General features: G+C 47.9%; 10 protein-coding genes across 17 annotated transcripts in view; 3 read left to right on the forward strand and 7 right to left on the reverse strand.

Moving 5' to 3' along the window:
* Window positions 1-49,421, reverse strand: part of LOC149341457 (uncharacterized) — a 106,219-nt gene extending 56,798 nt beyond the window's left edge. The window contains exons 1-10 of the mRNA XM_089542862.1: window positions 49,353-49,421; window positions 47,618-48,001; window positions 34,664-35,336; window positions 24,231-24,543; window positions 22,810-22,962; window positions 21,446-21,557; window positions 19,274-19,391; window positions 18,321-18,415; window positions 16,299-16,400; window positions 766-844 (exon numbers count right to left, since the gene is read on the reverse strand). Coding sequence (XP_089398988.1) covers window positions 766-844; window positions 16,299-16,400; window positions 18,321-18,415; window positions 19,274-19,391; window positions 21,446-21,557; window positions 22,810-22,962; window positions 24,231-24,543; window positions 34,664-35,336; window positions 47,618-48,001; window positions 49,353-49,421 — 2,098 coding nt within the window. The remainder of the gene's footprint in view (window positions 1-765; window positions 845-16,298; window positions 16,401-18,320; window positions 18,416-19,273; window positions 19,392-21,445; window positions 21,558-22,809; window positions 22,963-24,230; window positions 24,544-34,663; window positions 35,337-47,617; window positions 48,002-49,352) is intronic.
* Window positions 49,422-61,003: 11,582 nt separating this feature from the next.
* LOC149341458 (uncharacterized) lies at window positions 61,004-123,270 on the reverse strand. The gene is made up of 23 exons (XM_089542863.1): window positions 120,987-123,270; window positions 106,806-107,352; window positions 105,993-106,322; window positions 98,284-98,596; window positions 96,296-96,448; window positions 90,351-90,462; window positions 86,543-86,660; window positions 85,042-85,136; window positions 83,754-83,855; window positions 82,517-82,579; window positions 77,028-77,093; window positions 76,305-76,370; window positions 75,556-75,662; window positions 73,996-74,105; window positions 72,969-73,090; window positions 71,640-71,704; window positions 71,090-71,246; window positions 69,835-69,911; window positions 67,642-67,752; window positions 64,574-64,750; window positions 63,896-63,997; window positions 62,846-62,921; window positions 61,004-61,265 (listed from the first exon to the last, which is right to left on the reverse strand). Exons 1-23 carry the CDS (start codon window positions 120,999-121,001, stop codon window positions 61,146-61,148), a joined length of 3,204 nt encoding a protein of 1,067 aa, XP_089398989.1. The 5' UTR covers window positions 121,002-123,270; the 3' UTR covers window positions 61,004-61,145.
* Window positions 123,271-138,927: 15,657 nt separating this feature from the next.
* On the reverse strand, window positions 138,928-144,508 carry LOC149341459 ((3R)-3-hydroxyacyl-CoA dehydrogenase-like). Its single transcript, XM_089541978.1, has 3 exons — window positions 144,309-144,508; window positions 142,414-142,613; window positions 138,928-139,391 (listed from the first exon to the last, which is right to left on the reverse strand). Exons 1-3 carry the CDS (start codon window positions 144,475-144,477, stop codon window positions 138,990-138,992), a joined length of 771 nt encoding a protein of 256 aa, XP_089398104.1. The 5' UTR covers window positions 144,478-144,508; the 3' UTR covers window positions 138,928-138,989.
* A 2,934-nt stretch (window positions 144,509-147,442) lies between these two features.
* LOC149341460 ((3R)-3-hydroxyacyl-CoA dehydrogenase-like) lies at window positions 147,443-152,920 on the reverse strand. Its single transcript, XM_089541979.1, has 3 exons — window positions 152,060-152,920; window positions 149,720-149,919; window positions 147,443-148,017 (listed from the first exon to the last, which is right to left on the reverse strand). Exons 1-3 carry the CDS (start codon window positions 152,283-152,285, stop codon window positions 147,616-147,618), a joined length of 828 nt encoding a protein of 275 aa, XP_089398105.1. The 5' UTR covers window positions 152,286-152,920; the 3' UTR covers window positions 147,443-147,615.
* A 6,939-nt stretch (window positions 152,921-159,859) lies between these two features.
* Window positions 159,860-302,038, reverse strand: LOC149341461 (uncharacterized). 4 transcript variants are annotated; one of them, XM_089543564.1, is made up of 8 exons: window positions 301,943-302,038; window positions 175,453-175,657; window positions 174,025-174,206; window positions 170,767-170,922; window positions 170,120-170,214; window positions 168,479-168,680; window positions 166,977-167,228; window positions 159,860-165,533 (listed from the first exon to the last, which is right to left on the reverse strand). In XM_089543564.1, exons 1-8 carry the CDS (start codon window positions 301,965-301,967, stop codon window positions 165,259-165,261), a joined length of 1,392 nt encoding a protein of 463 aa, XP_089399690.1. In that variant the 5' UTR covers window positions 301,968-302,038; the 3' UTR covers window positions 159,860-165,258. The 4 variants fall into 4 exon arrangements, with proteins under 4 accessions (XP_089399690.1, XP_089399692.1, XP_089399689.1 ...); XM_089543566.1 differs by lacking the exon at window positions 301,943-302,038 and adding an exon at window positions 259,776-259,797; XM_089543563.1 differs by lacking the exon at window positions 301,943-302,038 and adding an exon at window positions 238,629-238,839.
* Window positions 302,039-302,252: 214 nt separating this feature from the next.
* On the forward strand, window positions 302,253-313,263 carry RagA-B (Ras-related GTP binding A/B). Its single transcript, XM_089543569.1, has 8 exons — window positions 302,253-302,408; window positions 304,546-304,645; window positions 307,105-307,235; window positions 308,754-308,912; window positions 310,520-310,615; window positions 311,167-311,289; window positions 311,483-311,690; window positions 312,729-313,263. Exons 1-8 carry the CDS (start codon window positions 302,376-302,378, stop codon window positions 312,827-312,829), a joined length of 951 nt encoding a protein of 316 aa, XP_089399695.1. The 5' UTR covers window positions 302,253-302,375; the 3' UTR covers window positions 312,830-313,263.
* Window positions 313,264-316,966: 3,703 nt separating this feature from the next.
* LOC149341463 (ADP-ribose pyrophosphatase) lies at window positions 316,967-324,698 on the reverse strand. 4 transcript variants are annotated; one of them, XM_089543571.1, is made up of 6 exons: window positions 324,471-324,698; window positions 323,886-324,073; window positions 321,910-322,089; window positions 320,136-320,247; window positions 319,542-319,685; window positions 316,967-317,446 (listed from the first exon to the last, which is right to left on the reverse strand). In XM_089543571.1, the coding sequence occupies exons 1-6, from the start codon at window positions 324,510-324,512 to the stop codon at window positions 317,216-317,218; spliced, it is 897 nt and encodes a 298-aa protein (XP_089399697.1). In that variant the 5' UTR covers window positions 324,513-324,698; the 3' UTR covers window positions 316,967-317,215. The 4 variants fall into 4 exon arrangements, with proteins under 4 accessions (XP_089399697.1, XP_089399698.1, XP_089399700.1 ...); XM_089543572.1 differs by having other exon boundaries at window positions 324,592-324,682; XM_089543574.1 differs by having other exon boundaries at window positions 324,573-324,679.
* On the forward strand, window positions 324,575-373,310 carry Fancd2 (Fanconi anemia complementation group D2). 2 transcript variants are annotated; one of them, XM_089543567.1, is made up of 42 exons: window positions 324,577-324,880; window positions 324,960-325,040; window positions 327,362-327,487; window positions 328,158-328,225; window positions 328,341-328,393; window positions 328,862-328,909; window positions 330,646-330,706; window positions 332,227-332,282; window positions 333,061-333,133; window positions 334,181-334,308; window positions 335,066-335,153; window positions 337,100-337,204; window positions 337,677-337,750; window positions 338,826-338,913; window positions 343,180-343,215; window positions 343,344-343,490; window positions 344,785-344,919; window positions 345,188-345,319; window positions 346,296-346,403; window positions 346,817-346,866; window positions 347,201-347,260; window positions 349,731-349,932; window positions 351,399-351,478; window positions 354,701-354,826; window positions 356,614-356,830; window positions 358,322-358,430; window positions 359,476-359,593; window positions 359,848-359,944; window positions 361,042-361,200; window positions 362,287-362,400; window positions 363,848-363,976; window positions 364,447-364,565; window positions 365,188-365,301; window positions 365,391-365,636; window positions 366,808-366,945; window positions 368,525-368,615; window positions 368,704-368,775; window positions 369,209-369,247; window positions 369,913-370,062; window positions 372,030-372,176; window positions 372,585-372,671; window positions 372,756-373,310. In XM_089543567.1, exons 1-42 carry the CDS (start codon window positions 324,841-324,843, stop codon window positions 372,825-372,827), a joined length of 4,383 nt encoding a protein of 1,460 aa, XP_089399693.1. In that variant the 5' UTR covers window positions 324,577-324,840; the 3' UTR covers window positions 372,828-373,310. The 2 variants fall into 2 exon arrangements, with proteins under 2 accessions (XP_089399694.1, XP_089399693.1); XM_089543568.1 differs by lacking the exon at window positions 347,201-347,260 and having other exon boundaries at window positions 324,575-324,880.
* A 62,096-nt stretch (window positions 373,311-435,406) lies between these two features.
* Window positions 435,407-489,771, forward strand: LOC149341465 (photoreceptor-specific nuclear receptor-like). Its single transcript, XM_089543575.1, has 10 exons — window positions 435,407-435,576; window positions 467,525-467,676; window positions 469,430-469,644; window positions 471,898-472,001; window positions 474,860-475,123; window positions 478,271-478,569; window positions 480,569-480,872; window positions 482,306-482,411; window positions 485,713-485,907; window positions 487,755-489,771. Exons 1-9 carry the CDS (start codon window positions 435,507-435,509, stop codon window positions 485,843-485,845), a joined length of 1,647 nt encoding a protein of 548 aa, XP_089399701.1. The 5' UTR covers window positions 435,407-435,506; the 3' UTR covers window positions 485,846-485,907; window positions 487,755-489,771.
* Window positions 489,772-506,698: 16,927 nt separating this feature from the next.
* On the reverse strand, window positions 506,699-536,974 carry LOC149341466 (oxytocin receptor-like). The gene is made up of 3 exons (XM_089541980.1): window positions 536,728-536,974; window positions 510,729-511,607; window positions 506,699-507,860 (listed from the first exon to the last, which is right to left on the reverse strand). The coding sequence occupies exons 2-3, from the start codon at window positions 511,509-511,511 to the stop codon at window positions 507,468-507,470; spliced, it is 1,176 nt and encodes a 391-aa protein (XP_089398106.1). The 5' UTR covers window positions 511,512-511,607; window positions 536,728-536,974; the 3' UTR covers window positions 506,699-507,467.
* Between the last annotated feature and the right edge of the window lie 39,742 nt (window positions 536,975-576,716).

Below are 576,716 nucleotides of genomic sequence, written 5' to 3' on the forward strand. Positions count from 1 at the left end.
GGCCTCCGCTTCCTCCTCCACCAGGGCCTCCACTTCCACCTCCGCCAGTGCCTCCGCTTCCTCCTCCGCCAGGGCCTCCACTTCCTCCTCCACCAGGGCCTCCACTTCCTCCTCCGCCAGGGCCTCCACTTCCTCCTCCGCCAGTGCCTCCGCTTCCTCCTCCGCCAGGGCCTCCGCTTCCACCTCCGCCAGGGCCTCCACTTCCACCTCCGCTGCCACCTCCGCTTCCTCCTCCGCCAGGGCCTCCGCTTCCACCTCCGCCAGTGCCTCCACTTCCTCCTCCGCCAGGGCCTCCACTTCCTCCTCCGCCAGGGCCTCCACTTCCTCCTCCGCCAGGGCCTCCACTTCCTCCTCCGCCAGTGCCGCCGCTTCCTCCTCCGCCAGAGCCTCCGCTTCCTCCTCCGCCAGGGCCTCCACTTCCTCCTCCGCCAGGGCCTCCACTTCCACCTCCGCCAGTGCCTCCGCTGCCGCCTCCGCTTCCTCCTCCGCCAGGGCCTCCACTTCCACCTCCGCTGCCACCTCCGCTTCCTCCTCCGCCAGGGCCTCCACTTCCACCTCCGCCAGTGCCTCCACTTCCTCCTCCGCCAGGACCTCCACTTCCACCTCCGCTGCCGCCTCCGCTTCCTCCTCCGCCAGGGCCTCCGCTTCCACCTCCACTGCCGCCTCCACCTCCGCCAGTGCCTCCACTTCCTCCTCCGCCAGGGCCTCCACTTCCACCTCCGCTGCCGCCTCCGCTTCCTCCTCCGCCAGGGCCTCCGCTTCCACCTCCGCCAGTGCCTCCACTTCCTCCTCCGCCAGGGCCTCCACTTACGCATTTCTCGAGGTGTTTCTTGAAGGCTCTAAGCTGAAAAAGCCAAAAGTGGTAGGGTTTTAACGTAGGTAAACCGAGTAGACGTTCGAAAGCATAAGTTCAGCCTGGTTGGCTCATGATTTTGCTTTGCCGGGTGGTCGGCACGGCTGGCAACGATATTGTCACGTAGCAGTTGGTACAGGTAGCGCCGCGTCCAGACGGCAGAGGAACGCCAACACCGAGATGATGCCAGCGCACACCGAGACGGCCAGGATGGAACGTCGAGCTTCGTCTTCTTCAGCAGCGAACCGCGTGGCGCACGAGCTGCGTGCCGAACAGCCGCCGAGCGGCTATTGTTGTAGACGCGGCATTACCCTCCCTCTCGGAAAGAGCATCGGCCCGATGCTTTAACAAGAAAATAGGGAGAAAGAAACAAAAAAAAACAGAGTAACGCACAGCACGTAGTCACTGAATGTCTCGCGAAAAATAGGGCTTCATCCGCACTACATGAACAATCTCTGGTCTCTGCTGACGACGAGTAGTCCGGGAAGCCCCGTCAGGGAGGACTTCATAGGTTACGTCGCTTAGCTGACGGAGAACTCGGTAGGGGCCGAAATACTGCTTGAGCAGTTTTTCTGAAAGGCCACGGCGTCGAATGGGGGTCCATACCCACACTTTGTCGTCCGGGGCGAACGTCATCAGTCTGTGGCGGCGGTTGTAACGTCGGGCGTCACGGTCTTGTTGGTTCTGGATGCGCACTCTTGCAAGTTGTCGAGCTTCTTCTGCGCGAAGCGTGAAGTCCTCGGCGCCAACGTCGGGGTCGCGGCCATCATGGGGCAGCATTGCTTCCAACATTGTCGACACTTCGCGGCCGTACAACAGACAGAAGGGCGTCCTCCGCGTGGTTTCCTGTTGAGCCGTGTTATACGCGAAAGTAATATATGGCAGGATATTGTCCCAAGATCGATGCTCAACGTCAACATACATGGACAGCATGTCGACGAGAGTTTTGTTGAGGCGCTCGGTCAGGCCATTCGTCTGGGGATGGTAGGCGGTTGTCTTCCTGTGAGTAGTGCCACTCAGCCGCATGAGGGATTCCAAGAGTTTGGCAGTGAAAGCGGTGCCTCTATCCGTGATAATTAGTGCTGGAGCGCCATGCCGGAGGACGATGCGTTCCACGAAAAATTTCGCAGCCTCGGCTGCTGTGCCGCGCTGGAGGGCCTTGGTTTCAGCGTAGCGCGTAAGGTAATCAGTAGCGACGATAATCCACCGGTTTCCCGAAGATGAAGTTGGAAAAGGGCCGAGAAGGTCCATGCCAACTTGCTCAAACGGGAGTCTGGGCACTTGAACGGGATGTAAAAGTCCAGCTGGCTTGACAGGGGGTGTTGTGAAGGTAAAGGATGCGCAATCAAAGGACGAACCACGAAGAAAGACACAGGGACACACACAAGCGCACTAACAACTGTTTATTTCTTCCTTGAAACGCTTACTTATACACCTGACCACGCATTTTAAGCAACACGGACAAGGTCTTGGTTTTACACATGAGTTACCCCACAGGAGTGTTCTGCAGTTCCTGGACCTAAAACTAGAGTTCTGCGTGCGGCATGTATGTTGGTCTTACCAACCTCGTGCAAAAAAGGAACTTTTGCCGTACAAATCAGAGCATTCCAAGATTGTGAAAAGAGGCATTGCTACCCATTGCATGGATTCGGCTCTCAAAAAGTCGTGTGAGCATCAATTGCAGGCAAGTTTTGACAATCAGGTCCGCCGGCTTTCGGCAGCAGGTTTCCCTATGTCGCTCTTGACGGCGGTTGCCGAGGCCCTGATACGAAAGATGAAGACCGGTACGCCAAGTATGAGAGGGACGAGTGAACGCGAAGCGTTCAGGCCTGTGGTGGTGCCATATCTGCATAAGGTGTCTCATCACCTCAAGAGAGTTGCAGGCAGGCATGGTGTCCCTCTGGCGTTTTCTGCGCCGAATAAACTGGCGAAGCTGTGCGCCCGCACGTGCGGTGATAGAAGGAGTGGATGCCTAATCAGGCACGGGTCTACCTACATCCCTTGCGCCACAGGGGTGGTATACTCCTTCCCTCTTTCATGTGGTAAGACCTACATCGGGCAGACAGGGCGGTGCATAAACGAGCGACTCAGGGAACATGCGAATAAAGTCAGGAACAACACAGACAAAGGGGCACACCTTGTGTCCCATCTTAGTTCTTGCCGCAATTGCGCACCGCGACTTGACGAGACCGTGATACTGGGAAAAAGTAAAAATGAACAAGCGCGGCTGGCTTTGGAAGCTTTCCACATAAAGGAAAACGCGGTAGATTGTATCAGTGACACGTCCGTGGCTCTGTACGTTGCCGAAATCAACTTTTTGCGTTCGCGTCTGCGTTAACAGCCGTTGGCATGACTATTGTGGTTAGAGATTGCTTTTGAGCATGCGTGGCCAGGTGTATAAGTAAGCGTTTCAAGGAAGAAATAAACAGTTGTTAGTGCGCTTGTGTGTGTCCCTGTGTCTTTCTTCGTGGTTCGTCCTTTGATTGCGCATCCTTTACCTTCACAACATCATGCACCAACTAGGCCCTACCCAAGTTTTGTTGACAGGGGGTGTTTTTCGTCGTTGACAATTACGGCACGTGCGCACATAGTGTCGTACAGTCGCCGCAAGCTTAGGCCAGTAATAGCTCTTTTTGATCCGAGCCAGAGTGCGGGCGTAGCCGAGGTGACCTGCGGTGGGCTCGTCGTGACACGCCTGCAAGATTTCTTCACGGAGATTCGCTGGAACGACGAGGAGGTAGTCGCTTCCGGTTGGAGAAAAGTTGGCTTTGTACAGCACGTTGTTGCGCAGACAAAAGGAGGACTGGGTTCTTGCGAAGGGCTGGGGAACCTCCTCGGTACGTGCTTCCAGGAAGTCGATGAGAGGTTTCAGCGCCGGGTCCTCACGTTGCTGACTGGAAATAGTCGCTGCGTCTACGGCTGCGATGAGAGGAAAGTCCGGTTCGTCGTCGTCGCGCGCCGCCTCGACTGGATATCTGGACAAGCAGTCGGCATCGTTGTGCTGGCGCCCTGATTTATAGACGATGGACATGTCAAACTCCTGAAGGCGTAAGCTCCAACGCGCAAGGCGGCCAGAGGGATCCCGTAAGTTCGTCAACCAGCAGAGAGAGTGGTGGTCGGTTACAACTTGAAAATGTCGGCCGTACAGGTAAGGTCGAAATTTTGTCACAGCCCATACCACGGCAAGGCATTCTTTTTCGGTCGTGGAATAATTAGATTCGGCACGAGAAAGAGTGCGGCTGGCGTATGCTATTACGCGCTCAGCGCCGTCCTGCCACTGGACGAGTACAGCACCGAGACCCACGTTGCTGGCATCTGTGTGGACGAGAGTCTCCGCACGAGAATCGAAATGACCAAGGACAGGCGTGGTTTGCAAGCGTCGCCGTAATTCATCAAATGCCTGCTGCTGCTGTTCTGTCCACGTGAATGGGACGTCCTCTCTTGTAAGATGCGTCAACGGTGCAGCAAGTCGGGAAAAGTTGGCAATGAACCGCCGGTAATACGCGCAAAGGCCCAAAAAACGCCGGACCGTTTTCTTGTCCGAAGGAGTGGGAAAGTTGGCGACGGCAGCTGTTTTAGCAGGATCCGGCCGGACTCCACGATGGCTGACGACATGGCCCAGAAAAAGGAGCTCCTCATAACCAAAGTGGCATTTCTCGGGCTTCAACGTCAGGCCGGCAGATCGTATAGCCTGTAGCACGGTCAAGAGGCGCTGGAGGTGTTCTTCGAACGTTGGCGAAAATACAACAACGTCGTCCAGGTATGCCAAGCACGTCTGCCATTTCAGGCCCGACAAAACAGCGTCCATCATTCTCTGAAATGTTGCTGGAGCTGAACACAAACCGAAAGGAAGGACCTTGAACTCATAAAGGCCATCCGGCGTCACGAACGCTGTCTTCTCGCGATCCCGCTCGTCAACTTCGATCTGCCAGTAACCACTTTTTAAGTCCAGCGAAGAAAAGTAGCGCGCGTGCCGCAACCGGTCAAGAGAGTCGTCAATGCGTGGTAACGGGTAGACGTCTTTCTTGGTAACCTGGTTAAGCTTCCGGTAGTCAACGCAAAATCGCAGACTACCATCCTTCTTCTTAACCAAAACCACAGGCGAAGCCCACGGGCTCCTCGACGGCTGAATAACACCATCCTGCAGCATCTCGTTGACTTGTTCAGCTATGGCTTCACGCTCCCGCAGTGAGACACGGTATGGGTTTTGCCGAATTGGTCGGGTACTGCAGTCCGTAATGATGCGGTGCTTAGCGAGAGGCGTCTGTTTGACTGCCGACGTAGACGAGAAACAGTCTTGGAACTGATGCAGTAGGCCGACTAGGCTCTCCCTATCGGCTGGGGGTAAGCCTGGGTTCACGTCGAGGATCAGCTGAGGTGTGCAAGAATTGGACGTTTCGCTCTGGAGGGCAAGGCAGTCGTTAATTTCGGCGATGCCCTCGAAGTATGCGACCGCAGTGCCCTTGGCGATGCGTTGCCGTTCGGTCCCGAAATTCGTTAGAAGGACATCTGCCAGGCCGTTCCGTAGCGTGACGATACCTCTGGTGACGCAGACCCCATGAGAGAGTACAAGCGCAGTGTTCTGTTCTGCTACGCCGTCAGCACTGCACAGGTCGTCACAAATGACGGTAACGAGGGCACAGGATCGCGGAGGGACGGTCACATCGGCGTCGATCATGCGCAGGGCCGCTCTGCGTGGTTCGGTGTCGGCGGGAATCGTTCCAGGGGTCGAAAATGTTACCAGACGATCAGGAAGGTTTATGATGGCACCATGCTCACGCAAGAAGTCCATTCCGAGGATCAGGTCTTTGCAGCAGTGCGGCAGAACAACAAAAGTGCCAACAAAAGCAGAATTGGCAATGGTGACTCGAGCAGTGCATCTTCCGACAGGCGTCATGAGGTGACCCCCAGCAGTACGAATTTGAGGTCCATCCCAGGCTGTCTTTACCTTGCTGAGGCGATCCGCGAGGTGCTTGCTTATGATCGAAAAGTCCGCGCCTGTATCGACTAAAGCAGTCACTGGGTGCCCGTCAACGTGAATGCGGAGGTCGGCGCTAACTGCATCGGTGTCAGGGAAACTCGGGTTCACAGAATCGTGCTGCGGCGGCATCGGGATCTCGGCATCGCGCTCCGGCGGCGTTCGGGGGTCTTCGTTATATCCGCTGTCAGCAACCTTCCCCCCTGAGGTCGCCGCTTTCAGTTTCCCCGGCGCGGGCTTGGAGACCGGCCCCGCAGTCCATCTGGAAAGCCTGGCGGCTGGGCGATGTGACGCGTGCGGGAGACGGAGATCGGGGTCGGCGGTTAGATGTGGTGTCATGGGCAGCAAGGTACTCCTCTATTTCGTGGGGTCGCTCACCGAAACGGGGACAAGGAGCGTCACGTGGGAAACCCCGGAGGCCGATTTCACGGTATGGGCAACGGCGATACAGGTGGCCGGCTTCCCCGCAATGGTAACAGAGCGGCTGCTGATCAGAAGTGCGCCAAACAGCCGCCTTCCGGGCCGGTGGACGCATGGCAGGTCCTCGCTGAGGCCGCTGGTAGAATGACGGTGGCGGAGCGGTTGGCGGCGGCGGGTGGTACGGCAAGCGTTGCACAGGTGGCAACTCGGAACGGAGAGCCGCGGCGTAGCTCATGGGGCGTGGCTCCGGCATGACTGGAGGAGGCGGTGAAAATGCTTGACGAATCTCGTCGCGCACAACCTCGGTAAGAGCCGCAGCCGTCGGGTCAGACGAGGCAAGGGTCAGTTTCTGCAGCTCTTCACGGACCACAGCGCGTATGAGCTCGCGCAGCGACGCATTGTCGCTGGACACGCTCAAAGAAGCCGCACTGGCGCTTGGCTCACCGCACAAGGAGTCATTTCGGCGGCAGCGTTGATGCAAGGCCCGCTCAATGGCGGTCGCCTCTTTGATGAAGTCGGCTACCGTCTGCGGGGGATTCCGGACCAAACCAGCGAAGAGTTGGTCCTTCACACCTTGCATCAGGTGGCGGAGCTTCGCGGATTCCGCCATATCTGGGTCAGCGCGCCGACAAAGACGGGTCACGTCCTCGGCGAACATGGCAACGGTCTCATTAGGCTTTTGGACCCGAGCGTCCAGGAGGCGCCGCGCACGATCCCGGCGGTCCGTGCTAGCAAAGGTGTCCCGGACCTGCTGGCAGAAGGTATCCCAGCTTTGGAGATCGGCCTCCCTGTTCTCGAACCAAATCTTGGCTCCGTCGTCGAGGGCGAAATACACGTTCCGCAGCTTCTGCGCAGGGCTCCATTGGTTGAAATCGGCAACCCGCTCAAACTGGTCAAGCCAGTCTTCAACGTCTTCGAAAGTGACGCCATGGAAGCTGGCTGGCACGCGGGGTTGCTGGAGCGTCAAGTGTGAAGCGCTAGCCTGAGCCATGGTGGTATGCTCACCAGGTCGATGAGTGCGTGCCTCTTTTGGGAGGAGACCAAACTCTGGGACCAGTCCCAGGAGGCGGCGGCTGCTGCGGTGAACGGGCGTGCAGACAAGGGGTAGCTGGTCGGGACTCGATGAGCGGCTGTCTGAAGAGGTGTTGGACATGGGACGTCGAGCCCGCACCTCCACCAGTGTCACGTAGCAGTTGGTACAGGTAGCGCCGCGTCCAGACGGCAGAGGAACGCCAACACCGAGATGATGCCAGCGCACACCGAGACGGCCAGGATGGAACGTCGAGCTTCGTCTTCTTCAGCAGCGAACCGCGTGGCGCACGAGCTGCGTGCCGAACAGCCGCCGAGCGGCTATTGTTGTAGACGCGGCAATATTAAGGTGAAAGCCTTTAATGCCTCATACTGTCGTAGCAGACGCGTCGGCAGGAATGTCGACAGACGCGTCGGCAGGAGTGTCGACAGACGCGTCGGCAGGAATGTCGACAGACGCGCCGGCAGCCGTGTCGACAGACGCGTCGGCAGGAGTGTCGACTGACGCGTCGGCAGTAATGTCGACCGACGCGTCGGCAGCCGTGTCGACAGACGCGTCGGCAGATTTGTCTGCCTTTCGTCCTCACTGCTTAAAAAGAAACTGCGTCCAGGGTGGGAATCAAACCAGGGCCTTTGGCATTTGAAGAGGAGACGCTACCACTCCGCCACGAAGGCTCAAGGTTCCAGCATGAATAAAGGCGCATCTAGTGAATGCATAGGTATCATAAAGAAAATAAAAGGAATAAAGCCAAGAAAAGGAAAATAAAAATAAGAAACTAAGCAAAAAATAAAACAAAATAAAATAAGATGTGAAAATAAAAAGAATTAAACAATAAAAACAAGAAAAGGACGAAAAATAAAAAAGTATGAAAAATAAAAAGTAAATAACAACAAACAGAGCGCCAGGAAACGCTTTCGCCTTGCAGCACTTTAGAGAGCCCAAGTGCCCCCTGAATTTTTTAGACTCCTGGTAAAGCTATTATCGAGGTTAAGGTGATCTGAACTGTTCGCGCCGCTCATGGAAGTTGATGAAGACGACGATGTCCATTGAATAGTGCGAGATAGTGTTGCACTTTAGCACGTGCTGTGATCGGCTGCGATGATAGCACAGTGCTCTTGTGTAGCGGCCTGGTTCGAAACCCAGCCGCGGCAATATTTATTTCTGCACCCTCAAGGTCAGTGACGCCACAAGATTCATGGCTGGGTTTTACCATGCCAAGTAGTGCTTGCGCACTAAAAACATACGCGCAGGAAACAAGCTGAAAAAGCGTTCAACAATGCTGTAAAAGTATCTCACCTCGCTCACTGCGTGAGCCCAATATTTCTGCGAACGCCATTCAGCCGGTCGTGTTCATCGCCATCTTATATCAAGATGTGAAAATGGCTTAGGGGATAGAATGTGTGGTAAGTGCTTTGCTTCAAATCAACTGTGCCGCAAGGGGGGGGGGGGGGGGGGCGAGTGAAAGGACACAGGAAAATCCTCAGGTCCTTCGCTGTGCGCAGCGTAGACGACGGCAGTAATTGCATGGCGCGCAGCAGCCGCGTGTGGGATCGTATTTGAGAGCTTTTCTGGATCATAGTCGCGAAAGCACCTACTGATATTGGCCAGCAGAAAAACTAGGAGTTTTCGGTTCATACATGGTGCCCTCAATCAGCTATTCTTGCAAAAGAAACGGCAATGTAGGCCCAGAAGGAGGGCATAGCCTAATGTTTGAGTTGGTGTTCCAACCAACGGGTGCTCGGAGCGTGGTGCTCCTATGTATCAAACGTATACGGATTGCAGACGTATGGTATGTCGCTAAGCGCCAGTTTTGAGGTAAGTGTTACATCTAGCTTTCCTACGGTTCCCAGCGTCATGATTCCTTGAACAGTAGCTGATGCGCAGACTGCAGCATGTTTATGCAGCTTGCACTAGAAAAAATGAACGCCATACAAACTGTACCTGTTTGCTTTCAGCGCAATGAATTATGCAAACGGATCTTTCAAACACATTTCTTTTTCTCCAGTTTTGGCGGTTCTATCGTTAATTTTAACACGTAGAGTAAGGGGCCGCAGTGCTAAAGTTTAATCACCTCTTAGATATATCTGCGCTCCTGACCATTAACGTTTCGGATCCGCAGCGGTGGCTCAGTGGTTATGGCAATCGGCTGCTGACCCGAAATACGCGGGTTCGATTCCAGCCGCGACGGCCGAATTTCGATGCAGGCGAAATTCTAGGGGCCCGTGTGCTGTGCGGTGTCAACGCACGTTAAAGAACCCCAGGAAGTCGAACTTTACGGAGCCTTTCACTACGGCGTCCCTCATAGCCTGAACCGCGCTGGGTCATTAAACCTCTATAAACCATAGACCACAACGTTTCAATATTTATTTTGTGAATGTTACGAATAAAATTACTTCACTACAACATTATAGACAGCACATGTGGTACGCGAAGTGCGGAAAAAATAAAGGTGGAGGGGGAGTTCAGGTGTTTAAACACAACGCGTGCTTGCTTTCTCCTGCACCCGAATGGCTGAAAAAAAAAAGATCGCAGTCCCTTGATCGCAAGCTAAGGTCACACAAATGTATCTTAGTGGGGATCCGCTAGGTGGCGCCGCCCTGGTTAGCTGGCTGACTATCGTGCTCCGTTTTTCTCCTGCCCCTGGCCTGGTCCAGGGCCTTGCCCGCCCCTGGATTTACACTCCATCGCGTCAGGAAAACATCCGCACCACGAGGACACCATTCGCATCACGGCCCGCTGTCGAGCTGGCGCTCCAAGCGCCTCCAAAAATCTGCTGCGGCGCGGCGCCTCACTAACCCTAACGCGCCGCGCCTGCACCTCTGGCATGCAGCGTCTCAGCAAGCCCCTGAAGCCGAGACCCACCCATACCTCGCCGGTGTCAACTTCTTCCGACGCGGCCGCCGCGGGGCCTACTCCAACCACGCTTACAGCCATGTCTCAACCGGCTGCGTTCAACACCGGCCACACCACCGCGCCCATTCCCGTCGCGTTCACCGACGCTGGCAGCTCCGAATCAACAGCCGCAACGCAGCCGGCAGCGTTCGTCACCGCCGCGGCGTCCACTGCTGGCCAACTCCCCGCATTAAGGGAAGCCAAGAGCTTCGGGCCCACAGACGCATCGCAGTCGACTGCGTTCGTCGCCGCCGCCAGTGCCGCCGCACCTACTCGGACCACACTTCCCGCTGACAGCAAGTCCAGCACCTTGGTACCTGCGTCGCAGATTGCGGCTCAGGCTGACGACACAGCAGACATGGACCTTACGGCGTCCCCGGTCGACGGCCATCTCATTCCGTCCCCTGAGGTCGGCTGGACCACCATCGGTGCCTGCCGTAAGCCTGCCTCCGCCACCCGGCCCCGCACCGAGCTCATCACAGTTGGCATCCAGCTTCCCCCTGGCACCCTCAACCCCAAGATACCGCTCTACGACGTCCTCGCCGCAATCGTCTCCGCTGCACAACTGTCCTCCGAGAGCAGTGCGGAGATTACCCTTCAGGCCAAGCCAGCCCAAAGCCTCGTCTTTTTAAAAACTCATTCCCCTCTCACCGCCCACCTCCTGCTTTCTATCACGCATCTTCAGCTTCACGGTAAGCCTATCACCATTAAGACATATGCCCCTAATCCTCCCATCTCATGCCTCGGCGTCATCCATAACGTCGGTGGCCACTTCACCCCTGATGACCTCATGCATGATATCGAATCATTCAAAACCGATATTCTTGCTGCTCGTATGATGGGCACCACTCAGTCGGTGCTCATAACTTTCGCTGGAACCGTAATCCCCCACTTTGTGTATTTCAAACGCGTTGCCTTCCGGTGCCGTCCCCATAAGCCTAAGCCTCCCACCTGCACCCGTTGTCTCGCTCTTGGACACCGCGCCCACCAGTGTCCACAGCACAGCGTTCCGGCAAAGTGCCGTCGCTGTGCTGCTCCTCTACCCGCCGACCCTTCCGCTCATGTATGTGCCCAGCCCTGGTGCGTTCATTGCCAGGTAAACACCCACCCCTCCCTCGACCCCACTTGCCCCTTTCTCCTCGATAAACAACGCGAGTGTGCCAAAGCTGCGTACTTACGACGCCTAGCTTTGCGCCGGGCCACGCAACCCACCCCCTCCTCCTCCTCTAATCATGAACCTCCGTCAGCTCCGGTCACGTCACCACCAGGCTCCTACGCCGCCAAAGTTAAAGGCTCCTCGGTTCCAGCGTCCCTTTCCAGCGTCTCTTCCTCTGCACCACCCTCTGCATCCCTGACTGACGAGAGCCGCTCCTTTGACCTCCGGCTCGCTATGCTGGAACGCCAGCAGCGAGAGCAACAGCGCATTTCCCACGACCTACAACAACAGATACACGCCTTGACCCAAACCCTCCAGACAACCACCTCCTCTCTTACCTCCCAGCTTACCAAGCTAAATGAGCACCTTGCCACACTCACCACTCCCTCCTCCACCGCCCAGGTCGCCCCTTTGGCTGATCTTCTCGAAACCACCACACAGGCACACCACACTCGCTTGGTTCAGCTAGAGACATCGGTTCTGCAGATTCTTACCACCCTCCAAGCACAATCCAAACAATTAGAATCCTTCACTTCTACGCTCCAATCCCTGCATGAGTCACTGCCCCCGGCCAAAAAGAAGGAACGCGTACCCTCACGAAGTTCTACCTCTACACTATCATAATGGCTTTTGGCGAGGACCTCGAGATTGTGCAGTGGAACTGCCGAAATCTGTGCCATAATAAGACCCCCCTCCACCAGTATCTACTCGCCCGCCCCTCCCTGCCCCATTTTCTCCTTCTCCAGGAGACGCGGACGGCCCGCACTGTCCCAGGCTACCGCGCCTACCATGCCGCTACGGCCACACCACTTGCGTCTATTTATGTACGTAGCGACGTGCTCGTGGAGCCACTTGATATCCCCTCCGTCCTTCTTAAATATTTAGTTGGTGTGGTCTATTACCACCCTTCTTCCCGGGTCTCACTCGCCCTTTTGTCTTTCTACAACCCCCCTGTTACCTCCTCTTTATTTTCCGCCCTGGGCAAGTTCCTTCACTCTCTTCCTTCTAACTCCCATCTCCTCTTTGGTGGCGACTTTAATGCCCCTCACACACTCTGGGGCTACCCTCAAACCCTCAAACCCGGCCGCCTCCTCCACTGTCTGGCCCAGGAACGCCACCTCACCCTTCTCAATACTCCTGGCTCCCCTACTCGAGCGGGCACTGCCTCACAGCGCCCCACGACACCCGATCTCACTTTCTCTCGGGGTTCACTTTCATTTCACTGGCAAGTGACAGCCGAAACTCTTCTCAGTGACCACTATCTTGTCCACATTTCCACCTCTCTTTCCCACATCCCTCGATGTCATCCGGTCACTCATACTGACTGGAATGCCTTCCGCGCTAATCTCGCCTCTGACTCCTTTCAATCCTACGACGACTGGACGTCGCGCATCACTGCAGCGCTCACGTCCAGTAGCCGTCGTGTTCGCTCTTGTCACCCAGTCCCAGACCCAGATCCTCACCTACTCCGTTTATGGCGTCGCCGTAAACGTCTTCAACGCTCCTTCCGCTGCCAACCCCACAATGCCCAACTTTCTTCCCGGATCACTGCTCTGCGGGCCGAGATCGTCGCCCACTGCGCCTCACTCGAGCACTCTCGTTGGAGTGCTCTTTGTGACCGTCTTGACTCTGCATTGCACTCGCGATCCACATGGTCTCTCTTCAAATCCCTCCTTGGCACTAAACCTGCCCTTGCTCCCACTCTAGCTAAAGCCCTCACTCAAGGAACTCCCTCCGATGTTTTCGATCAGCTCGCCTCTCTCTATCTCCCGCCCCCTCTGGCACCCTCCTACCCGGTGTACTGCGGTGGACCTAACCCCGATCTGGACCAATCCTTCACTCTCCGGGAGCTCGAATCGGCTCTGGCTGCTAATGCTACACGCTCGGCTCCCGGTGAGGATGCCATTACATACACCACACTTCGCAACCTTCCTGACTGCGCCAAAGAATTCCTCCTTAAAACCTACAATGATGCATGGGACAGCGGCTGCCTGCCCAGCTCCTGGACCTCCTCCCTCATTTCTATGATTCCAAAGCCGGGCAAGCCTCCCTCTCTCTCTAACCTCCGCCCAATCTCCCTGACATCATGTGTTGGTAAGACCCTTGAGCGAATGGCCCTGACTCGCCTCTCTAATTTTCTCGAGACGAGGGAGTTCTTTCCTCATTCTCTCATCGGCTTCCGACGCCACGTCTGTGCACAGGACATGTTTCTGGTTCTCCAGCACACGTTTCTGTCACCTACCCCCACTCAAATTCACGCACTTGTGACCGTCGATGTTCGCAAGGCCTTCGACGGTGTTTGCCATGACCACATCCTTTCCCAACTCGCCTCCCTAGACTGTGGCTCCCGCATGTACTGTTATATCCGCTCATTCCTCTCTAAACGTGTCGCTCGCTTTCGAGTCGACACCTATCTGTCCGACCCCCATAACCTCACCCGAGGCACTCCTCAAGGTGCTGTTCTCTCTCCTACCCTTTTCAATCTTGCTATGGCCCCTCTCGCCTCCCAGCTAGCTGAAATTCCCGACCTGCATCATATATTTTACGCCGATGACATCACTCTCTGGTGTTCGTCTGGCTCTCCCGGTCACGTACAGGACACCCTGCAACGTGGCCTAGATCTCATCGACTCCTTTCTCACCACTGCTGGCCTCTCTCCTGCTCCTGAAAAATCCGAGCTCCTTCTCCTCAACCATTCCTCATACCAGCGCTCACACAACCAATTCGTCTCTCTCTACCTTTCTGGCTCTCCCATTCCTGTCGTCAAGCAGTGCAAAGTTCTTGGCTTTCCTTTGCATGCAGCCAAGAACGTGCAAGCCCTCCACCGTGCTGTCACCACCTGCCACTCCGTAACTCACCTCCTGCGGCGCGTGGTCACTCGGCGCTCAGGTCTCCACGAGGCTCATGCGTGCCGAGTTGCCCACGCGCTGGCCCTCAACAAGGTCTTATACTTTGCACCCTACGTTTCCTTCAATCAGACTCAACTTAACGCTCTTGAGACTGCCCTTGTGGGCCTCTACAAGGCAGCTCTCAACCTCCCTATCACTACCTCTACTGCAAAGATCTTTGCAACAGGCCTCTTTCATCCTCTCCGTTCTCTGCTCTCTCTCCATCATGACTCGCAGATTGCCCGGCTTTCCCTTACCCGTCAGGGTCAGTGGTTACTGACTCAAGCGGGTATCTCGCCCCTTCCCTGCGCCCCGATTACCTCTCCTATTCCCACCCCGGCTCCCAATCTTCGCATCCTCCCCCTTCCGTCCAACATGTCCCCCGTTCTCCACGCCGGCCGTCGTCATGCGGCCGCACAGCACCATTCCCCTCTCTTTGATACCCAGGGTGTAGCTTACACGGATGCCTCCTTCGTGGCTCCTCGAGGTTCCTGCGGCTACGCCCTGTACCACCCCCACCTCCCCGCTCCTGAAACTCACACCAGCGGGCCGTTTCTACGCCCTCCAGATGCATTGTCCCTCGAGGTCCTCGCCATTGCGCATGCACTCCAGTCATTTGCCCTCCTTCCCTCTCTTCAAGAGTACACAGTCTATTCAGACTCACAAGCCGCTATACACCACATACAGAAACGCACCCTAACCCCTTCTCTTCAACAGGAGGTCGAACGAGCGGTCTCCGCATTGCAGCCTTCCATCGTTTTCCTCCGCTGGGTCCCTGGGCATTCAGGGATTGACGGCAATGAGCTGGCTCATCAGCTCGCCCGTGACACACTTTTCCGGGCACCGTTGATCCCCTGGCCCAAGCCCTCGGAGGACGGTGGGAGACTCACCCTTCGCCGCACCATAAAAGAGGTCTACCTCGAGCTCCGCCTCGACAAACGCCTTTACCCTCCCCCTCATCCATCACTCACAGTGCCGGAGGCTCGCCTTCTTCGGCACGTTCAAATGAATGCAATCATCACCCCGTCTCGCCTCTTTCTCTATCGCTATCGATCGGACCCTTCCTGTCCCAACTGCCCCTGTATCTATGCGGACCTTGCCCATTGCCTCTTCTATTGCCCGGCTGCTCAGCAGTCGGGTTCCTACCCCCCACCTTCTTTATCCATCACCACCTGGCTCGACTGGCTTGGCGCTGAAGGGGAGAAAGAACAGCGACTTCTGGTCGCCCAGGCGGTCGACATGCTCGGCCTGTAAATTTTGGCCGAATAAACGTCTTCTACTACTACTACTACTATCTTAGTATCTTACATTTGGCGCATATCTGATCACTTCAGCGCAAGATAATTATACGTCGGTGGTTGTGCTCATGAATGAAGCAAAATTGTCACGGCCCCGATTACCACGCTTTTTGGCGGCGCGTGAGTGCAGTAACTAAAGCCTATCCAGCATGGGTCATTTTTGGTGCACGAGAACGTGCCGTGTGTGTAGCGCACGCGGCCGTACCACTGAACTTGCACAATCATGGGGGCTTCTCACACCTCCTTTTGCGCCCGGGGGACGGGGGGGGGGGGGGGGGGTGCAAGTTCGTGCGTGGCCCACGCGGCACGTTTTCGCGGGCGAAAAACGCTTCATACAGACCAGGCTTAAGAGAATAAAATCATGCTGCGTGCGACGACATTACGCGGAAGCATGCTCAAAGTACAGGCATTTTCATCCAAAGAACAAGAATTGCGTGCGCTGGTACCGAGGGGATTTCACGGATAAGGAAGTTGCCACTCGACAGCGGTATTCTCTTTCTCTGCTGTGATGACTCTAACCAGGAAGCACGCAGGCGCACGCTGCTAGAACTACCGTGCGCAGGTATGCGAAATCAATAAACGCGATTCGTTTTAGACATAAAGGCGCTTTCAGACGAGCGAACCGGATCGCAGACGAACCGCGCCGACCGCCTACCACGTGACGCAAGCGTCACTGCTCTGAGAGACTGCGAGCATCCTGCGCTGAGTACCGTTGGGCTTAATGCTCCGTGCATAACACACTGCCTCCGTCCATGCTTCCAGCCCGGCTACTTTTCAACTCACCATTCCGGCCTCCTCGGTCCTCGCCAGGAGGCAGAGATACTCGGCACCCGCATTGGCAAACCACGTGGGAGTCGCCGGCTGTGGCACCAGATGGCGCAACCACTGCGGCGACGAAGAGAAAACAAAGCAGACCACTTGGAGCCAACGCAGGAGCGCACAGTAGGTGTTCGATCAAAGCCTAAGTGAAATTTGTGTGGCAAGCATGTTATTGAGTGTGGAATAACCTGAACACAGAAAGCGATGTAAATACGAGCACAGTGACAATAAACAAAGAAAACAAAACTGTGGAGTAAACTCCGCTACACATCCCGGCCTGCAGTTCACGAAAGATTTGCTTGAAAGCTGCCAACATTCATCGTACGCGAAAAAAAAAAAAATTTCACGGTTTTTTTAGGTTTGCGTAGAATACAAGATGCAAAAATAGGGTAACAATGAAAATTATTCAAAAGGCAAAAAAATGGTTCCGAGTTTGAAGTCTAGCGCAATAAATATGAGGGCTGGAATGCTAGATGAAAACAAGTCTCTGTATCGGAATCAGTAGGAGCCAGCCTATCTGTCTTCGTGCAAGCATGTCTCCGTGATATTATAATCACAAATACAAGAACATATTTCATGGTGTAGAACATGATTAATATTCTGCATTGTTTTGGGAAAGCACGATCCAAGCACCTCTATTGTCAGATACCAAAGGTAGAAAGATGAAAATCGCAGATATCAAGAAACGCGAAATTGGCGCGCCCCACTGCTAGCGATGGTACGCGCGTTGATTAATGGGCACTAAGCTGAAAAAAAAATATCATGTGGCCCAAAGCTGCCAACCAAAGCATGAGGGATTGTAATGCAAAATTACATTGAGTCCGATAAGCCCGCGGCTCAAAACGCACATTTATCTGAGCCCAGGAAATTTGGTGCAAAGATAGTATGGCTACCGTGGAGGAAGTCGCTCTAAATTCACCATTCAGACATGCAGGATCTTAAACAGGATCGACCAATTAAAGCGAATTTTTAACGGAAGCGCTACGAAAACGAATAATTTGCTAGGAAATAGAGCGTGTGATTCCGAATCGAACGCAGCCACGTAACGCGGTTTCCGAAGAGTAAGGGCTCCACCTGTTTCCTCGTGACATCTTTAACTCAACTCACTTTTAACCATCTCTGAAAACTCAGTAGTGCGAAACATGAAAATCACGGTGAAACTGAACTCAACGCAAAAAAAAAGGAAGTTGAAACAGAAGTGAATTTCGTTTCCAATGGTAGTTATATACAGAAAAAATCCCTATATTCGACCTTATGCCGGCGCGAACCTGGTAGCTGATGACGCCTCAAACGTCGGCCATTGTCATCTTTCTTTTTTTGTCTCCGCCATTGCCGCAAAGATGAAATGAATGCTTCTAATAGGCCTTCCCATGCAACCACCACCCTTGCAGGAGACTTCAGATGGCCACATACAACTGGGAGGGGTGTAGGCCGTGATATCGTTAACAAGAACAGGTCCTTTAATTAAAGGCGCTGGTAGTTACTGCGTACAAGCTCAGGTGGCGACTCGTACACTACACTAATAGAAAGGAGAACGGATAGACTCGTCATCATCCTCACCGCGGTCAATTTGTATGACTGGGCACTTTTGTTTTTCTTTCTTTTTCTTGCTGATTCTAACATATCTAAATATGTGGTTAATTGGAAAGCCAGCAAATGTCTCCACAATAAAGACCGCAGCGAAAGTATGACGCCAGAGCACAGAAGGGCTCTACTGATCGGAAAGAGTTAAAGACAAGGAAGGAATGCAAATAGACGCTGAGTTCAATTCGCATACAACCTCGCCGAGATCGATTGAATGGTTACTGCTAACAGCAGCTACGCAGCTGCTGCAGTGTATTTCATGCTGTAACCTACTTTCGGCGACGATGTAGGGTGCAAAGTTTTTATCAAATTTTGTACTCGTTGTGACTGTCTCCAAACATCTGAACTGTCACACATGAACGAAATCATACGGAAATAGTACTCAGGAGACGGAATACTCACTTGTCCTGCGACAGTCTTGCAGATGTTTTCCTTCTGGACACTCTTGAGAACTACGAGCCCGAGGCTGTCCTGGTCGATATTATGGATCACGAAATCTGCGAAGGTTGTGCAAAACACATTATATCTTGTATATCTTGTTGAAAAGCCGCCTAACGCTTTACGCGTTCTTTTTGCGCTGGGCAAACGCCCCACTTTCACGCGTAGCTCTCAGCTAGTCCTCGTCTAGCGATGTCACCCATGCTTAACATAACACTCTGCAGCTGTTTTTCCTGTTGCTTGACAAATAGTAGCCCTGTCTTTTGCGACGGGAAATTTGCGGCCCATCGTCCCTTGTCGGCTTAGACACTCCTGTTGAAAACCAAAACCGGACATTTTTTTATTCGAATTTTTGTAGCCCAACAGATCTTTTGTAATGCTTTTTTTGGAGAACTTGTAGTGACAACATAAATTTTTTAGAATTGTTTTTTAAGTATTGTGCTGTCCCTTGTGGTAGCGGCAGTGCTACCCAAAATAGTATAACAAAAAAAATCTCTCTTAATTCACGACTAGACGACTAAACATTTTCTCGTATTTCGGTCAAGAGTCTGCCCTTTTCTTCGACTGGGAGAGGCCTCAATCTTGGGGCGCATTAAGCAAACTCACGACGGCCGCGGTTGCCAATGATCACATTGTTCCAGCAATCTCCAGCAACCAACGATTTCCCGCCTCTGAGGCGGGTGCCCAAACCACTATGACACGGCTGCACTGAGAACATTCAATATGTGGCATTCCATGAGCACCACCGAACCTCCCCTACGCTACGGACCTTGAGCAATCGCGAGCTCCAGTTCCAAGATCGCATTGAACGCTAAGAGTCTTGCTCAGTTTATCTCTCAAGAGTATCTGCATTTCCCTTATAGGCTAATAAAGCACCACAGAGAGGTCCAGTTTTAAATAATGTGCCCAATTCGTACCCAACTTCTGGACGAAATTGTCCTGTGCAGTCTCCAGGAATGAGTGCAAAAATTCGAAGCTCTTCTGGGCCTCCGTTTTCAAATCCTGGTCTTCCGCGGTACCGTACTGGACCATGACCTGCACGAAAGGAAACCGCTAGCATTATGGCATATCACTCCGCTATTATTGGGCTAGCGAATCAACAGCTTACAAAGCATTAAGGTTTCAGGCAGTCAGCAACTGACCTGTTTCAAGCCATCCACGGCTTGCGTCTGTTAAACTCACGAATTAATGAGGAATCAAACGCAAAGCTCGAAAACAGAAACAAACAGAAAGCTCGCACACGGGCACAGGCTTGCATTCCAAGAAATGTCTGAGGTTTCCCGAGTCCACTCTTAGTGCGTGCGTTGAGATCGGACTCTCAACTGAGACACCGAACGAGCACGCCACCCTAAACTCGCCTCAGACTTTCCAATAAATGGGGTATCCCCACTCCGGCCGTAAGAAGGAGGGGTGACCCTCATGAAAATGGACAAATATAAACGGGAAGTGCGCTCGCTAACACGTGTTCTATGAAATTACGGAGACAGATGTATTAGAGCCTTTCCTCACTAGAAGTCGGTGCCGCGGACAGTGTAGTATGTCTCTTGCGTTCGAAAACTCTCGTGTCGAAAACTCTCGCGTTCACGTGCTTGCGACGGATGATATGATCTGGAAGGCCCGCGAAGAGGGAAGTTTCTTTTGCGCACTTTGCGCTCCGTCACTCTTGAGCCCATTTGTTGGGTTTTCTCGGCTTTTCACGATCGAATCAAGTACTCCATCTCCTCCTGCCTATCCTCAAATCGCCTTTGCCTTTATTATCAGATTGCCGCTGCTCGTTTTCTTTGTCTTAATCTGGCACATATTCTTAAGCTTTAAATGCTTTTAGGACCCCTTCTCGTGCAATTTATCGGACATCATCCCGAAACTGCAGTGAACCTAAGGCCGAACCTATAGAGCCGAGCTTTGACGGAGGCTTCCAATCTCTATAGCTGGAAACAAGCGTTTAGGCGCCATTATTTTTCTCCTCTCACGGTGCAGCTGAGCTCTGCCCAAGGAAAGTCAGCCAGTTATGCGTTATTACCACGTGTGACATGAGCGGACTACGCTGGCAGTCCACTTTGCAAGCGCAACGCACGCTCAGCAAAATCGCGCATGCGCGCACACTTGCATAGCTTATAGCAGCTGGTAACCAAGCGTAAACTTTGTTCGTAAAAATGGGGCAAGGTCTTCTGCACTTTGGCTGTCGAGTCATGAGGCGTTTGACAAAAGTGAGGAGTCATCTTTCTTTTAAGCTGCGTAATGGGGCTCTTGTGGCATCCGTGGGAGGACTACATGTCAAAAGAAGGCGATAGAGAGTTCATCTCACCTTCAAGAGATTTGCAAAGGTGGCAATTAATCACAACACAGAAGTAAACCCTTTGGGCTCTAACATTTCAGAAAGGTACATGGCGAATGAAGTCGACTTAGTTTTAAGGGGAGGGGGGACTAGAACAGCAGTAATTAAAATCACATTGCTTACCACCACCGGGCCTAGGTCACTTGTTCTACACTCGCTGTCAAAAGTAAATGGAAGGCGACATTGCCGAAAAAATTTAATTTCTTTAAATCTAAAGCATAACGGTCCGTGTTTGTTTTTGCACAGTGTAATTCACGCAATCACAATTAGGGTTACACATCTGTATTAAAGGATGCATGAACTGAGGGGGCAATGGAGAAATTTTTTCGTTAATATTGCCTTACGTTTACTTTTGACGGCACCTGTACATACGCATAGTCGCGCAGCCGCCTCCCCCCCCGTCGGCCTCTTTTCAGCGCTTTCATTTTTCATGGCTCGGCTTAGAGGAGATGCCAGAGTGGGACAGTTCTGTCACCTCTCCTCTACTGATAAGCTCTTGCCCCCCCCCTCCCCCATCTACTTGCCAAATCGCGCCGCCACAGTAAACCACAACGCTTAGGCCCAACGAAGGAGAGGCTAATCACATGTCTCGCTCGTATTGATGGCTGCGGGATACTACCCGACTCGATGGCTACTTGTTTTTACTGAGTATCTCGATTATGATACTGAATGGGGGAAATATTTCTGGAAGTTGATATTCGGTGACAGCGCTGCTTGATGAAGAGACGTGTACGAAGGTGTTGTATGTACTCACATTGGGGATGATAGGGTACGCCTTCAAGGTACCAGGTAACAGGACCCACGTCAGCTGGTGGAGGAACATCTTCAAGGTGTCTTTAAACTTGTGCACCTCAGTGTCCTTTTCACTGCACACACAAAGAAGCACTTTTTAGTGCATATGATTTAAAAATGCAGAGCAGATTCGATCATTTAGAAAAATAGATTATGAAACATGTGTTAGCCCGAGGTGCTTGAATATAGGCATAAGAAAAGCGTTACGCCATAAATACTACGACTTCAGTGCTGAAAGAAATTATGGTCTTGTGTCGTGACGGAAGGAGTTCTGTCGAAGTTCATGGCTGCAACGAACTCGCTCTTATCGGGACGAGCTATAAGGAATACGGCTGGCTGTTGCAGAGTATGGCAATGCAGAGATGTCGTAAACAGCGCGAAAGCTGAGATCCGTTCCGAACAGCGCAGAAACACGTGGATGCCACAAGGGACAACACAAGCACTGTTTTGAACATCCAGGGGACAGAGACAGCTTTTGAATTGGCAGGAAGCAGTTCTAGCTCTACAAATAGAAACTCCGATGAAGGTCGCTAACTCCATAGAGTTACTTGATTAAGAGTCAAGCATGAAAAAGAACCCAGCGAGCTAGAAGTGAAGGACGAGAACTAGGTGTCTTTCCTCGTCTTTTCTCGCTGTTCAGAATGCATATAATTGTCAAGCTTACCCACATTTCCGTTCTGCCAAATTTGGACTTCTCGTGTTTCAATCATCGACGTAACTAAGCGCTTTATACATTATTACGCATTGACGTCTACGTGCGCCATTCGCGTCAGATAACGTGTCAGCCTTCGTCTTGCGGCTGAGGAGTTTTGGGTTGCATCTTTTATGTTTGACATGGATAGTGCGTCTGACAAAACGTAGATTCGGTTATGCTTTATGCTATCATATATGCCAAACAGTGAAAATATGACTGAAGAAACGTTTTCTAAAGTTTCAAGTCCTCAACTACTATAGCAGATTTCTGAATGTACACAAAAAAGAGACAGAGCTGTGTCGCTGTATGCGCAGATTAAATTCTTTTAAGCGGTACGTTTTCCACTGCAGGAAAAAATAAGCGAACATATTCCTTCAGAAAAATGTTACACTGCGGCGGACGTGGCGAACAATTTCCAGCAAGAGTACCTGTTGAGCACCTGTGCTAAGAGCTCTGAACTGTACTGCGGCACACCAAAGCCTGTCGAGACCGCACTGGCGCCATCGTAAGAGGATTCGATCTGAGCAATCAAAGCCCCTCGATGAGCTAAGAAGTGCTGTCACAGGTGAACGGCAATTAGAGCACAGACTGACGGCAACTCCCTTGGTTCGGTTTCACACAGGAGCGCTCACGGGGCAGGTTTTCCGTCGAGAGCCGCGTTGGAGAGTGCGGTGAGGCTTTTGGGCACACGCAGCGTGAGCTGCACCGGTGCGGTCCAGCCATCCTCTTCGAAACAGGGGAAGACCGCGTGGGCTTCTCCAGCCATGAGGTCCATGCGGCTCAGACTGCACGTGGTTCGAGGCATAGTTATGAACAGTGCATGGTCTCCTGGCATTGTTATGAACAGTGCATGGTCTCATGGCATTGTTATGAACAGTGCATGGTCTTGTTCATGTGGAAAATTTTAGTTTGGATCTATCGGCACATCCCCTTTTGGAACTTTCCAACTTCTAATCGAGTAAGCCCCGCCGCGGTAGCTCAGTGGTTACGGTGCTCGGCTGCTGACCCGAAAGACGCGGGTTGGACCCCGGCCGCGGCGGCGAATTTCGATGAAGGCGAGGATCTAGAGGCGTGTGTACTGTGCGATGTCAGTGCACGTTAAAGAACCCCAGGTGGTCAAAATTTCCGGAGCCCTTCACTACGGCATCCCTCAATGCCTGAGTTGCTTTAGAACGTTAAACCCCAAAAAACCAAAAACCAAACTAATCGAGTAAGACGGCGAGGAACGGGTGATCTACGCAGACTTACACAGCGTGCAGTGATAAATACGATAAAAACATGAACGTCCAGTCTTGTCTTTCTTTATTTCGTCCTTGGTATGTCTCAGCTCAGCGCATCCATGTAACGAAATGTGGTACCAGTTAGCCCCTGTCCTACCACTGCTGACATTAATAATACTTCCATCATAACGAGGCGGAGATGGCTGCACGCTCGAGCGAAACCTGGAAAACAGATACTGGTAAACACGCGATATTTCTAAAGAAGAGAAGTGTTCAGGTATAGCGTTTGTGAAATTTCACAGCGCCATTCTGATTAAGCTTTTTCGGCAATAAAAACGAGGTTCCGAAGTCTAACTGGTCTATAGCGTTCCTAAGTTTAGGACCCACTGCACCTAATATGCCTATGCGAGCATCGCGTCCTTACTGCTTTATATCACAGACCCTCTACCATTTCCCATGTCCCCTCTGCCCAGGTCCCACCACGTAGACAATGCTAGATCACTTTCTGCGGACATGTCCATGGCTTCTGTCAGAACGCATTCGTCACCTGTGCAACTAGGGCTACCACCCAAGCCGCTGTGCCGACTTAAGCATCTGGACTCAAAAGCCTCAATAATAAGCCCCGCTAGAGTTCATTATATTTAGTTTCTACCGGAATGCAAATATGCGCAATAAAAAAAATCGATTATCGGAGGCCTCCATAACGTCAGCAACCGACCACGTAATATCTCTTGGTCAAGGGCAACGCCAGCCCTTACTACATTGACTTTCTACTTGGAGGAAATGCGGATTCACAGGGCTCTATAAAGGAAGCCAACAGCGGCTGCACTCACGCGGCGTCGAGCATGATGGGTCCGCCTTGACCCGGGGGCTCGTAGTCGTGTTCCGTTACCAAGGTGTACTGCTTGCCAGCAACTAGCGCTTCCTCGAGCAGGACGATGAGAAACTCTGCGCTGCTGCTGACGCTGGTTATTTTAAAGCCCTGTGGAGCCTGGCCGGGTGGCACTGTTGCGTCCAGGAGAGCCATGGTGATATCCTTGACGGTGCCCGGCTTGGCCTTTAGCACGAGCTTCTTTGATTCTTGCTTCGGCGTGAGCGATGTCTCCACTCTTCCCCTCACCTTGAGTGCTGGGCCGAGGCTAGGTCCTGGGGCGTAGGAAAAATAGCGTCGATCCGATAACAAGCTTGCAAGCTTCTAATTAGTAACCAAAAAGCTAGCGGAAGTGCTACTTATGTTAGAACTACCTAGAGTTGCGTTCCAATTTCGGAGTTCTGTAAACTATCAGCCTGACTACGTCCACTGCAGGGCAAAGGCCTCTCCCATACATCTCCAGTTTACCCTGTCCTGCGCCAGCGGCGGCCACCTTAACCCCGCAAAAGTACTAACAGCGCTGTGCAACAGTCAGGAGGAATTGCGGTGTACGCTGTCTTTCACATGGCAATGCTTCAATCTTTTCAGATTTTTGAGAGGATCTTCTTTTTCGATTAAAACTGACATATTTTCCTGGCAACGACTTGACTATAAATCTTTTAGTAAGTACAAGTACAAAGACAGTGCAGTCGTGAACAAAAGTTTGCGGGATGCGGATTCCCGGAAAAAAAAATATTTCTACTTTGCCCGCTAGCTAAAGGCCTTGTATTTGCTTCAATGCATGGAACACGCTTGTCTTCTCATGCATATCTACTTTTAATTGACTTGCTTTGTCTGAGAAAGAAAAAATAGTTTCCAAACTGTTTACCGCGAATTTTCATCCCGCAAACTTTTGTCTACCATTAAAAACACGCAGTGTAACCATGCTGTTTCAACGGACGCATTCTCGGTAAGGAACCAAAAGATAAGCAGCTTCAACGAAACTTGTTTCCTTGCAGCCGGAGGAAAACAATTTCTTTGTGCGAGCTTTGTCATGTCGATTGCGGCTTTGACTGTTTTTTTTTGGTGCTGACTTATTCTGAAATGTCCAATTTCATGTATCTTTTTAAGAAACTGCGATTTGATACTGTTTTACTCAATACCAGGAGTTTAGTTCTTTTTGTGGTAAAAAAAAAGTATATTCACGCCCCGCCTTGCAGTTGCATAATGAATAAACAGCGCTAATGACGAGGACGAAGAGAAAACAGGACGAGCGGTGTTTAATCATTATGTCACCGTACCAACTAGCGCACATGTCTCTTGATTTGATTACTGCGCGACCCACTGGCAAAAGGGCATTGACAGACTATTTTTACACAACATCAACGAGTGTAGCACATACTAGCCAGTTTTAAAATGGCGAAAGTATGTTTCAGGACTTGGGGTTCCCGCCGTTTGATACATTCCACATAACTGCAGCGTAAAAAATGACGAGCACAAAGGAAGAAACACCTGAGGGAGTATGAAAGAAATTTAGAGATTGATGAAGATGTTAACTTGGTAAAACATTGCAGGTCTTGCCAAGATTGTTTGCCGCATTTTGAAGGTGCAAGGATTCTAGGCAAAAGCAAAAATCAAACTGCACGTGAACTACTGGAAGCTTACCATACAAAGAAAAAGGACGATTTTTTCGTAAGCGATACTTCTATTCATTTGTATAAAGCAGAATGTGACCTTTTCTCTGCCACACGATAATATCTGTCTCATGATGTGATAATGTTTGTTTGTTGATGGTGCCACGTGTACTTTCCTGCTCGCGCATTCGCGGCAGAACCTTTATATTTCCCATTGCTGGCGAAATAAAATCAGTTGTGAGTGCAGCGTTTGTCCGTGTCGTAGGTGTTTCTCCCTTTTGTGCTTGTCATTTTTTACGCTGCAGTTATGTGGAAGCAAAGTAACCAACTTGCCCAAAAGCTCTTTTTACTAAGATTTGATACATTCTTTTGACAAACTGCAGTCCTGCGTAATTTTTAAGAGGGAAGTTCACTACAAAAGGTACTCCTCCTAAGACTGTGCTATAAAAAATCAAAGCTTAAAAATTGCGCCTCTCCCGTAACCGAAAGTAGAGTAAGCATGAAATGTTTACGGGCCTAACACAGGCTCCATTGCTCGGCTTAAGCAGCTGTGACGGTGGCGGCATTGAAATCCAGGACGATGCAGAAGCGTACGCGGACACGACGAGACGCAGAACCTTACAAGAATGTATATGCAGCGCGTTCGAATACTCCGCGAGCGTGTGTACATCTGCCTGCCAGAGGGGGAAAGGGTATGAAGGCCCTGCGGCCGGTCTTTTACATGCGTGAGTGTAGGACCGCAGCGCCATCCTTGGGGAGCGCGCGAAAGCAGTTTTTCAGCCGAAAGCCCTTCTCGCCCTGGAGCTCCCCTCTTTCTCTAAGCGGCCTTGTCTCAAAGCCCCTAACAGATCACGTATGGCAACGAAGTGTATTGTGGCATGTATGTGCTTTTTGCACGCGTTATTAGAAATCGGAAATTATAATTCCTTGCATTATCAAATCCACAGCTCGACTGATATCTTGATAAACATTGAGAAGACACTGGCAGCAGTTAATTTTTGTGACTCGTTTGGAGAGCAACCGGCGCTTGTATGCCGGTCCCGTAGGAGGGCTTAGAGAGTCTCGTCGAATCTCGCTAAGTCTCGTATGGTGCCCGGATGTTCTCGTTTCAGAGCCCGGATGAGTGGAAATCAGTGCCCGGATGAGTGGATTTCAGTGCCCGGATGATGGCTCTCGGTCTCGGCGTGACGTCACCACACTGCCGACAACGGGAGCTAAAAGGTTGGTTTGGTTTATGGGGTTGAACGTCCCAAAGCGACTAAGGCTATGAGAGACGCCGTAGTGGAGGGCTCCGGAAATTTCGACCACCTGGAGTTCTTTAACGTGCACTGACATCGCACAGTACACGGGCCTCTAGAATTTCTCCTCCAAAGAAATTCTAGCCGCCGCGGCCGGGATCGAACCCGCGTCTTTTGGGTCAGCAGCCGAGCACCATAACCGCTGAGCCACCGCGGCGGCTCGGGAGAGCTAAAAGCATTTCATGCTTAAAAACGCTTCGATGTTCTCGGATATCGAAAAGGTATCTTTGTAAATGCCAAAAACTTTCCATTTCATAGCTGGAGGATATATTTACGATAATCTGAAAACAAACTCACTCTTTTACCTTTCTGCTTTCATGCACATAAGAATATTTTATTTCTTCCGGCCTACCTTATTGAACCTGTGCCCTTACAGGGTGGATCTGGGCACGCTAATTTTAAGGATATGTAGCATGACGCGCATGTAAACTTGGAAATGTTATCTGGTCACTTGTTTTTGTGAATTTCGCTGTGGTTGCTTTTTCTTTTAAATGATGACTATATTTTTTCAGATCATGGCTTTCCTGACTTTCTGTTTGGGTTAAGCTTTAGCATAGCTGTATAGATTTGCCGTTTATTTCCGCGCTTGGTCAAACACATCGCTGCACACTTTAACAGGCCTGTAAAAATTTCTGCGCGTTTTGTGAAGGCCGCCACAAAATATTCTTAATATTACAAGTCATGAACAAGATTCGAATAGAAACTTTGATTCAAGCTTTGCAATCTATTGTTCGTTCGTGCTAATGTTAGGGCTCAGCCACTTATTTCTGCAATGGAATTTGTCGCCGAGGGTTTTGATAAACGAAACGAAGTAAATCACAATAAGTTGAAAAAAGCTTCGATTTTTCATAATATACGCCTGGCAGAAAACAAGCACTATACTAAACAAAGATAACGACAGTGGCATTTTCCTCTGAGGGAAAAATCAATTACTCCTCAATGATGAATTTTTGCACAAATTATAATAGGGTACCGTTTGTCTTTCGCCAAATGAAATCCACGAAAACTGCTCCTACATCGGTAGCAACGTTCATGCAATATTCAGGCTTACTGGAAGCATTCGAGCCAGTTCTTGTCCTGAACTTTTAAGCTGGAACCGCATGGCGCGATTTCGGGCGCGATTGCCGCGCGGATGGTGGGATGCGCGCGTCATTCTGACGCGTGCCCAGCATAATTCATCACGAAATCGCGCCGCCGCGTGGTTCTAGGCAAGTAGAAAAAATGCCTCGCGCGGCGCGTCCACTGACGTCACGACCAGCGTCCACCAATCAGCGTGCAGTCATGTGTCATTTTGATTTTTTGGATTGCCAACAGATGTCTGCTTTCCGCGCATCTCGGCGAAACCTTTTTGGCGCTGGTGCGCGCGTCTAAGGAGCCACGTGAATTCACGCATCGTGTTCGTTCGCGCGTAGCGTTCGGCCACAATGTACTTACAAGACAACCTTTAACGAGGTATAATTACATGAAGATTGTTTTTATTATAGTATCCTCTAATTTAAAGGACATATTATATATGCGGTAACAGAGAATTCATCTCGTTGGCAGTTCTGTGGTCTGGCAACCCGGAAAATTATTGTTGGCGATTTCAACATAGATACAAGTACTGAATGCCACAAAGACTACGTGAACCTGTTAACGTCGTACAATTTCAGAAACATGATTAATACACCCACGCGTGTAACTACCTCCTCTTCATCTATTATTGATCACGCATTAACAAATATACCGACTGGGATACGCGCTGGGGTTTACAGCGAACCCATTTCCGATCACCTTCCACTTTTTGTTACTGTCGACACTGATATAAAACCAGAGCGTGAGAGCAAGAAGTATGTATCTAAAATAGATTATGCACTACTGCATGAAAATCTATTGGCCGTCGACCCTAGTCTAATATACCATGATGATGTTGATACAGAATTTAGTAACCTAATAGACATGCTCTCTCAAATGGTTACTAAGTGCAGCAGAAATATTAGTGTTCGCTCTTACGAAGTGCCACTATGCCCTTGGATGACTGAGCCAATCCTGGCCGTTCTAAAAGAAAAGGATACATGGTACCGCAAGTGGAGGCAACACAAAGATAATGCTTACTATCTAAATCAATTTAAGAGCCTGCGCAATAGATCCGTGTCGATGATGAGGGCACGTAAAAAAGCATATTACACGCGTCTCGTTGAACAGGCTTCCGGCAATACACATCAGGTCTGGAAAATAATAAATGAAGTCGCTGGCAAACCCAGTTTGCGCCGGGTTCTTCCGGAGAGTATAGATCGCAATACTACAGAAATATTCAATTCCTTTTTCACCAATATCGGCCCGTCATTAGCTGCTCAACTTCCTGAATCGCAACAACAATATATTGCATCCAGTCCAGTTCTCAATACTTTTGGAATGTTTGAGATCGAACCTGATGAAATTACATCCATTATTCTCAACTTACCAGGTAATAAATCTGCCGGACTGGATGGAATTTACCCACGCTTGCTTAAGGACAACACTGATATCTTGGTACCCATATTATGCAAACTTTTTAATCATTCATTAAAATGTGCAAAATACCCCTCCGTACTAAAGATTGCCAGAGTTGTCCCGGTATACAAGGATGGAGACCGATCCAACCCGTCAAGCTACAGACCCATTTCTGTTCTAAGTGTTATTAATAATATTTACGAAAAGATTCTATCTAACAATATTTGCAAATTTTTAGAAAAGTATAACTTACTCTGTCAACAGCAACATGGATTTCGAAAACACTATTCAACGGCATCTGCAGTCCTAAGTTTGACTCAGTTAATTAATACAGCATTACATGAAAACAAACTGGCCGCCGTTGTATTTGTTGATTTAAAGAAAGCGTTTGATACCGTGGATCACGCTATTATGCTCAACAAGTTAAACCATTATGGATTCCGTGGTGAAGTCTACCGCTTACTTTCCAGTTACATTGAAAACCGTCAACAAGCTGTAATTATGAATAACATTATATCATGCCTTCAATATTTAAAGACAGGGGTTCCTCAAGGATCTGTTTTAGGGCCCATGTTATTTTCGTTATATTTGAATGACTTGCCGAAGGTCCTAAGTTGCTCGGATATTTTAATGTATGCAGATGACACTGCGATCATAGTTACAGCTGACAACCATGAGGATCTAGAAGCAAAAACAAACACTGAATTGGAAAAAATTTCAAGCTGGTTTTTTACCAGCAAGCTAACAATTAATTCAAGCAAAACCAAATATATAGTATTTAGCTCAAGGGGAAAAGTCATCCCTAGCAACCAAATTAACATTTTTATTAATGGCCACCCACTTGAACGAACACACTCATTTAAGTATCTTGGAGTCGTTCTAGATGAACATCTTCACTGGAAAAATCAGATTAACGCCGTCTGTTCGAAGTTGGCCTCAGGCTGTTACGCCTTACTACAGGCCCGTGATTGTTTTAACACACAAACTCTGCGTACCCTTTATTTTGCACTTATTAATAGTCATTTAACATACTGTTTAGAATCATGGGGTTTGACATACAATACTTACCTTGATCCGATCCGGCGATTACAAAAACGGGCTATCCGAATTGTAACACAAAGCAAGTATACCGAGCCAAGTAAACCACTTTTCCAGCTATTAAATATCCTTCCTTTTGACCTTTTGCGCTCTTTAAAGATAGCGGTGTGTGTAAACAACATAGTCAAATATAATCAACCTTTCAATGCCTCCCTGTTTCGCTCATCTTCTCGACTCACAGGAAACCTTACACATAGTAACTTTAATCTACCACCGAATTATAACGTTTACAGCGAAAGATTGGTGCAGTTTTCAGGAGCCAAGGTTTGGAATGCTTTACCCCCAGAAATAAAGCAGTCTCATGAAACAAATAGAGAATTGCGAACATACTTTATGAGCCTTATTTGACATATGTGACAGTTGTCTTCGGTTTGTGTCTGTTGTACCATGTTGTTCATGAAAGATTTTTTTTTTCTGCTGTAAATGCACATTATTTTAGTCTTTCCTTGTTGTATGATGTATTTGGGTCTTTCGCCGTGATTTTGTGCTTTTCATTTTTCACAAGCGCTGTGTCATTGCCTTCATATATTTTCTTTCTGAACCCCACACTAGCCTCTGGCTATGGGTTCAGTCAGTGTTTTGGTATTTTGTATGGCAAATATAGAAATAAAATGAATGAAAAAAAAAATGAAAACGCGGCGCGACAGCGCCGCTCCATTTTTCTCGTGCGGGTGCTCGCGCGTCGGCACCAACGCGGCCGTTTGCCGCTCGTCGCGTTTTTCGCTAGCGAAAAACGCGCCATGCGGTTTCAGCTTTACAAACGGTCATTGCTGCGAAAAAAAAAACGCCTTTGTGCTATGGGATCGATGTCAGGGCGCGTTAAAGAACCCCAGGTGGTCGGAATTAATCTGAAGCCCTCCACTACGGCATCCCTGATAGCCTTTGCCACCTTTCCTTAGTTAGGTGGATTTCTAGCTTTCTTTGCCTTCAATTCAGCACGTGTCCTTTAACTCTGTAAGTCATCTAGAGTGTGTGGGTCATCAGTGGGCACCTTAGACCGTTTTTCGAACGCTTTTCTCACGTTTTACATAGATAATTTTTCTCTACATATTGACATTCCAGCCAAATCTGAATTTCTCATATTCCGCAAAATCAGATCCCCTGCGCAACCCCCACCGGCCATTGAACTCAGTATTCGTGGAGTCCCCATTCCTCGAGTACCCAAAATTAAAATCTTGGGCCTAATTCTACAAGAACACGGCTTCAATGGTGACGTAATTCAGAAGCAGCTTCAGGGAACCTCGCAGCAAATTATGCGACTCATTCGCCGAATTAGTAACCGCCACTCGGGCTTGAGGGAAAGCAATACTCTCCGTTTAGTAGAAGCCTTTGTGATCAGCCGCGTAGCTTACATATGCCCTTACCTACATCTCAAGTCAGCTGAAAAAGAGAAAGTGGAGGCTATAATCAGAAAATGCGTATAACAGGCAGTTGGGCTACCCATACACACAGCGACTGAGAAAGTGTTAGGTCTCGGCCTTCATAACACCCTAAGTGAGATTATTGAAGCGGTAACCGTCTCGCGGTACGAACGACTATCGGCCACACCAACTGGCAGACACATTCTGTCCACACTAGGCGTAACATACGGACGACAAGGCGGACCAACAACTGACCTTCCCAAACATATACGCCAGCTTCTGGTCATTCCTCTACTACCTCGTAACATGCACCCAGATTTCCACGCTGAACGGCGTGCAGAGAGAGCCAAATCATTAGGCAAACGCTTTCTTAATGATACCTCTGTGGTATATGTAGATGCAGCAGATTCTTCAGCTGACAAGATGGTAGCTGTGATCACCACAGAAAGTGGTACACTCATAAGTGGGGGCGCTAAACGAACTAAGCACAGACACGTTAGAGAAGAAACAGCCATTGCTCTAGCCATTGCGGGATCCTCGGCAGAAACCATTATCAGCGACTCAAAATTGGCGATACGTAACTACACGTTTGCAAGAATCTCCCCACACGCAGCAGAGGTTCTGCTAAATTATCAGCCCACGCGGCGCATTCGCCTAATCTGGACGCCTGCTCATGCCTCCCTTGCTGGTAATGAGGCGGCTCATAACCTGGCTCGAGAACTGTCCCGTCGAGCTGGGTCGTGCAGCCCATCCGCCCTATACTCCGGCAAGGACAGGTTGTTTTCTTACAGAGAAATCCTGCAGCACTACAGGCTTGCAAGACTCAGATTCCCCCCAGCAGATAACACGCCCTCCAAGCAACAGGCCAAAGCCTGGCGTAAACTTCAAACTAACACCTATCCAAATCCCCAATTTTATAGCTTCTATTCGGAAGGACTCTACTCAGACAAATGCGAAAATTGTGATAGCAAAGCCGATCTAAATCATATGATCTGGAACTGCTCTCAGTCCCTACCCGCGAGTCAGTTCATTACCGACTCTGCTCATTGGGAGGCTCTATTGCTCAGCCCCGACCCGGGGACACAGATCGAGCTCCTCCAGCAGGCTGAAGACGCCGCCGCTGCCCAAGGGATAGCGGCCGCCGTTTAAGCGGGGGGCGACTTCGTGTCGCTCCCCTACATCCGCTGGAAATAAAGTTTCACCACCACCACCATCTACATTATGACAAAAAAGTCTAATATGTTGATGACCACGAGCTACATCATACGTTGAACTCGACGCAGGATTGCAATCTTAAAGAGAAAATCTGGCGATTTTTCGATATTCCCAGACGTCAATTAAGTTTGCACTGAAATTCTCCTCAAAGTCTGAATTGTGTGTGCCAAGCGACATGGCTGAAAACTGTTTAGTTTTTTTTTTCTCGGAAAAGAATTCTTACGCCCACCTCAGTGCACGATAACGTCAAATTTGGCCGTGGCTGGCAAGGAACAGACTGATAGACAGACGGTGGCCCGGCTCCGGATAGCGAACAGGTCTTGGGGGTTCGGCTGCAGTCTTTGGCTCGCTGTTTGTGCGCAGTTCGTGAAGGCGATGTTATGACTGGAGTTGCTTTGCAAGGTAGTGGAATGCATGCGAATAACTAGGGAAAGACGACGGGGGCGCCTTGGCGAAACGACTAAGTTGATTATACTTTCCTGCGCCTCGTCTGGTTCCTGACCTCAAGGGAATGCACTATTTTCTCGGAACATTTCACAAGGGAGTTCTACGAATACAACGTATATTTAAAGAAAATGCTCAGCCTCGAGGCTCTGTACTGCACGAGGTCATTGAGGTTCGCTCACTACATTACCGTAGTAATCTTACTGAAACGGCAGCACCAGGCGTTTACCTTTTTCGAACCGTTTCGTGTGTGCATCACTGACATATCTGGGGCAGTTTTCTGTCTAGGCTATGGGTATGCATTTTGCGTTTTCCTCTTCATGCTTCTCTCCTGCTTAAAATACTTCTAACCATTCCAGACAACCTTCATGGCTTAGAGAGGAAAAAGAGAAACGGCGCATTTGCCCAGCATCACCCTAGTGAGGCCTCCTTCCTCTTGGTTATAGGTCATTGGTAAACATAAATTTATTCATACTAAAGTTGTCTATGCAGTCATCATTTGAACTCTCATAGTACATGGAGAAATGACGGTGGTTTAGAGGTCAGCCTTCTTATACGCGCTGTTCTGCCACCGATCCGCTTTTGGAGCAGCGCGGCGACGCACAAATGTGACTCCTTTACAAAGACCGGCGTCATTACTGACGTCACACAAAGCAGTCTTCTGACCCGCGCGTGGGAGTTTCAGTTTTGGCTGAAAGCTTTTGATTGTGAAGTCGAAAAATCACCGCAGTTTTCCTTAGACAAGCCTCCACTGGGTTTCTACGAGTGCTGCAACACTTGTAAAACGAAAATTAACTACGCGAAAAGCGTTTATGCGTGTTTTTCCCTCTCTGCTAAGTCTGAAGACAACAGCTTGTTGGATGTCCGAACCTTTAATGTCGGGGACGGGCTCACCTGTGATGTTCAGTGTGACTGCGTAGCGCGTAGGCTGAACCTCAGGTGGCAGGGGTCCAGTGTGTGTCTCCGAGCCGACTGCCTGCTTGATAGGCGTGACAAAGGTGCTTGGCGCAAGCGTCTCCGCGTCGGTAGCAGCGTCGGGCGCCGCCGTAGCAGCGTCGGGTGCCGCCGTAGCAGCGTCGGGCGCCGCCGTAGCAGCGTCGGGTGCCGCCGTAGCAGCGTCGGGTGCCGCCGTAGCAGCGTCGGGCGCCGCCGTAGCAGCGTCGGGCGCCGCCGTAGCAGCGTCGGGCGCCGCCGTAGCAGCGTCGGGCGCCGCCGTAGCAGCGTCGGGTGCCGCCGTAGCAGCGTCGGGCGCCGCCGTAGCAGCGTCGGGCGCCGCCGTAGCAGCGTCGGGCGCCGCCGTAGCAGCGTCGGGCGCCGCCGTAGCAGCGTCGGGCGCCGCCGTAGCAGCGTCGGGCGTCGCCGCAGCAGCGTCGGGCGTCGCCGTATCTGCCGCAGCTGTCGACGTGGAATCGGTGTCTGTGGCATGCACTACACGCGGCCCTCGCGTGACGTATCGGATGCCCAGAGCGGCAGCGATCAAGACCGGAATGAGCAGCGGCAGAAGGCAGAGTGTTACGGGGCTGACGCCTCCCCTGTGCCTGGACTCCCTTCGCTCAGGGATGTGAACCTGCAAGGCATGTCCGAATAAACACGCGCAATGCAAAGTTCAATGTGTCATTGAGCGGCGACGTGAACCAGTTGGTATAATATTTAATAACTGTAGTTACAGTGCGACAAGCTTCAAACGTTGAAATAGATACACACAAACCAGTCAAACAGCAATGTTTGTTTCTGGTCCAGTCGATTTACGTTTCTTAAAACAAGCGATTCAGCGTTTCTCAAGAGCGCAAGCTTGAGTTAGTGTGGCGTTCAAAAACTTCATTCGGAATGACCGCCCCTGTTTAATATAAAGCCTTTGCGCTTATGACACGTAAACAAGAACGAAAGCAAAATATTTAAGCATATGTTGTTCAGCAAAGCTCCCCGTGCAAGCAAGCAAAAAAAAGTAACACCGAAAGGCATTGGCCTCCCGTATTCAGATCTGCTTTCTTACGGATAACTAATGGCGCTAGTCTGTCGACTGTACTTCGTTCCCGCAGGCTTTCGTCCTCCTTAGCATCTTTATATGACATCGGTCATGTGATTAACTGTTTTGATTTCAATAACCTTGAGTCAAGAAGCGCGCTATGTCGGCAGTTACTTGGCGGCCTTTAAAGGGCGACGAACACTGACAGACCTAAAGATGGTAGAGACAACTTTCTGCATTTCCCGACAGCCCGGCGAAACTTCACTTTCATCCGCGATTTGTCCAAACATTATGCATTCCAAGACTCCGCAAATGCTATTTGAAACGACATGGCAATGGCCGGAACAGCTGTCTTTCAACAAGATAATTTCGATAAGAAGTTCATTCCGACAGCCCGGGGGCGTGTTTATTTTTCAGCGCAAGCCCAGCCAGGCCACTGCTCATTGGCTCGCTGTACTGTTCACGTCACTTCCGCTCCAATTAGTACTCAAGCATTAAAAGTAAATGGCTGTTCTAAAGAACTATCTACACAAACGTTTCATATGCATACAAAATATAATGAATCTTTGAGAAACTAGATTTGAACGTTTAGTTTGGTCACGTGACTAGATTGCAATCACGTGACATGACGTGACTTTTGTCAACAGTCAAAATGGCCGCTTTAAAGGTCGTCGCGGCAAGTCACGGTAGAGTGCCATGGTTACAGGTTCTAGAGCACTGTATCACGGTGTTTTCGGGCAGTTGTACGCAAGTGGTTCCAAGACCAGTGCAAGCCGCCTAGCTGGATCCAGGATACTTGCCTCTGAATGGTTAAAGTGCGCCGATTCCAAGGTGCTTTGCAAGCCGCGCGGTTAGATGCTAGATATGCGTATCTTCAAACCGACGTAGGACCTACGCGGTGGCGATGTAACGAAGCGTTTATAATTCCTGTGAGGATCACCACGGACAGCGCCGAGTAACAGCTGCTCACCTTGGAGAAAGGAGGCTGCTCATGGTGAATTTCCTGTGCGTGCATAAGCTACACAGCACAGTGACAGTGTCCGAGAAGTGAAAGTGGTTGCGGTCGGAGCAAGTGCTTCTCCGCCGAGGCAGAGAAGTGCGCACGTGCGAAGGCTCACTACGCACGCAGTGTGTTCCGAATGCTGAAATGAATTTGGCGTTGTGCAGCTAGTCGTACTGGTTGCAGTGATCGCGACCGAAGCGACCGTTGTTATACGCATATCTCTTTTGCAATAACTGTCTGCAGGGAGGAAGCCTGTTTACATATTACAGTGACAACTACTGTGCACTGCTAGGGAAACGCTCGTCCCATCCTGTCTCTTCTCTCGTGATCGTCCTTTTTTGCGCCTTCCCCTGGCCAATTTTTTTTCTATCACAAATGTAAAACCACTGCTGTGTGCTATTTTGAATAACTCACTAATTTAAAATATATGACCTTAGCTATTTGAAAAATGTGATTTAGTAATTATGACGGTTGTTAGCAGCTTGTACTGCAGCCTGGCTTGTTCCACTCAGTGTGTTCGACTCGATAGAGGATTCGTGTGCAGTGTGCAAGTTAGCCTGAATGCAACTACTGTGCGCATATATTTATTTATTTGGAACACTGCCAGCCTCTGGTTAAAACTTTAGCAGAGGGGCATTACATGTATCATAGTAAAGGATAACATTTCTAAAAGCAGCTGTGCAAAGGACATATTTATATGCCGTGATATTACCTGAAATAGAGGAAAGTTCTCGATGACTACATTATGCATAATAGAGCATTTTATTCGTTTGCCCGAGTGAACGAGTCAGTAGGCACTTTATTAGATCAATTTATTTTAATATTTATTATACCTCAACGGTCCTAAGTGGCAATACCTGAATGGTGAACTTTGACATGGTGAGGCAAGTAGGAGCTTGATGAGTTTGCAATGTACTAATAAGGGAATAATTACTCATTAGCATCCAAGCGCAGCCATACAGCTGCAAAGAAAAGCTTTGTAGCTCTTTTTGTAGCCATATGGCCGTGCTTGGGTGGATGCCAAGAGTAATGACTGCCTTATTAGAAATCATTTCAACCTTGAGGAATTCGTCTAAAATATTGGACCAACACCGCTCCCATTTCGAGCTCGCCCCATCATATGCTAGCCATCCCGGTTCGCGCACTTGGTAGGGCAACTGCCCCGGTGAGGCAGTAGTCCCGGGTTCGAACCCCAGACTAGGGTAACTTTTCCTCTAACTACAAAGTTTCTGTGGAACCTGAGTAGCTTTCTTTTGTAGCCGTATGGCTACGCTTGGGTGGGTGATAATGAATTACTCCCTTATTACAAACGTTCTCCACACTGGGGGATTCCTCAAAAATATTGGACTTGCATTGTCATTAACTGCATGGATTTCTGCAGTGACCAGTTCGAAGGACAAGAGGTTAGCAAGCATAGCCTTGCGAGATGGAAGACCATTCTAGCCTTTCGTGGCAAAAACAAAATTGAATCTTGAAATGCAATGGCATAAGCTAAGGAAGGGACAGTGCTTGTGCAGCTAGTGCAGAAGGAACCATGAGCAGGAAAAGATTAGTTGGTTATGTGACAGTAAAGAGCAAAAAAAACCTGCAGTTTCTACATGAGATGAAGAAATTAGAAGATTCATCTTTAGAGCTGTGACGCTGGAGCTTCTACAATAGTCTGAGAGAATAAAACAAGCAGCTCAGTTCTGAATTCATCCCAGGATCTGAGAAGAATTAGATTTATGCCATGTGGCATAACAATATTCTGCTGATGCCGCACAGGAGTATTGAATGCAAGCAACATGGAAGACGGTGACAAGGACATGCTATGGTGTAAATATCCTGGGCTGTGGGTAGTTGTATAAGTTGTATAAGGTAGTTGTATCAGGAATTGCTCCAAAGCGACCTAAACAGGATTGAAAGCCGGTGTTCCACATGGCTAATGACGCTCAATGTAACAAAATGCAAATACATGCAGGTATCACGCAAGTGCACTAATATCGACTACACGTATTCACTCAGTTCAACCATCCTCACTAAAGCCGAATCATACTGGTATCTTGGAATCCATATCACGAGCAACCTCACTTGGTCCGAGCACATCACGAAGATTGCTGCTGATGCATCGAAAACACTCGGCTTTATCAGACGTCACCTCAGTTTCTCCCCTTCTTCCATTCGCAGCCAAGCCTACAAAACTTTCATCCGTAGCAAACTTGAATTTGCATCCCCAATATGGAACCTACATCAAGCCTACTTAATAGCCAGCCTAGAAGCCGTCCAAAACCGTGCAGCCCGCTTTATTTCCTCCAACTATGACACCCGCTCTAGCATTACCAAAATAAAATTATCTGCCAACATCGAGCCTCTCGCGCATAGGCGTAAAATTGCCCGTTTATCATTATTGCATAAATTGTACTATTGTTTTCCCTCACTTCGAGACTCCCTTCTGCTCCCTCCCCTCCGAACATCACGCCGTCTTTTCAACTCCATGAGCATCCTAAGACTCCATGGCTCCTCAAACGCATTTAACAAGTCATTTCTGCCTCTTGCCATTGAAGAATGGAATTCACTACTCGAATGTATTGTCACTGAACGCGATGCTCTTAAATTCCACCAATTGCTGTCATTTCACTTGAAATCCCAATGTGGGTAACTGTTGCCTTTGCGTTTTATTTTGATGTTATGATTGTTTGATCTACTACTGCACCTGTCTGCCTGATTTATAAACGTGTATTTCTTTTTTTCTCTTCCCCAAGCAACGAATGTTTCACTGTATTCTTTTTTATCACTGTTTTTTTTACTGTTTCACTGTATATTTTTTTTGACCTAATAATGTCATTACTTGTTTCGATGTTGCCCCCCCCCCCTATGTTATACCCCTCCAGGGGTCTTTAAGGGTCAATAAATGATGATGATGATGATGAAGGATTGTTAGGTGAGACCATGTTACATTGTCAGCCAGTTCGGGTATCCACCGAGATATGTGAGTTACTACGTCATTTCCTTTCCTCAAAAACCAATTTTTTTTCAGTATGCAGTGAATATGCCTTTCTCAGTAAGGCCTTAAGTAGGCAAGATGTAGTTATCCTGAAAGTAAAAAAACGTTCGTGCATTCTTAATAACATTAGCAAACAGGCTAGTCGAGAGCATCCGAAATATTGTTCTGAGAACTGAAATACTGTTATTGATTGCAGAGGGCAGACTCCATAGTCGTCAATGAAGGCACGTTAGGAAACACTGAAAGGAAGCTCATATTGTATTTAATAAAACCTCGGGCCCAAGGGCAATGCCTTGGGAACACCCGAGATTACAGGAAAAAAGCAGGACGCGTAAGAATTCGTATGGGAATTCTGTTGACGGCTGGCTGTTAAAGCTTGGAATCAGTTTATAGCAACTGGATTCAAGTTATAGCATGAGAAATTACGCCTAATTTATATAAATGAGGGATTTTATCACACGCTCTTTCAAAGCCCAGAAAAAAAAGCATTAAGGGGGATGTTGCCGTTGAGGGAGAATGACAGCAAGTTGGCTATCGCAGGAATGCTTTCTAAAGCCTTGCCAATTTGGATGAAACAACTTAATTGGCCATAACATTATAGCACCACAAGAGTATAAATTATGTTTACAATTGGGCGCACATGCCAACGGCACAAATTGGGTCATAGGTGCTGGGTGATGATTGGCAAGACACATACAGGGGCTAAGCTATGATGAGACAGGAGGCTATCTTCATGGCATGCACAAGATATATGTGCACACTGTGTCCTGTCCAGCTGTTGCATTCTCCAAGATTCACAGGGCTTAAGTGTGCTGTCGGGTAAACTGCTGGAAAGACGGCATGTCGACGATGTACTAAGGATGAGAATGACAGAACAAGAATGGCTACTGGGTGCGGTGGTGGTGATGTTCTTTCCTGTCGTCTTTGTTCTTTGTAGTTTCACTAGCTCCACAGGCCTTGTTTTCCTATCCGCTGTTTCAAAGTGGTGTCAGGTAAAGCCAATTGTTACTCTACAACCACCAAACTGCTGTGCCATACTTTAATCAGCTTTCATAATTTGCAATGGCAAATTTACTTCATAAGTCGTCTAGGCAAATAACACAGCTGAATAACTTGTGTCATCATCAGGACTAAAAATAACTAATTTCATTTATACAGTCATGCCTCGTTAATACAGACCCCATTATGGATTCAAATTATGGACAGTATTTCTGGGGGCAAAACTTTTTCAATGCACTCACACCTCAATAACATGAAAACTCGCTCATAACACAGTGGACAGAGTGAAAATAAATACAGCTCTTTGTCGCATAATTGTGCAGAGTGCAAAGACTGTTAAGACTTCTTGAATTTGAGTAGATAAGTCAAGCACAGCCTGAATCATATGCTTTTTTTACACACCGTAATTGCCATCATACTGCTTGTCGCACTGTGTGCAGAGAGTTTTGTGTTAACCCATGAACTGCCAGGCCCAGCGACTCCTCCTGCTCAAACACTTTCTGGATGCCAAAGCACTTCTTTTTCTGGTGTCAAAAGCATTGTCAGTGCTCGGCGACTCACATCCTGGCTCAGATTACTCATTGCACAAAATAAATTAAGCTGCTTAACAATAGAGAACAGAGTCGCAAGCTTACATTATAGGCTCACAGATGCCTCTCCGCAGCCCACAATGCTATAGCACTTTTTAAACGGAGTGCACCATGTCACAACCTAAACCGAGAACTACTCCTCTGGCTCAGCCCACCATCATGCAGAGAAGTTTGTGTTGTCACCAATTCTTCATGCAAATATTTTTGCAGACATAGGTCCACACAGCAGGCAGGAAATAAAAAAAAACGACGCTCCACAAGAGACCACTGCACTACACACCGATGTTTTCGCACGTCGTAACCCGAGCATCCATAATCACAAAATGTACTGCATGAAGCAGCAACACGCCGAAGAATGGCGACGCTGTTGTTGTCGCGGAAGAAAACAGTTCGACGGCCGCGCAGCCAGGATCGCGTCACGTCGCACACACAGCAGTTTCGAAGCACAGTACCTACACGAAGCGCGATCAAAATCGGTGATGGATACGTAACAGAAACAACGTCGTATAACAACGCTCGCTTCGGTTGCAATCACTGCAACCAGTACGACTAGCTGCAGAACGCCAAGTTCATTTCAGCATTCGGAAAACACTGCGTGCGTAGTGAGCCTTCGCACGTGCGCACTTCTCTGCCTCGGCGGAGAAGCACTAGCTCCGACCGCAATCACTTTCACTTCTCGGACACTGTCACTGTGCTGTGTAGCTTATGCACGCACAGGAAATTCACTATGAGCAGCCTCCTTTCTCCAAGGTGAGCAGCTGTTACTCGTCGCTGTCCGTGGTGATACTCACAGGAATTAGAAACGCTTGCAACACGGCCACAAACGCTTCGTGACATCGCCACTGCGTAGGTCCTACGTCGGTTTGAAGATACGCATATCTAGCATCTAACCGCGCGGCGTACATAGCACTTTGGAATCGACGCACTTTAACCATTCAGAGGCAAGTTTTCTGGATTCAACTAGGCGGCTTGCACTAGCCTTGGAACTACTTGCTTACAACTGCCCGAAAACCACGCCGAAAACACCGAGGCACCGAGTGGCCATTTTGACTGTTGACAAAAAGTGACGTCATATCACGTGATCGCACTCTTGGGCGTCGTCTGCTCGTGTGCGCCTAGTCACGTGACCAAACTAAACGTTGAAATCTAGTTTCTCAAAGATTTATTATATTTTGTATGCATACGAAACGTTTGTGTAGATAGTTTTGTAGAACAGCCATTTACTTTTAATGCTTGCGTACTGATCGGAGCGGAAGTGACGTGCACAGTACAGCGAGCCAATGAGCAGTGGCCTGGCTGGGCTTGCGCTGAAAAATAAACACGCAGCCCGGGGGGGGGGGGGGGGGATCGCCGCCCACCGAAGGCAGTAGCACATTAATCAAGCCATCGACGCGGGAGTACGATCCCTATGACGCTGTAAAGAAAGCAAGCCCGAAATTTCTGGAAGCCGCAGCCTGTGTCAAGCTACGTCTCCCACCTAGCGACTTCTTGAGAGGCTCGAAACATGTCGAAGCGATTGTTCGCGTGCGATACTTTGCGAAGGTCGCGGGGAGGGGAGGGCCAGACCAGTGAATTGAGTAGCGCTAACTAGAGCTTTAGCCTTCGAGCTTGCTCCAGAACAATCTTTTCCTACATCTTTTTTTTTTGCCCCGGCTCGCCGCGGCGCGAACTGTCTTCATGCTACCGCTTTCCTCCTCGCGCTCCCTTCACTGTCGTTCTCTTTTATTGCGAAAGCAATACTATGCTCATGAGCGGCCTTTCGCGTAGCGGCGGCCGGTAGCCACGTTTGACCTTTAGAATGACCTCTGACGTCATACCAGGGTGAGAGATGGGCTACCAAGTCGAGTCGCCGCGCAGCGGCGGCCGGCAGCCACGCGTGACCTGTAGACGCGGCGCACTGCGTTCCTTCTTTAGACGCGGCGCGGCGCGTTCCTTCCGTTAGAGGCGCTGCGCTCGCTTTCGCAACCTACCAGGCTTAAAGCAACGCTAAGCCCCCGCCAATTTTTTTCCACCGCTGCTCTCTGCGTTCGATCTCTTTTATCCTCCGATGCGCTCGTTCGGTTACGCCGAGGATCACCTCTCAATGCAAACATGGGCGCCTAAGAGCTGCGCTCTAAAACTCGATTTCAAGGCCCAAGCAGCGCACAGAAGACCCAGCTCCTCTATCAGCTCAGGTCACAAAACCACCGCACGAGCACCCGAGTCTCGAGTCAGCAGCGCGAAAGTAGTGCCTCCACATGGCTGACAGCTTGGCGCGCCAGCTTGCGAAACTGAAATAAGCTGGCTGCTTTCCGTTCGTTCTGGCGCCAATCGTCGAAAGTTTGCCGGAAAGGGAGGGAGGCCAGAGAAACTCCGGTTAAAGTGAGTAACACAGTGTTACCGGCGGCTGTACAGGTATGAAAAATATGAGTGGGGAACACAGTTGGAGCATTCATTTATTGATTACTCCGTTATTATTTGTGACAAGCGCAGTTTTTCTCTCTCTTTAACTAGTTTTCGTCTGCGCCTACAATATCCCAATGTCGTTGTGCAATTTAGTAGAGAAATAACCAAGAAATTTACAATTTTCTCCGTGAAGTTTGTTCCCTCTCATATTTTTCATACCTGTACATAATGCGCAACGAATACCACACAATCGGATAGTATCACGAAGAGATAATCAGGCGAATGCGCCTCCGGTTCCTGCGAAACGTGGCAAAGCTACACCAAAAATTTTGAGAATATGTGGTCGGGCCCGTGGTAACGTCGCGTCAAAGCCAGAGGAGGCGTTACTCATTCATGCGCACTCATGCTCTAGCACACGAAATAAATTGATGTATCAACGTCACGATGGTGCGTTTGCAGCAAAGAAACTTTTCCCAACAGGAGAAGCGTAGATATCTCCAGTTCGATTTTTTTGAGCGAATAAGATTATGAAAAAATTCAGTAACCACGCGCGTTCTCCGCGAATAAAATGAGTTCCTATAGCGTATGCCAGTTTAAATTACCTGTCCGTGTTCTCGTAAGCAGCGGCCTCTCTCTTCCAAAATTAGTTGTCGACAACTTGTGACAGCTGCAGACCGCAAAATTAGCCATTGCGGCGACGCGAAATTCAATCACTTTATCGTGTACCACCACTAGAGCGCCTTCGTAGGGTGCACAGGCCGGCAAATGGGCTTCGATACTTGAAGTTGGCTTTAAAAAGCGACATGCTTGTTGCGCCATCATTTAATTGCGACATAAAAGGCTCCTTCACTAGGGGCGTCGATTAAAACATGCGATAAAGCTTGACTGACAACAGAGACAATGGCGGTCGCCGTTGGACGCCTGCAATTGCAGCCGAGTAGAACTGAGACAGTGGTTCAGCTCACGTAAGTCGCCTGCTGACGAGGCTGCTGAATAGGCTGGTCAAAAGGCCGCTGCTGCTGCTTTTGCTGAAACTGCATCTTCCTTGTACCTTGCTTGCCGGGAGCAAAGAACGCCCACTTCACCGGAAGGGCCGCTCGTGCCTGCTGCTGGCTGGCGCACAAAGCGTGCTTCTTCTTCTTCTTCCTCCTCTTTGTAATGGCACATAACCACGTGAGGGGATTGGCCAAGGTATAGTGGTATAAATAAGGAAATTTCCATAGGATTACGACCAAATATCGGAGCCAAACGTGAATTTTGAAAAATGTATTCATGAAAAACGACAGGAGAATATTTGAAGTGAAATAACAAAGAACATTTTGGCGAGAATAATAATAAACAAAAACTCCGAGACTTTTAAAGGAGTTAGCAAATCAACCTTCCAGTTGCAATTATGTAATCATGGAGATTCCCACAAACTGAACTCAATGCAAATCCTTTGGCGCTCGCTCCGAACGATAACAACACGGGCAGAGATAACGGGAGCCCTAACCTGGAGAGAGGAACCTGCAGGTAAATCTTTCTTTGAAGTGCGAACTTTGGACAGTAGAGAAGGAAATGGTCCACAGATTCAACGTCCCCGCATTAGTCACATAGGTTTGTCGGTGACCACCCACATCTGCATAGGTATAAATTTAAACTGGGAATCTTGCACCGCAGTCGCGTCATTGATACCCCACACTGCCTGGTTTTACACGAACGGGCGTTCCATTTATACGCGAAGTGCTGATAATCAGTAGTATTTAGTAAGGGATCGCGTAACCTGGCTGATGTGTTGGAACCGCTGAGACCTGGAGATCGCCAGCAGACTGAAACTCGGGACGGGATGCGTTACTGGCACATACCCACGTGGGGGGATTGGCCAAGGTACTGTCCGCAACAACTTCCTCTTCAGCGCATGCTTTCCTCTCGGCTTAGCGCACGTGAATGCGCTACAGCATCTTTTTCAGTGCAGAATCGTGTGAAGTGGCCATATATGAAATGAAAAGGAACAACAGGCAATTAAAATGCATGCAAGAAAATAACAACCGCGCATATATACAAGCACAATGCATATACGTACAAAGGTTGCGAAAAGCCACATGCGTTGAAAAGGCTGCACCGCGAAGGCATGTGCGACCCTCATACGCGTATATGACCGTCTTATGAAGTCAGCATAAAACAAAGCAGTGAAGTTACATAATTGTGTTCTGGTACAACATCGCCGCGTTTCCTTGCGCATTAATTGCACATTAATTCTGCCGAGAAGCGTGGAATGGGCACTGTGTGCATTTGACTGTATTGTAAAAAATTCGAGACGGCGTTTTGCCGACTCCTGCCGTCAGGGCGTCCTGGGCATCCAGGTCGTGCACACTTCAACTGACCTGTCGCTTTTGCCGCGCTCACGCCGCGGACGCCAATCTGGCCAATCGTCTTGAAGGCAGCTCGCCAACCTAACTCATACCTCTCATGACAACGACGGTAAAAAACGAATGATAATGAAAATACGTGCGAAAATAAGGAACTAAAACACAACTGGCCAGATGCAGGCACCATCAAGAGTCAGTTACCGTGATGCAGACAGTCTTTTAAGAAGACTAGTGAGCAGCGTCCTACATGGACATGGCGCTCGGTCTGCTCGTCCAGCTCAGTCTCCACAGCGATTACGGTGGTACCGCTGAAACCTAGCAGCGGGCCGCGGCAAACAGTACTCTGAAGCTAGGTACTGCACATGAAACGTTATTTCTCACCGCGAAGGGACGCTTGAATTGAGGTTAGGAACGGGCGCCCGTCTGAATAACATACTGCAACTGCGAAAAAGCTGGACCACGCTAGGTAACCTCATCGAATGATAACTTCAATGAGGTTGAGGCCCGATTTGGTGACCTCCTTCAAATAATTCCGTGGTGGCTAAGCCTTGATGTCTGAACCTCATCAGGTTGACCCTTCTGTTACACGTCAGGCCACATTCGTTGAGTAGTTTTTCATGTGCTATTTGTATATTTTTTTCTAATCAGATACTTAGAAGTCGTTCGTTAACATAGGTGTAAGCCGTTCCGACTGTATTCTGTTCCGAAGTTTTTTTTTTGCTTTTACTGTGTTGTATTAAGCATGAAATGCTTTTAGCTCCCGTTGTCGGCATTGCGGTGACGTCACGCCCAGACCGAGAGCTAACATCCGGGCACTGAATTCCACTCATACGGGCACTGAAACGAGAGCATCCGGGCACCGTACGAGATTTAACGAGACTCTCTAAGAGGGCCGCTTAGAGCAAGAGGGGAGCTCCACGGCGAGAAGGGCTTTGGGCGGAAAAACTGCTTCCGCGCCGTCCACAAGGATGGCGCTGCGGTCCCACACTTACGCATGTAAAAGACCGGCCGCGCTCATGTCGTTTCCCCCTTTGGCAGGCAGATGTATACACGCTCGCGGAGTATTCGAACGCGCTGCATATACATTCTTCCCAGGCCCGCGTCTCGTGTCCGTGTACGCTTCTGCATCGTCCTGCATTTCAATACCGCCCCCGACACAGCTGCCTAAGCCGAGCAATGGAGCCTGACAGAAACCGGATACAGATGACGAGGCAGGGCGGAAGAGATTCCCCAGACACTCACAGGAAACGATTCCGTCCACATGGACCAGTGCACAGTATGTGTGGTGTGGTGTGTTGAATACTAGACCCATTTCAAGATTTTGACTAGTACCATCTACAACCAATGTTATGCCCGTAAACATTTCATGCTTGCTATACTCTCAGTTACGGGAGAGGCAGAGATTTTTTTTTTTTGTCATTGTTTCATTGTTTTTTATGGCATCGAATCGGTAGTCGAATTAGCCATCACATTAGTCGCGCCGAATCGTTCATCGCATCAGTCGTGAAATGGTCATTGAATAGGTTGTCGAATCAATAGCCGAATCACTCGTCGAAGACTGTCGACGAATCTACCACAAAATCGGTCATCGAATCGGATTTCAACGCCGCCTTCGGTCCTGCCGTCGATTCAGCTGTCGATTCAGCTGCCGATTCAGCTGTCGGTTCAGCCGTCGATTCAGCCGCCGATTCAGCCGTCGGTTCAGCAGTTGGTTCAGCCATGGATTCACCCGTGGATTCAGCCGTCGATTCAACTATCCAAGCCGCTCTCGGGTCGTTCCCGTCTTCGGCAGTAGAAGTGGTGTCGGAGTCATTGAGGTTCACGACACGTGGTCCTCGCGTGACGTATCGGATGCCAAGTGCGGCAGCAAACAAGACCGGGATGAGCAACGGCAGAAGAAAGATGGCGCTGACGCCACCACCCGAGGTCCTGGGCTCCCTTCTCTCACGGACGGGAACCTGCAAGGCGTGTTCGAACAAACTCGTACAGTGCGATGTATTGCGGAGAGATTAATCAGTAGGCATGACATTAAATATATACCTGGAGTTACACAGCAGCTCACTGCCAGCAGATAAAGAAGGAACAGAGAAAAAAGCTTCAAAGCTTCAGGGCTACTCGATGCCTATAGCTCTCAAAAGAATTGATGAAGTACATCCGATGAGCAACCGCTCACTCAAAGAGGCAAATACAGATGGTACTTGCAATACATTAATTCAGAATGACCTCGCGTGTTTAGTGTATGCGTTTCCGCAAGATATTCATGTATGCGTTATTTAAAAAAAGCTATCTGCAAAAAAAAAAAAGAAAGCGATGTGATGCATAAGTCTTCTCAACACGGGTATGCGATAGCAGTAGATTTCATATTTGTTGCAGACTCTCTGGCAACTTCTGTGTGAGTTTGTGCCACTTTCTTTGTAATGGTTGGTCCATCAACTACCATATTCGAATTCCCAGCTTAGTAGCCGTTATCAGCTATAAAGTGACGGTGCCAAAATTTTCACATAAAAATTTTTTATGATTTTTAAAATTTTGAGTCTATATCTAGTAGCTCAAGCTCAGTCGGCACGACGTCAAGAGGTCACATGGTCGCGCGACTTCTCTGGACCAATCAGCAAAGTTTGCCTCGAACATCAGCGGGGTTTTAGTGTGGTGACCATTCTAAAGGTATCGAGTTTTAAGAAAAGAAACAGGCCTGTAGATATTAGTTCGGTCTTTGTTTGTAGTAAGGAATGCCTAAGTAAATCAAGTGTGTGTAGTTACAATGTGCCTCAGGTAATCAGCAACATCTATGTCTCCAACATCGATGATTAGATTAACAGCACCAAGCGCAATAAGAAGCTCGAAATGCTGAGGTATATTGTGAGCAAAAACTGACGCTGTTTTACTTGAACGCGCTTGAAGCCGTCTTTGGCATTTCTGGACAGCAGAAGAAAAAGATGACTTTCAAAAACCCACGGGTTGTCCAAAGACTGAAATATGCAGTTTTGTAGCAGCAAAGTAAACATTTAGAGAAATCATAACATGTATTTCCTGGACATCACCATCGCCCCCCACCTCCACTACCTTAAATCCACCATGCCTTGAAAGAAGCACACGGGAAAGCACTGATCGTTGAGGTCCGAAGTGGACTTGAAAGAATCGACTCTACGAAAACTGACGTTTTCGACAACGTGTAATAGCGACATAAAAAGCCTCTGCTCGAGGGCCGCCGGCAGGGCGCCTGATAAAGCTATGGTGATAATAGAAAAAGTCTCCCGTCGGACGCCAGCAACCCTACTCAGGGAGGACTGAAAGGCATTCTCAACTCACACAAGACGGCTGCTGGTGTGGCTCCATAACAGGCTGGTCAAGAGGCCTCTGCTGCTGCTGAAGCTGCATCTTGCTTGCATCTCAACTGGAGGGACTTTACGGAAAATGAGCGTTCTTGTCAGCTGTTGACTAGAACACGAATTGCGGCCCCCGCTACAACTTCCTCTTCTACCAACGTGCAGTTCTTGAAGCGCGCTCATGGGCTTAGAACTGACTGAAGCACGTAAACAAAAAGTGAACTATACATAACCAAAATGTGCATTTTAAAAGTAACAATGCATGCAGGCATACAGTCGAATGGCGTACGTGCGTATATAGGCCGCAACTAAGCGCATGCGTTGAAAAGGCTGCTGCGTAAGGTTTCGGATTCGACTGACCAAACGTATTGAAGCGTTAAAAGTATTTAACAGCATTTTTCTAAGCAACACGAATGCTTGTAAAGAAAAAGATATTGATCGAGTACAGTTAGTTCGAATAGAAAACGTTCAATGGACACATTATCTTCACTATCATTGTCAGGAGCAGGAGCGCCCGATTACGTATACAGCAGGACAAATACCTCACTCCATGATTTTCACATCGCTCTGTCCTGTATTATAGTCCCCAAGGCCCCATATAAGCAAAATTTCGTGTCGCATTTCGCAAGCCTACTGCCGGCTCCCACCAGCTGCTTTTTAGGAATCATATCTGTTACGCTGACATAGCATCGATTATCCCTTCTCCGCGTTACATGTTACGCTTAAAGCCATTTTACTATTGATATGCGTACTGAGATCTGCGAGGAAGAATTTCACTCATCTTTGATTCCGCACTGCAGATGGATGATGCTCCAACCCAAGCGTGCTTGGGTGACTATAGGGGCCACCAACTTCTTCCCAAATGACGATGTACAGTCAGGCCGGAATGAAACGCGAACAGAGCATGTCAAGAAAACAAAATATTTTACCTGCCTACTTTCAGCTGAAGTGTACAACCAGCCTGATTCATGTGTCTGGGTAAAGGGCCTACTGAAAGGCTTAATCGAAAATAGGTTGTAAAGGAATATCTCGCTGCAAAGCAGAAATGTATGACATATGCGTGTTCGCGTTTCATTGCGGCCTGACTGTACGCATGGCGTATACTGTATAAATGGTCACGTAGGGAGGAGCACATGTAGTCTACGTTAATCAGGTGGACTTGGAGTAATATAGGAAGATGAAGAACAGGAAGAAGTGGTAGCCGAAGAGAAATCCAATACAAGGGCTTCTCTCTCCAGAGGCACAAGTGCTTTTTCTGCGCGCAGTCGGCGGGAATGTCTCTGCAGAAGTTGCAGCCAGTGTCAACGCGATAGCTTTAAGGTGCCTGTTGTGTGCGTGTGTGCGTGCGCGCGCGTGTGTGTGTGTGCGTGCGTGCGCGTGTGTGTGCGTGTGCGTGCGCGCGCGCGCGTGTGTGTGTGTGTGTGTGTGTGTGTGTGTGTGTGTGTGTGTGTGCGTGTGTGTGTGCGTGCGCGCGTGTGTGTGTGCGTGCGCGCGTGTGTGTGTGTGTGTGTGTGTGTGTGTGTGTGTGTGTGTGTGTGTGTGTGTGTGTGTGTGTGTGTGTGTGTGTGTGTGTGAAAATTTATTGAACAAAATAGTCCAGGTTATACGGGTAAGCCCTATTTCCAGAAGCCCATTGGCTTTTGCCGCCACTAGTACTCCTCGCCGCCGCTGTGAGCGGAAAAAATTAGCTGTGGTTCAACCCGGCTATAACTACAGGTTTTCTTACTGAATTTGATCCTAGTGCCAGTGGAAATAATCTACACGCTGACTGATATAATCTGCGTGCCATGAATTTAATCTGAGTGCAAAACATTTAATCCACGCGCCAGCGTATTTAATCCAAGCGCCAACTCAAACAATGCGAGCGCCAACCAATTTAATCCCAGTGCCAACGCAAATAATACGTGCGCCAGCTGTTTTAATCCAGGTGCCAACCAATTTAATCCACACTCGAAAAACGAATGCTGTAGAAGACTCCAAAGCATAGAACACGAATACCAGGAATAATTATTAGATAATTTTTCAAACCATGCGATGCCTAAGCGAAGTGTCCACATATTGCATAGCTTTCATCAATATTATAACCAACACTACTTTGATACAAGTGTTTTAAAGCGCCGTTTAAAGCGCACAATATCAGCATTAAAAAGCTGCACAGCGGCTCAGTGCTATGGCTTACTGGCTCTTTATTACGACCATAGAACGGAGGAGGGCACAAATGCACACACTGTTTATAATGTAACATTGAATCCACTGTCTTCAATAAAAGATGCGATTATTTTGTCAGATAGTCAAAGAAAGTGTTAATAAACCGTACTTTAGATTAGCCCTACGTAGTTTCGTGTGAAAAAAAGGTACACAGCCAATGATGGAAAGTTCCAAAGCAGAAGGCAAGTTTTGCGCCTCCATTTCCTGTGGATTGTCGTCTGCTTTTGCAAATATGCTAGGACAACAGAAAAAGACATAGATACGTGCAGACGTTACTAGAAATCTGTGAACTTTCTTTTTCATGAAATAAGATTTATTTCTCAGGCACGTAAAAAAAGCATTGTTAAAAACACAGAAGACAAGAAAGTTTCAAAGCAGACGGCTCTGTGTGTGCCGCATTGTGGCTGCATTTGCACAATGGTGTATAGCCGGACAGTGGTGGTACGCACACGTATACTATAAGCAGGGGATAGTGTACGACTTTTCCTTCATTTCGCATGGACATTAACGCGCAGTATTTTCTTCCATGGAAGCCGATGAGCCGTGCTCTTACGTCCTAATTGGACACCGAAAACGAGGACCGCCATTCAAGCCCCCAGACGCACCAAGAAGAAAGAACAGCAAAGTCTCTGAACATGGCAGGGCCAGAATTCTCGATGTGTCAAGGCGTGGAGGAGATGTGAAAAAAAAATGGCAGACACGCTGGGCATCAATTTAAAGACAGCAAGGCCCATTGCAGCTACCGATAGAGAGGTGCTGAAGAAAGGCGGAACGTCGAAGAAATTCGGAAATGAGGTTGTAGCGGCGCTCAAAAATATTGTGGACAACAACCCTGCTTTCACGCTAAAGCAAATAAAGCAGGCGGTGGAAGAAGAATTGCCCGGAATTGCCATCAGCACAAGTAGCATTGATCGCCTACTGGATGCGCATGGCTACTCTATGAAGTTGGTGACTCAGAGGCCGATTGACCGCAATAGAGATGACGTACGAAACGCACCCGCAAAGCATACGCGCAGTGGCTGCAGTGTGATGGACCCCGCTTGTGCAGGTTTTACATTGATGAGACCAACTATAACATATGGTGTTCAAGGAGCTTCGGCCGTGCGGTTAAGCGGCAACCTGCAGTGCAAACGACGACTGGCACCAGAGGCGCAAACCTTAACATTATCGCCTGTATGTCAGCAAATGGTGTCATACACTGGACGGCTGTCGACAAAGTTCACTGGGTCGTGTTTAACGAATTTTTTAGTGATATATCAGCCCGTGTCGAAAGTGAAGAGCCTGGTTCAGAAGCCGTTTTTATTTTTGATAATGCCCCCGCTCACAGCCATGCGGAACAGGCAATCCTGGCCAGTCAGCTGCACTCAATCAAGAGACTGCCTCCTTACAGCCCATTTTTTAACCCTATAGAGGAAGTGTTTTCGAAGTTCAAGTCTGAAGTCAAAGCTTTCCTCAGCGAGCGGAGAGACTTGGCGCTCACCACTCCGCCCGGACTGACTAAAAGGGAGCATCGGCGCAGTTTATTGCTCGACGCTGCTCCACACTGTATGCAGCAAGTACAGCGAGTAGAATGCGCTGCTTTCGACCGCCATAACTTTTCTTTTATACCAGCAGCTTTGCGTGAAGATGACATGTAAAATGTGAGATCACACTTTGCGCCACCTAATGTCCTACAGAAAATAAAACTGCATTTCAAAGACGGCCCCTTCTGTGCTTGTATAAACCTAGATTGTTAACACCGCTGTAAGGCAGCCGCCAGTAGCTATTCTTGACCTAGGCTGTAAGCTCCGGTGTAGCTTCGCTCACTTTCCCTTTTAAAACTAAATAAACCGTAAAGTGAAGAACCGTTACTCCGGTTCTATGACTCGTCCCACCTGGAAGAACTCTGTATTACACTACTCCCTTTTTGTTTCTGCTAGTGGTGTTGAATCTTTATCAGAGCCTCCCGAAAACATTTCGCACCGGTTGCATGATAAGGGCCGGCAATATGAAAACAGTATGAAGGCCGTAATTGTAACTAGCATGCAGATTCAGCGCATAAGACAACCCATAATCAGCAGTGCTTGCATCAAATACTGAGGTTTAACAGCTGCTAGTGGCTCTTTGATGTTGCAAGGTATGCGAAGAAACCGAAATAGTTCATGAGAATGGGACTCACAGGCTTGCATGGCCTCAGAAATTGTCTTAACTTCGCTTTATTTCTGGCATTCGTGCTCTGCGCTCTGGAATATTCTACCGCATTCGTTTACCGCATTCGTTTTCCGCATGCGGATTAAATTGGTTGGCACCTGGATTAAAACAGCTGGCGCTTGTATTATTTGCGTTGGCACTTAATTGGTTGGCGCTGAATTTGTTCGAGTTGGCGCTTGGATTAAATACGCTGGCGCTTAGATTAAGTGCATGACACTGAGATTAAATTACATAGCAGGCAGATTATATCTGTCGGCGCTCAGATTATTTCTGCTGGCACTAGGATTAAATTCAGTGGGAAAACCTGTAGTAAAACGAGTGAAAGCTCTGTTATGGGTGGTTATCCAATCTGACGCCTTTCAATACTGCCGCGAATCTTTGTGTTTATTTTTCATTCTTCAAAGCTGCTGACACGCCGCTTTATCGCTTTGTTTGTGATGCAAGACGCGACCAGATTTATCTCGATTGACCGTATCCACGAGGAGCCGATTCTACGTTGTTCCAGAATGTTCTAGTAACTTTGCGCGCTTTATCTGGGAAGTTCGCTATCAGCTTTGAATTGGTCACGGCCGAGAGCGGCGGGCATTCTGTTCGACGACCGCCGAGCACGCATGTTATTTCGCCGCCGCCGAGACATTCAGTTCTTTGTGGGCGTAAATCAGCCCAAATAAAGTTTTGCTTAGACGCTATTTTCACTGTTTTCCTGCTCTCCGGACTGCAGTCACCGCTTGACGGCGGCGCTACATCGTCGAAGCATTAGTTCAGACACGTTGCTCATCCATGGCTTTGTGTTAAGGTAAGCACTCGCCACACGCTTTTATATAGCGAACGGCGTGTCATGCGATGTAGCTGCGAGAGTGCCGTTAGCCCCGCATACGCAGCTGTGACGAGGCGCAAGGGGTCATGTGATTGGATAGTTTCGAGGTGAGCGAGCACCGTCGGCTCAACACGTGCAGCTATGGCGAGGCGTGGCGAGTTAAGTGGCATGACGTCAAAGACAAACCTCCACTCCTCTTGGTTTGAAGGTCAAATTTCATAGCCACATGACCTTCAGCTTCGTACGGGAGGAGTAAAAGTTTCGCTCTAAAAATCCCGCAGAAACATCCTAGGTGGGCGGATTGGAGTGCAGAAATTTTTTATGCGAAGCATACTACTTTAGCTACCACTTCAGCCCTTCACCGTGGTTATGCGCCTCCAAATCACGTGATACATGACGTCACGACAGTAGAGAAACGGGGGCCCACCTCGCGCCGTCGCTGTGGTTGTGCGCCTCCAAATCACGTGATACATGACGTCACACCACGTGACACGATGACGTCACGACAGTGGAGAACCGGGGGCCCACCTCGCGCCGTCGCTGTGGTTGTGCGCCTCCAAATCACGTGATACATGACGTCACACCACGTGACACGATGACGTCACGACAGTGGAGAAACGGGGGCCCACCTCGCGCCGTCGCTGTGGTTGTGCGCCTCCAAATTACGCGACACGATGATGCTTCGCATTCTCCAGGCTTAACCAAGTTAAGCCTCAGCCATTTTTTCATCTAAATGATCAATGGGGTGGGATGAATGGCCCCCTAACGGAGGGCGACCTTTCGCACCCGCTCTACATTGGCTGGAATGTACCCAGTCTACAGAGCAGGAAATTGGCTGCGCCACCTAGCGGAATGTATATAGGATATATCCAATAAAGGGCCACGTGGCCCTTTACTGGAAGTATCCTATATTAAGGCGAAAGCCTTTAATGCCTCCTACTGTCGTGACCAAGTTGTGTCAGCTAGTGTATCCGCGTTTCGGCCTCACTACTTAAGAAACAAAACCTGTGTCGAGACTGGGAATCGAACCAGGGCCTTTGGCATTTGAAGTGGAGACGCTACCACTCTGCCACGAAGGCTCAGGGTGTCAGCATGAATAAAGGCGCATCTAGTGAATGCATGGGTTTGATAAATAAAATAAAAGAAATAAAGAATAAAAATTAGAAAAGAAACAAATATAAAAATAAAATATAGAAAATAAAATATGAAAAATAAAAATAAAAAAATAAAAACAAACACTGCTCCAGAAAAGGCCTTGAAGCACTTTAGAGAGCCAAAGTGCCCTTTGATTTTTTTTCCCGCTAGGTGGCGCAGCCGATTTCCTGCTCTGTACCGTTCACGGGGGGTAGAAATTATTCCCGACCCCTGCGCTAAGGCACCCCTTTCTCTCGCTCCTCTTTCACTCCCGCCTTCCTCACCTCATTCAGGGGACAGTTGAAGTCTGCCCTGATAAGTGAGGCGGTTACTGCTCTTCTCCTTTCCTCAAATCCAATTTCCATTTTCATAAGCCTTTACTCGGCAACAAAACAACGAGTTGCAGGACTGCAGATTAGCTTTAACCAGAGCTAAACCACAGCCAACTTTGCGGGAAAAAAAATGGCGCAGTATCTGTCTCCCATATCTCTGTGGACACCTGCACCGCGCCATAAGGGAAGAGAGGAAGGTGGGAGTGGAAGAAGAAAGAGAGATAAAGAGGTGCAGTAGTGGAGGCCTCCCGAATAATTTCGGCCACCTGGGGATCTTTCTTTAACGTGCACTGACATCGCACAGCACACGGGCGCCTCTTGCGTTTCGCCTCCATCGAAACGCGGCCGCCGCGGTCGGGTTCGAACCCGGGTACTCCGGCTCAGAAGCCGAGCGCCCTGACCACTGGGCCACTGCGGGGTGTGGTTGGAAATAAGCGGAGCAAGTGCCGCCCTGACAGCATGTATCACATCGCAAGCGCGGCCACAGGCGGAGAACGCACACCTGTTCGGGGTACACGACGTCAGTGCTGCTCTGAACTACTTTCTCTAAGCAGTACAAAAATATACTTCACCGCACAGGGTAGCTTTCTGTGCACGCGGACAGCGCTGAGCGTTTAAGCCTAGTGTATTGAGTACGCCGAACTCACTTCGTGCTGAGAGCGTTCTGCTACGAATTTAACTGAAGTTAAACGTAAAACTGTGCGCAGGACCCTGCAGTCAAGTGCCTTCAGGCTTACAGTACCATCAGGCGTCGCTCAAAAGGCGACCTGTAACCACCTCAGCTAGGCGCTTTCGCGAAGTACGCGGAAAATATATGAGAACACGAAGTCACAAGTGAAGAACGGTACACATTACGCGTCTATTAAGATGTAATCACCGCGGCCAGCATCATGCCCAAAACTTATGCTGAGCAGCACAACGTTGTAGACATGTTTCACGGCGCCGGTTCATCTATACTGGGTAAGGTGGGCTTAAACATTAATGTCCTATAACATAGGGCCCGAAAGAAGAAAAAGAAATGAAGTATATGAAATGCCTATGAAGTAGTGAAGCGCGTTCAGGCCTGATAAAATGCTCTGCCCATTTTTGGGACGCCATGTGACTACTTTCTCATGTAGGCCATTCTTATTTCTTATCTTGCACAAAAGCTCTCGAGAGCAAGCACACATGCTAATTTCTGACCGACGCGAAGCAGTATTTAACATCCTTTTCGCCGTGCTTTCTCCTACTCTAACTGCCCTCGTTTATCGCGGGACCTTGAAATGCTAAGGGATCAGGAGGATGCGGGAAAATATCAAGCAGCTCGGGGCATCAGAAGCGTTCGTAACCACCGAGTTTATTGCCATTATGGCCACGACTGCAAAGCCCCAAAGCGCACGCCGTATGTTAGTCGCGCAAGCGCTGAAGCAGACCCCAGTTCTGACGTCACCCCTGCCGAGTCGAATCGAGTGCGGTGTCCAGAGCTGCGCTGTGCGTAGCGCTGTGGTCAGACATTTTTCGAGAATTAAAGGTGCTTGCGTTTATTTTTGACCTGCTTGTGAATCGTGTTCGTGTTCTAGGGCAAAAAAAGAAAACGTCGAATGACAGTTCTAAATCATTTTTTTTTAAAGCTTCCTCCTTCTGAAAGTTTCCACACGACGAGAACTGTAACTCCATACGTTTCCGTAGATGAAGTCAGTATTTAGCTTACGGAGTCGATATGGACTATACAGAAAGCACATATGGAAGCTCATGGACTCCATGTGACGTCGAACACACCACATGAAAATTGTATAGAAATTATCTAGAAAACTTATGGACTCCAAAGAGGAAACATGAATTTTCATATATTTTTCCATATCTTATGGACTCCATATTCCCATAATTGCATACGAGCGGCTCATATCGAAAGTTTCAATAGGTCAGTACCTCTCAAAATGCGGGTATGTTTCCACAGGATTCGGAAGACGGTTTCTGCAGTCAATTTTGAATGACGCGCTTAGAAACAATGAGTTAAGTTGTTTTCCTTCAAAACTGAGGTAGCCAACGGTACGGCGTCACCAGGGACGTCAGACACGAGACACCTTTAGCATGCCGTGTACCGTGTTACCGTTACTGGAGTACGGGAGCCCGCCCACCATCGGTGAGCACACGCTGATTGGTCCCGATGCTGAAGGCGCGCGCGCAGCTGCCGGCTGCCTGGAACCACCTACCCTGCCGGGTACCTGGTTTCATCATGCTCCGCGTAAAGCCATCTTTATACACATATGCTCTGAGAGGATTGCAACGAAGAACTGCGCCCACCATTGCTGCTGCACTGGTGGTGGTGGTGGTGGTGGTGAAAACATTTATTACGATTGAACAGGAGGTATGTTTGGATCAGCCCGTAAGGGACCGATCCTTACAAACACTACGTGGAGGTCCCTAGTATGGGACCCCAGTGGCGGTTGCCGCCGCCCGGGCGCGCCCGACTAAGGCTTGTTGGGCCTGTAAGTCGTGGCAGCCGAGCAGGGTCGCCTCCCAGTCCTCCCGGGTTGGGTTGGGGATGGGGGGAATAGCGGGGTTGGAGGGGCAGGCCCACACCATGTGATAGGTGTCAGAAGACACTGCACTACAGTGTGGGCAGCTGCCGCTAAAGGAGGGGTCAAAATGTTTTAGCGCTGCCGGGCACAGCAATGTATTGGTGAGAAGGCGGAGAAGGAGCCGCTCATCCGCCTTCTTCAGGCCTTTACATGGGCTAAGGTAAAGGCGATGACAATTTTGATAATATGTTGTAATATCTTTGAATGTATAGACCGGATTAAAATCGGGTTCCTGATCGGATGGGGAGGAGAAAACAGCCCGGTGAGAGAGCGCGCGAGCGACTGCGTCTGCTGCCTCGTTTCCTGCCAATCCCTGATGAGCAGGGGCCCATATGAGGTAACGGTGTGCGGGGTCCGTATCCCGTATGCAATTTTGGTATATTCGATAGGCTAGGAAGGGAGTGCAGCCTTGTTCGACGTTCCGACAGGCCCCTCGCGAGTCGGTGATTATGTATTTTGAGTTGGAATGTGAGGCCGCGAGAGCAATCGCGACCTCTTCTGCTTGTGTTGCACTGCGGGCTCTGAAAGTTAGGCCGTTAACTGCGTTGCTGTTGTGAACTACCGCGGCCGTGTACCATCCCCCGTGGTGAGGGCCGGAGGCTCAGCTGGCCTTGACAACCATGCAAGCCCAAGCGCCACAAGCGGACTGTGCGGCCTACGCACTTCTTCACAAGCATACAGTATACAATACAGCAAAGAAGTGCGTGCGGTGTGTAACTGGTCGCGTAGAGAGAGAAAGAGAATTTTACAGAAGTGAGCTTGGAAGAAGAAAACAACGATAGAATACAAGAGTTTTTTCCAAGGTTACAGCAAGGGCTCCTGTGGCCAGTCAGTGGAAGTGCATTTCTGTAGCAGTTGCAGGCAGTGTTTAGCGTTTCCAGCTGCAATTTTGTAGCAAGAGCTACGCTACGCCAGCTCTTCGAGACTTCGGCTAGAGTGTACTAGAATTCTAGTACACAGTTGAAGTCAGCCCTGATAAGTGAGGCGGTTACTGCTCTTCTCCTTTCCGCGCAGCTGCCTTTTCTCCTTTCCGTGCAGCTGAGTGTACTAGAATTCTAGTACACTCTACTTCGGCGTAGCACTCCTTGAGCTCCGTGGCGGCGCCGTTGGTCACGTGATTGGTCACGTGGGTTGCTCACATGGTGCGGAGCAGCTGCTGCTACCGACGGCGCGCCGCGCCGGCGAAACCGCGCTGCAACAGCTGTGCGCATGCACCGTGTCGAGTAGGGGGGGGGGGGGGGGGGGGGGGGGGGGGGGGGGGGGGGGGGGTGAGTAGTGGAGAGTGGGAGAGAGATCCATTCCAGCTCTCGCGTCACTCCAGGTTTAACCATAGCTAAGCCACAGCCAATTTTTTTCTTTTAAGGTCAGAACCATTGCAAAGAGCCCACTCGGAGTAGTCCTGTAACTGAAGCCCGTTGTCGTATTGGATCTTGTTTTGGAGCCGGTACCCTTACAGCACCATGGCAAGAAACCTGGGCAACTATTCCCAAAAACCACCCACAATCCACCCCCCCCCCCCCCCCACCAAAAGAAAAACAAATGGTTTTGCAGAGACCACCGTAAACGTCAGATACTCGCCACAGGACCAACCCACCGGTCTACACATTTACACCGGCGCCGCTTCATACCAGGAAGATGGCACTGCCGGCCTGCTGCAGCACTATAATGAAACTTTGGGCTGGGCAAGTTGTAATTGAGCTGCTTTTTCTCATTTCCCTCCCACATAACCTTCTGTAGCCTTGTTTCTGGAATTCAAATAAACTAATCAAGTTAGCAATCCTCCGCATTGTGATCCGCATCGGCACATTGGCTCAGTGGTTACGGCGCTCAGCTGCTGTCCCGAAAAACGCGGGTTTGATCCCGACCGTGGCGGCTGAATTTCGATGGTGAAATTCTAGAAGCCCGTGTACTATGCGACGTCAGCGCACGTTAAAGAACCCCCAAGGGGTCGAAATTTCTTGAGCCCTTCACTACGGCGTCCATCACAGCCTGAGTCGCTTTGAGACGTTAAACCCTAATAAACCAACCAACCAACTTATTTAGCGCCAAAATGGGACATCGCGAGAGTAAGAGAGAAATTTAATGAAAAAAAAAGTCAGAGGTCGGCTCGAGGTAAAATGAAATGACCCTGGCCTGCTACTCCACACTGGGGAACGGGGAAAGGGAAAGTAAAAGGAGTGATATTGCGAATTCACTCTCACTGAAGCGAATGTTCGGACTGTGATTCCGAGGCGATTCATGCCCAAGGACCAGAAAAGGGGAGGGCTGGAATTTATTCAGTTCAGCCAGTTTACGGGGGCCAGGCGTCGAGGGAAGGCCGCCAGGTCAACCTCAAAATTGTTTATAACTTTTTACTTGGCATGCGACTGTCTTGCAAGTCATGATACCGCGGTGAGCTGAGCTACAACTTTATTAAATGATGGCAGACTGGTCAGCTGCCATGTTTTATTTTTTCGCTATGCTACTGCATGGCTAGCATCCAGACGCTTTCCTCAACTGTGCCAGTCTTGGTGCCTTTGCTCTCGGGGTCGCGGTCAGAGTGTCTTCGCGATCCAGGATTTCAGGGGAGCAAAGTCTGCGGCGACTGTCTTTTTTAGGCCTGTGATTAGTTGGTCCGTTTCTTGAACGTTGTGTGTCTTTGCCTTCGTCTTCACCTGCAAAATGCAACGCCGACATTGCGTTAGTTTTAATGACCTGCACTGGCTCTCTTCAATATCCAGCACACTTGCAGCAATTGACAAAAGTACCGACACAGAACGTGGGAAATTTAACCGTTGAGTGTATTGCTAGTCAGTATACGCAGCCTGCATAACTATTTAGCCGTTCTTATTGAAAACAGCAGGCGGAACGAGGGAGCGTTTATATTCGGGTACAGAGCCGGCGCCGGTGAAATGAGTCAATTTCCGGCCGACTGGCCAGTCTGAGCAAAGCAACCCTGGGGCCGTATTTTTTGAGTCATCTACATCATTGTGTCAGAAATCGTTTTAACGGTTTGCCATTAGTCAACATCGCCTTGCTTGCCATATTCTTCCGCTGCCAAGATTATGACCAGTTTTTAGCTGCTAATGGCCAACTTTAAAAATGTCCTTGCAGCCGATGAACCATTTGGCGATAACGACTTGGGGTCGGTTCTTTAGAAAACAATCCAAAGCGCAAAAAGCCCAAAAAAGACAAAAGGCAATGAGGGCTGCAATGGCGACGGCGCACGCTGATGGTGCAGTCATTCCGCCCGGTTTTGTGACGTCACACTTCACGTCCTAGTTCGGCTGCTGTGGTTTGAAATATGAACTTTTTTTTATTCAATCGTAAATTTCTGAAGCTTTTTTAGCGAACAACAAAGATCAATTATTAGCGAGTGACCCGGGCATCCAGATGCACTTACGATGTGAAATGCTCCGGCACTGACGAGTTGGTAGTTTTCATTCTTAAAACAGCGCAGAAAAGACAAGGACGTTGGAAGAGACCTGTATACTTGTATACGTTTTTGCGTTGCTATGTTATTGAGAAAAGTGACCACACCCCTGTTGGACTGAGTAGGGGGAAGGTGGTGAATACGTATTCCCTACGCTGGGCCTTGCTTTGAGAGAACAAACCGACGACATTGGCTGATAATAAAAGGCATTTAATACTGCTGCAGCAGTAACGTCGGCTAGCAAACAAAATATGCTAAGGAATCGAGGTCGTCCGACCCAGCAGCAAGGTTGCGAGCGAATGTTCGCCCATTTACGGCAGGGGAGAAACTCCGAGGTAGGACGGTACAAGCACGCTGGAAGAAATCCCGCGAGACCTCGTCCCGCTAACGGAGAGCGGAGTGCCACGCCGAAACATCCGCAAGCGAAGAGTTCCCGAGGCCGACAAGAAAGCTGTCTCCCCCGCGCACGTAACAATCACGCAGACAGTTGGAGCTAGTGTTGCTGCGATGCAGGCGCCCTCCATTGCTAATTAGAGTAACTGGGGAGGACGCATCACGGAGGAACACCCCAAGGGGACAGAGCAGGGCGAGTCCTCAAAGCGCCTAATCTTTCGGTTCGCCGACCGCACCTCCAAATCTTCCCATATGGCTTATCGCTAACCTATCCGGCACACTGCCTTGTAAGCCCTAGTTTAGCCCTGGCTCATGCGCGTTAATAACAAAAAAATTATGAGAACGAAGTATTTTTCCTTTCTATTATATTCTTTATAGCGAGGTCTGCATTATGTGAGAGGAACGAGCTGTGAGGGAACGGCTACTTACTTCAGTCAGCTCCTGTTCCGTCCTAACAGCGCGTAGGGTGGCTATGTTCTTGAGCGCCGTCTTGTATGCGGCCGGGCTGCAAGAAGGCACGCAAGGATTGTGAAATTAAGGGAAGTCTGCGGCGTTGCTGCAACATTTGTTCAGTACGCAACTACACTGGAAAGTGTCCGTTTTATGAGTTATGACAGTGAGTAACTAGGGCATTGGGACATTGTTTATTACGTTATTATCCGATGACAGCGCTAATGCGAAGTATACTCGGGAGCTATTGGAGCAGTTGTACTCCTTCACGTTTGCGTCCGCCATTCTTCCGCTTTCACCCACCGTGGCGGCCTTGGTGATCGACTGCTGATCCCATGGTCGCGGGATCGAGCCCCGTCGAAACACAAAGGCCCCCTGTACTCTGAGATTTCAGTGCTTGGTAAAAAACACCAGATAGATGAACTCTATCCCGAGCCCTCCACTACGGCGTCCGTGATCGGCCATGCGTCGCTTTGGGACGTTAAACCCCACGTATACGACTTACGTGACGTCATTACTAAGTAAGAAATGTGCATCGAACTGTTTTTCACCCTTCGACGAGCGTTGCTGTTTGATTGGCTTATAGCTTATGGCTTATAGGGCTTTAACGTAACAAAGTGACTCAGGTTATGAGAGACGACGCAGCGAAAGGCTCCAGAAATTTCGACTGCCTGTGGTTCTTTAACGTGCGCTGACACCACACAGTACACGAGGCTCTAGAATTTCGTCTCCATCGAAATTATGCCGCCACGACCGGGATCGAACCCACGTCTTTCGGGTCAGCAGCCGAACGCGATAACCACTGAGCCACCACGCCCAACTTAGTCCTTGCGAGCAGGCATTCACCGCTTATTCCCGCTTAGTCCTTGGGTCAGGCATTCACCGCTTAGTCCCGCTTAGTCCTTGCGGTGAATGCCTGCTTTTCAGGGACTAAGTGACTGAAAACCAACCCAATTAACAATTTTGTTTTTGTTTAAATAGCTCACGCGTGCCCCAGCGTTCCGTGTTTCCGACTAAAAGGCAACTTACTCCGTGATCTTGTCGAGAGCGTTCAGCAACGCCTGGCGGAGCACATTCGACAATCGGACTTCAATGTCGCCTAGGTCTGCCTTCAGTGCCCTCTCAGCAACACTGCATGAAACAAAGTGCGCCGAAATGTACACGCGTGAGAAACAGGCTTATTTATTTAAGTGACTTTTAGTTTACCAAGCCTTTATTTTTATTTATTTGTTTACTTGTTGGCTTGACCGCTTATTTAGTGTATTTGTGCACGATAGGCTCTGAAGGCCCTCATTGCGAGGGTATTATATGAAAGCATAATCCATGTAATACCCTCGCAAAATAAGGGCGAAAAAGGAGCAAAGCGAAAATTTACTGAAGCTAGACGACGACTGGTGCAGTAGACCGTGCACCCATCATTTTGACAAAGGCTGTGCAAATCAAAACAAAAACTGGAAGGGAAACTTAAGCTCCGCCTTAAGGGTATGACGCGATAGCGTTCTTTAATTCTTTCACCAACACATAATTCTTAACCAACCCGCAAAGCGATAACCGCATAAAACGGTGTTGCGGAGCTCGAAAATCAGAGTGCCTCTAAGCTGGAAGATCAGCGTACTGCTAGCGGCCTCTTTGGCCATAACGTCTAAAAGCGCTAAAAACTATGTGATATAGCACTGGACAATTCCTGCTGCACGTCTTCATCCTTACTTTCCAATATTAGCTTCTGGCACAGTCTTGGGCGCGCATGATGCGAAAGCCAAGACCATCTTTATCGGGGCGGTGTGACTCTTTGTCTTGGCGTCGAAAGCCGCGGCATCAGTGGCTTGAGAGCCCAGATGGCATGCCACAGCGTCCGGAGGAACACTGGTAGCAGCTTCTACAGACCTGCGAACACAATCAGAATAACGGTGGATGTGCAAGTTCGTCGTGCTTTCTCTCAAGCAGGGCGCCGTAGCAAACATTCAGTGGTGAAGGAAGGCATTATTTTTCGCTAACAAAAAGCGGAATTTTACTGTTTCGGTTGGAATGAATCAAGTATGCGATACGAAGTTACGTTTTTTTTTTTTTTTTGACGGCGAAGACTTATCTCCTTTCACGTCATGCATGACACCTGCTGATAAAAGTGAGCTGAGCATTCCTTCTTTTTGTCCGATAACGACTTAGCTATAAGAACCCTGCCCCAAATAGTCCATGGTAAAGGGAGGGCAGGTAGATGGGGTTTTTTACAACACAAGGTGAACAAGGGAGGGAAAGCCACAGGGAGCTTGCCAATTTTTCGACAAGAGAATTTGTGTTCGTCTGGGCAAGGCGTTTATCATTGTCGGTGTTCAAAATATGGTGTTCACTCCGATGAGGAGCCCGGAGTGTGTATGTGGGGGGGTGAAGCGGGAAGAGTGTTAGGATGGGGAGCGTGAACTTGATGATGATGATGATGAGCACGTTTATTTAAAGCCGCAATGCCTTAGTTGAAGGGAAGGCTGATCGGGTCCCTAGTCCGGGACGCCGTTGGTAAAAGCCGCTGCCCGTGCTCTGGCGACGAGGGCTCGTTGTTCCTCGAGGTCCGAGCTGGACAGGGCCGCCTCCCAGCCCTCCCGCGTTGGCTGATTTATGATGTCAATGCTGTCATTTTTCTGACAAGCCCATACCATATGGTATAAGTTTGCCTTCTGGTCACAAAATTTGCACTGTGCCGAAAAAGACTCGGGCTCAATGGCGTGAAGCGTAGCTGGATTATTGAAAGACATAGTTTGTAGCCTGCGAAGGTGACATTCTTCTGATTTACTAAGACCCTTAGCGGGCCTCGGGAGTGTCTTGAAAAATCTATCTTGGCCAGGCAGGATGGCAGCTGGGCAGGATTTATTGGTCGACCCCTGCAAACCTGTGATAACTGCGAGCTGGCGTATTTAAATATCACAGTTTGTCAGGTCAACCAGTTAATCCTTTTTAACAGACATCCTGCGTGGGCAGCATTTTCAGTCACGCTCCTCATCCTAACACCCTTCTCACTCCACCACCACCCTTCACCAGGGCTTCCTCCTCGGAGTGAAGGCGTTATTTGACGCCAAAAAAGATTAAACGGTTTGCCCACATGAAAACAGGTCCTATTGTCGAAACGTTGGCAAGCACCCCAAGGCTACCCCCTCCTTTGTTCACTTCGTGTTGTCTGCCCCAAAGATAGAGTATAGGGGGGGGGGGGGGGGGGGGGGGTAAAAAAGGGACTATTACAGAGAGTGTTGCAGACCCTCTAACACAATATTACGTCCCCACCAGTCTTTGCCCGCTCTCTCCAGACTCAATAGGCTAAAAGAGTCTGCCCACCCACGCAAAAACAAATCTCAATAACTTTTGGAGCAGGAGACACAGAACGTTGCCTAACCTTACCATTATAGCAAGGAATGCAGAAGATTTGTACGTACCGTGGCCTCCTAATGCGCAGATTTTAAGGACAGCAATTCCACGATATTCAAGGATTCGGATACATGAAGACTGTCAGTAAAGCATAGCAGTTTTTTTTTTTTTTGCGTTACCAGTTAAAGCACCTTCTATCACAGCTAGTAGGAATGCGGAGAAGCTCAGAAATAGCATGATGAACGGTGAGATTTTGAAAATTTCCGCTGCGGAGAAGCCTGAAAGGCACCGAGGTTCTAATCCGCAAGTATGTCAGAATTTCTAATGACAGCCCAAAAATACTGCGCAAGCTTTACTTATAAGATTCGCATATTCAATCTTGTTAAGGTCATCAAATTGTAAGAACTCTTTAGTTGCTCTTGAAAGAGAAAAGGGATCAACTGTGTGAAAACCGCGCGGAAAGCATGCCAAGGTTATTATTCTAAAAATAATGATGTAATCACCGATTAAAACCGTGGTGGTATTCAGACCTCTCCGGAGAGCATGGCGTCGGGTAAGGACTGCACGATAACTTAATTAGCCTCGTGATGCATTTTCAACGAATGCTTGCGCGAAAAAATAAAATCACAATCACCGGGCTAAGGTAAAGCCGACTCCAAACTGCTTGGTGACATTCTACTAGCCACATCAGGTTGCGGGCGGAAGCAGAGGAAATATGAAATACGACTGAACTTGACGTCATTATCAGACTTCGCAGAGCATGACGCTGGGAGGGGAAGAGCATCGAATTTTAAAACCTGTTCAGCTGCCCTTTAAGTCTTGAAATTCAAAAAAAGAGAAGCAGCCGTAGAAACGCATGCAGAAAATAAAGCAATACGGTACGGTCAAATCTATTTACCGAATTTTTCTACTTTTTTTACCGTTAAATAACATGCTAAAAAAATGAAGACGAAACCAGAAGGTCCCAAGAGACCGGATTTGAGCGCTTGTGACAGTAACGTGATATTTGATTTGTATATTATCGAGCACCGTTTACAGATTACTAAGGAGTGCGAACTTCAGACGTTTCAATGCCGCTACTCTCAAAAGAGCCGCCTCTGCAGAGTTGGAGGCTTAGCTGGGCAACAAATTGCTCACGGTAACTTTTCATCCAGTCCATGTATGCGCACATGAGGCACGGGTACTTGGCGGGCTACAGGGACGGAGGACTGGGAGTGCCTCACTTTCGACGCCGCGGTGACGCTCACTATATGAGGCAAAATCTCCGTTTAACCCGGTATTCAAACTTATAGTACCGGCAATCACCAAAGACGATTGCTGAGTTTCATTCACGCCACCGACGCACAAATTTTACAAGCCATGGAAATGCACTACCAGGCACACCATGCACAAGCAGCTACTCAGAGTGTCACTAATTATTCGCTTACTTTTCGAATTTATCGTCGATATTCAAGGCGATAATGGTAGCGTCCAGGAGGGTAGCGCACTCTTGCTTCCCCACCAGACAGGCTAGGTGGGCCACCACAGCCGCAGTCTTACTGCGCAGGTGATTAGTAACGGAAAATAAGTAAATGAGCACAGGTCGACATAAAAAGGTGATGGGCCACCATGGCTCTAATAACGCGTTGTGGAATATTGCAGTAACGAGATATCTGATGAGGGTGGTCAGTTCTGTGCCTCAGAACAGTTGGTGCCGAGGCGTTCTCCACTACGAGTAACTGAGGTGCATTTATAGCGACTCATACACGATCGTGCACAGCTCTGTCAGCTCCCGGCCATTCCAGCAGGCATCTGCAGTGTCGGTAAGTAAATGACATGACGCGAAGCTAAATTGCAACTATCTTTATGAACAGGCAACGAACTAGCAGCAACTGAATCTTTTCGCATCGTCTCTCATACCTCCTCCGCTAAAGCGCCATATCCGCTCAGGAGTGCCACCCGCGACAGAGGGAACATTGAAGTTGTTCGTTGCTTAGTGCTGCTGCAAATTAAGAAGACGGGCTGTGATTGGGTATCAGTGCAGGGGTAAATTCAACTCGCTCCCCTTTCTTTTCTGTCCGGAGCGAGTGACAACGAAAAATGTAGACGTGACGCGTGATGCCGAGTTTAAGATACCAGTATACCAGTGTCGTAAAATACTAACTACAGCGCAAGTAAAATATTTTAGCAGGGAAAAAAAAAGAAACGTGATATCTGAAGAAGAACGCTTACCGTAAGCTCTTTGGGTAAAAGCGCGAGGTGAATATTTCGGAGTTTCCACGCCTAAGACCAATCTTCAAGAAGGCCACATATATAATAAAATTTTGCAAATTAGCAAAGTAGCGCAAAATTACTAATTTCGGCCAACTATATACATTAAAGGGCGTGGAGTGATAGTAATAAGCTATAAGATACTGGTTATTGAAGCATTATGAGGCATGTGCAACTCCTTTTTAGGTAAGTGAAAAATTACGAAGAAATATTTAGTATCGGTTGTCTGCAATAAGTTTGAGACGCAAAATCACTGAACACTTTCAGGTCAGGATGTAAATTGGAGCTAGGTATTTCGTCATAGCAATTATGAGACAGTTCTATTGTCAATGCGCATGCAGCATTTGCAGCAACTAAATCATTCAAGGAAATCAGTGCGATACGTCGAGAAAAAAAAGACGGCCTTTATAATCAATAGAAAAAACACTTATTAGTATAACAGAATGAGATGAGCGTTCGTTAGCGAAAACAACTTCACGCTTCTTGCAGTAAAGCTGCTTTAATTATGTCATACTTTTCCAGTTTAGTCAGGGTGTGAAATAATTCACAAACGTCGATTAACACGTAGTCCCATATCAAGAATTTAATTCAGTAAAACCCGCAAAAGATACACTATATTAATAATCCCGAAAATAAACCTCACTGACAAGGGGTCAAAATTTTCGATTTGTTAAAACGCAGGTTTGGAACTTTCTTCATTAACTGAACTGTTTTACGACCCGCGAATGAAACGAGGAAGCTCACGCGACACACAAAGAAGCTTTCGCCAACTGTCAGAACAAGGTACGCATGTTACACTCGGGAAAGGATCCTGATTCTCGATAACTCCTGTGTAATTTTTAATACAACGCCGTTGGAGCGTTTCATGGAAGGGGGTACTGTTGGGTACTGTTCTCAAGCGGGGGCTGTTCAGTAAGCTACACGCATCTTCTAAATAGCGTATCTTTTTCGTGTTTAACTGTATTAAATTAAATTCTCATTGCCAACGGTTATACTCGTTGCTGCTGTGACTAGTCAAACTGATGATATTTCTGCTAGTGCCTCTTGTAATGCATTATACGTGTATGCGAATTGAATCAATGAACAGGGCGCCTGAGTTGTGGTTTAAGCTAACTGATCATAAACTCGGGATGTCAAAGCGGGCACAAATGGCAGTTCACAATTCCAGAAGAATAAATAACAGCAAGAGCAAAATGGGCACTACGTCCGGAAATGTCTGCATCGAAAGGTTAGGTACAGAGATGTTTCAGAATCACGCCACAATTCCTATCCCCGCGCCTTGTCTCCACGTTGAAATTTTTGTGGAACTCCTCATCATCAGCCTAACATGTAGCGCCAAAGTGTCCGCACCGGCCTCATCAGGTACTCACGCCTGTGACTTTGGCTTCAGGTCCTTGTCCTTATCTATCTTCTTGAGCCGCTCGCCGATTATTTCGCCGACGCGCGTCTGCATGCAAGGAAAAGGTGCTTTCACATCCAGTGCAGGCGCGACGCCTTTTTATAGTTTTGTCAAGAGAGCATATTTATCGCATTTCAAAAACATTTGGCAAACATTCTTGCCTCCCGTTCGTACCGCGCTTCCAAAATTGGAGCTGGCACTGATCCCTGATTAGAGGAACTGCAAACTTCAGAGCGCTTGTGACATCTGAGATGACCTACAGCGGCCATTGATAGTACTCGCATCAAATGCTAGGAGCGAAAACTGATGCAATGTAACTATTCTCATAGCTAATATGGCAACGGCACATAGCCTAATGGCGCCATATAACACGGCCACCCCGCCAAGTAATGCTCCCAGCGGGTTTTGATGATCGTATCTGCCGTGCCTTCTCACTCAAGCCCTTTTTTGGCTTTAGCAGGCCCATAAAGTGTACGCTTGCGTATTTAACAAAGATATGACGCTACATTCCGTCAGCTCTCTGTTTCGCTGCGTGACATCGTTGAAAGTTACGAAAGAAGCACGAATTTTTCAAGTCGTCGAGTTATACCATGTGTTTCAGAGCAGGCGCCACTCGAAGAAAAAAAAAATCTTTTGAGGTAAAAATATAGCTTTTGCAGCATAGTACTGGCAGTGTTGGCGGGCATTTAAAAAAAAAGTGAGTCATGTTAATTACCAACGAAGCTAACTAATTCATAATAGTTAATTTTTAAAAGCATTGCAGGTCGGCACTCTGGAGAAGCGGAGTTTGGCCTCTGAAGGCACCCTGAAGTAGCAAAGCTGTAGCATGGTAGGTTTTGTGTTTTGCGGCCTTTCTTTTAAGGCCGCTAAAAAAAGCTACGCAAAAGGGTACCTTGGTGCCAACATTTCATCCGGCTGGTTTGCAAGGCGACTGATCTGCAACTTTCGCGTTTACACTATACTATTCCCGAGACAATATTCACTAATTTCGCTCATTTCTAAGTTTTCATTATGACAATTGCTGCTGACTATATAGCCATGCGACTATCAACAGAACTCTATTGGATCACTCACCTTTTTTTAAGATATTACTTTTTTAAGATATAAGATATATAAAGTAATAAGATATTACTTTTTTAAGGAATTACTTTTTTTAAGATATTGTTTACTTTTAGCTGAGCGTGAATTCTGGCTACATGTCGAGGGTGGGCATAACCTCAGTGTACCTTGTACGTCTTCTCATCATCGTCGGTCGTCAGCAGAGAGAACGCCTCGAGCTCCGTGGCGAGCAGCTTTTCGGCAACGGCATCCCACAGGTCAGGGTTGCCAGACTTGAGGGTCTCCCACATCCACATTGCGCCGGCGATGTCAGCGGAACCCTTCCTGCGGCACGCAACCCGGCACATTATCAAAAAATCCCGAAACAAAGTGTCCGCCAGACTCGAAGACGTAGCGAGAGGTGGGAAGCGTGCTACAACCCGACACCTGCCCCCATCCCGCCTACATTACAAATGACACAGCTTAATCTTCTCCCCACTACATCATGAAAGGTCTGGATGCAATTCAGACAGACTCTCCACACAGCTCTCAGCCGAATTTCCCGATTTCCTTTTGCCATGGGCAATTTCATGAAATGAGAGATCAGCCGGATGTCGATTTGCCCTAAAAGCACGAGGACAATTTTCGGGATCGTTCCGTGTCTCTTACTATCTCAATTCGCATAAGAGCGCAAAAGTTTGTTGACAACTTAACTGAACATATATGAGACGAACTTACACCTCGCCGTACTGCTTCTGAGACTGGTGCAGGAGGTACCAGGCCGTGATGTCGTCGAGAGGAGTCTGGAAATGTAAGAAAAAGAGAAAATGCATGGTGTTCAGAATGAGGCTCGAATTACTTTTCACAGAGAAAACTGTTTTACAGAGAATTTCCTGTCTGGGCGTAGCCAGTGACGATCCGGAGCACATTTAGTATGACGTCATCGCCAAGCACCGAGCAGCAGCAGGCGGTGAAACCAACGTCGGCCGCACTTGGCGCTGTGCACAGCATGACGTCACAGCGAGCAGCCGGCGCGAAGTACGCACTGCATTTCTGCTGTTAGTACTATGACCGATTTGCAGCAAAGGGAAGAGGCCACCGCTGCCACCGTTCTTGATCCCATTCTTAAGCGCATTGGACAAATCTAGCTGATTAATGCACTGAGCCGTTAAGCTGAGCTCTACAAGCTTTTTACCAAAGATGAGCGTTACAGATGTATCGAAGAATAACTCAGAACAACGTGGAAGTCTAACCAAAAAGCTAATCTCCATAAAGTTGGTACCACTGCGTTGTGCCACACAGCTGCGCAACGAGGTTGCTCACAATGAGCTTAATATGCATGGTCGAGTGTTGGAAGCACCGCATGGTACCGCTGGTGGCGCATCAGTCACTGCATGTGCTTGAGATGGCTGGCCTTTCACGCCTCTCGGTGTGTCTCACCTGTTTCGTGTGATTTTTCGTATGGCGATGGCGTAGAGCCATGTGTAAAGCTGGTAACCGTACGCCTTTCACTTTCATCTAGCGAAATCCAAGAAGCGCCTTGTCCAAAAGCTAAGACACACCAGGGTGGAGATACGCACCTATCCTGACTGTATCGCATGCGTTATTGCACTCGTAGAGTTGTAAACTCGCAGCCGAATAGAATATGGGTGGCGTTGGGATACGTATGCCCCCCTATGTGAGGTAGCCTTGGACGACCAAAATTTTCAACACAAACGCGCGCTAACTGCAGCGTCGTCTCAAAGTATTTCGATTCACTTATTTGTGAGAGTGGCAACGACAGTTATCCTTTAACTTTGCGTCCATCTGGTCGCATAGCCGACGTAAAGAAACTGCCTTTCGTGTACTGTTCGTTTGCTTATTTACAAAATAACCTGAAAACGTTTAGAACGTCCTGAAAGCTCAGCGAACAAGCTGCTTTTACGAGCATACTAAGTTTTCGTAGCGTCAACTTTCCTGAACAGTGCTCGTGCAGGAACCGTCATGGCGAAGCATGTCAATGCGCATGCTATGCTAGCAGCATGCTCAACGCATAGACCCTACTCCTTCGAGGCCGGTGTCGCTCACCGTGGCCGCGCTGTGACCAATGAGTGCCCACGCCTTGACGTTCTGCTTGATGCCGTAGCAGGCCATCACAGCAGGGTTCACCAGCAGCGGGTCCTTGTCGGTGACGGTCAGCGGCGCTTCGGCTGTATCACCATGGGGGACGCGCAATAACAAAAGAAACATCACACTGGCGTGAGGCTGTTGTTAGCAAATTACTTTATCAAACATCAACTATCTGTAGATAATTGTTCATTCCGTGCGAGACGTTTCCTGGGCAGCTTCTTTGCCGTACATGTATTGGATGATGGCCAGTGACTCATTGTAAACCAGTTATTTCACTTGTACGGCACTCTTCCTTATACGTTTTCTTTATACAGGTTTCTCTCTTCTTGCCTACCTCACAATGTCAGAAGCCTACACATTCTACCTCAGGCATTTGTTCGCTGCGACCTCGCTGTGCGGAAATGCCAATGAACCTAGAGCGAGCATCGACAGGAACTGCACCTATACTGCAATAACTTCGCATCCCTAGGGGCCGCTATAGGATTGCTCGCCATTGAGCTGCATACACGAAGAGATGCTCTCATCCGTTGTTTTCGCACGTCGTGAGTTTATGTAGTGTAGGCATCTACACACGCAGCTGGCGCAAAGAGCAGTGGAAAGGAAAATACTGAGACGAAAGACCTTAAACGCGCACTGACATCGGCAGAACAGGTTACTTGGTTCTGAAAGCGATTATGTTATTGGCATGTGATGGTTCGACCCACTGCCAGAAAAGCAACGTGAACAAGCTCTTGGCTGCACTTTCCATCGTAATATGAGCTTGGTAACGCTGGCATGAAAACAGCGCTGCTGAGAGGTCACGGCATCGGTCATGGCAGGCAGGGGCGGTGGTTAAACAAGTTAGTTTAGCGCTGTTTAAGTGACGACCTGCCACTTTGCAAGACGCATCCCAAGCCGGTCTTTTTGACTGCCGAAACCTCTCTTGATGTCTTCCTAGTTTCCAACTTCTAATAAACGACAGAGCGAAGGTGATTCACAGACTCACGGTTTTTGGCGCCCAGCCATTGGACAGCCACGGCGGCAGGTGATTTGAGTTTATCGACCCCGCCCTTGGCGCCAGTAGCAAACGGGGTCGCCTTGGCACCGGCCTTGTCCCTGCAGAAGCCGTAACAGCGTCTTACCGAGCAGATTTATTCAGACAAGCGAGAGAAATACAAGCACACCCAGCTGCCTGAGGCCACCAGCTGTGGTGTTAAAGGGTGGCAATATGATGGCCTGATTGCATTTACAGTAGCTCACTTAGTAGAGCCGATGGTCACCTAATGCACTGTATTAATGGACCTTTCTTTTCGTGTGCGTCGAAGCTGATGAAAGACTGAGGGCCAAACCGTTCAATTATTGTTCTGAGTAAAAACTGATTCGCTGGCTCTATCCTGGCATATAAACCTGTGTCCGGCAGCAAAAAAGGAAACATTTACTTGATTTAAAGAATTGAATTAAAAATTTAGTTTATTCAAACTCAAGAGGTCCCCACCGAGAAGGACAGATTGCGGCCGTTTTGAAGTGAATGGTAGCGTACCTTTGCCCTTGTATCCACGCAGAAAATTCGGTATCGACGTAGGGTCCGTTAGTTGAGAAATATTTCGGTGATGGCAGCACATGTATTTCGTTTCTCGGTCTTTCCTAGCTAGTAAAAGCTCCGTTCTCGGCGAGAGTGGTCAACTTTGTCGTCAGAATGTGGTATCCTATCGTTACAGGCCAACTTAAATTCGTCCTCGGGGTCCCTTTAAGATTAGAGATGCATGCGCACCTGAAATGCGCATGCAGCTAAGGGTTGTAAATGCGCATGACACCAGCAATCTTGACAGCTCACGATCTCAGCATGCACCTCACATGCGAAGCTGAGTGCGTGAGCCGTAGATTGCAAAGGTTTTTATTCGCAGCTCATTCTAGAAGAAGTAACTACCCTAAATAAGACGAACTAATCTCCCTGTATGTGACGCGTGAGCACGTTGCGACCCTCCTTTAGAGCGAAAAGATGAGCAGTGTACATGAGTGATCCAAGTTATGGTATTCTTCCTTGTGAGTGCCTGACAGGTTAACTAAAGCAGATCCACTTTCGTCGTCCTCTCATTCACATGACACCTTTGTTTTGTTTGACTGCATTTGAAATATCAGCCTACCGTTTTTCTTTTATTCTTGTTTTCGCATATAAACTTATAGCTACCTCATCAGCATGGTCGCATCTACAGAAGAATTCATTCATTTCGCAGATTCCTGTACACTCAATTCATCCTTCCTTCCACAACGAAAAGCATATCCACACCGTCAGAACGTAGTCACGGAAATCACCAGCACAGGAATTCTAGGAAATGTGCTCAGCTTACAGGAAAAGCATGCGCTAAATGCACGCGACTTGCCATAATACCACGAAGGTGAAATAAAATGGGCGCAGTCATACTTTAAGATATGTTGTCGTGAACTTGGCAGACGAAAAACAGAGGCTTATCTGATACCGAAATAAAAAAAAAACTCATTTCTTTCTCGGACCTGTACGAGCGGCCAAACAGACATAGAGCGCCGCTGGGCGTAGCGTGTAGCTTACGCTTTTTCCCAGGTGACTTTGAGCTTTGCAGGCGTGGCCGTCCTCTCCACAGTCACCGTCTTGCAGCAGTACGTGAGCCACGGCTCCAGGTTGGCCTTCGGTAGCGTCTGTGAAGACATGGCCACCACTAGAGCAGCAGCAGCAGCAGTACTAGTACTAATAGGTACTTAGACGAGCAGCGCCAGTTCAGGCTATAATGCTCCAATTGCATGGGGCAAATACTGTGCTTTGGATAGCTGGTGGTAGTGTTCGATAGGTTCCTGGTCGTCGACTATAAGAGCAGTGGAGGGCTTCCTATTTATTTTGACCACCGGCTTGTGTACTCCCTCACAAAAATTTCTTTGGACACTCTATAGACTGTTCATAGACTTTTCTCTATAAAGTCTACAGACGTATCTATAGAAAATCTTAGAGAATAGTCTATAGGCAATACAAAACTAGTAGACAGCCTCTAGACAATCTATAGAATTATGGCCACACACTTTAGTAGACTTTTATATAGAGAGAGTCTATAGACTATGAATAGACAAAAGGAAATATCTATGGGAAGGCAATAGAATCTATAAGAAATCTTTAGACAGTCTGTAGACCAGTTTTATAAGAGCTGTGCAATGTCAGTGAGTGTTAAAGAACCCAAGATGGTAGAAATTCTCGGAGCCCTCCACTACGGCGCCCCTTATAGCCTGAGTCGCAACGTACAAAACGTCACAAAATACAAAATTTGAGCTCTCCATGAGTTGTTTTCCTACCGGGTCAAAAGCCGCCAACTGCTGTTCAATGGTCGCAGGCTGGAACAGATGGTCTTTGAAAAATTTCTGCAAGAAGAGCATTGGTCGGCACGTAAGTAAACAAAGTAAACTGGGCTCACCGGTCACAGTTGTTTTGTTGGAAAATCAATCACTTGTCGCGGTCTCTGCCATTTTTGCAATACCCAGGCAGTGTCGTGTTGGCGAAAGGCACAGGTGTCTTTTTTTTTTTTTAAGCTTAGTGCTACAGCAGATATATTATAAGGCACCTCAAACAGCACGCAGCGCAGCTGCCTGTTGCTTAAAGCTATGCGCGAAAATTTAGAGATGAAATGAGAAATAAAAATTCGCTATAACATGAAACTAATGCAAACAATACCACAAAAACATCGTCGAGTGTTTGTCATTTTAAACACACACTGAAGAGAACTGTATGCAGGTTGTGTGTTAAATATTCAACCTTTTGGCATTTTATGACTTTGTTGATGTTCCTTCGACTGCAAGAGACGCCTATTGTTAGAAAGTTTGGAAACGAAAATTTTCTTTTTGCGAGAATAATTTTAGGGCATCCTGCCGTCATTTATCAAGTGAAATAACACTAAAACAACTGCAAACAACTGCAAGAAGTGTAAAATCAATATGAAGGTTCTAAGAGGGAGAGATTTGCGCGTAAAAATTTGTCTTACCACCGAGCCTTGTTTGATGGCACAATAAATTACGGCTTACCTGAATGGCTTCCTTCATCTTTGCATCGCCCATGATAAAGTGTGCCATCCTGAATGCGAGCAGCTCCTGCACAGTAAAAATTTATGCGTTACACACTTGCCCAGTACGGCATTCAATATCGGTACAAAGGCTCGTTCGAGCTTGTAATTCTGTAATAGCGAGCTGGTCTAGTTGATGACGTATTCCATGGTGACAACAAAGCTAGACCAAATACCTAGCCAGCTTGCCGGTGGTGTCCTAGCTATTTTGTCACTGTCTTCTAGCGCTTCAGTCACCATGAACTGTTACTGTGATCCATCCTGTTGTTTTTATTTGTACATTCTGCTACTCGCATCTCAGACAAAGGGCTGAACGTGTTCTAGCACCCAAAGTTGTCCTTGTCCTCTCCTCTAGCTCTCTTGCGCTTCCGTCAGCATATAGCTTTTCAGCGCATGGTAAGGCAGGTATGCCGAGTTTAACGTCCGCAAGCCGCATGGAGACTATGAAATATAACATAGTGGGGTGTCTTAATTGCACTTACCTTGAACTTCGCAACGGGCCGGTGCACATAAAGGAAATTCCAGACGGTCTAAATTACCTCAAGGCTCCGGAAGAGTAGCACTAAATTCCTAAGCTTACTAATTACGAGACGCGTAAGCATGAACTCATTAGTGCCTCAGATGACTTTGGTGATTATGATGATAGCAGTATTGAAGGGAAACTGAAATGGTTTTCTGAGAATTCTAGGTTATTAAAGAATTCGAATCTACGGAGCTCCTAGGTAAAGCATACAGAGTGTTTTTGCACTAGCATTTTAAATTGTGACGTAATCGTCGATTAAACCCGCTAAGTTGTTCAGGCTTCTCCTCACAGCGTTGAGGAGTGCAAGGAAGCACGTTGTGACATAATTATCGCCGAAACTTCAGATGTCCGCTGCCTTCCCCTGCATGCTGCTGTGCGTCGTCCGACGCCGCGAAACAATGCTTTGTGAGATTCACCTTCAACGACATTGGTTTTCTTCCATAAAATAACTGTTTCTTCGCTGGAAACATAGCGCTGTCTTATGTGACGTCATTATCGAGGCCTCTGCCCGTCTCTGTGCACTGCAGAGAAGCCTCAACGCCGACTCCGCTTTATTCGGCGATTACGTCGCCTTTTAAAAAGCTAGGGCAAAACAATTTCGCAGCCTTTACCTGCGTGTTTCACACATTCGGTCCTTTTAAACTCATTGAATTCTTTAAACCTCTTCAGTTGCCCTTTAATAGTCTGAATAATCTTATGTGAGCCGCAAGCGAAACGTCAGCAACACTAAGCAAGAACTGTAATCAAGGGCTAGCTGGACGCTTAAAAATCCCTTGCGTTTCGTTAATATCTTCGCATGGGTAAGGCGAATGAGCCTGCAAAGATATTGGCTATGACAAAGAACAAATTTTGCACCTCTGTAGTAAACGCAGGGAAGCTGTCTTATCAGTAGCCTATACAGTCTACCTCATCATGACCCTCAGCCAGGCTTTGCAGCACTTCGCAGCTCCGTTCTGCGCCAGTCGCATCCACACTTTCCTAGTAGATTTCTAGAAGCCATCTCCCGCCTCCTAATCATTTTCCTTTCCCATGGAATACACTTTATTACATACCATCAGCTACCTGGTCTCCGAATTTTATGTCTTGTCCAAGTTGCGGTGTTATTGCATTACCTCTCTCTCCACTGTACGCTATTCTCTAATCGCTATTCTTTATCTTCTGCTCTACGCTGCCCTCTTTTTGCCTTTTACTCCAGGCAGTGTCCCTAAATATTACACTATCCATTTTTCCCCATAGATCTTTAGCATAGCTTACCATGCCTTTTATTATCGCTTCGATTGCACGGCGCGAAGTCAATGTCAACAAAACACTAAATGTCCCAGTCTACTATTTTTGACCTCAAAATCTTCGTGGCGTTCGAGGTCTAAACCAATGAGACCATGTGGCTGTAATACACAGTTCGCCTCCCACCGACTGCCTAACAATATTATCCTAGCAACTGACCCTCGAGACAGCACACTGAATATAAGAGCGATTGAACTATTTGAGACTTTTGCAAAATGCGGGCGTCAGAGTTGAAACCACCACGGGCCTTGAAAAAAGAACGGAAGGCTTCCACGTTCAGGGCATCCCATATGCTGTAAGCAAGCCCGCAGGATAGTCTAAGAGTGCGGTTTCTAGCGGTAGATCTGTTCAGGGGAACAAGTTCACAGTTAATCCAACTCGAATTTCCATAGAGTCTACAAGCCACCTAAAAATCTAATAATATCCCATAGATACTCCATCGATGATGTGACGGGAGATCTACGCTGCAGCGGGTTTTTTTTTTTTTTTTTTTCATTCATTCATTCATTTATTGGTCTTTGTTGCAAAAAATGTACGCAAACACTGCCCGGACCCATAGCCAACGGCTAGTAACGGGTCCAATGGAAAAAAAGGTATACAAACATGCAGGCAACAATGTACCAAAATAAAGACAGTAAGTTAGTATAAAGAATGCTATACATCACTCTCAACACTTGTAAGAGCATCAACAAAAGAAATACATATATTACAGATTATATAAACTAAGAAACTTAGATCAAACAAAACGCGTAGAACTTATACAAAAATTAAGGCATCACAAAAAGCGAAGGGAAAATAGCTGTTAAGTATTTACAAAGCATCACAAGGGTACAACACACAAGAACAGGATAAAATGATTTCAGTGCACACTTTTTAATCACAAACATCCTTAGAATAGACGCAAATGTACAAATCTGTAAATAAATCAAGGTATCAGGATTCGGCTACATGCAAATAATATCTGGCAAATATCTAAGACGACTATTAAAAGATGAAAGTATGAACTCAAAGTGTGTCATTCTTTTTAAGGTAATAATTTTTTATTCTAATGGAGAAGTTGTAGGCAGTCTTTAGGTCATGTGGTAGATTATTCCAAACTTTTACGCCCGTAAACTCTAGGAGACGCTCTCCATATACATTTCTTTTCACTGGCAAGTTAAAATTGCCGTACGTGCGGCTCCGTGTTGGAAGTGGCGGGATGTTAAATATTGATATGTCAAACGGGAGGTTGTTTGTTATTATTTTATGGACACATTCAGCAGTTCTTTTCTCACGAAGTAAATTGAGGGGTAATACGCGTAGTTTAGTAAATAGTGCCTTACTGCGTACAGTGTAACTAGAAAATGAAATTATTCTAAGTGCTCGCTTCTGTAACTTTTTAATAGGCTCTAGGTATGTGCTATACGTCCAGCCCCACGACTCGATGCAATATGAAAGGTGAGTATGTATTAATGTGAAGTATAGGACACGGAGGATATTGATGTCAAAGTATTCGCGCGTCTGGAGAAGAGCATAACAACCGGAAGCCATCTTAGTGCAAGTCGCCTCAATATGATGTTGCCAGTGTAAATGTTTATCCAGTGTGACTCCAAGATATGTAAAATTATTTGTTGACTCAAGCTGGGACTGGTTAATAGTTAATGTAATATCAGTTGAAAGAATTGATTTTTTCTTTGAGTGGAACAGTATGTATTTAGTTTTCTTAGCATTGATTGTTAATTTGTTTGTGAGAAACCAGTCAGAGATTTTTTCCAGTTCTATATTTGCTATGCTTTCAAGTTCGACCGTATGATGAGCAGTAACTACAATGGCAGTGTCATCAGCATACATGATGGCTTTGGATGAAGCTAATACCTTGGACAGATCATTTACGTACAGTAAAAAGAGCAGCGGACCAAGAGTAGACCCCTGGGGAACCCCTGTGTGTAGGCGCTGAAGGGATGACGAGAAAGATTTCATTGAAACAATTTGTTGGCGGTTTGTGAGGTAGCTAGAGAAAAAGTCAAGCACCTTATCGCGAAATCCATATGTTTTTAGTTTATTTAGCATAATGTCATGGTTAACTGTGTCGAAGGCTTTCTTAATGTCCAGAAAGATAATTGCTGCGAGTCTGTTATTGTGTAAAGCATCATTAATTGCCTGGGTAAGAGTGATGACTGCTGAGCTGGTGGAGTACTGTGGGCGAAATCCGTGCTGCTCTGGGCATATAATGTTATATTTCTCAAGAAACTGATGAATACGTTTGTAAAGAATTTTTTCGAATATGGTATTAATAACACTAAGTACAGAGATAGGTCTGTAACTAGAAGGGTCAGAGGAGTCGCCGTCCTTGAATACAGGAGTAACACGTGCTATCTTTAGGGATGATGGGTATGTGCTGTTGAGTATTGAATGGTTGAATAAATGGCATAATATGGGTCCTAGAACATCAATATTTTCTTTAATTAGCTTCACAGGAATGCCATCGTAGCCTGCCGCCTTGTTTGTTGCTAAATCCATAACGACACACATCACTTCATTTAATTCAACTTCGTGCAGAACGAAAGAATTTAAAACTGGCCGCGGAAGATCACTGCTAGTACTTATATCAGGAAGTTTCGATGCTAGATCAGGGCCAACCTTGGTGAAAAATGTATTAAATTCTTCAACTGTCTGCTCAGTCACATTGGAGGGAAGTATGGAACGTTTTTTAAAGTTATGTGTCACCTCATTTACAATTTGCCACATTTCCTTTGAATTGCCAGTGGCGGCTTTAATTCGGCGTGCAAAATATTCCTTTTTGCGGGCTCTCATTAACGACACTGATTTATTACGTTCGCATTTGAACTGGTACAAGTAATACTGGTTAGTTCTATGATGTAGCCATTTGTGATACCAATAGTCCTTCTTCTTTAACACGTTCAAAATTTCTTCTGTCATCCACGGACAAATTGGCTTGTAACGCCTCGTGGCTGTTGTACATCGGCTACTGTTTTTTATTAGATCCACAAGGGTGGTAATCAGGTTAGAGAACTCTATATTAACATCTTCATGATAGATTAGGTCAGTATTGAGGAATAACAACTTTTTGCGGAATGATTCATAATCTAGCTTTGCGTCAGTTCGCGATTTATTCTCTTTTATTGCAGGACGTGTGTCTACGTTAACGAAAATCGGCAAGTGATCCGAAATTGGGGTTTGATATACGCCTGCTTGTGCGCCTGTGTCAATATTTGTCAGTGCATGATCGATAGATGTTGCCGAAAAAGTGGTTATGCGCGTCGGAGAATTAATCAAATTGCGAAAGTTGTATGACTGAAGTAGATATGTATAATCCATGGTGTTCGTAGAAAGTGTGTCAATATTAACATCTCCAACGATTATAACTTCATTTTTGTAGTTCTTGGCTAAAGATGACAAGATAATTTCCAATTTGTCAAAAAACATGGAAAGACTTGAGCTCGGGGGTCGGTAAACTACGCCCACTACTAGTCCCCATTCAAGTTTCAGAAATAGTGCTTCAAGTTCAGGCGAACAAGATGAAAGTGATGATAAGATAGTGTAATGCAGGCTATCAGCAACAAACATCGCAAACATTAGTTCATGAAAACATCTTTTTTGCATTCGGTCTCTCGTGCGCTGCGTGCTACGTACTGATATCGTACCATTGTGGCGGGATCCCCTTTGCCGGCCACGCATTTCTCTAGGTGCGTCTTGAAGGCTTTCAACTGCAACAAAGAACAAAACAAATAAATAAAGCCGTGAAAATGTCAATTTATTTTCATAAAAAAATCATGCAAAGAAACACTCAGGTATGGGAGGAATGTTTGCAAAACAAATACAACTGTAGCCTAGGTCTCTTCTAAAGTTACCCAAGATTACAAAAGCCAAGCGCTAACGGTCTTAAGGCCACAATTCTTCCGAATTCTCTAAGCATATTACAAAGTACTCTCAAAGTTCAGCTGACAGTCCTGAACTCCAGCCACGACACGCATCTTGAAGTTGCCCACCACCTCCTGAATTGTGCGTGCTTTTATCTCTTTCAGTGGGCGGATACCCCGTGCCCTTTAAACAGAAGGAGTGTTTGGAGCAGATAGAATTCGCGCGGAGACATATTTGGGCTGTAGAAGTGGTAGGAAGCCTTGCTGCAATGCTTCATCAAAAGGCGCCTGCACAAGACGTGGTCAGTATAGAGGAACGGTGCCGTCGTGAAGATATTAGTCGCCAGGTCTACACAACGACCAACATGGTAAAAAAAAAAAGACGATTTAGCATGATTAGGTCAAATACGTCATAAGTTGCGCTAACATTTCGGTTATTTCTTCGGTTTCGGGTCGAAGCTCGGTTTTCCACGTCAAGCAGGCGTCAGACAAAATTATGCGAAATCGGTAGGGGGGGGGGGGGGGGGGGGTTGTCCTTCGTGCCATCTTTTCGGGAGTTCGGGAATAACCGCGTTCCTTAACTGACCCCGTCGTTACCTCCAGTCTCCAATCCCGGCTGCTTTAGCCAGCATGCCATATCTTTCCTACGAAGCTTGGTCATCACACATTGATGATATGAGGGCAGCCCCAGTCATGCAGAAAGAGCCCATTCGTGGCATCAGCAGTGCGCGTCCGTCCCGACACATACATCGCCAGCCGACATCGCATAACCGCTGTGTGTTCAAGCGATTTCCTTGCTCCATAGGCTGACTGTTACGCCGCTGTTGCTGTCATTGCGCGCGTAGTGTACGTTTTCAGCTAGGCTGCCTAACTGCTACGTTGCTTGTGTTCTCCTCTAGGTTTGTATTGTGTTAGGCTGTCTGCACTTGGTTGACTGCATGTTGTTCTAGGTTGCCTGCGTTTTGTGATAGTCGCCTGGCAATAAGTGGCCCATCCCCGATCCAACATGATGGCCGCTTACCATGCCGGTGTCCTCGGTCGTGGCCAGTAGACACAGGTACTCGGCGCCCGCCTTGGCAAACCACGTGGGAGGCTTCGTCTCGGGGAGCAGGTGGCGGAACCACTGGGGCGGTGCAGAGAAAAAGTCTCTCGAGTGCAAGCACGGCTATAGATCACGCTTAGTGTTCGGTCAAAACATAGAATTCGTCGCAAGAATGCATTACAACGGCAGCAGTCTAACGCGATTTGAAGGTTACAGCCAATGCTTTGGTCAAACGAAGTTTGGATCGAATGTCATTCGAGTCAAATGAGTGATTGACCCAGCATTACTGGAACACGCAAGTTGTCCCTTTCCGTGTTATGTGCATGCAGGTGTAGTCACACCCAACAATTACAAAATCGTTTTTGAACGGGAAAAAGATTATGAGCGCAATTTTTTCACATATTGTAAGATTTTACTATAACAATCAATATACCCATAGACCTCTGGTCGAAAGGCTTGCATTTTTTTGCTATTAACATTTTTGATACGTTTTTTAACGTTTTTGGGTTTCTGTGGAAGTCCTAACTGCTCAAAGCGAGCCCTGGAAACAATATAAAAGAAAGGTTATGCTACATATCGGAAGGATGGACCATTACTTTTAATAATTGTATACCAGTAATTTACAGTCTTCCAACATTCAATAATTTTCTCCAAGAATGTTGAACATGGCAGTAACAGGGATCCGAGGTCAAAGCTTCAGCCAGCAAAGTTTGGACCCGCAAAGCAAGAAAGGCAGGAAACTTGCCGGCCATATACCTGAAAGTCAAGCCCAGCTCTCATCGAATGAATGCGGAAGAACAACGAGAAGAACGACTGCGGAAGCGACGAAAAGCCGAAGCAGCTAAACGAGCTGTATCGGGTTCAGAAGCTGGGATTAGGCAAGTTAAACGGAATGAAGCCAAGCGGTTGTGACCAAGCCTAACATTGTATTGCTTTCGCAACCAACCAGGTTTAACCGCAGCTAAACCACACCATTTTTTTGTTTTCTTAAAGAAAGCCCGCGCCGTTGCATCAACACTATCGTCAAGGGCAGCGACTCATGCAGCAATTATCTTGGTACAATAGTGAATTCATAACTGAAGGAAGAGCTTTAGGAGCCCGACCATGTAGTGATCACTGTAGTGATCACTGAAGACAACAAATCGGTTTCTGCTGAGTTGCGGGCTCGCCACAGTATCATCCGAAGGAAGAACCTTACGGCACATCGGTCATGCTACATGCAAGAGAAGGCATATCGAGTTTGCCCTCAATGTGACAAAATACTCACCTGCCCCGCAATGATCGTACATATGGTTTCTTTCTTGACTTCCTTGACAATCAAGAGCCCAAGGCTGTCCTGGTTGACTGCGCCGACCACTATGTCTGCGAAGACGATTCAGAAGACAACCGCATGCCATTGTAAATCTGTCTCAAAATAATTTTGACCGGTTTCTAATAACCCCATGTGGTCGAAACTTCCGGAGCCCTTCACTACGGCGTCTCTCATAGCTTGAGTCGCGTTCGGAAGTTAAACCCCATAAGTTAAACTACACTAACCTATGAAACAATCCTCAATCGAACGTTTGGGGAAAGGGTATGTAGCGATGCAGTATTTATGTCACGTCGTCGCCGTTGTCTCTGGGCTGCATCTGTGACACGTTTCAGGAGTCGCACAAAATCGACAGTGAGAAACGTTACCTACCGGCTTAAGACAACTCGCACGCCGCACAGGTGGTCGCGAACACCCAGAGTGGAATAGAGACGCCATTAGTGGCGTCTTGGACGTCGCTATACTCACACAGGCGGCAGACATACACAGGTACAGTCGCGAGCAAAAAATATTAGCACAGATCACTGGCGACCAGATTTGGCATATCTCACCACGCGGCGCTGCGGTTCGCAGACCTGCCTATCGGGCCGTTTCCATGTTTGCAGGCTAGGGATGGGGGGGGGGGGGGGGCGGCAGGAAGTAAGCTTTATCAAGCGTGCACCGCCCGAGCGACGAAGTGTCGACCCTACGTGACTGCGCATGCGGCATTTATTTTGGCTCGGTTATCATGTTCACAGATGTCTTCTTTTTATTACTGCTTTTTTTATGTCCGCGATGGCTTGTCAAAAGGAACTCGCGGGAACAATAGATGATAGCGCTGCTTTTAGCCAGCAATTTTGCTGGTCCGTGACAATTCGCTGAACCTCCCTAATACCGTAGAATGGGAATGGCCCGGCACTCTCGTTATCAGCCTCTTCGCCACCCGCAGCGCCACGCGTTGCCATTCCGACGCTCCGGTGTTCCGTCACGTGTGCTAATCTTTTTTACTCGCGACTGTACCGCTTCAAGAGGAGACGGCATCTAATTGTAATATAAATTCAGATAGGCTTGATTTGTAGACAGAGTTTAAAAACCACGAAAAAAACACAAAGAGAGCCTCACAGTATACTTGAAACTAATTTTAAAGAATAAACGAACCGAACTACATAGCAAATTTCAAAAGCTGCGCATTTCCGAGCCTGCCAAGGTGATAATATTACAAAGATGATGTAAAATCTTCATAATCACATTCTAAGAACAGAAGGATAGCCACAGCTTCGCGCTGACCCACGAGAAAACGCGAGATCACGCTCTGATGGCGAGAACAATCGGAGCAGCTAAGTTAACTGAGCAGAGGTTCGACCATGCCGTCACCTACCAAGGTTTTCGACCGGTTTTTCCTCCTGCCACAGGTTTGTCAATTTCACTCGCGTGCCTTGATCCGCGCCTGTTGCGTGAGCAACGTGTCTTTACTTCGTACCCAATTTCTGGACGAGTTTGTCCTGCGCTGGCTCCAAGAATGAAGTCAGGAACTCGAAGCTCTTCTTTCCTTCAGCTTTTAACTCCTTGTTTTCGTCGGCGCCGTATTGATCCATCACCTGGACGAGAGTGGACACTTGCATATTGTTCAGTGCACGCAGACAACCCACATCATCATCGTCGTCGTCGCTATAATCATCATCATCATCATCATCAGCCTGACTACACCTACTGCAGGGCAAAGGCTTCTCCCAAGTCTCTCCAATTAACCCTGTCCTTTGCCACTTCCGGCCACCGTATCCCCGCAAACTTCTTAATCTCATCCGCACACCTAACTTTCTGCCGTCCCCTGCTACGCTTGCCCTCTCTTGAAATCTACCGTTACCCTTAAGGACCAACGGTTATCTTGCCTTCGCATTACATGCCCTTCCCAAGCCCACTTCTTCCTCTTGATTTCGACAAGGATGTCATTAACCCGCGTTTGTTCCCTCACATACTCCGCCCGCTTCCGATCTCTTAACGTTACACCTATCATTTTTCTTTTTATAGCTCGCTGCGTTGTCCTTAACTTAAGCTGAACCCTCTTTGCTAGTCTCCACGTTTCTGCCCCATAGGTGAGTACCGGTAAGATACATCTGTTGTATACTTCTCTCTTGATGGATATTGGTAAACTGCCATTCAAGATCTGAGAGAACCTGCCATATGCGCTCCACCTCATTCTTATTTTTCTAGTTATTTACCCCTCATGATCCAGGTCAGCTGTCACTACCTGCCCTAAATAGACCTATTCTCTTTCTACTTCCAGCACCTCGCCACCAATTGCGAACTGCTGTTCTCTTGCTAGACCGCTGAACTTTGGTTTTTTGCATGTTAATTTTTAGCCCCACCGTTCTGCTCTGCCTGTCTAATTCATTGATCACGTTTTGCAGTTCATGTCCTGAGTGACTTAGCAAGGCAATGTCATCAGCGAATCGCAGATTACTTAGGTATTCTCCATTAACTCTTAACCCCCGACTGTCCCCATTTCCGGTCAAGGAATACCTCCTGTAAACAGGCGGTGAATAGCATAGGCGAGATCGTGTCTCCTCGCCTGACACCTTTCCTTATTAGAATTTTATTGCTTACTTTATGGAGGACTATGGTAGCTGTGAAATCGTTGTAAATATCTTCCAATATTTTCACATAACACTTCTACAGCCTGATTCCACAATGCCTGCATGACTGCTGAGGTTTCTACTGAGTCGAATGCTTTCTCGCAATCAATGAACGCTATATACAGAGGCTAGTTATATTCTGCGCATCACCTGACTGATAGCGTGAATATGATCTATTGTCGAGTATCCTTTACGAAAGCCTGCCTGATCATTTGGTTGATTGAAGTCTAAGGTTGTCCTGACCCTATTAGCGATTATCTTATTAAATACCTTGTACGCAACAGACAATAAGCTGATCGGTCTGTAATTCTTCAGGTCCTTGACGTCTCCTTTCTTATGAATTAAGGTAATGTTAGCGTTTTCCCAAGCTCTAGGTACGCTCGACGTCACAAGGCATTGTGTGTACAGGGTGGCTAGTTTTTCGAGCACAATCTCTTCTCTATCCTTCAATAAATCTGCGTTATCTGATCCTCACCAGCTGCTTTCCCCCTTTGCATTGTTCCTAAGGCTTTCTTTACTTCCTCCTTCGTTACTGGCGGGATGTCCCACTGCTGTGCTCTACTGCCTCTCGCAGTAACATTCTGATTACAATCGCTACTGTATAGATTTGTGTAAAACTCTTCGGCTACTTAAACTATCTTATCCATATTGCTAATGACATTGCTTTCTCTGTCTCTTAGCGCATATATCTGGTTTTTACCTATGCTTAGTTTCTTCACAGTTTTTAGGCTACCTCCACTCTTTAGAGCATGCTCGATTTTCTCCTTGTTAAACTTCCTTATGTCGGCTGCCTTGCGCTTATTTATTAACTTTGACAGCTCTAATAGCTCTATTCTGTCTATGGAGGTAGACGTCCTCGTGCTTTGGCGTTTCTTAATCAGACCTTTAAGACCGACCCACATGGAGCGAACAGACACTGCGAATTTCATGCGGCGCATCGGAACGTCGACGCGCTGTCGCCGTGCTGCACCACATACGGCGAACAACAGGCGACCGCCGCCAGACCGCAGCCGTCTTGATTTCAGTGTTGCTAACAATGGCATGGCCTTAATCTTAGTAAAGTGCAACAAAAAGATTTTAAAACTTACTCTAAAGCCATTGTTTATTAGAGAGTGGCAAATGGAACAAATTATTTAGATTTGCTTCAGTTTAACAATTTTGTCTTTATTTATCAGACCGTAGGGTAGAGTTGGCAGAGTAATACTCGGTGCGCGCTAATTTGGACGCCATGTTGACTGTGGTTGGTTCGTAGAATCAAAAGCGGCGGGCGGAAGCTAGATGCGGGAGCAGAGCGCCCACATTGGTCCGCGCTGACACCGGAAGCGGCGAATTGGAGCTGTACAGCTCGCATTCGCCGCTTCCGGTGAGCAGCCGACCGGCAGGCGAACGTATCAAGCACGGCTTAGTCGGCAGCGAACGGCCGCCCGGCGGCGGCCGTTAGCAGGTTTTTCGCGAGAAAATCGCTCCATGTGGGTCGGCTGTAGTCTCCTGAGATAGCTTCCCGGTATCCTGTCGAACCATCCTACCGCCTACCTCTACAGCGCACTCCGTGGTGATATCTGAGACGATCGTTCATTGTTTCAACATTACGTTCGTCTTCTTCAGATCAGCGGAAAATCTGATCTGCAACAAAATCCTGAATTCATTTACTTTCCCTTTTAATGCTAACTCATTAATAGACTTCCGCTTCATAAATTTCCTGCGTTCCCTTTTCTAATCTAAGCTAATGCGAGGCCATTGGGGCTCTTCCACGTCCACTTCCTGTTGGCTCGTTTTAGAAAGAAGTCATTCATGATCTGCAAATTATTTCTATCTGCGAACTGCACTAATAACTCTCCCCTGCTGTTCCTAGAACCTAAGCAATAGTCACCTACCGCCTGGTCTTCAGCTTGCTTCTTGCCTACCTTCACATTGAAGTCGCCCATCAGTACAGTGTACTGCGATTTTACTTTGGTCATTGCCGATTCCTGGCCACCATGGCATGATGTAGGCGCGTAGGCCTGCACCACCTTCAGCTTTTACGATAGAGTAGCTTTGCTATATGGAATCGAATACCTAATAAGTTATCAGGACAAACTAATATGAATAAAATATTTCGAAAGTGATGCCATAACTGTCTACTGCGGTGAGAAAGGATGGCCAATTACATGAAAGCGCCAGATGCAGTAAAAGTGCCGCTTTAGGTATAGCTTCATGAAACGGTGAACTCAGCTAAAGTGAGATTGATCAATAGAAACCAAGGGCAAATTACATCGGCCCGCCGCAAATAATTGTTATGCGAAAACATTTCTTTAATATGCAAAATGCGCTCCAAGAACCCTGAAAATATTTTTAACTATATTTTTAATGTGTCGCGGTGAAATGCTGAATAGGAATTAAGAACGAGAAGACGTTCAGTTTTCGACCAAAGCGCCTTGTGTCAAGGAACACGCAGTTCGAAGTTTTACACTTCAAAATAGGCGAGCACAGTTTCATGCACTGGTGCCTTATGACTTGCCTCGGGCGCACTGACGCCCGCCGAATTCAGCGGACGCAATGGCTGGCCCGACCCGCCCACACCGGTTTCACGTGAACGTATTTGTATTGGGCATTCCTTTAAGAAAGTGCTTGGTTTTACGAAAAGAGGTGCGTAAGAAAGGGATACTGAGCGCTTACGTTCGGAATAATGGGGGACTTCTTGACGGTGCTAGGGAGCAGGACCCAAGCCAACTTGTCCAAGGTCATGCTCAAGGTCTCCTTAAACTTGTACACGGTACCTTCCGCTTCACTGCGTTCAAGAAAGAGCTTCTTTTAGTTGAGATGCATCGAACAGACAGACTGAATTAGTTTGGAGAAAAAATTTGAAGGACGATTAAGCTTAGTCTTTAAGAGTGGGACGCGACAGCGTGTTGCAGCGTTGCCAAGGGGTCCACAAAATGCCATCGCCAGTTCGGCGCGACGCCTTGCCCGAAGGAAAGGAAACAACGCCTGCCTCTCATATCTCGGTGAACACCCGAACCGCGCCGTAAGGGAAGGAAAATGAAATGACAATTGGTTTTAAAGAATGAAAATGACGCCTTTCTCTCTTATATCCCGGTGGACACCCGAACCGCGCCGTAAGGGCCTTAAGGATAATGAAATGAAAATTGGTTTTAAGGGAAGGAAATACGCCTGTCCCTCGTCTCTCGGTGTACACCCGAGAGGAATGGACACCACAGTACATGTCTCTAAAGCACCCTTCTAAGACAACACCTGTATTCACTAGACGCGCCTTTGTTCGTTCCAAATTATCGAGCTGGCGTGGCGTAGCGGTTACCGTGCTCGCCTCGCACTCCGGAGGCCCCGGTTCGATTCCCCAACTCGACCAGTTTCCTGCTCGGTTTTATTTATTTATTAATGCATCTGGGATTTTACGCTCACGGCCAACGCCGTCGACACCGGCTCTTCTGCGACACGGGGCCCTTAACGCTGTCGCGTTAAAATAACGTGGGTGACAAAACGGGATGCTTGCAGCCACAGAAAAAAAAGATACGTCACAACCACAAAATTTTAGTTCCCTCAGAAGTGGCACATGCTGCAGACCTCTTTCTCCCGTTCTTTCACTCCCACCTTCCTCTCTTCCCTTACGGCGCGGTTCAGGTGTCCAACGAGATATGTTAAATAGATACTGCGCCATTTTCTTTCCTCAAAAAACATAAAAACCAAAAACCTGGAGGCTGAATTAGTTTGGAGAAAAATAATGTGGGTGGCAACACGGGGAGGTTGCAGCTACAGAAAAAAATATTTCGTTTGGTTTGGTTATTTGGGCTTAACGTCCTAAATCGACTCAGGCTATGAGAGACGCCGTAGTGAAGGGCTCCGGAAATTTCGTCCAACTGGGGTTCTTTCGCGCACTGACATCTCACAGTACACGGGCCTCTGGAATTTCGCCTTCATCGAAATTCAGCCGCCACGGCCAGGATCGAACCCGCGTCTTTCGGGTCAGCAGCCGAGCACCATAACCGCTGAGCCACCGCGGCGGCCAAGCGGTTCCGGGAAGCGGCAGTGGGTTGACCACAAGGCTTTCGCCAAGCACACTTTAGAATTTCCGAAATGTCTTCGGTATCTTTTTTTTTTTTTGAGGACAGGAAATGCGCAATATCTGTCTCCCACAGCTGCGAAGCAAATAGAGCGGGGGCTTGGGAAGCAGAGGGTAAAATTTTTAAATTGGAGTTTGAGGAAAATAAATGCGCAGTATCTGTCTCGCACATCTCGGCGGACACATGAACCAGAGGCAAGGCGCATAACTGCCCTCATGGAACAGTAGACACCTCAATCGTGCTTTAAGCTACGTGGCGGTAGTGACAGATGTGCGCTGCATGCTTTGGCATTGACGACGTTGTGCCACAAACGATGCCACCTGCCAGGGTGGCAGGGTGGGTGGGGACTTTAATGTAGATATAAAGACAAGCGGGAATCTCTTATCACTTATGCGGGAGAACATCCCGTTCCTCTCGCTTGTAACGGCTCCCACAGCTGTGACAACCTCGCGAAATACTTGCGCAGACCTCGTCTTTGAGAAACAGGCATTGGTGCAGCAAGTCGAGCATATATCCATCTATTTCTCCGACCACAAAGCTTCCTTCATGATAATCAAGATCTGTTAGTGGAGTGTCTTGAAGAAGGAATATGTGTGAAAAATAACGTTGTCTGTAATTGTACATACATGTCTTGCTCGAATTCTTTGCCTCAATCTATCGAAAAGCTGTAACAACTGATGAGCTGCGCTCAAATTTCGCATTAGGAAGTAACGTAATGGTCAGCAATTTTTTTTTTGTTAACAATAACATGTATTATTCTGTATTAAAATGGGGTACCACGACACGTACAAATCTTGAAAGAATACATATACTGCAAAAAAATGTTCGAGCACTTTTTAATGTAGGTACCGTATAATTCCCATACTTCAGAGCTATTCTTGAAAGCAAACATAATACGCGCGTTTAATCTTTATACCTATAAGTTAAGTCCGGCGTTCAAACGGGACGTGAAAGAAAATCTCAAGTTTTTACATGAATTATCAGATCTCGATAAAAACACACATTCCTACACCACCCGTTACACAGAACCGTGGAAGGTGGTCACTGCGCGGGCAAATTATTCTAGGCAAAAAGTGTTGTACACACTGCCAACCCTTTTAAATTCATTCCACAAACCAGGTATAGATTTACATACAATTTCTGTACGAACCCTATGCAAACGTTTCATTAACAATCCTTGCTTACAATAACAATTAAAAGTGTTACCTTGCCTTTTGTTATGTTTACCTTTTGTGGCTATCAAGTGTGCGTGCTTTAATTTTGAATATTATGCTTCCTGCGAGTTTTTTGTTTTTGTTGTGTTTGTTGTTCTATCGTTGCCTGCTTTTTAGGGAGGCTGCGGGCTTATAGTGCCTAGAATATAGTGGGTAGTGTGTCGACCGCGGCCTCCAGGGTGGCACCGGGAGCAATGAATGCCGGCGGCCGCCGCGAGGAGCGCTGTAGAGCGGGTGGGTGCGGGCCGCGCTCCTACCGCGCTCTGCAACTGCTGCAAGGGGACTGCTCAATTTTTGCTTTCATTAAGCTGTAACAGACCACAGCTTTCAGCTGTTCATCTGACTACAAGTTTCAGGGTTTGTTTTGAGTTTTTGACAAGAGTCGGCGTACTTAACGGTTGTATCTTGAGAAAGCTTGTACGAAGTTCGGCGCGCAACCGAGTTTCAAACATCCGTGCTCACAAAGGAAACACGGGATTTCTATTGTAGCGACGATTGCATGATGGTCTCTGTTTTGATACAAAAACAACTTGAAATACTGCAGTTATATTACCTTGCATTTATGCGTTCTCTCTGTGTACTCTACATTTGCTGACAAGTACACACATTAAGTTTTATTCATACCTTGTGTATGTGAACAACGCAGGCAACAAAGTATCGCAACACTCGTTTTTATTTACAATGAACAACAAACGCGGGGAAATGGCAGAATTGCACGGAGACTAGGAGCATTCACTGGCGGCGGCGCAGTTTAAGCAACTTTTGCCGTAGCCTTTGCGCTTCCCTGTCTCTGTTGAGCCCTTTAACAAAAAACCGAAACCTCAGAAGAGCATAAAACTTTACAGCATCTGTTAGAACTTCCTTTTCATGCTCTGGGCAGCCAAGTTCTGGAAAAGACACTGCCTGTAGTTGACTCAAAAATTCAACTATATTCGCTTCATGGAGTTTGTTCTTACTAAAAAACACAGTAAAGGCATCTTCCATAGCCTTTACGGTAGTTGACAAGTTCTGGCTAGGGTACACGAGGCCCCCATTGTCAAAATGGCTAGTAAAGTACGAAGCAACATCGGCACTAGCTTCAGATTTGCTTACACAAAGGCAGCCTGCACACTGTGGACAACCATTATTGGTAATAATCTTTCTTCCTACATAGCCTGTAGTATAATAGATTAAAGCACTATTGCTCTTTTTTTCTGTGTATGATGCATGGCCAACACTAGACGCGACAGCTTGAACTGTATCATGAGCTTCATTGACATTTCCGCGGTCAAGGAGGTGATCTATTTTCTCTGAAAGGAGCCTACTCGTTTCATCACATAGCTCATCTTGACTTAAAAGTTCTCTCATTCTGCAAGCCGTATAGCATCAGATGGTGCAGTAAACATAGAAACGCGTTCTTTGTTCGAGCGGTAACCGCTTTTGCACAGCGGCACAAAGCAAGTCTTTTCTTTGCCCTGCCGCTTTGGCTTCGACATCTTTCTGTGCCGTTTATAGACAGGCAAAAGAAAACAACAATCCTGGACTCACTCCATGAATTGACAACACTGTAAACGACACGGTGAACACACACGCACGGATACACGATCTCACACAACGCTCGCACAGAACCCCGATGCAATCCGAACGAAACTGCTAGGAGTACGGAACGGCTCGCATGTGCGAAGACCTACGCAGAACAACAAACGCTGTACCTCGCTGAACAGAAAAGACGTGCACAAGCGGGTTAAATCACGCACGTGTAGACCAACCGCTTGCTGCCTTCCGAAGCAAGAAAGGCGTGCTGGCCGCGTCGTCTGCTGCGGCAGCACCCTCCTAAAGTCAGAGTTCCAGTGACTTTACACGGATGGATGGATGGATGGATGGATGGATGGATGGATGGATGGATAGGAGCGCCCCCTTTGAAACGGGGTGGTGGCAATTGCCACCATGCTCAGCTTTTCTTTATTTATTATTTTTTTTGTTTACTGTGTTGGCAATTCTCATTAAGATTCTCCATCAACTTTGCCTACGGTTTCCTACTATTCTAACCTTATGCCACATCTCTGCTTTTCAGCCACCAATCCTCCAATCGCTTTTTGCTGACTTCCACTGCAGATTTATTTACATGACCATTGTTATCTTTAAACCCTAGGGCCTCAGAAAGAGTGACTGTGCCCGCATCGACATCCGGATGGATACCATCACATTTGATTATGAGGTGTTCAATTGTTTCCACAGATCTACCACACACTGCACATGTGTCATCTTCTTCGTTAAATTTCTTTTTGTAGCTGCGCGTTCTAAGACACCCTGATCTAGCTTGAAAAAGTAGGGCACTGCCTCTTGAGTTATCATAGAAAAATTCTTTCCTGATCTGCCTTTTCCAGAATCGATATAGTTCTACACTATGTTTCTTTTCCATTGAATTCATCCAATTTTTAACTTCCGCGTTTTTAACCTGTCGTTTAATGCTCTTTCTTTCTTTCTCCGTCCTCATGACCGGCATACTTACTGGTTAGTTTTCTAGTTCTTTTCCGCCACTGTGAGTCAACGTTCTTTCTGTATAAATATTTAAATACCTTAGCTGCCCATCTGTTATCGTCCAATTTCCTCAGGCGTTCTTCATATAGTATTTTACTCTTAGCTTCCCGTGCCTCGAACGATGCCCAGCCCATATCCCCTTGTACTGCCTCGTTTGTGGTTTTGCCGTGGGCACCTAGTGCTAATCTTCCAACAGCTCTCTGATTTACGTCTAATCTCGACTGAACTTCTGCCCTTAAGCACAGAACCGCATTGCCGAAAGTAAGTCCCGGCACCATTATTCCTTTCCAAATACCTCTTAGTACTTCATATTTGTTGTACCCCCATAATGCCCTATGTTTCATTATCCCGGCGTCTCTTCGTCCTTTTGCCCTAAGAGCCTGTTCATGCTTTTCCGTGTATATCTGCCCTTCGTTTAGCCATATCCCGAGGTATTTGTATTCGGCCACTTTGGGTATTTCGTGGCCTTGTATTGTAAGCACCTGATCAGTTGTATCGTTAAAAATCATCACACCTGATTTAGTTGCGCTAAAACTGAATCCTAGAGCGTCTCCCGACAAGCAGCGCCCTCTGTCGCCATCGGTGGGCATTCATTCCAAACGGCGCCACCCCCTCCCATAGCGCAGCGCGGGCGGTCGCGGGCTTCAGTCAAGTCGCTTGTCAAGCGGCTCTTATCCGCAGTCTCCCCCATCATTCATGGAAATAAAGTTATTAATTAGTTATTAATTAATTGTACTGAGTGGTTATTATCATCATCATAGCCTTACAACGCCCGCTGTAGGACAAATAACGCCCCCATTTCTCTCACCTGACGGGCTGGCCATCGAGAGCGGCGTTGGACAGTGCGATGACGCCTTTAGGCACGCGCAATGTGAGCTGAACCGCTGCCGTCCAGCCGCTCTCTTCGAAGCAGGGAAAGACCGCATGGGCTTCGCTAGCCTTCAGTTCCATGCGGCTCAGCCTGCGTATTTCAGATGCATGAAATCATTGATTTAAACAATAGGCCACACTTGCAGGTATGCAGTGCATCATGGCTCACCATACAATAGCTGAATGGCTTGCACCGATAGTGACAGTCATTGTAAAAACGCTGACCGATCGAATCAGCAGGAAACGTTTCCTGGGTGCAAACGGTTACACATCAGGAACCCAGGACGGGCCACGTCAATCGGTGCGACACAGCTGTTGGCATCACTTCTTTCCAGAGGGAAGGAAGAAGTCAGGAATTAATTTTTAACAGCGATGCTGTTTAAGCAAGAGGTTGTTCCGTTTAGTCGTGCGCAGCGGTGGCTGTGTTCGCGGTAATGAGATCACCCATGAACGCCTGACGCCACCTGTCGGAGCGGACGACAACTATGGTATTAGTTGCCCGCTCCGACAGGGGGCGTCAGGCGTCCGTGGGTGGTACTGAAATAACCACTTGTAGATATTGATGACTGAGTGTTCGTTGATCTTGGGGGTGAGGGGGGGGAGAAGGGGAAGGGCGGGGACGACAACAGATAGAAATGACGAGTATAATCACGGACAACTTCGTCGAACCAAACTCAAACAGCATCGTATCATCAGTCTTACACGAGAGTGTAATCTGCCCTACAATTTTTTTAGCACGATATCCGTTGACAATGTAGGGGCTTTTAACGTCGCTAGGGCTACTTTAAGGCTTAGTGGCGCTTGCTATAGAACAAAAATTAAGGACGTGCAGCCAATATATTAAGGTGCTAGTAGCAGCGTGCGTGTAAACGCAGTTTGTCAACAAGAAATTGGTGTTATGAAAATTTACCGACCCTTGTAAATAAAAATATGTGACCACTGTCTGCACGCGCGAAGACATCAAGTATATGCCACTAAAATCTGGTAGCGTTCGTTGTTGCGCATAAGCTTCCATTTTATTCCGAATAAACAGACCCCAGATTTGCGAACGTCAGCCTGTGTCGATGCTCATGCCGTTTTCATTAGGCTTAGCACCATATCATGCACACAAAATCTATCACGCGCTCACAGCGAGCTACCCCGAGGCCAGCAGAGGCTATTCTTCGTTTCTGCAAGCATGGTATTAGTTGGGCGACAGTTCGCCAGTAGAAGCAAAGAGCGCTGAAAGGCACCGAGCCATTCACAGTCGCTTTCTAATGGCAAGGTACTATTTGGTCATTCGAAAGCGACTTTAAGTGGCACGAATCTGTGACTCATTGCCCTCAGTACCGGGCCTTGTTGGCATGTTCACAGGACTCTCTTATGACAAAGGCCACATCTTCGCAATTTAAAAAAAAAAGATACTATTTCTGAGTTGGGGCGGTTTTTCTTGAATGGTACAGCAACTGGGCTCCAGAAAACACGCCAGAAATGAAAATTTTGTTACTTTGTTCAATATGTCTGACTACCATAAAATTTCGTGAGCAAAAACAAGGTAGTCATTTTTTTGTATCCGAATTTATCGCAGAAGTGTACACGCACTGCAGAACGCGGGTAACTAGCAGCAAGCCACAATTTCAATGAGTCTCTAAGCGCCGTCTTGCAAAATGCTTCTACAAGGTCAGGGAGGGGAACGCGGGGGGGGGGGGGGGGGGGGGGGGAGGAGAGGCTTCTATAAAAAACAGCACTGGCTACCATGTATTCGACGAAAAAAATGTCAAAGTATTACACTGTGCCTGCGGGACCGCTGCCCCAACCAATGCCCCCTCCGAAAGTAGCCCATAAATTCTCTCCTGTGGAGAAAATCCCACCTCTAAAGCTGGTGGATCTGCGCAAGCGCGCACTGCGTTTAACCTACAGCCGCAACCAGCAGAGCGCGCCACTCACGCTGCGTCAAATGTGATGGGTCCGTCCTTGCCGGAGCTCTTGTACTTGTGCTCTGTGATCAGGGTGTACGTTTTGTCTTTCTTGAGCGGCTCCTTGACGAGCACGACCAGGAAGTCTTTGCTGTGGCTCACGCTAGTTATAGCCACGGCCACCGGAGGCTTGCCGGCACCGCCCGATACGTCCACGAGTGCCATCAGGAGATTCTCAGAGGCGCTTGACTTGGCTTTGAGCACCAGCTTGCTGGTATCCTTCGTGGGCTTCAGCGCGACCTCCACTCTTCCCTTCAGCTTGAGCGTGGGGCCGAGGCTAAGTCCTGTTGAACGAGAGGGAGAGATTAAAGTTCAGGGTTTGAGCAAAGAAGGCGGGGAAGCTAGTAATGTCCGTGTTTCTAAGGCAACGCTTTTGAGACGGACTGCATATGAAGAAGGCATGATCTTGAGGGAGGTAGTTAGATGGGAAAACTGGTATTGATTCATGTTACAAAGGCAGTGTCTGCTGGTGTCGTTTGTGTATTTAGGTTCGTTCGTTTCGCTAAAATACGGCTGACTGGCTATGCTAAACTATGGCATTTGACAAATTTCTTCAGACAAATTTCTTCATATGATCAAAACATACCAGTATCATTGGGCCTGTGCGCCTTTTTTCTTGTCCTAAATGATATACCCTCAGTGTTGTAAGTTAGCAACGGAGAGGGCTAAAATAAGGACAGCGAAAACAGCAAAACAGAGACCCAAAGCTCGTACAGATGAGTGGTTTGGTTGGTTTATTGGGGTTTAACGTCCCAAAGCAACTCAGGCTATGAGAGACGCCGCAGTGAAGGGCTTTGGAAATTTGGGCCACCTGGGGTTCTTTACCGTGCGCTGACATCGCACAGTATACACGGGCCTCTAGAATTCAGCCTCCATTGAAATTCGGCCTCCACGGCCGTGATCGAACCCGCATCTTTTGTGGTCAGCAGCCGAGCGCCATAACTGCTGAGCCACCTCTTCAGCCGCGGAGGGTTTGTGTTGGACGCGTGGTGGCATGTAACGACACATTGACAGCCGAGATTGTCGAGCGGTTCCGTAAGTGTAAAACCCAGACGATAAAGAGGTGTTTTTTTCCCTGTCTCCAAATAATACTGCGTACGATATTATCCGTTGGAGCACCTAAGAGAGCACTACGCCACTTCACGCGATGCGTGCAATCTAGTGACCTCTACTTCGTCTCTGACGTCTATTTGCTCCTTCTACGAAGCTGAATCTAAGACTGGCGCTCATCCAACACGGGCCCGCAGTCATTGTCACATAGGGTTTTAGAAAGCTATCACTCTTATAATCCTAGAGTACACAACTTTTTCTTATGCGCGGGTTGCTGCGTTTGCGACTTTTTTGTGTACCGGTCGATTGCATCTCTGCTCGTCGTCCAGTGGGCAGGCGGATATGACGACACGTCTATTAGTTAATTCCGCTGGAGGCCAGCGGAGAGCCTTCTGTTAGCTGACATTCGCGCGCGTCACGTTTAAATTTCTTTTTTACAGTTTCGAGCACGCAGTGTACGAATCGAAGCTTGCGTACGAGCGGGGATCATGGCTGAGATGTATATAAATTTACAAAACCTAGGTTAAAGTTGCAGAATGTTGAGCCACAACATCTCGGGTGAAGATCAGAGTTATATCGCCTCTCATGGTGTACTCATACTTAATAGGTTTTTTTTTTTTTTTCCTGTAACGACTTCAGGTTTCATGCACGCGTTACTATCACGACCCCAGCTACGGTGTCACTTTACCGCGGCCCCAGCTACCCAGAATCCGCAGAAGAGTGGAATCGGTTGTCACATTTCTGTGGTATTTACTACCTACTTACATGCCAATATCCCTGGCCTGTACCCCTAAATGGATGTTCGTAGTGACTCGTGTTTCTTTGTGTACTTATACATGCAGGCTATGCACGCATGTCTGAGGGGGGTCTTAAATTATGCAATCTTCTTTCATTTTTTTTTTTTGACGGAACTATATGTCGTCTCTTTGTGCAGAGTCGACGGGCGCCGTATAAATGCAATACATAAGTTGCCCGGGTCTCCACTTTGCCCACAGGGTGGTAGTAGACCTGCCCAACGTGAGCTACTGATCGTAGAGAAGGTTTCAGAGTATAGGGCGCGCATGTTAAGGCTGTGCTTCAAGGTGGTATATCGAGGCCTCTCTAGAAGCATCGACATTTCTATCGCATACATAGAATGAAAGCAAGTGGTGTTCCGGATCAGATCAAAGCGCCACATATAGGCCGTACACCTTACATCGCTCAGACACTCTGCACTACAACAGATGCATATGTGTGTCACATGAACAATCGCTTCTTGAGAGCAGTTTCGAAGGTATCCTTTTGTTTCGCATAGCTTGTAGCCAACCGGTCAGGCAGAATTCAAAAACGGAATTGAACCGACGCAGGGTGGTAGCGAAGCACAGTGCCCCGCGAAATGGTGACTGCAGCTCTTTGAGATAGGGAAAGATGGCGGGTGCATACTCCAAGCGCGAATGTTCCACGTGCAGCCTTTTGTGTCATGTGGTGCGGCTTCTCTGCCCGTACCGTCCTACGCTCCTGAAACCGAACTCGACCACCAGCAGAGTTGGTTCAACGTGCCCTATGCTTAGGGGACTCTGGAGAAATTGAAGCTTCAATGACCACCGCGTTTTAATTACTGTAAGGTATCAATGATGCTGTGCGGCATTGCACTGTGTGGTTAACCCCGTGAGCTAGAAACCCTCCCGTGTTTTCTCAGTAAGACGAAGACCGAAGCGGGAGGCGCGAATGACGCCAGCTTTCACTAGCGGCAAGGAGTAAGAGGCTGCTTGCCTGGACCGGACATGCATACTGTTGTGCTTTTGCCCACATTCCGCTGGCCTCTCTGGAAACCAGCGCCCCGCGCCCGCCGTCGCGCAGAGCAAGCCCAGGCTCTCATCGGACATGTCGCGGCTTGCAGCGTGAATCATCCCGCCTGGACGGCGCGGACCCTTCCTTCTTCCCCTCCTCACCGTCGGTTCGAATTCCTACGGCGCTTCGCCGGCCGCCCGTTCCAGTCTGCAAGCCTTCAACGGCCGGGCGCCTCTCGACCATTCGTCTAATTTGAACGGTGGCCAGTGCCATGACCTGATTGGAGGATTTGAACTGCTGGCTGCCGCAACGGACACCGGCGGCTATAAAAACGGAGCCGCGCTGAGCCCACGCAGCAGACGGGCAGCAGAAGAGCCATCACGCCGGAGCTACGCTCGCCGCCGGGCGCCGCCCTTCTTTGTGCTAGCCCGTGGGGCTCTTGGCCTTTGTATCTATCTTGTAAAAGCTCTTGTACATATTGTACATAAACGACCTTTGACTCACCGTCGCCTCGACCGTTCCTTGGCTCGGAGGCTCAGTCCCAACAATACCAAAAGCACGCGCTGATGACGTGCGTGTGCAGGACGACGCAACGAATAGGGAGAACGACGCAACGCATCGCGTAGGAGGGGTGACGCAACGCGCAGGAAGGATGACGAAATCGGTGCCGACTGCGGCTTCCTACGCCATTCGCGAACAAGGCGACGGGAAAAGGGAAGGTCGGTATCCGTGACCAGACTTAGCAACTCCGATGTCAGCGCTTGGACAAGAACAAAACGCGCGCAAGCGATTACCTCGCCGGGTCAGCGCTTTCGCGTCATAGGGACAGCGAGTGGCATGCATACCTCAAGAAGCTCAAGGAAGGACGTACAGTGCAGGCGGAGATGATTCAGGTGCTTTGTTCGGTCGGGCATTAAGTTTCACGAGCTCTTGACAGCAGTTCGGCAGGTTCCGATCCTTATATGTGACGCTAGCATGGGAAATTAGGAATGTTCCGATAGCGTGCGCGTCACGTGCAGAGAAGGAATTTAAAGTTTTTGCAGGTTTTTTTTTTTTTAATTTAGAAAAGTTTCATAAGCGCGTCAAGTATGAGGGGCCTGACACGCCGTCACCGACTAACCATTCTGGTCGTTTGTCGTGATTGGGTCCACGCTGAACGCTGGTTGACTCCTAGGGCTTAACACTGAGCCTGGGGGCCTGGTTTGAAGTTGTGCTGCAAGGTTCGGTGCTCTGCACCATCAGCCCGGTCGAGAGGGGAGTCTCCCTCTGTTATACAGTTCCAAAACTTTGCCTGTTTTGGAGTTCATGTATCATTCCTTGTAATTAAGTTGTGCATAAACTTCTTGTTAACCACGTAACCTCCACTCAGTCTAAGTCTACCCAGAGACACGCCCTCACCAAACTCATACATACTTCCGATATACCTCCGCCAGACGTCCTCCAAGAACTTCTAAATCAATACTTCCCCACATACCCTCCTGCAAACCACCCTGATTATGCAGGCCCCCCTAACGACCAGCTTGGCCAGCCCTTTAAAGAAGCAGAGGTCCAGGCTGAACTCCAGGCACTTAGCACGTTCTCAGCCCCCGGCCCAGACGGGGTACATAACAAAGCTCTCAGGAAGCTCGACGCAAATCCATTGCTGCACTTACAGAATACTGTAGTGAGTGCTGACAAGTGGGCACCCTCCCACCACAATGGAAACAGGCGAGAGTCATCTTCATACCCAAACCTGGCAAAACTCTGCTCACTTCTAACGTCAGACCCATCTCCCTCACATCTTCTGTTGGCAAACTCATGGAGCATGCACTCCAGAGCACGCTTTGCCAATACCTAGAAAGCAACAATCTCATGCCAACTAGCATGTTTGGATTTCGACCAGGGCTTTCCACACAGGACCTTTTCTTGCAGCTAAAATATCACATTCTCGACTCACAGACCTCCGACACTAAAGCTATCTTAGGGGTGGATCTCACTACGGCATTTGATAACGTTACAAACTCAGCAATCCTAGAAAACCTTACGACCCTGGGAGTCGGCGCCAGGATGTACAGCTACATCCGAGACTTCCTCAGCCACCGCACAGCCACGTTTACTTTCGGCGACCACAGCCTACCAGGGATCACGCTGGGAGCACGAGGTACGCCCCAGGGAGCCGTCCTCTTCCCTATTTTATTCAACATAGCACTTCTTCAACAACCTCGACAGCTAGCTCAAATTCCCGACATCCATTTAAACCTCTACGCCGACGGCATCACTGTCTGGGCAAACCATGGCAGTGATGCCGAAATAGAAGAACACCTACAATTGGCACTAATCACCATCGACGCATATGTACGGGAGCGTGGCCTGACCTGCTCCCCTTCAGAATCGGAGCTCTTTCTCTACCTGCCCAAGCAACACGATTAAGTCAATGCACCCATCTCCCTCACCCTAGGCACCCATCCCATCTCAATAGTACGCAAAATCCGCGTGCTAGGTCTAGTTCTCCACTCCCACGATGCGCACGGAGAAGTCATAAAGACACTTCAAACACACGCTCAACACACCAATCGACTGATTCGCCGCATAGCTAACCGCAGGGCTGGCCTACGCGAGCGAAACACGACTTGCCTCACCCAGGCTTACGTCATAAGCCGCACCACATATGCCCTTCCATACCTGCCCCTCAAACAGAAGGGGAGAGACCGGGTAAATGCGCTCCTACGTAGTTGCACGAGAACGGCTCTACGTCTTCCCCTCAGCACATCCAACGACCGACTCCTCAAACTCGGTGTACACAACACCTTTGAGGAGCTCAAAGAAGCTACCTTTACGACACAAATATACCGTCTATCCAACTCAGAGGCTGGTCGTACTTTATTGTCCCAGTTGAGCCCGACCCCAATTGCAGAGCCTACCGAGGGGGTCCCCCTTTCTGCTACCCTCCGCTCTAACCTCAACGTAACCCCCATCCCCAAGAACATGCACCCTGAGCGAGACAGGGAACGCAGAGTAGCAAGGGCTCGGGCCCTCCACAAACAGTATAGCGAGGACCATGAAGTGGTCTTTGTGGACGCAGCGGAATATACTGCAGGCTCCCGTATGGCCCTGGCGGTAGCCGACAATAATGCAAGGCTTATAACCTCCAGCTCAATCCTTATCAATTCGACCACAGAAGCAGAAGAGGCAGCCATCGCGCTTGCTCTGATTTCGACATTTGCCACAAAAATTATCTCCGATTGCAAATCTGCCATTTTAAGTTATGCCAAGGGCTACATATCCAGCACCGCTGCTCGTTTACTACGTTCCTGGCAGCCCCGGCGTCTCATAACCCTCATCTGGACGCCAGCACATGCTGGCCTCCCTGGCAATGAGGAGGCTCATTCCCAAGCCCGAGGTCTCACAATCCGGGCATGAGTCGAGCCCTTCTACGAGCCTCGGAGCGCCTGCTCTCCTTCCGTGATATTCTCTCGTACTACCGAGACAAACGAAGGAAATACGCACCCCCGGCTCCATCCCTCACCATAGCGCAGGCTGCACATTGGCGACAACTACAAACCCGGACTCCTTCATACCCAATACAGCTGCGTGCCTGATACCCAGACCAATTCCCGTCATTATGCAAACTTTGCGGCAAATCAGGAGATTTCTTACACACCCTCCTCACATGCCCCACCTTCCCTCATTCTCTATCATCAACCGCGGCTTAGTCTTACTGGCAGTCTCTTCTGACCAGCTCGTCCGCTCAAGACCAGCGCCGGACAATCTCCAGCGCTCACAGAAGGATTGCGCTCCAGGGGCTATCCTTCGCGTTGTAAGGGTGCCTCGTCCTCACATTGAGGAGGCATCCAAGTGCCATGTAGGGGGCTTCGCCCCCATGATTTACATCATTGGCAATAAATGTTTCCACCACCACCACCTTCGTCCCCAAGACGTTGTCCTTGCCTCTGCAAAGTTCCGTCTCCGACGGGTGTACCTTTCCTGCAAAAGCTCCACTACCCGCGACATTACATGTCACTTCAGCCTCCGGCTGGCGTCGACGGAAAAGGATCAATGCAGCATTACTGGCAGAGGCTATTTTCTGTAAAAAAGATTTCATCAGATGATAAATGAGCTGTCACCGACCCGCACTATTGTCACGAACTGCAATTACGCCAACATTCCGTATCTCTCAGCTGGATCACACTCACGATTCACTTGGCGCCATCATGAACATTACGAACTTGAACTGGCGGGAAAAATTATTGCTACACTGCAGTGATCCGTCTTTGCCACTGATTAGATGGCAACAGAGGCACCAGAAGCCAAATTGCACGGAAGAAAAATTCGAGAGTTGTCTTCGATATCCTTTTGAGAAATGCTTAGGCCATGTCCTGGCTCAGAACTCTTAGATCCCATCAGTTGGGTAACTCCACTTCAAAAAGTGGCTAGCTGCCGTAGCTGCTTTCTGATGGCTTACAGATGGTAGCGCCGTCTGGAAGTGGTAAATAAAAGCAATTGCCATGTGTCTTCATTGGCTTCTGAAAAGCTTTTTCTTTCTTGTTTCTTTTACCTCTAAACTTCCTACTACGGGGCCACTAAGAAAACTAAAAGAACAGTGCCGAGGCTCATTCCACTAAGACTAACGGGCTGTTGGGCTGTTATATTAATAGATTTTTGTAATGCATTTGGTTCATTGATTTTCTTGGCAGGCGGCTGTGCGGTTATCAACTATCACGAAGATTGCAACTTGAACACAGCATGCATTATTCCCCGCGAGTAAGGCGGCAACCCGTAAACAGCCGAATTTTGGCCACCTCAACCCACCGTTTTTTGATACACGGGCCCTGCGGGGTGTTTCGCAAGAAGTAATATCTAAGAGCTCTGGTATTGGCTTACCTGTAATGCTTAGGGTGACAGCATAATGTGCAGGCTTCACATCTGCAAGCAGGGGCCCATCGTGGGTCTCTTTGCCACTAGCCTGCTTTGTGGGCGCGGTATCGGTCACCGGCTTGTCTCCTCCCGCTCTCAAGACTCCTCTCGACTCTCTTCCTCCGCCACCGCCCGGATTCCCTCCTCCTCCTCCGCCACCGCCTGGATTCCCTCCTCCTCCTCCGCCACCGCCCGGATTCCCTCCTCCTCCACCGCCACCGCCCGGATTCCCTCCTCCTCCTCCGCCACCGCCCGGATTCCCTCCTCCCCCTCCGCCACCGCCCGGATTCCCTCCTCCTCCTCCGCCACCGCCCGGATTTCCTCCTCCTCCTCCGCCACCGCCCGGATTCCCTCCTCCTCCTCCGCCACCGCCCGGATTCCCTCCTCCTCCTCCACCACCACCCGGATTCCCTCCTCCTCCTCCGCCACCACCCGGATTCCCTCCTCCTCCTCCGCCACCGCCTGGATTCCCTCCTCCTCCTCCGCCACCACCCGGATTCCCTCCTCCTCCTCCGCCACCACCCGGATTCCCTCCTCCTCCTCCGCCACCACCCGGAATCCCTCCTCCTCCTCCGCCACCACCCGGATTCCCTCCTCCTCCTCCGCCACCGCCTGGATTCCCTCCTCCTCCTCCGCCACCGCCCGGATTCCCTCCTCCTCCTCCGCCACCGCCCGGATTCCCTCCTCCTCCTCCGCCACCGCCCGGATTCCCTCCTCCTCCTCCGCCCGGATTCCCTCCTCCTCCTCCGTCCGGATTCCCTCCTCCTCCTCCGCCACCACCCGGATTCCCTCCTCCTCCTCCGCCACCACCCGGATTCCCTCCTCCTCCTCCGCCACCACCCGGATTCCCTCCTCCTCCGCCACCACCCGGATTCCCTCCTCCTCCTCCGCCACCACCCGGATTCCCTCCTCCTCCTCCGCCACCACCCGGATTCCCTCCTCCCTCCGTCTCGTTTCCTCCACCCGGATTCCCTCCTCCCTCCGTCTCGTTTCCTCCACCCGGATTCCCTCCTCCCTCCGTCTCGTTTCCTCCACCCGGATTCCCTCCTCCCTCCGTCTCGTTTCCTCCCCCCGGCAAGTCTCCTCCCGCCGTCTCGGGGGGCGTTGTCTCGTTTCCTCCCCTCGTCACGTCCGCCGGCTTGTCTCCTCCCGCCGTCTCGGTGGACGTTGTCTCGATGCCGGCGACGGTGACAACACGCGGTCCGCGCGTGGTGTACCGGATGCCGAGCGCCACGCCGATCAGCACTGGTATCAGGAGTGCCAGTAGGCCCACTGTCACGGGGCTGACGCCACCCTTGCGCTTCTCATCTTTATTAGCTGCAGTAGCCTGCGAGGCGCGTTTGGGTAAAATAAGTTTAGGACAACGCAACTAACTGAGAAGCTTCTGCAACGGGGCTGCAAGTTTGAGCCAGTAGCTATGCAGCAGTCTGAGGCTGCCATATGCGACGCAGCAACAATGAAGAGGAGAAAAAGGAACAGGAAGGATCGACTTGAAAGTGAAACAATTATTAAACGTTACCACACGTCTAAGCGGGCATCCGAAAACCTGCGAACAATTGTCCTTCCCTGATTCGATTAACAACGCAATACATGGTCTGTTCTGAAAGTAGTAGGACTCATTTTTTAGACAAAATTTATTCAAGAGAATAGTACAAACGATTACAATTTTTCAAGGTAGCACCCTTCCGCACCTACTCACTGCTGCTAATGAGTTTTACAATTTTCGTACGCCTCCAGGAACGCCTGGACCGGAATGCTGTTTAGCTCCCTCGTCACGGCCTGTTGAACCACCTCTACCGATCCGTGATGTTTCCCCTCGAGCGTCGATTTTATTCTCGGGAATAGAAAAAAGTCTGGCAGGGCCAAGTCGAGGCTGTAGGGGGGCTGAGACAGCGTTGCCGCCTTGTGCGGGACAAAAAATCGGGGTCCTCATTCAGATGACGAAGAAGATCCTACCGGTTGGCCTTTTCCTCCTCTGACAACACTCCCGGCACCAACTTCGCGCACGCTTTCCTCATGGGTAAGTTTTCTGTCACGATCCCAAAAACTTGGGTTTGAGGAATGCTCAAGTCATCAGCAATCATTCTAATAGATCACTGTTAAGTAAATGTTTCCCTCGCTACACATTTTCGTTGGTCTTGCTGGTCGAAGGGCGTCTGAAGCGGTCGTCTTCCTCCACTCTTCCCTTACCTTCTCGGAAAAGCTTGTGCCTATCAAAAACACCTGATCTACCCATGGAAGCGTCACCGTAGGCCTCCTTAATCATGCTGTGAGTCTCTTTGCCCGTTTTACCAAGATTTACTCAAAATTTGATCGCGTATCGCTGATGCAGTAAACGCTCGACGATTCTGCGTGACGAGACGTTTCGACAGGGGTTCGCAGTACAAGCGACCTCCTCTCTTCAACGGCCGAGAGCCGACTGCCGATTTTCCACAGCATTCCCAATATCCCCCTTCAACGATCCTGCACGCGCAGACCACCTCTCGTCCGCCCGTTCGCCCAGGAAAAAACCAGTCCTACGACTTTCAGAACAGACCATGCAAGAAGGCGCACAGCACGTCATGCCAGATTGGAGTGCATCAAAGTGTGTGTTCATCAACGAAATGAGCGACATTCATCATTTTCACGATCATCATCATAAGCCCGACTACGTCCACTGCAGGACAATGGCCTTTCCGTACCTCTCCGATTATCCTTGTCCTGTGCCAGCTGCGGCCACCTTATTCCAGCAAGCTTCCTAACTCCCCCCCCCACCTAAGTTTATGTCGCTCACAGCCGCCGCGGTGACTCAGTGGTTATGGTGCTCGGCTGCTGACCCAAAAGACTCGGGTTCGAACCCGCGGCGGTTGAATTTCTTTGGAGGAGAAATTCTAGAGGCCCGTGTACTGTGCGATGTCAGTGCACGTTAAAGAACCCCACGTGGTCGAAATTTCCGGAGCCCTTCACTAATGCGTCTCTCATAGCCTGAGTCGCTTTGAGACGTTAAACCCCATAAACCAACCAAACCAACTGCTACGCTTCGCCTACTCTTGGAATCCATTCCGTTACCCCTTAAATGGCTACTTACCCCGTTACCCCTTAAGGGCATACGATTGGCATTGTGACAGTACCCGTGTCTTTGTAGGACGGCCTGTCGTGACGTCATCTTTTGGTCGAAACTGGTTTTTGCTTTCTTAAATATTTCTTGATCCTTTAGAAAACTTTTTTTTTAGCGGATCGAGGGGACTGAGGAATGTGGTGTGATTATAAACTCAAAAACCTGCCGCCGCCGCCCGCCTTCTCTAGGATGTCAACAGCTGCAGTTTGTTCCCTCATCCACTACGCTCTCTTCCTGTCGCTTAACGTTACACCTACCATTTTAATGCAAAAGCATTACTAGTCCCATTGCGAGAAAAGCCGACAGCGTGTATGTACTCGCAGATGGCACACAACATCCTAGCGAGAGCAAGAAACTAAGAGGGTGGCGTCATCCAGCACCATTACGACCCTCTCTTCAAGCCGAGCACTGCCACTGCCCCATACTCGCCACAGGCCGACCTCCATGTGGCGCCAGTTTTCCCGACATCCGTATAAAAATTGTGACGCCACAATTTGTCGTATACAGCGTTCCTGGTGATGTCCTAACATATCTCGTTGCATAAGCTAACATGTGCTAATCAAGTTGGAGGCTAGCTTACGACAGCGATTCAAACCCACGACAGATGCACCTTCCATTGTATGCCATTCTGAAAAACCTGACACTTGCCAAGAAATTGGAGAACAATAGGGTAAAAACAAATGACGTTTCTGGACCCCTACGGATCTTTTGTTCACATACGAAAACGAAAAACGGATCGGCCGTGTTTATACGAGTGAAGGTCGTTGTAATGAGTGCGCGTATGCTGCTGGCATGGACCCACGTGTCCGATTAAGTGTGTGCGGAGTTGATTGGATATGGGATGACTCTAGGAATAGGCGGGATGATAATGATTTCTCGGTGGATATTATACTGGCTGCGTCCCAGGCGATAATGTGATCGGTGTATTTATGGTGATCTGCCAAGGTGTTTTCCTCGGTGCGCCCCTTGGCAACGTCATTTTTATGCTCCCTGAGCCGTCTCCTGTGATAGCGACAAGTGATAGCGACAAACGGATTCTGAAGCATGGCCTTACATTTTGTCCAACTAACAATAATTTTAGCGAGTATGAACTTCACAGAGATCTCACAGAATTTGCGCGAAGATTGCGAATTAAGGAATTCTTTGCCGAAAAAACGAACACCCCGATTACTAACCTAGCTCTTTCCTGTAACACGTGGTCAACACGTGCTCACCCTACTGAAGTAACCAGTCTTAATCCCATCCCTCTCAAAGCCGAAAGCACGTGGACGCCGGAAGCGCAGCAGAGTCCCGAATTAGACTTGTACATTAAATCTGTCTCGAAAAAAAATTATAGACCAAACAAAGCAAGCTCGAAAACGCAAAAACGTTACCTCAACGGAACAGGCTACTCGGAACCACTTAGCTTCTAGAACCGATATAGTCATTAAGCCTGCAGACAAAGGAGGTAGCATAGTTATCCTGCCGGCCGAAAAATACAAAAAAGAAGCTTTTAGGCAACTCAACATCCCTTGTCATTATAGGAAATTAGATTCAGATCCCACTTCAGAGTTCTGCAAATTGATTCTGAACAAACTGGCAAACTTACTATCAAGAGAACTAATCACGCAGTCCGATTACCACTTCTTAAATCCGCTAAACAAACAGGCAGGACGCTTTTACCTACTTCCCAAAATCCATAAGGTTTCCGCAGAAGACTTGTTTACCGCAGATATCCCCGGCAGACCTATCGTTTCAAACAATAACACGCCCACAGACAACTTATCAATTTTCCTGAACAACTATCTTGCAGATATTCCCACCCACCTCCCTTCCGTTGTCGAGGATACACCGCACTTTCTCCGCATAATAGAGTCTCTGAATGACGCTTCCATTATCCCAGCAGATAGCATACTTGTCACCCTTGACGTCGCCGCTTTGTACACAAATATTCCCATAAATGAAGGTATCGACGCACTCTCCAAAACTTTAACTCAGTCCTCACCCGCACGAAACTGAAGTGTACCTCACGCTACTTGAATTGGTGCTAACACTCAACTACTTTGAATTCGATTCTTCTTACTACCTTCAAGTATTTGGAACAAGCATGGGCACTCCCTTCGCACCCACCTACGCGAACATTTTTATGGGGCTACTAGAATCTAAACTTCTAAATTCATTTCTAAAAAAACTACTTATATACCTGCGTTACATAGACGACATTTTCATGATATGGGAGCATGGGGCTGAGACCCTGAAGGAATTCGTCACACATTTCAATTCATGCCACTCCAGCGTTAAATTCACCTTCAACTCCTCGAAAACGCAAGTCAATTTCCTTCACACCACTGTCAATTTAGAAAATAGCAAGCTCAAAACCACACTTTACAGGAAGCTATGACCGACAACAATACTTAGATTTCACTAGCCATCATCCAAGACACTGCAAACAAGGTATATTCGTAGGACAGGCAACGAGACTAAGAAGAATATGTAGCGACGACGACGACTGCCTGAAACACCTCCACTCAGTAAAAAATACACTAATCACCAGAAACTATCCACAGACAACCCTTAATAATGCGTTCCAACGAGCAACCACTTTGAAACGAGATGTAGTTCTTAAAAAATGAACACAAGCTAACAGTCAACGACCTCCTGCACTTATAACGAAATACTCAAACGCGCTTCCAAACAAACAATATCCTGCGGAAATACCACCACATTTTAACTGGTATCGACCGTCTCAGGAAAATATTTCCCGACGCACCAAGGGTAACATACAGACGCAACACAAACCTGAGGGACATCCTGGTGCATGCTAGGCTCGGTAAGAAACCACCACCGACAGTAACTTCATGCTCTCGACCTAGATGCAAGACATGGAAACATTTACAAAGGGACACTACGGTTAAAAGTACGGCAAGCGATTTCAGTTTCGATATAAAGACCAGTTTTGACTGCACATCGTCCAATATTATCTACATGCTCCAGTGCTCCTTCTGCCAGAAACAATATATCGGAGAAACCGGGCAAACAATGAGTGCCGGATTAAACGGGCACCGGGCTGACACAACACGGAATGAACAGAAGGCAGTGTCGACCCATTTTAATCAACGCCATCACAAATTCGACGAACTCAAATTGTTCATTCTTCAGTCAGGCTTCAAATCGACTAGGGACCGAAAATACAGAGAAGCATTCCTAATCCACAAATTTAAAACACTGCAACCAACAGGGATTAACATGTCCAGAGGAAACCTGGAATCTCTCAGGTACATTCCAGGGTTAGCATAATTTTAAATTAACAAATGTCTTGCACGTGGTCAGACCATTTCCTAGAACCTCGCATAGGTATATTATCGCTCTTTGCACCCTTTCCACGTCATATCTCCCACCACATTTCCGGCCTTATCACCCTCTCCCTTTGTTCACCTTTTTTTTTCTTTTCTCCTAATCCCCTACTATCAGTTCTCGGAAACCATGACATTCCTGTTACCCCCTCCGCCCCCACCTTTTGGCTTTCTCTGAACTCGAGCCCTCCCCCCCCCCCCCCCCCCTGCCTTGTCCTTCCTTGGAAATGCCCCCCCTTTTCTTTCTCCTCCCAGTGCCAGCCTATTTCGTTTGCCTTGTTCTCATTTCCCTGTACCACTCTGACTAATCCTCTTATCTGAGTTTTGCAGGTCCACCCAGCGCCTCCCACCCGTCGCAGCCCCTTCAAAGCCTTTGTTCATTACACACCCCCCCCCGGATATAAGTTTTTCCACTATTGCAGCTTAACGAATCAAGATTCACCTCCCTCCCCTTCCTGACACGCATCCCCTCTCACACCACTTTCCTTCCCCACCCCCGGACCTTCCTCTTCTGAGCGAAGGCCCTATTTAATCCCTGCCAATGATGAACGCTTTGCCCAGACGAAGACAAGTCCCCTTGTCGAAACGTTGGCTCAAGCAACCTGAGGTTTTCCCCTCCCTTGTTCATTTTGTGATCCCCCGGGGTATCTAGTGTTTTATAACTTGACTTTCACTCGCACAAGTTGCTGTCTGAGATTGTTTGTAGGCACGTGGCAGATTTGAACATCGTAATCACTGAAGATTCTTGCCAGTGTTTCGCTCTCACCAACCGCGTAGGGAATGGCGGCTCGCTTCCGCTCTTCGGTGCCGTGAGTGGATTTGAACCTCGGCGTTGCTGCGAGTTTACAATTTGCCTTGGGTAGCCATTTCTAGAGAGTTCTTCTTTTATCCTTTTTTCTTCTTTCCTTCGCCCTTGTGGAGATGAGCATAGGCGTTGCGCGCATGTGAAGAGCGTTCATGCCACGGAGCGCTTGTATCCAACCGGATGCGCAGAGACAAAGTTCAGGTATTGGCCTGTATGTGTGGCTTTCCGGTAGACCGACGTCACGAGGCCGTTCGTTGTGCGCTGTACTAGAACGTCGAGAAAGACAATGCGACCGGAACGCTCCTCTTCCATAGTAAACTGGATGGTTGGCTGGATGGAGTTCAGATGATGTAGTAGTGCAGGCGCGTCTTCCCAGTTCAACACGCAAAAACAGTCTACATAGCGCAAAAATATTTTTGGGCGACGAGGGAAAGAAGAAAGGGCGAGTGTCTCGATGTTTTCCAAGGCAAGGTTGGCGCAAGGAACCGAAATTGAAACGCCCATGGCGGTTCAAAGCACCTGCCTGTCGCCTCCCAGCGTCGCCTCCCAGAACTCCCGGGTTGGGTTGGGGATGGGGGGAATAGCCGGGTTGAAGGGGCAGGCCCACAGCATGTGACAGGTGTCAGAAGACACGGCACTACAGTGAGGGCAGCTGCTATTAAAGGAGGGGTCAAAACGTTTTAGTGCTGCCGGGCATAGAAATGTATTGGTGAGAAGGCGGAGAAGGAGCCGCTCATCCGTCTTCTTCAGGCCTTTACATGGGCGAGGGTAAAGGCGATGACTGTCTTGATAGTAGGTTGTAACATCCTTGAAGGTATAGATCGGATTAGGATCGGGTTCTTGATCGGGTGGGGAGGAGAAAACAGCCCGATGAGAGAGCGCGCGGGCGGCTGCGTCTGCTGCCTCGTTTCCTGCCAAGCCCTGATGAGCAGGGACCCATATAAGGTAACGGTGTGCGGGGTCCGTATCCCGTATGCAATTTTGGTAGATTCGAAAGGCTAGGAAGGGAGTGCAGCCTTTTTCGACGTTCCGACAGGTCCCTCGCGAGTCGGTGATTATGTATTTTGAATCGGAATGTGAACCCGCGAGAGCAATCGCGACCTCTGCTGCTTGTGTTGCACTGCGGGCTCTAAAGTTGAGGCCGTTAACTGTGTTGCTGTTGTGAACTACCACGACCGTGTACCATCCCGCGTGGTGAGGACCGGAGGCGTCTACGTAGTATACACCCGTTTTGTTGCCATAATGTCGGTCTGCCAGGCGCCGACCATTATGGTCTTCGTGTGACATGTTGGCTTAAAGAGGCCGCACGTGGAGGGCATGTCTCCACAGCTCTTGGATGTGGAACCTGTCTTCCATGGGAGTGGAGTGCTGGATATGGAGTCGAGCAAGAAGGCGGCGACCCGACTCGTTAGCGAAAAGAGCGTGTACTGGTTTGTAAGGTGCGCCTCCCGGAGCGTTGAGGCCACAGTCGCTCTGGCTTAGGTTAGTGAGTATGATCTTGCGTGTTAAATTGTCAAGTGCCCCTTTAAGAGCCAAGGCGAGTACTACCCGATGGGGCATTCGAGGGGGTCAAGGACTTCCCGATTGAGTTGCAGGAGGACATCCTGTGCGGATCTGCGTGGGCGGAATCCGAACATGGTGCTCGCAAAGACATGTTTGTGTTCAAGATATGCAGATAACCGATCCCGCACCATCCTCTCCATTAGTTTGCCCACATAGGAGGTAAGAGAGATGGGGCGAAAGTTATCTGTGTCAATTGGTTTGCCTGCTTTAGGAATAGAAGTGACCAGAGCCGTTTTCCAGTCGATTGGCAGGGGAGTGTCCTCGCTCCAAATTGCATTGATGTAATCGAGGAGGGACTGGTATGCTATAAGTCGGGCAAGTTCGTCAAAAGCTTGACGTTGACCTTATCCCTTCCTGGCGCAGTGCCCCGTTTCATTTTGGCGTGAGCCGCCCGTAGATCATGGAGCTGGAAAGGTGATCCAACTACGTGTTCTCTTTCCCTGCATAAGAGTACTCAGATCCACGGGGATCTTGGGCTGTACACATATACTGGTCCCGAAGTTTCTGTACCAGTTGAGTTGTGTTACCAGGGAAAGCGTGCGTGGCTCTCTGCAAATGTTTGTGTTTCGGTTCGTGTTTGGGTTGGGTCGATTAAGGCTCGAAAGAGACGCAGCGTGTTGCAGCTGGACATTTGTCGAGCGGCCGTGTTGCATCTATCCACCCAGTTGGAGTCGGCGAGTTGGGCCGCGTACTTTGCCGCTTTCTGGGTAAGCTCGGAAATTCGAGTTTTAAGCTTTCTATTCTGTTTTTGGCGTCGCCAATAGCTGAGAGGTGTAGAAGGTGGTTATCCACGTCAGTGACCGCCTCTGAGAGCTGGATCTGAGTTTCATGCGAGCAAAGGTATGTTAGCAGCTGTTGGGACCATGCTGGGTATCCTTGCTCAGAAATGGGTGTATTATCAAGTGACTGGAAATTTTGCCTGAATTTCGTCTAATCTGGGATACGGGCTTGTGTTCTGGTACGCTTGAGGGGGCGTGTGCGTAGTGTAGTGTTAAGGATGCAGTGGTCGCTACCGAGGGTCTCCTCGGTGTTGATCCAGTCTGCGTGTCGTATGTTGCGAGTGAAAGTCCGGACACGTATCCCATGTCACGGAATTCCCTAGCCGTCTTGGGTGGAGGGGGTCCGTGTGGAGGGTGAGGCCCAACGTGGACGCAAGTTACGCCAGCTTACGTCCGAGCGACTCCTCCTTGCGATACCCCCACAACTGATTGGGAGAGTTAAGGTCGCCCACAATCAGCAGGGGATCGCGACCCGCTACTCTTAGTGCGCGGCTAAAGAGGTCCGCAAAAGTCACTCGCTTGAGTTTGGGAGAGCAGTACACCCTGAGTATATGCAACGGCGGGTCCCTGCGGCGGAGTGGTAGGATAGTCACCATTACATAGGAATACTCGAGCTGGAGGTCGGGATCCACTAAGTTGGCTGTGTAGGCTTTGTGAACGAGAAGACAAGACGCGGGATCCTGTTGGAACGTCGCGTAATTTGAAAGTGTGGCGCCCAGACCTGGCTCCTGGAGGGCAACCACGGCTGGTAGGGACTCGAAGGTTTCAAGGTAGAGGTTGGAAATTAGCCCGCTTAGTCCGGGCTTTAAAGCCTCTACAGTTAAATTGTGTTATTGAAATTGATATGGCGGAGTTGGAGATGATAAAACTCGTTTGATTAAGGTGTCTTGCCATGATTTAAAATTTTTAGAGGGGAAGAGGAGGGATTGGCTGCCCCAAAGCCAGCTACTTGTGCCATCAAGGTGGTGATGACGGAAGGATCGGGGCAACTGTCCTCATTGTCCGAATCAATAATGAGATGGTTGAATTTTGAAGGACGGGATGCGTCCGTAATGGGCCCCGTCCGACGGAAGAGGCGGGGGTTGTCCAAGATGTGTTTCGAGACCACTGAGGGGATGGCAGATTTGACCTTGGTCAAGATCTGGTCCATGGCGGTCTCGATTATAGATCGCAATTTAGAGGTTAAGCCCTCCTCCATAGCGGAGATGGCTGTCACGAGGGCAGGCGAGATCTTCACGTCGCTCTCCATTGCGTCTGAGTTCTGCGGGCGCAGAACGGCGGACGCCAATGTTCACTCTAAATTTTGAAGTTTGTTGAGCAAAAGCTCATTTTGTGCCCGGGGCACGTCGATCTGTTTTTTGTATTCCGCGTCGAGTGCGGAGACGGTAACTGGGGGGGGGGGGGGGGGGGGGATGGGAGGAGGAGGAGGCGATCTCATCCCAGCTGCTCACCTGTTTGCCGTGTTGAGGCGCTGATGACCGGGCGCCGGCAGCGCCATTTGTCTTGAGGGCCGGGAAGTGGCAAGTGTCCCTGTCGCTGGGTGATGGAAGCGCCGTCTTTTTCCCGGGCGCTGACTTCACCGACGATAAAAAAGCCGACGACGTTCTGTGGTCGGTGCCGTGAGAACCACGCGGAGTTCCGCCACTGACACCTGAATATGGGCGACTTGGCGGCTTGCCAGGTCGCTGGTTTCCTTGGAGCTCTGGGCGTTTAGCCTTGGGGCCGGGCACCTTGAGCTGCCGGAATTTTCCCGTGCAGTAGCGGGAGCTGGTAGCGTGGGCTTGCCCACAGACTGCACAAGACGGAGTGCATTGATGAGGTGTCTTGACACCGTCGACGGTTGGCACCGTTTTGGCAACAGAGGCCGCACTTTTCGTCCGGGCAGGGGCATGTGTCCGCCCGGTGACCCACTGTGCCGCACTGCACGCAGGCTGGGATGTTTTTTTTTTTTTTTGTATGGCCGCACAAGGGTGAACTCTGAATTGTAGTGAACATATCGCGGCACCACTTTGCCCGCGAAGGTGAGCGCCGCGACGTCTGATTTTCCAAGCTTGCGGATATCGTCAAGCTCTCCAGCACGCCACTGGATCTTGTTTTGGAGCGACTCACTGGTCTCGTGCTTGGCCACGGTGATGACGCCGCGGCACACGTCGGCAGCGAATTTCAGCTACCCGTACATGGAGAGCCGGCCCTTCGATGTTGTGAGTTCAAATTCCCGCAGAAGCTTGTCCGCGACGTGCGGCTCTCGGATACCTGCAACGATCAGTTTTTGCTCCCATGAGGGGAGCAGGCTGATGGATGCTGCGGCATTGGCGCCCAGTTTGACCGCGAACGCTGCTCCCTGCTCGCCATGTTGGTACACATCCTTCAGGGCGACGGTCACCCGGGGCTTCAGGATGATAACGATGTCTTCGGGATGAAGCCGCGGAAGCGGCTTTGGTTTCCTGGAAGGTCTGGTCTTAGATTGGGGCCGGTCATGAAGCGCTGCAGCGCGCGCAGCAGCGTTTTGCCATGTTGAGCGTCCTGCCGATGTGGCGTCCGTTTTCTTGTCATTAGCGTTCCGCTTGCGGGTGCGGCGTTCGACGAGCTTGAAAAGCTTCGTTTTGAATGTGCGCAGATACCATCAGGCGTTGGAGTTGCAGGAATCTCGGACCAGGCCATGATCTCCGGCTCGTAGCCACGTTGTACTGCATTTTCAGAAGCCATCTTGCCGCTGGTGGGCGACTCACTCACGGCCTGGCGCCGGCGTAGGCGTCAGGCCTAGCACTGTTGGCACGATACGCAAGTGAGGATCGGCCCTAAAAGGTCTAAATGTAGGCCCGCCTGGGTACGAGTGGTATCTTCAGGTAGCTGTCAGGTTCACAAAGACAGACGCAGCTGTGTTATGGGGTTCCGGTCGGAATTCCGTGGCTCCAGCCAAAAATTCAGGGGGGCACTTTGTTGACCTAAAGTGCGGTGAGGCGAAAGCCTCAAGCGCAGTGTTGCTGCTGGTGTCACTGATGCGTTGTTAAGTTGTTAGGCTTCGCCTCTAAGAGTGAAACGCGACAGCGTCTTGCAACGCTGCCAGGGAGTCCATAGAACGCCATCGCCCGTTCGGCCCTACGCCTTGTTCGTCGGTAAATTGGTTTTTGAGGAAAGGAAATGTATCTGTCTCGTATATCTCGGTGGACACCTGAACCTCGCCGTAAGGGGAGGGAGGGAGATGGGAGTGAACTTTGTTCGCTCCAAACCATCGAGCTGGCATGGCGTAGTGGTTAGCATGCTCGTCTCACACTCCGTAGACCGGGTTTCGATTCCCGAACTCGACGAATTTCTTATTCGGTTTTATTTATTTATCTGTCCCGACTAGAAAGGTTAATTAGGCTAATTGGGTAAGTAAGCAATTAACTAAACTCATTTACGCTTACTTGGAGCATCACTATACGATCCCTTTAATTGGTTGCACTGTTACTAGCCAAAGTCCAATTGGCCCCGTTTGAAATTCGCGCACTGTGACGTCATGACCGTTCCGACCAATTGAAAAGCGTGGCATTTCTGTCGACAACCTGCTTACAACGAAAGGCTTCCGCCTTAAAAGTTGGCAGAGCCGATGGGCTGCACGTCCTCTCGCTCCGCGCGCTCACAGCCCCCCCCCCCCCCCCCCCCAATCCGGGGCAGCGCGCTGCTCTAGCTGCTCGCGTTCCTGGCGCCATTTCTCCCGCATGCCCAAGCCGAAACTCATAGCCGCCGCCGTTCGCCACAGCGTGTACCACCCCAGCCGCCCTCTTCCTCCGTGCCGGCAGCCGCCCTCTGTGTTCTCCTGCTGCCGAAGCGCCGGCTCGGCATCAGCAGATCACGGTGCTTGCATCCCAGGCCGAAACGCAGAGCCACGTTCACTTGACTCGATAGCAGCGTCAGCGGCATCAGTCAGTTACTTGCCGGACAACGTTCCTGTGCGCCCACGCGCTGCCTCCAGCGACCTCCCGATAACTTAATTGCTCTCTTCGCTCCTCCTCCACTGCCACCCCTGTGCGGCGGCAATCAGAGCGCCGGATCGGTGGCGGCGAATCTCGCACCGCCCGAGCCGAAACACGTAGCCACCGCCACTGCGAACCACCTGCCTCTATAGATAGTTTATTCTCTGCCAGTTGTTTCTGAGCCGTGACCGAGTCAACCGGTGGAAGCCCTTCGTGACAACCTCGCGAAATACTTGCGTAGACCTCGTCTTTGAGAACCAGGCATTGGTGCAGCAAGTCGAGCATACATCCATCTATTTCTCCGACCACAAATCTTCTTCCTTCATGACAGTCAAAAACTGTTAGTGGAGTATTTCTTGAAGAAGGAATAAATGTGAAAAACAAGTTTAGGAATAAATGTGAAAAACAAGTTTTCTGTAATTGTACATACATGTATTGCTCGAATTCTTTGCCTCAATCTATCAAAAAGCTGAAACAGCCGATGAACTGAGCTCAAATTTCGCATTAGGAAGTAACGTAATCGTGGGCAGTTTTTTTGTTCTGGTTCATCAGATAATGCTTAGCCGCGCACATGAATGCGCCGAACGGCTTCGGCAGAGCGTGGATGCTCGCGACGAGAGATAAGCTATGGCAGGTGGCCTCGTAGCAAATACTGGGGCCGTCTTGTATAAAGATCCGTTATCGATTTTCTATTTCTAATCCATTTGGCATTCTGGCATTGGTCATTGTAGATAGGTGACGTCACTGCAACTTTTAAACACCCGCGGGAAGTGACCATACCGTTGGCTCATTGGCGACCATACCGCGCCATTGGCTACGCATCGCAGCCAGTTATACGCAGCCAACTATTAACTGATGCGTGCGGCGTGTGGCTATCGTTTACGCGGGGTCCCGCTGTATTGCGATTTGTGGGATTTGCCGCTTGCTGCTGCCGTCACGCTGACAGCAGTCTAAATGAAATGTAAAATGAGTATCTCAAATGGTCCGGTTTAGTTTAAGGGGCTGACCGTCCCAAAGCGACTCAAGCTATGAGGGACGCCGTTGTGAAGGTCCCCGGAAAATTTCGACCGCCTCAGGTTATTTACCTTCCACTGACCCCGCACTGTACACGGGCCTCTAGAATTTCACCTCCATCGATATCCGACCGCCGCGGCCGCGATCGAACCCGCGTCCTTCGCGCCAGCAGCTGAGTGCCATAACTACTGTGCCTTCGCGGCGGCGTCCGTGTCGGATCATTATAGAATACGAACGCTGCTATATTTTATTTCTACGCTCAGAAGGCTGTGTGTTACGGTAGGCATTGAAGCCTCTAGCGCAGGGTGCTCACAGGGTGTCGGGTAACGCAGTGCTGGTAATAAAAGTTAGAGCGACCCGCCGTCCCCAGGAGGCGCAGAAGGGTAAGGCGAACAAGAAATGGCGCCGAACTCACGTTCTGCGTCTGCATCTTGTTTTTCCGTCAGTTAGCAGGGGCAGAGGAAGCCGAGGTCGCCGAGAAAGGCCGTTCGCAGTTGTTGGCTGGAGCACGAGATGCGTGTGGCGCGTGATCGTCCTCTTCTAAGCATGCCATTCTGGCCGGACACGCGGTGCGCGTGAATGCGCTGCAACGCCTTCCTCGTCTTAGGAATTATGGCTGAACTGAAGGAAAATTAAATGAAAAGTGAGCTACGGAAAGAAGCTTTTGAGTGTGTACAATGTGAATAATTAGGTGGAGTATACGCAATGTAACAAAATCCGGGTCGAGTGAAGTGGAACGTGAACAGAAAGAAAAGTTTATTGATTGAAAGAGGACAGAGGTCGGCAGGAAAGATGAATATCTGGCCCGCTAGTGTGCGCTAGGGAAGGGGAAGAAGAGAAGGAGTAGGGTTCTGGTGTGGACGGTTTGGGGAGAAGAGAGACGAAAGAAAAATTGGCTGTGGCTTAGCTAATGTTAAGCCTGGATATCTCGAAGCGAGAAGCTGCGGCAAGGCGGAGGAGGAGCCGCGCGTGTAGTGAATACGGTGCTGTCTTAGAAGGTTGCTTTAGATTTTGGTTGGTAAACATTTATTAAAACAGTCAAGGGGTCGAAGGCCCATATCTAGGGGTCGGCCAAAACTTCTTGGAATCTGGCAGCCTCTAGAGCGAGACCGATGAGCTTTCGTTGGTCGTCTAGGGTACAGCCGCGTAGACGAGCCTCCCAGGTATGTTGTGTGGCTGTTGGCATGTGTTGTCGTGGACAAGTCCAGACCATATGAAGGAGGTCTGCTGGGATATTGCAGTGTTTACACATCGGCATATACCGTTCAGGAAATATATTATGGAATCTTTTGGGATTGGGGAAAGTGTCCGTCTGGAGTTGGCGCCGTATGACGGCCTCTGTCTTTGTAAGTTCTTGGTGCGGACATGGATAGAGTTGCCGATGGTGGTGGTGAAAACATTTATTTCGAATGAACTGGAGGTATGTTTGGATCAGCCCGTAAGGGACCGATCCTTACAAACACTAGGTGGAGGTCCCTAGTATGGGACCCCAGTGGCGGTTGCCGCCGCCCGGGCGCGCCCGACTAAGGCTTGTTGGGCCTGTAAGTCGTGGCAGCCGAGCAGGGTCGCCTCCCAGTCCTCCCGGGTTGGGTTGGGGATGGGGGGAATAGCGGGGTTGGAGGGGCAGGCCCACACCATGTGATAGGTGTCAGAAGACACTGCACTACAGTGTGGGCAGCTGCCGCTAAAGGAGGGGTCAAAATGTTTTAGCGCTGCCGGGCACAGCAAAGTATTGGTGAGAAGACGGAGAAGGAGCCGCTCATCCGCCTTCTTCAGGCCTTTACATGGGCTAGGGTAAAGGCGATGACAATTTTGATAATATGTTGTAATATCTTTGAATGTATAGACCGGATTAAAATCGGGTTCCTGATCGGATGGGGAGGAGAAAACAGCCCGGTGAGAGAGCGCGCGGGCGGCTGCGTCTGCTGCCTCGTTTCATGCCAACCCCTGATGAGCAGGGGCCCATATGAGGTAACGGTGTGCGGGGTCCGTATCCCGTATGCAATTTTGATATATTCGATAGGCTAGGAAGGGAGTGCAGCCTTGTTCGACGTTCCGACAGGCCCCTCGCGAGTCGGTGATTATGTATTTTGAATTGGAATGTGAGGCCGCGAGAGCAATCGCGACCTCTTCTGCTTGTGTTGCACTAGAGTTGCCGAGAAAGACGATAGTGCTGGAGCAGATCGCGTGAAGTGATTATGGTGTCCTTCCTGACCAAGGCGGGCATGTTGGGGGCGGGGTGATAAGCTGCTCGGAAAGTGAGCCCTCGAGCTAGCTCATGTGCTCCCTCATTACCCTTCAGACCCATGTGGGCTGGAGCCCATATCAGTAGGGTCAGGTGTTTAGGAGGATTTGATATGAGTACGCGAAACGCTTCGACTGAAATACGGCCATGAGTAAAATTAAGAATGGTGCGCTGTGAGTCACTTATGACTACTTTAGCTTTAGAAGTGGAGAGCGCGAGAGCAATAGCTACTTCCTCCGCTGTAGTGATATGTGAAGTGCGTTCGGAGCAGGAGGCATGAAGAGTCATGTTCTCATCTGTGGCAACCGCTGTTGCAGCAGTCCGAGTAGGATGGTCTGCTGCGTCTGTGTAAAGCACGTCAAGTCGGCCAGCATATCGCTGCTGGAGTGACGCGGCCCGAGCTTCTCTGCGATCTTGATGATGAGTTGGATGCATGTTGCGGGGGAAAGGGAGAGTCTTGATGTTGGCCCTGATGGCAGGTGGGAGGTTGACCACCGAGGATGGCGGACGGGAGGGAGCGATGCGAAGTCGTTCGAGGATAGAGCGGCCTGCGGAAGTTAGGGAGAGGCGTTGGCGCTGGGCCAGGAGGGCCGCCTCAATGAGCTCGTCAACCGTGTTGGAGACACCAAGGGCGAGGAGCTTGTCGTTGGGAGTAGAGAGAGGAAGACCAAGGGCTGTTTTGACGCCGCTGCGGATAAGGCAATCCAGGCGGTGCTTCTCCGTGAGCGTGAGACGTAAATATGGAGCAGTGTAAGCAATACGACTTACTACAAATGCTAACAATAAACAGTATTAAAGACAGAAACATGACAACAAGGGCGTCCGCAGAATTTTTTGCAGAGGGGGGGGGGGGGGGGGGGGGCATTGGTTGTTGGCGCCGGAGGGGGGGGGGGGTATGTTCGTAGCAAAAAGGCACTATTTGTGGAGTAAATTTATTTATTTATATATAAATAAAAAATAAGTGAAATACACACATGAAATAAAAATTACAAAACAGCAAATTAAAGCGTGGCTAGGAGAGATACATTGGAGTTTATCAACGAAGAAACAATTAAAATTAATAAAAATGCAAAAAGATACTGCCACTTCGTGGAGAAAAGTGCTCAGTCTTGCTGCATACGGGTTCTCGACTCACCCGGATTGATGACCAGCACACAGCACAATATCGTCACAAACACGCAACTACAGTCACTCAGTCAGTCTTCCTTGAACAGCAACTGTAGACGCCTCGGATTTTTCTGGGCGAATTGCTTGACTACACGGGTGATAAATTCATTTCTGTACTTCATTACACGCTCTCGGTGCACACTCATCACACGCATTGATTGGAAAAACGGTTGAACGGGTACGTTGAAAACAAAAGATGACTATATATACAACGAAAACTTATTTACAAGATAAATGCACGCTCGCAGCTTCATACACCTCGCTCCATCTTGCTCGCGCATCCGCACAGTCGAGCAACCGCACACACACTGCTCGCCGCTCGTCGTTTTCTCGTCCGCTGTCTTGGTTGTTCTCAGCTTCGTTGACAACCGGCCACTAAAAACACCAAAGCACAAACACAGAGGCGCGCACACGTGCAAGGGCTTACTTCCGCGCGACTTCCAAGGGGAAGGGAGACTCGCCACTCCAGTCGGAAAATTTGTTTTGTGTGTTTTTATGGGGTTCAGTGCCCCAAAACGACTCAGGCTATGAGGCACAAAGTAGTACAGAGTTCCGGATAATGTCGACCACCTGGGTCTCTTTACCGTGCACTGACATCGCACAGTACACGGGCGCTGTTGTGATTTGAGGCCCAGCCAGAGGTGACAGGCGAGCCAGGCAGGCGCCAACGGGCTGCGTTGACCAAAGGCGCTGGTTTTGGGAGAAGGCGCAAGGAACGCTGGTGCAAGGAACGCGCAAGGAACGCCGTGAACAAAAGCAGCTAATCCCCTTTGCTGAAGATTCTGAATGCGGCGCTTCTATCGAACTGCGCTCTCCCGCGGATCGGAAGAGACAGCCCGCTTGCCCCTGAGCAGCCCGACAAAGCGGGGGTGGACACGGCTGATTTGTCCTTCCCTCCTGAAAAATTCATCGGTGGCCGGTTTAACGAAGGCGAAGGCGAAGGCGAAAACAAGATGCCCTGTGCACTGTCTGCCTCCGTATCGCTATCTCTCTAGAAATCAAAGATGAGAGAAGCCAACAGCGACAGAAACCAAGGGGCACAGGGGATTTTTTAATTAATTTATTTTGTGGTGTTGATCAATTTACAATATTAATGAATATGTTATCGCTTAAAGGTATTTGATTAGAAAAGCAGAAGAAAAAATGCCTGAGGCTTACTAAGGTTAAGCCTAGTCAGATGCGAAGCATATTGATGGCTAGGCTTGGTCGTCGCTCAAATCAGCCCTGCTTCTAGGCGGCATCCCAACACCTGGCCGCCTCGTAAGTGCCCGGAGAGTTGTTGTTGTTGTTGTGACTGAGAGAAGGATGAAGAGGAAATTGCACGGGCCTGCTACTGGCTCGAGCCAAGCCACCACCGCTGCCACGTGCAGATAGAGGAGAGTTAAAAGATCAGAGGAAAGAGAAAAAAGGAAAGAAAAGACGCGCGTCGCAGCAACAACTGCGTCCGCCGGAGCGGACGCTGCTCATAAAAAAAAAGCGGCCGAAGCCGCGCTCGCCGAAGCGAGAACAGATACTCCTTCCCCTTTTGCCCGGAGAGCGAGGCAAGCTCGAGGCAAGCTCAGCTTTATACCGCTGCTGTAGCATCACGTGGTCAGCTGCAGCGCCTCTGATGTGGAGCCTCCACCGCCGCGGCCGACCGCGCGAGCCGGCAGCCCATCTCTCCTCTGCTGTGACGTCATGTTGTCACGTGGTCAGCCGCCGCGCCTCTGATGTGGAGCCTCCACCGCCGCCCGCGCGAGCCGGCAGCCCATCTCTCCTCTGCTGTGACGTCATGTTGTCACGTGGTGTCACGTGGTCATGGTAGCTCCACCGCCGCGCTCGACGGGCTGTAGTGTAGCTCTAGTAATATGCTTCGCATAAAAACAACCACATGCCGCCGGTGGGATCCGAACCCACGACCTCCGAATTACGCGTCCGGTGCTCTACCTCTGAGCTACGGCGACGGCTGTCAAATCTTCTGCTTTCGGGGGTATTATGTTTACAAATAACCTAACCTTGAGAGTGTTCATCAGCGCCACCCAAAGAAACAGACACCCATCTCAAGACGGCTCGAAACACATGCTCGCCGGTGCCGCTGTGTGTCTGCAACAGGTCGCCCTTCAACAGAGCTAACGATGGCGTGGTTTGAAAACGGCGTAAAGACGCCCGCCCGGACGCGGCATTTCGCAGATGTGACCCAAAGCGTGGAAGCGGGGCTGCTTTTACCCTTTTGGCTGAGCGCACCACCGCCCCTGGCGTGCGGCCATCACTCACGCTTCGAGTGAGTGATTTTCCAGGGGGGTGCAGCCGCCCCCCCTTCCCCCCCCCCCCCCCCCTCCGGACGCCCATGCATGACAATAAACCGAACAGATTAGAACAGTGGTAATTCCAAATCATGTAACAGCAGTCAACTAAAAGAAACTCTGTAGAACAATGAAAGTCGTATCCGATGCAAGAAGAAGCAAAATCCATAGTACACAAAATGAGAATAAATTGGTTTTTGAGGAAAGGAAATGGCGCAGTAACTGTCTCACATATCTCGGCGGACACCTGAGCCGCGCCGTAAGGGAAGGGAGGAAGGTGGAACTGAAAGAAGAAAGAGAGAAAGAGGTGCCGTAGTGGAGGTCTCCGGAATAATTTCGACCACCTGGGGATCTTTAACGTGCACTGACATCGCACAGCACACGGGCGCCTCTTGCGTTTCGCCTCCATCGAAACGCGGCCGCCGCGGTCGGGTTCGAACCCGGGTACTCCGGCTCGGTAGACGAGCGCCTTACCACTGAGCCACCGCGGCGGGTAATTTCTTTTTGGCCACGCCCTCTGTATGTCCGTATTTGTTAAGTGTTGCTGGTAGGTTATGGGTTAGTGACTGGTACTTACAAAACGTACGAAAGCGAGGAAGAGCCCAAGCATCAGTATTTCTTGTTAACACGTTAATTTTCCTCGCTCTGAAGATGCCAAAGATGTTAAGAGATTTATAACTTCATTGGACGAAAAATAGACTAATTGTAATCAACGAAATTCATATAGCTTGTCTACAGTTATTTATTAAATGATTCAACTGCATCTTTTGTATTTTTAGAGCGCAGCTCTTTGGCGCCCGTTTCTGCGTTTCGCGGCGTCGCCGTCGCCGTTGTTCATTGTGGTGGTGGTGGTGAAAACATTTATTTCGAATGAACTGGAGGTATGTTTGGATCAGCCCGTAAGGGACCGATCCTTACAAACACTAGGTGGAGGTCCCTAGTATGGGACCCCAGTGGCGGTTGCCGCCGCCCGGGCGCGCCCGACTAAGGCTTGTTGGGCCTGTAAGTCGTGGCAGCCGAGCAGGGTCACCTCCCAGTCCTCCCGGGTTGGGTTGGGGATGGGGGGAATAGCGGGGTTGGAGGGGCAGGCCCACACCATGTGATAGGTGTCAGAAGACACTGCACTACAGTGTGGGCAGCTGCCGCTAAAGGAGGGGTCAAAATGTTTTAGCGCTGCCGGGCACATCAAAGTATTGGTGAGAAGGCGGAGAAGGAGCCGCTCATCCGCCTTCTTCAGGCCTTTACATGGGCTAGGGTAAAGGCGATGACAATTTTGATAATATGTTGTAATATCTTTGAATGTATAGACCGGATTAAAATCGGGTTCCTGATCGGACGGGGAGGAGAAAACAGCCCGGTGAGAGAGCGCGCGGGCGGCTGCGTCTGCTGCCTCGTTTCCTGCCAACCCCTGATGAGCAGGGGCCCATATGAGGTAACGGTGTGCGGGGTCCGTATCCCGTATGCAATTTTGGTATATTCGATAGGCTAGGAAGGGAGTGCAGCCTTTTTCGACGTTCCGACAGGCCCCTCGCGAGTCGGTGATTATGTATTTTGAATTGGAATGTGAGGCCGCGAGTGTAACCAGCAGTTTACACTTAGTCGCGCTTTAAGCTGCGAAACCAATGGAGCGGGAGCTTGGAAAGCAGAGGGCAAAATGGGTAAATTGGTTTTTGAGGACAGGAAATGGCGCACTCTCGGTTGACACCTGAACCAGAGGGAAGGCGCATAACTGCCCTCTTGGAACAGTGGACACCTCAATCATGTTTTAGGCTACGTGGCGGTAATGACAGATGTGCGCTGCATGCGTTGGCATTGACAACGTTGTGCCAGAAACGCGGTGCTGAAGCCATGCATATCCCTTCGGCGTTCGTTGTGTTCATTGGCGTTGGCGTTGACAACGTTCACACTCCGATCATTTTAAGGAAAGAAATGCGCATAACTGGCTCCCTGGGTCAGTGGACGCCTGAATCGCGCTTATAGGTACGCGGGGTGATGAGAGAGAAATGTGGGCTAGCCGTATTGGCCGTATGCGTTAGCGCTGACAACGGTGAGAGAACTCTCGTGATCAACCATTAACTGCCACCTGCCAGGGTGGGTGGGCGTTAATGTAGCTATAAAACTAAACAAACAGGAATTCCTTACCACTCAGGTGGGATAACAACCCGTTCCTCTCGCTCGTAACGCCTCCCACGGCTTTGACAACCTCGCGAAATAGTTGCATAGACCTCTTCTTTGAGAACCAGGCATTGGTGCAGCAAGTCAAGCATATGTTTGGTTGGTTTGGTTTAATGGGTTTAACATCCAAAAGCGACCCAGGCTATGAGAGACGCCGTAGTGAAGAGCTCCGGAAATTTCGACAACCTGGGGTTCCTTAACGTGCACTGACATCGCACGATACACGGGCCTCTAGAATTTCGCCTCCATAGCAATTCATCTATTTCTCCGACCACAAACATTCCTTCATGACAGTCAAGAACTGTTAGCGGAGTGTTTCTTGAGGAAGGAATATGTGTGAAAAATAACAAGTTGTCTGTAATTGTACGCACGTCTTGCTCGAATTTTTTGCCTCAATCTGTCGAAAAGCTGGAACAGCTGATGTGCTGCGCTAAAATTTCGCATTAGGAAGTAAAGTAATCGTCGGCAATTTTTTGGGTTGAATCTCTGCAATGTAGCGGGTATGTTTTTTTCTGCATGACACAGAGTTTATTTAAATTCGTTTGGTAGTTGTGCGCCAAACTAGACTGCAACACCTGAGATGCGGGTTAAATAGAGCATGATAATGTTAAGTTTTATCAATGGTGGAAGTATTCTACGAAAGCTGGATATAACTCCTGTAGTAGAACAAAGAGTTTCTGAAGGTAATCAACATGAGTTTCCCAGGTGACATGTGAGGAAAAGTGTACGCCTAGGTTTTATAGTGATCAACAATCTCCATTTCTTGGCGCTCAAATCTTATAGTGTGACTTAGTTCAAACAATTTGTTTTTATCACGAGATGTAATTGCTTTTGTTTAACTGGAATTAACTTAAAGGCAATTTAACTTGGACCAGTTCGATAGCTGGGAGAGAACATCATCACATTTTAGTAGTAAGTTATCGACATTAGGGCCAGAAATAACAAGAGTGCTAGCATCAGCGTACAAAACAAATTTTACTGTAGTATTTATATCTGCGAGGTCATTAACATATGTAATAAATAATAAGAGACCTAAAACGCTGCCCTGTAGTTCGCCATGTTTTACTTGTAAAATGAATGAGCTGTCTTTTTTTTTTTTAACGAAAACTCTCTGAAACCTGTTGCTGAGCTAGAGGACCTCAGCAAGGCTAGACAAGTGCCGCGGATTCCATAACCTTGGATTTTGGCAAGAAGAATATTATGATCAAGCCTTGCTGAAATCTATAAAAACAGCAGGCGAGAACAAATTACTTTCAATGCTGCGTAAGATATCTTCTTTTACCTTCTTCTGGTCCGGAACAAAAACACGAGATTTTCTAGTACAGCAGTGCTTTAAAAATGATTTTTTTTTCTTTGCTTTAAGAACTGATACGGCATAGTCTTCTCCATGGCTACCATGGCTACAAGCTCGTCACTGGCAATAACCGCCAAACTTCGTTAAAATTACAGTTCAATTATTAACTTTTAGTTGATTAGCTGGCTAATTACGGCAGTACGCTGTTCTTTAGTTACTGACGTCCACGCCCCTGAGGGTTTCCTGCTGTAGATGTTTTCTTTTTTTCTCTCTCTCTAAAAGACCATTGTTAAGAATTTTTCAAAATGTTCGCTGAGTTGTGTGTTGTGTTGTGTTGGGTTTTATGGCACATAGGCAACTGAGGCCATCATGCGCCAAACACAAGGTATTGTAAAAGTTTATTTTTGAATATTAGAGACATGTAAAAAGTCATCCTTGGTGTAAAGGCCTTCAGACATTAATATTACCTTTTGAACATGTACACAAATTTTAAAAATGGCTACTAGTAAAAGCTTTAAACGGGGCTGGGAAACCTCAGTAGCTATCCTTGGCTGGACAAGGACACTGAGACTCCCAACCAAACAAAATTAAAAACCTCAGCCTTCTTCTCAGGCGTGAGAAAGTGGCTGAGGTGTATTAGAATTAAAACAGACCTGTGGGTAAAAATTTAGAGGCACTTAAAAAATCCAGTTTCTTTAAGAAAGCTGAAAACACATGATATATCAACAACTGCATCATCTCCTAAAAGCAGTGCGGGATGAAAAGGGATGTATTCGTTATAAAATTGAGCAAAGTACTTTTTCCTTAGTTTTTCCAATTTCATACAAGTGAATAAAATATGGTTAATTGTAACTTCAACTCCGCATTCATCGCAAAAAGGTTGCTCTTTTTTTTGACAGTAGGAAATTGTGTGTCAGATGCGTGTGTCCTATACGAAGACGACAAATAATGACTTCTTTGAAGCGTTCTTGGTGGGTGCAAGATTTCCATTCGCCTAAAACTGGTTTTACAAAGTGTAGTTTGTTGTTTGATTCATTGTCCCAAGCGGACTGCCATTTTTTCCTTATTTCACAATGTACCGAGTTCATGCAATCTTTAAAGGGAATGTCTACTTTCTTTATTTGTTTGCTACGAGCCAGCGCAGCGCAGAGGTCTGCTCTCTCGTTGCCTTTAATTCCGACGTGACTCGGCACCCAGCAAAGTTTTATGTTTTTTCCTTGAGCTATGGCTTTTGTTATGTTGTGTATTATGTCACCGAGCATCGGAGTAATTGCATTTCTAGAGTGGAGAGCTGTAAGTAAACTAAGGGAGTCCGTGTAAATAATACCGTTTCTGAGGTTTTCATTTACTATTTTTTTTAAGGCCAAGCATACAGCGTAACATTCGGCTATGAAAATTGATGCACACTGTGGAAGTCTGATTATTTCATTCTCATGCCCTCGTACTACCGCACTTCATACGTAGGTGGCTGTTTTTGAACCGTCCGTATAAAAATCCGCAAAACCATTGTATTTTTCCTCCAGTGCAAGAAATTCTTGTACTATATGTTGTTGCGGGGTTTGCTTCTTCTATCTGTAAGAGATGGTTCATTTGTTTCAACGTAGAGGCTATTAATGGGTGACGTCCCGTAAGCGCCAGTTGCAAGACGTAAACCTAAATTGTGCACTGGGTCCAGTCGTTTCAAGTACGATGGCCTTGCTGAACCATATACTATACTACCATAGTCTAATGAGGATCGTACCACAGAGCGATAAATTTTTAGAAGCCCTGCCCTGTCAGAACCCCAGTGTTTATGTGAAAGGACTTTGAGTATGTTCAGTGATCGGGAAGTTTTCTTTTTTAATGTGTTAATATGAGGCAGGAAAGTGAGTTTTTTGTCAAATGTTATGCCTAGAAATTTATGTTTATTTTCTACTGGTAAATCTATTTCGTTAAAGTGTAGGGTGGGGTCTGCCTGTAAGCCTCGTTTGAGTGAAAACAGAATGGCCACTGTTTTCTGTGGAGAAAATCTGAAACCATTTCTGTCTGCCCATGTTGTCAGTTTATTTATTGTTAGCTGTATTTGTCTTTCACATGTTGATATGTTGGAGGATGTGTAAGCTATCTGGAGGTCGTCTACATAAAGTGAATGCATAACAGACCTTGGTATTATTTTGTTAAGAGAATTCATTTTTACAATAAAAAGAGTTGTGCTTAAAATACACCCTTGAGGCACTCCATTTTCCTGAATAAAATCCCTCGAAAGGGTCGAGCCTAGACGGACATTAAATGAGCGGTTAGATAAAAAGTCTTTAATGGAGTTCAGCATTCTGCCATGGATGCCAAGTTCAGCTAAGTCCTGAAGAATTCCGAACCTCCAGGTAGTATCATATGCTTTTTCTAAATCAAAAAAGACTGCAAGACAGTGTTGTTTGTGTATAAAAGCTTGTCTGACTGTATTTTCGAGACGGACTAGGTGATCTGTAGTGGAGCATCCCTTTTTAAAACCACACTGGTGGATATCAAGAAGTTCACAGGATTGAAGAACAAAGCTTAGTCTTATATTTAGGACACTTTCGAAGGTTTTGGCGAGGCAACTGGTCAGGGCTATGGGTCTATAACTGCTCGGAGAGGTTGGGGGTTTACTAGGTTTAAGAAACGGTACAATAATAGCTTTTTTCCAGGCCTCAGATATTTTGCCTGATATCCAAACTATGTTGAAGAACCTTAAAAGTGCCTCTACGGCAGGTTGAGATAGATGTGCCAGCATTTCGTAGTGGATTTGGTCGGGTCCTGGAGCAGTTTTTTTTACCAGCAGACAGTACTGTATTTATTTCTTGGAGGGTAATCACACTGTTATATTTTTGGTTTGCACCTCCACTAGTTGGAAGTCTTTGTCTTTCGGCTGTGTTTTGGTGTTTTAAAAAAGACTGTGTACAGTGTGATGAACTTGAAACTGCAGCGAAATGTTCTCCCAGTATGTCTGCCTGTTCCCCTTTGCTTGTTTGTGTGCCACGTGTTGTTAAAAAAGGAATTGTGAAGGGTGAAAAGTTTCCATTTAATTTGCGAACCTGCTTCCACATTTTTTTAGATGTCATCTGACTGTTAATGGATGAAACATAACTCTGCCATGATGCTTTCTCGGCACACCGACGGACGTACCGAGCTTTGGCTCTTGCCTTCTTAAAATTAACGAGATTTTCATGTGTCGGATACCTGCGGAATTTGCCCCAAGCTCTGTTTTGTTGTTTTTTGGCTTCCTTACAGTCCTTTGTCCACCATACTTTATGGTTTTGTCGCGCCACTCCTGACGACTGAGGAATAGCTGTGAGTGCGGCAGTTATGATACAATTAGTGAACTTTTCGTTTATCTGGTCAACGGTAAGATTTCCTAAAACTATATCTTCTAAAGTTGCCTTTGCTCTAAAAAGTGACCAGTCAGCGAGGTGAAGTTTCCAGCACCGCGGTTTTGTTGGGATTATTTCTGGTGAGGAAGTTAAAGTGATTAGTATAGGGAGGTGGTCACTGCCATATGGGTTGTCAATGACACCCCATTTAAAATCATTAAAAACAGAAGGTGAGCTAAAAGACAAATCTAAAAAGGTCATTTTCCCCGAGGCAGGGGAGCAGTAGGTGGCTTTTCCTGTATTTAAAAGACATACATTGTTTGTGAGGATAAAATCTTCGATTATTTGACCCCTAGAGTCACAGTGCTCGCTTCCCCAAAAAGGGGAGTGAGCGTTAAAGTCCCCAACTACTAGATACGGTTCTGGAAGTTCATCAATGAGGCTTTGTAGATCGTGGACTGTTAGTGTGAGATGTGGAGGAATATATACAGAGCAGATTGTAATTGTTTTGTAGCTGACGACACTGACCGCAACGGCTTCAAGTTTTGTTTTGAGTTTTATTTCTCGAGCAGGAACGCCGCTTTGTACGATAATCGCGACGCCTCCAGAGAGTCTATTTGCCTGCTCACGATCGCGTCTAAAAGTTTTATAATGCTTCAGGATGTTCATATGTTGTGGACCTAGATTGGTTTCCTGGAGACATAAGGCTACGGGTGACATTGACCCTAAAATGTTTTTTATGTCGTCGTAATTTCTCAATATTCCTCTACAATTCCACTGAACTAGAAAAGCCATGTTTATGTTTTGTGGTAGGAGCAACGAGAGGTTTACTTATGTTCTGGGGCCGTTATGGTAGCCCTGCCTTTTTTTCGCTCAAGAGAGCTGTTCCGCCGCTGTAAAGCAGGCGGGCTGGGAATTTGGTCCATCACCTCGGAAGAGGTGCTGGACGACCGCGAAGAAGCCGCGGGTGTGTGGGTGTCAGGCCTGCCCCGACGGGGGGAAGTCCTGCGGGATGCTGACCTGTGGGCCGGCACTCCCTGGCTTGTAGTTGGCAGAGCAGCCTTCGCTGTCTCGGCCTGGGGCGTGGATGGCACTGCCACAGGCGCGGTGGAAGTGGCCGCGGCAGGTGCCGGAGCGCTGTGTGGTGCTACGCCCCCGCGCACCACATCAGCGAAGTTTGGTTTTGCTGTGAAGGAGACTGAATTGGTAAGCGCAAAACGCCTCCTCGCTTCTTTGAATGAAATGTTTTCTTTAGTCTTAATGGTGATGATTTCTTTCTCCTTTTTCCAAGACGGACACGCCCTGGAGTATGCAGCGTGATCTCCCTCACAATTCGCGCAGCGTAGGGCTGCGTCGCATTCCTCAGAAGGGTGGTCCTTCGAAGCGCACTTCGCGCAGGTTTTGCGGCCGCGGCAACTCTGTGAGCCGTGGCCAAACTTCTGACAGTTGAAACAGCGGCGGGGATTCGGTATGTAGTGTCTGACGGTGATTTTCAGGTATCCAACATCGATCGTTTCAGGCAAACTGCTGGTGTTAAACGTGAGGACCATGTGTTTTGTGTCTATCTCTTTGTTGTCCTTGCGGATTTTGATCCTGTGCACATCAATTACATTTTGATCAGAGAGTCCTTGAAGCATTTCGGTTTCTGTTAGATGGATGAAGTCAGCCTCTGAGATAACGCCTTTAACTGTGTTAAGAGATCGGTGGGGAGTCACGGAGACAGAGATGTCCCCTAGGGAAGCAATGTTTGAGAGTTTCGAGCATTGGATGCTCTCACGGAGTTCGAGGAGTAGGTCGCCGCTGGACATTTTGGATACCTTGTAGCCAGGCCCTAGGGTATCTGTTAAGCATTTGGTGACAAGAAATGGGGATATGATTCGTGCTTGTTTTTCTTCACAGTTGCTGTGTATTACGTGAAACTTTGTGAAAGTTGGCTTCTTTTTCGCAAAAAAGTCTGCTGCCTCGTTCCGCCCTCTTTTCAGAGAGCGATCTAGTTTTGAAAGGGGGGGAGCCATAAAAAAATTTGGTTTTTCGGTCATGGTGGCAGCCACCCACCATGGAGTCCAACAAGGGGACGCGACAGGAACTTGAAGGCAAGTCCTGCCCACGCCAGCTGTACACCTTAACTATAACCTAATATGACTCAACTCAGGGTAGTTGGTCACACACGGTTAACCCTCGCCGCCAGGAAAAAGAAAAAACGAAGAAGAGAGGAGGATACAGGAGAGTTGTAAGAAAGGAAATAGGAAAGTGAAAGATAGAGGGGAGGATAGGAAAAGGCGACTGCCGCTTTCCCCCGGTCGGGTCAGGCCGGAGGTGCCGTCTACAGGAAGCTGGGGCCAAAGTGGTGTGTTGCCTCCGCCGAGGGGCCTTAAAGGGGCTGCGAAACACTGCCTGGGGGAATACCGGCTATACTTCAGGTGGGTTCTTTATGTCACACAGATGCTGACTTAAAAATAATTACAGGAATCGATGCACAGGAACGGGAGTTATTCAATGAAGAAATTTCAAAATACAAGCAAACAAAACGCTGCCCTCAACTCGATTTTGGCGGGGCTTCCCACTCCTATTTCGCTCTCCCAATGACGGCACCTGGCGCAACCAATCAAAACAGCCAGCCAGAGCACGTCGCGGAAGTTTGTACTCCATGGTTGCCTGCTCTCTGTGAGACTGGCAGCGTTGTTTCCATGTCAGAGCGCCCCTGGTGGTGTATTTTTATTTTACTTGCTTTGCAGGGCTTTTATCTAAGACAAACAAATTGTTTTTGTTGATCTAATATAAAACGCAGACAGGTAACAAAATGTGTCTCTATTTATTCACACAATTTGCAGTATATTTACTGTTTGTCCGGTCATCAAGCTCGCGCCAGGTGATGTCATATCCGCTGCTAGAAACCCGCCACTGTGTGGCGACACCATCAGAGCCATGAAGTTGTTTTTGGGAGGACATTAAAATATTAAAAAACGGAATGTACGCGGTATTACCGATGCTAATAGCACCATTATAACTCACTGTATGCAATCAACAGGCAAAACAATTAACTAAGATTGTGTTTCTGGGCCCCTTTAAGGGTCCAAACGCTCGGCATCGGCTCAACCACCAGGATCCCCTTTTCCCCGGACACGGCGATGCCACGCACGGCTAAGCGCGGATGCTCGGGTCCGTGGTGACGCATTGTTCACCATCATCCCCCTGCGGGGATGTCCCTGCGGATGCTCGGGTTAACCCCGTGGTGTCGCCACTCACCAACGTCTGCATGCTGCAGACGCCTCCCTGCGGGGAAAAATGTTCGCTGAAACACCCGGTATATTCAACATGGGTTCTGCACGTAAAGTCCTCTCTAAAATACACACCGACGTAGTTAAATACGAAAACTTTTTGCGAAGGAGTAGAATTTAAACAGTACGCCGAGTTTATTAGGTTACGTTTGGACGTAAATGAAAATATTAGCATAAATTTGAATTCAACGTCATTTTCCACGTGATGCACCATTGGTAGTTGCTGTCTAGATTGTTTTGTAGAGAGCGAATATTTCATTCGCTGACTGTCGAGCTGTACACGACGCAGTCGCCTCGGTACAAGCGGATTTTGCGTGAAAATTCCTGAAGGGTATCAATAAAATGCATTTAAAATAATGAAGTTCCAAAAACAGACGCTTGAGGTACACCGGACGTTACATCTGCAGAGTGAGATGTAACACCGTTAATAAGTACGTATTGAGATCTACACGAAAGGTAGTCATATGTGTACTCGCTTCACTAACCTCCGAACGGATACCATGAAGTCAAGCTTATAAAGCCATTGCCGAAGGTTTTCTCGCGAGCGCTACTAGCGAATGGGTAATAAGCAAAGCTTTCTAACAAAAAATGGGGCTAAGCATGAGCTCTATAACAGGCACAATCTAGGAGATTTAGTTGCAAAGTGCTGCTAGTTGAAAACTATCTTTACTGTAAGAGCGCGGCTTCCCACTGCGATTGGGTAGAGAGCTGCAGACTCTGCGATAGCTTGTCTTGATTACATGAGTATGGGATGTGTGGTGTCTGCCTTTTGGTGCTGTAGTGCTGGCGCCCACATTTCGCTGGCTGGCCTCTCTGGAAACCAGCGCCGCGCGCTCGCCGTCGCGCAAAGCAGGCCTAGACTCTCTCGGACATGTCACGGCTTGCAGCGTGAATCATCCCGTCTCACCGGCGCCTGGCGCGGACCTTCCTCCTCCCCTTCCTCTCCGTCGGCTCGAACACCTGCGACGCTTCGCCGGCCGCCCGTTCCTGACTGCAAGCCTTCAACGGCCGGCCGCCACTCGGCCATTCGTCTAATTTAAACGGTGGCCAGTGCCGTGACCTGATTGGAGGATTTGAACGGCTGGCTGCCGCAACGGACACCGGCGGCTATAAAAACGGAGCCGCGCTGAGCCCGAGCAGCAGACGGGCAGCAGAAGAGCCATCACGCCGGAACTACGCTCGCCGCCGGGGCCGCCCTCCTTCTTTGTGCTGGCCCGTGGTGCTCTTGGCCCTTGTATCACGTAAAAGCCCTTGTACATACTGTACATAAAAGTGCTTTGACTCACCGTCGCCTAGACCGTTTCTTGGCTTGGAGGCCCAGTCCCGACAGTGGTGGCAGTGGTGGGATGCCAAAGTCCCAACAGCGGTGGGATGCCAAATCCCAACAGTGCCCACAGAGAAAACAGACGGAGCTGCACTGCTCTGGGAACCATATGGAGTACATCTACGGATTAAAGAAAGTGTCGGTCTGGAGCTGCCGCCAGCTGACTTGTTGTGTTTTACTTAGAGATCTATGTGGTTTTGGGAAGATTTGTCTTTCTTTATTGAAGTGGGCAGTAATTTCTATGTAGGCCGTCATTCGCTCCTTGCCCGACCTGAGCTCGGAGTAGCGCACCTCCCGGTTAACTACGAATCCTCGGGCAAAAACAGTGGGAAAAGTCCTGGGACCCATTGCTTGAAATATAGCTCCAATTATCCGATACAGTGTTGTTTCAAGCGTTAAAATTGCTTTTAGAAGACTATAATCAAATGTTTATTTGGAATGTTTTATGATGCAGCATATTATTTGTTCATCTTTAAGGTTATATAATATTTAATAGCGTTAGATTAATGTTTACATTTAATAGTAAATTATATATCCGATGTAACACATAACGTTATTTTTTTTTAATTTTTAAGACTAATATAATGTTCCAGCGCAACATGGAACGTTGCTGCAACTTACATAAGATTTTTAAAACATTATTCTAATGTTCGGTGTTACCTGGGCCTCATTCCCTATGGGGATACTACCACGTCCAAAGATCCCTCAAACCTAGCTACGTATCAGCTGTTCACCCACTCATGGACGGTATGGCTCGCTTCGGCGTATACTTTGACCGCAACTCGTCCGAGGCTTGACCAGCACTCGAGCGAATAACTGGTAAAAGATCGCCCGTGCCTACTGTTCAGGTGCTGGCAAATGAATAAAGAATTGTTTCTCTCTCTCCCTCTCTCTTTGTCTCTCACTAGTAGCGTCTATTACGTTACAACATCGAGTAAGCACTTCTCGCTAATCCGGTAAATGCTGCATGCAAAAGGCTAAGAAAGTGGTCTCGAGTACAAGGTATATCCCACTTAGAGGGAACACGGCTCCGCATGGCCATGTACATGCGGAGTGACATTGCTTTTAACCCGTTCATCAATCAATGCAGAGTAGCGCACGAGAAGAGGGACCTCGACGTGATGCTTCGGGTCATCTGCTCCTTTGCACGGGTTTGCCACCGGCTTGGTGGAAATAGTGCTCCGCAGGTACGTGGCCACGCGGAGCCGTGTTTCCTCTAAGTATGATTGACCCTGTACATCAACGAACATGATGTCATTGCCTCGTCGGTTTTAGATAGTTTTTCATTGTACCCAAAGAGGTTAGTTATGATGTCCGCGGGGCTGAGTTACAGCACAGCGCCTCCCGACACGTCGACACACGCGCCGACCATGTACGAGCTGTCAGGCCCGCACAGGAAGGCCACCACGTTGGCCACCTCCCGGGGCTGAGCTGGCCGACCGAGCGGGATGGCCGCCGTCACTTGCCGCTTCTCTTCATCGCTGAGGTGATCAGACAGGGGCGTCTCCGTGTAGCCCGGAAGCACGGCGTTGCAGCGGATTCCCGTTCCCACCACGTCCAGCGCCATACTCTTGGTGAGGCCCAGGATCCCGGACTTGGACGCCGCATAGCTGGCGAGACCTCTCATGCCGCACTTGGCTGTGAGGCTGGACACGTTGACCACAGCACCGTCCTTGACCCCTGATTCTAGCATCAATCGTATGCCGGCACGACTCATGAGGAATGTGCCCTACGGGGGAAAAAAAAAACGTGTTTACTGCTGGAGTTGCCCTTACGGCATCTTGGGCTTAGTTTGAGCAGCCCACTCTTGCTATCATTTGGCGCCACCACGCTTGGGTTAACCACAGGTCTGTTTGTGACGCTGTTCAATATTTCTTGCTGGAATCTCATCGACTGTCTGGCTAAAGCTTACAGTATTTTCTTTTCTAAGCTTTATTACATTTTGAATTAATCATTTCTTCATTCTTTTTTATTTTTTTCTCTTTCTCTTCAATCCAAACTCTTACCTTTTTTCACTCCCTCCCCTCCTTGTGGTAGACTCCCCCGGTGTTGCTCTCCCGTGTGCTTTTCTTTTGCCTTTAGTATGTACAGGTTAGTAGCAACCTTTGCCTCCAGATTCTTGGCCGATCCCCCAGTGTGGGTATGTGCCATCTTTTCAAAGGCTAACAACAATAACGTTGTACACTTTCCATGTGTTGCACGTTTTCCCTACGCAGCCTCTTGTAGGATAAAATCATGGAGCTGTCATCATCTGTTTCGCAATTGTTTTGGGGTGGCCTTTGCGACAGCAGGCGGTAACGTGCGCCGCATACAAATGAATTAGAGTGTAACCACACATGTTTTTATGCGCAGGCTGCTTTCCGGTCGGTAGTGGTTTAGTATGCGTGCCGCTGCTGTTCGGGCAAACAGATCTCTTCTGCCAACAGTGTTTCAGATCGTAAAGACTCCAGTGCAAATAAGGTAAGACTTAGTTGATCATATTAAACAGCTCAAGAAAAAAAACGCGTTTGGAATCCGTGCGCTAATAAAAGCTCTTGGTTTTTTTTTATTCATGCTTTATCGCTTTACTCTGTATTTATTCATGCGCACATTATCAATGGCATCGTGGCATGGGAGAAAACAACCATCTTTTGCACTCGACCCAACACATTTAAATTAAGGCTGTGCTCATCATTATCAGCTGTTCATGTATTTCTAAAGTTAGGTCTTTGCTACGTGAGTATAATAACTTATCCATCATTAATTTGTTTCAGTAAAATCTAGGGATCCTGTATTTTTTTAGGTTAGTCTACAGTAAACTTATTGACAATTGTAAACTAAATTGACAATAACTTTTTTGAAGAATAATAAACCCGCTAGGTTTTCATCTCACAAGAATATTTTGCGAGTTTTTAGTATTTATAAAAACGGAGTTCTCACTTGGCTTGTATTTCTGTATGGAATAATCTACCTTTGAGTTTAAAGTCACTCATGTCCTTGTCTACGTTTAAATTAACTTCGAAATTTTTTCTTTTCCAACAATGGATGACTTAACAGGTTTTTTCGATAATTTCCACGGGAGGAGGACGAGGAGCAGGAAAAATTTATTAGAAAGGACGGGAGTTGTGCGAGCTTATGCGTGGAGTCCTCATGAAATTCCTATTCTTTAATATTTCCTGGAAACTTTCTCATATTTAATACATGCTTTGGCAACCCTACTCTTAAATTCTTGCTTCAGTTTTGCTTTTATGGACATGAATTTTATTAATAAATATTTAAATTGTTTCCACTGAGCTGTATCTTCCTTGTTTTGTATTTCGTTCAATATCAGTGCAACGAAGGTTTATTTTTGTTCTGCATTTTTGTTTTTCGCCCCGATAATTTGTTAAGTTGTTTTGTTATAACCGCATGCAACTTTTCTCTATTTGTATAAACTGTGTTACTATTTATGTTGCCGCTCTGCGTTGCAGCTTGTGTGTTTGTAATTTAATTTAGTATTACCTTATATTAATTTATCGAGGGTACCGTTATATTCTCCTGACTATGGGCCCTTCGTCTGTGTACTGATGTTTATGTACTCATTCCTCATGTAATGAATTAATTCTTATTTGATTTGATTTGTGTCAAATTTTAGCGCAGCTTCATTCATGCACGTTGTCGGAAATCTATATGCACTACGTGCCACGACATACTGGCTGTTTTATTGCGTTCCTGTCTACTGATAGTATGTCGTGAGTTATAGTTTTGCACGCCAGAGGTTTCAAAGTTTAAGCATGAACTAATGCAACATTCGTTCATCCTCGTTCATTCGTTCATTTCAGGCTACGTATTTCTTAACACGTAAGACCAAAGCGATATGCAGGAAATTTGTGAAGTATACTCGTCAGACTCAACAAAAAGTTAAGGGGGCTCTTTGGCTCTCTAAAGGGCTGCAAGGCGAAAGCCTTTCCTGGCGCACTGTTGGCATTGACTGTGAGACTGTTTGTGCTGTACTAGTGCTTTATTTGACTACACACTTTGAATACACATTACAACTACTCACTTTGACTGCTTCTTTAGCACGACTACAGTGCCCAATATTCTAGAGCACTGTAGCACGACTCTCTCTCTCTGCTTCGATGAGTTCGATTGTATCCATGGCTCTGTTCGCAGTAATGAGGTATGTAGTGTGGTCCCCCACTGACGCCTTACGCCCCCTGTCGGAGCGGACAATTTTATTAGTTGTCATGTGCTCCAAAAGGGGTCGTTAGGCATCCGTGGGTGACCTCATTACTTCGAATCCGCGAACTCTGACGTCATAACCATTTCGACCAACCGAAAATCGTGACACCTCTGCTGACAACCTTCTGTCGACAACGATGAGGCGTTTTTTTAATATGCTGTTGTGCACTTGTTGCACGAGACGGTTTACGGAAAAGAGGAAAAACCATTTTTGAGCTCTGTGATCTCACCTGACCAGCTCTGTGTGATCGAGGGCGATATACAGCAGATGTAATATTACTATACCGCATCCGCACTCTCTCGTTCTTACTCCGTTCCATCGCTTGTGCACAAGACCAGGACGACATGGACATCCCTACCACATTTCCAGAATTATCTGGCCGCGCTCTCACCATGCAGCATGTCGCTCCATCAGCTGTGTTGTCTTTCTAGAGCGCTGGTTTGCTCAGCTCGCCATAAAATGCCACGGGATGAAACACGCGTGACTGAAAAAATTCACATAACCCTCTGTGCACTGGCAGCCGGCACTGTCCAGGATTCGCCTGTCTCACCTTAAGATTCACTTTGATTATGCGATCAAAATCCTCCTCGCTTGCATGGGCGATCGAAGTGAAGTGGGAGCCTGTGCCAGCGTTGTTGACGATTATGCTGACCGGTGTGTCGCCGCTGAACCCCTGTATGGCCGCGAACAGCTGCTCGACGGACACCGACTCACCCACGTCCACATGTACGGCACGGTGGTCCACATCACCTGCGATGGAGTGCACATACATTTCTCGTTTAAATAGTGCACGTGCACTCTAAGCAGAAAGGTGTAAAAAGCGAGTAAGCTGTCCTCTATTGCACTCCTTTTTATAAAAGAGTGTGTAGGACAGTTTACTCTCATTTTACTCCCATATAAGCGTATTCGTGTTTGGAGCGCAGCAACTCCTTCCACTACTCGCCAGGACTAGCGGCGTTTTTGTTTTTTCCGGACGACCAGCGGTCGGACAGAGGAGGGGACGGGGGGGGGGGGGGGGTTGCTTGTGCTCGGAGTTGAAGATCGTGCCGTACGTACATAGCTATTTCTTCACCGTGAATACCAATGGCACTGTCTTCACCCAAACACACTTAGATCACATGACCATCCGGAGCCTGTTTTATATGAGCACCTGCCCTATACCCACCTGAGTACCTAATATGTTCTGTATGTTCCTTGCAAGTGCACAATCGCGGAAGTTCTCTTCACGTCATACTTTGACGCTGATACCAAAACCGCTCTCTCCACACCCAAGAGAATCTCCGGCATGAACTGTTTCTCTCAAACTCAACATTTCCCACCTCCATTCAGGCGAAGAAATGAACTGAACTCCCAAGAAGTACTAGAGAAAATCGGCTTATTAAAAGTAGATAGGAGCGCATGTTCAGGCACGTCTACTCTTCGCTTGATCGCTCGTCTTTCTGAAATTAAACACAGCGTTCTATATCGCTGCTGCCCTCGCAGTGCTGCAAGTGTTACACCACGGGTGTGAACGCCACAGAGGCGCCGTGCCAAGACGTTCGCCCATAAGCGACTGAGATAAAACGAATTATACCCTATGTCAACCACCTGCAATTGCACATAAGTTGTTAATATCCCATTCAATGCTTACACCGCACTATTCGGCGGATATATATACCACAGGTATCATCGTGCTCATGGCATGAAACATATGGAACTATTTAAAAAACTCGTCTCTCTCTCTCCACTAATACTGCGGTATGACTAGTACGAAATTATAATGCGTGCATTATACAGTACAAAGTAGTCCGTGTTGCGCATTAACTTTATACCAAGGATGTGCTGAGGCAGACCGAACATTTTTGCGCAATAGTAACATGAGCGTATGAACTACAGCGTAAATTACAATGAAGCAGCAGTCTGATTCGGCATACCGTATTTGTTTTCACCCTGGTAACGACAGTTGCACTGCGCAAGCAGCAAGTACAAGTGCAGAATGATCTATTCTATTCCAAGTTGCTTACTTAGGCTGTTCTATCGAGTTTTTTATCTGAATCCGACATGCCGGTCACTTTTGGCGCCGACGATAAGCGCCATAATCCATACTGATCAAATAGTATAACGAAGTTGGTACTCTAATCTAACCAGTGGTAATCTAACGAAGTTGGTACTCTAATCTAACCAGTGGTTAGATTAGAGTACCAACTTCGTTATACTATTTGATCAGTATAGATTATGGCGCTTATCGCCGGCGCCAAAAGTGACCGGCATGTCGGATTCACATAAAAAACTCAATAGAACAGCCTAAGTAAGCAACTTGGAATAGAATAGATCATTCTGCACTTGTACTTGCTGCTTGCGCAAGTACACTTTAAAACTTTAAAACTGCCACTGCATGGAACCGAAATATTGAGGAGAGTAAAGAAACTATTTTGAGAACATAAGCAAACAACTGCTTATACAGACCCGGCAATGACTTAGCCACTTTTTGCGCCGCATCCAGATTGATGTCGGCGACGACGACTCGGGCTCCCCGCTCGGCCAGCACCTGGCAGATGGCCTCGCCGATTCCGCTCCCGCCACCGGTCACCACGGCCAGACGCCCCGCCAGCGACCGCTCCACACCGCTGGACATCTTCGCACGTCGGAGCGATCGATGTTCTTTCGTGCAGGACTTCTCGCCGACTGCCTTAACGAGATGGTCTCCGCAGCGCTATACCGCGTATCTCTACGCGATAAGATTTGACCTTCGTTTTTCTCTAGAGGTTCCCCAGTTGGCGTCTGTGAAAATATGCTCGTCTCTCTTTTTTTTTTCTTTTTTTCCTGTCGCTACGCTGCGGGAAGCCCCTCTCGCCTCTTCATCCGGCCTCCTCCGCTGTCGCCGAGCGCTTCTAACGCTCGAAGCTGGATCGTTTGACCTCCGGGGAAGGGAAGACCTCCAGTACTTCAACTAAACAACTCGAGAAACTTGAAATCACGCACTTAAAACGGAAACGAAGTGCAACGCCGATGACGAGCGCTCCGCAAGACCTCGCCCCCACCGCATTCTCCTTTGCAAGTCTACAAGCATGCATCCGCGAACCGTACCGGGAAGCACGTCTGGACCTAAATGCTAATTGGCGACAGGTAACTAAGCGGCCTCGCTAAAAAGGCAGCTCACGATGAGCCATCGTTCTTTTCCCGGCACTTCTATGGCGCGGATTCTTTGAGCTGCATGAGCGAAGCTCGAAAGCGACGCAGAACAAAACGAGAAAATGGTGTGCGCTCGTGAAAAGAATGAAACCCCGGAGGCTTTGTTCATAAGCACGCGTCGCGAATGCTCCAAAAGGTGGCTCTTGGAGCGAGCCCCTGAGGGGACCAGCATCGCACTTAACCTCCATGGGAGCCAGTTAAGATCAGGCCGGCTGTTTCCTGAACGGAAGAGGGGAAGGAATTGAGCCAGAGCGCGAAGGACCATTCCTCCGGCTTAATTAAGTTGTTTCCATCCATCCATCCTCCGGCTTTTTGAGCCTCGAATGCCGCTGTCAAACGAGAGCGTGGTACTGACCCGGAATGGAGTTGTTCTCCTCTTTCTTCGTTGGCAATGAAATAACTCAACGAACAGCTGTCGTATGGTTCGGCCTTGTCACTCACACCGGTATTCTTGGCCTCACCTTCATTGGATAGCCCAGGAGTGGCACCTATGGTTTGGGGCGAACGTTGGCGGCGCCGCGTCACTGACTACTGTATTGGAGCTGCATGCAAAACGGCTTCGCTCGACGTGCACACGATGGACGTGCTGGTTGAGTTCAATGCATGATACTCACCCTCATACGTCACCAAAGTAACACCAGGGAAAATCGCACAATTTTACCCCAGCCTAAAGCGTGACTCCATACGGCAAAAGCACACGTCCCTCACAAAGCTCAAATATTGTCCTCACACCACTAATTCTCTGCAATTTCGGATGGCATGATACAGCTAATTGCTCCAACTGTTCAGAGGTCAGGGCAGACACAAAAGACGTTCTGTATTCATGTAACACTGCCGTTATCTCCCTTATTTTTCTTACCGCCCCCTTCCTTCCTGGAGTGCTTGGCTTCACTCGGGTTCGGCAGATGATCAGCGGGCCTTAGGGAGCAAGCGCTCTTCTTCACTGGGCCTTAGTGCTGGTCTCAAATAATGTTTTTCCTCCTCCTCCACCTCCTCCTCGTGGTTTTCTTTGCACTGACTGATAACAAATTGGCTCCTTCTGTGCTTCATCGATGGCGTGACAAACGTTACGAAGTGACTGACAAGTGTCCTCATTGTGGTGCTGCGCCCGATCAGTGTGACGAAAAACACTTGCTGTGGACTTGCCCGGCTACAGCTTCCGTGAGACGACCCTTCCTAAGAAAGGTTGGCCTGCGATGGGACGTTGCAGACGACTATCGCAAGTGGACTCAAGATAATCGCTTTATCGCGAACTTTTGCCGCTTTTTAAGCGAGGCTTGTTTGCACTCCTTTTTATAACTTCATTTCCCTTTTTCATTATGCCTAATGGCAAACAGCTCGAATAAAAAAAAAATGGCTTGTAAGAAACGTATTTTAAGCGGTCACGCCCGAGTGGGATGCTGCCAGACCATTACACAGTGCACGCTCTTCTGTTATACAAAATTTTTGCTCATGATTATCCCCTGCTGCAACACAAAACAGTGAGAAGAATCCTTACCGGGACGGCGTAAACAAGGTCAGGTTTTAATTCGGTCGTTAGAGGGTGTCGCTGTGAACATGTCAACCACGTGTCGCTCTCCTACACGGCGCGTAGTACTCGCGAACGAAGCGCTGAAGACTTCTTTTCTTTAGAAGTTTTTCTATTACCTCTTACGCACTCTCACATACCATGCCACAGTGTGACGTCAGTGCCCGCGCTCCTTAGCGCAGTTTCCGGCGTCAGCCCTCAAGACAACGTCGAGAGCAAGGTTACCGTGGGCAGCGGTGACTTGGAGTGAACTAAGAAGCGTGGCATCGCTTCCGGGGCTTTTATAGGTGAGCGAGTACTGGGGAGTAAATTCAGGCTGAGAAAACTTGCAAACGAGCAAAAGTATCTTGTCCGTTTTACTACTGTGTGTTTATTCTTTGTTAAAAAGTTATTTCAGGGCGACACCATTCTTAGGGCGCCCGGCAATCTCCAAGGCGTTTGTAGTGATTGGCAAAGGAAAGAAACTGGGAGAGGGGCTTGTTGTCACACTCGCAGGCGTGACATCGCGCGCAAGGGGGGCATGCCTTTCATGGAGGGGCATGTGGAGGCTTGCGCCGGCTGGATGTTCCCCACTGGACATCACAGTACCGACGAAGGCACCTGTCTTGCGGGAGCCTTCTCCGCTTCCTAGGTCGAGTTGGTACGAGGTTGCAGTTGATAACGAACTTGCAGTTCCGGATTTGAGTGCATTTGGAGTGGCATTATGGCTAGGGACGACAGAGAAGGAAAAGAGAGGCGGATAAACAAAAAGAACTCCCGAGGGCGTTTTGCATCGGCATGCACGCGGACGCAGATGTGAGATAACTACCCGTGGCGCGTGCACTTGACGCGAGCAACTGTGATGTACAGCATCACTTCTTTTTACTCTCTATTCTTACAGGTCCCCTAAGCGCTAAATTCGCAATTAAATTACCGTATATTTTTGTGTACGACCGTACACTTTGTGCGACCGCGATAAGGTACACGCCTGTACCGTGTTTTTCAGTTGGTTCCTATAACATTATTTCCGGCCTACAAATTATTGTCTAGCGTTACGCGGACTGGGGGTCGCCTTTATAGAGCAGTGCCTCCCGTGACGTCGACCATGGCGCCGACCATGTAGGAGCTCTCTGCTCCACAGAGAAAAGCCACCACTTGTGCCATCTCTCGGGGCTGCGCTGCTCGACCCAGCGGGATGCTGGCCAAGTAAGCCCTGCTGAGCTCCTCGCTGATGCGGGCCGACATGGGCGTGAGCGTGTAGCCCGGAAGCACGGTGTTGCAGCGGATGCCCATTGGTGCGGCTTCCTGCGCCAGAGTCTTGGTGAGACCCAAGACGCCGCACTTGGAGGCCGTGTAGCCGCAGAGACCACTCAAACCGGTCTTCGCCGTGACGCTGGACACGTTGACCACTGCTCCGTCTTTGACGCCAGCAGCCAGCATCTCGCGGATACCAGCACGACACATCAAGAACGTGCCCTGGAAGGCAAGCGAATGAGCATGAATTCCATCTGAGCTGTATACGAGACGAATACACTGTTGTGAAGCGGACGCCCCTTATATGCCTTCACTGCTTGCTTGCTTTTGCTTAGATTGCAAAAATGACAACTTCAGCAGTTTGTCCTACCTTGTTTATCGCACACATTTATTTATTTATTTTTTATTTGTTTATTTATCCACCGCGTCAAATGGCATTAGAGTTGGGGAGAAGTAGTGTCAGCCACAGAACAAATCAACATCGTATAAAGAGGCAATGACAAGACAGAAAGACAAAAATGCTAACCCGCCGCGGTGGCTCAGTGGTTAGGACACTCGGCTAGTACGCGGAAGTTACCAGGTTCGATCCCGGCCGCGGCGGCCGTGTTTCGATGGAGCCTATGGCATTTCTCTCTCTTCCTTCCTTCTTTCACTCCCACCTTCCTCCCTTTCCTTCCGGCGCGGTTCAGGTATCCGCCGAGATATGTGAGACAGGTACTGTGCCGTTTCCTTTCCTCAAAAACCAGTTATTATCACTGCACCACAAAATCGAAATTTTCCTTATAACATAGAAAATAAAACATCATTAGACGCTATATAAGCAGTGTTTAAAAGCAATTATAGTAGGGTACAACTTAAAAAAAAAACAGCAGTTGCTAACACTGGGCCGCGGTCCACGGCGTCGTGTATTACTCCGCTGCTCACTTGCAACAGCAAACGAAATCAGCTTTTTAATGTTTGACTACATCAAGCAATCCACGTATCAAAATTCTAGAGCTCATAATTTTTCTCTTGTGATAAGCTTCTTGTTTAGGTAACAAGAAACGTTTAAGCAACGGACTACTTCTGTGTCGTGGAGGAATTCTGTGCGCGGAGGCTGAATGTGGGCGGAGCTTCACTGCAGACTTAAGCTGTATCCGACTGTAGTTCCAATCGCGTATTATTTTGAAAAAAAAAAAAAGACAATCGAAGTACATCAGCCTTGGAGGCAATCTACCGTACTTTGAAGCTGTTGTCTACGCGGTCAGAAAAATAGTAAAGTGCTAGTTTTCAATACCGACAGAGCAATAAACCGCGTGAAAAAACTCCAGTCACAACTTTCGTCGACTGATTAAAGGGAAGGATCTGGCATTTCGACGCAAAAAGCCCAAAGCCAAAAGACGCTGATAAGCTCCCTACTAAAAGCCTCGCGAATAGGTTGACATAACGGTTTCATTACCATACGAGATTTGTATTCACCTGCGCAGTGTGCCGTGTCAGTTTCGATGCAGCTGACGTAGTATGCGATCTAAGAGATTATGCTCAAAAAGCGCGTTAATTTTCTTTATTTTTCTCCTCTCCCTTTCTACGGCATCTGTTAACCTGCTCATTTCTGTCTGATTTATTGTGCTTGAATTTTTCTTTTGTTATTTCTTATTATTAACAGGCAGCCCGCGTGTCCCTTACATTAGCGGTTTCCCGCGTAATTTTAGCCATCCGGCGTCGCATAACCGTGGTGACGAGCGATAGGTCGGTCCCTAAGCACACACCGACCGACGCGAGGAACACAAAACCGCTACTGAAAAACAAGCCCGGATAAAGATAATTCCTAATTTCGAGAAATACTGTACTGCGTCTGCAGTGAGCAATTGTACGTGCGGCATTCATGCAGGGCGCGGTTCGATGTGCCTGTTTGATACCTAACGGTATCAACTGCGTATCTCACCTTCAAGTTCACTTTGATCACACGATCAAAGTCTTCTTCACTCGTTTCATTGATGGGTATGAAAGGAGTATCGATCCCAGCGCAGTTGACGATTATGCTGGCTGCAATACCACCGCCGAATCCTCGGATGGCATCGAAGAGGCGAGCGACGGACGACGATTCACCCACGTCCACATGCACGGCCCGGTGGTCCGCCTCACCTGCGTCGGCATTCGTCTGGTTTGTGCCGGTAGTGAACTGCGTCCGACCCATGCACAGCGAGTAACCTCAACAATTAAAGATGTCAAGTACAGTACTAGTAGTAAAGTTGTCTTTCATGGAGACCCAAATAACGTTCTTTTGCTAACACAGGTGCATTTCTACTTTGCTTACAGTATAGTCCGGTTAACACTGGTATCGCATATAATACTGGCTAAACTACCAAGTATTGCTGGGTACCATTTAACATAAAGGGTGATTTTGTTGATCACCTCCTCTCATTTTTTTTTTTTAGTGTATACTCGATCGCCACGCTCTGAGTTCCGAAGCAAGGAGGCGAGCCAATCGCTTGGACCACCACGTAGTAGAGAAGAGAATACTGCGTCAACCTTTACTAATAGCAGCCATTCTTTTTAACACGGCACGGTAAAAAATCAAGTTATGCATCTGCGGGACAGTGCGTCAGGAACTTCTGCAGCCATTATAGTACCACTCGCTTTTTTTTTACGCATAAAGCGCTTCCACTTCTCACTGTCAGGGTTTCTGTCCTAAAGGCGTCCAACCTGCCGGATGCATATGAGTGCACTCCCAGAGCCCCGCACTTCCATGCCAGCTGCCAAAATTAAAAAGTAGCGAAAGTTTCGTGAAATAAATCGTGAAATCGTGGAATTTTCTCATCGTCAGGCTCAAATCCGGGCGGCGCGAAAAGGGCCCCACAGTTAGTTGCATTGGGTGTTATAGGACATCACAATGACCCCTTCGTACTCAGCTGAGGAAGAGGAGCTAAAATACGGCTGACATGGCTATGCTAACCTATGGCATATGACAAATTTCTTCATATGATCAAAACATACCAATATCATTGTGCCTGTGCGCCTTTTTTCTTGTCCTAAATGATATACCCTCAGTGTTTTAAGTTAGCAAGGGAGAGAGCTAAAATAAGGACAGCGAAAACAACAAAACAGAGACCCAAAGCTCATACAAATGACGCAAATAAGGGGATTTAAGGTGTTCTTCGGGAGAGTTAGAACAAGACAGCGATTGTGTCAATCTAAGTAACCCCAAGCTGACTTCTCCACCAACAAATGTCAACATCACCACGGAAGTCGTCAGGACAAAACAGCATGAAACATCGGGAGAAACATCGTGTAACAAAAGCGCCAACAGGGCGCTCTGGCCGACTCAAACTACGGAAGGCAGGGGCGGCAGCACGTAATCGAACCCTGATGTATTTTCGGCTGGATCTCTCTCCAAAGCATTCCAGCAGCGGATAAGCACTGCAGAAAATGGTCAAAGCCAGAAGGGTACTGTGAGAACCCTTGTGAAATGTTATCATTACAAGGACCTTGGTGTCACACTTCATGCCTTTCTTCGGAATCTCATAGCCTCACTTCCTCGCGACCTTGAGGACGGCTGCCAAGAAGGTCAATCATGACCACATCCAACGCTCGTACAGGTAAAAGCGGTTTCCACAACCGCATGCACCCACACATATTTTAGCAGAAAAGGCCAGCGATGCGACACGAACCAACACACTGATAGTTGCCTTGGACTTATTGCCTTCTACGGCCATCTGGTGTTTTTTTGTGACGGCCTCAGCCTAACTCAGAACGCAAGCTTTGATGATGCTTTACGCCAGAACTCATGGATGTAGAAAGACTCAGAAATTCTTGGTTCGTCTAAGCGGTTGCATGTTGCTTTGTACGACATACAGAAGACATTCATAAGTTCGAATATAGGTTTTAAGGTTGTTTCCACAGTCACTTTGTAGTGAAGCCCACTCATTGGTCCTCCAAATTCAGTGTCAGTTTGTTTTTCAATCATATGGTCCAACTGGCTTCATATCAATGAACACACTGGTAGGTACAGGTGATGTTTTGCGATAAACTGCGGCTTTCGTATCCTCCAAATCCACGAGGAAAAGGAACTAACCACTGGCTTGCCCACAATTGCTGCACGTGATATTGAAAGCGGTTCCGCAGATGACTGCTGCCTCATTCGTTCGCGGTTCTTCACTGGCTTTTAAACATTTATTTCTGACGAAAAGGCACGGATGGTGCAATTGCCGACATGATTGAAGTAAGGCTAATCTCGCCTACACCATAACACCACCACCGACCCTGCACTCAGCCGCATACATACCTGGTAGCGACCTGGCCACAGCCTGCGCCGTATCCATCCTAATATCAGCGACGACGACGCGAGCTCCTTTCTCGGCAAAAACTTGACAGACGGCGCCTCCGATACCGCCCCCTCCGCCGGTCACAACGGCCAGCCGACCCGACAGTGAGCGCCCTTCCTCGGTCGACATCGACTCACGTGTCTCAATGCACACCAGTGGCCTGCGCACCAGCACGACAACGAACATCCGATGTTCCTCTCTACGCGGCCCCCGCTTGTTTATACCTGCCCACCTTCGCTACGCTGCGCGATATCGTTGGTTAACGCTTCCAACGCTCTTTTAATTGTTTTTGTCTCTTTGTAGTTTGTAAGCTCACTTCGGATTTTTTTCGTTTACTGCGCATACGTAGAATATCTTTGCCATTGCTTATATGTTCTCCGTGCAAACGTGGAACGGCCCCTCTCCTAAGAAGTTACATTTGAAGAAGTTACGGCGGTGTCCGTGCCCTCAAGCGTTAAGGACGAAAACCTACAACAAAATTAAGCAGGGACCGCTCGCTTAATGTCGTCCCACCAAGGCACATGGCTGCTATTCCGCGTGGTGAGCAGAAGATAAACATACCTTTCTTCCTTTTCGTCGACGCTGTTCAGACGCCTGTTTGTGAGAGACAGAAAAGAGAGAGAGAGTGTGTGTGTGTGTGTGTGTGTGTGTGTGTGTGTGTGTGTGTGTGTGTGTGTGTGTGTGTGTGTGTGTGTGTGTGTGTGTGTGTGTGTGTGTGTGTGTGTGAGAGAGAGAGAGAGAGAGAGAGAGAGAGAGAGAGGGAGAGGGAAGAAAGGCACTACCGGGTGGGTCCTTGAGGCTATGTGGTGGAGGTCGTCGATAGAGCACAATAGCGGCTGCAGACAGGGACGCCTGCCAACAGGGTTGCCAGATGGCTCCGACCTCAGGTAGCCAAATTGGCCTCCGTAGTAGCCCAAACGTAGCCAAAAGAGAAATTTTTGCGTAGCCCAAAAGTAGCCAAAAATATTTGTTTTTGTGACGACATTTCTTAAGCATATTGAATTAATTTTCGGCAGGAATATATTTACATATTAGATTTCTTTCCCGCACATGATGTCTGAAGGGGTGCGCACGGCGTGTTCTTTCCGTTGTTATGTTTCGCATCCATCATGTGCGCTAACCAGTGCGGCTAACCAGGGGCGCTAATCAGGTCCTAAAGATGGGGCCGCAGTTCCACTTTGCAGGCGCGGCAGTAGGCCATATCACCTGAGGCAGGCGACGACAGCCAATCTGCACGCGGAAAAGAACGGCGGCGCTATATAACGCAATCGCAGCTCTAGTTTAGGAATATTTCAGCTTTTAAATGTTCGCGCGCAGATTAGTCACATCGACAGTGAAAATACCTTACTGTATACTTACGCAGCCTCACATTTCAATTTTATATGCTTTAAGAGAAAGGTTCTCACTGAGAGCGTCACCTCAATTAAAGCATCTAGCATGCGCCTTCTTGAAGCTACATTCCGCCTTCGTTAGTTACAGTGGGTTCCTTGCCGCGCCGAAGGATGGCTCCATGGCTCCGCATGAGTGCACGCAGATTACGCAACGGACACGGCGCTCTCGCGTCGCTCGCAATGAATCTCGAGGGCTGCACGTGTGCCGCTTGAGGCTGCAGAAAAAGCGTAGGCTCTTGCGAGTGACGCGCTTGCTGTGTCCACTACGAGAATAGGAAGAAACAGAAAAAGAATTTATTAATGTGTAAGCATTACTTGCCTCATGCGTATCTTGAGCAGAATGTGTCCGCAGAGCCAGGATAACAAATGCAAGAAAAGGACATGTCTGACGGTGGGTTTCCAACCAGCCACCTACTGCAGCCGACGCGGGCGCCCAAACCACTAGGCCACGTCTATGGTTAACGGTTAACATGTGAGGATCACGAAACCGGGCAACAGAAGCGAAACAGTAGCATTTAATGCTTACGAATTCGCACCACGTAGGGAGACTTAAGTTCTCTTAATGTTTTCCCTCTGTTCTGGTACCATGGTTACTCGTGGTGCACCGTCAATGGGAGAACGGTTACATGTGCAGATGGCAACAGTCTATGTTCGGTGGCACGCGCGCGCGGGTGGCGTTAGTTCGCGGATTAAGTGGAATCTATACGCCGTGAAGTGTTTCCGGGGGGCAACTTTCACGTAGTGTCCACTCTTTATAAAATAAATCGAAAGGCCATGACCCTTGACCACATGAAACACATAAGCTTTCTCGAACACAGCGTTTACATATTGTCATTTTGTAGCAGACGCGCTCAATTCCTTTAACCTGCTATAGCCTGCATTTTGATTCCAGCATGCCTTTTATTTCTGTCACTGTATAATTATAATAGAGCACATTATAACTACTTTAACTTTTTTTTCACGCATGAAAAAGATGTAGCCCAAAAGTAGCCACATAGCCAAAACGAAATTTCTGACGCCAACTCGGACAAAAAGCAGCCCAATTTGGCTATTAATAGCCCAATCTGGCAACCCTGCCTGCCAAGAGAAAGGATTCACGCTGGCTTCGCCGCAGCAGTTCTATACCAGAAACGCACCAGTGCGCCGCAAATGAGCGCCGGCGGCAGTGGGCTGTCTGGCCTCAGCGCCAATTAAGAAGCGCCGCCAGCCGTCCTTTCTGATTATCGCGTGCCTCCTTCTCCAGTGTCCCTTTTTTCTTGCCCAAAGCAGAGGCAAGTCCTGCTGTGACCACACTTTATATGCGCCGCACCCTCTACAATAAAGCGGGGAAAGCGCAGCGCAGACAACCCTAATGGAACTACGCAGGTGAATTCGGATGCAGCTTCAAGCTTATGCCAGCTGTTTACTAAACAAAACTTGCCGCTACTATTGTGTGCCTATAAGAGCGGCGTAGTTCATGCATTCCTTCCGATGAGCGAGCGTCTTTTAGTGAGGAGCTGTACACTTCCAGTCATGACAATAAACTCAACCTTCTCGTTCCTGCTGCGCCCTCTTTGGTGACCGTAATATTTGTACAGCTAAAGGGTGGAACCCCAAATAAAAACTAGTAGATAATATGTCTAGAGCTGTCTGCGCGTGCTATGAAGTAGATGAAAAACCAGAAAGCCCTCGTCCTCCGGCGACACATCCCGGTGGAGGCATGGAAAATTCCTGGATAGCAGGCTATCGACCATCTGTGGCACCTGTTTCAGAGCACCTCCCAGTCCCAGCAAGAAGAAATTCCGGTTAAGGGGCTACAAACTGGTGTCACGGCGCGGAGTCAGCGGCGCGCAGAGTTGGCCTAGTGCGCCACACCTCTTCATGCGCCACCTCCTCTGTCCTCATGCTTCGGTCCTGCCCTCATGGCAAACCGGGGCGTCCGTCATGGCGTTCGTTGTTCCACTCGCTTTACCAATGCCCTTTCCCTTTCCGCACACCTTGCACGGCGGGGGCCAGAGAATTTTGCTGCCCGAGTGACTTCGACGTGGTAATGGCGCGAGTCGGATTGCCGCGAGGGATTCATCACTTCTCCGACCCACCGAGCAGCCGCAGCGTGCGTAAAGTCCTAGTTCCAGTTGACGCATCTCCAGTCAGTGATGTTTTAGGCAAGAAAATTTTTTTTCCTTTCTCAAAAACTTTACCATGGACATAAAATAAAAGGGGAATCTGCAGAGTTTGCAGGGAGCTTTAATCATTAGCGGGAAAATTTTCGCTGCCAAAGTTAAGGTATACCGGCACGTCGATCTGCATCGTTGTTTCGTTTTTCGGACGTTTAGAGGTTAATTGTCTGCCGAAGCCAAACATCGGACTCGGATATATCGAACTTGATGGGGATTGCGAAATAGTTCAATTCATAAAATGTGAAAATAATTAGCTTGTATACAACCTAAACGCGAGAATATATCGCACTCATGTTAGTGAAGCACTCCTTGCAGCGATCTGCCGCCTGCCGGCTTGCTGGCAGAGCACCACCATGCACTAGCTAACATTGTAGCAGGAAACGATATCAACATTTTGTTTCACGTTATTAAGCAAATCAGTGGAATAAACATTCTACTCATTTTAATTTCGCCTTGGTTGGTTTTTAATTCACGTAACAGGGAACACTTGAGCAACAGACTACTATTTCCTTGTCGCAGAAAGCAAGTGTGTGGTGGTAGATCAAGTACTAATATTGTCTTCCAATTGGTCAGGCGCTATGGAGTTTTAAAAAACTGGGAGACAGCGTCACGCGATATTTTTGGAGCCTAGTCATAAACAATTCGGCAAATGCACTTAATACTGCTTATGTGTGGGAATACGAAAGCATTACTGCGCTCCACTGTTTGCGCCGTCGCCTAGCTGCTGCGGTTGCTAGGCAACGGCTCAAGGTCATTCGTGCAGTCGCCGCCACGGCGCAAGTGCAATGTGGTTCGTTCACTGCCACTGCGCCTGCCGCGGTGGCTCAGTGGTTAGCCGGAGCTAGTACCCGGGTTCGAACCCGACCGCGGCGGCCGCGTTTCGATGGAGGCGATGCGCAAAAGGTTCCCGTGTGCGATGTGTGCTCTGCGATGTCGATGCTCACTAAAGATCCCTAAGTTATCAAAATTATGCCGGAGACCTCTACTACACACCTCTTTCTTCATTAACTCCCTTCTTTATCCCTTCCCTTAGGTGCGGATGTCCAGCGAGATATGTGAGGCAGTTACAGTGTCATATGCTTTCCTCAAAAACCAATTTTCATTTTTCATGTCACTTCCGCTGCACAGTGAATTTTTGTGTGCTGGCATGTGGGTTTGCAAAGTCCGCATTACTGACAAATTCGTTGCTGAAAGACTACTTCATTTACTCTAGTGCACCTAACAGCACGGAATGATGCAGTATTTGTAAACTAAGCAACAGAGATGTCACGAAAAGACGCAGAACTCCGAGAACTTCGGTACGCATTCCACCAAGTGCCAGAGCAGGCACGTACACTAAAAAGTTATGGGGGCACCTGATCAATTTGATGCGTAAATGCGAGAGACCCTGACTCACTTCTCAGTGAACCCCTAAACCGCACCGTTTGCTCCCGTGCCTCGTTTCTGCCACGACGTCCGTCAACGCCAATGCCAGTGAACCCAATGAACGCTGGCGATCTAATACTCCAGGAGGTACGACGTGATTCACGTGCTGCGTTTCTCCCACAACATTGTCAACGGCAACGTCAATGAACCCAACGAACGCCAGCAACCTAAACTAGTGGTTTTTTGAGAAAACGAAATGGCGCAGTGTCACAAAATTCGGCGTATTTTAAAAACAAACAAAGAAAAACCGCCGCGCGCACGGCGTCTCGCCGGCGCGAGCCCAACGGGAGAGAGGGAAAGCCCCCGCCGAGCGCGTGCCTCTCTCTCCACCGCCACGGCGTGCGCCGAAGGAATGAGTCATCCACGCCGAAGATTCTCGAACATGCGAGTCGGTTCTTCTGCTGACCGGAGGAAAAGGGCGTAGCCTTGCGTGCACTAAGTCACGTCCCCCTCCTCTGCACTCGGACGTCGGCGACGCCGCCACGACGGCGCCACGCTAGAACACGCTGGAACCTTCGCGAAACGACTCCCGACTCGGACCAATGGGGACGCGCGGCCAGTGAGAAGAGAGAAGGGAGACAGCACTGCAAATGTTGCGTGTATGTGCGCGCCTACTCTGGCGCGTTGAACAAACAGACGTGAAAGCGAGCCTATAAAAGAGGACGTTGACCGCTATCAGTCAGTCCGGACCGCCGTTTAAGCTTCATCGAAGCGCGCCCGTTCGACTCCCGGGAAAACACCACTCGGCCAGCATCGGACCAACGAGGCAACGGTCGCCAGTCTGCGGGACGGCATCGTCGTGGAACTCTGGTCGTCGGACTGCCGCAGTGCCCGGTGAACAAATTGTGTTTTGTTTGTTTACCTCTCTCTCTTGTGTTAGTGCACTTTAGGTGCAATATTGCCTCTGTATTGTATTCTCTCTCGAGTTTGACATTGCACGAGTTGCATTGTTTCGTTAACCACTTTGTATGTGTCTGTACTAATGACTGTGAAATCCTCTGTATCGTCTCTTTGCTGTATAAACTTTGTTTTGTTTTGTAAACCTCTGGCTCCGACCCATTCTCTGGCTTGCGACCAGCGAAAGCTGGGCACCGAACGCCCAAAAACCTCTTGTCACTTGGTAGCTGGTCTCCGCTGAATTTGCCACGCTGAGTCGAGGGCATCTCCTTTGAGTCCGAGACTGCTACCCCCACACGCTCTAAGGGTGTCTGGGAGCTTCCCACTAAAAGTGCGCGAAGTCTGGGTGACACGCAGTAACTGTCTCACTTTTCGGCGGGCACCTCAACCATGCCATGAGGGGAGGAAGGTGGGGAATGAAAGAAGACAAAGAGGTGCCATGGTGGAGAGCTCCGCTGGAGTAATATACGAGGGGGTACCCAAAAGAAACCGGACTAAATTTTTTGCTCGGCAAAACTTCTGTGGTACCGCGTTTTGCCACTAGGAGCGCATAGAACGAACATTCCAGAGTCAGTAAGCCGAGTGCCGTCTTTGAAGGAGGTCAGACTAGTTTAGGCAGAGTTTTAGAGTGACGACTGTTTTGTGTGAACGTCGTTTTTGCAATGGCTGATTTTCGTGAACAGTGTGCGCCGGTGAAATTCTGATTTTTGCTCGGAAAAAAGTTGAATGGAAACTCTTGAAATGTTAAGAAAGACGTACAAGGACGATGCTATGGGGACAAGTCAAGTGTTCCTGAACCGAATCCTGAATCAAAGCAACAATCTTCCCAATGGAAAACTTCAAATTCACCTCGCCTCAAGAAAGCTCGCCAGGTGAAACCAAACCTCAAACCAATGCTGATTTGTTTTTTCGACGTGAGAGGAGTCGTCCATTGAGAATTTGTTCCGCAGGGTCAGACAGTTAACCAGGCTTTCTACTTGGATGTTTTGAAAAGATTGGGCAACAGTGTGCGGTGGAAGCGGCCAGATTTGTGGCAGTCGGGTGGCTGGTTGTTCCATCATGGCAATGCCCCTGCTCACACAGCCCTGCCTCTACGACAATTTTGGACCAAAAATGGCATGACTCCTATTCCTCAACCCTCATACTCTCCCGACCTTGCCCCGTGCTACTTTCTTTGTTTCCTAGAATGAAAAAATAGGTGAATGGAAAGCGTTTCGCTTATGTTGCTGAGGTGAAGAAAAAAACGACGGAGGCACTGTCAAGCATCACAAAAAATGAATTTAAACAATGTTTTGAAAAATGGAATGAAAGATTCGACAAGCGTATCATTGCAAGTGGGGAATACTTTGAAGGAGATTGAAGGTCTGTGCTTAAAATGTGAACAAATAAGTTCAAACAAAAATAAGTCCGGTTTCTTTTGGGTACCCCCTCGTATATTTCAGCCGCCCAGTGATCATTAACGTGCATAGTACTGCATACGGCGCGTTTTGCCTCATCGAGAAGCGGCCGGGTTCGAACCCAGGTACTCCAGCTCAGTAGCCAGGCACCCTAACCGCGGAGACACCCCGGCGGCTAAGGAGCAAAAAGCCTCTCGGAGATAGAACGTAGTGGCGTCACAGGAGGACAGCCTGCCTACAGTGCTACAGTTTCTAGAATGTACTGGCAAGTGTGCCGAGCACTGGCAGCCCGCCGCAGGAGGGGCTTCCAATGACTTGTTTCCAATGGCTGCCAGCAGTCGCCGACATGAAGGACTGTGGGACAATAATCAGGTGATCTGCTAACACCTCCTAATAAACCTCTTGGGCAGATCAAAGACCACCTACAGTTTCCTTTATAGCTGCAGCTGGGCTAGGCTTTAGAACGACTTTGCAGATACCAAAGAGGCAGCTTGTTTGTTTGTTTCCTCGTTTATTAACAAGCATACAAATACACGGGAGGAGACTGTGTATACATCTACTGGTAGAAGTAGTGTGTGTTTTCTTCTATGGTGTTTACAAAGCTGAGCACACAGATCGCAGTGCAAAGGAAGCAATGAAAGAAATAAAAACGGAGATCGGAAAGGCAGGGAAACCTTGCAAGAGTGTACGTCAAAAAAGCCAAATGTAAAGGATGGCAAGAATGGATCAGTTTTTTTCAGTATGGCAGCACCGTGCCCTGTTTTTAGCATTACAGGCTTCCTGTTTGTGCTTAGGGTGGAGAAAGAGATAAGGGCTGTGGTGGCAAAGGAACGTGGAAGAATTCTACAGTGGTAACAAAAAGCATGTCACACAGCAAACGATAACCTCCACTCTCTGTACACATAGTAGTATAAAGTTGCTGAGTGAGAGCAGCTTATGTCTACATCTTTATCCCTAGCTGAAAGTGTAGTTGTGTTGCTCTGTTCCTTTCGGCATATCAACACAGTGGGAGACAGAGAGGCAGACTTAGAATTTAGAAGGAGAGAGGGAGAGGTGAGTTCAACATGACATATGCAGCAGTGTAATAGAAAAGTGCACGTAAAAGATTAGGGCTTCATACATAAATATAAACATGAAAAGAGTCCTTGCCGCTTGCTTACTTCTGCCATAAACTTTTTCATCTACTGACTAGGGCTTGGTAATCAAGGAAATCTAAAAAAAGGAGGCAATTGCCCCTTCTAAAAGAGCTTCATTCGAAAAAATGGCTTCGGGTGTTGTTGGTCAGCACGCTGTTATGAAGTGTAGAAAGCTAAGGACTAATGAGTGGAGGCGACCGGCGAGTCACCAGTATGTGGGGGCAGTCAGACGGTCAATGAGAGACTTCTGTTCACTCTCCCACAGCATGAACCGCAAATGCAAGGTCCTCAGTGCGTCCAAGTGTAGCACCAATAGTGGCGTATATGACACGGCAGTTATTTCTTGGTAGTGATTTTTTACTTTAGTTCTCACATTGAATGAAAAGATTGAGCCAGAAAAGTGCCGGCACTTTGCATGGCTGAAGATACTTTTTCTTTCCGGCTTTGCGTAACAAAGATAGACTTTGATGAATGATAAGTTGAATGCGATGGGGAGTCTCATGCCATAGTGCGGGCAGATACCAGAGTGGGTTTGGGCATTGGGCAAGCAGCACGTTTCAACTTAAAGCACATGTCATGCAGTATATTGCATGACATGTGCTTTAACATGCAAGTTCACTTGCATATGAATGCTTTCTCTTTTCTCGCATTTGGGATCGTATGTGACTTTTTGCAACACTAGAGGGCACGAGCAAAGAAAACAGCATGTTTGAAGAAAAACCCGAACCAGACAACCAGGGCTAGGTTGCTTGCCCTTGAGTAACCAACCGCATTTAGATGAAAGCTTCATTATAATGCTCAGCCTTTCATTCCCACAGTTTCTGCCTGTGGGTCACAGCGTTGACACAGCGTTTTATGATGCCCCACTCCTGTCCAACCTGTTGTTGCAGTGATTCTCCCTATGCACCCCAATCAATGACACTGTGGCATTCTTGGGGAGCCATCCCATATCCAGCTGAAGCAAGCAGCACTAAGTGGTACGCATTTTTCTTGTTTTCTATGAACCTTGTCACCTCCCATGTGCGAGCACTGAAAGGTTGATGCTTCAATGAAGGATATGTCAAGTATCCACGACATGTCTATGTTTCAAGGCTTAATTTTAGTGAATGACAAACACCAAACAGAAACCATTTCTCATTTTGGCCCCTTTTTGCATGAATGTACTAATTATGAAGTGTAGCAATATCACAACACAGTTACCTTCTCTTCGTCCTTCCATTCACTATTACACTCTTAATTGTGTAAAAACTGCGTGCTGTTAAACACTAAGCATGTATCAAAAGGAAGCTAGTAAAGAAAGAAAAGAAGCCCAGTATCAAAAGCTGACCATCAAGCTCCTAACTGGTATAGAATTTAGCAGACGCTTGGGTGGCTTGTCATTGCTCTGCGTTTATATGCATAGCATGTTTTTAGTAAACACTGCATGTAAACAATCTGCTGTCGATGCAGCTGTTCACTTTAAACAGACGCTAATGGGCACATCTATAAAATTGAGCACAATTTGAAATATCCACACTCCTCAAATTGTACGCACACAAAGAAGAACCATTTGTGCCACCTAATTGGAATGGCTGTAAGGGCATGACTTGTTATCAAATGCCTGTGTAAAGTTTTAACAGAAAACTGCTCCATGGCAGTGTCATGAAACCCCATTCTTTGGAACACATGGACAAGAGTCCTTGTAATACTGGCGAATCTGGATGATAAGGGTTCATGCGTGTGTAAATAGTAAAAGACGCTTCAAAAATCTCCCCCTTACAGCACCGCTTCTTACACTAACTATATGCCTATCTCTATAATAATTACACAGTAACTGCCATCTCCGCATATTCTTTGGTTCGTAGAGAAGGAAGAAAAAAGGGGGGAGGGGCACCAAGCATGCATCGCATTAGCCTCCAGCTTGCCTAGGCTTGAGGCCTCTGCATCACCTTCTGCACCATGTTGTTTATTTCTGACCTTTACAAGACCTATTCTCGCTAACCAACAAACAGCTCAAGGAATAAGGGTAAGAGGGGGCTCATGTACAAAATAAAATAATGCTTTAAAGGGCGCAACGGGGAATGAGAAGGGTTGCTTTGCAATGCTTCTGTACTTTTTAAATGACAGCCTGACACCAAAAGGTTTCTGTGTACTGTGTTGGCTGTTGACACCTATGCATTGAGAGCTGCTTTTGTGTGTGTGTGTGTGTAAGTGGGTGGGTGGGTGTCTCGTTATGTGTGCATGCCAGTGTGTTTACACATCATCATATGTTACTCGTCACAGTGACAGGAGCATGTTTACAGAGGGTTGCAGAAAGATCTCAAAGTGGGGAGACAAATCGGCCACAAGATGCAATGGAGCACCATACCATCTTTTCAAAGGTTCTCGTGAGACTTTTTTTTTTGCTCATCAAGAAGGAGGAGTTGCAGAGTAGAGTTTGAAACTGGACACCCTGACAGCGACAAAGCTAAAACTAAAACTTATTTACACAGCTGCAGACATGGAATAAAAGAAACAAATGTATGCTGAACAAGCATGCTGCACCATGAAAGAGAGCATTTCACATGCAAAAGGAGCTGTCGCCGCTCACTGTTCAGCAACAACAAACTTGAACTTTGTCACTGAAGTCACAACAGCTGTTAATCCACTTCTCAAAAAGGCCATGGTACACAGCTGAGGAAAACGACATAGCATGGTATATATAGGCATAGAACCTCCAAACGTGGAAAGAAACTGAGTACACCAAACAGTCTTATGCAATTTCTCTCTTCACTGTTTTTCAACACATGCCCTAAGGAAGCATGTCCAGAACTTTATGAGCTAAGGCATAAGTCATAAAAGAAGGCAGGAGTTACCACAAAGAAAAAGAGATTATAATGGACAACTCAGAGTATGCAGTTGGAACAGACATTGCCGTCAGAAATGCTGCGCAGAATTCAATATAGCAAAATAGTGAGTCCGACACACCACTCCCAAGGGACATGTTCATAGACAACACTTTTCCGCCAGCAGAGCGATGAGCATCAGGCAAATATACTTCACAAATTCGATGGCTTGAGAAAAATGTTTCCCTAGCGCATGATTACACAGCCCAACTGTTTGTTGCCATTTGCTGTGTGTTGCAAGCATGCCACACCTCTACAGGTTCCTTATGCAACTCTTTTGAAAAAAAATCATGGCAACATAAAGAAAACTATTCTTTTTTTTTTTTTGAAGCAGCTGTTACATACTTCCCTAGGCCTGCCAAGGCTGCTGAATGTAGCCTCAAGACCAAAGTGAGAGCTTTCAGCACAGCTGTGAAAAAGCTCGTAAAGAAACAAAATAAAAAAATCGACTCAATAACTATGGCTGACAAGACTTGTGTCATATATGCTGCATGTGCAGGCCACTATGCAGTATGTGAACATAAAATGCAAAAATACAGGCAATGGTGACAAACAATGCAGCAGCGTCATCAACACATTGCGATAACACTGGATCAATAATGCAAAAACGGTTTAAAAAAAAAGGTCACTCTCATATGTGTACCAAAGACAGATGTAACAAGCCCTCAAAAAAAAATCTAAGAAAGAAAAGTAAGATCGGGCACAATGGCTCATAGCATCCATGTCCCCCATCTCAGAGTGCCTTTGATTCTCATGGATGTCACAAGTGTTGAGGAAGACACAAAATGCCTTCGTGTTGTTCACATTGGAAGTAGCATTTTCATGAAGTCTGTACTTGGCGAATCTGCTTTTGAGGTTCTTGATGGCTACATGCAATCGGCGCACCTTCTCAGGGCGTGGCGCATGATGAACAAAAATACAAGCCTTGAAAGCCTGAAGTCCTCTCACTAAACAAATATTCACTGCTCCACAGCTTAGAAGGTTGCTTAGAAAGAATTTCGCCTGCTCATACCACCTTTAAATAATTTGTGCTCAAAAATAGTTCCTTGCATTACGTTTAACTCAGCCTCTCTTGCGCCTGATTTTTTTTTTTTGCGCACAAATACCTTCTACAGATGATCAGCATAACCAAAGCACAGCTTCGTTCCATCACCACATTATGGAAGCATTAAAGCCATGACCAAACTGGCCGAAAAAAAAAGCCACGGCAGGCTTCTACAGCATTGCTGGTGTCTGCTTAAGCAGTGCTGGAGACTTTATCTCGCATGAGAGCATCGAGTGTCTTCAAACACTGCACTGTCCAGGTCTCTTGGATGGATCCACTGCGCAACATGTGCTGTCAAGACTGCATGAAAATGTCATCCGCAGACAACAATACAAGAGCACTCTCAGCCCCCCTTTCTTCGCAAGGGGCACCGAAACAAACACTTCACAGGAGAGGGCGCTTCAGATAGGAGGTTAGGTCCACTTGAGCCTCTTAACTGCAGCCAGCTGTGCTAAAGATGACACCACTGAGACATTCGAATTCTATCACATCCTTATGCGCATTTTAACAGTAAGGGCTTTTTATTCTCACGCACTGCATAGTTTGCCCTAGTTATTATTTTTTTTTTTCACATAATCAGCAGTCCTGGTTGTTTGCACAACCTTTATGCCATGCAGCATTTTTTGTTTAGCCAACTTCAGATGCCCCTTTATGGTGGTGGCTGCAATTATGACACTACCTTAGCAAACCTCAACAGCGCTCCCCCACAGTGCGTTCATTTCAGCGCCCTCCTAGGATCCCCCCCCCTGATGTAGAATAAAACAACTGCCTCATCTACCCATCTGAAGGGCAGGGGCGACAAAGAAAAAGTGTATGTGTTGTGTGTGTGGGCATGTCTCCGAGACTCAGTTGGCAGCCACCTCAACAGGCTGCGGAGGCGGTTCTGCGACATCCCCATTTGCCTTCTCAACTTTGTCTTCAGGCTCGAGTTCCTTGTTCTGTGGCAGTTCAGCGATGACCTCATCAGCCTTCTTGGTGACCTCTTCCACCTTCTTCGTGTCTTCAGGGGCCGATTCCTTCTTGTCATCAGCCGCCTTCTCCTCATCGTCACCCTCCTTTTTCTCGTCCTTCTCATCATCTGCCTTCTCACCATTCACATCTCCATTCACATGGCCCTCGCCTGTGTGAACAAAGAGAGAATGAGAAAACGTCAGTAAATGCCACCACTACTGCGGTTGTAAAAAGCTACATGCATGCATAAAGCAGCGGTATCATATTCGGAGAAAGAGGCACTTGACTGCGTAAAATGAGTATGTGTTTCAGCTGACCACCTATGGTCAGCTCTAAATCATTCAAACAGAAAATCGAACCCAAAGGACACTAAACATTTGCTAGCATTATGCAGAGTTTAAATTAGGGGAAGCCTTTTCAAGTACACTTCCTATTGATGAGTTTTCAGTGTGAGTTCTAATAAATTGAAGTTCGAATTAAACGAGTCTGAATTGAAGTGCTTGTACAGTACATTACCTTGAGGCACCAAAAATATCTTGGAAGAGAAAAAAAATATTTAATTCCCAAAACTTGATCAAAGAGGACATCTCAAAAGTAAATTTTTATTGTAAAGATCACGTAAGAGTTTACAATTTCAGTACAATTCTACTGCATTTCCATTTATTCATTTCTTTATTTACCCACAGTGCCAAGTGGCATTACAGTGGGGGAGGGTATACATAAAAAACGAACATAACATAAGCAGTGTCAGCCACGGAAACAAGTCCAAATTGCATCAAAACAAAAAAAAACAAAAACATGAAAAACACTACTAAAAACGCTGAACACTGTTCCTAATATGCAACAAATGTACATATATATACAAGATTTTTTTAGGTTGCATCAGATAGATGCAGCACCTGATCAGAGTTTAGAAAAGAAGTCAAATGTTTGAAGCCAAGTGTTTGAAGCCAAAGGAAGCACAGGGAAATACTATTGCTGTTACTCCCTCTTCAGTTTAGAGAAAAAAAATGCCAATTTGACAATACTTGGCAGGATAATCTGACAACTGACAAGATAATCTGACAAAGTACATGAGAAAACAGCATGCCATAGATGGGAGTCGAACCCGCGACTTCCGCATGTTGTGTGCAGTGCCCTACCAAATGAGCTACAATTGTGGTTGGCTCCCCCTCCATTACCCCATTTTTATGCACTCATACCAGAAGAGCAGTATCTCAATGAATGTTTTGAATGCTTGATGCAGTTATAAAGATATTGATATTCACACCTCTACATTCACTTAATTCTGGTATTTTCTTCAGTCCTGTGAAATCTGAATGAACTGAGTTTTCTTGAACAACATGGCTCAGCCCATTAATGGCACATAAAGGGAGCACACCATTAGTATTAAACTACTACTGTCCATTCTAAGGAGTTGGCACTCTTACATGCATCTCTGAGTGCTCTTATGCAATATACGTGTGTGCAGCTCACAGATTTAAATGAACATAATTACCATTTGTCAAGTTGGTTGATTTCTGAGGCAGCAGATAATATATTTGATTGAATCTTTCATTAGCTATGAATTATTCCTAGGACATTCTAGTACAGGCAGACAAAATGCGCTTACCCTCAGTGGAAAGCTCCTGCTTCTTCATTTTCTTGGACTTCTTGACAACGCCCAACTGGATCATGCTGTAGGCGGTGTCCAGGATCGACTGCTGCACGTCACGTGGCTCAATCTCAAGTACCTCACGCATGCGAGCGTTGTCATATGTGCTCGGCTTGTTCAGCTTGGACATGAGCAGCTTGGAGTTCTTGTCCACCAGGCTGTTCAGCCACATCAGGAAATATGGCGCTCCAGCAGTGGAGATGCTGTAGCCTGCAAGGTGCAATATTGCCAGCAAACTCTTCTTAGTGTGTGCATACATAAGCAAGCTATTTTATAATAATAAGCTTCTTGGATTGAGCCCTGTGAATTGCTTGTCCGGTAGACACACAATATGCATTCAGCACCTCTCGTACCACACACTGCAAACAAGCTAGCACTTCAAGTGGAGTTATCATCGCTACAGAAGTATATATAGTCAAACCTCGTTACAACAAACACGAATATTACAAATTATTGACTATATCGAACTGTTCCTATATATTTTCAACAAACACATGCAATTCTTACTTCATATATCGAATGCGGTTTTGTATAAAACGGATATATCGAACTGTCGAGGCTCAACCAGTGCCTGACGGCAGGCTTTGCCTACCTACACAAGTGAGAGGTGATGGAGCGGCAAGCGTTCGCGCCACACTTCACACTTTAACTCGCTTTGCCAACAGCGCCACAGAAGACAGAGCGGCGAGAAAAGCTGGTAGCCAAGAAGTCAGCACCCGTCTGCGCCTCTCGCACCACATAGCAGTGCCCCGGAACCAGCGATATGGTCAGTGAAAACGGCGATAGCTTTCGTCCTGGCGTCCGACTTTTTACGAGACACCGCTGCAATGTGAGGAAGCCATCCTAGCTGGCATTTGATCTGCCGCCGCCACCACGTGCAGCAGTGATATGCGGTGAAGCCAGCTTAACTAGCGTTTGTCACTCGGTTTTTTTGGACCTCCGCAATCGCCGCGAGCGGCTTCGAAACAGTGCTAAAACTACAGAAAAAGTCTCTATAAGTTGCCGCTCTTTCGCTCACTAGATTTAGTTTATACACCGCAAGTTTTTTGGAGAGGTTTTATGTTAAGAATTTCGGCTATGTCCAACTATTTTACGATTTTTTACCAGTTCGTTATAACGAGGTTTCACTGCTGACTTTAAACTCTTGTTCACTTAAACTTTAAAGTTTTAAGACTTTAATCTTTATTAAAATAGGATTGCTTTTGATAAAGATCTGCTAATGCTATGCCCTGCCAATTAATATTTTCGGCACATCCCAGTAAAAATAAGCTGGACCAGTCACCGTATGTTTACAACTTAACTGTACATGACACAAAAGCTATGAAAGCAGTTGTAACGCGTTGGCAACTTATTGCACTTGTGCAGCCCTTTACAAAAAAAAAAACAGCCAGCCTACGAGCCAGCCTTGAGGAAACAAGGCACTGGCAGCCATGTGCCAGTACGCCGTGCGTCTGTCTCACCATGTGGCTTGAATTCCTTTGCGAGAGCTGTGGCCATGTCCTTGACAGAGATGCACTGGTTGGTGACAATATGGCGGCTGTGTGCAGCACCTGGCACAGTCAGGGCACGCACGTGCGCCCGTGCCACGTCACGGACGTCCACCACACTCAGCGACGCCGGGGGCACCAGAGGTATGGACCGGTCCATGAAGCGCTTGATCAGCTGCACACATGTGCAGAATCTGGTAAGCAACAGTTACTGGCCCCATGCACATTCAGTGATGCAGTTAAGCCACCACAGTGTGTGGTAACAGCAACAAAACTGAAGAAACCTCCTTAGAGATTGTCCACTCCCAGGCCCGCCTGAAACACAACGCCATTAACTTTACAGCCTTAGTTGAATATTTTCAGTTGTGGACTCGGTCACTTAGGCACCCCCAAAGTCCTAAATCTCTGTTGGGTTAAGAGGTTAGGAGAATCTTCATCCTGAGCTTCTATGACCTTTTGGTCTTTATGAGTGCTGTACGTGGAAGCTGCACTATATGGCTAGAAAGCTAACCATGTGGCCTGAAGGCTTTTGGCCAAAGCTGGCTGTACATTTCTGTACACACCCACTCATATAACATTCCCAGTGGCCAGAATTTTGTTTGGTTTATTGGTTTATGGGGTTTAATGTCCCAAAGCGACTCAGGCTAGTGAAGGGCTCCGGAAATTTCGACCATCTGGGGTTCTTTAACGTGCACTGACATCGCACAGTAGACGAGCCTCTGAAATTTCGCCTCCATCGAAATTCAACTGCCGCAGCTGGAATTGAACCACATCTTTCAGGTCAGCAGCCGAGCACCATAACCACTGCAGTGGTCACAATTTAAATGTTTGTGATTTTGGTTGGTGACACGATACCATGCAGGGAACATACAACCATGCCATAAACACTAGAAAAAATTCATCTTATAAGTGCAGAATAAAGTAATCGTGACCATCGGCTCGGCTTCAAAAAAAAAGGAATGACAAATTTACAGACCTTCCTTCACGACTCAAATAAGAAAGAAAAATTGTGTCTTCCATGCTGCTAGATCACACCCAGAAACCTTCATCTGGTCGCATTTCATAGTTCATGAGTGCATGCGTTAACAAGGAGTTACCTAGCAAGGTGATGCAAACAGGAACCATGGGGATGTTGTGTTGTATAGAAAGGCTGTACTACTGTACTGTACTGTGCTTGGCATACTGCAAGTTGCAAATCTCAGCCAAGCACAGTAAATGCCTACAGTGCTGATGTTTTGTCTTCGCTTTTCTCTCCGCAGCTTCTGTCACTATAGTTACTATCAGGAACAAAAGGAGCAACTGACTGTTCTCCGCTGCACTCTATAAAAGGCATGATAAAATGAAAAATATATGTTCTTAATATTAGTTAAAGACCTGCAGTTACGCACTTTTAACAAAAAATGGGGAAATAAAAAATAATGTGGACAGATAAGGATGAACAAGACAAAGAGGTACACTTGCGCTCAGAGAAGAAACATGAGACATCCACGCATATACTTTCAACTATGCAACTTTGGCAGAGATTAACGGTGCTCTCCTTATCCCTTAAAACTACATTAAGAAGAGCCGAAGAGCCAAGTAAGCCGATCCTTTTATGCAATCTACGCTTCTTACCAGCACACTGGTGGGCACACCATGGGTTGTCTTCTGCAGCAGAGGTCCAATGCAAAGTCCAGGGTTGATGACCACCAGTTCAAACTTCTTCTCTTCTGCAATGTAAATGGTGTGAAAAGAAGCGGAGCTTAAACACTAGTACATATTCTAACAGAAGATAGGGCTGCTGAATCCATGCATGAGCTAAGAGCCATAACAATGGTCTTTCTACACAAACTTAAGCTGGTATTTTCAAAGCAGCCATGAAGTACACTCATAAAGTATGCTCCTTCACAGACTACAGTCTTAACATGTGTGCTGCAGTACAAAAAAAAGCAATGTTTTTTTCTGCTCTTCCCTAGTTGCAGCAGCTCCTGGTGCTGCTGCATGATAGGACTCTGAAAATCATTTAAGCACTGAATAGAAAAATGTTGCTAAGCTTGCAAAGAAATAAAACCTTTTCCATGCTAACTGCAACGCACATAAATTCTTGATCCACCACCATTAAATCACCGTCGACACATGAAAGAACATCTGTTTCTTTCTTGCAATGCCCTGGTTATGTGTAGAGCACAGCTTGCAGCTATAGGCAAGCAAGTAAGCACACAATCCACTCCTGAATTTGAAAAAAATTAAAGCGTGTGCAGAGACACCAGTGAAATGCATACCAGGCAGCTCCTTGACAAAGTCCCATGCGGCCTTCTCCTGGAGGGTCTTGGCCTTGCCATATGCATCCAGGGTGGCAGACTCTGCATTGCTCCAGTCCTCTTCTGTGAATGGCTTGCCTTCACGCTCGCTGAGTGCACTTGCTGGCTGGGATTGGTCTGCACAGTCAAACCATAGACTTGTTACCAACGAATGAAGTGAAGATATTTTTTTTTTTTTCATCAAAATGCAGGATGCAGGGTGAGCACACTGTGAAATCTAGTGGAAAAATATTGAAAGGGCCAGAATGCATGGAATGTATAACTACAAGGCTTTCTATTCTATGCAAAAACTATGGACTGACAGGTTAATTAACAATCCTTGGCTTGTCTGCACAGAATTTAGCAACCCCTGATAGCCAATTGTTTACGCCTTCCAGTGAGCTGCTACTGAAAAACTGAATTGACGAGAATGGCCAGGAACCCAGTGACAGCACTGACATCCAGGGGATGTCCCTGCAAAATCTTGAAAGGACATGCGGATATCCCCAGGAAGTGCGGAGAAACTCCCGCGGACATCCCTCACATATCTTTTTGTCCACATTTTCTGTATCCAAGGGAGGCCCGTAGGAAGTGCCGGAGGATTTTTATAGGCCTTAATGAGGACATGTTGAGTATTGGTCAATTAGCGGTATATTTCTCTGGGGATTTTTATATGCGCAAGAGAAAAGCTTGCTTGGCCAACGTGAAAAACATTCGCAAGCCTAATTTACATTTTCTGCAATTTAGGCATGAAGAAAGAAATTACTAAAGCCGACAAGAGTGGTGTAGTTGCTTGGCCCAATGCTGATTACTTTAACGGGTAACATCTGCACAGCTCACATACCATCACTGCAAACATGTCTAACACCAAGCATATGCGAAACACAGATCAGGCTGCAGAAACGCTACAAATCAGAAGTCATGCAGCCCCAACATATTGAGCATATATATCCACTGATCGAAGAATTTCCATGAGCATATCTACTCCAAACCTACCATCCTTTTGGAGCCAGTGGTTCTTTCATGTTAAGCAACATTAGGTCTGTTCGATTCAGGACTGGTTCTCTGCACTAATTCTGAAAAAGTTCCGTTGGTGCCGGCGCGGTGCAATTCCAGTTTCTTGGTGCAGGTGCAGCGCGTCAGCAGCGTCACAAATCACTGGTGCGGAGATTTTCAATCGAGCACGTGCACGCACAGGCCTTGTCATCTGCTATCCGGTTCTCGTCCGTCGTGGTGTGTTGTGTTGCGGTGCGTCGCGTCTGTTTTTCGTGCCTCGTGGAGTCATGGACTACGACATCGCCGAATCCACTTTTATGGGATTTTCTTAGTCGTCAGACAGCGAAGATGAGGAAGCCGACGTGGTGCTTTCTTTTGCAGCAACACAGTTCGGACAGACCGCAACAGAATCCCCAACTACTACGAAAGCGTAGTAGCTAGGTATTTCGGCTTCGAATTCAAGAGGCTGTTCAGGCTGTCGCGAGAAATGGGAAAACTTCCTTCAGTTGGCCATTGATGTTAACAAACAAAACGTCGGCTGAGCGCGTCGTCTGCTTACGCTGTCAAACACGTGCACCACTATCCTGCACCTCCGTCTCTGACGGTGCCGCGATTCTTTGCACCGAAGCGGCACCACGACTGCACCAAAATCAATCGCGGACGGTGGTGCAGGGGGCGCTGTGAATCGAGTGCTTTGGTGCAGCGCACCGTGAACCGGTTCCGGCGGTGCAGAGAACCACGGCTGAATCGAATGCAGCTATTATTTCATTCAGTTATGAATCTGTGATAACACAAACAAGAAATGAAAATGAGTGGACCATGTTGCAGGTATCTTCTATTAGAAAAAACATAAGCGTCCACTTTGCCATCTTCGTCACGAACATTATGCAAACGTAATGAGACATGATTCAGCAAATTTCCTTAATATCACCCAAATCGTATATCCAAGGGACAACGTGTCAGGACATCTCTACAGAAAGAATCAATATTAAATCAGTGTCTGTAATATCACCCAAACGGGACATCCACCGGATAGCGTATTAGGATATTATAGGATATTAGGATATTATAGGATATTATAGGATATTATAGGATATTATAGGATATTATAAAAAAAAGGACTTGCCATGGACATCCCTCGCAAATACTCAAAGGTATTGGGATGTTTGGCTATGATTTGGATATCCCTGGGATTTGGAGTTGTCACTGAGAATCTACAGAGAACGTTTTGTAGTCTGAAGGTAGCATGGCTGAAAGTTCTTCACAGACACTGACCCGCACCAAACAAAGGAAACATCACATATAGAATCGAGAAGTGCACTGTTTGCTTTCCTAATTAAAGGTTGCCCACCTGCTTCACCATCCCTATCTCTGTAGGCGAAACATGTTCTCAAGTTTGTTGTAAACAAATCAGCACAGTTCACAAGTTGCAGTTTACCTCTTAAGCAGTACAAGTCAAAATACAGATATAAGTGAAAAGGACACTGGTGAAAACAGTAGAGCTCTACATGAGCATGGTGAAAACAGTCAAGATGACACAAGGATGGAAAGAAACTTTTCTCGATGGATAGAAAGAATAATTCCTGACTATGTCTGAGAGTTTTCTGGCTTAGTGAGCCCACTGCAATCACATTAAAAGCCCTGCCGCAGTGGCACAGTGGTTAGGGCACTCGACTACTGAGCCAGGGGACCTAGTTTCAATCCCAGCCACGGCAGTCGTGTTCTGATGGAGGAGAAATGCAAGGCACCTGTGTACTGTGCAATGTCATTGAGAATTAAATAACCCCAGGAGGTTAAAATTACCCGGAGCCCTCCATTACAGCATCCCTCATTACCACAGTCGCTTTGAGATATGCTATACCCAATAAACCAAACCAAACCACAATCTCATTAACAAGACTGACGACATCATCAATATTGTGCCCGTCACCTATCCTTTTAATGTCTGTGCAAACACTTGTCTGTGGATGGTGCCCTCTTAAGAGAAGAATCAAGAGCACACCAATTGGCTATAGCCTCCATGTGCAAATGGTAGGTTCAGTGAGGCAGTGATTTAGCCCTGTCAGTACTAAACCATTCAGCAATGCCAGTCTACTTGTAACCGAAGGCACGAAGACCGTAGCATGACTCATGGAGTACAAAGCAAATCTATCAACTGCAAATCCTAAAACACAGAGTTGCTGGCATTTTTGTGTGGGCTCTACAAGATATCATTTAATGTATGCAGTCAGTGCTCAAGCATACCAAAGACGGCACTGATGGAGCTGGTGAGAACGACCCTCTTGACGGTTCCAGAATCAGCGCAAGCCTGCAGCACTGCCTTGGTGCCGTCCACAGCCAGCTTGAGCAGGTCATTGTCCTTGGAGAGCGATGAGTGTGGTGTGGGTGCAGCCACGTGCACTACGTATGTGCAGTCCTTCACAGCACTGCAACCAGAAGCAAGTTAGAGCATGAGTAATGTGTATCAAATGTAATCATAGGGGCATGCATGGAAGGCAGATATGCCTATCAGTTAAACAGGCATAATCAGATACCCTCCACAAGGAAGGAAAAAGGGAGTGCAGTAAAAGCTTGTTAATTTATACTTTAAGGGGCCGGAAACAATGTTTGAATTACCTAAAGATTCGAACTCTAGAATGGCCTCCAAGAAACTGCCAAAAACCGCTCACATCCCTTTAAATTTATCTGGTTTGGTCGACGATTGTCTGCTTTCGAAATGTGCACTGCGCGGGAACAACAATCTTTCACACTTCCGTCAAATTATTTACTCTGCGCACACCATGGGGAATGTGTAAGTAGAGCTGCTCCAAAACGGTAAAGGCCCCCGCGGTGTGTTTCGTGGTGCAATGCGGTAGCAGTACAGCCTCCGTGCAAGCAGCATCATCACATGTGAGGGGGCTCCATCGCACAAATTCTGAACAGACATGACGGGGGCGCAGTTTTGAAGCGCTGAAAAATAGAAGAACCACGCGGACTGACTCTAAGTAGAGGAATGCAAAACCGAAACTATACGGCCGGAGTATTTTCCGCCAACGGAGGCCTGCGATTGTCGTTAAGCCGACTGTTGCGCACGTGGCAGAGGGAGGCAATCAGGACTGCATCATGCCATTAAGGCTTGAGGAGCTAGGCTATATGCCCAACCGCTTCCAGTGCCAGTCATATCTCGCATGGCCCCCATCAGGTGCGAGCCCAGCTGCGTCCGAATTAACGAGTGTCTGACGTTGACTTACATGGGAGTGTACTATACGTACATCGCAGAATAAACGCCTCTCTCCCAGTTATCTCCAATCAGCCCAGTCGTGCGCTAGCTGCAGCCATCTTTTCCCTCAAATATCCTAATCTCATCGACCTACCTGACCTTCTGACGTCACCCTCTGCTACGTTTGCTTTCCCCTCGAATCCGCTCCGTTACATCAAGCGACCGTATCAGTAGTCTGCTCTTCACATTACAAGCCCTGTCCATGCCAATTCCTTGTTCTTGATTTCAACTAGGATATCATTAACCTGCGCTTGTTCCGTATCCCGCTCTTCTCTCTTCTTGTTTCTTAACGTTGCACCTATTACTTTCCCAGTACATATATAAAGCCTTATAGCACTGCATATTTTATGCAAGCGCACAGCTGTCCACCACTTCTTCCGCGCGGTGCGTGAAAGAGGGGTGCACGACTCAACTCTTTCCAGGTGTCCTCCTTGAGCAGGTCAGCCTGCACCAGCTCAATGGGGTACTTGGCATCGGGCACCAGCTCGCGCAGGAACTTGGTCTTGTCCTCCTGCTCGAGGTTGCGCACCGTGGCCCGAACACGCAGCTCGCCTTCTTCCAGCAGCACCTTCACCACGTGCGAGCCAACGTAGCCCGTGGCTCCTGTCACCAGCACGACTGTAACGAAATAAGGGTGGAAGCGAGACGTATAAGTTATCCTGTACACCTGTCACAGCTACTGTAGCAAGCATTATTGGGACCAGTATAGAACCACGGATGACGCTGCTCTAATCAATGTGAACAGTAAGACATGCACCCACACACACGTCGTGCTTCATTTTTCAACCTTGTGCGGCTACGCTTTTAAACAGCGCGCTAAATCGTTGCTCCTGCTGTGTAAGCATGAATTTCGAGGACCACCTTCTGATAGCTTGGTATAAGCTGAATATAAAGGACCAGACTATGTGCTAAAGATGGAGCAATTAAACAACGCCATTTTCACTATGCGTTAACAGTAATTGCTTCTCATCTGACAGTCATTACCAATGCTGTTGCACTACACAGTCTGCCCTCTGTTCATTCAAGGTGGACAGCCATTTGAGGAACACGTCTCGACCATATTCGGCAGAGTGTCTTTTATGAAGACAGCAAGCCACACGAAGACATAAGTGTGTTAGATGGAATAAAAGGGCTTTTTTGAAAACTATGAGATTGGCTACGGCTGCTAGATCTCTCATTTCGTCTGGCAAATGCGAAATTTGTTTAATATGGGCTTATACATGCACAGCGCAAGCCAAGTACACTGCAGCCACCATTATGTTCTTCTAGCAGTTTGCAACAAATTAAACATATTCTTTCTCATTGCTCCATTTTGTTCCTACACTTGGGAAGTGGTTTCATTTGCCACAGACTACGATGACAGGCCAAAGAGCAAGTACAAGCCTATGCTTGCCAACTACATTGCAATGAGGGCATCAGAATTGATATTACCTGCAACATACACGTTATTCAGTTGCCGGTATGTTTTAGACAAAACAAAATTGTAACATGCCTTGCCTAGAGCAGGTAAAGCCACGGGTAAAAAAATTGCAGGAGATAAAGAAGTTCGCCACCCACACGTAAAAAAAACAAAAAAAAAACAATAGCTGTGCTTTGAAAGCACTTCTTTCTGGCTCCTTGCGCACATGATGCAGAGCTATTATTTCCGCGCGCTCAGAGCGCGCTGTTAACTTGTACTAAAAGAAGCGTCATGAATTACATCAGAATCTTCAAAATGCGCCCGCACGACCACGCCGGCTGGCGGCGACCAGCATGGCACGGGCTTAGGAACGAAAAACGCCGAACGGAAAGTAGCGACTACCACGTGACCATGACCACCAAGCTGTTGCTATGGCGACAAGAGGAGCAGCGGGAGGAGGCAGAAGGAAGGGCGGGCTCCTACTAGCCGTGACCTTTGGGCGAGTTCACTGATCGCCGGGAAAGCGTCGCCGTGGCAACCGCAAGCGAGACGTCACGTGGCTACTCTCCTCCTTTCTCAATCCTTTTTTTTCTCCCTCTCTCCATTTATACCGCGCCCGCTGCCTCCGTGCGCCTCGTTTTTCACCATTTACTGCTTGCTTGCTCTTCATCCTTCCCGCTCGGCCTACGGCACAGCCCGATCTGTCCCAGCTGCAAGCTCATATATCGCGACACCACGCCTCGCTTGTGGCCACTTTCCCGCCGGCTTCCGTTACGCGCCGCGATATGCGCTGCGCTCCCTTTCATTTCTCGCGCTTAATGCCCACTGCTGCGGGGCATATTTTCGGTGCCTGCAGTGCACACCAAAAGTTCTGCTCGTGTATGTACAGAGTACCTGACATACGCCAGATGCAAATATTCTTACGTAGAGCAAGGGCTTCCACCAACCAGCTGATCACGTGCTCTGAAATCTCACTGACCCTTTTAACCTCCGATGTTTTTTTCCTCGGGTTCCTGAGCGAGTGGAAGCAATTCGGATTGTCATTTCTGGCAGCCTGAAACTATTACTATTTGGCATCTCGAGAGCAACATACAATGAGAACAGGGAAGCAAAATTAGCCGAGCTATTCATCCCACACGACCAGTGACTGTGTCCCAGTGTGCCTGCCACGCTATGCCTACCGTAGCGCATTCTTCTGACGAGGCATTCGACCAACCTCCCCTTTCTCCTGCACTTCAACAAATCACGCGTAACTCGTGCAGTTAACCCTTCCCGTCTTCTTACACACTCCCCTGCGCCCTTTCTCCCAGCCCGGGGCTCCAGGAGCGTTTCCGTGGCCCCAGTGAAGCCAGCGTCAGCGAGAAGCAGCTAACGCAAGCACAGCGGGAGCTGCGCCGCTAGCAAACGCACGCAGCGCCCCGACGGCGCGTTTATCACAACACGGGGGATGAGCGGCCGACGAAGGAGGAGAGGGGAGGAGGAACGCACAGCAGCCCGTTGGTTCCTTTTTACGAGCCGCCGGAATAGTCGGCTTAAGCTCCGATTTCGGGACGGGCGCTGCCGCCGTTTGCGCCCCGATCGGTTTAAGGGCTTGTTTACCGCCGCTCCGTCTTCTTGCCTGCACCGACTTTGCTGCTGCTGCTGCGGGCACTGCCAGTGCGGCGCATTCGCGCTTGGGGGGTCCCTGTTTATACACCCAAGCGTGCCTGCTGCCTTCGGCATCGCTTCTCCTGCCTACGCGTTCCCTGGCATCTGAAAGTTGTGTTTTTTTTTTCTTTAATCACTATCGAGCGCTTAGTCTCTCTGCAGCCCCCAACTCAGCAGTGCCGCCTGGGAGTAGAGCTGACGATAAAGCTGTTAGCTGATGTCCTCCAGAGCGAAGTCGTTCGATAAAGTTAAACGAGGGGCAATTTGGAAGAATGCTTGCAGAATGAATAAAGGAAAACAGCGCTGGCTGGTGACAAACGGAAGACAGCAAGCAGAAGACGAAGGTGGATAAATAACTACGTTAGAGGATGCACGATTTTTTTTTTCTCTAGCGGAAGCGAAACGCTTTGAATACCTTCCGTTCGGCACAGGCTTTCGTTTTGTATTTTTTTTTGCTTCTATAATATACCACGTTGCATTGTTCCAATGAATTTTTAAGCGCGAAGGTTTTTGCTCAAGAAGACGAAGCAAAACGTCAATAAGGACTGCAATAACCGAACTTAGTCACGCAAATGGCATCCTTGGCATAATTTCTACCGAGAAGGATAGAAAACCCGTCTCGAGAACAAGCCTCTGCAGCTTGCCAAAGACGTTTTAAAATTCTAATACAAACGCCGAGAGTCACGAAGTGCGCTTCACAGCATAAGAGTGTGCTACGTGGGCAAGAAGCAATCATGTAGTAAAAAACATAAGAAATTCAGTTGACGTTGCGGCAACTTTCTCCGGCGCTGAAGCATCACAAATGGCGCAAGGAAGAAAACAAGGCAGGAATCAAGTAACAAAAAATTTCAAACGTCCAAAGCAAACATCACAGTGAAGCACGCTTCACGGCACATCACGGGCGTCGCGGGACAAAGCCTCCTTTTCGCCTACTTCTACTACAATCGCCCCCTCCTGAAACTTGAGCCCGGTCGAAAAAAAAAAAAAATCAACGGTTAGAACGATCCCACACATGCAATAACTTTTCTCGTCCCCACTTTCCCGCCACTTCGCAATCATAACTGCGCCACAAAAGAAGGGATGAGCTCCGCGACAGCAATGATTAGCGAGGAGAGGGCAAAAAGAAAGAGAGAGAGAACGAAGCGCGCAAAAGAAAAACAAGGAATCGCGTAGCCAGCAGCAGAACATTCAAGCGCGGAGCGACTGAGCCGGAAAAGGATGAGCAGCCGGTGAAAGTTTAAAGCGCCCCTTGAAAGATCGTAGAGAAAAGGAGAGAGAGATAAAAAAAGAAAGGGCTACAGCGATAGAGCCCGGTTCTGAAAGAAGAGGTCGCAGAGATGAGCCGCGGGTCCCCTCAACAGACAAGCGATCCATCTCAGTTTCCCTCTATCCCTTTCCACCGCGGGATTGAAGGATGCGCTCCCGCTGTTCCTCTACGCAGAGGGGGAGGGGCGGAGGGGCGACGCCCAGACAACGAGCTCCCGCCGCGAGAGTAGACGCGTCACTAAGGCAGAGGATGCGGAGGGAAAGGAAGAGGAGGAGGCGGAAGGGCGCACGAGGCGCGAATACCGTAACCAGACCCGCTATAGCCGCGATAGATGGATGGGCAGAGGAAGGAGAATAGGAAGTCATTGGCATGAAAGCGAGATACTAATGGCTCGCGACCGGCAGGCCTCTTCATTGATCTCCCGTGCCTGCCCGCTTTCCCTCTCAGCCGCTGCCAGAGAAGGCGCGCACACAGTTGGCTGCTCTACATTAGTAATGCCAGAGGGACAATGAAGGCGGCCTTGTGCAGTCACTTGAGAGAGGCACACGTTGCGCGATTGCTCTGTACTGGAGCTTCGCGCCTTGTATATCCCGTGTTGGTATATACGTTATAGTACTACACCAATATATGTGTACATGTATCCGCCACAGCGGGCGTTGCTCCCTCACTACAAAGCCGAAGAATCGTATTTCGCTTTTCTTCACTTTTATTTCGTGACGGACATATTTCAATTTGCACTCGGCTATTGTGTACAGCCAACAAGTGGGAACGACAATGGGGAGGGTGCAGCGAGCAGTGGATTAACGGATCGGCAAATAAAGTTTAATTCCAAAAAAAGGAAGAAAAATGCGTTTTCAATGACGAACCAAGCATTGCGACACTTTTCGGGAAATCTACTCGCTGTCATAAAGCGCCTTTAATAAGCGCACGCACCGTAAGCAAAGCTCTTGAGTAACGTTTGGCCATTTGCTAGTGAATCACAAATGAGCGAAGGCGTTTTGCTGCTCGAGCTGAATCAATGCCCATTGTTCGAAAGGATGAGAGGTATGTTCTGAAACCCCGCTGAGTATGCTTCGGACTAAATTTTACGGCTATTGTGCTTTCATTCGCGCGCACACGACCATTAAACGGGACGCCATGTTAGTGGTGCGATGATTTTACAGTTCACAACAAAAAAATGAAAAATACTCATCTAAAGGGAGCGTTCTTCACACACCTAAAAATGTGTTTAAATTATATTTGTGTGTTCATGCATTGTGTTTACATTCATGTGGTTCTCTTTCGTCAACGAATTTCAGCTGCCGGAGGGGTGGCCCGACGACTAGTAAGCCTGTGTAGCCGAGAAATGCGGGTTTGTTGGTGGTTCGAACTAGAATGCATAATGGAACCGGTTCCATTATGCATTCTAGTTCTGGCTAATAAGCGGCTTTGAGTTTTGTGGCCTTCACTAAAACTTTGATGGCTCAACTAGAGTGTGCTCGAGCCCAGAAAAGTAATAAGTGCGGGAAATGCAAATACATCTTGCCTGCGTTAGACGATTCTCTGCCGAGTGCGTAGATTTCGGCCCTCATGGCGCTGCTAGAGATATCAGCTTACTCGATTTTTAACGGTACCTTGTCTTCTCGAAGATGGAGAGAGAGAGAGAAAAAAACTTTAACAAGGCGTTCCAGGTTCAGGTCACTGGCTGAAGTTGACTGGATGAGGTTGGAGAGACGGTGGAGAGCAGTGATGCAGAGACAGTGTCTTGGCTGTCTGTCAGCTGTGCCACTTTTTTGTTTTTTTTTTTTTTTGGCGCTGTTCTAAACTGACCATATAACTCTGCACGATACATTGTCGGTGATATAACAGCTTCTAAAACTGAGTTCCAAGTGTTACGCCGTTCGCTCGCGGTACATAAGCAAACAGAAAGACTCTTCACATGACGTCGTCCGCAAAAACTGCTCAGCGCCGCAATTTTCGGTATACTCGCAAGAATAAGCAGGTATTCTGTTTATCCTTTCCACTCCTCGGAAGGCGTTGCGCAAGTGCACCTTCAGCGGCGAGAACGTGCTGGTACGATTGGGCGCAATTTCCTCCGCAACAAGTGCGACACCCGCAACAGCAGCGCCACACGCGGGCTGCTTTCATCACCTTCCCGGGAACGGTGCAAACGGAGGCGGCCCCGTTCCCCTCGGTTCGGTGTCCCCAAGGCCCCGCGTTAGTGCCTTTCGCGCATACAGAGCGAAAAAAGAAACGGGTAACAATCTACACCAACCGTTACGAGGCAGCAAAGGCAAACAAAAATAATAATAAAAAATCAGATGGGGGGTAGGGGGCAAAAGCGAGGGCGAGCAGAACGTGTCAACACATTCCTCTGTTCTCCTCGAGGCCAACAACGACACGGCGGAGCCCGGACGACGCTGACACGCGGATGCAATGCGGGCGAAGAAAGCGACCCTCCCTCCCCTCTCGGGTCGAGGGAATTACAAAACAGGCGTGAATATGCAAAGACGGAGCGCGTTCTCGCGTGTGCTGCGGCTGCTACGGTGAAAGCACTTTTCGCGCGCGTTCAGGCGTGGTAAAGAACGAAGCCAGGAGAAGGAGTTCGGTGGAGGAACTCCAGACAATAATAATAACGGCGCGCCGCTGTACTCGGAGCCTGGCTGGAAGGCGTCGCTGCTCGGCTGCCGATGTAACGCCAAGTAGGCTTCTTCGAGGCGAAGGAAGGAGGCGGCGCTCGGGGCTTCGATCTCGGGGCTGACCGAGCGGGGGCAAGGTCGCCGGCGTGACTCACGGGAGAGCGCGCGCTCCCTGACTTACGCACAGGTGGTGACTCACGCGCGGCGCGCACCACAGACGGGAAGGAATGGCGGGGCGCGAACCTACCCCGCGGTCGCTGTACCCCTCCCCGAGGCAACACGTGGTCGTTGGAGGGGAAAGGAGGAAGCGGTACCGTTGTTCGCGCACAATGGAGAGCAAATACGAACCGCAGAGCCAAACGAAGCGTTCTTAACAAGCGGATGCCGAGACTGGCTGATCAAGGCCACCACGACGCCCGCGCGTGTGATTGTACGAAGTTTTCCTTTGTCTTTTTTTTTTTCGGTTGCGAAGTAACAGTCTACAGTGATGCGCACCGACGACACGAGCATTAGAGATTAGTAGTACTTTATTCAAACCAGACCACTGATTCCGAGAAACTGATTGCCAGGGATGAGATCAATCGCTGCACGCCAATCCTGGCAAGCAATCTTCTAGAGCAATCAAGAATCAGTTGGTACACCCTATCTAGGCGCGTCAGTAAAATAAATTCGCAGAATTTGGTAGTTTACGGTGAGCGTAGCGTTAAATGATCAATTTTTAAGGTAATGGCTGTCGGAGACTTCCTCCTCAGAAAATAGCAACACCGTCGGATTAATAAAAAGGAAGGCGGAAAGATTTTCTTTTGTAAGAGAAGAGCCAGATACGGACGGAGCGACAGTATTTCGCGAACAAAGTTTAGATCGTTCTTTACTTCACTATGCGCTCCACTCAAGCAACTCGCATGAAAAAATGAGTTTTCAAGAGACCTATCCAGAGGAAAACTAAACAATAAAGCGTCTCTTGCAAAAGGGTGGGTTCTTGCACCTTAGAAGTGAGTAGTCCTTCCTGTGGAACCTTGTCTTCGATATGCCGTCTTCTGGATAGCAGATATCCACCAGTGCTAAGGCACAATGCACGCAGGGTACATTCGTTTCACATTAAAGGTCGCTGCAATGACGGAGAAAAGATAACGTAAAAAGTCGAGCCCTGTTTCCAGCAGAAACAAAAATGAGTACGATTGTGGAGCCTAGAGAATGCATGAACTGCACAAGAAGAAACAATCGAGCAAGCGACCCTTTCTCATTTGTCTCTATATACGGAGTGTTCGCTGTACAAGGTAGCAGCTGCTGTTTCCTGGGCCACCCTCTTTAACTCGAGGCCGTCAACAACGGTCGCTTTAGATCCCCCTTCGAGGGAAAAGTAAATAAATAAAACGGCGGGAAATGAGACGAACAGAGATAGGCCCAGCCGGCGGCGGAGACTTCCACACCTCGCCTCGTAGGCCGCTCTGCAGTCGGGAAAACGAGGCTTCTTTCGCCGAGCCAATGAGACGCCGTTCACGGCTGTGCCGATTGAAACGCTCGCACACAAGGCTCCCTCCCTGGTCGAAGCGGCGTCGACACGGGAAGACCAGCCGTGGACCGAGCCGGGCGACAGGCACCGGCTGTCGCGCTGACAACCGGCGAACCGACACAACTTCCGCGATTTTGCAGCGCCGTTTTTCTCTCCACTCGAGCGCCGAGTACGTGTTCCTCCGGGGAGGGCCAAGAAAGGAAGGCGACTTGAAAGATCGACAGCGTTCCATGTACCGCAAGCAACGGTGGCGCCAAGAGACAGATTACACGGCTCTGCTGTTTTCGAAGTGTACGTCTGTGTTGGCCGTGGGTGCGGTGTGCGCTCCTTCGAGTGAGTACGGTCTGGTATGTGGACTTTAAGCGACGCCTTAGTGGAAGGCTAGGGATGGATTTTAACCAAATGGAGCTCCTGCCAACTGCATCCGGGCGTCTTTTGCATTTGGCCTCCATCGAAATGCGACCACTCACTCACTCCCTCACTCACGGGCCTTCGAGTGAGTGATTGAGTTAGTGAGTGGTCGAGTGAGTGCGTGAGTGAGTGAGTGAGTGAGTGAGTGAGAGATTGAGTGAGTGAGTGAGTGAGTGAGTGAGTGAGTGAGTGAGTGAGAGATTGAGTGAGAGATTGAGTGAGAGATTGAGTGAGTGAGTGAGTGAGTGAGAGATTGAGTGAGAGATTGAGTGAGAGATTGAGTGAGTGAGTGAGTGAGTGAGTGAGTGCGTGAGTGAGTGAGTGAGAGATTGAGTGAGAGATTGAGTGAGAGATTGAGTGAGTGAGTGAGTGAGTGAGTGAGTGAGTGAGTGAGTGAGTGAGTGAGTGAGAGATTGAGTGAGAGATTGAGTGAGTGAGTGAGTGAGTGAGTGAGTGAGAGAGTGAGTGAGAGATTGAGTGAGAGATTGAGTGAGTGAGTGAGTGAGTGAGTGAGTGAGTGAGTGAGTGGTCGAGTGAGTGAGTGAGAGATTGAGTGAGTGAGTGGTCGAGTGAGTGAGTGAGTGGTCGAGTGAGTGAGTGAGCGAGTGAGTGAGTGATTGAGTGAGTGGTCGAGTGAGTGAGTGTCGCGCGAGCTCTATCAATGGCACACGTTGTAAAGTCACTTCCACCTCTCCAGTGCTTGGCATGTGGATTTAAAGAACAGAATGCGAACAAAAAACAATGCAGTACGGACGAACACAAGAAACGAAATGATGGGCGCGGGAAACCAATCTAAAGTCGCACTCTACGAGAATGCGGCGTGCACTGCCATTGCTACCCTTGGTGCGCAGTACAGCCCGGGGGTCCATCGGAAGCCGCTCTGGCTGCCGTCCTGCACGTCTGAACGATCGCTCTCCATCATCCACCTGTGCGTGTTCCCCCGCTCGATCGCTCTATATCATCTTCAAGAACAAAAGGGAGGCGGTCGGGCAACGCGCGGCGATACCAGCAGAGCCTAACCTAGCCTATACCCCCCCCCCCCCCCCCCCTTCCATCCCTTTCGGAACCTCATCTGCCCGTCTGGCGGCCTTTCGGCCCCTATGTCGGCGGCAGCCAGCAGCGGCAGCGATCAAGTTCCACCTCTGCCCTGACTGCAGCCACCGGCGTGCAAGCCTTTCACTCGCTAGTTACGCGCAGCAGGTCCCAAACCGCAGCTGAGCAAGGAACGAGCGCCCAAGCCTCTGTTGTTAAGGCCGGCTTCGTCTCGCGTTACAGGGCCAGCTAATAAGGAGCGTCGACGCTCAAAGTCCACACAGGCCATCGCCCTCGAAGACCTAAGGAGGCAGGAACACAGATGCAGCTCGTGTTCTTGGGAATGTTTTTGTCGGAAGGCTGCAGTCTCCACTGCACTGCGCGCATCTATTCACGCGCGGCCTGCGCGGATGGCTTCGAACCATCATTGCTGCGGCGGACGAGCTTTATACGCGACGGCTTCGGCGGCGGCATGGGCCACAGAAGGAATGAAGCTATTTCGCCTCTCCGCGGCCGTGCAGATCGAACGGGCGGCGCACACCGCAGCGCGCACTGCATAGCGCAGCCGTGCCGGGACTTTGAGAGAGAGAGACGACCGGCCAAGAGAACGGCTCGGACGAAGGACCTCTGAGGAACTGCGCCGAAACAGCTCTCCGCGACTGCCAGCTCGCCGGTTCAAAAACAGCGATCTAACTTTCTCGAGGCGTGCCTGCGAAGACTGACCAAAGATGATGCGGCGATCGAAGCGCCTGAAAGAAATGCCTCTGAAAAAGAAAAAAAAAATAGAAGTCCAAGCGCGCCGACTATACGTTCGCTCCCCTTCGTGGATATCGCGCGCGCTCGAATCGGCAGCTGCCTGTTCACTGAGAAAACGCAATCCAAACAAGTTTCTAAACATTTCCAGCTCCTCCGGAGGGAGATGCTATAGTGATGTTTGTACTTCCCTCTCCTTCCACCAACAAGACAGACCAACCAACATCACAGCGCTGTACTTGTCCACGAAGTGATGAGAAACGAACGAAATTCCAGTACCGAAAGATGGAGGCGAACCGCGACAACTCGGCTGACTCGCGAAATTATCGTTACGTCGAGCCTAACGCAAATAATGCCCCGACGTCTCTTTCCCAGTTAATCAGGACTGCGCAACGATTGTGCCTAGTATAACCAACAATCCTAGGGTACACATATGTTCAGCTCGGGCTTATTACCCACTGCTTTTCTCTGAGCTTTTATCGACCGCCAACATGTCATGTCCGGTTACCGGGGCAGCAAGGGTTTCCCTTTTCGTAGCTTCCCTTGCCTGCCATGCCTGCTCATTTTATCCCGACAGCTTCCCTAGCGGACACTGAGCACAGTGCTCACTACTGTAGCCGCGACGATTTCTCTTCTTCGCATTATTTTTTTCTTTTTACGCCGAAGGAATAGGCGAGGTAAGTTGTGTTGCTCCCATAACGAAATTGCGTTTCACTGGAAGGAACTCTTCTCAGCTCACGTATGTGCTTTTTTTCTTCACTTTCCTCTCTTGTTTGCCTCACAAACCAATAACGTTCTGCCGGTTGGTATAGTCGGCGAAAACGAAAAGAAACGTAAAACTTCCGGCGAGCAATCACAAACAAATCCGAATCGGCTCACAACTGCGCGAACTGCAGTGCAGTTTAACCGCACCATGTTCGATTCGGGTTCTGGTTACCATGAGTTGCGGAGACCGCCACTTTAATTTTCTTTTTTTTAAGGAGCACAGCTACTAAAAAAAAAAGGCACTGCAGGAACTGAACAGCAACTTATGCTATAAATGCGCTAACATATATAAAAAAGGCCGTAGGAACGTGAGATGTAAATCACGCTGATGATAACTGGCCGAATAAAAAATTATGATGCGTTATAATAGGCGGTATACATGACAAATATATATGCCCTTCCAAACTGTTACCTGCGTTCCCGATGGCTGCGTTTTTTTGTCGCAATATGAAGTGCTACAATATTTTTGTCTGCTCACCGCTCCACGATATACTAAGAGCCGGACTCGATAAAAGTTTAACGCAATGCGTGTTAGATAATTGAAGAATACTGATGGTTGTTGGGCCAACATGCAGGAAACAGTGAGCTATGGCATTAGCTGACTAAGCGTGGCGGTGGTTTCCCTTCTTGTGACGATCATATGGAAGCAAACGATCGAACACCAAGACGATATACAAAAGCTGTGTTCTCATTATATCAACCTTCTCATTTGTACCAAGAGAAAATATGTAAAACACGCACAAAAACTGACAATACCTGGCTTTGCATGACCGACTGCGGAGGAGCCTGTGCGCATTATCTCTAACCAACTGCGCTTTTGTTAGACCTAGCTGTATGCGACTGCGTGCGAGTGACGTAAATGAGTGGAATAAGGAACTGTACAAACGGTAATGCAGCGTGTTGTTATTAATTACATTTCCTGAAGTTGCTGAATGTTTCTGCGAGACATGCGAACTAGGGCACAGGGTTGCACAGCACCTTTTAGTTTGTTTTATAGCAACTACTCGCGGCCGCATTAAGGGGGCTGCTAATTATTATCTCGTTAAAGGGAGCTGGCATGTGGAATAGGCCGCAATGTACGGTGCGACGTGTTGATTCACCAGGGCTTGAGGAGAGTCAAGGACGAATAGACAAGAGGAACGCAACTAGTCGCGCACACAAAGTTCCGCTTCGTTACGTTGGCCTTGTCTTCCTTCGTCCTCGTGTCTTGGCACGAAGGAGGCGAGACGTGTGGACAAAAATAAACACAGAAGGGAACAACACCACATTCTGCTGCGCAGATTTTTAGTCGTGTTCGTACGGGGTTTCTAACCCCCACACTGATGCGATTAGACCCACATATACAACAGTTTAGAGCACCAGGGCCATTTTGCAGCCGAAAAGCCAACTTCGCTACCTCTTCGTCCACTTTGCGAAAGGCAGAATCGCCACGAATATGGTCGCGACGCGGTCGCACCAATGCCGAAACGCGCCATTGAGTACTGGTGCATGTCGAGACGTACAGCCCCCGTAAAAAGTATACAGTCCAAGGGGTTTGCTTCTAAGCTGTTTAGCGCGGCTCCCTAGCATATCTATCAGTCCAAAGCTTGGGAAGCTTGAGGACGCGAAGCCATTCCTCTTTCGAGAGCTTAGGGTCGCTGAATATGTATAAGGAGGCATTCTGCCGGTTTCGCAAGCAGACCCCTTGGGCTGTATACTTTTGAGGGGGGCTGTACGTAAGCACCTTTTGCACACTGGTATCGCTACAGTATACGCAGATGTTTCTTGGTGTCCCGATACTGCCCTTTCCCGACAAGTCTCCCGTGTCAGTAGAGCGATCGCAAGGAAAACCCGCATACGCCCGTGCCATCCGTGTCCTCGAAATCTTACTGCACACGCGCAAGAATAGCAACCCCGTGCACATGCGTATCGCGAGCACGCAAGGCGGCGAGGACAGCGGAGGCACACGACAGGGGCGCCAACCAGGAGCACAGTGTATATCTGGCGATAACCCGGCGCGTTTCTTTGTATACCCCAGCGCAGACACTATTCGTGCACGCCTAAGCTGACTATACGTGCACGCCAGCGTCTGGTGTGCGCGGTTATCGAGCGAGGCGAAGGGCGGCACCGGGGACCCGAACAGGTCTGACCAGTGCCCCTGGAAGGGACCAGTGTAAGAGGAGCGGGGGGTTTGCGGGGGCCACAGCAGAACCAAGTCCCCCCCTCGCATCCATGCCTGCTAACGTAGAGACACACACGCGGAGCCCGGGCGGAGGACGATGATCTTCTATGCGCAGTTGGTTGCGTCTCGCAGCAAGCGGTACGTAAATGGCGGAGGCGTGAGCGGAGACGGTGCGTGAGTCATCGCTTCCGTTCCGTTTGGCCCGCTCGTTGCATCCTCCCCTCCCCCTCTCCCTTATTTTATTCCTTTCTTGCGACAGGGTGCCCCCACGGAGCTGATTCTCTCCTTTTTCGGTCGCGTGCGCTTTATACAGCGTCTCACTGTATGCGCATATCCAACACACGCACACCTCGGCACGGCGGCCGTTCGTTCGTCCGTCGTTGGTCCGCCCATGCAGTGTACATAACTCGACGGCTGGGGAGACCGGTTGCATCCATGCTTAAACCGAACAGGAGGGGAAAGAAGGAGGAGAGTCGGCAGCAACGGCAGCTTCAGGGGCGTCGCGCAATATCCCCCCCCCCCCCCCCCCCCCCCGGCGCGCTCTGCCCCCCTTTTCCTTCTGAGGTCAAGAAGTCTCTCGCGCGTCTGTGTGATAGCCGGCCAGGAGAGGACCCCGCGCCGCCGGCACGTCACAGACGGGGGAGACGCCACGCACAAGCTGCGAGGTGCCTTGCTCTTCGAGGGGGCTTTATTCGGGTCACCCAGTTTTCAGGGTAATGGAAGAATCGCCGAACAAGAAGAATAATCGCAATTGAACGAAGCGACACCTCACCCGCTGCCTCCGCTGACGGCTGACGCGCGAGACGAAACGAGATGAACAGGAAAGATGGAAGGGAGAGAGGGGAGAGGATCAAAAGCAAATACAGGACGAAAAGAGCGAGGCAGAGACGAAAGGTGTAAGAGGCGACACAGTGCGCCCCCCCTCCCTCCCCCCAGCACCTGCAACCAACCAGAGCTCCTGCCTTTAAAGACATGATGTGCCACAGCGGACAGACGGTTCATGTGCGAGCACAGGTCACATATTCGTGAGCGGCGACGATTCGTAGTGAGTGGGTTCGCTTGAACAGGGGATTTAAATGCCCGTAAGACGCCCGCACGCCGCGCAAAGAAGGATATGGCGATGTAGATTGTACACGTACGAGGAAAACAGGGTCTAGAGAATAACTGTCTGGATAGGGGGATCACTGCCTCCCCCCTCCCCCTTTTTTTTTCTTTAGAAAGCAGAGGAGATGACCCAGACACGGAGCGATCAAGGAGTTGGTCGGGAACGCTGATGGGATGCAGATAAAGGTCATATTCTTCCAAAAAGGAAGAAACTAAACGCGCGCTCTATGGAACAGGCCGAGTATTCTGCCGAAAACGCCCGCCGAGTGCTTGCAGCTGTCAGTGAAGTACGCACTGCGCGTACAAGAAAAGGAACCCAGCAATGCATTTCCTCGACTGCCTCGACACATATGGCGGCTGTGTGGCGAACTGACAAGGCGAGTTTTGAGAAATGCATACTTAATTATGAAACGGGTGCACGTGCTCTACGCAGCTTAACACAGCAGCAACCCCTCGGCCGGAAAACTAATTCAGCTCAGGTTGCACCATCCTTTCCAACACTTACTCGCAAGACAGTTCCTGACGACGGAGTCGGTTGAATTAAAGACGTTAGTGACCCTTCGTTACCGTCAATTGTTCACGTTTCACCACCACCGCTCTGACCATTTAAAATCGCTTGTCTACCTTCTACACAACGGAACAGAGAAAGCGCGAGTCTTGTGTGCGCAAGATGCCTGTAAGGGATCGGTAATGTACGCGGGGTCATCGGAACGCGGCTGGGGGCGCTCAAAGCGAAGCGTCTCCTATTTGGAACGCGGCCGCTCGCGAACGCGCCAAGAAGTACGGGTGTCCACCCCGCCCCGCGGTACCGATTCGCGCACGTGCTGGCACGAATGTCTATTTGTGTTTGTTTTTATTTTGTGGTGGAGAGAGTGCTCTACCTTACGGAAGCTGGAGGGCTGGCCATGCCCTGGATGAACCAATGATGTTAAGGCCGCAACATGATTGGAAGCTACGGAATGTGGGCTAGGCCTTTAGGGCTTTAAAACTGGGCCCCGGAGCTGGAAGCGGGGTTCTGCGCTAAGGTGAGATGCTACGCATCTTCGGCTACGCCGAGTAGGGGCCTCCCCTAGTATTAGCCAGTTCCGCCTTTTGGTTGTTTGTCTTTTTGCCGTTGTATCTAACTTGTATGTTCTGTAAATATTTGTATATAAATATTCAGTTATTCCCTTTTTCATCCCTGCGTGTCAACACATCTTGAGACCGTCTCTGACGGGGCACCCCTGGTGCGAAGAAAGAAGCTTCAGTCTTCCAGTTGGAACAAACCGTCTCTGACGGGGCACCTCTGGTGCGAGGAAGACAGGGAACCTGTGAAACTTTACTATGCCCCTGTCCTGTCGTCGCTTTGCATAACGCGGCTTCGATACGGCTCCCCTTCGCCGGCTGCGCACGTACGAGATATATTCGCTTTCAAGAAGCCTATTTCTTCTATCAGATTTATCTTTTCTTTACGCGAAAAGGTCACTGTGTTCGGATAGGCCGTCAATGAAACGTACGAAGCACCCTCTAGGAGAAATAAAAAAAAAATGAATAAAAGCCAAACTCGGGAGCAGCAAGTGATGTGAGCGCTTCTGGATGAGGCTCTTCACGGTTATATACACAAGGGCGACGCCACAGGTTGGTGCAGCTATCAATTCAGAACACCGGTGCGGAGGTTTCTTTTTGAGCTCTTCTTGATGCAAGCAAATGGAGGGAAAAAACCTAAGACAGTAAGACGTATAGCAGGCTCTTACAGGCTGCGACCCCGAACAGCCGCGTGGATGGAAGGCTACACTGGCGCGGAGACTAAGTGCACGAGGGTCCAAGGAGAAGAGTGGTGCAGACTTCGGCATGTACAGAGCGTATAAACATGCTTCCGTCGCCCCTTCGTTCATCATCCAGTGATGTGATTGGCTGAAGCCATTTTGGAGCAGCTTTTTGGAGCAGCCAAAAGGGAATTTTGGAGCAGGGAAACAAGCTTTTGGAGCAGCTCAAAGCTCATTGCCAAGTGAAAAAATTGACTTTGCGAGAAGTAAAATAGTAAAATAAGGAGTAAACCTTTTGGAACAAGAAGGTGCTGTTCAATAGGATGTTAGGGGCATTTCAATGCGAGCAAAATGCAAAAACACCCGTGTACTCAGATTTAGGTGCATATTAAAGAACCCCAGGTGGTCAAATTCTGGAGTCCCAAACTACGGCGTGCCTCATAATCAGATCGTGGTTTTGGCAATAATTTAATTAAATTAGAGGCAATAGTGAAACATCATATGTTGGCCCAAATAACTAATTTTAAAACTTCAGTGTCATGTAATCTTTTATGCGACCAAGTATAGATCATCCCTGTGTTATAGCCGCCAAGCCCCTATAGGACAGCAGTTATAAATGGACAACAAGGAATTCACTGGAACTTTTATTTAAAAATGACTAGAATGCAGATCACAAGCTTACAGAAAAACAATGAAAAAAACACTATCAATGTTTCGAACTGAATAATAATTATGTACACGACAGCACAACTTTTCGGCTTCTTGGCCTATCAAAAAGAAGTGCACCTATTCTGTGCCTTTTTTCTGTGAGCAACATCATTCAGTCTTTAACTGCAAAATACTGCCTAGTTGGCTGTCTTAGGCGACATTTTGTCAACAGCAGCTGAAAGCCTTGTTTTCCCTTCAGCAACCAAGGCCTGCCCACTTTCAGTATCACCAAAATTCTTCGTCTTTATGCCATTGTTGATGAGCAGCTCTGCATTCACCAGCGTTTTCTTTGCTGTTTCTACTTCCAGCTTGAGGGTTTTGTCAGCATCACTTGGTGTCATCTTGGGCACATTGGCACGCTGCCGTTTGGCAGCCTGCTCTTCTTCAGCTGCCAAACGTTCTCTGTACCTTTTGCTTGCCCCTCGCACTGCTTTCGGAATGTGAAAATACGCGTTTGGAGCAGCTTTGGCGCAGAATAACAAAAATGTAGCAGGATGTAGCAGGTTTTGCCTTTTGGCGCACATCGGCGCAATTGGCGCAGCTATCACATCACTGATCATCGGACCAAGCTCGGGGCTTCTCTGTGAAGGAGCGATGCGGCCCCTGGTCAGCCAAGGTCGTCTACATGCCCACGGTGCCAGTTTTCGGTATTTATGGTTTTTCATAGCTGCTAAGCAGGCTTCACACACATATAAAATGTCCGACTTATGGCGGGACAGCAAACTGTTTAAAACAAAATATACAAGCGTAGCTCGCGCGCTTTGCGAAGCGGAATATGTAAACGTGGTTTTCGTGACAACACCGTGTGCTTCTGTTAAGCCCTTTCTCGTCTTTTCACCGGTGGCCAGTCACGTCAATAACAGGGCAAAATGCATTGAGGGGAAGTCAACTCAGCCAATTATGAAACGGCTTCATACTCGCATGGAGACACTATAGATGTCAATTTTGTGCTGTAATGCTTAACCACGTGCGGCTGCACAGCTGCCAATCATACTAAACTACATACAGAGAGATGTTAGGAAACACAAAGGTCCGGAAAGCAAATTCCACACGCAAACCGAACAAGAAATATATACCGCGGCCTTTTGTATCCAGAACAAAACATTCCCGCGGGACGGCAAATGCACGCATGGTGAATGCAAGAGCGGAGCGGCCCGCTCCATGCGAACGAACGAAGGCGAGCGCCAGCGAGTGCTGCTCATTTGACGCGGAATCAAGGCGCCGCAGGGGGTTCTCTCCTCCCCACATCTCCCTCTCGGCCGCGACCCGACGCTACGTTCTGTCTGCGTCCGTCGCTTCAACGCCACTGTATATAGCCCGCCCCTCGCCCTCCGTTCGGCCTCCCTATCAAGACACGCTAAGAGTTTCCTCAACCTGCGCCGCACGTACTCGCTCAGCTGCGAAGAGGGAACACGCGTGAAAAGGGGAGCGCGCGCCCCGTATTCCCGCGTCAGCGGGTGGTCGCGAGGCGAAAGAACATGCCGCCGGCGTCCCTCGCTTATAACGGCGAGGAATTGGAAATGACACGGCGCGCGGTCGGCGGTGGCAGGCCGCCGTAATTGCTCGCCCACCGGGACGGGGGAGAAGGGGGACAGGCCTGGAAGAAATGGGAGCGCGACTGCGGGGGGCCCGACGGGGAGGCAGAGGAGGGAGGAAGCACGCGGGAGGGCGATGCGGGCGCGTGCGACCGGAGCAATAATGTCCCGGCGCCGTGGGGAAGACATACGGGATGAGGGGAAGGAGAGAACAGCGCCAAAAGAAGTGTAGTAGACAGGAAAGCAGGTTTCGCAGAAAGAGGATAAACAAAGAAAGGAGCAAAAAGCAAAATATAAACAGCAAAAGAACTGTAACACTCGCAAACTGGAGTGAACATGCCGGCCGGTGAGGAGCGTGCGGTAAAATAGGAGAGGCAGCGAGCACATGATGACAAGGCTAGAAGGACTCGTCCTTCTCTGCAAAGGACAATGAATGACAAATAGTCCAAGACGCAGTAAAGTTTGAAACAGACGCGCAGTTACAGGTGCCTGTACTTCTGGCTAAGTGTTTCGAGTCACCTCTCGACCACGCCCCGGGTGCGATAGCAAACGAAAGAAAGAAAGCAATGAGCAACCTAGTTAGAACGAGAGCAAGCAGACAGACCGGGGGATGGAACAATGAGTATCGACCAAACAGGAAGGAGCAGGGAGTATCCGAGACGCGAGGGCGTACTCGGCACAGACGTCCGGCCAAGGAGAAGACGCACGTACTGACAGGCATACGCGCCGACGTGCACGCCTCCCATGCAAATACGCGCGTGCCCGAGCGCACACGCCCAGCACTTTGCGCCCGTGCGCGCGCATCCGCCGCAGCCGCAAAGACGCGGCGCGTGCCTGCCATCTTCCATCACCCGACAGCCTCGGCGCTCTCCGGAGGACGCTCCTGGGTGGGCGCGCTGTTTGTTCTGTGCGGCCGTCCTTCCTTGCGTTCCCGCATTCGACGCGGACAAAACGCACCGGAGAATGGCCTCCCCCGAGGGAAAAGAATGGAAGAAATGAAGGAGGAGCGCGTGCCTCATCCGGCCCGCTTCTCATCCCTGCGATTGTTGCACGCTGGAACGGCAGGTTTTCGCACTTGCTTTTTGTCCGCGCCTGCCTGCTGGCCTCACCGCGCATCCTGTTCGGCCCTCTTTAACCTTTCGCTCTGCTCGCTAATCCACGCAACCCTCCACTGAGCGTAACCGATTGCGGCTGGCAGTTGGACCAGTTTGGGGATAACGTGAAATATGCAGGGGCGCGTTCGTCGTAAGCGAAGTGGGGCTCTAAATGTGTGGGTTGTTAAGTATGGTGACGCATCCTGCCCTTGGGACATACGCAGGCGTCACAGGGCAACCACGGGGCTGCGTTTCTCTGTAAGTCACCTGGTATGCGTTCTGTCAGGGGTGTGCCGCGCTTATTGGAAGGTTAGAGACGCGCGGTGCTATATACTAGAGTTAAATTTGCGCACCCTGTTCGCGGAAAACTTGCCCTAGCCGGCGCACTGACTGCATTAACACTGTCTGACAAAGCAATAAATAATAATAAATCCACTGCAAGTACAACTCATTACAGCTGGTTCCAGGTAGTTATAGAGAGTTGGTCAGGGAACTCAACGGCACCTTCGCGAAGACGAAGTGACAGTGCTCAGACGGCCGCACGAGTGATACAGCTGTTGTGCGGGACATCCCTTTTAGGAATAAGTTAATAAAAAAAGTTCTACCGCGATCCGGTCGGTTGAACGCGTTAGCAGCCAAAAGTTCGTTATATCCGAGGTTGCCGCACCAACGTTGGTTTGGTTTGGTTTATTGGGGTTTAACGTCCCAAAGCAACTGAGGCTATGAGAGACGCCGTAGTGAAGGGCTCCGGAAATTTCGACCACCTGGGGTTCTTTAACGTGCACTGACATCGCACAGTACACGGGCCTCTAGAATTTCGCCTTCATCGAAATTCAGCCGCCGCGGCCGGGATCGAACCCGCGTCTTTCGGGACAGCAGCCGAGCGCCGTAACCGCTAAGCCACCGCGGCGGGACGCACCAACGTTGGTTATAGCCAAATCTTCCTTATATCCGAGGTCAACGCACGAAGTCTGTTATATCCTAGGTGGCATACTTAAGTTCGTTATATCCGAGGTAAACACCCGAAAGTTCGATATACACTAAGGTTCGTTATATCCGATGCTAACACAGCACCGTGGCAGGGCGGTCGCTATTTCCGCAAGCACAGAGCCTTCTAATGCTAACGCATAAATAAGAAACCTACTCTGAGACCTCACGCCCCCTCATTTCTTTAAAGTCAGTGTTCTCGTCGTGTCACAAATGTGCACATTATTCTCAGGAGAAAAACTAAGCAGGATTCATAGAAAGAGCAGACTTCATCATAGTGCTAAGTTAGCAAATTCGTATGCATCCGCGGTACGTGCAACCAGAAGTCACGGCAAAGACAAGGACTGTCATCACTGGCTTCTCAGGCAAAAGTTGCGGAGATATACGACATCACCAGATCAATCTGCAATGCTGTCACCCTTCGAGAAACCTACGAGTGCGCATCATTGACACGGCGTTACTTGCGGCTATGTAAAAGGGTGCACAGGAATCCATGTACGCGATTGTGCGTTTGATCCCCAAGAATTCCAGAGCGGGTCTCAAAAGGCCGGCTCAGATGCATCCTGCGGAACGTCATATCGTCGTCGAAGCGCCGAGGGGAACGGAAGACATTCGCCGGATGGTACTGCGACCCAGCAACAAGAAAAAAAAAAACAAGACAAAAAAACTCACGGCAGGAAATCCAACGCTACCACATATTCGGAACGGCTTCGACGGAGAGCATCCAGACGCCCGTCAACGTATCGTCAACACAGAACGAGCGACGCGAATATCTTCGCGGCGGAACGACAAGGTCCAATTCGGCGGCGCGGAGTCTCTCAGTGAGCCCCAGGGATTCCGAAGTGGGCCTCCGCCAGATCCACATTCATTCTCGGCGCACGACGTACACACGCGAGACCGCTCGTATATAAACACGTCTCCCTCTCGGACGATTCATGCCCACGGACATAATATACACGTACTGTACACACGCGTGCGACAGTGTAGTATATGGCCTACGTACCCGCGTCGCCCGGACGGGATAGCATGTTGGGCGCCGATTCCGCTGCTGTTGGCCGCGACAACGCCGCTCCTCTTTCCTCCAGCGCCGCGGGTCAGAAGTAGTCACGAGCGCTCACGCACACACGCGCGCACACACTGGGAGCCGATGCAGAAGCAGCGAGGCGCCACAAGTCTCCGTCAGCGCCGAATATCGCGCGTGCACTGACGCTGAAGCGGACGGCCGGGGAGCAGCGCTGGATGAGAGAGGGGGAGGAGGAGGAAGTAGCAGGGGAAGGAGTGGGATCGTCGCCGAGCCCCCGGGTAGCAAGAGCCGCGGCGGCAGTCAATGACCGCACAGCAGGCGACGGCGCTTGTTTCCGCCGCGGGTCCCAGAAAGAAACCCGGCACCGAACGCGGCTCTGACGAAAGCCACACCACCGCACCCGCCGCTGCGAAGCCGAGTCAGTCAGTCAAAGGGGGGATGCCCCGGGCGGCGCGATCTGGGGACGACCGGGATGGGTATGGTGGTAGAGCAGCAGCAGCCCGACCGAACGCCCACCGTCACCCCTTCTTCGTGCGCGCGCTCGTCTCCGGGCCTCCTCCCTCTCTCCGAGGGTCCGCGTCTCCTTTTGGAACCCGTTACGCCGGGTCCGCGCTGGTTTATTTATCGGAGACCTCGCGATGACGACGGAGCAGGAGCCGAAGAGCGATTTCCAGCGGACCTAGCCCCGGTCTGTTGCTCTCTCTCTCTCTCTCTCTCCGCCCTTTTTCGGCGAGGATGAGGCAGCAGCGGGCATCTCGGCGGCGACGCGTAGACGACGAGCAGGAACCGGCGGCCGGTGGCGTAGACAGAGGAGGGGGCGACCGCGATGTTATACTCCGTCGGTCCCGGGGAAGGGCAGGGTGGCGGCAGCTCCCCCACTCCCTCCATCTTTCCTTACTGAGCCGCCGCCGAAGACGGTGCCCTTGAACTCGGCAGCGGCATGCACCGCTCCGAGTGATGCTGCTGCTGCTACTGCTCCTGCCTTTCTGCCCCTGTCCTGTTCGTCTTCTCGCGGGGAGCGCAGAAGAGAAGCACCTTCATAGCACACGGGGTCAGTGTGTGTGCGTGCGTGTGATCTCTGTGATTCGGAAGACGACGACACGGAGGAGAACAGCGGGGAGGGGAGGAGGATGCGCGGAGAGATTACGGTCGGGAGCGGTTTGGCAGCCTCTTCTTGGCAGTCTGCGCGCGCATTATTATTCGGGTCAGTGGCGATGGTGCGAAGAGCCCGACAGATCGCAAAAAATATACATATATATATATAACAGCGGAGTGCGAACGAGGAAGACTGGGGAGTAAACTATATATAAACGAAAAGAAGACATCGCAATCACCACACGCCACGGCACGCGCGTGCGCCAACATTATAGCGCGCGTGCCTTACTTCTTTGTGTCTTTGTTTGGTTCTCTACACGCAGACCGACCATCCTTCCTCTCCGAGACGGCAGCTTGTGGAGTGCTGAGCCACGTACTCCTCAGCAGGAGAGAGAGCCCGATACCGATCTCCGATATCGGGATTGACGGATGCGAGAAGAACGTGCCAGCGTCCCAGTGCGTGCCCGATAAATGAGAGGAAGAGCAGGGGGAGAGGGAAGTGTGCTACGATGTGATTAACAGATTGGCGGCCTGCAGCCCGCGCTGGACGATACACAAGAGTGCGTGCGAGCTCACGCGTGCGATTTCGATTTGGAACCCCGCGCGAGCTCCACCGGTTTTGCAGCGAGGCCCTAAATCTAGGGAAGAAAAAAACAACATTGCAACAGTATAACAATGCAGGTCGAGTGAAAAGGGGGCCAGCCCCAACTCGTTCGTGACTGCGACCGCGAAGAAGGGACCGACTGCACGCAGTGAGGGATGCTGATGCAGCCAGCCGAAGGGGCGGCAACAATCGATGGGACGGAAAAGCGCGCGTGGCGAAGCTTGCGTTCGGTGGGAAGGCCAGCGCCGTTAGACTTGCACGACTCATTGCACAGAAGTTTGGTTGTGGTGGAGCCTTGGAATATTCATACCGTCTATGCATCGCGGATGAGAAGCCGGAATAGGTGGATGCGGGCTTAGCAGCGGCTTCTATCTCCAGACAGCACGAAGAATACGTGCTCAAACGCGACTATATTTCGCGAGGCAAAACGTGCCTCCTCTCCCTGTCGCTGCCTGCGCAGCTGACGTGTGACCGCACACCACACTTTGTCGGAACACATCAGCTCGGATTATAGTATATTACAAATTAAAAAAAAAAAGGTAGTTGGCAACACTGAGCCAAGGTACACGGCGTCCTGTACTATTCCGCTGGCCAATCACAAGAGTGAACGATAACAGCTTTTTAATGTTTGTTTATAAAAATTAAGCCAGGTACCAAAGCTTAACAGCTTATAATTTTTCTCGTGATTAGCTTCTTGTTTAGTTTATTTAGTTTATGTGGCTTACTGTCCCAAAGCTATTCAAGCTACGGGGGACGCCGTAGTGGAGGGCTATGAATAATTTCGACCACCTTGGGATCTTAACGTGCACTGACATGGCACAGCACACGGGCCTCTAGCGTTTCGCTTGCATCGAACTGCGACCTCCGCAGCCGGGATCGAAGCCGCGTCTTTCGGGTCAGCAGCTGAGCACCATACCGACTGAACGGCTACTTCTTGTTTAGGTAACAAGAAACGTTTTAACAACGGACAAATTTTTTGTCGTGGAGGAATTCTGTGCAGCGGTTGTGAATGTGGGCGGAGCTTCACTGCAGACTTCAGTTGTATCCGACTATAACTCAGTGAGCATATAAAATTTTAACTTTTCTTGGTTAGGATTAACTTGTCGAAAAAGATACCCTGACACCAACAGGAGGACGCCGTAGCCAAGCACAACGAGAGAGAACTCCTCGTCCTCTTGCTCGTGGAAAAGCGCAGCTATTACCTTCTATTTACATTTTTATATTTTTTACCCAAGATGCCACATACAGATTCCAGCTATTTGCACTGTATTTCTGTTCTCCTTTTTTTATATACACAGCGTATCCTGATTCCATTTCATTCACCTTGTATCACACATAGTTAAGTAAACATTGTACTGGCGCTTTTTGGCCTTAGTCGCCCTTGCGCCCCTAAACCCGCAACTAGTAATAATACTAATACTAACAATAATAATAATAAATATCCGACTAAAGTGGTTTACACATGGCTCAATTATTGAAATTATCGAATTGTGGCAAAACTTTGTCATTCCTGCTTTAATAAACGATTAGAGCAGCCAAGCAAAACACCTCTCCGCGGCCTCAAGGCGCTCGTGGTCAACATTTTGCGGGCGCGCGCAGTGTGCTTGCCCCCAACGCGCGAGAGAACTGGAAGCCTTCTTGGCACGCCTCCACGGCCGGCCAGCCATTGTCCGACAGCGGCGTTATTTCGGGCCCCGCGATACACTAGCCACGCTCGGAATAGCTGACCGCTGCGGGGGTTTTCGGCAAACGAGCGCTCTGGACTGAGCCCCTTGGCAAAAGTCATCGACCAACAATGTGTGCTGGCACCGCTACACATAGCCACCACTCTCTACACGCTGTTAACCATCCGTTGTCGTTCGCTTTCTGTGAGCGCAGAGTTGAAGTTTGAGATGTCGACATTCACGACAACATTTATTCGTGAAATAGAGCTTTTTTAACACGAAACTCTTATTTTCCCTCTCTCTCTCTCCTCTTCACAGCTCTGCAAGGTAATTCAATACATGGTTAGGTGGATTACATTACTTTGGGCTCTGGATTTGCTTTGCTAATCGCTTTAGCTTCGCAAGCGGCACGACCAGAACCAACTCTTGCCAACCGGAGAGGATCACGGAACATACAAAGGGAACCGCTACGCTGGTATAGAGCCCTGCAGCCCACGCTCGCCACCCCGTGGCAACGACAATAGAAATGCCAGCGTGTGCTCGCTGCGCACACACGGAGGAAGTGTAACCGGGCGCCATACGAAGCACTCGCCGAATTGCCAACGCTTGCGTCACTCCGCGTTGCGCCCAAGAGGGCCAGAGGTTTCCAAGTGCCCGGTGCACCGACGACACAAAGGCAGCCAAACCGCGCGAGCGCGCATGCAGCGGCTTTTTTTCTTCTTTCACGCCGCAAAAGAGAACGAAAGTAAACAGGCACGTGCGGCGAGCCTCACAGGCGCGGACCCGCGACCGAAGCACGCGCAGGCGAGAGTGTGGGCGAGAGGACTATCAAATTCGACGCTGAGCCACCGGCCAGCAAGAGGCGCTCAAACAAAGCTTCATCATCAAAAAGAGTCTCGCATGGAGTCGCTCGCCGCAGCCTTCGCCAAAGGGAGAGCGCGTCCTTCGTTAGATTATTGCGCCCGGGGCAGAGCGGCCGGCGCGGCGTTTCAAAAGCGGCGAGAGCCCTGCGCCATCCTCGCGCCGGCGAGCTGGCGTTATGGCGACAGACAATTACCATAAAAGCCGTCGCCGTCGGTGGCGCGCCGTATATATCTGCTCTAACTGCCCGTTACGATAACAGCGCCGTATAAGTTCGGAGTCGCTCGTGCGCCCATCATTGGGCTAACGGTCGATCGAACGGCCTGCGAGGGATAAGCGGAGGGAGGTTCACTGAAGGGCAGAAAGGGCCGCTCGAAGCCCGTTATCAGCGCAGCCGAGGCCGCAGAAGCGCTGCGCAACAACGACGCTAGGCGGAGCCCTTTAATTTCCGGGCGGGCTGTTGTCCAGCGGCGGCGACAGCGGCGCCAGCCTGTGGACACCGCCTTGGACCTGGACCCCGGCTTGAACCCCTCAGAAAGAGGCATCGGAGAGGGATGTGCGAGAGGCAACGCACACGAAAAGACGCAACAGTACACGGAAGACAATGGCTCAACCCCTTTATCTTGGTCACCCCCCGCGGTGAGCGTTTTTTTTTTTTGCGGACGCTTATCATCAGGGTTTAAACTACCAGTGAGCCGTCGTTTATAGTGTCCTCTTAACGACGCGCTTAAAGCTTACAGCGATGTTGGAACATCGCGGTAAGCTTTAAGCTATTCCTCCCTGAACTAAAAAAATTACTGCTCCTCATAGGTTAGGTAACTGGAGAAAAAAGGGTGAACCCGCAAGGGATGCCCGTGATGTTTCTCCGATGTCCATTGTGTACGTTACCGTCGTTTATAAGACATTCTAGCATCACATACCACGTGCACTTCAGTTACTACGCGTCCTATGCACTGCTCAGCATCCGATGTACCCGGAGTCAGTTCTAAGTGCAGCATGTACATAGTTTTTCTGCATCCCTCCACAACGAAGCAATCAAGTTCCAGTGGTCCCCATCCGGTAGTGGGCCGACAGGACACAGTTCACACTTCCTTGGGCACCACGCTCACGGCCGCACCGCGTACAGTTCGGGAGCCCTCGGCTCAACCTTGCCTCTGTTTGCGCGTTTTCCGGTCCCCGAAGCCCATCGACCTCCTCTCAGCTGGCGACCCGAAGCCGACGCTGCCAAGAGCGACCGTCAACGACGAAATAAGTGGAAAGTAACGGCGCTTTCAAGGCCTGCCGATGAAACGAAGCCTGAACGGAAGGGCGCCTGAGCGGGCGGCTGATGGAGCCTTTTTTCGGCCCAGCATGCCATTGACACTGGCGCAGGCGCGCAGCCTCCGACAGAGAACGGCGCGTTCGCAATGAACTCTTTTCAGCGTTCATGACAACGAGACGGCCCTGACTCCGCCGCAGTACCCGCTCAAGCAAACGGCCGCCGTACCAGAACGGCGCCGCAACCGCGAAGTTTGTTGGGGAACAGGATTGTACGCCGAAGGAGCGGCGGTCATGACCGGTGCAAGGGAATAAGATCGGGCAACTAAAGTTCTCATAAAAAGAGGTAGGTTTTTAACGTAGCTAAACCGAGTAGACGTGCGAAAGCACCCCTTTCTTGAAAGGTGCGAAAGCGAGAAACGCACACTCTCTCCCATTGGCTACAGCTTGCCCGACGCTCCTCCGAACTAAGCCTAGCTTACCCGAGTTACTCCGAGGCTTCACAGAAGATCTTTAGTTGGAACCATGTTAAGTAGCGCCTTCGCACTAAAAGAACGCATTGATAAATTATGCTTCCCTCCACCACGCGAAGCACGTAATGATCGCTTCATTTAGAAAATTATCACTGTTTTGCCCCTCCATTGGTCCAGCGCTCAACTACATTGCGGCAGCGTAGTACAGACTACGTCATCAGCCTAGATTTTAACTTAAGCGACACACTTCTCAAAGCGACCTATCCTAATGACGTACCCCCTACATTCGCAACGTGCTCCTTGCAGTTTGTAGCCTCTGGAAAGGCAACGATGTACAGACAACCGGAGCAAAGAGATTAGACACCAGCGGAATACGTTCGCGTGGAGGCGAGTGCTCAGGATGTAGCAGAACACCAATGCAGAGAAACGACAGCCGTCCACAACTGAAAGATGAAGACAGACATGTTTCATAGCCAACGGTTTTCGAGCCTTCATTGGAGGTAGACAGGTGTCTAAATAACGCTACAGCTGCAGCGTCGCTCTATTTGAAGATGAAATACACGCGCACACAAAGTGAACAAAACCACTGCAGGTATGGTAAAGGTCGATATCTTCACTGCGGGGGCATTTATTTCATTAAATATATAGGTGTTCTCTCTTTCAACGAGCGGACGATGGCTTCTCGGTGCCTCTGTCTCAACAACGTCCGATGGCAGGTCGGATTCCGCGAGAACAGCATTTGCAGTAAACCAACCTGGTGCTCGTTTAAACTCCGCGGTTCCAGGCATGTTTGCGTAGCACTTCACCCTTTGGGAGCACAGTGCTTCCAGCCTTTATTTCAGGTCTTTGTGCGTGCTGTTTAACCGGACAAGCTCAGAACATGCGTTTGCTTCAGAACATCCAAGCAAACCAACAAAACAAAGAAAGCTGAACCAGTAGACATTCCAACGAGAAGCTTAGCAAAATGACGACTTTTTGTTCCTTTTCAAAAAATCAAGCTCTTTCCTGAACAAAGGTAACAAAGGCCCGAAGCGCGCGCCACGGGCCATCGAGGGCGAGTCGGAGAACGGTCACCTGCGGCTCAGTCGAACGGCGCACGACGGGCTACAAAAGTTGACCTCGCGAACTGCGCCACCGTCGTGACGGCGGCGACCCCTGTGAGCGGACGCGAGCTCGTGTCTTTTCAGCGGCGGTTCTTCGTCAAGCGACGTCTCACGAAATTTGGGTGGCCGATAGCCATGGGCGACGATGGATGGAGGGGGCGTCGTACAAGAACAAAAAGGGGTCGGACATATCTTGCGAATGGAGAGAACGGCGACGCGGTACAAAAGAAAGAGACGAGGACATAACAGAGAGGGGGGTTGTTCTTGCGAACCCCAAAAACCGACTTTTCGCGGAAATAAGTACATCTGCAAAGAAACTAAGGAACGTTGTTCGAGCCGGTGTCAAAGGGGAAAGCCTAGGCAAAAGTCGAACTCACCGCTTAAGGCGTTCGCTTTGGGCCGCTGTGCTAGAATTTCCAGTTGGGGAAGGTTGTGTGTGTGTGTGTCTGGTGTGGGGGGCATGACCTTCCTTGAAAAGGAGACTGTCTATGGCGTTCCCCGCAAACAAAGCAAAAGACTCGCCTCTGCCCCCCTTCTTTTTACATTCAAGCGCCCCCAAAGAAATGTCTATTGGTCGGGACGTCACGAGGGGTACGCAGTCTTACATTACCTGAGCATTACAAAGTCGTTCTCATTTCGCAATAAGTGAGCGTAATGCCCAGTCATACGCCCAAGGAAAGGCTGCCTTTTTTGCTCATACTGGCGCTTCGAATGTATCGCAGTACACCTGCTCGGGCCAAGGGGATCATATCACTCAGCATAAGGATAGAATTTATCATATAAGGCCAGGGACGTCTCTTTAGTGGAATACAGGTACGCCTCTTTTGGAACTTCAAGCATTCGGCATTCGAGAAAGGCTTCTTAAGAAGCCGCACGAATCACTCCCAAATATCAGCTATTTTGCGCAAACCTTCGAATATTTGAAGTGTATGAATCGCTAAATGCGTAAAAACTGAATATCTTCGAATATAGAACTAAATATTTCGCAACAACACCTTAGTTTTGCCGACAGACTGCGTAACTGACGCGTTACGCAATGATCGCAAGGTTACGCAATGATCATTAAAAGTGCTGGGCCGCCTCCCAACGTTCCTTTTAACGCGGGATTGCGTATTCGCTGCTAACGAGACGTAAGAGCACTGTTTCATGCTCCTGTTCTATCTTCAATATATGAGCACTGGCTAGTCTTTACGCCGGCACGAATGACAGGACATATATAGACGGCATGTTCAAGATCAGCAGAAGCCACACGGAACTAATAAGCGCGGCTTGCCGCTGAGCTGAATTTCGTACGTTGGTTAATTATGACCTATTGGTAATGGCAAGCTATGATGCGAGAAAGACCGGCCGCGATACTTAAAAACTCGCAGCAAGACCGGAATATGCGCAGTGTAGTATGTATATCAAGTTACGTACGAACCATAAAGCGACCTATAAGAGCCTTCCAGCCCTCAAATGCACACTGAAATGTGGATGGGATTTCTGGCGCGGGATCGTCTCCGAACGTGGCGATTTTTTTTTTTTTACGTGCGCTGACACTCCGTGTCCATATGCGCGCGAGTGATGAGAGGAGGTGGGTTCGCGCGTCCTCCTCCCAAGAAGGGGGCCACTGGCGTTTCCGGGCCAAGGGCCGTGACTCCCCGCAGCGCGAGACAGGAGCGGGTCGCGGCTCGTTTGGGCCCAGACAGACGGAGTGACAGGCAGCCGTTCCACCGCCCAAGCGAGACGCCAGCGACGGCAACAGCAGCAGCAAGCGCCACGCAACGCGCGGACCCCCTGCTCGAAGAAGTGGAGGAGGCCGCGGCGATAGCGAGCAGCCTCCGCGACGGTCGCTTCTATTTCGGGAAATCGCAGCCCACAGATCGCCAAGTAGGCACGCCCTGCCTTTCTCCGGTGTAGTGCAACCCACCGTCCCTCCCTTGCTACGTGCGTCGCATCAACGCCAGCCGCTGTCGCACGGCTGCTCTCCTCGATACTTTGCCTGCCTCCGCAGCAATGACGCCGCTACTGCTGCTGCGGGTAGATTCAGCGCCGGCTCCCGCGCTTCTTTCGAGGCGGCTCCTGCTCAAGTGAGGCGCCCGTGACCTGTCCCGTCACGTGCAGGCGAGGAGGCAGACGTCAAGGACAGGCGCAGCCAGCCAGCCGTTCACGCCGGCGCTGCGCTGTAGCGATGCGTGTTTCGCTCGTGCCGGAGCTTTGTTTGCTTTTGAGCGCGCCTCTGTGTGGAGGCTGTTCCCGTTATACCGTCGCCTCGCGCCGGCTTTGACGCTGCCGCGTACAAGGGAATGCACGGCCCGTACACTGCATGTGCACGCGAGCGCGCGTGATACGCGGTGGCGCGACGTACGCCGCCCTCCCGCAGAACCTGCGTTGACCCTTCTTCGTTTTATCTTCGGCGATAGTGCTGCGTGGCTAACGCGTGTATTCGCGAAAGAGCGCTTCTCAGGGTGTCTCCTTGTTTTCCTGTGGCTGTTAAGCGTGCGACCGTGTGCGCTTGTTTATTGTTTCAGAGGCGGCAGGGTTCTCGCAGCGTAGGGTTACATTAATGAGCATGACGCCATTTTTCTTTTTTTCTGTGCTTTGTTTTCAAAGAAGCAGTGAGTTATCTCACTCCAAAGTTATTCGCAAAATCTCATTAAGCAAGTACGTATACGCAAATGGGCCACAACCAGTGCGAGACAAAATCTCCATTGCTTTGCACTAACCTTACATGAAACTATACATTGCACAACTCTTCTTCAAATTTTAAGATGCGGTTAATCATGAGAATTTCCTAGATGACAAATTCTGATGATAACCAGTCGCGATGAGTAGACGGAGGAGTGTAGCCATTGTACAATTCACATTTACATCACAATCATCAGCCTGACTACGCCCACTGCAGGGCAAAGGCCTCTCCCATATCCCTCCAACTAACCCTGTCCTGGGCCAGCTGCTCGCGTTTACAACCCCACTGTTAAACATATCTTGAGAAATGGTGATACTACCGTATACGTACCGCACCGTACCGTATACAGGCCTCGGATAAAGTCACGGATGTTTATTACAACATCGATTGTTGATACAGATCCTTCGATGGGGTGCGCAATGATAATGGAAACCTTCCAGAGATGCAACGCTGGCACGCTACAGGATCTGCCGTCGCATGCACTGTGCGTGCACTTCCCGGTTTGCAGGGACGGTGCCGACGCCCGATCCTCTTCCTCCTCTCCCGCCGCGTCTCTCGTGCATCTGGTTTGCACGTGCAGCGAGGAGGATGCAGAGGAGGACGGCGCCTGTCGGCGACGCGCCGTCGAGCATGCTAAATCGATTCGGGGGCACACAGGCGCCCACGGAAGTCGCCGCTCCAAATAGACAGGAGCGCCCACAACACATTGCCTCCGCCTCTGGCAACCTATTCACCCAGAGGCGTCACACTCCACGACAGGAAGCGTATACGCGTGGCACGCCGCTTTCTCTCCGCTTCTCTCTCTGAATTCCTCTTTGTTAGCTGCTTTCTGCTTCCAGTTGTGAGGCCTTCTGTCTGTCCTCGAGTGCCTTGCTCTCCGGTTCTTCTGAGAACGGGAACCCCCGGTGCTGCATTCTGTTGCCGCGCATCTCCGCTTCAAGACGCTTATTTTCACGTCGCACGTGTTCCGAAAGTTAGCTGAAGTCCGCCTCTCTTATCCACGGATCCTTTCACCGAAAGACAGCGCATGCGCGGCGTACAGTTGGGCGCATTTCGACAACTTTCCATTTCCGAGGAATAATGAGAGATAGGGAACGCATAACGGGCGGAAGGAGAGCGTCATAACAGAGAGCCAAAGAGCAGAGCCATCTCGTCACCAGGCGCCGTTAATCAGCGCGATTCCAGCTAAAGTCAGCGTCCGCGGGGCATGCGCGGGCTTCGACAAGTTTCGAAGGAGAAAGAACTACATAACTCTCTTGCTTTTTATTTGTTAATTTGGTACTGTTTCTTTTTTTGTGGGGAGAGGCGGGGAGGGGGGGGGGGGGGGGGGGGCTGCTACTACTGTCCGCGCGGTACGTCTTCACATTAGCTGCAAGAAAACCTCGCTACGCACATTCACGCCGGGTTTCGCGCAACAGCCGCAGCGAATCTTCTTCGAGACCCTCGCCATAAAGTGTACAGCCTTGTCAGAAGGGCAGGAAGCCACCAGCCACCATCAGCCGAATTAAACCTATAGAAGGACAAATGCCTTCCTATACGCTTTCATGCTTCAACCTGCCATTCACTATCGCTTCTCCTCCCTTCTATTGGTATACCTGCTCGAAGGCGCCACCTGTTACTGCTTCCATGCATCACACGCCCCGCCCGAAACCACTTGCTTCGTCTCAGTCTGGATCAGCTACAGACTATGTCGTCAACTGGCGTATGTCCTTTGCTGCGTGCTTTACTGCTCCCTCACCTTCAACCACTCGCACGTACTGTACCAAGTCGCCCGAAGCACGGAACCAGAGTGCAAAGCTGTAAAGCCATCCCGGATATAAAGCAAATTTGGGTTTTAGAACAGATTTTATACTCCCTGCATCTTGTTCTCAGGACAGGTTTTCCCATCGCTTTGCTCTAAATGCTTTAATACCTCGCCAATCGGTCGCAATACAGCTACAAAGACGAACACGCGAGCTTAATCGGGACAGCTCGGGAAGTAAGTGTATACATATAGTGGCAGGGGAGACTACGCGAAAAGTGGTAGAGGAAACAGACACAATATCAATAGCGACTCACACAGATGAATCTCTGTCGCGAAACGACAGGGATGATTAGGCGCGCTCGACAGTGTCGTGCAACGCACGATGCACGACAGTGCATACGTACATCCATGCCTCCACCACCTCGCTCTCTCCTAAAGTACACCAAGTACAGCAAAAGCTCATCTCCGCCGCACAGAAAGCTCCGTTCTACCAACGGAGAAGTAAGGAACGGCGCCATTACGGACGCTACGCACGCGATGAGCGCAATATGTAGTGTATACGGTTGTTTAAAGACAGCGAAGAGCGGGAATGCGAAACGGCTCTCTCCCCAGTAGAGGGGCGTCGCCATTAATTACGACCACCCTGAATCTGCAATCATGTTTATCAACTGACGGGCAAGAGTAGAGTGCCGTGCAAAGCACGAGACGGAAGAGCCCCAAGAGAAGCCGGGGAGGGGCGGGGGGCGAAGGTGCTCGCCCACAGAGGTAGGCATGAAATTAAATATATATATATATATATATCGCTCGAGGGGGCGGCGTTCCTCAGCGTACGCGCCCCGCAACCCCGGAGTGGAAAGAGGGGCCTGTGTCAGTCTTCCCTCGGCATCTTGGGCAAACGGGTTGTGCGCCGTACGCGCGCTGCAGTGCGGCCACCGATAGCACGACGCGGACAGAAATTGGAACACTGCAGCGAAGAACGCTGAAGCGCTACTTGATTTCCTGATGTTTCGCCGTTCTCATTTTTCTGTTTAGAGTAAAGGTGGTGATGCCACTGATAACGTAAGATTACTATCATCAGAGATTCTATCACCGCGTCTTCTAGACTAAACAAAGTAGCAGCAGAGGCTGAACAAAGTATGCGACCAGGCGGCAAGGCAGCTCTTGTTTCGGTCCTCATCGAGAACATATTAAGTGGAAGCCGGTGGACGACGCAGCTACTGCCAAAGACGCTGCCCAGGAGAACAACAATGCGGTCGGTCGCTGCGCAACGGTGTCAGCGCGGACTCACCGCGCCGTCGAGGTCTGCTAGCTTGTGTGTCGCGAATGACGGAACAGAGAGCTCCGCGTCACCCGACCTCCTCCTTTCCCCTGTCCCGCTCCTCCTCATAGTTGAAACTCGGTTCAGCGCAAAAGACGAACACAAAGAAAGGAAACGACACACACGGTGCGCTACTAACAACTGATTTATTGATTTATGCAAGAAACACATTTATAGCTTTCACACGCATGCGCACAATCGGGCGGCTCCAGGCTACTTTAACAGTTTTAGATGGCTCACACTTATCTAAGCTCACATTATGTCACTGAAGAAAGCGCGGGAACCAGATAAGGTAGATAACTCTGAACATGAAAATGACAAAAGGAAAAGGTATATATGGACGGGATATGACCGAAACATTTCGAGAAACGACAGACGTCCTCCTCATAGCCTGTAAGAAGCCGGAGAGGTATGACGACGCACGCCAGAGCAGAGGTTAAAAGCCTTCGCCTGACGGCTTTTCTGAAGACCACCGGCGAACTGTTGTTCTTTTGCACTCACATACCGCTGTTTACCGTACGCTGTACTGCGAAAGCGAAAAATCATGCCAAGCAGCGTCTGCGAGTGCCTACTGGCGACCTCATGACGCAACAACCGCACGGGCTTGACTGCCGACCGAGCCCGCGCGTAAACAGGAGGGAGATAAAGAAAAAAACATTATAACGATTAGTGCGCAATATATACGACACATAATGGTACTTCGTTTGGAAGCTTGTGCAAAAGCTGCAAAAGGAAAGAAACGCGATAACGTCTCGCTGCACTGAATCTCTGCTGCTGCCACTTGCCTGTCGTGAATGATAGAGGACGCTTATCTGGCACCAATGGCGAGGTTAAGACTACACAGTGAGACGAATAATGTGTAAAGCGCCGTTATGCGCTTCCCAGCGCCGAGGGGAGGAGAAAACTATTATCGTGCGTCTCACACAACAAAATGCAGCACCTGAGGCAGCACCTCATTAGCGTGGCAAAGCCATCGGCAAAAGAAAAAAAAAATAAACCCGAAGGATAGTCTGACAAGTACGAATAAATATGCGCCCGCACAGATGCAGAAAAGGTCGAACAAATAAGCAAGTATAGGACGTGCCGCTCGGCCTTCAACCCGGTGCGTATACTTTTTGGCCGCCCACCCCTCCGGACCAGCGCCGCTCGTTCGTGTCAGCCCGGACAGAGCAGGTCCGGACCGATGCGGAGCGGCGCCCCACATCCTAGCCGTGACCCCTGCAGAGTCGAGCACACGCAGACCCGCAAAAAAAAAAAAAAACGAGGAAAGTACGTAAAAAGAAAAAAAAGCCCGCCCCCATTCGAGGAAGAAGGGCGCGGACCCCACGTAGCGATCAAGATTCAAGGCACCCGCTCCGACCGACAGCAGACTGTGCGGGAGACGAAGACAAGGCACGGCCAGAGAAAGAAAAGAGGGGAAGCCGAGTCAACAACAACGCCGAGAGATGAAACCGTATCAGCCGTGCCCGGCCGTTTCTCGCCCTCCGCGTACAGAGATATACACCCGCAACCGGCCGCAGCCGGAGCCCCGCGCCGTTGCTTTATTTTTGTTTTTTCCAAGGGCGAGAGATGCGGACGAGAACCGGGCGGTGGCGGCGTTGCCCCGGCAACGCCGACGGAAGGGAAGGAACAGCACATCACTTGGAGAGGCGTGCCGCGAATATGCGGGAAGCCTGCCCAGTTTAACGGGGTAGAAACAGTACCGAGGCTAGATCGTGGCGAATGCGCAGAGTGGGCGAACCAAGTCTCAAGTGTTATTACAACACCCGCACCCCGATCTGCTCACTCCAAAGTCACAGCATCCGCCTCCACCTCACACCCCTTAACATTTTTACACCGCGCTCAGGGATATGCGGTCGAAGGAAATGTTCTGCATGACAGTGGCCACACCTGAGCCAAACTTTCGGCGAGAAACTCGAAGCAAACTGAATTCAGAGCTGAACGTTCTAGCCACGCCATATATGGGAAGCTCAAAAGAACTGTCCACCACACCAACAGCTAGAAGGTAAAGGCTGCAGTGAAGAATCTGAGACTATCGGATGTTTCAAAAACAAAAACCGGTGCGCGCGAATACTCTGGTATTTGCTAAATAAACACAGTTCGCTAATATAAATGCCTCGCCGTAACCACAATGCGATGCTAATCGCAATTCACGTTATATCGGCTAAAATGCGATAGATCTCCGCTACAGCAATCGTATAGCGGGGAATTAATCACCCAGAGGCTTCTGATACATGGCTAACAGTTTTCCAGCAGTAATATAAAGTGGCGCACCACGTTAGATAGGTTTCCTTGAATCAGGCGCACAAACGAGCCGGGTGGTGTAAGAACACCAATTTGCAACACCCCCTCCCCCACATTTTTTGTTAGAACCATGTCCTCCTAGGTGAATGTAAAGAAAGGCTCGGGAATTTGCGCAACGGGTTCGCGCGGCATATAACCGACATCCTGTCAGATTGCAGGTCTGGTCGTCACTAATACAAGGAGAAGGAAAAGGAAGAAGAGAGGGAGGGGGAGGTTTTGGTTCTGGTTTATTGGAGTTTAACGTCCCAAAGCGACTGAGGCTGTGAGAGACGCCGTAGTGGAAGGCTCCGGAAATTTCGACCACCTGGGGTTCTTTAACGTGCACTGACATCGCACAGCACACGGGCCTCTAGAATTTCGCCTTCATCGAAATTCAGCCGCCGCAGCCGGGATCGAACCCGCGTCTTCCGGGTCAGCAGCCGAGCGCCGTAACCACTGAGCCACCGCGGCGGGGCGGAGGGGGAGGGTGGCAGGCGAACGGATTCCCGGAAACGGAGATATCCTGTCGCGGCTGAGGAAAAAGCCGACATATCACGGAATGCATCGAAGGATACGAAGTAAAGTAAAGGAAAGAAATAAGCGAACTCCAAGCCACGCCAGCAGCGGGTTAGCGGATTCTCGGGAAAAGAAGAACGAAAATGCTAGTACAGGTATACAGAGCACACCAGCGCGACGGATGGAAGAGGATAGGCGGGTGTCGAGCTCGCACAATCCTCGCGGCGAAGTCGCAGAGCGTCTGGGTCTGGCTGAAGGGAAGAGCGCCGGCGCAACACGCGCGGAGTTCCCACGGGAGGCCCCCGAGAGCTCGCGGATGCCGGCAGCGATTCGACCGCGCGCATTGACGCGCAGTGGCGGTGCCCGCGAAAACCCAACGCGTCTCCCGAAAGCGGCACGTCTGAGGAAATCGGCTCGGGGGCGCAGAGACAAGCACGCCGTCTCCTGCCACTCTTAGGAGACTGCGGCTCTTCTCCCTCCTTACTTGGACGCGAGCTGCGCGAAGGGAGTCTACCGACATCAAAACTCTGCTGGCACTTTCCCGCGACCTCACGTTCCATGTGAGCGGGAATAGTTTGATATAATAAAGCACTCTTTTTTTTCAAAAGCGAAATTTTCTCGCGAAAGATCTACCCCCCTCTCGTACAGCACGATGTGCACGATCCCCATATTTGCACTAAAACTCCCATGTTTTTTTTTTCTTTCCCTCCAACCTTGGAGATGAGCTAGTTGGTGAATGATAAATAGGAAGAGTGGAAAAGATGTAGCTAGCTGTAACTGCCTTGGTGAGTGCAAAAATATAGGCCGTCTTTTTAGATTTTCGGCCTCAATTTTTTTATATTTAAGAGAAATAAATAAATAAAAAAACTGGAGAGGATAAGACCGGGTCTTGTTGTTAGCCGTAAATGCGACTTCGCTTGGATCAAAACCACATCCGCGAAGTCGTTCCCCAGACCTTCGCGAGCCTGTCCTCATCAAAACGTTCGCGGAAGGCATTTCGTCAACAACCAATTAGCGCAGCCCGATGAAATCAGTGACGAGAAGCTGAAAAGCGGATTTAAAACTCATTTGCGCAGATACACGCGAACAGAAAGACGTTAAAGTCCAAGTTGGCGCCGAGCCCTCTTCCCCTCACCTACGAAGAGAGCGAGAGAGAGAAGTTCGGAAGACGAGAGAAATCATTGTAAATAGCTGTCCAGTACCGCTAATGGGAAGTTTAGCATAGCAGAGACGCATTAGCATATAGGCGTATTGGTCATGCGCAGTTGCAGAATAAGGAGCAAGGTGGGGAGCGCACATGTCACTCATCCTGCGCAGGAGGCGTACGTTAATCCGGTATGCGCCCAGGCTAATACATTTACGCTACGCTAGAACCCGCTAAGCGGCTTTTAGTACAGCGGAAACGTACTGACGTAAAGGAGTACCGGTTTACCGGTCGCCGGCTACGCACGCACAGTGTACCCGCCTTACCCCGCCCCTACAGCTGCGCCTGTCCAGGAAGCATTCGGTAATCCGCTATACGCCTATGCTAGTACGTCTCCGCAATGCTAAAAGCCTCTAATAACGGCGAAATGCCTGCGAGCATGCCTTAACTCGGTTCGCAAATTAACTACACTGACGTGGAGCCGCACACTACATGTGGTAGTCAGTATACAGCGCATGAGCTCACCGTTCCCTCCCCAAGCGAGCCCCACATCCTTGTATTCAGAAAGCCCCCCCCCCCCCCCCCCCCCACACCCTTTCCCCCCAATTCCTCCGCGCCGCTCAGCATACGTGTACCAGGAGAGCGCGTTCATGTTGCACAATGTGTTGCAGACAGGCCCCCGCCGATGATTGTAGTTCGCACAGCTGGGTGGTCTCTGTGCTCAAACACGGTCATTCTGCCTTCCTCAATACCGCACCGCGTGTTGCAAAGAGGCCCGAGTAGCCGGAACTTTCAGGAACAGAGGCAGCAGTAACGAAGCACCACCAACGACGGAGAGAGTGAGCCAAGACGCGCGAGCAAGAGCAGCAGCCACAACACGAGCTCCTGCTGCTCGCAGAATGGAGGAGCCGAAGCTCCTCGCTCGGCCAGCCCCGCTGACGCAACAACCGGAGCGTCGGCTTTCAGGGAGATTTCCGGACCCCAGGAAGGACCGCCTGTGGCAAACGCACACGGAGCCGTAAAAGAAGCTAATGACCGCCTTTAAGTGCGCGCGCCGATAAAGAGGAGAAGCGAGGAAAACCATTGTGTGTCCTCTCCCGCTAGCCACGGTTCTCTATCTGTGTGTATACGTATTTTTCTTCGCGCTGGCGACCAAAAGGGCGGACAAAAGGACCGCACGGCCTCTCCGTCGCGCGGGTGGCTCAGCGGCGACCGGGCCAAACGACTGCGGAGAGAGCGCTGGCCGCCCGGAATTAAGACCGCCGGCGTTTAGCCAAGATTTTGCGACCCCCCTCCCCCTCCTCGCTCTATGCTCCTCCTCCTCTCAGCAGCTGGGGACAAGCCATTGCTCTACGGGCCGGCCTTTCCTCTCTTTTATCTCTGTCCCCAACGAACGGTCACATTTGTTTCGTTCACGCTACGACCTCATTTTGCTATACATTCCAGTGTGCGCTTCTTTCTTTCTTTCTTTCTTTCTTTCTTTCTTTCTTTCTTTCTTTCTTTCTTTCTTTCTTTCTTTCTTTCTTTCTTTCTTTCTTTCTTTCTTTCTTTCCTTCCTTCTTTCTTTCCTTCTTTCTTTCTTTTCATTTCATTTTTATTTATTTATTTAACTAAATACGAGGGACCAATGATGTGATCCTGCACCAATCCCACCAAACGACTACCGGGCACACTCGGCTTACTCGCGGAAAACTGCGGTCCTTCGCATTACGTCATCAACAAGGCTGCAAGTTTAAAAGGTGGAATCGCGGTTTGCGTCTAGTTGCGCCGCGGCGCAGTCCCGTAATTTCGTTCAGCGCTGGCAGACACAATTTAACTACAATTTCAGTGCCGTCTTGAAGATAAAAAAATATATATTAAAGAAGAGAGAGGACTACCAGTCAAGGCCAACAGCTCCTCATTATTATTAGAGGCTTAGGCGTTGCTTAGAAACAGACAACGAATAAAGAATTTTACTAACGGAGTCCTTTTCTGAAAGACGATCTCTGTGGCGCTTTTTACTATACGAAGCCACTCAAGAACGAAGACTTCACTATCACACCAAAACTGTACTCGCGCACCGCGCTCAGTGCGGCACACAACCGAGTTTAATCGAGCTCGAAGCGAAGAAATGGGGGCAGCGAGCGAGGGAACTATAGCGATCCGTAATATGCGCGCAATATCACGCGCGTGTACAAAGATAAAGAAATAAGCTCTTCGCAATAATTGCTGCGTATTCCGAGAAGAGCCATCAAATTTAAGAGAAGTGAACCCGTTTCGGAGAAGGAAAAGAGAAAAGTAGTTGTTCCCGTGAACGACTTCAAAAAACTAAAATTCACTCGTTAACGAATTGCGCGCAGAAACGAGCAGCAGCAGCAGGAGCGGAGCGACTCATTTCGAGCGTCCTCTTCTCCATCCTCCTCCTTTCATAACACGTGCTTCGCCAGATTTCCGCAGCGCGACAGCGGCGCTTTTAAGTCGAGCGAAAGACTCGGTTCGAATGGGCCCCGCGCCGGCGGCGGGCGAGCGAGTTCTGGCAGCAAGCAAGCGCGCCAAATGCCGGGAGCTGCTCCGGAGAATTGAAAGACGGCAAGGAAGAAGGGAGAGAAAGAAGTAAGGGAAAAAGGACGAATCGGAAGAAATACGTAATAAGCCAGGGAAGAAAATTCCTCCCGCGCCTCCCGCTCCGTTTGGTCGGTGCCGGCGCCATCTTTCTCGGAGGAGGCGAGGCAAGGAGCGCGGCGGAAGAGACGGTTGCCCCGGCAACGCCAGAACTGCCGCTTAGCAACGCCGCCGCCTCGTGGAGAGGAGTCGCACGCGTGTCCACAGACAGAGGGGGGAGAGAGGGAACGTGTCTTTACGTAAGACCGCCTCTGAAGTGCAGCATTGCATTGCCCGCGGTTTACAAGAGCCCGCCGCGAGCACATGTGTCGTGCATCGTTTGGGCCTCCGCCAAGAACTCCCGTGCCTTATGCTCTTCGCAAGTGCTCCTCCTTCTCTCCGCACCCAAGCAAATGCGGCGTCGATGATGTGCACGCCGCACTCTCCAGCGTGCCAAATGAAACGGAAATCTGCGCAGTAAACCAGGAGGCTATTACGTATATGCGTCAGCGAACGTGTTTGTTTTTAGTGCGTGCGTGCGTGCATGTGTGTGGCAAGGCATCGCCGCCATGATACTTTACAAGTGAATGCATGAGACGCTACATTTAAGGACACGGGAAATTTCGACGAACGAAGAGTGGGTAGCACCGGGAGAGGAAATATGCATCTGCGCCCGCTATAGGCTAGTCTGTACAGCCCACGCCAGTTTAAGAAACAGAGGGGTTCGCATTGCAAATTGAGGAGACCGACAATTACCACGACCAAGGTCGTGGGTTACATCGACCGTTGGCCTCCTTCATTCATCCGTAGCATCGGTGCGGAGGAACAGCCATGCGAGGGTTACCGAACGTCGTCGTATTTCCCCGAATCGCTTAGCGGCGTTAATAGCACAGCGACATCGAGGCCCGCGCACTCTATACACGGAACGAAACTAAACAAAAGAAAAACGAGCATAAAGAAACGGGAACCGCCCACCGACATTGACTGCCACATCTCACAACACCAGCCGGCAATGAACCGTAATTTTCATTGCCCCGACTATTCCTCCATCCTCCTCGCCAGTGTGCTCCGCAGCTGCTGCCGCTTTTCCTATAAATACTCGCACAACCAACTGCCGGTCGCCCAGAAGGGCCAACAGAGGGCAGCCATTGCCTGGCCATATACCGTCGTCCGTTTACCATTCCCGACCGGAGGTAAATAGCGCGGCCCAGCCACCCACGCGCGCTTAACTCGATCCGCCGTCGTAATTTAGCCCGGCGCCCCGCGAGGCCGCTGCCAGACGTATATATGGTCCCCGGGCCAAGCGGCCGACGACGACGACGGCCGGCCGCCAGCTGCATTCGTAACGCACCGAGAAACGACGCCGGGTCGCTCGCCGGATCCGGATGCTTTAACGCGCGCCATGCGAGGTATCAGAGCGGGCGTCCGCTCTCTTATAGGTCGCGGGTTTGATCTCCGAGCCCCTCGCCTCGGCAGCAGCTGCGTTCCGACGTCGGCGAAAAACGCAATGCCGCAAACAGTGCGCGTGCATGCATACGAGTAGGGAAGCAGGAGGGGGCGGGGAGGAGAGATGCTCGTTAAACCCAGCATGGACCACGGAGACACGGATGTACGCGATCATCCAGAGCATCCCGCCTCAGGTAAACGCTCTGTACAGAGATTTCCCGGAGCTTGCGGTTGTCTTATCGCCCCACGGACGTCTAGGAGCTTTTATAGTGCTCCTATGGCCTTCCCTCGCTTTGTGACGCATCCAGAAAGAAAGAAAAGAAGACAAAAGCACCCAACCTTCATTTATCCTTCTTTATCTCGCGCGCGAAGGGGTGGGGACCCCACGCAGCAGGCGAAAAATTACAGCACCCGCGAAGTTCAGAGCCATGTCGCCTCCCGCATCGCGCGCAGCTCGGAACCGCTTCCGTGATAAGTATCGAAATTCGGGCGTCCGTCGGCATGCGTTAAAAAAAAAAAAATACGAAGAGGAAACACAGAAAGGAGAGAACGGGACAGAGAACGTTCGTTTCTCGCCATTACAACGCGACATCACCTTCTCCTTTTTCCGCTTCGTAATCGCTTCCTGTGACCATATATATACGTACGGGGCGACGGAATGCAAGCGAACAGCGGCGCACGAGACAGAAGCTGAACTCCTGATCTGCGCGAATTAATTGGCTATCCCTGAAGGCAGAAGTCCGGTTATATATATGTATAGTGAGTGCGGAAGCCGCCGTCCCGGAAGCGGGTCTTAATAAAAATAATAAAAAAACTGAAAAGTATGGAATTGCAACGAACAACGAAACAGTGATAAAAAAAAACGCACATGCACGGAAGAGGTGACATAATGCGCAATCATTCATTACTGAAAATCCCCCGCCCCTTTTTTGCATACTACAGGGACGAACTAGGCATAATTCATGAATGTGCTTACGCAAGCTTACCAAGTACAAGGCCTTTGCGGAATTCGCAACGCAAAATATTAAGTGCATGCTTCAAGCTGGAGGTCTTGTCGCTAGTGCCAGGTTACGCCACCTGCAGAAGCCGTCCGCGGCACAACAGTCTTTCACGGCACAGAACTTCGACAAGATTTACGCTTTGCTCCTTTAACGGCGTCGCGGAGAACAAAAGAAGCGGTCGGAACGAGGCAATAAAACGATTAAGCGCCTTTTGGCGGCGCCTCCTCCGCGGACCAAAGAGCGAAGCAACAGCGGCCAGTCGTCGAATGGTCGGCAGCCAACGGCAAAACGACGTCTGGGCGCGGTGTGTTTGCGCTTCGATCCAATTTCCGCCGCGAACGATATATATGTGCCGACGAGATGGCGGCGGCTGTGCCGTTGTGTACGTGCCGAGAAGACATTCTCCTTCGCCGACCAAGCTGCAGGCGGATGGGAGGGAGGCCACGGAGCAGCAGCCATACGAGATGTTGGTGGACAAGGGACGAACGTGCCGGGCTTGTTGATCAGTGCACGCACACGCGGGGGGTTCGTGAAGGATTGCGCTTGTGCGCATGTCTGTGTTCTTGCGCTAACTATCCCCCTCCCTCTCAATAGTGAGAGAGCGTGTCCGTGCGCGACTGCGTCTGTTCGCAGGTTCGAAGGCTTGCGAGAATGAGATGAAGGATAACTATCGGGGCAGAGCGTCAAACCAATCGCCAACAGAAGGAAACGGGAGACAGAAAAAAATTAATAAAAAAGCACGTCGGCACACTATTTGTGTTTTTATTTGATTTTTCTTTCACGCTATGAAACCAAGATGAATTTGATAAAAAAAAAAAGAAAGAAGAAAAGACATCTTGTCGGCACCGCGTTTAGTGGTCTGTCTTCAGCTGTCCCCATAAAAAAAGGCACCACCTTTAACAACTGTACTTTCACTTCTTAGCGTTGTATGCGGGACAAGGATTTCTGAACAAAAGCTGACCTTTACCTAGAGACACGTGTGCGGCGGCTCATGTACCTAGTATCCAAAGCCCCCCCCCCCCCTCCCAAGAAAAAAAAATAAAATGAAATAAAAATAAAATAAATAAATAAACATCTCCATCGCCGGCAACAACTTCAAGGACGATTCCAGTACGAGAGCGAAGACTACGCTATAAAACGCCGACGTTATGCAAGGCCTCGCCATCGATTCTTCCGGCACGGTGCCAGCATATGCTATATACATAGTCGCAACCCGCTCATGGGGATCTCCGCTGACGCAACCCTGTGGCGTGCGCTGCATTACGCCAGAGACAAAAGGGAGCGGGACAGCCTTTATTCCCTTTCGGGAACATGTCGTAAGCGATCGATGCTGCGGGAACCCGGACGACTGAATCGCCACCGTGTTTTTCCGCAGATCACAGGGTTGAAGCATACTTCTCCGATTACCCATCACGACCGTGGCATCTACTTTCCCCAGCTGTCGAGCTGCCGCTCCATTTCCTATATCGAACGAGGTTCAGCGCAATCGCATGACGTATCGCGACACGGCCCCCCAAGGATTGAATGAGGCTCTCTTGGCGTGTAGGCTACCTTTGAAAGCGACTGGCACGAAAACCATTGGGCCGGGCAGACTATACGGTGTCCACGTACTCGCGCTCATGTAGGCAAAAATGAACTCATGTTATGAAAGCGCGTTTTATCAAGACAAAGCGAGGCTCGCTGTATTGGGAGCAGACTGAACCCACGCTAATACGAGAGAGGTGAAACGAATGACTTCGCGCGAGTCCAAGAGAGTTAAAGTGCACCAAGCCCCGACGCACAGTACGTGCCATACTTAAAGGGAGAAGAGAAATTGGTGAAATTGGCTCTTAACGCGGACCAGAGTAGCTTTCACCGCTAAGCAGCAGCGCTGTTTCGGGCTCCTGCCTTCGAGTTCTCTGCGCTTTCTTTTTTTCTTCCCCTTTCGCGGTGAAACCTACTTTTCTCGAGTTAAGAACCCGTTTAACCATTTCTTGTGTTCCCTCTAAGTACGACATGCACTGGTACACGCGCGAACATGGCGGGCACTACGACACGAGCGACTGCTCCGGCGTACTGCGTGATCGTGTCTGCAAAAGTGAGCAACATGTACTCCCCGCTTAATGTAATTAAGTGTTTCTCACTAACGTCTACGGCCGATATCGTTTTCCTTTCTTTTCACGTTTCCCAACGTCTGTCTAAGGGTAGGATTAATTGGTTGAACACATTGCCTTGCAGTTGCAAAACACCTGCCAACGCTGGCTTTCTGCCCCTAATAAGCTGGGTCAAAACTTGATGAGCGCCAGGCCGAAACCGAACGCAAAACGAAAGAAGGCACGAGCAACCAGGATGCCGCTATTTCGCTCAAAAAGCGCTCTCCTCCCACGCTGTCTCAACAACCCCCCCCCCTCCCCCTCCCCACCCCTTTTCTTCTTTTCATCATCCTTTTACATCTTACGTATACTAACACCACAGGGACCGTAAAAAAACGCGCTGCAACGCAGTCGACACCAGGCGGGCCACGGTCAAGGGCAGAGACCATACCTTCACGGGATGGGAACCGCTCGGAAAATAAGAGATGGAAGAAAAGAAAGCAAATGCCCTCAAGAAGCGGGCTTCCCGGCACTTCGGTCGGACGGCCCCCTCCCTCCACGGGGCTGCTTGAATAAAGCGTGCCGCCGCCTGAAATAGAGCTGTCACTCAAGCGGGCGCCGTAACCTGCGCACTCGCACGAGGCACGCCCGTAACGAAACTGGAGCAGCCGTCCGTCCTGGGATGAGAGCGGGAGGGATAAGAAGCGAGTGAGACGTTGCACGGACTGGAACAGTCCTTGGGCTTGGCCCACTGTGGGTACGTCACACGCCCCCACGATCGCGTGCACGACTGCGGAGCGCGTACAGGGTGAATGAACATCGAACGTGGTACACTATTTGGGACGCACCGTAAAGATGGCGGCAATTTTGAAGGGAACGGTCTGTAAATTTCCACTCAGGAACCAGTTTTGTACTCACCTCTGCATTGAAGTTGAAGATGTATTATGTGCATAGGTATGTATGCTTCCTTCTTTCGTATCTCACCGACCTGTGGCGCCTCGCCTCTCCCTTCTGGAGCGTCTACATGTCTCCCTTGTTTGTCCTTTCTATTCTTTTCGTCTTTACTATTTTCACCTCCACTTGTCTCTTTCTTACTGCCACCTTCTTACTATTATCCTGCACTGTATCTTATTTACTGTGACATACGTTCTTTACCAGCCGACTTATTTCCTTCTCGTTTCACTTTTGTCACATTCTCGGTGCTCTTAGCTTCCTGTTCTGTTTTCCTTACTTTTAGATTACCAGTAACTGCTTCCCAGCTTTCCCTTGCCTGGGTTTCTCTGTGCTCCTTGCCGTCCTTTCATAACTTTTCTTTTTATGTTTCCTCAAATTGTAACTTAATGCTTTTGTTCGGGGGCAACACCCCTGTTTCTTTTTAATTATTTTGCTTCAAATTTCTTTTTCAGCGCTTAGTTAACTTTCCACTATCTTAAAGTGACTACAAGCCCGGTGAAAAATATGGCCCTGTCGGGGGCTATTCAGAGCAAAAAAAAAAAAACCTATTTTTCCTCATGAAGTAATCATTAGTGAATGTTGATAATACTTTCCCGTTAATATTGATGCTACGAGTACGCACAGGTGAGCGGAAAGGCCAGCGCTTTTTCGAACGTGGCCGGAAAGATGCGGCAAATACGACGCACGATTTTACATAAATTAGGTTTAATCTGAAAGGACGGTGCGGGGCACGACAGCTAAACGAGGCGACAAAAAACAAAAAACACGAAACAGCACCCACTCGCGAGAGCAGAGAGCGCCTCGGGGCGGGCGCGAAAACTCCGTCGTAATTATTTTTCCCGCCTAGGAGTGAAAACGCGCGGCGAGCGCGAGGCTTTCCTTTCAAAAATTCGTCGTTCGGGGCGCCAATTTTAGCCCTTCAATTTCACCGCGTCCTTCTGCTGACCGCAGTCAAAGACTAAAGCGAAGCATGCAACGGCGAACCAAGAACGAGCGGGAACGCCTTCCAGCGAGGGAGGGGGTTCCATCAGCGCCGAATTCCGATGGAGCAGCGGCCGAGAAGAAAGACACGGCGAAAGAGCGAAGCCGAAAAGTGATGTAAGCGGAGTGGGCGCCTGCATAGTACACCTCAGTGGGCAGGCCTCGGGCAGAGGCAGACCGCATGGGTGTTCAAAGCGCGGTCAGAAGTGCGCCAGCCTATCCCCCCCCCCCCCCCCCCCCCCCCCCCCCTCATCTTTTTTTTTTTTTCCTTCGGTGACTTCGCCCGCGGCTCCCAGCCGACGCTAGGCATGCGTGCAACACCGGCGGCAGGGGCAGAGGCAGAAAACCGAAGCAGCGGCAGCTGTGCACAACGCGCGCTCGAGGCGAAGGAGAAGGATGAGAGGAAAACAAAACCAAAAAAGTGTTTATACTGGCCGCGAGGAAAGTTTATTTTTCCCGAATAGCTTTCCATCTTCTCCTTCCATGCTGCCATCCCTGCACATTCTCGCATAGTGTTTACCGCCCCCCCCCCCCCCCCCCTTAGCCTCCTGCTGTCCGATCCCACCGCACGCGTCCTCAGCCTCCCCCCATGCCGGTGCCTGGACGTGCGTGTGTGTGTGCGCGCGCGCGTTCACGTCAGAGAGGGGAGGAAGAGGAAGAACGCTGCCGTTCAACGCTCCTGCGCCCTGGAAGACGTCAGGAGGAGCACGCATTCCAGAAGCTTTAAACGCAGCCGGCTGCAGCCCCCGAACTTTCACGTTCCGCGGGATGCAGGAGGAGACGTTCTCTTGTCGCCGCGCGCGGGTTTCTTTTCTGGAGCTCCGTCTCGGCAACGCCAGGAGGAGAGAGGGAGACGAGGGAAGAGGAGAGCACGCCGACGTGCTCTTGAAAACGTGTCTCCCGCGCGGCTTCGGTTTTCAAACACGGGGCTCAAGGACACAGCCCACCAGCTCCCGCGACTCGAGGGCACTCTTCCGTGCGCGGAAAGCGACCTCAAAGGCGCGACGGCGAACAGGGGGGGGGGGGGGGGGGGGGGGGGGGGGGCGGCGCCGGACACGGCTACTACTACTTCATTACTTAATTCGTGGCAACTGCACCACTACGGAATGTCCCCTCGGGAAGGCCCTACATGCGCTGCGATACAGAGGACACTGAATTACGTCGGATTGCACCAAGCCTTCCATTGACGCCTTGAGCCGTGCACGGTCTTTGTATCCTGTCGTTCTGTCTCCTCTCGCCTATCCACTTTTCCCCCTCGTCACAATTCAGATATAGGAGAAAGAGAAAGCATTGTTTTAACGACCCTACCCGGCGCTCTAATAGCGCTTCTCTTCTCCCGGCACGCAAGTGTCCATTCCAAATGAGACTGTCACCGCGCCCGCACGCTTAAAAGCCATTTTTCTTTACTCTTTTTACTCCTATCCGGAAGCTTTGCATGCGCCACCAACGCGTTCGCAGTGCGCTCAACATTTTAATTCCTGGTCTTACTTAAGTTATACGCATTCACGCCACTGGATCCCAGGTGGCGCAACATGTAAGCCGCCGAGTTGCACGCGTCACGGCGCGCACAGGCCGCGCCCCATGCACTCGGGCGCCAGACGCGGTGCTCTTGGTGGCGTGCGCTTGAGCGAGGAGAGAGTACACATGCCGTGAGCCGGTGCGTCCTCGCGTGTCAACAGGACGAAGCGAGACGACGACTACGAAGGCCGGCTGCAGTGCGCACCCATGGCAACGACGGGCGCGGCGGCGTCCGTCAGACGCCGCTGCGGTCAATACAGAGGTCGCGGCGCGACGCACGTGTGAAGGGGCCCAATGAAGAAATAAAAAATTAGGAGTCACTTTGGCGACTAAAGTGGGGCAAGGCGAAAGCCTTAGTGCAGCATTCTGTCACGAATGTGGTTGTGAATGATGATTCAAGTGCTGCCAGCGAATGACGCGTCCATTGGCTGTCTGCGTGTGTTACTGATGTGTGGCTAACATGTTAAGCTTCGCCTGTAAGAGTGGAACGCGACAGCGTCTTGCAACGCTGCCAGGGAGTCCACAGAACGCCATCGCCAATTCGGCTGTACGCCTTGCTGGACGGTAAATTTATTTTTTATGGAAAGGAAATGTATCTCTCTCGCATATCTGGGTGGACACCTGCACCTCGCCGTAAGGGAAAGGGGGAAGATGGGAGTGAACGAAGACGCCGTATTAGCTAGACGCGCCTTTGTTCATTCCAAACCATTCAGCTGGCATTACGGAGTGGCTAGCGTGCTCGTATCGCACTCCGGAGACCCTGGTTCGATTCCCCAACTCGACCAATTTCGTTCTCGGTTTTATTGATTTATGCGGTCTAACTAGAAAGATTAATTAGGCTATTTCATATTTATATTATTGTATTTCTATCCATCGTGTTCTGTCATTCACCTGTCAATTGTTGCAACTGTCTAAGATGTTCGACACAACGTATATGAAACGAGCAACGTCGAACTGAGTGGGGAAGTGCGTGGTGGTGGAGCGAACGCGGCTTCGTACTTATGTTTTTTTTTCAGCAGCGTCTCCTTCCGCGGATGCTGTTGTCGCTGCGGCGCGCTTCTTATCTTTTCCTCTTTCTTCTGACCTCTTCATTCTCCTCTATCTTAATTAGTCTAATTAATTGATTAATTAAGCAATTAACTAAACTCAGTCTTGGAGCATCACTATACGATCCCTTTGATTGGTTGCATGGTTACTAGCCAAAGTACAATTGGCCCCATTTGAAATTCGCGCACTGTGACGTCACGAGCATTTCGACCAATTGAAAAGCGTGACATTTTCTGTCGACAACTCCTGCTTACAACGATGAGGCATTAAAGGCTTCCGCCTTAAAACCCTCCTAGCTAGCCTGGCTGGCTGGCTGGCTCGCGCACGCAACGTAACCAGGCACGTACTACCTAGCGCTCTCCCGTGCACAAGTACCCGATAAAGCGCTAACTAGACGGCTGCCGTCTCTATTGGAGGCCCGAGCCCCGCTCAACTCCTGCATGCTGTCCGCTGCGTCTGCACTGGGTGTAGAAAATTATGACGCCAGCATTGTGTCGATCGTCACTGAATGAATGTCTCAGTGAAGAAAATGCCTCCGCGAAGGAAAAAGTATTAATGCGAGAGCATTAAAAGCCTCATCGCGAAAGAAAAAAATGTCTTCGATCATAAAATTCGCGCACTGGCTGGAGAGAGTGACGTCACCAGACCGAAGGTGACGTCACTTCTGGAAAGTGCACCGACACCTTCTAATGCTATCGCATTGCCAACACGTAATGCAATTAATGTCCGCTGTGAATTTTTCTTTTCATTATTGTTACTTTTTTTTTGGCTTGCGGTAGGTACGCTATAGCCGGGGACGCACCCGACCACTCTCCAATCCCAGATTGCAGCACACAAGCATTGTTCTTACCTGCACAGGAAAGCTGACGTGGAAGTGGAGGGAGTGTACTCCACCTATGATCCCCCTGTCGAACGTGCAATTAGCGAAAGGCAGAGGCACGAGCAGAAGCCGGAGCGAAGCAGGACGGAATGGACCCATCAAATAAATTGGAAAATACGAAAACGCGAAAGTGCAAACGCTAGACAGTGACGACGAGGCGTTGCTGCCGGCGCACTGCATAAAACAGCTCCGCGCGTACGCACCATCCAACGGTGGCGCCAGTGTTAGTTATTTAACAGGCGCAAACAACGACGACCAAGATGGATTACGTTCCGCCGCGCATGTTTCCGCCTTCATTTGGGAGGAGCACTCGGTCGACATCGCGATTTCTTTTTGTCTCCCGTCCACACATGCGTGTCTCGCGAACGCGAACGGTCAGCAGCGAAGCTTCACACGCGCGGTGGGAGAAGCGGCGCGCAGTGTCACGCGTGCATTATGCAGCAAGCGAGGTGCACAGCGCCGAAAGGCTCGTCTGACACTCCCGGTGACCTCGAATGTCATCATGCACTGCATCGGAGACAGCACTGACGGACTGCCGCTGCTTACCAGAGGCGCACAGTTATTGCGCGCGCCTGTTCACTCTGACTGCTTAATTTTAATTTCCGTCCCAGCTTTTCAAAGTCGTTATCGTTGTAGTCCCCATAATCATCATTATCATCATCAACAGCAGCAGCAGTAACAACGCCAACACAACGCGGACTGCTACCTCTACTCCTACATCCAAAGCAGGAAGATTTTTTCTTCCAATCCTCTCCAATTCCACATCCCGAGCGTCGGCCTCGCACACACCTTGTTGCTGAATTTTTCTTGTTTCTACGATGTCACCTGTCGACGCATTTCTTCGTGTGTTCGTCCGCTGAATTCGTGCACCTGTTTCAGACCAGTTCTTTTCTCTTTTTTTTTTATGTGTGTTCTGTGTCCCTGGTACGACCTCGCCTCCCACTCACTGTTTCCCGTTACAACGCACAGAGGTTCTCCAGCAGTTCGAGACATTTCACTGACATTTTTACAAACTCAACAAGTCGCCAATAAACACTACGCTGATCTGCGCACATGTTTACGCACTGTAATGGCGAGTTAAAAACGCATACAATCTTTTTCGCTGCTTCTACAATGTCCACAAGATCATGGACAGAATAGCTGGACAGTATATCACGCGCCGTTTCCCTCCCTCGTCGCCCACTTCACACCCTTCCCCGCAAGGGTTGCCGCGGGAAGCTAATGGAGAGCTTTAGCCCAGTTTACACGGATTAGCGTAGATATATATCGGGTTAACATTTGCTTGCTGCGCACTCGCAATGTGAAGTGCGCGTTACGCCTTAAACACACAGAGTGCAACTGCGCGTGGGCAGCTGACAAACGTTAATCCGGTACACGCGGCTACGCTGATACGTATACAACTATGCTAAACCTCTCTATTTAAGGGAAAGCGTCTCTTGATGCCCGCTCTAGCCTGCCACCCTTCTGGACTCCGTTCGGACATTCACCATGACCGGACATGTGATGTGTAAACTTCTTTGTTCTTTTTTTACATTGCTGTCAGCCTGCAGCTGCTTGCTTTCAGGCAGAGGCATCACCCACACGCTGGCTGCTAAATTTGCATGCGATATTTTAAAGCTGAAGCCCAACGATCGCTTTAGTGAGCGGCGCCCCGGGACGTACGTACCGCATCTTTTTTTTTTTTCCACCGAAAAAAAAAAAAAACAGCGAAAAGAGAAAAGCACACACCACCCTTTCCCGTTTATCGCTTTGAACAGCACGCGCCTAGCCTAGAAGCAGAGGAGAAGGGGCGTGAGCCCCAAATTAGAGCGCTCGATTCTGCTGGGCTCCGCATCTTCCAGGCGAGCGGTCGCGCCGGAGAGAAAGATAAAACTAAAGAAAGCAAAACACTCGCCAGCGAATTTCGCGCAAACAGCCAAAGTGGGCCGTGTTGAAGCGCGCGTTGTTTTTAACGCTGCCACGGCGCAGCGAGAACACAGGGAGACGCTGTGTACAGGCAGGCCCTTGTATAGGCAGGCGTCTTGAGTATATGCAGGCGCGCCATGGATAGTTCGTCCCGACAGGCCTCGTTTTAACAACGGCTCGATCGCCAGGTGGCCGCGATACAGTGCAGTGAACCCAGACTTGCCAGTCCCCTTAGCGATCAAGAGAGTTTTGGAAGTAAACGCCGGACTTGGAGGTACAACCTGCGGGTGTTTACGACACGGTTAGATGCGATGCAGTTCACTTCGCCGCGCTAGTATAAAATGAGCAGACTCAACAAGGCACAACAAAACTACGCGCGCCGAATGTGCTCAGCAGCACATTCAGTGCTCTTCGCGAAACGCTCCAGATGCATTAACAATTTTGCAACCATGCAATCAGCAATTTGCGCATTATACAGCAAAGCAAAAATGTAATTGAAAGGCCTCCGTTTCCGCAATACTCGTTGGAAAAGTTGGTGCTTGGTGTGCTGGAAACAGGCGAAAGTATCTACAGGGTGTTTCAGGGAAGATTTTAAGTAATTCTCAGAAATAAATTACTTGAGGTAAAAGTATGGCTTTTTCAGCACAGTATTACCAGTGTTGGCGAGCGCCAGAAAACCGGTGAATCGTTCTAAGTAGTAAGCTGGTTAACTGATTTTTAATAACTAACTTTTTAACTATTAGAGTACGGCATCTAGTCGAAATTAGAGATTTGTAGCGGGTAGTCAGTAGTAGTCATATCAGTTTTTAGAATTTTGAAAACGCCATTAACCTTGGCGCTGTGGCGCGACAAAATTTGGCTTTTTTTGACTAGTTACATGCACTGGTAAGGTTGCTTTTGCTGCATGCATTTCGAGAGCGCATGTTTTTTGGCACCATGTAGACAAAACCTGTCGAGCCACAGTGCCGAGGATGATCGCGTTTTCGAAATTCTAAAAACTGATGCGTCTACAACTAACGACCGGCTACAAACCTCTAATTGCAGTCAGCAGCCTAGCTGTGATAGTTAAAAAGTTAACTATTAGAAATTAGTTAACCAGTTTACTACTAAAGATAATCCACCGGCTTTCCCGTGTACGCCAACACTGGTAATATACTATGCCGCAAAAGCCATATTTTTCCGCCAAAAAGCCTATTTTTGAAAATCACTTCTTCCATGAAACACCCCGCATATCCCTTCCAAGGCCGGCGTCGTGACGCGTGGAAAAGGAATGCGGTAACAACAACAACAACAAGAAAAAAATTTTCGCTGTGACTCCAGTCGGGGCTGCACCAGGTCCAGACGCCACACGCACGGTGCCCGACAGTTCAATATTCAACGCCCGCGCTGCTCCCGCGGCGTCGGCGAATTGTTTCAGGGCGGTGGCGGGTGGCGGCGGCCCGACCAGACGACGCCGGCCGGATCGATGCAGTCTGGCTTCTCCCGCCTCCTCCTCCGCCACCAACGGAGCTGCTGTGAGAGGGAGGCCCCCCCTCCCTCCCTCCACTAGCTGCTGCAACACAGCACTGATGCGCTGTCGCCGGCGGCAGAGACGAGCGTTGCGCACGCATCACCGACTGCGACGGCGTAATACCGCGCGCGTGCATACTCACGGCGACCCGTCTAGAACACGTCGTCGTTACTACTACTGTGCCGTCTTCGCCTAAAACGCCTTTTTGGTTGCGCGCAATCTTGCTGTCACACATCGCAAGAAATCGGTATTCCTGCGTTACAGCCATTTTCCGTAGTATGTTTGTTGCTAGACTCAGCCGGCAGAAAACTTCAAGTCGTACAGCTTTCAAGGAGAGTGAATGGGTCGTTTAGTTCCCCTTGTACCGATGACGCTAGTCTGCCGATCACGGTCGGTTCCTGCTAAAATTAGGAAGTGTAAGTCTGGCGCTCTGGCCATCATAACAAAGCTATACTTTTTACGCTATGGCGCACACAACTGAAGAAAGGATCAATATTACAACATGTTTAGCCGCTTATGCGCCATAAAGCCCAACACAACACGATATTACAACATGCGTTGAAATCCGAATACGTGCGCGCATGAGTAAGAGAGTCACGAGAAACGATAACGGTCAGCGATAGCCGGGCAGCCAACAACAAAAAAAAAATGGGGGAGGGGGTAGAGGAGAAGGAAACACGAGGGGGAGATAGAGCCGGAAAACGCTAAGCCTCACGTGCTCTTTACAGCTGCGCGGAACTGTGGTCTCCGAGACTAGCTGCAGCAGCACAGCGATGCCCTCCTCGTATCTTTCGTGCGGGGTACACGGGACACGCCGTTGTTGCATGAGAGGCTCGTGGAACACGAAAAAATAATGCGCTCGAACGAGGCGTTGTGCCGAGGTTGGCTGAGTATTTGAAGGCGTATTAGGTTCAAGGGATTTGTTCCTTCATTTCTTGTTTAAAAATAGAAAGTGCAATACATAAAACCCGAGGCGATAGCTGCCAGAACCATTTGAACTTGCGGAATAAGGAACGCGCCGTCGTATCGTACTCGAAACAATTGCGCCGGTTTGCACGCCAACCAAAGCCTAACCATGGTGTTGCAACAATGTCGCCTGGAGCATTGTCTTCAACACCACGTGTACTACAGCACAGGAATCAGCAGCGTACGCCGCTGAGAGAAAGCAGCAGGAGCAGGCAAGCATGCACGCACACCACGCCCAGTTTAGGTTTTGAAGCGCTCCCCAGCCTCCGCCCCCGCCGCCGCCAAGATGGGCCGACGTGATAGCCCGGGCCCAGAGGCGGGAGCGAATCGATGCGCTGAGAGCAGTGGCCCCGCCAGGAGCAAGACGCTCCAGCGGTGTCGCTCGTAATTATTTCGCGGACGCAATGAAGTAGAGAAAAGAGGAGGGGGGGGGAGGGGGGGGGGGGAGCTGCTATTCGAATTCACACGCGGAGCGTTAGTCCACGCGCTTCTCCAAAGGAGACTGTGCGGCAAGGTTGATGACGTAGCCTGACATATTTGGGTTGAAGGCGTTCTACTTTTGGCGTTGAGCGATAACGGTAGCATGCGCGAACGTTGTTTTACCTAACTTCGCGTTATTACGAAGACCCAAATAAAGTGCTTTCAACACGAATGAATATGTGCTGACTAGTTTTCGAAGCAACGAGGAATAAAGAAAAACATAGCGATCGGCCGAGAGAGTGGAGACGGCGAAGTTCTCTGTACGGGAACGCGAAGAATCTGCAGCAACTTAAAAGAAAAGAAAAAACAATAAACTCGAGAAGAACGCAAAAAAGTAAGCAGAATCATAAAAAGGAAACACTGCTCTAAGTATAGAAAAGGGGTCGGAAAGCGAAAGCCAGCACGGCTGTCACGCGCACAGACATGGAAAAGACTCCTGAGAGAAGTCGACTGAGAGGGACCGCAGCGGCGACGCCTGTCTGCGCTCCTTTTTTTTGCACATTAATAAGAGCGTAACAGCCGTGCGTCTGTAACACACAGACATGCACGCACAGTGCGGCTCCGTTCGGGAAGAGTGGAGCGTGAGAGGGCCCCCGCGGGCTATCCCTCACTCGCTGAATCCATACCCTCACCCTCACTCGCACTATGAATTCCGTGCATCGCTACTCAAGGCAGCTAGGGTGCAGGATGACATCAAAGCTGTCTACTGCCTTCTGGCGTCAGGGCTAGTGACAACCACTATTCTCTTCCTCGTCCGTGTCAGTTTAGACGACAGAAACTTGAAATTGCGTGACTGCCAAACCTCGTTAGAATGGCCTATAGAAATGGTGGCACGAAAGGCGTGAATGCAGACCAGTCACTACGCTTGGCGATGCAGCGGTCGATCGCGCCGCATCTGTGACCTGTCTACGACGCGCACGAACGTCGACACACCTCCGGCTCTCCCGCACTGCACGGAACTAGTCAGACGGGGCACGCGCGGCTAACCGGTAAGGGAACCGGAGGGAGCCCACCGAACCGGAAGCCCCCGTGGAAACGGCCGGGCTTCGTATCCGCCTCTTCCACGAGCTCCCTTTCGTCCTCACCCACCGCATCCCCTCCGCGGCGACTGACTACTATATACGCCGCTGTGCAATGCTACGAGCAGCGCCGCCCCCGCATCGCTTTTCCATCTCTCCGCGCGACGCCCTGCCCGATACCGCCGTGCACCTGGCAGCGCGCACGCGTATGGATGGCCGGGCGCCGAGTGAGATGCGGCCACCGGAAGGGAGGCAGCCACGCCCGCCCGGCCAGTCTGGGAAACAGTTCCGTGCAACACGCTGGACACTACGCCAACTCGGGCGGTCTGGCGCAGCGGACCGGAAGGAAGGGAGAACGATGGGGCAGAGAGAAAGCTGCCTCCATTAGGGCGCACCGCGTGCAAGCTGCAATACATCATGCGCACACCGACGCTGAAAGTGGCGAAATATGGGACACCGCCGTTTCTCCTTTGGGTCCGGTAACTGGGGGAACGCGTCTCCTAGAAGGAAGATCCGATTCTGGGGGAGGGGGGGGGGGGGGGGGGGCTTGAAAACTGTTCTCAGCACTGGCAGGTGAATGAAAAAAGGCGCTGATGAGCCTAGACGCGTTCAATGAAGACACTGCACAGAACGAAATAATATACCCACTGTACTAGTGTTTTCCGAACTTCCGTGTCGCAGTGGCAATCTTGCGCAAACACCCCGCAGACTACCGGCGCTCATCAGCAGCTAGCTTGTAGCTCATTAAAACAATCACCGATTGGGGTATATCTTTTTATAAGTTTATTCTTTAGGCTCGGAAAGAAAAATAGAAGGGAGTAGGGCGGATTTTACGAATTACGAAAGTCACACATAATAAACCAACTTAAGTGCGCACTTTTGAAAGCAAACATACGCAAGTGGATGGAAAACGCGAGGCTCTAAGGAGAGGAAACAAAATGCAATATAGAGAAATACGCAAATTCCCAGAGAACTAATGCCATTGCTTCCCCCCCCCCCCCCTCGCACACACACACACGCACACACACTCGCACCCTTTCCAAGGAAACACATAAACAACAGACGATTTCACCGCATTCATATTAATTTACATCCATGCCAGGCGCAACCTTTGTGCCACGACGAGAGATTTACCATAAACGGGCATGAAAACGAAGCAGGTCTCTTAGGGGGCGAAAGCAAGGGCAAGCCATTCTCGAACAACCAGTTCACAACAGAAGGCGCCAGTGAAACTGCAAGAAGCAACGATGATACGGCGGGCAATAACAACACGGGGCGGTGCCATATGGCTCTCCCGGGGAGCGGCGTGGGGCGAACGAAAACTCTTCCCGAATCCGCGTCTGGCGCCACAACACCATGCTGGGCACACCCGGCGGCAGTGGCGGCCCTGCCCCGCGCGGCGAACGGCAGCCAGGCGGCATCCCGAGAGGGCGCTTCCCCGCATCAAGGCTAATTATGGGGGGCAGCCGCCTTCGCAGGAGAAAAAGAAACCGTCCACCGCCGTTTTTCATCGCTGCGTCCGTCCGACCGGGACCGGTACTCTCCACCCGCTGTTCACCCTCCTCCTCCTTCTCTCTCCCCTCTCCGCACGCATACGTCTTTCCCTTCGCTCTTCACGCTTTCCCTCTCCCTGCCTGACCCCTCGTTTTACTCTGCTCCGCTATGCCGCACTGCGATACACACCGGCTGGCATTAATGTAAGTTTTCCCGCGCCATACATGCTGGGCAGTCGTGGTGGCCTCCACGGAGGATGAAAGGCGAAGGTAAAACAAAAGGCGACACGGGAAATAAATTACAGGCTGTGACGAGCCGCAAGCAGTTAGTTGCGCGAAGATGCGTTTTTAATTTCACCCTCTGGTTCGTTTGTAAAAAAAAAAAAAAAAGTCCGCTACAAATGCCCTGTGCTTTTTCTTCCCAGTTTCATTTTCTTACTCGAACGACATTTTTCATTTTTCTCGCTTCTCCACGCAGTCATCATTGCACGCCCCTGTCGATATCCTCTGGACTGCTTCGCGCGCCATCATACGTCGAAAAATTATTTCCTGTTCGTTTTCTTATTTTTTATTATTGCCGTCGTCAGTCGCCCGTGTTTTTTACACATCGTTCTCACTAACGCTGGTTGCAGATCTACGTGTACGGCTAGCTGGTGACGTCACAATTTAACTGTCCACTGGAAAGTGTCCTGGGCAGTTTGGGACAGCTTCTCCAAAATCGCCATCTAGTACAAAAGTGCGTGATGCTATGCTAAAGTGGTGGATGCCCCAAGTCGGGCACAAACAGGCGGCAATAAAAAGCAGCATCGCTTGTTTCCTCCACACGTTAGAGGCGCGAGCTCGTGTCGTTTCTACAACGTCTTCGCTCTAACAATGTGACCCATCTAAAAAAACCATGCATGCTTCGACAAAGATTTTTGCCACATGGTCCATGCGAACAAACTTGCATCTCTTTTATCGCCAGTAACTTACTACTTCCGTGTTGACACCAATTTTCTTTGTTGGTTGAATAAATACGAGTACGTCAAACTAACGGGCCCTCAATAGTGACCTGCCTCAATAGACGTCGGAAATGAATACACTAAAACGCGCCGCTGCTAATGATATGCTTAATGGAAAATAAAAGAAAAAAGGATACTGAAAACAACAGCAACAACAACGCTATAGCCAGAATGGTTGGCAGTCAGCCTATCTGCGCGTAATATCTTGTCTTAGTGAACTCTAAAGATGGAAAAAAAAGCAATATAAATTATGATAAACTAAAATTTTGTGTTGGTATCCTTACCGCGGTGTTACCATGTTGACTTGAAAACAAATTAAGGTGTTCAGTCTACTCGAAGAACAAACGAAGGCCTTTCCACTGTACGTCAAAGTGTTCCCAGCAAGTTCATATTTTTTTCCTTTTTTATGTCACATCCGCAGTTAAAAACTCCCTTCCGGCATGACAAAATCCCCAGCAAAACCACGTCTTCACCATAAACTACCAACACCCACATATTCCTCCTCTTTCTTTTCACCGCGTTCTAGGTCCACATCGGCGCTAAACCGAATCGATGAGGTCAATTAAAGAGAGACAATTTTTTCATGCATAACCGCGTGGGGGGGAAGAAAAAGCACTTCGCCAAAAACCGAGATGACGGATAGGCGCTTCTTGTAGCAGCCCGGCTCGGCCAAACTTGCTCTGGCGGACACACGTGCGCTGATGGAAAGTTGGCGCCAGGAGAATTAATTGAGCGCAAGAGCGGACCACCGGTTCGCGAACGCTAATTAACTTGCGCTGGACTGCAGCGAGCACATGTCGAGACTAGAAAGTGAACACCTTTCGTGCCCTTAGTTTTCGTCTATTCATTATACCAGCTCCCAAGCTCTCAGGGTATACACGCGTTTTCACTCAGGCGTTGCCGGGCTTCCGTTCTCTCTTTTCATTTTTTCTTTTTTTCTGTCTATTCATAAATCTCGCAGGTCAGACTGCTTCTGTTCTTCGTACGTGTAATAAGCCGAGTAATGAAATATGAGCGCCCTTGTTGCGAGAAATCAACTTCCATACGGGTCAAATTGCTGCAAATAATCGGTACACCTATGCGCATATCAATTAACTTGAAATATTTTCTACATGAAGGCTTCACTGAGAGAATGTAAGTTTTCGGCGTCAGCACATCGCGCGAATCATGCCGCTAGTCGTGACGCCACAAATCGCCAATACCAATGGAAGAAGGGCAAATTAATCGTCACCAGATTCCTTCAGTGCTTTCTTTGCGTATTGTTGGTATCGTTGTCACATCGTTCCCGGTCAGGACGATTAACACATGAAAGGAAATGGCGCAGTATCTGTCTCACATATCTCGGTGGATACCTGAACCGCGCCGTAAGGGAAGGGATAAAGGTGGGAGTGAAAGAAGAAAGAAAGAAAGGAAGAAAGAAAGAAAGAAAGAAAGAAAGAAAGAAAGAAAGAAAGAAAGAAAGAAAGAAAGAAAGAAAGAAAGAAAGAAAGAAAGAAAGAAAGAAAGAAAGAAAGAAAGAAAGAAAGAGGTGCCGTAGCGGAGGTCTCCCTCAATTATTTTCTCTCTCTAGCGATTTGCGCTCGTCCCCTTTCCCAAAGTGAGGACGAGGAACAACTTTCGAAGCGGCGCCGATAGATGGCGTGCTTCCTCGGCAGGTACACTCGCGGCGTTCGCGCGCTCCACCTCCACGCCTCCGCCGCCTGTTGCTACGTGTCTTCGCCGGCGAGGCGCCACATTTACGAGCCAATAAAACAAGCCGACGCCTGACGGCCGTTTACGGCGGTGACGTATACACATCCCGCAGGCAGAGCCGGGGCCGTCGGCCCCCGTTCACGCGTTCACCGATGCGGCACACCGCGATAAACACTGACAGATCGCTCCGTCTCTTACTTAAACCCTCCTCCTACCTTTCTCTGCCAGTCTCCCCGAGCAATGCTGCCGAAGTCACGCTGCTCACAACCACACACACACAAAAATAAAGACCCGAGAACAGGCTGTACTCAGTGTACGCGGCGTATAGTGGCGTGAGAATGAAAACACACACACACAACCCTGTTCATTTCAGACAATCGCATGTGGACAGCCAAGCCACACCAGGGCGCGAGGTATGTACGTAGTCCCGTGCAGTAAAACGGTGTGCATGTGAAGAAGTTTACAGAGTGGTTACAAGCCCACAAAATGACAAAATTTCGGCCCTAATTAGGTCGCAGCCACTCGTCACAGTCACGCCAGTGCCTATATGACAAAAAAGGAAAATACCGTAAGCATCAAAGCCGTGCCATTAATTCATTTGTAAGCTCAGTTCTTTTCATTTTGTCCCCAACCCGGAACTGTTTGGCATGTAAACGAGCGCGGCTTCACATGATGCCCTCCGTGATGCCCTCCCCTCTTCCTCCCCTTCCTTTATTTTCTCGCCCTTTCCCTCTTCGACTACTTCTACATGATCGCGAAACCTTGCCGAGCAGTAACAAACGAAGAGTGAAGGAGGTATAGGCGCTGTTTTGCCAGACGCCGATTGAAGAGCACTAGACACCTAACAGAATAAGAAAAAAAGTTAGCCACGTGGAAAGCGTGTTAAGAAAACGAGCACACCTGACACGCTTGTACCGGACTACAAGACACGCGAGGCGCACACCTGACACCCGGCGTACGCGAGGCCCGGGATTACTCGCGCCGTGTAGCCACCACCAACGTACAAGGTTGGATGCGCCTACCCAGCGCGCCTCGACCACACGCACTCACGCGTATACCAACCCGAGAGCCCAGCCGGTACATGGAAAACGCTATGTCAGCGGAGTAGGCCTCCCCTTGTCTCTCTCCGTCCCTTCCTGTCGTCACGAGGCGCGTCGTACGTGCGCGCGGGAAGAAACACTAGAAGACGTCGCGACGGCAGGAAGCGGCCGCCGGTAAGCCGAACCTGCCGCGCAGTCAAAGCCCAAGGCAGCAGCAGCAGCAGCGGACGTGTGCACGTACGCGCTCGTTCCTCGCGTCCTCTGTTCCCCGGGCGCATGTGAAAGGAGACGCCTGTTTGGCGCGCCACCGAGGACGACGATGTGCGACCGAGGAGACGGATCGAGATGAAGGACACGCTAGGTCGCCGCGTTCGCGTACAGCGCCACACGGAGGACAGAGGGTGTTGCAAGACGTCTCGCGTGTGTAAACACCGTACACCAGCCACTACACGCAGGTAGCGGAGAACGACTTCGGCTCATAATATAACCAACGCGTACAAAGCGGACGTTCTTTCTCAAAAGTATACAGTCCTTCGGATCTACTGCGGGGTCATGCAGTGGAAGTCTCGCTGCACCCCTAGAACTCCCGGGCTTCGGAAGTGCAGGAGTCGCACTCACCCTCGGGGGATACGGAGCTCTGGCCGTGCAAAACGAGCAACGCTTCACGGCCCAGATGCTCACTCTACGGCCTGTATATATTTCAGACAGAAGCTGTGCTCTAGCAGTCCGTGATAGATTTTATTGGAATTCACTTTGAATCGAGGCAGTGGCGAGCGCCACCATGCCTGGTGAAATAAAGTGGCTGTTTTATTTATTTCGCACCATTTTTTTGCTTTACTTTTAGCCCTGCTCTGTTTTCTTTTTGTTTTCAGCCATTCTAAGCTTTTTTTCTTCTTCCAACGTTCTAATCTATAGACTACATTGATTTCTGTGACGATTAGTGCAATTCCTTCATTCTGCCCTTACTCCACCAGTACAATATACTCTTCTTCGGCTCTAACGCCGATGGGTTAATTGTTCTTTCACTATCCCTAAAACCCAAAGCTACCGGAAGGCTGATCATGTCTTCTTTGATGTCTGGTTGTACAGCTTCACAGTCTACCAGAACACTGCTCCCGTTGGCTACACAAATATCGTTTCCCTGTTCACGCATACGTCTACCCTGTCTCATTCTTAAGCCAGCCTGATTTAGCACGGCGCACCTCAGCACAGGAAGTGCGACGCCTGGTGGGGATTAGCGACTGAAAATGAATATTGGTATTAAGGATGCCACGGAAGGAGAACATAAAGTGGACAGGCCTGCCTTTCCATTTAGGTCGCGGTTAAATTAGCCCTGCTTTCTGTTATGCTCAATAATAATAATAATAATAATAATAATAATAATAATAATAATAATAATAATAATAATAATAATAATAATAATAATAATAATAATAATAATAATAATAATAATAATAATAATAATAAATTCGCCAGCAGAGCGCACGTTCACGCCATGCACGCAAGTATACCGTGGAAGATTTCCGCGACGTGTGCATCCTCTCTCGATCGCACGCTGCACAGAGCGCAATCGCGCAGGCACGGTGGGAACGTCACCCGATACTCGGAGCACCGAATACCTGGCGACAGCGACGGCCAACCGAGCGAGCGGAAGTCGCACGCACGCCGCCCCAATAACACGCAAACAAGCACGTGCATATGCGCCATCACAGAACGAGGGAGCACGCTTGCTTCGCGCGGCATCGCAAGCCGTCCGTCATCTCATGTGATACTCTGCCTTCTCTACTCCCCCCCCCCCCCCCCCCGTTTTTTTTCATTCCTCTGTTCGCTCTTTCTTTATTTTTTTTTCCCTCGCCAAAGAAAGTCTCGCGCTATTGTTCTCTTTCTGGAACGAGCGTATCCCGTAACCAACCATTTCCTGTGGGAAACGAGATATACACTGGATGGAGCGAGGCGACGGATGTTGGATATCTCATGGCAACAACCGTTGCCGCGAGCTGTATAGAAATTCGTCTAATGCGGTGAAACTATCCGAGTAGCGCGCATAATGCAGCCAAACCCATTTAACGCGTCTGTAGGGGTACACGTGTTCACATTAGCGTCGCTATTTTTATAGATGGGACGTATCTGTTACTGAAGCGGTCTTTACATCTTTCCTCCTCTCATATCTCTCCTATTTCTGCACGCGGCAGTGATAGTAGCCCAGCTGGAGCCACTCGAACAGGCCCGTGCACTTTGCGCTTCATCCTGCCTTCAGTCGCAGCTACTATTTTCCTACCGCCGCTGGCCCTACGTGGCCTGGACACATGCGCGTAATGTGAGGGCTGTGCAGTGGCCCTGAGACCTTGCACGGTCCAAACTCGCTTGCATAATAAAGTTTTCCATCCATCCTACCGCCACTGCTCCTATACCTTTTTAAAGCTTCGTAACTATTACTGCACGCAACTTAACGCCTCAGTTTGTTTAACGACGCCGGCGCCGCAGTGAAACACCTGCGAGCGACAAACCAGGCGCATACGTTTAGCCCTTCACTGCTCCGCCTATAGAAACCGCAAATGCAGTAGGGGGCAGAAAAACAAAGAGGTGCTGAGCAGTATAGCCGCCGATGCACTCCGTGTAGACGCCTACACAGACACACGCTCTCCTTGGATAGCCCCATCCGCCAGCGCATCTTTCTCCCCTGACGTGTGGCATTTCTTTTCGACGACGCGGCACCACAGAAGGCTCCCTCCTCCCTCAGCCCCTCCAGTGCCCCTTCCCGTAACCTTCGTAGAAGTCAGCTGCGCGAGCACGACCCAAGACAAAGGAAGGCGGCACAGGACGAGAACGAGGGGGAAGATGCAAAAAAGGGGGGTGCGCGCACACGCGCGCGCGCGCCAGCGTTCATTCCTGGCTCGTTAACTCGCGCCCAGCTTGTCAGGTCGAACGCGTTATTCCCGTGTGTTCCGCCGTTCGGCGCGCACGCAGCCGTTATTCTTGCACGCGCCGCCGACGATGACGACGGCGTCACACCGCGGGCGCCTTTTGAAAAGCGCTGGCTGCGAGCCTTGGTCTCACCCCCCTTCCCCGCCACTGAAGGGCGCGGCGGTTGCACTGAGTAGCCTTCGTGCTCGGCGCGCAACTTTTTTTTTTTTTTGAGGTGGGCTCGCTGAACTCGGAGGTGTTGTGAGCAGAGTGCGGGGAAGCGTGAAGCGATCGAGCGGCAGCACAGCCTTCAACGCAAACACGACCGAAAGCGAGCAGCGCGCGTTGGAAAGCAAACTCGAGATAATGACACCTTGAACGGAAAACAATCAGAGGAACTGGACTTGAGCGGCGACATGTAATATGGGGGAGAGGTCACCGATGGTCTCTCTCTGGGCAACAGAGGGGACGCCGATAGAAGGGAAGGGTATACGGCCGAAAGCGGGATGAGACTTGAGTGAGGAAACGAGGTAAGGAAACTGGCTGGAGTACGGCGGAAGACGCCGCTGCAGGCGTACGACAGAGGAAAGTGGAGTTTATTTGAAGAGGCATTTGGCCTGTAGTAAACGTCGGGTGGCACATGACACGGCAATGGCAGAGAATATTTTACTACGAAAAGCAGAGAGCGCAAGAGATCCGCCTTCGTTCATTGAAAATCTGCCACCCACAAATACAGACCCGTAAATACCGGAGCATACAAGTTCAACCAGCGCAGAAAACGAAGAGGAAACCAGCCTTGCGCGAGCTGTTTTCTGCTCAGCTCGTTTCCGTTGCAGTATATAACGGAGGCTGAAGTGACATCCGGTCCCGCAGCGCAGCTCCTATTATTCCATGCGCTCTCTCATTCTCTCCACTGTTAATCCTTCAGTATAAACAAATGTAATCTTCAGCTTTGTCAAGCGTTGTATAGTGCAGTTCGTAACACGCAAACACTTTCAAATGGTTTGTGGGCAACAACAGCAGCAAGAACACTACCGGTGCGCACTGGTAAAAATCCGTGGCGTCTGGGCAGTCTGACAGCAGCGGCAGCAGCAGCTCACGTTTCACCTGTTTCCTGTTCAGAGCCTCCGCCGCCCCTCTTATCCCTCCGCTCCCTCCTCCTCAATGCTCTTACGCAAACATTCGTGGGCACCCAGCGGGGAGGCACCCATCCGCAGTCGCTTCCGAAAAGCGTGAAACAGGGACGACCCCGTTCGCAATCGAGCAAGCACGCACTGCCTTGGTCACTCGCAACAGCTGATCGCTCGCTATACGCACTCGCTTCGCTACCGACGACTCCAACAACGGGATTCTCACGGAGGAGTCGGCCACGCGGGGGAATCATCACGACTGACGGCGGCAGAAAAGAGGGGCGACGCACTGCTGGCCACCGCTGCCCAGGGAATCGAAGCCGCCGGTGAGGCAACGCACGCGCCCCAGGCAGCAGGCTTGTTTTTTTTTTTTTGTACTTAGATGTCTCTTCGGCCGCGCAAAGGCGGGCTCGATGACATGCCAGCGTGCCAGCGACAGATGCGTGTACGGCACACACTCGTCCCGCGGTTCCTGTCACGATCGTCGGCGCCACCTTAACAGCCGCTGTGCTCAGTGAGAGTGGACGGTGGAAAGTTTCGGATGTCGCAAACTTTCGCTTTACACGGGCGGTAGGCAGCGGGCGTGAGCAACGAGGCCACGCAAGGCGACACTCTCTCTCTCTCTCTCTCTGTTGGCGGCGACAGTAGGTTGTGCAACGTTCACGCTGCGTTCTACAATCCCCTCCCCCCCACCTCCCCCTGTTTGTTTTTTTTTCTTATGGGCCGTTGATGCTTCGGTAGCCCGGGTGTGGAGTTTGTACACGCGACCTGATTGACCGTCTCAAAGTGCTTGCAGAAAAGAGAATGTGGCCGAAACTTAAAAATAACGTGCCCTCGAGTTTAGTGGATGGGAGAGCGATCGCAGAAATTTTTGATGCATTGAATGCGTTATACAGCTTCATTTTCCGCTGATCCGCGCATTTATGACCATCAGTATGTCTGCGGGCTGGCGCAACTTCGCAGGTGAGAAAGAGGCAGAAGTTGTAGCCTCGTGGGCTTTTACGGGGGCTCCCACAAGAGAAGCATAACTCTAAGAGTTGGGAAGGTTTGCTCCTTTGGTGTCTAGTGCTATTCTAATTTCCTTCACGGGAGGCGTAAGGAGGAGCTACATGAAAGAGATAAGCGGTAAATAACTTTCGAGATAGCAGTTGAAAGATTCTAGAACGCATAACAGGAAAGCTCGACTTGACGCGCACGTTTCGTTGCAGTACCGAAAACTGCAGACACACAGCACACAGCAAACACTCACAAAACCAAAATCGCTTAAACAGCTACAGCTGAGCAGACAGTGTCGCTGCATTTGTAATAACCCTGCTCTCATTTAACGACGTTCGCAAAGGAACGTTTCGAGCGAATTCGTTATAGCGGATACTTACCGCATACGAAGCAAAGAACGTGGCCTCGTAGCAGGCACCGCTCGGCGAGGCGGACGAATGCGCGAACAGATTTGCATTGATGTATACGATGGCAGGCTCGGAGAATGGGACGCAAAGCCTTGCGCGTGCACCTATATGGGAGGGTGCCTCGTTCGTCAAGAAAGACGCAGCTGCCGGGCTGTGCGCATGGGCTGCACGCAAGAACATCGCTTAGACGTCATCGCGGCTGCGGGCAGAAGCCGCTGTCTTTGGGAGACAGGAAGCGAGACTGATACCACAGCAACACCACGGTCGCGCTGTGCCGACGCACACATGACACCAGCACTGGTCGTCTAACGCGTCGAAAGCGCTTTTGAGAATGGGCGAACGAATTAAAGCGCATGTTGCTTGCTCCCTCGCTGTCCAAGCGAAGTCGGCAAAGCGTTAATGAAAGTCATGCAAACAGGGAAGACGACGTAATTTCGATAGAAGGTGAAAACGAGTTAGATCATCCAGCGTATATATCTGCGGCTTGCTTTCCCTGGCCTTTAATGCGCAGAACAAGGCAGCGAAGAGCCGTGCCAACCGCGTTTTTTTTTTCTCTCGGTATACGCTACCCCAGGCCGGCTTCCGAAGGCGTTTCCGGAAGAAAACCGCTTCACCACTAGAGCGCGTATCAGCGCGGCAGCGAAGTTGAGACCGACGCCAGATTTGGGAACAGCGACGCGAAAACACCCCTGCGTATGGCCCTATAAAAACAGAGGCCGAAAAAAGCAAAAAAAAAATACGACAGAGACACGTAATCGCGCATGCATAATACGTATGCGGCAAGGGGAAAAATAAAGTAAAAAAACATAAAATAGATAAGTGTAAGAGAGGGAGAGATAAACGCGGATAAGCGGGACCGGCCAGCTGAAATCGGACTCCTATGGAGATGAGACGTTGTTGCGATATGAAGCGCAAGGGAAAGCGGCGACCGCAAACAAATATAAAAAGAGGCAGAAGGAGCAGGGGCGAGTCGGTGGTCAGTCAAGCGACGAAAGGGGCTGGTCGAGTGGAGATACAAGCCGTGCGACCGACGCAAAACAGAAGTGGGAGCAAAGCACACACAAGACGAAAGCCGCCATCACCTTGGAGCTCGGAGAGCAGGCGCGCGCAACAGGAGCGCACAGAGCGAAAGAACGGGATCTTTGGGCACATATGAAGTCGAGGAGGAGGCGGGGGAAGTCGAAGCGCCGAGCCACTCTGGCCGAGCGCGGCCGGCCCGAAGCAGCGTCAGCCGGTCGTGACTAATGGCGAGGCGAGTATATATGTACGGATAAATCTTGTTTACAAGGCGCGCACACGCACGCACAAGAATGCGCCCTGGCCCGGCTGCTACCGCCTTCCAAGGGGAACGCAGCAGCCGGGAAGGCCAGGACGGCGAAGCGGCGGGACTACAAAGGGCAGCCCTTTAACAAAGCGTGAACGAACAACAAAAGCTACCTAATGTACTCTGGTATAGTGGGAAGTGGAGCACTGCGTTGTTTCTTTTTTTTTTTTGTTCAATTTTATTACAACAAATGACACGCTGCAATTAGTCTAGCGCAAGTTTTCTTGCTCACTCGCTTCCTACGTATGCGCATCACTGCGTGTAATGCGCAAATTGGTCACTGCGCGCTAAGAAGTGTGAGTGCGAAATCATGCCCTCTCGTAAACCGGTAGGGACAATTAAAGGGAACGATTTCTTGGGACTTAAAAGGAAATAGCTCGGAGCGGCGGGGAAGAACGTGCTGTCCACTCCTCTCACGAGAAGTGTTCGCGAAAGAACTTGGCCGTCAATAGCGTTCACTTGTTGAGAAGCCAGCACGAATGTTTTATTTATTTATTTTTCCCTCGTTTGGGACGTCACGGCAGGAGGTAATACCCTGCTTCGCAGGGCTTACGCGCTCTGCATTTGTCATCACCATAGTTCTTTCACTACTCGGTCATCCGATCCAAAGCTTCAAACGATTTGGACTATTGTGCTCTTATTTTTCATTTTCGGTCATGCGGCCCCTTAAAAATGCTGTCCCACAACCCGTGAGCGCTGCCCCAGACGATAGAGGCCGCTGTATAAGCAACATCGAAGACGACTATACACACACTGCTTGAGTGATGGTTCGAGTGTAGGCAGAAACAAACTTCGTGGGTGGCATACATCCGGCGCAAAAACGTGCCTCCATTGTGCCTTGACTGACACCGTCGAGCATGCGTCGTGCTCACCGATTGCCAAAGCAGTGAAATGTCTGAGTGTATACTCATACCCACAGATACCGAGAGAAAAGTGCGCAGGCACTGGACCGGCGACAAAGGACCCAAATCGCGCTGTTGCCCGATGCGAGAGTTTACAGCAAAAGATTGCTGCAACTACAGAAGCACCCCCCCCCCCCCCCTTCCTTCCCGCTGTCTCCCGTACGGTCTCAAAAGTGTCCCGGCGGAGAGCTACGGGAGTTACAACGCCATTAGGCGCAGAACCGTTAGCCACTCAAGGAGTGCCGCCTCCACTTGCGCGCTCTTATAAACACCATTTTCAAAGTGGAGCAGGGTCACTCAAGAGGAGGCCAGAGCGGACCCCCTGCACCCGCATCTTTCTTTCTTGTCCCTCTGTCTCTCTATAAACATACATAGCACACAAGCCGAGTACGTGGGCACATGACTGAAGAAGAAAGAAAATAGAGAGATGGTGGATGAGTATGAACATTCATAAGAAAGGAAAAAAAATAAAATAAAAAATAATGCGGGAAAAGGGGGGGGGGGGTATTGAGCGTTTTTTTTTTTTTTTTTGGAGTCAACTACGGGGGCTGCCATCGCGACTGACTGGGGAGAGAGGGAAGGAGACACATATGTTCTTCCCGGCGCGTCAAAACAGCGCGCCGCCCACCCGCGATGCCGCCCGTGTCCATCTCGGCGTGGCGAAAATCGAGCGCACAAAAAACTCTCTTTGGCGGCGGCTCCGGAGCCTCCCATAGTCCCCAGCGTATAGTATATATACCTCGGGCCTCAGCGGCGGCTGAAAGCGCGCTCTGGCGACTGCCTGCCGGGGTCTGTGGGCCTAACTCGCAGAACTGAGACGGCGGTGGCGGTATATGGAGCGTGGATAACGACGCCACGGGGTGTCCGCAGCCTCGACGGCCAGCCGGCCAGGCGCGCGGAGCGAGTCGCTCGGGAGGATCACCGCCGTTGCCGGAGAAGGCACTCTACTCTTTCTCGTCGCCCTGTATATATCTTCGGGCGCGATTACATTTGAGCCCACGTACGGCCGGTACAGGCCTTGGTCCACCTAGGGCGAGTTGCGAGAATGCGCGATCGAGCGTTCCAAAAAGGTCCGCGAACAGTATCTGTGGCTATGAGCCTCTTCGCGGGGGCGGCTGGAGAGGCAATGCTTAGCGGACCAGAAACGAATCCGGGCGGGGGGGAAGCACTTTGGGGGATAGCGGTAGGATGTCTGTCGGTAGGTGGAAACCATAAATTCAGACTACGTTAGCGAAAAAAGAGAAGAAGGAGGAAAGGGAACGTGATGAAAGAAATCGAAACTCACGTCAACCGACTTTACTATGCTTTTCACGCTGAATGTAATTTCAGGTAATTATTACTTCAGATATCTCGTGCATTTTATACCTTCACGTATATATTCGACGAATAATTAATGTCAAAGGTTTTAGCGACTAGTTTAGCAAGCGCTCCTTCATGAAGAATGAATTAGCTATAACAGCCAATAGGAAAGCGAGATCGCGTAAAGAGGCCGAAAGGAAAGCAACAACACAGATAGAACAACCGCTCGCATTGCGACCTAAAGAGAACTCGGTAAGGCGAACGGGCCCTGTGAACTGAATACATGATAGGACAAGTCCTGACGTGATTGTTTTTGAAATAATGTATTTTTACGTGTCAAAGTTGGACTCCGGGCATTAAGAGATGCTGTAGTGGACAGCTTCGGATTAATTTTCATCGTCTCGGGTGCCTTGACGTGAACTGACATCGCATAAGTCACTTGCGTCTTGTGCATTTCGCCTCCATCGAATTGTAGCTTTCACGTGCTGGTGCTCAGCAGCTGAACGCCATAGCCACTCAGACCCCGCGGCGGGTATAGGCCGGCGCTTGAGCACCGGCGTCCTCTCGTACAATTTTTGATCCTGTGCGTGTTCGGCGCTTCATGCTATTCTGTTGCAGCGCCACTGCAGCCATTCGGAAAGGAGAGAAGGTCTGAGGCGGCGAGTGATCACGGGCGCTTCACGAAGAAACGAGACCCCGAGACAGCGCACGATTAATTGTTTCCAGAGCAGGACTATGCCAGAGCGTAGCCCGGCCGCCTAAGCAGGGCGGCGGCAACCGGAAAGGAGGCGGAGGCGCTGACACGCCGTGGCCGCGTGCGTCGTCATCGAAAGTCTCGTGGTACTTAGTCGTCGTACACACGACAACGAACGGCGCCACGCTGAGTCAGCGACGGTCGCATCACTCGGGTGCGCACCGGCTTTACACGCGCCGTCCTAGATGAGGCCAGCGCACTCGCGAGAACGCCCCGAGGAGACACTCGGGGCGTTCTCGCGACGGAGGGCGACACATACGGCAAGGGGGCACACTCGCTTCAGTCGCGTAGCTGTTCCACGCGCCTAGGAGCGGAGACGACGTAGTCGGGGACAGAGGGGGCAAAGGGCGAGAGGCGGCGCGCAAGCCGCCGCCAGCGCGAGTGATTCAGTCAACGCCGGAGCAGCCATCGGCGATTAGACGAGGTTCCTTCCGACTGTTTCTTCCCGCACGTGCTGTTTGTCACGAAGCCCAGACAGCCCCGATGCTTGCGTAAAAAGGTGAAATACAACGCGCAGGAATTGTCTACCCAATGGGCACTGGAACTGTCTTGGACATACCATGGACGTCCTAAACGTCCACAGGACGTCCAAGGGGGTGCAAGAGATGCAAGGTCGATCATCACTATGATGCCGCCGAACTTTTTATTACGCGACAGCACAGAAGCCTCGCCGCAGCAATAACCCGGCAGTGGCCGTCTGGAGTCGTCCAGAAAAATCCTGAATGGTTCGCGGGGAGTGACGTCACCAGACCGGAGAATGGCCATTGGCTGAATGGAAGTGACGTCACTAGACCAGCGTCGTCCGTGTGAAGCCTCCACCTGCCAACTGTTGCAGGTGTCAGCTGGTGTACGGGAAGAGCTCGGGAAGCACAATCTGGATCTCATGAGCCCCACCAGTCACCTCCGGCAAAGGCATCAACAGCTCCGAATACTATCGCATTGCCAACACATAACGGAATTCGGTGACCCTGTGTTTTTGTCTTCAGGAAGCAGCACCTGACGACTATAAAAGTTGTCTATGCGATTACCGGTACGGCCACAACTTTGGCAGAAAAGAACAGGTTGGGTAGGGGGGGGGGGGGGGGGGGGGGAATCTGAGTTGATTTGACATTCTACGTCCGCAATAACAATATGAAACACAGATTCAGCGCTGTTAGCGTGGACACGCGCATTTGTAGACGCTCCAGATTCCTCTTCCATGGGTCTGATCGAGAAGGATAGGCCGAAAGTCGTCGCCGCCTGCGCCCCCACCGCGGAGCCCAGCCGCCAACAAACGGGGCGGTTCGCCGGCTGTGTACTACCACCCGCGGCGCGTACGCGCACACGCGAGTCCCCGCAGACCTCTGCTGCAGCGATGCGCGCAGCGCAGCCAGCCGTGCGTCTGGAGGGACTGAGAGCGGCGCAAGATGCCGGCGTCCTACTTTCCAGCTGTGGGAGGTGGGGAGACGGATGGCGGGGTCATTTTCGTTCCTTACACTCGATTCGCCGCTTCCCGACTGGAGTGTGTGTCACCGCGCATCGACGAGAAAAGAAGAAGCGGCGACACAAAGGAAAGCCGCGGTGGCGCCGGGCGGTGGCGTCACGCCGGCAGGAGAAGCGCGTGGGCAGCGCTAACGGGACCGTGAAACTGGCCGCCCTTCCCCTCAGCGCCGCTCACTCATCGCATCCGCCCTCCTCTTCCGTGCACTGTATGCGAGCAGCAGCAACAGGCCGTGCTACGTGAGCCGCTTCTAGAGTGGACGGACGGCCAGCGACCCGTTCGCTGCATACATGCGCCGTGCACTACACACAACACGCGATGCTCGCGTCCAGTTCGCTATTCACCAGCGCGCTGTTGCTGTTCCTGGATGGGAGCTCTGCGTTGGTCGCGGAAGTCGCTTCTTCCTGATGCGGGTTTGCGCGCGCGAACGCATTTCTTCAATGCTTATTATCTGCTTCTCACGCTCGCGGGAGAGTCGGTATAAGCGAGAGGGGCGCGGAGCTCAGTGTATGCTGGTCAACGTGAAACGTATGATCGACACCGCGCGTGTGAAAGGGGAGGGAGATGAGAGAGCGAGGGCGCGCATTTCCATTATCTTTAATACCGAGCAGACACGATACGGTTATCAACGGAGCAGTAAATCACAGATACAGATACAACTGACAGCGTGAGTGTGGGGTGGGACTCGAGTGCCGGTTGGCCTATATATATCGTGCCAGGGATCGAAGGACGTTGAACAACAAGCCATAAAGCGTGATGCACTGTACGGCATACCGAACATCGGACTGAATTAATTGTGTTATTATGGAAAGATAAAAAAGGACGGTCGTGGACGCTATGTTAGTCACATGCGTAATCTCGAGGCAAATGTCACCTGTACGTACGAGAGGGTGTTCGGTCCGGTGAAGCGGTGGCCTCGGGTTCGAACCCAGGACCAGGACGAATTTTTCTTTAACTATGAAGTTTGTGAGAAAACTGTATAGCTTTCCTATGTAGCCGTATGGCTGCGCTTGGGTGGAGGCCAGTGAGTAATCACTCCGTTATTATAAAGGGCGTTTGGTTTGGCCAGCAGTCTACCAAGCCTGAGACGATCACGCACAGAGTAAGTGAGCGTGCCACCTAACCGCTCCAGATGTAACGTTGCACGGATGCACGAAATTAGGCACTGTTAACTTTGAAACACACGAACATTTTACGAAACTGAACAAAGCAGCACGCTCCGTTTTCAAGCAGTGTATTTACATATATATATGTATACAGGGTGTTTCACCTAAGACTTTCTGCAATTTTTAAAAATAAGCTATTTGAATTAGATGCGCGCTTTTTCTGGCATAGCATTGTCAGTGGTGTAGTACATCATAATGCAGCTAAGACGTGCTAACTAGCAGGCTTGTTAACTAATATTTAATAGTTAACTTTTAAACTATTACCGTTGGGCTCCTTAATTGTTGAGAGGCATGTAGCCCACCGTAAGTAATGTCCATATCCGTTTTTAGAATTTCGAGAATGCGATTATCCTCGGCGCTGTGGCCCAACAAATTTTGGCTATTTCGACGAGTTAGGTTCACTGGAGAGGTTGCTTTGCCTGCAAGCTTCTCAAACCGCATGTATTTTGGCGCGATGTAGGCGAAATTTGTTGGGCCACAGCGCCGAGGATAATCGCGTTCTCGAAATTCTAAAAACCGATATGGACATTACTTACGGTGGGCTACATGCCTCTAAATAATTAAGGAGCCCAACGGTAATAGTTTAAAAGTTAACTATTAAATATTGGTTAACAAGCCTGCTAGTTAGCACGTCTTAGCTGCATTATGATGTACTACACCACTGACAATGCTATGCCAGAAAAAGCGCGCATCTAATTCAAATAGCTTATTTTTAAAAATTGCAGAAAGTCTTAGGTGAAACACCCTGTATATATATATATATATATATATATATATATATATATATATATATATATATATATATATATATATATATATATATATATATATATATACCAAGACAGAATACGCCTTTATGCTTCCTTCTAGGTCACTTCTCAATAAACAAAAAAAGTAACGAACCTTTAGGCACGGCAGTCGACTGGAGCGCAAATGTAAGTTCAGGGACGCGAGGGCTATCTTTCTCCATTGGCAAATAACATTCACGCAGGCCACATGTTGCTTTTTCAGATCAACGTATAAACGAAAAATGAAGGCGAGCAAAAATCGCGAAGAGGATCTCTAGACGCGAAGAATTCTCGCACACTTTATTTTCCTTTTTTTTTTTTTTCCTGGCAAGCTGCGCGGAAAAAGCTTTGCTTACGCCCTCTTCGCAGTCACTTTAGAGCATCAGCGAGATATCGATGGCTCGATTACGCACTAAAAAGCACTTTTCGCTGCGGGAGCGTAAACCGAACCTGCAGGCACAGGGAGAAACTAAAAACTGCCGGCTGAGACGTGCTGAACTGCTGTTGGCGGGGGTGCTATTGCAGCGAACGTGCTCAAGAGGCGCGATAACTCCTCACCGCCCACTGCCCGGCATTCTTTAAAAAAATAATTAAATAAAACGGAAGAGAGAGAGGAAGCTGCGACGCTATTCCATCCGTCTGGCCGTCTATTAAAGACGGCTCGCGAAAGCGCAGGAGGACGTCGAGTATTTCATCCCCCGCGAGAACTGCCCAGCGGCGCGGGACATCACCGCTAAGCCCAACACTGGAATACACGTTTGCATAATCTTAGCATCCTGCGTTATTCTGGAGAGTTATGGCATCCTGAATGGCATCCCTCGCGCACAGATAAATAAATAAATAAATAAATAAATACAACTTATCGTATTTTTGAGAGCTGATTTCCACCTTTCTCAACCAGTTTTGTTTATCTTCTGCTTTCGTTCTTTCTCAGTGGGCCGAACAACAGCCTCCAGCAGTCTACAACTCGCAGGAGCCTAGTGAACGTTAAAAAGCCCCTTTATCTGCCCTGATCATGGACAGTCGACCATGCACCGGATGTTCAGGACCGCTAGGTTTCGTGGGAGAAATAATTGTTCTACGGCACGATCGAAAAACAGAGAACTGTTCTTCCGACAACATCCAGATTGAAACAACGGCACAAAATTTTTACCGAATATTGGCATTCCAAATTAGATAAATATGTACACACTGAGAAATCCAAAACTGCGTCACAGACAACCTCAAAGAAGCTCCCATCTGTTGGCCGCCGGAAGCTGCTCGCAGGTATAGCGTTCGGATTTTCGAGCTGCATTTTATTTTGCGTCCAGACTGGTTTAAAAAAATCTATAGCCTTATGTGGGGCAGTATATGCAGGGAAAAGAAACAAAAACGGAAAGGGCAAGCCTTTGGCCCTCCTTCCCTCCCTTTGTTTCTCTTTCCCTTCAGCTGGCGCTCAGCGGAAGTGGCCGTCACACCCAATTAAGTGCGCTCTTGGTTACCGTGTCACTTACACAGTGTTTTCCACGCGAGACGCCAAGACACGCGCTTGGATGCGCACCGCAGGTGCTGTTGACTGACGAACGAGCGAGCGTTGTTGCATGAACCTGCGCAACCAGCCTGCAATAACGGGACAGTGTGCGTGTGTGTGTCGTCTCTCCCACAACGTCCCGCGTGAAGCCGAGCGCTAAAAAAAGCGCGTCCCTTTAAAAAGCAAGCGGCACGAGTCCATCTCCTCGCTACTTCGAACTCCTTCTTCAGGACGCCTTTATCCAAACGGAACGGAGGCCAGTGACAAGATGGCGCGGAGAAGCGATGCTGAGGAAGACGGAGAGGGCCAGACGAGACGGCGTCCGCCCGCAGGAACAATGGCGAAGTCGTGAATCAGCGCCCCGCAGAAAGCAGTGCAGCAATTGGCAGCAGCGGCGACAGCGGCATCACGTGCGTCCCGAAGAGACGAGGCGGCGGTGTCTTTCGCGGGGACTTGCAATGCCAGCCGCCGCTAACAAGGAAGAGCAGGGCGACGAGGAGCGCAATAGCGCACAATTGGGTCCGGGGGGTGAATGAGGGCGCAGGAATGGAAGAGGGGTTAAGAGCGTCGTCGCCGCGAATTAGCCTAGTACTGTATACACGCACGCGTGCCCCGAAGGAGACCTCTCTCTTCCGCGCGTATACGTAAATGTCGGCGGAGCCACGAGAACAGCACTTTTGTGCCGACTGTGAACTCTGACGGAGACACCAGTTGGCGGAAGGCCGGCTCGATAAATCGAAGAGGCCGTCGGTTTCAATCGCACTTCACTCGATGACGAACTAAAGAAATAACCTTCCTCTGCTTCTCTGAGGCAATTAAGCACGTTGAGGTCATATCCGAAATTGGGCGCTGTGCTCAATGAAGAGGCCGGCGAGGATTGGAGGAAACGTTTATACGCTCACGGGAACTACGGACAAAAACCGGCACAAACGCAAACAAACACGTCGAAAGAGAGAGGGGGAGAAAAAGAAGATAAGGAGGGATGGAGCAAGCTCTGGAGTATAGAGTCCTCCGACAACGACCGAGTCCCAAGCATCCCAAGCACGCGTTCTTAACGGGCGGCTGTCAAGAGATCCAGAAGGTGGCGAAATCGCCGCGTCTAGCTACTAAACACCACAGCGCCGTGTCCGGAGAAGAGCAGTTTTCGTCCCTCTTCCTCGGCTTGCGCTTCCTCCTCTCCGCAACCGTGTACTTAACGCACGCAGAGACAATGCTCTGCCCGACTACTGCGCCAAGCACGTGTCACTCACTCCAATTTGTCTGTGTGTATTTGCGCCTGTGTGTGACAGAGGAAGAGTGTTATCTACGTACCTCTTCTTTATTTGTTACTTTCCGCCCAAGCCCAGTCACCTCTTACACGGGGCGTTTCGCGGCTTCCACAATGAGAACGAAACTTTGTCCCATTCGTGCTATAACAACCGCCCGCTGCTCCTCTCCCACGCCTCCTCCGGCGGCCGTAAAGCACGCACGCACCTGCCGTCGACATCCACCGGGTGTTTCCGACACGTACTGCACCGCGAATCACGTGATCGCATAGGAAACCGAGAGAGAGAGAGAGACAAAAAACGTAGCGTCATAAAGAGATACGAGGAGATAATCCCGCGAGCGGGATTCCGTTGCCGCCGCGGTGGCCAACGTCCACGTTCCCGCGGAGCCATCTATGTGCGCCCGTGATATGCACCCAATGGGCGGTTAGTTCAAGCGGCAAAGTGACCAGCTGGCTGAATAGGGAGCGTGTGACCCCGCAGCTCATCAGGGGTTCCTGTGCAATAAGGGCGCGCTTTTCGAAAACGGACGGAACTCCGTCTCACAACGTCGACGACACGAAAATGGCACGCCCGGCTCAGACCCTCTGACGAAAAAGACGCGGAGAATTCACTGGACACACGCAGCTTCAGATCAGTCAGATGAAAGGGCGAGGAAGTGCCAGATTGGAAAGAGGAAATTGAGGATTCGAGGGAGCGGCTGGCGAGTCGCAACACTGCGCCCATTAAGTACAGCTTGCTTATTTCCTTGGTTTTCGCCTCGGTCGCCCTTCGCTTTCATTGCCATTACACAATCGAAGGCAGATTTTTAAATGCGAAGGACTCTCTACCTTTTCCTCGAAAACTGATCGCGGACAGCAGCACCGGTCTATTTTCTGGTTTTGTTATTCCATCGTGAGTCATTTGCTTCTTCGTGAGCATATATCTCCACATCACGTCAGACGCGCCCCAGGAAGTGTCTTCTGGGGAGACAGCCGCTATAAGCTTCTCCACAAACGAACTTCCACGAATTGTTCGCTTCTTCGCGCGGTACGTCACTTCAGCACTCTGCATATCAGCGCTGCGGGTGACAGCAAACTGATAACAAGATCATGAATTACCGTCTCCTGCGTATACGAGGCCGCAGGGCATTAGTCAGACTGCTTGGACAACGTCCAACTTCTATCGGCAAACGCAGCAAAAGCGCTCTCCTCATTTCAGTGATTCTTTTTTTTTTTTCAGCTTTCCGCCAAATATGGGCCATGTGATGACTAAACGCGTAACGAGTGGGTACAGTCACACGCTGCTCGCGTACTCGCGGCCGCCGCCCACCGCTCCCGCCTCCCAGTCACTCACCCTCCGCCTCGCGGCCAAGATAGAGGACGAAGACGTCACCGCATTCCGACGGCGCCACACATAACTGCCCGACTGGCCCGGGTGCACACGCACGAGAGCGTGTTTTTCTTTTTTTTTTGTTGCTTCGTACAGGCCGCGTATTCGCCAACTGCAGCCTGTACAGCCACAAGGCTTGAAACCACGGTGAATTGATCACGGTGACTGAAGATTGTCACTACGCCTTACCTAAAAGGGATAATAAATCCTCTTAAACGGCGTTATATGCCACTAAGCATCACGATTTGCGACCTAAAAGGGAAATAATTGAAAAAAAATGAAATTAAAAAAAACAATAAAACTACAGTACAGAGAGCGGAGTCGAACGGCCGACCTTCCATACGCAAAACGAGCCTCTAATCCACTGCGCCATAGCAGCGATGTCAAGCTGTCGTTCTGAATGAATATTTATAACCAGCCTTAATGTGGCTGCTACCTGCCGGTGGGCGGCGCTGTCATCGCTGGCTGTACCGGCTGCATTTGGCGAACACGCGTACAGGCCACGCAGCGCGCCCTTCTTTACTAACGCGGAGAAATGGGCAAATTACTGGGCATTAAGCGTTGAACAAGCAGCTGCCGTGGGAGGGGTATGCCCTTCTTAACCCGGATGAATATCCAAGGAGAGAAACGCCACGAGTTCTGAATACCAAGAAAACTTGTTTCAGAAGTGAACGCGCTACATGTCTCAGATGAGGGTTAATCATGGCTCTCGGATACTGCGCGAATTTGACGCGGGCCCAAAACCTTGAGAGGAATATCCGGTGACACTACTCCACTGCTGCGCTTTGCACCCAGTGCCCGTGCGCACCTCGCACTAACTATTATTGGACTTCATATTATTGGCGCGAGACCTAGCCACCGCACGAAGCTGTCGCTCTAAGACGACGCATGGCCCACCGGGAAGTACAGAAACGAATAGAAAACCAAATGGGTTCCATCTCTTCGGAAAGCTGTTGTTCCAAGAAATGATTGACTTGAGAGCGGTTCTTTGTTTCCTTAAAGGCTGTATACGCAACACGGTCGGCCATCACGAGAGAGACAGTGTGCGCGAAGTACGTCGTGGTCGGGGTAGCTACAAAAGTATAAGACCAGTGCACGCCGCCTTATCACATTTCGGTTCTTCAGCTCAGCTCCCAACGGCGAAGCTGCCGTACCATTCTAAAGGAGCCCCCTACAAAACAGATTTCACTTGGTTTCGATTTCCTACACGGCCCCTACACGGCACGCCTGGCTCGTGAAAAGCTACACGACTTTCGCCAACCCCGACGCTTCTCCTCCCTGAAAAGTGTAACAGCGACCACAGCGGTTTAGGACCGCGGGGGAAATGCAACGGGTAGGGGACGGGGAGAAGCACGCGCAGCTTTCGCTCTGTCGCGCGTCGCAAATTCCGACGAGGCCGAGCGCATTTCGGAGTCCCTCGGTGCCTTGAACCTCACGCCTAACACAGGCGGCTGGCGCGCGTTCGCACGTATCCGCATATTTACGCCGAGTTGTACACAGGCGCGCGAGACACGACTCGCTTGACGCCGCCTGTCTGCGACCACCCTCTTGAAGCAGCCGCTGGATGCCTGTTCATAACACCCTCGCGCATACACGATTGTGCGTGAAGCGAGGGGCAGGGTAGGAGGAGGGATGGGGGAGACATGTTTATCGAGTCTAGGGACGCCGCAATAAATGAAAAGAACGAAGGAGGAACGGATACACGCAGCGTACAGACAAGGTACAGAGCACTGGGAATCAAGCGAGGCGATGAGATGGCGCGAAAGGTGCGCCGTATAGTCACGTGCGTCCCGCGCGCTGACGCGGACGTCGCGCAGACTGGCGCCGATATCGGCCCGTTGGCGCGCGCAGGAATTTATTCAAAAATACACGCGTGCATGCGACCGGAGAAAGGCCGCCGGATTGAGTGAGGAGGTGAAGTAAGCATGCCATGTGTGGAGTCGCACGACGATACGCTGTACCGACGCGCGCATATCCGTATGTATCGACAGCGAGGATGTACGTGTGCCTCTATAGCTGCGCTGCTAGGGAAAAAAAATAATAAAGATGATGCGGGCGGTCTTTTGCCTAATTGCAAGCACCGAATAGCTAGGCATTCTGCTGTCACGACATAAGTCGGTCAGACAAAGAGAACTGCCACCACCTTGATCGCTGCGCCTCTCTGAAGGCCTAATTGAACAACAACCAGTGTAATAAGAAATGACCATATATGCCGTATTATGCGATCGTTCGTGCTAGAGGACAGAAGGCTTGCACTATGCTACGGCGATCTCATTCCAGAGTCAACCACCAAGACACAGGTGCCTACTGCATCACGACGACAACCTGTCGCATGCGGACTCCTCGGTGCAAGTGAAATCCATGGGGCAGACTTCTTTGACCCCACCACCGTCGTCCCATCACCTTTCACGTCAATTCGCTTCCACTGGCATTACACGATGCAGTCACGAAGCGGCTACGTGACCACCGAAGCCGTGGTACTTAACAGTTCACTCTGAGCCCAACTCCTCCACTACAGGTTAAATAACACACGGGGTGCGCGACCGGAGCCTGCGGCACGTCACACAACACGAACTGATGACGCAGCTTGAGCTAACTGTGCTAACGGGCTGCGACGAAACAACAAGCACGATACCGCGGGGGCTACGCACTAGCTAGCGGTCGTGTACCGTGCAAAGGACAGCTAAAAAAAAAAAGAAAAGACAAGAGGTTAGTTGCAATCACGACATCGCTGAGGCTTAGGACCGAAATAAAAGAAATATACACCGTAACAGCGAACAAGCTGACACGTTGAGCAGTTTCCGCTTCCGTGCCCCGCAGGCCACGAGCCGACCCACACACGACCAGGCAGCGTCACAACTGCGTGCAAGGGGCTCAGCGGGAGGCAGGATAGTTGGTCAACTTTAACTACACGCGCATACGAGCCCAGACCAACGCTCGCCGCTTTCTTGCCACGGTAGCTGACGGTGATCGCGGCAGAACCGCGGTGACCGTGGAAGGAGCTGCGTCGTTGCGAAACCCCTCGTCTTGGCTGGCCGTTCTCACGGAGTCCTTGCGCCGCCTCGAGGGCCGCCCGGAGGATCCTTTTCTCTTCCGAAGGGCCATCAGCGGAGCGTTTCGCTTTGTCCGTAGTCACGCGAGCGCGGCGCCGCTTTCGCTGGCTTCTTTTTGTGCGTCTCTGGTCTGCCGAGCAGCCGGGTCGCGTAAACCGCGGACGTAAAAACCTGCGCCCTCGTGCACGCCCCTAATCAAGACCCCGGGGCCCACCGATGCGACTGTACTGTATCGTGTTGCGCTGAACGTGAGAGGAGCCGCATCCGCGGTTTCCGGGTTACTGAAGCCCCGGTATGAAGGAGGAAGAAAGGATGATAATTTCCACTTAGGGCGGTATAATCATCTCGACAAACTGAAAGGATCCTTCCTTTTCATCACATGTATCTGCCTTAAAAGTTGCAGGCGAATCCAGGACGCACATACAGTCGTGAGAAACATGAGACGCAACAAGGTTTGAGCAATCCTTAACTGATTACTACGTAATTGTCTTTGTGATTTAGTGGATTGTTATAAATAAGTTGTAAATAAAGTTGCAATTTAGTGTCGAAATAACCAGAAACTTCGCAGTTTCGCGTGAAACTTTGTTCCCTCTCATATTTCTCACGACTGTATCATGCAATCAGCAAAGCGGAAAGTTGGGCAAGTTGGATGACGTTCATGATGTAAAAAATAGCGCACAAGGGACGGAAAGTAAACGACGCAGCGCTTGTCTGCGTCGTTTACTTTCCGTCCCTTGTGTTCCCTGTGCGCTATTTTTTACATCATGCATCATGCAACGTGTGAATGCGTGTTACCCAATTTCATATACCTAAGCCGCCGCCGTGGCTCAGTGGTTACGGCGCTCGGCTGCTGCCCCCAAAGACGCGGGTTCGATCCCAGCCGCAGCTACGGTGGTCGCGTTTCCATGATGGCGAAATGCTAGAGGCCCGTGTATTGTGCGATGTCAGTGGAGGATAAAGAACCCCAGGTGGTCGAAATTTCCGGAGCCCTCCACTACGGCGTCCCTCACAGCCTGAGTAGATTTCGTACGTTAAACCCCATAAAACCGCGTTTTACTTTAAAAAAAAAAGTATTTCTCAAGAACTTATCTCATGACTCATAATAACTCATAACACGCTCATCTGGTTGGCTGGTTGCCGAACAGACATCAAGAGCATTGGTGGGCCTCGGGAGCCCAGACCAGCTGCGGATGTATTACATGCAAAAGGCAACTGTACTGCTACACCGCAGAAAAATCGTGTCGTCGCTTCCATTTTGAAAACTGCCCACTAGTGTGGGCTTCCCGTCAACAACTTTGCTAGGCGGCGTCGAAGCTTTCCCGCAGGGTTCCTAATCACGAGGCGTTCGGCCGGGCCACCACGCTGCGCGCAGACGTTGCAGGCGTCGACTGCGGAGTCGAAACACGCCGCCGCGGCGGCGCCACCGAAGTCACGACCTACGGCCCCACATATACGCGCAAAAGCAGAAAGGGCTTTTCGCGGGCAGCTGCGCGCTCCATTCCCGCGGACGCACGTCGCCGCACCGTTCGTCGTCACCACGGCCAAGCAGCTTCTCCGAGCTTATTCCTTCTCAACGCTCTTCTGTTCGCTCTATCTTCCGAAGTGCGCTTTTCCGAGCTGAATGGCTATCTTGGCTCACCTCCTTCTCTGTACCTCATTCTTCCTTTCGCGACGGTTCTTGCTCAATAGCTGGTTACCCGTGCCGCTCATATATAGGCGGCACCTTTGGCAAACTTGGCGAGCTTCCCGCGTATTCCTCCCAGCTATGCATGCATGATTCGCTCGCTATATCGTCGATGACCTTTCTGCATCATCCATACGACATACGTACACTCGCCGTCAAAAGTAAATGGAAGGCGACTTTGTCAAAAAAAAAAAAAGTAATTTCTTTAAATCTAAAGCATAATGATCCATGTCTGTTGGGGCACAGTGCAATTCGCAAAATCACAATTAGGCTGCACATATGTATACAAGGATGCATGAATTGGGCGGGCAATGATTAATTTTTTTCCCTTAATATTGCCTTCCATTTACTTCTGACGGCACCTGTACATGTCTTCTGCTCGCTTAGGAGCGCTGCATACATCCAGGATTTTTTCATCCAGTTAACTTTCACCCAATTCACTCTTGGCCCCGTTAAATGGCAATCCAGCGATCATCTAGGCACAAAATAAACAAGAAAAATAACCGCTAGGCACCGCATCAAAGCGGTTTTTGCGCAATCTTTCCGTAACACTATGGTCAGGCTTCTTTCTATTAGGCTAAGTGCAGCTCGCAACCAGTTGCCATAAGAACAGTGCAACACTTACCGCACATCGTCGACTGGCGCTCGAACAGCCTGAGCGGCCCAGAAGAAAAAAAATATAACGGGACAAGGAACCAGACGGAGCGATATCCGCGCGGTCCGATGCGCCCCGCTTCGAATCCTGTTACGAAGGAAGAGTCTCGAGAAAGTTCGCTGGGACCCCGGCTCACACGCGGCAGAGACGGCCGCCCTTTGCACAATGGACGGGCAAGAGGAGGCAATTAACAAATCCCCTCTGCGCAGGCACTCTACAGAGAAAGGGAAGGACACGTAATTGCGCGAGTTGAGGCCGCGCTCGGCCCTTTGATTTGCGCACGCAGCTGCTGCCCGCGGACTGAATGAGTGCAGCTTTCGGAAGAAGACGCGTCGTTCCCCGAAGCGTTTCCGAGGGCTCCTCTCTCCCGACCGCGCGCAATTCGTTGACATGGCCGGCGAACTATACAAGTGGCTCACTGTAGTACACTACGGGAGGCAAGGGTAATGCGATCAAACAGTTTCTCAAACACCAAAGGCGTTCAACAAGCTCCATAACCGATTATAATGAAACATATTGACGTAACGCAACGTCGCGTGCATACCGAACCATCCTTCAAGGACAAACGCGCTATCGTTCAAGAACAAACCCGACTCCTCCTCTAATTCGATCTCGCGGCTGGCCACGCTCGCTGAATGAACACCTCCGTCACAGTGGCTGAATTAAGCGAAGAACAGGTGAAAGAAGTATACTGTGTCCTGGCTCGATTTTACAGCTAGTTTTACCTGAAAGGCTTTCTGCACTTGAAGAGCGGATGCCTTGCTCTAAATATCGATGCCACCAGCCCTTTTCTGCCATATATATTATCCACGTGGGAGTATGCAGTGTGGGCGACAATCATACCGCACTAACCTCGACCAGTATAATTAGCGTTTAATGTTCCCTTCTCATCGGTCAGGAGACGAGAATGGTGACGTCATAATGATTTCTGTCCCGACGTGCACGCCAAAACTGACTAAAATAGGAGGCCGGGGCACAGCTACGAGAGACCAGCACCTGCAGCTATTCATGGGCGCGTTAAGAATGTGTACAGGCATAGCGCGGCGCCACATGCTACAGCCAAAAGGCGACCAGCTTTACTCGGGGACGGCAGGGAATCTTCGAAAGACGATCGGGCCGGTCGCAAAGTTCATGTCCCCGTAAAGCTGATGTCCCCAAAAAGTGGAAGACAATGATTACGGCGAATCCGGGCAACGTTTCTTGGAGCTGCTAAGCAACTGCTTGGCATCAGTGCTAAGCCCGGAGGGACGACCTTGTGTGAACAGTGACAGAATTTTGACAAAACAGCGGCAAAATCCCAAGAATGCTTCCTGTTTGCCGAGATAAAATGCCTACAGCGTCACATGCGCAGTGTTCACTGAGGCCTGTCTAATCTCTTCTTCACTCACTCCGTGATATTTCCGATCTGCTATTTGCACGGGGCAGTGACAGTGGTCCAGAATGTACTAGTCTACAGGCTGCCTGCATTTCACCCTTCATTTTCCAGCAGCCACTTGACTATAGGACCTCACAGAGAAATAATACCACGGAGATGCACGGGGAAGATGGTAGACAAGCACGCACACACGACGTGCTAACTCCGTGTCTAGGTAGCTCGCGAACCGCTTACTGCAAGAGAAACGCACTACTGGCTGAGGGCTCGCGCTTACCGGAAACAGAAACGCTGTAACACGAGCTCACGCCTGCGCGCCGTCAAGTGGCAGCTTATATGCGCACTCACACGCAAATGGGCAAGCAGGCCTCGCGATGTGACGCACAGATGCGCTTATGCGAGCCAGTCAGTCAGCAGGCGTCAGGCGGTATAAAGAAAACGCGTGCAAACACGACGTCCCAGCGAACGCGGCTGAAAAGGATCACGCACCTGAGAGCGGAGGACGTGCGAAAGATGAGTCATCCGCAGCCGTCGGCGCCGAAAGTGGCTATACGACGGCACACGGTCGATATGCGCGCCTTGGAAGCCCCGGATTCGCGGACAGCCTTCACTAGCTGGATGCATGCGCCGATGATTTCCAAAATCGCTAATTCGATTCGCTATCTATTCGCGAAGATTTCGAGATGCTTTGAACCAGAGTAGAGAAGAGAAGGCTGCGGTCGTTGCGGGTTTGATTCCTCAACGCCGCGACCTCATGGGGACCGCGTTTCAAAATGAGAAACCTCTTCGCCAGTTGCGGCTTAGAAAAGAAAAGGAGGATTCAAGAATTTAGAGAGGCAAAAAATCCCGGTATAACCCTGCACCAGTTCCTTGCACATCTGGGCCGCACATCTCGGCCGGCCGGTATAGAATGGAACGATTCTTGTTTGCTTATTCTGTTCCACTCACGTCCGCCTGATAGTGGCTGCGAGGCTTGACCTGAGCCAAAGACCACGGAAGGAAATAATCGAACGTAGAAGTGAAATGGAAGATTATCCCGTTCCTAACCAGCGCAAGACACGGCAAGTGCTTAGTTGTTTTAACAATCCCGTTCAGTGCTACAAAGCCGCTATTGGGGCTAAAATGTAGAAAGTGGAATACAAAAACTGGAGGGAAAACTTAAGCTCCGCCTTAAGGGCATCACGCGATTGCGTCAATGGGTTAATGCCCGTATGTGCGGAATTGGTCATTTTCGACTTAACAATCATAGATCGCTGGGAGTCCACACACCATTCCTGGTGCAATGGCAGGTGCCGCTGTCACCGGTAGGGCTTAACCATGGTTGCTCTTCCCGAGCAACCTCACACGACCAGCAATTAATGTAACAGCCATCTGCTCCTGTGGTCAGTTTACTGAAAACCCAGTGGGCAAGTTGTGATGACGCCGTAAGGTCACGTGACCTAGATGGCCCATCTAGGTTGCTTCTTCGGGGACTTTTCGCTTACAACGCCGACGACGAGGGCTCCAGATTTCAGCAGAACAGAAGCCTTAAAACGCTATCCCGTTAAAATCTTGTGCAACTCTAACCGCTTGAGTAAGAGCACGCGTAACAAAAGCCAATACACTCGCAGCACGATTACGATATGGGACAAGTAACGGCATTAGTTAGTAGAGACATTCAACAACGCCAGGCGGGGGGTTCTTGTTTAGTTTATAAGTTACAACATATGCTTGGAAAACACCACAGAGAATACCGACGTACTGGAATGCGAGGTGTGGTTGAGATCGTCGTCTATCTGCCCGCGCCAGTGGTCTTAACTGAAACGGGCTTATCAGCATCCTCGTTTCAAAGAGCATGCGGAACACAGTGTACTCTAACATCAATGTAAGAAGTAGCGCGAGCCGAGCGGAGCAAATACAAGACAACGAAACAGTGGGCATACCGGGAGGTGCTCTGCGCAGTCAGCGCTGCGTCGAACTATATACACTTGATTTCTCAACGCCACCGGCCAAATTGCGGAGTCTTCGGCAACCCCACTTCCGGGCGACTTGTTCCTGGAGGTGGCTGGATTGCACATCACGATTCAGGAAAGACGAAGGAGTGTAAAAAAAAAGGGGGGGGGGGGTGGGGGGGGGGGGGGAACAATCTCGGTAAAATGTCGGCGCAGAATGACCGGATATCGAAACAAACATGGAATGTCTTCCGCATGGAATTCTTTTTTTCCCCTCGGACGCGCGCCCAGAGTGGGTGCATTAAACGGGCATTCCTTCGCAAGAGTCGTAGCGGGTCTGGGAAGACCGCCCACGCTGGCATGCGTGTTCCGCGAATGGGTGGACACGCTGTACACGCGCTTGAGCAGGCGCTCAATCAAGCGAGGTGCACGGAGAAGAGTGCGAGCGGGCAAGCGGAATGGGTGAGGGGGAGTATATGTGTGGCGCTGTTGAGAGAGCCTGATCCGAGAATAGGAAGCAGATGGGAAAGAAAAAAAGAAGAGGACACGAAAGAGATGACCAAATAACGGCGACCGAGAGGTGCCAAGAAAATAAGGCGACTGCAGAGCCGGGCACACGCCAAAGTGCCGAGAAAGAAAAATTACTTTCTCGCCGCCGAGGGCATCCGACGAAAACGGGGTCAGCAGGGGGACCCACCCGTGCGCACGCAGGCACGGTTGGCTGCGCACGGGAGGAAGGGAGGGAATTTGCAACATTTTGGAACATTGGACGCGCGTGCGTCCACGCCGCTTTCGAGCTTGGCCGCGGCTTCGTTGCTGTAGCAGCGCTGCAACGTGTTCGTAAACGAGAGAAGATACAAGTCGGCTATAGGACTGGCAGCCGAAGAGAGGAGAGACGGCTGGGGGAAAGTTTGCGCTGCGTCCAAGCCCGAGCTTACGAGTTGACTTACACAACTTCCAAGCACCTTAGCTTTGCCCACTTGTAGAGGGTTTAAACTCCCCAGCGCACGACAATAAATGAACCGTTCTCCTCATCTTAATGTACTGTACCTGGTGACGTGTCAACCTTACCATACACACACAAAAAAAAAAATGTTAATGGTTAATTACCAGCTTCAGCGGGTGATAAAATTTAACCAGAATGTAACTTCACGCACATTAAAGAAGGTACACACTTTGCGAATAAGTCTGCGGTAACTAATTCACTTATGTTGCCAAACATGAACACGTAGCACCGGAGTGGAGACGAGCTAAAAAAAGTTAGAAAGTAACACAAATGCACATTCATCAAAAATGCTCACCCGTCCCCGACTGATCGTTGGGCCGCACTATGCGCTCTATTATTGATGTGCCACAACGACTGCCCCAGGCATCGCCAACCGACTGTTCCGAGTGCACTCTAAGTGCACTAAAAGAGTACTCCAAGACCTGAGCTGGTTAATTTATTGGCCGTCGCTGCTTCCACGCACAAGATAGTTCTCTGGCCGGCTGCCGTTATACGTGCCAAAACTCGTAAGTGCAACGCACAGCGGAAGGCGGCCGCGCACGTTCGATGATAGGCCAGTTGCGAAACAGTGCATGGCCGCTCGTTTCAGCCCCGTATACGGATGGGTCGAAGACTCGGGGAAAATCGGGCGGATGCCACGAACCCACCGGCGCCGAAAAACTCCTCGCCTGTGTTTATATATGCATAGACGTGAGCGCCCGCGTGTATAATCGATGGCACGGCTTCCGACACTGTTTACTACAAACGCGATACGACGTTTTGTACGCGAGGCTACGTGTCGTATTTGGTTCCTGGCCTGAACACAGAGAAGAAGCTGCATACACAAAACAAATAGTCGCGCCCACTTACCAACTACTTCGAAAGGCAGTGTGCATCTGTGCTTCCTCATCTCCCAAAATGCTTTTTCATTCGCTTTTTCCTTTGCCTCAACGGTGCGGCTCGGGCTACCAGCACCCGCAGCGAGGCACAATGCTTTCGATCGCCAATTTAACAACACTTACGCGAACATATCCTTCGCGTTCTGCTCATAACTGGACGGTACCTTTCGTACGAACGACGTTTGGCCAGCAAATGCTCGCTCATACTCTGCCCACTCTGTTAAACTATTTTCGCCAAAATAAAGTTAATATTGAAAATGTTAATAAGAAATCAATACATTCATTCTTTCTCTCGCAAATGTAAATTTTTTCTGGTTTCCTGCAATATGTCCCTCCTATGTCTTTTTGTATTTTTGTGGGCTTGTTGCCAAGCACCATACCTGTTATTCGCTCATCATGTTTATCATTCACATTGTGCCTTTACCCTTAACACACACACACAAAAAAACTGAACTCTGCGTAGTAAGAGAGCTACAATGTCTGGTAAATGCACTGTTATAACTGTTATTACCGACACCTCGCTGTTTTGCCATGTAATGGGGCCCGAGCGCCGTCAAGTGAATTAACGTTCACTTTTTCTCTCGGGTCCCTCATTTCTTACTGAAATGGAAATAATCTTCAACTTCAACAGTTAGCGCACTTTTCCTTTCCTCGTAACGTCCTCTGTCTCCCTGTTTCGTTCTTGCTCTTTCTTTTTACTGCGCTAGCACTTATAGTGGCCACTCCCCGCACTTGGCCATTGTCCGTCCGTCCGTCCATCTGAAGCCTGCTGCCCACCGTGCCAGGCGGTAGCTCAATTAATCGTGAGAGGCTGCTCGGGAAGAGCAAACTGGATCGCAAGCCAACCCAAGTCTCACAGATGGCAGCACCTACCATAGAAGGGCAGTGGCGCATCGCTTAATACCCGCACCGCTGCTCCGGGAGTGGTAGGAAGACTCCCACGGATATATGAATGTAGAGAATGGTCAATTCCGCATATCCCATTATCGCTATCCGAAGAAGTGCCATCCGTGGACATTTCATGTATCCGAACTCCGGAACCGAAGTGAGCCCGCCGCGGTGGCTCAGTGGTTACGGCGCTCGGCTGCTGACCCGAAAGACGCGGGTTCGATCCCGGCCGCGGCGGCTAGAATTTTGATGGAGGCGAAATTCTAGAGGCCCGTGTACTGTGCGATGTCAGTGCACGTTAAAAGAACCCCAGGTGGTCGAAATTTCCGGAGCCCTTCACTACGGCGTCCCTCATAGCCTGAGTTGCTTCGGGACGTTAAACCCCAATAAACCAAACCAAACCGAAGTGAAAACCGAACCGCCAGCGCACCTAATTCGCATTTGGCCTAACTACGCAAATCGACCATCATTGTTTGTTGCGAAAGCAACACTACGCGAGTCGCAGAGCCATTTCGCAGAGCTAAGGCAAGGCCATACTGCGCATGCGCGAGGAGCAGTGACGTCACACGGCGCACAGCTGGCGCGCCGCCGCCGTCGCTGCGCGGGTGACTCGAGGTGCCGCCGCCGCGCTCGCCAGTTGCGCATGCGCAGTAGCGGCGCATAGCTAGCGTGCCGGGGCCGCCGCCGCTTCCGCGCGCTCTCCATCGCCTCTCTCTCCCTCTCTCCACGTTGCTTTCGCAATCCTCCAGGTTTAATCAGAGCTAAACCAATGTCATATTTTTTACACGAGCTCTCTTTCAAACTCGATTGAAAACGGGGAACTGGATTAATCATGACCATCAAAGAATTGTGGTGAAGCTCTAAGATAACCGGTATATAAACGCAGAACTTCCATACCTCATTCACAGCAAAATTTCAACACATCTTAGTCAACACGCGAGATATTTTGCCCGCGTCATGCGCCGCTTACTTGGCTAAACTTCCGGCACGGATTCGACACCGCCGTTTGCGTCTTGCTCTTCTCGTCTTTTTTTAAATTTTTTGCTCGCACCCCCGATTACTCGTTAGCAGTGTTCGAGGTTCACGCACCATTTTCCGACTCGCTCGAAGCGAGCACAGCTGCGGTCGACCGCCTTTCGCAAACTCGACGGCGAGCGATGATGCGCTGTGAGGCAGTGGGGGAGGGCGGCAGCCGCGTTACGTGACCGAACGGGAAAAAAACGTGATCGGAATCTTCGTCCTTACCGAAAAAAGAAAAAAAAAAAAAACTCGCGTCTCCGGCGGGCGCCGACACGGTACATCGGCGCAGCGCGGTCACGGCCGAAAGATGGTCAAGTCGATATACGCCTATACGCCTGACGAAATGCTATAGCTTGTTCGAGAGAATATGCGGCAATAATGATACGTCCGCCGAGTCTTTACACGTCACGGCCCTACAGCACAGTATACGTCGAGATATGAACCGCGTCCGCGTCTGGTAAAAATTTATGCCCCGAACGAGCACTGTGCCTCGGGATAAGTGTACACATGAACGCTGCATGGGAACAGCGAGCGCTTTAAATATGGAGGAATTACCACATACAAATGTGCATTAAAGGCGCCTGAAGGATGCAAATGCGAAAAAAAAGCACAAAAATGTAAGCACTGCGCACGCGAGTCTGGCAGCTCATTCGCGCTCTGTACTGCACGACAAAATAATCGTAGCTTGAATAACGAAACTATGTGGTCGTCCATCTGACACCCTGAGACCAGGATCGGGATTTTTCTAACTGGGCCAATTGGTTCCTGTTGGTTCTGCTTTCCCACGAGCTTGCGAACAGATTTGAATTGAGCGGCGCTTCCCAAGAAGGAACAACAAGAAAAAAAGTAACTAAGCTTGATATGCAAGCTGGCCGTGGTCGACGTGCATTTGGCAACCGCATGCAATCACCTCGTTCTTAAACGGGGACAAAAGCAAGGAAAAACTGCGCGCCGAACGAAAGAAGCATGGAAGTAAACGTAGCTACGGCTGGCCTAAAATAAGCTGGAACATAAAATAAGCAAAAGCATAAAAGCACTAAAATTAGGGATACTCATACCAACTGTCAGAGATAGGTGCATAGGTGTGCCTAGTCCCGGTACTACCGCGCAGACTCTTGCAAAGGGTGGGCTTTGTGCGACGTATAACCTCCAAGCGAATAAGCAGGCGTGGGATCGGCAACCCCAAAAAAAAGCTGGCCATAAGGAAAAAGAAAAAAAGCGCGGCAACTAAACAGAAACAGTCGCCCATCTTCAAATATGCAGGTTCTACACTTTGAATAGCACAAAGTTTCGCGAGTCTCTCACGGTGCACCGAGATTAGAAGACAGAGAGGGATAAAAAAAAAAAGCATGAAATCATATCGAGAGCCGCACAACTGCTAGTGGAAGAATGCACTCGAACATCGTGAGGAACCCGGCAATAGCTTAAACCACCACACAAGGTCATTAAAGAAAATAGATAACCATTAAAGATTCTCCTCTTTTTCGCCCTTCCCGAAGTCCTATACGTATGTAATGAGCGCAGTGTATATATACTGAACACGCAAGGCAGCTCCCACGGCCGCAGTATTCGTCCACGGAGAAACCGCTAGCCTGCGTAAAAAAAAAGTAAAGAAAAGAAAACTAGAGTGTTTGAAAGAAGCTTATATGCCCTAAAATATAAATAAATAACACAAAAACCGCCGCGCTGCTGACCACCCCGCGCTATCCGGTTTTAGCTACCCCCGACGCACGCACACACACACACACGCAATCGCCCGCGGCGTAACGTGCACTGGTAAAGGCGGGAAACGGGCGAGGCAACATTTGGAAAGAAAATGTATTACACGCTCTCGAATCGTGCTACAGGAGCTCACTCGCGCTTCCCGACCGTTACGTAGATACGGATCAGGGAGGCAATAAATACCATCGCCAGTACGAGCAACAGCGGCGGAGGCGGCGGCTTTGGTCCCGCATAAGAGAACGAGAGGTCACTTAATTGCGCAGCGGATGCCCGCGCCGCGGCCAACCAGCGCGTAACGGTCCACTGGATGCCGTTACTGAACCACGATGGGCGGCGTGATGATGGCAGGGTATAAAACACGCGCCGATAACAGTGCCGCCGCGCACGGAGCGGATTCCGAACAAATAAGACGACCTCCTGCGGCGGCTGTCGACACCGCGTAAAAGGTACCAGTTTCTCCACGGTCTACCAGCTCCTTTTTCATAAACGCTGGGACCTTTGGGAAGCGGACAAACCTTGCCTATATACTGTAGCCTCGACGACTTACTTACAACGTTGCTTACCAGTAAACTCCATCTTATGCAAGAGGCATTAAAACTGTGTGGGCAAAGCACATACACTCCGAGCCGAAAACGAGTAAAATTTGAGCACTCCCCAAGGACTAACCGTTCGCCACGAGGAGTAGCTGTGGCTTTGTATCACTGCAGTTAGCCTCAAAGAGAATGATATTCAAAGACATTAATGGTTTTGGTAACGCTTAGTTTCGGATGGACTGAAGCTCTGTAGCATCGTTAGCCCTTTCTGGTTCAGAGTGTGTACAGGGCGGACCACACTTAACGGGAACACTAGAGCGCGCGGTTCTATCTCCGTGGTTCTGCGGCTCGCGTAACTGGCGCACTGTCAGTGTCTGGGCTCTGTCACACTGCATGATCACGCCTTCTCTGCGAAGCATCCGAAGGGATGGCGCAGCGCAACACTCAGACCCACGCGCTGTACCCGCTAAGTTCGGTCCTCCTTGTACATCGGTTCTTTGCCTGCGCCCTCCCTCTCCGTCTCGCTTGCATTCAGTATACTCTAGCACAACAGCTGCAAAGTCTATGCGGTCGCAAGTTCATCTGAGGAGAACCTAAGCAATCCGCGGACCCGAGTGTGAGCCACCAAGCAAGGCAGCCAGAACAGTCACGCGGCTTCGCACGCTCGGAATAGCTCGCCGCCGAGGTCGTGGCATCCTGTAGAGATACGGCCCAATCGCGCGGCTTTAAAACTGCTCGCCTCAACGTCCCCGCGTCTCTTCGCCTTCCGGCGCGTCCTGTTCCTCCGCTTGAGCCGCCCTTTTGAAAAACAAGCAAACACTGCGAGAGGACGACGCAGAAACAGCAGTTTCCCCGCCGGGAAGCCGATAAGGGGGCCAAGAACGCCGAGGGGTCGATTGCGGTTTCCATGTTCCGGCATGTCACCGCACTAACAGCCCGAAATGGTATGAGGAGAAAAGAAAACTCCGTGCCGCACTCATTCGGCTCGTTGCTGTTTTCGCAAATGCCTGCCGGAAGTTACAACGCCCGTGTGCACGAGACACAAGCGCGTGTGAATAACCACAAGCACTACACTGCTTCTCTCCCGGCACCGATGCGTTTCGAGGTCACCTTTGTCACGGACCGTCATCTCGTCTACTTTTCACGTATATCCATGGCATAGCACGAAATGTACAAGGCACGCCGATTCGGTCAGATCCACATCAAAGCTCATGGGCTCGCAGGGAAACTCTCGGTTCTCTGTTTCTTTCGTGGTTTCATGCTGCTTCTAATTTAGGTGTGCCACGGTAATAGACGACTACATTTCAGATAAATAAATCCCTGAGTACCTGCAGCCCGACGATTCCCCGCTGCCCACCCGTGTCGAAGATTCGCAAAGCAAAGGTGTTGAAATTCGGGTTAATACACTTGCGGAGTTTTGCTTTTAGTCGACCTTCTTTACCACTGTCTGATAGCCTATGTTATTTTGCAGGTTTATATGCACCCCTGCATAACACGTCTTTTCATCCGTTCTACACATATGTCGCAACGCTATGTTCATGCCAAGTGATGTGGACTAGCAGAACCACGTTTCCACCCAGCCCAGTAGTCCACCTGGCGATTCCGAGGTCACGGGTTCGAGTGGTAGCCGCAGCTGCCGCCTTTCAGCAAGCATCCGAGTGGTTGTCCCCACCCACATTACTTCCACAAGCATTGCCCATAGCAACGCAAGACTAACCACGTCGAATTTCCCGCCTAAATGTAACAGAACACATCCGCTACTGTGGACATCGCTGCCGCTCGCAGGCCGCAAAAGGAGTCCCGGGGCGTATTTACACTACACACATGCGAGGCGCGCGAGTTGTTGTCGGCCGGCTCGTCGAAGGGCCGTACATCGACGATTGCTCTCAGGGACACCGGAGGACGAAGCAATGAGGCGCGGGCAGCCCACTTCCTCGTCGACCCGGCGCGTCGCGCATCGCCCATTGAGCGACGAGTACGGGTGCGCTACGGACGACGCCGGCGCGCTTCTGTAGGGGCCGTGCTGTCAATCGCGCCGGCTGCTGCTGAAGGGTGGGTGTCCGCGTGTCGAGTGGCCCGCAGCCACTACGACGACCGGCACCGGTGGCACAAGGCCACGCTCGAGGAACGGGAACAGATGAGAAAACAACGGCCACAAGAAGCGAACACAGTTTTGCTCATCGGTAACAAATAAACTTTCAGTCGCTTCTGCTACGCATATCAGCAGTCACCAAAGATCACCTACGTGTTCAAGGAAACCTTGAATAAAATTGCGTGATCAGTAACCATTTCAACTACTCCATTACTGTTTGCTCTATAATATTCATGTAGCCACACCCCTATCTAATGCCGTTCCGTCCCGAGTAGAATATAAATAAATAAATAAATAAATAAATAAATAAATAAAATTAGGCACGATCTCCGTAGTGCGATACATAAATGAACCAGAAAGACAATAGCAAAATGGCGCACGCTGTATAACGAACGGGCAAGTGAGTCAGCGAACGATCCTGGTGAACACGTTACATTTACTCCGCAGTTCTGTGCCCCGGATATTTTAACAGCGTCACGAAAACTGCCTGCGAACGGACTCTGGCAGAAACGATCAAATGAGCGGTACACGAGAGACGAACATGTGCAAAGCACAGCCCAACAGGCGGATGGTGAGCGCAAGCCCAGTGCGAAGCAGTAATGGCGATCTCACGCGAATATCGCAATCCGCAAAACAAGTGGGGCAGAGGAACTCATTACGCGCGCGTGTTGAATGCAAATGAAGATAGACGGGCTCTTCCCACAAGACGAGCCTCTCGTCTCACTAAAACCGTCCAACGAAGCGAACGGCACCCAGAAACCGGGGACGGATTTTACAACGCTGCTCGTGCGCGAGGACGGTTAGCGAAGATGCTGGCGCGCCGGCCAATCTACGATGGGCGTCGGTGTGGCAAGCACATATCGCCGGTCCGCCATAGTCCTTGAGAGGTACGGAATGCACACTCGGGTGAAGATAAAAATGGGGACTCTGTTCGGCGTCACCATCGTCGCCGCCATCATCATCATCATCCGGATTCATCCAAAGGCGGACACTTTCGGTCGCCCAGTGCTACGTGATATTTTTTATTTTTTGGAATACACTTCGTTAAACCGTTTATTCGGCTTATGCGGCCTAAAAGAAAGAAAGCCCCGGGTCCTTGCAATGTTTCAGGCTAATTCTTCCGAGAAGTTCTTCCCTTCGGCTGCCGGAGGTGGAATCTCCCGCTATCGCCTGTGATTCAGCTCTCGAGCACCGCGCAGATCACGTGACCGAGCCTCGAGTCCTCAGGAGCAGGCTTCACACTAAGAAGCCGAGTCCAGGTCACCTCAAAGTCCCAATACGAAGAGGTGCGACAACACTAGCGCCTCCCAACTCTTGTCATTAACGTGTCAAGCTTGTGCGGAGAGGCGCGTTTTTTGTTAACTATTACACCAAGGTTTCTGCGACTGCGGTATAGTTGTCCCGAGGTGCGGAGGCTAGGCAGCAACAACGCACGCAGCACAAACGTTCCCACGAGTTAGAAGGCCCAAAGCCGCCAGCGCCTCGCTATCGCAACGCCGTTGCTTCGAGCGCGCGTTGTATAGTGTATGTTCTGTTACGACCCATCTGAAGACCTGAGATGAAACGGAGGGAGATTCAACGTAGCGGCAATTTTGACGGGTCGTTTGACTTCAACTTGACCCCACGATGACCTCACGAAAAAGGGTGGCTTTCTGGGAAGTGGCCGACGAGGCTCTTCCCACACTCGGCTCGGCGAAAACGACCTCCCTTCGAGAAGCAACCGACGACAGGAGAAGAAAGGGTGTCCCTCGTCTTGAAAAAAAAAAACCCGGAACGAATCAGAGGAAGCCTGCGCAGCTGCGGCTGTGACGTCAACACGACACAATGCTATAGGAATGCGGACTGCGGACTTAGGAATGCGGACTTAGCATCTTCCTTGCCAGTTCCCACGTGCGGGCTCTCAACAGGTATCTTGGCCAGCTGCGTCTGTGACGTGTGGTGGCGATCTTTTGTGCCACGATGGAATGTCGCCTGGTGAAAGGGCGGAGCCTTGGGCTATATAACCTGCGACCAAAGTGGGCACGAACGCTCTGGACCTTCGGTAATAGGTTCATCCAGTGGCTCTGAGCCTTGAGTATCAGGCTCATCCAGACGCTCGACGCTATGAACTCTTAAATTTTGATTCCTTGTTCTTCCTTTGTAAATTTTTGTAAATAAGTGTCGCAGTTTCTTGCCATTAAATCTGCTTGTTTTTGTAAGCTCCAACCATCTGAAGTTCAGACCGTTTCCTTCATCCCGGACGAGCCCCCTTGGTGCAACAACTACTGGCCACGCTACCTCGAGCCGTAACAACTGGTGGCAGCGGTGGGATCTGCTACCTTGCGTCACGACAACTGGTGAACAGCGGTGGGATACGAAGACCCAACTGGGATCCGAAGCCTGGGATCCGAAGAGACTGGTGAGATACGAAGACCCAACAACTGTGGATCAGCGATTGGGAATCTGAAGCTACAAGCGGCAACAACGGTCGGCCAGCGAGAGTGCAGCTGTCTTGGACATGATCACGTGTGTGGGTGAGTGCTTGGCTTTTCCTTTGATGTGGACCAGGTTCTAAGAGAGGGTTAAAATTTAGAACTGGTAGACACCTGTGCTTAAATCTTACAGGTTTGGTATTTTTGCATAGTTGTTTTGGAAATAGCTCAGACTCAGAACTATCATGGACCTACAGAAACTGCAGGAGTCGGACCTGTTGCTGTTGTGTGAGGAATTGGGAATTGAGACAAGGGGTTTGGCACGAAAACCCATGATAATTCAGGCCATTACTGATTTGGGGGCAGATGATGAGGAGCTCATTGAAGAGTGGAGTCTCATCGAACAAAGAAAGGAAGAGCGAGAAAGAGAGGAAAAGTGGCGTCAGCGCGAACGTGAGAGGGAAGCAAAATTACTGAAGAAAAAGGCTGAGCTCAGTAAATTAGAAGAAGAGTTGAGGGAGAGGTTGGGCTGTTGTCCCCAGCAAGTGGAACCTCTTCTCAACAAGATGGCAGATGAGAGGGGTGAAACGATTCTGCAGCGGGCGATTGAGCTCCGTAACTTAAAAGAGGTGAGCGAGAGGTCGCGCAGTTGTCCCCAGCAAGTAGTACCTGTTCTCAACAAGGAGGCAGGCGAGAAGTGTAAAACTATTCCGCAGAAAAGCCTCCGCGTGGAGAAAGAACAGGAAGAGCGAAACCTTTGCGAGGAAAAAGAAAGGTGTGACGCGCGTACTGTTAGCCCTGAGACAGATAGCGCGTTGGCAGATAAGACAGAGGTCCCGCGCCAGAAAGAATGCAGCGAGGTTCGGTGTGAACGCAATGACAAAGCCAGAGAAGGGACACCGCTGGTGCAGCTGGCGAGCGCTAGCAGTCAGGAAGTTAAGGCGGTACTAAGGGGCACAAAGAGTGAACGGGAATTGCCTGACGGTAACAGTGAAGCGCCAGGCAAGAGCCCAACGCTCGCCGGAAGGTGCCACAGAAACGCGATTGATTCTGTAACCCGAAGTGGGTTTGATGCTGCTCCGAAAGAAAGGAGGCAGGAAAATGAGCTTTGGTGCTCAGATGGAACCACAGGAGTGGACGATTCAACAGTTGAGCCGCCGCCTGGCACTGTGAGTAAACCGCAAGTAGCGTCGCGGCGCAGGAAAAACCGCGAACGCGACAAGCGAATGAGGATTGCTAGGGCAGGTGTTAATGCTGATGCGAGGGCCGGCAAATTAACTCGGGACAGCACCGCGAGAACTGTTGAGGAAAAGGGTAAACCAACAGTGTCATTTTCGCGAAGGCGGCTGGGCCCGAGGAAAGCCAAGGTCACTGCCCTTTCAGGCCGAAAGCACCATTGTCCATCGAAGAAACATCGCGAACGCGACAAGCAATTGAGAAGTGCCAGTGCAGGTGTTGATGCTGATGCAAAGGCCGGCAGATCAACAAGGGACGGCACCACGAAAGCTAGTGACCGAAAAGGAAAATCAGTGAAATTTTCCCGCAGGCGGATAGGCCCGATGAAAGCCCAGGTGACTGCCCTTGCGGGCCAAAAGAGGGACAGACGGCGTGGTCGTTGGACACGTGACGCATGCTACGCGTTACTAGCGTTACGTAGAATAGGGCTCGACAGCCACAAAAAGGGGCGCCGCAGAGAGCGCGTGAGTCGGGGGGGGACTCGACAAGCCGGGACAAAAGAATGGAGAAGGCGCCCTTTCCGTAGTAGGCCGCGCAGAGGCGGAAATAATCAACCCCGCAGTTTTTTTGAAGCACCTGCTTGTGGACCGGCCATCCGACCACGACCGCGCAGGGCGCGGCTGAAGAATGTCCAATTCGGGGTTTAAGTGTTTGCCTTTTTTTTCGTGCATTGACTCACTGAAAAAAACGAGACAGGGATGAAGGCAAACGAGTTTCCAGTTTTTAGTGGTAATGCTGAGTGGTCTTTGTAAAGTTTGTGATTTTCACTCAATTATGCAGCTTTTGGAGCTGTTTACTTTTTTTTAAGTATATGCCGGAAGGGACGCGGACTTTTTAGCTGTCCGGAATGCTCTTTATGAACCAAAATTGCTACTATAGGTTTTTTTTTTTCGTGCGGTTTTGAAAGTGAAGGTGTACAGTAGCAGGTTCGGTTTTTCTCAGCTTGCGTGGGTCCTGGGAGTTTTCATTGTCGGCTATTCCCAACGGCTATACTAACCGGATTATAGCACCCTCTTTTGGAACTGGTTTGCTGGGAGGAAAGTTGAGTGCTTGCTTGCGCATGTGGTTGAAGTTTCAGAGACGCCTCAAAGAATTTGGCCGGCGTAATAGAAGACCACGTTGCGAGCGGCAGAGGGCTTCTGGCATACTTCTGGCACGCTTCTGCAAGTCGTCTCTTCGTGCAGCAGCGATAACTGCTACTCGCCGAGACTCGTCTGGCGGGGGAGGTAGCTGTTACGACCCATCTGAAGACCTGAGATGAAACGGAGGGAGATTCAACGTAGCGGCAATTTTGACGGGTCGTTTGACTTCAACTTGACCCCACGATGACCTCACGAAAAAGGGTGGCTTTCTGGGAAGTGGCCGACGAGGCTCTTCCCACACTCGGCTCGGCGAAAACGACCTCCCTTCGAGAAGCAACCGACGACAGGAGAAGAAAGGGTGTCCCTCGTCTTGAAAAAAAAAAACCCGGAACGAATCAGAGGAAGCCTGCGCAGCTGCGGCTGTGACGTCAACACGACACAATGCTATAGGAATGCGGACTGCGGACTTAGGAATGCGGACTTAGCATCTTCCTTGCCAGTTCCCACGTGCGGGCTCTCAACAGGTATCTTGGCCAGCTGCGTCTGTGACGTGTGGTGGCGATCTTTTGTGCCACGATGGAATGTCGCCTGGTGAAAGGGCGGAGCCTTGGGCTATATAACCTGCGACCAAAGTGGGCACGAACGCTCTGGACCTTCGGTAATAGGTTCATCCAGTGGCTCTGAGCCTTGAGTATCAGGCTCATCCAGACGCTCGACGCTATGAACTCTTAAATTTTGATTCCTTGTTCTTCCTTTGTAAATTTTTGTAAATAAGTGTCGCAGTTTCTTGCCATTAAATCTGCTTGTTTTTGTAAGCTCCAACCATCTGAAGTTCAGACCGTTTCCTTCATCCCGGACGAGCCCCCTTGGTGCAACAACTACTGGCCACGCTACCTCGAGCCGTAACAACTGGTGGCAGCGGTGGGATCTGCTACCTTGCGTCCCAACAGTTCACCAGACAATGAAAGTGGACCGGGCCTTTGACAAACGAGGAAAAAATTACCCCGCCGCTCTATACCCTGTCTCGGAGAAACAGTACTGCGTCGGAGTATAGCTGGCCGCCGCTAATCAGAGACTGAACTCGCGTACGCACTTCACTCGTCCTGTTTCGTCGACGTCTTTCCCGGGGCGATACTTTAGCAGATCAACGGACGCAGCGAGCACAATGGACCCTGCTTATCGCTTCTCTGCGTCGCTCACGTCACGCTGGGTTACGTTACGTAAGCCCGCTAACCCGCAGCGCCGTTGGATGGAGCCCGTTGCTCCTGAACAGGGCAACGGTCGCCGTCGCACGCCCGAGGGGGAGGGGGAAGCGCGGTGAACGACACACTCGTGACTCGGAGGAAAGCGTTGCGTGTCAGCCGCGTCGCCCCACATGCGACTCGAAAAGAGCAACAGTGGGCGCCCGGTGAAAGAGGAATGAAACACATTGCAGAGTTCTCCCTCTCTGGAAGGCTCCACAGTCGCTAATGAAAGTCAGGCATCGTGAGCGCTATGTAGAACTAGTACAAATCTTCACAACATGAAATGAACGCTCGGTTTTAAAGAAGTGAGTAATTCAACTTCCAAATAAAATTGCGAAGCAAAGATCTCGTTTTCATTGTACTTTTATTGCGAAAGCAATACTACTTTCACTTTCAACTCCTCGCGTGGCGAGGCCGCGGTAGCTACCATTGACCTTTAGCTTGACCTCTGCTATGACGTCATGCCATCTGCCGCAAAAACCAGGGGCCCAACTTGTGCCGTCGCGAGGCGAGGCCGCGCTTGGTAGCTGCTGCCTAACTCCTGCGCCCGCCGCGCGCGGCGCGCCTAGCGGTGTGACGTCACAGCTGCAAGAGCAGGGCTCCAACTTGTGCCGTCGCGAGGCGAGGCCGCGCTTGGTAGCTGCTGTGGATTGCATTGGATTGGATTGCATTAGATTGGATTGGATTGTATAACCGATGCATCACCACAAGTCTAACCACAAGCGCCACCACCAGCTGAATCATGGCGTAGCTATGGATATTGCTTTCGCAATAGACGATATGCGAAATTGCTTGGCGGTCTGGCAACAACGCGCCCACAACTTCCGGTTTCTTGGCGCGGTCGAGCTCGTCGGGCTGGTGCATCGTTTGCTATGCGTACTTTCTTCTTGCGAGTGGAATTTCAACAGGCAAGCTTCAGCTGCTGCGTTGTTTTCACAGCTGATCTTTGACCAAATGTAGGTGCTTTCAATAAGCGCCAGCTTACTCCTACAGCGTCCTCAGCTTCGCTTGAAGTCTGGCGCTGATGATCGCAATAATCGGCACTCGGAAGTGGGTTGGAAAGTCGAACCGTGACCGTGTGCTGTTGTCGTTTTAATGCTCGCATTAAAGCACCAGTTCAAGCATCACGCATTATCATGGCTATTTTATTTCCAGGTGGACGCGAATTCATCTGGTAGGGTAGCGAGCGGTTATTTTGCGGTGAGTGCGCACGTGTGTTGACAAACTTCTGTGACAGTGCGAACTTTCGTTCGCGCCGACGCCAGGAGCTTCGTGCATTGCAGTATGATCACACAAGACCCTCGACCAGCTGCGTAATTCGATTCCTTTACTGTAATGTGCATGCGCATCCGCGGTTTTCAACGTCACCGTTTCAGAGCCCGGCCTCGGTTGATTTTCGCCACAATTCGTTGAAACCGCGTCCTGCTTAAGACGCAGTCAGTCGACATTAACAAGAGGAAAGTAGGCATGCACATATAATTCAAAATAATGTAAGCAAAGACGCAGCTTTTTTTTTTTTTCAGATAAGCACTGAGCCAACTCGGCGGCTTGATTAGAGAAAGATGCTACAGCTGTAGGTGCATGCACGGACTCGATACGCTGGTCAAGCTGTATGTGCAGGGGCGAAATTAGCATTGTCGGTTGCTTCCGAAACTTAATTGCTTACTCCCAAACTTGGACAAATGGCTTTGTTGCGAAGCAAGCTGTTGGATCGAACTTGCCACAACGATAATAAAATCTGATGGCCTGAAGCGTTTTCAGGACATTGTTGCACGTACTTTCTAGGTTAGAAATGCGTCCCTCCTTCATAATAAAGTAGTTATATTATTCGCTTCTTTTTTTTTTAGATTTTCGTCGCCGCAGATATCGAAGGTATAGGAATGCTCAAGAAATAAAGCATTCGCACCTCAGTTTTTATACGTAGGGTGTATTGCTTCACAAAGACTCCTTAACGCGCATAACATATGCGTATGGTCCAGAGATGTTTGCTCGCCCTTCTAAAACTAATTGAACACGGGAAAAACTTAACTGAACACGTAGCAAACTATAGCAGTAATCGGCATATGGTTCTTCGAGTGAACTTATTTCGCCACGGCACGAGCGATTGGCCCGCTCAAAAAAATTACCTTCTCTATTACGTTGTTCAAGTATGCGTCTATATATATTCACGCCCGACCGGAGATAGATAAATGCACGAAATCGGCTGCTAATTTTGATCAGGGACAACAAATGCTGTGGTCCTTATCTTAATTTAAACGCAAATCACCTCGAGAGATTTGTCAAAAATCAGCGCAGAAAGCGAAAGCTGCGCACTGATCCGCGTGCTGACACATGATACCTCGCATGGCGTTTTGTGTTACTAAAGCGTTGGGACGGAGTAAAAAAAATAGAAAAGCGTAAAGCTGGAACGCACCTAGTTCTGGCACACATCGTAGTGTCTTTTCACAGTGGAGAGGGTAGCGCAACACTGCATCGGCATTTTACTTTTCAAACGAAGCGCAGCCGTTTTAACACAACGCTGGGCAGCGGTTTCGTTTTCTGTACCGTACCAACATGGAGGACTTAGTTCTCGGAGCGCCGAGAGATGGCGCTGCGCATTTCGCATATCGTCTATTACCAGGCTTAACCAAGCTAAGCCACAGCCATTTTTTTGCCCATATTCTCAGCAGTTTTCATCTAAATGAATGCTCCCCCGATACTTTCTTCAAGTTACATGCCTTGAAACAAGAATAAATTAGCCTTTTGATGTGAGCTACTGGGTAGTTCCCTTTTGCCTGATCGTATAGCTGTGACCAGGAGCGCTGGTGATGCACTTGTATAGGCTCGCATATCTCGCTCTACTGTCCAACGTTCTATCTCTTCCTTCTTCTTCTTTCTTAGTGCAGATTATCAGTCCAGAGAATCCGAGGCCACAGTAACTAAACCTGTTTTTATTTTCTCCATTTTTCTTGGTCCCGGCAAGGATATCGCTCAAGCAAGTGAAGGGTACTTTCTCAAGCACCGATGTTGAGCGCAATAAACGAATTAACGTTTCGCACATGCACAAAGCGACGAGCGACGGTCACATCCTCGTCCCAAACATCTTGCGGTCCTCTTCATTCCTCGAAAAAAAAAAATTGCTGAGGCTCAGCTTGGCTAAGCCTGGGGAATGCGAAGCATATTAGTGGCTAGGCTTGGTAATACATGGCTTTCCTTGGTTGAATACTTGGTCATTTTAATACAACCACTAGAAGCCTTCGTCGTGGGGGAAGACAACGGCATGGCTACAGCGGAACGCCGACTAACCCCGAGACGCGCGTTGGGTGAGCGCCTGGATTGCCACGGAAGCCGCGTCTGCCTGCCCGGTGGAGCGAGCGTTTCACCTACACCGAGTGTGAACGCGCGTTCGAAATGCGCGGGTGTGACGGCTAGGGGTCCCACGGCGACGGCGCGAGGTGGAGGCCGGCTCTCTCATCCGATGTCACGTGGTGTGACGTCACGGTGTCACGTGGGGGTCCCACGGCGACGGCGTGAGTGGTAGCTCTAGCAATATGCTTCGCATAAAAACATTACATGTTCACTCTGGTGCAGAGGGAACGATGAGGCAGGGACGTTAAGACCGGCAAAGGCCAGACGAGGCGGTGACGACCAAGTGTTCTACACAGGAGAATGGAAACGCCATCGCCTCCGCAACGCAGATGGACCCCTTTCCTTCGAACGAGGGTAAGCGGCCAGGAGGAGGAGGAGAAGGAGGCGGGGCAAGATTAAAAACACAAAACGTACAATGTGTACGAATAGTGCACGCAACGGCAGCTTGCTATCCTCTGAACCTAATCTGGAAGGAAGGAAGGGAAAACAACTTTATTTTTACTAATGCTTATTCCTGCGGTTTGGGGGCATCTTCAGAGACGTCTTGGTTCTACCCCCAGGAGCCTTCTCTGTCGAAGTCGTCCGCCTCTAATCAATGGTCGGTTGCCCTCAGTCCAGGGCTCCGCTGGCCACTGCCGCCCGTTGAGCTCGCTGTGACAGCAGAGTCTCGCACTGCTCCGCACTCAGGTTTTATATTTTGGGGACCACGTATATGTTTTGGCAGGCCCATGTGATGCGATATAGAGTAGGTTTTTCGTCGCACCAGGGACATTTGTCTGCGTATATCGTAGGGTGCATTTTGTTTAGTATATGTAGGTTTGGGAAAGAGCCTGTTTGTAATTGTCTCCAAGTGACAGCTTCCTCTCTGCTGAGAGATTTGTGCGGTGGGGAATATCGCACTCTTCTGCCTCTATAGTTGTGTAGTATGGCCGAGTATTCCCTGGGTGCTGGCGCGAGTTCCGCGGTCTCGTCGGATGCTCGGAAAGTAATGTATCCTCGAGCTATCCTGTCGGCCTCTTGGTACAAAGGCTCTCATTGCGTCCATCGTGGCAAACATAGTTTCATTCGCAAACATAGTTTCGTTCGCGCGACGTTCGCCCCGACGCGTCTACTCGGACGTTTACTCGGACGCGCAGTTCGGACGCAGCTCGAACTGCGTGTATACATGTGTCAGCACTACGTCACGTGCGTTTCTCTCCCTCTCATCGGAATGTGCATAGTTCATTCAGAGCACGGAGCCACTACGCCTTCGTGTGAATTTGTGCACGGCGCCGAAGACTATACAGACAGAAAAAAAGAAAAAGATGAAGTGTGCGGGCGGGCGCATCGACCATTTTTGATTTCGTACAATATATACGTAAAGTGAACACACACGCGCATACAAACAAAAAGACGAGGCCCGGCGCGGGCCGCTTTCGGTTCGCACGTCCACTGAGACGACCATACAAGACACAGCGGCGCCGCAGGATTGTGCGAAGACCGGGGCATTCGGCCGGCGCCCTCGTTCTGGTCCCTCCTCCGCGCCGTGTGTGCATATATATAACCCAGCGGGTGGTGGGCACGTCCGCGACGTGCGAGATTCCTCGCCCAGCTCGAGAACTATCGCAGCCCATTTTACGACCCTCCTCTCCTTCCTCGCATCTCTTTTTTCGTTCGTTCCAGGTCACTGTCGCAACTTACCTACAAGGTGGCGCCGCCGACGGCCTCCTTAATTTATCGCAATAGATCTGTCCGAATCGTTGCTCAGGAATCATCGACTTTTATTTCTGTAGCTGTTTTTAAAAGTATTGCAAGCCTCCCTTCGAAGAGATGTAGGGGCGGTCTTTGTATTCGCCTTTAGAGGGTCATCCGGAGAGTGTTACCTCGGCGACGGCGAAAGAGCTGCAAGCGCAGCTCTTCGCCAATCCATCCCCCCCCCCCCCCCCGCTCCTCTAACCCCCTCCCCCCTTCGCTCCCTTTTCCACACCTACGGCTCACCTAGGGTGTCTCGATGCGAGCGCGCACACCCGAACAGCTCATCTCCTTCCTATAGAGAGGTGAATGTCGCATCCCTAAAAAGAGTGAAGTTGCAGCCACACACCGCGCCAAGGAAAAAGAATTTCATCCCGCGAATCTCGCGCGAGTTTATTGATGCTTGCCATCTCACCACTGAACGGAGTCTACCTTATTGTGGACTCATGTCACGATTGGCAGTGCGCCCACCTGCCTTCAACAGCTTGCATATTCCGGACGCCCACCACGACGTCCGCACGTTCCGATGATGCGATCGATCTATATGCCGCGATAGAGCTGACAGTCCCGAAGCCCGCTTGCAAGACGTGCGACAGGAGCAGTCCCTACGCGGTAGACTGCACTTTTCGCGCGAAACAACAGAGAGCACCCAATATCGGTGACCTCATAATAATAATAATGGCCACAATAGCAGCAACGACGCGTCAGCTGCGAGAAGCATCCCGCGTAGTGCGTGCGCGCGGAGGGTGTGAGGAGGCGGATTCGATCTGACGCCGCCAAGCGATACACGAAGCCTAAGCCGGGCATTCGCGGTCGGCAGAGCGTGCCGAACAGCACGACTCTCGTCGAAAGAAAAGAAAGAAAGAAAGAGAAAGACAAAAACCCAATGCAGAGCCGTGTAACGGGCCCTGCACATTTCAGCCTTCATCTTTTTCGACGTGACGCGGCCATTTGTCATCGGGATGGATCAGTCTGCAGGAACGCAGCGACAGGCAGAGACGAATAAGGGCTGCTTGCGCTCACACACATGTAGACATGCCTTGTTTCCTTTGTATCGTAGCTTGTTTGTATTCTTATCTGCAGGGCGAGGCCTCGTGCTGCACCCTGGGCCGACCGCGATTGCGGCTGCATGGTTAGCTGTTCGTCTTCTTCGCTTCCTGTCAAACAACGATTCCTAAAATGGCCGCTATACGAAATCAGCAGTTGAAAGTCCGGTGTCCCGCGCCTCGTTTGTGAATAGACGCATGACGACTAGCGAAGAACAGAAAAAAAAAAAGGAAAGCGTCACTTACGCTAAGAACTAACGGTACTTACTAGCGATATATGTGGAAACCTGCGCAACGTCGATATACCTTAATGCACGACGGATAAGTAGCCCAAATTCCTACTGTCCACTTAGCCTAACCGCTGCAAAATCAACCACAAATACATTCACCGCGACGGCTCTGTGACTTTGGGGTTCGACAGCTGATCTCAAGTATAGCGGGATCGAATCCCGGCCGCGGCAACCGCATTTCTGAGTAGGCGAATTTCAAAACGTGTGCTGCGAGACGATGCGAATGCAGGTCAAAGATCCCCAGACCATTTAAACTAATTCGGACTCCTCCACTACGGCATCCCCCATTTCCCCAGTACGTGCAGCTTGGGGATGTACAGTCTTTGCCAAAAGTAACCGGGCAACTGTGATACGTTTCTTAGCCGCGTAGCGAATCACTTACGGCAGCCCTTAAGCTCAGATTCTGCGTAAAGTAAGGTGAACCCTTGTCCTTCACGTTCTGACACTTTTCGGTATTTAGGGGTGCCGTAAATGCACCGTTATACGGTTGAAAAGCAAAAACCTGCTGCTCAGTTACTTCTAGCAAAGGGTGCGTGTTAATCCTCGCATGCCACCCACACCAGGCAAAAGCAAAGCACATGCTGCGTCTCGCGTACCCGCTTCAAGCCGTTGATGAGGAAAAATGGAAGGACAGAGAATCCAGGGACGCAGCAGAGTGCAGCAGCGGACGGGTTGCAGCCACGCAGAAGGCGCGCACATGTCGCGGCCTTAATTAGGACAAATGCGGCGACCAGGCGCACCCGAGCAGTCGCCAGCACACTGCTGGACCCTGAGGGAGGGGGAGGAGCGCGGTAAGGATTACGCCACGTCGTGTAAGTACGCGCAAGCGTTTCCGCTCCTTTTTGTCACTGCAGTGCAGGCGCGGCACCGGAAGTCGCTGCATACGGACTATATAAATACTATATACGGACTATATATGAACTATATATGGACTATATACGGACTATACACGGACGGCGTAGTGGTCATGAGCCACGTACGATACATAACCTGACACAAAGACGCTCCAGATCTCTACAGTGTTCCCGTATACGAGCGAAAGCGCGCTCAAGCACCAGCATATTTGTTCGAGAGCCTTGAATGTTCGCACAACCGTGCCCAATGCTGTTTATTCTTGATTCCCCGTAAAAACCACTGTAAACAATTGTTTTTTTTTTCGCCCTTTCTGGCCTAGCTGATGTTTGGTCGGGACCTAAAGAGGGATTTATTGCTGAGAAAATGAAATTTATAAACGGTACTTTTTTTTTTCTCTCTCACTCAATTCGAACTCCTATGTCAGCGGAAAAAGACTCCGGGATCAAATTAAGGAAGTGAATTGCGTTGTAGCCTAGCCTCAGGGATCCGCACAACATGCAAGAAAAAACTGACGTCACCAGTTTGCTTGCGAAAACGCCCGGTATTGGCGACACCTGTATTTAATTTCGTTCCCCTTTCCCAGCTCATAAAAGATCCGGTTTCGGCGAACGTAACCCTTCTGTCGTCAGAAACGCGGTAATCTTTAGATAAAGACTCGCTTCAATTTGTCTTCTAGTCCCATTAAACTCTGCGCCGCCTAGCGCGCAGTGTCTGAGAGTAATTAGAGAACAAGACAAAGAATCCTACATATATCTCCGGCGCCACACGAGAGTTTTAAATGAACGCTTCGAATACAGGCACCGAGACAATTTTCGTATTAACGGCACGGCGTCTAAACCACAGTGCCCAACGAGCTCAATTGACCAGCTCAACGCGATGTCGCAAGTCCCAGCCGCAGCGCGTATCGCACCATCCGTCCAGTGTTAAGTTGCGAGCAAAGCCAACTGGGCCAGCGCAGTGCATGGCTGAGGATTAAGCTCTACCGCAAGCGGATCTCTCTCTCTCTCTTTTAAACGCGATCCGAAGTCCCAACGTCTTAACACGGAGGCGGTTTCGCCTCCATCGAAAAAATGCGACCGCCGCCTCCGCAAGCTCGCTATCTCGTCGTCGGCAGCCGGCGAAACCCTTTAGCCATCACCGAACTGCGGTAACGGGTAGGAGTTTAAACGTTTTGAGCTTTTTTGCAAGAAACGCGTGCGCAGGAATGAAACAGTTTTGTTTGTTTGTTGCTTTTTCCGCAAATGACCCAGTTCGACCTCCCACACTTCCGAAAAGCCTGTGCGACTGTCGTCGTTCTCGAGATGCTACGTGGCACAGGGCACCAAAGCGGGTCGTTCGTAATACAAGCGTCCTATATCGCTCCTCCGGATACAGTGCATGCCAAGCACACGTTGCAGGCTAGATGAACACATACAACTTTCACCCCTCGGACACTGGATTAGGCGCTAATGTTTTTAACACCGATCAAGTAAACAGTTTGCCTGAAGCACTATTAAACAAGGAAAAAAAGAACTTGGATATCACTGCAGAGACTGCATTGGAGAGATGCGAAAGCATTAGCGTTTGCCGCGACGTTGGTGGCTCCTGGTCAGCGCTTTTCTGTAAGTCGTATACAACTTAAGTCTGCAGTGAAGCTCCACCCACATTCAGCCTCCGCGCACAAAATCCCTCCACGACGAAAAAGTAGTCCGCTGCTTAAACGTTTCTTGTTGCGTAAACATGAAGCTTATCACAACAAAAAATTTCTGAGCTCTAGAATTTTGATACGCGGATTGTTTGATATAGTCAAAGATTAAAAAGTTGATTTCGTTAACAGTTGCGATTGGCCAGCGGACGCCGCGGACCGTGTCCCAGTGTTAGCAACTGCTGTATCTCTGACTGGTTTTAGGGGTGACGTCACCAGACGTATGAATGACGTCACACTCACAGTTAGTGACGCCACAGTCTTATGACGTCACTAAGTAACCCCATCCACTAAACTAATTAATCTTTCTCATTAATAATGACCATTAATTATGGTAATTAAATAGTGACTAATGTTAGTGACCGATGACTAATGACTGATTCAACATTGTTTAATCATTGACTTTATATACTTCACCACACCACTATTCAGACCATGACTGATGACGTCACCGACGCCACATCCGGCGACACATTCTGCGGATACAACACTATAGCCTAGTGATGACTGCGCATTGATAAAAACCGAGAACTAAGTTTACTGCCATAAAGGGGCTCCGCCTTCCAAACGTGCCGACGCCATTTGCTTGGAAGCAAGGACGGACGTACTACAAGGCCTTCATATCCTGTCCTGCCTGCAATAACAATGCAATCTGCGCAGTGTGCGAGAACACAATCTGGTCATGCACTGTTAACGAGAGGGTTGTGAATCAGCAAAGAACCCTGTACATATATTCACGACGAGACCCGTAAAAACAGTTATAAGAGGAAGGATATGGTGAGAAATAACGAAAAGGGTCATGAAATGATCAGACATTCATAAAACTGGTGCAGATTCTCCGGATATTTTTACTCGTCATGAAAAGTGCCCAAGCAGATCAATTTATGAAAAAAAAAAAAATTAACACCGAAGGATGCCTAAGCGGGGAGCTTCGGATAGTAAGAAAGATCAAAATGCATAATGAAGGGTAACTCAACAAACTCAACGATCTACGATTAGACGTAGCAGAGAGATGCGATTCTTGAAAACGGCACAAATTAATCACGGTGCCGGAGGGAAGCCTCAGTCCGCTAGCTACAGCGTTTCAACAAGATGACGTGTCTTCGTCTGGGCACAAACTCACGCGCAAAGAAAAGGCAAAACGACAATGGGGAAGAACGAACGGTCAAAAGAACCACGAAAGAGGCGACGCGTGAACAGCAAAAAAAAAAAAAATACACACAATCGCGCAATGTAATGCAAATACGCGCACGCACGCACACACAAACAGGCCAAGGGCAGAAGAGAAAAGCCCAAAGAAAGGGAAAAGGGTCGGGGACCCAAGAATTACGATCGGAGCAGTGGCTTCCCGCTTATAGCATCGCGGAATGAGCTTACGCCACTAAGCCGCTCCCTCGTAAAGAGCAAAGCCGGCGCCGCGGAGTCTGGGAAGGCGGAGAGAACGAGCGGAGGAAGGAGACTTGAGAGGAGGGCGCGCACCGAGCTGGCACCACGAGACGAGACCGATAAGCGGCGCGCCGCTCTCGCCTCAATTACGCCCATATAATAAACCCGCCGGGGATATATATATCTATATATCCGCCGGCGGAAGAAGTAGATGGGTGCTCGCGCATCACAGTGACACCCGCCGTCGCGCCCGCGTTTATACTCTTCGATGAAGGAGTACGGCACACAGCACCGATAGACATATCGCTGAGACGACTCAGGCCCACTCAGAGCCCTTATTTGCGTTTGGGATTCGTCAACGTGTACCACGGTGTATGAGCTGAGTCTCTCGTTCTTTCTTTCTCTGTCATTTATTCACAAGTGAAGAGAAAAGTTCTAGCAATTGTTTCTTTCTTCGCGTTCTGTTTTTCTTTAGGTACGGTCTCGTTCCTGCGGTGTTCCCGTGTGTCTTCAACCAGCGCTAATAAGGACCTGGACTTGTCCCTGCTGAACAAATAAGAGAGCACCTGAAGTGAAGCAAGCGATGAAAGAAAAAGAAAAGAAAAAATAAGAGCTAACGAGCCGTCGCTGTTGCGGTATTTAAGCCTGCCGTCCCCTCAAGTTATTCCGAGTTTGCTTGTTATATTTAAAGCTTGCTCTATTTGCGGCTTCTCGATTCTTTACACCCGCGGTCCTCTTTATTCAGTTTTTTTTTCCTCTGCATGCCCGCGCGAAAATCTGCCACCTATTCTGTATTCCTGCTTCTGACGGTTCAGGCAATCGAAATGATTAAAAATGAAAAGAGGGGGAGACGAATCGATACAAAAATAAAAATAATAAAAAATCCCCGCACACAGTTGGACGAATGCAGAGGAATTCCCGGCCGTTAAGCACTCAGACCCACGCCCCCTTTTTGCAACCTTTCTTTCTTCCTTTCTTTCTTTCCTTCTTTCTTTATTTCTTTCTTGCTCCGTTATTCATAACAGCTCACGCAGAAGGCCTCCGCGGCAAAAGAATGACAAGAAGAATATAGCCGGAGCAAGGGGACGGAAGGGAGGGAGGGGAACACGTAGATCATGCTAGGGATAGTCACCATAAAAACAAAGCAGCGAACGGGGCTGTGGACGATAGGGGCAAAACTAAATGAACGCGGCATACAAGAATAAAAAAATAGGGAGTAAAATAACTAAAGAAACAAGAGGAGCCAGGGAGAAGCGAATCCCTATCTCGCATTTTGGGAGAGGGAGTGAGAAAAGGACGCTACCAGGCGGCGCTGCAGAAGGCGCCGCGGGCACGGGGCGAAAGGGAACAAAAGGGGAGGCAGACGGAAATGAATAGAAAAATAGGGAGCGGGGACGGGGGGGCAGAGTTGAGGGAGGAATCAGGGAATGCGCTGGTCGGGAAACAGAACCTGAGAGCACGTGAAAGGAGGCAGGCAACCGGGTATTTAAACGACACGTGGGAAAATTGGAGGGATCAGAAAAAAAGGAATATATAAAATGTATGAGACAGAGAGTGAGAGAGAGAGACCTGCTCAGGTTTTACTACACGAGCAAAAATATGGAGCGTTAAAGAAAAGGCAAAAAAAAGCGCAGAATGCCGGAAGAGCCTGACAGCACGCCATGTGTGCGGCGAAGAGCGGGCAGGCAGCACCACTACCATGCTATATAGACCAGATTCTCAAAAATAAAGAAAAGCAAGTAAAAAAAATAAAGAAGGGGAAAAAATTGAATGGGGAATGAAACTCGAACCGTTTTTTTTTTTTTTTATTCCGTGATGTGCTACTCCCGGCGCTATGCTCTGAAATATCGTGATTGGCAGCCCGCCAAAGAAGAAAGAGAACGATGGACAAATAAATACGTACGCTAACAAACATAAACATAAGTAAGCAAATAAAGTCGAATTTCAGTAATTTGAGTTTGAAGGAGGAGGACGAAAATATTGTCGAAACCTGCGAACTTTGAATTAAGGGGAGCCCGATTGCATGCAAGGTGCTGACAGGGCCGAAGCATTCAAAATCAGAAATGCTTTATTGGTATTCCGTGGTTTTTTTACATTGAATTTTTTATAGACCAATCCATGGGGCGAGGGCGATGTATAACCCCCCCCCCCCCCCCCCCCCCTCAAGGGGCTGTTGCAAATGGATTCCACTGCCACTTCCACAGCGCTAGCGCCAAGTTCCACACAACAGCCCAGCGAGAAATCTGCCAATGACGGGCCCATGAATTAACTCAGCGCAGGAGTTGTGTGAGGGGTCCTTAAATTAAACAGTTAGTGTACATCAGAGGCGACCTGTAGAGGTAAAAAAATGAGTATACAAAAGCTAAGAACAACAAAAAGAAATGCGTAAAATTTTGTACACTTTTTGCTATTCTATCTGTGGTTCAATTGTAGTGACTGGTTTTTATATGACTGAAACGACGTACTTGACGTAACAGTTCGAAGTAACTTACTACACAGCTTTGTAGCGGGAAATAAAAAACGAAAATGAGTGGCGCGCTCCTTAAACCACCGTCTCCCGTCGACGCAACTAACGACCTTGAGCGTCCCCGTCGCAGCCGAAGCCTGACTCTTCCCGTGGGCTTCCCCTCGTCTATTAGTGATTAGTCAAGGGAGACATTCCACAGCGGATTACTTGCGACCAGGCCAGCCTTCAACTCGGAAGCCACTGACTGGCGTGCCGCACGTTGACGGCAAAGCGTCGGACCAGTGGCGGCGGTGAAGGGTGCGTGGCGATGACCTCGAATCCCTGGAACCCTGCAGCCATGAGCAGCTCGCCGGCGCACGTTCAGCCGACCACGTGGCTGGACCTCTCCCGCTCCAAGGGCGAGGGCAAACACTGCGGAGGACGTAGCGCTTCGTCCCAAGGCGTGGGCATGTTTGTGGCCGGTGTTGCTTGTTCTGGATGCTTATTTAATCGTGTGTTTTGGGGAACGGGAGAGGATCATGCACTAAACGAAGTCACATCTTCTAGTCCCCAACTCCCAGCTTTCTTCCAAAGTGCCAGCAGGCGCGGCCTAATAGACCGCCGGACCCTCTCGGTGCGTGAGGGCGAAGAACATCACCGTAGTCGAGCGGCTCAACCGATCGTCGCCCCTACGAATCGAGCACGGCACGTGAGAGCCGGGAAGTTTAATTCAGAGAATGATCCTTAGTTTTTTTCGAAAGGGTGGTGCGGCTAGTTCGGATACACAGGAAGTTCGAAATAAGCGAGACCGAATGATCGAGACCACACCACGAAAAATCCAGGGGGGATCAATTGGATTGATGCGAAGGAAAAGCGACAGCACGCTTCTTTCACTCGGCAATCTATTCCAGTTCTGAGTTTATTGTCTTTCTCTCCCCAGTCCCCCAATTCCGATTCTATTCTAATTCCGACGACGCAAGTGTGCTCTTACCGAGCAATGTCAGAAAGAATAGCTCCCGCACGCTTCATTTTTGAGCAGATAGTTTTTCGGGAGGGTGTATATTTTGCACGTAGGCCTGCTGTTGTCTGAGTCATTTGCTTAGAGAGAGGCGAATATCCCTAAACACTTCGTTTGTCTCCACCTCCCACCAGTCAACCACCACCCTCTCCTCTCCACCTGTTCGGGAGACGCTGTAGATGAAGGCTCGACACTGACGCCGTCGGACAGTTTTCGCCTTTTTGGCCCTCCTAATACCATCGCATTAAAAACTAGATATGCCGGCATGGCTTCAGCACCATCAGTCAGCGCCGAGGCTTATTAATAAACACATGTAATCGCTTTGTGAATCCCTTCATTCTAACCCCCTGCATTTTGAATAGCCTGCCGGATATACAGCTCTACCAGACTAACATCTTCAGCTTTCATTAAGATCAAGAGCGCCTCGCCCTTCGCATTTTCCTCCTTCTCTCAGTGAGAGCAGAGAAACAACGTTTGTGGCTGCAAACGCTTCGATAGCCATCTCTTCTGGATCCAGAGCGGCACCGCCTTTGTGGGCAAACTGCGCGGCCGGGCAGGTTGTGCTTGTGTACACACATAGCTGGTCGTCGGGAAGTCCGCTGATACGCGCTGCGCGCGATGGAAGGCGCGGCACACAGCCCCGAAAGAAACACGCGACGCGGACCGCACGCACCAAGGAACGGAAATGAGGCACGCGATATGCAGACCTCCCCCTCTCCCCTCCGAGTGGCTTCATCTCTTGGCACAGCTGCGCAGAGTCCGAGAAGGAGGAAGGAACGCATCTCCCCTTTCATACCCCCTCCCTCCGCCTCTACTCAACACCGGAAACAGGGATCGGCCGTCGTGCGCGCTGTAGCAGTAGTAGCAGCAGCAGCAGCAGTGCCGGCGCTGGAGTCGCCGAAGCAAAAGCCGGGGGCTACGCATAGTCCTTACACCTCTCCCATGACTTCTTCACGGCGCAATCTAGCTCCTTTCATTAACGGCACGAGTCTTCCTATCTTAAAGAAAGACAGAATATAGAGTGAGGTTGTAAAGGACAAGCTCTCCCGCTCCACTAATGTACCGCGGGGGGTTAAAGAAAGACAGGGAAAATAGGGGGAAAAAAATACGCCCCGAGCCAAACACCAGAGACCGAAGTTGTAGAGCCCGGAGGGAAGGATATCAAATTTCGCCGCCGCATCCCCACTACCACCAACCTTCCTTCTGCCTTTGATTCGCTCCGAGTGCCGACGAACGGGCCAGCGGCTTGGCTCGTCTTGTCATCTCCTCTCGATCTTCCACGCTCGTTCTCCGTGCTCGACAGGAAAAAAAGGTTTATTTTCGCGGCCTTCCACAAGTGCGGCTCCTCCTCCTTTCCACGCTCCAGCGAACATTTAGCGCGGAAGCAGCCGCCAATACACGCCGCACGGTCGTAACTCATCTCGCTTTAATTCAGCTCCCATACTCCTCTCTTTTCGCGCTTCTGACTTCGATCGCTTGTAACCGTAATTTGATTTTTTGTTTTGAACGTTTCAATCCTGTTCCTTCTCGCCCATCGTATACTACGCTCGAGCGCAGCGCCGCTACACTCCTGCACAGTGTTAACGCCGGTGTGTGTGTGTGTGTGTTCGGGGGGGGGGGGGGGGGGGGTGTAGAGGGGGAGAGAGAGAGCAAGCAAGCAAGAAGAGGAGCATAAGGACGGGAGGGCTGTTGCCAGCAAGCCTCCCACGCACACCCGGCGTCCTAGTACACCACTCAACACCTCCTCCTCCTCATCATGCCTGCACAAACCCCACCCTCCTTAATAAATACCCTCTAGCGGGCTCTCAAATTCAACACGCGTGTTTTTTATTCCCCACCACCTCCCTCTCCCCCCTTTTTGACAGTATCTACCCTCCTCCCCCCCAACCGCACACACACACGGTTTGTTATAAATGTAATGGGATACAGAAACAGCAAAGGAGGAATGCGATGAACTGTTTGGAGCGGCACATCAACGCACACCCCCTTTCCTCGCCGCTATCGCGCGCCTCGACAGCGGCGGCGGCGACTTCCGGTGCTGGCGCAGCAGCCACCGAGGAAGAGGCACCACCGCCGCCGCCTGCGCAGAGGAAAAACCATCAATTCTCAGCGGGTGGGGTGCCCTTCGCCGCCGCTGGGGTTCTCCACGGCGAAGACGCACAGCGGGCCACGACGGCAGCGCCCGGAGAAAATGCACATACTGGGGCAAAACAACAACTTCGGAAGTGGTTTCTATGGCAATGTATACGTTTCGCAGGGTTTTGAAGGGGCTACGGGGGCTATAGCGCTGATGCCACTCACGTTTATTCAATGCCAAACAGTCGGCACGTGACTGCAACGCCCTGACGAAGGCGACGATTCAGCGTACTTTCGAGACATAGAAAGGGACAAATGTAACTGCGAGTAGGCAAGCGAAGCAGGGGGCGCCGAAAGTTAGGCGGGCGGATGAGATTAAGAAGTCTGCGGGGATACGGTGGCTGCAGCTGGCAAAGGACAGGGATAATTGGAGAGACATGGGCGAGGCATTTGCCTTGCAGTGGGCGTAGTTAGGCTGATGATGATGATCATGCAATTGCGAGCGACCGGCCGTCGGGGTGGCCGGTTAAATACTATTGGACAATTTCTTTAAAGTACAGGTGTGTTCACTTTATAGTCACATTTTCTTTTTTAAGTTCGATGCATAAGTTCGAATATATTGGATTCTCAGTTGCGAACTAAGCGCACGTTTCCTTTCCGAGTGCTCGTACGTGTTCTACCTTTTCGTAGCCGCACGTAAAAAGCGAACCACATTATAAACGAAGCTGTGAGATGTCGGTTAGGCCCTAAGTGTACACGTAAAATGAGCTGCGTATGTGAATAGGGTGAGGGCTAAGAGGAAGACGAATGTAACGACGCGTAACGGGTGTTTTCGTTAACGTTCGTGCGGCCGTTTTGTCCTTGCGCAGCTATCTTATTGGCGGCTTCTTCACGCATACAGTTGCGCGTCACAGCGCTGAGCTGTCGCTGCTGTCCGTTAACAAGGCCAAAGGGAGGGTAGATAGGTGAAAGGCCGATTCCCTCACTCCCAACCAGCCCGGATCGGAGTGGTCCAACAAGGTATGCCAGGATTCTGGCGGCTGCGACGCGTTTCCCGCGTCTAAACAAAAAAATAATGAAGCGGGGGAAGTGGAGAGCTTTCCGATCCGTAGTTCCTAAACAAGACAAGCCAAGGAGGATTGCTCAGACACTAGCGTGACAAACATGTTACGTTACAGTCGCTGCAGAGAGTCGAAGAAAACTTTCGTCACGTTATTTTGAGGCTTCATTGACGGAATACTGGAACAATCACTGCGCTAAGTTCCCTCCCCACCAGAGCCCTATTTCTCTTGAGCAATATATGGCTCAGGCCGCCGCCGCCGCTGTCGAAGGGAATATATGGCTCTGTTCCCCACCAGCGTCGTGCCTGGCTGGGGTCGACTCATTTAGCTGCGAATACTTTCACGCCCGGCGAGCTATGGAAAGAAAAATGATTGGTGTAACGTTAAGAGATCGGAAGCGGACGGAGTGGGTGAGAGAACAAACGCGGGTTAATGCCATCCTAGTTGAAATCAAGAGGAAGAAGTGAGCTTGGCATCCTGTGGGACTGCAAAATAGAGCCACCTCCGGGTGATCTAGTTACAGCTCCTTCTCTCGAGCGGTGGGAGACCGTGCTGGCTAGCTCTGACCCCAGAACGCAAGTTTTGGCGGTGGAGTGGGCTGACAAAGTCGTCGAGGGCTATGTACTCTCGACCACTTAACGCGACCTCTTGCCAAGCTCTTCCCGGCGAATAAAATGTTTTACAATCAATTGGGCAGGGCATGTAATGCGAAGGCAAGATAACCGCTTAAGGGTAACGGAGTGGATACCAAGAGAAGGCAAGCGTAGCAGGGGGCGGCAAAAAGTTAGGTGGGCGGATGAGATTAAGAAATTTGCGGGAATACGGTGGCCGCAACTGGCGAAGGACAGGGTTAATTGGAGAGACATGGGAGAGGCTTTTGCCCTGCAGTGGGTGTAGTCACGCCGATGATGATGGTGCTTGTGCAATAAAGCGATTATCCCTCTAATTTCATTCATTAGGCCACTGACAGGCAACTACCTATTTTCTATAATAAAGCCGACGGCAAAAAAAAAAAAAAGAAAGAAAGGTGAAGCCACAAAACTGCCTATTTTTTCTGAGCCTATTGTCTTCGTGGCCCGCGTTAGGTTTGCCGCGATATCACAGCCTGCAGATGCGTATCTATATGGTGCACTGTCGTCACCCGTGGTCGTCACACGTCCGCGTCTGCGGAGCCCTTCCCGCCACGCCTCGAGCACCTCACAGACAGGCAGCGCCTCCGTATCCCTGCTGCAGCCTCGACGCAGGGAAAAGAGGCTCCGCCGACCAGCCACGCCGCCCTCCCCCGGTTCCGCCATGCGGCCCCAGCCAGCCACGGGCGCTCGATCGATGGCGAGGTTTTTGCCCCCGGGCCGCCGTCCTCGGCTCTGGTCACCGGCCGGCAAACGCGCGCTCCACGGTCGTGGTCAAGTTTAATCAATGCCCGACAGCTCGGCGACTGCGCTCGCTGGCTGACTGCGAGCGTCTGTGTGTGTGTGCGGAAGGGCGTCGCGGGAATCCCCGGTGCACCAAGTTCGCCAGCGTTGATGATGACTCCTCCTCCCCCCATCCCCCTCTTTTTTCTTTTTTTCGTCGTTTCCGTGTTTTCCGGTTCCCTGGGAGTTCCGCGCGGTTCGAGGCACGGCCCAGGCCACACACACGCTGCTCCTCGAGAAAACACGACCCCATCGGGCGCGGACGCCTGACGTACGTGTCATTACAGGTACCACTTAGTGTCGAGACGGGAACTGCGGCCGATGAAAGTAGCAACGCTCGGCAGGCGTGGAAGTCTCAGCGCAAATGGATTGCGAGGGGGCGAGCTGAAGCCGCATTGCTACTTTACGCCGCGTGTGTCACTCCGGTCAGGCGAGGCACGTAGAAAAGAAAATACATAAAAGACTAACCCGGCCCTTTATTCTCGTTTAAGGACGCCCGCAAACACTCTTCGTTAATGGCGCAGGCTTTCTCCCTCTGAAGCCATCGCTCTCCTCTTTGCTGTTCTAGCGTGCTGAATTTATACACAGAGGTGGCCCGGCCTGCCGCAGTATATGCCCTAACAGCTTTGTCAAACTAGCCTCGGTCACTGTTCTGCGTGTTTTTTAGAGCCTTTTTCAAAAAAAAAAAAGAAAACATTCTAGTGCTGTTGTGTGGTAAATGAAAGCCATGCACTAAATCTATATTAACACCTCTTTTTGGGCTAGTTGGTGCATACTTGAATTAGAGGAAAAAATCTCGTCCTCGTTCCTTTCTTGTGGTATGCATGGTTTGGCGCTATTTTTTCCTCTAATTCAAGTACTAAATCTAGCAAACTGAAACATCGGCTATTTCGTTTTCAGTGACTCACGAGAGAAATGAACGCTGGCGGGCGACTGAAAAGAAATATTTGAATGGGCCAGTGCAGTGGGTTCAAGGGCCGCCTTTTAAGACCGCTGCGAATAAACAAAGAAAAGCGGAAATCCTTGCGCCCGGAAATACGCCGAATAGATCCGGCGGCGTTGCGCATCTTGTACGTCCTGTGCTGTGCTGACAGCGAGGCCAATCTGTTAGCAAAATATAGAAGAAAAAAAAAAACGAACCCCTTCGCATTCCTCACAGAAAACCGTCTTTCGCACAGCGAATGCAACAGCACACGCTCCGCGCCTGACGCACGAGGTCGAATGAACTTCCGAGTCCTCCTTCCCAGAACGAAAGACCAACCGGGGATCCATAGCCGGAAAGTATACCCATATACCGGAAAACAATGCGCACAGCAGAGCTGGCTCACTCTCCTTTAACTCCAACCGAAGAAACTCATTGCAACTGCGGCGTGATCTTTCGAGCTTGGGAACAACTAGACGAGTCGAGCTCCCTGCTCCCTGCCACTTTTTTTTTTTTCCCCCTTGTTGCGATGTTCGAGCGCGAATGACACATTTTGTCGGTCAGGTTGCAAAGCGTCTATCTCGCTCCACAGGTCGTTTACTTTCGCAGTCTCCAATCTCCGCATGTCCCGACGACCATGCAGCGAGGACGATGCCACTGCACGCGCTTCGGGTGCGTTCGTTCTAGTGCCGCCAACAATCGACATCACTGGAAATGTGCGTTAGAGTTAAGCGCCTGCACTATAAGAGCGTAATAATCCGCAAAGCAAGCGTGTTACTAATTGGCTGTCGAGTGAAAACGGAAACGATATACACGCTGCATGTGTTTGTATAGTTTAGGAATCACCTTCGTCGCTTATTCCTCGATAGCCTGCAGGCGCACGTGTTTACGATGACGCACCGCTAGCTCCCCCATCAAATGACAGCCCCTAAAGCCAATGTCAGGAATCAACACATGGTCAGGATATTGAAATAACGAAGCAGAGAGAGCAAAATTGAGTCACCGTTACCAGCGCACAACAACTGTGTACTGTTTCTACACTCATCGTCATCAGCCTGACTACGCCCACTGCAGGGCTGAAGCCTCTCCCCTGTCTCTCCAATTAACCCTGTCCTTTGTCAGCTGCGGCCACCATATCCCCACAAAGTTTTTAATCTCATCCACTCACCTAACTTTCTGCCGGCCCCTGCTACGCTAGCCTTCTCTCGGAATTCAATCCGTTACTCTTATGGACCAGCGGTTATCCTGTCTTCGCATTACATGCCCTGCCCAAGTCCATTTCTTCCTCTTGATTTCAATGAGGATGTCATTAACACACGTTTGTTCCCTCACCCAGTCTGCCTACTTGAGGTCTCTTTACGTTACACATATAGTTTTACTTTACATAGCTTGCTGCGTTGTCCGTAACTTAAGCTGAACCCTTTTCGTTAGCCTCCACGTTTCTGTCTCAAAAGTGAGTACCGGTAAGATACAGCTGTTGCATACTTTTCTCTGGAGCGATACTGGTAAACTGCCATTCATGATATACACTATAACCACCTAGTTTAGCCATCTAGTTTAGCCATGGAGTTCCAACTCTTGCGTGTTGCGAGCACCGTGAATATGGAAGCTTCCGGACGTACCCACAGACAACGCCGATGCAATTACCGGCCAACCTTCCGCCGCATCTCATACGACGCGTCAGATCCCTGCGCCCGTATAACAAGACGCGCGTAGTACACAAATAGTGACAGACTTTGTTTGCATAGAAAGAATGCCGATTACTTTTCCGCCTTATATGCACGCACTGCGTGCCGAGCCGGTCGCTACAGGCCGTACGGCTTCGACGACAACGACGCGTAAAAGAAGAGAGACAGCTGCCAACCAGCTCCATGAATAAGCGACGACAAAGCTCAGGGCGAAGGCGAAAAAGAAAAACAAAACACAAAAAAGGAAGAGATAAAGGTACAGGACTCGGAGCGCTCGCAAAACTCAATTTGTACGGCGACACGTTTCGTCGCGCGAGACAAGAGAAATAAGCCGAGCGGATGAATAAATAAGTCACGATACACGCGTGTACGTGCAAATGTGGGAAAGGGCGGAAAATAAGCAGTAGAGGAGAATGTGCGGGACACTCGTCCTGGCAACGACACCAAGATCTGCTGCGAGGGAACAAACGGAATAAAACGGCACCAGCGAAAAATTGAAAGGAAGGGGGGTGGGGGGGGTGGGGGGAGAGAAAGAGAGAGAGCTTCAGTGCTTTTAATTCCGACGAGAAAACCAAAACCCAAGCCTCCGCCGCACCGCCTTGCACCACTCTTCGACAAGGGCAGTAACCGAGTCACGTTAGCTACTCCCTTCCCTTCGTACCCGTTTTCCCCTCTCTTGAGAGCGAGGAAACGGTGAGGTGGAGGGAAAAAAAGGAAAAGGAAGCCACCCTCAGCCAAGTCAAAGCCAACTCAGTCCTAAGCCAATAGTGATCGGAAGGCAGCAGACGTAAGTGAATTGACGGGTCGGAAAAAAAAGGGCGTAGAGGGAGGCAACAAGTACAAGCAAGCTATGGCGGCGGCTCGACAGAGCGAACGGCCGATAGAAAGCGCCATCCCAATTCTATTTGAGAGTTAACGCGCGGAGGATATGAGGCGCCTGGCTGCTGCTTTCCGCCTAATTCGCTCCGCTTTGAGTTTCTTTCCTGTTCCCTTACGCCCCCCCCCCCCCTCCCCCCCCCCGTCTTTCTTTTCGGTGTCGAAATTCAGTTTGAATCAAAGGAAAAAAAGAGAGTTCGTTGTCTGCTTTTTGAGAGACGCCTACTGCACTTTACTCGCCTCTCTCTCCTCTTTTTGTGTGTGAGTGTGTGTGTATATGTATATCCCATTCTCTGTAGCACTTCGTGCAAAGACGGGAAGTGGGGAAAAAATGTGCGGTGGAAAAGAACCGCTGCTGCAGGACACGAAAGACGTCATTGCACGGCAGCTCGCGAAGAGGAGGTCGAAGAGATGCGAGACGTTCCGTGAAAGGAGAGCCAGAGGTAGCAAAAGACGCGGGCGGAGGCGCATAATGCACCAGCTCTTCAGTGAGTGCAATAATAATAAAAAAAGAGGTTCAATCCCTTATCGGGAGCCATTATTAAAAAAAAAACGAAATCGATGCGAACAACGGAGTGCACACGTTCGCTCAAAGACAATGCGCGAAGTGATAAAAACAGGGGAGAAACGAGCGAAACGCTTGTATGGGTTAATGGAGAGCGACGCACGGAGACGAAAAAAATATGAACAAAAGGGGAAGAAAAGAACGTGTGATGCCACAAGGCAATAAATAAAGGAGAGGCGGAAGGAACTAGGGAATGCCGGATCCACCCTTAGGGAAGAACCTAGGGAGGATGGGAGAGCGTGCGAGAGAGAAAGAACGAGAACGCGCTGCCAGCCAGCGATCCCCCCTCGCGACGCCGGCTGCTTTCCATAAACGAGGGAGAGCGTTTTGCGAAACGTCTCTTCCAGCAATGGCTTCCTTCCCCTCCCGCCCTCTTCCATCCCGGACGCCTGCCTCCGGCAGCCCCCGGCCGCGGAAGAATCGATCCGACGGCGGGGTGGCAGCAGTTCGGCTAGACAGAACGAGGAGGAGGAGAGAAGAAAGCAACCATGCCCCTTCCCTCAGAGCCTGCTGCGCTCTCCCTCCCTCAAATAACAACAGGCAAAAAAGACTGCACAACCGTTTCGCAGAGCAGTCACCTTCCACGAGAGCTGGGGAGAATGTGGCCAAATGAGAAATATAGAAAACGAAAGCGCATACTGCAGGGGCACAAAAGAGGATGAGAGGGCCTTCACCTTTCCTTTTGTTCCCCTCCCTCTCCGAGCCCTCGTCGTTCTGACTCTCTCTTTCGGTGCTGGAGACAGGACTTTCGTCCCCTCCAAGAGCCCGCGTAGCGCAAACATACCAAACCGTAGCGAAAGCCTCTTCTATCGCTTTCTTCGTCCCTCACCGTCACTTCATTCCGGCCAGTGTCCCTAGACCAAAGCGCAAACCAACATGAAAATAAAAACAGGCGGATGCCGAAAAAGAAACGGCAAAAATCCCAAGCAATGCTTGCAGTGGAGAATAGAGAACCGCGAGGGAGACGGAGGATGAAAGCGAGACTCGTTCTTCCCTCCTCCAACGAAGAAAAGAAAAAAGAAAAAGAGGCTTGCTGTTCTCCTCACCCTTTCCCTAGGAATCCCACTTGCTGCCGGCTCTATATAACGCCCGCGCCTCCCCCTTGCCCTTAACCTTCTCCGTCCATTCCCCCCCGCTGCCTTTGCTTCCCGTTCGTCTGGCCTCGCAGCTAGCTCCCATCTTCCTCTTCCTCCTCCTATCACCCTCTCCCGTCCGCAACCTCCTCCTCCGCTCGGCAGCACAGGCAAACACCGCCACCTCCTCCGAAAAAGTGCCGGCGGCCGACGCCGAAGAAATGTCCGAACACAATATGGCCTGGGCGTGGTCCATCCCTCGGGCCGCGCACACGTCGCGCCGCTTGCATGGCTTCGTCGATTGGGTGCCCGTCAACAATCAGCCGTGTAACGGCGGCACAGCTAATTCCCTCCCGGTTTTCTTCATCCTGGGCTTCTCGACGTCTTTCTTTCCTCATCTAGAGCATCAGAAGAACACCCTAGCTTCAGCCTCCCATGCACAAGCTGCAAATGTTCGCCCTCAATTGGTGCCGGGAAAGATGCATAAAAAACTTCGCTTTTTTTTTCTTTACAAAGTCACGCATTTTCCGCAAGCGAAAGCTTGCATCATTCCTCTAACAAGTGCATGAAAAAAAGTGATAACGTACAGCAAGTAATAAATGCAGACAGCCCACTGAATGATTGACAAAGTCGAGCGATACTCGGTAGAAGCAGGGGGTTCGTTGCATCAAAGCTAAACGAGACGCGAAATCGAATTCAAGTACGGCGCACGAGTGTGCTGCAGCACCTACTCCATGCCCAGGCTTGATATGCCCGAAGAGGACCGAACGGAGGGCGCTTTCCGATTTTTGACCGCCGCGGCTGAGTTGTACGTGACTTACAAATCGCGAGATCGCGGCGCGCGGTGACGCCCGTTTAGATACCAAAACCGAAACGACGCGCCCAAAGCGCGCGCCGCAACCGAGGAAAAAAAAAATATATACAAGACAGAATAAACCCTCAGACATAACGCCGTAGCTAAGAAGCAGTCGGCACAAATTAGTGACAGTAGAACAGCGGCACTTCTATGCTGTGCGAAAAGCTCCACGCGATGACAGCTCCCGGCGTGATTCGCACCGCGCCGGCTGTCGCGCAGAGACGCGCGGCCGGAACGTTTCTGCGCTTTCGGCGAGCTATGTACGCTCAAGGAATCATCAATATCTGTGAAGGCTGCGAGTTCGGTCACGCTCGCCATTGAGGAGCTCGGAATCCGAATATCCTGGTCCCTGCAAGAAAGGCAATAAAGAAATGAGATTTGTCACTCACGAGGAGTATCGAGTCCTGTCGCCATGGTTGGAGCAGAAGACGCCTAGCCGGCTTAGCCTCGAGCGCGGTTTCGAGCGCTTTTATACTGGTGCCTACTCTCTACCCCAAACCGACCCAATGTCGCGCTGCGGGATTAAATCAATATTGCCTTTAATAATGTAGCTGAATATTTATGAAAACAATATCTTTGAACACTAATTGAGGTCAGTCACTGCATTTATTATAGTAATGAAATCAAAACTAAATTTTTGTAACGCATGTTGGCCGCTAGAGGGGGCCTTTTTCGGTCTTTGCTGTCTGTCTGTTTTTTAGTTTTTGTCAGTCACAAGACGAGCTTCAGCCAGCTGCTTGATAGCGGGGAAATCACGGGTTGTGCGTGAATTTTGGCGGTGTCGGCGCTAATTTCTCGACCAAAGAAATTTAGAAGACTCGGATGCAAAACAGATCCAGCGCCATGAAGAAAAAGGTGTTTGTTTCTGCTCGCTTCCCTTCGTCGTAAATAATTTTTTGCGGTGATTTCTTGAAGTGGACGCGCTTCGCTGCTGCCGATGGTCTTGATGCGGCAATGCGACGTTCATTACTCCGTGTCCTGACATTACTCAGATCAGCAGGTGATCCCGCGGTGTGCAGTGTCGGTGTTCTTTTTTATCTACATGTTGGCAACTGACAGATCGCAGTGCAGACGCACGTGAGCGCAAAGACACGCCTTCCGCCCGCGCTGTCGTATCTGGGTGTTACCTTTGACCAGCTCAGTGAACGTGCCGATCTCTGCAGTGTTACTTCAGACAGCTTTAGGAAAACGATCACCTTTTGTTCATAAATAGTTTATCTTAGAATTTAAACTTCCCGTTTTAATGTTGGAGATCGAAGGACTGCTCTGCTTAAAGCTTTCTTAATGATCTTGATATATGTTAAAACAACATTATGCGAATTATTTTAACAAGGAAAGGCCTATTAAAAAAAAATGGAAAGATAGTACAAGCTACGAACACGGAAATACATCTATACTAGCTTTATGACATTTACATAACCGTTGTGCTGGTGGGATTATTTAGAACAGTGATTTCCAGTTGTGCCAAAGCCACCATTGTCTGGATTTTATAATTTTATAGTACTAGAACCTTATTGAAGAGTTCGTGACGACGTTAAAGCCACACAAAAAGGATTATCACTTATACGTGAGGTCATCAATGAAAACGAAGTGATGATGCTGCTAAATGGCATGATAGTGTCAAATTAAAATGCTTAGGAAGTTGTGTGTGCTGTATTGTGTTACGCGCAAAGCAGGATATATCCCTCGGAGCACTAAGTGCAGGCTCTGTATTTTATTGCATTCACTGATGGAAATTCATTCACATATGCAGTTTAACTCTTTGTATGTTTGCTTGTGAGCAGCGTCTTGCAATAAAACACAAGGAAACAACTGTGCATCAAACATTTATATTTTAAATTGGGCAGTGCACCAGATAGGTGGAGGGTCATCTTGACTGTAAAGCATGCAAGGAGAAGAAATGCAAATGATGAGGACCAGCACTGCGGTGTTCATATTGTTCTTATTTCTTGGCCCTGTATATTTCGCACTGCTTGGTGAAGATGAGCATAGGTCGACTAGCTCCAACTAGACCTTGGTGCAGAGGGTCATGAACATAGGTCAACTAGCTCTAATCGGACTTTACTGGACTTTGGTGCAAAGGGTCATTATGTTTCACTGCGTCAAGCACTCATCCTTCTGAAGCAGCTTGAGGAGCAAATGAGGAGTAGTTTCTGGAGTTAATGGCTGGCTTCCTTAGCAAGCAGACTTGCTTGAGATGACTCATGCCAGTCCTTTAAGCCCGGTAAAGTATGGAGCACTATGAAGCATTTCTGGCATATTGTGAGGCGCACTTGTTAATGTTGGAGCTCTTCAATGCGTCTTCTGGTTTTTAAATTTCATCTTTCGTGTATGATCCGAAACATGCACAATCAGGTGCTGTTGGTTTTAATGTTACTGTCGTGTTATAATCTTGCTGCTATGTATTCTTAATATGAAGCAATTTCCGAGCGCATGTAACAGTATCAGATTGCTGAGAATGGTGCAAGCGGACAAAATATGCAGTGGACAGAGTACAATGTGCCAAAAAATAATTTTGAGTCAAGCTAATTGTTGAACATGAGATGAATGTAAAATTTTTCCATTTTCCAAGGCTGCTTTTTGTGGCACTTTCTGCATAGGCAAATAGCTGCTTTCGACGACAATGTTTTTTGCAGTCGCATATGTTTACAGTCTGGAATACGAAGGTGGCTGATTGAAGTTCTCAGCCATATGTGTTACTTCTCAAAAGGGTACTGTTGAGTCACATCATGCAGTAAAATTATCTTTGACTTAACAAAATGCATTGTAGAACTAGTGGGTGTGGACCCATGTTAATGTTTGCCACTAGAAAACACACTTTGCTATGTACCCATGTATTGTCTACATCATGCAGAGCAGCTTCAACGAATTGCCATCCATGTTTGTAGTTTTCCTGTTGGTGTATTCAAAAGTGGTTTGACAAATGTTGAAATTTTTCTTGTGTGGCCTTTTGGAACTTGCTTATTTTTTCATTCATTCCCTGCGATTTCAGGTGCTGCTTATGGGCAAGAGTGGTTCGGGGAAAACGAGCATGCGCTCCATCATATTTGCCAATTACATTGCAAGGGACACACGGAGACTGGGCGCCACAAGTGAGCGCCTGTGGAATTCTTGCCGCTGTTATCTTTGGCTGCTGCTTCCTATTGTGATACCGTGGTTGACAAGATTGAAGCAGATGGGAAAACTCCACTGTGCTGCTTTTTTTTAGGGCAAATTCCCGTGCCTTTCAAGCGCACCTGGTCCAGTCATAGTAATGAGCAGTGGTGCAGTTTTCTGTTGCTTCTCTACTGTTCATGTTATTTCAGACGTCGACATAAATCTCTAGGCACATGCATATTGATATGCAGATTTGTTAGTTTAGCACTGAAAGTATAGTTGCCTTCGTTTGCAGGACTGGACATAAGGCAACTGCATAAATGACCATATGAGACACTTGCGTTCTGTCTTCGATTATGTACACATTAGTCTGCAACCATTTCTACTCACTAGTACCGTTTGACTGTCCACAGTTGATTTCACCTTTTGACTTATTGCACACCCAAGTTCTCAGTATACTTGGAGCACCAAATTTTTCTGTTATTTCTTAGTGAAAATCTGAATCTAAGCATAGTTCAATTGTAAGTACGCCCTAGCTCAGCAGTCCACAACCTTAGGGAAGAAAAGGCCTGCCTGAATATGTGTGCTCATGGTACTTCTAGTCAACATCAGAATGATGTTTGGAGTCCACTCCAGTGTGTTCAGTTGTGTAAATGCACTGCACATCACACTTATTGTTGTTAGGGTTACGATACATTGCATTGATTTCCAATGGCAGATTGAGAGCAGGCTGCCAGTTTTGTAACTAAACAACTGAATTCAATGGAGAGCACTCACTTGAGGTCTGTGTTTGTGACATTTGCACTTTAGCTAGAGAAGTTACGAGTGCTTACACCTGTTGTATCAGCCACCGCAGTGGCTCAGTGGTTATGGCGCTCAGCTGCTCACCTAAAAAACATGGGTTCAATCTCGGCCACGGTGGTCGAATTTCAATGGAGGCGAAATTATAGAGGCCTGTGTGCGATGTCAGTGCACGTTAAAAGAACCCCAGGTGGTCGAAATTTGCGGAGCTCTTCACTACGGCGTCCCTCATAGCCTGAGTCACTTTGGGACGTTTAACTCCCATAAAGCAAAGCGTAAAGCAAATATGTTGTGTCAATGAAGCCTGTCATCTTTGATGTGGAGTAAAATAAGCAGGAGAACTGATTCTGCCAGGCAGAGCTCACAGATAGTTTTTTGAGGTGGTGGAGCGTTTGGTTTAGATTATGGCGGTTTAACGCCCTAAATTACTCGGGCCATGCGGGGCACCGTAGTGAAGGGCTCCGGAAATTTCGACCACCTGGGGTTCTTTAACGTTCACTGAAATCGCACAGTAAAGGGCATCTAGAATTTCTCCTCCATCGAAATTCGACTGCCACTGCTGGGATCGAACCCACGTCTTTCAGGTCAGCAGCCGAGTGCCATAACCACTGAGCCACTGCATTAGGTAGAGGCATCATTAGGTAGTCAGGGGGCCTAGTAGAATGCTCTAATCTCCGAGATCTCTGCTTGCTGCTGCATTTTGTTTCACATGAATGTTGACAGCTGGTGTGTCGACCAAATGGTACTTGTGAGGAGGTTGGTAAACAGGAGAATCAGTGCATAATGATGTGTTGGCGAGTGAAGAGGAGTGGGTGGGGAAGAGCACAGGGAAATGCGAGTACCTGACACCAGTGTGGCATTCTCAGTGTGTACTGAATGCATTCTGGTGCTCTCAAGTCGGTGCTCTCGTCTATCATACTGCTTGATCTTGGGCTTCTTGTCTGGCTAACAAAAGCATTTTAAAAAGGCCCGTACACCTGCATACTTCCAAATTGCTGGCCATGCTCAACTTGCGAACGTTCTGTGATGGCAAGCTGTGTTTGCAAGTTTCAGCAGCAGCGAGGTGCGTTTCATGGTGAAACCGTCTGCTACGGGCTGTAGGCAGTGAGATACCTTAGGAAAGAATGAGGGGGTGGTGCCTGGTAATGTGCCACTAAATTAAAAGCACCAGAAGACTTTCAGTCGCCTCTGCCAATTTCAGGAGCCTTGTAGTGACCTCGGCTCAGCGGCTGCTCCCGATCTTGCCCTTGGAAAATGAGGCCCATGCTTCCAATCTGTCATTCTAATAGCCTTGCCCTGAAAAGAGCAGAAAACATTGACCCAACAGTGCTCCGACTCTGCCATTGGAATTCATGATAACAGTGCTCGCTTCCCTAAATCTAGTCATTTTGGTGGGCAGATACAGAGCAACTGGGATGCAGGACAGAGGAAAGAAGCATACAAGACGTGCAGTAAATACTACTGTTTCCACTTGCATAGCTGTTGCTGCTTTCACTGAAACTGCTGGTGCAGTTCCATCTTTTTTTCAGCGAGCATGAACATAGCCGCAAATGCTTTATCATTTCTATTTGTGTGCGTGAAATTGACGTCTTTATGCCATGCTTGCAAATCTAACAATGAACACGCTAAACTTAGTGTGGGTTTCTCATCGCAGTTGATGTCGAACACTCACATGTACGCTTCCTTGGCAACCTGGTTCTCAACTTGTGGGACTGTGGCGGGCAGGAAGCTTTTATGGAGAACTACTTTGCGAGTCAGAAGGACACCATTTTCCGCAATGTTGAGGTGAGACGCATTCCATTTGCGAGCTTATTTTTCAGGTGTCAGAGGTGCTGCGATGGCGTTCGTGTGCTGTTTTAGTTGTGCACCCTTAGAACATGCGTACCCAGCACAAAACTGTACTTGCTGCCATCAGATGTAGTGAGCTTACAGTTTCAAAGATATTTTAGCTTCCCTTTTACAAAAAGTGTACGCTTTCTTTGTGGATATAGTCAACCCATTTGCACTGCAGTGATGAGGGAACCTTTCCTATAGTTGAGGTGTTATTGGTTGTCATTGTGACAGTCTCAAGCAGGTGGTTTGTGCTGCTACTCAAAAGTTTACTAAGTGAAATTCTTAAAAAGTCCACAAAGCAGTTGTATGGGATTTGACACTTCACACAGCCGCTGATATTTGTTCAAGACATAGGTCAGTGAACTCACTCATGAGTCGACTCATTAGGGCTCACATTCAGATCATGATCTGAATGGTGAGTGAGTCGGAACTCGCATTGAAATCATGATCCAAGTTGTGAGTGAGTTCGGGCTCATATGCAGATCACGATCGATGTTGTGAGTGGCACTCACATTTAGATCATAATCTGAGAAGTGAGTGCGTCCGAACTCACATTAAGGTCATGATCTAAGTCATGTGTGTGTCTGGGCTCAGGCTGAGATCATGGTCTCTGTTAGTTTTCTTTTTTTTTTCTTTGTTTGCTGGCAGCGGAGGGGAGGAACAGTTTACTGCTAAGCATGCTTGAGGGTGTGGCAGCTTGGCAACGTCAGAGGGAGGGTTGAAAAGGATTTTGCGGAAGCGAGGAATTTGTTTTGCCCTTTCCCAATTACTAGTTTACGTTGGTGCAGTAATGAGCCGCATGGGGATGTGTCGGAAGCTTTCACAGAGTTCCACAATGTTTCTGCGCAGGGGGCAGGAGTCCTTTGTCACGCGTCCCGGTCAGATCGGGGGTGTGTCACTTGGGGATTTTAGTGAGCCCACTTGTGTCTTTAGTCGAAACTAGTGAATGAGTCCAGATCAGTCGTGAGTTGAAGTGATTTGTAAGCCTTAACGAATGGTGACCCCAGATGGGTCGTGAGTTGGAGTGATTCACATGGTCTGCGAGCCTAAATGAGTGTGAGTTCACGAGTTTGAGTGAGCCTGGGGCTGTGTGAGCCTGAGTTTAAGTTTGCCCATAGGTTGGCCAAACTTTTATGAGTGAGCCTGAGTGAGTACTCGTGATTTTGCCAAGGTATGGTTCAAGAACACGTGGAAGTTAGCAGCTCCATCTGTTAGCGCATGGTGGCAGAGGTGGGCCAGCGGTGGTGGTAGCAAATGTTCATGTTACTGTGTGTGTGTGTGAGCCACAGTGCTCTACTAAAAGCTGTTAACTGTGCAGAGGTTGCCACCTCAAATCGCTAATAACTTGCATTGCCCATGAGCTCGTAACAGACCAAGTACAGCTCAACTGCCGCTGTAGATTTCAGTGTTCTTCATATATCACAGCTCTCTTTGAACAAGCTATACCAGGCATTGTGTCATGTCATGCAGGTCCTGATCTATGTGTTCGATGTGGAGTCACGAGAGCTGGAGAAGGACTTGCACTACTACCAGTCATGCCTGGAGGCAATTCTGCAGAACTCAGCAGAGGCCAAGATCTTTTGCCTTGTACACAAAATGGACCTGGTGCCTGAGGAGCAGAGGGAAAGGGTGCGTTTTCTTTTGTTTTTGTCTCTCAGCATCTTAGTCTTAGAAATGGATGCATGGAATGCATTCTATACCTCCTTTTTCTAGTATTTTTTTGTTTTAAATAATTCAGCACATTGACTGAGTTGTGCTCTGCTGGTTGCAGTATTGCATAGTTTTGAGTGCTTAAAGGTAGTGGAAATCAAACTCAGTATTATGGACCAAGCCTAAAGCGAGAGTTGCTGAAGTGTAGCCTGCTTGCACCAACAATAGCATTTATTTAGTGCTCCAAAAAGTCCTTTTATTGCATGTTTTAGTGCATGCACAGCCACTTTATTACAGGTGGAAGTGCCATTTTTCAACCACTTGTATACAGCTTTTTTCCAACCTTTACAGAAGGTTCATTGCGTTTTCGTGTTTCTCAACTTTTCCTTGCAGCCTTCAGAGTGCCACTTTCATATGTCACCTTCAAGAAGTGCTCACGTTAGCCCTACATTAACAATTTTTTTCACGTCTTTTTAAGACTACGGAGGGAATTTTTGTAGTGTACAGTTGACAGAGATGGTAGTCATTTTTCGTGCATTAGATGTATTCTGCTCTTCATGTCACTGATTTAAACGCACCTGACTGAGGGGATTTAGTAATTTTGTCCTCTTGATTGTTGTTGTCACAAAGTATTTGTTGACCTTGGAAGGGCACTTAACATGTTCACTGTGTCATGGATCGCCAGCGGGTGACATTGCATATGCAAGCTGTGCGGCCATGAATGCTGAGCCACACGATGAAGCCTTGGGATAGCTCAGTAAGTTTCTAAGAGCCTGCAAAAAACACACATGCAAGGTCGCTACCATCTGCTGGCAGCACGAAGAATCTGTTTGTGTTAGTGGCTGACTGGTGCGTCATGTCGCACTCGATGAAATCTAAGGGCGGCCCACTGATGGGCCACAACACAGATATTTGGGCTTCAAAAGTCGCTTCTGCAGTGAACATATTAAAATGTGTGGCTCTTTTGAGACACTGTTTATTGCGATAGAGACACACACACATACAAATGTGAGGAAAATGGCAGTTTTTTTTTATTTGTTCGTTGCACGATTGGAAATAGTTTGAATGGTTTATGAATACTGTAATTGGTATCCTCTGATTGAATGCCTTGACAGGGCAGAATAGATGGACAGTGCACATTGTACTGCATGAAGTGTGGATTCCAGGCCATTTTATGCGTGTGGCCAGGATGTCTTTGCTTTTTTGCTTCTCACTTATTTCCTGCAAGTGAATTTAATTCCTGTTGTTCGTCATCAACTGCGGCTATATTTACATGAAAAGAAGTGCAATGCACTGTGAGAAGACCACTGTGTACCACATCTTTTCTCATGACAGTATGTTTGTTTTTTTTCTCTTGAGTCAAAATATGTATTTTCTGCTAGTGCTTTACCCTTCCACAGCTTCATCTGGCAGTTGCCCGCATGTGTTGACTTTTGCCAGATTGGCCTGCTTATGGCTTCATACTGTGCCTTGCACATACAAGTTTGTCCACTCAAAACAGTCATTTTAGACCTTCGTTGAACCACTGCTGATTTGATTGGTCATTGAACTTCTGGTGATCTGTTTCTGGTCTCATTTCCCTGCAGATATTCCGTCTAAGGCAAGAAGATCTCAACAGGTTGTCCAAGCCCCTGGAGTGTGTGTGCTTCAAAACATCAATATGGGATGAGACACTTTACAAGGTAGGGTGCAGTTTTTTTGACCGCTACTAGCGTAGTGTCAGCCTTGGATTGGTTTAAAGAAGACCAGCTATATTACAATGAGCACATGTGGTATAATTTTGTCCAAACATGGTGTGGAGTTAGTGGAGAAAAAGCACATAGATAGAAAAGAAAAGCACAATAATGCCCCAGTGAGGGCGCTGTAGGTACTGTGTATAAATAAAATAAATAAATAAATAGATGGTTGAAGTGTTTACACTTTAAGCATATAATGACAAGTAACAAATAAAAATAAAGGGTGCACGTTATGGCTGGGAGTATAGTACGCTTTTACTGCTGTGTGTAGGTTTCCTCATTTTGATGTGCTTTGGGTTGCAAATGTGCATATTCAACTTTAAATTTGATGAATCTGCCAAGAGCTCAGATTTAAGCCCTGTGCACACTGCTTCAAGACCTTAATTCATGATTACAAGGAGTAAAATCGACTTCCTGGCCTCTTGTGTCTCGGCAGGCCCTTGCCATGAACAGTGCTGTTGGTTTTATTCGTCTGAGCACGCTTCCTCTGTGTGCAGGCCTGGTCTTCAATAGTGTACACGCTCATACCTAACGTGCAGCAGCTGGAAAGCAATTTGGAGCAGTTCACCAACATCATCGATGCCAACGAGGTTCTTCTCTTTGAGCGGGCCACCTTCCTTGTGAGTACATGGCATGGCCTGATGGCTACGAAAAAAAAATGATGGGGGCTGTCTGCCAGGGGTCTCTGAAGCGAGAAATTTCTTGTAGAGCAACTGCATTAGCCTCAATTTTTTCCGCTGAGGAAAGTGCAAGGGTGCTCTAGGCAGGCCCTATAACACTGGCTGGGAACTGTGCTTTTTTTGTCCCGAGCAGATAATCAGCCACTGCCAGCGCAAGCCACACCACGATGTCCACCGCTTTGAGAAGGTCTCCAACATCATCAAGCAGTTCAAGCTGAGCTGCAGCAAGCTGGCCGCCCAGTTCCAAAGCATGGAAGTGCGCAACAGCAACTTTGCAGCTTTTATAGACGTCTTCACCCCAAACACGTACATCATGGTGATCATGGCTGACCCCACTATGCGTAAGTGTACCTCCCCTCTTTCTCCTCATGTGTCTGTGAGGAACCAGTTGCTCGTGCATTACAAGGGCCAGCTGCCTATGCCAGGTATACCAATGTCTTAAAGTAGCATGGCTGTTAAAGTGCAATGCTACCACCTTTTAATTAACTCTAGGTTTGGTTGTGTACAGAAAATGGGAATCCTCTTGTCACAAGTATGGCCGCCGCGGTGGCTCAGCGGTTATGGTGCTCGGCTGCTGACCCGAAAGACGCGGGTTCGATCCCGGCTGCGGCGGCTGGAATTTCTTTGGGGGAGAAATTCTAGAGGCCCGTGTGCTGTGCGATGTCAGTGCACGTTAAAGAACCCCAGGTGGTCGAAATTTCCGGAGCCCTCCACTACGGCGTCTCTCATAGCCTTAGTCGCTTTGGGACGTTAAACCCGGGCCCATAAATCTTGTCACAAGTATGGACCCCATGTGCAAAAGTAGCTCAATAATTTCTTCAAATTTCCACTTATTTAAGAGACACTTTGTAAAATTGAAACCTAAATGCTTATGGGTTGGACCACTCAGACAGCCCTGTTAAGCTACACCGCAGTCATAATGCTACTAAGATGTGAAAATCGGCTGTTTTGTTCACTTGCACGACTCACTTTGTGCTTTAACCCTTTGCGGTCCCTAGTGGGGCCCCTCCCGACAATGCAACCTGGCTGTTTGGGTCTGCTGTCGGGCACCGCCCAACAAGCTTTTCAGTGGTTGAATTGTGCGCGCTTTCCTCACTATGCATGATGCGCTATCTCATAAACCACACGCTGCTCAAATATCGTCGAAAGACTTGGGTATGTAAAGAAATGCCAAAAATATAAATTCCATGAGTTGTTCTTGCACAGTTGTTGTTTTCTTTCATGGTGCCTGAAACTGGTGAAGTAGTTTTGGACCAGAACCTCTGTATCTGCAAAGTGGGTAAAAGTTGTGGACTGCAAAGGGCTAATTTAAAGTTTCTTTTGGTGCAGTTGTCGAAGGAAAGTGGTGTTCAATCCCTTAAATTTTTTTTTTTTTGCAGCATCAGCAGCCACCCTGATCAACATCAAGAATGCTCGGAAACACTTTGAGAAGCTAGAAAGTGCTAAAGGCTCAAGTTCACAGTCATTGGCAAGGCGATAGTTCCTAGGGACTCCTAATAGCTTGTGTCTCCTCCGTACCTCGCACGAGCTGCCTGGCTTCGTGCATAGTATGGCCCTAGGCAACTTGTGCTGCCAGCCACACATGGCCAAGGACTGTCTAGTTGAAGTCGAGTGTTGAAACTCTCATCACGTAAGTGCAGTCGAGGTGATCTGCAGAGAGCCCTTCTAGCTCTCAATGGGCGGGTCTTGTCACATCACACATGTAGAGTGGATTATTGTTATTGTTGGCGAATATTTTCTTTTCTTTGGGGGTACCCTCCCAAATTCAAACCCCCCACCACTCTGGGACAATGAAATGGATTTTGGCGTTGGCAGTTGTGGGCACTGCTCTTTGAGGCAGTGAGTATACAGTTTGGCACGGTTCAGAGATGTGTATTTTGTACAAATTAATACCCAATAAAAGTGTTATCCTGAGACTTGGCTCATTTTTCTTAGTGTGCATAAATTATAAGTGGAGAAACTTTGCATTGCCGAGAAGAAAACATTGAGTAATCCACATTGCCACCCACATGCAAAGCACAATGGGTAAATGTCAAACGTATCTGCCGTTGTGACCCGAAATGTGTAATGTATTGACATGTTTTAGTGTTTTACACAGCTACTCATTTCAAACAGATGGGATAAGAGGATCAGAATACTGTGCAATGCAAGTATTGTAGAATGTGCGTTTTGCTGGACCTGCAAGGTACAGTTGATTTGAAGTGTGCCAATTTTCTGACGCCAGCTTATTGGGAAGGACGATTGTCATTTTTCTAACCTTGGGGCTTGCTGACGCCTTATGCTCTGGACATTTATTTTGGTGTATTTCTAGTAACAATTTTGCTTGCTTCTGCCAAATCTTTATCCTAAGTTGTCAGTTCAACCTACACATTTTTTTTTTTTTCTCATAGTTTCAGTGTGCAAATCTAAAGTATTACATTTGTTTTTGACAACTTCATGCAAAGTAAGTTTAGGATGATGGCAGCTGACAGAATTCTGTTTTTGTGACGTATACTTCAGTATGGAAATCATTTAAGCTTCATTCCTCAATATTCCGTTTGTAATGGAAAACGGTTGGCATGAGGAAGGTATCTGAAGACCTGACAAGAGGCTGAGCAGACACTACTGTCATATAGCTAGCATAATGCATCCTTTAGTTCCCCTTGATGATATTTCACATTAGCTGAGGGCAGTGACAACTGCATTTCTGCAAGGGTTCGCACCATGGGAGAACCTGCCAAGATTAGTGCAGTGTTCACTAAAATGATGTAAGGTAGCAGGGCTACAATGAACTACAGTCGAACCCGGATATATCGAATTCGAAGGGGATCGGAAAATAGTTCGATATAGCGAAAATTCGATATACAGATATAGGCTAAAACTGCACTCCCGATCATAACAAATTGTGGCTTACCGTTTGGAACACCCGCGAATCACATAGTATGGGCGCGCAATGTGAAAGCGCTTTATTTCGCGGAAAAAAAGATCACTAATTTTGGGCTGCTTTTTCCCCTGGGAAACGAAGTTCAAAACACTGGCCTCGATCTTCTCGAGACTGTCCAAGTGCGAGAGCACAGTGCCTTCCATTTCGCCGCAACAGCGCCGAATCAGGCTAACGCTGACGCCAGTTCAGTGGCTGCGCACGGACGCGTTTCTTCGACAACACAGTTGCCCTCGTCGTCGCTGGAGTCGGCGTCTTGAACGCCAGCTACCGCTTGAACTTCGCTGTCAGCGTTAAAGTCCTCAACAGTCACTTCGGACGGAACGGCGCCGAGAAAATTGGACAAGTCGCGAAACGCGTCGTCCAAGCACTCATCGTCATCTAAATCTTCCGGACATTAATCTCCGGCCACTGTTTTGGCAAGGCCTGCCTTGCCAAAACAGATGGCTACTGGGGCCTGCTTCACGTCGCGCGTTGAAACACAGGCACACACACACACAAAAACACGCGAGGCGCAGATGGAGCGATAAGAGCGAAGCCTATGCGAGCGGCAGTCAACGCGGCTGCGAAGGAACGACAGAGGGAAAAGAAAGAGCAGGGAGAAAGATCGGCGCTCTGGGCTTCGTTTTTTTTTTTTTTTTTTTTTCTGAGCTCTCTCTTTTCCCCAGACCCACGAGCGACCGTTTTCTCTCTCTCTTTCCCCAAGAAGCGTGGTCGCCGCGCGTCTCCATGCGGCGCTCTCTCTTCGCTGATCTCCAATGACCTTGACGGAGCACACGCCGGCGGTACAGGAGGAGAGGAGGAGTGGGAAAGCTCGCGCCGGTGGGGCGCAAAAACGGGGAACAAAAAAAAAAAAGGGCCCTGCGCCTGCTGACTGCGGAAATGTTCTCCGCTGAGGCGGCTGAGGACCGGACAGGAATGTCTTTGGGGAAAGCGCACCTTCCAGGGGCGCGGCGCGGCGCGGCGTTCGATATATCCAATGTCCGGCGAAAATGGAATTCGATATACAACGCAACTGTCCTATACTTTCACATAGTATTTTCAAGGGGGTAATCTGTGTGTTCGATATAGCCAATAATTCGAAATATGCGGGTTCGATATATCCGGGTTCGACTGTAGTACCTACCTTGACCATCATGCACTTGCAAGGCTGGTGTGCCATTTTCTTATAGATTTGCTCCCTGATGTTTCAGGATGAGCAAAATGAGAAAGTGAAGGCTTTTGAAACACTTATCACAGGCACCCTGTTTCTATTAATGCGGAAGCTTTATGTCGCGCTTCAGCAGAAACCCAACTTTGCCAAAAATGTGGTCCCAAAGAGAGGCCTCAAAAAGTGGCATCACAAAACTTGCGATTGGTCGAAACGGTGTAATGTCATCAAAAGCAAGAAAATGCAAGATGTTAACCAGTGATAGTCAGTGCTAGTACATATAGCAGTGCCAACTACAAAGGAATAGAATGGAATTAGAATAGAATTGAGATGGAATTGCAATGCTTTTGCATTAGTATTGCATTAGTTTGCCGGTAATTTAAAAAAAACTGCTGCGAAATATCTCCAGTTTGTGCAAGCCTGTGATGAAATAATTCCTTTTGCGTTTTCTTGTGAATGTAATACGGAACCGATAGGAGATGTTACAGCGTTGTGTTATAAGTAAATTGTAGGGCCCGCTTTGAGCCATTTTCCAACACCGACACTATAGGCAGCTTAGTTTCAAGTCCGATGTATGCTGTAGTTTATACAACTTCACTGGACTGTGTTGTCTGCTTTTGTGTCCAGTTTGCATTTCATTGATGCTGCAATGAATGTGAACTGACAGAAAAACTATGCTTCATTTTTGAAGTTGCTGTGATTAGAAATATACAGTCTACAATTGAGAAGACATGCTGAGGTTCTTTTGCAAGATTTTCCTAAATATGAAATTTCTTCCCAGCTGTTCCCAAGAATAGTTTTGTATACTTGTGGCTTGTTTTGTAGAGCCTTCTCAACATTTATATTTTTGGTTCTGCACTTCAGGCTATCATTACATTTTAAGCATCCAGGTAAATTGAGCTGCGAATAAAATGAAAATGTAATGATTTGAGAAAATCATGCAAAAGGCTTTGCATAATGTGATGCAGCCTTTTCAGATGGGAAACAGAGTGATTAGATTACCACTGTGACCCAGACCCAGACATCAGGCTCACTGAAGCTACTTGCCATGTTTCTATGATGACCAGTCCCAGATGCCGACACTGTATACAAACTGTTACTAGATTTACTAGTCTTTTTTTTTTTCTATGCTGTGCTTGTTTTTATATGCTCATACTCAGTTATGATGTGCACACAAAATGTTTTAAAAGTAGCATTGAAGAAATCTGGAATGCAGAGTACAGTCAAAGTAGGTTGAATGATTATCTTCCCTGGATAACAAACATACATACCAAGTTAGCCAACACCAAGCAGGACGAGAATGTACAAAAACAGAGTAACGAGCATTGTCTGAATGGACAGTTCACATGGATGTAGTATACTGAGTGACACTGTAGTGCACTGCTGTAGTAGAGTGCACAGAAGCAATTCAGAATGTAATGGTTGTCTGAATTTACACATCCTAGCCTTCACTGTTGTTTCTGCAACTTGTTCAATTCATGCTACATTGCAATAATTTATGACAGTGAACTAATCACTGGACCACCTCTGTGAATAAAGACAATACATTAGGTTTGAAAAAGTGAGTTTATTTCAAATAGAACATACAACTTCGGCTGCATACATCTACATTTAGTGAAAGCACTTTGCATTCATAACTTCACCTAGCTTTCTGAAGTCTCGTCAAACTAATTTAACAGGGAAGATTCAGCAACTTCACAGAGACCCTGTATCATTCTAGATGACCTGGAAAAATAAAAATGATCTTATTGCTGCCAGCAGCCTACATCTGCACATGGCTCAAACAAGGCAGCAGGTCACCAGTGTGCCTTCAGACGCTGGACTACCCTGTACACCAAGTCCGAGTGGCTGGCATAAAGGCGAAGCTCCCTGTCAATGTCTGTCCATCTGACCTTGGCTGCGTCATCGCCGGCTTCAAGCGAGAACTTGCCCGTGATGTTGCCATTTTCATCATGAAAATTGAAGGCTACTGTCTCCATCCAAGCATTATCTGTGTTTCGTGGGTCATCTACATAGCCTTTATATACCTGTAAGGGGGTGAGTAACAGGTATGTATAATATGGACTTGAGGCGACAATTTGGGAGCCACCATGTCTAATGCAAAGTGTAGATATCGTGTTGTGACCATATGCGTTACTTAAGGGTGCACTGAAGAGGATTCTGAACTTGTCTTTTTGCCGCGGGAACTCGATCTACACGTTCCTAGCATTCTTAGAAACAGTGACTTATTGCCCTGTGTGGCCGATTTCCCCAATTAAACCGAATTAGCGTCCGGCTCCCACCTTTTTTTTAAAATTCTCCCTCGTACGGTGGGCGGAGTCGACCAACGCGTGGAGCGCCTTTCACCCAGTCCCGTGGAGGCTTTGCTTTCGCTTTTTGTTTTTTAGGTTTCCATAAATAATTAGTTTCATTCGCAGATAATATAGCCGCAAAATAAGCCTGAAGAAATAAAAATATGCGCGGACTATTTACTACTACGGACTACTACGTATTACTCCGCCGATGGCACAGCGGCAAGCCGCCACGGGACTGGGTGAAAGGCGCTCCACGCGTTGATCGACTCCGCCCACCATACGAGGGAGAATTAAAAAAAAAAAGGCGGGAGCCGGACGTTAATTCGATTTAATTAGGGAAATCGGCCACACAGGGCAATAAATCGAAGTTTCTAAGAAAGCTTGGAACGTGTAGATCGAGTTCCCGCGGCAAAAAGACAAGTTCAGATTCCTCTTCAGTGCACCTTTAACCAATTGAACAGAAATAGCACAGAAAAAAAAAAAGGCACATCTCATCTTTCAGCTCCAGAATGATAAGCAGACCTCATTTCAAATGATACACTTACTGAAGTGATGTGGGTAATGAACATTTAATGGTCACTTTAACAGATTCAGTTAAAAGAAGCTTGCACTGAGCGCATTAGCAAAATGTTTTCTGAATGTTCCGTGAAGTCAGCGCAGGCGTGGCTTAAGATTCTGCTCAAGCACAGCTGGAGAAACTTGGGAAAGTGAAATACCTCCCAAATAAATCTTGCTGCATCCTAGATGGTTCATAATGCCTGAAAAGGTTCACTACACACAATGTGGGTGCGCAAATCAAGCACACGAGAAAAGACAAATCCAAAGGAATAATGCTGATGCTTTGGGCACAGCTCAGCAATCTCGTGTAGAGCACTAGAGCTGTGAAATCAAACAGCAGCTGCTGGGCTCAAGGTGAGACATTTGTACTTGTGCGGTTTGTAGGCTCATTTACCTGTTCTCACACATAGGCATTGTCTCTAGAACCTAATAGTTAATGTCACTTTATTTCCTGCACAGTGCATTGCTTTAATGCCCTGCACAAGGCACCAAATATATGACCAATGTCAAATGAAACGAGGATGGGGGAATTAACACAATAAGACAAAAAATATTAGCTGCTTGAGAGGAAATACAGGCGAGTTATATTAATGCTTCAAAAGAACGGTCTTCATGCCACTTGAATCTTCTTGTTTCCTGTTCTAATTTCAATTCTCCTAGCATTTTATCTCACACTGATAATACATGTACAGTCATGTGCAAAAGTGCAGAGACCACGGGAATAGCGGTGGTTGCGATTTGTCTGTGTATAAAGGCGTGTCTGGAAGAAATGGGTAGAAAGACGGGTTAACTTATTTGGTCAGGCACCCTATACATATCTCGAAAGCAGGCGCTGCACAGTGAGAAAGCGCTGGCGCGCAGTTCTGTCAGTTCGCGTGGTCTCTCCACTTTTGCGCACGGGTGTACATGTTCAACTGATCACAAGTAAGCTTAGGCATGTGAGAAGTGGCCAAAATGCACTGCAGCACCCTCAGGTCGCATACTTCTGCCACTGAGCCCTTTGCGTGAACGTGCGCGTCCTTTCATTCTTGCGGGCATGCCGCTTATTTTTTTTTTAATTCCAGTGAGCAAGCTGGCAATGAGCAGAACTATGTGCAAGGGGTCACTTTTGCCAATGCCATGTCGTGCACACAGTTTGGAGGTGCATGACAGGCAAGAATGAAGTGCGTGTTCATGCTGCGATAAACAGCATGCTTGGAAACCCTCAGAGAAACAATGTGTAAGGTCTTCACTAAGCCTACAGTTACTTCACGCTGTCAGTGGCCTTTACCTCAATGCCCTTGCTGAAGAACGACTCCAGAGACATCTCCAGTTTCTGCTTGTCTTGCTCACTCAGGGACAGGCTGTTCATGGCCTCCTCACAAAACTCCCTCCGCAGTGTAGCACTCACCAGCTCCCCGGGGTCCACCATTCCCTGCAGAGTGAAGCACACGTTAGCTTCTTCCTTTTGCGTGTTTAATGCATGCACAGAGAGACTGACAAGCCATAATATCTCACCAACTCTAGAGATATTGCAAATGAATCAATAATGTGACAACGCTTTCTAGCAAAGGATGGTGTGCTTAGACTCCACAGTTGTAACAAAGTGGGTATAGAGATTTCACGGGTTTCAAATAGCTAGTTGCAGCTAGAGATTGTACCAGCAAGTCAAAGCAAAGCAGCATGAGCTCATTTGAGAGGTCTGCTGTTATAACACATCATGCTAAGATGCATTCATCTGTACACAACAAAGGCAGCTCAAAACTATGCTAGTGCAACATCTGAATGTACTGATCTTGGATACTCTAGAAACTGCAATATGCGGCTTGCTATAAAACAGTTTATATATGCTAAGCAAGAAGGTGCTTGACTAAGGTCCTCTCACCCCAGGTATAGCCCACTCGCCCGAGTCTCTTCTTGCAATGGCCACAAATTGCAGCACTGGCAGCTGGCTGCAGTCATTCGTGACCACATTGCCTGCTGCATTTCTTTTCCACCTAGCAGAGAAGAGTCAAAACACCTGTTCTGCTTACAAATGCTATATAAGATTCCATTGTTAAAAGCACCCTGTACAGTACAGCACTTTGAAGTGGCACAGCCAAAATTTGTATTTTTTTTTTACACAATGCAGTCTCTCATGAGGCTATGGCAGGAAGGGCTGATATGTGTGCAGCTTTTGGAAGAAAGAGTCAGGTAAGGAGCGAACTGTATATTTCATATTGGGCTGGCAACATTTCAAGGGGAAAAGTAGGGACACTACTAAGAACAGAGGGGAAAGTAGGGAAAAGGACAAAGCACTGAATTTTAAGCATCCAATTTTTTTCAGCACAACAGAATGCTTGCTGTCAAAGGTGCTCGATTCCGCAACAGTTTTATTATAAACGCTGTAGACGATTTTTACCAAGAATTTTTCGATCAGAGCATGTAACTGTTTTTATGTAGGCCGATGCAGGAAACCGTGATCAGCGAAAGCGATGGCGATTGCATGCTGGCAGAAGTAATGTGCCAAAGACTAATATAAATCTCACCCCCAGACATTTTTAATACAGAGCGGCATACATTTCAGTTTCGCCCAAAGCAGTTGCGGCACAGTGATGTATGCCTCATTGGCGAAAGTTTTAGCGGACCTTGTTGCCGCTTTAGCCAATAAAGTTGTAATGCAGTGGCACCATCTAGTGACAAAGCTAAGTGCACATCTTTAGCGATGTGAAGAGTGCGTTATTTTTCTTCGAAGGGCGCACTAAAGAGAGCGTAAACGTTAATAAAACATAAAGAACACTCCTAAAGAAAAAGCCATGTGCACTTAAAAGATATCAGCGATATTTTCTCGAGATGTGGTCACGTGGTGCACTACACCAATAATGGCAGGGTTCCACCGCAAGATGGCACTTCAATTTGTTTTACGTGATTTTCAATGCTAAATTAACATTACAAATCCTCAGTTCTTTGATACTGCAGTAACATGAGACATAATCTTTACATTTCCACCACAAACTTATGATACATTTTGGTCAGTGGTCTGTCCCCTTATGCTCAGTCAGTCATCATCTGCACATATCCGTGGTCATCTAATCTCCCAGTCAGACAACGTCTTGCTCTTCTCTGACGCACAGTCCCCTGATGCTAACTCCCAACCTAATCATTTCCCCAAAACTGCAGCTTAGTTTAAGCCGAAGTGAAAACTGTTGAGTAGGTGCCCACCAGCAATGGTGTACACGGTGCAAAACAGGCCCACTGGGCGCAAGGTGGACTACATGGTATCTCCACCCAGTGGCGTCAGCCTAACAATGCCAACAAATTACAGTAAAAATATTTAAATGCTGTTTTACTTTTTTCAGAGCTATGCTGCCTCTTGCTAACAGCAGTGTCACAACTGCGGCATTGAAACAACACACATTTCAGAAACTAGTGGGCTTAAGCCACATAGGTTGAAGCTTTCAACAGGTCACCACTTGATGCTTAGGATATTTTGAGATTAGTATTTTACATTTGACAACAGCTGCTCAAAACTTTTCACACATTGCAACCTTGCTGTTTTACAACTCAGCAGTCACGTTTAAATATATTGTGTCACTATATGACTACATAAGCCTTTGCAGTGCACATTACCTTAGTGTGCTTCCACAATACTATACCCACAGCATGCGTAGTTAACACACCTAGTTACAAGTGGATCTGCTGCATGGTTTGGTCCCCAACGCCCCAGACGTCCTCGTCCCGACAGTCCTGTCCTTCCGTGGGGGTTTTGTGGCCTTCCATCCAGCACAGCATACGCCCCCTCATGGCTTCGTCTGTCAACACTTCCATCCAATGCATTCCAGGCAGGACAAAAGTGGCTCCTGTGGAACGAAAAAAAGATGCATAACACAATTGCCACAGCCTGCTACCCTGACAGAGTTTGACCATGCAGTTTAAGCATAGGTAGAACTCCCACTCACAACACTGCCTGCGCAAACAGGTCGCTGCAGAATAGGCTTGCTTCCTCATGGAAACCAAGCACAGTCTATTTTAGAGGATTGCTAAACTGGAGATACGTTGCGGTAAATGACGGACGCACTAAGCGTTAACAAATGTTGCGAAACCTTGTTGACTTTTTGCTCTCACTAAGACAAACAACTGACAATGACATTAGTACTGTGCCCCTCTTCACTTACCCTCAAGAGGGCCCTCTCCATTGCAAAGATAATGTAACTACAGATGGCATCTTCTCATATACAATCAGGTGAACATGGGAATGCTCTGTTCTCATTGGGGAGGAGAAGATCAAGTGACCCAAAGTAGTGACGTTGCCGAGTTTTGACATGACAGCGTTAAGGGTGCCAATCAGTGGTGACTCTAGCGTGTTGAGAAAAGCACGTGGCCCACGTGCCACCGAAGTCAACTGGCCTTATGATGTCTCCACAACCTGCCCACTATGGCAGGTAGCAGTTAAGTTAGTGATTAGGCGTCTCTCATAGTTTGAGTCGCTTTGAGACGTTAAATCCATAAAACCAAAACCAAATTAATGATTGGTTACGAGAGGTTGCTTAGAGAGAGCAACCTGGGTCTCGTGAGCCTCACCGGTGGCTGAGTTTGAAACAGCCAGTGCATCGCTTAACCGCGGCACCACTGTGTCAGGGGGGGTATGGGCGTGTAAGAAGAACCTAGGCGACAGAGAAGGAGTACTTACGTGGAGGGATCTCTAATGTTATCACATTGTATTCTTAAGCTTAGGCTCAGCAATATGTGATGGTGAAAGAAAGAAAAGTGTCCTTGTCTGGGAACTGATATGTAAAGTGGACCCAAGGCCACTGAAGGGACCCATTGACGCTATATCCTTCAGGCGGAGCATAAGTGTCCCCTTAAGGTTTTGTATTGCAAGCGATGCCCCATTACTTCAAATGTGGAACTGTAAATGCTGGAAAACCTTCTTGAGACAATTGTTGCTGTAATATCAACAGCACCTAGGCTTCAAAAGCCTTGGACAGGGACTCTGGAATAGTGGCTTTTAAAGCAGCGTGGATCTTGACTAGTGGCTGTGATGTGCGTGTATACATTCATGCCTCCCTTCTGTCTCCATCATCACCAACCATAACCCTCTTTCCACTCTCTCTCCGTCCTGCAGTGCAGAGTGGCAGGCCAGAGAATTATACCTTTGGTCGACAGTTTCTGGCCTTCTTTGTAAATAAACCTCTCCGTCTCTCTGTGACGAGAGGGGATCAGCTTTCCACCACTCCCAGTCAGCTAACCGACTTCACACTTCCCACTTGATATGGACTTCCAAAGTTGCTCACATAGGATTGATCTCAGAGGTAGAAAGGACATTTTGCTGGGAATTGCAGCTGCTCAAGTAGCCAGTAATCCTCTTCGGTGGGGAGTGGGCTGAAAGTGAGGAAGCTGCGCTGTCCATATATGTGTTGGTCTCAAGCTTAGCATTTCTATGGATATGCCTATGGTTTATTAAAAACTGTTTCCAGTCACATAATGCTATTTTAGTGCTTAGTGGTGAGAATGAAAGCGAGTTGAGAGAAGAGAAAGAAAGCGAACAAGTTATATACATTATCGCCTAGTTTTAGACATGCTTCCGATAAGATTACAGAAAGGAATTACTTATAACACACTGCTCGATTTGGCATGCTTGAAGAACATTCCTCACCCTATCTCTGGGTCTGCCCAGGGTTTTGATGCAAGGCCTGGTATGCTGTAGGACGGTGGCTTATATTCGGGCCACTCCACAGTCCAGGGCACCTTGTCGTCAGGCACGGGCAAGCGCAGAACATCAGTTCCTGGATACGTTGCGCCTCGGCATTTGAAGTGGGCACGCATCGTCTTCGGCCCAAATGCCTACAACAGTGACGAGAGACAATCTGAATAAATGGCAGATAACGAATAGCAACATATCGGGGAAAAAAAGAAAGACAGACAGACACGTGGCAGCGCTATCTAACTACAGACTTTAATGCGGATACTATAAGATTAGAAAGCGCGCAGAATGAGCCAAGCATTTCGCGCCAAGAGAAAACGCCTATGGACGCGGTTATGCGCCATCAGTCTCGGTTGACAGAGGAAATATTTTTCCACTAATAAAACTACGGGACATGCTGTCGTTTGGTAAGTGGGATTTCTTTACTTTATTATGCGCTAGGACGGCGGCTTAGTTATCAGCCAGCGCCTGTCGGTCGCTTTCCCTGTCTTCGTGTACCACAAATATTTCAGCATCAGCACACACTTGTTCGCTTACAGAAAAGTAGAAACAAGTCCTCAGTAGCCTTTGTGGCCACATCAAACACTAATTCTACTGCGCCATGACACTGTGAGGACTTCGGACGACGCAGCTACAAACCACTAAAGTGAATGTTAACCGCAATTTATATTTCCTGGGCTTTTGCTTCAACCGTTCAACTTCAACCGTCGACAAGGAAGGCGCCGCCACCTTCCGCCACCACACCCGGCTTACTGATGACGCTGATGATGATAAGGTCCTTGTTACACTAGCAGACATGTCAGAAAACACAGCAAAAGAATCTCCTGATGTAGTTCTCTAATTCGCCACCAGTTGCACTAAACATCAAAGAGGCAGGTTTTGACATGCTTTGTGTACTAAGTAGACGATGTCGAAAACGGCGCGCTTTTCTACCAAGGCTTCTACACGTAAGTATTTCGCTGACTTTTGATGCTAGTTGTCATTATATAACGCCGGGGGTTTAACTCAAGTCTTGATATCTTTCAGAAAAAAATGGACCTTCGCAAGGCGAGCGGCGAGTCATGTTCGGTGATCACATGTCCGAGGTGTCGGTCCGATCTCAGCACGGTAAGTTTCACCGGTTTTACTGCTGTTTTAAAAATACTACTATTTTTGTGTGATCGCTTTATGCTGGCAAACGGCCTCTACGAGTTCCTTGGAAAATACGCTGCTTCATATCAGAACACTATGCTAATTGAACGAGTTGTGAAAAGCAGGTCAGTACAGATGTCCGCATCAGCTTTCGGAACACAGATGCCTCGAAAAACAATTTCTCACGGCCTGGCACTGAGGGGTGCACTGCACAGGTCGCGCAAAGAAGTAGAGAGCACATACTTTACTTGTGGCTTCATACGTAGACTGCAAAGAAATTGGGATTTTTCTTGGTTTCCGTGCTCAGAAAACTTCGCATGACTCGAACGCCTTTTTCTCTCGCATGACTTGAACGCCTTTTTCGTTTTACCTGCAGCGCTGACCCTTCGTCCTTATGGCGGCCACTGTTCACTGCTCCTCATTTTCTACATTTTTTTTTTTGACAATACGTGACCTTAATTTTTGTTCTGTGCAGGATGTCATTACCGGTGTCCACATAATATGACGATTTTTAGCCATGGAATGGTACGCCAAGGTTCTACTTTAAGAACATGCAGCCATGCATCAGCAACTTCTCCATGAATGAGGCCCCCTTCCTAATGCATAGCTGAATAAGGATTTTCAGGGGGAGTGCATGCCATCAGCTCACCAGGCTAACGACAAGAGTGCGCTTGCATTTAAAGATAAATTGTCAGTGAAACAGTACCTACTAATAAAGGCATTCAGCCATCGATATTAAGTTTAGTACAGGGTCTGACTCTAAGACTGGATAATCTCAATGAGTTTCAAGTATATGAGGACAAGACTACAAAGCACCCTGCCAGCCAAAGACTCGAATTGACAGAACGCATGAAGTCCTGCATGTGGCTGTTTGGCAGTTTCTTTGCATCCCATGGGCCTCATTGAAAACCTTACAAAAGAGGGCGCCGTTTTGGGAGGAACTACGAGGAGAAGCATGAAAGATAGGTCAGGTGAGTTGAAGGGCAATAAACTCCAGAATGGGGAATTTGTTTGGTTTAGTTTATTGGGGTTTAACGTCCCAAAGCAACTCAGGCTATGAGAGACGCCGTAGTGGAGGGCTCCGGAAATTTCGACCACCTGGGGTTCTTTAATGTGCACTGACATCGCACAGCCCACGGGCCTCTGGAATTTCGCCTTCATCGAAATTCGGCCGCTGCGGCCGGGATCGAACCCGCTTCTTTCGGGTCAGCAGCCGAGCGCCATAACCACTGAGCCACCGCGGCGGGGAAAGGGGAATTTGTGTTATTTCTTAGCAGTGGCATGACTGTAGCAGCATGCAAGCCTTGTCAAGCTTCACTTTCCTAGAAAACACAGAAGTTGTCATAAACTTGCCAATGGATCTTCAGTTGCTGTATGCTGTCTAGAAGCTATAACAGAGTTCAACATCTTGACGGAAGTGTAGACATATTTTAATGAAAAGCAAAGTGCCTGTTGACCTGATAGGTGCTGGAAGTCTTGGTGCAGGATCTTTAATTTCCTGCTGGACGCAGTTTTTTGCGAATGTGTTCATTCAGGTGAACACAATGCTATGAGATAGCAAAACATCAGGAAGCCATTTCAACTTGATGAAGTCAGTCTAAAAAAAAGTGGTTGGTGTATTGGATGAAGTGAGGTTCCCAAGAGAGGAGTATGACTGCCGGATTGTTCAGAAGCTGCATTTTCAGCATTGCTGCCCCACAGCAGAATAAGAAGAGTCCACGTCGCATTTTCAGCCTTGCTGCTCCACAGCAGAATAAGAAGAGTCCACATTTTGTATGCATGGCATGTTCCGTCTCACTTTGTGTAACATGCTTTTGATCATTCCGTGCAGGTATTGGTGAAAAACTGAGTATTGAGTCTGTCAAAGATCAATGGGGTAAATGCGTTTGCTTTGCTGTTCCAGGTTTATATACCCAGTGGCTAGTTTTAGGAAAACAAGATTTAAAAAAAAAATCTGAGCATTTGTATGATGAAGGCTTGTTAAATTTTGCTCCAGATGCAATTCTTACTTGCTTTTTCTTGCAGTGAGGTTCCCATGCCATTGCTACAAGTGATGCAGCCTAGTTTGCTCTGTGCCAATCTTTGTGACTGAATACTTACATTTAAACTATGGTGTTTTAGAAGATGGGATGCAAAAAGGACAGCACACAGAAGTAGGGACAATGAGACATGCGCATGTCCATCCTTTTTGCACCTCATCTTCTGAAGCAGTGCACCGAGTCGTCTAGCAACATGTTTTACTGTAAACTATGCTGCACTGCAGTTGTTAAGGTTTACATTTTTTTTTTTTACTTTAGGTCGATCGTTCACATCAGTCAATGTTGTGGACAACAATGACGAATACAAGAAGGGAACATACCTCTGCTCTCTTGCTAAGAAGTCCGGTCTTACCCTGAATTCTGGGAGAAAGCACAACACTTTGAGTGAGTAGTGCACTATTAGTCGGATGTTGAGACAATCACTCGTACCAATGTTCATTAACGGGGGCAAGTCATTTTTTGTGTGTTTACTATTTCTTATCATCGCCGGAACAATTGGACAATGTCAGAGTTAAATGAGATCAGTTGAGTATGTCAGGAAAGGCTGTGATTTGCTCACTGTGGTTTTAAATATATATTGTTGTGTCATTGTGAGAAGGCTACAGGCATTACTTAGCAAACAGTATAAGACTTTGTGTCCTGAAAAGTATTTGGTGAAATGAAATGTTTAGAGAACATAACAAAAGAGAGAAGTTATATAATTTCTAACATGTCCATAGCAATAGTTATTTGTTGATTTATTTCCATGTTATTAAGCTTAGATGTGGACATGCTCAGTAACCTTTTCAGAACTTAAAACAATGCAAGGCTTGAAGAAACTTGGGTGGCAGATATGAGCCCATATTGGCCGTGAATTATTCTTCATTGGTAATATTCGTTTGCAAATTCTGCATAGTTGTCATAGCCATTGCCAGTGAGCGTCACATTGACAAGGCCATTAATATAAATATAAAACTTTGTTTTTCAGGAAAGACAAGGGCACATGCTTCTTTCTTTTATTTTTTTCTGGAATTAGCTTCATGCAAGATGTTTTTTCTGCTGTTTTAAATTGCAGGTGTTGACTCAACCACATTTAGCCGAGATTTTACACAAAATTTAAAAGAACATCCAGAGTACCCAGAGGTGAGAAATCTTTTGTTGTCATTTCAAAGGTGTATTCAGCATTTATATTTTCTAACTGCTGTATTGTCATTTCCATTTGTGCCCAGCACTTTCACATTTTTATCTCTTTCTTCAGGTTGTTACTGATGTCCTGAAGGAAATAAAAGAATACTTGGATAACCGGGACAGGTAAGTCTTCTTTCCTTATCTGTAAAAAAGCCCTCTCCATAAAAATTGAACTTCTCACTCATTGCCTCCTTGCCATTTCATCACTAAGACCATATGCTTTTTACATATATTATACTTCCTTGTTAATTTTGTTCTGGCTGAAGTTTTGGTTAATACTAATTACCTGTAATTAGAAATATTTAGTGCGCATTTTTGCAGTGTGTTGTCTCTAGCAAAATGGTATTGAGCACTATTTTTTGATGTTTAGTTTTTATGTCAGAATGAAAATAAATTAAATGGCTCTGCATCTGATTTCACCAGTTCATGTCGGCTGGTGACTATTGATTTCACATCATCTTTCTCCATCGTTACATCTTGACGCATGTCATATAACCAGCTCATGGAATACTATGCCAGTTGTAAAATTTTTTTCAGAATTTGTTGCAAAGTGAATGATTTCTCATGTTAGCCATACTATTTTTGCTTTAGGCTGGAAAAGGCGCTCACTGTGACTTATCAGGATTCAGATGACAGCGGGTGAGCAGAATGACGAATTCCTTGCGTTGATGCAGCTGTGTTGATATGTGCTGCTGATTTTACTGTTCTGTTCTTTGAGGCGTCCTTCTTTTTGTGATGGATAAGTGTTTACATTGCTTGGAGATAATGCTTTAAAGTTCTTAATTGTTCAGTGTGCCTAAAAACCAAGCAAAGTGCTGTGCTGGAAGCGAGTTCTTATTGCATTCTGGGGTTGCAAAAGATGCTTCATAATTTGTTTCTTGTCTTTCTTGGGAACCATCTGCCATGAAAATACTGAGGAATACAGGGCAATGGGGCAAAAAGGGAAGGTGCTCGAAGGACCAGTTACCATGCTGACAGCATGTTAACTTGTCATAAGGTCTGAGCAGCATTGCCTCTGTAGAGTGTGTTTTGAAAAGAGTGGTAGTAGTTGTAGCAGTGAAGCCGCCGCGGTGGCTCAGCGGTTACGGTGCTCGGCTGCTGTCCCGAAAGACGCGGGTTCGATCCCGGCCGCGGCGGCTAGAATTTCTTTGGAGGAGAAATTCTAGAGGCCCGTGTACTGTGCGATGTCAGTGCACGTTAAAGAACCCCAGGTGGTCCAAATTTCCGGAGCCCTCCACTACGGCGTCTCTCATAGCCTCAGTCGCTTTGGGACGTTAAACCCCATAAACCAACCAGTTGTAGCAGTGATGAGCAACGATGGTGGCCTGCTTTATCATAGTGTATAATATTCTCAACACTTCTGTTTGTGTGAAATCAGTGCATATAAGCTTTTCTTATGTTTCATTCTTGAATTTGTGTCTGTCTCATCTTGTATGCTTATCTTATTGTATTGTACCAAAAAAAGCTTCATCTGCCCAGGCGCCGAGCATCTCGAACTGCTTGCTTGCAACTTCCGCATACCTTTGCCACATGAAGCTAAGCAGCATAACTGTATTATTTTTGGATGTCTTTTGGATTATGATCATGGCTTGTGGTAATGACCTGTTTAAATGCATATTTTAGAGAAATGGTGATGCCTGTATGCTGTATAATAAGTTTTATGTGACATTATAAGTCCATTCGGCTTTGCTGCAGGATCCTTTACTTAGAATGCAGAAATACAGCAGACTGTTGGTGATGATAATAGTGCCTGTGTGAACTATTTGCATGATGTAATAATATTTGTTATATGTCATTTTTGTTGTGTTGGTTTAAATGTGTTGTGCGGGACAGGGGTTCCATTCTGTTAGCTAAGACAAAATGATGGCCAACCAAACCTATGGCTACTGATGTGTGTAAATCAACCGTTAAGACACTCATGTTGATGTTTTGGATTATATGCAGTCATATTGAGAATGAAGCAATGTACAAACAGCCCTATTGAAGGAAGTTTTTTTCTTTTGAAAAAAAAAAAAAAATCATTTAAAAGCGCATGGAAAGCAGTGAACATGGCCTGTATTTTATTAAAACTCTACTTATATATAAACAAGGTACGAAACTTTGTTCAGCGTCCTTCAAAGTCTATTTAGTTGCTTCTGAACTGTTTTTCTACTGTAACTGCATATCACTGATGTGCTAGATAATTTGTGCTTTTGTGTAAACATCAGCAAATGTTGAGCAAGTATTTCTCTACCTGCTTTGCTTCTTTGCTGCGAAGGTCCAAGGCGGTTTAACATTTCTAAATCAAAACCTCGCATTTTCATCGGAGCTTTAGCTGAATAACCGTGTAGTCTTCTTCGAAGGTAGAGTGAATTTTCGCTTTATTTTGGTTTCAGTGGCATGCTGAAACAACGGGACAGTGTATTTCGCCTCTTTCTTCGTGTGGAACCACTTCAGGTTTGTTTTTACTCTGCACTCTTTATAGTTGTTTAGAACTATTTATTTATTTATTCACACTGTTAACCCTTACTGAGGGTCATGACAGGGAGGGAATCAACAATACATATAAAATCAATAGCACATCTAAAATTTCAAATGACAGAACACAGTAACAAACATTTTGATTTACAATTATACAAACACTATCTCAGAAAGCTGCTGAGCTGGAATAAATGACACAGAAAGCGAAAAAACACATACAAAGTAATAGGACGCGATGCACGGGGGATGACATGTTAGCGTTCATTAAAGTATTGATCGAGACTTTTCTGGACTGCTGTTCTACTGGCACTTTGTAAAACATGAGTAGGCAATTTATTCCAGAGCTCTATCGCGTCAGGAAAAAAAGGAAAACGTAATACGTTAGTGCGAGCGAAGTACGGCCGTATGGTTGCGTCATGATTCAACCTGGCGCTATGCCTAGCAAGCGCCAGGTTAAATGTGTTCAGCATCTGTTCAGAATTTCTGTTCAGCATCTTTCTATCGAACTCTGCACAGAAATGTTTAACAGATATTTTGCTTTATTTTGATGTATTGCCAGTTCTTTGCACCCAGCTTTTTAGTTGCTTCTTCGTACACATGATCGGGCTCAACATTACCTTATACCTGCTGTGGTGGCTTAGTGGCTTTGGCGTTTGGCTGTTGAATTCATGATCGCAGGAACGAATTTCGGCTGCACTGGCCACATTTCGATGAACGTGAAGTGCAAAAAGACACCCATGTGCTCTGCGATGTCAGTACACTTTAAAGAACTCCAGGTGGTTGACGTGCCCTTCAGTGTGGTGTCGCTCTTAGCCCATGTGTAGTTTTGGGACATTAAACTCTGCACATCCATACCAATGCCAAAACATCAACTCATGAGAGGCATTACTGCTCATCAGTGCACGTTAAAGAACCCCAGGTGGTCGAAATTTCCGGAGCCCTTCACTACGGCGTCTCTCACAGCCTCAGTCGCTTTGGGACGTTAAACCCCAATAACCCTAACCCAACGCATTACTGCTCAGAGGCCTGCAGCCATGATGTGGTATCAAGAAATGTGCATCTTCTGCGGGTCACTAGTGTTTTATGCTGCGAAACTTGCATGTTGGGGTTAGTGCAGCAACCGACTGGGAAAACTGAAAATGTTTAATTGAGGGAGAACAATGGTGGAAAAAAATGCACAAGACATGTCAGGGGCTGTTTTCAGCAGAGCGAGGCTAGGACTGGGATGAATGCAGATGAGAAAAACAAATGTCACTGTAGTTGGCGTAGTAGTTTTCTAGTAGGACTGTGTATCAGGTATGGTGCCCATCTTGTTCCTTGTGACTTTTCCTATGTGTGACCGAACCTTCTTTGTGTGACTTACCAAACTGCAACTAGCCCAAAGGTTGATGCTGGATAGCTTATTAAAAGCACCTGTTTGTATCAAATGGCGCTCTTGGTTTCTTTTTGTTCTTCTCACTCACCCATCCTTCATTATTTCTTTTTTTTTCATTTAGTGGGGTTTGACTGAGCACCTACTTGAAAAAATGGTGGAAGTATCGGTCACTGATGAGTGAGTATGCTTGAATAAAAGCTTAATCCTATCTTTCTCTTCTAATTTTCCTTGTGTTTCTCCTTTTAAATTGCTTCTATTTTCATAGCTGCTCTGTTTAACACTCTTTGAAAGCCCAGAACTTTGTAAAAACCTGTAAATTGTACTTCGCATAATGGCTTAATTACAAGTAGCGCAGTTACAGTAAAACCTTGTTGTGACAAAGTCGCCTGCATCATAGGAAGACTTTGTCATAAGTGGCGCCTTATCCTTCATTCTTTGGCATTCAAAATTCGGCTAGAGTAGTGATATGTCTGGTGAATAACCAAGCTAACAGTTCCAGCAGCATTGAAATGTGTTTCTATCTGAGAAGGCAGCAAAATATGGAATCAACACTTGTGGATTTTTATGCAAGTTTCTGCCAAATCCACCCCATGTCTAGAATCAAGTGCCTTTGCGACACGAAAATTCTGGTCTAAAACAGGCAAATTTTAACTGGGATATAATGTACTTTCAATGAAGAGGTCGTTTGTGTGATGCGACTTTGATACAGTGAAGGATCACTGTACATGCTGCTGCCATTGCAGGAATTGGCCATCTCACTATGGCACTCTAAAACAGATTACGGCAATAATCATTGTAGAAGTCAGGACACTCTGGAAAAACAGTGACCACGTGTATATACAAATGGCTGGTAGGACATGAGAATGAATTTTTAGTGAATTGCTGTTCAACAGCAATCCAGATATGTTGTCTGCCAGATCAATTTTCTGCGTATGCTGCTTAATTAATGGTGCAGGTCGCCAGCAAACACTTTCCACGTCCAGGTGCTCAACCAATTCAAATGGCTCGACGGCTTGGCTGGAACAAAGGTTTGGTTTTTTTTCTTTACCTCTTGAGGCTTTGCCGCTGCGGTGGCTCAGTGGTTATGGTGCTCGGCTGCTGACCCGAAAGATGCGGGTTCGATCCCGGCCGCGGTGGTTGAATTTCTTTGGAGGAGAAATTGTAGAGGCCCGTGTACTGTGCGATGTCAGTGCACGTAAAAGAACCCCAGGTGGTCGAAATTTCCGGAGCCCTCCACTACGGCGTCTCTCATAGCCTTAGTCGCTTTGGGACGTTAAACCCCATAAACCAAACCAAACCTTGAGGCTGTGAATTTGTGTCGAACATACTAGACAATACATGCAGTGTGTCAGCAGATTCATTAATGCGATATTGTTAGGGTTCCCATTCAGTGGAAAACCCGGTGTCAGCATTGGCATGTCGAGAAAAGCAAGTGGCCCACCTGCCGGCAAGGTCATGTGATCTTGCAACATCACAACGTGGCCATCGTGGTAGCTGGTAGTTGAAATAATGATTGGTTGAGAGGGGTCATGTGACCTTGCTTGTCATCACAACCTGGGCAGGTGCCCACCTGCCCACCATGACGCGGCCCATGGGTGTTACGGGAGCTCGGGAAGAGCAACCTAAGTCTCGCAAGCCACACCGCTGGCTGTGTTTGAAAAAGCCAGCTGCCGGGGAGTGGCGCATCGCTGAACCACTGTGTCACTACGCCAGGAGTGTTCTAAGGACTCCCCATGATCGGTGAATGTGAAGTAGAGAATGACCCATTCCTCATATATGGGCATGCAGGCAAAACCCAGGCGAAAGAGAGGGAATGCTTGCTCTGGAGGGATCTCTGATGCTATAGCATTGTACTCCTAGGGATAGGGATTATGGGATAGTGAAAAAAAGAATAGTGTCCATGTATGCGAAGTGATATGTGAAGAGGACCTCAGACCACTGAAGGGACCCATCAACATTATCGCATCATACCCTTAAGGCGGTCCCCTGAAGTATTTTTTAAAAGCAAGCATTTCTGCCTTTTACTGATGCAGTCACTAATTTTATGCCTACATTCTTCTGCCCTTTACTTCAAGGCTTTCATGGACAAGGTTTTCAATGAAGTCCTTCCTGTTATTCCACTCCATGTGCGCAAGGATATTTTGCTGGCACTTCCCCATATCCTGGAGGACTCTGAACACCATGCTGCAGCTCGCAAACTGGGGTGCGTAGGAATATGTTGCGAGAGTGATTGATGAAATGTTGTTCTCTGTTTTCTCAGTTGTTTACTAAAGACCAGAAATCTCAGTGGCTGCCATATTTCTTTTGCTTTGTCTGAAAGAATCCTTCTACTTGGACAATGCATCAACCATGTTGCTAGAAGTTTTGTCTAGACATTGATCAATAATGGGATCATATGATATGGCATGTGTAATAAGGGAGTAATTACTCAGTGACGTCCACCCGAGCGCAGCCATGCGGCTGCAAAGGAAAGCTATACAGCTTATTACAAATCTACTCCACCTTGGGGGATTCCCCTAAAACATTTTTGATCAATATGGCATGTGTTTCTTTAATGTATTATGTGCACTTATAAGGTTATTTGTCCCTCTTTGTTTGGCAGCATCTTCCTTTTGTTCCTGTTCGTTGTGTCAGCACAGCGGCAGCACTTTTTCTTTTTGGAGGGGTGCTGCCATGTTGTGCATGTTCTGAACAGATTATTCTATTGGTGGTCTTACCATATCACTCGCCAGATGCATGCTATAGTGTCAGTAAACTAAACAGCCATGCCATTGGATTTTTTGTGGCAGAGATCTTGCACAGTGTTTTGCAGACCACGAAGACCTAGTCAGGAAAACAATTTTGATACAGCTTAAAAAAAATGGGAAACTGATATACTGGGCTGTATGGTCGAGGCGGTGCTTTACATGATGCAAGTTGAAGTCATGAAAATTGTCACCAACACTGTTACCATTTTGCAGTGAGCTTTTTACTGATGACAAGGAGCTTGGCCCTACCATTCTTGAGGCACTCAGCAATCTGTATGTAGAGCCAGAAGTGATTTCTGAGGTGAGAAATGTCATGAAAGATGTGCTTTTTTACAGTAATCGCATCATAGTTATGGCAATATTTTCTTTTTGGGGAGGAGTAGTTGGGGGTTGGAGGAAAGGATTGTTGGCGGGGCATTTGATTTTCTTTTAGTTTCTTGTGTAATTGCTTTTATTAGTTGTCTACCATCATAGTCTGGCTTTTATTCATGATTCTTTGATGCAGTGTGTACCATGCGACTGCATTGCCTTGAAAAAGTGCCACATCTGTGCAGTCTTCTTCTAGTTTGTTGTTGCACTCTGAAAAGGGCTTGCTTTGGAGCACAGCCTTGACTTTCCTGTTGGTGTTTAAATTGATGGTCTTGCAAATTCTTTCTAATTTGTTTCTAAACTTTAGTGTGTTGGTTGACTTTGGCCAGTTCTTGTAAAAGTCCTTGTCATCGTGGTGTTGCAACAGTATTTAATTCCTATTTAGTGGATTTTTTTTTTATGCGTAATCTTTCTTGACATTTTTGACATCGCACCTTTTTCAGATGAGTGCAGTGGACACAGAAGCTTTGTTATAGTACAGTAATAAAGGATGTATTGTTATGGTTATGTAGGGCCACAGTTGATGCTGGCTATGGAATAGCTTTGTTTTATTGCTCATGAAATCATACATTTTAAATTTTTTAATATACTGAGCTCTTTATTGTAAGCATCCTTCTTGAGTGGTTGTCTAACAAATAAAATCTTGTTCATCAAGCTCCGTCATATCTGCCACCTTTTAATAATAAAAAGAGACTGTTCTTTTTGAATTGCTTATTTATTGGTGCTAGATCTGCAAAGCAGTCAGGGCTTTATGACCAGCTTTCTTACTAGTGTACATTTCCTTGCTCTTTAGCAATACATGGTAATGTAAGCATTCATGGGGTACATATAGCACCCTTCATACATTTCATCCCATTCCGATCACATGTTTAAGTTTGGAGCTCCATTCTCTAGAATGAAGATGCATCATGATTCTTTTATTTGAATGACATGTCTGCCATTTCTGATGCTGCCAATTTCAAGACTACTGTATTTTCTGCTACGTGTTGTTAACCTATTTTATTGTATAATTATGTACTGTTTTCTGTACTTACCACTCCCGTCTGTAATGCCTTCGGGCCCAGAAAGTATGTGAAATAAACAAATAAATAAATAAAATGCACGAGAGTAGGAACCTGATTTCTAGCTTTTATTGCTGGTGCTTCATTATTTCATTTTTTTGAGCTACTCATACACTTTCTGTTGTAAAGTTCAGTAGAAAAATATAGCTGTAGAAGCGTGCGCCAAAATTTGTACTGTGGCACGGTGCTCATAAAGGGGATCCATAGGCAGCTGTCTTGGGTCTTTGGAACATTTTACGCTTTGAGGTTGCATTTCGCTGGCCTTTAAACACAAATTTAACAAATGCAAACTCTAATCTTGTCTGTCTTCAGAGGTTAGCACAATTAGAATAAAGGTCTGTCTGAGCTTTAGAGTCTAACCTCTGGAGTGGACATGGAAGAAGAAAATGCCGCATCGCACAGCTGGGCCATGGTGGGGTGAAGGTAGCGGAGTTCTAATAAATGACTACCACTGGTACTGTATGTGGTGTGGTGGTGCTCCTTTGTATAGGTGCAGATCACATTAAAGTGCAAATCATTTTGTGTTTGCATCTGCTCTTGGCAGTGGCATAGACTGGTAATTTTTTCTTCTTTCTGACAGCAAATAATTAAAGAGAAGCAAACAATTCTTGTTTTCAAAGCCTTGCTCTTGTTACAACGGACACTACAAGCAGGCAGTGTGGGGATAGGCTCTGCCGTCTGTGTTAGCCATAGTGTGTTGCAGTGCTGCTTAAAAGTTGGTTGCTCATGTTTGTGCATGTTTTTGCCTCAGATGAGGAGACAAATCATTTGTCCAAAATTTGTGTCCATGTGTCTTGACCTGCCACCTTTTTAACAGGTTCGCACTCGTGTGCTAACAGTGCTGAAGTCATTGAAACTCAGTCAGCTGCCCCCCACTGTCAAGTTTGTGCTTTCCAACTGCACTGCTCAGGAAGCCTCTCAGGTGTGTGTAACATTTGTGCAAGCCTTTGGAATCTTAGAACCTCTTGTATGAGCACTGAAAGTTTTAAGGCTTTTGCTGCAACAGTGCACAGGTTAGCATTTCTAAGGCTTGACCTTCAGTTGCAGGGGCCGTAGTATAGTACGGGAAAAAGTCAAAATCGCTTTTTGCTTACACCAGAGTGCATCACTTTCAACCTTTGGAACACAATTTTCATCTGAAGTCCTTGTGTTGTCGTAGCTTTCAGAGACTTCACCTTTATCAGAATGCAAGGCATTAGATGTGTTGGTTATTGTGAGATGAAGTGTGGTTTGGAAAAATTATAAAGATTTAACAGGAGTTGTGTTGGAATCTTTTGCTTTGTATGAAAAAGAATAGGCCATCTGTGTTTCGACAGTGTGAAGGTCTGTATATTGCTTTTGAGAAAATTATTTCTAGTAGCAGCTTATGAAAATCTTACCTGCTTCTATCCTAGGTGGTGTCTGAGCTCCGCGCCAACCTTGAACTCCGCCACATTCTGCCAATCTCGTCAACACCTACAAGCTTCAGGTACACATCTGCATCAGCTTTGGGCTATGATGGCCCTAGTTCACTTGCTCATTTTATGGTGCTTGTCACACTTTCTTTTTGGGGCTTCTGCCTTTCGGAGCAAACTTTCAGAAATGCAGTTTCAACATCTAAAGAGATTTGAACTACAAAACATTTTGTGTAGCATTTTACCAAGAATTAAAAGTTACACAAAAGGGAACTAGGTATAGGCTGTTGTCATCATCATCATCAGCCTGACTACACCCACTGCAGGACAAAGGTCTTTTCGGTATCTCTCCAATTAACCCTGTCCTGTGCCAGCTGCGGCCGCCTAATCCCTGCAAACTTCTTAATCTCATCCGCCCACCTAACTTCCTGCCGCCCCCTGCTACGCTTCCGTTCCCTTCAAATCCACTCCGTTACCCTTAAGGACCAGCGGTTGTCTCGCCTTCTCATTACTACATGCCCTGCCTAAGCCCATTTATTGTATCTCACCATAGTTATGCAACAGGTGTAACATCTCGAAAGAATTCATCCTGCTAGGCTTTTTGGGAAGCTGCTGTGCCAGGGATGGGGTGCCAGTGAAATGTGCAATACCTTTATTTTGACCACATCAAAGGAGCCAGCAGCTAAATATATTAATATCAATAAGCAGCACGGGACAAACTGCCTTAAGGTTAAACACAGTTGCCAAAAAAAAAAAAATGACAGTAATTTAGGAGGTACGGTTATTGTGCAGAGTAAAATTTTTAAAATTTTTAAAATTTTTAATGGCTCACTTGGAAGGGTGTGTTTATTATATGAGTCTGTTTGTCATGCAAGAACTAACTACACTGTTCCCCTTGTGGGAGTGGTTTACGATAGTTGTGTAGTTTGCTAGTGGACTTGTGAGTTTTCCTGCCTTGCACAAACCGTGCATTGAGTTCTGCTTGTTGTCATGGTGCTACTAAATTACAGTCTTGTGATTGGCTTTCCTTGGCACGTGGTGGCGCTTTTCTGTGTCCCTTGATTCACGCAGAACATTAAGCCAATTTTGATGTTGCAAAACATATGCTAAAAAAGAGAAGAAAAAGAACTATGTTCAATCTCTGTGCAGTGCTGAAGAAGATGAGGAGCTCCTGGTACTCACTGAAATTTCGAATGCCGTTCAGCTGCGCAGGTTCCTTCGTGATGCTTGGCTCAAGGTGCGTGCTGTGTGTGCATACAGGATTGTCATTTTTCCTTTTGTTCAGCTTGATTAGCTGCAAGCACATAAAATCAGTGCTGGAAGTTGTAATCTGACATTGCTAATACATTACTTGCAGGATAGAATGATGTATGAATAGGGCCCTTCGTTTTCAGGTTTTATAATTTCCAGAATTTCGGGGGTAAAAATTTGGCAATATATTTCGGGTTTTTCGGGTCCTCTTTTTGCAGCAAAAGATAATTTACTATAAGCGGTTGCGTACGTGCGGGGCATAAAGTGCCCAATTTTTTTTCTTAGCACTTCACAAACCTGGAATGACAGGTTGGACAGAAAAATATTCACTAAATGATATATTTTTTCTCTTCTATTGCAATTATTTGACCACGTAAACCATCAATGTACTAAGCAGCACTTCTTATGCAAGCAAGACCTGCCTGCCTTGTGCAATGCGAAGGCAGTCATCAAACATCACAGAGGACATTTTAAACGGGAAAGAGCCCTAGAGCAGGACATTGTTAGAACGGATAGTTCTTGATTCATGATGCTGAATAAATCCCTAATCAGTAGCTGTGTTTTGACGTCTCGCTTCTTAAAGTTAAGTATTTTTCAAGCATATCCTCGAATTAAGATCACCAGTTTAACGAACACTCCTCTGGAATAAGTACAGGATATCAGCTAATTTTCATGCGGCGTCCTCAATTTTGTTCAGGAAAATGTACATTCTCTATGCCCTTTCTTATATATGCTTATCTTAACCGCACCCTCATTTCCTTACCCTTCTGTGTGTTCTTAAAGAGGCATTTTCAGGGAGAAGCTGGGTTTAACCCTATTTTTCAGAAATGTGTTAGGGGTGCAAGAATCTTGTAGAATCGGGTTTTACCCAAGGACTGGGGGCTCTTTGTATGAGCCGTGGAACTGCACGTCTACTGAGTGCCAAAAGTAGCCCTTATATAAAATCTTGCTTGCATTTCCTTTTTTAATGCATGAAAGGAATTATATGGCTGCATTTTCTCTTTTCGTAGTCTGCATTCCTTCTGTCCACACATTTGCTGTTCTGCTCACAGTTTTTTCTTAATCTGATGGTTATTTGTTATTTTTGTTGTTAAGGTTATCTTTTGTACAGCCACCGGCAACCTTGGAAGACCAGGTATATATATTATTGTAAAGATGTTAAGGGTACAGGGCAGACCTTATACTTCACGCGCCTTTGAGACATATTTAAAACCAGTTTTCTCAGTAACTCCAACAAGTAGGTAATTCTACTACAAGTCTACTGAGTGCCAAAAGTAGCCCTTATATAAAATCTTGCTTGCATTTCCTTTTTTAATGCATGAAAGGAATTATATGGCTGCATTTTCTCTTTTCGTAGTCTGCATTCATTCTGTCCACACATTTGCTGTTCTGCTCACAGTTTTTTCTTATTCTGATGGTTATTTGTTATTTTTGTTGTTAAGGTTATCTTTTGTACAGCCACCGGCAACCTTGGAAGACCAGGTATATATATTATTGTAAAGATGTTAAGGGCACAGGGCAGACCTTATACTTCACGCGCCTTTGAGACATATTTAAAACCAGTTTTCTCAGTAACTCCAACAAGTAGGTAATTCTACTACAAGTCTACTGAGTGCCAAAAGTAGCCCTTATATAAAATCTTGCTTGCATTTCCTTTTTTAATGCATGAAAGGAATTATATGGCTGCATTTTCTCTTTTCGTAGTCTGCATTCATTCTGTCCACACATTTGCTGTTCTGCTCACAGTTTTGTTTTTTAATCTGATGGTTATTTGTTATTTTTGTTGTTAAGGTTGTCTTTTGTGCAGCCACCGGCAACCTTGGAAGACCAGGTATATATATATATATATATATATATTATTGTAAAGATGTTAAGGGCACAGGGCAGACCTTATACTTCGCGCCTTTGAGACATATTTAAAACCAGTTTTCTCAGTAACTCCAACAAGTAGGTAATTCTACTACAAGTCTACTGAGTGCCAAAAGTAGCCCTTATATAAAATCTTGCTTGCATTTCCTTTTTTAATGCATGAAAGGAATTATATGGCTGCATTTTCTCTTTTCGTAGTCTGCATTCATTCTGTCCACACATTTGCTGTTCTGCTCACAGTTTTTTTTTTTAATCTGATGGTTATTTGTTATTTTTGTTGTTAAGGTTGTCTTTTGTGCAGCCACCGGCAACCCTGGAAGACCAGGTATATATATATATATATATACCGTATTGTGCGTTTTTATCGTAAAGACTTTCAAAATTTTTCTTACCTCAACCGCTGGCTCGTTTGCGGTGAAACTGCACACATAGCTTGCGTATTATGGTAACTTTTGTATCGTAGCAAGTTTTACAACGGTACTTACTTAGTTGAGCCGTGCATGATAAAAAAGCGTAATCGTCTGCGTCGAGATCGGCGAGCCGAAGCTCAAAACACCGAGTTTTTGCTGAATGACGGCAGTAGCGCCATCTGTCTTCTGCAGTGGAAAGCGTCACAAGCCGCCAAGGCGAGCGTTGCAAGGAGCGCGGGGTTAAGCGCTTCGGTCAACTGAGCGGAAAAAATGCCAGAAACAACTATTTTAACGCGGCTTTGCCATTAAAAGTATATTGTTTTACGTCTTCTTTTTTTCGTCCAATGACTATCCAATTCAGCTTATATCGTCTGCTTTCGTGGGTCTCCTAAAGCGTCGGAGGACGACGTCGCGATGTCCTGAGCTGTGTTTTTCTTGTTTAATTTCATTGTGGAAGACAGATGGCGCTACTGCCGCCCTTCAGCAAGAACTCGGTGTTTTGGGCTTCGGTTCGCCGATCTCGACGCAGACGATTACGCTTTTGCATCATGCACGGCTCAACTAAGTAAGTACCGTTGTAAAACTTGCTACGATACAAAAGTTACCATAATACGCAAGCTCTGTGTGCAGTTTCAACGCAAACGAGCCAGCGGTTGAGGTAAGAAAAATTTTGAAAATCTTTACGATAAAAACGCACAATACGGTATATATATTATTGTAAAGATGTTAAGGGCACAAGGCAGACCTTATACTTCGCGCCTTTGAGACATATTTAAAACCAGTTTTCTCAGTAACTCCAACAAGTAGGTAATTCACATTTGTTTTATTTTATTGCCTATTCTGTTATGCTTTAAATGAACTGGAATTTCGGTGTTTTGCAAACATTCAGTTTCGTAAAGTTTTTCCCAAAACCTAATTTTTTCTTGATTTTTCAAAGCTTAAAGCCGCTCTGGAAAAAAATTACTTCATAGATGTGTAGCATTCACTTCATTAGCTTTGTATCTTTGTGCAGAAAAATGTGGAAAAAAAAATGCCTTTCTATCTTTTGTTTTTCTGATAATGGATGAAAGGTAAGAAATGACATGTTCAGATGTTTAAGTTCAAAGACAAAATAAATATTTACATCACTTTTTTTGGCAGAAACATCTATTTAGTAGCCACTAGCTGTGTAGCTAGTACATTTTATGCTTCTTTGCTTTTCAGTTCGCTTCTTTGGGCTCCTTGGTGATCTTTTGTGCATTTCCTTAGTAAAGTACCTTTGATGGTGCTATATCCATCGCAAACATTTCAGGAACCCTGGTGATATCCTGATTGCCTAAGGGGGGAATGATCACTGGACATATCACAGAACATTAACTCGGGCCATGCTGCCATCACTGTGAGAACTGCGTCTAAGATGGTAATTCGGAGATGCGCATTCTAAGGAAGGCATCCTGGTGTGTGCTTCCAGACAATGTGATTAAATGACCTCGGCATTTTGGGTTCACTCGTGGTGGCACTTCTTGAGAAGCTGTAGATAAGAAAGTTGGTAGAGAACAGAATTTATGTCTTGAAGACTGATTTAGTCGAGTATTTGCAGACGGAAGGGTTGTCCGTCAACTGACCCTTGTGTGCACACCGAGTGCCGGGTGTTTCGAACACTGCTCTTTAAGGGGTCACTGTCGATAGCCAACACTTCGAAATGCATTGCTCAAACTGCCTTGTGCATGTGTGTTAAGTCTGAAACGAAAGAAACAGTAAAACTTTCAAAATAATCACACAAATGAGAAAATCGCATGCCTCAAAAGGGGGAATAAAAGCACTGGCTGAAAGGTGCCAGCATAAAAGTAAACATACCAGGCACATTTCTGCTAAGCCTGACTGCTGTTAAAGAAATAGCTGATATTCGAAAAATCCAAAGTTTTGCTTCCAGTAAATACATTGATGTGAAACAGCAGTGTCATGTAAACATTTTCCTTTATTTTTTTCTGCAGATTATAGAGAATGTCAAGTTGGCTGCAGAGCACAAGGTCAGTCTGCACTGTCTACTCTGTTGTCACTTGATAGCATGCTAAAACTGTAGCAGCATTTTTGAAATGTAGTGAAACAGTGTGCCTACTAGTTCATCTTCGTCTGCTTGAAATTATTTTTCTTTCAGACTTTGGACATTCTGCTTCTGGTGATGCTGCACAAGTTCTTGCCAAAACCCGAAGCCAAGTCTGTGGAGAGCCTGCTTCGCAAGAAAGTGCGGAGTGGCCACTTCACAGGAAGCCTTCTTGACCGGACCTTTGACTCGCACCCTCAGGTGAATTGCATTTAAAACTTGCTAGGACTTACTTAGGAGTGCAGTCAGTTACCCACAATTCATTGGATTGATATCAAATTGCTCCACTGCTGCAGTTATAAATTTGCTAAGGGCTTCATGTGCAGAACACCGAAAATGAAGCTACATAGTGCATGGATGCACTATAAAAACCGGACTCATGTTCTAGGCTTTAACATTATCGTTGGCTGTACTTCCATCTTTAGGGAGAGAGCCAGCTGCTACACAGAAGGTTGAGATCAGGTGTGTCATTTTTGAAACCTTCTTATAAGTTTGGCAGCAGTGATCCAGATGGTTGTGAGTGCTACTCTGTTGAGTACATTTTGTGGACTGCACTTTGTTGTCAAAACAATACTTGTTTACTAAGAAACTCGTGTTGATCACAATCAAAAAGCTTGGACAAAAAAAACGGAGACTGCTGATATGAATAAAGGGACAGGGAGTCAAACAAATTTTGTCCGTGATGCTTGTTTCTTACTGACTACATCAGTGATGAGAAGGGGAGCGCTACTTGTCACAACATAACAGGGCTTATGAAGTGGTTTTTGAATGACCCCTTTGGCTGTGCATGCAGCTGACAGTGGGATCAGGAGGCTGTTGCTGCACTGGCTATGTTTTTGAAATGCACCCATTGCATTTTCTGAAGGGAACATGTAGTTCATGTTAGATCAGATTGGGATTTGTTTAAAATGGTCGCTCAAGGCCTAGTTGCTATTGAGGGAACGGGCACGGGTAAGCATTTATGAAGGTTTCGCATACAAGACTTCATGGAAAGTAGGGGTTTCTGCGGTGGTAGTCTGTGATTGGAACCAGTCCTTGGACAATGTCACCATCACGGGTGGGTGCTTTATCAGAAGTTTTCACAGCCCAGCACAAAGTGACAGCACTTGCATAGCAATGCACTGGTGGCGGCGATTGCAGGCTGTTTTACTGGTGCTGCCACATGCAGAGTGCAACGGTGTTGTCCCTTGTGGTGGCATAGCTTGCTGTGGCCTTTGCTGTGGCTCTGGATACGGATATGCACTTCCCTGGACAGCCCTCCGGCTAGAGGGTTGTCGTCTAGGGGGTGTTTCACCCAGAAGGTCTCCACAGTGATGCTGCCCGAGTTGGAGCAGTTCCTCTTTGGGGCTCTGCTTTAGAATGCCAGGAGCAAACTCCTCTTTCAGACAAAATAGACTAGTCATTTTTCTTTGTCAGTGCAATGGAGGTTATTTGTGTTGAAACTTGTCCCATGTGATAGAGTGTTGCTCAGCTGCCTTCCTTTTCATCCTTCCAGGTGATGAAAGTGTACAGTCGCACGATGATGCACCTGGCACAGGTGTTGCTGTGGTGTCCCGAGCCACAGGTCCTCAAGTTTGGGGAACGAATGTACCAACGCATGTTTGTCTGCTATGAAGGCACCGCCAGAGAGGCACGCATCATTATCTTCTTCGTGAACTAAGCATTTATGCCAGTTATTTTGTCTCTTAGATTTGCATGCAGTTTAAAGAATTTTATTTCTACCTGAAATGAAGCCGTAACTAACAAGGCCTGATTCATTTTGTGCATCCACACTTGTAACATTCATGAAAACAAAGCTACATAGAGCTCACAATTTCTTGGACATGGTGGAAGAGTTTGTTTACTTGTGGCTTGTGCTGTTTGTGGCTTTTGCATATAGTGATTATTTACAATTTCAGGAGGTGGTACTGAACCTTGTGACCCACTTTGGCAGTGGAGTCGCTGCCCAGATGGATGCAGCCTTTGAATGTGCCTTGGAGCTTGTTCGCCAGCACACAAACCTAATGGCTCCATATGGTGGCTTCTTCAAGGTTGGCAGTATTCTGGCACACCTTCCACAAGTGTCTCTGTCAGCTGTGACACTAATTAACCCATAGGCTTATCTTTAATGACTTGGAAAGAGTATGAAATAACATATAGGTACCCTTCTTTTTTCTCATCCTTCCTTCAGTGTGTTGCTTAGGTAAAACATTTTGAGACCTAAGTGCAGCTTTTAGCGAGATTTATTAAACTCCTTTTTTTGCTTTCAGATTACTATATTATATTTTGAAAATTTGTTTGGAAATGTTTTAAAAGAATGAACGCATGTTGCAGAGCATCTGAAACCATTGCACAAGAGGTTGTAGCACTTCGTCCAAAGTGGTAGAATTGTTTGTTTATTAGCTTCCTTGTTATAGCTTCTTTCCAGATTAGTATTGTGTTGCATGATTGACAACAGTGTTTCACATGAAGGCAGTACTTTGAGTTACATTATGCTGCTTAGCTTTCAAGCATTTTATGTCTAGGTTGAGGTGTAATGTACGAGTGATGCTGTAACATTTGCATCGCTTATCGACTGTTGGCAAAACAGCTGTACAGTTTTTTGGTTGTGCTGAAACCGAGTACATTTAGAGAGTGTGGATGCTTTTGAAATAATACTTTTAAGATAGGCTTTGAGTGGCTCATTGGATTCCATCATAATGGGTTATGAGCCATCTAATTATATTATAATCTCTTCTGTGGAGAGAGCCAGTTGCTAGCAAGTGACCAAGCGTGATAGTACATTGAGACATTATGAAAGCAGTAACACAATGAAGCAGCAGTTGACCCCATGCAAGAAAGTAAGGTAAACAAAAGCAGACCACATTTCGTATATGTTTCCAAGTAGTGCTAAGCACATTAGAAGAGACTGAGCTTATTCTTTTTTTGTCTAGGAAATTGCCTCATGCAAGTTGCAGGGCTTTTCATGTTGCTCATAATGTTTGCATTTCATGCCTTTTCGCTTTTTATTTTCTGCTGTAAATGCAGAGCACCCTTGACATACTGCGGAACCTCTCACTTTGCCAAATTCGGACATTATTCCTCATCATTGCACTTATCGCCTACCGCGGAGGCCGTGAAGGGGCAACGTATCAGGTAAGCCTTGTTCAACACTGTAGTATGGTGTGTTTTCCTCCATAAAGCATCATTCACGTTGCCAATTGGAATACGCTCTGCTTGTCCAGTAAAATGCATTCAACTTCGATGAACACTGTACCTTTCTGTTCTGCCGATTTGTAGAGTCAGAACCTTGCATAGGTGACAGGTAGGTTTCTTTGGTGGTGTGTTTCAGCATTACTTTACAATGGTAACCAATGATTTGGACGTCTGACTGATGAGTGCATACAGTATCCTTTCCGGCTCAACCAGCTTTGAGCTGCTCACAGAGGTTGCTTAGCTTATGCTGACAGTTCTAATGTTGCTTGCTCTGGTAACTAAGGCCTGAAGACTGGAGACTTGAATCGCAATTTGGCTAACTGGCATATGTATGCTGCTTGCGCTCCATGCAGGATGAGCTGCAAATGATGATACGCAAGATGGTAACGAAGTCATGTCCTAGGTGAGTTATTCTTTGTTCATTTCCATTTTTTAATGCATTCTTTGTCCGCAACACAGCAGAGTGGCTCAAATAATTCTATCTGGCTGAGGAATGATTTTTTTTTTTTTATTTAAAACATACTGCAGTCATTGAAGACCAAGCAGGAGGGCAATACAGGTCATAAGTAAACGCAATTCAGTGCCACCATTAGCAAGCAATCACAACTGTAACGCTGTAACGCCATGGCTTTGACATTTCATGTCTGGACTTCTTCAAGAGGCTCCTTCTGCTAAACGATGCTTTGATGGCTCTAAGCTCTTAGATGTGCAAGAAAAGTTTGCTGGCACACTTTCAGGTCAAAGCGGATCGGCGTTGTTGCAGCGCTGATGACAGTCAAGGCCATGGCATCAACCAGGTGAGATTGTTAAATTGCATTTTTATGCTGATTAGACTGAATGTGTTTTGTTTGGAATTAAAAGCTGATTATCACTTGTTCCTTTTTTTTTCTTGCTAGCTGTTGGAAGTCCCAGTGCTCTGCTTTAAGTACACTAGTATTTGTGTGCAGTTGAAATGCTGAATTTTAGTTTACGATGTTTGGAGCACATCAATTGAGTCTGCGAATTATGCATGTATTGATGCTGGTCTAGTTGGTTGTAAAACTAGTCAAGGACATTGCTTGCAGCTGTAGTAGCATTTGCAAGAGCTTTTTTCATTTTATTTGGTCTGCTTTTTTTCCCCCTTTTCTAGTGTCTTTGCAGTTCATTTGCATTCGCAGCATTTTGACGACTACTTATCATTATTAAGGCGGGAAGCTGCTCTTAGAAAAAAAAAATTATTAATCAAGTCACAATTAAGAAATTTTCCGGGAACCTGTGTTTTTGAATGCTGATTTCAGATATGCCATTTAGTTTAGTGTAGAAGTAGGGCCTGTGCACTTATGTAGTTAATGGTAAGTAAGATTTTGGAGAGAAATTGTAAGAAAATTTGCTGAAGGGAATGTACTGAAATGCATGCCATTGGTTTGTCTTGACATCAAGGAATGCATAGAACTTCCCGTTGTTGAAATTGCCACTTCAGAAACAGGAAAAAAGTTGTATTCCTGGTTCTGGAGTATCAACTTCAAAGTCCCATTACTCAAGGTCTATAGTGCATAAGTTACCAGATTTGTATTATCTTAATTTTCCAGTATTGTTGTGTGAGTTTTATTTGTTTCTAATTTATCTGGTGCACCTTGCCAGAGCAATAGAGTTGTTTGCGGGCACTTGCTATCATTGACCTTGAATGAGCCATTTTCAAACATAAGCATGCCCAGCTGCATTATCTAGACCTTCCAGAGGTGACAACTAGCTCTTATTTGTCTCTGTCTACTGCCACTTCGTGGCCTTGGTGTAGACAGACTAGCAGAAGACCACAACTGTGTGGGCACGATAATCGCTGTGTGATGTGCTACGTCATGAAAACTTGGTTGTGCCAATACAAACTTTCCAAGAGACGAGGAGGTACCAGTGTGTGAAAGAACGGCGCACGTTCCAGAAGGTTGGCGAATCACACGTACACACACACACACACACACACATGCACACGTGTTGACTGCATTGGTGCTGGGCTTACTCTGCACAGTCATATTGCGGCTGTGCAACTTCATTCCAGGCACTGAAACCTTTGGATGCTTATTAGTTATTGGGACAGGAGTTTGCATCCAGAGCTTAGTCGGAAGACACCTCCTATGGGATGATGGCTGTTCCTTGGCCAAGGTGTCAAACCTCACAGAATTCTGCCTGCAGCAGGGTTTCATGTGAAACTTAAGTTGATTCCCTTGTTGGCGCATATGTCATGCCCTTACTGTTGTGATGGACCTCAGGGTCTACCTGCTGACGGTTGCGACAGGAAGCAAAAATTGCTTTTAATGACTAAATGAACACTGCTGTGCAAGAGGCGAAACACCAAGTGAACTTGCAATGATGACGGTGAGGAAGACTTTTTCTGATGTCGGGGCAACGAAGAAGTTCCAAAAACCCCTATGAATGAATCGTACATTTACACTCTGCATAATGGACAGCAGATACATCCTTTGCACTGTTTCTGTGTGCTGTTTTCATCTTTATTTCCATGCAGTGAAGAGTGTGTCACCATTTCATTTATTAATCATGTAGATGGCTGTTGGGGGACTGTATAATGTAGATACAGCTGCAAGAATCTCCTTTACGGTCAAGCTGTTTACACTGCCTATATAATTTGTTTTTCTGCTCTGTTTCTTCCTCTCATTCTTCGTTGTTTCTGCTGCATTTAACCAGTCTTGTCATCTTTTTTCGTTCTCTTTACTGCTGGAACTACACTGCATCATAGACGCTCCTGCGCTATGCATTTTCAGAGCACATTGAAGAACCCTAGGTGGTAAACATTCATAGAGAGCCCTGCACTATGACTTCTTTCTTCCTTCATTCACCCACTCCTTCATTCCTTCCCTGAATGGCATGGTTTGGGTGTCCATCCCTGAGCGAGACAGCATTATGCCTTTCATTTCTTCATGACCAGTTATTATTACTATTATTACTATTCTGCTTTTTCATTTAGCACTCTTATTTGTACCGTTTTCACAAAAGCATTTGTTGGGCGAGTTGGTGTTTTCGATGATCCATAACTACAGCGCAAACGACAGGACAGAGATGAAGAAGGGACACCACACAGCGCTGTGTGGTGTCCCTTCTTCATCTCTGTCCTGTCGTTTGTGCTGTAGTTATGGATCACCGTTTTCACAGTTTGTTGAGATGAATGAATTATGTGATGTTACTTGCAAGCGTGTGTAGTTGGCCCATGCCAGAGAATAACAGTTCGGTGAGGACCTTGCTCTTCTGAAACCACTTTCGAATGTTTTTACTTGACAGGGGAATCAGGGTCAGTGACTCACTTCAGCTGTCGGCATCGTCTTCAACGAGCAATGCCACACCTGCCGAACTGATTCGCTCTGCGGTTGACCTTCTTGAGCTTGTCAGGGCATCGACCTCTTGCTGGCCACAAGCCATGTCCCTCTTCTACGACGAGCTAAGCCGTATTGTCGTCCATGGAGAGCTGGGCCAGAGCATTGAGGTACAGGCGTCTGCTGTAGCTATTCACAGCGTTGAGCTGTAACTCCTTGCATTTTTTCAAGGGGTAAATCCTTATTATGTCATTTCCATAATAGAAGGGGGGTTTACTTGCTTTGGCCAGAATGAATCAGAAGCACGTGAAGTCTGAAGTGATGCCAGGTCGATAAAATTAATTTTCAGAATGGCTGCAGCAGTCACACTATCTGTTGCTGCGGTGGTGTAACTCTAATGGTGGAAGTGATGGAAGGGCAGGTTGCAGGGACATGCAGTAGACTCCATTTAAGATGAGCTTGAAGGGACCAGAAAATTTTTTTGTCTTATCAGAAGTTCATCTTAACAGAAGTGTCTCCAAAAAAGTTATGTGAGCACGCTATGCATGTCCAAATATGTACCACATGCAAACAATGAATAAAATGACCTTGCAATGAGAGGATAATTACAAGTGGAACGTATTATGTGGCATTATACATGGGAGCTGAACAATGAGGGTATTAAACAGTCACATTATCCTAATTTAAAACAACATTGGTCTAGTTTTCGTTTTTCACCTTCTATTTTTCACCCTCTCTCTTCCGCAGCGACTGCTGTTTCTTCTTCTATTGTTTCTGGCTTGATTTTTGAGGCTCGGAGTGCCCAGCTGGGTAGCTGTGCACTCCGACTGAGTCCTATAGGAAAAAAACCAAAAGTCTCACATTGTTCTTCTTAACCGAGAATTCGTCTTAACCAGGTTTGTCTTAACAGGAGTTGACTGTAGTGGAGATAGAGTTTATCTCTAGCAAAACAAAGCACTCCCTCATCCCTGTTGAGGAAAAAATATTTGGTTTGGCCCAGCATCAATTCAGACATTGCACTGTCCAGTTTATTCTAGCTAAGTTGGATAAGTACTCCACTCGAGCGAAATAACAATGAAATTCAAGCTCGAACAAGCCTGCAGTTTAACCTTGAGGATATTTTTACTTGACCCTCTGAGGAGTACAACAGTCAGCATGTTTGTGCTTATCAAATAAGCTGACTTCAATTTTATTCCATTTCATTTTGAAGATTTTGGTACTGGACATTTATAGAAAATAATGAGGTGCAATACATTTTGTCAGATTGCAAATTTTGCTCTGCATGTGAAAGAGAAATAATTTCTTCTTGGCAAGTTAGAGTGGAAAAACGAGATTTTCAGCCTGATTTGCTGTGTTGTAGTTGACTTTTTTTGTAAAAGGAAAATGTTGCTGAGTGTGCCTTCTCTTGCTGGAGAAAGCTCTGAATTGACTGTTGAAGCTGCGATATATTTTATGAATTAAGGAAGCAGTGACTGGCAGTTTGCCTCGTCATATACCTGCTCTTGGGAATTGAAGCTGGGTTCTTGTTACTTTTTGCTCCACCAGTGCTAGTTTAATGCTGTGTTGTTAGTATAGTACATATTCTGGTGTTTGGCTCATCTTCACTGAAATACATTTTGGAAATCTCCCTTTACAGACCTGGATCAGCGATACTATCATCACAGACTTCCAGGATGATTATATCGTGGATGTGACGCCGGATGATCAGGAGCAAATGTGAGTTTTTTTGAGCAATGCGCATGTAAAGGCTTTTGTATCATTGTATAGGGTCAGGACAACTTTAGACCTCAATCAACCAAATGACCAGGCAGGCTTTCGTAAAGGATACTCGACAATGGCCCATATTCACGCAATCAATCAGGTGGTAGAGAAATGCGCAGAATATGACCAGCCCCTATATATAGCATTCATTGATTACGAGAAAGCATTCGACTCAGTAGAAACATCAGCAGTCATGGAGGCATTGCAGAATCAGGGTGTAGAAAAGTGTTATGTGAAAATATTGGAAGATATTTATAACGATTGCACAGCTACCATAGTTCTCCGTAAAGTCAGCGATAAAATTCCAATAAGGAAAGGTGTCAGGCAAGGAGACACAATCTCGCCTATGCTATTCACTGCCTGTTTACAGGAGGTATTCCGGGGCCTGAAATGGGAACAGTTGGGGATAAGAGTTAATGGAGAATACCTAAGTAATTTGCAATTCGCTAATGACATTGCCTTGCTAAGTCACTCAGGACATGAACTGCAAAGCATGATCAATGAATTAGACAGGCAGAGCAGAACGGTGGGACTAACAATTAACATGCAGAAAACCAAAGTAATGTTCAACAGCCTAGCAAGGGAACAGCAGTTCGCAGTTGGTAGCCAGGTTCTGGAAGTAGTAAGAGAATATGTATATTTAGGGCAGGTAGTGACAGCTGATCCAGATCATGAGAGGGAAATACAAGAAGAATAAGAATGGGGTGGAGCGCATATGGCAGGTTCTCTGAGATCATGAATGGTAGTTTACCAATATCCCTCAAGAGAAAAGTATACAACAGGTGTATCTTACCGGTACTTACCTATGGGGCAGAAACGTGGAGGCTAACAAAGAGGGTTCAGCTTAAGTTAAGGACAACGCAGCGAGCTATGGAAAGAAAAATGATAGGTTAAGAGATCTGTTAAGAGATCGGAAGTGGGCGGAGTGGGTGAGAGAACAAACGCGCGTTAATGATATCCTAGTTGAAATCAAGAGGAAGAGGTGGGCTTGGGCAGGGCATGTAATGCGAAGGCAAGATAACCGCTGGTCCTTAAGGGTAACGGAGTGGATTCCAAGAGAAGGCAAACGTAGCAGGGGGCGGCAGAAAATTAGGTGGGCGGATGAGATTAAGAAGTTTTCGGGAATATGGTGGCCGCGGCTGGCAAAGGACAGGGTTAATTGGAGAGACATGGGAGAGGCCTTTGCCCTGCAGTGGGCGTAGTCAGGCTGATGATGATGATGATGGGTGATGCCAGAAATCTAGGGTAAACAGCTGTTTAGTATTAGCTCAAAACTCCTCAGCACAGAAATGTGCTTTTTCCAGCAACCTTGTAATAATAAATAAAAATTCATGTTCATACCAGTTTTTGTGCAGAATGGCACTTCTTGGATCATTTTGTTTGAAAACACTTATGCCGTTGTTACACAGGTACTTTCGATCATGATTGAGTCATTCAGGAATGAACTCGATGCATGTCCGGTGTTTCTACATGGCCAATTCAGTCACGATTGATCCTGATCCTGCTCAACTACAAGCTGGTTCCTGAAGAGCAATTGAGATTTTTGTGAGAGCTCGTGGCCGTGTGCTCAGGAAACAATCAAATTCAAAGTAAAAATGAAACAAAGATTGCCCGCCTGCCTGGGCTGTAGTAAACACATGGAGCACCCATGAGTACAGGCCAGTAATAATGTCAGCTTGGCGCACGTTAGTGATGCAACCTGCTGCAGTTGCATTACAGTCGTGGGATTTTTGATCAGAAGTGTTTTTGTTTGGTAATCCTAAAAACTGATATGGGTATTACTTGCAGTGGCCTAGATGCCTCTCATTAAATAAGGTGATTAACAGTAATAGTTAATTACTTAATATTAGTTAACCAGCCTACTAGTCAGCACGTCTAGCTGTTTTCTGATGTGCTGCATTGCTAACAATGCTATGCCGAAAAAAGTGCTCGTCTAACTCGAAAAGCCTATTTTTAAAAATTGCAGAACATCTTTGGTGAAACATCGGGTATGCGGAGGCTGGAGTAACAAGAATAGCTAAGAATTTTTGACGCAAAGGGTATTGCAGTCAACAAAATAAAGCAAATGAAATTGTAGAACTGATCTTCATTGCTGGTTGTACTAGTATGTTTGAGTGATTTGCTGTAAGAAGTTCTAAATCTTATTATACATTCACTTTTCTGGGTCAGATGTAAACAAAATTTTTTTTTGCCACTTGGACATCCTTGTAACTTTTTGTGATCATATGGGATGCAGAGTCCGTCAAGTTGTATCTTAAAGGGACACTGAGGAGAGCTCTATTAATATTTTTTTAAAAGCAAAATCCGATAGTTCGGCATTTCATGGCTTTGTTGCCACATGGCCTGCAGCAAAACATGCATTTATTTCAAAGAAATTTGGATTCGAAGTTGAAAAAGTTTTTCCCGCCGCTCTGATTCAAACTTGGGATTCTCTTATGACGACACAGGACTAAGTGATGTGAAACATGATGTGCACATGACTTAACGCAGACTCCGTGATTTCTGGCCACCAGCAGTACGGCCTAGCAGCAGCCGAAAAGAAAGCTACCGCCGGCCGCACGTTGAAGGCATCTACCGGCTATTGTGGCCGTCGCTACCGTTGCTTCGTTTACGTTTGCAGCGGCGTTTTGCCAACGTTACGATGGATCCCGTTCTTGAAGTCTTCAACGAAGTTCTCGGAAATAGACACATTTAGCATACCGTGTACCGTGTTACCGTTAGCGGGAGCCCGCCGGTGCAGGCGCTGATTGGTCCCGATGCTGCAGGCTCACGCGTAGCTGCCGGGTACGTGGCGCTATCTGGCGACGTCAAGGAGATTTGCGCATGCATTGGCGGCGCTTCAGTGATTCGTGGCTTTTCGTGTCCTAGTGTTGCTAGAACCATTGGTTCTAGCAACACTGTTTTGTCCTATGACCTCATCACGCTTGTACTTGCGAGTTTGGCCTGTGGCGGCGATACCTGTATTTTGGTTCTTGCTCTTTTCTATGTTACAAGAGCTTTGCTGTCAGTATGAGTGGCGTTTTTGTAATCAGGAGCTGGTATTCTGTCAATACAAGCCAACATCAATTTCTCCTCAGTGTCCCTTTAAGTTCCTGCATTGTGGTATGTGGTTAAATCTGCAACTTCTTTTATCAGGTCTCCTTATCTTGGCCTTGCTTTTTCCTGTTTCTTTCGTAGTGAACCATTCCGGCAGGAGCTGTGTTACGGATTGGACAACCTAGCCGAAGGGGCCATCACACTGAATCTATTCCCAATGCTTCTTGCTGAGAAAGCACAGCAGCAGCAGCTGAAGCCCAAAAAGAAGTATGTGGCCCTGCTACAGAGCAGCGATGTTGCTGTGAGCTCAGAAGTTCTGCAGAGTAGCTGAACAGTACCTGACATTGTGAATTTTCATGAGTAACAGAATCTGCCTTCTATGACATCGCTAAATGCTCTAACCTAGCTCATGATACAAGACCTCGAAAATGAATGCCTGGCGTTGCCTTTTTACATGTGAGCTGTGTGTCTTGTCTACTGCCTGTCATCACCATTTGAAGTCACATAAATCTGCACACTGTTGTGTTGTTTTGGAACCCTATGCTCTTTGAACTTGCTGAGGTCCACTGTGGTTAAAGTCATATTAAACTACCGTATAAACGTGTGTAAGGGCTGCACTTTTTTTTCCAGACGGGGGCCAATTTTTGGAGTGCGGCCCATACACGGGATGTATGAAAAAAATTTTTTTTTTAAAGTAACAACACACCAATCAGGGAATGAGCACATATATTGTGCGTTCAATCGCCACTCGCGTAGTATTTCGACTCTGAGCTGGTGCTGTGCTCTGGTGCACGCTCATCCCAAAAGAGGCCGCACAGCATGTCCACTGTCAACGCGTACCTGTTGTTCCGCACTTCCATCACATAGAATAGCAGCTCTCCCAGTTCGGGAAACTAGCACAGCTTGCCTCGGAAAGCGCGCTTTTTTAAGCTTGTGTTTCTTTTTTGGTTGCACAATCGGACGCACTTATCGGCCACGTCGAATTCTCTATTCACCACACGCTTGCCACGTTCGAGAGCTAACTCGCAGCCGTGTAGCTGTTAAAGTACTTGCCCATTGTGCTAAAACTGCATTACTCGGCGGCAGCACGCGAAAGCCATAACCACTACAACAACTATGGTGAATGCGCTAACACGCCACAAAAGGCTGGAGCTGGCAATACTGATGGCGATGTGGATAGCGGAAAGTCACGGCGGAGAAAAAAAAATTGACGATGATGATGAAGACTGTGGCCTCGGGCGCCATCCATGGATGGTTTTTGGAAGCTCTTGTGCGCGTGCTCGGCCTCCGCGATTAAGTGCTCTGCGATCGAGTGCACCGTTGCTCACAGCCGGAGCCGATCGCGGAGGTCACGGCGCGTGCATTTAGAAGGCTATTCCCGCCTGGGTCATGGAAAGTTTGGGTGCGGTCCTTACACGGATTAATTTTTTAAAAAACATTTCCTTCGGGAAAACGGGGTGCAGCCCATACACGGGTCCGGCCCTTACACGCGTTTATACGGTATGTTTTAAAGAGCAGCCGGTGCAGTATCAACATAGCAGTTGAAAAGTAAAGCCACTTTCGCTTGAAAATATTAGCATCAATTTTCGTTCGCTTCATATCTGCTCTCACCGGGCTCTGGGCAGAGAAAAGATTGCTTCCTTTTGACTCGACACACCTAAGACTGTCAGAAAAACAGCAGTGAGCCTGCATGGCTGCCAGAGCAGTAGTTGAGATCCCTGTTCAAAGAATCAGAGGCTTCAAGCCAAAAAATGAGTGTTGAGCTAGGGCAGACTAAATCAAACCTTAAAATGTCACCATACCTGCACAGGGCCACTAGTGAAATGAAGAAAGTGAGGGCTAGTAGTAGTTTATCTTCACTGCTTGCCTTTAAGCTGTGATGAACCATCTAGCCCAACAATGAGTTGTTTTGAATAATGTTCTGTCAATTTGGTGCTGCAGTGTTTATCTCGTGGTGTAAGTCAGCATTAAATAATCACCAGATGGTGATGTAACTGTCTTTTGATGTGCAGTAGCTTGTCTTTATCTTCCTTTATAATTTTCTCGTTTTGCAGGCATCATTCTCTGCTGACCCTATGCCCCCTGTTTCGCCTGTTGCGTATTGCGGAGCAGACAACCAGTGGCGAAGCGCTCGAAGGCATAGATGCCCTGCTGGGGTGTCCAGTAAAGATGCCAGCTACTGACGTGTCCGCTTCATTTCACACCCTCTCCATCGACCAGCGTGAAATGGTCCTCACGTCCAGCTTCTACTGTGTCAACTGGTTTCGAGAGGTGAGCTGCTGTGACACTGGGACAACTTTTTGTTGACAAAATGAGTATATGTGCACAGCTCTTGACTTTTAGAGCAGGTGCAGGCTAACATAACTCAAAGGAGAGCAACAGCTTGCAGCAAGTGCGCTTTTATTTGTTCTCACAAAAGGCACATTGAATTTCATTCAGACACAGAAAACACTGGAATGGTCCGGGAAAATTTTCCATTGAGAGTGATGTTCTCTACTGGCAGGAGTGTTTTAAAAGAAATTTGTTCTGGTCTAGTTCCCATGGTGACAAGAGATATAAGAGTCTAGTGCTCCAAAGAAACTTCTTAGATTATGAGCATATGCCATAAATCTGTTGCATGTTATTAGTTCTTATTGATGTCTACGTATTTTTAACAAACCCTTTTGGGCCCGTTTTCTATTCCTCTTGGTCCACGGGGACTGCTGGCCAAGCATTAAATTTTTTTTAACTGTTTAATTGTCACTGAACAAATTTATTTGAACCTTTGTCTAGTGAAGCTTAGAGGGGGTAAAAATTGTTCCTTTGGATTAGGGCAAACAACTGGACCGATGTGGCTGTGCTGGCTGGCAGCTTCGTACTACAGCACTTCTCAGTATCACCATATTTCACTAAATGAAGAATTCTTGTTGAGTTGAGAACGAGATTTTAGTATACATTAAAAGGCCTTATTAAAGTGTTCACATAGTTCTTTTCACAGGAGAATAGTAAATTCTTCGTTAAATTAAAATTGTAAAATGGATATAGTTCTGCAGCAGTGGCCTAATGGTTTGAGCATCCTCCTCGTATGCAGGAGATTGTTGGGTTTGACCCTAGTGCCGCTGTATAACCAGGGGTTTTCTGTTGGGCACTAGATTTCCCCTGGCTTCTGTGGTGTGAAAGGCATGGGAAAATGGGTCTTTCACTCTGCTCCATTGCAGAACAAACACATTAGCTGTGGCTTTCTTTGGCCAGGATACCATTCCCTGACGAAAATTCTAACTGGTCCTAACTGTTGCTAATCGGTTCATGGAACCAACTGGGAATGGTTCCATAAATCAGTTAGAGCCAGTTAGGATTTTCACCTAACCTTGCAAAGTTGTGGAAGCTGTTGAGTGTGCTGAACCAATCACTAGTGCACTGCAAAAAGTAGTTGTGAGCTTTGACAGTGATCATGCAGCATACTTGCAACTTCACACACTTGGCAAAGTACTTGGTTGGCTCACTGTGTTCATGCAGCAAGGCATGCTTCTATTGTGTTTGCTGTGTAGGAACACTGTGTACTAACTCTTCTGATTGGCGAATGACTAGACAGGCACATTCACCTCTTTGTTTTGTCTGCCGTCCCCTTAACACAGCTCAGCCATCAATAATTTGTACCGAATTGCCACTTTAACACAGAGAGTAGTGCACATGTCAGAGTTTGCGGAGAACAAGCAAATCTAGAGCATTTTCTAGCCTTTTAAGCATTACTTGGTCCTGTTTTTTTTTCTGAAATCTGCATAGCTTGTGAACGGCTTCTGTGCTCTGCAAGAAGAGGAGACCAGAGCCAAGCTAGTGGACCGAATCCGTCGCATTGTTGAACTCCAAAAGTGCCTCGAAAAGTGGCTGCAAGGTACGGATTTTGTGTGCTTTGCTAGTGACGCATTTGTTCTTTGCATTTATTTTTGCAAAATACACTCTAGTATCTCTGTAGTGCTTTACTGTTATTTTTTTGTTTATAATACTAAGCCCTTTGCGGGCTGTTACAGGGCGGGGAAAAAAGATTGAGAAGAAAGGCACATTATACTGAAGAAATATACTAAAAATATAAAAATCTTAACCAGAAATTTTGAATTGGCAATATATTACCTCAGAAACCCATTTGATATCAGATCGAGACCCGCAGGCTTTTTCGGATCTGTCTTTAATAACAAGGACTCTTTTTGAGATAATTTGTCATTACTACTATCGGTGGAGGCTGCATTTGTGCTATTATTGGACCCTGCAACTAAGACAGAACTCGAGAGGCTGTTTAGCACTTCAGCAATTTTAGTTGGAGCGTTGCAAATATTTCCATTCACCTCAACATCATTCAACTCGGACTTAGAGCTGGATAGGTATCTCCAGAGCTTTTGCGGAGAACTTCGCAGATATGCTTGTAATGTAGTGGGAAAGTACAATCTTTTAGTGTTCTCGAACTCTGCTCGCACCTGCTTAGTAAGAGTAGCAATATGGACCGTGTTTTCAAGAATTTTTCGCCATGCGCACCGCAGTTTTCATATAACATGAATTATGTTACGTGTTACCCATAAATTGGTCTTTTCCTCTCTTCTGATCTTAGTGGGCATAAATCGAGACATGCAGTCATGAACAACAGTTTCAAAATATATTTATAAAGTCTCTATATCACTATTGGTGAATCTATCTGGCCAAGCTCTAATTTGTCTAGTATTGAGGTGTTGTCTGCCTGGCTGAAACTATAAACAGTTACAGTCTTGTTGCGTTTTGTGTTCTTAATCAGCCCAAGATTTGCTAGAACAGCTTTATGAACTGATATTACATTGTCTGTAGTTACCTCATTCTGGAAAATGCCTAGTCGGTGTTGTGTGTGTGTGTGTTGCCAAATTCTGTCATACTCTGTTTTCTCATTGTGACGTGCATGCCTCTGCTGATTGTAGGGGTGCCTGGCTACGTTCCCCCGTTGGCAGTGTTTGACATTGACGATGCGGACACCAAGCCTCCGGTGGTTGCCAACCCGGCTGGGAAGAAGAAACGCAAAGGGAAAGGGGCTGCAAGGTTATCTGTCATTTTGTTTCTCTTCGTTTCTTCAGAGAAAAATTAGATTACGAGCAGGCACTAACTGAAGGTGACATGAATTTTCTCTTAATATTCCGCCATTGTTGTGTTGCACCATTACCTCAGTGAACTAAGTTTGTAATGGCCTATTTCCTCCCAGTAGGTCAGTTGAGGCTTTGGTAAAATATAGTGGAGGACAGAAGTAAGTTTGTGAAATTACTTTCAAATTTACCGAATGTTGTTTTTTTGTGCAGGGGCAAAAAGCGAAAGCTTTTATCTGATGATGAAGACTCGGGTGATGAGGCTGAGCCGTCTGCAAAGCCATCCTCTCCTCCAGATCCTGATGAAGATGTAAGCAATGTAAAAGCACGCCCTGAAAATTGGATTTGATCTGATTTTTTTTATTTTTATTAGGTTTAAGGCTACTTTCTCGTGTTCTAAATTATTAAATGACTAGCTCAGCGAATACAGATAATGGCTTTGCTTATTAGGTGCTGCTTCCTTTCTCTAGCATATTTATCATATATCACTGCACATAAGTCCGCTCTGAATGCAAATTGACCTGCCAACTGACAGCAACTTGTCAACCCCATGCTTTTGTTCATGGATTGACTGGTGAAAGGGCTGGTGGGCAGACATACGGACGGATGGGTGGACAGGGAGACATGTGACATAAAATTCAGACTCTTTTAAAAAAAAAATCAGTCAACTTTTTTCTCTGCGTATTGAACCCCTACCCGCAGGTTGATGTCAACTTTTCTGGAAAAAAAGTGGGCTCATTACGCGAGTGAATACTGCTGTATATCCTATTTGTAATCCTAAAAAATGGGCTCCTGGTGAGTACCGTGAGCTGCATTTTACTGACAGGTAAAGTGGTGCTTCTGAAAGCCAAAATCGAACCGTTGCCTGTGGCGCCGCCTTGTAAGCGTCTGTGTTGTGCCGTTTTATAACATTTACTTGCTCTTGTTTGCACATTTATTGTGTGGCAAAAATAGTCTAGAAGTTGTGAAATGAAACTCTCCTCAATATTCAGGTGAGTAGTCGATTATTATCTATAACCCTGCTCATCTCGGGAGATCTGCTTAAAATTTCACCGTGCATCACGGCAGTTTAGCTGTAGAAACAGCCTGTGGCAGTGATACCTGTTTTTTATTACGCAACAGCGTATACAGCTCATTAAGTCTAAAAGCCATCGGCGTAGTAGTAGTGGTTCGTACTGCGTGCCGGAAATACTAATTGGGGGCTGCGTATTTTTCGCTATTTTTTAATCTGTAAAGCTTCCATTTCAGTATTTCCCATTATAAAATCATCAGAAAATGGGACCAACTTTACTTTACCCTTAGTGGCCCTTAATGGTTTTGCAATAAGCACATGGCTGTATTCAGTGCTCCAATGTGGCAACGATAGAAATCATGTGTCCAGTTACATCAGGAACATGAAATGTGCAGGGTGATGACAGTGACAACAATGATGAAGAGGCGGCAGACAACGAGCCAGAAGCAACTGCACTGGGCACATTGTCCGGGTCGTGGCGGCCATTTTTTCGTGAACTCGACTTCGACGTCTTCGCCATCCTCAGCGTGGGGCTCGTCTGCGGCAATGGCGAGGTGAAAAATGTCACTATAGTGCACAGCACACACTGTGAAAAATTCTAGGAAGTTTGACTATGACGAAGTGATGGTGACTCATTTTAGTGATGTTGAGACATTGCTGTCAAGCAGCAATGATAAGTAAAGCTAGATGTGCTTTAGCCACGTAAGTTTAGCACAGGAGATGACTTGTAAGGCAATGGTAGTACTTTTATAGCTAATTTATTGAACTCTATATTTTAACAGCCATAGCACTGGTCTGGCATAAACTGCCTGTTACTTTCATTCACACAGACCAAGGTCAAAATGAACAGTGCACGAATCTACTATACTGGTTTACATGAATGGAATTCAATATTTAACTTGCCTTAGTTGTTTGCTTTCCAGAAGTGGGAAGTCAGGTTTTAATTCAGGCTAGCATTACAAAAGACATGTTCCTGGCATTTCTTTTCTAATGTCAGGAATATGTTTTTGCTTATGCTTGAATCATGTTTCGCAGGTATTAAGGCAAAGACTATGCTTCTTCAAGAAGCCATAAATGATTAAGAAAAAGCTGCGGCAGTCACTATTTGTAATGCACTGCAGTCCAAAGATGCAATGCCAAGAAAATTTCTGAAATATGAGTAGCTTGTTTGCCATGTTGAAATGAGCAAAAGTCAGAGGCGAGTTGGTCTGCTCAGTTCTACTAACTTGGTGCCTACACAATACTTTTTGTGGCATGTGAACATTACACTCTGCCTTCATTTTTAGCTTCCTGAGCTATTCTCGAATTAGTATCACTAGTGTGTAGATAAGTTAGCATAACTTCGTTGAGATTTTGACTCGTCAGCATACGTAGTTCACAGGGAAACTAGCTTCGTATTTTCAAGAAGCCATCATGAATGTGCTACTATCACTTGTTGCTAATATGTACAACAAACATGCATCACTTTGTAAAGTTTATTGCACTTGTTCATTGTTCTGGGGCATACTTTGGCTGTAAAGCATGTGTTGACAGCTCTTAAGGCTCCATTTGTTTGCCTGTTTATTTCTTGTGCTCCTTCAGGAGATTTCAATTTGTGCACTGACTGCGTTTGGGTGGTCTTCTCTCTGTTCTGCTGGCAGGCATCCCCGTCTAAGCTCACGACATCCGAGCTTTTGTTTGTGCTCAGTGAGCTTACTACCAAGCTGGACTGGGCCCTTCCCTCCACTGGACCAAAGCGTGCATTTCCTTTCAAGGTAACTTTCCTCTGCAGTTGCATTTCAAGGGGCTGGGTGTGTAGTTGACCTTCACATACTTTTGAACTTTTCAGCACTATAGTATTGTAATCTCTCCTTAAACCCGCTCTACCGCACAGCTTGCTCAGCTCTGCTTGGTCTTCAATTAAATAAGAAAGAAAGTAAGCCATTACACCATCAGGAATTTGTTTTACACTTGGCTACTTGTGCAAAAATCACCATTATTTTTTTATTCACACACAATTTGTGGGATGCCATCCTTCTTTTTGTTTTTGTCTCACAGTGCCTCAGAAAGTTGTAAGAACAAGAAATAATAGGCTAATTTTGGCAGCTTTTTTGGTGAAAAAAATCTCAGTGTTGATCTTCAGAACTCAAACCTGTTGTTATTGCTTCACAAAAAAATTCAATACTTGAATACTGTTGCAGAACGGCATTCTGATGCTTTTAGTACTTTGTTGTGGTGACTTTACATAGTGGCAAACTTTAAACTTGCTATATCTACTTAAGTTAATGCTGCGTGCACATTTTATGGCTGCCGAAGTTACCACCAATATGAATGTCATGGTCACATGATCCTCTGAACTGTTCAAAACAGCACTGAGGTATTGAATTGAATTGAATTGATTTATTTCATGCAATACACATACATGAGATGGGAGAAAAAGCCGCTATAATGCAGCTTGACTAGGCTCCCATCCCCTGTACAAGAGCAGAGCATCAGCAACTAATGTACATGTCAGTGAAGCAAAACAAATACATGGTTGAACTGCAATCAGTAAAAAAAAAAGTTTACAATGAATAAAAAATAAAGAAAAAAATGAATAATAAAAAAAAAATTCGGTATTAGCAAATGCCTATAGTGAAATTGTAAAAAATAAATGAAATAAAACAAAGTTTACAATGAAAGAAAAAAAAAACAGGTAATAGCAAATGCACACCACATGTGTCATGTTGAAGCATTTACATAATATAGCATGGATAGGCCTCGCACAATTTGTAGTTAGTATGAGGAATGCAAGTAGAAGTGACGGCAGGCTTGCACTCGGAGAGATGTGTGAACCAGTGTTGCCATCTGCCAGCTAGAGTCGACTAAGCTCTGTAAGCAGCAACATGGAGCTTCTGCTTCCCTATGCATTGCTGACGTGATACCTGTGATGTGGCACAAGGAATTGGTGTGAAAATAAAGCATCTCTCATCAGCCACACAGTTCACCACAACTATCAGTATCATGCACGTTGTGGATACCAGCAATGCCTGATGGCTTTCTTTCCTGAAAACTTTGGCTTGAAAAAGTATGTACTATATTAGAATCTGATGTGTTTGTGTGACTGTTTTAATACCACCTCCTTTTTCCTTTGCAAAAAATAAGTGGTACTACAACATGTTTGATGAAAAAACGTCCTAGGGCCAGGTAAATGTGATTTGTCCTCGCTTTTCTCAATGTCAGGCCAAGGTGTCGCGGGACGTTGGTTTCTCCAACTTGGCGCTGAGCCCCAAATCGGATGTGGTGAAATTCATGGTCAGCATGGTGCCACACCTTTGTTCCCTGCTTGAAGAGACCAGTGGGTACTTCCAGGTAACCAGCTTCCCCTAGTGCTCCTTAAAGAAGTCGGTCTCAAATACTACATAGCATTGCACAACTGTTGTAAGCGCACTGTCATCTACTGCTAGAGGGAAAACAAATGTGTCTTATATTGAATACTTGCAAACTAACTAGCAGGCGCAGGAAGCATAGGGAGCTATTGTGGTTTCTGTGCTGTTTGCGCATGCACAATAGTCTGGGCATCATTTCGCATGGTGCTCTGCAAAGCTGCGATGCAACTCTTTCATGCACTTCTGTGTTCACTCACTCTAACAGTGAATGACGTTGTACTTGATCACTTTGAAATATCTCAGCCATTTAATTAGGTTCATTCACAGATTTACATTTCATCGCAAGGTATTTTTTTGATGTGTGATGTCGCCCTCTTACTGGCTTGTATGCGAAAAGAGTGGAAACTGCACTGAACATCTTGCTTATTTCTTTTTTTTTTCCCTCACTACCAGGACCTGATATCACAGAATGATGGTGTGGTTGATGCGGCATCCATGTTCACAAATGCAGCCAAGGAGACAGCATCCTGCATGACTTTGTTGCTAAACTGCCTGAACTCATTCTTTTCATGGCAAGTGACCTCATAATTGAAATTGTGCCTTCAGTCAAATAAGAAGAACTAAAGTACCTATCATGAAGAAACCAGGCCAGAAACTAGAAGAAACCAAGCCAGTTTTGGTGTTTATCAGAGTCATCTTTCATGAATGTTTAAACCGTAACACTATTGGCCCCGCCGCGGTGGCTCAGTGGTTACGGCGCTCGGCTGCTGACCCGAAAGATGCAGGTTCGATCCCGGCTGCGGCGGCTGAATTTCGATGAAGGCGAACTTCTAGAAGCCCGTGTACTGTGCGATGTCAGTGCACATTAAAGAACCCCAGGTGGCCGAAATTTCCGGAGCCCTTCACTGCGGCGTCCCTCATAGCCTGAGTCGCTTTGGGACATTAAACCCTAATAAACCCCAATAAACGTAACAGTATTGTAAGTAGATATGACTTAACAAGATATTGTAGCCACTGATTTTTGTATTTGAAACTGTAGGCAGTTGAGGACTTTTTGGAAAATTGATAAATTGTTTTGCTAGAACACACACATATAATGTGGTTGGTGTATTTTATTTAAATATTGCCTATAAGTGGCCTTTATTTTGTTGTACTTATTCATGTTGCCAAATGTTGCCCTGTGTCTGGTTGCAGGAATGGGTTTGAGACAAGTGAAAATCGAGACCAGCTGTGTGAAGCTTTTCGTTCTATATCTGACCGCATTGGAACAACACAGCTGACTCAGGCCTACGTCATGGCTCTGGGAAAGTGAGTGCTACGAATCACGTTATTTGCCTTTGCTCAGGTTTTCTTTTTTTTGTTTTCCTCGGTAACCTTCAGTTTGTGCTGTCTTCTAGGCGAGCCTTCTCGTACTTCGCCAAGTTTGCCGACTCCGTGACAGACCCAGCGGGAGCCACTGCCCTCCTGCGGCTGCTGGGCACTGTCGCTGACCGAGCACAGATGTACTCGCTAGAGCAGCGGGGCATTCGCGGTGTGGCCGAGGGATTTCTTCGGCGCAACTGGCTGTGTCGCGTTGGAACATCAAACGTCCCCCAAAAGCCACAGGGAAGCCATTTCAACGAGTCCCTGCAGGTCATGCTTAGGTGAGCTGACTAGTCTCTGTTGTGTCTGATGTTTATAACGTTGCAAGACAGTCTCCTTTGTCGTGTTAGTTGTATGGCTGTGCTTAGGTGGATGCTGATGAGTAATCACTCCTTTTTTTTTTTTTTTCGAGTCTACTCCACATTTGGTATTTCCCCTAAACACTTTGTACTAACTTCATTTCCATTTCGAGTTGTTGACCAATTTGACCTCACCCTTTATTTGCTAGCATTAGCCTAGTCAGTAGAGTGACTGTCATGGAGAGGGGGTGGTCCTGTGTTCAGTCCCTGGAACAGGATGAATTTTTCAAGTACACAATTTTTGTGAGGCCGAATTGCCGTTATAGCTGTATGGCTGCACATAGGTGAATGCTAATGAGTAACTGTGCCATTGGTTCAAATCTACTCCACCTTAGGTACTTCCTCTAAATGCATTGACCTTGTTGGAAGATATAGACAGCCTAGTTACAGAAAAAACATGCTAAGTTGCCGTGCATTAGAATCAAGCCTTGTATGTGGTCAGGTGGGAAGCAATCCTTATGTGCAGAAGCAAATTTCTCAGCCATAAGAAGTGCTTTCTTGCTTGGTGCTGAACTGTGCATTAAAATGCTGTTAGAATGATAGCAGTTTGAAACTGTATCCTTCTTTATCTTTGAAACTCTAGAGATGGCATGAGCCTGGTGTGACTGTTCCTGCACATCGGCACTTTGTACAGTTAGTGTCAGTCATTCATGTTTTTACTTATAGTACTGCAGACTAACCATGAACAGAACATATTGGAAACCACCATTGGTTGTAACATGCGCTATTTAAAACTGGTTTTAGTATCAACCCTCTACAAACACATGACAAAAAAATCTACATTGCCAGCAGTAAGAGCCATTTTGGTTTTTGTGGTCTGTGATGTTTGCAATGTGTAGAGTGGTTGGAGGATTAGTTTACTTTTTTTTCAATGCAGCAGGGAGTTTCACAGATATGTGTGAATGGAAAGACGTGGATAGGGAGCGTTCGCTAGGATTAGTAGCCTGATGGTTACTGGATGCTCCCAACGCCACTTGTTTGCTTGCTTTTGAAAAGAGATGAGGCTTTGTGAATGTCCCATACTTTAAATGAGCGTCTTGCTTCTCCATTGCTTTTCTTGTTGTTAACTGCTTACTCTCATTTTGCCATGCAGCACCTTCCTGTCAGAGTCGGAGTGTGTGCTTCAGAGTCTGCACGAGCTTGCAACTGACTGCTTGCCCAGCATCCTGGATGACTCACCACCAGCTGAGCAGCCAGAAGAGCAGGAAAAGCAGTTCCCTACACTAGACAAGTGAGGCTTAACTAGCTGTCCCAAGCCGTGCTGCATTTGCTAACACCGCAGCACTGCCCGTGTAAACATTTAAGGGAATTTAAGCTTCTTAATGAACAGTACTCCAGACCAGCTCCATTCTGTTTTTGCTCCAAGTAGGTAAGTTTCGCCCAAGTACCGCCATGGTAGCTCAGTGGTTATGGTGCTGGCTGCTGACCCGAAAGACACTGGTTCGATCCTGACCGCGGTGGTTGCATTTTGATGGAGGCAAAATGCTAGAGGCTTTTGTACTGTGCAGTGTCAGTGCACATTAAAGAACCCCGGGGGGGTCGAATTATCTGAACCGTGCACATTCCTTGACTACAGCACGATGAACTGGACATAGAAGAAGGAAACACTGAAGGAAACATGTTGTGTCCCTGCGTGTTTCCTTCTTCTATGCCCAGTTTGTTGTGCTGTAGTCACGGAATATCGTCACCAACTTGGCCAACAACTTACCTTGTCGCCTCCACATTGACGTCCCTCATAGCTTGAGTTGCTTTTGGGACATTCAACTCCATAAACCTATCAAACCAAATTTTGCCCAAGTAAATTTTTGAAGGTCAATTTTAGCAGGAGTAGCTTAACCCTCCACTCTGAGACAACACGCACTAGGTACTTTCATTGTACTTCACTTGACAGACTTTCTAAGCACCAACTCAATTTCATTCATAACTTAAAGCTGTATTTGTGTAAATAATTTTTTCTTGTATGCATACCTAACGTAGGGTATATTTATTACCCCTTTGGCATGCCATATTTTGTTTCCATCGAGACGAAATATTTTTCAGGCTAAATAGTATTTTCAAACATTAAAAAAGACAAATTGTTAGTTTTCCAGCACAAAGCGCTAGTAGTTGATTTTTTGCAGGGATGTGCAAAGTATAGGCTGCAGCCTCGTCCGCATCTGTGTGTTCCTTCCTTATGTCTGTTTCTTCTCTGCTGCTGGTTTTAAGGGATCATGCGCCAACTAGCTCAACAACCCACCTTGTTAATCGTATAAAGTGTCATAATGAAAAATCACAACAACAAAATGCTGCGAAAAGTTACTGCTAGTGGCAAAACTTGTCTACACAAAAATGCCCAATGACGTGCTAACTCACTCATGTTTCGCGAAATATTATTTACTGCATTTGCTAATGGCACGAAAAACTAGATTATTTGCAAGTTGAAGGATGCAAAATTAACCTGAAACAAAGAAATCACTGCTAGGTGCAGTCCACTCTCAGAAAAAGCTGCAAATTCACTTTGTATACAGTTGTGAATGTAATGTGTCAGAGTTTCCTTTGGTGGAAAGTTTAATTCCACTGTGAAATTTCATTTATAGAAAAGTCGAGCGCTCGCTTATTAATCATGGCATCTCTTACATGTTGCAGTTTGCATTTTCACTTGTGTGTGTTTCTGGAACTTTTGTGCAAAGTGTCAGTATGAGCAAATGAAGTTTTACCACTTTTTTTAGCATTGTCACAGTCGGACAATTGTATGATAAGCTGTTGTCTTGCTGCTATCATCAGTACAGTTCACAAAAACCCTAGCTGGCTAACTTTTTTTTTTTATCCAGGTCTACTCTCAATGTCTACTACAAGACGATGTTCTCCAATCTTGCTGATGGTGTGCAAAGCCTCTCTGCAAAAGCAGTTACTGACCAGGAGGTAGTATTGTTGCTGCTGTTTGTGAAAAACTAATACGGAAAAGTGCACCAAATGGTTTTTATGCATGAACTGGGTTTCGCTGTTTCAGGAAAAGCTGAAGCAGCTTGAGAAGTGGACCCTTGCTATTGATATTTTTCGCAAGTTGGTGGAGGTTGCAAAGGTTAGTGCTGTTTCTAGGCGTTGTAGATATCCAAGTGAAATTTGATGCTTTTATGTATTTTGTGACAAGCTGGGCACAGCATTGAATGCACACAGGAAAGGCAGGCTCAAAAGTACAACTTTTGTAAAAAAAAAATTGTATGTTGAACATGATTATATGTTGTTATTTGACATTGAGCTGTGGCTTGTCTCTTCTGAAATTGTGAGGTGTGGCTGTATGTGCTGAATGCATTGAGTTGTCAAGGATAAAAATATGGCAACACATCCTCAGGGTTGTGCATTGAAGCCGGTGGAATTACTAGTTGCAATATAAGCTTGAGTTTGGAAGGGCATAGCTTTCAAAAGAATGCTGTTGCTATGAGGTGCTTTAAACATTGAATCGTTTACAAGTGTTACTAATGGAGCTTTTAAATCTTTTTTGTGCATCCTTTCAGAAATCTTCAGTGCGAAAGAATCTGTCTATTTGTCTGAAGGTGAGCACTTTGTTTTGCGTTTGATTATGCATCTCTTGTATCTTGTACAGGACTGCAGTACAAAAATATGTGGAAAGTGGAAAGGAAATTTTGTGTCAGTGTGTTACAAAGGCGCGCCTTGCTGTGCCACAAAACTTGCTTTGCATCCCTTTTTGTTATGTTGCATTGAAAACTTAAATTTCAAATTAGGTAAAGGGTATATTAAGCATTTTACAGATGGCATCATGCATATGCTAACATTGGTAAACAGAATGATGACGAACAAGGAACTCGTGTGCAGTTCTGAAACGTCTCAGAATTTCATCTTTGGCCCCCCCCCTCCCCCCCCCTCTTTTGTTTTGTAAACAATAAACATTGAAGTCACATTACTTATTCATTCGAATTTTCGCTCGAGATTTGTTGTTGAAGTCTGCTTAGTGCATAGTACTATTTAAGTAGCGCTATCTCATGTTATTCTTGCAGTAATATATTTGTTCTAAAGTCCAAAGTGTATTCATTTGTATTCATAAAAAAAAAAAACTAGTCCAATGCTGCAGTTACTAACTGCCCTGCTATGCATTACTGTTTACAAGCTTCATGCTACTGGTTGCTCTGGAGAGACAAACTTTGTGCTTTTGTTGAAGTTTTAACCTACCCTTTCCCCGTGTGCCCCGCACTGTGCGCAGTTTGGACGTCAGTTCTTGGAGTCCTTCCTGCGAAATGCTATGCCCCTGCTCGACTCGCTGTTCAAGTCGCAACCCGCTGAGGTCCAGGCTCTCCTCAAGAACCTGCAGCAGAGCACACGATACCTGCAGCACATTTGCAGCCACTCCAAGGTCAGCCCCTGCCAGCTATAGCATGAGAAACAGAAAAACATGCTTAGCATTGCATGAGAGCGCATAAATACTGTATGATGTTAGGTGTGGCACTGTTAACAACTCTTTCTAGTATAACTTCCTCAGTTTCAATATCTTTTTTGTTGCAAGGACCCAGTGTCAATGACCATTAATTTATGAGTATAATCCAGTTGCACAGTGTCGTTAACAGTGGTCTTTGAGTTAACCTGTAGGCTTGGTGCAGTGAAGTCACTCAACTATCTATTTGGTGAGCAAAGGTCTGACATAGGTATCTTCTCGTAAAAACATAGATGTTGTACCACTCTGTGGAATTTGGTCCAGACTGTCATTTGAAAGAACCTTCAACTCTTTATAGACATGGAATGGACCTCTCCCTGCCTTTGTCACGGATGATGTATCAGAGGAGGAGCGAAGAGCATGGCTTGCCTTGATTGGCAAAACATTCTGCTGCTGGCGGCTTGGTGCAGTGGATGAGGTTTCATGTAGTGACAGTTTGCTGCGTTTTTCTCAGTGCAGTCGAATTGTGGCATGGTGGAATGTGCTAATCTATCGAAGAAGACCAGTGGCATATATTTCTTTAGCTTTCCAAACAGGGGAAAGGGGCGGAGAATGGGTTTTGGAGCTATGCAAAGGACGAACTGACAGACGTCGTCGAGCACTGATAGGATCTACGGTGTAAACATGATTGTAAGTAGATCTGCTGGATGTACTATATCGTACGCTCACATATTTCTGAGTGGACTAACAAGTCCTTATGGTTTGCTTTGTCCTCCTCCGGAAAAAAATCGTACTTGAGGCATGATTGATCGGGCACTCAAAGGCGCAGATGGCATGCAATCGCTGGAAGTATTTTAACAACTTCTTGTTATGCATTTAGTTTGTTCTAGTGCAACATTTCAAGTTCAAGGAGCGAGCTTTTTTTTTTTTTCCGAAACTGCTCATGAGGGCATGCTAGCAGCATGGTCGCTCAAGTGCAGCTGCATTCGAACTTGGAGTTGTAACATAGGTGTTTGGTTTTGCCTGTGTCATTTAAGTCTATGTACTCTTGAATAGTGCACTCTGCTTGAATATTATGCTCCACTGTTTTGCACACAGCTGGTTGTAGCAATGCGCATATCACATTCATTGTTCCTCATTACCTTTTCTCTGGATATGGTATTTGCTCCTAGCAATACCATGTGCTAGTCAGTCAGAGTGTAATCTAAAACGAGGCAAAGTACAAATGTCCAGAAATAGCCCAGCCATGCATGACGCATATGTGTAAACTGCTGTTTCACTCATGAGTGCCCACACTTTGTAGGGCTTGGCAGCCGCTTTTGTGAAGAACCTTTAGAAAGCAGTACCTGGTGCCGAGGTCTAATATAACCTGCTTGCCACATGACTTTTTATTGTGAGACCCTATGCTTTCAAGCGGTGGGTATGATTTGAGTGCCTGCACACTATAGGCACCAGGCTTGCTCTAGGAACACGAAATACCTCCGAGGTGCGCCCTTATTGGACAGTTTAGAAGTTTAGGTAATCTTTATGGATCTATAGGTAAATTGCTTATGGATCTGGTTACTGGAGTGCTGTGTACTTCACCCGTCCTGAAATTGAACATAAATACCACTAAAGCATGATTTCGGGGAGAAGATCCACATTATCAGACAGCTCTGTGACGCTCCACGCAGCAGGGAGACCAAACCAAAATGGATGCTTTTGCCACCTAAGCTCGTTTTCTTTCAGCACATCCACGAGCACATGTGCTTTTTGGTATCTCATTGTTCGCAAACAAGGAGAAGTCTATTGGATGTAAACTTGCAAAGTACTCGCACGGCCGTTTGCACCATTAGTACATGCACGGACAGTGAGGTGTGGGTAGCCTGCAAGAAAATTCAGTGCACATAACCTGCTTCTGGAAGGAATACTTCAACAACTGTTGAACTATGTGGCTTCTCTACATGCAGCTGGTAAAGGATGTGGCACTGACAGGCCAAGTGCCTGCCGTGCGCAAGACGCTGGAGGTCTTTGTCTTTCGTGTGAAGGCCATGCTGACTGTGAACCACTGCCGGGAAGCCTTCTGGGTTGGAAACCTCAAGAATCGAGACCTCAAGGTGACACTCAGCTGTAGCACAGATGGCTAGGGATGCAGTACAGCATGGTTTTGGGTTAGGCACTGTTAAATTTAAGGATGAGTTTCAATCATGCTATACTACGCTCTCATAGGAGCTGGTTGATACAACAAAGTGGGATGAGAGTGTGCAGATTTCATTGGCATTATGCAAAAATTACTAGCAAATATCAGGTCATTAATGTTGATTTTGGGATTGCTAGCTGTTCATCTTTACATTGAATTCAGTGCTACAAGGCAGAGATACAAAAAGACGTAGTACTTATGTATATTGTGGAAAGTTTGGCCTCTACCATGCTATCCTCTTACACAAAGGCATGATTAGGAATGTTGGGACCAACCTCAAACAACCCAGTCGATATATGAGCAGTTTGTGCAATGCTTCTTGTAGGGTGAAGAAATTCTCACGCAGTCGATACGTGAGAATTCAGACGAGGAGATCGCACCTGCTGAGGATGGCGAAGCTGGCAATGATTCGGTGAGCCACTGGCTTGTGAACATTTACTGAACGTCAGTTTGGATGCTTGAATATTAAAGCTTACCAAATTTCTTGTTCGCCTAGGATGCCAGCCACAACAGTGAAGAAAATGGAGCAGACGAACCCATGGAACCTGAGATAAGCGAAGAATTTTGAGGGGCTACTCTTGCAGAAAGCTGCCAGCCTTACCCATATCTTATACTATTGTGTACACAGATGCATTTGTGGTTCTGGTTGAAGGCTGCATGTTTTTTGTCTTACAAGTTACTGTAATATATTTTTCCTTCACATGTTCCTGTGTGCAAGTTAGCCATGCTACCTCTTTTAGCTGACACAAACCTGTTCTCTCATCCAAGTGTTGCTTGTTTTATTGTACAACCATACATAAAATTTGCTTTAGTAATAAACACCATTACAAAGTTTGCATTACACCCTTAATACTTTTCTTGAGTGTTGCTGGTTGCATTTTTCAAACTTGTCGCTCTTTTCATTTAGTACTCCCTTCTTGTTCTTGTATTTTTATCTTTTTCGATGTATTCCCACCCTGCTGAAATCCGTCCATGGGATTGCAGTATGTATAAATAATAAATAAATGAGTAAATATGTTAGTGCTGTCAAATAAAGTCATCTAAGGTGGCATTTCATGGCCAATGTCCTTGATAAATTTTCTGTTTATGTATACATGCCACCAACTACAAGAAGAGCTTCTGTGAAAAGCTGAAATTTTTAACATCTGGCTTTTTGTGGAGAAAGGCCAGTATGTGATAAGACTAATGCTCATAAGGGAGTGGTGCAGTTCTGGCAGAGACAACTCTATCATAAGAAGTCAGCCTTCACTCATTTCATGTAATGACACTTTAAAGGATACTAATTCCTACAGGGAGGACCTGACACAAGGCTTGCAGTGTGAAGCAGGCAGCCATAGACTGTAAAAACAAGTCACATGCTTATAAATTAGTTTGTCACTCTCCCTCGTTCTTGCAGCCTGGTTATGCTGAGGCCTTTACAGTGCCCGTGTTCATTCGTCTTCATTCATCATAGCATGTTGCTTGGTGGTTGTGGGTGGTTATGAGGAAAGGAAAGGCGCAGTAACTGTCTTTCAGTAAACAACTGAGCTGCGCCATGAGGGAAGAGACTGAGGAGAGGGGTGAAAGCAAGGAGACAGTGTTGCCGTAGTGGAGATCTCTGCATTAATTTTGACTACCCGGAGCTTTTCAGCGTGCACTTGGGCTTCGCAGCTCAGAGGCATTTTTGTGTTTCACTTCCTTAGAAATCAGGCATTCTGTGGTTGAGATTCCACCCCGTGACCAGAGTCTGATTCCATTAGCTGAATTCTGTCGCCACCCAGCTACCGCGACAAGCAGCATATGGTTCCTCTTCAATAAAGGTAGCCGCAACAGCTCATGGTATTTAGGAAGGTAGAAAACCTGCCACTCTACTGTTTAAATAAAAATGCCTTCTCTCCGAAACACTGCTGGGCATGCTGCACAATTTCACAGCTGCTGTTTTGTGTTTGTGACGGTTCACAAGCGCCCATCATAGGACAAATATTAGTGTAGATTGCGAAATGTGACTGCATATGGGTCATGCAGGGAATGCCATGTGTACCCCTCTTGTTGCCACCTCGCAAGTAGTGCTGGCGGCAGACATTCGTGTGAGCTTCACTTTGTTGTTGGCGGCGGCGACAGCCTGATCAAGAGCCGCTGTCATCCACTGCAGGACAAAGGCTGACCACAAGTCAGCCTTCATCTGCGCAAGCAGAAAAGGGTTGGAAAATATCGCTTTTCTTGTTTGTTGTCGTTTGAGAGAAAAAAATACTCGCAACTAAATAATCACTTGATGAGTTCGGCTCCTATCGGTGCCATGTCTTCTACTTTGCCAAATCATCATCTGCATGGCAGCAGTACCAGAAGGTTTTCTGGTATGGACCGATGAATTCGTCGGTTGCGGGCTGAGCCATCATGTTTAGCTATGTGGAATGCGCCTCCCATGTCTTTCTCGTCTGCGTGGAAAGCATTAATGCATCACTGTTATGTTGGGGAGTGCCACAACAATTCAGAAAACACTAAAAGCTATGAACTGCCTAGGATATTCTATTGTTCCCTATGTAAGTGGAATGCAGGAGCGCAAAACAGTGTTGCCTTTTCATTCCTGTCTGCCATTCTTTCATTGGTATCAGGTAGCGGACCTATTAGTCTTATCCATATCTCCAACACCATGGCGAACGCAGGTCTGGATTTTTCCTCATCGAAATACAAACGCATGAAGGATGATGGACGAGGTTTAATTTTCCGTGCGTGCAGATTGAAACAAATACAAATTCCTCAAAATAAGAAGTGCCCCTACAATTATGCTTTCTCATTAAAGGACTATAAATGCCAAATTTGTACTTGCATGTTTTCTTCTTTCAAATTATGCACTAGACATGTACAGTCGTGAGCAAAAGTGGAGAGATCGGCGCTTCGGCGGCGGGAGCAGTTGCGGGGCCGCTCCACGGCGCTGCCATCTCGCCGCGCTCGCTCGCTGCGAGAGTGCCTCGAGTGACGACAAACTTCCCCTTCGCTCTCGCGCGGGTGTTTATCACGACTGATAAATTCCTAGTGCGGATTTCGGCTACTCTGCTGGTGAACGGTCGCGTCGACGAGGAGTGTGAAAAGAAAAGTGTGTAGTTCCCGAAGGGAAAGTAGCCGAAATCCGCACTATAGTAGGATACAACTTAAAAAAACAGCAGTTGCTAACACTGGGCCGCGGTCCGCGGCGTCTTGTATTACTTCGCTGTCCAATCGCAATAGTAAACGAAATCAGCTTTTTAATGTTTGACTATATCAAACAATCCGCGTATCAAAATTCTAGAGCTCATAATTTTTTTTCTTGCGATAAGCTTCTTGTTTAGGTAACAAGAAACGTTTAATCAGCGGACTACTTTTTTGTCGTGGAGGAATTCTGTGCGTGGAGGCTGAATGTGGGCGGAGCTTCACTGCAGACTTAAGTTGTATCCGACTATAGGAATTTATCAGTCGTGATAAACACCCGCGCGAGAGCGAGGGGGAAGTTTGTCGTCACTCGAGGCACTCTCGCAGCGAGCGAGCGCGGCGAGATAGCAGCGCCGTGGGGCGGCCCCGCAACTGCTCCCGCCGCCGAAGCGCCGATCTCTCCACTTTTGCTCACGACTGTACATGGATCACCCCGTGATACTTTTTTACGACCACTAAGTAATCTAATTGAATTTCTTCTTGACGCTGTTTCGATTTCTACAACTGACCAATGGCTATGCCGTGTAGTTGGTCTTTAGGCCACTTGAGGCACGAAGAAATGCTAGTATAACTGCTGGTATGTCCCTTGTTGTCATTTTTCGCTCTAGGTCTTGAAACAGGCTGGTTTAAGTGTTCTACATGCGTACAACAAAGCAAAGTACACGTTACAGCCATCGATTGATGAAACCGAAACCGCTGAATTATTATTCATCGGTTGTAGGTGAATACCACTCAGTGATTCATGCGTTCATTTGGACGAAAAAAACACTCTACTAAAGTTCAGTGTCTGTAGTCCTTCAGTGCTTCTGATCAACGTAGCTGTTTTTGCTATTTGCGGTGAAAAACTGTGCATGTGCCGAGCCTAACGTCCACGAGCGCCATATCTCAAGCGGCACAATTAATCGGCCCATTATTGGAAATGCATTGGTAAAGGCTGGTCCATCAAAGGTCCAGAATGAAACCATCCATTTCCAATACCGCCGCGGTGGCTCAGTGGTTATGGTGCTCGGCTGCTGACCCGAAAGACGTGGGTTCGATCCCGGCCGCGGCGGTTGAATTTCTTTGGAGGAGAAATTCTAGAGGCCCGTGTACTGTGCGATGTCAGCTGTGCACGTTAAAGAACCCCAGGTGGTCGAAATTTCCGGAGCCCTCCACTACGGCGTCTCTCATAGCCTGAGTCGCTTTGGGACGTTAAACCCCATAAAACCAAACCAAACCGAAACCATCCATTTCCAATATTGGGCTGATTACATATGCTGCTTGGAATATAGCTATGGTGTGCCCCACCGCTGGCTAGAGCAAGGTCAGAGTGAGGTAGACCGCGTAGCCCCAGGCTGCCGCTGTCTAGCGGCGCCAGAGGCAATTTGGGGCGGTGTGGGGTGGTTGTCGTTTGAGGCTCGAGAGGTGAAAAGTAAGATTGCTTTTGAAACTCTTACTTAGACTCGGACGACTGAAGATAGGCCCGCCGCGTGTTCCGATACCTACGCTTCAAGGGCAACCGAACGCAATGGACCTCCCACGTACACGCGATACGGCGCAAGTTTGAATTCTCTCAACGCACGAACAAAGGGTCTACCGAGATTGCCATGCCTCGAGCCGAGCAAGCGTGTGCCCCATGGTGAGCGCCGGTTGAACTCGAGACAGTGTTACAGTTGTACGAAGCTCGCAAGACAGTTATGGAAAAGAGGCACTCTATGATAACGTAAGGGAGTACCTTCCTCTTCGAGGAGCGTGCCTGAGCGCTGCAAACGCTAGTGTATCGCCGCCGGCTCGAACCAGCGCCCAATCAACTGGTTGCAGTGTGCAGGAGCTGCAGAATGTAGATGGAGAGCACCGAGCTTAATACCTTCCACTGCACCAGCTTCTCCCCTCCACCTACAGAGGGCACCACGTTGCCACAGGCGCTCGGGTTTGCGACGGTGGAGGACCAGCTGGACTTCGGTGCTGCTTGTGTAGCGAATGCCCGCAAACAGGCGTGGTGGCAGACGACCCTGACTAGACTGAAACAGTCGCTGGTGTCGGCGGGAGGAGGAGGAGGAAAGAGATTTCATCGTCCAAGAGAAATTGCATTCCCCCCCCCCCCCCTCTCGGCACTAGGGGGGTGGTGGCCGCGGCCAGACTGTGAGGTGACTTGAGGACATGCAGCCTGGTCCGCCATGAGGTTGCTTTGTTGTTCTTTCTCTCGTTTTTATTTTTCCTTTTTCCTCAATTTGTGTTTTTGGGTAGGGCGTGCTCTATGTGACCGCCCACTATACAGAGAAGAGGCTCATCAGCACCACCATCAGGTGCATCAAGGTGTATTATTGTAATTAAAATAAGAAGTAAGAATTTTAGCAGATGTATTGCCGCATGCAGATTAAGAATTAAAGAAGCCCGGCGGGAAAGTGATAAAATTCAATACAGGTTGCGGAGAATATCGCTATTCAGCGTATTAAATCTTTTAATATTTAATAAAGTATTAATATAGTATCAGTAATAAGAATAATAACCAACTGGTACCGAAGGGCAGAGTGCCTTTTAATGATGCGTCGTCATTCATAAAATTTCTCGATTGGCTGGCGGGAAGTGACGTAACAAGGCCTGCAGCAAACAGCTACTAACGCTATCGCATGGCCAACACTTAATGGACTTATTAATTGTCCCTGTGGATTTTCTTTTGACTGAACAAATCGAAGAACTGATAAAAGTAAGAAAATTCCGTAAGGTTAGTGCTCAGTGAGAACGACGTTAACTTAGGGCAAAGGAGAAAAAGCTAGGAAGAAATGCCACACACCTGTCGCCTGCAAATGCAGGCGATGAAGATGTAACTAGAAACGAGTATAGGAAAGACATTTAGGAGAGCTCGAGAACAGCTTTAAAAAAGGCAGGCGTTTAGAGACAACCTTTCGTCCTAACTCGGTGCATATAAATTTCGAAGCTAAAGAGTGACTAGTGTCTAGCTACAGTTATTGGATACCGAAGTGGCCTACGAAAACGTATACTGGGAGCGCTTAAGGAGTATCCTGGAGAGTTAGGAGGGAGGTGCAAATTTCATTAAAAATTTCAGAGGGATATGTGAAAATGACACAGTGCAGATTACATGGGAATATTTGGAGTGCACTGGCCGGATACAGGTCCGGAAATGGCTTAAGGCAGGGCTATCTTTGAGGTCGCATTAAAACAGAAATGTCTCATTAAAGAAAAAATTGAAGCAGTGTTAAAGCTATAAACTTGTGTAGGAGACAACGGTTGCCATGAGACTAGAACCACAAACTTCCTGTTCCGTCCTCTGTCTCGACTATGTCTTTTCTGCACAATTCCTTTTTAACGATGAACGAACAACTCTCCCAATAACGTGATATCGCCTATTATAAGTAATTTACATTTTAGCTTTTGAAAGAATCATCACAACACGTTTTAAACGAAGGAGATTAAGCGCGCGTTTGGCTTCTATATCGCAAGTCCTATGTTGCGTTCCACACTTCAAAAGCCTTTCTACGGGCTGCCTACAAGCGCAACTTCTGTGAAACGAATGGAAGGATAGTTTGCCTGCTTCTCCTGCTAGCCAGTAACCCTGCATTTCTCGCGCACTTCTCCTGTAAAGCGTGCATCACCGCACTTATAGTCGTATAACGGTGAAGCTACACTAAGCCGCCGGTAGAGGGCGACGTTGTCATGAGCGGGCGAGCCGGATTTTTTTTCTCGACGTCTCAAGCGTTCGCTCGAGTACAGGATGCAGAAAATAACTGAGAGTGAAAAACGGGGGTAAAAGTCGATACAAAGGCATGCTAGAATAGCAAAAGCACGGGTACTGTGGATCAAAATGAATATCGGAGCGAAGCGAATAGCGCTTCTTGACAGCTTATCAGGTTACAACATGGAACGTATGTGGCACTCTTGACAATTCATAAGTTCTAGTCAGTGCGAGAAGGGCCTTGTTTTTTCTTTCCAGAGCCTCTGGGGCTCCAGGAGCGCCCACCGCACTGCCCACCGTTTGTGGCAAAAGTGGCCTGGCAACATTTGCGAAACCGCCAGTCAGCAGCGATACGCCCCCCCCCCCCCCCCCCCCCCCCCCCCTCCTTCCCAAGTGAGTCGTCAGTGCACGCTACGCTTTTGTGGTCCCTTAGCGAACACAACTTCTCTCTCAAATTTAAACCAATGCACGGCAACCGTGACAGCAGCGTGGGCCTTGCTAAAACGATAATTGCGTCGAAGTCGCTTATCGGTTCACGATCTAGTTGCGGGGCTTACACTAACGCTAGTAGGCTGGGTCGAATGCGCGGTGAAGCGCTTTGAGTTAGTCCTGTTCCCGAAACTATGTCGACTCGACCGGCCCGCTTGGCGAAGTGCAGGTCGCGCTTATTCAACTCGGCGGTAAGACAAGGAAACAAAAATCGTCTTTATTTTTGTTTTATTCGCACGTTGCATTGACGGGCTATCTTGCTAGAGGCTCATTGAATGTTCAGGCGTCACTAGCAACCTGTGAAATATAACGTTGTCTAAGGCCATATCGCGACGTGACGAAGGAGTAACCTCTCTCTGATGCCGCTCTTTCTTCTCAGCAGGTCTAATATTTACTTGTTTAATTAATTTACGAATGGATATTCCCTTGTGTTATAACAAGTATAGCTTCCGCATATCTTCGGGTGTCCACCCCTATATCTCACGTGCTATCGGGACGGCGCCAGGATATCCGTAGTGGGGTAGCGTGGAGAAAAATGGTGGGGGAGGGGGGGGGTATAATTTTGGGTACCCATGATGCCTTTGTGGCACTGATCCTCATGAAGGTAAAATAAATCAGGTGCGCAAAATGCAGCGCGTCGACAGCTTGTGGAGGGGGCGCATACGGGCTGCATTATCAGGAAATCTCCTGATCGTCAGAGTCTCAGGGAAGTGCTCGACAAGTTATGCGCGGCCCGTCAAATCTTTGGGGTGGCGGCCATCCCACTATCGCTAACCTGCCTAAACTATCTTGTTTGTATTCAAGCTACGAAACGCAGGAAGTGAAGTTACGTTTTAGATCGTTTGCGATTCTTTTACTGGTTTGTTGCAGCGCCAACTTATTTCATCTTTCGGACAGTTAGCGCATCTGCGTAATTCACTGCTGTTCGTTCCATTCCGTCGAGTAGTGGGATGATCGCAGAACTGAGGAGCTGTTTGACAGATTCCATTAGTGTGCATAACAATTTACAGAAATAGTCACGAGCAAGTCTTTCCCGGCCGCAATAGTCGCTTTCGTTTGCTCCTAAATAAACTAAACTGCAAAAAAAAAAAGAAAGCATGACCGAAGTGATTATTATCTCAGCGGCGAGGTCCCGTAGTGTCAGAAAGAGAACTCGCACGTGGAATCACCTGGTCCATTTTCCGAGCACGGACGGACGACCGCTATGCATAATGACATTTCGGATGGAGAAACGATGAAAATAAAAGAAAGAAATGCTCTCGCAGGAGAAAGGTCACCTGGGAATAACGAGTTAACTTCCCCCGCGGAAAGGCCTCTGTAAACCAATTGCTGCCGCAGCAGCGCGGCAGACACGTATAGCGCGGCGACGAAAATACGCGAGCCGTAATGATGTTCCGGGCGCGAATCGTCAAGCGCTGGGGAAAGAGGACGAAGGGGAGTGGAAAGGAGGAACGCGAACGCGAAGGGAGCAACGGTGCTGAGTGCTGTGACGGCAGAGCACGCGGTTGCTGGGGAAACTGCAGCTTCCCGCTCGCCGACGCTGCCATCTAGAGCCGCCACGCCGCCACGCAGTGCTTCGGCGGACGAGATGCTGTTGTGGGAGCGCGCGGAAGCTGTATACAGCACTCAACGTGGTGTATAGCTTTGGCCGCTGGTGCTGTTCCTGCCGGCACCAATCGAGTAACACTGCTCTCGGACGGCGATTGGGGAGGGAAAGAGGAGGAGAGCAGCGACAATGCGAACCTCTCTTTCTGCGCGCGCTCCCGGAGGCGCAAGGGGGAGACACAATCGAATGAAAAGCGCAGCGAGCGCGGACTGTGGCGTTCATTAGCAATCGCGGGGGGCAGCCGCGGCGACTGAATCTCTGACAGCCATCGGGAAACAGCCCGAAAGTAAGGGGTAAGGGGGAGAGTGGGCTGTTTGGGGGCGGGAGGGGGAACCAGAGTAGGCCGTGGGTGAGTGAGGGCGCTTAACCAACTGGAAGCGGCGGCAATTACTCCTAACGAAGTTGGCACTGTCGTCGCCGCGCCTCCCGCTAGCGCTGGCCCGCTGTTTCTGCTGTCTCCTCGCACGCAGTTGTCGCTGGAGCTACAACTGTGTGTGTGTGTGTGTGTAGCATCACCAACGCGGAATCGGGACGGTGGCGGCGGCCATTAGCGCATTAGGCGGTTCCTAGTGCGTGCCTGTGCCGGTCTGTGCGCGCAGCGCTCTTTTTGAATGTGTCACGTATCGGGACCGACCGGTCCGCTGTTGTGCCCGTGCCGCGTACCCTCGCCCCCTCCCGAAGGCTTCCCGATGCGCTGGGTGAGGAGGACCGCGACGGAGGCACGCGCGGCATCGCAGTGTCACGCGCCGCCAGCTCGCGCGTAGCTGGCTGCAGACGCGTGCGCGTGTCTCGGCGGGTGCCTGCGTTTACGAGCGCGCATGTAAGCACGACGTATGTGGGCGCGTGAACAGGGTGCCATACGCAACCTACCCTCCATCGCTTGTTTGTACGCTTTTAGGTTTGACGACTTAGCCTTGACTTTTTTTTTTTCCAGCTACAGCCCAACGACAGGCCCTAAACGCTTGCGTTGACTGTTTCGTGACACTGGATGGCTCAGTGCCTTGATCTGGAAGACCAGAAGCTGAGCAAGAGTGGTGCTTATCTGAAGGACCGTCCCGTTATATACACGCCAAACACGAATACGCCTATATGGGATTAAAAAGGGTGTAAGCTGTCCTGTATACGTACACCCTTTTATAAAAGGATGTGCCCTAGAGGATAGCTTATTCCTCTTTTACTCCTTTCTGCTGTGGGTGTAGGAAAGCATCCGGCCTTGGCTGTTTCAGTTTTGTTTTTAAATTCGCGCAAGTCACTGCAAGCAGTGCTCTGAAGAGCGGGAGTTAAGCGAAGGTGTTCTGGACCGCTCAGTCGCCTCCCGCATCTTTTAGAACAGTGTTTGCACGACTTATGGTTTCTTTTTGTTGGTGCGACCGCAGCCCAGGGGCTCTGGATATAGGTTGTCGCCTGCAGGGTCTCTGTTGCTCAACGACACTAGATGCCGAGCATTCAAACCAGTCACAGAGGGAACACGCAACTGGCCTCTGGGTCCTCAGTAGTTTTGTCCGGTGTTGAGCTGAGGCAAGGTGTAAAGAATGGCCAGGCCCTGCCCAGCTCCTGCGGAGGCTGACTTCCTTTACCATTTGTATGAATCCAGTATTATTATTCAAATGAATATAAGACTTCCGTAAAAAATGTCACCTTGAGGAAAACGGAACGATTTTTTAATCCACGGGTTTACACAAACTATGGTAAAAAGATACGCAGTTATTATGTACCGGCTGTATTCAATGAAATTCCCGATGATCTATGTATTGCAAGTAACAAACGTAGGATGATGACTGACATAAGAAATTGGTGTGCAACTGTATTGCCCTGTGTATAGCTTGAGTTCTTTCGTATGTGCTATTTTGTGTTCAAATTTTTTTTTCTCTATGTTAGCTTGACTGTTTAGACAAGAAATGTATGCATATGGAGGTATTTCTCCACCTCCTGCTGCCTGATCAGCCAACAAGCAAAATGTGCTTAGGCAGATCAGAATTTTTGAATGTGTACGCATACGGACGAATAAAATTTGATTTGATTTGATGAATACGTTACAAAGATATTCCATTATTCTGACCGTCTCTTAAACCTCGTGAGTGTTTGCTGCAGTTTGGTTCTCATTCTCGGTATTTATTTAGGTTTTCTTAGCGCACCTGAAGCACATACTCTCCGCTTCCTTACGCTCCTCCGACACGGCAGACATCCCTCCGGGAACCAAGAGCTAGCAGGCACATTCTTTCCATCTTACTGCGCGCCTCTATCAAGCTTTACGGACCGGGCGCGTTGGCCCGAAAGCTAGCGGATCCCGCGCGTTCTCTTCGGCTACAGACTGGATTCAGTTCTTCGTTGCGCCACCTGACAGCTCTGGAGTGTAGGAACGCCGGTCAGCATACGGGAATACGGCAGTATATCTGCCGATACCTCCCGATCTAAGCCGACCTCTATCCTTCTTTCTCAGATTGCAGTTACTGCCGGCTATGTGTGTTCGCACACACAAATTCAGTCGCGGGAATATATATATATATATATTATATATATTCCCGCGACTATATATTATATATTCTCTCTCTCTCTCTCTCTCTCTCTATATATATATATATATATATATATATATATATATATATATATATAGAGAGAGAGAGAGAGAGAGAGAGAGATGATGCTTGTAGGCCCATCACGCGCGACGGTAACTGCGAGGCCGGGCATCTGTCCAGCAGTCCAGGAGGACGGTCGGGACCATGATCGGGGCGCACAACTTCTTGGCGTGTGCGCAAGCCCTGCTTCGCTGCAGCTCTCTCGAAGGAAGAGGCAGACGTACACATGGTCGCGCTTTCTGTGTGCCCGTTACTTGCTGTGCGAGTTACGGCAGGGAGCAAAAACAGCAACAGAAAAGAAGTGTAATACGGGGGACGCGACCGAATAATATACAGGACGCGTTTCGCTTCAATTAGGTACAATGGGGCTCCCAGAACGGCGCTGGGGGATTTGGCTGAAACAACGGCCGACGGCGCTTCGTAGCGCTCGCGCGCCGTTCGGTCTTGCCGCCGAGTCGTCCGGGGGCGTGAGCGCGCGCTCGTAAAAGGGCCGAGCCGTCCAGATTGGTGCCCCCGGGGGCCAGCCTTCCTCGAGCGCGGCTCTGGCACGGCGCAGACTCGCGGCCGGCCTTGCCCGAGCAGTCGGCGGCAGGTTTTTATGGGGCTGCGCGCATCGCCTCGCGCGTCTTGGGGCTCAAGCGCGCGTCCGACAGACCCGCTCGGGACACCCGCATGCGCCGGCGTGTAACCTGTGTGGCGTCTGGATAACGCAGTGGAGGCTGTACAAAATCCGCCAATCCGAGGTGGAGGTACTGGCTAGGGGGGGAGGGGAGAAGTGGTAAGGCTGAAGTAAGATACTACTACTTTTTCTGTTTTCTGTGAGGCCTCAGTATTTACAACATAATAAGGAGCGCGGGGAATAGAGTTCAAGCTTGAGTTAATTATATACTAGCCGAAATCAAGATGACTAAATGGAATGGAACGAGAAAATCTCTATTATAGGGGGCGCTCGTTTGGAACAATTGCCGGCACTCTACTAGGCTAACTCCGCCTGTTGCAAACACTAAACTCCTCCTGTGCGGGGCATGAGATGTGAAGAACAGGCGGGATGGTGACGTTGAGAAATTGGCTTGGATAGGTTGACCTTGGCTGGAGCAAACCGGAGCTGATTAGTGTACACTAGGAGAGGTATTAGACATGCAGATATCATTGCCTGGCTGGTGGCGATGAAGAAGGAAAAGGATGGTGCGGTTACTTTTGTTCCATACTGTGCGGTGACATGCGCGACAAAAGCACACCTTTCGTGCACACTCTTCCCTTCTAGTTGCATGTAAGACGTCACTGTACGAACTCAGTGGTCGTCGATGTGTCTTTGTCGGCGAAGCACACGAAGTAGACCTTACCGGGCAGTTTGTCACAGTGGAGAAATGTCATTCTAACACTCTGTGGGGAGTATGAGAATTGTAACGCAATTGATAAAAGAAAGACAAGGAGGTCTGCGTCTCAGATCCCATGTTTCCTCACCTCGCATCACGGGCTTTTGCCGATGAGTTACGAAGCGGAACATTCGGCACCCTTCCTGCTTTGAAAAAGGGCATTCGGTAGAGACGGCGAAGTAAGGAACGCCGACTTTTTCTTTCCTGGATGCAGCTCGCGCATGGGACGTTCTTCGCCGAATGGCTTTTCGAACGGTCGGGATCGTCGTCTTTTTTTTTCTTTTTTTTTTAGCAGATGAAGATTCTTGCCGATCGCGAATCCACATCTAGTGCGGCGGGCTAACCAGTGACCGTTCCGGGCGCCGGTCAGGCACGAGTCTCCTCCACTGAACGTGCGTTGTGTGCGGCGACACATTTAACGCCGACTCGCCTTCTCAGAATCCTCAAACCCAAGCTGTTTTTCTGCCTCGATCGTATCCCGTTCGAGAGCAATCGCGGCTCCAAAAAGGGGAAAGGAAGGCTGGGTGAGGAGGTCGAACATCTTCTCTGCAACCTATGTCCGAGGTCTGCGAGTCCCGCGGGAGGGAGCCGCTGCCTCCACACGCTTCGGCCTACCGTATAACGATTTGACCGATCTCTTGGCCATGATGTGCGAAATTGCCACGCCTAGGTGTTAGGCGATAGCGCTTGGTTTGCCGGCTAAGGGCTTAGGCTACTGAGGGTTGCAACGACCTCTGTAATAACAATTGGTATACCGCAGGCACGGCTTATGGCTTAAACACTATCTGACTGCATTGTTTGCCATTTGTTCAAGAAGGAGGAGGTCGTATTGTGGGAGCGATACACGTCGTGTCGATCGAAAGCAATTAGACTTAAAAGGGGGGAAAGAAGTTTCTGACAAAGAAAAAAAAGATGCCTAAGAGGGAAAGAAGGATTTAATGGCAGAGTTCAGTGCGTGTGCGACGTTATCGGACTCAGCACCTCGTTTATTACGGCCCTTTAAAAGAAAGAGTGTCATTGAAGGAAGAAAAAATGTGACTGCCGGGAACATTGACCTCACGTAGGCCTTGAAGAAATGAAAATGCATTGTTTTCAGCCCTCTAAGAGAAAGCTATACTAGGGTGGGCAGTAGGTTTTCCTCAAATCCATCACTTAGTGTAATGTTTCGAAATATTTTAGTATTACTGTTACATGCCTACCTCTGAGATAGTGTCTTATCAATAAAACCGAGCCTTTTCCTGCTGTCTTTAGCCTGCACACAATTGTTAGAGCAGTTCGCACGGCAGGTAGCGGTAGTGCCGCGGCATTTGGAGAGCTTCTGGAAGAGGGAGAATCTTTATCAAGATCGACTCACTCTCCTCTTGCAGTCGATTGCAGGCAATGCGGTAGCAGGAAATTTTCGGACTTGCATTAATTTTTTTTTAGGCGTGCGGATTAGACCACACGGGGGGTAAGGATATCTAAGTATTTTATTTGCTTAAACTGAAAAATAAGCGCATAAGAAAGCCACCGCTTGCTTTGAGCGAGGAGGAATCTTTGTAGTACTGGGCTAACACATCTCACCAACCGGAATCCCTTATATCAGCTGTACATGCTTTCAAGATTTTCTTCGCGTGGCGTCTTTGTTTTTGAGGCTTTTTTAAGGTTTTTAGTTTTGAAAATCTTTCATGCTGTTTTTTGCCTTTGTGTCGGGTGAGGATGTGTAGGAATATAAATGATGTATTGATGTATCACACAAAAACAGCGCAAACTTCACGAGGACGCAGAAAGGGGAGACGAGACACAGGCGCTGCGTCTCTCTGCGTCCTCGTGAAGTTTGCGCTGTTTTCGTGTGATGGAAAACCAAATAGCTCGTGAAGTGTTCTTCAAGTATTGATGTATTTTTGCTATAAATGAGTACTTGTGAGCTCAGCGCTCTCCTATGTGCCGTGTTACTTCTTCGCTCTGTTTCTAGATATATCATGCAAGTTCAGCATCTAGCCCGCGCCTCTTAGCTGCTCTTTTCATATAGTTTTATTATTTTTTAGCCTCAGTGCCGTTCTGCCGTTGCGAAAGAGAATTTCTTTGAAATTGAGTTAATACCGATTTCTATCCAAAAGTAAGCATTTTAGGGAACTTAGTTTCCGTGTGGCAAAATCGGAAGACACCGCAGGAAGAGTAGTAGACATCTTTACGGACATCCAGAGGAGTGTTTTCAGTGAAGCGATTATTTTGAAAGTCCTTTAAGGCTTTTTATTTATGACGGTGCTTAATTTGGGGCCAAGTACGAACAGTGCGTTTCAGAGGAAGCAAAAGACGTCTCATTGGCATCACTGCATCAAGCGCTACCCACGCTAACGGTGTCCTGATCCAGGGTCTTCCGCGTTTAAAATGATCGCATTTACTTCGAAAAAATGTTGTAGCAGAGTACACACAATGACAGACGGGTGTTTCACGGACGCTGAAGTGCTGCGCAGATGATAATGTGCGCGGCGAAATGACTAATAAATGAGAAAAAAAAAGAAATAGCTGATTTAACAGAAGGTTTGCAGTTCATCCAGCTATTATCGTATTGTTTACAAAGAAATGTGCGAAAAAAAATAGTGCATTTTATGTCTCACTCAAAAAAGAGCGGCTATAACAAATTTATTTATTTTTATTTATTTATTTCAGATACTGTCAATCCCATTGGTATTTTTACAGGATGGGCACATAGTAAAGCACAAATCGAATACAAATGGAATGGTGTACATTAAAAACACTGTTATTTGCAAGTAAGTACATGAGTATGGGAAAAAAAACACAGATAACAGAAAATAAAACACATCACGAAATACCATTTTTCACAGAAAAGGGTGCAATTTTATACATTGTAAGTAATATATGTTCATACAGATGCTGTTATATGCTGTGATACGTCGACATTGTCTTCTGCGACAAAACATGACCAGATAAAACCCGAATTATGAAAACTTTTTCTGAATTACCCGATTTGTATTCGAATTTAAGGTCAGAAAATATCGCCCGACTTCTCTCCTCGTATTCTGGGAAAAAATAAAACCCGGAAACGAAAGGCCCTGAATATAACCCGTTAAGCAGACTTGAAGCCTGATGTGTCGGTGGCGGATACTGTCGTAACAACAAAGGGGTCCCTTTTTCCCATCTACAGTCCTTTATGTGTTTTTTTTACCACTCGTAGTCATTGTTCTGAGTGCCTGTGTGTTCCGCTGAGGAACTTATTTACGTTTTTAGCTGTGGGACATTTTTTAGATGTCTGTGTCTCTACAGTCAAGTCGCAGTTTACAAATTTATAGCACGGTCGACAACATATTGCATTCGAGACGTCACAAGGAACGACAGAAGATTCATCGGCGCACCGGTACACCTGAGTATGAAAGCTTTGTAATGACCTGCATGAAAGAACCGTCGTGGTCGACATTTTAAACAAAAAGTTGCGGCCTAATCCATACTACACTTCAATTCACCTACTGCAGCAATGCATGCGTGCTGTACAGTGTTTTGTCAGGTGTACATAGCGAGTATGGCGATCTAGATGACTACGAATCAAGCTTTTATACACTCATTTTGTTGCGTCAGTAGTTGGCACTCATGTGTCAACAACGGTGGCGAAGCGCTTATGTCATGTTTGCATATAAAGAGTCATTTCCTATAGGTGGGAGAGTTTGTTAGAAATCTCTTTTTCTATTGGTGTCACGTGTTCTAAGGAGAGGCCGGTCAGACAGAATAAAAGAACGGGGATGCCAGCGTGGCATAAGCGCACATATTGTCACGTTGTAGTGACGGCAGTCCAGTGGTCAGGAAGACACTAGCCAGTCTTGGAAACGAAGCTCTTTATTTGGGCTGACTTGCGCCCGCAAAATAACTGAATCACTCGGCGGCGGCGTAAGCAACAAACGTGCTCGTCGGTCGTCGAACTACGAATGCCCGCCGCTCGCGGCATCGTTCAATTTAAAGCCGGCAAGGAAACTTCGAGATAACAGGTCGGGATCATCTAGAGTAATCTAGAAACAAGTAGATGCAGCTGTTCATGGCTGTGAACAATCGAGATTAGTCCGTTCGCTTCTCGCGTCACGAACAAAAGTGATAACAACCCTTTCCTGCAGCCTCGAGCGTGAACGAACAAACACTACAATGATACGTGGCAATATATAATGCTCAAAACGAGACCACTAAACACACAAAAAAGGCACACATAAGAGAACGAATCCGCACACTACAACCACGTGCGAGCGCCTGCAAGCGCAAACATTTGATATTCTTTTATCTAGTGACCTTCTGCTATGCTTGTTTTTTTTATCTGTTTTCTGAATCAAGTTTTTGTATTCTTGAATCATGACACGTGGCCATTTGTAAAATTTCCAATGTACCAGTCCCTTATGAGAGAAATACGATTTAGAAACATCAACAAGAAGCTTTCCAAGCATCGATGAGGTCATTCGTTTAACAGAGCGCTTTGGTTCAATGTCAGGAGCTCGGATTAATCTTTCCAAGAGTTGCCGTCTCTGGTTTGGAATGAGGGAATCGACATCTGTTGAATATGCTGGTATGCAGTGCACACGTAGGCCACTCAAGTACCTTGGCGTCCCTTTGGGTGCCTATAAACATAGTGCACATTACTGGATAGGCCGCGTGCCAACTCTTCAGCACTCTGAGCGGACTTTTTGTTTTCCGTGGCCTTGGTGTCTCGAATTTTGACAGGGCGACCGCATGTAATCTGTTTCTTGGCACTAAAATTTATTATGTACTCCAAATTATTTCGTCACTCTTTTGTCAAATTCGTGTTTTGAATCTAGAAATAACCTTTTCTGGCCTGTAAGCGTTGGCGGCCTTGTTTCAGTCCACCTGTATGTCCGAGGGATAGTTTAAAGTTTCATTTTTTTTTTCCGTGACACTACACACATGTGTGCCTTCTTGCAAGTCAACTTCATGTTTTACCGAAACTCATTGTGTTTTGCAATGTTTCTAATCGTCCGTGTGAGTGGGGCTTCATGCATGAGGTGTATTTCGCCGTTAGTTTCTTACTTGTTCGTATCTCCCCTGAGTTCCTGTTTTCAATGTTGAGGAAGCGGTTGTACAAGGATTTAATTTGTCTGCTCTTCCCTCCGCCCGTGTACCGCTCTAATGTATTTTGGTTTACCGTGACATGACGTACTCAAAAGAGCACGTGAAGCGCCCGCCTCACCGTGCACTAGACCATTTTTCTATGATATACACAGCGAGACATTTCCCGTTGAAACGTAGTTAGAACAAAAGGGGATTTTTGGGTATACGGTAAATTGCCGCTTCTATGATGTTCCAGAACCGACTGGGCATTGAACTGCAAAGATGTAATACTCGCCTGGGATATCTTCCAACGGACATTAAAAAAAAATGACACCGCATTCTGTACAATATCTTACTGCACTGACATTTGTTAATGAACCCTAAGACATGTTCTTTCTAATTGGACTACACAGCCTCTGAAAAACACGTATGAGAGACAGACATTGTGAATACATTGTTTCTGCAAAAGGCCGCTTCAATAGAGAGATTGTTCATCTAAACTAAGTGTATGCCCAGACCGAGTTCGAACCGGAGTGGCACTCACTTTTACTGCGCTCTTCATTACCTTTTGTAGCGAGAGCTACATTGGCAGTATTCTCGCCGTTTCGCTGTGCCCGGTGGCCGCACCGCGAGCTGAGCCGTTGCCTAGCAACCGCCACAGCTGGCAGCGCCACTCGCCGCGCCATCTGGCATGACGTCAGAGGAGGAGGCGGTGAAACCGCGTTGCAACAACAGAGGAGGAGCCGGCGTTGCATCGTATATATAGAATGGGCGGCTCGGTGAGATTCGTCGGCAGGTATGGACAGTGTTGTTGTTGTTGTTGTAGCTACGACAGAATGGCACATACCCACTGTGGGGGATCGGCCAAGAATCGGGTGGTAAAGGTTGGTATTCACCTGTCCGTAGTAAAGGCAAAAGGAAAGCACACGGGAGAGGAACACCGGGGGAGTCTACCACAAGAAGGGCACGGAGAGAATGAAAAAATAAAAATAAATAATAACAATAAAATAATAATAATTATAAATAATAATAATAATAATAATCATAAATATATATATATATATATATAAAGGAGTTTGGATTGGAGAGAGAGAAAAGAGAGAATAATTCGAAAAATAATGAAGCATAAAAAGAAAATACTGAAAGCTTCAGCAAGGTAGTCGATGAGATTCGAGCAAGAAATTTTGAACAGCGTCACAAACAGACCTGTGGCTGAACCCAAGTGTGGTGGCACGAAATGATAGCAAGTGTGGGCTGCTCAAACTAAGGCCAAGTTGCTGTAAGAGCAACTCCAGCAATCGGAGAGATTGTAAGAAGCTAGGCTTCGTCGTCGTCGGAACGAAACCAACAGGAGGCAGCTAGCCGAGGAGACGGAGGAAGAACGAGCCGCATGCCTCGAGAAGCGTCGTAAGTACGAAGCGGCCAGGCGAGTGGATTCAGATGAGGATGGCTCGTCGTCTAGTTCGGCCTCAAACCTTGGCCTCAAAGTACTGTGTCGGGGCCATTGAGACGGCTGCTTGCTACTTCACCGACCATCGGGCCGCCTTTGTGGCAATTGAGAAACAACAAGATGAAGACTTCGAAAATAAATGCGTTACACTTTAAAAAAATCTAGCCTTTAATGTAACCATAACTTAACGATAGGTAACAACAAGACCTAAACACTGAGCCGTACCAAGCTTAACGATAAATATGTAACTGTAGAGATAACCATGCTAAACAATAAGATTTACCGTACCTCTTGCTACGCACATCCAGGCATAACTGAGTTAAGCCACAGCCAATTTTTTTTTCTAGGGCTGGGCTACTTAACTGTATCGTATTATGCTTCGTGTTAATTTGCCGCTGTTTTCCTCAGGGTTTGTGCATAGTTCATGTACACAGAACATTGCATGTCCATAATAAATGCCACATTGAAAAAAAAAAAACAAAAAGTGGCCGAGTGGTTAGTGCGTAAGCCTGCACTCTAAACAGATGGGAGTTAAAGGGAGTAAGTTGTCTCCTATTACACTCCCTTTTATAAAAGGGTGTGCGCCAGAGGACAACTTTACTCTCTTTTTTACTCCCATATAGGCATATTAATGTTTAGAGTGTAGCACACAAGTGACAAGAGTTTGAGTCCCACTGAAACCTAATATTCTTCTATTATTCGTTTTTTGCGAGTTTTCCAACGGAGTGGACGGACGGAAAAGGGACGGACAGAAATTTTCTGATAAGGGAAATGAAGATTAAAGCCTTAGGTAGGGCAATTCAACGCTATGCAAAGTCGACCACCTACTCGCGAGAGCGATATAGTGCGCCCAGGTTAAGCAAACGACCACTCTTTTATCTCACTTTTCACTTTTTAAAGCCCTTAAGCGCTTCCCATTACAGCAGTAGCATTCGCTATACTGTATTCGCTATGCGCACTTAGCGCAGTAAGCGAAGTGTTGTGGGAGCTCCAAATGCGAGCTCTAAATGCTTACCACGTCGAAGGGTCGTTCACGCAATGTGACACCGGGATAATATGTCAAGAGAATGTGTTTGGGAGATTCAGTTGCAAGTTAATTTTACTGCAACGATGACAGTTAAGTAAGTAATGGGGCCCATGTCATGCGTCACATGACCAACTGATCAGGTGACGTCATTTCATGCGGACTGCGACCACAAGATGACTAGGACGGAGTTTGGCTACAACAGCTGATGCCGTAAAAGTATAAAATAAAACGGGAATGGTGCGATGGACAAAGCTAGGGCTCGCTGCGCGGTAAACGGCACAGTCGAGCCGTCAGATATAAGTGCGCAGTAGTAGGAAAAGAAGGCCAGAGTGAGAAAAGGGAGGAGACCCGGGGGCTGGAGAGAGGTACAGCGTTTCTTCCTGCGATATCTCCTCGGGACCGACGCGCCATGACAGATGAGGGTTGCGGGAATGGCCGCGTGGCGAGTGATTACATCTCGAGAAAACGGCGCCGCCTTGGCTCGTGGACGGGGACGAGACGAGCCAAGCTTCCATCCGAGCCAGGCACGTCAAGGGTTCCGAGACGTCGGGGCCGGGAAATTAATCGAGCCGTCGGCCGCACTGATGGATGGGCCATCCCGCAGGACTTGCGCGCGTTGTGGCGCAGCCGACCAGCTAGCAGCGAAGGATACGTGGACGTCACAGGCGGCGCGCTTTGGTGCTTTCCTACGCAGCCGGCAGGCAACGAATGACTTCTGCGGAAAGAAATTTACCGCGCTTCTCTGTGTGAGCGAGGGGAGAAAAAAGGTGGTTTTTTTGCGGCAGAAATAGAATAATAAAAAAAAAAAACTGACTGCGATGATTCCCTTCAAGTATTTATTTTCGAGCTGAGCTGCCTGACCGAGGTAACCTTGAAGCCCCCAGCGGGCGAAGTGTAAGCAGATGGAAGGAGTAACGATTGTGAAGGAGCAGTTTCTGGCACATTCCTGCGTTCGTACTTTTTGCCACCCTTCCTAGCTTTTGTATCGTCAGTATGGCTTATACTGCACAGCTGAAAAAAAAAAAAAGTGCTATTGCTGATGTTTTAAAGGAGGTTCGGTGAAAACCAAAATGCGACGACGCGGCATCATGACCCACGGGCCCCTAATTATGACAAAGTATTTGACTTCCTAGAACTGGTCCTGGCTTTCTAGTGCACTAGTTATGCTGCTAGTTAAGGGCAGTCCTGAAATGCAAGTTAACGGCTGTTTTTACGAAATGCGGTTCACGGCCCTCAAGAAAACTCCAAATACGGTACGATTCGATATGATACGATTCGATACAATTCGATATGATACGGTACGATACGATACGATACTATACGATACGATACGATACGATACGATACGATACTCTGCAATAAAATAGAGTACAAAAACTTGGACTCCGCTCAACCTACCCTTATGAGTACAGTGCTATAGCATTTGAGATCCTTCCCGTGCAGGTACTCCTTTTCGTTGAGAGATTCATAGATAGCACGGAGTCCTCGTGCCACAACTGCCGCAGTGGTGCAGCGGTTAAGCAATGCGACACTGCCTCGGCAGGTGGCTGTTTCCATCAAAGCCACCGATGGGGCTTGTGAGACTCAGGTTGCTCTTCCCCCGCCGTGGTGGCTCAGTAGCCGCGTTTACATGAATGCGACAGCAGCGCATCGCATTTCCTAGCGCATCCCGTGGAGCCGATGCGCTACTGTTTACACGTACAGCATCAAGTCCGGTGGGACAGTGACCCTTCGCCCATTGCACATGGCAGAGGTGTCCTGTGACCCGTACCTTGAGCCAAGTCTGCTTTGTTATCCGGCCGGGGGGGGGGGGGGGGGGGGGGGTATTATATAGGCACGACAAGAAGAAGGAGGGACACCTCCAAGCCTGTTTCCATTCACCGCTGAAGTCGACTTACCATTCTAGATCTACCCCCGCCTGGCGCATTGATGCGATGCGCTTTCCTAGCGCATTATCAGCGTTTACATGAATACGATGTGCTGCTGTCGCATTCATGTAAACGCGGCTAGTGGTTATGGTGCTCGGCTGCTGGCCCGAAGGACGCGGGTTCGATTCCGGCCGTGGCTGTCGCATTTCGATAGAGGCGAAATGCTAGAGGCCCGTGTACTTCATGACGTAAGTGCACGCTGAAAAACACCAGCTGGTCAAAATTTCCGGAGCCCTCCATTACGGCCTCCCTCATAGCCTGAGTCGCTTTGAGACGTTAAACTGCATAAACCGAACCATCAGGTTGCTCTTCTTGAGCTCTCATAAGTTCCATTTTCGCATAGATAGTTCCTCGGGAGGCTGTCTATCTTTCGACCAATGAGCTGATGCTCAGTGCCACGGCGGGCAGGTGGCAGCTGCATTGTATTTATTTAAATTATTTTATTGCCACCTGCCATGGTGGGAAAGTTGCCCACAACCCGATGAGCAGGTTTCCACCAGCTTTTTCATGACACGGATGGACGGACGCCGGATTTTCTCGTGGACGGGACCTCTAATGATATCGCATTGATATAATAAATTACAAATAAATCGCTTCTCTTCGTGCTAGTTCTTCGGCTGTAAACGTTTTTATTTGGCCGATAAAGCTGAGAGCGTACATTTTCCCATGCACATATAGCAGTCATGCGACATTTCACCACGCATACTGTCACATAAAAAAAATAAAATGGGTGCAGGTTTTTAGTTAAGCGAAAAATGGTCGAACACTTTGGGTGGTGAACGCTGCAGAAAGAAACGCAACACAGAGACTTGACAAGAGGCACCCGTTACGGAAACAACGACACTGGGCGGTCGTAAGACGTTATACGGTTGGACTGGATTACGCCATGGACTTATCCCCGAGCCCAGCGAGAACTAATCAAGCACCGTCGACCCGGGGCAGCAAGCAACAGGAAGAGCAGCGCAACGACGGCGCTGCCCTTTGTCGGGGCCCCGGCCACGCGCCTTGTGATGCGGAGTGGTTGCGCGAGGGTGCGCAATCGCGTAACGCGCTTCCTTCCACGCAACAGAGACCAACAGCGAGAGGTTAGACGCGAGGCGTGATCTCGCCTGTCCGTCGGCTGCGTAAGTGCCGCCCGCATAACGCTGGGCAAATTGAACAACTTGACGTAACTGGGCCGAAACAGATGTCACGCTCGAACAAAGCTGCGTCGGTCTTTCCGCAGCGATGCGTTCGTTACTAGATTGAGGAAAGAGCGGCGGACAGGAAAGGAAGAAACGCAGCGGAAAAAAAAAAAAAAGCAGCGTATGTTAGAGAACGAGAGAGAATTGAGGTTGTTATCGTTAAGGTTTCGAGAACTTAATGCGTGAGCTTGTTGGACACTAGATGGGATTCGTGGAACGTGTGGCCGGTGGTCAGATAGAGACGAATGGACGAAAAAGAAGCAAGAGGTGTAAGAAAAGAAACGCAGCTCGAAGTGCACGTGATTCAGATGGAAGGTTAAGGGTAAGGATGAGGAGTGGAGAGGTGTGCATATACATACCCAACAACATCTCGAGAAAAGCTTTTTTCAACTGGAAAGAGTTTGAGAACAGAATTTTCTCATATATTGTAAGATTTCACTATAAGAATCGATACATATGCAGATTCCCCGTCAGCAGCCATGCATTTTTTTGCTGTTAATGTTTCTGTTATCGTCAAAAACGTACTCCATTAGTTTTTGATGGCGGCCTTAACTGCTCTATGACAGTGACGGAAAAATTTTGAAAGAAAGATTTTGCTATGCATCGGAAGAATGTACCGTTACATTCAATATTTCCATAAAAGCCGGGCATTGTTATAACGGTTTGGCGCACGACAAATGTAATTTAATTAGGGAACCTTTCTCTAGGCCTTTGTCCTGCTGTGGACTCATTTCAGCTTCCGGCTCTGAACCTTATAAGTGTGGGGACGACCATCTGAAGGGAAAAAACCACGTGTGTGCGTGCATTACGAAGTACATGAACAGGCATGACAAGAAAAGGCGAAGGGGGGGGGGGGCATTGCACAATAGCGAAACGACATAATTTTTCTTTTTTGCCGAGGCAAAGATGATGTGTTTCTCCTCATCGCCTCCTGTCTCACGTCTCTTCTGTCCGTTCTTCAAGAGGAGGCGGGTCCTCGTGCGCACATGACATAACGGTGTCCCTATTGACGAGAGAGTCGTTACGCAAGTTTCCCTGACGGCTCGTCACCCGCAGGTGACGCGTCGTCTTGAGGTGCCGCTCTGGTGAACCGCGTTCCATCTAAGTGAAACGGTGCAGCCCTGCGGAAGCTACAAATGGAGCGAGCTATGCAATGCTGTGTCCCCCAATGTGTGGGAGCTCAAGTGGAAGCCACACGGCTGGCACAAAGCTCATGGGGGCCGGATTCTCAAAACTCTCCTCTTGTTAAAACGACAAGTGATCGGCAGAATTGCTTTCTTTTTTTTCTCTCTCATACGCCTGGTTATGACGATTGTCCAAGTAAAGGACGCTTGCGAGTCAGTTACGCAAAGCTGTCACTTGCCATCTCCTTTAATACTTGGACCTCGAACTTTCTGGCACAATCTGCGCTTCGATTGCAATGGCCAATAAATTTGAGATAAGGTTGCCAGGAGCCCAGTTCACGAAGATCCTGGTAGGCGAAATCAACCCGCATGGTAGTCGGCCATAGCCACTTCGATTCACGGTAGAAGATGATAGCAGCCAACTTCCCGGCCAATCAGAGATCGGTTTTAATTCAAGCTGGCTCCTAAACTTGTTTCCCGATTGGCTGACTTTGGCTGTAGCGCTCGCAGTGCTGTACGCTATAAGTGAGATGGAGGAATACGAAATAAGCATTCGGTGAGCACAGGCCTTTATCGGAAAGCAAGTCCAAAATGCGAAGCCTTTGAGGTGCTAGCTGTAACGTAACCCGCCTTTGAGTGGCTTGCTGTCTTTTCCATTGCGTAAGGATAATATGAATGACCGGTATCTCAATCGGCTTTTTCACGTTGCCGAAGAAAAGCGCCATGAAGAAAAGCACCAGCCACTCTGTGGTAGAACTACGGCCTTCTTTATTTGAGTGCGTGTTCGATTAACTCTTTCCTTTCCGTGCCCATTGAGCGTGGGTAACGGTGACCCACAGATATCGGGCGCTATTTCAGAGGTGCCACTGCACCTTCTGACTTGTAAGGCCATCAGTTAAATAATCTAAGATGTCAAATTTAAGAGCTGAAGAAATTAGTAACTTTGCTTAGAAGCGATGAATTCTGGCTCCTTCCGCCAGTCAGCACAGATTTGTTGTAGCACAACTTATTGTTAAGTCAGATCAATGGAACTCTTAGGTTGTTTACGCAATAAAGCAGGAAACTTTTATATACTTCGTAATTTTAATTTTTTTTTATTTTTGTGTTGCAAGCACAATGTTTCAAGTATTTGCCATAATTTTCATGAAAGTTTGTACTAGACGAATAAAATCTCGCATTACTGCCGAATATTGCTATTCGAGACAGAGAGAGATACAGAGAGGGGGAAAGGCAGGGATGTTAACCAGAAAAGTTTCCGGTTGGCTACCCTGCACTGGGAAAGGGAATGAGGGGACTAAAAAGGGAAGAGAGAAGGAACGAGAGACAAAGTCACATTCTATCAATCAAGGCAGTCTCTCGGAAAAAACAAAACAGTGCCTTGTGAGCCTTGATGGTAGTCGACTGTTGTGGTCACGGGCCGAGGATCTTGGCCTCTGAGAAAGGGCGAGGATCAAGGCTGTCCAGAGCACAACGTAGCTTACGTCTTTCGTTAACGAAGACAGGGCACTCACACAAGAGATGATACTGGTTGTCGTTGAGGGGGGGAACCGAATGAAGCCCATATGTAAGTTCACGTCGAATGTTAACGACGACTTTGCTGGTTGTGTTGCGCGTAAGAGAAGTAAATGCTTCATAGCCGGATAATCGTAAAATGTTGGGCAGATTCGGTTCACAGATAACCAGAATGGGGAAGCGGTTGTCATAAACATAATGTCTAATATCTGAAATCCGGGACTGGAGCCCGCGGGCATTCCACTGAAAAATAAAAGCTTGCTTAACTTTCTTCGGAAAAGATAGTTCCGGGTGAGCCATGGTGTCTTCCAATGTAGAGCTGCAAGAACTGGCTGCAGCGCGTCCAGTACTTGCAATGCGTTATGTGCATGACCATGACCATGACCGTTATGTACATGACCATGTACATGACCAATCCTCATACATTTCCTACACTGTAGCGGCTTAGGTATGAATGGACGAACTGGGTGACGAAAGTGCCCCACCTTCACGTATGATGGAATGCAGTCACCCTTGAACGTCAGCTTGATGCATGTAGACCTTTCAAGGAAATGCTGTTGGTTGCTGGCTTGATTAAGATGGGCTAGTCGGCGTCAGTGATGGCGATGTCGACGTTGTAAATTACGCCAGCCGTGGTTCCGCTGTCTTGTAGAATAAGAGGGCGTACACTGAAATAGCCGAATTTGGTGATGGCGGCCAAACTATCCAGCTCGCTTCGCTTCATGACATCAATGGCAATGATGTTCTCGTGCGGGTTAACTCTAACGTCTTTAATCCCTCCTGGTACGAGGCTTTGAAGAAACACAGAGATGGCTTGCCTGTTTAGGAGATTAAAGTTGTCGGTTGACTCCAATGGCCCGAACAAGGCTGTATGTGCCTCGACACTTCGCGCCCTGATGATCGTATCCTTACTTGAGGACGTCGTTGACGTCGACTCAGTTTGTCTGCGCAGTCTGCGCTTGGCCTTCTTACTAACGACGGGTACGAACCCATCGTCGGTCGAGCAGTCGAGTAGTCATCACCGTACACAACGGTGTCCTGGCTGCTTGAGTCACTCGTGGCGTACAGGCGCTTCCTCTGGGCGGCCGTTGCCGACCCACCGGGATCCGCAGAAGGCACAGCGGCCTCCACTTCCATCGCCGTGACACAAAGGGAGCGGCGCCTCCCTCATTGTGACGCAAAATATAAAAAACTGCAGACATGAAGCCGGCGTTCTGACACAGAACAACTTCTTTCTCTTCTTCCGAACTTGCTATTCGAAATGTGTGCAATAGAATAGTACGTTGATGCACTCTACGTTAATGCGACTAACGCATAGTTTCTAGGCGAAGATAATAAAATAAAATGAACCACCAAGTAACGCCAATTTTCCACATAGTAAGGAAAGGTTTAAGGACATCGTATTGGTAATTCCTCGTTCATTCTGTAACTGAGACAAGTGCGTGTTTCATTTGATGGATCGAATATTGCTGGCCCTTGTTTCTGACATAAAGCAGCAATGCGTGGTTGCAAACAAGATATAGTGGGCGCAGTAATTGAAGAAAACATAAGAAAAAAAAGGGGGTTGAAGAAAGTAAATGGTGCAGTAACTGTCTCACTTCCAGCTGGACACTACAACTGCGCCGTGATTGAAAGCATGAAGGAGTGATTGGAAAACATGAAGGAGTGAGTGAAAGAAGAAAAAGAGAAAGGCGCCGCGTATGTCAATCTTGCGGCTAGTAAAGCGTGTCTGAGGTCATCATCATCACCATCAATAAAGCATGTCAAAGGAGGCACTTCGTCGTCGGTCGGTGCGTGGTCTGGCAAGCAACGCTTATTCAAGAAGTGTACCAGAAAGCAGTGAAAGAAAATATTTTTCGCTTGCTGCATATGGCACTAATCTAAAACATAGGCTTAATTCATTAGTTTCTCAAATGTTGTATGCTGAGATAATTGTTACATGAGGGTGTGTATATAGAGTTGTAGGATATAGATTATTTTTTTTTAATGAATGCCGTGAAGTGCGCAATTTCGGAGTGCTGAACTCCGTCTGGAGGGAGATGATTTCATTCTTCCGTTGCCTGAACAAAAAAAAAAAAAAAATAGCTAGGATGGGCAGTGGAATGTGCAGATGGAGAATAAACTGCTTTAGCGAGATTAACACAGTCCCGAACGCTGGGAGTGGCTGTGATAACAGATTTCTCGAGTGATCAGTGGTATAGTTTAAGGAAAATGAATTCTTTGGCTATTTTATGGTGAGGTTCGAGAGAAGGAATATCAGATTCCGACTTAACTTTAATGACACTTCGGGAGTAATCAGAAGAAATGAAATGAATATAGATGCGCGAGTTTGAATGGACTAGAGGGCAAGAGAAAGGTTTAATTGATAAGAACTCAGAACTGCATAACGCACATTTCAATTTGGGGCGCACGAGTGTTAGCAGGATTAGCAGTAGGTTAGCAGGCATGATATAGGCGGAGGTTGTTGTAGCTTACTACGTAGGAAACCAAGGAGGCGGTCAGCGTCGCAAGGAAGGTTGGGCATGTGGGAGGACCACCTGAGTGAAGGAGGAATGGTGGTGGCTAGGTACCTACAATAGTCAAGGGCACATACTTTCGAATCAGATATAATGGGTAGGATAGCCTGGAGTGGTATGAAATTGGTAATGTTTTGTTAAAGTTCAGAGGCGTGAGAGAGCGATAAAACTTTGTTTTTTAAAATGTTGGATGAGTCAGGTGGGCGGACTCCTTAGTTCAGGAATCCAGTGGCTTGCGCTGCTGTCTGGTTCCCTCGGATGGTGTGAAGTTGGTCCTGCAGACCACTGCTCGCCTTGGCTGCCTCCCACTGCTCATATGATGTATTTGATGTTCTGTGGTGGGATGGTTTTCTCACGCATCTCCACGAAATGTGGAATAGCGTGGGCTTACTGCCGTACCGGAGACAGAGAAAGGGTGGAAGGGGGGGGGGGGGGGGGTATACGAGCACAGGTTACGGAAGGTGTTGTTCTGTGTTTGCCTCCAGAATGTGGCTTCTTCTGTGGCGAGTTTAATGTGGGGAGGGAGATATTTCCTGCGGCTTAGTGTAAGGATTTTTAATCGTTAGCCATAGTTTGGTAATTGTGGGGTGAGGTACGGGTAAGGATCCGCTCGGTTCAGAGATATGAGACATTTTTCACAGAATGATGCAATGTCGTTTTGGTAGACTTTCAAGGTTAGCATGAGGATCCATAGCGCACAGAATTGAAGGGACACAACACTTTAATTTCAACACTGCGCTTGTGTTGCTGTGCTCCTTGAAATTTGTGCGCTATGGACCCTCATGTTGACTACCCACTAGCCCGAACCTTGACCCTTTCAAGGTTAGGGTGTCGTTGCTGCTAGTAACATGGCAATAGATTACAGAGCTGGCAAAAAATGAGTGCATATAGGAAGAGATGCAAGTAGGCAAATTATTAACTAAAATTAGAGAACGCAAAGTGCTGAGTACAGCACCTCGCGGCACATCGGAAGCAGCGGAAATCAGAGGAGAGAAAAGTTTACTGGATCCGAACCCACAACCTCCACGACCACTGAACTGCGGAGGTCGTCGTATCGGAACCCACCGGCGTCAAGTGGTTGTTTTTCTTCTGCTTTCTAGCAAATTATATTTAGCCATAAAATATTACACATTGATTTTCCATTGATTTACACAAACACACACAAAGAAGGGAAACATTCCACTTTGTTTATCTAGGTTTCGGTGAGAGGTGGTTCCTAATATGTAATGGTACGAAAGTTATAATCACCGAAAAGAAGAACGGAATAATGATACTAGCACTTTCTTTTATGCAACGCCGTGCACTTCGCTTGCGCCATATGCAAAAGGTTTAAGTTTTAATATTACATTGCATTTTTCTCTGTTTGCTTTACACAGCTTAGGTTTTTAGCCTCACTTATTATGTTCGATATCTCTATACTGTATCTACATCTTCCGGTACCATGTGGTGGTTGCGCCGGGCCCTACTTCGTTCCGACCATGATCGTCCACGTTCAGTACGGTGAGGCAAGAATCATTGAGTTCAGCGCAAAAACGTCTACCGCTGTTTTTGTACGAAGCCTATCCGAGTCACCCGCATGACAGCACCGACGAGTAATAATATTCTCTCCTTAGACTCGTTCCTTTGTGCAAGCGCCAACTAAGATTACTCAAGCCAAGTCACGGGTATACGGATCCGCGTGACTCCTGTTTTTACTCCTCGCCTTCCTCGTGTGGCGTTGCGTAACCAAACGTTTTCACAGCAGTAGTGCTAGCGACGTGGCGGCTGAACAAGGCACGTTGCCCGCGTCGACACGTCGTCAGCGACTGCTACGTCATCATCTGCTCCCTCACCGCACCGATGACGCACGCAGGTCCGCTGCTCTGATGACGTCTTCTAATCCGCGTTCGTCGATAGACATAATAGCCGCGCCTCCGTTCTTCCCTACTCCCTACGGTTCGGGGCCTTTATGTAAGGTTGCACAACAATCACCGGTCAACCGCACGCGACGAACGAATACACCCGGTAACAACGTGAACGCTTAGCAGCCATCTCCGCCTGGCAACGGCGAGTGTGCGTGCAGCAGCCGTTATGTTAAAGCGCGTGCGGAGCGGTGACATGCGTCAGAATAACTGCCCGCCTATTGCCGTAATTTTTGTCGTAATTCTGACATATGCGTCCGGCGCCTGCCTTGTTTACGCGAACCCCAAATGCGTCACGAACGTGACGACGAGGGCAGTGCCGGCCCGGTGGACGCAGAGTTTGTCGAACTTATCTAATAGGGAAAGAGGCGTTAGCGTATATGCGAGCTTCCAGTGGGAACTCCAGGAAGCGTCATCTCCGCATTTGGCTTTGCTATACCGTTTGGTCGAATACGTGCATTAGGCTTCTAATACATATCTTCACCGCGATACTGCCCACTTGTTCCAAATTTATTTACTTTAATAGTGCTATTCTCACCGCTTTAACAAACTTATGGGAAGTAAGTGTTTGGGATAGAGTGCGCATGAAAATTTGCTAAGCATTTCTAAGAGGTTTGCCTCGAGAGAAGTCTTAATTCTGCGGCTGAATCAGCGTTTTCGGCTAATTATAGCCGGTCCAAATACAAAGTTCAACCATTCCGGCGTGCCTGTGGTTAATGAACTACCGCGGGCCGCTTTTCTCTTCTAGTAATTTCAAGAACTTCAGTGGGAGTGAGTTTTTTTTTTTTCGAAAAAAAAGATTACAAAAAAATGCACCGCGCCTTCGATCGCGGGTTTGAACGCTATGCGCTGGCTTCTCTGAACTTCAAAATAACCTTAAGCTTAAGGATATCTTATTACACTAAAAATACAAAAGCGCGAGGAAAAAAAAAAAGAACTCAGTAGGTATGTTCGTACTGTCCGCGGTTTGCGTTTCATGGCACTGAGTTTCCACGCATGAAGAAAGTCGAGCAGCATTGGTTCCCTTTGAAGAAAGCTTCATACACTTGTATATACATACGCATAAATTACAATCAAACTTTGATAATCAATAGAGATTTCTTTGAGGCAACCGAACTGCTGTTAACTCTCCTGGGGTTGTAACCCGTGAACTCTTTGAGTGAGCGTACGAACTATACGAAGAAATTTCGTCCCTTGACGCTGTCCTGTTCGTTTTAACCGTGCTGTCAGTTTCATTCGTACTATACAATTTTGCTTCATGGAAGGGCTATTCTTCTCTGCAGGGACCCCACAATCTCATCGCGTCGCAGCACCCGCTCACCGCAGGGGAGTCGGAGACGATGCAGGAGCCACGGACAGACGCTTGCGCATCAAAATGCGCCCGGCGATTGATTCCGGTCACGCGGGGCCGATTAAAAGGCCAAACTCTGCAATCCGGTAATCCCGATCGAGTTAGCAATCCCTGCCCCCGTCCCACCTCAACCGCCCTCTTTTCCCTCTAATCCCCATCCTGCTTCCCCACCGTCGTCCATTCTTCGCATCGCACCAGTGGCGCCTCCCTCGACCACCGGAAAGAACAGCAAGTGGCCCCTCGCCGCACTCTGCTGGCAGCGCTCAGAGAGCCATCCCCGCAGCAACCGGGAGACGCAGCCAGAGTTGGTAAACCGGTGGATCTCTTGCAGGCATAGAGGGCGCAGCGGACTGACAAGGGAGGATCGCGGTGTGCGGATGGCGGCACTACAGTTCTGGCAGTGGAAGCGCGCGATTAACCTTGTTTCACCTCAATATTTTTACGTCATTACGGCCGTGATGAGCTCCGCTTGCTTGCCTACACCTTTGCAACCCATCTTGCAACATTCCCCTGTTCAGGAATATAGACTTGTTTCATTGTATTTGTATCCGGTTCAATACTCGCTTCGCATGCGCTTGCGAACAAAGAATACGACAGCCGGCTTCAGCGATGCGGGATCCTTGAAGCGATAGCCACGCCTGTGACTTCCTGCTGAGTAAAGGAATTCGCCACCTCCGCCAGCGTTGTATGCCGTACCCGAAAACAACCCGCGTTCATCATCTGGCGAACAGTAACGTAATCCAGGTCATTCAGCTTGTCCAGGTCATCCAGGTGCATTGTTATCCACGTCGGTCGGGGACGGAGGGTGCTCTTGAGAATGGGCTCCGCGGGATGGTCTGATCTGATATGGTCCTGTTACATGACGCGGTCCGTTTTATCTTTAGAACGTTCGGGTAACGTCATAGGCGAGGAAGGTTATTTTATGCCCAGCGCCGGGTGAAAAGGTGGAAAACAGAAATAGCAATGAAGAAGGGTGACGAAGTGGGGAAAAACAGCCTCCCAACTGCCAACACATGGGGCACAGGTTTCTTAAGGAAGGGCCAGCATCTAGCTCCAACATGGCAACTAGGGCGAAAACACGAAGAACGAGAAAAAAAAAAGGATTTCACTGGACACAGAGCTGTGTCCTGTCCTCCTGCAAGTCTTCCCAGGTGAACGTCGTACACATCGCGCCAACGGTATATATACACACAAGAAGGCGTTCCGCTCGACGTTACTTTACAGCGCAGGCCATGTATTCGCGCCGGTGTCAAGAACGATGAAAAGCGAAACCCGAGGGCAATGAGCGCTTCTCCGGAACGCGGATATTCATTCGCAGCCACTTTATTCAGCGGCGCCGCGGAGCCCTCGGTTTCTCTCCAGCCGCGGAGAACTCGCATGTTCCTCTCTCCTTTCTTCAGGATGAACGCGAAGGCGTGGAGAAAATGGGAGAGGGTTTGGGGTTGAGTGGTGGCACGGGACAAGGGGGGTGGAGGGGTCAATCAATTAGCGTGGTTGCACCCGCCGGTTTCGGTCACGCCACACACGCTGCCTGCAAGCGAGGGAAACAGCCGGAGCAGAGCAGCGGGCCACCGAACGGACTAAAAAGGGACGGAGGCCCACAGAGCTAGCCAGGGGTGGGTCGGTGGCGACCTCTCAGGGTTTTTGAATGGGATGCAAATAGCGCGGATTAGGCAGGGTTCAGGGCGCGCGCGCGCGCCGGGGATTATGTGTCCGGGCAGGAGTGTAGTCTCTCCTCCGCGGATCCACCATTCGGCGCGTTCACCGTGGTGCGGCCTGAGCGGGCCTCATCGGCGAGAGTGCTTCGTCGCGTGGCGGCCCGACCATCCCGCCAGCTCTGCGGGAGCTCCGCTGGCCGCGGCTGTCCTCATCCCGTTGGGGAGCGCGGTGGCGGGATGTTGGGACGGCTGCTGGGGAAGGGGGGGGGGGGTGGTCGGGATAGCCGCGGCCGCGTTAACTTCTCTCGAGATGAGGCCGCTCTCCGTGCGCGGTGAGCCGGCCGGCTTAAGTCGAGAATTTGCGCCGCGCGCGGCCATCTGCGACGCGCTCTGAGCGCTCGCTTTTCTGTGCGCATGCGCGTAGCCGTCTATCTGCACGTGCTGCTACCACTTTCCCGGAAAAAAAGTCTCCCGTTTCTCTCTGCAGTTTCGATTCCTTTAACACGGCACCCCCACTCGAAATAGTTTTTCTGCTCTTCGAGTCGTTAATTCGCTCGCTTTTTAGTCTTCGTTAAGTATCCCGTTTTTGTCTACAGATGCAAGGATCTCCGCAGCCTTTTTTTCCCCCATCACTTTTTTATTTGTCCGTGACGTGTATACCGAGAGAAGAGGCCCAATCGTGCTTTGAGCCGCGTTAACTGGCGTTCCAGTACCTTACGAAAGTCCTCTCAAAGTCCCGTCGGGCAAAGAAAGCAAAAGTTTAGAGGCAATCGTTTTCTGAGAGGGATACCAGCATTTCGTCGCGTATTTCTGAAGCGCCTGCTTTGCCGCGGTGTTCTGAACGAAAGGGAAAAACGTTGAGTTCTCGAGGAAAACAGAGAAGAACTGCCGAACGATATCTAATTAGACGTTGCAGTGAGTTTAGTAGAAAACGTATACACCCGGAAAAGCTCTCGGACGAAGCGATCGTATTACTTTGTTGCTGACTACTAAGTGAATGTTTAAAACTAGATTTAGCGAGGCGTTTGTGACTTCCGTTTTTTTTTTCTTCTTCGACTTCCAAAATTTTGTGCGCCAACGGTATACCTGCGCAAGTCCCTCACGGCACTTTCGAATTTCATCGCCGAGCAGCCTCCTGCCTGCCTTTTTGAAAATCTGCAGCCATCGCTGCTTTTGTGGAAGCTAATAATTTATTTTTAATGCGGGAGCATTAAAAGCGTCGTTGGGGGAAAAAATGTAACATCGATTGTAAAATTCTTCCATTGGCGTCGGAAGTGACGTCACTTCCGATAAAAGGCACGAACAGCTTGCAATGGCTTCGCGTTGCCAACACATAAAGTATTTAGGTGTCCCTGTGAATTTTTGCGATTGTGAATCCTGCCCTTCACATAGCGCCTGTGACGTAATATAATTTTGCTGCTACCCTGTGTCGCGTGACTTACACACTTTGTTTTTAGTGGTATTACTACCAGGGATATTTCCTGCTGTAGACGGCATTGGTGGAAAGGTTTGGTTTGGTTTGGTTTATGGGGTTTAACGTCCCAAAGCGACTCAGGCTATGAGAGACGCCATAGTGAAGGGCTCCAGAAATTTCGACCACCTGGGGTTCTTTAACGTGCACTGACATCGCACAGTACATGGGCCTCTAGAATTTCTCCTCCAAAGAAATTCAACCGCCGCCGCCGAGATCGAACCCGCGTCTTTCGGGTCAGCAGCCGAGCACCATAACCACTGAGCCACCGTGGCGGTGCTTACACATTACTGCTTACACATTACATTACTGCCACATTACTGCTTCGGCATTACGCGATCGCTTTCAGACCAATGAGAATGAAGTATTTCAATCACGTGTTCAGCTCCTTAGCAATGAGGATGCTCCGTCTGCGGGCTTGGGAGTTGAAACGATTAAGGATTGGGAGGGGCGGCGGTTGAGGTTCAACTATATATATCGCTTCCTGGTCCGGCAGAGGACGAAATGGCTGGAAGTTTATAAATTATCTTTCAATTTTGGAGCTGATATCTCCTTACTTAGCGCTTAAGGCTACAATAGGAGCACCTGTAATGGCTTTCGAATTTATAAAAACTTGTTTTGTCAAATCTTGTCTGCACAGTAAGAAGAAATTTTGCTGACTCGGCAACTCTGCTCAACTGTTCGATCAGCTGATGTAATACCGCTTCTGCCACAACGGCTCTCTTTTTCTTTGTTCTTTTTATTCTCAAGTAATTTTTTCTACAACCTCATAATTTTCGTCTCTCGTTCGGCAGCCTGTTCCGTTTCGTCTTTTTTTTTCTGTCTCTTCGATGTGACACCGGATTAGAGCACTGCACGGGCCTCAATCTGAGGCCCAAGCCCGGCCCGGGCCCGAGACCTGAAGCCCGAGCCCGGCCCAGGCCCGTGGCTTCAAGCCCGGGCCCGGCCCAGGCCCGCTAAATTATCGCTCTAGCGAGCCCGGCCCGGCCCGTGAATGCCGGAGTGAGGCCCAGCCCGGGCCCGGCCCGGCCCGTTTCACAGTAACACTTGAGGTATATTGCTCACTCTGAGCAAGTAGACTGCTACTAGACCGATAAGAAATTGGCCGACAAAGGCTCTGAAACCACAGTTTGGCTTGCAGAAAGTTAGTTTTTTTGGCGCGTCGTTTGGGCAGTGATCGCGTGTAGGTGCGCAAAAAACTCGGAAGTTCCCAGAGCCAAACAAAAAGGGCTGCATTCGCGCGTAATAGACTACTTTGCATTCCCCCATGGTTTTAATCAGTTATATTTTGCCGCCCGGAAGTATAAACATTAAAGCTGCCTAGCAAGCAGCGGGATGACATTTTGTTTAGTGAACGCGATCTCACAGGTTGAACTCACAGCCGAACTGGTCGCCTTTCAACAGAACTGAAAAGGTAAAAGGCTTGAGTATTTCCCGGTGTGTGTTTTGAAGATTATAAGCGTCCTAAAATAATATTTTCTTCCCGAATGCATTTCTAATAGTGTATAGGTATGTTTTGGGATGACGAATGATCAATGGCCAATTAAGACCGGTTGAATTTTACTGTTACTGGTGGAGCAGAAGATAACGCGCGAACCACGTGATAACTTACAGGGAAAAACACTTGTTATGACAACCAGGCTGAAGAAGCGAGGAGTGATAGATGTGGTTAGGAGATGTTTTCACAAACTCTCGCTAGCTTTTGTGGATATTTCATTTACGAGACGTTCCGGTCAGCTAATCAAAAAGAAAACCAAGCGCGCTTTAGTTTGTGAATTTTCTCACTTGAGAAAAAACATAGCTATAAAATAAAAGCTATGTTTCTCGGGCTTAAGGGCCCAAGGGGACTCAGGCTGTCAGAGACACCGAAGCAGACAGCTCCGGATCATTTCGACCACCTTTCAACGAGCAACGATACTACAAAGTACATGGCTGTCATGCTTGCCGCCTAAACAGAAATGCGGCCGCCGAGGCTAGGAGCAAACTCTGGTTCCCCGGCTCAGTAACCAAGACACTTGATCACTATAAGCCACCTCGGCGTGGAAATAAGGAAATATATAAGTCAATGAATAAAGGTTTTTTTTTTTTTCTCAGCGCGTACTATATCCCATAGCTCATCCGTGTCTCTGCTCCAATGCCACAGTTGTGTACTTCACTCTGCAATAGTGAATAAATAGTCGGACACCAGCCGCTTCTGTACGGACCCAAGCCCGACTCGGGTTCGCAGCTGTAAGCCCGAGCCCGGCCCGGGCCCGCCACTTCAGTCCCGGGCCCGGCCCAGGCCCGGCAGAACAGACCATGTCTCGGCCCGACCGGGCCCGCGGGCCGGGCCGGGCCCGGGCTTTCGGGCCGGCCCGAGCCCGTGCAGTGAACTACACCGGATCATCCTTTTGGTTGTCCGTGTCACTGTAAATAACAGGCAGAGTAAAATTTGACTAACGTGACTAAAGTAGCGTGACACTACTTCGCAATACTGACTACTTAGGAAAGCGAGAAAAGCCTTCTCCACTCCTGATGTAGACTGCACCCATTCAGTAGCGTGGACCAGCGGACTTGCCGAGTTAGGTCATTTTGTACACACAATAACGAAATAAGAACACACAGGTAAGAAGAGCAACACCACAGTGAAACTGTTGTAGTTTTATTTTGTCGCGTCGCATACCTTCTTCCTCTACAGCGTGTTGAAAATACACCCATTGTTTTTATTGTTTTTTATTTGTGCGTAACCGAATAAAATATGTTAGAACGTGGCAGTCAAGTGGTGGCGCTGCTCATCGTAGCAGGTGCACGTCGGCCTGTTGCGTATAAATATAGCTAGCGGACGATGCACATAACAGAAACGATCGTTCCGCCGTCGCAGTCTCGGCGCATGACGAATCGCTGTGCCCAGCGAGCAACAACGACCGCATTCGCCTGTGCGTCGCGGCGAAAGGTCTCGCTGGTCTATGTTGGGATCCCGCAGGCGGCCGGTTATAGTCATCGTCGTTCTGCGTAGATCGAATTAGGCGGCGAGCACAATGGCCTCCCTTGGTGGAAACAATGGACGCCCCGATTGTCCGCTGACGGATGGGGCGACGGGTGACGTTTCCAGCGCAGCTGGTGACCTTGCACGTCTCCTACTGTGTTCCGCCAGCTTTGTTCTGTCCCGATCGCAGCGGCGCATCCTTTGTGACGGCTCCGAGTGAGCCGTATGAGCAAACATGTGCGTGTGCGCCATTCGATTGCGCCGTTTGAAGTGCGCGCCTGAGACAAGAACGATGGCAGAATAAAGGAGGAAGAGCGCATTGTTGACCGCCGCAAGGCCTCAAGTCGCGAGCTCGCTTGGAGAGGCTGTCCAGATGTGATGAGTGGTTGTCGTAACTAAAGAGGGAAGTTGCTTGTCAAGGCGCAGGGCTGCCGTTTGTGCGTGTTATTCGTGCTGCAAAAAAGCGAACAGAAAAGTACATATTTCGAGTTATTTTTCGCCTTTGTTTACGGCGATTCGGCTATATAGGATGGGATTGCAAAGACATGTCGTACTAAAGCATGGTCGACTGCTTGCGTGTCAAACGAAGTGTTTCTACTTAGGGTTACCATATTTACTCGCACATTATCCACTACGTCGTATGAGTCGACCCGTAACTTCGGGAACCGTAAAAAAAGGAAAAAAAAGTAAGTATGCCCGATAGGTCGACCAAGGAACACTCGTAACTGCTCACATCGATGAGGCGATCTGCTCAGTGCGTCACATATCGGAGCTGCAGCAGCGATGAGAGGAACTGGCCACCGTAAATGGCACACTTGCTCACTGAGCGCGAATTCGCCACTTTACCGCAAGGAACATGCGGTAGAACACGTGAGATGTAAATGTATTAATTTCATTCTATTGAAATTCGCTAGATACATGGCTTAAATAACAGCGCAACACCACACAAGTACGAGAGAGAAGAACACACAAGAACTCTCTCGTGGGTGTGTAGTTTCTGCGCTATAAAGTCATCTGCTCCCAATTCGCGCAAAATGCCTCTTTATTATGTAGACGCCCTCAATGTCCGCAGCGTAGGCAGTGTGTATGTTCACGGCAGCAATCCTCCACGGCTGCGCGAGAAGCTCTGTTATTGCACCCGGAAAGGGGCGCCCTCTGTGTTTTTCCTGGAACACTGTACCTGACATGCTTTCGGCTTCCTTCTGTTGCACGTTTTTTCCTTGTCTTCGCCATATCTCACGCAATGGTCCAGCTCCGAGCTTGAAGAGCGCGTTTTTAAAAAGGAATACAAAACTGGCGGTCTTATTTTTCATTGTGAGTGCAGTGAAGAAATTCCGCTGTTCCGAACGGAGTTCCGTCCTCGTTAAGCAGCCTCACGTGACTAAAACTAAACAGGATCATACATGACGGCATCCTCCTTGCCCTAGAGTACAGCACCAAAGCAGCGCCTGTATTTGCATTATGGGAAGTCACAGTACTCCTTTCTTGCAAAGAGTAGAATTTAGATGACTGGTTCCTGCAGTAAGGCATTGAATTCACCGGTGTACTACCAATGTTTATTGTAATGTTGCTGCACCACATTATTCGCGCTATAAGGGGCATGCCAATAACCTGGTGATCACGCTCCGTGTCTTTTAAACGGAAATAATAACTGCGGTAGTAAAGAGGGACCGGTGCAAGCAAATAACATGAACCGGGCCTTCCGTGAACGTAACACGATGAACCACTGCGTTATTATTCACGCATCACATGTCGCAGGAGGACGAACAGAGGGGAGGCGGGTGGTGTAAGCGGGGTTAATCTGAACGCTCAAGGGATGCGGGCGGCAAGACCGTCCGCTCACGCACACACGCACACGCGTTGCGATATTTTAGCCCTGCGGTGACTTTAATATTAATATCGACTTCGGCTTAGCCTGCGGGGTTGGAGCAACGTTTGGCATGTGGGGTAGCCCCATCCGCGCTGCTTCGGGGACCCCGGTGGATTACAGCGAATCACACTGACGTCGGAGCCTAATCCAGACAGGATTATCCGTCGCTAAATGCCGCCGAAACACCCACCACAGACGCCACCAAACGACGGGGGAGCGACAGATGGCGCTAGTTTCTCGTCGCTCTTGATCTGGACGGTATTCGCATGCTGTCCGAGTAAAGCGCGCTGTAGCTTTTTGATGACCGTGCTCGCAAGATGTCGAGGCTGCTTGCACAGATACGGAGTGTCGTCGGCCACCGTTGTTTGTGCTGCCCTTATTGCTTGTTAGCAGTGCCAAAACTTTGTTTCATTAGCCATGCACCTGGAAGCTTTGGCATGGTTTTTTTTAAAACGCGTAAGACAGCGTAAGATATGCACGTGGTATTAGAAATGATTAGGTTTATTCTCGTGTGCACTGTGAAACGTTGCTTTTCAGTTTTGCTGGTCACGTGGTGCGTGAGGCCGGTGCGTTCGTCACGTAGTGCAGTGGAGCCACTTTGTTTTTGGCGTTCCGAAGTGTAAAGACAAGAGGTGGGTCCTTCTGGGTTGAAAAAAAGAAAGGCGATTTTTTTTTTTGCCAGGACAGAAAATATGGTGTTGTATTGGGACATCGTCGTTACGACCGAATTCTTCTCGTGACGACATTTTTAGTACCACTGCGTGGTTTCGATCTTTTCATCACGATGACAAAATTGCTGCACAGTGAGATTCAGTTTTGTCTCGTTTGCGTGAAAGCATTCAGTAGTACTGAAAATAATTTCCCTACGAAATGAATTTCTGTCCTTAAAGGCGACTGAAATTTTTGCTGCACTTTGGGATACACTCTCCCATTATATTTAACTGAACTCCTACGCTATTTAAAGGCTCTTACACATGACCAGCGTAACAGGTGGCGAGCCACTCAGCTCGCCGCCACTTCTCCGCGGTGACGTGATCTGAACACTACGCCGAATTTCGACGAAGAAAGCGCACACCTCTGCGACTAAAGCGTTCTGTCCGCGGGGCCCACTTAAGTTCGACCAACTGATGATTGAAGATATTTTACCCTGAATCGTTCGCAAAGGCTATGAAATGAGCGAAATGTGCGCCCAAAATGGATTGGAGCCTGCCGTGTCTCTGATTCATGCGCTGTGGGAATTACGTTAAGTGTTTAGCTCCTTGGCATATCGACTTACGTGAGGTTACGGATGTTATTACAACAACGTTAAAGACATAAATGGTGGCAGTCTTGTACACTGTTACTGAATAATCGTGAAAATAACGACAAAGAAAAATAAGCAGTTAAAATAGAAACGAACAGACATGCGGCATCAGACGACAGTTAAAGGAATAACAACAGAAGAGAACAGATGATATGCAAAGGCATTCTTTAGAGCACTTTGTTCACGTATTGTTCGTTCAGTGCAGTAAGAAAAAAGAAACGAATTTTCGTATGAAAAGAGAGAGAGAAAGAAAAAAAACAGGATTTCGTGCCTGTATTTGTTAAGTCCGTCCAACCGTGTTACGAAAACTGAGAATTTGAAGACGTAATATCGGAAACATAGCACCATCTTCTAGAATGCAGCTTCCACTCAGTTGTGATATGCTCTAGCGCATTCTTTGTCTATTCCACAAAAATCCTGGAACTGTCATGCTTTTGTCACGGTAACCAAAAAAACTATAATGAAGGTAGAATGACGTTACTCATGGAATGAAAGGCGCATGCTGAAACGAACCAGACGAGCTCAAAAACACTGCGTGAAAATGAACTGCCAAGATCTCCCTGAGAAGAAAACCCTTCCTCCTCCTGCTCAATTTCATCTACGAAGACAGGTTCCTCGTTAGGGAAATAGTCTGCGCGATGTCGAAGAGAAAAGCGATGCGGCCCATTTGGAGAGGTCGACAGAAACAGCAGCAGAAGTTAACTTCAACGGCGACCAATCTGGGTCTCCAATCTGGAGATACTAAGAAATGAACTCGAGCTGTAGGAATCGGCAGCAAAAAGCCGATGGAACACCAGGAAAGAAGAAAAACGGGAAATACAACAAGAATAAAAAAAGTGCCATCTGGGGAAAACACTGCAGCTGCTTGAGGAATTAACAAAAAGAAAAACAACCAAAGAGGAGGATAGCAGCGCAACACACACGAGAAGGGGACGAAATGTATAAACGGCGCGTTCGAATTAATTTCTTCTCCTCAACGATGCGCGCACAGTGGAGTGGCTGTTGTGGGAGGCAGCGAAGAGTGTTGAGGGAGCGTAAGTGGAAAAAGTAGGGCTCAAGAGGAAGGGCAGATAGGAAAAGCACTTACATAAGAGGGCAAGAATTGGGGAGCATGGGGAAGGAAGGACCTCTGCAGGCGTACCCCCGCCACCGGCTGCCCGCTGTTTCTGTATGCTCTCTCTCTCTCTCTCATCCCCCCCCCCCCCTCTTTTCCCCTCAAGCGAATGCGCATATATATCCCCGGGGAGCCATCACGACCACCGCACGAGGGCGCTGGGTGGCGGCGCGGGCTCTTGGCCCTTCGCGGCGCCTTTCGAAGCTCAGGTGGCAGAGTGCGGCCCAGATTAACGGTACGGATCAGGCGCCTCGTCGGAAGCTACACCGCCGCTCTCGGCAGCGACGCCTGCGCACCACGGCTTGGCGCACGCTAGGGGCTCCCCTGATATGCAAATTGCACCGCGCGGTAGCAGCAGCAAGATAACAAGAAGGAAAGGCATCAGCTTGCCGGCGCGCGCGGCGAGGCAGGAGGAGCCGCTCTTCCTCGCTGTTCAGGCGTGCCATCTCTTTAGCATCTCTTCTCTCTCTCTCTTTCTCTCCCTCCCCGACTTCAACCCGTTCCTTTTTCGCGAACAGCTCTTTCGCGCATTTGGTTTCGTTTCTTTGTGTGTGTGTGTGTGTGTGTGTGTGTGTGTGTGTGTGTGTGTCTCTGTGTGTGTGTGTGTGTGTGTGTGTGTGTGTGTGTGTGTGTGTGTGTGTGTGTGCGCGCGCGTGTGTGCGTGCGCGTGCGCGTGCGTGCGTGCGTGATGGCGCGACACGACGGCGACTATCGTCGGCATCACTACTTTCTTGTATAAGCGGCGTTGTTCAGTGCTGCACTACCGGTCCTTGCGCTGGCTCTGCGGCGCCAGCTTATAGTAGTCCGGCCAATAAAAGTCGTCGATTTTTTTGCAGAAGTGCAATCTAGGGTTTCACTCCACATTTTCGCACGCCCATTTCTACGTACGCTCTTGGGGGCGCAATACTTTTGTGTTCGTAGTGCACAGCTCACCAGATGAGATTAAAGACTACACTATATGTACATGGCCACGTAAGTGTAGGGGGATTGGTGATTCAAGTTATCCAAGTGAGCCTGTAGGAAGTATTAGACGAAGAATAATAAATACTTATAGAATACAGGCGTTTCGATGGCAATCGGTGAGAATGCATTTCTGCAGCAGAGGCGCACAGCGTTTCGCACCGAATAAATGTCGACGACTTCCGCAAGGAGTACCGGCGGAGTGAACTATCATTCACAATATCGAAATCTGGCCGCAAGTTAAGCAGTTTTGTTATGTTAAAAAGATAAGTATCCTTTGTAAAAATTTTTAGCGACCAGTGGCTCATAAATGAATATTTAAGCTTTCCGGAATGCGAAGTGGGATCATTGGTGAAGTTTATTGGCGGTAGATCGTCATTAAGCTCTAGTGCCTCCTTAAGACCTTGTGGCCGCTACCTAACAAGCTCTTCTTATTATGCACCTTTTTTGTGATTATATATAGTTTGAATAATTCATATATGAAGGCTGTTGCAATTAAGTTTCTATATTTCACTTCATCCGACAGTATACAAAAGTTGCTGCCGAAACAATAAAGGCTCAAGGTTGATAGTGCATGACATGCAGGTGGAATTGTGCAGGCGGGAGGCAGTTGTGCAGGGGGGAGGGGAAGGCAAGGTATGACGGGGTCGCACAACGAGACCCTGTTATTTGAGGTGTGAGCTTTTCGCATGCAGTAAAGAAAAAATTGCTGAGGCTCAGCTTGGCTAAGCCTGGGGAATGCGAAGCATATTAGTGGCTAGGCTTGGTAATACATGGCTTTCCTTGGTTGAATACTTCGTCATTTTAATACAACCACTAGAAGCCTTCGTCGTGGCGGAAGACAACGGCATGGCTACAGCGGAACGCCGACTAACCCCGAGACGCGCGTTGGGTGCCTGGATTGCCACGGAAGCCGCGTCTGCCTGCCCGGTGGAGCGAGCGTTTCACCTACACCGAGTGTGAACGCGCGTTCGAAATGCGCGGGAATGCGCGGGTGTGACGGCTAGGGGTCCCACGGCGACGGCGCGAGGTGGAGGCCGGCTCTCTCATCAGATGTAACGTGGTGTGACGTCACGGTGTCACGTGGGGGTCCCACGGCGACGGCGTGAGCGGTAGCTCTAGCAATATGCTTCGCATAAAAATAAATTTTGCATAGATGACCGAGCGGCCAAACGCTTCGTATGGACGCTTGTAATCGTTGCAGTCCTAATGGAGCACATCACATTCGGGAGGGGCAAACAATCCCTTTCCCGTAGCCACGTCTCGGAAGCGGTGAAATAGTGAAATATGGGCCCGGTCTGGGGAGCTGTGAGGCCGCACACAGGTCGCCAGCTATGGGGAAGCTTTGACGATATCACTGTACTGACGTTAGGCTTAGTTCCCGCGATCAAAGCCCCGCGCACGACCAAGCAAGCACACACTCAATATAAAAAAAAAACTGTTATATTGGCCGATTTTATTGACAGCCAAATGTTTCACGATCAAAACATTCCACGTATCTTATGCGGTGATCGATCGCGCTGCACTCGATATGCCGTTCGCCGCTGTGTGTTTGTTCGTGCTGTCTTCGTTTTCCGAGGAAAACTGTGTCTTGTTTACCGCGCTCCCTTTCCGCTCTTTGCATGCGCCGAACAGCCAGAGCAAGCATTTGCGCACACTACAAGAGGAGGCACACGCAAAGTCATTGTCACGCAGGCACGCACACACGCACGCACGCACACACGCACGCACGCACGCACGCACGCACGCACGCAGAAAACAATGGCACAATTTTTAAGAGACTTTCAACTATCGCATGCACATCCTTTGTTTTCTGGAAACAGCATGCTTCGCTTTTCGGCGAGGGTATGAGTATTTGGTATTTTTTTTTTTATTGTCGTGGATGAAGCGCCCTGCTACTTCTTTAAACTCGGAATATAAATTTATGGTGCCCCGCCGCAAGAAGAGCGATCGTGAAGGTAGAGTAGCAGCGAATGCGCTCTTCAATTGAAAGAGACTGTGGAAAACTTTTCGAGGAAACAATGATCCCGGGACAACTGCGTACGCCGCACGGGAGGCCTGCAGAGAAAGAACGACAGAAAGCGGCGCAGATCGAGCTGCGTACGCTGAGCGCGAACTTGAATTGCAATATGAACGTTAGTGAAGCTCTAATCTAAATTCGTAAAGATATGGACTATCACAGCCTTATATACTGTGGCCATAGTAGTTCTGATGCATGAAATACATTTTAGGGTTGCGTCTTGACTTTCACGCGTCCAGTCAGTCTCTTCATGTTTGTCAGTCCGTCCACAGTTCAGGGTGAACACCTGTGCACACATCAGTGAGCACCTGCTGCTCTATCTTGTGCACCTGTGTGGACGTCGAAAGAGGTGAAGTGGGCGATCTTCCCTTATACACCTAGCAGTGGCACGCACGCACGCAAGTGCGCCCCCCACACACACACGCACACACACACACACACACACACACACACACACACACACACACACACACACACACACACACACACACACACACACACACACACACACACACACACACACACACACACACACACACACACACACGCACGCACGCACGCACGCACGCACACACACATTTAGCCGCCGCGGTGGCTCAGTGGTTATGGTTCTCGGCTGCTGACCCGAAAGACGCGGGTTCGATCGCGGCCGCGGCGGTTGAATTTCTTTGGAGGAGAAATTCTAGAGGCCCGTGTACTGTGCGATGTCAGTGCACGCTAAAGAACCCCAGGTGGTCGAAATTTCCGGAGCCCTCCACTACGGCGTCTCTCATAGCCTTAGCTGCTTTGGGACGTTAAACCCCATAAACCAAACCAACACACACACACACACACACACGCTCTCTCTCTCTCACAAACAGGCGTCTGAACAATGTCGACGAAGAGGAAGAGAGGTATAGCTTATCTTCTGCTCGCCACGCGGAATAGCAGCCATGTGCCTTAGTGGGACGACATTAAGCGAGCGATCCCTGCTTAATTTTGCTGTAGGTTTTTGTCCTTAACGCTTGAGGGCACGGGCACCGCCGTAACTTCTTCAAATGTAACTTCTTAGGAGAGAGGTCGTTCCACGCACGCACGCACGCACGCATGCACGCACGCATGCACGCACACACGCACGCACGCACGCACGCACGCGTATATTTTATATCGGTGTGTTCAGAAAGAACAGTAATCAGGGTCGCATGAACATTTTCGTTTTGAATTAAATCGTTATATGTGATGGGCAAATGTGTCGACACAAGAGACGAGTACTTTGTTTTGCAAGAAACGCTATAGTTTAAAAAAAAAATCGTATGTCACACGAGATGGAAGACGTCGCTTTTGCGATTTCGCTAAATCACTAGTTTGGATGCCTGCAGAAAGTAAAATGAAATTTTGTGGAACCTGAATATTTTTTCAGTAATTTTGTGCAAACCTTTCTGTTGGAATCAATGCAAAATTTTTTTCCCTGTTATGAGTTCGCGGCAAAAAAAATCACAAACATTGTTGAAAAGTAAAGCATTGTATTAAGGGCAGTTTTTAGGACAATAATGGGACAAGAGGGAATAAGAACCTGAGGCTGAATTTTTTTCACAATAGTAAACCGCCCTTATCACTATCCTTGGGCAAAAGTCGTATTTATAGAGCAGGCAGATAATTGTTACTTAGGCGTTAAAATCATCTAGAATTCGGAAAAGGCGAACTGTGCCGGGTATTTAAAAATTATACCTTCACCTAAACGCGTGTGCGTGTGTGTGTGAGAGAGATAGAGAGCAGAATGGGACGGCAATCACGACTGTTTGATTTTGAAGGTTCAAATCACCAGCAGTTTCGGAAATGGTATTCCCATCGCCAAGGCAGGTTTACAATAATTCAGTTCCGTCAATATATGAACACAGATCGAGCTAGAAGGTATAATCCCCGCTCTCGCAACAAACAACAAACAAGTGACGGCAAGGGACCTTTAGAAGATCGCACGACAGCTCTCACGGCGGTCGCGGTTGAATAAGAAAAAAAAAACAGAAACAGGACACGTGGAAGTGGTAAAATTTTATACAGACAAGAGGACGAGCGTCAAGAGCAATAGGAAAAAGAAAGGAGTGTTAAGCGCGGCTCTGGGCGTACCACAAAGCCAAATCCCCCCCCCCCCCCCCCCCCCCAACGCAACGGCTACTTGTGACCATGTCATTTGCGTATTTTTGTTTCATTTCTTCGTTTGGCTCTTTTGTTATTCTGTTAAACCAGACAGCTCGGCGCCCTTCTTCCCATAAATATACAAGTACTGTTTCAACCCATTCCCGGCTTTCCGTGGAAAAGTGACGGCCGTCGGGAAAAAATAACTGCTGAACTAAGCTAGAGAGAGCAATGAGGCAATAAAACAAAAACTTGGGAGAGAAACTGAAAAGAAAACAAACTAAAACTAGAACAAATAGCATATAATTCGCAAGAAAATGCAAAAAGTCACAATATTTGGAACAAGCTTGGCGCAGTACATGACGTTCCGAGACCTGTATACATGCACGTGCACGTTAAATCACTTCGAGATTATCGTGTTTGGCCGATGTTAGTAAAGTAATAGACAGTTAGAAAATTAAACAACGAAGAAGATGCAGATAAAAAATAGAAATAAAAATTTAAAAGACTAAAAAAAGTGGTTGGTTTGGTTTGGTTTTATGGGGTTTAACGTTCCAAAGCGACTCAGGCTATGAGAGACGCCGTAGTGGAGGGCTTCGGAAATTTCGACCACCTGGGGTTCTTTAACGTGCACTGACATCGCACAGTAAGTGTGCTGAAAGCGCGAAAGGTGTCCGACCCGCGGAGCTCCCCAGTGGCTCCAGTGGATCTATTCCAGAGACCTCCACTACGGCACCTCTTCCTTCCTTTCTTCTTTCACTCATTTCTTTATCCCTCCCCTTACGGCGCGGTTCGGGTGTCCACCGAGATATATGAGACAGCTACTGCGCCATTGCTTTTCCTGAAAACCAACTTATGCAATCAATGTAATCAATGGAGGGATTACAGGTGTCTGTGGGGAGAGAACGTGAATGCTGGCTAAGGTTGGACAAAAGTTACTGAAAAAAGAAACAGCTGGATTCCCAGGAATTTCAGCGTGTGGTTGAAATTAAGGACAACCAACCTCCAGTGTAGTCCGGTTTTGATGCTTTACAAAGCCTATGACGGGTGAAATTGCCTATGTTGGTTCCTCTAAGGAGGAAAGTCTCCCGGGAGTAGCGTTCACGCCATGGGTGAACGTGCCAAACCTATGAACGAAGTATGATTCCCTCTGTTCCCTGTCATAGGTGTTAGGGAACCCGGACTGGAGAAGGGTTACACGGTTGTTTTCGAAACTGTGGAGTGGCAGACGCAGGTGTTTCGGAAGAGGTAAGTTCGGTAAGATTGACACATGGGCTTCGTGGCTGTTAAAGTGGCAGTGAAATGATGTCTTGGTCTGACCAATATACTGGTGCCCATGGACCTCACAATGTAGTTTGTAAATTATATTGCATCAGTCGCAGTCGAGGTCTTCATTTATATGAAACACAAAACTATCGAACTTGGATTTTGTCAGCTTAGTGTCAGAAATGTGCGGACAGACGTTGCAGCAGGGTTTCTCGCGTCGGTGACATTCGCCCTGGCTAGCGTTCTTGTTTGCTTTGGCATTGACAAGCAAGTCCTTCAAGTTCTTGCCTCTGCGGTACACACCTCGGGGCGGCTTCTCAAAATATTACACAACCAGTTAGGTTGTCTGATTAAATTAAAATGCCGACTTAGTATGTTGTTTGCACCGTGAGACGTAAAGGAGTAGGTAAGGAGTAGTTTTGTTTTTGTGTTACTGTCATCGTTCTGTGCTTTCTCTCCCAGATTGGACGTGTAGTTCATAGGTTGCGGGCAAGTTCAATCGCGTAATCGACTATTTCGTCGTGGTATTTCTGTCGTGACAAGGCGGTCTTGAAAGTCCGCGCATGGTTGTGAAATTTGTCTGTGTTGGAGCATAATCTTCGGCATCTGTGTGCCTGAGAGTATGGAATATTTGTTTTGCAGTGTTTAGGGTGGGTATCGTGGAAACGAACATATTTCTGTCTATCCGTGGTTTTTTTATTTACGGTGGTCGAGAGGCATTTACCGTCTACTGATACCTCCACGTCGAGAAAATTCAGAGTTACTGCGTCAGAGTTACTGCGGGTAAACCTTATTGGTGAATGTAGGATATTAAAGTCTGCATTGAATTTCAACAGGCTTGATTCACCATGTTCCTATACACGAAAAATGTCTAGAAAACGTTTGTAGGAAAGTGGTGTTTCCTGCCGTTCCTCAAAGAAGGGGATTTCTAGTGACGCCATGAAGGTGCTGGCATAGTTAACTGCCAGTTTTTCTCCCATCGCAGTACCGATTACCTGGAGACAATGTCCTTCATAAAGTTCAAAATTTTTGGAGCTCAGCATTACTTCCAAAAAGATAGAGAGAGTTGCACTGTCCGTTTCTATCGAATATTCTTAGTTTTCGAAGGCTGCAGTGTTGCTGCTATGCCTTCTGCGAGCTAGATATTTGTATACAGGGAACAAACATTCATTTTCACCAGAAGGCCTCGTGTGGGTATGGTCTGGGTGGAAATCTCCCGAAGGGAATGGCTTGTCGCTTTGAAGTAAGAGGGGGAATTGGGAGGGGTGTACTTGATAAGAAAATTAATCAAATTGGATATGTTCTCCGTCATTGCTCCATTGCTTGAAACGATTGGACGGCCAGGATATTAGCTATGTACGAGTATGTATGTATGTATGTATGTATGTATGTATGTATGTATGTATGTATGTATGTATGTATGTATGTATGTATGTATGTATGTATGTATGTATGTATGCATGCATGCATGCGTACGTGTGTGTGTATGCGTGCGTGCGTGTATGTATGTATGTATGTATGTATGTATGTATGTATGTATGTATGTATGTATGTATGTATGTATGTATGTATGTATGTATGTATGTATGTATGTATGTATGTATGTATGTATGTACGTACGTACGTATGTACGTACGTATGTATGTATGTATGTATGTATGTATGTATGTATGTATGTATGTATGTATGTATGTATGTATGTATGTATGTATGTATGTATGTATGTATGTATGCGTGTATGTGTGTGCGTGTGTGTGTGCGTATGCGTGCGTGCGTGTCCGTACGTGTGTGTGTGTGTGCGCGTGCATGCATGCCTAAATAACGGTGGAGCACCGATGTATTTTCAAACGTCGACGATTGAGTGGTATAACATGTGGTCTTCTATTTAAACTTCGTGAAGGAAATAACAACGAGCTGACTTTACAGCAGAAGGAACAACCTATTGCATCCCATGCTGTAGGGTAACGCCTTTAAATGGTGCAATATTGGGCGCATCTGTAACGGTTGACCACTAGTCTCATCCACTACTATTCACTGCCACTCGGGCGAGGCTCCAATCTGCTCTTGACTTCCTTGATGCGAACATGGAGCAGAAATATTTAACGCAGTTAGCCTCAGCAGCTGATATTGCATGGTGCAGGTTATTTCGAGTTCACAGGATTCTTTTTGCGTTGCGAAATTAAACTTTCAGGTGTAGTGCGTGCCTTGTCGTGTCTGTTTGGTACTCGTATTTTTCCCATGTGAAGTTTTTAAAATGCATTAGGCATCAAATTACGAGCTAGCCACCTTGTCATCTTGTCTCTGTTAATCCGGTATACAATGCACACATTCAATTGCAGTGAATAGCGTCCGCCCCCCCCCCCCCCCCCCCCTTCCGTTTTACTTTATATGAGCTCCCATAGCTTCTCAGAACGGCGTCGTCAGCGATCGCTTTCAGGGGGCGTAAATGACGTGGATTGTATAGCGACAGGCGGTGAAGCGGACGCCGCACCTGGAAACGAATCATGGGGCCGTCCCCTGCGTGCTAGAGCAAAGTCTCGCATTACGTCACATCACCTGCATTGGCACCTGCACTGACGCGACGACACCGGATGGTGTCGTCGCGTCATGTGTTTGCATAAGCGTGTAGTGGACTGACCGTGCCAGCCGTGCAGTTATAGTACGTATGCAGCGTGATCGGAACAGTGTCCTGGTCGCGTGACGGCAGCCATCGGCGCACGTGACGGTGTTACGTCGCCGTTGCCGGCCTTCGGCAGCGACTCGCGACACGCGCGCCGGCGGCGGAAATTGGACGCGTTTCGGTGACGGCGCCCCGCGGAGTGGACGACTGCGCCCGTCCCCGAGTCGACGTCACGCTGCGGCGCCCCGGCGCGCGACGTCACTGACACCCGCCGCAGCGTCTAGTTTCCCAGCTTGTCGCGCGTCACCTCTGCAATGCTGCGCAAGACGCGAAGGCTGTTGAAAGTTTTCGAAAGCCAAGTGAATTGGACAGTGTGATGGGCAAGCGAAGCCAAAGAGAAAAACACAACTGAAAAAAGAAAAATAGAACCAAGAGTGATTGAAATAATTAAACAAATATGGAGCAAGGAAGGGAAAAGAAATGAATAAATATATAAGCAAAGTAAAACAATAAAAATGAAGCAAAGCAGAGAAAATGAGGAACGGAACCAGTGGATCTTGAAGTCTTTCGTTGACCAAAAGCAGATAGAATGCCACGGCTTGATGCCTGAAGCAGTTTTGTGGCTTTAGGAAGTAAAGTTGTTACCAAAGCGTATATCTTCTCACTGGTAGTTGTTTTTGTTTTTAGTTTCCGCTGTAGAATATACGGAGCTCCGTTGAGACAAGTCATACGCAAGCGAACTTGTTTTGTTTTGAGGACATGCATCACGCAATTGACGTTCACAAACTACGCACTACTGGCACAACAAGCTCTCAATCCGGACGAATTCCAGCACGCGGCTTCGGAGATTAGAAATAAAAAGAAAGGAAATATGTAAATAACGCCGAAATTGGTATTACTGTGCCGCGGAAGCCGTCTTTATATCCCCAAAAAAACTATTTATTAAAATTAGGGGGGGGGGGGGGGACTGCGCTGGAAGACCCGTTACGTGTGAGGACAGGCCACAACGTTGGCCAAGTGGGTATCTTCTGTGTTGCAGAGTCACTCAGGAGAAACAAGCGTTTATCTGAATCGATTCGTTCCTTCCCCTCCTCTTTTTTGTTATCTTCATCTTTTCTTCCTCCTTTCTCTTCTCCTTCCTCTCTACCTTCGTCCCCAGCCCCGACAGAATTGTGTATGCCATTGAAGCTACACTCCAAACACGAATACACCTATACGAGACTAAAACGCGAATAAGCTGTCCTCTAGCGCGCACCCTTCTGGGTGTGCACTAGAAGACGACTTGCCCCTTTTTTACTCCTTTCTGTTTAGAGTGTACCGCACGTCAGAAAACCCAGTGTCGGCCTTCGCATTTGAAAGCCGGCTGCTTCGTTCGTGCCCCGTGAAGGCGTCCAGAATGCTCGTCATGTATAGGCACTATGGGCTTCAGGAAGTTACACCTAAAAGAGAGGCTATAGGACGGGTTCTAACTCCCGGAGAGTGTTCTACACCTGAAGCTTGTGTAGCAAGTGTTCGGCTTTGTACACCGAAGCTCTGCCAATTAAAGGAACACTCCGGACAACTCTGTTCAAGATTACGCGGCTCTTTCTGAGCGTTCTGAGGTTTGTCTGCAGCCGAAGATAAAGAAACCAAAGGGAAAATTGGGATACAATTTTTTCCTCAACTCCATTCAAACTTTTGACGTCAAGGCAGGAAAGGGTTCCGGGATCACTGTTTGGGAGTGGTTAGTGGAGTAGTTTCTCTGGTGATTTTTAGGGGATTTTTCGCTCATGATCAACGACGTCGACGCCGACAATAGAGGCCGTCGACGACGCAAGCTTTACTGTGACACGGGTTCCTTAACGTTATCGCATTACTACAGTACTCTGTATGTAACGTCTTTAGCGAAAGCAACCAGGCAACGGGGCTTCCTTCTTGGCCGTATAGTGGAGCCCTTACGGCATCCCTAACGACCAAAACGTCTCGATAGGTGAGGACAGATGCTATACTTACCTTACTAAAATTATAATGCTTAAAAACTTCGTTGCTTGGTTACTTTTGGAAAAAAGGCGGTATATGCCCAAACATGTCGCAATAAATGGCATAAAAAAAAATTCGGCGGTTAGATTCTCCGCTCGGACTTAATTTCTTATCCTGTATGTCGTTGTCGAGTATACACCGTGCAACGGAAAGTTGTAGTAGTTGGCCCCATAAATGAGAAACGCAAGAAAACATTTCAGGCTAATTCGTGCTACGCCTGCGCCATACTACCTCGCGCATTACAGTAGAGCAGGGGTTCTCAAACTTTTTTGCTTGGAGGAACCCCAAAAGCCTTCAATAAGTTCCAGGGAACCCCCCCCCCCCCCACAACCCCGCTGTCACTTACGAGCAATGTTGTCGAGTGCATTTTTGCAAAGAGAGAGTTGCAAAAGTTAAATGTTTATTGCACCGATTAATACAAATACTAATGTGATGGGTGGTACTGCTTCCCTTTTGAGAGGAAGTCAAAGCGTGGCTCAGCAGCACTCAGAGCCAGTCTCATATCAGCTGCCGGGTCAGGGCCAGTGAGGGTTCTCGCGGAACACAAGAAGACAGCCCGCGGAACCCAGTTTGAGAACCCCTGCAGTAGAGTATATCTTTATGCAGTATAGGCTGCCTTTTAGTTGTGCTCCTCTTGCGGGAACTCCCACAGAGGCCCACGTATTCTCCCGGCCATCATACGAGGTCTGTTAGAAAAGTATCTGACTTTATTTTTTTTTTTTTGCGAACACCTGATGGATGTGAAACAAGCGCGCTTACAGCAGCCGACCTTGAACCCTCGTGCGCATGCACGAATTTTTTCCCGCCTGCCGATAGCGTCAGTCGCTGGGAAGCAGCGTTTGAGTGAGGCAGTGCGCAGTGCTCTCGTCGGTTTTTTGTTGCAAGGAAAATGGCGGAGCGAGAGGAGCAGCGCTACTACCTCAACTTTTGCCAGAAACTTGGCGATAGCCAAGTGGAAACCATTCGAAATGTTCAGACGGCTTTCGGTGATGATGCTATGAGCAGCACACAGATTAAGCAATGGTGCAACTGGTTTAAAGACAGCCGCACATCCGTGGAGAGAGAGCCACGGTCCGGTCGGTCATCAACATGCCGAAATGACCAGGTCATTGCCGAAGTGAACGCTGTGGTGATGCGGGACTGTTGTGTGACTATCCGAGAAATTGAGGAAGAGGTGTACATCAGCAATTTTTCTGCACATTCCATTATCACCGAAGATTTGGCCACGGAGAGAGATGCGGCGAAATTCGTGCCGAAGCTGCTGACGGTGGAGAAAAAGCAGCTTCGGGTTGAAGTCTCACAGGAGATGCTGGATTCCACAAACAGTGACCCCGACTTCATCAACACCATAATCACTAGTGACGAGTCTTGGGTGTACGGGTACGACCCGGAAACCAAATCCCAGTCGTCACAGAGGACGCATTCCACGTCACCAAGACCAAAGAAGGCCCGCCAAGTGCGCAGCAATGTCAAAGTGATGCTGACTGCTTTTTTGACTCCCTCTGTGTGGCACACCACGAGTACGCACCCCACAGGGTCAAAGAATGACTAAATAGTACTACAGGGATGTCCTCCATCGCCTACGTGGTGCTGTGCGGCGCAAGAGACCGGAATTGAGGTCAACAAGAAATTGGCGCATCCCTCGCGGCATTGCTCCTGCACATTCCTCGCATTTGATTCAGACTTTTCTGGCGAAAAACCAGACTCCTGTAGTTCAACAGGCTCCTTACTCTCCTGATATGTCCCCCTACGACTTCTGGCTGTTTCCTAAAATGAAGAGGCCATTGAAAGGAGCGCCATTTCAGAAAAGAAAGGACATTGCGGCTGTGACGACGGCAGAGCTAAATTCCATTCCGAAAAGGGCCTTTTCGGAATACTTCCAACAATGGCAGCACCGATGGGAGATGTATATGGAGCCCCAAGGAGACTACTTTGAAGGTTATTAGGTTTCCAACGCTCCAGTTATGCCAGTTTTTTTTCTTCGGCCAAAGGTCGGATACTTTTCTAACAGACCTCGTAATCGTCTACATCTTCCAGTGCTGTATCTTCTTCCTTGGAGGTTTCCCATCACCTCGCTTGGACGGTCCTCCAGACACCAAGCTCACCTAAACATGGTGGACATCCTGGCCTCCCACCTGTGCGGTCATTATGCAATCCATGCACTGAAATCTTCACGAGGAGAACTTGTGTTCTAAATTCGGCACCAAATTCAACTTAGTTCCGCTACTTCATGTCCGCACGCAGGCCTTTGCATCAATGGTAAATGCGAATTTGCCCACATGGGCTTGCCAGCTTTTAAGCGCGGCGTTGCGGTAACCGTTGCCCGGCCCTTTTTGTCGATTGCTGACAATGTTACCACAAATGCTGCTCATTCGGTTGCGCGCGCGAATCGTTCAGAGTGGGATTTGATCGAACTCTCCCTCAACCCGAGCGTGCGTGCAGACTCAGTGAGCGTTAAGAAGGGGTAGCGGAAGACATGAGAGCAAGCATTTCGAGCCCCAACTGGCTAGTACCGACAAGATAACATCACGATACAAGGAATATTCCAAACAGCAACCGTTTTAACGAGGTAGCGTCGACGGCTTCTGCGGCGTCGGCGTTTTTGACCATGAGCGAAAAATCCAGAAAAAATCGCGAGAAAAGTAACCAAGGAGACAGGTGGGCCACCTGCCTGCTAGGTTGCTTATGTATTTGCATATATATACAGTTCACGTGACCTTCTGGCGTCGTCACAACTGTACCCACCGGATTGTGAGCGGACTGCGCACCGTGGCGGTTTAAATGACTGGTTGCGAGAGGTCACGACAAGAGCAACCATGCGCCTGTGTGCAGTGCGAGGTCAGCGCACGTTGAAGATCACCGGGGGGTCGAAATTACTCCAGGGCCTTCCACTGCGGAGCCACTTTTTTTTAAAGATAAGTATTTATTGGGTACATATTGGTTACATAAATTCTGTATGCAGGCGAGGGTCCCAGAGTGAAGCGACTGTCACGGGACCCCCGGTAGATTAATACTAACTTGAATAAAAACCAAGCAGCATCACAGACAGGTACAATTCGCAGTAATAACAGTGGTAATTTAAATAAGGAATATTTATATAATGCAAATGAAATAGATGATTAGCAGGGCGATGAACAGCAGACAAGCAAAACAAAAATAACAAACCACTATAAATAATATTGTACAGAATAGAGCGTTGTGAAAAGATATATAAAGAAACAATTTAGAATACAAGGATATACAGTTGTCAAACCACAAAAAAAACGAAGTAGAAATTTCTAGCAAATAATTAAGGAGAAGAATTTTCTAAAGTGAATAGAAGCAGTTCACTCCACTTGTTGCTGCAAAAGAAAACTTTTGAAATTCGATTTAAACATAGACTTTCTCTATGTTCAACACTTTCTCTTCTCGCACTTTCAACACTTTTTTTTTTATTCAACACTTTCTCTTATGGTGCTCGGTTGCTGACCTGAATGACGCGGGTTCGATGCTGGCCGCGGCCGTCTCATTTCGGTGTAGGCGAAATCCTAGAGGCCTGTGTACTGTGCGATATCAATGCACGGTAAAGAATCCCAGGTGGTCGAAATTATCCGGAGTCCTCCATTACGGCGTCCCTCATAGCCTGAGTTGCTTTGGGGCGTTAAACCCCACAAAATCTGATTTTACTTCATTCACTCCCTCCTTCATCCCTTCAATCACGGCCCGATTGAGGTGTCCACCGAGTAGTGAAGCAGTTACTGCGCCTTTCCTTTTCTCGAGAAATAACTTGTATTTTTTAAATTTTTGTAGGTCAGGCGCAAGGGACTCAAACATGCAATTCGGACAAGTTAAGTTGGTAGATATCCATTGTGTACATTTGGTTTGGTTCATGAGGCTTAACGTCCCAAAGCGACTCAGGCTATTCACTTAGCGTCTAATCAAACTAAACATTCTTTTTTCTTGCACAAAACTGTTCTTCGTGTGCAGCACAGAGATCAGGTCGCCTGCCCGTCAAAGTTACAGCACTGATCCAAAAATGAAATGTAGCACGCGTGTGTGGAAAGTTGCACCGCTTCGGTCAGGCCGCTTATAAACTGGACATCAAAAGTATGGCATTGGTCAGCCGGATGTTCCACGTGCGTTCATACGGTATATTCATGAGCATCCGCTAACAGAGCGGGCCGCAGTTGAAGTTCTTCGCTCGCATGCTCAGTTTCATTTCTGGGGCATCTGAACACGCATGATCCCGATCACACTCGTTTAGAGGGCTCGATCGGTGCTGTACATAAACTAAAGCGAAATTCTAAAGCTGATATTGCTTTTACTGATAATACTCGCGCTCGAGCACAATGGAATAGACACGGGAACAAACCGCACACTGCAGGCAAAAACACCTCACACCTACCAAAGCTGCTGCGATAGAATTTCTCTCCACGTCCGCAGCACACCACTCGTTCGAGTGCTTTAGACAATCTTGGTCGGGTCTGTACGATTAGTGTAACTGTGAAATTGAACTTGTTGATTCAGATACCTGCTTGACAGATGGCAGTGGACAGCCCGGCTAAGATTAATGCAGTCTCCTATGGCGAAGGATATCTTGACGGAATCTTCGATGGTGGCTTCCTCGTGGGCTCATTTCCCACAAGTCACGAGAACGCAGTCATGTGACTCCAGTGCAGCCTTCGTACATGGACCAACACATACGCTGTATATACGCAAAAACGTATCTGCTGCCTGCCTCTCTCTTCTCTGCAGTTTTTCATTTTGTGCAGTTTTTCAAATATGACGCACTATATAGTTTCTCACAAATGCAACAAGAGCTGGCACGCCGTCGCCCAAGCTATAGTAAAATTTGTGTTCTATGAATATGTCGCCATTTATTTATTTATTTACAATACCCTTAAGGTCCCTGTGCGCAGGTATTAATAAGGGGGGGGGGGGGGGGGGGCGATACAAGCATGAAAATATGGCACAGGCTCTTGAAATAAAATATATGTAATAACGAAGTATGAAATAAAGCTAGTGGTGTACAAAAATAAAACAACGCAGAATAAAATACTACTCAGTAAATGCCCATAATACAACTCCATGGTTTGCTTTAACGAATGCTGAAAGGATTGTAAGTAAACCTCAGTAGCTATGTGTGATGGCAGGTTATTCCAGTCTGTTATGATGCGAGGAATGAATGATTTCACGCAAAGCGATGAACGGCATGTTATGCGTTTTATTTTGTTATCGTGGTCACGGCGAGGAAAGACTGCAGGGGTGGCAAAAAGAAGTCATCGTGGAAGGTGGGATGATGACACAATTCGTGAAGATTAGGCGAGCGAAATGGCGTCGACATGATAGTGGTTCCAACTCGGCATGTTGTTTTATTACTGTGACACTGGTGATGCGTAAATAATCAGAAAAGATGAAGCGAACAGAACGGTTTTGCAGGGATCCAATGTTGCTTATCACCTATGCTTGTTGAGGATAACAGCGGAGAGCAGCGAACACGTGCGGTGATGAGCGCACCGATGCACAAGTTCGCACACTTCACCGATGCACACGTGGGCACACTTTCTCATACACGCGCGAACATTCTTGCAACATCTAAATTCATTCATTCATTCATTCATTCATTCATTCATTCATTCATTCATTCATTCATTCATTCATTCATTCATTCATTCATTCATTCATTCATTCAGTCGCAAATGTATCTGCTCATATCCTATTTCATGAATTGGGAAGTAAAAGACGTGAATCGGCAGTGTTCAGAGTTCGCTTATTCTGCTTGATGACGCACACACAGAACGTATCCAGGGTAGATAAGCAACGATCACAAGGCTCGCTGTTCGTATCTTACGTAATTAAATCATTTGCTGTCTTTAGTTGCAATGCACATGCGCGGCAGATATGACTTTTATGCAATAAGTGGATCGTAGATTAAGGTCTTCTTCATTTAGCAGGGAACTTCTAACACTTGTGGTCGTCATGTAAACTGGAAGATAACGAACTCAAAAGCGTTCGACTTGTGCTTAGGTTCGGGCACCTTGATCTTCGCCGAGCACAGGCACCACTCGCAAAGCAAGCTGATAAAAAGACGTGTTATGCAGAAATACTAGGAAAGAAATGGAAAAATGAATCACACGAAGCCCCAACGTTTGTTTACGGTTACGCATAGACGCAGTTTAACTTATAATGCAAGCTCCAACGATACGCGTCGTGCCGCTGCTCTCACGAGTCAGGCTTTGCCTCGACAAGACCAGGCGTGTGGAGAAGCCGACAGATTGTGGCAAGGGGGATTGGGGGAAAGCACAACGTGGCCGAAGCAAACAGTCACAACAAGGTCGACAGGGGGAGGAAATGGTTTGGTGTCGTACCACGTTTCGCGGCGCGCGCTGCGCTCTCTTTGGCGGGGGCAGAACTCGAGAAGGGAAAACGCGCCTTGTCGTCCTCCGAGCGTTGATCGATCGCACGGCGAGGAGCAGGCGCCAAGGGAGGCGGGGCCTCGGCGTGGCTCCTCCTACACTGCTCTCGCTTCCTTCCACTTTTTCTCTTTCCACTTGCTCCGCCTCCGGTGCAGTGCCCTCTGCTTCCGCGGCGCAAAGTCGAGAGAGAGAGAAGCGGAGAAGCAAGCTTCTGACCACTTGACTCGGAAAGTGCGTTTTCTTGACTCTGCTCGGCAGCGTCAGGCGTTTCTCTGCTTTCTGCGTTTCTTTTTTTACCCCCATTGATTCACTTCGTCTTATTTCGCGATCGCGCTGACGCCACGCACACTGCGCGTTGCTCGTTCACAAGCCAGAGGGAAAAAGCATACTCGGCGTTCCCCGATCGGTGAACGTTTCTTGCGCAAACCACGCGGCTGTCGAAAGGCTTGGTGATTTTACGCCGTCGCCAGTGGTTCATGCGAAGACGAGCTCCGAGAATTGCCCGGTGGAGTTAATATCGCCATTTTTTTTCTCAGAAAACAAAAGCCCATAGGCAGTCCTGGACTGTTTCTCGCTAAAATCGGGCAGTGTCGCGGAAAACAAGACAGTTGCTTAGCCTACGTTGGCTCAAGACGAAGACAAAAACAAGTAGCATGGAAAAGATAGAACTTTTGCTCTTGTTCTTCATTGCGTTTTTTCTCTCATTACAGAAAACAAAACTGACGTTACCTAATCAGCTGCCAATATCACGATGCTCTTCGCGGGGAAGAACAGTGATGCACGTGTGCTCGGGGGGGTCTCTACAACGCACGTGCAATGCAACATTCAAGGGAGCAGTCAACCATATGCAGCGCTCAACTGTAAACAAGTATGGGAAGGGAGTCTGTGCTTCATACATACCTGCACCTCTACTGACGCGACCTTTGTCAATTATTGAAACAGAGAACAATATCGCTTGCGCGAGGCTGCGGTCGAGACTTGCGGACGCATCGGGGAGACAGGAATGTGAAGGAGCTTCAATTTCTTTTGCCAATATTTTCATTTGTTTCAGTTAGCTCGGCCCATGCAGTTTCAACACATGGGGTACGATGCTCAAAAGAGTACTCAAAATAACAAGAGTAGTTCTCGCTCTCTCCTCAAAAGAATTGGAAGGGAGAAGAATATTCCTGACTGAAATGCACGGGGATTATCGCACAGACTGCAACACTGCATGGGAGGCCACATTGTGCTGTCGAACAAGCTTTCCTGGGAAAGAGAGTATGCCACCTCTCTCATACTTCGCAGTATATTATTCAATTAGACCCGCTGCAATGTACGAGTGCTTTATATTGCTATTTGCCCGACTTATCCCACAGGGACGTCAAGCTTAAACTGCGCAGTTATGACCCTGAAAGAAAGGACAACGGCGCGAAAAGCGCGTTTCGTCGATAAAGAATTGCACTAGCTACAGTTCCAAGCAAAATATTATCTCTATTGGCCTCATTACAAATACTAAAACAAATACAAATAATGAATAAAAAACCGTATCTCTCCGTCAGAAAAGAAAATGTATAAACAGGGCTGAGCAGCAGAAATATCTAGCGACACAGCGGCAATTATCGTAATGAACTGTAATCGGTGGAGCACTGAAAAAAAAAGCAAAATCGCTTGGCTGGCATGCAGCATGAGCATAGTAATACATTGTATTTATTCACGTTTGTTCTATTTTATTTGTTGCTTTCTTTTCGAGGGGCATTTGAGTTGATACCGACCGCCTGGCAGCAATTTTCTAAAAAAAAATGCGTTCATATGATTATTGAGAAATTCTACATCAAAAATGTCGACAAAGTAACTTAGACACTTCTTGCAGCTCAACGCTTTTGAAAATGCGCGCCGCTTTTAGGCAGACCCTCAAAGAGAGGGACACCGGAGAAGCCATGCGGTGTTGACATGCAGCAGCACTCTATAGCAAACGAATGATGGAACCCTAGCGCCTGCTGCACACTGAAATCAACCAGCAAGTTAAAAAATGATGCAACGTTTTTTTTTTGTGAAATTTTCATTTTTACGACTTTCTGGGCTGACTCTCCTCATCAGTAGTCATGATGTGGTATTGAAGTTCAGCTAACCATTCGACCTCTTAATCGTATTACACGAAACGCGACATCCAATAGGCTTACTTTTTTCATCAAATTTTTAAGTAAAATGGTTGGATAGCGGTCAGTTTTCTAAGAAAGATGATAGGTTGATGGTGGGCAAGTCACCAATGTCTCAAGACAGGAATAGGCCAGTGTTCGCTGCTGTATCGGAAGTTGAAAGATATCGCCAAAAATGTTGAGTAGCATTCATTTGCTCGTTTTTTCTTTCGCTATTTTTTTAAGCTTGTTACGGAAGAACAATAAGTGTAATACGAAAAGTGGGAGCTCGTACTAAGGGATGAGAGTAAAAGTGAGGAATGTGCGTTACAACTGTTGAAAACCATACGAACACTTCAACCAGAAAGATTGGTTTTGGTTTATTGGGGTTTAACACCCCAAAGCGACTCAGGCTATGAGGGACGCCGTAGTGAAGGGCTCCGGAAATTTCGACCACCTGAGGTTCTTTAACGTGCACTGACATTGCACAGTAGATGGGCCTCTATAATTTCGCCTCCATCGAAATTCAGCCGCCGCTGCCGGGATCGAACCCGCGTCTTTCGGGTCAGCAGAAAGAAGCGTGGTGACATTTCTAATGATCACTCTAAGCACGTTGCGCGTCTATCCAATTACACGTGCTAAACACGGTGACCCCTCAGCTGCTCTTTCAGAATAGCAGTAGTCGTAGTCGTGCATGGCGAAAGTCACGAGACCGTTTGCACACTTTGCAGACTGAGCGCACGGGCACCGTGTGAGAGAATAGAGGCAGAGGGACGAGAGAGAGAGAAGCAATCTGCAGGAATGCTTGAGGGCAGGGAGGGTAACACCGAAGGACTGGCTGGGAAGGGGGGGGGGGGGGGGAGGGAACTCCCTAGAAGAGATGAGATTGGAAACAAGGAGGGGGGTTTGAGCGGTGGCGAGCTCGGAGGCGCAAACGTCGGTACAATCGCAAACACACGGCTCCTCCGTCGAAGAAGAAGGAGGGGGGAGGGGGGGTGCGACGAACAATGGCGAAGGCGTAACACGCGACACAGCACAGCGGCGGAGGCGAAATCGCACCACGCGCCCATCTGCGCAACCGGAGGGGGCGCGGCCCCGCCGACATTGGGAGAGCGAAGAGCAGCCCCGCTTCGCGATACGAAGAGGAAGAGTGTCGGGCCTCTCCCTCCGTCGTTGACTGGCGGCGCTCGAGGTCCTGACCGGGGTCTCACAGGCAGCCCGGAGGGGAGGGCAGTGGAGAGAGAACGGAGAGGAGTGCGAGGGCGTGTGTAATGGGGAAAGAGGTTTGCTGTCGACTGGGGAGAGAGAAAAGTCGGGTGCAGTGGCGAAGGGAGGTCGTCATGGAGGGGTGAAGGCGAGAGCGCGATGGGGAGGCCGGGGCGGCAAACGCGTGGCTTTTGGCAAGGCGCGGGTCGCAGGAATCAGCGTCTCGGCTCGCGATGGATGCAGCCGCGACTAGGACCCACAGCCCGCCTTCGCGGAGCAGCATTGCCTCGTCCGACGAACACGGTCAGTGGTAACAGCGCCGTTTTCTAGCTGCCGCCGCTCTTTAGCTAGCTTGTTTGAGTCTCTTACGATTAATGGGTTAGATAACTGGGAAAGTATTACTTGAGCCATCTTTTACTTTCATCGACGCCGGCAGTCTTCGTCCTCTCCGTAACGTGAAATAGTCTTCGCCAGTTAGGTTGGACTACGCTGCCCTTGGAGAAAGTTGACAGCGCAGTATACTATGCCTGTTTTACCCAGTTCGCAGTATAACTTCGCATTTATATGGAATTTTACTTGGAATTCGTATTGAAACCAAGTGTTTTGGGCGTCGAGTGTAAATGAAAGAGGCAATATGTTTGAAAACTCTGATTGCAATCACTATTTCAGTTGTTTTCTTTTATATTTTCGCCTGCACTGGAGCTTAACAAATCCAAATTGTTTAGGTGCGCTTTATGGAAGTTAATGAGATTACATTTTCAGCACTCTGAGCTGCGCTGTATGAATGAGTTCTCCTAGACAGTTTTGGTTTGGATTCTGCTCAAAATTTCATGACTTAGACAAGCATCTTCAAGGCCATAACCTCTAATTTCAAAAGAATGAAAAAAAGAGAAACGATAACGAGGAAGTGTAACACGAATGTAATGTCACAGTCTACCAGAGCGACACTAATCGTCAAGAACTAGCAGAAGTGAGGCGCGCTAGATCACGTGATTCAAATATATTTTTGCTCACGTCATACTTCGGGGCGAACCCATCACCTTTCTGATACGCACTTGCAATGAAATACTGTGCTTGCACAAGCTTATAATGGTTTTACGAAAAATAACAGCTTCTGTTTGGATACGCGTGCACATGAAAACCTTTCAAGAACTGTCGAGGATGGCTCGCGAACGTGGCTCACAAAAATAGATGCGTTTCGTTATTGGCCCATCGTCTGGTTAGCTACCAATGGTTGACCAGCTGCCGTGCGCCTGTCGGACAGCTTAGAAATTAGCCCTCAAAAATAGGTGCTCTCGGAATGGAAAAGTGCTGACCGGCGTCCAGACGTGCTCAGGCCGGACAGTGTACATACTTTCAGTAAGAGCTCTAACGGTCGTACTTTAAACCGAACCATATATATTGGTTACAAGATTGCACTGAAGCCGTAACGAAGTATTAGCCTGGAGGAATATTGTAGAAGTATGCGCCACTCGTAAAGCGAGCTTTAGACTGGTTTCTGTAGCAGAGCTTTCGCAATGCGTTCATCAGCAAACACTGCACTCTTACCGGGCCTTGCGTCCCGCATGTAAAGGCGACAGCATGAAGGGAACAGCTGTCACAGCATTCGAGGGCATAAGCAGTTCTGTAATGTTTTTTTATTTGTTTATTTGTGCAAGCGCGTTCCTTTCACTTGGCTCGTCGGTGTGGCCTTGGCCGCTTACACTTACATAGTTGTACAGTTACGTGTCATCTTACGTAGGCATTGATGAAGACTGCTCGTCTTGTAGATTCACACCGTGGGCACATATACATTGGGGGCGTCTGTTGTTTTTCGCCACCTTCGATTACGCGCTCTATTTACGCGCTGTACACGGCCCCGGTCTGCTTCGGGGCCGTGTAGTGGATCTCTACTTCTGCGCGTATTCTTCAATGCTTTGAAGGCCTGCGGAGCATATTTCTCATCCTATAGTGTTCTAAGTGTGGTGGGCAGCAAGAAAAGGGGGCTATACACAGCAGGCATTTCGCGGTTAATCAGCAGCTCTGTAACGTGTGAAATTTTTGACTAAGACGGGACAAATGGAGAAGAGCGCCCCAGCCAGACTCGCGCGCGCATGCGCAGTTGAGACCTCCTCTTTCTGAAATCCTAACCACGATTACCTTAGCTATGTATTAGTGCGAAAGCACTGATGCGTTCACCAAGCACCCACCAAGAATCTTGTAATCTTTGGACCTTGTATCGTTGCCTAGAAACAACGACGCCACGACTTTGAGTGGAACCCGCGGCGGCGCGAACGGGTATGCTGCAAAGGCCGCTGCTCGAGAGCGCTTGCATATCGCTGCAGCCGAACATGTATCGTGCTAAACTGCAGCACACTCTCGCACTGTGCATTGCACATCGTCGTCTTCCTTCACTTCCATCTACGGCGCGAACAGATCAGATCAACCTCTGTCAGACCTTAACCTGAATCTAATGTCGTCGCCAGAAGGGCCGACGGCCCCAAAGAGCAAAACCGTGAGTCGATCAGGATAAACACACGCTTTCGTACGTCTACTCGGTTTAACTGGATTAAAACTCTACCAAATTTTTTTACCAGTAGTTGTTCTTTCGAGTGCGGAATGCGCCTTGTCTACGTGAACCGTTCACCTCAACTTGGCTTATTTGGGAAGAGCCCTGCTGGATGTTCGTGCATACTTATGCAGAAAAGATGTCACGTGGTCATGCCAGCACGTACGGCGGACGGGTATAGCGTACGAGGAAACAACCTATCGCGAACGGCGTTCGCTTGCAGGATCCGACAGTCCGTCCTTGCACGTTCAGTCACGGCAACGTGGAGGTCAGAGTGCTTCTTCAGAACTTTATCCTTCAGATGAACGATGTCTGTGACGGTAATTCGTTGATAGCGATAGCGATAGCAAGACCGCATCGAACACGAGAGCACTCTCTTCGCAGTGTATACCTTGATGACACGGCCATACATGGCGCACAGTCGAAAGCAGTCCCTGCCTATCTTGTATAAAATACGCAACTGTAGATAGTCCGCGAAACGTGAAATTTGAACTTTTAAACATCTAATAAACGGACTGTATTCCGAAAAAAAGAAACCGGCTATGTCCAAAATTACGGAAATAAAATCTCCCTTTGCCTTCGGACCTGTGTAAATAACTCTGGGCCCATTTTTAAGACACCAGCTGACTCTAGCCAAACATATAAATCAAGCATCATCATCGAGACTAACAACTTTAGGACAAAAGGCCCAGAATAAGGTCTGCCATAGCGCAATCGAATAGAGATTTCTTCGTCGTCTTCTCAATCGCGAATGACGTAACTTAAAATGAAAATATGCGTCTGCTTTGAATGTGTGCTCCCAAAATACCATAGAAATGAGAAGCTGGTTTTAGTTGGCGACCTGGAAACCTTCGTGTGATTGCAGCTAAGCGATAGTATCTGGCGTTGATAAAAGCAAACCGCAAACTTCAAAACCTGAGGATTTCTTGGACGCTGCTTCGAACCGGGTCCACATCAGGTTTTCAAGTTCAAATAAACGAGTGTCACAGAACCACTGAGCTGATTTGGGTAAAGTTTGTCGCTTACAAACGCAGAAATGTGAACACCTCTACCCGAGCGCCACCTGCACCGTAGGAGGGGGATGTACAGCAATTGAAAGACGAAAGCGAGTTTGTAACACTTGACTGCCTAAATTCCGAAGCCCAACATCAAGACAGTCAGAAATAATGCGGCCACGAGACAGATCAGTCAGGTGGGGTTAAGCTTGAACTGAAGCAAGTGTTTGTGAAGTGTCAAAATTATGGTGTTCTTGCGCACTAAGGCTGGGAGATGAAACCGGATTCGGCGTTAAAGTGATACTATACGTATACTATAGCTCATCTCTTACCTTCCAAGGCTATCAGTACGTTTTGCTGTGTTCATCTAAAACCTGTCGACATTTTGAAGTCTGAAGCAGTCCGACTCCGCAGTTCACTCTGGTAATGCACAGAAAAATTATTACTCACTGAAGTACATCCAAAGACGTCTACGCGAAACATCGTTCTATTAAACACTCAGCGTATACCAGAAACTTTAAAGTCAGCTTAGATTAGTCGTCCCAGATAGTTGTTTAAACTGCCTGCTTCCTCACGTATGGAACGAAACCGGCAGTATGTTGTTACGCACCTACTACGAAATACATGCCTCGACGATTTTTCGCGCCTTCTATTCCAACATTAAGCTGAGGTAAGTTTATATGCACAAGGCAAACCGCATATTTTATGACGTAGTTCCTGCTGCAGGTTACAAAAGTACAGCTGTGAACTGCCTGGTTACAATGTCAGACTAACGACTGCATGTCGCGCACGCTGCAGAAAATTCGTAATCGCTGAGGACAGTTGATTAAAGTGACCACCCGCAGTATTACGTGACCGAGCCGTTCTCACGTCACATCGCAGTCTTAAAGAGCTTGAGTTCTCTGAGCTATCTTAAAGAATGATAGCCTTATACGCCCCGCCACGTTCAGCTACTGACCTCTGCAGGGGAGTGCAAACTTGAGAGTTCATGTCAAGGAAGCACCTCTTTGTGCAGTCAAACAAAATGCGAGAAAAAGAAAAAAAAAGAAAGCAAAAGCCCGTGCACACCGATAGTACGTGCACAATGCGGGCCATACACACAGAAAGGAAAACCTTAAGTCTTGGAGACTATAAATCTTCCTTCAGTAACTGTCCGCATAACGCGTCATATCGGTAACTCTTCCGTTGGATAAGTTACACTTGAATGTGCCGTTAAGTTGGTTTGAACACACTGGTTTTGTTCTTTTAAGTGTGAACCGCACTGCAAGCGAAGATAATCCAGGTAGTCGAAATTATTCCAGAGCCTTCAAGCATGAGCTCTGTAGCCTGGAAATGTCTTCAGTATGTAAAACTGCACCAAAATTTTGACAGCGTTATAAAGAGCTCTCACCTCGACCCACATCAATGTCAAATTTAAACTCCGATCTTACTATGCGTCTATGAGCGGTACCGAGCACCGAGTTTTCGCCACGCCTGCGGGAAACCTACGCCGTGGTCGAGCCCGCTCGTGAGGAGCACGAAAAAGCCACGACCGCTATATTAGTTGAGCCGGAAACGTTACAAAACTGCGCTAAGCGAGAGGGCCGCTAACAAGCCGTGCATACAGCTCCACGTACAGCCATCGCAAATGACTTCCTCACCCTCTCCTTGTCAGCGTGTTCACCGTTAGGCGCTTTGCCCCGGCGATCAAGCTGAGCGTGCCGCGTGTCTACCGCTCACTTGCCTTTTACGCGCTGCCGCCGCCTACACAGGGGTCGGCTCGGGGGGCCTTTGACGCGCCAGGGGGTCTTGAATCGCGCCGCGGTGCCCGCTCGTTAGGCGTCCATTGAGCGGGAGTGCGCGATGTCTGCTGTCGCGCGCACACACACGCCTCGCCGCACGCCTCCTTCAGCAGGATAGAGAAAAGGGAGAGGGCGGGGGGTGTTCGACACGGGCTCGGCGTGTGTCGCCTACTTTGTCCCGAGCGTCGCCGCGCGCACGATGTACGGGGCGCCCGCGTCAAACGGCGCGTCGATAGTAACACGCGCGCTCGTGTCAATTTCGTGCGTGCGTGCGTGCGTGCGTGCGCGCGTGCGTGCGCGCGTGCGCGCGTGAGTGAGTGCTGTAACGCGCTGGACCGAGCCTGCCGAGGAGCGGCGAAACCTGCGCGCGGTGTGTGTGGCGGTATAGTGTACACGTGTTTTGGAAGGAGAACAAGAGAGCGCGTGTCGGAGCATCCTTGAATAGCGTTTTTTTTCTATTGTTTTGTTTTATTCTTTCTGCCTCTCACCTTCCTTTTTTTTTTCTCGTTTTCTCTTTGTCGTTGCTCGCTTCGACTGCACTTGTCGAATCAGTGCAGCCCGCGCGGGTTACGCGTGTTTGTCGATGCATGCACATGGGTGATGCGGAGTGGCGAAACACAGGCACTGAGTGAGGATGGGTATTTTTTATTTATTTTTTTATTTATTTATTCGAAGCACCCGTAAAGGCCTTCTGGTGATGGTGTTACGCTTGACGGGAGGATATTAATCTGTAGAATAAACAAAGCAAAAAAATGAACTGGGTTTTTGTCTCGGGGTTTTTTCTTTCTTGAACTCGAAATGCATGTTTATTATTTTTCTAGGATTGGAAAGGGGAGGTAGAACGATGCTGCTTGAGAATGGCTGAAAGAAAACATTATACAATGATCACGAAGGAGCAGAGAAAAAGGTGAATCGTGTTGGACTTTAACGTGCAACACAGCCCATAGCCGCTCACTACTCAAGCAGAGTGGAAGCGTCAAGTGCTAAAAAAAATTAAGTGGCTTTGTTTTATTAAATTAAGATTAGAGTTGTCCCCAGATGAATTTAAAAAAAGGGTAATGTTAAGTGGCAGGAAAAGAGCACAGTAAGTAAGGAAACAAGCACGAGTTAATGATATCCTAGCTCAAATAAAGAGGAAATAAACATGGCAGGACTTGCAATGTGGACAGAAGATAAACGATGGTCACTTAGGGTAACGCAGTGGACATCAAGAGAAGGCAAGTGCAGCAGGGGGCGGCAGAGGATCAGGTGGGCAGGTGAGATGAGGAAATCTGCAGGGTCAGTTTAGACAGAGCTGGCGCATGGTTAGTTGGAGATCAGTTGTAGACGCGCCATTGTCGTGCGTTGCTGCTGATGATGATAGATGTTTGCGCCGGAACTGTGGTGCGAACATTCTGTCCCCGGACACTGCAAACATGCTAGCATAACGGAGATGTTCTCGCCGTGGCGATTAACTGTTATGGCGTCGCTTCAACATATCCCACGAAATTGTCCGCAGTGGTAGGGCGGCAGTAAAAACCATACCAACTTTACTGAGGTGTAGTCTTCATTCGGCAACTTCTGTCGATCGAACGTCCTCTCAGCTACTACGCTTTGCTGACAATAGGAAAACTTTCTCCTCAGAGCTACTGTAAGGGTCGGCGTTGGAGTTTCCCCCTCGCGCATGCAGCAAACCAGCTGAGGGTACTGCAGCATTCTGGCGAATTAAAAGTATATAAGTTGTGAGGACCTATAGCAAGATAACATGGTCTGCTAGGCTTCTGTTCTGAAATTGTGGATAAGAATGCGAACACATCTTGTCGGGGCGACAAAAATGCTTCTTGAGACAATGTTGAAGTTCTCATGAGCAGACTCAACACGCCATGTTGAATTTTTGTTGTGACCAGGATGGGCTAGTGTTGGTGAATTGTTGAGGCCGAGTTGAAACTCATTGGAAAAGTGGCCACTGTGCTAGAGTTGAGCATTCTCAATGAAATTTCTGATTTGCGTTCATGTTGAATTCATGTTGGAATTGCGGGAGTGAATCAACACGCCATTCTGAAAAAAAAGCAAAAAAATCCTGGGAATACATTAGTATTGCGCCAGATGGACCGACTACCAATGCAATTTTCGGCGGTATTTTCATATTTAAAGCTGCAATTTCTCGTTAACGTGAAGCCGTCATCCCCTGTGCCGTAGTGCTCCACACATACGCACAAACACGTGTGTGTATATACATACATACATACATACATACATACATACATACATACATACATACATACATACATACATACATACATACATACATACATACATACATACATACATACATACATACATACACCCTAGCCCTACACATCCATCAGATAAAGAGCATGGGACAGTACTGCACACGAGGCTATAGGAAGAACTGACAGAGTTCATCTTACGATCTTAAGTGCAACCTCGGCTTCGCCCTTATATAGTCATACTCAGGGGTGTCCGGACCTGCCCAGGTTGTGGCCTGCTGATCATCAAAGTTATGTCAGTTATTACTATTAATATTTATTTATTTTATGTGTAGTAGAAGTAATCAAGTTCATATGCAACGATCTATTATTTGACAACCTTGATTCATTAATAAACAACTTAAATAAAGCATTAATTAAGCGCCCTTTTTTGTGAGAGCACATACGAATCCTCCAAAGTAGATATGCCTGAATGAGCATATTGCACTTTTTTCTATGCAAGAAAATGACTTTGAGCTGTTTATGAGAGTTTTAACGGGTGCTGCATGCATTCTTAATATGTGTAATGGGATCAGGTTCTGTTTACACGATGCATGTCGAAATGATTTCATTTAGTTAGGCTTAGAAACGGCTGCCTTGAGATGATTCAACTTAAATTCAACATAAATTGCTCAACAGTAAATCTCTTGACTATGCTCAACAAAAATTCCGTGTAGCAGGTGTTGAGTAGGCTCAACATACATTGAGTTCATGTTGGTTTCCAGTTGATTCAACAGGAGCTCAACAAGGCGTCAACTGAAGCTCAAAAGTCATTTTTGTAAGGGGGCGCTGAGGGCTTGAACTTTGCCTCTGCAGCTCTTGTCGGAGTGTATTAAAGAAGTTATTTTGCAAGCGACACAAATAAAACTCAATGGGACGAAACTCGCTGCGCTGAAAGAAGCAAGTTAATAATTACGAACTGCTGGAGCATGTTATGGACTTATATTCACAGTTATTTAAACATGACACTGCTTTAAACTGGAGGATTTGGAGATGTTGAGCTCTTAATTTTACGAATCTGGAGTTGAGTATCAAAACTTAAAACGGATGAAGATTAACATATAAAGTTTGATTCCTAGTTGTACCATAACTTTATAGATGCAGCTCGCAGTATCACGCAACTAACGAAGCAGTTTTGCGTATAGTGTGCAGGTTGGGACTTCAATTTTGTCCACTAAAATACTTTTGGAGGCGTAGATTACAAAAGCTATAAATGTTTAAAAATATGAAGGTTCCAAATATAAAATTTTAATTCCTTACATCAGTCCATTTGTTCACGTAAATCAGACCATGTAGCGAGTGGCAAGCACTCCTGCCGAATGAGCTATGCGCGCAGACGAATACAAAGCCTCCATTTTTTGCTTTTTTTTTTGTTCTGCCACACCTTTATTCGGGATCGCGGAGTCCCGCGGCGTTCGCCTCCGGTCACGTTCAGGACCCCGGAGCGAGACACACAATGCGGCCATTAACGCTTCGGTGACAAGGAGGCAAGAACCCTTGCGGGTCAGCCGCAGTCAGCGCGTTTCCACTCGTGCGTTTAGATCCTCTTCTCAAAAGTTCTTCACGTCATCGAGATTACGCCCGGAAGAGACGTGTTTTAGGGCTCTATGGTGCAACGCCACACACGAATTTGCGCGAAATTTCAATGGCGCGGGTTCAAAAACACGATCAATAAATTAGAGCCAAGAAAGTTCAGAAAAAGCGGGAGTAAGCGGGCATGATTAAGGAGCCTTGTGTGGTTAGGTATCGTCAGTCTCCAGCAAATGCACTAGTTGGCTTTAAAGAGTAAATGAATATGTTCGGGGGGGGGGGGGGGGGGGGGGACACAGTTTTTCGCTAGGGCCGCTTTAGGAGTATGCATTGTTTTGCGCGAGGCCAATCACAAATATCGATTACCTACGTCGACAGTGCTACCAATTAGGTTCCGCCGCGGTGGCCCAGTGGGTAGTGTGCTCGGCTACTGAGCCGGAGGACCCGGGTTTTATTCCGGCGGCGACAGCCGCGTTTCGATGGAGCCGGAACGCAAAGGGCGCCTGTGTGCTGTGCGATACCAGCGCGCATTAAAGAACCTCAGGTGGTCTAGATTAATCCGGAGCTCTCCACTACGCCGTTCCTCATAGCCCTCATAGCTCATGCACCACTTTGGGAAGTTAAACCAGTTAATTTACTATTTTTAATGCAGGAAATGCATTGAGCGGCTACATTTTCATCTCTCTTTGTCTGCAGATTTTGTCCGTCTGTTCGCACCACACGGAAATTAATATCTACAACGACGCCACTACCACTGCCGTGTGCACATAGAAAGGAGCTGATAGAAATAATGCAAAAAACAAATGATCGAAAATTACACGCGTTCCGGCAGTTACGTTCGCCCCGGCGATCGCTGCATCAACAGGTACCCCAACAGATGCCAGCAGATGCTGAGAATGAGACCTATAATATATATTAAGGCGAAAGCCTTTAATGTCTCATCGTTGTAAGCAGCAGTTGTCGACAGAAATGTCGCGCTTTTCAGTTGGTCGAAACGGTCGTGACGTCACAGTGCGCCAATTTCAAACGGGGCGAATTGTACTTTGGCTAGTAACCATGCAACCAATTGAAGGGACCATATAGTGATGCTCCAAGTAAGTGGGACATAGCTTAGTTAATTGCTTAATTACCCAATTACCCAATTAGCCTAACTAACTTTTCTAGTCAAGCCATATAAATAAATAAAATCGAGTAGGAAATTGGTCGAGCTCGGGAATCGAACCCCGGTCTTCGGCGTGCGAGACGAGCATGCTATCCACTCCGCCATGCCAACTCGATGGTTTGGAATGAACAAAGGCGCGTCTAGTGAATACGGTGCCTTCGCTCACTGCCATCTTCCTCCCTTCCCTTCCGGCGAGGTTTAGGTGTCCACCGAGATATGAGAGACAGATACATTTCCTTTCCTCAAAAACCAATTTACCGACGAGTGAGGCGTAGAACCGAATGGGCGATGGCGTTCTATGGACTCCCTGGCAGCGTTGCAAGACGCTGTCGCGTTCCACTCTTGGAGGCGAAGGTTCACACATCAGTGACCGCACTTTAGGTAAAAAAAAGTGCACCCCCCCCCCCCCCCCCTGAATTTTGACAGGTGTCCACCGAGATATGTGAGACAGTTACTGCGTAATTTCCTTTCCTCAAATATAATTTTCATTTTCTTCATTACGGGCCATCTTTATCTTTCTTCTTTCACTCCCATTTCCTCCCTTCCTCTACGGTGCGGTTCAGGTGTCCGCCGAGGTGACAGAGAATTACTGTTCCATACCCTTTCCTGAAAAAGCGTTGCGTTCAAAGGGCAAGGCATCGCGCCGAACGGGTGGTGGCGTTCCGTGGACTCCCTGGCAGCGCTACAACGCGCTGTCGCGTTCCACTCCGAAAGGCGAAGCTTAAGCGTCATTAATTAGCATTTAATTAGTATTCAGGAATTAATCAATAATTAATAATTAATTAGTGATTTGTCATCATTTAGTAATTAGTCCTCAATTACATGTGACGCCACCAGTGCCACAAAAGCAGTAAAAGTGGTGCGGAAAACGCTTTCGCCTCTACGCACTTTAGACAAAGTGCCCCTGAATTTTTCGAACCTCGTTATAACGGAACGTTTTATAACGAAACAATGAATGTAATGAAGGAATGACGATTACACTTGGAAGCTCGGTCAACACGCGCTATAACGAAGTTACGGCTATAACGAAGCAATCACCGGGTCCCTTCAACATCGTTATAACGAGGTTCAACCTCAATTACACGCATAATACTAACACGGTGTATGATTCTAGGTGCTATGTAGAGAATTCCAGACTAAGTTTGTCGGTGTATATCCATATTCAGGAGTTTAGGAACAAAGCTTATCAATGTGCATTTTGATTCAGGGCCTACACATGTGAAATATGCAAGAAGGTAAAGTTTCTTGCAGACTTTCTTATTATTCGCCAGTGCGTAAAGTCAGCGTAGCCATGTGCAGCAGGCAGAGGCTAAGCCCTTAGATTTTGAGCGGTCGTCACCAACCGAAAGAGAGAATAATGGAATTGAGTGGGCGAGTTGGTTTTCCATCTTGACAGTGAAAGCGCTCAAAAGGACAAGAACGACAGAAAAGGAAAGACATACAAAGCGCTTTGTATGTCTTTCCTTTTCTGTCGTCCTTGTCCTTTTGAGCGCTTTCACTGTCAGGACGAGAGAGAGAGAGAGAACAAACATTTATTGTCCAACAGAAAAGGTACGCACCCCAACACCCTCGACCGCAGGCCGAAGGTGTCAGGGGGAGACACCGCCTCGGATGCTGGCCAGGATGTGTTGCTCCTCGGCGGCCTCCTCAGCCAGTCGGACGAGTTTCCGCTGGGTCTCGGGGTCCGAGCTCCGCAGCAGGGCTTCCCAGGCTACTTCACTCTCGATATTCAGTGCTCTTCCCTGGGAACAAGCCGAGCACTCCGGCCACTTCTTAACATAAGGCTCCTGGACATGGACGAAGATTGCTGCCGAAATCTGTTCTTGTTTGCCTTTCTTGTTTCAAGGCTGTCAAACCAGATTATGAGCGGTTGAAAATGACAAGCGAAAGTTAGCAGAACACGTATAATAAAGGATTTGCTCGAAGGCACATTTATCTAGGAGACCTTACGGCTGATTCAAGGAATAGGATTCCTCCTTCATATATCTTTTCTTGGTTATGCGCCGATTATTGTCATGATTACTGCAGAGTACCATCTACAGACTCTTGCCTGCGAAACTGAACTAACCTGAATTTCTTGTTTTCACAGCGCTAGCTGTTAATGCCAAAGTTTTCGGGCAAACAAAGTGTGTTTACGTCGTAGTCAAAAAGCGTTCGTGCAGCCCAGTTTGATCGGAAAGAGGGCTCCCGAGGGGGGAAACCTTAGTTGGAAAGAGTGGGGGGGGTGGGGTGGCAATGAAAGTGATGAGTGTTCGGCCATACTTCTGTTTTCGTTGTTCTGTTGGCGTTATCCTATTCTTTCAACGGCCCGTGCTATTGGAAATAAGAGGGCTGAGAGAATAGCTGGCTGTGGCGGAATTAGTCCGGAAAACCAAAGGATGAGTGCGTCGTGTCTGGAGAGACTGGGGTGTTTCTTTTAATGTGATTTTACGTTTGTTTTTTGAATGAATGTAAACCAAAATGTAATTTAAGGAGAAATGGCATTGCCTTTCAAGAGTGATTATAATGTAGTGTCATTACTTTTCGAGAGCTGTAATTGGTAATGTATTTAATTACATTTGCGCGTTGTTAAGAACAGTAGTTAGTAACGTGATTTAATTACCTTCCAAAAGTTATTTTACCTTTCATGCTCAGAGTATCGTGACATGAAAACATCTGAAGAGATGTCGCTGAATCTCGCGTTACGCATTGGTAACTGTCCCGTTGTTTTTTTTCTTTTCTATCAGTTAGTGACTCATTAGCCAGTACTCCCCCCCCCCCCCCCCCCATCCGCCTCCCCCAACAAAGAAACACACACGCTCTGCCATTTCAAAGCGTAGCCCGTAAATCTACGCCACCGCAAATGTTTGCTTAGTCTGTCAAACTCACCACGGAACGCATGCCTGGCGACAACTGTTTACACGTGCTATGTGTTCACCACTCTCTGGAAACTCGAGCGGAGCGCGGGTGGAAGCGCGAAGAATTGCGCGCAATTTTTTCTTTCCTTTCTCCAAATTTTTCGGCCATCGCCATATTTTTTCTACGCACCTCTCGACGGCGGTCGCGAGCCGGCAATAACACAATAGACGCAGCACCGAGCGCGCGAAGCGCGGACGGAGCGCATTTCACAGCCTCGTCGAAAGCATTCTCCGAGTCGCGAATCGCGACCCGTGTTTCCCTCTGTGCGCCTGCATGTGATCGTCTACGCATATGCCACGCAGGTATACGTTTCTTTATCGTATACGCACACACACACAGCGCCTGCCTATCGTGGTCGTTGCGCGACAAACGGTAGATTTATATGCGCCGAGCCAGGTAGCTCTCCCCGCATACAACGCGCGCATGACAGGTGCACCCATCCGTGCTCTCTTCTCCTTTCCGTCTTTTGTGTCAGTTATGAGAGAGCGCGCGCGCGCGGCGATGTCTGTGTCTACGGCGCGTGGTTCCGTCACCGCAGCGGGTGCCTGCCCGGGGCTCTCTCGCTGTGAGAAAGAGGGGGGGGGGTGGAAGGGGCGATGCCTGCCTGCGCGAGGAGGCCACGCAGGTCGCATTGTGACGCCGCCGTGGCAGCAGTCCGAAGAAGAAAGGGCGATCAATCTGTCCCGTTTTGAAAACGCGGAATGGGGGGCGGGGGGGGGGGGGGGGGGGGGGGGGCAGCCGTTTTTCTTTTCTCCAAAAGAGCGGTGCGCACAACGGCGCGCGGTTTCGGTGGCAGAAACGGGGCGGGCTCGTGCCCCCGTTCGCCATCCGCGGAACAAGAAAGACGAGCTCACTCACACCCGCGTGTGCGCTGTGAAAAAGTATTACAACGACATTAACCCCCTTTATTTTTTTTTTCTCTCAAAACACACGCTTTCTTCTCCTTTTCTTTCCACCTCTGTCGCTTCTCACTCGAGCACACTTCGATATTTCTCTTTTTCCTGACAGAAGTGTTTAGTTTTGTTTGAAATAGGGATAGAAAGGGAGAGTGAAAGAGCGAGACACACATTCAGGGTGTGTTTGCGCGTAGCCTCCGTGATTGAAACTTCTCCATTCACCTTTAATTTATCTCCCCAAGTGAGCGAGCACGGGCACAAAGACGCACGCGTGGGCGCCGCTTCGGCAGCGAGCAAAAGTTCGCGCTAGCTGCTGTTGCCAACGCGGCTCGGTGTTTCCCCCTTTTTATATACCGCGCTCACATCGGCATCAAAATTTCCTACCTTCCTTTTCTCTCTTGCGCCTTATGAACACGTGCACACGTGTACTCTATGTACACCCTGTGTTCCCAGAAGCCACGTGAACTGCCGCGATGCGGCACCTGCATGCGCTTGAATAGAGCAAGCTCAAATGTTTCTCCGTCTCTTCTCCTTTTTTTCACAGCTCTGTGATTTCGCGCATGCGCCGAGATCCACAACTCGGCGACCTTTGTCGCTGAACGACATGAATGCGAAACCGTGCTGGAGTACATGTATATACATTACCCGAAACATCGCGCTCTCCAACTCTCAGAGCCGAGCGCATATATCTGACGGCGCGAAGGGGAATAAATTTTAAGAGAAAGAATAAGCGCAATTGTCGATCTCGAACATTGGTTGCCGCGGTGGCAGAAACGGACAATCGAGTGCGCGCCCGATCGAGACCGGCGCGCGAAGAATTCGCGAGAAGCGTGCTCTTTTTTTTTCGCGAGAAAAGAGTCGTTGTTCGTTATTTACCGCGGTCATGTAGGCGTCGTTTGTGGAGCTGATATACGGGTGCTCCCGCGAGTTGCATTTGAGGCATGGGGCGCTCGGGAGAGGTAGGCAAGAACAAAATAGCCCCTGCGACACGCTGTATAATTCACGCTGAACGACGCGCGTTATTTAAACGACACGAGGAAACAGCCACTTGAAGGTTGTTTCCTTGTTGTATCAATTAGGAGCGTGAGAGTAGTTTCATTTGGAAGCAGAGTTTGGTGATGGCGGAGCATCGCACGATGTAATTATACTGTCGGGAGGTTGCGTCAGTGGACTGCCTTACAAAACGCGCAGCTACAAAAATAAATTTAACCAGGAAGATGACACATGTGCGGTGTGTGGTAAATCTGTAGAAACAACTGAACATCTCGTACTCGGATGTCATGGTGCCTATCCGGATGTCGATCCAAGCACAATCACCCTTCCTGAGGCTCTAGGCTTTAGAGACAACAATGCTCATGAGAATTAATCTGCAATGTAAGTTAGCAAAAACCGGTTGGAAGATTGGCGGCTCAGATGCAGACGGGTGACAAAAGGTTAGAAGTGTAGAACTGAAAATGGGAATTTTTAGACAGTTAATTGATAACATCATCATCATCATCAGCCTGACTACGCCCACTGCAGGACAAAGGTCTCTCCCATGTCTCTTCAATTAACCCTGTCCTTCGCCAGTTGCGGCCACCGTATTCCCGCAAATTTCTTAATCACACCCGCCCACCTAACTTTCTGCCGCCCCCTGCTACGCTTGCCTTCTCTAGGAATCCACTCCGTTACTCTTAAGGACCAGAGGTTATCTTGCCTTCGTATTACATGCCGTGCCCAAGCCCACTTCTTCCTCTTGATTTCGACTAGGACGTCATTAACCCGTGTTTGTTCCCTCACCCACTGCGCCCGCTTCCGATCTCTCAACGTTACTTATTCAAAATACCTTACAGGGCCCAGAAGGGCATTGAGTAAGGGGGGCATAGAGCTATAGAAAGGAAAATGATGGGGGGGGAGGGGGGGGGGACCCATCATTTTCCTTTCTATAGCTCGATGCGTTGTCCTTAACTTAAGCTGAACCCTCTTTGTTAGTCTCCACGTTTCTGCCCCAACGTGATGTCAGCTGCCACCTCCCCATTTCAAAGGGGATGCTTCTATCTTCAATCATTTTGTACAGAGTCGTAACCTGCTTGTTGCATCGTAAATTGACTCGATGCTAGCACTCAGGCAGGGAGGGAGTCGTCTGCTTAACTCGGGATATAAAGCACTCGTCATGTCTAACATGTCCAACATTCTTGAAAAAAATTTGAATATTGGAAAATTGTAAGATGTACTGTTTTCGAAATATTGAAGGTAATCGTCTATTCTTCCGATGTGTTGCAAATTTTTTTTAAAGTGTTTCCATCGCTCGCATCGACCAGGCAAGACTGCCATAGAAAACCAATGGGGAACGCTTTTGACGATATCAGAAACGTCAATGAGAAAAAAAAAAAATGCACGTCTGCCGAAGGATTATCTGCGGATATATTGATTGCTGTAGCGAAATCTTACAATGTATATATAAAAAACGCGTTCATAAACTCTTTCTCTTTCAAACACGCTTTTATCCAGAAACGTGTCTTCCCAAGTCGCGTGTTCCGCAAAAAAAGAAAAAGAAACAAGAAATAGAAGGACTTACCGAAGAGCCTAGCAGATGGCGCGTCGTCTGTACAGGAAAGGCACCTACACAAACGCCACGTAACTTCTCCGTTCCCGGGCGGCTCGGGATAATGCTCGTTATTCATCCGGCCGCCATGCATATGGCCCGGCCTCTCTGTCGTATATGCGACTTTGCAGCACCGTCAAGAGCTATACAGCGCGTCTGTTACATAAGGGCAAAACGAGAGGAACTCAAAGGGGGAGACAGGCAGTCGTGTTCAACGGGACGGATCTCTGTCGGCTTTTCCTTTGGCGCGACCGCGGCTGACTGCACGCAGGGCTCGAGTACACGTGTGTGTGAAAACTGTCTCCGTGACGGCGGCGAAGAGATGTACAGGATCCGAGCTGATTCCTGAACGACAGTCGCCCGCTAGTTCGACTGCACGTGTTCTGCCGGGCTGAAACCACGGGCGTTTAAATGCCGGCGCCTTCTTATGTGGCCAGAAAGGAAGGGGCAACCCTTCACGCACATAAGATGGGGGAAGGAACGGCATGGAAGACCTGAACGCGCTCACAATGCCTGCGTGCGTGGCATGTATAAGATCTTCGTGGCACACCTTTACACGACCGCTAACTCGATACACGCCGCCTTTGGGACGGGATGAAGAGGCTCGTGCCGCCATTCAATTATCGCCTTCCAACAGGGCCGATCCCGTGACTGCGACTGTCACGCGCGAGAACACGCTCGGAAATGTTTGAGCGATTCCGCGCGGGTCATCCCTCGCGCATGCGCAGGCTGACGGAGAAGATTTCATCCTTTCTTTTGAGCATTATCCTATGCAAAATGTATCTCCTTTTTCCAACGCTGTGCTCATGTGACAGCTGAGTTGCCTGGGAAAGAAGAAGCTAGGAACTTTGTGATGTGAAAAGCCAGGAATTTGGCTGCGGTCTGGTTGCTGAAGCCTACGCACTGCCCTGGGATGGGCGTCAGGTATGGGGCAGAGAAGAAAGATTACAATGGAAGAAGGTCACAATAAAAGTAAATAAGGGAATAAGAAAAATAAATAAGGAAGGGGATAGAAAGGAAAAAGTGCCACAAGGAAGAAAATGGGAAGCCTTCAACCACAGTAGGGTGATGGAGATACAGAGAAGATTGACGGGAAATATGCAATGCTTGCTGCGCGGGAGCCTATTCATAGTCGCGCTACAGGTTCAAGCTTTGCAGCACATACAAAAACGTCGCCACCGTCTGGAAGAGGTTGAAGTAACGGGCATTAGCTGCTTGGTTTACTATAATTGATATGAATGAGATTAAAGGGAGGCGCACTAATGGGAATACGAATTTGTACGTTTATTTCCCCATATGATGGACACTCTCATTAACGTTTCACTTGTACATATTGCAGCCAACTATCACACAAATCACTGCTTAACATCTTCGCTGGCACCTTCATCAAATTCTTCACTTAATTGGTTAGGCGAACTGTCTTCTTCCATAGCACTTTCGTCGTCATATAGTTCCACCTCTATCCACCATATTGGACCATGACGTCATCATTGGCACGTGACAGCTGGTTGTTTCTACAATGCTATTGTAGATGGCGCTACAAGTCTCAATGCGAGATGTGCGGTTTTCTCAGGGTGGTAGCACACCCCACGAAATCTCGAAGCGTGATAAGAGCTAACGCTCTTAAAAACTAATGGCCGATTTGCGTAGTTAGGCGAAATGCTAATTTGGTGCACTAGCAGTTTGGTTTTCCCTTCGGGTCTGACTTTCAGGTCGAGTGTGCACTGATGACAGTTCGGATAGCGATAATGGGATAGCGATAATGTCCACATATGCGGAATTGGTCATTCGCTCCATCTTCTCTGTTCGTTCTTTTCTGTCTTCTAATGACCGATTTGGATTTATTCTAAGTAGATCACCTGGTATACAGTGAGATTTTAGCATGCCGATCCAATATCATTGTTTACACGCCACTTTTCATCACCTGTCTCATCCTCAGGTACATTTAAATGAACATCATGGAGGTAAGTCCCCTTTGTAGTCATTCACCTCTGCTTAATTTCGACTGCCCTTTTTTAAAAGAATTGGTATTAAGGAAGGACATGCGTAGAAAAGTCCAAATATCGTGTGTACGCAACCATGCAAGTTGTTAAGAGTTCGTACAGGCTCTCATGACGCACGGGGGGCATGAAGAACTTTCTTTTGTCATTGGTGGCGTCCTCGACAGGACCGATGAACGAGGCGACGTCATCACGCGGCTTTCGAGGCGACAATCGCCGCTAAATGCGGCGCTGATTTCGTTGGTGGCAGTATTTCACTTTCGCCACTCATGACAGCTGACGCGCGCGGCAGACTTTTGTCTCACCCTCTCGACTCCGCACGCTCACGCTCGCTGGTGGGACTGTGCAGCGCTGAATGCGAGGTGTCGTTCGAGAGAACAAGAGGGGGCGTGCGGGCCGAGTGGAATATAGGGGGACACGCTTACACGAAACAAAGGCCAAGAAACGAACCCATTGAAGCACGCGGCGGAACCCGTCTAATTGCGTCGCGGCCTCAGCGCGGTGCTGAGTGAGACGCTGTAGGAGCAGGCTACGCGTGCTGTCTCAAATCACGCGAGTTTGTTTCTGCAGTCGTCGACGCATGTGCGGCCACCGACGTCGTGCTGTCAACCTGCGGGGAACCAAGTGTATGTACGGCATACAGATGGAACGCCGTGTCTGCTTGTATAGCCGAGGCAGCGGTGGAGGATGGAGTCGTTCGACGTATCGCTAATGTGTTGCCCGTACGTGTATACTGTACGTCGAAGCTGAGGGCCTTGTTTCGAGCGGTGGTTAACTGTCTCGTGCATGCTTGTGCCAGTAGTGTCGAAGTCCCGTGCACATTCTGCTGCAGAGACTTCGTAGCCTTATCAATAGTGGGCTGCTACTGAAAAATATAAATGCGAATATTCTTATGGTAACCTATATACGAGCCTGTTTTCCATTGGATTCAAACTTTCAACCAGATCGAAAATGGTGAAAATTTTGATTGCCCTTTTTAATAGATCGTTTTTTATTGATAAGATATGCTCATAACTAATGTGCTTCACTTTCCCTGAGGCGTCATTGGTCTTCCGACTTATTCCCCTGTCCTCTCACTTCCTCCTCAAGTCGTTTTGAGTACAAAGAGAAAAAAAAACGCAATTAAGGCTCATGATTATTAAATTTTTTCCAGCCGATCATAATGGCAACAGTGGTGAAGATATTGACAGTGATTTTCTTGGCGTCACCAAAATAGAATCCGCGCAAGACTACATTATGTAGCGCAACCTAGACTTTGGCCAATTTAGCCTGCGTGCGCACCGGCCTTCTGTTTGCTGTTTATTACTTCAGTGGTTGCAACGCGCAAATCTCCAGACGTGTGCATATGATATCCAGGGGGATTTTTTAACCGTTACAGATTTTTATTTTAAATAGTATGAAAGATACTCCGGTCCAGTCTGTTCAGCTGGATTGTACGGCAAAGCGGACAATATGTACCTTATGTGGATCATTAATTAAACTATTAATTACCTAATATATACTAATACCCTTTTTATTGTTGATTTTAGGAGGCAAAATTATATTGCGAAATTTATGGCCGTCAACATGGAAGGTGGGTTGTGTTTTTAAATTTTCCTAATGGGAAATATCGAAAGTCAGAAAACAGGCTTTTGAAAGCTCGTTGAGTTGGCTTTCTCGCATTTCATGTTTATAAAATTGCGTCTCTCGCACCTCTTATGCATAAATACAGACGCAGTTGGTGTATTTGGTGATGTAGATGAAGTTAGCTTTCGGCGAGAATACCACGCGCAGCGACACCATTCCATAATTAGGTAAAGCGGGAAAGACAAGTAAAAATCTTTTAAATGCGTGTTTCTGATAATCGATATCTTGAATCACATTGACGATAAAGAAAATTTAAAAACAGGGCTCACCTTCGATGTTGCTGCTCCGACGCTCGAAGCAGCAACGGACGGATTTCTTTCCGACTCCTGAAGCTTCATAACCTCGCCACAAATAACGTAAGCTCTTGCGAATACACTGTATTGCAACTATGCTGTTGCAGGCATTTATAGATATATGGATATGAAATAGTCGTTTCTTTCTGGAAACGCAATGATATTTTTATGGGCGCGATAACGCCGCAAGTAAATGGCGTTGATCTCTACCGACGTTTGAATGCAAGTCAGAGGCTATGAGTGCAATTCTGTTCCTTTCTTTCATCCGCAACGATCGCTTTATTTCTTTCGCGTGCTGCTACTGGCACGACTTTGCGGGATCTCCTTGGTGGCCGTGTTTTGTTGAACCGAGATGCAAGAACAACGATGATTTAGGTGCATGTTAAAGTTTTCGTGGAAGATGAAATAAATCTTGTGCCCTCCGCTGCGACGGCATCTCTCGCAGCTCACTCTAGATATACGATACGTACAAAACCTATCAATTCTTTCTTTCCGTTTCCCGCCTGTTTCAGAAGTTCACGAGTGACTCTCAGCGTCCGAAAATGCCTACTAACCCGTTCGGTACGCGATCAACGGGACTAAAGTGCCACCGTGGAACGGACGCACCTATATGATGACGAAACTATATAAGCCGCGCTGCACCACACGTAGAGGCGTGCACTACATGGCGTTTCGCCATCTCTGTTCAGCAACAGCACACCCTGCCGGGTCGGTAGCTAAGGGCGAGCGAGCTGCGGGCTGCAGTTTCGTCCATCGCGCTGGCACGAGCGCAAAAAGGAACGGGACGGAGAAAGAAAAGGGGCGGGGGGGGGGGGGGGTTAGGAAGGGGGAAACAAGGTTCAACACCGAGACCGAGCCAGCCTTCGTGGGCGATGCGTCAAATTCAAGGAAGAGCGATGTTTCGTGCTGCTGCTGCCGCCTGCAACGCTGGAGGATTGATAGACAGCGCGCGCGCTCTGGGATCGCGTTATGAAAGCCGGGCTGCTCCTCGTCCCTCCCTCCTGTCTCGGCATCCCCATAACCCCTGCCGGCTTCTCCTCCCCGGGGGAAAATCGGGAGCAACCGGGGGCCAAAAAACGGCACGAGTCGATCACGAAAACGGGCGTCGACGGGAGAGATTGCGCTGCTCGCATGCAGCAGGCGATACAGCTCTCTGGCTTTCTCTCTCGCTCTCTTTTCCATATACGTGGGGAGGAGGCGTGGGGGGGGGATGGGGAAGAGGTGCGCTGTGTGGGCATCTCCTGGATGGTGGCCCATGCGCGCTCTCTCGTGTATGCGGCGATGGCGGGGGAGCCGGGTTCTCCCAAAGGTGCCCCTGACCCAGCAGCAAGAAGACAAATGGGGCGGAGCACAGCGGTGGCCGGCGCGAACTGTGATTGGCGGCAGGCCGGCGACCGGAGGGGCTCTTTGGCGCCGCCGCTTCCATTGCAGGGCGCCACATGGGCGAGAGAGTGCTTGCATGTGGCCACGCCCTCGTTTTCCTCCTCCTTTCTTTCTCTCTCTCTATCATTCCTTCTCTCGCTGTTTTATGGGTGGTGGTGGTGGGTGCCTTTGCCCCTGCCATCCGGCTTCTCCTCCCAGCTAGCGCCGCCACGGTCCCACGACGAGTCAAGCTCGTTGGAAGAAGACATCTCGACAGGACGGCTGAGAGCGAGTGGCACATTCATGCCGGGTTCTTCACCTCCCCCCCCCCCCCCCCCCCTCCAATTCGCCCTCTCCCCTTTCCTTTAGCTTTGCGAATGGAGCGTCGGGCTGTGCTTGTTAGTGCTGCCACACGGCGGCCCTGTCGCGTGCAACGCTCTCAGCAAGAAGCTGCCTCCAGATTTCTGTTCCGAGCCGTGTAGCCCACTGAGTTTTCTTGGAGAAGGGAAGGAGAGAAACGGTATTTGGTTTTGGGGCACTGTGGTCTCTTTACAGGCAGCGTACTGCCTGTAGAGCTGAGGTGAAAATACATGGAAAATAAAAGACAAGAAACCGAAACTAAGGAACTTTAAACTAGAGATGTAAAATTTCAAGAAATTTTGAATGGAATGAAAAAAACCATTTTTTTCAAGTTTTTTTCATGAAAAATTGGAACTTTTGCAAAATGTATCAAAAACATGTTTATTTGCAACAGCACAACTATCAGTAATAATGCTCCGAAGTTCAGTCGAATATGCAGTTATAGATCTCATATTGTGAAACGAACTTCTTGTTCTATTGCACCGAGAAGATAAATAATCATTTGCACTTGAGGCGAATATGGAGATATAAATATTATATTTGTGGAACGAACTTCTTGTTCTATTGCACCGAGAAAGGGAACATGAAAACTGATCTATAAGTCACTCCATATCGGACTCAGAGTCACTGTCGCTGGATGCGGCACTACGCGCAGCAGCATGGATTGAAGTTGTGTCCACAGCTAGGTTCGACTGCACATACATAAGCTTTCGAACGCGTTCCCCTGAAAGCCTGTTGCGAATCCTTGTTCGCACGTTTCCGAAACGTGACCAGTTTCGTTCGTAGCTGGCGGTTGATTGTGGTATCTGCAGCAGTCGGCAAGCCAGACGAGTTAGCGGCTAGTTGGTGCAAAGGCCTTGTCACCAGGTAGATGGGGCCACGTGCATCGCTGAGTCCCAGACGCCTGCCCTCGATCAAATTCCTGCGAATTTCCTCTACTCTGCTACGTTAAAAATCAAGAATCTAGGCTTGTATTTGGCTAAAACCGCTTACGCGCACAGCAGCCAATGTTATTTATGCCGTGTGTGTTGCGCGGTAGAATTTACAGCCATTTTGTTTTACTTGAGCCGTGAGGTCATGTATTAGTGTGTTTTTAAGTCAAGCCTGGATCTTATATGTGACCTGGCCTTCAGCCCGCGTACTCGCAGCACGAACGTTTTAAAAGCACTACCTGGCACCGGCGATGACGACTGCTCTCCAATCGTTCCACGATGCACACTGTAATGGTTTTCAAAGCAAAATCAAAAAATTAAACTAAAAGCAACCAATTATAAAACCTTGAAATTGCATTGTGAAATTTTCGATGTTTCTTTCCATTTTTCCTCGTCTGAAAAAAACGAAAAAAACCGGTTTTTTTCCAAAATTGCAGTGTTTTTTTCAGACCTTCACATCTCTACTTTAAACACATGTTCTGAAAATGCTGATTGCGAGACAAATGTGTTCTCTCTCTCTCTTTTTTTGAACGTTGCTGCACTGTGGTATCTGAAAATTTCGCAATTTGCTGGTATACAAATTAACAACCCTAATTAAGGGGTCATTACAAAGACAGAATGCATCTTAGCGTTTTGATATATGTCGAGTTGCTGGGGCACTGAAGGGTTGCAATTGTACCCCTAGCAAGATCGAAGATTGAGAAACTGAAGCAGCGAAGATCTGAATGATGTTCTTTTAGCATTGTTTCTTAATGTCTCAAAAATGCTGGCAAATAGAAGAAAATAGAGCAGGTGACTACGTTTTAGGCTCTTTAACACAGCGCATAGAGTTGCCTAACATTGAGTGTATAACAGCTCATCGTTTCTTTTTTTTTTATTAGCCTATAACTGCAAGGATTATGTTTTCAAGGAGGTCTTAATAGTGACTCAGTGCTCAAGTGCTATTCTTAGTGACCAGTGCACGAACTTTGAAAGGATGCTATCTCCAGGCGTGTGATACACGAACTACACAACTCAATTTTAGGCTTCAGGCCCATCCGAGTGCTTCTGGGTACGAGTAAAGAGTTGGCTATGTCTGATTAGCTCATACTTAAACGGTGCAAGAGAGCAAATGACTAAATTTAGCAGTCGTTGTCGGCACTTCCCACTACCATTCTTCGTTCTCCATAGCTTCAGTGAACTGTTGACAAGAGTACCGATGACCTTCTTTGACTGCGATCTCCTTTCCTATAGATATGCATCAGAGCTTATGGAAAACTTGAAGGAGGCTTACAAAGTTATAGTTGGATGGAAGGAAGGAGCCGATAGAGAGCTCTTCATACTCATATCAACAGAAGCTAAGGCATCAGCTTTTCTCAACCGGCTTTTCTCAGCCGGCTTTTCTCAACAGCTTCCACCTGATCTTTAAACCTTCCAAATCGAACTGCTTGCTTAGAGTGAAAATACGCGAAAACCACCATTTTGGGGGTGGGGTATACTCGGTGCGAGATCATACTGAGGAAGTATTGTGGAAAGGGAACGTAGCAATTAAGAGATTCACATAGTGAGTGAGCCTCCTTCCAATACGCGCTTGCGTCTCTCGCAGTATGGCATACTGTATAGTATGCGCCATATTTAGAGGGAACGCGAGAAACCGGCTTTTCACATAGAGAATAGTAGATTTCACCGCGAATCAGGAGCGCAGCTTCAGGCTCCTGCTCTAGAACTCTCTGCGTCTTTTCTTTTTTTTTCACCTCGTGATGAAGCAACTTTATCGTGTTCTCTCTAAGTATGACGCATACTGTACGTCACTTTCGGCTTGCCTCATCTATCCACATCGTCTTTTCAACAACAGAAACACAGGTCACGCATCCTGAGCGATCACCCCGAAGAGCTCTGTGGAAGGAATACACTTCCTCACGGAAGCTTATATGAGGCAGCTTCTCCGAATATGAACGTGAAGCCAAAAAGGAAAAACCACCCTCCCAGACATATCTCTATTCGCAGGTCGACGAAGTGACAAGGATATAGGTTCAACGCGTGTTTACAGCTGATAATGGACGACGGAGGACACGTAACAGGCTCCATCCAGTGTGCGGAATTCGTGTCTCACTTCCTTCCGCCAAGCAGGCATTTCGGCTCCCAACTGCGCTCACACGCTGAGACGCAGCGAGGGACATTGTCGGTAGCCCGCCCACGCGCACGGGTCAGGAGACGTCGGTACTCGCGCGACTCGCGGTCCCGTGAACCTTCAAGGCGCGGCAGGCCACGCTCGCCGCTCTATAGCACAGAAGCGGCCGCGCGGGGCCCGATCGATGCGGCATCGCCTCCCCGTTTTCCCTTCACTTCTCCTCGAGGACGTTGCACTGGCTCTTCCCCCGGCGGGAAGCAGCAGCCATTCTGTCTTCCGCCATGATGCTCTCCTCCCGCGCTACCGACTCGAGCACTCCACGGCGAGCGCCCATTTTTCAGCCGCTCCTTCCCCTGACCGCTCTCTGGTGTGCCCGATGCTGCTGATGCGGTGGATAAGAGCCAGGGGCGTTTGTCTCATCCGAGTGTTGACCACGGAAGAGAGTAGATTTGCTCTGCGTACCGCTGCGCCGTTTGCTGTTCTCCTTGTTTTTGTTTTCGTTGTAACAACATCCGCATGTTTTTTTTTTCTTACAGCTTGCTGGGCCCGGCTAAAGTGCAGGTTAAAGAAGCCCAGGTGGTCGAAATTATCCGAAGCCCTCCCCCCCCCCCCCCCCCCCTACGGCGTACCTTATAGTCCGAGTCGCCTTAGGACGTTAAACCCCCCCAAACCAAACTAAACCAGTCCAGTTAACGATACCATCGTCCTTATAAGGCAGGACAATTTTGTCACAGATCATTTTGTGGATTTATTTCGCGAAGTAAATGACGTATCAGCGGCGCTTCCATGGTTCGGGTAACCGTAGAAGATAGAGTGAGTGAGCTCTTTAATGAAACAGCAGTTGCTTCAAGCAGTGTGCACAACCCGCAGAAATCCTACGTTGCACCGGGAACGACATTGGGGGAGGCAAATGAAGAGTGGAGCAGGTATAGGATGCGTAGGTGCAACTTTTGGATCCCTGGTGGAAAATAATTAAGAAAAGAACAGGAAAACAAGAAAATAAACTGCGCCCCTGCAATATCAGTATGGGCGCTTGAAAGGGTGATAGAGAGAGAGCTCAAAGTTCTTCCAAAAGCTCAGTGTTTTGAAGACCGGAGTAATCATCAGCTCAGTGCCCGACGCTGCTTCAAAGGGCAGGGGAAGAGATTCTCCGCGCCATTAGGGTAATCTGGCAGCGTGGCCTCACATCTGCTGCATACATACCAAAATAATGTGATGCACAGTTGCAACTGAACAACAGTTGTCTTAGTGTGTATCCATGCGATGACTAAATGGCGGAGAACGGCGAAAACGACCGAGACAAGCGAAGGGACGTCTGTCGTATGTAGTCTGTCGTATTTTGACTAGTCTCAAGAGACTGGTTCTCCTGGTTCGCTGCTGCATTATGTACTGTTAAGAGTGGACAACGTGGTCCTGGAAGCCGGGTGTGACTCATCGCAAAGCAAGGGATAAGACGAGGCCTGGCGCCGGCGGCAGAAGCATTGACGACGACGGACGGGGTTGTTGCACTCCAAATCACCGAACCTCCTAACCGATCGAAGGACGCTGTCTCCCACGAGCCTGGGAGAAATTACTGTCAGACGAGTGTCGTCGTTAGGCAAAGATGCGGCGAGAACTTGTGACAGCAGCAGCAGCAACGCTGGAAGCAGAGATGCACATGAAGCACGGCGGAAGCAGCGGTATACGTTGGCCGAGTCGGCCTTCGGGTCACCGAACGGGATGATGCTATGCAAGGTCACGCTGAGCGAGGCTGCTAATTGAAAGACGCTGTGTCGAAGGGGTCTCGTGCTTCGGCCATCCGGCGGGGGAGTTCGAGAAGGTTCAACCACCTGCGAGAAGACTGCGGGATTCTGCTTTCCCACGGAGGCAACGCACAGAAAACTTGCGGCCGTGGTCAAGGTGACGCATCTGTGTTTGATGACTCTTCCCCTTCTCATCCCCCAAGCTGTGAGAGAGCGAGAGAGCTTCAGCACCGCCCCGTGCCGTGGGTGGTACCGCCAGCGTCATCAATGGCCCATCCGATTGGACAACGTTATTCGAACTAAGTTCCCCAGTCAGGGATCTGGGGAACGCGAACCGTATTTAACGGGATGTTGTTGTGTGATCGCAGCATTGCATTGCATTCGATTCGATTCTCTTCTGTAAATATGTAGAATAAACCCTTCTGTACAGTTTCCTCGATAACGCAGTCCGACATCGTCATTCGGAGCCGGTACCTGCGAGGCTAAACGAGTTAGTCATCTCCAGGACCCCTCCGTCTTCAACTCTGGTTCCAGCGGTGGGATAGAAGCCCCATCTTTAACACTGGTTCCAGCGGTGGGCGTGTGGCCCCGTTCTTAACACTGGTGGCAGCGGCGGGATAGAGGCCACGTTCCCAACAGTACCAACTGGCCCAGATTTCCACTCTTCTGCTCACTTGTCCCGTTTGATTTCTCTCTCCGTTTGATTTCGTTTGAGTCCTCCGTTGATTTCTTTCTGACGGAAAATAAACTTCATTTGATTTGATTTGATTTGATTTGATTTGATAGACTGCGCTGACATTCTTCACCTGTCCTGTTTGCACTGACCCCGCCTTTTAGGCGAGATGAACCAACCAACTCATGTCTCGGCCTTCTCTAATGAGATGACTTCCATGTACCCAGTGGCGGTCCTAAGGTGGGGGGTGGAGGGGGCGGTCGCCTCCCCAAAAAGCCTTTGCACATTTTCCCGAACGTTCATTTTCGGGCTCTCATAGGGCGAGATGTAGTTTTTGACGTAGAACTGGAAAGCTTTTTCCTCCGTGATGCGTCAAGCAGACCCCTACTTTGTATGTTCACCGTGTTAGCCGCTGCCTTATTTCACACAATTGCACCTTCTACACGTTGGTAGTTATACGAACGCAATTCGTTGTGATTTTCGAGGTATCGTGGTCCTGCCGTGCCCCCACCTTTGTCTTGCCATGCCACCGGCGCGGCGACGACGGCAGTGCCATTCACCTGTGGCTGCGGTGGCCAGCAACCTCATCGGGGCGGCAAGGAGCCACCCATTCATGTCTTTATCCCACCATGGGACACAGCGACGCCAGAGGGGATCATCCCTTTTTGGCTTGACAAGGAGAGCCGACCAGCCGCCTTATCGGAGGGGACTGAGGGCGGAACAAAGCCACTTCCCAGAACTGAGAAAATGAAGGCCGCTAATCCCAATGGTGAAATGTCCGGGCAGGTGCTTTGACCTTCATGGACTCGCCGTGGCGGGATATCTCAGCCGTCGGCTTGTTTCCCCTGGTATCGAAATGAATATTGCTCGCGTAAACGTGAACATTCAAAGACTGAGTGATGGCATAACATCTATACCGTTCGCCATTTATTTTTCAAGAACAAAGCGCACAAAATTTTTTGTGTAGATAAAATAAATAAAAATCGTTGTTTATATTTTTTCTCTTTTGATATACAGAATCCTGCCCCCCCCCCCCCCCCCCCCCGCCCCTCCTTAAACCACGCTCTGGGACCGCCACTGCATGTACCGCATTGAACTGAAATTTCTGAAACACCACAATTTGTGCTCGGCTATGGGAATGTGATTGTCATCTTTGTTTTACCTTCAAGGTTGGTTTAATTGCCGCTTTGAAGTTGTCGGCTACAGTATTTGATTATTTTAGACATTTATTCGCATGATCAGAAATACTCTGTTTCTAGCATATTTCTATTGACAGCAGTATATAAAGCAGTAAGAAAATTGTATGAACTTCCTATCCACAAATGTGAATAGAATATGCTCGGCTAAGGAAATATAACTGCTAATGCATTTTTCGTGTTAAAGGCCACTTTAGTTGTTTCACATGTTAAGCTAGAGTACTTAATTAATTTAGGCATTTATTCCTATGATAAAACGTTCTGTCGGTTTGTAGTATATTTCTACTGACAGCAGTACATAGAAAGCAGTAAGGAAATTCTATTAACTTCCTATCCACAAATGTTAATAGAATATGCTCGGCTAAGAGAATATGACTGCTAATGCTTGTTTCGTGTTCAAAGTTGTTTTAAAAGCTTTGAATCGTTCGCCTACAGTACATGATTATTTAGGCATTTATTCGTATGACCAACAATGTTTTCTCAGTTTCTAGCGTATTTCTGCTCCCAACAGCACGTAAAGACATAAAGTACATGAAGTATATAAATTATTAAAATGGAATATATCTTCTGTTTTAAAACCTTTCCTATACCCTGATTTGATTCTAAATGCATTTGCTGCGAATAATGTTGGTCGCTTTCCAATGGAGTGAAATTGTTGACTAGCTGCAACAGATTCCACCATGCAATCAAGCAAGATGTCGTCACGATTATGCGAACAAGATAGTTTTAATCGTCTCAAGCCCCATGCAGTTTGTTCATTTATTCCTCTCGAAGTGTCAAACTGCACCAAGATTTTCTAGTAACTTTCTACTGACAGGAGTATATACAAAGAAGTAACAGTCTACCAGCGTTGTGTTAACAAAAGTGCATAGAATGTAAAAATTATTTTCTAGTAACATTCTACTTACAGGAGTACATACATAGAAGTAACTTTCTACCAACTTTGTATGAACAATTGTTGACACAATGTAGAAGTTACTACAAGGTTACTAGAGTAAATATAATGTTAATAGAAATTCTAAAGAAAGTTGATAGCCATTTTTGCGCACCTCGCTGCCCCTCTTCAGATGTGAGCTTTCTTCTGTTCGTTACTTTGTAAAATTGCAGAATGAATCTTCGCATTTGTAGCAACATAATAGGGCTGCTAATACCAAAATATAACAATGGTAACGGTAACACGCATTTCTTGTCCTTACCTCTGTGAGAAAAGGTTATCATATATGACTCGTCCAAGGTGTTCTGTACACGAAAGTAAGATTACCTTAATTGTGTCCTATCACTTAATTTGGAAACTTTTTTTGGGAAAAATAACGCCCATCAGGTGCAGTCTACAGAAAGGTGAGCGTGCGGTATACAGAAGCGTAGCTCCTTGACAGAGAGAAGCCGTGCATGGAGTTGCGTAGATATATGCACAATGCTTCGCTTGTTTTTCTTTTACACGACCTTTGCGATACCCCTCCAGAAGCTTACGTAAACATATATATTCAGTGTTTTGTTCTTTTTGTCATCATTTCTGATGAAGTGATGAAAGAATAAAAGGCTATACGTCGGATAGCACAACGGACGCCGCCAATGGAAAGATGTCCGCAAGAACAAGATATCGGCCATCGTTTCCCGAAGCTCTTACCTTATAAACGATGGCTCGCGATGCAGGAATAAGGTACAATGGGAGATGTCAGTGGGTGTTCGCTTTCGATGCGCATACAGTTATAGCCTTGCGTAACGCCGGAATCAGCCCGGCCTTGGCGCCTTTTGCCGAGAACATTGGCGGCCTCACAATACCGTCGATACGCGAGCCCACATTGTCCTCATAGAAATAAGGGAATGGAAGCAGCGCTTTTCACGTGCATAGCTTGAAACCATGCAGTTTTATTCTGCTTGCAACCATGGCAACACGTGGAGCGCGGACTTAATAGCAAGTCAATAAACGTCGTATTGAAAGCAGAGCGACCCACTGCGACGACGATAGTATTGGATGCTTTATGTAATCTGATATAACAATCGGTGTCCCTTCTCCGACGAGGAAAATATCATTTGTATAGAGAAGCTCCTGTGGCAGAGGCTCGATTTGGGAGATTATGTCGTAAGGAATTTGCAGAGGCGCCACAGATTTCTGGGTTATAGATGACCTAGATAACAAAAAAAAAATGCGAGGACACTTTGGAAACTAAAGTGTTGAGAGGCGAAAGCCGAGGACACTATGCCGTGACGACTTCCGATGGACGTGACGTCACACCGTTTCCGTGGCTCTATCGATGCCCAAATTATACATCTTTCGGTGATCTGAAGTGTCAATTACGCTTAATTACACATTTTTCCATCTAATTTAACACAAATCTGACGTTTTCCTGACCGTTCTGTGAGAATTTTCTCTATGCCGTGACGACTTCCGGGGGATGTGGCGTCACATCGTTCCCGTGGCTATATCGACATGCGCGCTATTTCGACGCAATTTCGACATTTTTGCCTATCACGAATTAACTAATTAATCTACAGTCGTCAGAAGTGGCTTCTAGGTTTATGTTTTCCTCTTCTATCTGTAGCAACCATTCGTTTTCTTCTTTGTTAGTTCCCGAGTTACACGCGTGTGACACGCTTTGTTAACGGACGACAGTATGAGCCATTAAAGGCTTTCGCCTTAATATATATATATATATATATATATATATATATAAACGAGACTGTCTAGATAGGGATAAATTAGGAGGGCATGACGGGCTTTGGAATGATGAGCGTTTTCACTCCAGGTGAAATCATAACTGCTCTCGCTCACATCCAATGTCACAAAAACCGATTTTAGCGCTCCTTTAACAAGGGAAAAATAGCAGCACTGGCGTCTCCATTGAATGCACGACCAAGTTGCTGCCGTTCTTCGAGTATGCATTGTCACAGAAAAGTTCGCGACGAATATTAACTATTTTTTCTCGAATGAAGACTTACTTAATACTTAGCGGTGTGGTGGCTACTGTGTGGCGCTGGGAAGAATGGCATTGCTCTCCCCTTTTCTGGCTTTCGCTAGCATCAGTGCCTTTATGAATGCCCGTAATCTCGTTCCCTACCCCTCCATTTCGTAATGATTACAGCGGCGCTGCGGTTAATGCTTTCGCCACTGCGTAATGGAAAGCCGGTCAATGTCGAAGCCCAGCTTACGAGCCTGAGCTGTCACTCACTAACTCTCCTTCACAGAGTCACTCATTAGTTGGTCACTCATTCACTCTTTGTCACGCTCACGCAGTCTTTCCCTCTTTCTCTCCTTTCGATAGTTCTTTCATTCACACCATCTGTTCTCTGCCCTGCGTGTCTCTCTCGTGCAGAGTCCAGCCCTTCGCCGGTGAGCCGTCCGTGTCCGTCGGCGGACCCGTCTCCGTGCGGCGCCCGGCTCTCGCTGTGCGCCTCGCCGGCCACCGTCTCCGTGCACGGATACCTGCAGGGGGCCGCGGCGGCGGCGCGACAGCTCGGAATCGCCGTCAGTACAGTACATGCCATGCCTGCATATGCGCGCGTGTGTGACGCCATTTCAGCGGAGGGGACGGAAATCGGAACATCATATGTGTGCGAACAAAAAAGCAGGCAGACACTGACAGTTTATATGCAGGAGGGAGCTACACTCTACGCGTCAATACACCTATATGGAAGTAAGCTTCTCTATCGCACACCCTTTAATAATAATAATAAACACCTTTATTTTCAGAGAACAAAATACAATCTTTAAGACAAGTCTGCCCAAGCCATAAAGGCTTGGGCAGAGATAAAAGGGAAGGCGCTAGAGGACGGCAGCGTGCTTCCTTGTTAGTCATTTCTCTTCAGAGTGCACGGCCTATGTGATATGCGGGGAAAAAAAATGTACAAAGCACGCTAGGCAACCGGTGGGTATCAAACGAGCTCCGCGCGCAGCTTGCTGTACTCTGCGGAGCGGGCTGAAACGTTGTAACTGTCGCCTAATCTCTGCTTTCACCAGAACCAGAGATACTTGTGGCATTATAACGACAAGGCACGAAAAATTTTTTTTCGGCAGCACGGTTTTGGTTTCTGAACTCGGAAAAAAAAAAGAATCTGAGCACAGGGCTTGCATTAACGAAAAAAATTTACTAAGTTTACTAAGCCATATTGTCATGTCAGACTTAGGATTTTAATGCATCTCCATAGACACGTTGTTATGGTTAATTACGTGTTACTATAATGAAGGTGCAAGAACCTGGTTTAATAGCAATAGGCACAAGCACTTTTCCGCATTACCGTTCAGCAAGTTAGCTCACTTACCACGCTAGAAAGATTTGGGGTTGAACAATGAACTGCTTTATATGAGCTTACACTGTCTGCGGGCTATAACAGACCTTGACTCAAAATGTGTCAAAACCTTTGAACCCTCCTATATTACGCAGCCGAATGGCAAAGTTCAGCATAAGAGGCAGAGTAAGGGGTCTGAAACTCATGTCGCCACGCCGGCTGCAGTGACATTTTTTTCTTTCTGCCACATACCAGCGGCCGTAAAGCGAAGAGAATGGGAAAAGGGAGATGGTAGTACTAATCTGTTACTACCTATGGTCATTTTTTCAGTAGCCTCGGAAGTAGCGAAAGTCAATTGGTGGCACGAAGCCGCGGACAGTGCGAAGGTAGGAAACTGCTACCGCTCGATTTCCGCAGCACGCATTTCATACCTGCTCACTTAAAAAACAGTTGAGGGGAAACTTAAGCTCCGCCTCAAAGGTATGACGTGATAGCTTTGATGAGCTCCTTCAGTGACCTCGGGTTCTCTTTGCGTATCATTTCGCACATGTGGTCATTCTGTACTTCACATTCTCATACTACTCCTCGCGCAGTGGTACAGCGGTTAAGCAGCGCGCCACTGCCTGGCATGTGGCTGTATCAAAAACAGCCATCGGTGAGGTCACAACTTCTCCACCGAGGCACGTGGCACTGAGATCAAGGAGAGGTTACTCGGAGAGAGCAACCTGGGTCTCAGTGCCACGTGCCTCGGTGGAGAAGTTGTGATGACGTCATGAGGTCACGAGACCTAGGTGGCAGGTGGGCCCGTGAGCAGCAAAAAAACTTTGAGATTACTGCGGCGACCCGCATTGGAGCAATGAGAAAGCAAAACGTCCGCGATAGGGATGTAAAAGATACTGAAATGTCACTGGCACCGGCACTTGCGGAGCAAACTCAGAATTCTTGACAGTCGGTGGTCCGCACGAAGGTCCCTGACCCTTCACTGGGCGCAGGTTGACGGCGGTCCTCCTCCGCACCTCCGCGGCGGAGGCCAGGGATCGTCGGACGAGTCCCGCTGCACGTCGGGAGGATCGCGGCGCGGCTCCTCTCCGGGCCTCACGTGCGTCGTGTGCGGGGACACGTCCAGCGGCAAGCACTACGGCATCCTCGCCTGCAACGGCTGCAGCGGCTTCTTCAAGCGTAGCGTCCGCCGGAAGCTCATCTACAGGTACGTAGGCGTGGGCGTCGAATTCGGTAACCCTTTCTCTCCCCCCGTTTCTCACGGGTAGTCGATGGAGTTAAATGTCCCCTCTACGACTGCGCCAGTTGATATTCCCTCTCTTGGATCTCGTAGAGGGAAATTGGGTTGAAGATGATTGTTGTAGGATGTTTGACGTCTTGCAGATTCGAATTGCTCAATCACATTGCTAGAGGACACATCTGGAGAGGTTAACATTTTATAACAATTAAAAGCACAAAGGAAGATACAAGCAAGGAGAAAACATATTTACACTTGACTGGCTCGTAGTTCTACGCGACGAAACCAGCCCTCGGTCCTGCCGAAACAGCTGGTTTTAAACCCTATGTCCCCGCCCTCGGTGGGGAGAATAACCAATCAGGTACTGTACAATATCCAATAACTTATTGGGGAAAGGAAAACATCACCAATCAGCAATTTGGAAAGGATAGCACAACCAATCAATGATTGGGGAAAGAAGGTAACTCATTGCGACACCGTACACATATGTACACTTTCTACCATCACGATTTCGGATAATTATGCTTTCCTGCTGCGAGCTTCGCGAACACTCACTTTCCCAACGTCCGGTTGCCCCAAGTTCAAGGCAAGCCACTTCCACCCATCTGTTCCGCATCGTCGCTCCTCATGCCTGAAGCTAGCGTGGCAATATCCTGTTGACCGCGCTTCAAGCTGTCAAAGCATGCCGCTGCAGACATGGTACCAAAGCCACGCACTGTGACGCGTCGGCCTCATCGCAAGCAAGTGCACACAGGATGCGACCTAAAGAATCTGTCCCTGTCGGGAGTTTGACCTTTCCCGTAATCCTCCGCCATCCGGCGCCCCCCCCCCCCCCCCCCCCCGTACTTCGCTGGGTTGAGCTCACCCCCTTCTGTGCGGTTGTGCGGAGGGTCCAAGAAAGAACGTAATGGGCATTCCACTAACTCGAACCGGATGCGGCAAACGACGTACAGCACCGCGAACTTCACTGATGGGTTTCTTCAAAATATTATGAAAGAGTTGGACTTACTGCTGTGTGTATGTAGTTCTCTTCGTTCATGGGTATAATCCTCGATTTCAGCCGATTCTAAGAACCCTTAGCAGACTCCTTAGCAATAGGGCTTAACCTGATTCCTGCCCGAAACAGGGTTTAATTTGCCAGAGCATAAAATCCAACGCACCGCACTGAAAGTAGCTAACGCCTTCTGCTTATTCTACGAAGCGATGTTCGAACTCTTGATGAATTGACCTCTTTTATTGTATGATATCCACGGCACGGTTTCATTTGTGGATAAGTATTAAAAGTAAGTTTTTGGAATCGAAAGGACAGACCACAGGTACTGACGGCGTATTTTATTAGGATCGGTTTATCAGTCACTACCCACGCTAATTATTTCCTGCTCCGGGGCTATTGAACTTTTGGAATGGCTGCTGTGACATTGAATCGGTAATGTACAAAGGCAGGGAAGGTCTAGCACAGAGTCATAAATGCTCCACGCTGGGTTGGTAATGTACGTGACGCAGTAATTACAAGTGAGAAAAAATATCCTATTTGGTAAACACTCTCTTGCCGCAAGGTGCCATTTCGGGACGGTTATGAAAGTAGTGAATAGTGCGTTAATGACCCGAAAGTAATCCGAACTTTTGGTTTAATAACCGATGTCTACGTGATTTCTAGCTTAAAGAATACCACCAGATTTTTCCTTTGTGTTCTCAGAACAAATTTATAAAATATAAGGGTCCTATATATAGGCGTAGATCAGGATAAGCCATGACTGGAAACTAGACCAATCAGGGATTAACGCAAGAACATCAGGCTGGTTAAAGTCTCGGAAGATGAGAGTAGGATGCTTTTGTTGACCGCAGTAGGCGTAGGACAAGGTTAATTGGACATCAGTAAGTGAGGACATCGCCCCACATAATGACGTAACCTGACAATGGTTGTGATGAAGATCACCATGACTGCACGTGTTTCAGCTTTGTAGCAGAGTCATTGGACCAGACAGGCATGGAGTGACGCGATAATTGCATCAAAGACATGGATAATGAGTCGTAATTCTGGTTTGTAATCTCCAGCTGTCGACCAATAGCGCACTTGGTGGTGCACACTTGATGCCGACGTGCTAGAAGCCCAGGATGACAGCGCCATACAGCCGCCTGCATACTATCTCGGGCTGCGTACTGTCTAACTTTCGGCCTGTGCCTGGTCCGACGCTGTCAGTGATGTTCGCTTGCGTGGCGCAGGTGTCAGGCCGGCACTGGTCGCTGCCTGGTGGACAAGGCTCACCGGAACCAGTGCCAGGCGTGCCGTCTCAAGAAGTGCCTCCAGATGGGCATGAACAAGGACGGTGAGCGCTCTTTTTTTTTCTTCCAAAATAGGAGCGGGTTTATGGAAGGGGAGTGGCAGTCTTCCCCTCCCCACGCGAGAAATTTCGCATACGAAAACAGTGCCAAAGCCCACTTTTCCACCAAAAGAGCCTGAAAGATACACAGCGTGCAAGCTGGTGACAACCGCATTTTGCTACACTTTCTGACACGTGTCGCACATGCAGTTCTCGGCCAGGGAACTCGAGTCGACCGGCTTCGCATAAAAGTTTACGCGTTTATGTGATACGGCCTACTGGCTCGTGTCGCTTTTAGTCGTCTTTATAGATGTTGCATTAAAAAAAAAAAAGGGTTCTATACTCCGTTTCATACACAGCAGGCAACGCTGCCAAAGCTAACGCGCCTGTTCACGCAGGTTTAGTCCGCACGCAAAAAGTAGTTCGCATACAACCAAAACAAACACAAACATATTTCGTAGCGACAAATCTTAAGTGCCGTGACTGGCACCTCCTGGCATCGTGACTGGCATCGTCGAGGTTTCGAGAAGCAAGAAGTACACGAGGCGGTATGATACGCGGTTGGTAGGGCGAGTCACTTCTACTAAATCCGCGCCCAAAAAAGTAGTTCACATTCCGTGAAAATTATAGCCAGAGAGCCCGAACACTGGGCGCTTCACAGCTTCGACCATGATTTTCAATGCTACTACATCGTTTTATACCGCTCTTTGCATTCGTCCAAACAATGACTGGAGTTTCGAGAAGAACGAGTGATATGCGGCGGAGTAATATAGTTTCAATGACGCACTATTTCAGCAACCTCCGTAGCGTTGCCTGCTAAGTATGAAACGGAGTATAAGTAATTCGAGATGTCTTCGTCTCTTCAGATTTTTTACTTGTTTACACCGTCATTATTCTTTTGTGAAGCCTCAAGAAACACCATTTGGGAAATAGCAAAGAATGGGGATATGCCCATGACACGCTTAGAAGACACGGAGGCATGAAGTAGAAAGCAACAGCGACTAAGTTGATGATGGCTTCAAGACATAACAGCCCTGCATACAGAAATGTATTTCTCCGGCAAGGAACGGCTCGAAAGCCAGATATGTATAAGTATAGCTTTCGCAACAAAAAGTGCATTAACTTTTTTTCCTTATCTTGAGTACAGACGTCAGTCATCTTTTATGCCTTATTTAATCCGAAAGCCGAGCGTGGTAGCCCAGGTCAGCACCTCCTATATCTCTTTCTGCGCACTACCAAGTTAATATCAACAACCGCTCCGGACGGATGCGTTTAACCTTCTCCAAGCACGCACGTCTACGTACGGCCGGGAGTCATCACAAACTTATTTCCAACAGCACCCCGCGGGAGAGGCCCGCTTTTTGTCTTTTTGTGCTTCCACTTGGTCGGTCGCTGTCCCCCTGTTCCTAACACGCCCCGTGCCCACTTCGACAGACCGAACATGCGCGCCGGCCGTGGGGTTGATAGAAGAGAGTTTGCAGAGCGCTTTACGGCACGTTGAACGGCGCTGTCGGGGTTAGTGCAGCCGCGTCGTTTAATGAGGTTAGAGGTCGGTAGGCCCCACCGCGCTCTCTGTTCTCGAGAGCGGAGAGCGGGGTTTAGTTTGCGAGGTGCGGCGGCGGGAGTGGTTGTGAATCGAGGGATACGGTCGGTTCGGTGTCGTGATTGGATTTGCTTCGTCGGCCCCAACACATTGGAGGCGAGGGGGCGCTGCGGGCGTGATGGCGTGTAGCACTTGCGCGGTACCTGAAAAGAGCTGGTGGGCAGAGAGGCTTTTAAGACAATCTCAGCTCCTATTGACACCGCCATAGTCATTGAATTAACCTTAACCATCGAGTACTATAGGACCTCCTGCGACAGATCAGACAGGGGGGAGGGGTTCGGAGCGGAGAGTGTGGGTAAAACGTAATCTGATTACAATGCCAAATGAATTGGTTATCTTGTTTTCACCTGGCGCGGGAATTTCGTCACGACCACGAGTGATTGCGGAAAATTTGAGTCCAAAGCGGTAAAACGTGTTGTGAGCGTGTTTTCATAGCAGGGGTGGCTTTGAGGGTCGCTCTTAGGGCAGTCTGTCCCATTTGACCGATCTATTTCTTGGAGTTTTTTGCCGAACAAAATAGAATTCAGCATGGTTTTTCTGTGAAAATCAGGCCCTGTTTGGTAGCACGTTTATTGCATGACGCTAGTCTTTGTGCATTGAACCTCATCATGCTCTGCATATCTTGGACGTTATTCTGCGCGTCACTTAGTCCGGCGAGGGACCAAAAACATGGTGACATCATTCACTCTTGGCTAGAACAGTGTGTGCATGGTTAGTGTTTGGCACAATTTCCCGGTACAAAGCTTTCAAACAGCGTTTTACACAATATCAAGCACGGGAGCTACATATCATGCAAGCCAGCAATTTGTATATAAAACTGCTATCTGTGTACTAATTCTACTGATGCGGATAGCATTTGAATTCACCATTTTGCGTTAATAATTTTTTTTGTTAATTATTTCCATATGTTTTTGGTTTCAGCGTCTGTGTGTGTGTGTGTGTGTGTGTGTGTGTGTGTGTGTGTGTGTGTGTGTGTGTGTGTGTGTGTGTGTGTGTGTGTGTGTGTGTGTGTGTGTGTGTGTGTGTGTGTGTGTGAAGCGAAAGTGAGCAAGAACTTTCTCGACGCCATTGTTTATTATCCAGCATTAGCCCTGTAGCTGCATAGACCGTTTTCCCGAGCGGTTCCGCTTTTTTCTTTCGCTCTGCCACCATTCGTCCGATCGGGAGGCGGCGTGGCAGAGGCGACATCTGTCGGTGCGTGCGAGAGACGCTCGCGTGTGTGTTGCACCAGGTGCATCTCCCCTTCCTTTTCCCCCCGCAGCGGTACAGAACGAGCGGCAGCCGCGCAACACGGCCACCATCCGGCCCGAGTCGCTGGCCGACTCCGAGCGACTGCTGCGCGAGGGCGCAGCCGTGGGCGTGTTCCCTCACGCGCCCAGCGCCGCGGCAGCGGCTGCGGCGGCAGCGGCCGCGGCCGCCCGCTACCTGGCGCTGGACAGGGCGGCCGCAGCGTCGCAGCAGCCGCGGGACCTGCATCACCGGCCCGCCAAGTACGAGCGCCGGGACGACGCGCCCACCAAGGAAGGTAGGTAAACCTCACCTTTAGTGCGAACACCGCGTCACCTACCCCGCGTGCCCGCTTATATGCAGTAACCTAACACTTGAGCGAACTTCAGGACACTTTAGGGCACTCTTCGCTTGGGTGACAGTTTGCTTAAATGGAATAGCCACTTAGTGGCTTATTTTGATGAATCGAGGTAAACATCAAGCACGAAACTGTCTCTATAGGCATTTCTTTCACTATAATGAGGAATTTGAATTTTTTGGCAACATTTAATAATGTGCTGAAGTGACATTCAGTGTTGCAGCCGTGGTGAACTCAGCGCGTTTGCTAGTGCTTGTATGCAGGTTTTCTGGTACAGATGGCCGCTGGTCGGATAAGGCTTTAAACTTCTCGAGACCCATTATCGTGCGTCAGTTGCTGAAATTTTCGTGAGAGGCAATTTTCCTAGATTACGCTATTTAGGCAGTATGTATGCGGTTGCTGCTCAGGCTAAAAGCCTACAAGGTTCAAGACTACAAGCTAGAAGCCTACAAGTCTAGTCGTACCTACCTAAAGCACATACAGGGTGATTTTTTTGAACGTTATAGATTTTTACTTTAAAAATGTGAGAGATACGCCAGTGAGGTCTGTGCAGGTTGATTCTACAGCAAGGCGGACATTATGTAAGTGCATGATATAGCTAAATAATTAGGCGAATAATATAAACTAAAAACTCCAATCCACTTTTTCATTTTCGATTGTAGGAGCCAAGGTTACATTGCGAAATTATAGGGCGTCAACACTGACGGTCAGCGCAGTATTTGAATTTCTTAATCGACAATGTGGTTCGAAATGTCGAACACCAGAAGTAAGCATTTGAAAGCTCGTTAGTTGTCTTTCCTGCGTGTCACATTTGTAAAACTGCGTCGCTGCATATAGTACCATCGCCGAAATCACGTTAACTACGTGTATACCTTGTAAAATACACAAACGGCGTCTGTACTTGCCGCATTAGATACGCGAGCTCTGCCATATCTGCCTTGGCCATATTGAAGTAAGCCCTGCGGAGTGGTACGTCAGGCAGCTCGCAAGGGCAGGAGGCAAGCACTTTGAAGGAATGTCTGTTTTTACTACTTCTTCTACTTTTACTTCTACTTTTACTACTTCTGTTGCCCCTGGTTGCTTTTTTTTCTCATGTGCGTGTTTCGCTTTTTTCCTCTATTTTCGTGTCTGATGTTATTTTAACTCCGTTTTGTATAAATTTCGTGTTCCTTTCTTGTATTTGACTTGTACCGCGTTCTTGTACCGATATTACGGTTTTTCCATCTGTATATACCTTTTTTTCGATTTGCCCCCCTCACCCAATGCTCTTCGGGGCCTGTGAGGTACTAATAAATAAATAAATAAATAAATTAGCAAAGCACAAATGAGCGAGTAGCGTCTAAGTTGCATTGGTTTCCTTCCTCTCATTGTTGCGTTTGCGTGTAAATCTAGATGCATGTCCAAACAGTACGTCAGAACCTTAGCTATAATTCGATGTTTTTTGCAGATGAAGTTAGAACTCAAGAGCAGCAAATTCTCCTGCATTTAATAGGCCTCTCGCTAACCGCCCACATTAGCTAGTTGTAAAATATCTGCCAGATTAATCACGAAGGTTATACTCGCTTGAATGTTATACCCAAAGCATGATGACCTACTGTGCACGTCCTTAGCACTCAGAGACCACGTCCGTGTACCATTAATATTTACTGCGGTGGTGGTGGTGTAAATGTACAGGCGGGGTTAGCCTTACAGTGGCCTGTCGGCAATTACTCCGCCTGAACCGCGTCCGTATACACCATTGTGATCGCTGCATCAAGCAGATGGATCACTAAGGCTTCTGCTCCATCACTTGACGCAGTCAATCTTAATGGACCACGTCCGTACACCATCAAGATTTATTGCATCTAGTAGATGGATCAGCATTCTTTATCGACGCCAGCCATTAAGCAACTGACACTGTCCATGCTCCACTTCGAATATTGGGACCGTACTCACGTCTATACGGATGGATCAGTAACCTCTACTAGTTCTGCTTGCGCTGTGGTCGTTCCTGCGCGACAGACTCAAATTCACCAACAAATTTCGCATCGGACTACCTCTACTGGAGCAGAGTTGGCCGCACTTCTTGCGGCGGTACAGTATATCTCACAACAATCACCTCAAAAATGGGCTGTTTTATGTGATTCAAAAGCTGTCCTACAATGTCTTCAATCTGCCTTGAGACATAGCGACCATGAGCAACTTATAGCGGAGATACGATATCTGCATCACCAGGCAATCGAACAAGACCATGAAATCATCTTCCAGTGGGTACCAGGCCATAGCGGCATTGTTGGTAACGCCTTAGCTGACGATGCTGCTCGATCGGCTCACGAGACAACCAACACTGTCCGCATACCACTGACAAGAGCTGACGCAGCAAGGCACCTTCAACTGCTCGCCCGAAACCTGACTGTAACGTCGTGGTCTGCCCCTGGAGGTTGGACACCCCGCTCGCATCACTTCAACCTCTTGCTCCAACATCATATACCATTCGGCCTCCCCCGCAGTGATACTACGCTGTTGTGCCGCCTGTGGCTGGGAGTGGCGTTCACAAACGCCTATTCCCATCTCATCTCAATGGCTGACTCTCCTGCGTGTGGCCAGTGTGGTTGTGACGAGACGATCAGCCACCTCCTCTGTGACTGCCCTCGTTTTGAGCGAGAGCGCGGTTGCCTAGTTGCTTCTCTGCTCCGCTTGGACTCGCGTCCTTTAACAGAGTCTAACGTTCTGGGGCCTTGGACACAACCTTCCAGACAACGGAAAGCGGTGAAAGCGCTCCTGAATTTCCTAAGGGACTCGGGGTTGCATTCCCGCCTATAATCTTCAGTTTTCAGTTTTCCCGCCTATAATCTTCAGTTTTCAGTGCGCGCCCTCTGTCCCTGTGACATAGTGGTCGCTGGTCACTTAGAAGACTCATTTCCTTGCCGCTCTTTTTTCCTTTTTTCCCCTTTGTTCCCCTCCCCAAGTGTAGGGTAGCCAACTGGGCATCGCCTGGTTAACCTCCCTGCCTTTCCGTCCTTTTCTCTCTCTCTCTTTTTATACTCGAATATTACGATGCCAGTAGAGCGCCAATAACAGTGTGCACGGATGTTTCCTGGCGTGCAGAGGACACGTCCGTGTCGGGCGGCTGCCGGGACGACCTGGGCAATGGCGGCGGGGTGGGCGAGTCGGCCGTGAGCGCAGTGACGGGCAACGGCGCCCGGCGCTCCCCGCTGAATCTGCTGCCGCCGCCCCTGCTGTGCCAGCAGCCGCAGCAGCAGGGGCCCATGCCGGGCTACGGGGAGTTTCCCCTCTACCCCGTGGCCCAGGAGAGCGTGTACGAAACCTCGGCGCGGCTCCTCTTCATGGCCGTCAAGTGGGCCAAGAACCTGCCCTCCTTCTCTAACCTGCCCTTCAGGGACCAGGCATGTATACCTATACGCACACGTCTTTATGTACTCAGTGCGGAGACTTAGACAATTTGTTTAGACATTACAAAGACAAATCAGCGACTATTGTCTATAAAGTTTATAATGTCTGCTGACAACTCTCGTATATTGGTTATAGAATGTACAGGGGTGGTCAAAAGTTCCCAGGCCACAGGATCTACTTTTTATAAGTATATCTTGGCACTTCAAACGTGGATAAATCTATCGAGGCTTTCAGTGGTTAGAACGATACTTCTTCTACACGCTACTGATATTTTGAGCTTCGTGGGTATCATAACTACCCGACTATACCGCTCAAAAACAGATCACATGGCCTGCGAACTTTTGACCCACCCTGTACATAGGTGTCGAAAAGGCAGAAATAATTTTATAATTGAAATTAACTGCGTTGACAGTCTATGTATGATGATTAGATGAAATGAAATTGGTCTCTCTACCGACTTGCACTCGCGAATAATGTATAGATTACCCAAAGAAAAAAGAAAATGTTGATAAGATGGCAACAAAGATTTAAAAGAAATCTGTATCCAGTCCATGGGCCACTTTCGTACGGGATATCCATGATGCACATAAAGCCCTATAGACACACGTGTGTGATGATCCAGCAGACAGACATTGTGCATGCGGGAATAGGATTAATTACGATAAGAAAGGAAACAAAATGACCAATACATAAAAGAGGGCATCATGCATAGGTGCCGCTATTAGTCCTAACGCTGACGCCAGCCGGTAGACGGATCGTTCAGGGAGAGCAAATGCCCTGATGAGAAGAATCCTGTTGAATCAGGATATTGCTCTGGGATAGTTGGTTCATTGCTATCAACAGATTAATCCAGCGCGAAGGAAGAAAAAATTAGCTGTGGCTTAGCTCTGGTTAAGCCTGAGTGATTGCGAAAGCAATAGCTCCCTGGCTGCGCTTGGCTCTGCTGGTGGTTTGGCATGGCTTCGCCTTTTGTGCAACTAAAGGATTTACTCTGGACACAACATGGTTTCGAACGCCGCCGGGCTCGCCATTCTGCGGCATAGGCACGTTGCTTAGCCAACCGCTCTTGCCTTTCTTCATCTGTCTCCTAGGCACGGCGCCGGCGTTTGCGCGCAGCACGTCGCTCCAGCGACGCCTTGTACAACATGGAGGAAAAAAAACTAAGGAGGGAGCGTGACGTCACGCGGCCAGAGTTCGCAAGCCGAGTGTTTTGAAGTCGTTTTCTCCCTCAGTTTTTCGCTCTCCGAGGCACTCCTTTATATTTTGATTCTGGTATGTTTTAGTACGCGTATGCGCGAACCGCGGCGCGGGCGTCTACAGCAAGGACGTTGATCTACAGTTAGTCTGCCGCGCTAATCGGCGCATGCGCGCGCGCAGCGGGGCTAGACTTCACCGCACGCTATCACATGGTGCGATCACGGGGGGGGACACACTCTTTTTTTGCTATATCTTTACTTGTTTAGACCAGGCTTCAAGGTTGTCGCCGGACGCTCCCTCCTCAGTTTTTTTCCCTCCATGTTGTACAGCTCCTCAGACATGACTAAGCGGAGCGCGCCTGCGGCGCCCCGTGTATCCTCTCCTAGCAAGCGCCCTCACGCGGCGGGCCGAGGAGGCCGTCACGTGGTAGCCGCCGCACCGAGCGAAGGAACGACTACGACCGAAGAGACGAATTGGGGCCCCTGCTCTCCTATGGTCGTGACGTCACGCTATCACGTGGTCGTGCCACGTGACAGCGAAGGAACGACCTCCGCCGACGGCAGAAAAGTGATAGCAATATTGCTTTCGCAATAAAAACACAAAAGAGAACACACAACACAGGACGGGCGCTGCCTGTGTGTTTAGTGTTCTTGTTCCTCCCGCGCCCATCCTGTGTTGCGTATTCTCTTTTGCGTTCTTCTTCCTTCGCGCTGGATTAATCTGCTCAGAGTCAAGGAACTCGTCGCAGATGCCATTTCAAAGTGGCAATCCCACTCACACGCTCTCGGCGCGCAGGTGATCATCCTGGAAGAGACGTGGTCCGAGCTCTTCCTGCTGTGCGCCATCCAGTGGTGCCTGCCACTGGAGGCGAGCCCGCTGTTCAGCCCCGCCGAGCACGCTGCGCTGGCGCTGCACAGCAGCAACAACAGCAACGGCGGCGCAGGGGCCCAGCACCAGGGCCGCGAGGGCGGACACCACAACGCCAAGGCGCCGCTGACCGACGTGCGCATCCTGCAGGAGGTGCTGGCGCGCTTCCGGGCCATCGGCGTCGACCCCGCCGAGTTCGCCTGCCTCAAGGCCATACTGCTCTTCAAGGCCGGTTAGTGTCGCTGCGCGACTAGCACTTGCTGCAACCACCCCGTTTAGAAACACAAGGCCTCCCGGACAGGTTTTAGACGCAGTAGCATTTCTGAGCATGTGCTTACAGTTTCAGTCGATTTGAATGGACAGTAGACCGGCCGCTGTGGCTTCTGTAGGACAAGCAGAGAATGATTGTGAAGAGATTTGCGCTTCAAAAAATAAACGCCATGGATATGAGATTGTTTATTTCACTCAACAGAAAGGGTACAGTCAGGCCGGAATGAAACGCGAACACGCATATGTCATACCTTTCTGTTTTGCAGCGAGATATTCCTTTACAACCTATTTTCGATTATGCATTTCAGTAGGCCCTTTACCCAGGCACATGAGTCAGGCTAGTTGTACACTTCAGCTGAAAGTAGGCAGGTAAAATATTTTGTTTTCTTGACATGCTCTGTTCGCGTTTCATTCCGGCCTGACTGTACACTTATTACACAAATTTGGTTGGTTTTCATGCTCTTCGAAAACGCACCTGTAGTCGCAGATAAAATATTTTCATTTGGTAAAGTAATGAAAGCTTTGTCATCGACGCTTCCAGTCATTTTGTCATTCAGCGCCCGCTAAGAACGAAGACTACCGGCGTTCTATAAAATGACGGTGATGTGGTGAAACTCGCGGTGAGGTCTTTACATTCCGAGATGGTGCCACAGACTCATCGCACACAGAATAGAGAGAGCGTATCTTATCGGTGCTGCACACATACTAGTAAATATATGTATGCAGTCCGCGCGTCTGGTTTTTGATACTAGTGCGTTTCATATTCCGTCTTCGCCATTGCGTCGAAGCGTTAACATCTCGCTGTTCACTCATTCGTTGCTCGCTGATGAAAGGTATTTTCAGCCAATCACAAAACAACATCAGAGTTGAATAAAGTTGACCTAATTCGTGGGTCACACTGTGTGCTAAAGATTGCTAAAGAAAGCATAGAAGGCTTCTAGCAGTCAGGTATGCTGGGTATTAACGATGAAGTTACCCAGTAATATCGGGCGAGTATTTTCATTTTACTTTTCGTTTCTCAGAGTGGTTCTTTTGGGGTTCCTCCACTTGTACTGTCGTGGACACCGGTCTCCTTCACGGACGGGTAAATATAAAACAGACGGAGAAGAATAGTAACAAAAGGCTGTACCAGCTAGGTGCGCACTAAAACTTAGTCTTCCCTTTCTAGTTGTTACACATACAGCGATTAAAGAAGCCTTCGAGGAAAGAAATAATTTCTCTCGATTGAACTTCAAATACCGTCCGAAAATCAGATCGTGGCTTTCAAAAGCATGTTAATGAATGAATTCAGCTTCGGTTTGTCGTCTTTGCTTTTGCAATGGCTTTGTATGTTCTTCCATTGCTGGTAACTTGTGTGCATGGGAGCTTCATCCCCGACATCTCCGCCGCCTGCAGATTCCCGTGGCCTCAAGGACGCGCACCAGGTGGAGGCCCTGCAGGACCAGGCGCAGCTCATGCTGCAGCAGCACGTCAAGACGCAGCACCCGACGCACCCGGTCAGGTAGGGGCAATTAACACTCACCTATACGGCAGAGCTCCTAGGTTGACTTGAATAGGTATTGCTCTGACTTGTTTTGCGCAGGGGAAGGATGGTAAAAAAATCTTGTTTTCGTTTTCTACAGCAGTAGTTCACTAGTTTTTATTTATTTATTTATTTAGACATACTGCACGCCATTGTCTTGGCTCAAGCAGGATGGGCATACAAATGTAGAATACAACAAGAAGAACATATACAGGGTCTTGAATATTTGGGGGCTGGGTTTTAAAAAATTTCTATGCAAAATCTACTACCCCATTCGAGCTGAAATAACGTTCACAAAGTAGTAAAATGTGGTCTACGTTATCTGATAAGTGATTCAACATCGGTCCTTGCCTAGATTTCTCGGAATGGCCGGAAAACTGCCCTCGGCGGCGTGCAGAATTTTCGCAGAAGAGAGTCGAGAAGCTGCGTTGACATGGTGCGCCATCTGTCGATCTGCACCTTCGAAGCAAGCGCGCCAACGACCTTGCCGGAGATGGCGGTTGCCTCGCCGCTCGACAGATGGCGCACCATGTCAACGCTGCCTCTCGACTCTCTTTTGCGAAAATTGTGCACGACGCCGAGAGCAGTTTTCCGGCCATTCCGAGAAATCTAGGCAAGGACCGATGTTGAATCACTTATCAGATAACGTAGACTACATTTTACTACTTTGTGAACGTTATTTCAGCTCGAATGGGGTAGTAGATTTTGCATAGGAATTTTTTAAAACCCGGCCCCCAAATATTCAAGACCCTGTACAATGCCAAAAAGAACACATGGGAAACAACACATTTCTTAAAAGAACAACTATATGAGAAAACTAATATTGGGTAATAAATGGCAACAACACATCTCATCTTGAAAAATTTAGCGCGACACACAAGGACAGAAAGAGTAGACGACACGAGCGCTGACTAACAACTGGAAGTTTATTCGAAAACACGTAGAATTTCAAGATGTATGTTAACCAACTCGCCCAATCTGCAGTATTGTTAAATTACACATCTCATGTATGATAAGAATGCGAAATACATGACAAACAACTCTTTTTGAAGTAAAACAGGGTATGTTAAGTATGCAAAATATGGCTTTCTAGTTCTTTCACAAAATCTTTGCTCTTAAAAATGTTGCGCGGTAAAGAATTCCATTCAGTGATCGGGCGGGAGAAAAACTATATTTAAGTGTGTTAGTGCGAGCGAAGATTGGGGCTAAAGATTGTTCGTGATTATGCCGTGTTGTCCTACTAGCATGTTTAACAGATTCTGGTAAGGGTAACTTGATCTTTCCGGAAAGACCGTTATAAAGAAATGTAAGACGGCTAACTTTCCTTCGCGCTGCTAATGTAGGTATATTATTGAGTTTCATTAAATTAGAAGGGTAGTCTAAGCGCTTATATTTTCCAAAAATAAAATAAATCTAACTGCTTTTCTGGGAACCTTTTCAAGCTGCATAATATCTTTTTTACAGTGAGGGTCCCATACAACAGAGGCATGTTCTAGTTTCGACCTTATGCATGCATTATAAGCTAGAATCTTTGTACAAGTTGGTGCACTTCTGAGTTTTCTTTTCGGGAACCGCAGCTTTCTAAGAGCGGCTACACAAATATCGTTTATATGCTCGGACCAGGTTAGCTTGTTAGTCAGTGTAACACGAAAGTATTTATACTTATCAACTACTGAAATAGTTTGGTTTGGTTTATTGGGGTTTAACTTCCCAAAGCGACTCAGGACGCCGTGGTGAAGGGCTCCGGAAATTTGGACCACCTGGGGTTCTTTAACGTGCACTGACATCGCACAGTACACGGGCCTCTAGAATTTTGCCTTCATCGAAATTCAGCCGCCGCAGCCGGGATCGAACCCGCGTCTTTCGGGTCTGCAGCCGGACGCCATAACCACTGAGCCACCGCGGCGGGACTACTTAAATAGGCCTGTTATAGAGCGAATATGTGAAAGTATTAATTGACTTTTTCCTAGTAACACGCAAAAGTACCGTTTTATCTGTGTTCAGCTCCATCCCCCAGCGATCACTCCATCGTGCTAATATTAGAATACAGTTCTGAAACAAAATATGATCGTTAGCAGAGGTTACTTCTTTGAAAAACAAGACAATCATCAGCAAACAGTCTTATAGATGCTTCACCGGGGATCACATCCACTAAATCATTAACATAGATAAGAAACAACAGCGACCCTAAAACACTTCCTTGTGGTACGCCTCAGGTAACAGGAAGCACACCAGATGCACAACTTCTTATTTCTACAAATTGGCTTCTATTGCGGAGGTATGCACTGACCCACTGAACAATAAAAGAAGGAAGACCAAGGCGTTCTAATTTATACAGTAGTTTACCGTGAGGCACTTTGTCGAGGGGCTTTGAAAAATCTAAAAACAGAATGTCTACCTGACCAGACACATCAAGCACACTCGATAAATCATCGAGTGTGCTTCATTCCTCTAGCACCTCTCGCATTCCTCTAGTATTCCTCTAGCATACATCCCTATAACACCTTATTAACGCTGCCAGGGGTTTCCCTAGGAATTGAAAGAGGGCGAGGGGGGTCTAAATTTCTAATTGGGCGGGGTAGGAGGGGGCGGTGTTGAGACTGGAGAAGTGGTAGCAACCTCTCGCGACCAGTCATTAAGTGAATTAACTGCCACCTGCCATGGTAGGCAGCTTGTTCACAGTCTGGCGGGCAGGTCGCGATGGCGTCACGAGTCCTGTGACGTAGGGGGCCCACCTGCTACCTAGGGGGGCCACCTAGAAAGAGGCTTCGGGCAAACAAATATCGGCCAAATCTGCAATTGGGCGTTATTACGCTACTAAAAAATGTTCGCTACGAATTGAGGAGGCACCTTGGGAAAAACGGTGGTGTGTGTAGGGAAATCTGAACGCTGCAACAGCGTGCACATGCTGTAGGACTAGATGTGCTTTATACATTTATGAATGTGGACAAGCAAGGAGCCAGGAAAAGCGATCGCCTTTTCTACTTTCTTGTACGTGTTAGTAATTGCGCTTTCGGAATTTTAAATGAGCACATTTGCGTTCTGCGTCTGCTTTGTGCTCATATCTCTTCATTCAGCGAGTAAAATGCCGCCCTTACTACGACAGGAGTGAATATACGGAAGCACAGCATTTCTCCACATGCATTATGTGCTTCTCCAACATGTGCATGACTTCGTTCGCCATGCACTGTAAACGAAAATCAAACAACGCGCGAATTTTCTCCCTGTCCGCATCAATGGCGCGCCCGCTGATAAACCTTTGCACCCCCCCTTCCTCCAGATTTGGCCGGCTACTGCTGATGCTTCCGTCGCTGCGTTACGTGCCGGCTGAGCGTGTGGAGGCCCTCTACTTCCAGCGCACCATCGGCAACACTCCCATGGAGAAGCTGCTGTGCGACATGTTCAAGTGCTGATCGCCGCGCACGCCGCCGCACTCCCGCGCCGTGCGATCAACGCGTCACCTGGTGTGCACTCCGTAAGTGCGCGGCTCACCCTTGCATCGAACGGAATGTCGTGGGCCGCAGTGTCAGCCTTAGAAGGATGCCATCGCTCGAGGATTCTTGTCTTACAGCGTCAAAGTGACAAGTTATGCGATGCACATCGGTGACTTATTCCTCATGCTCAAAGGTAAAAAAAAAATCAGACAACGGCGTTCGGCGTGGTACTGTGTCGGCAAAGGCAACAACTGTGAGGAAACTCCACAGAACACATTGTCAACTCGGGCTTATACAACGGAGCCTGAATACGTTGAAGTATTCTACAGTACGGTACAGTTCGTAAAATAGCGTGAATATTTTTGACGATGGTTGGAAAGTGTTTACACGCCTGAGTCGCTCAATGACACCAGGTGGACCTTAGTCCCTTCCACGTCTCCAGCATTAATGCGAAACCGGTAGTAAAATCCCTGTGGCCTTTCACAAATATACGTTTTTTAAGGCGAAAGCCTTTAATGTCTCATTGGTGCAAGCAGCAGTTGTCGACAGAAATGTCACGCTTTTCAATTAATCGAAACGGTCGTGACGTCACTCTGCGCGAATTTCAAACGGGGCCAATTGTACTTTGGCTAGTAACCATGCAACCAATTGAAGGGATCGTATAGTGATGCTCCAAGTGGGACTAAGCTTAGTTAATTGTTTAATTACCCAATTAGCCTAATTTTGATTTGTGATTTCGCCAGTGATTGCACAGTTATAAAGCACACAAAATGGAGAAGAACATGATCAATCTCTTTCGTTGTCTTAGCACGATAGACTTTACGCTCAGTTTTGTGTAACACGATGCGCTCGGTTGACTCCAAACCAGGCCGCTAACAATGAACGTCTAAAGCTATGTCTAAAGCTAACGTCTAAAGCTAAGCAATCAAGCTTAGTTCAATGTGCACCCTAGTGTATTTTAGCAGAGGTCGTTGAAAACAGTGAAACTTAAGCTTAAAAGCTATGTAAAATTAGAGCAATCATTACAATTAGAAGGCCGTATTCTCTGACAATTCCTTCATCATACTTTATGCTTTTCCTATTGGTCACTGTGGCTGTTGACGTACCGGCTGATCGATAGCAAGTAGCCTATGTCGTGCGTTTTGGCATGAAATGCGGCGCTGACCGCTGGCTGAAAGACAAAGTACGGATTTGAAGAAAGCATCGATATAGGTATACTGGGCCTGTGGCGTCTTCTCGTGTGGACGTTCGTGGCGGCCTCTAATTACCTGTGGGCTGTCTTTGTGGGCTCTGCGCGTTTTCATGTCTCCGATGTCTCCACGGTCAATTTGCTTTTGTTTTCAAAGTGCTAATACTGCCGACAAACAGCATTCGTTGGCTTGATTCTGAGGAGCTTAATCGGCTAAAATTTTTCATGGGTTCAGAATGTACCGTGGTTGCAAAAGTAAGTGGCTGTCCGATTGACTGACCGTTGGCGGTGAGAGAGCTTTAAGTAAGGTTCTAATTTTTCCTGTCATTTTCAAGTCGTAAAAGGGTGTTCTGTTCTCACTTCTTGCCCTATGCTGCATGAGCATCTTAACACGTTTAACTACGTGCATCTTGCTGCATTTAAGGGTTTTCCTGAATGTCATCTTCAGTGTTGCTAGCATGAGTATAATCTTGGCGTTCGGTCGCATATGCCAAGGTTAAGGGTTCGACCCAGGCCGCGACGGCAGCTTTTACAATAACAACCCCAGGTGGCCTAAGTTAATAACGGAGCCCTCGAATACGGAATCCCTCACGGTGAATGGTTCTATGCCGGACTTTATACCTCACAATTTGTAGAAGATACTTTAGTTTAATCCCATGCAACGTTTTCCCGTAGTTCATATCAACTTCCTTTTTGCAGGTTGACATGAATGTCCAGAGTGGGAAGCTCTTCTTCCTCGTGGAAAGAGACACTCCTGCGCCCATTTCTTGCCCGACGGTTTCGAGTTCACCCGTTCGACGCCAGAAGACACGCGGAACTTGTACAGATCATCCTCGCCTCCCCCTGTGATTGTTGCCTAGTCAAAGACGAACTGACTGCGCGGTTTGTGGATAGTGCGCACAGTACAAAGCGCATCGTATTGACCACTTTGCCCAGCCACCAGTGTTCGGTCGCACTGGAACAGGCCAAGCGCTAGTTACTCTCTCGTGTCGACTTGGCTGACTCAGAACATTGTGCCAAAAATTGTGTTCACATCACAACCTCGTATAGTGGGCACATGGGTGGGTGCTGCAGGCCCATTTCATGTGAAACAACAATGGAATTCAGGAGAAAAGAGACTAACTTCGGGAACGCCGAAACCCTGGAGCTGGTATGTAAATCAATGGAGATAAAACCGGTGCGAAATGCCAATCACTGATTTTCTATTCAGGTTGGTCAATAACTTTTAACCAATAAAGAGTATTAGTCTTTTCAGAAAAAAAAAGAAAGACGCATAAGGTTACGTATGTGTGCCGAAACCTGACCTGCAATAAGAAACAAACAGCACCTGGTTCTCGCTAATATACTTTTCAGAGAGCTTTTTAATATATAATATATATCATGGTGTTTTATGACTGAGCTGATTAACTTATTTTGACTGCCGTGTGTAGCATGTCTTACTTTCAGCTTTGACTTGTTATTCTCGGCGCACAAGTTCCCCCAGCGTTGCAATCTAATCAAGTCTCGTAAAGAATGCTGTGTGAACCGTGGACTTTTTTCGCTTCACTCGACTTTGTTTAATTCCTTTCAACTACTCCTTCATGTTACTGGCAAGCTTTTTCATCCGCTTCTCAGCGCTTCTCGCGGATGCTACTATTCTCTAAACACCGGGAGGACAGTACATCCACTAATTCTCTGGACAGACTACTGAGAACATGCGTCCAGTGCCAGGCGGTAATTCTTTACTGAGGTACACAGAGCTCATTCTGTACAGCGCTACGAGAAGGAGCGGCAAATGAGACATGAACAGATGGCTGCTTTCGCTCACCAACTGCAGCATGCCATATCATCTCCTGGAGGTACGATCGCTCTGTGCATGACTTAACACACACAATCCTCACGTCTAAAGTTAGCCATCTAGTGTCAGTCCAAATGCTACTGTTCTGCCGTGTTTGGCACTTTGTACCACAGTGCATTCAATTACTATAAACCTCAAACCACAGCATTCTGAGCGGGATCTGCTCAGGATATACGGAGCACGATTGAGCAGAGCTGTGCGGTTGACGTGTATACCAACTAGGACATTAGAACCGCGTACTGTAATCTGCCTCTTTGCCATCTGCGCTCCACAATTGGAGCGGCATTAAGCGAAGTATTGTGAGCCTCCAAGAACGAAATCACAAAGCGACGCAGCCGCTGCATGTGCTTGTTTTTCGTCCTGTTGTTTGAATTGCTGCTCCAGCTTACAATCTGCAGCGGAAGGTATTTGTAAGTGCGAGCAAAGGCGCTGAAATCGTCATGTGATGACCGCGAGGTCTCGTATTATACTTCAGGCCACAGATACCGAACTGTAACAACTAAACAGGCGTACGCCGTAGTTATATTTAGGTGTCCGTTAAAAAAAGCCTCCGAATGAAAAAAATAATCCAAATCTACCCAATGCAGTATTTGCACTAACTCTAGGTGCACCGATCGCTTGCACAGGCAAGAAATGTTTGTGACCGAAAGAGCAGTAAAAAACCGGATTTCATTTGTACCACACTAGGCCAGTGGGTCGGGGTGGAAATATACCTAACAGCAGTCAATACTTTATTTGTTGTACGCTTTCGGCGTATTAGAGTTGTGACGCGATACCATGGACTGCAGCTTCGTCGCAAGACCAGCAGCGAAGACTCTTGGAGCGTCTGCAGCACCGAAAGCGACAACCAACTTTGACAATAACATTACATTATCCATATTATGCGTTTACTGTCCTGCTTCCTTTTTGTAATCCTTTACTGTTGAATCTCTATCTGTGAGCATGGCGCCTTGAGGAAGGGGTGCAGCCTTAGAGAATCAAGCTGTAGTATTAAATGAGTGAATTAGCATGATATAACACACCAATAAACGAGATATTAAAAATCAATACCCATTCCGGACAAGAAAATAATGAGGTTCACGAAAAAATGAAAATGCATTCAATGCTTCGCTTTTTGAGGCATTGAAGAATATGTCTATTTAGGGCAGGTAGTGACCGCTGATCCGGATCATGAGAGGGAAATAACTAGAAGAATAAGAATGGGGTGGAGCGCATATGGCAGGTTCTCTGAGATCATGCATGGCAGTTTACCAGTATCCCTCAAGCGAAAAGTATACAACAGCTGTATCTTACCGGTACTCACCTGTGGGGGAGAAAAGTGGGGGCTAACAAAGAGGGTTCAGCTTAAGTTAAGGACAACACAGCGAGCTATGGAAAGAAAAATGATAGGTGTAACGTTAAGAGATCGGAAGCTGGCGGAGGGGGTGAGGGAACAAACGCGGGTTTATGACATCCTAGTCGATATCAAGAGGAAGAAATGAGCTTGGACAGGGCATGTAATGCGAAGGCAAGATAACCGCTGGTCCTTTAGGGTAACGGAGTGGATTCCAAGAGAAGGAAAACGTAGCAGGGGGCGGCAGAAAGTTAGGTGGGCGGATGAGATTAAGAAGTTTTCCGGGGTACCTTGACCGCAACTGGCGAAGGTCAGGGTTAATTGGAGAGACATGGGAGAGGTCTTTGACCTCCAGTGAGCGTAGTCAGGCTGATGGTGATGATAACATGATGCAGAAAATGGGTTCATCTTGCTGTTGATCTAGAGGCAACGAATCCTGCCAGATTGACAGGTCATGGTCTCATTAAGATGAAAAAAAAGGGGAGGGGGGGGGGGGGGGGGGGCTTTAGGAGCGAAATCCTAAAGCAAGACCGCGATGCTCAAATCTGAAAGCTTAGCCTTTCTGACTAAACCGCCGTCAAATGGGCACATTCTATCTTGATCAATTCGATATGGATAAAATTCAATGCCAATCTGGCCCTGCAATCCGAGAAATTTAGTCCAGAACGACACCGACCCTGCTTGTCCCCAAGCCGGTTCCCGAGGCGCGATCGAGCACTGCTGTTTCCGTCGTTCTCAGTAAATATTCAGGTGGTAACTAAAACTCAATCGCGCAGAAATTTATTCAATAAAAATTATAAAATTTCAAAGGAAGTCAATTCTGTGTACACCCCGCCCCTGCTTTCGCAAAAGAGAACAAATGGCCAAGCGCAAATTCAACCTGACATGCCTGGATCGGTAGTAAGCTGTTTTGTGTGCGTTTGTGACAAACATGCTGTAGCTGTTTCACAGCCACAGAATTTATGTCAAAGCTGTTTACAGCGTAGGTGATGGCGTGTTTGCGGATTGAGCGTCAGCGGTGCTGGTGATGGCCTAACCAAGGTCACGCGATCACTCCCAGATCCCTACCTGCCCGGTGCTGCTGATCAGCTCGCTCTCCGACTCATGCTGTCATCACTCGCGTGACACCTTCAACGCCTTTTTAGCGGTTCTCAGAAGGCATGACGACGACGCTCGCCTTCGCCTCGTCTGTTCGCTCCTGCGACGGCCATGGGACCGAATACAGGCGCCAGCATGAAAAAATAACTGGAATCTATAACGTATTATCAAGTTTCATAATTATGACGCCAGATTTTTTTTTACTTTTACTTGACTGAAATCACATTTGATTGACGCCACTTTTACAGTTCTATGTACACGTAGCGCCATCTGGCATGTAGTAAGACGACTAGTCGATCGTGATCGAGTGGGAAACTTGAATGGGATCGGAATCTATCGGGATCGGAAGTACCCGAGTGACAGCCGTAGAGCATGGGCCAAGAGCTAACAGCGCCGCATCAACGCACGCTGGGTGGTCCATACGATTCACGTATAGATGAGTTATTGGGCTTCGGTTTCGTAGCTTGTGAAAAACGCGCTTAGCAACGGATGGAGTCTCCATACATAAAACTTTCCTTGGTTTCGGTTACTGTTGCCGTCCTTGATATAATGTTACTCTAAGTGCTTCCAAAAATACCTGTTACACTTTTGCTCTGTACGCGCCTTTCGCAAATAATGAAAAACAGTCGGCGCGTGTGAGTGACGGCGAAAGCAGATGTTGAGAGGTGTGGAGGGGACAGGAAAAGAAGCCTGCCGTCAGGTAAAAAGGAAAGAGGGGGGTAGGGTTACAGAATCATGGAACTGTACGCCATAGAACTTCAGCGAAGGTTAACAGAGGAAAAAAATGAGAGGGTTCAGTGGCAACTGGAATCAGGAAATATATCGTTAGGAAGCTGTAACTGAAATGAAGAAAGGAAAAAAAAATAAGAGAGGAAAAAGCAAGAAAAGAACAAAAGTATCAAAGGAACAATAATAGAGAAAGAGAGCGTTGAGACCAGATTGGCGGCAATAGAGGCCAGTTCATAATTAAGATGGACACCACCACCACCACCCTGTTTTCTTCACTTCGCACGCAATTCAAAGATCCGCGCGTTTGGCCAAGAGATCCCTATTATGCTTAGCTAATATACTAAGGGAGCCAACAGTCAACGCTGTCATAACGAGCCCCTCATTCCGGTCCCTGCCCTTGTCTGCTCAATGCCTGAGCTAATTTGTCATATATATCAAAGGTATACATTTCGCCTGAAATACACTGCGGTGTACTCCAAATTACTTCCTACGATGGCTTTGATTATTTCAAAGCCCTTCCTCACAATTAGCTGCGCTAGGGAGCAGTGCTCCTACTTCGCTGACCTCAATCGCGCTGTGAGTGAAGCATATAGGGTTAATAGGGATGAGAAGGGAGTGAAAGAGGGTTGTTAGATGGTGCTGTGCTCTGGACGGCTGACTGCGGACTATTCATAGTTGTAAGTTCGATTCACTGTCACTGGGTGGCGCAAGCTGCTCAGGAACGTGTGTTCTTTTTGAAGCTGCAAAAGTTCACGGGTGGGGTAGCACGCTGAGACTCCGCTAAAACTATTCAATATCTAATCCAAGTGTGGTCAAATTTTCACAACAGTAATGCAGCTACGCGCTTTGTAGCCTCTTGCGGGAACACCGAAATCGACGATAGAAATTAAACCGTGTCTTAATTCCAAACTAATCCTGCAGGCCGCTGAACGCATATTTTCCCATCCACTTCCCACTAGCGCAACGGACATAGAGCAGAGGAAACAAAATAAAAATGAAACAAGAAATTTCAGATTTGGTATCTCATTATAACCACGCACATGTCATTGTTAAGAGTATTTTGCAGCGCCTTGTTATAACAACAATACATCACTGAGTTCTCTAGTATATCCTACCTATGCTCATATTGTTGCCTTCGTACAGAAAAAAATTCGTAGCCAAATAAAATTATTCTCTCGATGTTATACTTTGTTAATTTTAACGCGGCACCTCAAATAGCATACAAGCGAAACTGTGCAGATGAGAGGTGGCGCCCTCTATGCTCTGAGAAGCGAACCATATTAGTAGTTCCGTAGCCGGCCTAGAGGAGGCGGCGGCGTGCACCGCGAGCGTGCGTGACCATGCGTGACTCTACCGCGCGCGCTCCCCTTCAGTCCGGCGGTAATAGTTCACATTCATCCAGGAACGGCAGCAACGGAGTGTAGAAAAAGAAAGCCAGCCAAAAAGGCAGTGCGAGCGTATGGACATGGAATTGATAAATTCTTAGTAGATAATGAACACCGAGAAAGGCGCGCTGCAGTTAAAGGGACACCAAGGATCAACAGAGGGTTGTGCGTATCGATAGGGCGCTGCATTCAGATCGCCTAGAGAACACTGCTAACGAAAACGGAGCTTATACGCTAGAAAAGATAGATAGATAAAACAAACAAACAAACAAACAAACAAACAAGCAAACAAACAAAATATTCAGGTTTCGCCATCAGCGGCCGATTTCGCATGCAAAATGTATGTGTCGGTGTATCAGGCCCGTGTATGACGGTGCGTCTGTGTTGCATGCGCCAGCCTGTTATCACTTGTGGGCTATATAAGCAACATGTTCCAATAAACCTCCGGATCTTCTTGTTCTGGCCACCATGTCTTTGTCACGTCCTTTCCGGCCCGGCTACATGCTGTCAGAAGTGGCTACGTCGTCTAGCTTAACCAATGGCGTACGATGCATAGAACAGCTTATCGCAACGGAATCACTGCGACTGGCAGGGAACGTCTCGACATCATGGAAGTGTTTCAAGCAAAGATTTGAGCTCTTTCTACAAACGTCGGCAGTTACGGTTCTAACCAAGATGTGAGGCTCCAAACACTTCGCTCCTGCTGAGCATCGTCAGTGACGAAGCACTCGATGTGTTCTACAATTTCGAGTTCGAGCCAGGCGACAGCAAGGATCACAACACCTTGATACGGAAGATCGACGCCTACTGCACAGAGGTGGGTAACGAAGTGCATGAACGATACCTTTTTCGCACGAGGAACCAAGAGGAAGGGGATCTCTTTTGAAAAATTTCTACGTGGCCTAAAGAAGCGAGCCTCACAATGTAACTTCGGGACGATGCACGATTCAGTGGTAAGGGGCCAGATCGTCTTACCAAAAGCCCTAGACTACGGGAAAAGATGCTTCGTGAGAACGGTTTGACGTTACTAAAAACATTCAAGATAAAGACGCATTCAAGATAGACACGGGATCGCAGCCAGACTTTTGCCGTTTCCAGTCTACCGAAAGCTGCCATCAGCTGTAGCCTGTAGGATTAGAGCCGACAAGCGCAGTGCTGCGGGCTTATAACGGTGCCGTAATTACATGCTTTGGTAGCGTGCCGGAAATTGTGCGTGTTAGAACTGCCACAGACTGCGGTGAAACTTTTCATTATAAAAAGGTGTCGCCGACCCATACCGGGACTACATGCCAGTGAAACCTTGGTCTGATTCAGCGAACCGTGCATGTTGTAAGCACGTCTTTCATATGTGGTTCTCTGCATGATTTCAGGAACGTTTTCGAGGGACTGGGTTGCTTGAAGCAGCCCTGTCACATGGTCCTGGAACCTGGAGCTGCACCGATCGTGCAGCCAGCTCGCCGTGCTCCATTGGCACTGGAAGGGCCTCTCAAAAAGGAACTCGGAAGAAGGGTATACCGGCTGGAATCGTCGTGAAAGAAAATGAGCCTAATAACTGGGTAAGTCCATTCATAGAGGTCAAGAAAAAAACGACTGCAGTCCCTGAGTTTGGATCCCAGCGCGAACAACCAGCACATTAAAAGGCAGCATCTTCCCTTCCCCGAGGCGAGAAGACTTGAAGGAGAAAGTTAACGGTTTCTACTTACTTCAGCTACCTATATGCGAACTTGGGGTACCGCCAGATATCTTTACATCAAGAAACGTCAGATATGTACCTTTTCCTCACCTTTTGGAAGGTACCGGCTTTTGCAGCTATCGTTTGGCCTATAGTCTGCACCGGAAGTGTTTCAACAATGACTAAGTTCTTGATAGGCGGCCAGGTGTGCTAGTAAACATTGATGTCATTTAGGTATGGGCCTCAAGACAGCAAGAGCAAGACGGGCGCTTAGTCGCTTTTCTGAAAGCTGCCTAAAAAGCTGTCTTGACTTTCAACGCACAGGAGTGCAAGTTCAACTTTACCGAAATAAAGTTCCTCGGTGACATAATAACCAAAAATGGCATGTCTCCCAACTCTCAGCTCGTTACAACCATGCCTGAAATGCCAAAACCAACAAGCAAGGCTGACTGATGTTCAGCGTATGCTGGGTGTCCTGAACTACTTTGGGAAGTTTGTGCCGCGGCTGTCCGAAAGAACGGCGCTGTTAAGAAATTTTATCAAGTGTCGCTTAGATTTCCAGTGGACTGAAAACCGTGCTAGACAGTGGAAGAGCGTCACAAGTTTTGACCATCGCTCCCGTGCTTGCTATCTTTGACGCTCGGAGGGACACAAAGATTACATGCGACGACGGTGTAGGAGCGACTCTTCTGTAACGTCATACTGATGAATAGCGACCCGTGGCTTGCGCATCACGGGTTCTATCACAAGCGGAGCAGAGATACGCTCCAATTGAAAAGGAGGCCCTTGGCGAAAGTTTCATCACTTTGTCTACGGGCGAAAGCTGCTCATAGAAACTGACCACAAGCCACTCTTATCAATTGCGGAAGAGCAATCGATGACGCGCCGCCTCGTCTGCAAAGTTTTTTTTTGCGCCTTTTTAATTTCACGCAGTAGTCCCAGGTTACGTGGTGGCAGCAGCAAAGGAGCGCTAACTGCAGAAGGAAACTGTATGTGACGACTACCTGCAGACAGGGGTGGGAAGACTGTCAAGGTGCCAGCCAGTTGGTGAACTCAAGACTTTTGCACAAGGCCTTTCTGTTGTGAACAGAATACCTTTTAAAGGCTGCATTGTAATCGTACCACAGAGGATGTAAAACAAAATTTTGAGCAGAATTTATGCGATCTACTTTGGCATGCAAAAGTATGAGAGGACACGCCGCCTTGTTTTTTGGCCTGGTCTTAACAGTGAAATTGTCACTATCAGCAAGCTGTCCAACCTACAATAAATTCGCTTATGCTCACGCAAAAGAACCACTTCTGATGCGGCCAGTTCCCCGATGCTCGTGGTACAGGGTTGTAGTGGACATTTTTTGCTTTGCTGGAGACTCGTACCTTGTCGATTACGATGAATTTTCTGACTTCCCAGATGTCCAGCAACTTTAGGACACTGTCACGAGGACCTCAGTTGCTGTACTCAGTGCTATCTTCGCAAGATGCGGCGTGCCGCCAGAAGTTTGCTCGGACAAGTCCACAGTTTTCGAGCTATGCGTTCGCCTTGTTTGCAAAAATAATACTTTAGTCATGTCACTCCTAGGCCCCGAGTATACGCAGTCGAATGGACAAGCGGAGAAAGATGTGCAGGTCGTTAAACGCATTTTGAAGAAAACCCAGTATTCCGGGGATTAATTCTGGCAAAGTCTCCTGGCTTATCGTTCAACAGCACTCGAGGATGGGTGATCCCCAGGTGAACTTTTGCAAAGGAGGTGCCTCCGAGCCAACCTTCCCGATGGCGAAGCATCTCCAGCAAGCACAGGGAAAACTTTTGCCTAGGCTTTATCGAGGCGACGTGGTGAGGCTGCCAGGAATTACAACGTGGTCCTGGACGGCGAGGGTAGTAAGCACGCCTGCTCCAAGTTCCTACCAGCTGATAACTGAAGATGTGCGAGTTCTGCGGTGCTACCGTAGACATTTAGTACAGACGCGAGAGCAGTATACTGAGACGAGCTGCGGTGACGGTGACGACATGTGTGAATAGAGTAGGCCAACAGACAATCCCCGGGAACCTGCCTCGCATTCTTCAGGCTGGGTCAACATCACAGGCCTCGGTACCCCACAAAGACTGCCGGGGCAAAACAGTTTGCGGCCAGTATGGTGGTGAGCTCGGCGCTGGATGCGTATTTGTAAATAAATAAATAATAGATATTATGAGTAATGTTCTCATTGGCCCAAGGGGTGAACCCCCGGGGACGTTTTGGGCTACGATGTCATTTAGCTGCTGAGAAAGTCTCTCGTAGATCAGCCATCGCTTTGAGAAAAGCCAGAGCCAGTGACTTCGCCCTCAGTCTTGGTCGCACCGCGGCGGCATCAAGAATTGCGTAGCCGTGGCCTCCGAGGGCTTCCATCTCTGGTTTCTATCTGAACACGAGACGCAAAACGACACAGGACAGGCGCTATTCGCAGTTAAGAATTTTATTGAAAAAAAAACTCAAAAATATATAGAGAATAAAAGAAGCCATGTAGCTGCACTGGGTACCTCATGTACAGAACCAAGAAACTAGAAGGAAAACGAGCGGCGTTAAGAATTTTATTGAAAAAAAAAAACTCAAAAATATATAGAGAATAAAAGAAGCCATGTAGCTGCACTTGGTACCTCATGTACAGAACCAAGAAACTAGAAGGAAAACAAGCGGCGTTAAGAATTTTATTGAAAAAAAAAAACACTAGTCTATACTAATAAGAAAAGAAACCAGACATCCTGGGTCGGTTTTAGTCTCGTGTTTCAGTTTTTTTCGCAAACCACTTCCCGCCCAGCTGTTAGCATTAACTACTTCGGTTTATTGACACCGGTAGCAGTGCGGGGAAATTTTTCCGGAGTTGGCGTGCGCGTCGGTGCCATTATCGACGAAGCATGTCAGAACGAAAAATCTCTTGCACTCATATGACCCCGATCTACTTCGATGGCATGTCGACGGTCCATTTACTAATCTATCAGTGACGTGCCGACCACTGAGGGTGGTGCTCAAGGCGTTTACGGTTACCGCCACCTCCTTTTGGGCCCAGGGAAGGGCGGTTTAGTCAGGAGTTTTTTCTTTTACTCCGTACGTGGCTTCCAGAAACTGCGGGCAGTACCACACCAACCGCAGATGTGTTTGAAACCACTCTGCGTCTCTGACCATGATTTCAGCCAAGAACAGGAGAAGATAAATAAAAACTATTTGTTTCCTTTTTTTTTTCCCCGGCGATAGTTGCGCAGTTTCGTACGTAGTACTTTTTCACTTGCCTTTCGGAGGCTACTAAGGTCTGGAATGTAAACTCTTACGAGTAGCTCGAACCAGTCTGGTGCATGTGCTATTGAATATCTAGCACTAACTACATGGCAGAAAATAAGTAGCTCAGCATATCTGAAACACCCTGTATATAGTGTGTGGAATGCATAGTTGTGTAGCGCGCCTACATGCCCTTTTATTCCCTACGTTATGTCTGTTTTATTTTAAGGACGACATATACATTTTTATCGTGATCGTCCCGAGGAGGGCGTAGAGGAAGGGGACGATGGGAGAGTCAGGGCCTTGAAATTTAGACAGTAAAAAACCCTCAAAGTAGACAGGCGTCTGAACTCGAAAAAAATCTAAATATATATCTGCTTATAAACAAAAAATGTGTGTCTTCGGGCGTATACTTTTTGTTACCAACGAACTCAAATTAGGCATCTTGAGCAATATTCCGGCTCTCACTAACGAATTCAAAATGGTATTATTAAAAAAATTGCTCAGTTTAGCGGCTTCAAACTGTTTGTATAAAAGAAAAGTGCACAACTGGTTAGTCAAGCAGGGAGCTTGCCGCAATAAATACGTTTGCAGGACACAGCGCAGTAATGAACCGAACACAAGAACAAGGAGAATGGCAGGACACAGCGCTCCGTCCTGTCGTCCTATTTGTTCTTGCTTATGGTTTATGGGGGTTTAACGTTCCAAAGCGACTCAGGCTATGCGGGACGCCGTAGTGAAGGGCTCCGGAAATTTCGACCACCTACCTAGCGTTCTTTAACGTGCTTGTAGCAGAACTTTTTGCTGGGCTAGTTGGTCCATTCTGACATTGGTGAAAACAGCGCGAAAGAAGAAGCCCGAAGGCGAAACGAGGAAGTGACAGGAAAGAGCGCTGACATAACGAAGGGCCCACTGTAGAAGAAAGGTAATCTAGCAGAACTTTTTGCTGGGCTAGTTGGTCCATTCTGACATTGGTGAAAACAGCGCGAAAGAAGAAGCCCGAAGGCGAAACGAGGAAGTGACAGGAAAGAGCGCTCTTTCCTGTCACTTCCTCGTTTCGCCTTCGGGCTTCTTCTTTCGCGCTGTTTTCACCAATGTCAACGTGCTTGTGTTCAGTTCCTTCTTGCACTGTGTCCTGCAAACATGGAAACAAACGAACTCGCCTAGCAGCAAGTGTCGCAATAAATACATGTCACCATGCCGCAATAAATATCATCCTCAGGATGTCGCTCTTGAATTATCGTCTGTTTTCGGTGAGCATATCTTTTTGCTTGTAAAAGCTTCTTTCCGCATCACATGATGTTAATGAGAGTTAGTGATGTTAGTGAGATCTGAGAGTTCACGGGGCTCGGGGGTTTTTCCGGGGTCGTCCACGCAGGAAATTTTGTTTCGGAAAGCAGTTTCAAATCCGTTATTTTTTTTCCTACTAGCTGCTGCATCTCCTCAGAAGCGGTAGACCCCTTTTTTTTTCCAGTCTCTAAAGCGCTTCTTGTACAGCCTTTACCAAACGTAATCGAGGAAGTGTTTGTTTCTTAACCCTGTCATGGAGAACTTATGGCACCCTTTACGCTCTGAATCTGTGTCAGGCAAGGAGTGCCCTTCTACTCACGTTTCCATAGCTCTTGGAAAGGTCTTTAGGTGTGCTGCAAGTACTTCACTATACACTCAAAACATGAATACGCCTATATAGAAGCAAAAAAGATAGCACGTTGTCCTCTCTCACATTCCCTTTTATTACAGGGAGTGCGCGAGAGGACAGTTTACTTCATTTTTACTCCGCGAAATTCTAGAGGCCTGTGTACTGTGCAATGTCAGTGCACTTTAATGAACACCAGGTGGTAGAAATTCCCGGAGCCCTTCACTACAGCATCCATCATAACCTGAGTTGCTTTTGGACGTTAAACCTCCGTACACCATACACCTTTTTACTATTTTCTCTTTAGAGTGTACGGCTGATAGGCAAACCCCTGTTGCCTGGACTGCAACATTTCACTGAACAAATCGGCCCTCCTATACTTTTTACAGGTAAAGCAAGCGCAAGTCTTTGTATCTTTTCTTGATTACCTTGCAAAACCCTTTGTTGACGACTCCAGGCAACTGATGCATACTCGAGCACTGGTCGAATGAATGTTTTATAGGTCAACAACTTAACGTTCTTCCTGTTCCTAGGTAATACTGCTCTTTGAAAGCCGCTGATGAAAAAGATCCGACATGGGTACGACATTTAAGTCATGGGCAATAGTTATGCCTAATTATCTAAAGCTGTTTTTATTTTCCAAGGAATAGGAAAAGGAAAAGAAAAGAAAATAAAAGGAAAGAAAGGAAAAGAAAAGAAAAAAAAAGTGTGCCGAGATCCGCACCGTCAACGCTTTTGCATCGGCGGACTGCCTTCCTGTACTATAATAAATAACGAGAACAACGTTGCTACATCGGAGAGTGTAGAAGAGTTCTCTGCCCAGATATATGGGCAAAACAGTCAACAGACTAATCGCGGCAATAGCAGCAAGCTGCGCGCATTTCTGAAGCTAACGGCTTTTTCGACTACAGATTAAGAACGCAACATTTCCTGCTGTGCGCTGAACACCGCAGCGGACACGTGGCAGCGGATGAGCGGCTTGTTCTGTCAGAAATAGATGCCAGACTAAGTTGGAATTGCTTGTTTATTCTCTGTACATGCCCACCATGGCATGTCTTATAAAGGTCAGTTTGCTGGTTTTTATAGCGAGCACGTGTCTTCATCAACCGGCGCTTCAGCAAAACAAATCTACTCTGGTATCCACCACCAAATAATATAATTTGGAAATTGAAAGAAGAACGTTGTACCCTTTAACTCAAAGCAATGCGTTCCGGGCTTAGTCTTAAGAGCAAAAGCTTAGGCGTAGATCGGCTGATTTCCATTGCGCTGACGATAATTCCAGTCTTCCAGTCCCAATACCGTGCTTGTGCCATTCGCGTGTTGCTTACCTAAGTCGGTGTCTGGTTTCGCTATGTCGATATTATGCAGCAGCTAGCTGCTTGCTACTGAGTAGTCTGCGTACTCGCAGTCTGCTGGTGCAGGAATTGGTCGTGTCGCTCTTTTGGTCTAGCGGACCATTTCTGCGGCGAAGGTGTAGAGCGGTACATTTTACTGCGATGTATCGCGGCAAAAGATGACATTTCTCAAAACCGCAGCACAGCAGGAAAAAACGAAATGTCAGATTTAAGCGTAAATTTATAGGCATCAGTTAAGTCAGACAAAAAACACTAAATTTGCTGTAAAACGGCAAAAAAGGCACGCAAGTACCGAAATTCCCAATTTATGCAATTGTAGGCATTCAAAGGCAAATACCTGAATATCCAGGCCCTATAGATAATATTGCCGTGAATCTTTGTAGTGTTCGTTTGTAGAATTTGGTCATGCTTCAAGGCGGCCGACGCGCCGCTTTATCGCTTCGTTTGTGACGCAAGACGCGCCTAGATTTATCTCGATTGATCGCATGCGGACGGAACCGATTCTAGTTTGCGCCAGAAGGTTCTAGTAACTTCCTAAGCTTGATCTCGAATGTTCGCTATCAGCTTTAAAAAGAGCACGGCCGACAGCGGCGGGCATTCTGTTCGACGACCGCCGAGCACGCTTGTTGCTACGCCGCCGCCGAGTGATTCAGTTCTTTGCGGGCGCAAGGCAGCCCGAATAAAGAGTTCCGTTTCGAAGACATCCTCGTTGTTTTCCTGTCCGCCGGACTGCAGTCACCACTGCGTGACAATATACAGGGCAATCAAAATTAAGCTTTAAAGAGTTCGTAACGTCAGGCCTTCAGTGGTACATGAAATACACCTCTGTTCATAAGTTACGCGGCCAGGGGGACACAAAGTGAAATGATAATTGTCACTGACAGGCATCTAATAACTAAACTATATTGATTAACTATTTAGCCACTGCTGCTGGCGTGAATGTTTGTACTGAAAACATGGAGGCGACTGCGTTCCGAGATATTCGCCCAAGAAGTTTCCACCAATTTCATCTAATTACGCATGGAAGACGGTGGAGTCGATGTGAAACTCGTCCTCAGTGTGACGCAGCTTTTCCGTCAGGCGTTTCTTAAACTTCGATAGCAGAAAGTCAAAGATCTTCAGCTTCACCGGTTTGTCTGCGAGACGAAGCGCCGCATCGCGTCGGGAGGAGTTTCGTTAGGGCCAATAGTCCCCCCATTGCATGCGCACTTGCGCGGGTCGAGCTGAAAATATGTGAGCTAATATCTGAGAACACACGCGAGCTAAGAGAATTATACCAAATAGAATTGTGTAGGGATACGACTGCCTCCAAGTTTACAATTCAAACGTGCCCGCTTACTGCAGTCATAAAAAAAGTTCATGACGTTGATTTTAGGTTATTAGGTGCCTGACGATAACTATTATCTCACTTTGTGTTTATCTGGTCGTAGGACTTATGTGCAGAGGTGAATTTTGCGCACCTCTCAGCTACTTACTTTAAGAAATCTGTAAAGCTTAATTTTGAGCACCCTGTAGAAGCCGAGGATACAAGTAGAGAGATTAAACACGACATCAGGTGTGCGCGGGAGAGTAAAACGCACGTGTTCTCATGTAGGTAGCGTACCACACTTGAAGACGCCTTTGCAGAGATCCTTTCCATTGTTCAGGATCAGCTGAATTTTGCCGAATCACGCCCGTGTGCTATCCTGTACTCTGTAGTTTTGCTTTGCAACGACTAACCGCAACTAACTAATTTTCTTAACTAAACGCATAGATAGCTTAAAAACATCTTTATATTTAAAGTGAGTACTTACGCGCTTTTTCCATCATCTCCGGTTCGCGTTCCATAACAATGTATTCTAAAGAACGTTTAAGGTCACTGAAGCCATTTATTTCAGCCCGTGTCTCGCATTATTCGACCTCGTCAGTATAATGACATTGGAGCCTCACAGAGCCCGCTCCTTATGATGGCAAAGCGGGCAAACGTAAATAAGGTCAACAAAATCGTTATAGCATGCAGGCGAGTTTGATGGTTCAAGCGCTGTCATTCATTCTTCCGCCAAAACCTTTGTCGTGCACAATGACGCACGGGACGGGGCTTTTTTGTCAAGGGAGAACCCACTCATCATTATTCTGCACGTTCACATTCTCCTTTGTTGTCGCGTCATGGGGTATAATAAGTAATTCGAAATTTTCGCTTAATATCTGTCTATAAGGGACCCACTCAACAGCGAAAGTGCCCTTTGAATTGAAAGGGAATTTTACGCGAGCTGCAAACCTGAGAGTACAAAAAACGTTGATCATTTGAATGCGTTTTCTTTTTTTGGCGGGGATAAATTTTTTTCTTTGCTGCAGGGCAAAAACAAAGTCTCGTGTAAGTTATGGGATGGGTAAAGCCCATCTGAGATCAAATTTAGGCAGTTTGTGAATGCTCCATTTCCTAAATATTTTGATTCTGGGCCAATGTTGCTGCCATTCTTGTGCAATCGGAGCTCCTTCCTCTCAGTCTCTAAAATTTATTAGCTTAAAAAGGTTGTGCTTACCTAGTAAACAACACGAGCACGTCTGTACCCACTAGATCGTACCTGATAAAGCTGAGCTGAAACTAGTACAATGGTACAGCTCGATTATTAACAGCACCATACAAAAAACAACCTGTGGTAGGTGGTGATGACGAACTCCTTCTGCGGTGATCGTGAGTTCGCGAAGCAAGACTCGTGTTGGTACCGCACAATCTCACCACTAATTAGCCTTTCTCTTTATTATAGTATTCAGCTTAACTTAGCATTTACCACGTTTTTGAAGATAAATTTCTTTTTTTTGAACCTTCCTTGCTTCTGTTCCAGATTGTGACCAGACATTTTGATGATAGCTTGCTCTGTAGAGCACAGTACTAAATAAATAAATAAAACCAGAAGCCACTGCAACCTCGCTCAATGGGTTTTGCTAGTGTTTTATAGTCAAGGGTTGCTGTGTGGGAAACTGTGTATAGGGGTTTAGTCGTCTGCTGGGTTTATGCCTCTAACACTAGATTTAGCGCCACGGCTAAGCTGTGTAATGCCTCCTGACATAATGAGTGACTTCTTCCTTTTCGGACACATGACTGAGATTCCGGCCAGTCAGTGCGGCGGGTTATCGTAATATCATGTATGATGTCACTTCATTCTGACCAATCAGCGTGACGCTTTGCATCTGGTGTGTTACAGCAACATCGAGGCTTCATAAACGAGAAATGTGGCCTTAAATGCTGTCGCTTTGTATATATATATATAAAACAGCTCCTGGTACAAGAGTTTATTGAAGTGTTGCTTACGAGAAGGATTGTCGTTGCTCAATGCAGAGCCTACCCTAATATTACCAAATATCCACCCAGAAGTGAAGAAGCCATCTTAAAATGTCGATGTTCCAACAAGCAATGTATTTCCTCCCCCATGCGAAGATGATGACACCCCGACCTTGCTCCACCTGACCCCCCTCCTCATCATATGTAATCTCGTACAAAGTGCTCCTAGACTCAACTGGCTCACTTACGTTGTATTAGGATTTAACACATTTAGGATTTAGCCCATTGTATTAGGATTTAACACATGAAGACAGTGCTTTAGACAATGCCTTCGCAGAAGCTTGTCGCAAACTAGAACTTACTCGACGACGAGAACAGCGTCACTCTCACTCATCCAGAAGAATTACAACCCGATGACTTCCTTCGCAGAAACCACTCCCGATAAACACTGAGCCAGTCATCCCTACTGTCTTCCCTTTAACTGTGAATACCCCGACAGTGGACAAAAAATTACCGAAGACACTTTGGAAATTCTAAAGTGTGCTTGGCATAAGCCTTGCGGTCAACCCACTGCCGCTTCCCCGAATCGCTTGGCGGGGTATCACTGGGCCGCTTCGGAGCCATTCATCTCACTCACTCGACTGCAACGAGACGTCTGGCGAAGGAGCGGCGGTGCAGCGGCCACCGCCGACGCGCGCGCGCGCTCGTTCTACCGCTACTGTGTGACGTCAAGGTTGCTATGCCCAGCTGCGCCCCCACCGGCGCGCCGGTTGCTAAGGAGGGGAGGAGGTTGCGCCGCTACGCGGAGGAGAGGCCACAGTCTGCACGATTCCAGCGCACGGACGGACACCGCGAGCATGAGCCATAAAAGGCTTTCGCCTTAAAATATTGGCGCACATGAAGCAAGTGACCTCCCTCATTGCTAAGTGACCGCCCTCACTGGCATCTGCCGAAACTCCGCCGCAGCGTACGCGTACCGTCATGGGATTCCATGCGTACAGACAATCACTTATATAAATGAAACTCCACTTCCGCTCTCCACTATCCTGGTCGATCTAACAACTGACGCCATCTCCACTTCAGTAAATGAAGATGATCCAAATCCGCACATACACTTCTTTAGTCTGCGGGCTGGACCACTATACATCTTTTTACCCCTATGACCTCTAAGCACTTCTCGTTCTTAGTCGGGCTGTATACCAAACTCGCGCGACGTTACGCGAAACGACTTGATAAGCAGCGCTGTGTGACATGGGCGGCTCTGACTTCAGCTGTTCATCATCAGTGGCGTAACAACCGGCTACCAACTGCTGAAAATTGCCTTCAGTGTAACGTTTTACTAGAAGTATGTAATATGCGTCACTTGTTGTCGGCATGCCCCGCTACGGTTTCTGTGTGCAAACGCTTAATCAGGGAGGCGGGCTGTAGTGGAACGCTAAGGTCACAACAAAAAATGAAAAATGGACAATCGATATATTGATCAACATCGTGGTTTTTTGAGCAAAATTGGCTTCCCTTTTTTCTTCTTTCTCCTTTCACCTATATCCGACATCCCTCTTTTTAAACCTCTGCCTCGTGGCACACTTGTTGAATAAAAACAAAACAGTATATTCCTATTTTTGTGCTCCAACTAGCGTTACATTAGACAAAAAATACTTCGCACACAGTGATGAATGCTAATCTCTTTACACGCTACAGAAGCCTAGTGAGCAAATTACATTCGTGAAATTTTAATGCACGCTTGGCTGAATTACGAAAACAAAAATCGCAATAAAAGATAAGTGCACGCTTTGAACTTAACCGGAACTTTTGTAAAACCTCACGCATCTCTCAAACCGAACGGCATTCTGTTCTGTTCAGCTGAGGCTCCTAGCGCACAGTCTGTACCAGTTACTGAGCGCATTGTGAAGGCCTGACATGCATACTTTTAATTGGGCGCATGCGTTGCTGGCAAAGGGCAAGCCCAAATGACTGAAATCAAATGAAATCAAATCAGACCATAACAATATTTTATTTCCTGTACATGTTTTGGCTCACACGCAATGCCTTTCTGGATTATTAACAAATCATGACATACCCTACAACACCCTGGTCTTATCAGCTGTGGGATCAGTAACTTAGTAGAACATTTTGGTTGAATGTAACATCATGTTGGTATCGTTGTCACTTAAATCGTGGCGCTAACAGCGTGAGCTTACTGCACGCATGCGCAATTATTTCCTGCCAGGACCAGTAATAGTAGACACTGGGCTGTAAACTAGGCGTCAAAATGTCGTATCAAGGCGTAAATGAAAATTATTCAGCGTGATATGACGAGGATACGCTATATAATTTACTTTTCAAAAGCGAGCCCTAAAGTTATTGAAACTCCGCGCAGTCACACACAGCAGGGCATTGCTTCACAGCCTTTAACCATTTCACACCGTTGAAAATTTCTTGCTATCGTTTTCATTGAAATAGTTTTTTTTCCCTTGGGATTAAGGTAAAGGTTTAAAAAGGAAAGCTGTTCCCATAAGTTGCCCATACGGCAGAATTCAGGTACTAAGAAATAGTCGCGGTGAGCTTTATAAATTTAGTTCGCCGTGACCTCCGGCGTTTTTTCATTTAATATCCTGAACCGAAGCACATTAGCAACCTCTTCACGAACTGTGCTCTAACCAATACGTAAGGAGTAATGACGCGCACGTGTGCTTTTGAACATCACAGAACGTACGGGAGAAGCTCAAAACGCACAAAGCAGTCACGAAGCATTTTAGGGTGCGTACTTTTCTTCGTCCGACGTTCAGCAAAGGTCAGTTGTAAAAGAGAGAGCACAGGACGCCGAGTGACGACCACTAGGGGCTTAGATCGATGTGCGCTACTCGGAAGACGACCTGAGGTTCGTCTCCCGAGTCGATGCGGTCAGCACGGTCGATTGGCTCTTCGTGGAGCTCGTGTAGAGCTCGACGCCACTGCCATTCGCACAGCTGGAGCAGCCGCGCTGTAGTTTGGCTTCCCCGATGGCGTCCTTGCGGAATGGCATCACGAAGCGCCTCCTTCTAGAGGCGCTGCTCCTCTTCTGGAAGAACAGGAATATGAAAGGGTTGATGGCGCTGTTGGAGGCCGAGATGACGCCGAACAGAGCGACCACGTTTCGGTCCAGAAAGACGCTGGCGCCGGCGAAGGCCAGGGCCAGCTCCTGGACCACGTAGGGGACGTTGGTGACCAGGAAGGCAGCGAATATGGCCGCCGTCAGCTTGACGGTCTTCACCTGGGAATGGAAGAAGACAAGAAGGCAGTAAAATAATTAGTGCTATAGGATTATACGCAGTATGCATTGTCGCTGGCCGGAGGTCCCCTTCAGCCGAGCTAGTTTATTAGTACTACAACACAGCAACAACTCGTTACTGCGCACATGGTCCGAAGTGTAAGCTGTAGGAAAAAGAAACAAAATTTTCGCCTTCTGTATTCTCATATCTAAGATGTCTGGTTTGGTTTCTGGGGGTTCAGCGTCCCGAAACAACTCAGGCTATGAGGGACGCAGTAGTGGAGGGCTCCGGATAACTTCGGCCAATTGGGGTTCTTTAGCTTGCACTGATATCGCAGAGTAAGCGGGATAGCATTTATCCACCATCGAAATGTGACCGCCGTGGCCAGGATCAAACCCGCGTCTTTCCGGTCAGCAGCCGAGCACCGTAACCACTGAGCCACTGCAGCGGCCGCAAAATGTTACTGTTAAATAGCTTTTAGCAGTCCACATCGAGGAACTATTATTCTGCGAGGCTGGAATGCTACAAAAAGCCGAGGAAAAGCGTACTGCGTACTGGAAAAGTCTTATTGGGATCCGAATGCCACCGTCTTTCAGGCCTTTTTGAGTGCAGTGCACCTTCTGCCGTAAATGTGTTTAGCAGCACCAAACTTTGGTTTTAAATTAGCAATGTTCAATGCGAATATCTCAGTGTTGTTCTGGGTGGTGTTTCGACGCTGTTCTTTAAATAATACGCGGAAACTTTTTAACTCTGAATAATAGCCCCGCTGAGCATTGACGAAAGCCACGTGGGACACATGCATTAAAGCGATCTACAGCTGGACATGCCTTGTTCCCTAATGACCTATAAAAAAAAAATTGGCAGTGGTTTAGCTCTGGTTAAACCTGAAGGATAGCGAAAGCAACGAGGAGAGAGAGAGGCGATGGAGAGCGCGCGGCAGCGGCGGCGGCCCCGGCACGCTAGCAATGCGCCGCTACTGCGCATGCGCAACTGGCGAGCGTGGCGGCGGCACCTCTGAGTTACCCGCGCAGCGACGTTGCGCCCATAGAGTTTCTTACTATTACCTAGAGGGAAAGCTGGCAGCCCGTCAATGGGAGTTTGCATGGAGACCCCTCGAGACCACTTCAGCCACCATGGGCGCTCAAAGCATCATGGGGCGGTCAGCTATCGACTGCAGAACTTCAAATTTTGGCCAAAAAATAACGCAAAAATAAGCGCTATTCGATAATCAAGAATGTCCTAACATTCAATATCTTGTCTGTAAATTGCAACAAACGAGCAGAAAAGCGTTTAAGTGCAACGTTCGCCCAAAATAAGGAATGGCTAGTTCTCCTATTGGCCCAGTAATGAGCACTACAAAAACTAATATTTCGTAATTAACAGGCGCACTTTTAAAAGTAAATATGTTTAAAAAAAAATGTTGTTGCTTGAACACTATAAGAGGTTTTTAATGGCATTTAAGAAAAGTAAAACCTTTTATTGGCGTCGTGTGTCGTCGCGTTTTCACTACTATGGGTTTTGCACACTGCGTTCGCGCGAAAGTCGTCTGCGCACACACGAACGGCGCTTTCGGAATGAAACGTCTCAGTAGTGCCACTCCGTGTTCCCGAAAAAATGCGACTGTTCCGCAACAGGTAGCTCACCGCCCCATGATGCTTTGAGCGTCCATGGTGGCTGAAGTGCAGCACCGCCAGCTTTCCCTCTAGGTAATAGTAAGAAACTCTATGGGTGCGCCAGCTGTGCGCCGTGTGACGTCACTGCTCCTCGCGCATACGCAGTATGGCCTTTCGTCTGCTGCGCGAAATGGCTCGGAGACTCGCGTAGTAGTGTTGCTTTCGCAACAAAACTGTGACACAGCACATCTGTCTACGGGAAGGCCCCAAGTATGGTAAATTTGTAATAAGGGCGCAATTACTTTTCGCATCCACCTAAGAGTATCGATACGTCTGCAAAGAAAAGCGAGACAGCTTTCACAGACGCTTCACAGTTCAAAATTCTCCCTGGAGCCTACGTGATAGCCGCGTAGCTAAAAAAATCTTTGTACCCGTGTGGCTGCGCTTGGATGGATGCTAAAAAAAAGTATTCGCTCCTTTGTCAAGACCTTTAAACAGATAAAATAACGTCGTAGAACGCCACCGGGATTTTGAATGCACCTTTCGTCCGGTGGGTGGTTTATGGCGTGAATTGTTTTTTTTTTTTCACAGCAACTTACTAGGGTTACTATAGATAACTTCAGAGCCCCTTTCTCAGCATCTTGTTACTGCTTTTACCACGGCTAACCAGTGCACTACGTTCCCTCTTGTGATCTTCGTGATGTGCGACACCACTATTAATAAGCCACAACTAATAAGCCATAGCGGCCAAAGAAAACTGTGGAGGGGACATTTAACCCGCGCCTTTAAGGCATGATGCTATAGCGTTAATAGGTTAATGCCCATAAATGCGAAATTGGCCATAAATCTCTAGGAGTCCTTATACCTCTCCTGGCACAGTGGAGCAGCGGTTAAGCGAGGAGTCACTGCCCTGCGATGGCAGGTGCTGCCGCCGGTGTGGTCTGTGAGACCCACGTTGCGCTTGCCGAGCAACCTTTCGCTGCAAGTCGTTAATTTAACTGCCACCTCCCACGTTGGCACTTTTCTCACAGTCTATTGGAAAAGTTGGGATGACGTCACAAGGTGAAGTGACCTAGATGATCTACCTGTCACCTAGGTTTACTACTCTGGAGATTTTTGGTAGATTTCTTGCTGACAGTGAGCGATGATGACGCCAGCTTTCTGTGACACGAAACACTTAACGTAATCGCGTTAAAAGGTGTTTTGAGCAGAACTGTGCCCGCCTCCACCTTTGAAGTAATGCAGCGACTACCGCACCTTGGCCTTGGGCAGTGCGGAGGCCGTCTGCTGCCGGTTCTTGAGCGCCGAGCTCTGGTGCCAGATCTCGGCCAGGATGCGGCCGTACAGGGCGACCAGTAAGATTAGCGGGAGCACGAAGACGGCCAGGAACACGGAGGTCATGTACAGCTGGCGAGGGAGTGGCGAGCTCGTCTTGTTGGCGTAGAACATCGACGCGCAGTAGCTTATTCCACTGCCGGCCTCCACGAGACGGAACACGTACAGGTTGGGCAGCGAGGGCAGCAGGGAGGCCAGCCAAGCGGCAGTGGCCAGGCGGGAGGGTGTGGGACAGCTCGCCAGCGGGTACACGATGGCGAAGTGCCGGTCCAGCGCGATGCCCACAATCATGTAGGTGGACGACGCGAGCGCGAAGGTCTGCAGCACCTTGAATATGCGGCAGAACGCGTCACCGGCGATCCAGGCGCGGCCCATGATCTCCCAGACCGTCTGGGAGGTCATCGTCACGGTGGTCACCAGAAGGTCGGCCACGGCCAGGTTGAGGAACAGGACGTGGGCTTTCTGGTAGCGGCGTCGGCGGTGGTTGCGCACTAGGCGCCAGCAGACGACGCTGTTTCCCGTGACTGAGAAGGCGATCATGATGAGGATGATGGCAATCCGCACTTGGCTGTGATACTGCGGCCCGAAAACGGAGTCCGACTCGTTGATCCGCCCGGATGGTTGCAGGGAGAGGTTGGAGGTGACGTTGTCCAGGGCGTCTGCTACGGTGCTAAAGATGGGAATGGTTGGGCTCGTATTCGGCATCGCCTTAGTGGTCTGGCGTCCTAAAGGTCATTATGCGGGTGCGTTGATGAATTCAGGCTTGATTTTAACGCTTTGACTCCATCTTCAGTGACGACACTGAAAGTGAGGAACACAGAATACGGGTCAGACGCTGATCATAAAACACTGAGCGTCTGCCGTGACCTAAAATTTTCTAAAAGTCACTATAACGGTAAGTAGCTTGCGCTGTCATTAGAGAGTGCCGTGCTGACTTCATCAAACAGCTGCTTGGATTCAGCCTTAAACAGCAATGAAAACACAGCACTGAGCGAATTCCCATCGATCATTTCGCAGTAAAGAGGAATCATCTTTCATCACTTCTATCACGTACTAAGCAGGAAAATATCCAGCCTTAACTGAAATAAAATAGTGTGCGCTGTGTAATATCATGTTCATGATGTAGAATTTTCCCCTTAATCTGAGTTGCTATTTTTACCCGTACACATGGGTTAAGTCCAGCGAGGAAGAGTAACTACTGTTTGAATAACTTTTTTACACGAAAGATAACTGATTAGGAAGTGGAAGAAAACATAACCAATGCCCCCTTGGGATCCGAACTCACGACCTCCGTGTTGCATGTGGTGCACATCTTGGATTCGGCTCTGGGCGACGGCATATGATAGTTTTTCTTTGTACTTTCTGATCAATTATTTTTCATGTAAAAACAATTTCAGTACTAATTTTACATTAATGAACTTCATAAATAATAAAAAAGCACATTCCCGTTACATGGTTTTGGTGACGCCAGGCTCCCTTCAAACTGAAAAAGAGAATTTTTGTTAATGCTGTTTTAAAACAAAAAATGAGAAGAAACGCTCATCAAAGTATTTTGTGCTCATTTTCGAATTTCATTACAGCCATCCCCGAATTATGCGTTATGCGCCTAGCGGGCGACATTGAAGTTATTGGCTCTTACTTAGTTGAAAATTCAAAGACGACTCGCAGACGGGACTCGATGTTTAAGCGCTCCAAGTCCTTTAACGTATGTTTTTGTGCCGTAAATTTCACAGTAATTTTGTGACCCTGCTGCTGAACAGCCGTTAAAGCTATGACAGCCTGAACCATGATGACGAAAAAAAATCGTAGTGCTTCTTATCGGGGTAATACATTCATAAAACCGAGCTAAAATGTAAACAGGTCAAATTCTGGGAACGTTCTGGGGTATGCAAAAAAAAAACAAACAAAAACTATCCATATTTTTCTGTGTGACCTGCAGAAAGAAAAAAACATACTTTTTAAGGGCTAGCAAATTATTAGAAAGTATCGGAACGTAATGGACGTGGTAGGGGGTCATTCGTGTTTACGATGTGAACGTCAAGAAGCAAAAAAGTTAGGCTATTTAGTCAAGCTTTGCTCATTAATAACTAGAGACAAGACTACTAAATTTGTCGTGCAACAAAGAATGCAGTAACATGCGCGTATTGCTTCCTAGGTGTTAGTGCAACAGCAGTCATTTCCAGCGAAAAAAAAAAAAACTCGCAGGAATTTGTACATCTATAAACTGAAAGATACACCGATAATATATTTCATTGCTTCATAGCTGGGACGTAATAGAGCAATAATTGTAAGAAAGAACACAAAAATCACGCATGGGAAGTTTCCTATGCATAAGAATTTCTTGCCCTGTCAAACGGATGTGCCTTTCGCATTGCAGAACTTAGGTGTAAAGAGTATTTTTGTTCCTTGCGTTCAGTGGTAAGTAGCAGGAGCGTGAAAATTACATGCACATTCGGAAATAAAAGCGGGAAATACGATACAAATAGGTTGGTCAGATAGAAGTGGCCCTAAAATAAGACTAAATTTGTATTCTGTGGCGACAGCATAGATCAAAGCACCTCTGACCAGACGCTACGTCAGCAGGCTTACGCTCCTCGCAGTATGTTTTCGTCTAGAACTTTTGGTATTGGATGAAATACAGGAACTTCGTTTTGATATTAACGAAAAATTCTTTGCTGGTGTGCGGTGATGGTGCTTGAGAAATGCTCGATAAAAAGGAAAAGCGAGCGAACTAGGGACCAAAGGCGGCTTTTAAACTCAGTTTTAGAGCAAGAACGGAGCTTATGACGTGGTTAAGTGCACGTCCCTGGATAATTTCCTTTCGCAGCTATCAACTGTTCTCTGACTACAGAATGTTCTGAATTTGCTACTTCTGCGTCTCTGGAAGCCTTGTGTGACTAGTGTGTTCGGACAGTAGTCTTGATTTATTTGTTCCTCTGTTTTTTATTGTGTTTTCAATTGTTCCATTGTGTTGATAAAAATTAGTAGAATGTACATTGCCTTTGTCATTTTATCTTCTTGTGTAATATGTCCAAATCCTGCAACAGCTTCGGCAATGAGTCTAGCAGTACGTATTAAATAAAATGAGTAAATAAATTAGAATATTGTGGCAGCTTCACACTGATTTGCTCTCCACATCCTATCTTATTAGTCCTTCTTATTTATACTTCCTTCTTAATTTCCTCTTATCTATTTATTTATTTATATATTAGTACTGCAGAGCACAAAGACATTATAGGAGGGATAATGACTAACATACTGTGCACAGGTGAGGCTAAAAATAATAAAAAAATAAAGATACATGACAAGTAATAATAAAAGCACGCGCACACAGAACAAGACAACTGCGCGCCGCATCAGACATAAGATATGAATCCACGAAACATATATACAGTGTAGCATTCAGCGATGCCAGCTCGTAACCTTTTCCAGTCGTTGATCGTCAGTGTAAAAAAAAATTGAGATTGTGCTTGCATCTCTTCGATATTTAATTTCACGGATTTTATTTCTGGAAGTTATCTTGAAGGGTTATGCAAAAAACGGTAAGCTCCGAAAAGACAATCTCCGAGAGAAAAAAAGAAAAGAAAAAGATTGCGTTCTTCGCACGCTGGTCTGGAGAATTCGCACCACCCTATTTTTCGCTGGACATGGAGCCGCTCTAATGCGGCCTCGAGCGCGGCACGTCGCATCATCTCATCACCATCAGTGAGAATACCGAGGGAAAATATCGGAGAGGTGCGGCGCCGTGAAAACTTCGCCGGAACAAATGATCTCGGCGGCGTAACAGCGTTGCGATGGCCATTCCAGCGTTGGGCTGCCGTAAGTTGTCGCCTCGTCAGTTCGTCGTAGGTTGCTAGCAGAGCGCAAACATCGCCGTGGACGAAGAGAGGACCTCGCGGTGCGATGGAGACTTCCCGGTCCGCCCGTTCCTGCCTCCGAGCAGTGCGCATTAGGGAAACCTAGTTCTCGGGAGATCGTTTAAAGCCTCTCCTAACTGATTTCTGAGGACATTTGTCATTCAGTGCTCTTGTACTTGGTCTTGTGGGGTGGATGTTTTCAACTCACTCTTGCGTTCACCATGCAAGGTAACAGGACACTTAGTTTATTAATTACTCTGTAAGCGCGCATTCTAAGTTTTTATGGCCTAGTAGCACGCCTTAACAGAGAAAATTCTGGAGATGATGAGCCAGTCGACCTTAGAATTGGCGTTTGTTCTGGTTCCTCGCCACGCACCACGCAATTTTTGCGTTCTACAGTTTTCGGCATGTAAACGACTCATATCGTTGTGGCATTAACAGCGCTTGTGTTACTATTATTATTATTGATTTAACCATACTGCAAGCTAACTGTGTTGCCCTTGCGGGAGGGGCATCGGAACTAAAAGACTGAAAAGTAAAGATGCTTTTGCACGAAAAGTACAAAGATTGAGAACAGAGATTCATTTCGAGGCATCATAACAAGAAAAAAGACGCAAATCGAGACCAAAGTGGAACTTAAGGCGCCTTTACTTGAAATAAAAAAGAAAGTCATTAGGCTTCTTTAAAGAAGTCGTTCGATTAAAAAATGATCGGTGGTGATCCGTTTCCTTCCTTAGTGCCTTAGGCGAAAAAGAAAACATTCGTATAGGAGTTTGCTTTTTCGAAACTCGGAGCCAGTGTGTGTTGTGTGGTATGCTTTGTTTCGCACTGTAGTATCTTCCTGAAAGCAGTTCGAAGGATTGAATGCGATTTTTCTGAACAATATTTATGAAGGAGCGAAAGTCAGCTTGTTTTTCTGCTATATTTTCAACATATAAACTTTATGTCTTTATTTTCTCCGAATACTTTCCGATTTACCCGTGTGCTTAGTGCAGGGATCCTACACTGCCGACGCATATTCCAATTTGTAACTTATGCATGCATTATATGGTGAAAGCTTTTTACTCACGGATGCATTTTTAAGCTTTATTTTAAAGAAACACAGTTTTTGGAAAGCAGAAGCGTAAGTATCTGAGATATGTATGAACCATAAAACATTATTCGTAAGGGTTACTCCTAGGAACATACTCCTATCAACTTCGCAAATCGCACAGCTGTCACGATAACAAGTAAATATGCTGGGATGTTTCTTTCTTTTGAAGCGTAGAGGAACATTTTATTTTTTTCTTGTTTAGTTACATGCTTTACTCTTCACACTAGAGATCATTTACTGAAGAGCCGAATGTACACAAGTATGATCTTCTGTGCACGAGTTCTTTTTAAAAGCGACACCTTCATTTGCAAATAATCTGATTGAAACCTCACCTGGTAGTACATATATTAGATCATTTATATAGAGTAGTCATATATAGAATCGTTATGTATTTAGAGTCGTCTCAGTACACTTCCCTGGGGAACTCCGGAGCTAACAGAAATCATGGCAGATCAATAATTTTGCACTTGAAGGAATAGTAGTCTGTCTTGAAGATTAGCAGAAATCCATTCTATTACGAGTATCTCGAACGGAAGGCCGAGGCACTACAAGTTAAACAATAATTTACCGTGAGGCGCTTCGAACTGCCATAGAACGTCGAATTGCCATACATGTCAGGAATACTAAAACATTCTTGAACTGCTTAGACTGTGGGACTAAAGAGCGACCTTTTCTAAAACTGCGCAGGTACACGCACAGTGTTTTATGGTAACTGAAAATAACATGCTCTAACAACTTACAGTATTGAATGGAGATAAAAATTGGGGATAGTTAGTAACTATAGCAGCCTTTTTGTGTTTTGACCCAATACGTGCCTTTCGCCAGGTGTGTCAATGATCAAAGTTCCAAATTAAAAAGGTCCGCAAGAAATCCAGAAATCTGCTCAGCATAGCGCCGCAAGAGTAAATTAGGAATGATATCTGGTCCACTAAGTTTTCTTGTGTTGATATTTGTGGCCATCGCCATTACGTCCTCGCTTGTGATTGCAATTTCAGGCGAACAGTCAGACGCGGGGACGCTCTGCTCAATTTCATGTAGCTCCGAAAATACAATTTAGAAGTAGCGATTAAAATTCTCTGTGTTGCTATATTGGCCAGTAAATGTTCTGCCATCAGCCTTTAATTTCTATAGCTCTATTTTGGTTTCGCCAAGGAATCGACAAAGTTTTAAAGGGTCGCTTTTAATAAACTCTTCCATTACGTTGCTAAAAAAGCCATGTTTGGCTTCCTTAACTTTTGTTAACAAATTATTTGTGACAAGGCTTAACTGCACTGTTTATTTCTAGCTTTATTTCGAAGTAATTTCATTTTGCACTAAAATTAATCATCTTCATGGTAACCCAAGAATTTTTACGACATTTGCGAGCAGTTTTCGATGGCACAAAATTTTTGACACGGTCTGTGTAAGTATTACGAAGCAACTAGGATGGAATTTCAGCAGTATGCATAGGACCGCGAAGGTGAGTATATAAATAACTTATTATTACCATATTATCTGCTCGATTAATATTCTTAGCGCCGCCGCGGTGGCTCAGCGGTTATGGTGCTCGGCTGCTGACCCGAAAGACGCGGGTTCGATCCCGGCCGCGGCGGCTAGAATTTCTTTGGAGGAGAAATTCTAGAGGCCCGTGTACTGTGCGATGTCAGTGCACGTTAAAGAACCCCAGGTGGTCGAAATTTCCGGAGCCCTCCACTACGGCGTCTCTCATAGCCTTAGTCGCTTTGGGACGTTAAACCCCATAAACCAAACCAAACTAATATTCTTAGCAACGTGTTATCAGTTCGGCGACCTCATTTTCAGTGGATGGGGTCTCTGCTACCGAATAGCTTCGGTAGATGCTCAAACACCGCAATAAACACGAAGACTTAGGACGAGGAAACCGGATGCCCATTGCTATATAGTTGGTTGTGTCAGCAAGAAAGAGAGAGAGAGTTACTTCATCTCCAAGAAAAAGCATAAGCTCGCCCTGAGCTATTATGACTTGTCATGCTATGCTAAACTGGGGAACTGAAGCAGGGAATGGCTCTTTGAATACATGGCCGTTATTCAGAGTTCAGAGATGCGTCGTAGAGAAGCTACTGATGCCTTTACTTGGATGTTTTGTGCATTCCACACGCAGCCATAAGACTCACCCTGCAACAGCGGGATCTTACGGAAGTGACAAGAACATGACGCTTGTTTTATACCTAAGCAATTGACATGCGAATGAGATTTCTGCGATACTTGCTTTACTTTGTAAGAGGGCGGGGGTCATGACATAACGAACACTAAGGTAAATTTTTCTTTAGACTTGGAGCAATTTTGAACTCTTTTTGTCTGGCTGAGTGTTTATGCTTATTTGTTGCTTCTGTGTAAATATTCTACAGTTTTGCTCCTTCTATCAACCAATTGCGAAATAGGAAAGCGCTCCAAAGCTTCGTGCTAATAGTACACGGAGCTTTGTAATGTTTGTTCGTCCTAAATTCCCCCAGTACGCGGACTTATCAATGCTGTTCCCGACGCCAAAGGCGACCGGATTTCTCTGGCCAAGTTGTAGCCGAGTGAAACTGCTTTTTACGACGTTCGAGATTGTCGCAGGTGCTTTCCGTGCCTTATCTCGTAAAGTACGTCTGTTTCTGTTCGTGTGAATCAGGTCTTTTCTAGCGGTTAAATTGTGCGCGGCTGAGAGCGACGGGTGTCTTCCTATTCGACCGCCGCCGAGCACGCTTGCTATTGCCTTGGCCGGGTTGTTCCATTCTTTGTGAAGACAAGCCAGCCCAATAAAGAGTTTCCTGTCAGCTGGGCTTTTTCAATTCTTCTCGTCTGCTGTCCATGACGCTGTCTCCGCCAAGTGAGAATATATCAAGCTTAAAAGAAGGCTAAGCTCATCTCTCTTTCCTCTTAGAGTAAGCAGAAAGCATCACGTGTCCTCCACACTCTGCCACAATACATCGTGTCATTCCTTACCATCTTATTGGTGGTGGACAGTGGCCTGCGACTTCACTCTGTAGCTTTCAAACTAGCTGAGTGCCCATTTATTTCGCACTTTTAAAGCGCATGGTATAGCCGACTTGAATCCTAGGAAGTTGGCACGAATTAGTTTCTTTGTAACAGGTCTCAGACAGCTAGCTCTTGGATCGTGTCGGGTAGTTTGGAAAGCTATATACAGGATGCCCCAGTTAACTGTAGTCAAGGTTTAAAAATATGCCGAGGCAGTCTAAGACCATGCGACCAAATTAAAAATGCTGAGTGTTGTATGGAGCAAGTCACGCTATATTTTCTATTCCGCTTAATTGAATTATTAGTCGAGATTAATTGACCAACTTCGCAAGCAACGAAGTTAGGCAAAAAATTTCAATCCGAAAGTTGTAGAATGGTCCGCACAACGTCCGATTAAACAGTTACAAACATTCCATCTATACGTATTAGTTTTTATGCTCACTGCAGATGTCCTGCAGTGGGCTTTGTGAGGCTGCTGCTCGTGATGATGACATGCCCGCTTGCGCTCAGCGATTGCAGTGCTCTCAAACCTTGCGCCTACAAACGAACAGGTCATTTAGCGCAAGCGATAAGGGCTGCATCTGCCTGTCGCTGTCATTAACCGCTCTGAGGGAAGCGTACCGCTTTCGTAAAACGCACAGCCAGCGCCTGCGTCCCTGTACTGTCGCCTTTTAAGCGACAGCATAGCCGACTAAACGATCTGCTCGCTTGTACGCGGAACGGTTGAGGGCACTGCAATCGTGGCGTGCAAGCGGAAACGTCACGTGGTATTTTTTTGTGTACTTTGCAGGCATCTACCACCCTCCCCAATGCGAAATTTTAGCGCAGCTCTGTCGGGGTGTCAGGCTCTGTAGGCTCATTGTTTTGCTTTGCTGGGCCATCGGCTCGTGTGGCGACGATATTAGTTCGATAGTGGTATTAGTTGAAGAAGACGGAAATGTGCAGTGCACAGCGCGAGAGTGTGTTGCAGTTTAATACGAGGCGTACTCGGCTGCGGCGATAGCCTTGTGCAATGAAGGACAAGGCACAAGGTTATCGCCACAGCCGACCACGGTTACTTATATGAAGAGTTTTCAGAGTGTTTACGTCACTTTTCTGTGGGATTCGTCTTTTGAATCTATGAGTTGTGATAACCTTTCCAGGTCTCTAAGCGCTGGCGGCCTTGGTTTAGTCCACCTGCATTTCCGACAGATAGTTGCACGTTTCATGTTTTGCCGTAGCACTAGAAACCCAGCAGTGCTTGGATTCTTGCAAGTCAATTTAGTTGATGTTTCACCGAACCTCACTGTGCCTTTCAATGTTTCTGATCGGCCGTGTTTGTGGGGCTTAATGCATGAGGTGTATTTCGCTGTTCGTTTTCTGCTTGTTCGTTCCTCCCCTTAGTTCCTGTTTTCAGTGTCGAGGAAATGGTTGTACAAGCATTTAATCTATGTGCTCTTCCCTTCGCTCATGTACCGCTCTGTGTATTTTGGTTTACCGGGACATGACATAACCAAAAGAGCACGTACAATGCACCTCTCGCCGTGTAGCAAGACATTTTTCTGCAAGCTGCACAGCGAACCATTGCCAGTTAAAGCATGATTAGAAAACAAGGGCTTTTTTGTGTATACTGTAATTTGCCGCCTTTGTGATGTTCCAGGAATGATTGAGCATTGTTTCATCGATTGCAAAGATCCAATATTCTTTTTGGATAATTTGCAACGGACATTAAAAAAAAAAACGTAATTTGACACCACATTCTCTTCCATATCTCGCTGCACTGCTAATTTGTTGACGAACCCTTATAGACATGTTTTTTGTTGATTGGACTACACAGCCTCTGGAAAACGCTCATGAAGGGCAGACTTTGTGTGATACTTTCAGCGATACCGAGGACAACTTTTTGAGCGCAACATCTTTATTTCTGGTAAAAAAAAAAATTCTAGTGCTCTTTCTGGGTGCGCTGATATTTGAGCACCAGAAAAGGATCCATTTATTGCTGAGAAAAGCACATTTTAAAATTTCCCGCCGCTCCATTCAAACTCGGGAAGTCTGCACCAAAGAGGACTCCGTGGGGATCGTTTGGGTGTGAGTGGCGATGTAGCCTAGCCTCCGAGATTCACGTCTGAAAACCTGGAAACGCACTGTAGTTTACTTGCGAAATCGGCCGGTGATGGAGACCGGAGCTTATAAATACAAATACAAATACAAATACAAATACAAATACAAATACAAATGCAGTTTATTTCATGTTTTTGTTTTACAAAACATGGGGAGGTCAGCTCCGTATTCAGTGAAAGTAGTGTTTCTTGTAAAACAACGCGTTTATCTTTCAATGCAGGCCAACTTCAGTCAGTGTTCAGTGTGTCTTTAATGAGCACAGCTAAAAAAACTTTAGTGAGTCTAGCTGTAATTAAATGTTGATAAAAACTGTTCACGAAAGCAAGATGAGACAAAGACCTCCTGAAGCAGTCTATTTGGTTGTTGTAAACTTCTTTACTTGCCCAGAAAGAAAAAAAGAAGCAGACCTTGCTTGCTTGCGGCTGGCCCAATGACGAGACAATGTGACCCGTGCGCCCCACGGAGTCCACAGCCAGAAAACCGTGGCAAAGAGAACATTTATAGCTCCCGTTCATCTGGCTGAGTGATATGTCTATTGATTGATCGGTCGATCTATCGATCGTGCCAGCACAATGAGCAAATCATCCGCGAGCCATGGCAGTGCACCACCTAAGGGAAAGGACAGGCGTCACGTTCGATAACTCCACGCGAAGTAAGTCGTCATCGCGACCAATGCCAGGGGCTATTTTCGTTCATCTGCCCGACTGGTACACATACATACTGGTTCACACTTGCACCACGCGCCCTCCGCGCTGATAAGCGACCAAGCTTATGGTTGGCCCGATGACAGGAAAACGCGGCCCGTGCATCCAACAAAAGCAAAAGCAGAAAAAAATTGGGACCAATTGAATGGGACCAGCATTATCTACTTCCTCGCCTTCTGTGACGGTGACGCTCCTCGTGTCCCGTTCTTACTTTCGTGCCTTTCGCATGAAAAACGAACAGGTCGTTAACTCTCTGCGCTCTGATGAATCTACTTCCTTGGCCACAAGCATGGCAATGGCTCGTGTGCTTGTTTACTCTCGTTTCCTTTTCAGGCTCGCAGTGCCACCTGGGAGCTGCCTTTTCCTCTTGGTCTCACACTTTCCTTATCGTGAACAAGTTTCTTGTTGCATAAAGTGCGATACGCCGTGATAGCCACAGAAAAGATAATTTTAATTACAGCAGAGAGAATTAAAGTGAACCGTCGTTTTAAATACTGGGGTGCGAATATCGCAAAGCAAATATGGCGGGGGACATAGCGTGTTTAGGCCAAATGCGAATTACGCGCTCTAGACCTTTTGTTTTCACTTCAGTTTCGGTTCGAGGGTCGGACCAGCGCCTGGTCGGACTTAAAGGTTAAGCAGGCTTCAGCAAAGATGGGCGAAACCTACCCTAGCTCCGTCTTAACGATATGATGCAATAGCGTTAATGGGTTAATGTCCATATATGAGTAATTAGTCATTCTGTACTTTAACTTCATATTTCACTGGGAGTCCTCATGGCACTCCTGGCACAGTGGTGCAGCGGTTAATCGATGCGTCACTGTCCTGCCATGGAAGGTGCTGCCGCCGGTGGGGCTTGTGCGACCCAGGTTGCTCTAGCCGAGCCGTGACCAGTCATTCATTTCACTGCCAAGGTGCACAGCTGGGCCTCTTGTACGAACTGGACAAACCGACAACGGGGAAATTGGCGAGTAAGGTCTCTATAACTGGCGCACTAAAATGTAGTAAACCGCTATTGAAGGGAACTGTTTTGCTTAACGCACCACCTATCCAGCTGATACTGACAGTAGTTTGGTAGGCTGTGGCATCGTATCACAGCATCCCGCACTTTGGTCGAACTAACCTTTCTCCTCGTAAACTACTGTCTCCTAGGTTTCTTTTGAACAACATTCGAAAGAGGCCGCTGTCACTGTTCAAGAATAAAAATAAAACGCTTAAAGGGTGATTACACCTAGGCAATGAGGATGATCAGCGCTAGCTTTTCACGCTTGGTGCTTTTCACGCTTACGCACAACTTACCCCCTCCTCATCCTGTGCCTTCTTTTCGAACTCTTTTTTTTTCAGTTTTGTTAGTTCGAGCACCTCCTCCTCCTCCTGTTCTTCTTCTCTTCTTCCTCCTCCCCCTCTTTCTACTGCGCTTTCTTTCTTCTTCTCCTCTTTATTCCTGCGGCGCATGCGCTCTGCCCCAACACCTGTGCGTCTGTTTGCGGACGCGTGAGGGGGACGACGTATGACGCTCGACGCCCGATTCCAATGCGGGAGAGCCTACCTATAAGAGATAGCGCTCTAATACAGGCAAAAATGAAAGCTGAAGGTGAGGAAACTTACTAACATTTTCTTTCTCATTAATCTCTGCCACTATGGCTCATTGTTTATAAGTAAGGCAATAATTAGGCACGGAAAAATTTTATTCGAACATCATAGTGTTTTATGGAGCTGGAATAAAACCGGAGCATACCTCCTGGACTACAGCTGGCCACCTCCTTAGCAACTAAGGAGACAGTAAGGAACGGCTGCACAAAGTAACGTGCTGAAAAAGAGAACAAGGAAGGGGATGAGGGGCTCGTTATAAAATATCAAAGAAGCCAACAGCCACAGAAACCAAGGGGCACAGGGGATTTTTTCTTTTTAATTTATTTATTTTGTGGTGTTGATCAATTTAGAATATTACTGAACATGTATCACTTAAAGCTAATTGATTAGAAAAGCAGAAGAAAAAACAACCACTAACGAGCCCCTCATCCCCTTCCTTGTTTGCTTAATTGCTTAGCGAGGGCCTCGGTTCTGGCAGCCTGGACGCCATAGGAAGCATAAGAGGGTTCTCACGCAGCTTCCACCCTCTCCGTTCGATGGCGTTCTACGTCACACCTGCGGTAACTCAGGACGTTCTACGTCCGCCGCTTATGAACGTGGGTGGCGCTGATGAACACTCTCAAGGTTAGGTTATATTGTAAACATAAATACCCCCGAAAGCAGAAGATTTGACAGCCGTCGCCGTAGCTCAGAGGTAGAGCACCGGACGCGTAATTCGGAGGTCGTGGGTTCGGATCCCACCGGCGGCAGTGGTTGTTTTTTCTTCTGCTTTTCTAATCAATTAGCTTTAAGTGATACATGTGCAGTAATATTCTAAATTGATCAACACCACAAAATAAATAAATTAAAAAGAAAAAATCCCCTGTGCCCCTTGGTTTCTGTGGCTGTTGGCTTCTTTGGTGCTGAAAAAGAAGCTATCAAAGCAGTAATATTAAAAGTAGCCCAGGCATTCCCTGGAATTTCACGCTCGCGAAATGATTCGCTCCAGTTTCTAGTTTCAGAAACGACATTCCGCCCCGCGACCGGACAGAGACCATTTGGCCACTGCGACTTATTGATTTCACTCGCATTATCGTCGAAGCGATCAGGCTGGCTTGGTTCTGTTCAACCTGATGAACCCTGAGTTGAGACCTACATTTCAGGAAACTGAGATCTCTTTCAGCTCGGCGGGTCTTCCTCGACTGCTGATCGCTGCACTGCCAGTAGGAAAATTAAACCCGTCAGGCGAGATATTTTGGCCTTATAATGTGCCAGTAAATGCCGCCCTTGTGGAGCTGGGATCATAATCGTCTTCTCTACCGTTAGCTGCAAACACGCGCACTGTGTCGATAGAAGGAAAAGCGAATCGTACTGTAAGTGAGCGTTGAATTTAATTTATTTAACTAATTATTCGCAAAATCTTTCTTCAGTTTTTGTAAAGCTGGCTTCGTTGCAATAAGGGTGTTTATGCGGCTGAGGCGACCTCACTGTAGAAGTAGAAAAGAAGGCAAACTGAAGGCAAAAAAAAATGCAAGAGAGGTGAAAGGGGAGTCCAGCTAGTGGTCGGACCAACCGTTTTTGCCTCAGAGCTCACGATCGATGCGTAAAAAGATAGAGGAAGCTTTCTTTGATGGTGACTGGAGATGCTTTAGCGCGCTACGCCTGATTAGAACGATAAAGGATGACTATAGGTATATTGTTGGTAGGGGTCCGACGTGCCGACTTGCGAACGCCTCGGATGTAGCTTCAAGGAAGTTAGGTGACGTCATTTCTGGGCTTGCGTGAGACGATTTCGTACTGTAGTCGTTATATGAATCATTGATCTGCGAAAACTTAGATACACATGGATACTTTCATTGTCTCTTCTGTTGCTCGATTTCTTTTAAATACGAAGAGCCGCAGTCAGGTCATGATGGCAGAGACTCCGGAAGTCTGTGTTGAGTAAGGTGGGTAAGGAGGCACTGCTTGGGACTCTGCTCTAAGCGCAGCCCCAAGCATTTCCGGTTGAGAGAGAAGGAAAGCGGAGTCTCCCTTTTTCCTTTTAGGATAAACGGTAAGGGAGGGTGACAGCAACAAATCAGAACAGGTGACGAAAGGTGCGTTTTTTAAAGCGTTTATATATCAAAAAATTATTGCTTCATGGTTGAAATGTAACTCCGAAGCTGAACCATTTATTGTCAAGAAGAAAAAAGGTCTCTGCTCACCTTCATCGTCGTCTCTAATGACGCAAAAAAGGGGTAGTGCTTCACTCTGTATCGGATTCACAACATAGAGTGGCTGGACGGTAACGAAAAACTTCAGACAATTGCTCGTGACAGACGAAGTAGAGTTGCATATTGACGTGGCATTAAAAAAAAAAGGGGGTATACTTTCTTGCAGATGAAACTTACTGACACCACTCTTTCCGATTGCCGCGGGATTGATTTGCTAAGCTATTGCGAGACCCTTTTACCAGTTTCAGTGGGTCATGAATTCAATTACACAACACCGCGCCGTTATGGCCAACAGACAAAGACAGTCCTTTCTGGAATCCGGGCAAGTGGCAACATTTCATCGAGGTCAGAAAGCTCGTTCGAGAAAATCCCGCTCTGAGCCCGTCTCTTTGTTGTGTTGCCTTCTCACCTCGACCTGGACAAAAGCGCCTGCGTGGCCCGCTAAGATCCAGTCTGGCTAGAGGCCGGAGGGCAAAGATGGAGGGCAAGTGCATGGCCTGTATCGGCCGCTTGAGATAAAAGCTCCCCGAGCACCTCGGCACGATATTAGTCCCCCGGGGGCCACTCAGCGGGCTGGATGGGGGAACTCGCAATAGCCTCCGGGCCAAACATCGCAGCCGGTGGAGTTCTTCACGCGTTCGTTTTCTTTCTAGTCAACGGTGATAGCTTGTCGGCAGCTGTACTAAATGTTTCAGCTGCTTTATTTTGTGGCAGTAAAGTTTCGAGGTCAAGAATGTTCTAAATACACGGAACGAGAGGAAGGTGAAAGAATAAAATCGTCCGTCATCTATATTTCGGGCCGCCTGAGCAGCAATGAAATGGAAAACGGTCTCCTAAATTTCCAGTAAGCGCTTCAACAAAGGTGGTGGAGTTTTGTGCTTAAAACCAGAGCGAAGTTCGAAATGGGGAAAGCAACGTTATCGATTTCCAACTCTCGAGAAAGGCACTACGTTTTATCATCCTCCGTCGCCTAATGTAAAAAAGTGTGCTCAAAACTCAACACTTCTGCAAGCAAGGAAAACTAACCAACAAAAGAACAAAGAAGGCTACGTAATCATAACGCACCGGAGAACTCATCCCGAGATGAGGTCCACTGTTTTTTTTTTGTTTTTTTTTGAAGCTGCGACGAAGATAAGTGCCATGATGGACTGCGGGCGCCGTTTTTGGGCGCTTTTGAATCGCCACTGACTTCTTTTTCTTAACCAAAAACAAAAGAGAAGAAAATAACCACTTATAACTAGAGTCTAGCGAATATCCCTGCTGGGTGTGCTTCAGTTTTCCTGACTATCTTGAACTAACTCATGCTTAGCGCTTTCAGTTAACTATTAAACTTTAGCGACCGAGTTTAACTCTTGGGTCAGCAGAATAAAGAATACGACATTAAGTGTGAGCAGCATTTAACAACAGTCGTTGGGTTTTTTTCATATGGACCGTTTTTTTTTAAATATTTTCATTGTTGGCGCTACTTAAACGGAACAATAATGCGTATTAGCCAAAAAGGAAAAAAAAAGTAAGAATTCTTTTCGCTACTATTTTATCATTGTTTTCAGTGCCGTGAATGAATTTAGGCACCTGCTCACGGTTAGGGACGTAGATCAAGGGCATAGTGCGACGACTCCAAGCATTTGCTTGAAGAAGAAAGACGGTTACGTAACGTGCAGACGTCAAAAGACTGAACAAGGAAAGAGCTTGAGTAACGAGGCTAGTTTGGCGGCCTGTCTACTTAGACGTTGTAATAAAGCTCGAAAAAAGAAAGGAATAAGTCTCGTAGTCTTTTAATTCTGTCTGTTCGAGCTGTGGTTCAGCACGGAAGAAAGCAGCTGATATCATAATCAGCCTCAAAATATTCTTCAATGCCCGTCAACGCTACAGCTTACATCAGTCAGTCAACAAAGTGAACAAGCAAAGTGCGCAGTAGCGCTCCGAGGTACCTAGGGAACAGCGATGTTTTTTAGGTGAGCATAGTATCATCATCATTTTTTTTACCCTTAAAGGTTCCTGGGGGAGGGGGGGGGTATTACATAAGGAGGAAGAGTAGTACATTCAACATGACTCACATTGGTGGAAAAAAAAAAGAATTGAAAAAAAAACTACAAACAAAACAAAACAAAGCACACAGATAACAAAAGAATAAATAGAAATAAATATAAATATAGATAGTATGTGTAACGATGGTCTATATATATGAAACCAAATCTGACGAAGTGTCTGAACTGCACTAAAAAAAATCTGCGACGTTAGTTTGGTTAAACGAGTTAACCGAACTGATTTCTTTCTTTTCTTTTGCGCGCTTTTCTCAATATCTGAATGTTCTGGAGCTCTCACAGCACTAGACACATAATTGATGAGTGTAATAAATAGAAAATGCACAGACACGTTCACGCGAACCGAAAGAGCACACAGAATATGAACACAGTAATTGTCTTGCCTGGCACAGAACAGCATTTCATTAGCTAGAAGCAATAGGAACAAACTCAATAAACTTCGTTAAAGATGCCTCATAACATCTCAGGGAAGCGGCATGTCCCCTTCATGTTTGTCTTTGCTTTGAAGATCAGTATTCAGAGTGGACGCAAAGGTCAATTAAGTCGAGAGGAGACTATTTTTCCGACTCTTCGTCAGTAACAAGGAAGTGAATATGCAACGAAATTTTCACGAAATAGGGCTGCGTCCTTGCTTCTAACTCGATTGTTTTTATCTTGTCATGCGATCATAGTCCCCGGGTGCAATCAATCGCCTTTCTTCATCTTGAGTTTCTTTTAAAAAAAAATCGCGGCGTTTAAATTAATTAGCCTAGTCAACAAATAAGGGCTGCGATGAAAGATTTTCTTTATGTTGTATTTAAAGAGGGTGAGAAGCAGTCCTTAAAACTTATTTTTGCTCAAAGCGTTACTTTTTTAGGTTTGTGTTAAGCTACTATTTTACTCTAAGCTGGATAGACTCCTCCTCCTAAGAGTTTTCCAGGAACGAGAGCAATGGGGTCTGCAATCAGTTTAACACGCGCCATTGTCTTGCTGCGCAGATACTCTGCCCAGAGAGGTTAATTAAATGAAGCAATAGGAAACTGAAGAAAGGAAAGGCAGGAATCAGTTAATATAGTAATTTTCATTGATAATTATTTTTTATAGTGGATACGAATATCAGAGACAGCTGTATTAGACAGGTAATGAGCTGCTGCTTTATAATATAACTAGTTCAAGCCGCACTCAATTCATGCCACTCATGTTTCTGAGATTATAATTCGTTAAGATGTTGTCGGCCGCAACCAGTAGTTTAATAACGATCAATGAACAATACGAGCTTGACGAATATGAAAGGTTCTGCAGAAACAGTGTCAGTATATGCAGTCGTCTGCGAAACATCGCCAAAGCAGGATATTGCGACGTTCGTAACCGGAAACTACGCAGGATTCCGTTCTCGCCGCCTCATCACTCGCGCCTCTTTCATTCTTCTGAGAACAGAAACGTGACAGCGCGCGGCGTTCATTCTTGACATTGGTGTCACGTCCACAGCCAGCCAGGGCCAGTCGCTGCCATTCTTGCGGAAGAGTGCGCGCCCTCGACATTTCGAAGGACGAAACATAAATTTACGGCAGGCGAAGACATGCACGCGCCCTCAGGCAAAGGGGCTTCTTTACTTTGCGCGCGTCTGCCACAGACGGTCGAGGAATAAGCAAACAGCGTCGATGGCGCGCTGAGTCCTTGACAACGGTTCTCTGAATGAAGACTGCCTGCTCATCAGACTCCTCCGTTCGAGTTACGAACTACAGTGCAAACAGTCTTACATTTGGTAAAGGCTTAGGCATTGTTCAAGGTCTGTGCGTTTGTATCACTCTGCCTACTCTGATACTGAAACAGAGTGGTCGCGTATATCGTCGCTCTGCACTGAGAAGAAAAAAAAAAACTAAAAATTGCCTTGCCTGGCTCCTCGAATGCTCCTTCACGAACAATTTCCGGTGTGGGATGGTCGTATCGTTCGTTAGCAGCAACAATATCCTGAGCTTTGATGTTCCGAAAGGATGAAAGCTGGGAAAGTTGGAGATGATTTGTAACTTTTTAGGCGAGTAGCAGAAGTAAATTTTAAAAGGGAGAACTTGAAATAGAGAGGTTCGATCCGTAAAATTCTCGGCGTTCCGGAGCTTAAGAGGCTTAAAATAGCTGTTGTAGCCCACCCTTTATAGCTTTCGAGCACCGCCAGCGCCACGTTGGCCGGAAAACATAGTAAAGCTCCAGTCGCAGTAGTAGCAGTGTCTTTACTTTTTAACGATATTACGCATCATGTCCTTCTAGAACGCCCGCGATGGGATGCTGAGAGATGGTGGTTGAACATTGATCTCATGTCATTACATCACTAGAAATGAAATCGGTCTTTGAATCCGGTGTCATACATGTTCCCACCATCCATCCATTTTCTACATCCACTGGTATCCATTTTTCGACTTCGTTAAAACGCGTGAGCCGCATTATTCCGTGTTTGAGCTGCACGGAGTTGTGGACGCCTACATCAGTGAGATTTTACCGGGGTGCCTGTGAAAGTTCTGCCTATATAGGGTTTTGCCCTATTTTTTAGCTATCATGTGCGACTAGGGTTAGCTTGGGGTTCTACCATGTGCCAATAATTTCATTTCATAGATTATAGCAATGTAGACAGCACTGAGGTGGTTGTGTTTGGTATACGTGCTAATAACCGTCGTGTCTCTTAATCTGCATAGTGATGGTCTGCTAGCTTACGCTGCAGCCTTGAAGAATAGCATGCTGCATATTTTCCACAGTTCTCAGGGTAAAGTCAAGATCGCCAACCAACAACACATGCCTTATCATATTTGTGTGTTAAAAATGTCGCGAAAGTAGACATGTGATTCCAACATGACTAGATCAAGTGAAAAATGTGGTGTTGGCATCATTAGATGCTCCTTCTCAAAAAGAACTCTATTCAATACGCCTATAACGTGGTTCTTGGCAGTCTTGAGAAATTTACGTCAGAGGGTGAAGTTTTGCAAACTAATTCAGAAGAGAGCCTGGTTGTTAGCACGCAGCGACTGTCTCATTGTGAGGTTCCATAATTTGCATATAGCGGATTGGCAGTCTACCCCCAACGGCAAATCTAATTCAAAAGATGAAAGCAATCTCCAAAGGCGGGGGTGCTTCTGTCAGACAGAAAAGTGAGGGCTGACCCTTTCACTAGTTACTTTTGCGAAAGATCCCGGTTCTACGATTTAGTAATTGTCATTATGTCATGGGCTTCCAGCAGAAAGGAATGGTAAAAACTAATTGTATTTGTTGCATTCATAAGGGGGCAAAATGTATGTTTTTTTTTTTTGAGCCGAGAAAAATACACGTACGCCTGCTATTTGCAAGATTCTAGATAATGCAGAACCGAAAGAAAAATTTTGTACTGCGGCACTTCCGATTCATCTTCTCTAAAAAAATGGTCAGGCCATTGCTGCTCCTTGTATTTTTTCATGTTTTAAACTTTGTCTCTGTCAAATACGCTGCGGGGGCTCTTGAGAGACCTTTTTCTGCTCTATGATTAATCGAAAAAAGTCTAGTGGAAGCTGTCACGCCGGAAGGGCCCTTTTTCCAAGTTTTTTTTTCTTTCTAATTCAGTCTTTTTTTATAGCTTCGCTGACTGATCGAGTAGGGCCATAATTTCTATCAGGTCCTCAAACCATGATGCGCGTCTTTTATGGCGGGAGACAAAGCAGGGGCGCTTTCCCGAAGTGCTTTGCCTCTGTCGCGTTCGTAAACATGTACTGCACAATCGGGCCGTTGGCTGCACCGTGAACAAATCCACCCGTTTAAGAAAGAGAAATCTGAAAGGTTTAACAGTCGATCAGCGTTGAGCAGCCAAGTGATTCAATACAGAAACATCCCCAAAAGCGCTAAGGCATCGCTAGAATCGCCGCAGTATATCAGTGTGTTATGCCTTTTTCCCCAAGCATCAAACCCAGGGGTTTGATGCTAGCAAGGGTCCAAGTTAGGCCAAGTCCTGTTCATCAAAATTGGGAACGCAGCCTCGAGCACTGGTGAGGTTTTGAATGTCAGCTATGGTTTTGAGGTCGCAGAAGTTTACAAAGACAAAAAGTAATGACGTCGTCATTCCTTCGGAACAGGAGATATAGCTTCGCATTAAGTTGAATAAGTTTTAGTCGAAGTTCAAGTTAATGTACCGAGGGAATAATGACAAGATGCAATAGTGTACTTTAACAAGCAGAAAAGGAACTCGAAGTTAACTGCCCATTTAGAGTCGGTAGAAAGTATACTTTATAAGGCTGTTTTAGTTTCACGTACGTGGAAGCTTCATGCACGTAGAGCTCTTACGGGTGACTAGTGCGCATGCGCAGAACACAAAGGGTCTGCATGAATCTCACGGATGTGCATGAGATTCGAATTTTTACGTTGCGGTGTTTGCATTGCTTGCGTACGTAGCGCTGACAACATGGCAGCACTCTGCCCGCCCGGTTCACAGCGATAAAAGCTTCGTCGCTAATCCCTTGAAAAAAATGAAAGAAATGAAGCAAAGAAGAAGAACAAAAGGGAGAAAGAAAGAGACATAAAGGAAAAGAAAGGAAGATAAAGAAAAGGAAGGAAGGAAAAAGGAAGGAAGGAAAAAAGGAAGGAAAGAACGAAAGAAAGGAGGAAGGAAAGAAAGGAGGAAAGAAAGAACGAAAGAAAGGAGGAAAGAACGAAAAAAAGGAAGGAAGAAAGAAAAAAGGAAAGGAAGGAAGGAAGGAAGGAACGAAGGAAGGAAGGAAGGAAGGAAGGAAGGAAGGAAGGAAGGAAGGAAGGAAGGAAGGAAGGAAGGAAGGAAGGAAGGCAAAATACTCGAGAATGACTAACTTGCGGAATGTGGTTGAAACTACTTATATGCTAACATTACGCATTCATCATATTAGCACACCACAACATTCAGGCAGATCAGTTCTGGAAAGAAAACAAATGCAGAAAAAAAATGCTTTCCGTGCCATTTTCTATCGATATTGATGAAATTAACTTTACTGCGGGAGACCTATATTTGCAAAGAAGCCTGCAAATTCGACCTGTTTCCTTTCACAAACTGGAAATAAATGCAGACGCTGCAAAGACTGATTAACCCTTTCACTTAAAGGAAAGCGAAAGGCACGGTCGAAAGACGATGAATATCTGGTAATCGGCAGGCGATGTCGAGAAGTGAATCTTTTTCTGGAAGGAAAGTCTCACAAATGGTCAACTTTTTTGAAGCCCTTTAAAAAAACAGTTTCTTTAAGTACATACTTTTGTGAAGCTGCTGCGCCTAATTTATAAGATACTGCCATAGAGACTGAGCGAATTTCAAAAACGTTTTTCTGCTAGCTCTTTCACTAGCTGCGGGTAAATAACTGATCCTTACTTTACAAAAAGTAAATATCGCAATCGAGGTGTCCCCCACTGCACATATTTAAAGAAAGTACAGTTGCGGCAACAGTATTGCGGCAATATACAGAAAAGGATAAGAGTTGTATCCATTTGCTCCAGGATTGTCTGTGACTTTCCGGACTTGAAGAAAGCATGGTGAAATTTGAGAATTCTAACGAATACCGGGTTCAGTGTCTGCAATGTGTTATCACATGTGTCTAGTTTATCTGCTAAGAGATATAAATCTGAATTAACAGCTTAAGTGTTACGCCACTACCTTCCAGGGAGTCTTCGAGCAATGCCCAAATAGCGAATTCGACAATTTAGCTGAAACGATCACAGTGATAGTCCTGTCGTGCTGTAAATAAAGGCCTTATGACAATCGGCCGCATTGGCCAATGTTATTTCATAATTGCCTCAGAGCGCACGGTCCCCATTAAGTTTATTCAATATATAGCGCAGGCTATCTTCACTTCTTGCGAGTGCAGAAAGGGATATAGAAATGCATGTACATATCGCATATCGACGCATAGTGGCTACTCAGTCCGACAACTCGTAAGCTGAGCTTTCATTTACGAAAGTACGAGAATCGGATTAATGCCCTGTCCACGCCGGATTTGCGGTTGGCTTGCGCAAGGAACATTTTTCTGATGAACCGTTTCCACAGCAGTTGATCGCAGCCGCATCCTACTTCTTTTCCCGTTTATCTTTACTAATGACTAAGGACAAGCATTGCCAAATGAAAGGTAGTTATAATTATTTAATTAATTACCTTTTATTTCTGTGAGTGGAGCGAAGCATGTTCGTTATGGACAATGGGAAGTTACATTAAGGCATACTTCATTGCCTTCCTTCTCCCCCTCTTCTATTTTCTCATGGTTCTTTCATAATAACAGTAGTCACGTGAGATGAAACAGCACCAAGTGGTGAACAATGTAACAAAGATGAGCATGCAGGCGAAGCACTGATGCGAACACTGGGAAAGAGAAACGTATTTGGGGGAAAAAAAATGTCGAAACGGCTGTCGCACACAACCTTTGCGTTCTCTCATGCGATTTCTTACTCTTGCGTTGTTCGGAGAATCCTCCCAGTCACGTTTTCAACGCCCGGGAAGCGTGCGTGCTTTCCCGCATTCTTGATGCTTCTAAAACGTTGTAGTACACGCTCGCACCTCTTTTAGTTCATTCGAGAAAATCCAACCATTTGTGGAATGAGTAGCTCTGCTACTCTCACAATACTTTATTTCGCTGAGTGCCTTATCGCGCTACTGCGCTGTTGTGACTTTGAAGTTATTTACTTTCGGGAACACGTTCGCCGAGTAAACAAGCCAGTCTCTAATCCTGTCTCGCTTCGAGTCTGCACGTTTTGCGACGTGCATGCTGCAAAGCTTGTTTGTTATTCCGAAGAATTTCGAAATTCGGACTACAACGTGAATAAGTAAAAAAAAAACCTAGGAAGAAAGTGAAGGCAGTACACAGTCTATTCATTTTTTTTTTCGAAAATGCAGCGTTGTGTTGTAGCCTGCATCAAAAAAAAAAAAAGAGGACTGTTACAGTAGATATGAATAACGAGCATTTGAATGATGACGCTGCCTACGATGCTATCTTGCGAGTATGGTCCGCACCCTCCTCTTCAGGAGATTTCAAAAAGGTGGTAGTAAGAGCGGGCACATCTTACAATGGCTATCATTAAAAGCAGCAGGCTTACGTGTATTCCAACAGGCGGCAAAGAACTTGTAAGCAATTATTAGCACACGTAAAAGTGCAACCAACACATGCAAGCCCCCATTGTAACGGAAATGGGGGCTCCAGTTTCCTCCTGCGACTCGGAAGTTTCATACTGGAAGCAGCAAACAACCGAACTTCAAGACGCAGCAAAACTGTAATTTCATTTTGTTTTGGAGCCCAAATTATCATATCCCATGTGGTTGAAAAAAATTAGAAACACTACACTCCAGGTCTCGGGTGGATAGGCGAGCACTGATCATCGCTAGTAAAATGTCCATTTTTAAGCTCCAGTCAACTACAGAGCTAAATATAGTTTCTTTTGGAGGGATGGCTATCTGGCCTGCATTGCTAGGCTCATGCGTCGGCTGTATGAACGCAAAATCTAAGTGCTTCACGGTGCTCCTATCGCTAAACAGCGAAGAGGAAGCAAGTATTTACAAGCGCTGATCCTTGCTGGAAGCGACGCAGAACTAAGTGAGACCTGTTTGCCGCTTCTGCGGCTGTTGTTGGCATTTCTTTACTTCGCGCAACACGAGGAGGAAATTGTTGAAATACGAGAGGCGACGGCGTGTGACAGCTGTGTCACGTGACTGAGCGTTCTTGACCCGCAAAAGTATTCTGGCACTAAATAGGACGTGACGTATGACGCGATGCAATGAAGTATAATGCCCCAGAAACCGCTCTCGCCGTAAAACAGGCTTGCTCCTGGGCGTCTACTGCATCTTGGCATCGGGCGTCTACTGACAAATGTCTTATTGGACGTGGTGCCATATAGATGCCGAGAATGCGCAGTAACCGGCCTCGCTTTAGTCGGGAGACCCCGTGATTTCAAGGAACATGAAAGGAGACGACTACCTCTAATATACCTGAAAGTAAAAAAAAAAAAAAAACTCTTCCTCTGCGTTTCGAGGGTTGTTTAAGGCACCGTGTCAGCTTCGCTTGCATGGCCGACACCTTAGACCACTCGGCAAACACTGCATTTTTTTCTTCATTGCCTACCTATAGACGCACAAAAACACAAAGGAATATACATAATGCATCAGCGTCACACCAGGTGTCATAGACATATTGGAATTTTCTCACACGCTTTAGCTCATCAACATTGCTGAACCATCCTGGGGATTTTCTTCGCGCACAATACACTTCTCTAATCAATAAAACGCTTTCAATGGGGTTATCACGTGCCGAGCACACATTGACGTCTCCACGACGAACAGCCATTCTCGTCTTCCATAAGCTCTGGACGCCCTGGACCGTGAACACATAAAACGGTATCCCTTGATGACTTTCAAGGCTCAGATATCGAATTCCATAGGAGAAGGTTATAGTTCTTTTTTGAACGTGCGCTGCTCAACATCCCGATGAAAGTGCACTTGTCAACATTCAACGAAGGCTTGTTGCACGTAAACTGTTAGTCGTTCATGGTACTAAGTGTCCTCTTTGTACCCACCATGTTTAAACGGGAAGGGTGTTAACATTCCGCTGGAAAAATTTTCGCAGCAGGCCTTACAGGCATCCTTTTGACTCGTTACAGTCAACCTTTTCTTGGGCCTTCACAGTGAACCATCCTATACAGTGAAGTAGGCAGCATGCTGTCAACTACATTATGCGTGCAGTTTTTTCCTTTGTTAGCGAGCATGAATACTCCCGTGAAAAACAAGCACGCAGTATTCTAAATGACACAACTACTTCTTGATAGTGCTCAGTGACTCTCAGACTCGGCAATCACAGCGAAGCTGGAATTGCAGCCTTCAATAGGCATTTGTTCCCACGAATAGTGTGCTCGACGGTGCGATACGTTGGGTTATTCGAGTGCCAGCTCGCAGCTGCATAATCTAGAATGCGATGCGGGCTTGACATTATAGTTCAGAAGCGCTGGAATGCTCGGCAACGGGAGCTTTATGCTCGAAAGTTGGGCCTAATGCGTGTCTAAATATGAAAAAGTAAACCGGTAGAACGCCGCCCTCAACACCTCTCCGAGAGACCGATTCAGAAAGTGCGACTGACAACATTTATACGACCCGTCTTAGAATGCACCCCGAAACCCACCGCTAGAGTACGTCTTCACAAGAGTCTCTAGAACATCTTGCCTATCACATAGAAAGTTGCAAGTTTTTTTCTCAGCATTATCGTCTTTGTTATTTCGCCCGAGTCTCTACACATTGTCTACGGCAGGTTGAAGCTCGAGGGCGGAGAAGAATTGGGTCGAAGTTTTTTGTCTTTACAACTTGCAAGCAAGCCACAGGAGGCAAAATTGACACCTACGCAGAGGCTGGTGCGATAGTAAGTTGAATTCTACTCACGCGTTGACAAACGCTGTCTCGCTTTGGTCACCAGGAAGGTGCTGGACGGACCAGCGGCCAACGGAAGTATTAGTCGTTTCCACGTGGCAACCGCACTCGAAGAGCCAACTTCTCGTCTAGCCCGCATTATCGTGCTTAGTAGGAGTTCTTCAATCGCCAGTCCACCGAAGCTGCTTCTCCGTCGTAAAACATTCCCAGCGGCTCCTCAACATTCGCGAGAGGCTCCAGGCGGCGCGGACGGACGTCCGGCCCGACGGTTTGCGCCGGATTGTTGGCTTGTTGGAACGCGGCTCGGCACGGAACCCCCTTCGCAGGAGCGTGAAGCCTGGTAAGTGATGGGGAGGAGGGAGAGGAGGATGGGGACGCCCGGGCGGCATGGGGATCTTTCTTCCCGCTTCCGCTCTCCTTTCCTCCCCCACCGAAGTCAGCCACGTGGGACGACCACGTGACGTCGGAGTCACTTCTCGGTTGGGCGCGCTTGTCGCCCGAACCCGGTGGCGGCGCGACCGCGCTCCCGGCGGCGTGAGGTTGAAAACACACGGCGCTTAAAAAATAAACAAGCGGACAAGGAGCCGCCTGAGTTCACGAAAAACTCGTTCGTGAACGAGTTCTCCCCCTCCCCTCCTTCTTTTTTCTTGGGTCTAGTTTGTTTGAGTCAACGGCGGTTTTGCGGAGTTTGTGTCCTCGTGTTTGTCGTGGATGCTACTGCCTGAAATCCCTTAGCAAACTGAGCTGAAGCACGCGTGACGCACTTCTGACGACCGCATCAAACATGCGTGTCTGCATGAGTAGAAAGACAAACAAAACTGAAAACACAGATGGTGGTGTGAAGGAACGTTGGCACACACCGCTGAACCACCGCAAACTCAAACTTCGGCACTAGTACACAGCTTTCATGTTTCTTGTCCTTAGATATTTTGCGCCACCCAATAAAGATAATCATATCCGGCCTCTATAACCCGTCTTCACACAAGTTTTTCTAGCGACCCGTGCCGTGAAAATTTTACTGGCAGCCACAGCATTGCGTGTGGTGGTGTTTACGTTTAATAGTATTAATAACTAATAGTTTACTTCGATTAAGTTGAGTGATGCGTGAAGTTTAATGAGCGATATGTTTTCTTTTTGTAATTGGTCGCACGTTTTTCGCTTATATAATAGATACCGGTCATGTCGTACTGTCTGAAATGCATAAACATATTCTCGTCGTATGTACCCCCTTATACACTGTTGACGCATACGATGGAAGTGCCTTTGTGTTCGTTTAGAAGTTGAATCTCCGTTTCTTGTCTGGCGACGGCACCGTGCGCATGTGGTGTTCAAATTTGGGGCCTAGTTCAAACAGCCACCCTTTTTAGAACAATTTTTTGCATAATCCTATCAGAAGAGTTTCCCAGGAGTTCAATTTAGATGTGCGAGACACTGTACGTTCCCGCGAAGCCCACAAAAGGGTCACGTATAATACTGTTTTTCTTGATCCGGCGTTTAGTAAACTCTCGGAATCAATTTCTCTTCATTTGCGCTATTGTTCCCGCACATAATTTCTGAGCGGCGTCGACTCCATCATTAAATATCGTTGTCGCTACGAGGAGAAAAATTTTGCTAATGGGCATGGCTGCCCATTTAAAATACAATACAGTACAATACAATACAGTACAATACAATACAATACAATACAATACAATACAATACAATACAATACAATACAATACAATACAATACAATACAATACAATACAAGACAATACAACGCAGTACAGTACACAACACAATACAATACCGTATACAATGCAATGCAATGCAAGGCAATGCAGTACAGTACAGTACAGTACAGTACAGTACAGTACAGTACAATACAATGCAATACACTACAATGTACAACAATACAATAAAATGCAATACAATACAATTTAACTTTATTCCGCTCACTGGTTCTTGACCAATGTTATTACCTCGGTAGTATGGAACATCCAGTGCCTGCATTTCAGCGCAAATAAAGTGCAACTGACTAAAAGAATGCACATTCAAGTATTTTTTTAGTGTACGAGCACTACAACCCCAAACCTCAGTTTTCGCCAATGCTTGTCTGCCTAAAGCCTCTCTCCGGGACCTTGAGGTTGCCCGGGGAGAGCAACCAGGCTCTCAAAAGCCCCACAGGGGGCAGCACCTTCCATTGCAGGGCATTGGCGCGTCGCTTAACCGCTCCACCACTGTATGAGGACACCCAGCGATTTATGGATGTAAAGTAGAGAATTACCAATTCCGCATTTATGGGCATTAGCCCATAACGTTATCGCATCATGCAATTAAAGCGGAGCCTAAGTCTGATTTCGACGATCTTTGTCTGAAAGCTGCTTTACCTTGAAAACCGAGCCTGGAACCGAAACCGAAGTGCTAACGCTAGTTATTCGCATTTGGCCTAACCACACCAAATCGTCCATCATTTTTTTTTCATTTGAATGCGCTCATTTTGTCGCTCATTTTGTCCTTGAAGCGGCCAGCTAAGGAACTGTCCAAACTTGGCACGGAGGGAGGGGGGGGGGGGGGGGGGGTGCAGTGAGCACAAAGACGTGAAGCGTGTGATTATATGTGGGAGTTGATAAAGGAACATCAACAAAGAAAAACCTTGCCTTTAGTGCTCAATGTCACGGATTCGAATCGCGCAGGGATTGCCGAAAACAATCTGAGCATAGAAAATTAAACCGCCGAGCTGGAGAACTTCTGGTGAAGCCAAGTAAGCGGGAGGCAAGACAAAGAGAAGGCTGTTGCCGGCGAGGATGGCTCCTCATTAAGTCTTGAGATGGTGCTGATGAGCCTGACAGCCTAGCAAGTGGGACTGTGTATTCACTGGCGCCCCTCCATGGAGGCTGAACGAAAAAGAACTGGCCTTGAACACATGGATGCAAAAAACAAACAAGAGAATAAAAAAATAGCGTTCTGTCGTCAGTCTTTAGCGCTGCATGTGGCCTGTCTCGGGTTCGTACGCCGCGGTGATAGATTTCTTTTGTGCCATGACCAGTTCAAGCCCACTCGACCAGACTTCCTTGCAAGTTCGGAGAAATGTCAGCGAGAGCCCGCAACCTCTTTCTTGTTTATATGTTTTTTTGTCTTATTACGGAGCTCAGTTCCTGCCGCCAGAACTTCGGAAGAAACTCCGGCACAGTTTTTCGAAGTGTTTTTACAATATGTACTCATTAGGATGTCACTGACGAAGAAAGTTAGCCTCTTACAAGCGACATTCTTTACTTCCTTTTTTATTGCCGTCGTATTGCACTGCATCAGCCCTTGTCTGAGTTTGCACCGCAGCCTTGTAATTCATATAAAAAACTTAAATCAACACCTATTTGGCTCAAGGTAGCTCTAACTACAGATGTGTCGAATGGCTCTCGTAGTGCGTCTCTCTGGGCTACGCAGTTCTCATTATAGCTCTAACCCGTCGAAGCATACGCGCACTCTTATTGAACTGTGCGCTTTTAGCAGGGAACGCATCGTATTCGTTCATGTTGTTCCATTTTCTTCAAATGTCTTCCCGTGTTGGGGTCATAACTCGAGTAGTCGTTAGCTGCGGTTTATCTGGCCCTGCTCTCCCTTGTAAACACATGAAGAAACGCCGAAATGATTAATTTGACGGCATCAAAAGCCACATCGGAGAAAAAAAAATGTGTCGTCGGTCACAACATCCGTCCATTGGCTGAAGGTCACCAGAGCGAATAAGTCCTATTGGCTAGAAGGAAATGACGTCACCAGACCGGAAGAGACGTCACCTGTGGTAAGGGAATCAGCAGCTTCTAATGCTGCCCCATTGTCAACACATACGATGATTGGGGGCATCTGTGAACTTCTCGGCAGCTTAATGAGGTTGAACCAGCGCAATGCAAATAATTTTGCACTTTATAGTGAATTGTGGCCTCGTAATATAAATTTCCGCTCCTAGCTGTCTACTAACAAAAAAAGGAAAGGCAGAGAATCAGAATATTCATAGATTCTAAGGTTTCAGTATCGCACCCCTGCTGCACAGAATCGCTCATTAGCGATATTACTCTTTCGATTGTGGTGTCGCACGTGCATAAAAAGGACAATAAAAATATTTTGAAGTGTCGATAGCCAACGGTAATCACATCTTAATCCTTAATCTTAACTTGCTAACCGATTTCTGGCATCGGCCTTAGTTGTGGAGCAACACAGTTCTAAAATAAGTTTTGGAGTTCCCAAATAGTTTAATGCGGTGCTAGTTTTTGTCAAGGATAATGTAAACTAACAGCTTAAATAAAAGAAAAACTGCTTCAGGAAACATATTAATCTAACGTTTCCTGGCAAATCTAAAAAAAAATGAAAATAGGTGCACCAGAAACCGAAAAACTGGCGATTGCCTTACGTGAGTTCCTCAGCGTCCTTGAAAAAAAAAAAGGCCATAGACGAGTCCGTACTAAGATTGTGCTTGAGTTGCAGCCTATTCAGGATGCCCAATCTCCTTCGTGATTGCTCATTGGCTTTCCGTGTTCGCACATCTCGTGCATTGTGCAGCTGGCGGTCTCCGCTCTTCGCTGTCCCACACAGAAGCCACGCCGACATCCGGCTTCATTAGCTCCAAGAGCTTTCCTCTGTTCGCTGTTTTTACGTGATAATGGCTGGGGTGGGAAACTGGTCGTTGCATGCGCGCGTGCGCGCGTGCGTGCGTGCGTGCGTGCGGGCGTGCGGGCGTGCGGGCGTGCGGGCGTGCGGGCGTGCGGGCGTGCGGGCGTGCGGGCGTGCGGGCGTGCGTGTTGTTGTGTATGTGTCTGGGTGCGTGATGTTTTCCTTGTCCTGTGAGTAGAGCTGAGTGTCAAGATTTATTTATTTTATTTATTATTTATGGTTCAAACATATAGATTTCATAACCTCAAAGACACTTAAAAAGTTAGGATACCTCCGTCGCATAATAAAAGCTGCTCCTAGAGATACAAAACTACTAATGTATAAATCACTAATCCGTCCACTACTTGAATACGCCTCCCCTGTCTGGAACCCGCACAAACAACCCGAAATTAACGAAATCGAGGCAATGCAGAAGAAAGCCGTTCGCTTCATGTGCCACAGGTTTGGTAGGGATCTTTCGCCTTCCACAGCACTTTCATCACTGGGCCTGCAACCACTCTCATCTCGACGAAGGACTGAGTCTTTAAAATTTCTGTATTGCATTACTAACTCTTCCTGCCGGACCTCTGCAAATGTTTACCTAATCCCTGCTATACCATCTAAAACTAGAAGTCACCACAGCCTAAACATTACGCCCTATTTTGCCCGCACGGACACTTTTAAATACAGTTTCTTTCCGCGTGTAATCGAATGGTGGAATTCTCTAGCTGGTTCTACTCGCTCTCTTCCTTTAGAGCTGTTTTTAGCGGCTATTGAGTAGTTTGGCCGTTTTCCTTGCATTTCCCTCATATTGTTTCGGATGTTTGCGATTGCTATTCTTCCTTTTTCTCTACACTGTTTCCTTCACATCCACCCCTGCAATAGCCCAATAGGGCTGCGGTATAAATAAATAAATAAATAAATAAATAAATAAATAAATAAATAAATAAATAAATAAATAAATAAATAAATAAATAAATAAATAAATAAATAAATAAATAAATAAATAAATAAATAAATAAATAAATAAATAAATAAATAAATAAATAAATAAATAAATAAATAAATAAATAAATAAATAAATAAATGTTGTAATAATTATTCATAAAGGCGTAATCGTATACCTACGAAATAGGAGCCGACCGTCTTTGAAACCAAGGAAAGGAAAATTTTGCTTCTGTTGTTTTACGTGCTATTAATTGGGTATAGAAGGAGAATAATCGGTCGCATAGGGAGTGATTTTAAAGAAAGTAAAAGATAGATTTGGGTTTGGTTAATAGAGTTTAACGCCCCAAAGCGACTCAGGCTATGAAGGACGCGACAGTGGAGGGCTCCGGATAATTTCGACCATCTGGGGTTCTTGAACTTGCACTGACAACGCACTGCGAATGGGCATCTAGCATTTCACCTCGATCGAAATGCGACCTATGCGGCCGGGATCGAACCCGCGTCATTCGGGTCAGCAGCTGAGCGCCGTAACTACTCAGAAACAACGGCGGCAAAGAAAGCAGTAGAAAAACAACATGCAGCCGAGTGGCAAACAAACCCACAAACCCCGCATGGCGCGCTGCACTTTACCGACTGAGGTGCGGTGGCAGCTGTTTCGCCTTCCGCTAATTAAGGCCTTTATGTTAAGTAACGGCTGCTGGCTTCCACCAACTAATTGGCCATGTGATTGTAGATGGGCTCACCTGGTGTCATAAAGTCCATTGCGTTGATTATGGTTGCGTTCTGCAACCATGCGTTGGAGAACAAAAAAAAAAAAGGTCGCAGTAATCAGCAACCGACTTCAGAAATTTGTAACTTGGTGCAACACAATGAAACGATGTTATTAGGTACGGTTAGTAAGAGTTGTGCTATTGCGAACATACTTTATGAGCCTTATTTGACATATGTGACAGTTGTCTTCGGTTTGTGTCTGTTGTACCATGTTGTTCACGAAAGGTTTTCTTTTTTTCATTCTGCTGTAAAATGAACATTATTTTGTTTTTTCCTTGCTGTATGATGTATTTGGGTCATTCGCCGTGATTTTGTGCTTTTCATTTTTCACAAGTGCAGTGTCATTGCCTTCATATATTTTGTTTCTGAACCCCACACTAGCCTCTGGCTAAGGGTTCAGTCAGTGTTTTGGTAATTTGTATGGCAAGAGTAGAAATAAAATGAATGAATGAATGAATGAATGAATGAATGAATGAATGAATGAATGAATGAATGAATGAATGAATGAATGAATGAATGAATGAATGAATGAATGAAAAGCTACTGCTTCAAAGACCTCGTAGCAGGAACAACCTTTCCACCCAAAGCCTCTCAGGAAACATCTGGAGGACTAGAGAGAGAAAAAAAAATATGTATCCGAACTGCCGAGCAAAAAAAAAAAAAACGATTTCTGCCGAATTCTTAGGAGCTTAGTAAACAATTGTACGTTCGTAATAAGGAAAAAAGGTTAAAAATTAAGCGTCTGGTTGTATTAACTTTTTAGACTCTTCAGTGAAATTCAGGAGGAGTTAGTCGAACAAATCAGATCATTTACCTTTGTGCATTACCTTGATCATCTACTTTTTTTGCTACATTCCCGCTTAAAATAAATTCGCTACAAAGAGATAGAAAGGAATAGAAACAAGCAGAAATGAAAATAGAGAGAACTAGGTAATGAGTAAAAAAAAAATGAAAGAAGACACGCGATCTCTACAACCTGGAAATTTCGAGAATCACTTGAAGCGCCTGTAAAAAAGTACTGTAAGCAGAAAGCGCCCTTTTCACCCTCTTTCCGGTCTTGTTTCATTGCCAGGAAGCTTTTTGTTTATTTTCGCTTTCTGAAGAAGGCGGCCCAATGGTCTTGACATAGGGTGCTCCGATAAGCGCGCAGCTCCCTATACCTAGACCTCCAGAGTTCATTTGAAGTCGCCGAGGGTGCTTTAAGGAGGAGGGGGAAATGAAGAAAAAAATATACCGCCGCCGAGGCATCGGATACTTCGTCAATCCTGCCTCTGAGAAGATTCAGAGCATTTCTGCCTGCAAGCCGCTCTGAGGTACAACTACAAGGTAAGTCTCGTAGCTTCCGGAGGCTTCTAACAAATTGGAGGAAAATTCCTATCGTACCAAAGTCACCGCTTTTCAAAACATGGTTCTGTAACAGGGAGGGTTTAGAAGATACTCTTAAAAACACAACACACTGAAAAGAAGCGAAAGTAGAGCAGCCTGTATCTTTTTTTGGTGTTCTGTGCTCTAAATATTTATTCTGGCGTCCGTAGGACTGCGCATGGTGTAATGAGATGTACATACGTACTAATGAGATGACTTCATTTTCGTTCGTTTCTGGAATTTATTGAATATTTATGAAACGTGACTCGACTTGCATAGTTTGAGGCCTTGGAGTATAACAAATTCCTTATTGTGAGCTCGATTTCTTTTTGTGAAACAGATAGGGCAAAGTGGGACAAAACGGGAATTTTTTTGTACTTGGCGGCACATTAACTTTTAACGTGCAAAATAAAGAAAGCATTGGATATTTCGCAGGTTTGACCCGCCACGTCTCCCCTTCAACTCCACTTAATGGTGACGAGATTGGTAATTTTCAAGTAGAGAAAAAAAATGCGGAATGAAACTTGATGAACCAGAAAGCGGTCGAAAAGTGCAGAATTTCCGTACACTACATTTTTTTTGGTACTCTCCAGCTCAGCTGACCAACTGCCCTTGACTAACTGAATTAGTTATTTATTACAACTGGTTATGAATCTCATCTTATGTGAAATTGAAGAACGTTTGCGCCTCGCGTTCTCCAGTGGGCTTTGTCTTAACAGGAGGCTACGGATGGAGCAAAACGCGACATGGTAGTGTTATGCAGCGATTTTATTGCTGACAAAAAAGCGTCGCCTTGGTCTTATCGCTCTCTGGGATGGTACGAAAGTACAGAGAGAAAACATTGACTGCCGACTGGCACTAAGAAAACGGGAAGAAAGCTCTGGAGAGCATCAAGCAGCTGACCCGCCAAACGCTTTAGCGCTCCCAAAAGCGGCCGCCAAAAAAGAACACGAGAGAATGCAAAGGGCTGCATTTGTACAGTGTCTTTAACCTAAGCGTCGCACTCTTTTCAGCGAACAACAGTGGTTAGTTGTACAACACATTTTGGCAATGTAGCAAGCTCTATTCGGCCTGACCTATATAAACCCTGAAGCTCGTTTTGCCCGTAACATACCAGTACACTGTTGTGTCTGGATGCAGTGTTTGCCATGAGGATAGGCTCGCAAAGGCTGTGTAGGTACTCATGGAGGCAAATTATGTGAATTCATTGCAAGACTGAGGCATGTAATTTTTTTGAAGGGTCATTTTGCTTCACCCCGCGCATTGTTTTTGTTGACCCAGCGGTTGGGGCAAAATGTGACATCTTGAGTTGTGGAAAATTGCAAAATTTCACTGCGCACTTTTCAAGGTGGCCTCTTCATGCTTACTGAGCGCGATGCCAAGACAGTAGCAAAGAACTCTGTAATATTTGTTTTTTTTATACTTGTGAATTATAAAAAGAGAGAATAATTTGTAAATTTTTGTCGTGTTTTGCTTTACTCTTTCTTAATCACATTACTCTCGACATTGAAGCCGTTTACTTTAATGTGTGAATTTTCTGGCTTGGAGTAACTTAATATGACTTCATTGCAAGTACCCCCCCCCCCCCCCCCCCCTTCTTTTTTATCAAAAGTCCTAAGGCCACAGCGTTCGCTTGTAGTGGAATGAAGGCTACTCAAAATAATAATCCGGAACATTCGAAGCCCACGCCAAGCAGCAAGCTTCTCTAATGGCGAGAAGAAACCTTCTCCTAACATTTTAAAACGCACTCGAGGCAAGAGAAATTAAACGACTACCACTTCAGGCGTTTGCTCATCCGCCGAGATGTCTTCCCGAATAACGCAGGAATTGCGTTTCCTTCGAGAGAAATCGACCATGGCAGCAACTTTCCATGCAGTTTCTCCCACATCGAAAGCGATTGAAGCTAAGCAAATGAAAGAAGGAAAAAAATAATGCAACAAAGAAACGAAAGTGCAATTCGTTTACGCCGGGGTGGTGCCCGTGGTGGGTGTAGAGATACGAACGAGTTCGGGTAGGCAGGATAGATTTATGCCCGTCATTAAACACGGAAGCTAGCCCCGCAGAGACCTCGCGATCGGGCAGCGCGCGCCGCGAACAATGGTGCGTGCGGCCGCAAGCGGTACGCGGGGAAGGTGGCCTTTCCAGCCGAGGTGTTCCACGGTTTGGTATTCCTTATTCGACGAGGAATTACTTGCGCCTGGCGGCGCTCTGTCGACGCAATTCCAACGATGTGCCCCACTCCTCACTGTTTGCCCGTTCCTCTTTGTAAAAGTACTTGATTCAGGGCTTGTTGGTTCATGTCACAATATTTTTAACAGCGCAAAAAAGGGGACACACACAGAAAAAGACAGAAAGAAACGAACAGAAAGATCGCCAACTACCAACAAAGTTTATTGCGGAATACCGCTTTTTTCATACGCCAGTACATTATCATAAGACAACAGGAAAACAACACAGTCACGATTTATCTACAGGCCAGTTCATCATCACATCCAGCACAAGTCACAAAATTTGAGAACATGAAAAACCTAATATCTAATGTGACAATCTACAAATGAATCCAGTTCCCGGGCGCTGAGCTTTACCGGCGAAGTGCTAATGCACATGGGCCCAGCTTTCTGTATGTGATAAGCCTCGACAATTTCTCTTTCAACCCGGTCGCTGCCTTTGCCGATAAACTCGGTCCTTTCCAGCACAGGTGCGCATCCTTTACACTCTGCAGTGATCTGGGAGGTTCCCCCGCTCACTGTTTTTTATAGTCCTTTTGTGCTTGCCAGCTCTTTCGTTGAAACACCGGCCAGTCTGGCCGATGTACACACTGCCGCACTTGAGCGGTTTCTTATAGATGACACCGGACCTGCATTCAGTTACCGGCAACTTGTGCCTGATAGCGCATCTCGGCGGTTGTCTTTCATCACAGAGCAAACCTTGGCAAGCTGACATGGTGCTGAAAACACCACTCTCACTCCATACCGACCGCCTATTTTCTTGATGTTGTGCGCTATCCTATGGATGTACGGGATTACCGCCACAGGCCTCTTATCTTTCTGCTTGCTTGGCAGTTCTCCGCTAGAAGTGCGTTTGATTTTCTGCAGCAATGTTTCTCATACAGCCGTGATCAAAAGGCACGGGTAGCTCGCGTCGTCTAGTCTCTGCAGCTGCTTATCAAACGCAGCCTGCCCACAGTGATTGCAGGATCTGGAGAGAGCTGCGTGCATGCACATCAAGACGATACTCTTTTTGACAATTTTTTGCGATACTCCTTTCCTCTTTTTGCTTGCAGAGGTGCTTCCAGGAAGGTCGGAAAGGGGGTGGGTGATGGTGGTGGGGGGGTGCAGTATAGTGTTCATTCGCTATCAGTATCACCTTATATTCTTCACTCAGGACAGGGAGTATGAAGTAGTCTGGTTCTGGCCGAAGGGGAGGGGGGGGGGGGGGGGGGGGGGGGCAGAATTCTTCAAGTACGACTGTCGTTCGCGGGCGTCCTGATGGCGTCAGTGGTAGCAGCAGCTGGGCATTCACGCCACCGTTGCCACGGGAGGCCATTGAAGGCCGTGAAAATCGCGCGTTCTAGGAGGCAAGAGAAGCCTGCAATCTGTCTTCCCTCTGCTCCGACCTCGTCCATGCCCCGTCCCTGATGCCGCTGCTCGAATACAGATGAGCGGGGAACGGCGGCGCGGCCATGTAGGCGGTGGAAGCGTCCCTAACCGGAGCTGCAGCCGTGTCGGGGCCGACCGGCGTCGGAAAGACGCGTGGAATGAAGGCAGGAAGGTGGTGAAAGTTGCGTGAAGCAGGGCTGGAGCGCGAGCTGATGCTTTCTTGTTTCTCTCTGAATGGCTGGTGTGTGGGAATGCTGCCTGCGGGCTCCTGCGAGTAATCTCATTCCCCGCATGCGGTGACGATGGTGGAGGTACTTGCTTTCGCGGGGGGATTCAAAAGGAAAGGCGTTGCTGCGTTTGATATGCTTTGCACTTGTGCACGCGTATCTACTGATTCGTCCCTGACTGCGCGAATCAAGGCGAGGGAAAAATATTAGAAATAAGAAAGGTGGCAGCTCGTAAGTGCCGCAACCTCCCTCGACGTGTCGGTTGAGTTTAATGGAGCCACAGTTTCTCTCGGACATTTGAATGACCACTGAGAAAGGTGTTCAAACTCGAGCTACGGAGCCACAGAAGAACAAAAAAGGTTCGAGTATGTCCGCCTACAAACACCGGAAATGACTTTGTTTTTAATTGATATAAACATCGACACCTCTCAAGAAAATTTTGGTTCCTGAGCATCGAGCAAGCACAATACTCGTGTCGCTGACAAAATAGTGGAAGGGATTGTGAACGAAATCAGTGTGCTCCAGAAAAGATTCCCCCTACTGAAATCAGTGAGCTATATAGTACAGAGTTTCTCAACATTGCCCAGATGGCAAGGTGGCGCCACCTATGTTCATGTTCCTTCAAGAGCGCTTCATCCACCGAGGGCATGCCGGGAAAACATGATTTCGTATTTGGCTTGTCCAGTGTTGGGCCGAAAACAGGGATTCTGCGGCTAAATCTAGCCACCCTCTGCAGATTAAATTTCTTTAATATAGCATATTGTTACGTAGCCGTTGGGGCTCGTAACAATATGAGATGAAGCTGAACGGGGCGGCGGTCGGGAAGGAGACCGAACTCTGGGGAGAGGCCGTGAACGCGGCGGCTGCTGCGATGAACGGGCGTAGACACCAGCGGGAGTTCAAGGCATTGGGGGTGCTAAACTCCTACCAGGAGCTGCGGGAGGCCCACCTCGTGAACCAATACACGCGGCTCATGCAGACGGCCCCTGGGCGCCGCCTGCTAAACCGCTTACACATCCAACACGACTGCACTCCAGAGGAGGCGGAGCGTATCCCAGTACTGTGGCGCCATATGCTCTGGGTCTCCCCGCACCCTCGTAACATGGACACCGACATGCACGTAAACAGGCGACAAGCGCGGGCTCGGGCTCTTGAGAGACAACACGGCTCCCGACCCGGTGTATATTATGTAGACGTAGCAGGCCCATCGCCCACGGGATTTTACACGGCCGCTGTCGTTCACCAGGAAATGCACGTTGATGGACTCTCTTTTCGAGCCCCGAATTCAATGCGAGCCGAGGAAGTAGCGATAGCGCTTGCTGCCGCCCACGCCAATTCGAGAATCATCATTACGGACTCCCGAAAAGCATGTGGTCATTACTTGGCAGGGGAGATCTCCCCCTTAGCTGCTTGCATTCTAAGACGGACTGCCACTGATCCAACACCCAAAAGAATCATTTGGGCTCCTGGCCACCAGGGCTTACGAGGTAATGAGGCCGCTGACGCGGCTGCCCGAGCGCTTACTCACCGGGCTCCTCATCCCAGCTCTTCTGGCTCGGAGACTAACCAGCCGCTGCTGCGATTCAAGGAAATTATAACGCATTATAGCGACATCCACCGCCTTTTCCCGGCCCCTGCAAAGGGGCTGAGTAAGACGGAGGAGCGAACTTTAAGGCGCCTGCAGACAGGTACTCTACTCTGTCCTGCAATCTTAAAGCATTACGATCCTAACACGGATGGGCGATGCCCACACTGTGGGGAGACCTGTGATATCTTCCACATGGTGTGGGCATGTACTCAAAATCCCCACCTCCCCCCTTCCCCTACCCCTTCCAGAGAGGCATGGGAGACTGCCCTTCTCAACTGCTCCTCGCTTGAGTCCCAAAGGGCTCTGGTGAAACGGGCTAGAGACGGGGCATTGTCATGCGGTGTCCCGGACTAGGGACGCCGACCATGTAGCGTGGCCACTCTGTGGCTCCCAAACTATATTTCAGAAATTAAAAGTTTTCACCACCACCACCAGCGGGAGTCGCTGCGAGAAGAGGTCCGGGACATGGGATCTTGAATGCACCTCCACCAGTGTTACGTAGCCGTTGGGGCTCGTAACCGAAAGGCTTTAATGGTTGACGTGGACGGCACCGGAGAACAAGCCAAGAGCACCCAGAGGAGGCCAGAACCGATCTTCTTCTTCTTCCACTCGGCGGTGCACGCGACTTGCGAAGAGCAGCCGCCTAGTGGCTGCTTGTGGAAACGTGGCATTATTGTGCTTAATAATGCGATAGCATTAGAAGTCTAGTCGAGAAATAAATGCGTCGTCGGTCACACAATTCCCAACACCTGAAGTGACATCACCAGACCGGTAATGACAACTATACGTTTCGATGTACATGCATCTTCATTGCGTTCATGTCGCCAGCTCTAGACACCTTCGGGTAAACGCCTAATCACCACCTAGACAATGAGAAGAGGGTGATAATAATGAAAAACATTTTATTCAATGAAGCGATGGCCCTCCGCTCCCCCCCCCCCCCCCCCCCCAAACTGAGAGGGGTCCTTACGTCCTTAGCTGTTTGCTGCGCCCGGTGATCAAACTGTCTTTGGTCCTCTAGGCTTGAGTTGGACAGTGCGGCATGCCACTGGTCAGGTTTTGGATGTGGGATATATAGTGTGATACAATGTGTGATGTCGGGTTGTGTGCGGACTGACGTGCAGGGGTACGTAAACACAACCATGAAAGGATGACACAGAAGGCTATGTAAGGGCATCAACAGCTTCTAGTGTCATTGCATTGCCAACAATGCAAGATTCCCCCAGGAACCTTTAATGAATTTAACATAAATGTATATTCGGTATTGGGCTCGGATGCAAATTGCCAAAGCATTCATTTGGGGTATACCTCAGAAAAAAATATATTGTTACAACTGGATCTACGTTCTTGGTCCAGCACTATCCATGACAAACAGAAAACCTCATCTTCACTGCATGCGCTGGGTGGGTTGTTCTACATCCAATTGTCCTTTCCAGTTTTTGTTTGAACGCATGCGTTAGAATGTTTCTCCTCCTTAATACTTCTGTCCCGTTTGCTGTACCGCTTTTCTCCAGAGCATGAATATCTCGGTATTTTTTTTTGTCACTTGAGTTATGCTGTTATGCTTGTGTCATTTGTGATCATCTGCATTTGCGTTGTTGCTTCTACCGCGAGATGGATTACGGATTGAGGAGTAGTCAAGTTGTCGTTTGCATCTTTTTTTCTTAATATAACTATAAACATTATATATTATAAAATTAATCGTTATTTAATTCATCCATCATTGATTAATTAAATTGGAACACCAGAAGCGAAAGAAGCCTAAGCTTACTGCCCAACGTTTCCGCAATAGTGCTTACCTTCGTCTGGGCTTCTCGCCTAAGCGTTGTGCGTATACACGCACAAGACGAGTCGTGTAAGGCAATCCTTTGCGAACTTTTTCTTTTGCAAATACCGCACGAAGAGCAGCGTCCACAGCGCTAACAACGCAAGACTAACCCGACTAGGTAGACGCGTTGTATTTGAAAAATATAAGACCATCGAAAAGCCGGTCAGTCATCCTGAGCCATTTTTCACTTCAAATGACCTTTCTTTCACTGTGCGACTTTCATCGTTTGAGCTTTAGTTAGAATCTGGTTAGACAATTCTTATAGCACGCGAAGAATAGCCCCCTCTTTTCAGCAAATATTAGTAAAACAAAAACAGATTCAAGAGCGTTCTAAATCACGTCGCAGTAGAAAATATGGAAGCGAGCGAAGCGGGATGACGGGGAGACGGTTGAATGGGGTGAGCTGTTTGGGTGCAGATGGCGGCAGCCTGCCGCCGTCCCATGAAAACACGTCTCGGTAGATAAAGGGCTGAGGAGCCGGACAGCGCCTGTCGGGCCTCCGGCTGGCGCGTCCGTTCAATAATGTAAATCATCACCAGCCCGGCTCCGTGCCAGCGCCGCCTGGCGGAGCCTGCCGACGATACACAGCTGCGTATACCCAAGTGCGCTGTGAGAACGGACAGGGGAACTCGAGAAGAGGCGATTCAGTTGGGCTGTGCGTTAAGGAGACGTAGAGACAGAGAGATATCTTTGATGTGCGGAATGATGGAGAGGTTGGCCGAAGTAACATTCCCTGGCCTGCGACTCCCCGCTGGGAAGAGGGGTTGTGGAAAATACAGAAATGAGGAGGCGGTGCAGATGAGAGGCGGTACAGTGAGCTGTACTCTTGGTGCGTCCTCCTGTATAGCGGCGAGGACAGCAGAATCATGAGGTTCGTCCGCTGATTAAGAGCAGCAAGAACGGGTTCAACCGCGGTTAAGATCAGCGGAGCTGGCTTGGAAACCGGCGTATGTGTTCCATCAACGACCAGGTGTAGAGCACCAACCTGCTGCTCACTATGTTTATTTTGGTCAACTGCGGTTAACACTTCTGGCTTATGCACATGAGAACGACACGTAATAAGGAGCGCTAAGACTGCACGAATTGGACGAGGAGAAGAGGCTATGACACGAGCACAACACCCAGGTCGTTGTATTCGTTCAGGCATGTCGTGTTGAATTTGTGTTTTTGCCTTGCTTGCACATGTGCTGTGTCCCGCTTAAGCCGTCTGTATTAACATCTTCAACGGTGACTGATCGGCTTTGACGTCTCCTTGTGCGTGAAGTGATCCGTTACCATTTTCTTTAGTATTTAATTCCTGTCTACAGCTCTGGACACTTAGTCGGGGTTGCATTATGTGTTCTATATCAGTTCGCTCACCTCGCTGTCTCCACTGTACACACAGGCCCATAATGCGTGCCGGCGCAGCGCAGACATGTTTTTTCGCTTCTGCACACAGCGTTGACAAGGCCAAGCTGGTGAAATCTTGCGGAATTGCACAAGACAAGGCAGTTATTGGCGGACAGGGTGCCTCACAAGTCCTACTTGCGGCGCAATCTCTTTTCTTCAAACACCGCATTCACAATCGTCGACCTTTCGCAGAAGTCGTAACGCCATCTAGACACGGCCAGCTTATTGATTAGAGAGAAAGCTGGCAGCAAGATGTAGTAAAGAACGTACATGTTTAACGCCAGTCTAAAACTATTCCCCAGTAAACAGCTAAGAAGCAACGTCTTGCGAAGGGATCTTGTCTTGCAGATCTGATGTTTCACGGTGTTAGCAATGCATAGGCCCTATACTGAATACAAGGGCACCTAGATATCATGCGACGCTCCGCTTTCACTTCAATGACTCTGATTTCCGGCGTCTCATCTACAGGCGGAAAAGGCAGAAAAGTGGAAAAGGCAGAAATAAGGAGATAGTACAGATGACAGGCTATGCAGTGAGCTGGGCTTGTGTCCTGTACAATCACGTCTTTTGTATATGCCCAGGCACTGCAGAGGCAGTTTTTGCGTCGGATTCGTGACACCGCTAAGGACTCATTAGAGCAGAAACTAGAGTGGTGTCTTCGGGAAACCTGACCAGCTTCCGGCGTGACAAAAGGTTCTTGCTTTTCTTATTAAGGAAGCGCCAGGGCTGCGTTGCGGATCAGGCAATGATGTCACTGCACGAAGCGGTGGCTTCAGCGCGGCACACAATGCCGTCGTCCTTCCCGACGATGGAAAGTTCAGTCACCGCCTCCACTGAAACTTACTCATTAGCGTAACTGCGCTCGGTTGCATTGTTGTCTGTGCTGCAGTGACGCATGTCGCACTTTTCTCCTAGTCAATAAATTCAGCAAACCATCTCGTACTTAACTTTAGACTGCTGAAAATTAACGAGCGGTTGCAACGAAAAAGGTATAAAAGACGACAGGACAGGCTCTGCAAGAGCTCGTCATGGCAGCCTGTATGCCTCGCTCGATGTATCCTTTTTTTATATTTTCGGGATGACAATAACGTGCCAGTTAGCCTAGATGTCACTCCTGCGGCCGACTTTACGGCTCCTTAGAAGGCCGCGGTCAGAGTTTCTTCGCTGAAGCCCCAGGCAGGTATGGGCTGAAGAATGAAGAAGTGAAATTACCGTGCAAAATGAGTCGGAAGCTAAGCGGGGCTCGTGCTCAGCTTAGGGCATCAGCGTATGCATGTTTAGCTGATTTAGGCTGAAATAATCCTTTCTAATTTCAGGCAAGAAAGAGATGTGCTAGCTTGAAAGGGTTAACATCAAGTCAGTAAGATTTATTTATGAAAAAAAGGAATATACAAAAAGGCATGAGTATCCTCCCAGGCTGAAGGTCGACAATGGAATTCTTATTTCACAGTTGTACATGAGATGAGGATGGGCCACTTAGTTGTTCCTTACAATGTGCGGACACGAACACAATGAGCAGTTACGTCAGCTCGTGTCCCGCCTATAACTTCGTCGGAGACGTGATACCCTCTGAAACATTTTCAATAATGCACTCTGGTCTTTGGTTGTTGCATCCGTACACGTGTGAGTCAACTATCTGCTTAAAATGGGGCTTCTTTTTGGCAGCCGATTTCCTCTGTAATACGATTCTCAAATTTATTCTCTCAGCTATTTATTTAATGTACAATATAAAGGTTCCTTGCACTTGCTTATCTGCGGGACATTGCAGCCATCCTTGGATTTCTGAATCAAGAGGCCCACCCACGAAGGCAAAATTCTTATGACGTTTCCTCCTTCTCGCTTTCTGTTTCTCACTCTTTTGTGAATGTGTGTTTCAATGTGTTCTAGTCAGTTTGGTTTCTGTTGCAAGCAAAATAAAAATTTTAGCTGTTTAAAATGAAATGAAAAGCAGCGTTCGGGCTCTTGATTGTGCATCACAGGGTTGCAAAAGCGCTTAAAACACAACAACGCAAAAATGCAGACACACGTTGAGTCTTTCTATGTTGAACATAGAAAAAACGAACTGTGTCCGTATTTCTATGTCGTTGTAGTTTAAGCGTTTTTGAAATCCTGTAATGTTTGTAAGGTTCCTTGTCATGCTCCCTTTCTTCTAGACAGTTTGTTTGGCATTAAACCACCGCATGCGGCTTATTGGTTTGCAGTGTTGCGAAATGAACAAGTAAACGAAGATAAGCAAAAAGAGAAATAAATTAAACTTTCCTTTTCAGGTAAACTTGGCTTTTCATCGAGAAGCATCGAGGTGCCGAAAATGTAAACCGAACCTGAACCCGGCTTCGGTGCACCAGTTTAGCACAGGTACCCCGTTTTAAAAACATGCTGCCAGTTGTGCACGATAGCCAAACGGGAAAAAAAATGGTTGGGCTTTAACGTAGTTGAGCCGAGTAGAGGTGCGAAAGCATGTGCTTAGCCTGATTAGCTCATGGGTTTGTATTGCTGGATCGTCGGCACGACTCAGGTTGATCTAGGACCGCGCTTTAGCTGATCTGAGCCGTTCGCGCCGCAGATTAAAGTTGATAAAGATGGCGATTATTATTATTATTATTATTATTATTATTATTATTATTATTTTATTATTATTACCTTTGTAATTTTAAAAATTTTATTTCATTTTTTGACACTGCGCACCTGTCAGTCGCCGCCTGTGTCTGAGCCAATCCCCCGCAGAGGGTACGCGCCATTATTAAGGCGAAAACCTTTAACGTCTCATCGTTGTAAGGTGCAGTTGCCGACAGAAATGTCACGCTTTTCAATTGGTCGAAATGGCCGTGACGTCACAGTCCGCGAATTTCAAACGGGGCCAATTGTACTTTGGCTAGTCACAATGCAACCAATTGTAGGGATCGTATAGTGATGCTCGAAGTAAGTGGGACTGAGCTTAGTTAATTGCTTAATTGTCGAATTAGCCTAATTAACTTTTCTAGTCAGGCCATGTAAATAAATAAAACCGAGTAGGAAATCGGTCGAGCTCGGGAATCGAACCCCGGTCTTCGGCGTGCGAGACGAGCATGCTATCCACTCCGCCATGCCAGCTCGATGGTTTGGAATGAACAAAGGGGCGTCTAGTGAATACGGTGTCTTCGCTCACTCCCATCCTCCTCCCTTTCCTTCCGGCGAGGTTTAGGTGTCCACCGAGATATGAGACACAGATACATTTCCTTTCCTCAAAAACCAATTTACCGACGAGCGAGGCGTAGAACCGAATGGGCAATGGCGTTCTATGGACTCCCTGGCAGCGTTGCAAGATGCTGTCGCGTTCCACTCTTAGAGGCGAAGCTTAACATCTTGACAACACATCAGTGACCACAGTTTAGGTAAAAAAAGTGCCCCCCCCCCCCCCCCCCCCCTGAATTTTGACAGGTGTTCACCGAGATATGTGAGATACTGCGTAATTTCCTTCCTCAAATACAATTTTCATTTTCTTCATTACGGGCCTTCTTTGTCTTCTTTCACTCCAACTTCCTCCCTTCCTGTACGGTGAGGTTCAGGTGTACACCGAGATGACAGAGAATTACTGCGCCATTTCCTTTCCTCAAACAGCGTTGCTTTCAAAGGGCAAGGCATCGCGCCGAACGGGTGGTGGCGTTCCGTGGACTCCCTGGCAGCGCTACAACTCGCTGTCGCGTTCCACTCCTAAAGGCTAAGCTTAAGCGTTAATAAATAGCAGTTAATTAGTATTCAGACATTAATAATTAATTAACCATTAATTAGTGACTTGTAATCACTTAGTAATTAGTACTCAATTATATGTGACGCCACCAGTGCCATAGAAGCACCGAATGTGGTTCGGAAAAAGCTTTCGCCTCTACGCACTTTAGACAGTCAAAGTGACCCCTGAAGTTTTTTTTAGGACAACAACAACAGTTTAACACGACGCTTGACCGGCTGCGGCAAAGCATAGCGCTCTCGAGCAGTGGCCAGCAAAGCTGCTTGTGCCGCCCTAATCCCAGTCGCTGCGATACTTATTTTATTTATTTATTTGTTCAAGGTCAAGACACCGTCTTCAGCGATGGCCCGACTTTCGCGGCTTTGTTTGTAAGTAGAGCTTTCGCTCTTAGACAGGGCACAGGTGCCGCACCAGGTGTAGACAGCACAAAGAAACGCTCTTATTAAACAGCTACAGATGTTTATTTCTCCCGCCATTAGAACGCAGAACTACAAATGCAGAGAAAAGTCGAACTAAAGAAAAATCTCTGCCTCTTCCGTAACCGAGAGTAGAGTAAGCATGAAATGTTTACGGGCATAACACATTGGTTGTAGATGGTACTAGTCAAAATCCTGTAATGGGTCTAATGTTCAACACACCACACCACACCACACCACACCACACCACACCACACCACACCACACCACACCACACATACTGTGCACTGGTCCGTGTGGACGCAATCGTTTCCTGTGAGTGTCTGGGGATCCGCCCTGCCTCGTCAGCTGTATCCGGTTTCTGTCAGGCTCCATTGCTCGGCTTAAGCAGCTGTGACGGTGGCGGCATTTAAATGCAGGACGATGCAGAAGCGTACGCGGACACGACGAGACGCAGGCCTGACAAGAATGTATATGCAGCGCGTTCGAATACTCCGCGAGCGTGTATACATCTGCATGCCAAAACGGGAAACATCATGAGCTGAAGGCCCAGCGGCCGGTCTTTTACATGCGTGAGTGTGGGACTGCGGCGCCATCCTTGGGGACGGCGCGGAAGCAGTTTTTCCGCCCAAAGCTCTTCTCACCCTGGAGTTCCCCTCTTGCTCTAGGCGGCACTCTCTCTTAAAGAGCCTTGTTAAATCTCGTACGGTGCCCGGATGCTCTCGTTTCAGCTCCCGGATGTGTGGAATTCAGTGCCCGGATGAGTGGAATTCAGTGCCCAGAGGCTCTCGGTCTCGGCGTGACGTCACCACACTGCCGACAACGGGAGCTAAAAGCATTTCATGCTTAAAAAGGACTGAACGATCTCTGCACTGCTTCGACCTCTTTCTCTAACACTTCTTTGCAAAGGCCTCGCCGCGGTGACTCAGCGGTTAAGGCACTCGGCGGCTCAGCCCTAGGACGCGCGGGTTTGATGGCTGCGGCTGCCGCGTTTAGATGGACGAGAAAAGCAAGGCGGTCGTGTACTCTGCGGTGTGAGTGCACGCTAAAGAAGCCCAGGAGGTCGAAGTCAATCCGGAACCCTTCGCTGCGCCATCCTTTAAAGCCCATATCATGTTCATAGAGATAACAAAGAAAACGATAAGCACTGTGGGGCGAGAGGGACCCTCGACCACATAATCTGGGGATGCGCTAGCTCCCCTGGGGCTAACGAAAACATACATTGCAGAGAAACCTGGGAAGCCCTGCTGGGGAGCGAGGCCCCTGCTTCACAGCAACAAGCCATCCGCCTGGCGGAAGGAGCCGTGAGGAATCAAGACCTCTTCGCCTGCTTCTAATCACGGAGGTCCCGGCCCCCGTCACCAAGGCCTGCGTGCCGGGGATGGGGAGTAGGGGGCTTTCTTATCTGGCTGAAAATAAAAATAAAGTTGATATTATCATCATCATCATCATCATCCCATGTCACTTTGGTACATTAAAGGCCATATACCGTATTACATACCATATTTCCTTACAAAGGAAATAATAATAATTAAAAAAGAAACAAAGTTTCCGCATTGCTCGGGTTATATAATCTGAGTAATAGGTCTGCCGAGTTTGTTTTCATTTGTTTTCATGTTTTTGGACTGCGCAGTCGTGCGAAGGCACAATTGTTTATTATTTGGTTATAGTTCATATATTTATTTATTTATCTATTTGAAATACCTTACAGGCCCATTGGGCATTGTGTAAGGGGGTCGAAAAAAATATAATGCAGTGCATTAATAACCAAAGGAAACAAAAGGAAACATACGATCATGATAAAAAAGAAATAAATCTGTACATTGCATTAATAACCAAAGGAAACAAAAGAGAAACATACAGTCATGATAAACAATATATAAACAAATTAGTAGAGAAGAAGAAACGACGTGGAAATAACACCAGGAAAAGAGAAAAAAAAAAGAATACGCGGCACAAAAAAAAGCACTACAATAAAGGATAATGTGCTCACCGAACGTGGGAACAATGAGTAAAATAGTGCGATCACGGCAAACACGGAAACATGGCAGGCAAACATAAATAAGGAAACATCCGAATGGCACGAGTGTAGCAGCGAAGCAAAGAACAAAAAAAATTAGAAAAAATAAAAGACTTGAACGTAGGCGAGCTAAATGACGGTTTCAGTGAAATATGTGATGAGTTGAGAATGGAAAGATTCTAGATTAGATGTGGAAGCGATGTTGTCTGGCAGATCATTCCATAATCTGATGGCTCGTGGTAGTGCAGATGAATTAAAAGCCTATGTGTCACCATATATTCTTGCAAAACTGAACTGATTATATAATCTTTTCGACGTGCGGGATGAGATATCAAGTTGAAATGAAGTAGTTCTATTGAAGTGCGCATATTTGTGAAATAGTGTTAGGAGAGCGATGTCACGGCGCGTGCTTAGTGATTGTAGAGAACGATCTGTTTTAATCTGAGTGACGCTTGCACGGTAGTTATAGTTTCGTGAAATGAATCGTGCTGCCCTGTTTTGGATAGATTCTAACGCGATGATCATGTTCTTATGATAGGGAGACCAAATGGGAGAAGCAAATTCAAGTTGTGGACGGACAAAAGTGAGGTATGCTAGTTTTCGAATATTAGATGGTGAATTTCGGAGATTACGGCGTAGGTATCCTAATGATTTTGAGGCGAGGAAACATATGGATGAGATATGGTATGACCATAAAAGATCTGAAGAAAGGTTAACGCCAAGGTATTTGTAATGTGATACGTGAGAGAGTAGATCATTTTGAATGCGGTATGTATAGCTAGATTTGTTATTTTTACGGGTGAAAGAGATGACTTTGCACTTTGGTACATTAAGAGTCATTAACCATGAGTTGCACCAGTCGTTAATAGTAAGAACGTCTGATTGGAGCGCCAGGTGGTCATTAGTAGATCTAATAGGGCGGTATATAATGCAATCATCCGTGAAAATTCGCATACTGGAAGTTATATTCTTCGGTAAATCATTGATATAAATAAGAAATAATAAGGGACCTAGCACACTGCCCTGCGGTACACCGGAGTTAGCCGGGGAAAGGTTAGAGGACAGATTATTAACAAATACAAACTGTTGGCGATGCGAGAGGAAGTTACGAAGCCATTGATATCCTTATTGTAGGCCCTTCCTGTTCTCTTTTCCGTGTTCTCTCTACACGTGCATCTTAAAATACTTTGACTTTCAGGCGGCGTGAACTACGAAGCAGCTTTTGGCATTCGCATCTAAAAAGCTCTGTATCGTCAGCCCGTCAGTAGGGAAGTGGGAGATGATAAAATGGTAATAAAAAACAAAGGGTTACAAAAGAGGTAAATTTAAGCAAGACCGCAGTAATAAAAGCAAGCACAAACAGAAAAGAACAAACAGTCTTTGCTTTGAACCGCGCTATAGCAAGCATCCGACGGGCGCAATCTGGTCTTGACGCTGAGTGCACCTCCCTTTGAAAACCCTCGATCCGGCCTACGTTTCAGAGCTCATACAAAGTGCTTCCGGCGCGGAAACCAGAGCTTACGTTCCTAAGCGCCGTAGAGAACGAAACACAACGCGTAACGTGTTGAGCAAACAAACAAAGTTGGAACGAATTCGTGTTGACACCACTTTGTCGGGATTTCAAAAACAGGAACTCTAACCTGTGGAACTTTTCGGGCGTATTTATTTTTCTTTGCCTTTATTGCGAGCAGATCTTCTTCCATTATTAATGCGGATTGTTGTTGGGCCTTCGGCAAAAGAGTTGGTTGAGTTGTCATAGAGCTTCAGTTGCCTGGGTACAAACAAAACGAATGAATAAATGCCCCAACAAAAATGGGACGCTGTAATGGTTTCCGGACTCGCAAAGCGGGTTTAGTTATTTGCGCGTGTCTAGTAGAAAGGAAAAATAAAAAAAAAAGCCAGCATCAATGGCAGTCGGCTGAATACATCCATAGTGAGTTTCAAGAAAGGAAAAAGTAAAGAAAGAAAGGAGAGAAAGGAAAAGGGAGAGAAAAGGTTTAAATGAAAAAAAAGGCAAAATTCAAGGATAGAAGCAATCAAGGAGAACAAAAAGGAAAAAAAGCAAGTAAGAAAAAAAGAAGGAACCACTGAAGGAGGAAAGAGACGAAGAGAAGATGGAGGAAAGAAGGAAAGAAAGAAAAGAAGATGGAAAGAGGGAAATAAAAAATATTGGCGGGGACGCCTAAGCTATGACGCGATAGCGATAGGGTATGACGAGATAGCCTAATATGTTAATTCCCATATATATGCAGAAGGCCGCTCCCTACTTTACATTCATTGATCCCTGGAAGTCCTCCCTTCATAGATTCATAGATCCCTGGCAGTGGCTATGCGCCACTGCACTGCGATGGCAAGTGTTCTCAGCGGTGGGCCTTGTGCGGTCTGCTCTTACCGAGCGAGCAGTCATTAAATTCGCTGCCACTTGTAAAGGGGGGCAATTTGCTCACTATCCGATGGGGATGTTGTGATGACGCCAAAAGGTCACGTGGCCCTCCTGCCTCCTAGATTGCTCTCTGGAGACCACCTGCCAGAGCCATGCCCGTGATTTTTCGCTCAAAACGCCGACGGCGACAAGGCCGACACCGGATTTTTCGGTGAACGGAGTCTTTAACGCTATGGCGTTAAAAGAAAGGATGAAAAGAAGATTTTGCCGTTTCAGCAGTCCTGACAAGGCAAGTTCCATATGAAGGTGCGAGAGTTTGGTGTCTGCAGGCTGAAAAAGTGGCTGATCCGTCGATAATTGAAAATGTTAGTTGCCTGATGCCGGTGCGCCAACACAGAGCTGTGAACAGATACCTAGTTTCTGCAGTATTCTCTGTCGAACGTCGGGTTGTCTTCAAGAACGAACGCCTAACACAAGCTAAGTGAACCCTGCGGTTACAAAAATAATTTGAACACCATCTTTTCTGCTATCCGGCTGCGCATAAATTGTGAGCACGCAAATATTCTAGAGGAAATTGAGGAGCACGCAAAACGACGGATGACATTATCGGAAATCTTTAGCTTTTACCGCTTCTTTGACGAGGCAGGAAGAAAGGATGTACGGTTTTTCATTTTGAGATTTACAAAGCGCTCGAAGGCGGAGGCCGCGCACTCCTCCTCTGGTACGTATTATATGTACTTGAACAGTAGCGCATGCTATAATTTGACCTCACTCTTGAGCTTACAAAGATTTGGGAAATTCGCGTCACGCTTCACTTGAAGTCAATATTACAGCACGTTACATACGGACCTGCACTAGTAAATGTCAGCTTTTACTTAAATGAAATGCTTCTGTTGTTTGTGGTCAGCAATTCACACGAGGAGAGCCGCCGCGGTGGCTCAGTGGTTATGGCTCTCGGCTGCTTACCCAAAAGACCCGGATTCAATACTGGCCATGGTGGTCGCATTTCGATAGAGGCGAAATGCTAGACGCCCGTGTACTGTGCTAGGTCAGTGCACGTTAAAGAACCCCTGTTGGTCGAAATTTCCGGTGCCCTTCACTACGTCGTCCCTCATAACCTGAGTCGCTTTGGGACGTTAAACACCCATAAACCATAAATAAATTCACACGAGCAACCCTAAGTAGCCAAAGGCATACAACCTGTTCAATATTTAGAAGAGCCCTGAAAGGGTGTCTTCTGGGTCACATGCACTGCGCGTTTCTCTGAGTCCTTTATCATATGATAAGGCTTCTGTTGCTTCATAAGAAACCAAAGCACCACATCTGCTAGCTTTCATGACGAAATATTGATTAATTGATTGATAAATTGGCTCATTGAGTGATTGATTGTTACGCTTCAAGGCAGCAACATGGGCTAATGGAGGGCTTCTCTAATGGAGGGCTTCCCCCTATTATAAGGCTACAGATTAATTTAAGCTGGCTGGGCTCATAGCGTCCATTTAAATCTTTGTGCCCGGAAATTTTTTCAGTTCCTGTCAATCGAAGGGCAGCCGCCGCAGTCGGGATCGATCCCACGACCTTGGGCCCACTAGCCTAGCATCATAGCCACTCGGCCACCGCGGTGAGCCCTGACACGAAAAGGCAGCCCTCAAAAGTGAACACACGTGGAAAAGACGCCGCGCAATTCCCGCATGACTGGTCGATAACTGCATGCCTGGCACAGGGGGCGCTCAGACTGGCCGTGCAGCTCGCAGAATTCTCCTCTGTTTACATCGTCGCCTATCATACGCCTCCCTTGTTGCCCTCTATTCCTGTCCTCTGTGCAGGACAACAAGCCGGTGAATTATGGCCAAGGCCGACACATCCGCCTTACTTTTTGAGTGAATTCTCTCTTTTGAACTCTCGGCAAGCTTGCGCTGCTAAGGGGAAAGAATTTGTTTTCAGAGGTAGGTGCGCCGTCAGAGTCATGCGTCGAGACCCTTTGTATGCGCCACTCGGCATGCGTCAAAAAATAAACAAAAGGGAAGAGACGAAGCGCATTCCATAACTCGCAACTGAGCTATCGTCTCAGTGTGAGGCGGTTCACGCCAAAAGAGCAGCTCACATTGGCGCAATCGAGCAGATACGGCAGTGATTCAATTCCTGTAATGCAATTACAGTGATTTAATTTCGTTTTCAGTAATCTGTAATGTAACTGGTTACTCTCTGGTCTAGTGATTCAAGTTAAAAGCACTAATTTCCAACTAAAAGAATTTAATTACTTTCGAAATTAGTTGTGTTAACATGGACAACAGCTCTTTGCGTCGGCAAAGCTCTTCGGTTGGGCAGAAGCGCACTTGTCGCCAGCGTCACCCAAGCAGCAAGATGTAGAGCGGTGCTTGGGCTGCCGATCGAGCATGCAGCGGTGCCCAGTTACACTCGTCGCCATTGATCGCAGGAGCGCAGGCGCAAACACGCATGGCGGGAGGACCACTGCCGACCGGTGTCGATTCCTAGCACCGCCGAAATAGTAAGCAACCTGCTTCAAAGGCTTCAAACGGGGCAGACAGATCCAGGCAGCAAGGATTCGGGTTCACCGCTCGTTCACCGATTTCTTGTTTGAGTGGAAGGGTAGATTCTTAGAGTGTGTCGGTCGCGACAGAGAGCTTGTTGAAGAAGCGAGATTACAATATTTGCCAGCACGGTGTGTCCGTCGATGATGCAGGACTGGGATTACTGGAGATTTGTGGGCGATGCCTTGCATCCTTCAGGGATGATGATGCTGCTGATGATAGTGGCGGCCACGATTATAATGATGAAAATGGTGCAGGTCACAGGTGACCGATATGTCCTGCAGTGAACGTAACGTAGCTGATAGTGGCAACTTTGTGTGGGCAGCTCCGGTGTATAGAGAACAGTCTGTTCGCACACAAAAACGAATTCTGTTACTACTCGTCCTCTATGACTGGAAATGGCTTTAGGTTGTTGTGCGTCCAGTGGAAAACTACGAGGGTAATCAAGGAATTATCTACACTTTTCGTTCCAAAACAAATTTAGGGTAGGTACACAGAATATAGTCTTTCTCAAAAATATGCAGCCCAAGGGGTTTTCTTCCAAGCCGTTTAGCGGGGCTCTTAATCACATTTGAGAATCCTAAGCTTGGGAGGATTGAGGACAAGTTTCTCCCACCTTCGTTAGATCAGTGTCCCTGAGTATGCAAGAGGAGCCGCGCTGCGGGGCTCAGAAGCAGACCTTTTGGGCCGTATTCTTTTGACAAAGACTGTAGACCATTTTTCTACTTCGTCACCTCCGTTTTTAGTTCGTTTTGTCCATGGGGTCGCAAGCTCGCTTATTGTTTCAAAGAAGGTCTTCGGCTGGTCGTGAAGCCACTTTTGCACCGCTTCCCGCAACTCTAGGTTTGTGGGAAATCGAGGGTCTTGCAAAGCATCCTTGAGCGGCTCAAACTGATGGATAATGGAGGAAACAAGATCTGGAGTGTAGGCAGGGTGTTCTAGTACCCTAAAAATCATGAATAATTCTAGCCACTTTCACAACCTCTCACCAAGAAAATCGGATCATTGCTCGTTGTTGCATAAGCAATGTGCCATATTTATATCCTTCAGCCGCGCTATTTCGTCAGCATCATGTCATCAATATCGAGTCTCTTTATAGTTACCGCCTCCTCTACCACTTTTATTTTGCTAATGAAATGTATAAAGAATTCCTAATGACACTCTCAGGTGCAACGTTACGCTGCAATATTTCTAAAACACGTGCCCCTGAAAAATGATTGATTCCACATTACCGAGCTAATTACCTTCTGAAGTCATTAAGCTATACAGTGCCAGTGTTACTAAATAAGATCAGTCTATCTAGTTTTAATAACTCTCGAATAACACGTAAAATTTTTCGTTCAATGTTTCTGGAGTGGCCCGCATTTGCTGTTTGTGGCGTAAAATGGTAACGCGTACAATAAAAACATACATACGGTAGTTTAACCTCTCATATGTGCAATTATCGGTTTTTGCAGTATCATGTGCATGTTAACTGTGTAACATCTGGATATTTTTTTGATTCATTGACTTCACCTCTTGTTCTTTTTTTACTGGGACTGTTTCTTTAAGTATAGCAATTGATGTCTTGTATAGAGTTTCTTTTTGTATTGCTGTCACTGTTGCCTGTAGCCGGCTTCTAGGCCTCGTCAAGCTGTTGCTTCAGCTTTTTGCCTGGGAGACCGTCAACATCGTGAAATGTTGAAAATAAAGATAAATTGAATTGAAATTGAATTGAATTGTTTCTTCTTGGTGCGAACTGCTAGCAGAGCAGACGTGTTTACGCAGCAATAGCTAGAAGGAAAATGACGCGATTGAGGTAAGATTGCGCACTCTTGACCACAGGCGCACCAACTCGACGCTCGAGTGCGCAGAGGGAACTATGACAACGTTCTTCGCGCAGATGCCTCGCAGGAGCGCGTTGAAAGCACATGCGGGGAGTGATCCGAAAGTGGCACCACGATCACCAGAAAATCTTCTTAGATATAACACGCAAGCTTGTGGCCGGGTGCTCTAAAGTGCACTAAAGAGGCAGAAGACTAAGTGGAAAAACGACGCACATGCTGTACACCTGCATTTGTGCAAACATATTGTATATTGTACACATATTGTAACATATTGTAGAACGAAAAGTGCAGATCATATTTTACTCTCCCTTGTACTTAGAAATCGCGAGTAAGTGCGCTTTCCAACCATGCTAACAGAGCAGTAATCATTACTTCAATGCTTGCACTGCATTCCCCTTCATGTTGGATCTACCTGTACCTGGACACTGGCGGAATTAACCGCAACATATCGGGAATTGATAGCTCCAAGGGCAGAGGGACCGCTTAGGATACGGTCACATTCGGTGATACACTGCTCTAGTGCCACGCAAGTTAGGCATATAAGTACTGTGGCGATGGTAGCAGCAGTAGTAGGAGTGGTAGCAGCTGTAGTTTGGTGACGCAGCGATAATTTTCTGCTGCGGAAATTTTCGAAGCGAGTGAACTAAGAGCAAAGAATCTGCAGTCGCAGCAAGCCTTTCGCGCAGGAGCGGTCACTGTGCTGCTACTTCTTGTTTCGTACTGCACAGTTTTGTGCCCGTTCGGCCTATGTTCTAGTCCCTACTCCTCACGGCTCTTTCACTGTCTTCTCTTTTTTCCCAACGGCTTGCACCACATTCATGCTTTTGTAGCTGCTCTATTTCTGCAGCAGACAATTTAAGGAAATAGTTCGCCTTATATTCGGGAAAATACGGCAGTGCTGCTTTAGAGAGCCCAATTATCATGAGCCTTTCCATGGAAGCGTTTGAGCGCAATGCTCCCAGAGGCACATCGCATCACGCGCTGGCGTGCTTGAGCGGATGAGGCAGCTAGCATGTTAAGGCATCGGATAACTTGTTCTTACCTTGTTCTTCTTCCATGAAAATTCATAGGATTTAATTAATCAAGTTTAAGTATTTCTATAATTCATACTAATGTCAACAAACGTCGTACCATAAAAAGTGTGTGTCGCTGCTAATATACAATTTCGCGAAAAATGCTAAAAACCGCGATTTTTGACTGACTCACAGAATCGGGGGAAAGTAGAGGCCTTAACTACAATGAGAAAAACACAAGGCCACGAAAAATTGAAACGCGATTAGTTATGTACAGTAATTACGGAGAATCTAAAACCAAAACATTACAAGGCCCAAATAAAATGATACATTAAAAGACATCAGTACAGTTGCTGCTAGGTGTCCCTGAAGACGACGTGTGAGTGTTCCACAGGGACGCCTATACAATGGTGGCGCGTGGGGAAAGCGAAGCAAACCTAACACACAAACCGCCTGGTAAGCGTGCTCACTATGTATAGTTTATTGGGCCTCCGACAGTTGCCACGCAATCAGCCGTGATTCTCTTAGTATGTGGAAGTACGCCACAGAGAGAAAGTAATCCTGGTCTAGGCTTCTAGCAATGAGAAAAGTGCATCTTCCCATTCTGGTAGGTTCGTTGACGTTATTCTTGTCGATGCCACGATGTTTGCAGTTAATATTCCTCTATGCTAAAGGAAAAGTTTACCTCTGTAAAAATATATCTGCCCTGATTACAAATAGACGATGAGAAGCCGCCATCATCACTGACATTACTGCCGAGATTACTAGGAAGATCGCAATAAAATCATCCTACCGCTGCGCATTAAAGTTTTAAAGTTATAAAGCGCATTACAAAATTAACACACCATGACCAGTACTAAGATTAGGTAAGCATGTACTTGTTACTAAGCTGGTTGACAGATAGAGGAGTGGTAGGAACGGAGGCCCTTGAAAATATTTAGACATCCCTTGTTGGAGTCGGCGATGAGAAAAATGTATGAAGGAGCTTGGCGTGGAGCACATGCGCTGAACTATTAGGCTTAAAGTTTAGGCTGACAGCACACGTGCCATGTATTTAGAGCATACTGTTAAAAACTCAGCTCCCGGCTTTATCATCTTCGCTTCTTTTAGGCCTTCATTAATGAGTACATTTTCCCGACACCCTTCGAGACAGCAAAATGCAAGGGCAAAAGAAAAAAAATTCTTGGTCATCTTGTCAGGCACTAAGCCTCCGGGCCGACCCTGCAGCTAATGAGGTGCTGCCGGTTTCTGTCAAGCTGCCTTTGACAGAGTGCGGTTCACGTATAGCCTGATGAATACTGGAGCACGTGCGGAAAATTCGTACTCTTTTGTTTCGCATTTCATGAAGCCTTTCAAGTGTATGCTGCCAAATTGAGCAGGTAATAAAAAGAAGAATAAAAATAGGGGAAATTGTTACGTATGATTTTCTGAGTTTTGCGCGCATTTGCAGCAGCAGCGCCACGCAGTGGGATTGCGGCTGGAGCCCATCTTCGTAACTCCTCGTTCGCTCATGTTCCGTCACATCTCCTCTCGTAAGGCCGTATTAAAACCAGGATTCTAAGTTTTCAAACTCTTTATTAGAAATCGAGGTGGCTTTTACATTTATCCGTTCTTGCCAGAGTGCTTTGATATTTTTAAAAGTTTCCATTTAGGGTACGCTTAAACTTGGAGTCTTCATAGGTTGTAGAAGCATTGGATGTTGCTCTCTCCAACACACCAACTTTAATTTGAACTCATAAACTAAAGAATATTGTTCATGCGGTCGTCAGTGATCATGGTAAGTTATGTACGAGTCGTACTAAAAAATACTCTCCATGCTCCTTCATTCTGTCTGCTGCATAAAAGTAAAGCGCACCGTGTACGTGTCATAGAAAGACGAATCTTTCCCTCCTCACGTCTTAAAACAACCCGGGTTCAAATATTTCTTTTATAAGATATGGTTAACAAGCAAAAGGCTAATAAAGGAGTAATTAATTATAAGTATCTGCTCAACTGCATCCATATGGTTAAAAAGGAAAGCTACACAGCTGTGCAGGTATGAATGAAGAAACTTCACAGTGGAACTAGAATTGTTCTTGGTCCGGCGAGCAGAAATCTTTCTTCCTATTCTGAAAATGTCAGTGGAGCAACCAACGGCCGGCTTTCGGCGCATATTAATGGCATCAAGTGTGAACGTTTCTTCTAATTGGCCTCACACGCACCTCATAACTACTTGACTGGCCAAGTCCGACCACGACATCGTTGCGTTGTGCCTGCGGAGAGAATCCAGTCGACAGACGTCGGGTGGCCCAGTATAAGTCATTTAACTTATTGCTTCATTAGCTAAATTTTTCATGGCGTCCATATGGTGCCCAAGGCTTTCTAAGACTTCACTTACGTTTATCGGGACTATTGGTGTCAGAAACTGGTTATAAGGTGGAGGGGGCAGGCTGTCATATTTTGTTTCTAAAGATCGTGTGCGAAATTAAAATGAACGGCTATAGAAAATATGTCACATGGTTCCAGAAAAACATAAGGAACCAGTAATGCAATCGGAGGTAGCTTTCCGAAATTTCCAGCTATTCGTGAGGATGGACATATTTCTGTCGCCGAGTGCTGCATGAATCTATTGTGAATTACCCTAAAACAAAGCAGAGCCATCATTATTAAAATTTCACTCACTCACAGACACACCCTCACGCTAACTCACAGACACACCCTCACACTAACTCACTGACTAACGGACACTCACTCACTCACTCACTCACTCACTCACTCACTCACTCACTCACTCACTCACTCACTCACTCACTCACTCACTCACTCACTCACTCACTCACTCACTCACTCACTCACTCACTCACTCACTCACTCACTCACTCACTCACTCACTCACTCACTCACTCACTCACTCTCACTCACTCACTCACTCACTCACTCACTCACTCACTCACTCACTCACTCACTCACTCACTCACTCACTCACTCACTCACTCACTCTCACTCACTCACTCACTCACTCACTCACTCACTCACTCACTCACTCACTCACTCACTGACACACTCACACACTTACTCGCTCGCTCACTCACTAACTCACTAACTCTACTCCACTCCACTCCACGCCACGCCACGCCACGCCACGCCACGCCACTCTACTCTATTCTACTCTACTCTGCTTTGCTCTGCTCTGCTCTGCTCCACCACGTCGTTTTGTTGCAGTATTACCCATCGGAACTAAAACACTTTCTTGCAAAGGCGAAATGAAAAAGAGGTACGCAGCCCTTCTGAGCGGACAGGTTACAGAAGAGCTTGAAAATTTGATAACACAACACAGGAGGGGCAAGGTGCACCTCTCAAACTGATTTCATTCACGGCAGCAAGGCGTTAATCTTTCTCGCTGAAAAATTGATTTTCCACGGCGGCGGCGTCCATCATGGCAGACTGCGGAAAACTAGGTAGGAAAGGCAAAGCAGAAGCCCTGGCGAGACTCTTCTTGCTGCCTTCTCCATGACGGCCCCCTTTTGGTCCTTGTTGACGTTACTACTTTAGCGGAGCTCATGTGTACAGGTCGTATTTTACACACGTGTGCTAAATTTAAACGAGTGCAGCTGCATGGTTGGAGTAATTATCACTGGAGGAACATGTACTTACACCCAGAATTCGTGCGAGGCTAAAAATGGTTCGCACTTCATGATTACACGATGTGGCTTACACGGGTTTGGTTTTGAACAACAGTTTACTTTTCCCTATGTTCAAACGAGGTCTTGTATTAAGGACAACGTTGCTGTTACAAGGAAAGAGTAAATCCTAATAAAAATACAAGAAATAATCACAGACGATCATCGCGATTGATGCGGATGGGTATGCGCTAGCATTACAACTGTGACTGAAGAAATATTTTCGCTCGCACCAATATCAATTAAAGTTTGATCACACAGTTTATTTATTTGCATTCAATTATTTTCAAATCAGATGTCCAGTACCCATCAATTTTCCTCTTTAGTGGCGTTTTTCCAATCTCTTACAACGTGTCTTCAAAGCGCCAACGACGCAGGGGTTTTCCCAATAACGACTAGTGCTCTTAGCCCACTAAATGCTTACCTACGCCTCGAACGCAGGTATTGCTATCTGGTGTCGGGCATCGTGTTGATTGTTGTATGTTGTGCTGTTTGCTGTTTCCTCGAGAGTGTTCTTGGTTTCCTACAGAACACACAGGGACCGTATTCTTTAAGCTCTGCGTTTTGCGGCCATGCGACCCTCTGTTAGTGTAACTCCGATATACCGCGGCTTTCAAGCAGCCAATGGTCTCTAGGGAAATTAATTCTCAGAGAAATTTTTCAATCAGGGTAATCTTTCTGAAAACCCTTCTTCAAACTTATACAAGAAGAACTATGAACTTGAATAACCTTTTGACGTATGCTGCAGCTGACAGGCGGTGTGACGATGTAGGTGTACATTACGTGCGTCCTTCAATAAAAGAATCAATTGTAAGTAGTGCATTGTCCTGTCTACATCTCTCGTGTTTGTCCTGTGTTGCTCTAACTTTATATCGTTGAAGGGATAAGATGATAAGTAAAAGGAATGTTTGGCAGTGCGTCAGCTTGAAACGTGAAGTTATTGATCAGGACCCCGATCGAAGTCCCGAACGGGAACATTAAGGGCATCAATTTTTCCACAGATACCAGACGTCAAAACAAGGCGTAAATAAAAGCGTGGCCAGTGTCCCCTCCTTTAAGTCTTGCCCAGTACTAACAAAACATCACATAGCAGATATATGGCGCAATTCAGGGCCGAGAGCCGGAAATGATTTTCTTTCTTATTTAACTATTTAGTTGTTTACTCTAACCGAATAATCCTGGATTATATACTGCTTGGGCGCAGAGATCGCATCATAACTCACTCCTCGACTTCATTAGAAAGGCCACCCTTTTTACATTTATTTAACCATACTTTTTTCGATCAGTGCATATCCCTGTATACCATGAGCACACAAGCACCACTTAAAGAGAGTGTGACATAAGGAGCAAAATATAATAGCATCTGTCCACAATCGGGTAGAAATTCCAACGGCAATATTTGAGAGTTATGCACTTTCAGTGGAAGTCAAATCTCTTCCCCTTTACTGCTGCCAGCAGTGCCTCGGCTTCCACAAAAATGACGCCAGGTCATCTTTCGTCTCCATCAAGAAAACTGCAACAGCGTTCGGGACCCTTAAAAAAAGAGGCTGGGGGCAGGGGTGGGGGGAGGGGGGGGGGGGAGGGTGTGGAGTGAGGCGTGAGTTTATGGTCTATTCCAGAAACATTTCTACTTCGACTGCACTCGGGTTTCTGTGCGATCTGACCATCGGGTTGGACGAACTGCCTCGCATTACGCTCTGCGTGTTTTGCGGGCCCGTCCGCTGGCGCGTAGAGCTTATATAAGTAAATCGGTGATGAAAAACCTGCACGTGGAAGCTCATTTTTTTTTTGGCAAGCAGGTGTAATTGCTTTTTCGGAAAAAGGCGTTTGATGCCGTGATCTCTGCTTGGTTGCACCAAGAGGTAGGCACCTTCATGAGGTCTCCAGCTGAGAGCGCGTACACATAAGGCAAGAAAAAATTCTTATCACATGCGCATAGGCTTCAAGGAGGCTCAGTGACGTTCAATGACTCAAGCCCTGGCTCTGCGGCCGAAGCCACTTCAGCAGTTCACACTTGAACGAAACAAGATGGAAAATAAAAGAAAAATAAGCTAGAAGATCGGTCGGCGCCTATCCGACGGTGGAGATTGTCGCGTCAGCAGCGACGAAGGAAGAGACGTGAGCCGATCTAGAGTACATGGCGACAAACCGAAAAAGGCACGTCCCAGGAGGCCCAACTCAAGCGAAATGCAGTGTAAAAAGCCTAGGAAAAGGGGCGTCGGCCTTCGTATCCCTACCGTGCGAGCCGCCCTGGCAAGATAGCTGCAGCAGTAATGTTGTTGCTGCTACGTTGCCACGTCCTTGCGGCGAGGCGGAGGACTGCGTGTGGAGAAAGAACGAAGGGAAAAGAAAGAAGTTTGAAAGATCGAGGAGGGACACCACAGACTTGTGTTGCTTGTGGTTTCGTTAGTTAAATCCAGCTGAACTAAGGAAGGATTTTCTTTTTTCATGATGCCCTTTTCGTGTTCGCTATGCGTGAAGAAATTCAAGTTAAATGTATCAGAAGATGCTCGTTTTGTGGGTTCCAAAAAAAGGATGTTAGAGGAAGACGCCTCTTGCCGCCAATCTATCTGAGGTCATGCTAAAAGCACCGTAAAAGCGTGGAGATAGAACCTAGCGCAGGATGTCGCGGGGTGAAGTGCGAAAGCACCGTTCTGTGCCTCGATGTGTCGCGAGTTAACACGCTACTCTAATCCTGTTTTCGAATGTGTACCAAGTAGCCCAACTATATGCACTGGTATCAAGTACCTCTGAGAAATTTTTCCAGCATATCACCGATGATGGCGCGTTTGCCGTCTTTCTTCTCAGAAAATTCCCATCAGTGGATACGGGTACATTCAATTTTGGGGTGCAGGGAGGTGGGAGAGGGGGGGGGGGGGGGAGGGGGGGGGCTGTTAGCAAAGATGCTATTGTTTTAACTTCGCCCCAGACCGAAAAACTTGGCAGTGTTTGTCATTCCCTTTTAAGTTCTTTACGAATTATTTTCCTAAGAAGTAGCTGTGAAATAACAACAGCAGTCAGAATGAAGCCTCAGCTAATTAAGTCTTTCTGAGAGTAAAATAAAAGTTTTTTGCTTTGGTTAAACATAGCTTCCTGGTAAGATTAAATGCATGGCGTTAAAGAACCTGAGTTATAGAGGCGGTTAATGAGATGTTTAGGTTCTTATTCCCTAAAAGACATTTATTTGCGTTCTGCCTTAGCAAGCCCTGAACTTTTAATTTCACTCTAAAGTATCGCTGGTGACTTGCGCCCAGCGACCACGTGCGAAAACCTCTCAAAACAAAGAATTCTCTCAAACTGGAGACGACCAATACGGTCTGCCCTTTTCAAAAGAGAAACGTGTCATTACATGGACGCTTCTGATTTTCGGACGTCATCAAACGTGTTACTTCGATCTGCGTAGACGCTGCAGGAACCTGCGTGGCGATAACATGGCCCTGGCGTTGAAAGGAACGGTTGCTGAGCTGCCTGACGGTGACCTTAAAGGGAAACGTCATAACAAAGTGCGCTGATGACTAACGCCAAAAGAAATTTCAGGCATTTAATGTGAGTAACACTGAACGTTTTGCCGAGGTTTACTTCACCGACGAAGCGGAAAGCAAGAGCGGGCAACGGCCGCAGAAAAAAATCAGACGTTCCAATTATATTATACGATTCAACTGATTCGAATCCATCGAATGTTGTTTTTATGCGATTCAAATGATTCAACTGTGTTATATTTAGGAGTTAGACTGTTCGGTTTTTATTTTTTGAAAATTCTATGGACTTTTTTCGGTGTTTATTTCAAAACGGATTTTTTTTTTGGCGAATATCATTTTCTGTGAAAGGCTTACTGCCTTTTTTTCGGAGATATAGTATGAAATACCGTGTGGTCAAAACTCACTTAGAGTCTGTCTCAACGTTTTTACAGCATAAACAGTTTATTTACCGGTATTAACATGCAACTGGTAGATTTTGGAGCTGTGCTTGCAGGAGGAATTGCTATTGTCGTTAAAAAAGTTACGCAAGTTAAATGAGATAGCCGTCAGACGAAAACGGAATTGGATGTTTACCGTCTAAGAACTAGGCTACATGTTATCGTCGGGTTGTTAAGCTGAATTTTTGAGTTAGTTAGACTGAGTTTTGAGTTAGGCTTTTTGAGTTAGAAGAATGCTTTTTTCGGCATAGCATTGTCAGCTGTGTAGTACATCAAAATACAGCTAACGAGTGCTAACTAGCATTATGGTTAACTAATATTGGTTAGTTAACTTTTTAAATATAACTCTTAGGCTCCTTAGTTATTAGACGTGTAGCCCACCGTAATTAACATTCATATCAGTTTTTGAAATTTCGAAAACGGGTTACCCTCGCCGCTGTGGCCCAAGAAATTTTGGCTAAATAGACCGATTTCACAAAGCCTACTGCGCATGCGCGCGTTTACCGGAAGTAGCCAGCCGCCATCTTGGCTGTAGTCCTTCGTGGCGTCGTCTGCACGACAGCCTACATTACTTTGCGCCTTGACTGGCATTATACCCGGCCGCAGTAGCTCTCCGCCGTTTCGTTTATTGTGTTGAGCTCTATAAAGGAAACAGAGGCTCCACGGCGGAGTTTCGAGGGGTGCAATGCTAATCGCGGTAGGAACAGCGCAGAGAGGGTGGTCAGTTGCCGCATGAAGTGGAGTGGCCGCGGTGGCGAGGCTGCGTTTGTTCCTCGAACCTTGCTTTGGAAAATGCTGCCGGTGGCGATAAAAACGCGCTTGACCGCCGCTTTCGTTAATTTTGTCAGCAGAACATTTGAACGCATAGCGATGCACGCGATTTAATTAACGTCTTCAGACAGTATTTACATTTCTTGCCACCTCATTTTGCTGTTTCAGTATTCGCTGTATTCATCTAGGCATTCGCTATAGACGTGTCACACAGCGTTTGTTGCCTTTATTTTTTCATCATAGCCCTTGATCAAAACCGGCCATGCGATTGTTTTTTTCTTATTCACGTAAACACATACATGTATTCACGACGTGCTCGGCGGGTCACCAGCAGGAAAGGTGAGCGATTCGAGCGAGTTATGCCGTTTTTCTAAATGGAGATGTGACAAATGCTTGTGTTCAGTACAAAATGAGAAAAGAAGCCAATCGGGGAGCTTTTGAGTACGCCTAATTAGGGTTTAGGGGATTTTAATTTCGTGACGAATAGTTTTATTTTGATTATTGATACACTAATTACTTTTTTATTTCGGTTAACATAATCTTCTGCCAGGGCGTCTCCCGTACGACTCACTTTCGCTATTTTCGTAGTACGAGTCTGAACAGGTTGACTGATTGGTAAACACTAGATGGCCTTCTTTATCCAAAACAACAGGCAAAATGTGGATGATATCCCGGCATAAATGGCATGTGGCTGTTACTGGAATACCATGTATACTCAACGACCAGTGAGCAACAAAACGATGGAAATTATTCCACATTTCGACAGTTTTATAGCCTCGCTTTCTCATTCCGTGAAATAAAGAAAGCATTATCGCTAGTATGGGAGCTCGAGACATCAGGAGTGAATACGTGCATCAAGCTAACATTGTGGATTCCTGAATGTAACAATAAATCTTAGCACACTTGTTCCCTTACAACCTTGCACCTGGCAGAAATCGCTGCAAAGAAGGCTTGACGACGCAGCACGAAGGCAAATCCGATTGCCTTCTTTTTAACAATTTAAGGGACTGCCTCAAAGCTGAGAGCCGCGTAAAAGGCATTTAATACAGTTCAGAACTTGAAAATTTGCCATTTGTCATTGTGCACTGATCAACAGGGACAGTACGGCTAAATGTACTGAACAGCACTTCTTCAGCTGCATCTCGTGAACAGCTTCTACGCAATGTCTTGGCTACTTTTTCTCTTCTAGAAAACGTAAAATCCGGGACGATCTGCTTCGCACAGTTGTCGGAGCTCACGACACTCCTCAGGTGAACGCACTTGTCCCTCAAATACAGCATTCACGCAGAGAAACACCGTGTGGCGACGCAAACAGGGCTGCTTCTCGCGCTGCGCCACGCACCGCGCTGACGCGGCCGCCGGCCGGAGTACCACAACTCCCAGA

The sequence above is a fragment of the Amblyomma mixtum genome, chromosome 5 (assembly GCF_055824585.1).
Source record: "Amblyomma mixtum isolate Tamu chromosome 5, ASM5582458v1, whole genome shotgun sequence".
In the NCBI taxonomy this organism is placed as follows: Eukaryota; Metazoa; Arthropoda; class Arachnida; order Ixodida; family Ixodidae; genus Amblyomma; species Amblyomma mixtum.

Bases quoted from the DNA above. Each gene is read 5' to 3' on its own strand.
- Fancd2 (XM_089543567.1), top strand. From the start codon at position 324,841: ATGTCGAAAACGGCGCGCTTTTCTACCAAGGCTTCTACAC. The intron at 328,910-330,645 runs GTGAGCAGAATG...TTTTGGTTTCAG, and splicing joins CAGGATTCAGATGACAGCGG to TGGCATGCTGAAACAACGGG. The intron at 365,302-365,390 runs GTGAGTGCTACG...GCTGTCTTCTAG, and splicing joins TACGTCATGGCTCTGGGAAA to GCGAGCCTTCTCGTACTTCG.
- LOC149341463 (XM_089543571.1), bottom strand. From the start codon at position 324,512: ATGTGGCCACAAAGGCTACTGAGGACTTGTTTCTACTTTTCT. The intron at 320,248-321,909 runs GTGTGTTAACTA...CTTCTCTGCTAG, and splicing joins GCAGATCCACTTGTAACTAG to GTGGAAAAGAAATGCAGCAG. The intron at 319,686-320,135 runs GTGAGAGGACCT...TTCACTCTGCAG, and splicing joins GCGAGTGGGCTATACCTGGG to GGAATGGTGGACCCCGGGGA.
- RagA-B (XM_089543569.1), top strand. From the start codon at position 302,376: ATGCAAAACAGATCCAGCGCCATGAAGAAAAAG. The intron at 304,646-307,104 runs GTGAGCGCCTGT...TTCTCATCGCAG, and splicing joins ACGGAGACTGGGCGCCACAA to TTGATGTCGAACACTCACAT. The intron at 310,616-311,166 runs GTAGGGTGCAGT...CTCTGTGTGCAG, and splicing joins GGGATGAGACACTTTACAAG to GCCTGGTCTTCAATAGTGTA.
- LOC149341461 (XM_089543563.1), bottom strand. From the start codon at position 238,824: ATGGCGCATATGCACGTGCTTGTTTGCGTGTTATTGGGGCGGCGTGCG. The intron at 174,207-175,452 runs GTTGAGTCGTGC...TTCTGGTTGCAG, and splicing joins AAGGAGGACACCTGGAAAGA to TGCTGTGAAGGACTGCACAT. The intron at 165,534-166,976 runs GTAAGCGCATTT...TTGTTCACACAG, and splicing joins GCAGGAGCTTTCCACTGAGG to GCGAGGGCCATGTGAATGGA.
- LOC149341466 (XM_089541980.1), bottom strand. From the start codon at position 511,511: ATGCCGAATACGAGCCCAACCATTCCCATCTTTAGCACCGTAGCAGAC. The intron at 507,861-510,728 runs GTGCGGTAGTCG...TTCCATTCCCAG, and splicing joins CCGCACTGCCCAAGGCCAAG to GTGAAGACCGTCAAGCTGAC.
- LOC149341460 (XM_089541979.1), bottom strand. From the start codon at position 152,285: ATGTTCGTTGTCGTGCTGGTGCGCAGGCCACTGGTGTGCATTGAGACA. The intron at 149,920-152,059 runs GTATGTATGCGG...ATGCCGACGCAG, and splicing joins TGTGGCCAGGTCGCTACCAG to GTGAGGCGGACCACCGGGCC. The intron at 148,018-149,719 runs GTGAGATACGCA...CTTGCCTTCCAG, and splicing joins TGATCAAAGTGAACTTGAAG to GGCACGTTCTTGATGTGTCG.
- LOC149341459 (XM_089541978.1), bottom strand. From the start codon at position 144,477: ATGTCCAGCGGTGTGGAGCGGTCGCTGGCGGGGCGTCTGGCCGTGGTG. The intron at 142,614-144,308 runs GTCTGTATAAGC...ACTCCATCGCAG, and splicing joins AGTGGCTAAGTCATTGCCGG to GTGATGTGGACCACCGTGCC. The intron at 139,392-142,413 runs GTGAGACAGGCG...TTTCCCCCGTAG, and splicing joins TAATCAAAGTGAATCTTAAG to GGCACATTCCTCATGAGTCG.
- LOC149341465 (XM_089543575.1), top strand. From the start codon at position 435,507: ATGGATGCAGCCGCGACTAGGACCCACAGCCCGCCTTCGCGGAGCAGC. The intron at 435,577-467,524 runs GTCAGTGGTAAC...TCTCTCGTGCAG, and splicing joins TGCCTCGTCCGACGAACACG to AGTCCAGCCCTTCGCCGGTG. The intron at 482,412-485,712 runs GTAGGGGCAATT...CCCTTCCTCCAG, and splicing joins CACCCGACGCACCCGGTCAG to ATTTGGCCGGCTACTGCTGA.
- LOC149341458 (XM_089542863.1), bottom strand. The intron at 76,371-77,027 runs GTAAGCCGTAAT...CTCTTCTTGCAG, and splicing joins AGATGAAGGAAGCCATTCAG to AAATTTTTCAAAGACCATCT. The intron at 64,751-67,641 runs GTAAGCGAATAA...TTGTGTTCGCAG, and splicing joins ATCGACGATAAATTCGAAAA to GTCTGTAGAAGCTGCTACCA.